The 505,168-nt window shown below is 43.0% G+C and overlaps 2 protein-coding genes, 1 long non-coding RNA gene, 1 other non-coding gene and 1 pseudogene across 10 annotated transcripts; 3 read left to right on the top strand and 2 right to left on the bottom strand.

Moving 5' to 3' along the window:
- Positions 1-42,876: 42,876 nt before the first annotated feature.
- On the top strand, positions 42,877-97,346 carry DCP2 (decapping mRNA 2). 2 transcript variants are annotated; one of them, XM_055536486.1, is made up of 11 exons: positions 42,877-43,146; positions 54,801-54,952; positions 61,421-61,548; positions 61,961-62,059; positions 80,216-80,368; positions 80,465-80,577; positions 80,672-80,779; positions 83,560-83,698; positions 86,118-86,228; positions 88,358-88,409; positions 90,045-97,346. In XM_055536486.1, exons 1-11 carry the CDS (start codon positions 43,094-43,096, stop codon positions 90,206-90,208), a joined length of 1,272 nt encoding a protein of 423 aa, XP_055392461.1. In that variant the 5' UTR covers positions 42,877-43,093; the 3' UTR covers positions 90,209-97,346. The 2 variants fall into 2 exon arrangements, with proteins under 2 accessions (XP_055392461.1, XP_055392460.1); XM_055536485.1 differs by lacking the exons at positions 42,877-43,146; positions 54,801-54,952 and having other exon boundaries at positions 61,392-61,548; positions 80,201-80,368.
- On the top strand, positions 74,218-74,324 carry LOC129622204 (U6 spliceosomal RNA). The gene has a single exon (XR_008699876.1). It is a non-coding gene; the product is annotated as a U6 spliceosomal RNA (small nuclear RNA).
- Positions 97,347-100,972: 3,626 nt separating the features above from the next.
- On the bottom strand, positions 100,973-404,850 carry MCC (MCC regulator of WNT signaling pathway). 6 transcript variants are annotated; one of them, XR_008698690.1, is made up of 18 exons: positions 404,244-404,850; positions 226,386-226,499; positions 208,876-209,018; positions 196,071-196,213; positions 177,265-177,428; positions 174,580-174,786; positions 156,783-156,929; positions 155,754-155,843; positions 154,193-154,341; positions 148,917-149,057; positions 146,053-146,156; positions 141,196-141,379; positions 127,271-127,505; positions 124,656-124,862; positions 120,887-120,987; positions 104,979-105,101; positions 101,983-103,173; positions 100,973-101,845 (listed from the first exon to the last, which is right to left on the bottom strand). XR_008698690.1 is itself a non-coding variant. In XM_055536482.1 (18 exons), exons 2-18 carry the CDS (start codon positions 404,298-404,300, stop codon positions 102,993-102,995), a joined length of 2,490 nt encoding a protein of 829 aa, XP_055392457.1. In that variant the 5' UTR covers positions 404,301-404,467; positions 404,655-404,850; the 3' UTR covers positions 100,973-102,992. The 6 variants fall into 6 exon arrangements, 4 of the variants coding, with proteins under 4 accessions (XP_055392457.1, XP_055392455.1, XP_055392458.1 ...); XM_055536482.1 differs by having other exon boundaries at positions 100,973-103,173; positions 404,244-404,467; positions 404,655-404,850; XM_055536480.1 differs by having other exon boundaries at positions 100,973-103,173.
- Positions 404,851-404,928: 78 nt separating this feature from the next.
- Positions 404,929-410,034, top strand: LOC129620782 (uncharacterized). The gene is made up of 3 exons (XR_008698692.1): positions 404,929-405,129; positions 406,603-406,994; positions 409,943-410,034. It is a non-coding gene; the product is annotated as an uncharacterized LOC129620782 (long non-coding RNA).
- Positions 410,035-459,149: 49,115 nt separating this feature from the next.
- Positions 459,150-459,779, bottom strand: LOC129620725 (transmembrane protein 126A-like; annotated as a pseudogene).
- Between the last annotated feature and the right edge of the window lie 45,389 nt (positions 459,780-505,168).

The following is a 505,168-nucleotide window of genomic DNA, read 5'->3' as shown; positions in this document are numbered from 1 at the left end:
GAGAAGGATGAGAAAGATACACTTTTGTGCATTTCTCTTAAGTGCATGCATCAGGAAAATGTACTTAACTTGAATGAAGGAATTGAGCAGGTGTATTAATTTCCTTTGGCTTCCGTGACAAATTACCACAAGCATGGTGACTTAAAACAGCACAACTGTATTGTCTCATAGTTATCTGTGTCAGAAATCTGACAGACGCCTCACTGGGCTAAAATCAACATGTTCTCAGCAAGGCTATTTTCCTTTCTGTAGGCTCAGAGGAAGATTTGACCTTTGGTTCATTTTGGATTTTTGGCAACGTGTAGAGTCTTGCGATTGTAGGACTGAGGTTGCCATTTCCTTCCTCATCTTCAAAGCCAGCAGCTGTCCGTTGAATCCTCTCATACTTCAAATTTCTCTTCCTTTTTCTTCCATCTCATGTCTCAGACACATCTGCCTTCCACTTCCATTTTTAGGGTCGTGTGATTATGTTGATCCTACCCACATAATCTAGGATAATCTGCCTATTTTAAGGTCCATAAACTTAAAAACATCCCTTTTGCCATGTAAGGGGACATAATCACAAGTTCTGGATATTAGGACAAGAACATTTTGGAGGGGGTGGTCATTATTCTGCATGCCATAACAACATACACGGAGGGTCCAAAACCAGCATCAAGGTCCCTGGAAAGAATGAATGAATATGTTAAGCTCAGTGAGCTGGTGTAGCCCTTTCATTCACATTGAAGGCCTGCCCAGGATACAGCAAAGGCTTAATTAAGGCCCTGGAGTAGATGCCCTGGCTTACTAGCTGCATAATCATAGGAAACTTCTCCAACTCCAAAAACCCCACTTTCTTCCGTGTATAAAGTGAAGATAATGTTAGTGTCTACCTGCTATAGGCTGAATGTTGTGTCCACCCAAAATCCATGTGTTGAAACCTAACTCCCAGCGTGATGGTATTTGGAGATGGGATCTTTTGGGAAGTAATAAGGTCACGTGGGTGGAGCTCTCCTGAGTGGGTCTAGCACCCTTGTGAAAGATTCCCCAGAGAGCTCTCCTGCTCCTTCCATCATATGAGGACACAGAGAAGAGATGGCCGTCCGTGAACCAGTTCTCACCAGATATCAGATCTGGCAGTTCCTTGACCTTGGATTTTCTAGCCTCCAGAACGGTGAGAAAGAAATGTTGTTGCTTAAGTCACCCAGTTGATTTTTTTATGGCAGCCTAAATGGACTAATATACTACCTCATAGGGTTGTCGAGATAAATTGCACACTCCAAAAAAAAGAAAAATTGCACACTCCATCTCAAGCATTTCTTAGAGTGCCTTGCCTCATGAGTGCTGATGAAATTTTAGCTAATCTGAGAGATTCATATATACATGAAGTAGCCATAAGAAGTAATGTCAAAAATTCCTCTCTTGCCTCATCCTTTCAATTTCAGTATTTGGTATCTGTGAAAATGAAAATTCTCTAAAAGAAGAGTACATTTTCATGAGCAATTATGGGGAAGAGGGAGGAAAACAAAAAATTTTATTAGTCACCTATTTTGTGTTAGCAATTTGTGTCCATGAAGGATATGAGAGCTTTTTTTTTTTTTTTTTTTTTTTTGCTGTGCTGGGTCTTCTTTGCTGTGTGAAGCCTTTCTGTAGTTGCGGCCAACAGAGGCCACTCCCTTGTTGCGGAGCACGGGCTCTAGAGCCTGAATGACTCAGGTAGTTTGGTGCACAGACTCAGTCGTTGTGGCAAATGGGCTTCTTTGCCCTGTAGCCTGTGAAATCTTCAAAGACCAGGGACTGAACCTGTGCTCCCTGTATTGGCAGGAGGATTCTTAACCACTGGGCCAGCAGGGAAGTCCCTGAAAACATATCTTAATAAGGTGGAGGCACCAGGTGCGTAAGGGATTAGAAAGCAGGTTTTCACAGGTACACAATAATGAAATCAAATTGCTAATTTCCTATTACACTTAGGATCCTTTGACTAGGCAATGGCCAAAGGAAATGAACTCTCCAGGCCTGCACAGATGGGAGCAAGGAACTGACCTAACAACGTGTGCCCGGTCAAATCAAGCTGTCCTCTGACACGTGGCAGGCAAGCTGCTATATGTAGCTCTTAATCACTTAGCAGTCCCCAGATGCTTCCTCTCTCTCCTCCGGCTCTGTCAGCCTTTTCTGGACAAGTTTTGGCCCAAGATCCTCCAGCTCTTTGACATCAGTCATACTGTGACCACGCTCATTGACTCAAGAGCGTGCCTCTTCCTTAAAATACATAAATAACTTTTGCTTTATTATGCACTTTGCCATGAACTTAGGAGAGAATGACTTGACCATGTAGCCTTTTGCTTACCATCCAGCGTGGTCTCTGTAAAACTGACACTGATGTAGATTTATGACTAGCTAGTATTGAGGGATTTGGAATAAGATTTAGGGGTACAGGCTGGATTTTTTTAGTTCCCTTTGTTTCTGATAACTCTTACTTATTGGTCACCATAGCAAAAACTCTCTGCTGAAAGTGAGAGAGTATTAGTATAAAAAAATCATGATGTGTGTATGAAATGATTATCATCTTAACCAGCTTTATACAATTTACTGAAAGTCAGTGCTGAGACTTTTGATGATCATTCTTATGCAAACAGTTTGAACTTGGAAACATTAATCATTCAGCTGTAACCTCTAGTTTTATACAATTGTGACTAAATTTAGGTTTGACACAGTATACCAAGTCTACATCACATGTATATTTGGTGTGTTTATAACACAATGGTATGGGAGATGGATTAAAGGAGGAGCTTCCATTTCTGGATTTTGTGGGACTGTGGTTACTTACAGTGTATGTCTTTAACATGGAGGAGGAACTTATACTCAGATTGCTTGATAGCAGCTTCACAACTTTAATGTTAAAGGATGCCATGATTCGGATTAGACACAAACATCTTAAGCTACAAAAGACTGCAACATTACCTAGATGATAGACCATTATCTTGATAAGCTAAAAAAGGAAAACATTGGCTCAATTTCAGAGTGCTCTTTTATTTATTTATTTACGGCTGTGCTGGGTCTTTATTGCTGCCCTGGGCTTGTCTTCGTGGCAGTGAGTGGGGCCTGCTCTCTAGTCCTGGTGCATGGACTTCTCGTTGTAGTGGCTTCTTCTGTTGCAGAGCACGGGCTTTAGGGTGCAGAGGCTTTGGTAGTTGTGGCGTGTGGAACCTTCCTGGACCAGGGATCGAACACGTGTCCCCTGCACTGGCAGGCAGACTCTTAATCACTGGACCACCAGGGAAGTCTCTTTAATAAATTAAAATAAAGTTTCTATTTTAAATCATTTAAAAATAATTTTTATAGTTACCTCAAATAACTTTTTACAATTTTTATTCATATTTTTATTATAATATTTTATTCTGTCCAACTTAGCCTGAAGATCTGCATTATTTTATAGAGTATGATTTCATTTGCCTTAGATTACATCCACACTGACAGAGGAATGTAAAGAGTTAAGCAATGCTCTTTGGATTTTACCAGTAACAACTATACGAATAATAATTTAGTGTAGACAGTCCCACGCTATGACCTTTTAACAGAAAACAACTGGACGTGGGTAGATTTTTCAGGATGACTTAGTGTGAAACCAGAGAATGGTGAGTGCTGTTTTTGTTAAGTATAAAAAAGATTCTAGAATAAAGTCCTCTGCCCTTAAAGTCACTTTCCATTAGTATTAGACCTATTTAGATTTAATTTGCTAAAGGCTGTAGACTCATTTTCAGAAGGCTACTGAATCATCAGTACTTAATATTCACTCATTCAACAGTTGTTTACTGAGCCCTTCCTGTCTGCTAGGCCCTGAATATACACCAGAAGCCAAGATAGATGAGGCCCATCCTTTCTGGATCTCACATCTGTTGTTGCTGTTTTTCAGTCACCCAGTTGTGTCCAATTCTTGGAGACTCCATGGACTGTAGCACGCCAGGCCTCCTGTCCCTCACCATCTCCTGGAGTCTACCCAAGTTCATGTTCATTGCATCAGTGATGCCGTCCAGCCATCTCATCCTCTGATATCCCCTTCTCCTTCTGCCCTCAATCTTTCCTAGCATCAGGGACTTTTCTAATGAGTCATCTGTTCACATCCGATTACCAAAATACTGGAGCTTCAGCCTTAGCATCAGTCCTTCCAGTGAATATTCAGGATTGATTTCACTTAAGATTGATTGGTTTGATCTCCTTGCTGTCCAAAGGACCTTCAGGAGTCTCCAGCACCACAATTCTAAGGCATCAATTCTTTGGCACTCTGTCTTCTTTACCTGCCTTCTGGTTCTCATAATATTTGAGGTCTATCAGTGAGAATTTGAAACTTTATATCTTAACCCAAAACTTACTTTTTTCATCACTTAAGAGAAAACCATTGTTAATTTTAAAAACATCTCAACTTGACTATCTTATGGTATCGTTTGTTCGCTCTTCACCAGTCACCTTCTACTGTCTGTCTCTCCCCTTGCCCCAGATTCGGCGGGAGTTAGGAGAGTGCTGACCTCATGCTTGAACCAGCACTGTGTTGCAGAAAGGAGGGCCCCTTCCATGACCGAGAATGGGCTCTTGTCTAACCCTTGGCAGTGAACTGTCTGAGGAAACACATGTGCTGACAAAGCAAGAGGCTTTATTAGGAAGGGGCTCCCAGCTGAGGAACCCAGGAGAACTGCTCTGCCACATGGCTTGCAATGTCCAGTTTTATGGTGATGAGATTAGCCTCTGGGTTGTCTTTGGCCAATCCTTATGACTCAGGGTCCTTCCTGGTGGTGCATGCATTGCTCAGTCAAGATGGATACCAGCAAGAAGGACTCGGGGAGATGGTTGGACACGTGGTGTCTGCTTTTGACCTTTCCTAAATGCTTCTGGTTGGTGGTGGCTTGTTAGTGCTGTGTTCCTTACCAGGACCTCCTGTCATAAAATAACTCTTGTGAATGGTTACCATGGTTCCTGGCCAGGGTGGGTGGTTTCAGTCAATGTGCTTCCCCTAACATTTGTGCCACTTTATACAATAAATTTATAAGTGCTGACAGTGGAAAAAACTAAACAATAGGAAAGATCCACTGTTTATCCCTCATCTTCCAGTCTCCAAATACTTCCCTAGTGGGGTCAGTTGTGAAGTGATCAGACCTCTGAGGAGTGGGAGGGAGAGCTCATCATTGACCTGCCCGAGCAGCTGATATTAATAATCTCTTTTTATCCTTTAGGGAGATATTTTCAATTGTATAAACAGATGTATCATTGTTTTACCTTAATGCAAAATGTGTTAGCAATTAGCAATTGTTTGTTATACCAGTGAATCAACATCTGTTAACAATGAGATTCTGGCATCCCATCCCACGAGAGTAATTCTGAGGAAAGAACCCAGAATAGCAGAGTAGCAGTCAGCCCAAAATAGCCTGAGACTGCAGCTTTGGGCAGAACAACCCACAGTCAGAGCTGAGGTGAACAGAGTTGTCTATTCATGGGCTCATCTGTTTTTATGCATATCTCTATGGTGGGTGTGCGGAGAAGGCAATGGCACCCCACTCCAGTACTTTTGCCTAGAAAATCCCATGGACGGAGGAGCCTGGTAGGCTGCAGTCCATGGGGTTGCTAGAGTCAGACACGACTAAGCGACTTCCCTTTCACTTTTCACTTTTCATGCATTGGAGAAGGAAATGGCAACCCACTCCAGTGTTCTTGCCTGGAGAATCCCAGGGATGGGAAGCCTGGTTGGCTGCCGTCTATGGGGTCGCACAGAGTCAGACACGACTGAAGCGACGCAGCAGCAGCAGCAGCATGGTGGGTATGATGGCACTCAGCATCATGCTTAAAGAAGAGCAAGATGCATTTCCTGTCATAAGAAACTTCTAAATTTTATCTTCCTTCTCCTAAATATTATTTTACTCTACACCCCCTACACGTCCAATATCCTCTTCTTCTTCTCATCTATTGTGAAAAGCTCTTCATAATTAACTACAAGTTGGGAAGAAATAGACCATTAATTCATACTACAATGTAAAAGACTATAATGGCTTAATTCATTGTATTCTATCTTTCTCAGAGGTGCATGTGTGTTCAGAGAAAGGAATCCTTGAACCTGAAGCAGTGGAATTAATGGTAGAGCTGTAGACATCAGTGAAGCAATAACAGAGCCTTTTTCTCCCAAATGTATATAATTTCCCAAGGTCCACCAAGTATGAATAAGGCTACACTTGACTTTGAGTCCTGAATATTCGGTTCACTTTTCAATGTGAGTCCTAGTAAACCAAGCTGGCTACAATTTTTGGTGTGTTGATATAATCAAACCAGTATCTTTTAGGTATTAGAGTACATTTCTCCTTTATAATTAAAATTTTCATGACTTTTAAAAGCAGTTTTCTGTATTATGCACTTTGTCATTCAGTCGTATTCAACTCTTTTGCAACTCCATGGACTGTAGCCCACCAGGCTCCTCTGTCCACAGGATTGCCCAGGCAAGAATACTGAAGTGGGTTGCCATTTTCTTCTCCAGGGGATCTTCCTGACCTGGGAATTGAACTCATATCTCCTGCATTGGTGGGTGGATTATTTATCACTGAACCACCTGGGAAGCCATATATATAATGTAAAAAATTTAAGCTTCCTCCACTTACCCACCCCTCCACACTTCCATCCTCTTCCTTGATGTTAAAAGTTTGGTTTGTACCCTGCCAGATCATCTTCTGTACAAATAAAATAATATATCTGTAAATCTAGATTTATATTTAGATATAAGCATATAGAATTTTAAAGCAAAATATGTTCAGACTATGACTCCTGAGAAATCTGTATGCAGATCAAGAAATAACAGTTAGAACCAGACATGGAACAAAGGACTGGTTCCCAACTAGGAAAGGAATACGTCATGGCTGTATATTGTCATGCCGATTATTTAACTTATCTGCAGAGTCTATCGTGCGAAATGCAGGGCTGGGTGAAGCACAACTGGAATCAATTACCGGGAGAAATATCAATAACCTCAGATATGCAGATGACACCACCCTTATGGCAGAAAGAGGAACTAAAGAGCCTCTTGATGAAAGTGAAAGAGGAGAGTGAAAAAACTGGCTTAAAACTCAATATTCAAAAAATGAACATCATGGCATCCGGTCCCATCACTTCATGGCAAATAGATGGGGAAACAGTGAGAGACTTTATTTTCTTGGGCTCCAAAATCACTGCAGATGGTGACTGCAGCCATGAAAATTAAAAGACGCTTGCTCCTTGGAAGAAAAGCTATGACCAACCCAGACAGCATATTAAACAGCAGAGACATTACTTTGCCAACAAAGGTCCATCTAGTCAAGGCTATGGTTTTTCCAGTAGTCGTGTATGGATGTGAGTTGTACCATAAAGAAAACTGAGTGCCGAAGAATTGATGCTTTTGAACTGTGGTGTTGGAGAAGACTCTCGAGAGCCCCTTGGACTGCAAGGAGATCCAACCCATCCATCCCAAAGGAGAGCAGTCCTGAGTATTCATTGGAAGGACTGATGCTGAAGCTGAAGAACCAATACTTTGGCCACCTAGTGCGAAGAACTGACTCATTGGAAAAGACCCTGATGCTGGGAAAGATTGAAGACGGGAGGAGAAGGGGATGACAGAGGATGAGATGGTTGGATGGCATCACCGACTCGATGGACATGAGTCGATGGACATGAGCAAGCTCTGGGAGTTGGTGAGGGACAGGGAAGCCTGACATGCTGCAGTCCATGAGGTTGCAGAGTCAGACACGACTGAGCAACTGAACTGATGAACATATATGTATTGCTCAGCAACTTATTTTTTCCTTCTATAACATAGCAAGAATATCTGTGATATACCAAGTTTAAAAATAAGGTTATAAACAGCCTATTTAGAATGATCCTGCTTTTGTAAAGTGTGTATGTGCACCTGCAAGTGTGTTTTTAGGCAAAGAGAAGAGTCTAGGCAGAGAGATTTCTTGGTGGAGAGAGTGAAGTAATTTTTAGATATATTTTTTTAATCTATATGCTTGTTCCATTGACTTTTTAAAATAAAGAATTTGAAGTACTTTAAAGTGCTTAAAAGTACTTTAATGTTACTTTTATAGCCAAAATAAAATCTGTTTTCATCACAAAATTAAAAAAAAAAAAGTACACCTGGAAAACATGTGATATAACATTTCTTTGAGGTCTTATTTTGAAAAGATGGAGTAGTGCTTTTATGACCTAGATGGAGTAGTACTTTTATGACCTGTCTTCTCACAGTCTGAAAACTAAAATTCATATTCTGTGTCTTAGTAAGTCAAAGTATGATCTGTATTATAGTCTATAATTAGTATGTATATAACATAAATTAACGGAGAAGGCAATGGCACCCCACTCCAGTACTCTTGCCTGGAAAATCCCATGGGTGGAGGAGCCTGGTAGGCTGCAGTCCATGGGGTCGCTAAGAGTCGGACACGACTGAGTGACTTCACTTTCACTTTTCACTATCATGCATTGGAGAAGGAAATGGAAACCCACTCCAGTGTTCTTGCCTGGAGAATCCCAGGGACAGAGGAGCCTGGTGGGAGGCTGTCTATGGGGTCGCACAGAGTCGGACACGACTGAAGTGACATAGCAGCAGCAGCAACAGCAACATAAATTAAACTGCATATTTGAAGTGAGTTGTGACCGAATGTAGGATTCCTGTCTCAAGATCAGACAAATCTTAACTTTTGGGGGGTTTGTTGACTTGAATGGCTATTTCTAATAAAACTAGCAATCATGGGACAAACTGCAGCTGCCATAAGGGGAAGAAATTAAAAACCATAATCATTTTGTTGCCATTTTTGTTAGAACTGTAGATGGTGAGATTGATTTCCTTTCTGCGTCCAGTTAAGTGAGCTATAAATGAACTTTCCAAGGTGAACAGAGGAGAACTTCTCTCCATGTGGCCTTCTGCATTCTGTGGCATCCATTTCAGTGCCCTGAATGGGTGCAAGGAGAAGGGCTTGGTACATTCTTGTAAAACTGTCTGCATTGAGGGGTTTGCTGAGTCACCTCCACAATCCCTTTATGCCCTTTCTCCTCTGGGGTCCAATACTCATCCACTCTCACTCTCATTTTCTTTTTAAAAACTGTTTTCAGAAATTTAGTTGTAAAGTGTCACTTCGTGAGTGGACTGCAGCCTGCCAGGCTCCTCTGTCCATAGAATTTTCCAGGCAAGAATACTAGAGTGGGTTGCCATTTCCTGTCACTTCAGCCCAGAGTATTTGTATCCAGTCTGGGAACAAACCTTAAGGCAAAGCAAGAACTAGAAGGACCAAGGCTGAGACAGTCTCCAGACCTTGATTTATCAGCTGAAAGGGAAAAGGCAAAGAATATACTGTCTCCTATTTCTACATAGAGTGGTGAATTTGTAGCAGTAGTAAGATTTTACTCTATTACATACTGGATGTGGGTGTTTATGCCTTTTGGGATGTCTCTCTTCTCTATGTATCAGTCTTTGGTTTTGCCATGAGATATTCAGAAATATTGTGTTACTTATTGACTTTATCAGTTAATTACATTTTCTATATATTTGGAGGTTTGGGATCAATCATCCTTTACACTTCTTTATGGCACTTATCACTGTCATTGTATTGTACATTATTGATATATCTCTACCTACAGAATACAGTCTCCCTGAGAGCCAGAATTTCATTTTGTTTTCAGCTTTACCTGAAGTGGGTCCACATGCCAGGCACCCCAGAGGTGCTTTATGTATCAATCCCAATCTTTCCCCTTTCATCTAAAAATAACCACATCTTGACTTGTATGGTCATCTCCTTACTTTCTTTATAAACTGTCACCCAAGATACATCTCTAATCCCTATAGTTTTAAAAAAATGTACATCTTTTAAGTCTCTTCCAATTCTCCAAGTACATTCCAATCTTCCTTTGTCCCACCTTTTTCCTTCCAACTTAGTTCTGGAGGAATCCGGGTTGTTTGATTTGCTTGCAGAGTTTCCCACAACTGGATTTTGTTATTAATAACTGCATTTCCTGTTACTCTGTCTCTTGTATTTTCTACAAATTTGGAATGAGATTATGAACTTAATCAGATTCAGGTACAATTTTGTTACAGACTCCATTGTAGGTGGCATGGAGGAGACGTGTAATAGCCAATTGTCTTTCTTTGTGTAGTGGCAGCAATAAATTAGTTGATTAGGCTTTGCAAAATGGTGATATTCAAATTTAATCACTCTTTTTAGTTGGAGAAATACTTCGGTAATGAGAAACTTCTCTATTTCTATAAATATGTGAAATACAGAAAATAGATATACAAAAGGAAGAAAATATACTACCCATAGACCTACAGGAAGAGACCTAGTAAAAGACGTTATTTCAAAAGAAGAATAATAAACCCACAGAAGAGAAATTAGCTGCAAGAAAAAAATAGTGAGCACAGAAATTAATTAATTTTTATTGACACAGTTGATTTACAGTATTATACTAGTTTCAGGTGTAAAGCATGATTAAAATTATAGATTATATTCCATTTAAAGGTATTCTGAAATACGGGTTGTGTTCCCTGTGCTGCACAATGTATCCTTGTGGCTTTTTTTATCCTTAGTAGCTTGTACCTCTTCATTCCCTACTCATATCCCTATCTTGCCACTCCCTGCTGCCCTCTCCCATCTGGTAACCACTAGTATTTTCTCTGTATCTATGAACCTGTTTCTGTTTTGTTCTATTCATTTGTTTATATTTTAGATTCCGCAAATAAATGATAACATACAGTGTTTGTCTTTTGTCATCTGAGTTGTTTCACTAAACATAACACCCTCAAGGTAAACTATGAATGTTAGCGTACATTTACATTTTTGAATTTTTGTTTTCTTTGCATATATACCTAGGAGCAAAATTGTTGGATCATATGGTAGTTTTAGATATTTCAAGAAACTGCTATACTCTTTTCTACAGTGTCTGTACCAGTTTACATTTCCACCAACAGTGTACCATGTACCAGGGTAGCCTTTTCTCTTTGTGGTTCAATCGCTCAGTCGTGTCTGACTCTGCGACCCCATGGACTATAGCTTGCTAGGCTGCTCTGTCCATGGAATCCCAAACCCATGTCCTCGACATTGGCAGGTGGATTCTTATCCACTGTATCACCAAGGAAGTCCTCTCACTGTTTTTTATTTGCATTTCTTTGATGATTAGCAATGATAAGCATCTTTTCATGTGCTTATTGTCCATCTGTATATCTTCTTTGGAAAAATGTCTGATCAGTTCTTCTGCCCATTTTTTAATTGGGTTCTTTGTTTTTCTGATACTGAGTTGTATGAGCTGTTTATATATTTTGGATATTAATCCCTAATTGGTCATATCATATGCAAATATCTTCTCCCATTCAGTAGGTTATCATTACATTTTGTTGATGGTTCTGTCAGGCAAGTGTATGCTCCTCGGTTATAACAAAGATTTGGAGTGACAGACATTAAAGCCCTCGGCACATCACAGTTCCGGGTCTTGGACAGACCGTGTTATAGCTCTTAGACAAATCAGTATTACAGCTCTATTTTGTTTAGAAAATAGCAAGAGAATCCATCCTCCAGGCGTGAGGGCATGCCGACCCAAAGACGCGAAGAGAAGAGAGTGGGGGAGCGCGCCAGTCACAGGAGAGAGAGAGAGAGAGCGCTTGGCTCCTCTTTTTATATGTTTTTCCTCCCCCCAGGCCTGCCCTATGTAAATTGGGCTAGCCAGGAGTGCTGTTTGTTCTACCTGAGGTCCTCACTCCGGTCCTCAGACCTTCCTTTGTTCTATTTTTGTGGGCTTTTCCCTTTCTTGTCTTTTAGTCACCGCCATTTTGGACTCCTGTTTCCCATTCTAACTACCTAACAGTTTCTTCCTCAAAACTGAAAGTATCGATACCCAGAAATCTACTTGTAGGCATACACCACAGAGAAAGTCTTCTGTATGTGTATAATTGGATATGAACAAGAACATTCTTTGCAGCCTTTTTTTTGGAACCTGGGTAAAACTGGAAGTAGTTTAAATGTGCATCAACAAGAAAACGGCTTTACAAAAATAAAATTCTAGATACTTGAATTATTCACAGTTATATTAACATGAGATAAATTACAAATATATATTGTGAAGAGAGAAAGAAGAGGTTGCAGAATAATGAGTAGAATATGATAACACTTAAAATATACATGACAGTAATAGAATATGTTATTTATGGATACATACTAATATGCAAACATTTGCAGGAATGATATTCATAATTTTGAATGTCTTTTTTGTTTTGTTTGTGCGTTTATTTTTTGGCCCTGTCACGTGGCATATGGAATCTTAGTTCCCAACCAGGGATCAGACCCGTGCCCCCTTAAGGTGAAGCACAATTAACCGCTGGACTGCCTGGGAAGTTTAGGAATGATACTCAATGACATTTATAGAAAGATTTTCCAAGAAATGGAGAAAGAAGCTTCCAATACTTAAAATAATGGTGTCACAAAAAGTCGGACATGACTAAGCATGCATGCATATGCGTAGAATGATTATTTATAGAGTGAATACCGTGTTTTATAAATCTGCTTATAAAATGTGTGTAAGCTTACTTAAGCCAAGTTTATACAAGTCTAAGAAAATTGTAGTCACTGGAAGGGGCATGCATAGGCTTTCAGAATTGCTGCAGTTATATCAACAAGGCAGTAATCTTTATTCCTTGGGAATCCTGGCAAATGTGAACCACATGTTGGTTTCAGCCAAGTTGTCCTTCCTTAATTTGTGGCTTTAAATATACCCATGTTAAGTCTGGTTTTCATGGCTTAGGTAGAATTAATCAGTCAACAATTATACATTTATTAAGTAGTGTATCTACAAGTTTCTGTAGGAAATTTTAAGAATATAAAATATTTTCCCTATACTCAAAGAACTTAAAATCTAATTCTAGAAATAAGACAAACTGAGGACAGTATGAAACCAAATTTAGGCTAACTTGTATGTCATGTGTCATAAGAATTTAGAAAAGTTGGAGATCAGATGAAATCTGATAGCAGCAGATGAAGCTTCATGAAATAAGTGAAATGTGAGTTGGGCTTTTAAAAATGAGAAAAATATACTCTGGTGCAGAGATGGAAAAACAAGAATTTTCTTGGACCGTGTTCTTTTTCCAGATGTGAGGAAAATTCATTCCATCAATCATTGGCCCTGGATTTAAAAACAGGTCAAATCATAAACACTTGTTCAGTGGGGAAGCTTCTGGTTGGATAACTCAGTGCTCATGTCTTTTCCTGCCTCAACTGTTCACTAGGTTGAAAATTGACAAGAGAGTAAGGATTATGCCATGCCTCTTTCTGTCCCCCTTGAAGTCTGGTATAACTTATGGCAAGGAGCAGAAACACATATAAACATGCAAAAGTGAAAAACAGGGGCTTATTGAATGCATACTGAGGTTTAGTAGATGTGAATGCTCGCATTCAAAGGGCCTGTGAATTGGAAAGTTGGGCTTTGAAATCTACTCTGTCTCTTTCATCTCTTTCTTCTCTTGATTTTCCTGTTTCTGCCTCCTTCATTGTTGTCTGCCTTCTTCTGTTCACTCACGTTGCACATAGCTCAGAATAGCAGACTTGATCTGTCAAAACTTCAGCTGGACATTCCTTTTGCTTTTGCAAATTCATTTCTTGGAATTTATGCTGTAAATATACTCACACAAATGCACAAAAATAAATGTATAAAAATCTCTGGAAAAAAAAAGCCATAAGTAATCTAAATGTCTATCAATAAGAGACTATTTAAATAAAATTATGGTATAACAATTCAGTGATATGTTTGGTAGGTGAACCTGGTGTTCACCAATATTTCTTAGTCTCTTCTCCTCTGAGTCCATGAAGCGAATACACTTCCCTGCCCCTTTGAAGTTGAGCATACTGATGTGATTTGACTTGGCCCCTGAGATTCGACAAGCATTTTAAGAGCCCATGGCTGATCCTCCATGCTCCCTTCTAGTGTGGCATTTGCAGAAACCACATTGGGAGGGAGAGTCATGAGACAGAAGCAGCTAGACTGAGCCTTGACAGCCACGTCAGCAAACTTCACATGCACAGGAAATCAGCTTTTGTGTTAGGCCACTGAATTCTGATGTTGTTATGATAGCATAAGAGAGATTATCCTGACTGATACTGTCTACTAAGTGCCAGTAAAGTGAATGAGGCAGATAAAAATGAGTTGAAATGGAAAACATCCAAGACAGACTAAGTGAAAAACACAAGGGACATAGATTTATACAGAATTATTCTAAATTGATGCTTTTGAACTGTGGTGTTGGAGAAGACTCTTGAGAGTCCCTTGGACTGCAAGCAGATCCAACCAGTCCATCCTAAAGGAAATCAGTCCTGAATATTCATTGGAAAGACTGATGTTGAAGCTGAAACTCCAGGACTTTGGCCACCTGATACAAAGAACTGACTCATTTGAAAAGACCCTGATGCTGGGAAGGATTGAAGGCAGGAGGAAAAGGGGATGACAGAGGATGAGATGGTTGGATGGCATCACTGACTCAATGGACATGAGTTTGGGTGGATTCCGGGAGTTGGTGATGGACAGGGAAGCCTGGTGTGCTGCAGTCCATGCGGTCGCAGAGTCGGACACAACTGAGCAACTGAACTGACTGAACTACGGTTTTATGAAAACGTATCTGTAGAAAAAGACAGACTGAGGAACTCTTCCAAACGAAGGCAATGAAAGAGGCATGCCAACTAAATGCAGTGTATGACCTAGTATTGGATATTGGACCACAGAAAAATACCTTTCTTTTTTTTTTAATTTGATTTCACTGAGTCTTAGTTGTAGCACTTGGACTCTTAGTTGTGGCTTGTGGGATCTAGTTCCTTGACAAGGGATCAAATCCAGGTCCCCTGCATTGGGAGCTTGGAGTCTCAACCACTGGATCATAAGTTGGTTTTTCTTTTGCTATAAAAGACGTTAGTAAGATAATTAGTTACACTTGAATAAGATCTGTAGCTTCAGTTCAATTCAGTTACTCAGTCATGCCCAACTCTTTGTGACCCCATGGACTGCAGCATGCCAGGCTTCCCTGTCCATCACCAACTCCTGGAGGTTACTCAAACTCATATCCATTGAGTCAGTGATACCATCCAACTATCTTCTGTCTTCCCCTTCTCCTCCCACCTTCAATCTTTTCCAGCATCAGGGTCTTTTCCAATGAGTCAGCTCTTTGCATCAGTGGCCAAAGTGTTGGGAGCTTCAACTTTAGCATCAGTCCTTCCAATGAATATTCAGGACTGATTTCCTTTAGGATTGACTGATTGGATCTCCTTGTTGTCTAAGGGACCCTCAAGAGTCTTCTCCAACACCACAGTTCAAAAGCATCAATTTTTTGGTGCTCAGTCTTCTTTATAGTTCAACTATCACATCGTAAGTGACTACTGGAAAAACCATAACTTTGACTAGACAGACCTCTGTTGGCAAAGTAATGTCTCTGCTTTTTAATGTGCTGTCTAGGTTTGTCATAGCTTTTCTTCCAAGGCACACATGTCTTTTAATTTCATAACTGCAATCACCATCCACAGTGATTTTAGAGCCCAAGAAAATAAGTTCTGTCACTGTTTCCATTTTTCCCCCATCTATTTGCCATGAAAGGACTTCCCTGGTTGCTCAGATGGTAAAGCATCTGCCTACAATGTGGGAGACCCTGGCTCGATCCCTGGGATGGGAAGATCCCCTGGAGAAGTGAGAGGGTAACAGTCAGGAAGGCCAGGGGTCTCCAAACGAGGAAATAGGCTGCAAGCGTCAGACATTTCTCTCTCTCTCTCTCTCTTTCTCTCTCTCTCGGCAGGAAGAAACAAACTAGTGTTACATTTTTTTCCCCTTCTCTATACAAATTTAAAAAGAGGTTTCTCTTAAAACTCTGTGTTTCCATAATGACACCTGGTTCCACCTGAACTTTTCTCAAACTTTGAGCTAACCAATGCATTTTTTTTCTCATGGAAATATTTGTCTTAAGCTATGTTAATATACTATGCATTTATCCCACACTCTGTCTTCAAGTCAGTTCTGCCTAAAGGCTCAGAACCAACTTGACAAACCAGAATGTTATACTAATACATTGTTCTACTAATCTATGTTAATGAAACTGCCTTTCTTCAAGATTCATGTCAATCATTTTATGGCCAGAGATGACTCACCTGGTGCCAAGATTATCTCAAAATGCATCTTGTGGGTGAGGGGCCTGCTGCCATTCTCTGAGTTTTGAGACATTTCCTTTCTTAAATTAGCAGACTGCTAGTAGCTATATAACATCCAGCTAAAGACTACAGGGGGGTATTCTTTTTGCCCCCTTCTGATGTCTACGTCAGAAGCTTTCTCTATCTCTTTTATACTTTAATAAAACTTTATTACACAAAAGCTCTGAGCGATCAAGCCTTGTCTCTGGCCCCGGATTGAATTCTTCTCTTCTGGAGGCCAAGAATCCTGGCGTCTTTCGTGGTTCAGCAACAACCTTTCAGGAGGAAATGGCAACCCACTCCAATACTCTTGCCTGGATAATCCCATGGACAGAGGAGCCTGGTAAACTCCAGTCCATGGGGTTGCAAAGACTCGGACATGACTGAACAATTTTACACATTCACTCACTCTCATCTTCCATGAAGTGACGGGACTGAGTGCCATGATCTTAGGTTTTTGAACATCAGATTTTATGCCAGCTTTTTCACTCTCCTCTTTCACCTTCATCAAGAGGCTTTTTAGTTCTTCTTCACTTCTTTCTGCCATTAGGGTGGTATCATCTCCATATCTGAGGCTGTTGAAACTTCTGGCAATCTTGATTCCAGCTTGTGCTTCATCCAGTCCAGCATTTCGTGTGATGTACTCTGCATATAAGTTAAATAAGCAGGGTGACAATATACAGCTTCTACATACGCCTTTCCTAATTTGGAACCAATCTGTTGTTCCCTGTCTGGTTCTAACTGTTGCTTCTTGATACTTATACAAGTTTCTCAGGAAGGAGGTAAAGTAGTCTGGTATTCCTGTCTCTTTAAGAATTTTCCACAGCTTGTTGCAATCCACACAGTCAAAGCCTTTAACATTGTTAATGAAGCAGGAGTAAATGTTTTTCTGGAATTCCCTTGCTTTTTCTATGATGCAACGGATGTTGGAAATTTGATCTCTGGTTCTTCCACCTTTTCTAAATCCAGCTTGTATATCTGGAAGTTCTCAGTTCACATGCTGTTGAAGCCTTGCTTGATGGATTTGAGCATTACCTTGCTAGCATGTGAAATGAGCACAACTGTGCTGTAGTTTGAACATTCTTTGGCACTGTCCTTCTTTGGGACTGGAACGAAAGCTGACCTTTTCCAGTCCTATGGCCACTGCTGAGTTTTCCAAATTTGCTGTCATATTGAGTGCAGCACTTCAACAGCATCATCTTTTAGGATTTGAAATAACTTGGCTGAAATTCCATCACTTCCACTAGCTTTATTTGTAGTGATGCCTCCTAAGGCTTATTTGACTTTGCACTCCAGGATATCTGGCTCTAGGTGAGTGATCACACCATCATGGTTATCTGGATCATTAAGACCTTTTTTGTACAGTTCTTCTGTGTATTCTTCCCACCGCTTTGTAATATCTGCTGCTTCTGTTAGATCCATACCGTTTCTGTTGATGCCCATTTTTAAAAATTGAAATATGGTTGATTTACAATGTTCTGTTAATTTCTGCTGTACAGCAAAGTTATTCAGTTATACATATATATTCATTCTTTGTTATATTCTTTTCCATTATGGTTTATCAAGGAATACTGAGTATAGTTCCCTATGCTATAGAGTAGGACCTTGTAGTTTTTTTATTCTATATATAACAATTTACGTCTATTAACCCCAAACTCCTAATCAATCCCCTCCTCCTTGGTAACCACAAGTCTGTTCTCTATGTCCCTGAGTCTGTTTCTGTTTCATAGACAGATTTATTTGTATCATATTTTAGATTCCACCTGTAAGTGATGTCATGATATTTGTCTTTCTCTGTCTGACTTACTTCACTTGATTTGATAATCTCTAGGCCCACCCATGTTGCTGCAAATGGCATTTTTGCATTCTTTTTTATGGATGAGTAGTGTTCCATTGTGTGTGTGTGTGTGTGTGTGTGTGTGTGTGTATAAAACATCTTCTTTATCCATCCGTCGATGAACATTTAGGTTATTTCCATGTCTTGGCTATAGTGCTGCTATGAACACAGGGGTGTATGTATCTTTTTGAATTATAGTTTTGGTTGGATATATGCCCAGGAGAGGGATTGCAGAATCATATGGCAACTCTATTTTTACTTTTTTGAGAAACGTCCATACTGTTTTCCCATTGATGCCCGTTTCTTGATCTTTATAATTATACTATTCAGTTCAGTTCAGTTCAGTCACTCAGTCGTGTCTGACTCTTTGCGACCCCATGAATCACAGCATGCCAGGCCTCCCTGTCCATCACCAACTCCGAGAGTTCACCCAGACTCACGTCCATCGAGTCAGTGATGCCATCCAGCCATCTCATCCTCTGTTGTCCCCTTCTCCTCCTGCCCTCAATCCCTCCCAGCATCAGAGTCTTTTCCAATAGAGAAAAACATCTGTGTTCTCAAGAAATACATACTGATGGATTTAGTGGTAAGGGGGCATCATATTTGCAACCCAATTTCAAATTTTTCAGAAAAAGTATATATAGAGAGGATAATAAAACAAATTATGGCAAAATGCTAATATTTGAGGAGTCTAGGTGACAGGTATTTATTTTCTGTGCCATTTTGTAAATTTTCTAAAAGTCTGAAATTATTTCAAAGCAAAAAGCCAAAAATATATCTTTACATATATTTATATCAGTTTTTATATTCTTAGACATGTTTCAAAACTATAAAAACTCACTGTCTCTGGGTATATGAATGAATAGATGGATGCAAAGTCCTGGAGTATAAGGAAGACCTTTCTGTTTTGTAGGAGAGAAAAGTTTATTACAGGTCCAAGCAAAGAGGACAGGTGGCTTTTGTTAAAAAATCTTGACTGGACTTTTACTTTTCTTGGAGTACTTTGATTCTACTTGAATTCTCCAGAGAAAATATATATTTGCTGTTGTTTTCAGATATAGAGATTTGGGGTAATTTGGCTTGCAGAAAAAGATAGCTAATATATCTGGTGCCTCCTAGCAAAATAGAAATAATTGCAGGAGAATGATGACAACCTGAATCACAACCCCAAAAGCCAGAGAATTTAATGTGATTCAATTATAGCATGAAAGAGAATTTCTGGGAATATTAGGTATAATTTTCTAGATTTAAAATTTATTAGATAAATTTAAATAAAGGATGGTAATATAGAAACCTGAATTAGTGGTCTGGAAAGGGAAAAAATGGAGTAGGAACCACTCCAGTATTCTTGCCTGGAAAATTTCATGGACAGAGGAGCCTTGCAGGCTATAGTCCAGCTATAGTCCATAGGGTCAAAACAAATCATACATGACTGAGTGACTGAGCACAAAGGGAAGAAAGATTTCAAAACACAGAAGGAAAACAGCAGTAAAAGTGGAAAAATAAATAAATAAAGACATGGAAGACAGATACAAAAAATGCAGTGTGTAAATAATATTACCAGGGAGAGAGAAAGGAACACATGGAGACGAGGCAATAACTGAACCAATAAAGGAAGAAATTTTATATGAGGTAAAGGACAATTTGAATCTGAAAATGGAAAGGTCTTCCTGAGTTCCAATCAGATTGATTAAAACATGGTAGTAACAAAAAAACAAACATATATTTACACACAAGTATGTTCTAGTAAAATTCCTAAACTTCAAAAGTCAATAATACTAATCTTTTTTAAATTAATTAATTTATGTATTTTTTATTGCACTGGGTCTCCGATGCTGCGCATGGGCTTTCTCTAGTTGCTGTGTGATTCCTATCCACGGTACCACCAAGGAAGTCCAGCAGTGCTCATCTTAGAATCTGCTGGGTAGAAAGAAAAAGTTACTCAAAAAATAAAACTATCAGCCTGGCACCAGGTTCCCCATTAAAAGTCTTAAGCTAGAGAGGATGAAATAAAATCTACAGAATACTGAAAAAACAAAAACAAAAATCCTACCCAAGGACCTTTACCCATCTTAGATAGTATTCATTTAAGATGGAAAAAAAGTCTGTGTGAATCCACGAGGATTCAGAGAGCACTCCACAGAAGTTCCCTAGGACACAGACAAGCAAATCAGAACAGGGGCAAGGGGACCCGCAGACTGTTTACCACGAGGTGTTAAGAAATCTAGAGTCGGACAGTAAAGAATCTGCCTGCAGTGTGAGATACCCAGGTTCGGTCCCTGAGTTGAGAAGATCCCCTGGAGAGGGAATAGCTACCCATTCCATTATTCCTTCCTGGAGAATCCCATGGAAAGAGGAGCCTTGTGGGCTACACAGTCTATGGGGTCAAAGAGAGTCAAACAAAACTGAGTGAGAAATCTGATCCAGAACTGCTGTGTGTGCATTCAAGATAAAATTAACAAAAATGAATAAATACCCAACTGTCACTTCTATTTTTTCAAAATTGAAGTATAGTTAGTTTACATTGTTGTGTTAGTTTTAGGTATACAACAAAGTGATTCAAAGTATTCAAGTAACCCATATATGCTTCTGTGTATATATTTATTTATTCTTTTTCAGATTCTTTTCTATTATAGATTGTTACAAGATATTGAATATAGTTCCCTGTGCTATACAGCAGGTCCTGGCTGTTTATCTATTCCATATATAGATAGTATATACAGAATATAAATATACATTAATCTCCAATTTATTCTTCCCCTCCTTTTCCCCTTTAGTAACCATAACTTTATTTTCTATGTCTATGAGTCTATTTCTGTTTTGTAAATAAGTTTCTTTGTATATCACTTTTTCTTTTTTTCATTCTTCTTTTTCTTTTTACAAACTCTTGTGCGCTGACTTTCAATAAATCTCAGCAAGAGTGTATCATTTCTTTTGGATTCTACCTATAAGTGATATCATATGATATTTGTCTTTGACCTACTTCACTTGATATGGGTCCATCCATGTTGCTGCAAATGACATTATTTTATTGTTGCTTTTAAAGAATATTTTTATTTCTTCCTTTCCAATTTTTATTCCTTTTATTTCATTTCCTTTCCTTACTGCACTGATTATGGGCTTGCAGTATAGTGTTGAATAGGAGAAGTGAGTGAACATTCTCCTTTGTTCCTGATCCTAGGGAGAAAAACATTCAGACTTTCACCATTAAGTATGATCTTTTAAAAAATGCATTTATTTAATACATATTTAAGACCTTCATCAGGTCTTAATTGCAGCCCTCGGGCTCTCTGTCATGGTGCATGGGCTCAGTTGTTGCTGCACGTGGGGTTAGTTGCCCCAAAGCATGTGGGATCTTAGTCCCTGGACCAGGGATCAGACTTGCATCTTCTGCATTTGAAGACTGATTCTTAACCATTGAAGCACCATGGAAGTCCCAATTTCATTCTTTTTTATGACTGAGTAATATTCTATTGTATATATTAATATATACCACATCTTCTTTATCCAAAATCTGGCAGATGTAAGTGCTCAGTATGTGCTGTGTCTTGTTTTAGAATGAATGAGTGAATAGACATGGTAGCTCCAGTCTCTGTTGTCATGTCAGTTGTGATAGGCATGGTCTATAGCACACTTCAATTGCTTCCATGTCTTGGCTATTGTAATTAGTGTTGCTGTGAACACTGAGGTGAATGTACTTTCTGGATTATAGTTTTCTCCAGATATATGCCCAGGAGTGAGACTGCAGGATCAAATAGTAACTCTATTTTTGTTTTTTGAGGAACTATTTCATACTGTTCTCCATAGTGGCTGCACTGATTTGCATTTCCACCAACAGTGTAGGAGGGTTCCCTTTTCTCCAGCGTTTATTATCTGTAGACTTTTTAAATAATGGCCCTTCTGGGGACTTCTCCAGTAGTCCAGTGGCTAAGATTCTGCACTCCCAATGCAGGGGGCCTGGCTTTGATCCCTGTTTGGGGAACTAAGATCCTGTATGCTGCCTGGTGAGGCCAGAAAAAAAAAAGGCCATTCTGATGGGTGTGAGATGATACCCCATTGTGGTTTTGATTAGCATTTCTCTAAGAATTAACAATGTTGAACATCTTTTCTGGTACCTGTTGGCTGTTGATATATTTTCTTTGGAGAAATGCCTATTTAGGTTTTCTTTCTTTTTTTTTTTTAACTCCTTTTTAAAATTTATTTGGCTGCACCAGGTCTCAGTTACAGCATATGGGCTCTTTTACTTGTGGTATGTATGATCTAGTTTCCTGACCAGAGTTTGAACCTGAAACCCCTGCATTAAGACTGCAGAGTCTTAGCATTAGACCACCAGGGAAGCCCTTCTACCAATTTTTCAATCAGGCTATTTGTTTTTTGATATTCAGCTGTATGAGCTGTTTGTATATTTTAGAAATTAATCTCATTAGTAGCATTATTTGAAAATATTTTCTCCCAGTCCATAGGTTGTCTTTTCATTTCGTTTATGGTTTCCTTTGCTGTGAAAAAGTATTTTAGCTTAATTATGTCCCATTTGCTTATTTTTGTTTTTATTTCCATTATGCTAAGAGATGGATCCAAAAAAAAACATTGCTGCAATTTATGTCAAAGAGTGTTTTATCTGTGTTTTCCTCTAGGAATGTTATAGTATTTGTTTTATTTTTTGATCTTTAATCCATTTAAGATTATATATGTATATGGTGTTGATAATAGTCTAATTTCATTCTTTTACACATAAATGTCTAGTTTCCCCAGCACCACTTATTGAAGAAACTGTCTTTTCGCCATTGTTTATTCTTGCCTCCTTTGTGGTAGATTAATTGACCATAAGTTTGGGGGTTTATTTCTGGGTTTTCTATTCTGTTCCATTAATTTACACTTCTGTTTTTGTGCCTGTACCATACTATTTTGATTACTGTAGCTTTGTAGTATAGTCTGAAGTCAGAGAACATGCCAACACCTTTTATCAAGATGCAATAATTGTAAAGAATAGTACTGCCTATGACTGGTGGCAATGGAGGTGAGTGCAGGCGAAGGCACACTCATACATTACATTTAAAACTGTGAATTCAATACTGTGCATTGGGAAAGCAATCTGGGAATACCTATTAAAATTTAAAATATGCACACCCTTGACCAAGTTCTCTCACTTCTGCTAGAAATAAAGGCACCTGTACTTAAGGACTTGCCTAAAGGACTTTTATTGCAGAACTTTTTGCAAGGACAAAAGACAGAAAACAATGTGTATGACATCAGTGGGGAAACAATGGACTAAACTGTGCTATAGCCACCTCATAGAATATTAAGAAACACAGAATATTATAAATTTAAAGAATGAGTGGGTTCTTTATCAGTTGACCTGGAGAGATTTCCACATACTTTTACTAAAGAAAGAAAATTCAAAAAATTTTATAACCATCATTTATTTTGTAAGAAAATGAGGAGGAAATCCTCATGTATATATGTTTGTCTAATTAAAAGAGTAGGGAGGGAATTCCCTGGCAATCCAGTGGTTAGGAATCTGCACCCCACATAGTGTGGCCAAAAGAAAGAAAAAAAAGAGTAGGGAGAAGGCATGCAAGGACATGCAAAGGTTGTTAACTTGCTCAGAGTAGGGAAAATGGATTGTTGGGGGGAAGGGGAGAGAAGAGGTAAGCCAGATTAGGGATAAAAGCGGGACAGGGGAAGTGAGCAATAATTCATTCAATAATTCAGGCTACTCGTAGCACCTGTATCAAGTGGGCTGATGGTTTGCAAATAAAACTTTAAATTTGTAAAAACTAACATATGCTTTTGTGTAGCTTTTATGGTTGTTTTCTAATTATGGATTTCTGGCAGAATGGGTGTTTTACCTAAATTAGAGACGCATGCTGTACACGCCAAGTTTAGCAATGCAAATTCTCTTCTGTAGAAAATTAAACAAACAGACTTTAACGTAGGTACTGATGCAAGGGCAAACCAGTTCTTTGAAACCTGGCAGTCTACCTGCTGGGCGTTATTTGCCATTCTTTCCTAAACAAATACTTCGGAAGAAATGGCACTCAAAAGCTGGAGTAGATAAATTTTAAAACATGAAATTCTGGAAACTATAAATTTATGGTTCGCATACTCCACTGTCACGAAAATAATAATATGTATGGGCAAATGTACAGAAATTAACTATCTATTTCTGCATATTAATGATACCACAGTTTGTACTTTTTCAGCATAAAACTCCATACATTATTTAATCCCAGAGTGAGTTCTCCATTGATTTGCATGAATTTTTCATATTCAAAGTTAGGAAAATTAACTTTCAGAAAGTTGCTTACTAGTAAAAACAATAAAGCTCTTTTAAGAAGTAAAATGGAGAAGGCGATGGCAACCCACTCCAGTACTCTTGCCTGAAAAATCCCATGGACGGAAGAGCCTGGTGGGCTGCAGTCCATGGGGTCACGAAGAGTTGGACACGACTGAGTGATTTCCCTTTCACTTTTCACTTTCATGAACTGGAGAAGGAAATGGCAACCCACTCCAGTGTTCTTGCCTGGAGAATCCCAGGGATGGGGGAGCCTGGTGGGCTGCTGTCTATAGGGTCACACAGAGTCGGACACGACTGAAGTGACTTAGCAAGAAGTAAAATGGAAAGCACTTAATTTCTGCTTAAAAAAAGAAAATTCTCACTAACGGTGTCTATTTGTAATCAAGTTTAATGTATTAATGCTCTTTGTGGACATTTGCATTTTTAGAGGGGAAAAAGTGTTAGGACAAAGGTCCAAGTTTCTAAAATGGCATTTCCAACACTAATGAAAATGTGGATTTGGCCCTTCGTGTGCAGGGAGGCCCATGCAAAATTAGGACCAAGTGCTGTGGGCCCATCCTTCAACCAGCCCCACCCCTCAGAGCCCAAGACAACAAAGGCCATACGCAGACGCCACAGTTTGATTAGAACAATTACCAAAATCTCTTTGTTCATTTACAATGAACAATTTTTAATTATGAATCTTTTATTACTGTTATTCCTTTTATTGCTGCTGCTAAGTTGCTTCAGTCGTGTCCAACTCTGTGCGACCCCATAGACGGCAGCCCACCAGGCTCCCCCGTCCCTGGGATTCTCCAGGCAAGAACACTGGAGTGGGTTGCCATTTCCTTCTCCAATGCATGAAAGTGAAAAGTGAAAGTGAAGTCGCTCAGCCGTGTCCGACTCCTAGCGACCCCATGGACTGCAGCCTACCAGGCTCCTCCGTCCATGGGATTTTCCAGGCAAGAGTACTGGAGTGGGGTGCCAGTAATAAAAGTTTTGCTGACTCAGAAACTGTAGCGCCCTCACCCTTCCAATTCCATACCCCGTTCCCAAACTCTGGTTCTGTTTAGGACCCTCCAGACCTGGCCTTGGGACCTGGCTTCCTGACACAGTTTGACATTGCCTGCTCTCAAAAGGTTTTAATCTGAACTTGCTCCCTCTCCTTTGCAGGGCCTTGCATCACCCTTGACAGTGCTGATGGAAGGCTACCAGCGACATAAAATTGTAATCTTAAATTGCTGGAAGAATGCTGAATTGAAATAGCACCTAAGTTGAGTAATTTTTTAAGGTTGAAGGTCCCATCACAGCCATTATGTGGAAGTACTCCCAAGCAGATGGTCAAGTTGGATACTCAGCATGTATCCAATCTATGGGACTTGGAGCTGCTGCTGCTGCTGCTAAGTCGCTTCAGTTGTGTCCGACTCTGTGCGATCCCATAGACGGCAGCCCACCAGGCTCCCCTGTCCCTGGGATTTTCCAGGCAAAAATGCTGGAGTGGGTTCCCATTTCCTTCTCCAATACATTAAAATGAAAAGTGAAAGTGAAGTCACTCAGTCGTGGAGGCAGTGTCAAATTCTGCATCTCAGATTTCTTTCAGGCTTTCCTCTCTATGCCTTTTGTTGACTCACTGTTTTTTTGGAGATGTGAATAATATTAGCCAACCATCTGATTCAGCTCTTCCCGCTTGGACATATGAGACAGTTTTCCGCATATATCATATTTCATTTAGGATATATTGACTTTACTGGTGTAATCAGAGTGCTCTCAAGTTCTCCAGGTTTCAGAGGTCATTCTTGTTGAGTGTCAGAGTAGAGGGTTTAAGCTCTCATCTCCATCACTTGCTTTTGGATTGCTGCTCCATTCCTGCCAATCTTCTCTTGCTCTCATAAGCTTCTTTTTATGCTGATTTGCTCCTCTAATAAACATATACTCCACATGTAGGCACACACTTCTTCCTTGATTCCCCCAAATACAGAAGGACCAGACTTGCTATGTATGTCAGTCAGGACTCAGGGTTGTAAGAGACAGACACATTCATCTTGAGAGGGTAACAGGCAGGAAGTCTAGGGGTCTCCAAACAGGAAATAGGCTGCAAGTGTCAGATGTTTTCTCTCTCTCTCAAGCGGCAGGAGGAAACAAACTACAAGTGTCAGATTTTTTTCCCATCTCCATACAAATTAAAGAGGAGGTTTCTCTTAAAATTCTGTGTTGCCATGATGACACCTGGTTCCACCTGAACTTGTCTTTTCTCAAACCTTGAGCCAATGAATGAGTTTTTCTTATGGGGGACAACTCACCTTGTGCCAATGTTATCTCAAAATGCATGTTGTGGGTGAGAGGCCTGGTGCCAGTCTCTGAGATTTGAGACATTTTCTTTCTCCAATTAGCAGCCATCTAGTAGCTATATAACATCCAGCTAAAGACTAGGAGGGGAGCACTTCCTTCTGATGTCTATGTAAGGAGCTTTCTCAATATCTTTTGTTCTGTAATAAAACTTAATTACACAAAAGCTCTGAGTGATCCAGCCTTGTCACTGGCCCTGGATTGAACTCCTCTGGAGGCCAAGGATCCTGGTGTCTTTCACGGCTCAGCAACAACCTTTCAATCTCAAACTGGTTTTAAAGAGTAACAGCACCTCCATAAATATAAGAGAATGTATTGGCTAAGGTAATGAAAAATCCAGGGGGTACACATATTTCAAGGCTTGGTTGTATTCCAGGGTTCAAACGATGTGAGCAGAAATTTGTTTTTTTCCATCTCATATCCTTGTTTCCTCTGTTTTGGCTTCATTCTCTGGCAGGCCCTCCTAAGTGATAGCAGAGAAGGCACTGAATTTCCGGGCTTATTTTCTGAGCCCTTTAGCAAGCAGAGCAGAAAAAAGGCTTTCCTTTCCCACAAAGTCCCCCAAATGTCATAGCAGTGGGTCTACTGAGCATGACTTGGTTCCTAGCTTAACCCTTGAGTGATCACTGTGACAGACGCTCTTGGATATTGGGGACTAGGATGAGGGGGTTGGGGGTAAGGAATCAACGCTTTCCAAAACACGAGGGTGAAGGTGGGGGAGGAGGTGCTCCTGAAGAAAACATAGCTTCATGTTACCAGACAGAAAATGGATTCTGAAAAGAAAAAAAAAAAAGAAAAGATAAGACAGATGATCACTACACTTGGACATCAGCAGAGAGAATTCCCCACAGGGAATAAAAAAAGAAATCTACCTTAAAATTGGTGCATCCTGATCTCCTGGTTCCCAGATCCATCTCTGCAGGAGGCTGTCCCGCCAGCTGTCACTCTCCTCAGGCCCCTGGGTAGCAGAAGCATCTTTGAGAGAATAGATGATAGATTTGGGAATCTTGAACTTAAATTCAGCCCAGGGTCAGGCCCTCAACTATATGCTTTTTTTTTTTCCTCTTCTAAAATGAGAAGAAATGTTTCTTTTCTGTTTCTTATCCTTTCCACAAACTTTGTAACCCTCTTTCTGTAGAGGCTCAATTCTGCTCAAAGGAAGAGAAAATTTTGCATCATTCCACAGAGCTGGTTACCTTCCAACTGTTTCAGACTTTTAAGTCTATAGTCATTTCAGGCCTTTAATTTTATATGATCAAAAGCCTATTGAAGTACATTTGTTTTCCAAATCAAAACAGCAGTCTCCAGACTCAAATGAAAACAACCTTTGCCTCTAGATAAGGAGAAGATTGCTTATGTAAGTTTGGATTACTGTCTGCATGTAAGAGAATAAAGCCCAAAATCATGGCTTCACAAGATAAGTTCACCTCTTCTCTCCTCTCTCTCTCCTCTCTCTGTCTCTCAGTCAAGTACTACAGGGAGGTACTCCAGGTCTGATTTGGTTGCTTCAATGCAACAGAGTCCATAGCATCTTCTATTTTACTTCTCTGACCACAGGGTCAGTTGTTGGCCACAGGAAGGTGCAAAGAAGGGCTTGCCACTTTTTAAATAAAATTTATTGAAGTCCTAGACTACCCTATGCATATCTTCTTGGCCAAAAGTAGTTGCTCTATCAAATCACATAGAGTTGTGAGAGGAGCCAGGAAATGACGGTTCTTAAATGAGTCCTTAATTTTTTATTTAATTTTTAAAAATCCAAGTATAGTTGATTTACAATGTTGTGTTAATTTCTGCGGTACAGCAAAATGATTCAATTCCCTACATCTGTGAGTCCATGCCTGTTTTGTAGATAAGTTCATTTGTGTCATATTTTAGACCCCACGTATAAGTGATATCACGTGATATTTGTCTTCCTCTTTCTTACTTCACTTAGTATAATAACCTCTAGGCCCATCCATGTTGCTGCAAATGGCATTATCTCATTCTTTTTAATGATTCCATTGCATATATGTACTACATCTTCCTTATCCTTTCATCTGTCATTGAGCATTTAGGTTGCGTCCATGTCTTGTCTATCGTGAATAAGGCCACTATGAACATAGGGGTGGCATGTATCTTTTTGAATTATAGTTTTGTCCAGATATATACCCAGGAGTGGGATTGCTGGATCACACAGTAACTTTATTTTTAGTTTTTTGAGGAAACTCCATACTGTTTTCCGTAGTGGCTGCACCAACACATATTCCTAAGTGGGTGCTTTAACTGAAAGGAAAGGGGAGCCTGGATGTTGGCAGAGGCCGCTGGAGTAGCAGTGCTTACCGCACCGCTGATGACTCCTGGCCATCCCGGTGGTGACTGCCGCTGCTCTGCAGCCCCACCACGCTGCTCTGATACCGGAGTTCCAGGCTGCCTCTCCACTGTGCTGTGCACTGCTCTCAATCCCTTATTTGAGCTCATATTTTGCAATCTGTTTATGGTTCCTAAAATTCGGCCAGTTCAATTTTAGGGTTATACCAGGCAGCATGTTTAACAGCTCTGAAAAATAGGTTTTGGTAATTTTAAGCAACTGCCAGTTAAGTCCCCAGAGAAGGCAATGGCAACCCACTCCAGTGCTCTTGCCTGGAAAATCCCACAGATGGAGGAGCCTGGTAGGCAGCAGTCCATGGGGTTGCTAACAGTCGGACGCGTCTGAGCGATTTCACTTTCACTTTTCACTTTCATGCATTGAAGAAGGAAATGGCAACCCACTCCAGTGTTCTTGCCTGGAGAATCCCAGGGACAGGGGAGCCTGGTGGACTTCTGTCTATGGGGTCACACAGAGTCAGAAACAACTGAAACGACTTAGCAGCAGCAGCAGCAGCAGTTAAGTCCCTAAGCAAAGTTGAAAGGAAGGTGAGGAAAATCGATGAGAAGGTCTTCATTTGTAATACACAATAAACACCTGTCACCTGCACAGAAAACGCTGACTGTAAAAGGGCATCATGAAGGATCCTTGACTGTTGATTCAGCCTCCTGGTTGTGATATCCTGCTACAGTTTTATAAGATATTACCATTGTCAGAAACTGGGTAAAGGGCATATCAGAGGTCTCTTCTTAAAACTACATATGCATCTCCAGTTTTCTCAAAATAAAAGGTTTAATTTTACAAAAGTCTGCTGCATCTCGTAAATTATATCTCAATAAAAATTTTAAGTCAGCTGCATTTCCAATTAGTGCACTAAAAAGGACATGTTTAGTATGCAATTAGAAAAAATATTGATTGATTTGTTGATGTGGCTGTGCCAGTCTTAGTTGCAGCATGTGGGACTTTATTTGCAGCATGTGGGATATTTTTTAGTTGCAGCATATGAACTCTTAGTTGCAGCATGTGGGATCTAATTCCCTGACCAGGGACTGAACTTGGGCACCCTGCCTTGGGAGTGTGGAGTCTTAGTCACTGGACCACCAGAGAAGTCCCTAGTATGCAATTTGGGCTATTCTTATCTATTTTTTCCACACAAATATTAAAAAAAAATCAGGAGGTCAACTGAATTCAAATGTTCAGTTTTTAAATTATGAACATTTGAAAGTATATACAAAAGAAAAGAATATAAAGAAACTCCATGTACTTACCACCCAACTTCAAAAATTATCACCCTTTTGTTTACCATATTTTATGTTTGCCTTGCAACTTTTTCCCCTGGTGGATTATTTTAAAGCAAATCCCAGACATTATTTTACCCTTAAATAACAACTTTTTTAAAGCTAGGTGATCCCACGTGCAATGAATCAGTTCAGTTCAGTCACTCAGTCGTGTCCAACTCTTTGTGACTCCATGGACTGCAGCATGCCAGGCTTCCTTGTCTATCACCAACTCCCGGAGCTTGCTCAAACTCATGTCCATTGAGTCAGTGATGTCACCCAACTATCTCATCCTCTGTTGTCCCCTTCTCTTCCTGCCTTCAATCTTTCCCAGCATCAGGGTCTTTCCCAATGAGTCAGTTCTTTGCATCAGGTGGTCAAAGTATTGGAGTTTCAGCTTCAGCGTCCGTTCTTCCAGTGAATATTCAGGACTGATTTCCTTTAGGATGGACTGGTTGGATCTCCTTGCAGTCCAAGGGACTCTCAAGAGTCTTCTCCAACACCACAGTTTAAAAGCATTGATTCTTCAGTGCTCAGCTTTCTTTATGGTCCAACTCTCACATTCATACATGACTACTGGAAAAACCATAGAATAAAGGAGCTAAAGCTCCATAATTTCAATTCACTAAAACTAGCAATTTTCAGGCATCATGACATTTGTCAATGCTTCCTAGAAATGGAAGTAAGGGGGTGGGTAGCCATAGAGAAAAGCTATAAAGCAAGGATACCTATAGAGTGCGAGAAGCAGACTAATGCCCCCAAAGATGTCCATTTTAATCCCTGGAATCTGTGACTATGTTGTTAATGGAAAGGGGTGATTAAGATTGCTAATCAGCTGGTTTTAATATAGGGAGAGTGTTCTAGATTATCTGGGTGAGCGCATTGCAATCACTGGGCTCTTTAAAAATGGAGGAGGAAGTAGAAGGAGTGAGTCACTGGGAAATAGGACTGTGAAAGAAGGTCAGAGTAATGTTATGTGAGAAGGAATTGACCAAACATTGCTGGCATGAGAGGGGAGGAAGAGAAGCATGAACCAAAGAAAGCAGGTGGTCTCTAGAGGCTGGAAAAGGCAAGGGAACTTACACTCCCTTAGGACTGTCAGTAGGGAACATAGCCTTGTCAACACCTTGATTTTAGCCCGGTGGGATCTGTATTGGGCTTCTAATCTACAGAACTATAAGATAATAATATGGGCTTCACTGCTAACTTGGTAAAGGATCCACTTGCAATGCAGGAGACCCGGGTTTGGTTCCTCAGTCCGGAAGATCCCCTGGAGAAGGGATGGGCTACCCACTCCAGTATTCTTGGACTTCCCTTGTGGCTCAGCTGGAAAGAATCTGCCTGCCATGTGGGAGACTTGGGTTCAATCCCTGGGTTGGGAAGATCCCGGTATTCTGGCCTGGAGAATTCCATGGACTGTATAGTCCAGAGGGTCGCAAAGTGTCAGACATGACTGAGGGACTTGTACTTCATAAGTTAATAAATTTGTATTGTTTAAGCCAAGTCTGGTAATTTGTTAGGGCAGCGAAATAATATAAAACTACAGCAGAGAGTGAGATTGTATCACCCTGCTAAAGGGCTGCCATGACTATAGAATGGAGAAGAGAGGCCTAACTTTAAGAGAGGAGTTTTATTATGTGGGAAAGGGCTTTTTTAGAGGTCTGAATCATTTAACCAGATAATAATATAATTATCTGAAGTTGTTAGAGTGGAGGTTCAGTTTTCAAGTCCAGCTCTTGTGCTAAAAAGATGAGAAGGCAGTATGATATATTTTAGAAATGGGAAAAAGGAATGGACACTCACTGGTGGTAGAGATAAAACAGACTTCTGGTGTTTTGGATTCTGCTTTCCTTGTGTTTTCTGGGAACAGTTAGGGCTTCCCAGGCTTATCCCAGATGGGGCCTCTGTCTGGGGAGATTAATGGACCAACTCTGGACCATGAGCTCCACGTTGACCATGTGGAACAGAGATGGAACCCAACTGAGCTGATTATTTTGATAATGAGTGATTGGAGGAGTACTTAGGACTTGCCTGCTGTTGTTTCAACCAAAATTTATTTTAAATTCAATGTGAGATGTTTTGAGACTAACAGCTTTTCCCAGTTAAGATGCTTACAAGGTCAATTAACGAAAGAAAAACAAAACAGACTCCAGCCCGCTTACTCAACAACAAAATTTATTCAAAGAATCAACACCATAATTAGGGTCTATTAGTAATTTAGTTTCTGAAATTTTAGTAAAAAAAAACAGCCCTTCATCAGTGATAGGGAATTAATAAGAAAATTCTTAAGAACTCTTACAGAGATTATATTTCTGATTTTAAAAAATTAAGAAACTATTTCTAAAACTGGAAAATCCTGAAACAGTTTTCTTTTTCCTGAGCTATCCTCATACAAAAAGAAGTTTGTTTGCCAACAGAGTAGAGCTTTTTTATTTGAATCTGGTAAGTTTACTTTCTCCTTTTGAACTGCTTCCTACAATTCTGGGCAAACTTATTAGGGCATGGAAGTTAGACATGACAGAGGAACAGGAAGGGGAAGGGTAAAAGTAAAGGGAGATACGTTAGAGTTCTAGCATCAAAAGTTGTTTTTATATGTATTTATACATATATTTCGGAGAAGGCAATGGCACCCCACTCCAGTACTTCTGCCTGGAAAATCCCATGGATGGAGGAGCCTGGTAGGCTGCAATCCATGGGGTCGCTGAGGGTCGGACATGACTTGAGCAACTTTACTTTCACTTTTCACTTTCATGCATTGGAGAAGGAAATGGCAACCCACTCCAGTGTTCTTGCCTGGAGAATCCCAGGGACGGGGGAGCCTGGTGGGCTGCCGTCTATGTGGTCACACAGAGTCGGACACGACTGAAGTGTCTTAGCAGCAACATACATATATTTATGTTTAACACACATAGGTATGTATTATATATTATGTTGTATATTATATTTCATATCTATTACATATATTTATATTATATATAATATATACTATATATAATATAGATATACAGATACATAGAGGAAGAGGGAGCAAGTGAACTCTGCATTGATTAGAACTCTTTGGTACAAGTATCAAAAACCCATCTGAGCTAGAATGAGTTCATCTGTTCCAACAGATTTCTAGGCAGAGATGTACTTTTTTAAGGAGATTCACACTTACTCATATTAAGATTTTGCATCTCATCACTTCTTCCTTAGTAATCTCAGCATACATTTGGTGATAACGTACTCATTTGCCTATTCTTGACTAGCAACTGTTTATAGAGTGCCCGCCATGTAACGAAAGCATTCTAAGCACTGAGAATTCAATGAATAACATGGAAAAGATCCCTGCTTTCCTGTAACTTATGATATAGTTGGTGAGGGGAAAAAACGAGTTGAAAAAAATCACATTGAGGAGCATAGTGTAAAAGGAAAGAGAGGAAGGCGACTGATAATAGCAGTAGAGACTCGTTACAATGGGCAGGGAAGGATTTCTGAAGCGGTGACAGTTAAGTTGTACATAAAGGATGAAAAGGAGAAAATTATAGATGGAGTGGACAACATTCCAGGTAGAGGGAATGGTATGCAGAAAGAGTTTCGAGTTTTGTGTTTTTTTGACCGCATAGCTTGTGAGATCTTAACTCCCTGACCAGGGATTGAACCTACGCCCTCAGCAGTGAGAGCATGATATCCTAACCACTGCACTGCCAGGGAATGCCCAAGAGTTTGGAGTTTTTTATGAACTGGAAGAAGACTAGGGAGGCTGGAGTGTAATGAGATGAAAATGGGACATACGAGGAAGTGAGAGTGATAAGCAGGTGCGCCACCTTATAAAGTCTCTTAAACTATGCCACGAAAATTTGACTTTCCTCTGAGGGTCAAGCAGGAGAACGATGTGGTCAAATTTGTGTTTTAAGAGGATCACTCTTGCTGCTACATGGAGGCCAAATTAAAAGATGGCAAGAGCAGAAGACAGGAGAGCAGTTAGGAACCCATCAAAGTTGTCCAAGTGAGAGATGAGGTGGCTTGGACTGAGGTGGGGAAAGCTGAGGTTGGAGAGAAGGGGATGGGTTTTATTTATTTATAATTTGTATTGAAATATACTTGCTTTAAAATGTTGTGTAGTGTCAAGTGTACAGTAAAGTGGTTCAGTTATATGTATATAAAGAGAGTGGGTTTGGGATAGGTTTGGGAGGTAGATTGGACAGGACTCACTGATAGACCGGAAATGGTGAGAAAGACAGGAATTGAGATTCACGCTTGGGTTTCTGGTCTGAGCCTCTGGCTGCCTAGTGGAACATACCAGTTGAAATGATTTGGGTCCATGTAATAGAAAGCCTTGCTGAAATAAAAAGAAATGTGTGGGTTCATGTAGGTTCAGAGCTAGCACAGGCTTCAGGGTTCACAGAATTTCGCAGTTCTTGAGGAGTCTGGCTTACAGTTAAAGACCCACGTGGGATTTTTCAGGCCTGTCGCCTGGTCTGGCAAGCCTCATGGGGAATGTCCGCTTTCCCTCCACAGCCTTGGTGCACAGCCAGTGCCCTGCAGTCTGGGAGAGGGGGCTGCCGTCAAGGTCTCAGGCCTCAGACTCCTGTGCTTCTCTCTGTGCATTCCTAGCTCCAAGGCCTTCCATGAGAGGTCTCTTTACTCAGCAGTGGCCACAGGACTGGAAAAGGTCAGTTTTCACTCCAATCCCAAAGAAAGGCAATGCCAAAGAATGCTCAAACTACTGCACAATTGCACTCATCTCACACGCTAGTAAAGGAATGCTCAAAATTCTCCAAGCCAGGCTTCAGCAATAAATGAACCGTGAATTTCCAGATGTTCAAGCTGGTTTTAGAAAAGGCAGAGGAACCAGAAATCAAATTGCCAACATCTGCTGAATCATCGAAAAAGCAAGAGAGTTCCAGAAAACATCTATTTCTGCTTTATTGACTATGCCAAAGCCTTTGACTGTGTGGATCACAATAAACTGTGGAAAATTCTGAAAGAGATGGGAATACCAGACCACCTGATCTGCCTCTTGAGAAACCTACATGCAGGTCAGGAAGCAACAGTTAGAACTGGACATGGAACAACAGACTGGTTCCAAATAGGAAAAGGAGTACGTCAAAGCTGTATATTGTCACCCTGCTTATTTAACTTCTATGCAGACTACATCATGAGAAATGCTGGGCTGGAAGAAGCACAAACTGGAATCAGGGTTGCCGGGAGAAATATCAATAACCTGAGATATGCAGATGACACCACCCTGATGGCAGAAAGTGAAGAGGAACTAAAAAGCCTCTTGATAAAAGTGAAAGTAGAGAGTGAAAAAGTTGGCTTAGAGCTCAACATTCAGAAAGCGAAGATCATGGCATCTGGTCCCATCACTTCATGGGAAATAGATAGGAAAACAGTGGAAACAGTGTCAGACTTTATTTTTGGGGGCTCCAAAATCACTGCAGATGATGACTGCAGCCATGAAATTAAAAGACTCTTACTCCTTGGAAGAAAAGTTATGACCAACCTAGATAGCATATTCAGAGAAGGCAATGGCACCCCACTCCAGTACTCTTGCCTGGAAAATCCCATGGATGGAGGAGCCTGGTGGGTTGCAGTTCCATGGGGTCACTAGGAGTCGGACACGACTGATCGACTTCCCTTTCACTTTTCGCTTTCATGCATTGGAGAAGGAAATGGCAACCCACTCCAGTGTTCTTGTCTGGAGAATCCCAGGGACAGAGGAGCCTGGTGGGCTTCCGTCTATGGGGTCGCACAGAGTCGGACATGACTGAAGAGACTTAGCAGCAGCAGCAGCAGCAGGTAGCATATTAAAAAGCAGAGACATTATTTTGCCAACAAAGGTCCATCCAGTCAAGGCTTTGGTTTTTCCAGTGGTTATGTATGGATGTGAGAGTTGGACTGTGAAGAAAGCTGAGCACCAAAGAATTGATGCTTTTGAACTGTGGTGTTGGAGAAGACTCTTGAGGGTCCCTTGGATTGCAAGGAGATCCAACCAGTCCATTCTAAAGGAGATCACCTTTAGAACACCCTGGGTGTTCTTTGGAAGGAATTATGCTGAAGCTGAAACTCCAGTACTTTGGCCACCTCATGCAAAGAGTTGACTCATTGGAAAAGACTCTGATGCTGGGAGGGATTGGGGGCAGGAGGAGAAGGGGACGACAGAGGATGAGATGGCTGGATGGCATCACCGACTCGATGGACGTGAGTTTGAGTGAACTCCAGGTGTTGGTGATGGACAGGGAGGCCTGGCGTGCTGCGATTCATGGGGTTGCAAAGAGTCAGACATGACTGAGCGACTGAACTGAACTGAGACGTCTTTAAGGCACCTTTGCTGACACTTCCTTATCCAGGAAGGGGAAATACTTTTTCACTCCTAACTCTTTCCTCCTAGTCTTTTTTCCCCAGGGTCCGTAGAACAGCTGGAGCTTTCTGTTCAGTGAATTCACCCCCAGCATAGATGAATCTGAGCTAATCCACCTGACCTTGACCATTGCTCTGTTTCATGGAAAAATGGGAAGGTCTGGTTTTAACCTTTCTCACACTGTCACAGGAAGTGGTTAAAGGCTTAACTCGTCATTTTTTGCTTGCTGGTTTAATTGGCTACTTTGACGCCTGGCAGCTCTCACTCTCTTCTCTTTTTGTTGCATGTCATCAGATCAGGATATGATGTCTGGGACTACCAGGGCCAACTCACCAATGTCCTGAGTTAACAAGTGGAGTGGGGCAGAGCTGGAAGACCTACAGAGCTTTCAGGAGCTTGGCTGACTTGAGAGAGGCCAGTAAGCTTGTTCAGTATTATTTTTAGAATTCCACAAACAAGCTTTTTTTTGTTATGAGGATTATTGTACCTGGAAATAATTTTCTATGATAGTATGCTGTACAGACATCAGTAATAATTATTGTGTTATTCTCCTTGAAGCAGAATTCCTGCTAATTAGTTCTGAACACCTGAATTCTAGCCCTGCCTCCATTACATACTTTAATCTTTATAAGTCACTTAACCTTTATAAGCCTCGTTAATTGCTATCTGCCTATCCCATGTCATTATAAAGACTAAATGAGACAGCATATTTTAAAACCATAAATATTTGATCAAGCCAACTATTTAAACATCATATCAGTATTAAAAAAATATTTTAATTATTTATTTGGCTGTACCAGGTCTTAGTTGCAATATGTGGGATCTTTGATCTTTGCAGCATGTGAGATCTTTTTTTAGTTGTGGTACTTGGATCTTTTACTTGTGGCATGTGAACTCTTAGTTGCAGCATGTGGGATCTAGTTCCCTGATCAGGGATTGAAACCAGGCCCTCCTGCATGGGGAACGCAGAGTCTTAGCAACTGGGACCACCAGGGAAGTTCTCACATCAGTATTATAAGTTAAGAACTTTAGCAGCTTCCTTTCCCTTAGCTGCAAACTCCAGTTTATTTTCCACTCTCAAGCCACAGACTGCTGTGGACAGTTGGGTTTGAATGAGGCCTTGGGTTCTTTGGAAGTCACAGATCAGAGGGCTGCTGCACTGTTCAGGAGCCCAGCTCCGAGAAGTGTGTGGAGAGGAAGCAGGGATGAGCTGGAGAATGGTCAGGAAAGTAACTTGGAAGATGTGTGCCTTCAGACATTGCTGGAATTCTTGGTGGGGAAGATTGACTTAGCATTGTGAGAGTTTGGGGACTTCCTGGCCCCTAAAAGTCAAAAAAGGAGTTGTATAGCTGCCTCTGAGTTGGGAGACTGTAAAGAAATAGGGGAGCAGGAAGAGTTCCTCTAGATTCCTCAGTGGGGCTGGCAACCTGACTGCTTTTCTACCATTGGCCACTTGGGGATAAACACCTCTTCGCCTTCCACCATGGTTTGACTGACGCCATTTGTCATTTAGAGTACTGTAAAAGCCAGACTTGAATTACAAGTGGACGACTAGGAAAAATAGCCACCAAGGTGCTCCCCAGACAGAGAAAAGAAGTTCAGTTAGTGTTTCTGAACTCAGGTTTATCTGCTCGCTGCTTGAAAGCCAGTACTTGAGAGACAAGTGTTGGTAGGAAAGGAAAGACAATTTTATTTAGGAGGCCAGAAATCTGGGGAGAATGCAGACATGTGTCTAAAAGCCAATTACTAACTGCTGAGCTTCCAAAGGGAAGTTTTTAGGGGTGTATAGGCGGAGAGAGGAGGCCATGTGCAGAACAGCATAGTCAGCTCTGACAGTCACCTTGAAATTGGTCTTGCATTGGTTTGATCAGTGCCATCTTGATTGTTTTAAGTACAGTTAATCTTCAGTTCCAGGGTTGATTGTTCCCATCTCTTTGAAGTTAGTTCTCAGAATTGTGTAAGATGGAGAAGTTTATGTCATTACTAGTCTGGTCGTTGTGTAGTTAGCTTTTTCCACCTGATCAGAGTTTCAGTATCTACAAACAGCTCAAAGGATATAGCTCAGAATATTATCTGTAGCCCTTGAAGAGAAACTAAAAGTCTTTAACTTTGTTCAATGGCTAAATCATTATCTTGTCTGTTTGTTTTCCTTTGCTTTCACGTTTTCTTACTTCTCTGATTAAATTTAATCTTTGGCTAAAGTTTTTCTGCAGAAAGAGGCAAGTAGAGGACATGGGGAGTGGAGTCTATCTCAGGAAGGCCCCTGGGGTCCTTCTTGTGACAGTAGAGAGAATGCACACCCAGCAAGACGGAACTGCTGAAGGGGCTCTCCAACATCCTTATTAATCCTCTACCCAAGCTGCCTGCATGCCTCCATTGTCAGGCTGTTTAAGATGGCTCTTCTCTTGCTTCTTGTACATCCCATGCTTGTCCAGTTTCTGTTTCACTCACACGACAGTCCAATCCTCTTAAATATAGACCTTAATTAGTCACTGAGCCCACCTGATGTCAATTCTACCTACAAATGGTAGCCTCCTTTGCCTCCTGTCATGTCCTACCTACCATCTGTTGCACGTGGTAGGGTCATTTCAGGGTCACTTGTGTAAGATCCTCCTGTCCAAAATACCACTGATGCTTCTGTTGCTGTCTCCAGGGTCGTCTTTTGGTCTTGAGGCTGAGCAACCACAAGACTAGCATCTGGTCATCATGCAATTAACTTTTTCCACCTGATGAGGGCTTTTTCTGGTCACCAGAGCCTTCCTTGTTGCCCATGTGGCAAGCTGGGGTGATGACCCCCAGGGCAGTCCTGAATAAATATCTGATGGAAGTTAGTATCAGTATCATCTTTCTCACCCCTTGAGTAGGATAACCCTTGAAGTGTGCTTCATGCTGGCCTTCAAGGTTCTCCGGTAGGATTAGCTCCAGTCAAGCCACAGTACTATATTGATAAAAATCCTTTCATTGGCTTTCTTCCCTTTCTTGACTCACCTCCCTTCTCTGCCACAAGTCTTGCCCAGGATCATCTTCCAAATAAACTACTTGCACTCAAATCCTTGCCTCAGGGCCTGCTGCTGCTGCTGCTGCTGCTAAGTCACTTCAGTCGTGTCCGACCCTGTGCGACCCCATAGATGGCAGCTCACCAGGCTCCCCCATCCCTAGGATTCTTCAGGCAAGAACACTGGAGTGGGTTGCCATGTCCTTCTCCAATGCATGAAAGTGAAAAGTGAAAGTGAAGTCGCTCAGTTGTGTCCGACTCTTAGTGACCCCATGGACTGCAGCCCACCAGGCTCCTCCATCCATGGGATTTTCCAGGCAAGAGTACTGGAGTGGGGTGCTATTGCCTTCTCTGGCCTCAGGGCCTATTTCTTAGTAAACCCAAAATAGACTAGTACTGTGGCAGGGAGGACTGAAGAGAGCAAACAGAATATTCCAGCCTGTGCTTCCCTACTTGACTCCCAGAATACTGCAGTTTGACCTGAAAGGATTTTCTCTTTAGGGACTCTGACCAGCTAGAAAGAATGACCTACAGATTCCAATGCCATGTTTTCCCAACCAGCAGCCCAGTCAGATCATCCTATTGTGAAGCTCGAAAGTCCCACCCACACGCTGGGAGCTTCCAGTCAGCTCTTTTTTAACTTTTAATTTTGTATTCGGGGCATAGTTTCCCAGGTGGCCGCAGCGGTAAATAGCGGCCTGCCAATACAGGAGACATAAGAGACTCGGGTTTGATCCCTGGGTTGGGAGGATACCCTGGCAAAGGAAATGGCTACCCACTCCAGTATTCTTGTCTAGGAAATCCCATGGACAGAGGGGCCTGGGGGGCTACAGTCCACGGGGTCGCAAAGAGTTGGACACGACTGAGTGACTTTACACACACACACACACACACACACACACACACACACAGACGATTCAATGTTGTGATAGTTCCATGTGAACAGCGAAGGGACTCAGCCATATATATAAATGTATCCATTCTCCCCAGAACTCCCTTCCCCCAAACTCCACTCCAATTAGCTTTTATAGCACTTGACTCCAGTTTTTTAGTTTCATACTCAAGTATGAGTGAATAGTTGAGCATCATCAGCAAACTTCTGATATGATAGGTGGTGACCAAATTAATAGAAAAAAGCAACTGAGATGAATAAAAGGCTATTCAGGAAGAAGAAAGCTTTAAATGTATTAATATCCTCATAAGAATATGGGATTTATGAATCATGGCTATGACACCATGACTAAGAGACATTTGAAGAATGAAAGAAAATTCTAGAAAAATAAAAACTACAGATGGCTGGAAAACCAACTTGAGGAATATTCCAATAAAAAGCAAAAAGATAAAGATGGAAAACAGAGTAAAATATATGGTAAGATGGCTCCTATATCAGATTTGGGCTTGACATGCATCAGAAGCTGAAAAGATAGTCATCTGTTCATATCTGGACAAAACAAAACTTGGGCAGTTATATAGGCTTAGCATGGAGGTAGAGGTAGTACTGGTTAGGCAGCTCTTGGACTAGTGTGGAGAATTAATATGAACTTGATATAAAGGCAGTGTGTATTTTATTAAGAGAAAAGATGGGAGATTAAATGGTTCAGTTCAGTTCAGTTCAGTCGCTCAGTCGTGTCTGACTCTGCGACCCCACGAATTGCAGCATGCCAGGCCTCCCTGTCCATCACCAACTCCCGAAGTTCACCCAAACTCATGTCCATCGAGTTGGTGATGCCATCCAGCCATCTCATCCTCTGTCGTCCCCTTCTTGTCCTGCCCCCAATCCCTCCCAGCATCAGAGTCTTTTCCAATGAGTCACCTCTTCTCATGAGGTGGCCAAAGTATTGGAGTTTCAGCTTTAGCATCAGTCCTTCCAATGAACACCCAGGACTGATCTCCTTCAGAATGGACTGGTTGGATCTCCTTGCAGTCCAAGGGACTCTCAAGAGTCTTCTCCAACACCACAGTTCAAAAGCATCAATTCTTCAGTGCTCAGCCTTCTTCACAGTCCAACTCTCACATCCATACATGACCACTGGAAAAACCATAGCCTTGACTAGATGGACCTTTGTTGGCAAAGTAATGTCTCTGCTTTTTAATATGCTATCTGGGTTGGTTATAACTTTCCTTCCAAAGAGTAAGCGTCTTTTAATTTCATGGCTGCAATCACCATCTGCAGTGATTTTGGAGCCCCAAAAGATAAAGTCTGACACTGTTTCCAGTTTCCCCATCTGTTTCCCATGAAGTGATGGGACCAGATGCCATGATCTTCGTTTTCTGAATGTTGAACTTTAGGCCAACTTTTTCACTCTCCTCTTTGACTTTCATCAAGAGGCTCTTTAGTTCCTCTTCACTTTCTGCCATAAGGGTGGTGTCACCTGCATATCAAATGGTAGAAAGAACTAAACTCACTGCTGAGCAGGTGTGTGTGGGCCTATGAGTCTGATATAAAAGGAGCAAGTTGAAAAATGGATGGATCCAGAGTTTCTCCAAGGATCCATTAAGACTCCATTAAGCATGATTGTGGAATGATGACTAGTACTCTTGCCTGGAGAATCCCAGGGACCAGGGAGCCTGGTGGGCTGCTGTCTATGGGGTCGCACAGAGTCGGACACGACTGAAGCGACTTAGCAGCAGCAGCAGCTGGTTGGAGTGATGTGAGCTTGCAGCAGGTGGAATGAAGATTCCCGAGTTCAGATTTAATCAATTCATATTTCACAGGGTGTGAAATACTGGGATAAAACCCCTTGTCTTCACAGTTAGTACTGGGCGCCTGCAGAGTGAACGAGGTGAGCCACCACAAAAATGACAACTCTCTTCGGGGGGTTGTAGTGAAAGGATACACAGCTTGGAGGTGGTGGGGGCGGTGGTGAGAGTGTGTGCGGGGTATCTGGTGACAGAAACCATGCACGGACACTAGTGCTGAATGCGCTCACAGGCTCTGCACTGCAAAGGTCGGAGCGCCTGCTCAGTCACGGAGACTGTGCGGAAGACCACCGAGAAGGAACACCAGTACCCTCCAGACTTCCTAGTAGAGTCAAAGAGGGATGATGCGCATGCGCCTATCCACCCAAGGCCCAGGACGAGCGGCGGGAAGTTGGTTTACTGAGTGGTAACTGAGCAGCTTGAAGACGGATTGGAGCCGACGGACCAATAAACAAACGCCTCATTGGCTTAGCTTGCTCAGGGTCCCAGTTCTCTACCTTCCCATTTGCTTAGCTTGCTTAGGGTCCCAGTTCTCCACCTTCCCATTGGGTCTTTCAAGCAGAGCAGGGGCGTGGCTCTCGGGACTCCGCCCCCCGCCTCGGCCCAGCCTCGGGGTCCCGGGCTGAGGGAGCCGGAAGGAAGTGAGCGGGTCCCGCCCCTTTCCCCTTCTCGTTTCCGTAGGAGCCACGGCCGCTGCTACCGCCGCCGCTGCGTGTTCTCCGGAGTCTTCCTGCAGTACCCTCGGTCCCCGGCCGCGCGGAGCCGGGATGCACTGCTCCTGCTGTGGGTCCTCATCATGGAGACCAAACGGGTGGAGATTCCCGGCAGCGTCCTGGACGATCTCTGCAGGTACCGTGGCACCCCGCGCTGCTTCGGCCCCCTGTCGTCCGCTGCTTTTCTTTTTGCCCCCTCTCAGTTTCGGCGACCCCGGAGACCTCCGCGTCTCCTTTCCCTGTCCACATCCTTGTCCCGGCTTTCCCGTCCCGCCTCTGCTCCCTTTCCCTGTCGACTTTTATCTCCGACGACACCAACCTTCTTTTTCCGCTGCTGCCTCCCTGTTTCTCACGCACTCTCCTCCATTTCTCCTCTCGCAGCGCTGGGATTTCCTCATTTTCTTAGTTACTCAACTAGTTTGCTTTCCCGCAAGCGAAGCAGCTTCGCTAAAGCCTGGGTCTTAGGCATTTTGGGGGCTGCCCCTCCCCCTCCCGTTGCTTTTTCTGACTGACTTCTGCAGACCGTCTTACTCGCTCTTCCCTCCATCTCATTCCCCAGTTCTGTTGAAAGATCCCGAGGTTTTTAAGTCTTGGAGTCCCAGCTTTTCGGACCTACGTAGAGAAGTTTTCGAATTTACCCCCCGCCCCGGAGGGTATTCTTATACGTCCGTGGCGTTCTCTGTAAATTGCTGTGTAAAATTACTCTCTTGTTCATTCCCAACCTTATCCTTGGGAGTGAGGGGAAGAAAAGTCTAGAGTTGCTTTTTCCCTCCATCTCTTAATTGTCCTTCTTGAACGGTATTCACATGCTGGGTTTTAACGGATGGTATAATTTTACAAGAGAAATTTTCTGCGTTCTTCTCTCTTGTTGGCTATAATTTCAGATAGCCAAGCAAGTGTACTTTCACTTTCAAGCATGTGTAAAATAGACTTAAAATTTTACTTCAGGAAAAGGAAATGTTTTTGGTGTAGTAATAACCAAACCAGCGGTGTTTGTAGTAAAAACCAGCGGTGAGTTGTCGCTGGTGTAAGTGGGTTGTGAAATAATTTAAATTACAAATGAATACAAGCTTTGATTAAAACGACCACTTTTCACTTTATTTATGTCTAAAAGTCTGGCTTTTAGTAGTTGTGTTACATTCACGACTTTAAGGGGAAAGGAAGAACTGATACTAGTGGAGGTACCGCTGCTAAGTCACTTCAGTCGTGTCCGACTCTGTGCGACCCCATAGACGGCAGCCCACCAGGCTCCCCCGAGCCTGGGATTCTCCAGGCAAGAACACTGGAGTGGGTTTCCATTTCCCTCTCCAATGCGTGAAAGTGAAAGTGAAAAGTGAAAGTGAAGTCGCTCAGTCGTGTCGGACTCGTCGCGACCCCATGGACTGCAGCCTACCAGGCTCCTCTGTCCATGGGATTTTCCAGGCAAGAATACTGAAGTGGGGTGCCATCGCCTTCTCCGTGTGGAGTTACTACTGAGTGCCAACCAGACACTGGCTGCTCTCTTCACGTGTATCATTTAATCCTCAAAATAACCCTGTTTGGTAGATGGAGTTTTTTCCATTTTCATCTGTCAGACTCACATTGTAATTTATACAAGATCATTTTCATCTTAATTTAGACAATCAGGATTTGCCTTTTTCTTTCTAATGCCTGTGCCTTTTTTTCTTAACATTGGTGGATGAAATAGAAAGTCCTCTCTAATGTTATTACTTCACAAAAGTACATGTAGGTAAGTAAGACTAATTCTGCAACCACTAAGAATTAACGTCACTGTACTTTAGTGATGATACAGTTACAACTTAAGAAAAAAAGAGGTTTGATGTTTGTTAGATAAATGGGAGAACATGTCAAAAGTGGAATTATGGTTTTTCTGATTCATCTTTCCAAAATTTTTTTAGAGGATGTACATTTTATAGTCAGAAAAATTAAATATGAGTAGTATTAGGAAAGATGAGCAATAGTTCTGTATGAATTAATAGGGATACAGGTGGTTTAGAAAAGATAGGTAATTTATACTTTTTACAGGCATCTAAACTACTTGTCCCATTGGTGGTGGTTTAGTCGCTAAGTCGTCTCAGACTCTTGCGATCCCATGGACTTTAGCCTGTCAGGCTCCTCTGTCCATGGGATTCTCCAGGCAAAAATACTGGTGTACGTTGCCATTTCCTTCTCCAGGGGATCTTTCTGACCCAGTAATCGAACCTGGGTCTCCTGCATTGCAGGCAGATGATTTACCAACTGAGCTATGAAGGAAGCCCAATTGTTCCATTAGTATTGGGTTTATATTGTATATTACGGAAGACTGCATCATTTAAAGAAGTCATATCGACTGTTACGAAGGTGATTTGATGTGTGTAATCCTACTTAAAAATAATGGTGTTTTGTAGACTTCATGTTAAACATCTGTTAAGTGTTAAAGATTCTTACTTGATTTTCTATTTAGTGTATTAAAACTATTTTATACAGATCTTTTGGAATAGAGAAAACTTTCTTTTTTTCCTTTAAGGAAATTTTTGGTAGTTACTGTTTTTTGGACCCACATGGTTGATGTGTTTAAAAATTAGGACTTGATAAACTAATAGGAAACGGTTGTCCAACCAAACTTGGGTCTACTTGCTTGACATTCAGCAAAGCCTGTACTGATATAGAATTGTGGTAAAGAAGTACTGGTGCATTCACTGCTGGGCCTTGCAAGGAAGAATGGCAGTTCATGCTTAAAAGACAGACTCAAGGGGAAGATGAGGGCAGGGTCGTGGTGAGTCATCAGCTCATGGACCTCTTTCTGATTAGGTGGTGGTGAGGTAACAGGGTGGCATTATAGAATTTCAAATTAGCAGCCTGGTTTTAAGGGTCTGAGGTCTGCTTGTTGGTGGTTAGCATGTAGTTGGCTTCTTCCACCTGGTGAGGGTTTTAGTTTTTACAAAACAACTGAAGGATACGGCTCAGGATACTACCTACAGGCCTTGCACAGGAACTAAAGGTCCTTGACTTTGTTTTATGGTTAAGCCAGTATTATCTTGTCTTGCTTAACTGCGTTCCTTAGTCTTCTGCATTTTCTTGCTTCTCTGAATCAAATTTAGCTTAGGAGGCTAAAACTTTCCTTTAAATAAGAGGTGAGAGAGAGAGGGTGGGGATGTCCTTGATGACTCCTGCTCCATTTCAGAATCAAATAACCATTTCTTAAAACTTCAGGTTTTAAAAGTAATACCATTTTCAAGTTAATGTTTACAATATCTTTGATTAAAGATTTTTAATATTAACAACTCTGGCTTTTGCTTATGGGCTCTGTCAGAAAATTTCACACTTATTTTCTATGAAAATAAAGCTTAAATTGAAAAAGTTTAGTTTTTTGTACTTTTTTAACATCTTTTTTTTCTATTTTTTTGTACCTTTTAAAGTGCTTGATTTACAAGTTCGGTCTTGACTCTTGTTCTTCACTTCCTTTGTATTTTCTCCAGTTTTAGTTCTTCTTTATTGGTATCTTTAAGGTTTTTCCTTTTATTATTTTGATCTTTGATAAAACATAGTCCTGCTAATCTTGTCTAGTTTAGTTATTGACCATATATTAATATGTTTTGGGGAAATGTAAAATTTGAGAGTGATTTTTATGTGAGAAATTAGAGCAAGAGACTTAAATTTTCAAGATATGACTTTGTGACCATTAGACAGCTTACCTAAGAAATGGAATGTTAATTTTCAGGCAGTTGAATATGGGGTATTTCATTTACAGGAATATTGTGCAGCCATTAGAAATTCCTAAGGCAGTTAGCAAACAGTAAACTGAAGGAGAGTATTTGTGTCTTGAAAATGTACACAATATACTACTGAGTGTAATAACTAGTCATTTGGTGCTCTGTGTTAAATTTTTAAATGTTTTTGTGAATACATGTTTGTGTGCATGCACAGAATTCTGAAAGTATATACACCAAACTGACAAAACTGGTAACTTGTGGGTGAAGTGGAATTGGAGGACAGCAAGGAAGACTTGTCTAAAATGCTTTGGTGAACCAAAACTGCTTTATAATACAGTATGTTTGCGAATGTAAAAGTAAATCAGCACCATTGTATGGTGGGTGATATTCGTCTTTGGTGCACCATGGTTTCTTTCTTTCTTTTTTTTTTTTTTAATTAAAAAATTTTTTTTACTTTACCATATCGTATTGGTTCTGCCGCACATCAATATGAATCCACCATGGGCGTAAACTGCACCATGGTTTCTAACGTTAAAAGTTAAAAATATTTTTCAGTATCATTTAAATAATCTTATTAAAGATTTGGAAAGCATGATTTTAAAGTAAAAACTGAAAACTGCAGTTTGGTAAGTTGTTCCTCTTAAAGAAGAGTTTGAAGTTATTTATTTAAGTCCCTTTAAGAATTAAATGGTAAGGTCACTCCTGTGTTAAAAGGAGAAAGGTATATTCTGGCAGCTAATATTGCTTTTTTGGTGATCGCATAGGTTAATGAAATAACCATTTAAGTGTTCATTTCACCTGAAACATTTTTGTGTTAATTTCAGTCCTTGAGCTAATGCTTTTTCTATCTGTGGAAACATTGAAAAGATGACTTTTGTGAGGTGGAGAAATTTTTCCCATAACAAAATATTGTGAAAAGCATTTTACTTTAGTTTTTAAAATATACACGTGTATTATGTATATACACACACTTTTAAATATATAAAACACATCACAAACATTCACAGAATGAAAGCATTGAAGTTTAATTTTCCTGTGTAAAATTTTTTTTCTTAAAAGTTTCTAAAAAGTTTGCCTTTAACTTTTAAAATGTACTCATCTGTAAGGTATTTTTGTTTTTAAATCAAACAGTACAGATGAATTTGTGAACTGAAAAGCAACAATCTCTTGCCCTACCCCTTTCATCCTAGTTCTGCTCTGCAGACGTTACCTGTTTTGTGAAGTTTTGTAATGGCTATTTCAGTATTTTAAAGTTTACTTGTACCCCTTTCTATCAACTTTAGATTGAGGATTTAGTGTATCTTGGTAGACTATTAGGTGGGACTGTAGTTCACACTTACTGTTGCTCTTGTCCTACTTCCAGTGCAGTTATATTACTACTTTAAATCGTTCCACTGGTTATCTTTGTGACTTTACTATGCTTGAAAGTTTTACTTCTGTTCTATGAACGTCAGTGTCTCTTGAATCTGTATTTGGTAGGGTGAGGCAGTTAGTGCCCCATCATTTCTTCCATTTCTTTTCTTACCTACTCCCTCAGCTTCTATCCAGGTGACTTACAAATTAAGATGGATAGTATTTATGTTACATTTTGTAACATTATGAAATCTTAAACATTCTGCTACTGGTTGATTGCAGGGGGTGAACAATAATAAAGGCATTTGTTATACGTCATGACTGTAAATGCTTTTCATAGTAGAGGCAAGTCTACAATGGCTAGGATTCTGAACATAGTCAAGATCCTTTTTTAAGAATCTTGAGAGAGAATGACCAAGTAAATTCTTCTTTCTTATATTCTGCAAATTGCTCTAAATGATACCTTTTAGTTTTTTCTTTTGGATAAAGACGCATATGCTTTGTTCATTATCCCCTGGTTCCTTCTAACTGTTCTTTAATATTTTTCCCCCTTTTGTTCTAACTTTGCTTCATGTTTGGACTGTGATTCTCTTGTACATTTACCCTTCTCCCTCAAAATGCTCGTAGTTTCTAGCTGCCTTCCACCATCACACCCTTATCTGCTCCTTAGATATCCTTGGTCTTGCTCTCAGTTATATCATCTGCTCTTCTGCTGAATCCTTTTTTCCTAGAGAATGCTGTCTTGGAGATCTTCACTGTCTAGTCCAATCTGCGCTGTACTAGAATTCCCTTTTCCCGCTCTCCCAGGTTGTGTGTCTTCTCTCTTGAATCCTCTGTTTATGCTTTATTTTCATTCTTGTTTTGCTGATTTACATTCTAAAGTTGTTTCTTTGAGAGGATCATTAGGGAGCAAGCTTTCTGAGCCTGTATGGGACTGAAATGTCTGACTGAAATGTTTCTCTTCTCACAGTTAGGTTTCCAGGTGGCCCAGGGCCCACACTTGCAGTATCAAGGTTCCAGGAGATATCCTTGACAACACTTTTGTTCAGAGCCAGTTTTTTAAAATGAGTTTAATTTTTTCTTTGTCTTGAATTAGGTTTTCCTGAAACGTTGGGTGGTTTTTTAAGATGTTTAAGATGGGGCTGTAGAGGCTTCTTTATGAGAATAGATAGGGAGCTGGCTCTTAAACGGTGGGGAACCCTTGAATACCAGTGTGCAGGAGTTTTGGTTTGGTGTGCCAACCCTCATACCTGTTTTCTGAAGTTAGGCAAGAGTCTTGGATGGTGTTCTCCCTCCCGACTACCTTTTGTAGGAAAACTCCTGACTGTCAGGAATGAACGAAGTGTGGATGGTCTCCTACTAATAGACTTTACTGTTATGTTAGCCTTTTAAAAAGTTTTATTCTCATCTTGCAGTGTATCTGCAGGACTTCTCTGGACTGGGATGGGACTGGGATTGCATTTCTCTGTCTTGGGTGTTTTTGTACCCATTTTAGATCATGGTGAGTATCCTCCAGAAATGTGTTGTCAGATGAATTTCTAGTTAAAGATAGTAGATTGTGCACAAGCATCTACTCCACTAAAAGGTAAAAAAATTCAAATGTATAACCCCACAAAAAAGGGAAGAATGGATGAAGAGATGAGCCACAAAATTTGGAAACTACACAGCAGAAGTGAAAGTGGCGTGTGGCTTAGCAGACCCGACAGACTTGTGACAGAGCGAACATTGTAGTGGTCACTCTGCTTCAGAATGAGAGGATGTTGGAAGGCGGCAGAGATGAGGTGGCGAGTACTGTGCACATCCTGGAAGCCATCCCTCTTCCCCTGCTCGGCTCCCAGAAAGCGGCAGCCTGGCCTTTGCCTCCTGACGGATCGGAAGGTTTTTGTCTAGGTGATCTGACTAGCCCATGAGGAAACACCTGAAGATACTGACATTGGAAGTTCCTCTATCAAATGGCTCAGCCTAATCCCCTTTAATGGTCCCTCATGTTTGACAAGCCTCCTAAGAAAGCTTTGTGGTCTGTTGCATTAAGTATGACTATCTGAAATAGACTTCAACGCAGAATGTAGACCTTAAAACGAGCAATGAGAATGAAAAACAACTGGAAAGAATCAAACTGTGCAGGTAGGAGAAGAAAAAAACCCCAAAACTACTCCTTAGAGAGATAGGTTTTTTACAGTCATGTAATAGAATAATCTATGAAAGCATAATTTAAGCAATTAAAAATAGCCTTTGGAATTTTAAATATGAGAGTAGAAACAAAAAGCCCAGTAGGTGGCTTGCAAGAGACTGTTTCCCAGAAAGTAAGGGTTTTAGAAGCTAGAGGTAGGACATAACAGAGAAAAATGGAGGCTCAAAGGATCATTGCACGAGTCTTACAGTACTGAAGGAGGTGAGTTTCCACGTAGATGAAGTCCATTGAGTGAGTGATGCAGTGGATGGAAAAGAGACAGCTAGGGAATTTTAGAACATGAAGGACAGAAGGAGGAAGCTGGATGCTTCCAGTGAGAAAAAAGGTTGGACGAAGGAATTGAAATGGCTTCAGTCTACACATCAAAATTGTAGGCTGGCAGGAAAGAGCACTGTCTTCAGGATTCTGAAGGAAAATGATTTCCAACCTGAAATTCTTTACCTAGCCAAATTGTCAAGTGTGAGGATAAAGATATTTTCAAATTCACTATGTCTTCATATTTATCTCTCCTGCATTCTTTTCTCTGGAAGGCATGGAAGGTGGTACTAAGTGAAAATAAGGAAGTACCTTAATCAGGAGGAAGACAGGATGTAAGAACATGAGGTCTAGTGTAGGGCGGAAACGTGGGAACCATAGGATGCTAGTGAGCGGACAGCATAGGATGACAGATGTGTATCAGATGCAGTGACAGTCACTCCAAATTGGAGCAGATCACAAGGCTCAGGGATAGTCTTCAAGATGGAACCAGTGTGTCTGAATGAACACCTCGAGAAAAGAACTTAGAAAATGAGTGAAAGATTGAGTTACTGACAGATGCAGAGAAAGGAAAGCAATGACAAGACATTTATTAATTAGTGGGAGAACTTTTGACTGTGCTTGAGAGGGAAAACAAGGACTTCCCTGGTGGTCTAGCAGCTAAGACTCTGCTGCCAACGCAGGGGGCCCAGGTTCGAGCTCTGGTCAGGGAACTAGAATCCTGCGTGCTGCTGCTGAGAGTTCACATGCTACAGCTAAAAGATCGCATGTGCTGCAACTGAGATCCCGCGCAGCTAAATTAATTTTTAAAATGGGAAAAAACTGTGACTTATCATATGGCTTAGTTGTGAATTGTATTTATAGAATCATGGTGTGAAGACTTGAATGCTGATCTAACGCTGTGGTTATAGACTGGGACTGAGTTTTGCTCCTCTCGAGGGATGTTTGGCAGTGACTGGAGATCTTTTTGGTTGGTGCAGCTTTATGGAGAGTGCTGTTGATACCTAGTAAGCAAAGGCTATGGATGCTGCTGAACATGGAGAGCATACAGCACAGCTCCTCTCAACAGAGTTATGTGCTCCAGATGTCAGTAGTGCTGAAAAAGTAAACTAAGATACCATTTGTTGGGACGATGGAGAGAGGGGAATGGTGTGTAGAATATTGAAAAATGGCAGAAACCAAAAGCCACTTTACCATGTTTCTTGTGACTCTCTCATGCCTGGGACCACATGGCTGGAGATTAGAAGAAAAATAAGCAATGGACGTTGGCCGTACTCTGTTGGGACTGCACAGTTCTTGTGATCGGAGAGGAATGTTCTTGTCCAACAAAGTTTTAACTTCTGTGGATCCCTGTTGCAGTCACTTGCTGCCAGCTCTAACCAGTATGGCATTGCTTGGTACTGTGGCATGAGAGAATGGAGGAGAGGGGGAATTTCCCTCACTGTCTCTAAGCGTGGAGAGATTCCTTTAGATTCCTATCTTGATCCTTGAGGCAGAACTTGAGGGCTCCTGGAGCTCACTTCTAACCCCTAGTTCACCTTAGGGATACTGGAGGGTGGAAAAATGGTAAATTCAGATATTTGTCATCCTCCTCAATCTTCTTGCTGCTGTTCACTTTTCACAGTCCTCAAATAGCTGGTCTGTGTATTTCATTCAGGGTTTATAGCTGCATTTTGTGGGAAGGACAGAGTAGAACATGCTTACTCCATCTTATATTTCAAAGATAAAATGTAACTGCCAGTATGTTACTCTAGTATGTGTCAGACAATTTGCTAGACTATAGGAATAAAAATATGCAAAGATCAGTTAGTTCAGTCACTCAGTTGTGTCCGACTCAGCGACCGCTTGGACTGCAGCACGCCAGGCCTCCCTGTCCATCACCAACTCCTAGAGTTTATTCAGACTCATGTCTGTCGAGTGATGCCGTCCAACCATCTCATCCTCTGTTGTCCCCTTCTCCTCCCGCCTTCAATCTTTCCCAGCATCAGGGTCTTTTCTAGTGAGTCAATTCTTTGCATCAGGTGGCCAAAGTATTGGAGTTTCAGCTTCAGCATCGAAACTCCAATGAATATTCAGGACTGATTTCAGCACCTTATCTCAGTGAACTAACTTGAAACAGTTTATGGGCAGTAATGGTGGTAAAGAATTGGCCTGCAATGCAGGAGATGTGGGTTTGATCTCTGGGTCAGAAAGATCCCCTGGAGAAGGAAATGGCAAACCACTCTAGTACTCTTGCCTGAAAAATCCTATGGACAGAGGAGCCTGGCGGACTACAGTCCATGGGGTGCAAAGTCTTGGACATGACTTGGCGATTGAGCATGCACGCAGTAGTAAAAATCAGATAGTTGCTTTAATGGAGTAGGAGTTGAAAGAGTATATAAACCTATTCAGAGGAGTCTGATATACCTACCACTGTAGGAGATGCAGTGTTTGTAAGTCATGAGGAATGAATTAGAAGAAATGAATGAAGTAGGTAATTCATAAGTCATTCCTCATGACCTATAAGTAAGTCATGAGGAATGAATTATAAGAAAAGGAGAGGAGAGAGATAGTATGTGGATGGTGATTTAGGACATTTCTAAGAATCAGGTGTCACTGGGTATAAAGAACTTTACAGAGTGACAGAGGCTGTGCAGGTGAGCAGGCACTGGATCTTAAATGCCACGTGGAAGAGATTTTTATGTCTTATGCCATCAGGGTTGCGTGTTACCTGTCTTGTTCTTAATATAGATGTGGTTTAAGCTCGTTTCCCCATTGTTTTTCTAGATTATTGTACATACATTTGTCTTAACTTATACTTATCCAGTTCCCTATTGGAATGATATATTTTTATAATTTTTACAGCATTGTTTTGAGATTTGATTTGAAACTTGAAAACAGCAAAGAACATTTATCACTAATGTTACAACTAGTGAATAGTGTAGGTCAGAGGCCCCAAAGGCTGGGATCTGTGCCTGGTGATCTGAGGTGGAGCGGATGTCATAATAATGATAGAAATAAAGGGCACAGTAAAGGTAATGCACTTGAATCGTCCCCAAACCATCCCCCTTGTCCCAGTCCATGGAAAAATTGTCTTCTGTGAAAACTGGTGCCAGAGAGGTTGTGGACTGGTTGTGTGAGTGATCAATTTGGGTGATGCTATTTTTAATTTTAAAAAATAACTGTAGACACCAGTGGATTTCTTTTATGTAATTCATTCTGTCTCTAAAAGTCACTAGAAAAAGGTTACAGAAAATGCTAAGTTAAGCATGGAAGAATGTTAATGGTGGTTGCTTAATGTGTCCTGTAAATCACATAAATTTTGGTTTGTTGCACAAAAAAGGGGTTCATTATCTTAATCATACATATACATTTGTATATATAATATAGTGTATATTGTATATATACTATAGTGTACACTTATACTATGTATTAACTGTTTCTTCCTCCCTCTGAATGTACTTAGAAAAGACAGTTTAGATATTTTTTTTTTTAAAGTGAGTGTGTTTGAAAGTTATTTTGAACTCAGGTTCTTCAGATGAGCTCTTTGGGAAGTCTGGTCTATTAATGATTGCTTTTACATTTCTTTATAATACTGTAAATATAAAGATTAAACAGCTAATATCTTTTCTGTTTGAATGTATGAATTTATTTGCATATATTCTTTGAAAATGTTACCAGACATGGGAGGGAATCCTAGTGGTTTTTTTTCTTTCTTTTTTTTTTTGTCCACACCACATGGCTTGTGGGATGTTAGCTCCCTAACCAGGGATGAAATCTGTGCCTGCTTCAGTGGAAGCATGGAATGAATCTTAACCACTGGACCTCAGGCAAGTCCCACAAGTTTGTTTTCTTGCTCACCTTTAATTTATTGTTAGTGAGCTCTTAATCTCTACTTGTGAACAGAGGATAGATGGCCTCTTAAAAAAACTGCGTTATGAATGAGTTCATTCATAACTAACTCATTTTCTCTGGTTTCCCTGATGGCTCAGATGGTAAAGAGTCTGCCTGAGGTGCAGGAGACCTGGGTTTGATCCCTGGGTCGGGAAGATCCCCTGTAGAAAGGAATGGCAACCCACTCCAGTCTTGTTGCCTGGAGAATTCCATGGACAGAGGCTATAGCCCATGGGGTCGCAAAGAGTTGGACAGATTGAGCAACTTAACAAACACTTTCAGTTTCCTGCCAATTTTGCTTCCTTGATCAGTACTGCTTTTGGTCTATTTTCATGTTGGTGGGTCAGGAATGAAGCAGTTAAAAAGGTTAAAATGAATTGTTATGGTTTGTAAATGTAATTTTTGTATGTTTTTTGTTTTTGACAGCCGATTTATTTTGCATATTCCCAGCGAGGAAAGAGACAATGCTATCCGAGTGTGTTTTCAGATTGAACTTGCCCATTGGTTTTACTTGGATTTCTACATGCAGAACACACCAGGATTACCTCAGTGTGGGATAAGAGACTTTGCTAAAGCTGATATCCTTTTTATTACTACAATGACTGTCTTTCATTCTTGTTAATAAGATGTTTTAGCACAAATTTTCTTTTGCTTGTCTTTGAGATTTATAATCTTTTAAATAAAACATAATGATTTCTAAAATTTGTCAAATACATAAAGCACATACATACGGTTTGTGCCTGATGGTGGTAGGCACAATTTGATAGCAGGGTTGTACCTTGGTATTCCTGGGCGTGGTTCCAGGACCTCCCCTTCTCTCCAGGATACCAGAATCCATAGATGTTCCTTGTTTAGTCACTGAGTCATGTCCAGTTTTCTGTGACCCCATGGATTATATAGCCCATCAGGCTCCTTTGCCATTGGATTTCCCACGTGAGAATATTGGAGTGGGTTGCCATTTCCTTCTCCAGGAGATCTTCCTGACTCAGGGATCAAACCCACGTCTCCTGCATCGGCAGGAGGGTTCTTTACCGCTGAGCCACCAGGGAAGCCTGCTCAAGTTTCTTTGATGGTGTAAAATGGCATGGTAGAGTCAGCCCCGCTATCTGTGGGTCACACATTGTTGCAGGGAGAAGTCAGTTGCGACTCCATGTTGAAACTGTTTCTTTGACTTGCTTTCCATATTGCTTTTGTTATTACTACAGTCATACATAATGGCCTGCCTCGGAGAAACCTGCCTCTCTGCCTGACTGTTAAAGTGCCCTTGTTCAGAACCAGCCCCTCTCCCCGCCACCTGTAGTTGGCAGGAAGGAAGAAATGAACACCCGCCTGAGGCTGGCCATTCTAGGAGATAACTTGCAAGATTAATAGTCTTTTTACTTTGTTTCCTCACCTCCCCCCATCTCTCTCTATAAAAGAACCTGGCATCCAGACCCCGGTACAATGATTATTTTGAAACATGAGTTGGCCATTTTGGTTAGGCTCTGAATAAATCAGATTCCTTGCCTCAGCCTTGTGTCTTGGACTCATCGGCCTGTCATGTAGTGAGCAGAGTGAGCTTGGACTTGGTAACACCTGTCGATACTGGAGGGACAACTGTATTTTTATTTATGTTGAGGACCCCCTAAAATGTACAGTGATAATTAGAAATAAATTTGATTTTCTTTTCTTTCAGATATAGCTAGCCTGTTTCTAGAACTGATCTGTTTTTTTTTGTTTTTTTTGTTGTTTTTTACATTCCTCTTGCTGTTCCAGTTAACTGAATGATCTTTATTGAGATTACTACCTTTCTGGTATAGATATTCATAAGTAATTATTGAATACTTCCTGTGTTCAAAACAGTTTTTGGTTTTATGGCAGATTCCTTGCCTTCTGAGAAGCTTTTGTTCCTCCCTATTTACAAATAAGATAGAAACTTGTCATAAAAGATTCACACGAATATTTAAGATTATAAAAGGAAGCTGTGTCACAAGGCCAAAAACCTGGTAAATTGCTAATGCTCTTGATACTGTTTTTAGAATTTGGCAGAAGGTGGAAAGTTTTATGCAAGTTTAAGCAAGGCTGTGTTTTAAAGGGAATGTAGAATTTTCATTCGATACATTTCCTATAAGCAGGCTGGAGTGGGAAATACATTGTAGATAAAGAAAAGGTATGGAGCAAAATTGGGGAGTTGGAAATGATAAGCAATACCTTGGAAAGTAAATTTTTACTAAGATTCTTACAGGGATCCAAGAGGAGATAGGGATGGAAATTATGTAGGGGAATTTGTGAGTTTTAAAATCTTGAGCCAAAATGCTTTGATTTTTATTCTCTTGGTCATTGTTTTTCAGCATAAACCATGTGTTGATGTGGAGCTCTACCCGTAAGTTCACTGTACTACACTAGAGGGAGTGGGAACAGGTGATTTAAAGTAACCCTCATACTCCGCTCCCTGTGCTTTGTCTTAGCTGCATGAAATAAGGAACCCCTGCAGAAAATGAATGAAACTGTTTATTCTATATAGCTGTTAACCTTTGAAAGTTTTTCAGCAAGTATGGAGAAGTAAATGAAAAAAGGAGGAATAGAAGTATTGTGGAGCACTATCTTTGTTAGAGTCTTGGTAGCAGATTTTATGAGGAAATCATAGAACACTGTTTTTAAGGAGCTATAATCTAATTGGAGAAACATGGATAAAATAAGAAGGCTGTCTTCTTTGGTTTTGGTCTGTTTTGCATAGACTTGGGGGTCTTACAAGAGCAACTGTACGTATTTTGGGGTTCTGGATAAGATTTTGTGCTTATGTGGTGGTTTAGTCACTAAGTTATGTCTGACTCTTCTGACCCTAGGCAAGAGGTCAGGATTCTCCAGGCAAGAATACTGGAGTGGGTTGGCATTTCCTTCTCCAGGGGATCTTCCTAACCCAGAGTCTCCTGAATTGCAGTTTTTCCTGAAACACAATTGGAATTGTGCTTATATATATGAATTTTTAAAACTTTCCTTATTATTAAAAAAAAAAGTGCCCCTGTTTTAGTTAAGTTTCTTCTAATTCACTACGTGGAAGAAAAAGCTTCTTCTAATGTGGTAGACTCCATTAAATAATTGAGTGCTTCCTCTGTGCCAGGCATTGAACAAGGTGTATTTGGTTGCTGTCTTTAAGATGACAGGCAGGAAAGGACGTGATTACACTAAAGTCTGATAGGTTTTGATAAGGTAGCCTAGGGTTCATTAGAAATAGTGAAGAGAGTAATCCCACTCCAATTTGACAATAGATAAAAATCTTCTTTGGAGGCAGAGTCTAGTGGGCCGTATTTGTCTGGACTTTACCCATAAGGGTAATAAAAGAATGTAGGAGATTAAAAAAAGACTTCAGGAAAAAAGTTTAACTTGCAGAGAAGTGGAAAGAATGTTAAATCAAGTGCCATCATGCCCTTTCTGTGTATTTGCCCATTGTTAACGTTTTGCCACATTTCTTTACTTCTGTCTAGGGATGTTTTGAAAAACATTCCTGAGACAGTGCAGGCAGTGAGTTGGAGGAACATCAGATTGGAAGCCTAGTTAAGATGCTGTTTCATTAATTTACGAGAGAGAAATGGAAACTTCTGATAGAAGTGAATAGAAGATATTAAATTTCAGTGATATTTAGGAGGTAAACTTTGTCTTAACTTGAATGTCTGAGGAGAGGTAGAGGAAGGAGTCAAGGATGGTATCCAGGTTTCTGATCTGAGCGATTGAGTGGATGGGTGTGCCATTCCATTTGTAGAGAAATAAAGGAGAAATTTTGTGGGGGCATGACGGATGCACTGATCTGTGGTACCTGTGAGACTAGAGTAAAAGTTAATAGTATGAATTCTGGAGCCACATCCCTTGCGTTACCATCCCATCTTTGCCATTTACCAGTCGTGCAGCCTTGGACAAATAGTAGGGCTTTTCTGTGACTCTGTTTTTTCTTTTGTTAATTGTGCATAGTCCTGTGACTTTTCTCTAGTGGCTACTCAGGTTAGCACTTAACTGAGTATGCCCCAGTAGTACTTGCCTGAGTATATACTACATACCCCAGTATGTGGTATAGATTGACTGTCCTGGACTTGCTTCTGGGTTGAGGTTTTGCTGGGGAGCTATATTCATAACTGTGGCAAAAGAATTTTGAATATTGCTAAGACATTGATTGAAGTGATGGACCATATTGTGGAGAGAAGAAAATGAAAGCCAGAGGGTGCTAATATGGAGACAGGAGAACAGTCAAAAATAGATGTAGAATAACCATATATTGTGACTACTTAAAAGACTGCTGTATAAAATTATGGCCAAGATCTTTTATTCTAATCAAAGCACTGTAATAGTTCTGTTGATGGCAAGGTGCAGATTGTTGCTGTGGGAGTTGGTCCCAGAAGTGGGCGTGGATGTGAAGGACAAGGAATACAGGGAACTGGGGCTAGAGCTTGACAAGTTGTCCCGAGAGGAAATTGATGTCATCTGTGATAACAGAAGGATTTTGGATGGTAGTTACAGCGAAATGATTGTCTACAGTTAGAGTGTATTTTTCATGTTTTTGCAGAAATGTTGAAAAGAGTCTACTAAAGAATCCCTGAATTGTTAAGAAAGGGGATATGTGTAATACAAGTAGACGTATGTGCTTAAAGCTTCCATTCTTTATGTAATCAGTGTGATCTTCAGTCTTTCTCTTAGAAATGTTGGTAAGGCCCAGTAAGCCAAGATTGAAGATGCAAAATAATTTAGTTTGATGGTTAAGAAAATAAGGCAGTAGTCAATAATTTTAGTAAAAATTAGAAAATAATTATCATTACTCAGAGCATATCATAGGGTTTTTTGAGTTAAGTACATTGTCTCATTAAATAAAAGTGGTATTTAAAAACTCGCCACTCCAAAAAAACCAAAAAAAACAAAAAACTTTCCACTCCATTGTTGGAATGAATTACTTTATGTACTATTGAATATGGAGGAAGATTGAAGAGTTGTCTTCATTGAAGAAATTGATGTCATTTTGGATTGGGTTCTGTTATTTGCTAATTGTGTGGACTTGAGCAAGTACTTTTCATCATTAATTTAAAATATATCTTGGTCTGCAGTTGATTGGTTCATCAGCTGACTCTTTTTATGGTGATTTTGGGGTAGGAAAAAAAATGGATAAATGAAGAGTATAGATAATTTTCAAGATTATGTCTGTTGATTTTAATTTGTTATTTTTGAAGAAGTTGTTTAATGGATAGAAAGATGAACTAAAACTTTGTTATAGAGACACTAATGCACTGTGAAATTATTAGGAATGTCGTAGGCGGAAGGAAGAGAAAGGAAAAAGACGAGATAAGTGTCTTCCTCTTTGACACTTCCTCTTTAACACTATTGGAAGTTACTTCTATTCCTGGGTTATTTTCATATTTTTTCCCCTGTGGTTAATTTTTAATGGAAAAAATATCCATTTATTTAAAAGATATAGTTAGATTAAAAAATAAAATCTGTGGTGACCTAAAACACATAAGGAATTTTTTACTAAATATCTCAGGCCAGACTTTTAATGGGAAATAGCTTTCAGAATTGATAGGAAGCTGGAATCTTCCAAAATTCTTCCATAGAGCTTTATGGAATAGTTAATATTATATCCACACGATTTCCCCACTCCATAAATGAAAACAAAAAATATTTTTAACCTGCTGCTGCTAAGTCGCTTCAGTCGTGTCTGACTCTGTGCGACCCCATAGACCGCAGCCCACCAGGCTCCCCCGTCCCTGGGCTTCTCCAGGCAAGAACACTGGAGTGGGGTGCCATTGCCTTCTCCATTTTTAGCCTAGTGCTTGCCTATTTAATACAGTGTTGTTATAGATGGTTGCCTTTTTTGAGCTCTTTGAGAACCTTATTTCTTACTGCAGCTATAAAACCAAAGCATATTTTTAAACAGAAAAAGGTATAGCTCATAAAACTCGTTTCCATAAAATGAATTTAATGTCATGTTTTTGTTTAACTCAGTAGTTAATGTGAATGTAATGCTGACTTCTTTACGGATGTCAACGTGTGTGTACAAGTTTTCCCTGCACCTTTCTTTGCCTTATCTGTTACAAAACCTTCCTTTCTTACATTAACAGAAAAATGAAAAGACAGAATATGTAAGCTTTCACAGAACTTGAAAACCCTTGAGAATGTCCTCCGTTTGAGAAACACTGTCATAAATTATAATTTGCCCATAGGTTTCATAATTAACAGTGTTGTAATGAGGCATTTGGTAGCATATGAGTATTGGAAGCCTGAGCATATAGTTTACAGGTTTAGGTTTTATTTACTTTAGAAAAAAATTATTTTGCTCTGCTCAGTTTTGGAGAGACATACCCAGTTTCTTTTGAAACAGGCCATACTTTCCTTAATACTCATATTTACATTTCTCTATAATCCTTAATCTTCATCTTTAAAATGTTTTAAATTATAAAAGCGATACATACACATGGTAAAGAAAAATATTCAGCCCTGTAGGGTGGCATGCTTCATTCATCTCTAGTTCTGCTTCCCAGAGTTAGAGTTAGCTACTTCTGCTTCTTTTTTGGGGGAGGAGGGCGGCTGAGAGGCTTGTGGGATCTTAGTTCCTCAACCAGGGATTGAATCTGTACCCCCTGCAGTGGAAGCAGAGTCCTAACCACTGTACTGCCAGGGAATTCCCACTTCTGGTTACTCTGATGGCTCCTACCTCTTGCTGTGTGTACTGTGCTTATATTTCTTGCTGTCAGTTTCAGTATCTGTTGACCCTTAATATGATAAATTTGACACACTTAGTGATCGGAAGTGCTAACGTGGCCCTGAGTTTTTTGGTGTTAACTTAGGGTGCCGGAGTATGTGTATTCAAAGTTTACTTGATTTGTGCCTAGGCTAAATGCAGAAGTTAGAAATGTTTTGTTCAGGAGAAAAAAAATGTGAAAAGACAAGAAGGATACACTTAAATGAGGTGAAGATGTGAGTAATTGTGTATAAAATACAAAATTCATTTAAAAAGATCTCTCTCTATATATATGTGCTTAAACTGTATTAAGGTAGAAAGTAAATGGCTTCCTTAACACATGGTGTACTCTTCAATCATTGTCCATTTTTGCTGCCTCAAGGTGAAGATGTGGAAAAAATTTTGGATGAATGGAAGGAATATAAAATGGGAGTGCCAACATATGGTGCAATTATTCTTGATGAGACACTTGAAAATGTGAGTGAGAGTAATACAGAATTTTTAAGTGAAATGGTAGTCAGCTGTTTTCATCTTAATGTTATATCTATAATGTTCTGAACTGAGGTTTTAAATGTATACTTAGATTTTTAGTGCTACAAGGCCAAAATTTGCATACTTTGTCTGCATTCTGGGTCTTAATAATTCATACCTGTTGCAGTATGGCATATTGTAAAGGAACTTGATTGCTGAAGAAATACTTTAAAATGGGCAGAATGCCTTTCTTCATAGGAAAAGTAATATTATATCTAGCCTCCTGGAAGATAGTTAACCAAGTAAAATTGTTGGCGATAACAGTTATCTGAAGTAAGGAGAAAAGCACTTCTGGCTTTTAGAAAGGAATATGGGAAAGGAGAGCAAGTTTTATTTTTACCTGTTGATTGTTTTGCAGGTACTACTGGTTCAGGGGTACCTCGCAAAATCAGGCTGGGGATTTCCAAAAGGAAAAGTAAATAAAGAAGAAGCTCCTCATGATTGTGCTGCTAGAGAGGTGAGTTACTGCAGTTTGATGCGTTTGGTGGCTGTGCTTTGAGTGTTGTTTAGCTTTGGAGACTGGACTTGTTTGGATCATTTAATCCTCTTTCCAGAACTTGACTGCCTGCATGGAGTAATATCTTATGTTATGTAACTGTTAATTTGTTTGTCCACCTCTGTCATTTATTCTTCTCTCATTTGTTTCATTTTCTTTCATTGTACATATTTTATTTTATTATTTAACCTTTTTTGTAATATCTTTTCCACTTTTCCTTTTAGAATTGGATTAAATATTTAATTGGATTAAATAGATTGGTTAAATATTTTGGCTCTTATAACTTTTGTTTTATGTTTATAGTCTGGGCTTCTAGACAAACGCACAATTTCTGAGACGTTTACATTTATTGGTAAAAGCCCACTCTAGCTTCCCTTTGCCTGTAGGATGAAGTTTAATTCTTTTAAGAGTTGAAACTCCCTTTCCTACCCCCAACACAAAACTTAGCCATTCCTAAATTTGTCTGTCTTTATTCTTAGTCAAGAAGAAAATGAAGGAAATGGCAACCCACTCCAGTGTTCTTGCCTGGAGAATCTCAGGGATGGGGAGCCTGGTGGGCTGCCATCTATGGGGTCGCACAGGGTCGGACACGACTGAAGCTACTTAGCATAGCATTCTTGGTCAAAGAATTTATTCTTTGTCCTCTGAATTGATTGATTTGTTTTATCCAGTAAGCTTTTGCTTATGTGATTTTCCTACCTGGAAACGCCTCTCTTCTGCCCATTCAATCTTAACTGGGTATCTTTCTAGATGGTGGTCACTTTTTCCCCAAAAGACTGCCACAGACTAGCTGTCTGTATGGGGCCTTAGTTTCTTATTTGTAAAAGGAGGATGTTCACTCTTACTTAAATTGTTTATCAAATGTAACCAGTTGGCTGTGGCCCACAGTAATACATTGTGATACATTGTATACGGTATTCTTATTTATCAGTTTACAACAGTACACCTTGTCTTTGACATTTGAGGAGTTGCGCTATGAGGAAATATGATAAAATGGAAAGAGAACTGGACTAGGAGTTGAAAGGTTTTTGTTCCATTATAGTTTTAGTATATGCTGCTCAATAGCTAGAGAAAGTGGACAAATCTGTGTAAGATATAAAATTATTAGGAGTCTAACTCAAGGACTTGTTTCTAAAAGCAAGATATTCATAACTAGAAGTGATATCTTTCTAGAGTCTAAGCTGGTAGTGATTGAATTTTGAGATTTTTTTTTTTTTTTTCGAGATGGCAGTATGGATTTTGTGGCATATTTTATTTGAATCTCTTTTTTTTGCTCAATGTTTTTCTGGAGCAGTGTTCACTGCATGGTTCGAGTCTATTTGTTAGTGAGGGATAATAGTTAAAATTCTTAAAAACCACTAGTGGTCATTTACTGTAGAAAAAGTATCAATGCTTATTTACTTTGGAGTAGGATTTTTAAAATGACTGAAAATGCTGCATTTTAAATTGAGTGTGAAACAGCTTATCTGAGCAAGTATTTTGCAACAGCTTATACCAAAGACGTTTTATGCCCACCCTTTAAAATTGAAAACTATTTAGGGAGCAGGTAAGGAAATGCCACATCCTCTTAAGAGCTTTTCCTTTATTTTCTGCAGATGGCAGGAGATGAAGTGGAGTACTTAAAGTCTTCCCTTTCATGTCTTCAGTTTTTGTAGTCGTCTTGCTTATAAAGAAGGGCAAAATGGGAGCCATACTGTCCTATTTGGTGGAGTTAATCCGTATGCCTTATACATGGAGTAGACTTCTACAGTAGTGAGATAGTTGTCCAGGTCCAGAAAGAAATATTAACTGCAGTAACAGAAATTTAGGCTAAATTAGGTGGTATGGGCTATCTTTATAATTGGATCTTTTCTGAGGAATCAAATGCCTAATCTTGGAAAACTGTAGGACCCTAGACCCAAGGGCTCTGCCTGCATCTACTGCTGGAATGCTCCATCTCATGAGTTTTATACATGATATTATAAAGAGTCGGGATGATGCAGAAATCGGGTATTTGGGATAAAAAGAGAAAGTTAACCTGTGAACCAGGACAGTTTTCACCTTGGTTTCTCCTCTTTGCTCTCTGCTCTGGGTACTGAGATAGAAAGTTATCCTGTCTGTGTGGTGCTGATTCCAGTGGATCACCATAATTTGTAAGAAAGTAAATAAAATTTATTCTTGGGGCCAGGGGAGTGGGAGAATGGAGAATCCTGTAGGGGAAGATGCAGCTTTTATGGGAAGTTATCTCTATTTTTACAGATGGGTAACTGAAACAGAGCTGTTGAGTACTCAGTAAGCACAAAACAGAGACACAAACCCTGGTATTTGGGTTCTGGAGTTCGTGTTCTTTGCTGCTATTTAATATATAGGCAGTCAGGAATGTTTGTAAATTGGTGAGAATTTCTAAACACATACCCAGATGTAAGCAGAAGAAATTTGATTTTAAGTACATATACGTATTTCCTGTTAACACTTGCCTCTCTTATTTGGACCAGTATGAATCTCCCTCCGCCTCCCCTGTTTTAAAGATTTTGTCTTGCTCTGAGGAAAGCACAGGTGTACTTAGGAACCACAGTTGATTAATTTTGGGGAAAAAATGTTCCCTTTGATAATAAAAATTAATCCTAACTTCTAACTTTTCTGATCTAAATAATAGCTTCTTTTAGCCGATAAAGAAACTTTTGTTTAGAAAAAACTTTTTAAAATTTCTGTTATTTTAAGGGCTAGAATTTTTAAAGGCAAATCTTTTGACTTTTGTTCCTTTTAAGTGAATGCTTTTCTCATAAAGAACAGATTGTGGAATTAAGGTGTAGCATTGCTGTATTAATCCACTCAGGCTGCCATAACAAAATACTGCAGACTGGGTGGCATAAGCAGTAGACGTTTATTTTCTACTCCTGGAGGCTGGGAAGTCTAAGAGCAAGCTGCCTGTTGGTGGACTTCTGGTGCAGGCTCTCCCTCCGGCCTGCAGTCAGCTGCCTTGCCTCTGTGTGCCCGCGTGGCCTTCCCTGGGTGACTGAGAGCCCAGGGCGCTAGTTTGCCGGTGTCTCCTCCTCTTAAAGGGCACTAGTCCTGTCGGATTGGAGACCCACCTGCATGACTTCATGTAACCTGCACCACCTCCTCACAGGCCCCGTCTCCAGGTACAGTCATATTGGGAGTTAGGCCTTCCTAAGAATTTTGGAAGGTTCAGTCCATAGTTTGTTGCTCTTTTTGAGTGTTGAAGTATTCAACCAGCCCTCCAGAGTTGCAGTGTATCCTTCTGCCACTTGGTGGTGCTGCAGCACAATAGAAGCGACGCTGAGGGAGGGGGCGCGCCATCAGTGTCTTAGCTGAAAACCAGATTGTTACTCCATTTTATAGGAGTTTATGTTAATATTACACTTTTCATTTTCACTTGTGTGAATACATATGGAGAAGTTTTGTCTTAATTTTTAGCTATCATTAGGCTTAGGCTGATGTGTTAAGCACTTTTTCTCTTGTTTTTACCATGTTTTTTTCCCTCTGGTTTCTACTATGGGTTTTATTTTAGGTTGCTTAATAACTTTTAATTTTCTTTATTGTAATTGTATTAGTGTTATTTCATCGTGTATGAGTGTGTAGAAGTGTTTATTTTGCTACAGCAGAATCTGACACCTCTTGTAAGGGCTGTGTGTGTGGACTGGGCTGAAGAAGCAGTGGCAAGCAGGCCGCTCAGGGAGAAGCTGTGAATAATCGTCAGTAGAAAGCTAATGGCCGTCCTAATTAGTAGTTTCCAATCTTCTCTTTGATCACTTGGTTCACCTTTGTTAATTGGGTTATTTCTGAACACTTATTCAGTAGTGAAGTAGATGTAGAATAGAGATGTGAAAAATGTTCTCTAGGTTTTATTGAAAAGCTGTATTAAGATAATCTTGGTATATTTTTGTTATCAATTGTGGTGAAACAACAACTGTTTTTGAGAACATGGAATACTTGGCAGTTCACATGTGGTTTCGAGATTTCATGTTGCTGCTTATTATTTGGCAGAACAGCATTTTATTATAATGACACTTAGTTTAATGTGCCCTTATGTGATTTAATCTTGATAGAATTTGTACAGAGGAATTACTGGTTTATTCTACCACTTGTAGGCTTATAGGACATAGATTTTAGGTAGAGGATTTCATTGTCTATGCTGGTGTTCTTTGGGTAGCACATTTTTTTACACTTACGTAGAGATTTTTATCTGATATCATTTGAGGCGTTAATCCTATTCCATGTGCCAGGAACGTTAACTCTGAATTATCATATAGGAATGGTTTGATTCAAAGAAGATTTGGTATTAAAAATTGGTTTTAAATTTTATTCTTTTATTGGTGGAAAATTGCATTACAATTTTGGTTTCTGCTGTACAGTAATGCAAATCAGTTATGTGTGTGTGTATTTGTGTATGTGTATGTATATATATACTTTTCCTCCTGAGCCTCCCTACCCATCCCCAGCCATGAGATGACCCGTCCAGGTTATCACAGAGCACTAGGTGGGGCTTCCTGTGTTATTTAGCAACTTCTTCTACCTGTTTTATGTGTGATATTGTGTATATAGGATTTCCGTGGTAGCTCAGATGGTAAAGAATCTGCCTGCAGTGCAGGGGGCCCAGGTTTGATGCCTACCTGGGTCGGGAAGATCCCCTGGAGAAGGAAATGGCACCCCACTCCAATGTTCTTGCCTGGAGAATCCCATGGACAGAGGAGCCTGGCGGGCTGCAGTCCGCAGGGGGCACAGAGTCGGACACGACTGAGCGACTGACACTGCGCTGTTGTATGTAATTTGCCCCACCCTCGCCTTCCCCCACTGTGTCCACAGTCCCGTCTCTGCTATGTTCATTAGTACCATTTTTCTCGATTCCGTATATATGCGTTAACATAGGACACTCGTTTTTCTCTTTCTGAGTTACTTGGCTCTCCAGCACGGTCTAGGTCCATCCACCTCACTACAGTTGACTCAAGTTCATCGCTTTATGGTTGAGCAGTACTCCACTGTGGAAGCGCACCGCGGCTGCTTCATCCATTCACGTGTCGGGAGGCGTCTAGGTTGCTTCCGCGTCCTGGCCGTTGCCAGTACCCCGTGTGTATTCTGGCGCTGTGCCTTTCTCAGGGCGGGAGTAGTGGCCGAGTAGTGGGATTGGTGGGTCATACGGTGATTTTATTCCTAGTGTTTTAAGGAAGCTGAGTACTGTTTTCCACAGTGGCTGTATCGGTTTACATTCCCACCAGTGCGGGAGGGTTCCCTTTTCTCCACACCCTCTCCAGCATCACTGTTGGTAGATTTTTTTTGATGATGGGCATTCTGGCTGATGTGAGGCGATAATCTCATAGTTTTGATATGCATTTCTCTAATAATGTGCGATATTGAGCCTCTCTTCATGTGTTTACTGGCCATCTGTATGTCTTTGGAGAAATGGCTGTTTGGGTTCTGCCCATTTTTTGACTGTTCTTTTGTTTTTGTTTTTTTTTGATATTGAACTGTATGAGCTGTTTATATATTTTGGATATTAACCCTTTGTTGGTTTTACATTTGTTATCTGTACATATAAGTGAGCTATTAAAATTTTTTCCTGGTAAATGCTTGTTGAGAATGAGTACCTTATTTTAGAGGTGAACCAATCTTTGTCACTTTTATAATTAAGAAGTCTTGCAGTACTCTTGTCTGGAAAATCCCATGGAGCCTGGTAGGCTGCAGTCCATGGGATCTCGAAGAGTCGGACACGACTGAGCGACTTCACTTTCACTTTTCACATTCATGCATTGGAGAAGGAAATGGCAACCCACTCCAGTGTTCTTGCCCGAAGAATCCCAGGACAGGGGAGCCTGGTGGGCTGCCGTCTGTGGGGTCGCACAGAGTCGGACACGACTGAAGCGACTTAGCAGCAGCAGCAGCAGCATTGTATTATCGGAGAAGGCAATGGCAACCCACTCCAGTACTCTTGCCTGGAAAATCCCATGGATGGAGGAGCCTGGTAGGCTGCAGTCTGTGAGGTTGCGCAGAGTCGGAGACAACTGAAGCGACTTAGCAGCAGCAGCATTGTATTATGTTTAAGTATGGGTGTACAGGGTGTCAAAGCTGCCTTTGTTACATTACACTAATGGCCTCATGTTGTACCATTTCTTCTCATTATAATTCTTCAGCTATAGCCGTTCTCAGCTATCTGGAGTATCTTTTTCTTCTTGTTTGTCTTATAAACTTCTAGTCATCTTTCAAGTCCTAGCCCAGATGTATCCACAGGATAGGACCCTGCTTATGACAGCCTTCCAGGTGACCACCCCAGCTCACACCTCACACCTCACCTGTGCCCAGGGCTGAGTTGATGTTCAGTCGCTCACTCGTGTCCCAACTTTTTGTGATCCCGTGGATTGAAGCCCACCAGGCTCCTCTGTCCTTGGGATTTTTCCAGGCAAGAATACTGGAGTGGGTTGCCATCTCCTTCTGCAGGCATCTTCCTGGACTGGGGATCAAACTGGTGTCTCCTACATGGGCAGTTGGGAAGCCCCTCAAGGCTGAGGTAGGCATCCTGATTCTGTATTCCCATGGCACCCACCTACTTTCTGACATGTATATCATACTGCAGTTAATCATTTCTTTTTAAGATGAAGCTCTTGAAAGAGCAGTGCTTGCTTTATTCATTTCTGAAATCAGTGCATAGGATAGGGTAGTACCTGTCACTTATTAAGCACACAGGATATATTTGAATGAATACACCACAACAACGTTACCATTAATTACATGTTAGTCTTTAAAATTGTGTTAATGTTATAGTAATAATAAAAAGAATAGACCCACCTGTTAATATTTTGCCATGTTTTATTATTTTTGATACATATGGGTATATGGTTTTTATTGTTGTTGCTAAATAGTTTAGGAGTAAATTGTAGACATAATGCCCCTTATTACTATTACTATTACTTATTACTATTACTATTACTATAACCACTATTACTGCATGTATCAATAAGTTTAAAGAACCAGAAAGTTCTCTTACATAATCACAGTGTAATTATCAAATTCAGGAATGGGTTTGAAAGGTTCTTTTATCTAACAGATAATTCAGTATTCAGATTTACTAGTTGATCCAGTATAGTCCTTTTCTGCAGTTTCCACCCCTTCTTCCATACAGGATCCTATCCTAGGCTCCTGCCCTGTGTTTGCATTTAATTGTTGTTTTGCAGTCTTTAATCTGAAACAGGCTCTTAGTCCTCAGTGTTTGTTTTGTTAAGCATGTATTCATTTAGATTCTGTTTGTAACAAATAGGGTCTGCTTACAAAGAACTTAGATTATACAGTTTACTTTTAGCATAGCTTTTAATTATTATACAGATACATGTGACTGGTAGGTATTCTAATTTCTGATTATAAGATATTCAAAGGAGAGAGTTAAAGAGAATAACTGTAAAAATAGAGTTAAGAACCATGTAAAAATTATTTTTTAAGCTTTTTTTGTTGACGGATAAAAGTATAAAATAAACTTAGCAGGTTATTAATTTTTATGTATGTACATGTCTGTGAAACCACCATCCAGGTCAAAGAATATTTTCAGCAGCTCAGAAGAGTCTTTGCTGCCCCTTCTTTTTTTAATTTTGGCTGCACTGGGTCTTGGCTGTGGCGTGGGCTCCTTGTTGCTGTGCGAGGGCTTTCTCTGGTTAGGCGAGCAAGGGCTTTCTTCTGTTGTGGAGCTCTGGGGCTTTCGGGCTTCGGTGATCGCAGCTCCTGGGCTCTGCAGTGCCAGCTCGGAAGTTGTGGCACATGGGCCCAGCTGCTGCATGTCATGTGGAACCTTCCCTGACCAGGGATCCAACCTGCATCCCCTGCATTGCTAGGCAGACTCCCAACCACTGGACCACCAGGGAAGTCCTCCTTCCCCCTTGGATCAGTACCTACTTTTCCCACATTTCCTGGAAGGAACCACTATTTTGACTTTTCTATTACCATCGATTATTTTTGCCTGTTCTGAGCTTCATATAATTAGGATTTCGAAATAGCTGTTCTTTGTGTTTTATATCTCTCTCTCAGTGTAATGCTTGTGAGATTCATCTGTGTTATTGTGTTTATTAGCAGCTGGTTCTTTTTAATTGCTCTTTGTACTATTGCAGTGTACAAATATACCACAGTTGTTTATCCATTCTCTTATGTATTGGATTGTATCCAGCTTTTGGCTATTAAGGATAAAACTGGTATAAATATGGTGGTACATGTCCTTTGAGGAAAATAAGCCTTCGTTTCTCTAGGAATGGAATTACTGAGTCATAGGGAAGTTGCCAATGGTTTTCCAGTTGGTTGAACCCATTTACATTCCTACCACCTGCATATGAGAGTTCTTGTTGTCCTTGCCTACATGTAGAATTACCGACTTTAAAATCTTTATCCCATGTTCGTGGATTATGAGAATTAATATTGTTAAAATGTCATTACTGCCAAAAATCATCTCTAGATTCAGTGTGATCCCTATCAAAATTTCAGTGGCCTTATTTTTACAGAATTAGAAAAAAAAAATCTAAAATGTATACAGAACCACAGAATACTCTGAATAACCAGAGCAATCCTGAAAGAAGAACAAAGTGGAAAGTACCACACTTCCTGCTTTCATGCTGTACTGTAAAGCTGTAGTCATTAAATGGTATGGCAGTGGTGCAAAAACAGATGAATGAAACAGATCTGAAACAAAAACAGATCAATGATCAATGAAACGGATCAAAGACTTGAGATCCCAGAAACAAACCCACACATATATGGTCAACTAATATTTGAGGAGGGAGCCAAGAAAACTCAATGGAAAAAAGAGTCTCTTCAGTTAATGATGCTGAGGAAATTGAATATTCCCATGAAAAAGAATGAAACTAGACCACTGTCTTACACCACTCACAGAAGTTAGCTTGAAGTGGGTGCATGACTTAAATGTAAGACTTGAAACCATGAAACTTCTAGAAGAAAACAGGATAAAAACTCCTTAATGTGGCTCTTGGCAATGACTTTTTGAATATGACTCCAAAAGCACAAGCACCGAAATAAGCGAGACTACATCGACCCAAAAACGAGAAACAATCAACAAAGTAGAAAGCCTGTGGAATGGGAGAAAATACCTGCAAACCATATAGTTAATAAGGAGTTAATGTCTAAAAATGTATAACAAGCAAACCATATAGTTGATAAGGAGTTAATGTCTAATAAGAACTTATACAACTCAGTAGCAAATAATTCAATTAAAAAATGGGGAAAAGACCTGAATATACATTTTTCTGAAGAAGATAAAGAAATAATAATTATGTGAAAAGATGCTCTGCATCACTAGATATTCAATTCAGTTCAGTCGCTCAGTTGTGTCCGACTCTTTGGGACCCCATGAATCGCAGCACGCCAGGCCTCCCTGTCCATCACCAATTCCTGAAGTTCACCCAAACTCATGTCCATCGAGTCGGTGATGCCATCCAGCCATCTCATCCTCTGTTATCTCCTCCTCCTGCCCCCAATCCCTCCCAGGATCAGGATCTTTTCCAATGAGTCAACTTTTCGCATGAGGTGGCCAAAGTATTGGAGTTTCAGCTTCAGCATCAGTTCTTCCAAAGAACACCCAGGACTGATCTCCTTTAGAATGGACTGGTTGGATCTCCTTGCAGTCCAAGTTGGAGTCTTCTCCAACACCACAGTTCAAAAGCATCAATTCTTTGGCACTCAGCTTTCTTCAGTCCAACTCTCACATCCATACACGACCACTGGAAAAACCATAGCCTTGACTAGACAGACCATTGTTGGCAAAGTAATGTCTCTGCTTTTCAATATGCTATCTAGGTTGGTCATAACTTTCTTTCCAAGGAGTAAGCATCTTTTAATTTCATGGCTGCAGTCACCATCTGCAGTGATTTTGGAGCCCAGAAAAATGAAGTCTGACACTGTTTCCACTGTTTCCCCATCTATTTCCCATGAAGTGATGGGACCAGATGCCATGATCTTCGTTTTCTGAATGTTGAGCTTTAAGCCCACTTTTTCACTCTCCTCTTTCACTTTCATCAAGAGGCTTTTGAGTTCCTCTTCACTTTCTGCCATAAGGGTGGTGCCATCTGGATATCTGAGGTTATTGATATTTTCTCCCGGCAATCTTGATTCCAGCTTGTGCTTCTTCCAGCCCAGGGTTTCTCATGATGTAATCTGCATATAAGTTAAATAAGCAGGGTGACAATATGCAGCTTTGACGTACTCCTTTTCCTATTTGGAACCAGTCTGTTGTTCCATGTCCAGTTCTAACTGTTGCTTCCTAACCTGCATATAGATTTCTCAAGAGGCAGGTCAGGTGGTCTGGTATTCCCATCTCTTTCAGAATTTTCCCCAGTTTATTGTGATCCACACAGTCCAAGGGCTTTGGCATAGTCAATAAAGCAGAAATAGATGTTTTTCTGGAACTCGCTTGCTTTTTTGATGATCCAGCGGATGTTGGCAATTTGATATCTGATTCCTCTGCCTTTTCTAAAACCAGCTTGAACATCTGGAAGTTCACAGTTCACGTACTGCTGAAGCCTGGCTTGAAGAATTTTGAGCATTCCTTTACTAGCGTGTGAGATGAGTGCAATTGTGCAGTAGTTTGAGCATTCTTTGGCACTGCCTTTCTCAGGGATTAGAATGAAAATTGATGTTTACAGTCCTGTGGCCACTGCTGAGTTTTCCAAATTTGCTGGCATGCTGAGTGCAGCACTTTGACAGCATCATCTTTCAGGATTTGAAATAGCTCAACTGGAATTCCATCACCTCCACTAGCTTTGTTCGTAGTGATGCTTTCTAAGGCCCACTTGACTTCACATTCCAGGATGACTGGCTCTAGGTGAGTGATCACACCATCGTGATTATCTGGGTCGTGAAAATCTTTTTTGTACAGTTCTTCTGTGTATTCTTGCCACCTCTTCTTAATATCTTCAGCTTCTGTTAGGTCCATACCATTTCTGTCCTTTATTGAGCCCATCTTTGCATGAAATGTTCCCTTGGTAGCTCTAATTTTCTTGAAGAGATCCCTAGTGTTTCTCATTCTGTTGTTTTCCTCTATTTCTTTGCATTGATCGCTGAGGAAGGCTTTCTTATTTCTCCTTGCTATTCTTTGGAACTCTGTATTCAAATGGGTATATCTTTCCTTTTCTCCTTTGCTTTTCACTTCTCTTCTTTTCCCAGCTATTTGTAAGCCTCCTCAGACAGCCATTTTGCTTCTTTGCATTTCTTTTCCGTGGGGATGGTCTTGATCCCTGTCTCCTGTACAATGTCATGAGCCTCCGTCCATAGTTCATCAGGCACTCTATCTATCAGATCTAGTCCCTTAAATCTATTTCTCATTTCTACTGTATAATCGTAAGGGATTTGATTTTGGTCATACCTGAATGGTCTAGTAGTTTTCCCCACACTCTTCAATTTCAGTCTGAATTTGGCAATAAGGAGTTCGTGATCTGAGCCACAGTCATCTCCTGGTCTTGTTTTTGCTGACTGTATAGAGCTTCTCCATCTTTGGCTGCAAAGAATATAATCAGTGTGATTTCAGTGTTGACCATCTGGTGATTATTAGGCAAATACAAATCAAAACCATAATGAGATATCTCTCATGCCTCTTAGAATGGATGCCTTCAGAAAGACAGATAAATGTGGAGAAAAGGGGTCCCTTGTTCACTGTTGGTAGGATTGTAAACTGATACAGCCACTACGGAAAATTCTATGGAGGATCGTCAAAAAATTAAAATAGAAGAACCGTATGATTCAGCAGTTCCACTTCTGAGAATACATCCAGAGGAAATGAAAATGCTAACTTGAAAAGATAACTATAGTCTTATGTTCATAATAGCATTGTTTATAATAGCCAAGACATGGAAACAACCTAAGTGTTCATTGAGAAATGAATGGCTAGTGAAGATGTGGTATGTATGTACACAATGGAATACATTTCAGTTGTTAAAGAATCCTACAATTTGTACTGTGGATGGGCATTGAAGGCATTGTACAGAATGGATAAGTCAGATAAAGACAGATTTTGTATTGTCTCTCTTTTATGTGGAATCTGAAAAGCAAAACTCAGAAGGAGAGATCAGATTTGTGGTTCTCAGAGGGTATGTGTGTGTGTAAAAGAGAATTAGAGGAGCATGGTCAAGAGTTAGAAGATAGTGCTCGCTTCGGCAGCACATATACTAAAATTGGAACGATACAGAGAAGATTAGCATGGCCCCTGCGCAAGGATGACACGCAAATTCGTGAAGCGTTCCATATTTTTAAAAAAAAGAATTTACATTCAAAAAAAAAAAGAATAGATAAATAAGCACTAGGGATGTAATGTACAGCATGATGACTAGTTAACACTGCTCTGTGATACGTATGAAAAGTTCAGAGACTAGATCTTATGGGTTCTCATTACAAGAAAAAAAACAACATATTTTTTTCTTATTCTTTTTATTGTACTTATATGAGATGATCCATATCAGCTAAACTTAGAGTAACCATTTCACAGTATGTATAAGTCAAACCATTATGCTCAGTCAAACCATTATATCTCAGTAAAACTGGGGAAAAAATTTATGGTCATTTCCCAATATATGCAAAACATGATTATGTTGCGTACCTGAAGCTAATGTAATATATTAATTACATCTCATTTTCAAAAAATTTTAGCCATTATTAGGGGAATGTAATGGTCTATCATTGTGTTTTTCATATTTCTCTGAAGTTTAATGATGTTGGCCACATTGTCATATTCTTATTGGCCATTTGAATGTCCTCTATTATTAAGTACCCAGTTATATGTTACCTTTTTCTTTTTAAGTTGGTTTACTTGTCTTGTGGATATATAGGACTTCTTAATGTAGTCTGGATTTGAGTATATTGTGAATGGCTTCTGATTTATGTATTCCATTTTGACTTTCTTAATGGAGACTTTGATGAAGAAAACCAATTTTATGTCACTGATAGGTAAACTTTTAGGTAAACCAGTTCTAATTTCTAAAGTTATAATTCTCATATCCAACCAGATTGATTTATAATAAAAACCATTTTTAAGTTATGTCTCAAGCAGTAGAGTAGGGTAGACCTTACTTTCAAAGAAAAAGAAAACCAAAGTATTAATATCTGGACTTTAATGGGAACATTCAGATAACATACATGAGTTGTGAAATAAATCCACAATTGTTAGTTTAATTATATTGTATTATGTATACAAATGGACTTCCCTGATGGCTCAGACGGTAAAGAATTTGTCTGCAATGTGGGAGACGTGGGTTTAATCCCTGGGTTGAGAATATCCCCTGGAGGAGGGCAGGGCGACTCACTCCAGGCTAGAGAATCCCCACAGCTAGAGGAGCCTGAAGGGCTAAAGTCCATGGGGTTATACAAGAGTCGGACCACACTGAGTGACTGAGCACACACCGCATGTATATAAATGTTAAATTAAGATCTGGGGAAGTGGGAAACTACCAAGTGTCTATCACTGAGCCTTCGGATTTTTATTCTGGATAAGATGTATAGTTTTGGTTTAGGACAAGAAAGCTCTTTTTTGGTAAAACATAGGTATTTCTGTTCCCACTCTGTCATTTCTGGAAGTAGGAAATACAAACAATGTCTTTTCTTTCTGTATACCATAGAACAGTTTCAAGTGAGTATATTCAGCTAGTACTTAAAATTAGGAAAAGGTTTAGCATAATTGGCAGTATACAGAAATGAGTTAGGTGTGTTGTGGAGGAGCTTAAATTGTGAGTTACAGCCTACACATATCTGAGAGAAATATAGATGTGCCCTTATCGAAGGAGGTAGAAAGATGTACCTAAACCAACAAGAGAAGGAGGGAAGAGACAAAAGGAATGGACACAAATAACTCCTCCATACCCTTACCTTGTAAGAGGTTCAGGCCTGTGCATATTTTATCGTCTTCTGTGCCATTGATTGGGTAGGTGCTGAAACTAGAGGGAAGAAGGAATTCCAGCGTAAAAGGTGCACACTGGTTTCTAGTCAGTAAAGAACCAAAGCCTTTTTCGTTTGAGGGTGAAGTGGGAAAGGACCTTGCCAGAGAACATAAATGTTATCTGAAGGAGAACATTTAAGGCTAGAAGAGACTAATGGTTTTAATTTTTATTGGGGTATAATTGATTTGCAGTCAAATCACATTTGCTTGTGTTATATAGCAAAGTGAATCTGCTGTATGAATGCCTAGCCAGCCTTCTTTAGGTCCTTTTCCCATATGGGCCATTAGAGAGTACTGAGTAGAGTTCACTGTGCTCTGCAGTAGGTCCTTATTACTTGTCTTATGTATAGCAGTGTGTCTGTGTCAATCCAGTCTCTTGCAGTGAATCCCTCCCCCCTCACCAGTGGTTTTTTAAGCAGAGGCCCAGGATTTTAATAGATTAATAAGCATGGCTTTTCTGGTTGAAGGAGAAGGTGAGGGTTAGCTGTGGGGGTTAGCTCTAACACTTTATTCCCAGGAACTGGGGTTCCATGTCTTGGAGGTCCTTGAGGCACTATGAGGAGGGGCAGTTTTAGATCCACTAAGCAGTTCAGAATGATCTCTGTTATTCAATATCACAGAAATCCAAGTCTGTGCCCTGACCAGTAATGCTGAAGAAGTTGAAGTTGAATGGTTCTATGAAGACCTACAAGACCTTTTAAACTAACACCCAAAAAAGAAGTCCTTTTCATTATAGGGGACTGGAATGCAAAAGTAGGAAGTCAAGAAGCACCTGGAGTAACAGGCAAATTTGGCCTTGGAGTACAGAATGAAGCAGGGCAAAGGCTAATAGAGTTTTGCCAAGAGAACACACTGGTTATAGCAGACACTATCTTCCAACAACACGAGAAGACTCTACACATGGACATCAAGAGATGGCCAACACCGAAATCAGAATGATTATACTCTCTGCATCCAATGATGGAGAAGCTCTATACAGTCAGCAAAAACAAGACCAGGAGCTGACTATGGCTCAGATCATGAACTCCTTATTGCCAAATTCAGACTTAAATTGAAGAAAGTGGGGAAAACCACTAGACCATTCAGGTATGACCTAAATCAAATCCCTTACGATTATACAGTGGAAGTGAGAAATAGATTTAAGGGAGTAGATCTGATAGAGTGCCTGATGAACTATGGACGGAGGCTCATGACATTGTACAGGAGACAGGGATCAAGACCATCCCCACGGAAAAGAAATGCAAAGAAGCAAAATGGCTGTCTGAGGAGGCTTATAAATAGCTGTGAGAAGAAGAGAAGCGAAAAGCAAAGGAGAAAAGGAAAAATATACCCATTTGAATGCAGAATTCCAGAGAATAGCAAGGAGAGATAAGAAAGCCTTCCTCATCCATCAGTGCAAAGAAATAGAGGAAAACAACAGAATGGGAAAGACTAGAGATCTCTTCAAGAAAATTAGAGCTACCAAGGGAACATTTCATGCAAAGATGGGCTCGATAAAGGACAGAAATGGTATGGACCTAACACAAGCAGAGGATATTAAGAAGAGGTGGCAGGAATACACAGAAGAACTGTACAAAAAAGATTTTCACGACCCAGATAATCACGATGGTGTGATCACTCACCTAGAGCCAGTCATCCTGGAATGTGAAGTCAAGTGGGCCTTAGAAAGCATCACTACGAACAAAGCTAGTGGAGGTGATGGAATTCCAGTTGAGCTATTTCAAATCCTGAAAGATGATGCTGTGAAAGTGCTACACTCAACATGCCAACAAATTTGGAAAACTTAGCAGTGGCCACAGGACTGAAAAGATCAGTTTTCATTTCAATCCCTAAGAAAGGCAATGCCAAAGAATACTCAAACTACTGCACAATTGCGCTCATCTCACATGCTCGTAAAATAATGCTCAAAATTCTCCAAGCCAGGCTTCAGCAATGCGTGAACCGTGAATTTCCAGATGTTCCAGCTTGTTTTTAGAAAAGGCAGAGGAACCAGAGATCAAATTGCCAACATCCGCTGGATCATCAAAAAAGCAAGCGAGTTCCAGAAAAACATCTATTTCTGCTTTTATTGAGTATGCCAAAGGATATGTGTAGATCACATGTGTGGACTATGCCAAAGCATATGTGTGGATTACAATAAACTGTGGAAAATTCTGAAAAAGATGGGAATACCAGACCACCTGACCTGCCTCTTGAGAAATCTGTATGCAGGTCAGGAAGCAACAGTTAGAACTGGACATGGAACAATAGACTGGTTCCAAATAGGAAAAAGAGTACTTCAAGGCTGTATCTTGTCACACTGATTATTTAACTTCTATGCAGAGTACATCGTGAGAAACATTGGACTGGAAGAAACACAAGCTGGAATCAAGATTGCCGGGAGAATTATCAATAACCTCAGATATGCAGATGACACCAGCCTTATGGCAGAAAGTGAAGAAGAACTAAAGAGCCTCTTGATGAAAGTAAAAGAGGAGAGTGAAAAAGATGGCTTAAAGCTCAACATTCAGAAAACTTAAGATCATGGCATCCAGTCCCATCACTTCATGGCAAATAGATGGGGAAACAGTGAAAACAGTATCAGACTTTATTTTTCTGGGCTCCAAAATCACTGCAGATGGTGACTGCAGCTAACTCCACCCTGGGTACAAAGGTGGTTGTAGCTGTTTTCTTGGAATCTGTCTATTGAAATATTACTATTAATCCCAATTCAATTTTCGTGTTTGAAGAATGGTTTTCTTTGTATAAGATATTTTTTGTTCTGTATCTTGGTTATACATGTACTTTTGTGGTTACTGAATCAAATCCATATTAGGTTTTTATTCCCATGGAGTGGGAACCACTGATGTATTCTAACATAATAAGGGTTTTGGACCCAATTTTAGAGTGTGTGTGTGCACGCGCATGCGTATACATGTACGCACACGCGCAGGGGCTTTTTTCCCCCACATCAATAAGCAGGTTTTGGATATGAACTGAATGACTTACAATTCAGCTCAGTTCTGACACTGTCTGCCTGGAGGTAGCGTCACATTCCAGAGGTGAAGGGTTCAGTCCTATAAGACCATGCTTGGCTTCAGATGCCAGTTGCAAAGTCCAGGTTGTCACTTGTGCCTTTTGATCCCCCTCTTTGGTTTTGATTAGTTTTTGCTAGAGTGATTCATAGAATTGAGAAACATTTTTCTTATTAAGTTTTCCAGTTTATTACAATAAAAGGATATAACTCAGGAATAACTAGATGGAAGACATAAATACTTAGGATGCAAGGTACAGAAAAAAGCAAAGAACTTTCTTTCTGTCTTCTCTGGCACCACTATCCCCAAATCTTCATGTGTTTTTCAAGCCAGAAACATTCCTGTTTGGTTTTTATGGGGTTGACTGAGTTTATTTCCTGGAGGTGGGGGAGGAAGGGCCCACTGAAAGTTTTAACCCTCTTGATCACCTGGCAACCAAGTTAATTCCCAAAGTGGACTCCAAAAGTCACATAATTAACAGGACGTAAAGATACTTTTGGGCATCCCTTGTGGCTCAGCTGGTAAAGAATCTGCCTGCAATGCAGGAGACCTAGATAAAAAGCAAAGATACTTTTGCTTTTATAATTTAAGACATTCCAACCGTTTTGCTGCTGCTGCTGCTAAGTCGCTTCAGTCGTGTCTGACTCTGTGCGACCCCATAGACGGCAGCCCACCAGGCTCCCCCGTCCCTGGGATTCTCCAGGCAAGAACACTGGAGTGGGTTGCCATTTCCTTCTCCAGTGCATGAAAGTGAAAAGTGAAAGTGAAGTCGCTCAGTCGTGTCCAGCTCAGTGACCCCATGGACTGCAGCCCACCAGGCTCCTCCGTCCATGGGATTTTCCAGGCAAGAGTGCTGAAGTGGGGTCCACTGCCTTATCCATCCAACCGTTTTTAAAGCTCTTATACCAGAAGAGGGGACAGTGGCCAAATACACATTATTGTAAATTGCAGTATCATATGTTTCCTTTTTTTGAATAGCTGAAAAAACTTAGGCTTAAATGTGTGAGGAGGTTTTTCCATAGAGACACAGCAAGAACTAGACCCTGAAATACTGTGATTTTTTTTTTTTTTAATGTAGTGTTTTTATGCATTAATTTCCTGGATATTTCTGAATTTGTGACTTTGAAATAAGCAAATATTAATGAACTGAAGGTCTAACAGCCAAACTTGAAAATCATCATCCAGATTTATTATTTCCAGGTCTTTGAAGAAACTGGTTTTGATATTAAAGATTATATTTGTAAGGATGATTACATTGAACTTCGGATCAATGATCAGCTTGCTCGTTTGTACATCATTCCAGGAATTCCAAAAGACACAAAATTTAACCCGAAAACCAGGAGAGAAATCCGGGTATGTAATTGAGAAGAATTTTCAGGTTGCTGGATGGTATCTAATTAAATTGCTTTTAGAAACTCCTTGATAATAACTAATTTTCTTGTGTTTCAGAATATTGAGTGGTTCTCCATTGAGAAATTGCCTTGCCATAGAAATGATATGACCCCAAAATCCAAACTTGGTTTGGCACCAAACAAATTTTTTATGGCCATTCCTTTTATCAGGTATGTTTGTATTTTTTAAAATATTAAACTTCACAATTCTGATAGTTTCTTTACATAGCCAAGTTTTAAAAGCGAATTCTTAATATCTCCATAGACCATTAAGGGACTGGCTTTCTCGAAGATTTGGAGATTCCTCAGATAGTGACAATGGATTTTCCTCAGCTGGTAGCACACCAGCTAAGCCCACTGTGGAAAAATTGAGGTAAAGAAACAGATGTGTTGGATTTTGACTTTTTGGTCTTTTTTAATACATTAGTAGCATTTTGCTTAAAAAGTTTGCAGAGGTATTGGCTTCCTTTTATAGATACTAGTTTCTTACTAGTCTCACAGATAATAGACATTTTAGAGGGGTGGTTTTTGGATGAGAGGTTAATTGAAGTTATAAAGGAGCTTCAGGCATATTTTAAAATAGTATACACAAGAGAGTGTCAGCTTTTTAGATGGATAGCTAGAGTATGAGGAAAAGAAAATTTTTTCTCTCTTGGTATGTATTCATAGTACTTGTTCTGTGTTCTCATATCTTTACTTGAGAAATAATTGCGTTTCTGTATGTGGTTGAATGTCTGTTTTTGTGAGGAGGAGATGAAGGATGCTGATGTATAATTTGTTCAGAAAGATAGCACTGTGAAGACTTGGGCTTGCACCTTTCCTTTCCCTAGCCTAGACTGTATATTATAAGGAGTGAATATTACATGGATAAGAACTGCAAAGAGCATTTTCTTGTTTGGGACTTAATTGTATCCAAATCATAGTTATAGAGTAGGCTAAGTAATTTTCTGAAATTCAGTTCTGTTCAGTCGCTCAGTCCTGTCTGACTCTTTGCGACCCCATGGACTGCAGCACGCCAAGCCTCCGTGTCCATCACCAACTCCCAGAGTTCACTCAAACTCGTGTGCATGGAGTCCGTGATGCCATCCAACCATCTCATCCTCTGTCGTCCCCTTCTTCTCCTGCCCTCAATCTTTCCCAGCATCAGGGGCTTTTCAAATGAGTCAGCTCTTCTCGTCAGGTGGCCAAAGGATTGGAGTTTCACCTTCAACATCAGTCCTTCCAATATAATTTTCTGAAATAAGTATATGTATTTGTAATCAACTTGTAGAGCTTTGCCTTGTTAGGTTCAGAGAGAGTTGCTTTCTAAATTTTCTCTAAGTTAGATGCTTTGTTTTTATCCTAGAGCTTTAAAAGTAAACAATAGGAGTAAATCACACCTACAGTCAATATCTTTTAAATACATAGGGAATATTCCATTTTAGTTTGATTTTATGAGGACAGAAGATTGGACTAAATGCTTTGAAAGTCATTTGTGACTATAATCACTAAAGTATATACTACTAAATATAACTGAAGAAGAAAAAAGAAAAAACAGGAATGTAGTCATGATTTTAAAAACCCAGTTACTACTAAAGTTATGAAATAGTGATAGGGTTTGAAAAGAAATTGTGTCACCGTTTAAGAATCTGTCACCCACAGTGGTATGATACAATTCCCACATCTTTCAGTCGGTATTAGGGTTTGTGATCCTAGAGAATGGAATAAGGAGATAATGAAACAACTTCTCAAACAAATTTCAGGTTTCTCAGGCAGGGTAATGTCTCTTTTTAACATATAGACCAACTCTTATGACATTTTGGAGAAATTACTTGAATTTTGTCTAAAGAAAGAGAGCCTGCAATTTAATCACAATTTTTAAATGGAAAAGGGGACAGATTCTGAAATATTCAGAAACAGTCTTACTATAATATGGATCTTGGGATCAGTGACTCTGGACTGTATTAATACATGTAAGTGGTACTATAGAATACAATTTATCTTTACTACAAACTATTACAGTTGATTTCTTTGGTGTAAGTATTTGAGACTGGATCTTTATTTAATATGCTTATCTATCATTTTGATCTCCTTAATTTCCTTGGAAGAAAAGCTGTGACAACTCTAAACAGGGTGTTAAAAAGCAGAGACATCACTTTGCAGACAAAAGTCTGTATAGTCAGAGCTATGGTTTTTCCAGTAGTCATGTATGGATATGAGAGTTGGACCGTAAAGAAGGCTAAGTGCCGAGGAATTGATGCTTTTGAACTGTGGTGTTGGAGAAGATTCTTGAGAATCACTTGGACAGCACAGAGATCCAACCAGTCAGTCCTAAAGGAAATCAACCGGGAATATTCACTGGATGGACTGATGCTGAAGCTCCAATACTTTGGTCACCTAATGTGTGGAGCTGACTCATTGGAAAATACCCTGCTGCTGGGAAAGATCGAGAGCAAGAGGAGAAGGGTGCGACAGAGGATGAGATGGTTAGATGGCATCACTGAGTTGGACATGGCTTAGCGACTGAATAGCAACAACAACATAGCTCAGTTTGTCAGATCTTAGCACGGAGGGTCCATACTGACCTGTGCAGGGTCAAATTCCATATGGAAGCATCCTAGTAAAGAATTGAATTGTCTGTCCTATTATAAAAATCCACTGATACATGTGTATTTAGAGTAGCTTTATTTATTGGCTTCATTACTAAATTTATTAAATTTGTGAAAGAAGTATTTCCTTCAGATTCATTTTTGCTGTTTGGCCAGGCTGCAAGGCTTGCGGGATCTTAGTTCTTCATCCTTGGCTTGAACCTGTGTCCCCTGCAGTGGAAATGCAGAGTTCTAACCACTGGGCTGCCAGGAAATTCCCCAGATTTTTAAAAGTACAGTCATTTTAGGAGGAGGTGGTATCAATAATTTAGAAAAGTTTGGGACTAAAAATAATAGATTATCACCCCATTCAAGAAATGTGGAGTGATAGGCATTCTGGGTTCTGGCAGTAAAGCAGTAGACAGAGTCGACATGAATCCTCTGCCCTTGTGGAATTTAAACTCCAGTGAGGGGAGACAGATAGTGAATAAAGTAACATTTATAGTCCGTTAGATAAACTCTCAAGGTTTGGGAAGAAGTATCAGTAAAAATTTTCTGATTTTATTTTTATTTTTAAATCTTGTAGTCGAACCAAGTTCCGCCACAGCCAGCAGTTATTTCCTGAAGGTTCTCCTGGTGACCAGTGGGTAAAGCACCGGCAACCACTGCAGCATAAACCATACAGTAATCATCACGCTGAAGTGTCTGATCTTTTAAAAGCAAAGGTGAGTGATAGTACATTTAAAGATTTTCGTAACTTAAGATCTTTGACTTAGAAATGCATCTGAGTTGAGGCCTTGCAGATTAACAGTTGTAGAGCTCTTAGTCGTTCATCCAAGGTGCCTGTCTTCCTGATTTGTGATTTGAAGCTGGGATGAGACTCCTAACCTTTACAGCTTTGGTATTAATCCAATGTAGTAAGGAATATGAATTATCAATAACATCTGATTTTGGTAAATGTGCTACCAGTGAAAGGTTCATACCGTGTTGTTCTTCAGTGTATGATTATATCATAGTTTGTTTATCCATTTTACTCTTAGTGGACATGTTTGTTGTTTCCACTTGGGGGCTTTTACAAATCATACTGCTAAGAATATTTCTGTACATGTATTTTGATGAACATATACAGTTCTTTTGAGTATATAGAATTGTTGGAGCAGTGGATATGCCTATGTTCTTAAGTATATACTGCAAAAAATGTTCTAAATAATTTGTATCCCCTGCAAAATATTTGAGAGTTCCATTTGTTCCATATCCTTACTGATCTTTGGTATTACCTGTCTGTTATTTTAACCATCTATTTGGGTACCACTCTTTACTTTTCTTCTTTTACAAATATACTGGGTTCATCAGAATTTAAAACTTCTGTGTTTGAATGGTCACTGTCAAAAGAGAAAAAACACCCATGAAATGGGAGAGTTTGCAAATCACATATCTACTGGGTTTATATCCAGGATATATGGAGACCTCCTATAGCTCAACAACAGCAAAGTAGAAACAATTAAACGAAAATGAGTACACAACAACTTGAATAGACATTTATTGAAAGAAGACATTTACATGGTCAGTAAGCACATGAAAAGATGCTCAGTTGAGAAGTAATAAAAATGTAGTAAAAAATGGAAAATAATGAGTTGACAAGATTGTAAAAAAGTTGGAACCCTTGTGTATTGCAGGTGGGAATGTAAAATGGTACAGCTGCCATGGGACAGCTTGGTGGTTCCTCAAAAAGGTACACATAGAATTACCATGTGACCCAGTGGTTCCACTCCGTGGTTCATATTCAAAAGAATTGAAAGCAGGGACTCAGAGATAACTTAGCAGTGTTCATGATAGCCAGAAGGTGGAAACAACCTACATGTGTGTCAAAAGATTACTCGATAAACAAAGTAAACATACAGTGAATATTATTTGGCCTTTAAAAGGAATGAAATTACACATACGTGCTACAACATGGATGAACCTCACACACAAAAGGACAAATACTATATGATTCCACTAATTAATTTGAGATTGCCAGAGCTGAGAGACAGGAAAAAACAGAAGTATTTAATAGACAAAGTCTCTGCCTCAGTGATGGAGAAGTTCTGGATGGATACTGTTGGTGGTTGCACAGCTTTGTGGCTGCACTGCCCGCCACTGAGCTGTCCATTTACAGGTGGTTCAGGTGGTAAGTTTTATGTATATGGTACACAGTAAAAAAGTAAATATCGAAAAGAATGGAATGAAATGGCGTTAAAGGTATGTGCTAACATGAGCCTCTGAAAGCTGTTTCCCTTCCTTTCTTTAAGTTACTGTTTTCAGGCTATTTTAAGAACTAAATTTTTTCTGTAGGTAGATAGGATGTACACAAGTGTATTGTAAAATAATAATAAAATTATTTTTTGCACTGTTTTAGCTAGTTCTCTTAAATAACTGTTTTTAAGACCTTTAAGGCCAAATTAATGTTTAAAAACTGTTTTAAGTTAAACTTAATCTAACTCATGTTTAAGCAATATAATAGCAAGATGTCGACTACTGCATGTTTAGGTTTTAGGTCTAAATTTAGGGATTAAAAGTGAAAGTGAAATTCTCTCAGTCATGTCCAACTCTTTGTGACCCCGTGGACTGTCCATGGGGATTCTCCAGGCCAGAATCCTGGAGTGGGTAGCTGTTCCCTTCTCCAGGCAATCTTCCCAACCCAGGGATTGAACCCAGGTCTCCCACATTGCAAGCAAATTCTTTACCATCTGAGCCAAACCAGTCTTATTTATTTTATATAAAAAGATTATTAAAAATTCCCTTTTATTAATAGTTTAAAGCAGGTTTTAGGGTAACAGTGATCACATCTGGTGCTTGTTTCCTGATCTAAGGACTGAAGTCAACGTGCCTCAGTGTCCTCTATTGATGATAGTCATAAGGTTTTCAAAGTTGTTTCTAGGGAACATTGTATTTGCTATTTTGTTTTGTATCTTTGGAGGATTCTTGCTCTGTGAAGCTCTCTATAATGAAAGATGTTGATAGTGGTTCTTCAGTGTTTTAGGAAGATTTTGGGGGGCTTTGCTGAACTCGGATCAAACCAGCTAAATGTATCATAGGGGTATATTGTTTTATCCTGTTACATTGTGCTGTATGTTTACATTTTATTTCTTATTGGAAAAACAGAATCAAAGTATAAGGGGAAATGGCAGAAAACAGTATCAAGATTCACCTAATCCAAAGAAAAAAGCAAATGGGGTCCACAGCCAGCCAGCCAAGCAACAGAATCCCTTGGTGGTAAGAGTTAACATCATGCTGAGGCAGTTCATGCTTTTTAGTATGGGGCAAGGGCATTGTCAAGGCATTTTGAATTGCTTTATTGGCAGGATTTTTATGAATCTGTGTGTGTGTACTGTTCACCACTAAGGAATCTCTGCCTACTCTCGATTATAGATTTGTCATATTGATTCAGTTGTGCATCTGATCTTTACTTTTTTATGTGGGTATTTGTTTATCTGTTTGTTTATGATTTTTAACATTAATTTTTATTGGAGTATAGTTGATTTACAAAGTTGTGTTAGTTTCAAGTGAAAAAGTGGATCAGTTATACATATATCGACTCTAGGTTCTGGTTCTGTATAGGTCATTACAGAGCACTGAGGAGAGTTCCCTGTGCTGTTCTGTAGATTCTTATTAAGTATCGATATGTGGGTATTTAGACTTACTTTAATACTTTGGAAACAGTGTTAGTCAACTCTCCTAGATAAGTCCTAGGTATTCTATTTTTCTAAATAGTGTCTGTATTATTTTAATGAAGTTAAAAGTTTGGAATAGCCTCACAGTGTATTTTATTTTTCTTCAAATTGATAGAATTCAGAAAACGAAAACAAAACACTCACAGCCAATGCCATAGTCATTAGACTAGGCTGAAGGACAGATACCTGTGAGCATTTTAAGACATTTATTTCCATTCTTTTAGTCTGTGTTCCAGAAAGTAATTCATAACTAATAAGCTTCCTTGCTTATCTTTTCCATAAGTCCTGGTATTTCTATGTTGAATTTTTTTATGTTGTAGCTTCACCTGTTTTTCCTTCTTTAACAGTGGCTAATAATAGTAATTTCAGATGTTTAGCAAGAGTATTTTCCCTGAATTCTTGGGTGCCGTTTACTTAACCTGAAGTGTTTTGATTCCACAAGCAAGCACAAATTAAATGTTTAATGTTGGACTACTTGCTCTCTATTATTGCACTCCACTCCAGTAGAAATAGTGACAAGAACAAAGAAGACATTCTTAATAGATGGTCAGAAAGCTTTTAATCTAATTCAACATCTGTCCCTAACAAAAGCTGGACAGATTAAAATGATAGTATTGTATAAATGTTAATTCTCTTCAAATTAATATATAGATTTAATTCAGTACCAATCAAAATCCTTTTGGATTTTTTTGGGGGAACTTGACAAATGACTCACATTTGTCTGGAAGAACTTGAATAAGTTTTTAAAAAGTTCTTAAAGTTAATGATGAGGACAAGTATATGAACAACTTAAAAGGGAAAGCTAAAAGTGATTGATTAACATATAAATATGCAGTTCAAGAAAGTGAATTAAAATGGGATGCCACTTTTCCCCATTAGATTGGCAAAGATGAAAAGATACCCAGTTATGTATTGCTGAATATATTGAGAACACTCAAAAGTTAATAATCGGTACAACATTCTAGAGAGTAGTTTGGAGGTATTGAAAGTGTGACTTCCTTACCACGTTTCCATAGAAGATAAGAGTGTTCACCCCATTGTTCTACATTATGAAAACATGCTGCTGCTGCTGCTGCTGCTAAGTCGCTTCAGTTGTGTCCGACTCTGTATGACCCCATAGACAGCAGCCCACCAGGCTTCCCCGTCCCTGGGAACAATCTAAGTATCTAAGAAGATATTAACTGTAATATCATAGATAATGTGCCATAGACTACCATGTAGTCATTAAAAGTGTTGGTGTAGATTTGTATTAATTTTTTGATTTGTGTTTATTGAAAGAGGGGTGTGTTCATAGTGTATTACATTTAAAAAGGGAGTTATAGAATAGCATATACTGGATAATTCTGTTACATAATTATATGAAAGTACATTCACACATATCTTCGTAGAAAAAAAGCTGGAAACATGTACTGTAATGTTAATAATAATGATCTCCAAGTTGAGAAATTTAATAAATAATTTTCTTTTTTCCCTGGTGTTTCTATATTGTACATATAATCAAGTTTTAGGCTTAAAAAAATTACTTAAAAATGCCAATGCTGAATGGGGATGGTGATTATATTCCTGATTTAATTTTCTTCCTGAGAAATTTGATAATGTATCTCCTTATTTATATCAACAATAAGTGAAATAACTGGATATGGTATGTTGTATGTTTGTGTTTTTTAATAGAAATGTGAAAAAAAACTTCATCCACGAAAACTTCAGGATACTTTTGAAACAGGCAAGTCATTTTGTTTTTTAAATTTCTTCCAGTTGGGATTCAGCCTGGTTTTGAAGTTAACTTGATTTAAGTAGTGTGTGATGAACCGTGATAGATAAGCTGAAAGAGTTGCACATGATCTATAGAGAGTTCATATATGCGGTCAAGTTCTCTAAATAGGAAACTGGCTAAAAATAAAAATAAATTTATTTAAATGATCAAGATGAAAATATTTGCCCTTTCAGTATACTGTTACTGTAGTGAATGTCAGGCGTTGATGCTGTGTGTGAATATTGTAAATAAATAAATAGTTGCTTAATGGTTAGACGGTGAGTAGACCCAAGTAATAGTGAGGAGACCTCACCCTCACACGTATGTGAGGAGAGCTCACTTCAGAAGGGAACGGTTTCCCCCTCATTGGAGGTAATGACCCATGTGTTACGGTGGTACCAAGGATAGTCTTCACTAAGATGACATTTGGCTCTTCTCCATCCTCAGTTATGAAAAGCAGGTGTGTGATTTGATTTGAAAAGTAATGGTGAGGAATGTAGAAAGCTCTTTGTAAATTCTGATTTCATAGGTGTCATTCGGAAGTGCAGTAGACTGTTTTTTTCTTAGGCGCTATTTTGTGTGGTATGAAATTCCTCATGCAGCAGATAAGCATTTATTTACCATCTAGATTTAAGGGTTTCATCTAGAAAGCTCTTTAGTAATTGAGAAGCCTTATAATCATACTCTGTTCCTTGCATTACTGTTTATGATTTAAGCAAGATGGAAGCTATTTAAAAACGAGATGCTTTAATCCTGTTTTGGGAAATTAAGGTTGTCCTCTTAGTAGGACTTCTCTGGCCTCCATAGGTGGTGTGGACATGATAGGCTGATAGTTGAATTAATATAACTTCAGAAACCAATTATTTCACAAAGTCTTTAAAAAGCCATATGTTTAGGAACATTAAAGAAGGCACACTATAATGTGTACCCAACTCAGTTGGGCATGATACAAAAATTTTGAGTTGCCTTGAGAAAGAAGTATAAAAGGAGTTATTGTCTTAGGAAACCTCACATCAGACTTTATTTCTACTTCAACCTTTTGGTGTCTATTCCAAACCCTGCTTTGCTCATCAGGGTCCTCTTCTATGGGGGTCGGGGTCGGGGCGGGGGCGGGTAGGGGGGGCAAGCCCTGATAAGTTGGAGTTTTGTTGCACAGTGAGTTTGAAAATCTGAATTTTTCTTTAGGTTGATTTATTCTCTGAAGATGTGGTAACCTTCAGCTTTATTTTTCTAGAATTGGAATCTGTACAACTCTTATATTGTAATTATAATCTTTATAATGTTTACATTTTGATCTCTGTCAAGAAGCTCCCATGTTGATAAAATATAGGTGGTGAATAAAGTTATGCCCATTTTGAAAGCAGGTGAATATTAAGGAACTTAAAGACAGATTAAGATCTTGAATGTTTATGTGGAATAAGAATAGATTGGAAATTCACTTTGAATATCAGTTTAGGGAAAGGAAAATATTTTGGTGGTTCTCTGTAGGTTAGATTTAGAGTGTGGGGAGGCGAATATATACTGCATGTGAATTCCTTCATAACAAAAGGTGAAGGGCAGGATTTGATTTCTTAACTGAGCTTATTTGTTTTGCTTTCTAAGCAGATGCTGTGTATGACTCGCCTTACTCCGGTGAAGACCAGTTGCTCGAACATGCCGAGGGCCAGGCTGTGGCATGTAACGGACACTGCAAGTTGCCCTTTTCATCCCGAGCTTTTTTGAGTTTCAAGTTTGACCATAATGCTATAATGAAAATCTTGGACCTTTGATAGCAGCAAATGTGGAAGTCCCCAAATCAGAGACTTGTTGCATTTGAGTGGGTGTCTCTTTGAGCCTTACCTTTCTCAGGTGTTTTAAAGAAATGCAGGGAGACGATGATGTTTCTGAAGAGATGTTCTCTGTGCAGAAGAGAGAGTAGAAAGAAACATGAATTTGCACTGTAAATGTGGTTATAACTTTTTATACACATGTACCTTTTCAGTGTTTGGCTAATGAATTTAAGTTGCTTTTTATGAGGGCATTTTTTTCTGTGATTGTGGTTTTTATCTTTATTCTGGTCACAGAAATAGTGTTTGAGTCATCAGTAAGTAGCCAGGTTAATGGGAATGCACCATCTTCCCACTACAGTGATTGTAATACTAGTTTCCTTATACTGAAAATTTTAAAAGAAACTTAAAACACACAATTATTAAATGAATACAAGACCCAAAATGTCACAGAAGTCAAGATTGCAGGTCATCTGCTCTGGTGGCATTTTGCACATTTCTCTGCTTCTAACTGCTTAGGTTCTCTTACCCTCCTTGCTAGGAGTTTTGTTGAAAGGTATTACTTAGAGTCAGAATCTGCTATATAATGTTCATGTTCAAAATGAACTCATGGCACGTCGTTAAAAGACAAAGCCCTCAGCCTGGAGAGGGGCTTGAGCTGGTGGTGGAGAGCTGCGGCTCCAGTCTCCAGTCGCACCGTGTGCTCTCAGTGGGCCTGGGAGGTTGTGGGGACAGCGGGGGGAGCACGGGGCCAGGACCCCAAGACTGCCGTCACAGCCGCAGCAGCCCACCGCCAGCCCCTGCTGATCATGTGATTCTGTTCTCGTGCATCTCGATTCTGTGTTACAGCTGTGTAAATATGTATGGAATACTGACATTACTAGGTTTCACGTTGCATGTCAGTGTTGATCTCTGGAAACTGATGCTATATTAGGTCCCCATTTGCAGCAGTAGCAGAGACTGAGACACTTAGTAGCATATTGAAGCCTCTGGACGATGGAGTGAAAAGGGAAGGGTGTGCAGTTTACCCAAGTACTTACTGATACAGCATCTCACTAGGGGAGGAGCAGAACATGGAAGCAACATGAGTAATTCACTCGTAGGAATGTATTTTGCTCCTTTAGGATTCTTAAATCCAAATAAGGATGGCAGTGCCCGTTTAGTGAAGGAGTTTAGCTATGTAAAGCTATGGACAATCACCAGGGCTTTAAGGGGGCTTTAGTGTTTGGGCTGCTTCTGACCTCATTGAAGGGGTTTCTTTGGGGGTGGGGGGAGAGTGTTAGCATATGCGTGTGTACGCGTCTGTCATATGGGTTTTAAAAATCTATTTTACATGTGGTATCCACAAAATATATCTCTGCTTGTAAATTTTATTGTGGAAATCTTGATTCTGTATAGATAGTCTATTTAATAGGGTTTCTATTTAACCCTGTGGGACTTTGAAAAGAAGTGCTATTGTAAGGAGTTCACTTGGTATTTCTTTGCTTTAGATTTTCAATGGCTTGATTTTAAAGGAGAAAGTCTATTTATTAATAAAAGTGTCACCCTCTTGGTGCTAAGCAGGATAATTCAGTTATAGCAGTGTGTTAAAATTAGGTTATCCACTGTCCTGCATCTTTTAATGTGACAAATTGGTGAATCCTTCTGTGACCTTTTAAAAATGCATTGTAAGATTGCTTTGGAAGCTCTTCACTGTTCTTTCTAAGAGGACAGCAGCTTTGCTTGGGTCTCCTTGAGCCATATTTATAGTTGGTCCCAGCATTCCAGGTTTCTGTTCTTAATGGAGTGAAAACTTAGTTTGTCTGGCAGGTGAGTCGTTTTCACTCATTTATTGCCGTCTGGAAACCATTTAATTTTTCATGATTTTGAATGTGTTTTTTTCTGTTTAAGTGAGTGCTTTGGTCAGTCTTTCTGGTGCCTCGAGTTGAAATTTTCAGCTCTCGACACTAAAGCAGAAGAGATTAGTTACTAGAAATATGGCCTCTGACGGCGTTGAGCCTTTTCAAGAACCAACAGATTATCTCTTTTCAATTATGGTAGTTTGACTGGTTAAATATTGCTATTGGGCTGCTTCATTTAATGCACTGTGGGTGGGACAAAATAGGGTATTGTTGGGATGGTTGGTATTGAGGCTTTTAGCTCTCTTAACAGTTTGAGATTTAAAAAATGTTAAAAGATGAGTTAAAATTTATGTGTGTGATGTGACTTAACTATGCAGAAAATGTATAAGTTGGATGTACCTATTTTATGTACATCTGCTATACTTCTTCCCTCGAACCTGTGTGTGAGATTCTCAGTGTTCAGGTTACCTTGAAAAGGGCCATGCTTAGCACAGAACTAGATTTCTTGATTGAGAAAATTTAGCATGGTTTGAAGAAATCAAGTGGTAAGGGAGTGTGCTGAATATGCAATACTTTACTTCTGTGTGCTGCATTTTAAGAAGCTCGATGAGAATAGCAGTTGTGTTGGCTTCAATTACAGATTATGTCTTTGAGAGAAATAGGTCTTTTGAATCCATTTTTTTCAGTATTAGTTCCAAGGTTCAGTGTACTGTGAATCTTTTTATTTTTTTAAAATTTCCTAGGTGCTTTTATGTATAACTGTAATGATTTGTAAGATGTTCAATGAATTGTTTTTGTACTTAACCATTATAATCTAGAAGATAGGGGTATAGTTTTATATGCTTTCACATGTTTTTGTTCAGAACTAGCAAATGAATGGTTTTATTTCAAAGTGGTGGTCTCCTGAGACATGAGCATTTGGAGACAGAGAACCTACTAGAGCTTTTGTAGCATGGGTAAAATTTGGTTGAAGATGTTTGAAAGTGAAGTTGGATTTTCATGGTTATGAAAAGGTGAGTTTCCTATGCTGTAAAGGAATGGTGGTCACTGCTTGCTGCTTTGAACTTGGAGTATTTTTCCATTAAGTATCAATTAGTAAGTACAAATGAAGATGTATAGCAATATTAATTTTATGCTATGAGATTGGGTTGGCATTGTCTTTTAAATCTTTAGTGATTTGTGTGTTAATACAAAAATACTCCTCAAGTCTAAGTGAATGGCATCCTTCCACAAGGAGGATTAAATTCTTCTATAAAACTTAATACATTGTGGTAGTCTTAGAAAATTTCAGGTCTGAGTGCATGTATGCATTAAAAAAAATTAACATTTCATTACCTTTTCCCTTGCTATTTTTTTTTTTTTTTTCTGTTTGTTTGTTTCCAACAGTTAACTTGAACAGTAAGGAGCAAAGTCAGTTAAAAAATTAGACTTTTTGCAGAGTTATTTTTCTTACTATGATAATATCTCTTGACTTTTTATCTTTATTTTTGTACCAGTGGCCCTCTGAGCTGCGTGCTCAGAGATTTTTGTTTTGATTGACATCTATTGTGTCTTTGTATTCTCTGAGGCAGTACAGTATTTTCTTTGCATATTAACCATAGTAAAAAGGTCGGATTCATTAACATTTTTTGATTGAAGGAAAATTAGGTGTTACCTAGCAATGTTGAATTAGGTATTTTCTAGCCTGGGGAAGGGGCTTGCATGTATTCCTGTAACGTTAAAGATAAACTAGACAAACTCATTCTGTCTGAAGGTATCAATCCACTTTATGTTTTAAGGAGCTGTCTCTAGGTAAATGGGTGTTAGTAAAGTAAGTTTTGTTAAACTTTATTCTTGGTAGTCTGGTGAAGCCTTGAGTTCCTCATTTTGTACTAGACTTTAAAATCAGTTTGTACAGTTGCTAAAAATTGTAAAAATGGGATCATGATGGGCTTTCTCAGCATCTTTTTCTTCTTAGAATTGAGTTGTTTTTGAAGTTTGTGCACCTCTGTCTTGAAGAACGCAGATCACAAATGGACAGTACAGGCTCTGTCTCGTGCTTTTGAAGCAAGTTCTGGATATCAGTTTCAAAAAATATGATAGGTTTATTATTATAGGGTAAAAAGTGCCCTGAAGGAAGAAGATAGCTATAGTTACTGGGCAAGGAAAACAGAAGGCAGAGATTTTAGAAGATAAAATCAATTCTCAAGTGCTGTATGATGCATGAGGCTGGAAATGTGACCATTGCCTAGCCCAAGCAGAGTCTCATGTGTGGCCATTACCAAGCATTTTCTGGCTCGGGGTTTAATTTTTTTCTAAGTATGGTTGCCATGGGGTCCAGAAAAGCTGCAGTGATTTTTCTCACTTTCATAGTCAGTGTTTGAGACTCTGGTCCTTCCCCTGCTGACGCTGCTTTAGGAGTCCAGCCACACTGCAGTGCTTGCTGACGCACTGCTTTCTTCCAGGGACACAGCCCGGAGCACGCCCAGCCGCCCTCGGCCGCGTGCCACAGTCGCTGCTCACGGTGACCCACAGGACAGAAAGTACGCTTGTCCCAGACGGGGGTCCTTCCCACCTAGGTTCCCGTGACAGTGTTTGTTACTGAAATGGTGGTCTGTAGCCAGGGAGCAGAGTAAAGCTATCTCCCCTGCCTGGGAGTAGACGTGAAGGGCTGGCTTCCACCAGTTTTGTTGCTCAGACTTTATCATAAAAGTACAGAGAAGTGTAAACAAAAAACTGATGAAGTATTCAAGTTTTATCTTGAGAAACATGTTCATAACTGACTCTTTAATCTGGGTTCCTTAGGAAATCATCGGCAAAGAAATCCCACTTGTCTTGGGTCTCCTGTGGTTAGCAGTGGGGGTGGCCGAGTTAGGGTGGCAGCTTGGCGGCACAGTCTGAGAGGAATCGGCCTTAACAGGGTGCTCATGTTGGCTCTGTAGTTGCTGGGCAGGTGTCTTCTGGGGAGAGGGATGGGATGCAGAGGGCAGGTTCCTGTGTGTTTTGTTTCACGTGGACCCTTGTGTTAGCCTCTGATCCATTCGTCCAGTGGAAGAAGGCGGCTCTGAACATTCACTGGCTGCTTGTTTGGTGTTTGGGTGTTCTTGTGGTGATTGGCCTCTATCTGGTGAGTGTTCTTTGAAGACCTGTTGTTCCTGAGTCCTTAAAGAGGCCATTGAGTCTGTCCCTTCGTGCCATTTTTTTCTTTCTGTAACAATTTTTTTTTTTCTTTGTGATGCATCTCTATCGTCAGTCTGCCGCTGTGGGAATTTATAGGTAATAATTGTATCTTAACTTTGACCCTTGGGCCATGAGCAGTTAGGAGGGGCTGTGGACACCTTGGCTTGTTTATTTTAGTTTCATAGCTGTTAAATTGGTTTGGGAACAAAGGAAACTTCTGTGTAGTTCTAGGGCAAACTGAGCAGTGTTCTGGTCTTTGGTCTTAGTTAACATTCTTAAGTTGTGGGCTTTTTGAGGTAAGATGTAACCTTTTCAAGTAATGTGCTTACAATTCATTGAATCTGACGTTCTAAAACAATCTATAGCTATGGTGTGGAACATGTGGGGCACAAATCTTCATGGTTAGTCATTTCTCACACTTGATGGGATTGGCTAGATCTTTGTAAAATGATTGCTTAATATGTTTTTTGTGATATTTAGGAATAGACTGGATGACAGGAAATGAAAGCACAATCCGTTGTTACTGAAATTGAGAAAGGTAGTAACTACTCCTCAGCAGTTTGGTTAGTTCAATGCTTTTAATACCTTTGCAGCAGATGATTAGCAGTGGACTTGTACTCTTCATGTCTTACACATACGATATGCACTGATACAAAAGCACAAAAACATATCTGCAGAGTTTCTTTGTGCATTTTGCTACTGTCCTAGGGCACTGCTGTCTCTACTGGTCATTTTAGGTTTGTCTTTGGATCTTACCTTTTAATTTCAAATGCAAGAGCCCAAAGAACTGATGCTTTCACTTTTTTGTTCATTTTATTTCAAATTTAGAACGGGAGACAGCTAACCTTGACTCTGGTTTTATAGACATTGTTGTTCAGTCACTCAGTCGTGTCTGACTCTCTGTGACCCCATGGACTACAGCACACCAGGCTTCCTTGTCCTTCACCATCTCCCAGAGTTTGCTGTTGTTGTCTGAGTCAGTGATATTTTTTCTTCAGTAAGAGGGAAGGAGAATGAACTATTTTGCATATACATATATTTGTGTGTATATATACACACAATACAGATATTTTTTCTAATTGTTTTTAAAGTTTGCTTATTAGCTTATACTTAAAAATTCATGTTTGCTGAGTATTGATTCACACAACTAGGTTTTTTTAATTTTACCTGTTGATGTCATTGAAAATTTAAGAGTCTTCTTTCAGAATAAAATGATGAATCAAATGAAATTATGGTTCATGTATTAACTAACTAAGTGACCATCAAAATTAGTTTGGATGGGAAAGGGAATAAGAATTGATTTCTTCATGTTCCCCGTCTAGTTCCAAAACAAGATTTGAAGTGTCTTTGGTGCTGTGGAGACTAGGTAATGTTTATGGAAGATATGGAGTCTTCAAACAGTTCCCTTGGGAGTCAGTTTTAGCAGACTAAGTTATGTTAATCAAATTGGAAGCTACAAAATTGGGTAGAAAAAATTGATGCAACACTTAATTTTTACCTTAAAACTGTTTTTATTACTTTAGCTTCTAGGGCATTTTACTGTTTAGACAGGCTGTGTAGGTAAACCATTGGAGTAATTCTATTAATAGTGAAGTTCTTGGTGCTTGGTTTGATTAATTGTCAAACATTAGGAAAAGCAGAAAAGGAACCCCAAAACACCATTGTACACCATGTAGTTTTACTTTCTGACTGAATAGTAGTTGTCCTCTTTTCCCCTCAGTTTCAGTGAAAGGATAAGGACTGATTTTCATTTACCTTGAGTATATCTATCATACGTAAAGGATTTTCAATGACTCATGTTTATGATGAATCAGAAGTTTAAATGTTTGCAGGATTACTGCACTTTAATAATCGACTAAAAATGCCAGCTGTACTCTCCACTGAGAAAATGAACTAAGTCCTCTGTCTTTACACTTGTGCTCTTTTGAAAGCTTTTGATGTAAATAACACCAGTTGAGAAGTGAGAAACCTTTTATCTTAAAAAATGCAATTTGAATGATGGAAGGTTTCCTTTGTATTTTAAAACATTTTTACAGTTGATTGTTCAAATATTGGCTTTCTGTAAAAACATTATGTTAAATTTAGAGCCTTTGTAGTGCAATATCAATAAATTTTGCCTGCTTGGGCAGTTTTAATTACTACCTTAACCTGGTTTCTTCTACTGATACTTGTAGGTTGCAAGTTGCTGATATTTTGGCTGCATCTCTTTGGAGCAATAAAAAATGACAAATGTGAGATGTTTATATGATAGGAAGAAATATTAAAAGGTAGAATGTCTCTGCAAAAAATGAAAGTAACTGGTATGTATTCTCCATCTCAGTTTATGGTTTGGTTGTTCACTTTCAAAGCAAGGTTATATTGTGAGCTAAATACATAAAATCCAACATTTCTTAAATTTGTATTAGAGTCAGGTTTTCTGAATGTAATGCTTTCCAGTCCTTGGATCTCAGGGGTCAAAGAAATACCATTCTTCTCTGCTAAAGACCTCAGATATATGATAGCAGTTTTTAAAAAAAATTTTAAGGACTTCCTGTTGTGCAGGGGGTGCAGATTCCATCCCTGGTCAGGGACGTCCTGCTGCAGCCAAAGGAAATAAAAGAGGAAGGCTATCAAGGTGTGTCATGCTCTTACTGTCAAAGGTACTTTGCTTTGATGATGAGAACTGACATCTGACAACCACCACACAGAGCTGCTCACCATCCTTCTTTATAGTCATGGATGACCTTCCAGCTCACAGTTACATTTCCTCTTTCAGTCATTTTTTTTAAAAAGGAAAAAAGATCTAGATCCTTCGATAGATAACTAACTCCCTATTCAATCCAAATTTGGAAAGGTGGCCCATAGAAATCAGTGACACATGGTGATGATTTCTTTGGCTCTTGGCCGTCTTGACCAATACAGTCTGTCTAGTTACCCACTTTGATGAGGGCTCTCGATGTAACTACCGAACCTGTGATGTTTGACATTAAATGTTAGTATTGCAGAAGGAGAGTCATACCCTTCAATGAATACAGGTAAAAGCACATTATGGAATTAGAAATATTTATTCAGAATATAAGAATGTTTGTAAAATATTATAAATGTCTCTGTATAAATAAATGGAGTTTTTATTTAAAAAACAATTTTATATCAAATAACACAAAGCTATTTTACAGCAGCTAAAACTAAAGGCATCTGGAAACATTTAAAGCATACAAGTGAAGAATCTAAAAAATTACAAGGTATGGTATAGTGTTAAGTGTCAACCTTAAAATGAGATTTTAATACAGTAGAACAATACTGACAAATGCAGACTTAGTCACATGTGCTTCAGTAACTGACAGTACATTCAAGCGGCTTAAAAGCACATTTTCAAATAATAGGAAACTAAAATCACATGCAAAGGAAGTCAGTCTCGACAATGTCTAAAAACTGATTAGAAGTAGAAAAGTGAACATGTTTCATCCTCTTTGCATCGGGTTCAAACAGAAGCAGGTAATACTGGGGCTCCCCTTCACCTGGCCGTCCATGGGCCCTGTGAGTGAGTACCCCACAGAACGTTTTCCACATGGATTAGGTTTGCAGAACGCTGCAGAAGTGAGCAGTAGAATGAATAAGCAGGTCATGAATATGAGGGGATTTTCTCTCTAGCTTGCTCTGTACTGCTGAGCTGATGTTTCTGATGATTAGTGGATGAGTGATTTTTGTACCAACCTTGACGGGAAAAAAAACCAGTGTTCCTGGGCCAGTGGTGTGATTATCCAGTAGCAGTTGCTGTTACTGGGATGGAAGGATTTCTTGGTCACATGCAAAATCTCACTCAGATGCAGTGTGAGAGTTTATGCAGTGTAACCCTTCACCAAAAATAGTTGTCTGTATGCAAATGTATCTTTCTCTGCACAAGAATTAAGAAAACAAGAATGTGTGAACAGCTGCTATTCAACTTGTATCCTTTTCCAGTTCCTTAATATTTTAACAGCCACTGAGTGCTTACATTAATTGATAATTTTGGTGCCAGTTCTGGAAAATTACCATATGGCAGCCTAAGTGAATACAAACTTCAGAAAGTTAACTTCAGGTACGAGAAACAGGAACTTAGAAGGTGACAGGTTCAGCGCTAACTACAGTCTGGCCTGTGTGAACATGAGGTCTGAGTTAACTAGAATAGGATTTGGGTAGACTTAAGTGAGAAGACCTAATTTGTGTTTTGTAACAAGTGATGCCTCTATAGAGTGGTGCCCAGTAAGCCTCGGTGAAAGGTTATAATAGTATCTTTGCTGTCAAATAGGCCATTCCGTTGGAGAAATAGAAAAATAATTGTTACGTAATTTTTTTTTCAGAATTTTTTATAGTGTTACCAAGCGGCCCCTTGGTGCAGAAAAAATAATGTTTCTCATGCTTCTTTCCCTCCCACAGAATCTTTGGCAACTCTATGGGATGCATCCTAATTAAATTCAGTTCAGAAATTGCAGTCATCAGAATTCTTTCCTCTTTTGACCTCTAAAAAACTGTCTAAAAGCTGTTTGCTGTCCTTAGAAATAGGTGCGGCTGGAACCTTGGGAAACATGATCTTTTTACTTCATACTTTCACGGATGAGACACACTTCCAGCTATACATTTGCAAATCATTTATGGAAAAAGCTTACGACTTGAAATTAGAAGTCATTAATAATACAAGTGGGTAACTTCTATAGTCTTTACTTCACTCAAAACACAAGCATGGCACTCCCAACTCATGAGCGCTTTAAGATATTTAATAGAATTTAAAAATAATTGCAGGATAATTTCTGTGGGCCATAGGAAACAATTCATGCCATGGGTAACTATGAGGCTTTTTTTCACTTAAAATAGTAATCTGTATGCAGGTGGGAACTAGGCCACTTACCGGTGATTTCAAGATTTTCTTGAAACAGTACACTCTTTGCTGTCTTCATCCTAAAAAGAAAGTCTCCTCGGCTCTAACACACACTGCCTCCCAGAGTAGGAGAGCGTCCAGTCTCCGGGGTCCCTGTAAAGCTTGGCTGCAGAGGCTCAGAGGAAGACTTCCTAAGTTACACATTGCCTCACAAGAGAATTAACCAATGTGTTTTAACTGGCACTTAGTTTTTTTTTTTTATTTTTTTTATTGTGGCATGCCAGCAGATGGGAGTGAATATACAACAGTTACCTCCATGGGCAATGATAAAATGTCTGTGAGGTAGGGCGAGCGTGAGAAATCCCAACCTTAAGATACAATCATAAGTAACTTTTGGTTTCATCACAAAAGGGGGTCTTACTGGCTGCCAGCCCATGGCAGTTTAGGTGGCTGGTGCACGAGGGATTTGGCAGAACATCAGCCCCATCTGACTGGCGCACGTGTTGATGGCGCTGCTGCTCCAGGCAGAAGTCTCTCTCACTTGCGATTCTGCCTCAGTGTGGTAGTGGGAACTTGTACTCCGGCGGGACCGCGAAATGGGTTTTTTCTTCTCATGCCCATTTCTCTTAAGAGCCAGAGATCGAACTCTGGATTCAAACAATTAAAAATGAAAGTCTGAACATTTTTAACGGCTCGTTCAAGTTAGATAATGAGGATCATTGTTTACGTCTGATGGAGATGTTAATATAAATGTGCTCCTGTTTAGAAAGAATTCAGGTTGTAAAAGAAAATGATCCAGGCACCTGCAATCATTTATGTCATCTGTGCAATTTTCATAAGCCTTGCAATTATTAGCATAATAACCAAGTGCCTGCCAGTTCACCTTCAGCAAGAGTCTTGGGGAGTGTGTGAAGAATACAAGGAAAGGTAATCAACTATTTAATAGCTTTTATTCTACACATTTATAAAAGTAACAGTTTTGCCAGGGAAAGTGTTCACCCAACCAGTATTATGTGGAAATATAAACTCAAAATGAGCTAAGTAGGGGCAGTAATGCTGGGGCTCTTAACGTAGGAACTGAGGCTTCCCAGGTCTGGGATGGGTTCCAGGACTCTGTAAGAGCAGGCTCTGTTGTCCCTTAGAGCGAGAATGGTAGACAGGTTCTGCGCCGGCACCCTTTGCAGTGGTGGTTTCAGAGCCTCCCATCTCTGATGCCCGTTCCCCGCCCTGCACAGCTTGGTTTGCTTCGGGAACATGTTTCCCCTGGGCAAGTTGGAAAAATGGGGAAAACCATGATTTCATCTGCTATACTTTTTTCTAAAAACACACTCTTGGGTCATTACATTTTCCTTGTAATGAAACTATCCAAAGAGTAAAAACTGACTGTTACAAGAACAAAGTTTACGTTATCTATAACAGAACCAGAAGCTGGTGAGGGCCTTCGCCATGACCACAGCACCCGAGAGCTGGGCCTGAGGCCAGCTGATGATGACTGTTTGAAGATGGGGTGGCCTCGCTGCTGGCCTGAGACAGGACGGCCCTTCCTTGGGGGATGGCCGTGCTCTGCCTTTGCAGACGCTGGTTGGGGTGTCTTTCCCTGTCAGACTGAAGGCTGCGGAATCTGTGTCCTGCCTCTCAGAAGAGCTCACTGACACCGAGACGTGAATGCAGTGATCTGGTCGTAAGCAGATCTTTGAACTGTAGCGTTGGGCGTTTTTCTTCTAAGTGACTTTGGGTGGGTCTTCAGGAAAAATGGCAAGTGGTCCTTTAAAATGTTGTCAGCCTAGGGCGGTGAGAACTGAAAAACTGCAACAGGGAACATTACAGTAGAAAAGGGATGAAGAGGTGATTTTCAAATGGAAGACCTTCCTGAAAGAATTCAGGTACTTTGGTCCTGCCCAGTCCTGTCACCATTGTGCTGTAACTGACACCCGTGGACTCACCATCTGCCACCCATTGCCACGTTTCTGGGCGCTAAGAGGAGGCCTCCTCAGCCTTCCCTTGTCCTCTGCCCTCTGGAACAGCAGGGGCGCACTCCTGAACCGGTGCCACAGAAGCAGTCCCTTAAATATGTGGATCAGCTGCAGATCATTTCCCTCGAGAGAGAGGCAGGTGTGAAGCCATCAGTGTGTTCAGGTCGGGGAGCTTTGATTCGTGGAGAACAGCAGTTCTGCGCGGTGCCCGAGTCAGGAAGCACTACTGCGCCTCTGCTCCTGACAGTTTAGGGCCCTGACACGGATCAACAGGACTCTCAGCTATTAGTAAGGCGGCACTGGGACAGGGCGGTTCCTGTCTAAAGAGCGTTCCCTGCCCGTCCCCGCCGCCACTGTGAGGTCAGACCCAACTGCTCCACCTGTAGCCTCAAACCTGGGACTGGAAGGAACACCTACATGCTGTCCGCCTGTGATCAACCTCCCGGGACACCTGTGAGTGACAGCCGCCTCCTAAAGAGTTGATACCTGGGATTTGAAAACCAAAGCCTGGTTGCAGGAAAGGAAGAAGCAGCTCTTCTTGATGCGGAGCACTGCCTCCCCTCTGCCCCCACCACCCCCACCAGTTTTCCCTAGAAGGAGAAAGGAGAAATATGGAATGCCTGAGGTAAGGCTGCAAAGACTGGAAAATCAAACATGATGCCTGGAGTATACCACAGATACAGAAAATGTGGGCGAGGGATAGAGCCAGTGCTGAAAGCGGCAGGAAGCCCTGCGGAGCTGGGGCGCGGGGCAGGAGTCCCCACGCTGCCCACAGCCCAGGAGGGCAGGAGGGACCCTCGGGACCCTCACCGGGGCCACCTGCCCCGAGGCTGAGTCCAGGGCGCCTCCCTGCCAAGAGTGCCAGCCCACCTGCCAACCTTCCCTCTCCTTCTCCCGACAGGTCTCGTCCTCTGAGGCCCCCTCCTCAGTGACTGCTAGACCCTAGCTCCATGGATAGAACCGTGGAGCCCAAGTGCTGACTACAGTGACGTTTCGTTGGTGTGCGGTCTGGAGTTCTCCTCCTCCAGCAGAGCTATTCTTTGCTTGAGCATCCTCACTTGGGTCTCGTGTCTCTCCACCATGGCCATCATCTGAGACTCCAACTTCTTGAGTTTGTTTTGATGCTTCTTCTTTGCTTTCTCATAGGCAGCCACCAGGTTGCTATGTGGGCACAGAGGGAAATGAGAATGAAGGCTTATCTCAAGTAGCACTGAGACACTCACACACACTGTGCTGTCCACTGGCTGACCGGGTCTGGTGAGTACCACTCTGAAAGAACAGGCCACTGGGCCTCCAAAATAAGAATTTGAAATCAGGTGGTTAGTATTTCAATACTTGGGCTCTCCTGGTGGCTCAGTGGCAAAGAATCCACCTGCCAATGCAGGAGACACAGGTTCAATCCCTGGGTTGGGAAGATCCCCTGGAGAAGGAAATGGCTACCCAGCCCAGTTTTCTTGCCTTGGAAATCCCATGGACAGAGGAGCCTGGTGGGTTGCAGTCTATGAGGTCGAAAAAGTCCGACACGACTTAGCAACTAAACGAGAAGGGTCGCAGCACTCATGGTCACTCATGTCTTGACTTAACCACAGTTAATTTAGCCTGACTTGCTAGAGGCTTGTCACTAACATTAAGAGGAGTTTAAAACCAACAATCCAAACTAACCATATCCAAAATAGATAAGCAGAAATGGTAGCTGAATTGTAAAAATCTGTCATGGAAATACAAGTAGGAGGTCTGTTGCTGTTCCAATCTTAAGTCACCTCCATAGCTTGTGGACAGATAGGCCCCAGCAGCTGTCCTTGATGCTGTGGCTGATGGACTCAGTGCTCATAGGCTGTGAACTAACACTGCCAGCCAAACCCAGGTCTCTGGGGGATGAGGGCAGGGGCTGAGCCCAGAGCTAGGTAAGTTTCCGTACCCTGTTTTGTGCTTAGTCATGTCTGACTCTCTGTCACCCCAGGGACCCACCAGGCTCCTCTGTCCTTGAGGATTCTCCAGGCAAGAACACTGGAATGGGTAGCTGTTCCCTTCTTCAGAGGATCTTCTCGACCCCAGGAACTGAACCTGGATCTCCTGCATTGCAGGCGGAGTCTTTACCAGCTGAGCTATCCCAGAGGCCCTCCACCCTCCACCCTCTCTGGTCCAAAATAGTGCTCCACCTCCCTTCTGTATACTGTCAGCTTCTCAAAGCCCAGGACTCCCAAAGACTTGTGAAGGGAAATATGAGGTCCTTTATGTCTATGGGAGGCTGGGTTTTCTTAGAATGTTTCAAACACACTGTGGAAGCAGATGGGAGAATCCAGCTGTCTTCTATTAAAGCAGACATTAAAAACATTTGCAAAATTGTGAAAATAGTGCCCCTCTTATAATTACTTTCTGGAAAACTGTGATTTTTAAAATAAATGTCATTTGTGTTACATTTAGTGAGTTCAGTTTGTTTTTTTAATTTGGTAAATGAATAAAACCTTTAAAAATCTCATTTGAGAAACTAATAGACAAATTTTATTGATAAGTTAATTTGAAAGAACAAAACTTTGAGGTCCTCTTTTTTTTTTTTTTTTTAAAGTGTAAAGGTTTCATGAGCCTGAAAGGTTTGAGGCTCCCATCTTAGAGCATTGCTTCCTGAAGTACCCCACCTGATTCTGGAATGCTGCTCAAATAAAACATTCTGTAGCCAGTTTTGTTTGGAAAATGCTGGCTTAAACCTAGGCTGATTTTTGTTTCTAATTGTATGACTTCTCAGAACCTCTCCTATATGAAAGGGCTAAGAGGGGACCACAGTTGGCTGCATCTGCCATCCATAAAGAGCATTCCTCAGGTTTCTGTGGAACACTGGGAGGTGAAGCTCTAGGGAGGAGTGCGCTCCAAGGAGGTGGCAGAGGACACACCATTGTCCACAGTCAATTCCCAGCAATTATGGTGCGTAAGTCCAAGAACCGCTTGGATTATAGACAGTGAGGTTGTACCTGTTGGCTCTCTTTAGGTCATTAACAAACTCTGCTGATTGCTGGTGTCGGATTTCACTGCTCTTTGTGAGTCTTTCCAAGGCACTCACCAACTCTTGAACTCTGGCCTTTAACTTCTTCTCTCTGTATCAAGGAGAGACGAAGCACGCCATTTAGTAACAGAGACATGGATCGGGCTGCTGCCCTGATGGGGGCAGAGTGGAGCATGACTTAGCTGGCCCAGTCCAAAGGCCGGAGTCCTGAGCAAAGGGGAGAGGGCACAGGAGCCCAGCACCTCATTGCTGTGTTCCTGAAGGCCCTTCAGAAAGGTTCCTAAAGGCTGGGGTCGGCTCTTTTTAATGATAGAGACCTTTAGAGATGTGTGTATCACAAAGGAACAATACAGGAAGTTGTTTCTCATCTTCCAGGTGGGGAGACAAGCTCCTGGAGAAGTTCTCTGGGCAGACCCGAGCCAGCGGGCCAGCAGAGTGCAGCCTGCCCGCAGAACCCGGGCCTGCGCTCAGGCCCTTTTCCAAGCTGCTCAGCATCTCCCGAACCACTGGGGGCTCGAGAGTACACAGCTGGTCTGGGCACTACCTGGGCCAGGTCCCCAGTCAGTGAAACCAACATGAGCCTACCTTGCAAAATAGAAAAAGGTGGTTCTCTGTGCAAGTCCTTGATCTCATTGTTCACATTTAAAAAGGATGGAAATTAAATTTGCACTTTCATTCGACTTCCCCTACTCCTTGGCTTCAAGTCTGGTGGGTCTTTATTACTACCATGACCCGAGCTAACTGACTTGGGAGATTTGGGGCGCCCGGTCTGGTTATTGCCTTCCTCTCCCTCCTATGAGAGGAGGACATGGGCAGGGGGATGGGACTGACCACCGTCCTCCCCCCGAGGCCCCTGTCTCTGGCACAGTGTCACTCTGTGTGCAGCATGCTTGGCACAGATCAGCACAGCCTGCATGACGGTTCAGCAAGCTCCCCACTGGCACGAAGGCTCCAGGGTGGCAAGGACCTTATTTGGCTTGTTCCGCAGTGTATCTCCAGTGCCATGCCTGAGAGAGTTTCACAGCGGCAAAAGTGAAAACAAATCACTGAAGGTATCTGGTACCTTGGAGCGTATCAGGTAACCAGGATTTACGGAAGACATTCCTCTAAGAAAAACTCACGGTGTATGAGGAATGCAGATGAGCACAATGAGTGTGGAAGGCAGTTTGGCAGCATCTAGCAAAATAAAAAATGAACACATCCCTTGACTAAGTAACTTCCAGGGATCTTAGAGAAGCATGAGATTACAGTTGGATTCACTTCAGCACTGATTAGAATAGATATGAGTGGGAAACAACCAGGGAGATGGTTAAGTTAGGATCTGCTTTCGGTTCTGTTGAAATGCTCTGCACTGTTAATCAAAAATGCAGGTTGCCGTGCCCTGGAATGGAAAGGTATCTGAACACTGTCAAGCAAAAGTTGGATGCCACAAGTTTGCAAAAACGTGAATATCTGATACACTGATGGCGGACCAAAAGGCTAAATGCTCAACACTGCTGAACTCGCGCAAAGAGGACATGGGACGCTTTCATCTTCTTCTCAAGTTGTTTGAAATGTTCCTAATTCTGGATGCTTTTGTAAAGTGTAGGATGGGTGTGTGGGGGTCACCTCGAGGGGATGGGCTGTGAGGAGCTCTGGGGTTCAGCCATGGTTCACCCCTCTTGGCTTTTCAAATATCGGATCTTGTACATGTCTGCCTCCAGCTACTGTAAGTGCAATTCCAACTTCCCAAATTCATTAATGAAGAAAGGTGTTGCAACACAACAATCCAGGCCTACATTTATGAGGATAGTGGGAGAAAGATATTTGAAAAAGTGAGCATCATACCCGGTGACTTCCTCCCACCGGCCCTAAAGAGAGCAGGAGCCTCCTGCAGAGCCTCCCGGTTAGTGCCTCCTGTTTGCTGAGGCTTCTGGGTCCTGGCAGCTACCAGGAACTCCTCACATCTGGCTGCGGTTCCCACTGGGGCCCTAGAGCTGCACCATCTCCCACCAGGATGAGGCGCATCTGGGGAGCGCGCTCCCACCTCGCTGCCCAAGCCACCGCCTTGGCCTTGCAGGGCCCTCTGTCAGCCCGGGGAAAGTTAGGAGAGCATGGAAGATCTGTCCCCTCAGCCCTCTGACTATAAAGAGAGAAGAATTATTTGTTTTACATTTTGTTACTGTTTTGATTCTTCTTTTATTCTAAAGTTGATTGATAGTGCAAAAGGAAAGAAGAAAATCATGAAGAGAATTTAACATCTAACCGTGAACTCAAATTGATAACATAAAACTGCCTGGAGCAGTACCATTCCCCACCACTGGTCATGCTCACACCTGCCCAGCTCTGGGGGAAGAGTGAGGATCTCCCAGCCTCCGCACAGCAAAGGGCTTCCTGCCCTGGGGCCTGCGGCCAGCGCCAATGAGGACGGGACCCAGGGAAGCAAGAGAAGCCTTCACAGACCCTCCCCAATCCTGGGGACTGGGGGAGATGGTCAAGGCTGAGGGTAGGAAGCCACATCTGGAAGCTGAGACCCCTCAGGCCTCAGGAAGGCAGACAGGAGTGAACTGCTGTTCAGACTCTAGAACTGCGATGCTGATTTATTTAAAGCCACAAAGACAGGCTGAAACTCAAACCTAAAACACGAGATACTTTCTACTTGTTTTTGTTTGAATCAGGCAGCCACCTCCAGTAAGAACCGTGCCTCCAGGGTTGCTCGTCTGGATTGAAACACAGCCCTGCGCGGGAACAATTACAGAGCCACCTCACGCCCGCCTCCAAGGGTCAGGAGCCCTTTGAGTCCTTGGGACACAGCCAGTCTGAACTGAGATGTGCTGTAAATGTGCAGTACCCACTGGGGCTTTCCTGGTGGCTAAGTGGCAAAGAATCCACCTGCCAGTGCAGAGGATGCGGGTTCAATCCCTGATATGCCTTGGAGCAAATAGACCCACGTGCTGCAACTCCTGAGCGTGTGCACTAGAGCCCAGGAGCCTCAGCTACGGAGCTCCGCTCCTGAAGCCCACACGCCCTGGACCTGTGCTCCACAGTAAGAAGCCGCACAATGAGCAGGCCGCACACGGAGTAGCCCCTGCTTTCAACAATGAGAGAAAGCCCACACGAAGACCCAGTGCAGCCAAGAATAGGCTCACCATAAAAAAAGAATGTAAAATAAAAATACTGAATATACATTAAAATGATATTATTGATATTTTAGAATGTCCCTGCTTTTAATAGTTCTCAGCTACTAGAAAACACACATTACACATGTGATGTGGACAGGATTGCTCTAAAGCATGTGTCTGTAGTAACAGTGCCAGGGGTATCCCTGGATTCTGGTCAGCAGGTTTGGGTTGAGACCCAGGAATTACAGTTTGAAGAAGTGCTCCATGTGATCAAAACAGCATGGTATTGGCATAAAAATAGACATGTGATCAGTGGAATAGAGTAGAGAGCCCAGAAATAAACCCATGCATATATGGTCAGTTTATGACAAAGGAACCAAAAATATCCAACAGGGAAAGGACAGTTTCCTAGATAAATAAATGGTCACAGGAGAACTGGATGCAAGAGAATGCAGCTGGATCACTTGTCTTACATCATACAAAACAAAGTAACTCAAGGGTTAGATTAACGGGTAAGGCCGGAAGCCATCAGACTCCTAGAAGAAAACATAAGCACCTTGATACCAATCCCAGTGATGGTTTTTTGAATCTGACAGCAAAAGCAAAGGCATCAATAGCAAATACAGAGAAATGGGGCTATATTAGATTCTTCTGTACATCAAAGGAGACCAACAAAATGCAAAGAAATCTACTGAATGGGAGAAAATGGTTACAAATCATGTTTCTAATAAAGGGTTAGTTAGTACCCATAATACACAAAGAATCCATACAACTCAATAGCAAAAAAAAAACCCAACAAAAACCCAGATTAAAAAGTGAGCAGAAGCTGGGGTTTGAATGGAAGAGAAAAAAAAAAAAAAAGAAATAAGCATAAGGTTATTTCTCAAATGTCCATTTTCTCAAAGACATATAGATGGCTAACAGGCAATGTGAAAAAGATGCTCAACATCACCGATCATCACTGACCACAATGAGATACCATCACACCAGGCAGAATGGTTATTAGTAAAAAAATAGAAGGACAAGAAATAACAAGTTTTGGTAAGGATACAGAGAAAAGGGAGACCCTGTGTACTCTTGGTGGGAATGTAAACTGGTGCAGCCCCTGAGAAACAGAGAATGAAAGTTTCCCCCAAAATTAAAAATAAAACGAACATGATCCAGCAACTCCACCTCTGGGTATGTACCCAAAGAAAATGAGATCACCACCTTGGAAGGATACCTGCAGCCTCATGTCACTGCAGCATCATTTACAACAGCCAAGATACGAGCACAACCTAAGTGCTCATCAGTGGATAAACGGATAAGGATGTGGTATGTATAGAAAATGCACTATTACTCAGCCACAAAAAAGTGAAATTTTGCCATCTGCAACAACATGGATGGACCTTGAGGGCATTATGCTATGTAGAAATAAGACAGAGAAAGACTAATACTGTATCATCTCACGTGTATGTGGAATCTAAAAAAACAAACAAAAAAAAAACAAACAAAAAACCCCAAAACCAAAAAAGCTCACAGAGAAGACTGGTTGCCAGAAGTGAGTTGGAGGTGGGCAAAGTGGGTGCAGGGGATTAAAGGGTATACACTGCCAGTTGTAAAATAAGTCCTGAGGGTGTAGTGTATAATAGTGATTATACTTATTACTCTATTTCGTACTTGAAAGTGGCTGAGAGATCTTAAAAGAAATTTTTTGGTAACTGGTGACAGATGTTAACCAGACTTCTTATGGTGATCATTTTGCAATATATGCAAATACTGAATCATCACACTGTACACCAGAAACTAATATAATGTTGCAAGTCCATTATACCTCAGTAACAAAATAATGCCTCAGGTGATTTCTTCTTATTGTGCAAATTTTGAAAACTGGTAAGGCAGCAGGGCTCTACCTGGGTCTACAGATGAATTCAATGTTGTCTTGAACTCTGAATTTCTATGCAGAATTACATGCACAGCTGTACTGAAGACTACACAGTTTTACTCAGATTTTCCAAGGATGACTTCAAAAATGCTACAAGCCGCGCACCTCAACCATTCATGCCCTGTTCCTTGTAGTTTCTAATTCACATCTGCTTGGCTTTCAGTTAAGGAAGAATTTATATGGTTTGTGTAGGTTAATAAGGCTAAAAGGAGCACTTTCATAGGCTCCATGCAGATGAGAAAGTACAACATAAACACTACATGTTCCATTTGCCCCTTGAGTGGCAGTGCGTTCACACAGAGTTTCCTGGGATGCCCAGAGCTGTGCCATCCTTGCCTTGTTCTCTGGCCCCTAGTATAAGCCCTCACAATTATGAACCTTTATTGCTGGCTCCCGCTGCTGCTGCTGCTGCTAAGTCACTTCAGTCGTGTCCGACTCTGTGTGACCCCATGGATGGCAGCCCACCAGGCTCTCCCGTCCCTGGGGTTCTCCAGGCAAGAACACTGGAGTGGGTTGCCATTTCCTTCTCCAATGTATGAAAGTGAAAAGTGAAAGTGAAGTCACTCGGTCATGTCTGACTAACAACCCCATGGACTGCAGCCCACCAGGCTCCTCCATCCATGGGATTTTCCAGGCAAGAGTACTGGAGTGGGGTGCCATTGCTTTCTCCGCTAGTACCACCAAAACCCACGTGTCAGCACACTTACAGGTTTCACTTAAAGGTCTTCCCACCCCCTCACCCCTAAAAGGTGGATTTTGGTCATGAAAGGTCTTCTGAATCTTACTCTAGCACAGGTGCTTTTTTATCTGTTTTAATGGAAGCACAGAGTTGTTGGCAGAGGCATATACTCGGGATCTGAGGGGCGGACTAGTGGTGGGCGTTTGCAGGCACTGAGCAAAGTGAGGCAGGCAGCTGGGCAGGGGACAGCCTTGCAGGCCGTGTGGTGAGGCTGTCCGTGGCTGGGAGTCTGGAAGCAGGGCTGCCACCAAAGCGGGGATAGGGCGGGGGCCGGCACCAGCCAGGACGCCTTCCAGAGGAGTGCCCATCAGACCCAGCCTCAGGGAGTCGTGGCCACGGGGCCTGGAGTTTCTTGGTAATTGCGAGAATTGTCTCCTTCGGGGGTTCCTCTGCCTCACCTTCCATTTACTGGTTAACCCCCAGCCAGGCTTCTGTCTCCACTGGTAACTGTCCCGAGGTCACCAGGGCCCTGGGTGTCACAGTCTGTTCCCATCTGACCCGAAGCACCTTCCCCCTCTCCCCTCAAGCCTGGCTTCCATCCCACTTCGCCGGTCATTCCCAGCATCTCCTGCCCCGGCTGCCTGTTCTCTGCACCTCTGCCTGCTGAGAGTATCTGGGACTTGGGCCTGGACTCTGTTTTATAGCCCACCCTTTCTTGCTTCTCTCCATTCCCATTTATTTTCCTAAAAACTACGTGCTAAAAACTGACTCTCACGGGCATCTTCAATTCAGTAAGTGCACAGGAGAACTGGACGGTCTGCCCCATGCACGCCTCTGCCCCGTAAGGTGTGCGGCAGTACCTCTTGCCCAGTGGCCGACACCAGTCTCAAGGCAGCCCTGACCCCCCTCTCCCTTGCCCTGCGTGTCCGCTTGGCAGCAGACCCCCACACGGGGGCCACGCCTGTCGCCACCACCAGGTCCAAGCTGCCGCTGTTTCTCATCTCAGCCACCACTGGAGCCTCCTGCTTGGTTTATCTGCTTCACCTTTGTACCCCATAGTCAAGTTTCCATAGAGCGGCCAGAGGACCTTTCTAATATGTCAAATCAGATCATATTATTGCACTGCACTGAGAAACAAGTCTACAGTCTTACTTTGACTAAAGCCCTGCTTGACCCAGGCTTTGGTATCACTCTCCCCCTTGCACCCTGGAATCCTATCCCTTATTAGCCCACACCAAGCGTTTTTTGCCAGAACAGAACCATGCAGTCAGTCCCCTCTCTTTGGGATGAACTTCCTCCACTACGCTATGCTTCCTCCTCCGTTTCAGCTTAAATGTCACCTCAGAGAAGCCCACCCTGACCACCCATCTAAACAAATGTCCCAGAGTTATAACATCCCCAGCATCTTATTATTTCCCCCATTACTTATTGCAATCTATATTTTTTTGAGAGAAAATCTCTGCAGTGACTATGATTTTATTTATTTCCTTCATGGTAGATTGCCAGGAGAAATATCAATAACCTCAGATACGCAGATGACACCACTCTAATGGTAGAAAGTGAAGATGAACTAAAGACCCTCTTGATGAAGGTGAAAGAGGAGAGTGAAAAAGCTGGCTTAAAACTCAACATTCAAAAAACAAAGATCAGGGCATCCAGTCCCATCATTTCATGGCAAATAGATGGGTAACAATGGAAACAGTGATAGACTTTATTTTCTTGGTCTCCAGAATCACTACGGATGGTGACTACAGTGATGGAAGTAAAAGATGCTTGCTCCTTGGAAGAAAAGCTATGACCAACCTAGACAGCTTATTGAAAAGCAAAGACATCATTTTGTTGACAAATGTCCATGTAGTCAAAGCTATGGTTTTTCCAGTAGTTGTGCACGGATGTGAGAGTTGGATCATAGGGCATGCTGAGCACTGAAGAATTTGAAATTGTGGTGCTGGAGAAGACTCTTGAGAGTTCGTTGGACTGCAAGGAGATCAAACCAGCCATCCCTAAAGGAAATCAACCCTGGATACTCATTGGAGGGACTGATGCTGAAGCTGAAGCTCCAATACTTTGGCCACCTGATGTGAAGAACTGACTCACTGGAAAAGACCCTGATGCTAGGAAAGACTGAAGGTGGGAGGAGAAGAGGGCTACAGAGGATGAGACAGTTGGATGGCATCACTGACTCAATGGGGCAAACTCTGGGAGTTGGTGATGGACAGGGAAGTCTGGCATGCTGCAGTCCATGGGGTTGCAAACAGTCAGACATGACTGAGTGACTGAACAACAACAAAATGTCTGTATAGTCTAAACTCATCTTTTTAAAGAAAATCCAGCCAGCAGTAGTAGCTATCCTAACTCCTTTACAGGCTTGAAGTTATTTAATTCTCACCACAAACCTTGGAGGTCAGTCCTGTTATTATTCTAGTTTTCTAGATGAGGCGCTTGAAGTGCAGTTGAAGAGATTTGCCAGGGATGCCTGTGGAGCTAGGCTGCACTGGGGCTCTGTGAGTCAGCATGTCGCTGCAGTGTGCCGAGTCACAGAGAGCAGGCAGTGGAGCAGGAGACGGGTGAAAAGCCCAGGCCTGCGGAACTAAGCAGGGGGTGTCCTGGATAAGGATGCCCTGCAGGTGTTGACTTGGGGTGCATCTGCCTAGAATAGCAGCAAGATGGCGGCCCAGACCACGTTTCCTGCACATCTCGCCGCTGCCTTGTCCGTGCTACAGGGTCCTTTGATGTCTCCATCACTGCCTTAATGAGATCTGAGGGGAAGGCCTTCTCTCTCAGCTTTTGGAACATGGGGGAATGACGGAAAGATGAAGAAATCTCACTGACTCACCTCAACCCCCGGGATGAGAACTGATGTTTCCCTTGGCCCTGTGAGGCCAGCTCTGGAGCTCAGCCATTTATTTACAAGGTAATGAACTTACAGGCACACCGTGTATTCCATTAACATCCTGTAGACCCCTGTGCATTTATGGAATTCTAAGCACAACCTCTACTGCCTGATGGCTGTTGTAAATCAGCCACATAGGCAGCACCAGCAAGTGCAAGTTTAAGAAAACAGTACCTTTAAAAATAACGGTCCCACTAATGAAACGGTGATGATCCTACTGCCTGCGGCCGGGGCTCCCTCTTTAAAAGGACTTCAATCGGTTCCCTCTTCATTTCAATCCAGTATGTGTCTGCCTCAGGAACAGTATTAATCCATAGCTGCTGGAACAGGGGTCAGTGGGTGCCATCAAGTCTGGAAGATTTCTAGAGCTGGGCAGATATTTTTTGGAACTCGGTCATGGATTTGAACTCCAGGAGACTCCCTGTGGTTTGCTCTAAGGCTCTCTGACAACCACAGGCTCTGTGGGCGCTGACGGTGATGAGTGGTCTGTACCATCAGGGGCACAGAGAAAAGGTGCCTGAGGAACCTCAGGAAGATGAGTGTCCAGCTGGAGGGGATAAGAAGGAGAGGTTCACAGCTTGAGAGAGGTGGGGTGGGGTGGGGGGATAAAGCAAAGGGCATGCTCATGGAAAGATGGTCTGGATGAATCTGGACAACAGATAACGTGTAGGGAAACATTTGAAATATAGGCTAAGAAGTTAAGTTAGGGACCTACACATGGTGTCAAAGGTCACACAGTGGAAGATCTATCTGCAGAGCCACATGATCAGAAGTATGATTTAAGGTGTTTTGTGTGTGTGTGTGGGGGGGGGGCGGGGGGGGGAACACAGGATGGGACTAATGGCAGAATGACCCGCTGAGATGCTACTCTGATTTTGGAGGGGTTTTGGAGGGGTTGAGGGCTAAATTCAGGAGAAGGCAACGCAAACTGCATGGGACAGATGAGGTTTTAAGAGGAAAAAACAATACTGTCTGCTAATAAGAGGCAGACTTCGAAGTTTTTACATATAAATAGGAATTCTGAAAAAGAGGCCAATTTCAAAGGGCAGGAGGAAACAAGATAATTTCTGTTTTGGATGTCCTGTGTTTTAAGGCTCTAGTCTATTCAGGGGAGATGTCCAGTGGGCAGAGAGAAATGAGGCTGAGATGGTTTAGGGATCACTTAGACGGGACAGAGTCACCAGTCATACAGCTGGGTGAGTAAGCCATGATTCCTGCACCCCTTACCCGCCACCCCCCACCCCCCACCTCTCCTGCAGGGAGTGGAGGAGGGAAGGAGAAAGTGAAAGTCATGTTAGTCGCTCAGTCATGTCTGAATCTTTATGACCCTATGGATTGTAGCCTGCCAGGCAAGAATATTGGAGTGAGTTGCTGTGCCTTCCTCCAGGGGATCTTCCTGACTGAGGGATTGAACCCAGGTCTCCTGCATTGCAGGTGGGTTCTGTATTCTCTGAGCTACCAGGGAATTGAGGGAAGGAGAGGCAGGCTCATAAGAAACAGAGCAATGATGTATTCAAAGAATCTGCCTGCAATTCAGGAGACCTGGGTTCGACTTCTGGGTCTGGAAGATTCGCTGGAACAGGGATAGGCTGCCCACTCCAGTATTCTTGGGCTTCCCTTGTGGCTCAGCTGGTAAAGAATCCACCTGCAATGTGGGAGACCTGGGTTTGATCCCTGGTTTGGGAAGATCCCCTGGAGAAGGGAAAGGCTCAGTTCAGTCACTCAGTCGTGTTCGACTCTTTGCGACCCCATGGACTGCAGCACGCCAGGCTTCCCTGTCCATCACCAACTCCGGGAGCTTACCCAAACTCATGTCCACTGAGTTGGTGATTCCATTCAATCATCTCATCCTCTGTTGTCCCCTTTTCCTCCCACCTTCAATCTTTCCCAGCATCAGGGTCTTTTCCAATGAGTCAGTTCGTCGCATTAGGTGGCCAAAGTATTGGAGTTTCAGCTTCAACGTCAGTCCTTCCAATGAATATTCAGGATTGATTTCCTTCAGGACTGACTGGCTGGATCTCCTTGCAGTCCAAGGGACTCTCAAGAGTCTTCTCCAACACCACAGTTTAAAAGCATTAATCTTCGGTGCTCAGCTTTCTTTATGGTCCAACATCCGTACATGACCACTGGAAAAACCACAGCCTTGACTAGATGGACCTTTGTTGGCAAAGTAATGTCCCTGCTTTTTAATATGCTGTCTAGGTTGGTCATAGCTTTTCTTCCAAAGAGCAACTGTCTTTTCATTTCATGGTTGTAGTCACCATCTGCAGTGATCTTGGAGCCCCCAAAATAAAGTCTCATTGTTTCCATTGTTTCCCCATCTATTGGCCATGAAGTGATGGGACCTGATGCCATGATCTTAGTTTTCTGAATGTTAGAGTTTTAAGCCAACTTTTTCACTCTCCTCTTTCACTTTCATCAAGAGGCTCTTTAGTTCTTCACCTTCTACCGTAAGGGTGGTGGTATCTGCATATCTGAGGTTATTGATATTTCTCAGTATGTGGCCTGAAGAATTCCATGGACTGTATAGTCCATGGGGTCACAAAGAGTCAGACATGACTGAGCGACTCTCAGGGCACACAAGAATCAATAAATAAATTTTATAGACAGGGAAGAGGCCCACACGAGCAGGCTCGGCTCGCACTCAATGGGTAAGCACCCCCCTGCCAGCACATGGAGTCCAGCGGAGAAAGCAGTGGTGTGCGATTTCCTCGTGGCCTTGCCGTGTGACCTTGAGTGACCACTCAGCCTTGCTGTCCAGTCTCCCCGCCCCTGCCTCCTCCGCCTCATACAGGGGACACCACCTCCTCCTTGCCGCCTCCTAAGCGTGACGGAGAAACAGCCTGCTCCTCTTAGCTGTGCCCGGGTCCTCAAGGTAGGCTACGCAAATAGCACAGAAGTACAAGAAGACTCCTTTCTGAAAACTCCCTCTCCTGAGCTGCATACCACAGCTTACTTCTCCGGTGGGAAGGCTGTTCAGTTAGATTTTACTAGGAACGTGAGCAAGACAGGGATCTGGGGTGGAGAAGGGCTTTGCAGCGCACAGCCTGTGCAAACGACAGTGCAGACAAGGTGCCCCGATACGAAAACTCCTCATGTGCAAGACAGGAAACCTGGTCATCCAGATGGGGTTTTATGGCAAGCCTGGCACCAATATCCCACAATAAGCGCTCACGGAAGTGGAGGGAACAAAATCAGACCAGATGGAAGTTAGATGGTAAATGTGTGACTGCCTGAAGGCCTGGTTTTGTTCCAGACATAAGAAGGTTGGGCGCAGACACACCGAGAGCAGGGTTGTGGGGCCGCAGCTGCTGGGGCAGGACAGGGACCAGGCAGCGACTGGAGCATCACAAGGCCCTTCCCGGGGCTCCTGCCAGAAAAGCCCACACCGAGCCTCCGCTCCAGGTGTGCCAGTGGTAAAGAACCCACCTGCCAACACAGGAGATGTAAGAGATGCAGGTTCAATCCCTGGGTCGGGAAGATCCCCTGGAGGAGGGCGTGGCAACCCCTCCAGTCTTCTTGCCTGGAGAGTCACAGAGGAGCCTGGTGGGCTGCAGTCCACGGGGTTCCAAGAGTCGGACACGAATAGTAACTTAGCATGCACAGCCTCTGCCCACCCCTCTACACACCTGCTCTCTTCAGTCCTGTTCCTGGGGCCCACAACTTCGGTGTTTGGAAGCATCATTTTCCAAAAAAGGAATATGTCTGAAAATTCTGTGAGGAAACCCTCGACTGACTCAGCCACTAGCTTGGCGGCGATTTAACACCTTCAAGGAAGGTGGTAGTTTCCACTTGACTTTTAAAAAGAAAAACACCCCAAACCTCAGTGCTTGGGCATCTGTGATATAAACCCTCATGAAATAATGATTCCCATTTCTAAGCTATGTATACAGTATAATTATGTTATTTTCCTTTTTCCTGTAGCCCTGTGGGTTCTTTCTTGGCTCCATATATCTGGGGCTTGATTAGAAATCCATGCTAACCAACTCAAGGCTGGCTATTGGAAATCCATTGTGACTGACAGAACAAATGAAATCTCTTTATGTTTAGTCAGCAGAATCTGCAACCTGCTTGTGCCAGCGAGGCCCTCTGAGGTTCAGGGATCTTGAAAAATGCAGGGGCTTTGCTTACAGACACAATGTCCAAAGGGCTCCCACTTGGAAGCGGGGGATGGTTTGCATCCCTGGTTTCTGGCGCAATCACGTCATTAGGATTAGGTGAGGGCATTTTCCGCACAGCTTCTCTCTTCCCTCCTCAAGCAAAGCGATTACCATTTAACCACACGGCCAGAAGCGCTGGCAGTGTAAAAACTGAGCTACTACAACTTGGAAGGAAAGAGCAAAAGTGGCAGTGAGTCAGTCAGGAGGGTAGTGAGGTTCCCTACAAGGCAGCATTCGGTCCACCTCAGCTGGAGGCGCCACTATAAACTCGACAGCCCCGGCTGGATCAAGACAGCAGCCTGAGCATGCACTGTAGCCTTCCCCTCCATTCCAAATCCTCCCAAGTGATGGCAAACGTATTTTTTTAAAAAAATCCTAAAGAATGATGGAAACTAAAGAGCGTTCTTTGTCTGCCAGAAACCGTGAGCAATCGTAAAAAAGGAAAGGCAGGTTTTATTCTTCTTGAAAAAGGAAACCACAACTCAAAATGCACACTGAAGAAAGCTGCTACAAAGGGAAGAAGGGGACTCAGAGGTGCTCCAGCCAGAGGAACGGGCGGGGACCAGACACCTGGGTCAGACACGCAGCCTAGACCTGCCGTCAGCAGGGAGGAACAGAAAGCGCGGAGCCAGAGCCAAGTCACCAAACTCAACTGTAAAGCTCACCTGTGAGCAAAGTCAGTACAGCAGACAAGTGTCCTCAGAGAGACGCAAGAAGATACCATCATTACAAGAGAGATGACAGATTTAATCAACAAAATGAACTCAGTGCATCAGTCAAACACCATGGTGGCTCCAGGAGGGATACATTTGTTGTTGTTTAGTTGCTGTCATGTCTGGCTCTTGCGACCCTGTGGACTGGAGCCCGCCAGGCTCCTCTGTCCATGGGGATTCTCCAGGTAAGAAGACTGGAGTGGGTTGGAAAGTGGACCTTAAGAACCTCCTCAGTTCAGTTCAGTTGCTCAGTTGTGTCCGACTCTTTGCGACCCCATGAATTGCAGCACGCCAGGCCTCCCTGTCCATCACCAACTCCCGGAGTTCACCCAGACTCACGTCCATCGAGTCAGTGATGCCATCCAGCCATCTCATCCTCTGTCGTCCCATTGTCCTCCTGCCCCCAATCCCTCCCAACATCAGAGTATAATAAGTATAAAAGTACTAAATTCACAGTAGATTTTGAAAATTTAGTTAAAAAAAAAAAATTAGAAGAAAATTTAATAAAAAAGAATTAGAAAAATTAGAAGAAATACCTTTTAGAGATATGGATTTATATTTTGAAATATTTTGGATGCACTGAGTGAAATACAATCCGTTATTAAGGTGGACTGTATCTGTTTCTTCTTTTTTTTAAAAAACATGGATCCTAGAACATTTAACATTACGGTGTGATTTGCATTACTTTTCTGCTGGACAGCCTTGCTCTAGAACCGAGTGCAAAAGGGTGGGGAGAGGATGAAAAGTCAGGATATGGAATACAGATCTAGAAAGGACAGAGAAATAGCCACAATAGAGGAAAACGCCCAGAGGTAAATAAACTGAGGCTGTTTGAGTGGAAAGAGACCCGAGATGGTGAGGCAGGCATTCTCACTGAAGGTGGAAACAAGGTAGAGATGCCTGTTTGTTTTCTCTTCAGTCAACTTAGTTATCTTTATATTTGAGGAATATGCTATATATAAGAAGCAGCCAAAAAAACTGTTAAAAGTTCCCTAAAGAGCCAACAGAATTTACCTGCAGTATTCCATCCCAGCGATACCAAAAGACGCCTGTTTTGACTGTCACCTTTTAACACGGTCCTGAGAGTCTAGCCAGTGCCACACCACAGCAGAAAGGTGAAGCAGCAGACCTTTTTCCGTCTGCAGGTGGGCTCACTGTATATGCTTTTCTCCTGCACTCACCTTTCTGGCCTGCAGGCCTGCACAAGAGGAGGCCTGCCGGGGCCTCCTCTCTCCCAGGCAGCTGTGGTACTCCCAGCGAGTGGCGCCAGCCGCTGGGAGAACTGACCCCAGCCATCACCCCTGGCCTACACCATCACCCCTGCATACACTGTCACCCCAGTGTACACCATCACCCCTGGTGTATACCGTCACCCTGGCATACACCATCACCCCTGGCCTACACTGTCACCCCTGGTCTATGCTGTCACCCCTGGTGTACACCATCATCCCTGCATACACCGTCACCCCTGCCGTACAGTGTCACCCCTGCATAAACCATCACCCCTGGCCTACACCATCACCCCTGGCCTACACCGTCACCCCCGGCCTACACTGTCATCCCTGCATACACCGTCACCCCTGGCCTACACTGTCACCCCTGCATACACCATCACCCCTGGCCTACACCATCACCCCTGGCCTACACCGTCACCCCCGGCCTACACTGTCACCCCTGCATACACCGTCACCCCTGGCCTACACTGTCACCCTGCATACACCGTCACCCCCGGCCTACACCATCACCCCTGGCCTACACCGTCACCCCCGGCCTACACTGTCATCCCTGCATACACCGTCACCCCTGGCCTACACCGTCACCCCTGCATACACCGTCACCCCAGTGTACACCATCACCCCTGGTGTATACCGTCACCCCTGGTGTATACCGTCACCCCTGGTGTATACCGTCACCCTGGCATACACCATCACCCCTGGCCTACACTGTCACCCCTGCATACACTGTTACCGCTGGCCTACACCGTCAACCCTGGCCTACACCGTCACCCCGGTCTATGCTGTCACCCCTGGTGTACACCATCACCCCTGGCCTACACCGTCACCCCTGCATACACCATCACCCCAGTGTACACCGTCACCCCTGGTGTATACTGTCACCCTGGCATACACCATCACCCCTGGCCTACACTGTCACCGCTGGCCTACACCGTCACCCCTGGTCTATGCTGTCACCCCTGGTGTACACCATCACTCCTGCATACACCGTCACCCCTGCCGTACAGTGTCACCCCTGCATAAACCGTCAACCCTGGCGTACACCATCACCCCTGGCCTACACCGTCACCCCTGGCCTACACTGTCATCCCTGCATACACCGTAACCCCTGGCGTACACTGTCACGACTGGAAGAAACTGCCTCTCCGGGTGGCGGGCTGAGTGTGCTTACCGACGGATGGCGTTCGCAAACTCCGTGGCCAGCTCGCTGTCGCCGCACGCCGTCCGCAGTTCGGCCAGGGACAGGGCAGGGGAGGCGGCGTCTGGACACTCCTGAGAACGCAAAGCACCGGGTCAGGCATGTTGCTGAGCCGAGGGTACCGACGGCAGAGCAGGAGGCGAGCAGAGCTGCAGGGCGGCCCTGGCCAAGTGCCCGTAGCGCACCTAGGCTGCCCCATGTCCCGAGCACTCACGGGTGCCCAGGTTACACACACGAGTTCCCTTGTCTGACCACCATGATGGCCCTCTGCAGCAGACACTGTCAGTATCCCCTCCTGGCCAAGGAGGACCCAAAGCACAGGGAAGTGATGCTGTCCTGAGTCACTGCGAGGATTCCGCGGAACCAGGATGCCCACTCAGGTCAGCGCTCCTGTCACTCAGGAAAGACACGTGGGAAACATACATGTTTGTGTGGTCCCTGCCCCCATCCCACACCCTCCGGGGAGAAATCCAGTCTCCTCTGGATTGAGGGGCTTCACTGGGTCCAAGTAATCATCTAGAAAACCTGGGAGAAGGGGAGGAAAATGGAAGTGCATCTTGGCATCAGACAGGAACTTTGACATCACCTAACCCAACTCCTCCTGTTTTACAGATGAGGACACGTAAGAGCCTTTAGAGAAGGCCTAAATCCGGCATGGAGCACAGTCCATTCATAACACCATGACTGTGCCCATTTGAGCGGCCCGCTGTCTGCATACAGACAGAGAGCAGCTGCTCTGCTGTGGAATAAGCAGAGGGGGACAGTGCTCATCTGATAATTTGTTCAGCAGACACTTCCTGAGGATTTACTACAACCCAGGCTCCAGAAGAAAAAGCTTGTGACCTGTTACTCGAGACAGAATGTAGACAGAAGGCTGCATCTCAATGGGTGAGCGCTCCAAGGGGTCAGGGGCCCAGGGCTGGAAGTCCAGGTGACAGGAAGCACGGAGGGGCCTCTGTCTGCCCGCACAGATGCACCACACCCCCCGGGGCTCAGGAGGACAGCACCGCGTCTGAGCCCTCCTCCGGCCCCCAGCTCTGCCCTCTTCCCTCCGTTCCACCTGGTGTCTTGCAGCCCTGAGCTGCCACTGACCAGCTCTGCAATCTCTCCAGAGTCCAACACCCTCTGTGAGTACATCGACTCCCCTGCGGGGCTGACGTGTCTCCTTAAAGACAGGGCCAGCTTTGTTTTACCCAGTGCTGCTCACCGAGCGTGTCTAGTAATCTCTGCTGCACACAGACAAGAACTGAAAAAACCTAATGTGATTTGGTCAAGATGTGGGATCCAGCCTGTTGGCTGAAGGCAAGTTTTGAACCAAGCATGACACCCAACCACCTCCCTACTTCGAAGCAAGAATAGGTGTTCTAAACTCCCGTCTGGCTGGCCACCTGTTTTTATTAAGGCCCACAGAGTAAGAATTATACTTCTATTTTTAAAATCAAGGGAAAGAAATCAAAGGACTATTTTATGATATGTAGGACTCATGGAATTCAAATTTCAGTGTCTATAAATAAAGCATTGTTAGAACCTAGCCATGTGCCTCTGTGTCTGTATTGTCTCTTCCTTTGCAGTAAGGAAGAGACAGTTTTGCAATGGCAGAGTTACATAGGTGCGGCAGAATCTGTATGACCCCAAAATCCTAAAATATTGACTATCTGGCTCCAGCCTCTGCTCCAGACTGCTTGTTTCATCTACCAACAGATAAGACCAAATGAATAGCCCAGAAGGGAGATATTATTGATAGAGTAAATGAGTCTAATTTTTAAAAGACAAAATAATCAGCTTACTCTAATTTCATTACCTGAACAACACAGGGTACTTTTATAAAAGCTCTGTACTTTAATGTAAAAAAATAAAAATAAATCATCTGGTGTTCTACGTCAAAGAAGTTTCTGTTTTCTGGAGCCATTCCACAGAATACAGTGCTTCTCCCAGTCAAAATAAATACTAAGAACCAGGGGAAAATGCTCAGGTCATGGGCCTCCTGGCAAGAGCTCGGTAAGTCCACTTCCACCCCACCCTAAGAGTACATACGCAAACACAGGAGCTCTGTCCCAGAGTGATGGCTCACAAACTCAAAGGGCTGTGCATAGATTCTGAAGCCGTTGCCACAGAATGGACAAGCCGTGTCTGTGAGCTCCAGATTCTCCCGAGTGAAGACGCGCTGCTGCCCACCCCGTGGTCAGAGCCCTCAGGCACTGGCATGTGGTCTCAGGGCGCACCCCATGGTGACCTTTCCCAAGCTCAGACTGTGTCACGTCACTCCCTGCAAAAGGCCCTCTGCGATCCCTCCCCGTGCCCAGGACGGCGCAGCAGGTGGGTCTCTCCAGCCAACACATCAACCCCTCCTCTCCCTGGGCTTGGCCTGTGCTGCTCCATCGGTCCAGGGCAGACTTCCGCGTCCTTCCTGGCCTCTTCATCGGGCTCGCACCCACTCTCCACTGGGTCTGTGTTCAGGAAACCTGCCCCTAACCTCCAAATCTGGATCGCGGGTCTGGCCTGTGGCCTCCCCTCACACTGGGCATTGATCTTTGCACTCTGGTTGTTGTGTCCTCTGTTGTGATCATCTATTTGCCCACTGGTGTCCCACACTGGAAGCTAAAATCCTGGAACTATCTCCAGCATCTTGACTGGACCAGATCACATCCATCACAGGAATGGATGACTGAGAAGCAGCAGGGCCTTGGGAGAGCAGCCCCACTGGGTGCTGCAGCCCCAGCTCCCTTGGCACCTTGTAGGTGAGAGTGGGCAGAGGGCAGCTATGGTCTCTGGCGCAGGCAGCACAGTTCTTAGCTGTTTAGGGGAACCATTCTCTGCCACACAGCATCAGCAAGGGGCTTTCTTCTTAGGGACACTTCTCTAGTGAAGACGCCCCTGCATCTGGGCCGTGAGGGGCCACTCACAGAGCAGCAAGTCACTGCACGCCCGCAGTCCTGGGCCAGAGACAAATGGGTCAGGAGAAGCTGGCGTTCATCAGGAACAGAAATTTGCATGTACGGAATTCCAGGACCCTGCGGCGAAGGATGTCTTTCTTTAGGGTCTAGACTATTTTTTTTCTCCAAGGCAGTGTTTGGAATTATTCTGCGATAGAGGATGACGGAATGAGCTTGAATTCTAGAAAAAAAGACTTGAGGGCTAATGAAAGTGTGAGTTTGCAAGATGATGCCACCGGCAGCCCACACTCTGTGCTCCTCGGGGTAATTCAGGGCTCGCCTTCCTCCTCCTCTGCCTCAGGCCACCTCCTGCCTTCCACCTGAAGGAAGCTGAGGAGGAAACACATGAGAGGAGGAGGACCAGAGTTGGCCAGACTGGGGTTAAATCCTGATTCTGCCATTTACCAGCTGTGAGACCACGTCCCCATCTTTTAAACCTCATTTTTCTCATGTAAATGGGGATAACTCTTGCTTCCCGAGAGTCATGAGACTCAGGGGAGATGACGTGTGTGGTGATCAGTACCACGTGATCAACACCGATGATCACACGGGCCAGGAGGAGGAGGTGGGGTGAGTACCAGCCTCCTGGACCACTGCACAGGCCACTGCCCGGATGAGACCGTGATCTATGAGATGCTTTATCTGCTACATAAAGTGAGGTTTGAAAAAATGTGGACTTGGTTTCTTTGCACTCAAAATGTCCCTGTCTTTCAGATCTCTAGAATGGCTGCAATTCCTCTGGAGATAAGGAAGCTGAGGGCAGTGAGCGCAGCTCTACGGGAGGGGAGGCTGAGCCTGGGCTGCCCTACCTTGCCGGCCGGGTCCTTGCCTCCGCTACTGGTGGAGCTGAGGGACCGTGTGCGCTGCTCCTTCTGCTCCTCCACCTCAGACTTGAGGTGCTCGATGTGGACCAGGTAGGCCTGCTCCTGGGCTTCTCGTGTGCTCAGCTTCAGCTCCAGGGCCTTCTTCTCCTTCTCCAGGAGGTAGAGCTGGGCCTTCAGCTCGGCCATCTCCTCCTGCGGGGCACAGAGTGTATGAGGGGCTGGTGGGGTGAGAGCAGGGCCCCTGACCGCCCCGCGAGGCCCCGCGGGAGGTGTCACTTGGCAGCTGTTGTGGGGGGCCAAGCCCTGGGGGAGACTGCACGGCTGTCTCCACACGCCCGCACCACGCCACGGGCTTGCCACTGTGCACCAGAACCAAGATCAACAGGTAGAAGGGACAGGCCTGCAGGCTTTGGCTCACACTAAAGAGCATCTTTCGAACAACCAGTGGTCATACTCACCTTGCTGGAGGCCAGTTTTCTGGCAGGCAGAGGCTAACCCGCATCAAAGAGGTTGAAGCATCTGACTAGGTCCCTTCTAAATTCCGTTTCCTTTCCCATTTTCCATGACACCAATCCATGAATATCATCACCCTCATGGCAGCTGGGTCCTGCAGCCACGCTGGGCAGCTCGGAAGCACCCACGCAGTGACACTGGCCCCAGGTCCTATCAGCTTCAGGGCCCAAATAAAATCCATGGAAACAGAGCCCTCCTCAGGTGACTATTCATCAGGTCACTTCTTGAAGTATCTTGGAGAAGTCAAAGGAGAGTTTGCTGTGAAGAGTAAGAAGTGACCCCAAAATGGGACAGTGCTCTCCTGGACAGTGAGAAGCACTCGCATTTACTGAGCATGTAACCCTGCTTTAAATGGTTATACTAAGCAGCTCATTAAGTCCTCTCACCCTGAGCTAGGTACTATGAATATCTCCATTCATGGATGGGACACTGAGGTGAGCAGAGTCCACAATCTCTTCTCAGCCCACATACTGCGTAAATTATGGAGCCCGAGTTTGAACCCACGACGTCCAGCTCAGAGGCCAGGTAAGCACCAAGCTACAGTCCCCTTTCGAGGTGAGCCCATACATGACCCTTGTCCTTTGCCTCTGCTGGAGGGCGAGTCCACCACCCCATGAACACCTCGTCAGTCTCCCCAGGTCTTTCTGTGATCCTACTTAAAAGGATTCTTCATATGCTGAGTCACTTCATACACTGAATCCCTCGGGAGGGATTCACCAAGTCACTCAGTGACTGCGGTCACCCCTGAAGTGACCCTCCTCTGAGCTAACAAGCCCCAGGCCTGCTGTGCTGTCTTGGGTAAGCCAGACCCGGGAGGGGATGGTCTCAGCTCCAGTGTGGGGAAACACCTGGAGGGCACCCAGCACGGCTAGTTATACTCAGGGACAGTATTAGCCATGGAGAAGGCAATGTGCCGAGCAAGTGCTCAAAAGAAGACGCAAACCTTTCCTGACGATGACATAAAACCAGGATGAAAGGTGTTTCCACACACTGAACCGTCTCATCTTTTGCCACTAGAAACAGGATTCTTAAGGTGCTGGCAATGCTGTTTCCTGAGCTAATGTGGACAGTTACGCCCAGAACAACACACAGACACAAGCTTGAGAGAAGGAGAGATGAATGCATGGGTGCCAGAGATGAAGCGGGCGTTCTGCCCAAGAGGAAAGATGAGGCAGTCACAGTGCCGGTCCCTGAGGCCTCGGGTGGGGAGGGGGCCCAGGACCTGGGCTTTCAGCACCTGCACAAGGGCGGGGCGGGCAGCTGGGCCGGGGAGCCCGACGGGAGCACTAGCTCGCAGAGGAGACTAGAAGGCTGCCTCCTGGAGGGGCGGCCAGGCCACGTGTGTCCTCACTCAGGTTTCGGGTGGGAAAAGCAAAGAAAAGCCTCCTTTGAGGAATCAGATGACAAACCTGAAGGATGCATAAATGAACAACAGGAACTCTCAGCCAAGAATATAACAAAGACCAGTCCTAAACCTCTGAAACCTGCAGGTCCGAGCAGGTCTAAGGCCACAAGTATCTACAGGGATATCTCTACCCAGGACGACCCAGGACCACCCAGAAGACAAGAACTCCACCGAGGGCGAACTGGCGCCTGGGGTGTGATGGGGAAGGTGGCTGTTGGTGCCCCACACAGCACCAAACGGACAAGCGGGTCAGGAAACCAGGGCTCCTGGCGAAATGCTGCCCTGGCCTCTCCCTGTTCTCCCCGCCGCACCTCAACATCAGCATCTACCCGGGAAGCACCTGCAAGTGTTCTGGAGACCGATCGGAGGCTGTTTCACCCCGCAGAGGCCTCTTCTGGCTTCTCCTGGAGACAAGGTGCTCCATTCTGGCCTGGGACCCCCCTGAGGCTTCTCCAGTGCTCAGGGCACCTCTCTAGGAGCACTTCCAGCTCAAGGGACCCCGGACATACTGAAACCACTCCTGTCTACACACGAGGTTCTGGCTGTCCTCCTGTGGAGAGGCAACTGAACACGGATGGCTGACCAGCTTTTGAGGGGCCTTTTTATGTTTCCTCCTGATGACAGTGGAGTGCAGGGGATGAGGGTTTGAGAAAAGGCCTCCCCGCCCCCCCGCCACGGATACCTTCATGGCCATGAGCTCCTGCATCAGCACCGCGTTTTCCAGGTCTAGTCGCTGGCTGTCTCCCCGGGGCTTGACGTCGTAGCTGAGAGGGTCGATGTGGATGCTCTCCAGCTCCAGCATGGTCAGCTTGACCGCTGCCCTGTCGTTCCTGAGCTGCTGGATGTAGTCCTTCAGCCTTTGCTCGTCTTCTTTAGTGAACTCCGTGTCACAGCTGCTGGCTGTGGAGCTGGTCGTGCTGTGAAGATAAAACAAACCACCTCACTGCATTTCCAGTAACTGCTAACAGCTCTTTTCCTCCTCATTCTTCTCCATACCTGCTTCTCCCAGTAGCACCTAGCTGGTATGCCAAAACATCAACAACAAAAAGCATTCTTCCTAGCACTGGACATCAATACCACCTTTTGGGAAAGAAACGATGTGAAGAATATCGGAAATGTCTACACCCTTTAAGACAATATGAGGACTCTAGAAATGAATTCTAAGGAAATAATTCCACAGAAGCAAAAAGATACACACATACAAAGATGTTTCGTGGAACATAAGGTTTAGTGAATTATAGTATATATTAAAAAGAAGAAAATTACGTAGACATTATGGAAATAATTATGACAATGGTGGAGAGAGTTTGAGGAAATAGGATGAAAAATATGTCATAAAAATAGTTGTACACACTGCTATATTAAAAATGGATAACCAACAAGGACCTCCTGTATAGCATAGGGAACTCTGCTTAATGCTGTGTGGCAGCCTGGATGGGACGGGAGTTTGGGGGAGAATAGATACACATATATGTATGACTGAGTCCTTTCGCTGTTCACCTGAAACTATCATAATATTAATCAGCTATACCCCAATAAAAAATAAAAAGTTTAAATTAAAAATGAAACAAAATAGGTGTGCTTATGGACAAGACTTAACAAAAGGGATACGGTAAAGGAACAGAGCAAGGTGAAGAACAAAGTATCTGTAGTATGACCTGCAGACTGTGTGTGTGTGCGCGCACACGCACTGTGCATACACACACCCCAGGCCGCTGACGGTGCCCCAGGGGGCGGGAGCTGGAAAGAAGGGCAGTGGGGGCACCTTCTGTGGGTAGTATTGCCACAGCTCGGAAAGCAGGGCGCCCCCAGGCCTCCCCGGCCGTTCCTCCCCCATCATGGATGAATGTAAATCCTTCACAGGGACACAGGCTGGTTGGAGGGGCCCTTAGCCACCCACACTGTGGGAATGCTAAGCAGGGTCTGGCAGTCCTAAGGAGCACCTAGGCCTGAACCCCAGGAATGTGACAGGCCATGCATGTTTCTGTGGGTTCCAGAGTCCCATGGCAGGGTGAGCAGCACAGGAAAACTGCAGCCTAGCTCTCAAGACCTACAGGGGTTTCTCTGGATGCCCCTGCACTTGACATAGCCCGCGTGGAACTGGCTTTGGAAAGATGGCAGATAAACAAGTAAGGGGCCTATTTAGCTGTCATCAAACAGGCCAGCCTGGCATCATCATCTCTGCCGTTACAGACCTAGAAGTGGAGGTTTTGGGACATTTCGTGGCTGGAACCCAGTGCAGCTAGGCCTAGGCTTACGTCGCCTCTTCCCAAGATTTCCATTGTGAGGTGCTGAGCCAGGAGCAGGGACTGGTATCCGCACGCTGTTCCACTGCCCCGAGCCCAGGTCTGCCCTCCTCACCTCACAGCAACAGGGGTAACAGGCCCCCAACCAGAAGATGAAATCTCCTCATAACCTCGATGTGACAAGAACGTCCCATTCTTGTCTGTGACACATTATCAAGAAGTTGAGACTTCCAGGGACGGAAGGGTGGAAGGGATGGTAGTCCACACTGAGGGAGAGGACTCCCTAGGGCTCTGGTAGTCTTCAAGTCAGAGAACTCCGGCCAGCATAAAAGCTCCCGATTACCACAGACTCTCTGGGGCCCTCTACCACCCCTGACTCCATCAGGACGGAGTGAGATCAGTCTGACCAACACACAACACCTCGTTAGAGGTGCTGATGGTTACTTACACATGTCCATTGGAGGTGGGGGGGAGAGCTGGTCAGAGAGTGTGGGGCAGAATGCCAGGTCTCATAGGGCCTCATAGGGTTGTGTTTTCTCTCCAGAATTAGATTTAGAAGCCCCTGGAAGGTCTGTACTAGAGCAGTGACAGGATTCACCTTACATTTTAAGAGGCTCCCTCTGTCTGCTATACTGAGGAGGGATGCAGGGAGGCAAGGTCAGAGACAGGGAACCCTTTTCGGGGCTATTTTAACAAGCTCTGGAGAGAAGGTGGAAGCTGAGAAGACAGGAAGAAGCTTAAAAATTATTCATCGATCAATGCTGTGTTCTCAAGCTGTATTTTAAAAAGGATGAGACGGGACAAGCAGCAACGCCCTCCAGTTGGAACGCTTCAGGTGCGACGTCACAAACAAAGCAGCGCAAGGGAAGCATGAAAGAGCAACCGGTACTGCCAGCAGAGGGCGCGGGGAGCCGGCGGGGCGTCTGTGGATGGCAGCTGTCCAAGAGTGACTGGTCCTGAGGAGACAGGGTCCCCGCCTCAGCACCTCAGCCTTCTTCAGTAAAGCTCCGCGACAGGCATGCCTCACACAGAACCACCCAGGAAGACTCAGAGCTCGCCTGCGTGTATTGTCAACAGTGTGGAGGGATAGATGCCTACGGCCTAAGGTTCCACACGTGAGCAAAATTAGAGTGGACTGAAGTGGTGGCAGTGTTCACGGCGCATTCCACGTGACCGATGGAGGAGATGCCCTCCCAGACATGGCACGTTTAGACAGCACGGGGCTGGGAAATAGCAACACTTTTTTTCCAGTGAGTGGGGAGAAGGCTTCAGGTAGGAAAATCCTCTCCCATGAAGCTGAGACTCACCACCAGAAGTTCACTTTACAGCTTCTTTTAATGAAAAGTCACTTTGGAAAATTTTAAATATACAGAAAACCCACAATAAACTAACACCTGGGTGGCCTTTTTTCATGTCTTCTTTGAAATGCTTTTTTAGAAATGCAACACACCTGGGCTTCCCTGGTGCAGCAGACGGGACTCTTCCTGCCAGTGCAGGGGACACAGGTTCCACTCCTGGTCTGGGAGGACTGCACATGCCGCAGAGCAACTAAGCCCCCTGCCGCAACGCCGGGGCCCACGGGCTGCAACTGCTGAAGCCCACGAACCTAGAGCCTGTGCTCCGTAACAAGAGACGCCACCACATGGAGAAGCCCGTGTGCTGCAACTGGAGAGCAGTCCCCTCTCTCCACAACTAGAGAATGCCCACTCACAGCAGTGAAGAACCAGTGCAACCTAGCATAATAAATACATAATTAAACAAAAGACATAGAACATCCTGGAGGTACCCTCTGATTCCTGTCACTTAAAAAAGATATTTCCTACAAATTGAAGGTAACGTATACCGGTCAGCATGGCCATCGTCAAAAAGTTTACAAATAGTAAATGCTGGTGAGTGTGTGGAGAACTCCCCTACCTAAGTGGTGGGACTCTAAGTTGGTGCAGCCACAGTGGAAAACAGTATGGGGATGCCTCAGAAACCTAAAAGTAGAATTACCATATGATTCAGCAATCCTATTCTTGGGCATATATCTGGACAAAACTATAATTTACAAAGATACACGCACCCCTATGTTCATAGCAGTACTGTTTACAATAGCCAAGAGATGGAAGCAACAGACGAATGGATAAAGAAGATATGGTGTGTGTGTATAAAATGGAATATTAGCCATCAAAAAGTACAAAATAATGCCATTTGCAGCAATGTGGATGCAACTAGAGATTATCATACTAAGTGAAGCAAATCAGAAAGACAAATACCATATCACTTATATGTGGCATCTGACGTGGGACACCAATGAACCCACCTATGAGACAGACAGGTTTCCATGGGGTCGCAGACTCAGACACAACTGAGTGACTGAATTGAACTGATGAAACGGAAACAGGGACATAGAGAATGGACTGGTGGTTGCCAAGGAGGAGGGGTGGGAGAGGGAAGCACTGAGAGTTTGGTGTATACAGAATGGATAAACTGTATGGTCTATATATATATTATACATAATACATACAGATATATAAAACTGGTGTATGTAGGATGGATAAACAACAAGGTGCTACTATATAGCCCAGGGGACTATATTCAATATCCTGTGATAAACAGTAGTGGAAAACAATGGATATGTATGTATAACTGAGTCACTCTGCTGTACAGCAGTAATTAACACAGCATGATAAATCAAATATACCTCAGTAAAAATTAAAAAAACTACTTCAATACTCAAAGGACAGTAGAACCTAGAGTTAGTTCTCCAAATATTCTGCAGGCCCTGAAAGGTTAATATGTTGGCATATTTTCTGTTTAGCAGGACTGGTGCTCCCCAGTGAGAAACAGAAAAGAAGGGCAAAAGGTCTCCCCCCGAGTCTCTACCCCTGTGGAAAGGTCAGGGCTGTAATGCTTTTCCAGGGGAGAGTTTAATTCCAGATAAGCGCCCAGCCCGGCAGCCCCTCCGGGCGGCTTCCCTCTCCTTCCAGGGCACCCCAGCGGGCAACGGCTCAGGCGAGGCTCATTACAGTTCTGCTCTGTGCTCTCACGGTCCTACCCGGAATATGGCTCTGACAGCGCTGGGTGGAGGGGAGGCCACGGCTCTTTCTCAGCCTCCTTTAGACAAAGGCACCGTCTCCAGAGAGCCGGCTGCCGCTGCCTGGCGGGGGGCAAGTCAGCCATTAACCCTCGGGCTGGGCGTGCAGGAGGACCGCAGGATGAGCACAGCTGTCAAGGGGGGATACGTCACTGTCCGAGGGAGCTGCGCTCCTCCTCTCCAGGGTGAGACAGATGGTGGGAGAGGGGCAGATGAAGGAAAGCCCGGTGTTTTGCTCTGGTTTCTCGAGGAGCCAGGCCAGGTTGCGTGGGTTTCTCCTTTCCCTGATGCTCTGCTTGAGCTCCCCTCGGCTGGCTCGGTTCCGAGTCCATTAGTGGCCTGCGGGACGTCCGCTCGCTGCACACATGGGGGCCTCCAGCGAGGGGAGCGCTTGCTGGCCGGCCCGGGGCCCCACGCCCTGCCTGCCTGATCGCGGTGGGACTGGATGCAACAGTGGAGTTCAGATGGCCTCTCTTCTGTCCCTCTCCACTGTGTCTGCTGCTTGTCCTCAAGACAACTTCCCCTCTTGCTTTATAGGGAAAAAAATCCCATCTTTTTTTTTCAGCTTCCTCATCTTGTCTTGGCAGAAAAGAACATTTCTTTTGCCTTGAAAACCAGAGATGGATTCTTTCTAAAGTTTTTCTCAATGTCTTACATGGCTCCCAGTTACAATCTCACTTACACCAAGTGCCACTGGGGGGCCTTCTAGTTGCTGAGCATTTAAAACCCACCTGGCGGGGGTCAGGCCAGGTGACATTGGGCCCCACTTCTCTGAGCAGAAACTTGAGCCTGTCAACTGCCTGAACCTTTCAGTGTTGTGCTGGGTATGCACCCATGCCCCACCCCCTTTCTGACAATTCTATGTCACAAAGGAGTAAAAATACTCAACACAGCCCAAACTTCCTAGGTCCGGATGCTCTCACATGATTATAAGAATTCTCTAGGAGAAGTGGTTCAGGCAGGAAAAATTTTCCAAAAAAAAAAAAAAAAAAAAAAAAAATACAGCTGATGCTCAGACACCAAGTTTAAACTGTGTGGATCACTTATACCTGGATTTTTAAAAAATAAATATAGTTCTATAGGACTTTCCTGGCACAGTGGATAAGAATCTGCCTGCAAATGTAGGAGTCACAGGTTTGATCCCTGGTCCGGGAAAATCTCTCATGCCATGAAGCAACTAATTCTGCATGCCCCAAGTACAGAGCCTATGCTCCAGAGCTTGTGAGATGCAAATACTGAAGCCCATACACATAGAGCCTGTGCTCTACAAGAGAAGCCACTGCAATGAGAAGCCCGCGCAAGGCAATGAAAAGTAGCTCCCAATTGCTGCAACTAGAGAAAGCCCGAGCAAACAAAAAAGACTCAGCGCAGCCGGGAATTAAAAAAAAAAAAAAAAAAAAAAATATATATATATATATATATATAGTATTACATTTATGATGGGGGTTGGGGGAATCCGTGGTGAGTCCTGGAACGGATCCTTTGAGATTATACGGGTACATAAAACCTGCCAGCAGATAACTACAGTCCTCAAACACTTTCTGCTTTCAGAAACTTAGCTGACAGTGGAAGGCAAAATGAGAGACACAGTTAGAAGACAGATTATATTTCTGCAGCTATTTATAAGGTGCTGTTATGATAGTGTTGGAAACCAGGCATCTCTAAAACAAATATTAACGTGCTCCTGATTTGGTTGCTGATAACATACCGAGATAAACACCACATAGATCTGATACTTCCACTGCTGCTAATAATTTCTCTGACATTAAAAAAATTAAACACTTTACAGTCAGCACTCCCTATCTATGAATTCTGCATCTGCGGATTTAGCCAACCTCAAGTGGAAAATTTTTGAGAATAAAAGAAAAAAAGAAAAAGAAAAAAAAAGAAAAAAATCCAGGAAGTTCCAAAGAGCAAAACTTCAATTTGCCACGTGCTGGCAACTATTTACATAGCATTTACATTTTATTTACAATTATTTACATAGCTTTTACATTATATTTGGTATTATATAAGTAACTTAGACATGATTTAAAATATATGAGAGGATGTATGTAGGTTCTAATGCAAATATTACAATGTTTTACACAAGGGACTTGAGCATCTTTGAACTTTGGTATCCACAGAGGTCCAGAACCAATCCATCGAGGATATTGAGGGATGACTGTAAATGATTTCCAACGTCACTAATAATTAAGAGGTACAAAGTAAAACATTAAGGGTATTTTTTTTTTGCTTAGAGATTGACCAAATTTTAAAAATGTATATTATCCAGTTTCAGCAAAGGAGGCAGAGGTGCTCACACAGTTGCTGGATCATGTATGGGGAGGCGGGTGGCACTAGTTGACATTTGAAATAATAGTCATTTTTGAGCCAGCACCTTCTACTTCTCAGACTTGATCCCATAGAAACTGCATCAGGGGCACAGACACAAGGACAGGGTGGAGACTGCAGCAGTATTATAATAGTGAAAGTGAAAGTGAAGCCGCTCAGTCGTGTCTGAGTCTTTGCGACCCCATGGGCTGTAGCCTACCAGGCTCCTCTGTCCATGGGATTTTCCAGGCAATAGTCCTGGAGTGGATTGCCATTTCCTTCTCCAGGGGATCTTCCCAACCCAGGTATCGAACCCGGGTCTCCCACATTGTAGACAGACGCTTTACCGTCTGAGCCACCAGGGAAGTCCACAAGTAAGAACATCCAACAAGTGAAAGTCATTCAGTCATGTCTGTCTCTTTGCAACCCCATTCTGCAGCCTGCCAGGCTCCTCTGTCCATGGAATTCTCCAGGCCAGAACACTGGAGTGGGTAGCCTATACCTTCTCCTGGGGATCTTCCCAACCCAGGGATCAAACCCAGGTCTCCTGCATTGCAGGTGGACTGTTTACCATCTGAGCCACCAGGGAAGCCCAAGAATACTGGAGTGACTAGCCTATCCCTTCTCCAGCGGATCTTCCCGACCCAGGAATTGAACCGGGGTCTCCTGCATTGCAGGCGGATTCTTTATCAGCTGAGCCACCAGGGAAGCTACTACTGAGAAGAATGACACACACAGAGATGCCTAAACATATAACAACACTAAGGGGAAAGGGCAGGGAAAAGGCAAGATTCAAGAAAGTCCGGTTAACAGGATCCTTTTTGGGGTAAAATGAGATGGAGTCACATTTTTAAAGATGCCATGTGTCGGTCTGTTGACGACACAACCCTGCCCCTTCTCCTGGGACCCTCCCCTTCTCTCTGCCCCCGAGGCTCCTGCGGAAACCGCCATGACCACAGATAACTGGGGAGGTACTTGAGCCCAGCTGGGCAAGATGTTCCTTCCTAGGATTTTCTTACTTGACAAGAGTGAAACCAGTCATCCCAGTGTACTGATGGAGGTGGCGTGCAGGTTTTCTGTCGTCTGGGGAGTGGCCTGCAGCAGGGAGGTGTGGGGGCCACAGGGCCCAGGTGAGGTCTGGTTCTCCTGCTCATCAGAGCCCTCTGCCCTCAGCCTGGGTCCACGGCTCCTGTGTGGGAGACCCGATATCCACCCCCAGATTTGAGTATGCGCCTGCCACTGGAAACCGAGGGGCTAGCAGGTAATTAAAAAATGGGCGGCTGAATCTGTGAAGACACTCTCCAGACTGTGCGCCATATTGTTTTCAGTGAGGGTCCTCACATGGGGAGTTTTATGTAATGTTTGGATTTCAATTGTTAAGCTTACTTTGAATACAATGAGCACATCATTTTTGGGAATCAGCAAGTCTTAAGAAAAGGGAAAGCATTTCAACTCTCTCTCTAGTTCCCACAGAAGCTAAATGATAAGTGACAGGACATTTCTGCAGGAGGCCTGCACACCACGCTATCATGTGGAGGACTGCGTCTGAGCTGGACTTTAGAACTGATGAGCACTCCTAAGCCTAAGTCCCAAAGACTCCAGATAGACTCTCCTGGTACTTGGGTGGGGAAAGCACCTCTTTTTTTCGGAGGGAAGTAGATGTGCCTACTCTGACAGTCAGACTGAGTCTCTCATTCCTGGAAGGTAGCTGATTTGCAGGGGGTGCATAGGCTTATCCTAACTGGACGGCTGCTTCAAGTCCATTCACCCTTTCAGTGGACACAATTCCACTCTGCTCAGTCTTTCTTTCTGTTCCAGGGAAACTTCATCTTAGATCTTGGAAGGTGAGGGCTGGGCACCTCTGCTGCTCCACTACTCTCCATTTGAACCGAGGGAGCAGGCCTCAGTGTGAGTGGTCAGCCAGGTGGAACCCCAGTTCCCTGGGTGTTTCCCGAGCTAAATGCAAGGCTGCAATCACAGCCTCACAGGATCGGCACCTGCTGGCAGGACAGAAGGGACCCCAGCCTCCAAAAGGGCAGACTTGCTGTGGCTGACGCCGTCTTGGCCCCTTGTCCTATTGTAGATTTAAATCAATGATCGTGCTTCTAACCAATGAGCTGAAAGTGTAATGCTTGACAAAAAGAGCGGGCCTGACTAAGAATACCCATTCTCATTTCTTAGCAGTTTAGTCCACTTGCCTCACTGCTGTGATACACTGATAAAGCTTTCCAGGCAACCCACATTACCTAGTTACTCTGTTAAGACAATTGTATTTTCTAATGAGGCTGCAGCCGTAGTTTTGCAAGGAAAAAAAAAAATAGTGTTTCAAAACTGCGAGAGCAGCATCTCTGGGCTCCTGACTACAGAGTCAGCTGCTGGGCTGGTTACCATGTGCATTCTCCTCCCTGGGAACCGCCCCACTGCTGCTCGGTTCCAAAACCACGACCTTTCAGCTATCAGGAGCTGCTGTGTACTACCAGTCTGAAGCCTGGCACTCAGCATTCCTTTCCTGAGACCTGGGGGAGCAATGGCTGGCACTCTGATTAGAAGTCTCTCTGCCAGCTGGCTACAGCGGGAGGGGAGGGCACTGGTGGAACCACATACAGCTCCACCTCGGAGGCCTCCGGTCTGTCTTTCGTCCATAATCTTGACAAGCTGGGAAGGCTGGGTGGAACGCCAAGATTTACAAACAAAATCACTTATAATTATGAAAGCGTCTGGTGGTTTGGGACTTTTCTTTTTTGGGGGTACTTTTTTTCCTGAGCCACACTGAACATAATCAGCAGGCTGCTTGTGTCAGGTTCCAGGAATGTGTGCTGCCACATGAATGCCTGGCGTGTGGTTCCTTTGTACCCTCTGAGCAGCTCTGATTGGGGTGGGAATGTGAAAGGGAATTTTTAAGGAGAATTGAGTGAAATCTGACCTCTGTAAGTCCTCTGTACTTTGATGGGAAGATCTGTTTAAGACTGAATTTAATTCATAGGGGAAATCTTTAACGAGGTCATCTTTGCAAATAGAAACTATGTTCTGAGTAATCTCAATCTACAGAAATACATCACCTCAAATTAACCTTCTTAGGTCAGGAAGCAACAGTTAGAACTGGACATGGAACAACAGACTGGTTCCAAAGAGGAAAAGGAGTATGTCAAGGCTGTATATTGTCACTCTGCTTATTTAACTTCTACGCAGAGTACATCATGAGAAATGCTGGCTGGAAGAAGCACAGCTGGAATCAAGAACGCTGGGAGAAATATAAACTCAGATATGCAGATGACACCACCCTTATGGCAGAAAGTGAAGAGGAACTCAAAAGCCTCTTGATGAAAGTGAAAGAGGAGAGTGAAAAAGTTGGCTTAAAGCACAACATTCAGAAAACGAAGATCATGGCATCTGGTCCCATCACTTCATGGCAAATAGATGGGGAAACAGTGCAAACAGCATCAGACTTTATTTTTTGGGGCTCCAAAATCACTGCAGATGGTGATTGCAGTCATGAAATTAAAAGACGCTTACTCCTTGGAAAGTTATGACCAACCTAGATAGCATATTCAAAAGCAGAGACATTACTTTGCCAACAAAGATCCGTCTAGTCAAGGCTGTGGTTTTTCCAGTGGTCATGTATGGATGTGAGAGTTGGACTGTGAAGAAAGCTGAGCGCCGAAGAATCGATGCTTTCGAACTGTGGCGTTGGAAAAGACTCCTGAGAGTCCCTTGGACTGCAAGGAGATCCAACCGGTCCATTCTAAAGGAGATCAGTCCTGGGTGTTCTTTGGAAAGAATGATGCTGAATCCTGCCCCCCACTCCCACCCCACCCCCTTTAGGGAAGTAGTGAGACCACAGAAGGCCAGGCGGTCAGCCGGCCACTCGTCTTAACCCCGACCTCGGCTCCTGCAGCCATTCCGCGTGGGTCATAAACCCAGCTGAACTTCATTTTGAGAGCTTGTTTTTTAAGAGTTTAATTAGAATGATCTGTGGTAATGTACTTGGGGCTGCAGCCTCAGAAGCTGGTTACATCTGTGCAGTAAACGGTGTTATTCACTCCTTAAAAAAAAAAAAAAAAAAGAATGATGCTAAAGCTGAAACTCCAGTACTTTGGCCACCTCATGTGAAGAGTTGACTCATTGGAAAAGACTCTGATGCTGGGGGGGATTGGGGGCAGGAGGAGAAGGGGACGACAGAGGATGAGATGGCTGGATGGCATCACCAACTTGATGGACATGAGTTTGAGTGAACTCCGGGAGTTGGTGATGGACAGGGAGGCCTGGCGTGCTGCAATTCATGGGGTCGCAAAGAGTCGGACACGACTGAGTGATTGAACTCAACTGAAGAAGACTGTCTCAAAATCAAGGCTCATTCATACATTAAAATATTTCTAATCAATATTCACCCTTACAGTTTCCACTGAAGGGCTGGAGAGAAAATGTTCCCACTCCTGCCTGGCTCTACACTTGAATCTGACTTAGATTAAAGTATTATTTTTATTTATATATTTTGCAGGTAATAATTATTTTGTGGGTGGGGAGGTGTGAGCTAAAAACCTGTAAGAAACCCCTTATAAGCTATTGAAACAGCACACTATTCCTGTCAACCCAACTCTTGTGCTCACTAATTCAACAGGACAGAATTTACTTTCAACGTGAGAACTGCATTTCTATTCTAAATGAATGTGGAAATTACAGATTATCCACATCTGGAAAAGTCATTAAGAAGAGCATCTGCTTTATGAGTTTAAACAAAACAATCTGGTTTTGTCCATCAGCAGATGAATGGATAAGAAAGCTGTGGTACATATACACAATGGAGTATTACTCAGCCATTAAAAAGAATACATTTGAATCAGTTCTAATGAGGTGGATGAAACTGGAGTCTATTATACAGAGTGAAGTAAGCCAGAAAGAAAAACACCAATACAGTATACTAATGCATATATATGGAATTTAGAAAGATGGTAACGATAACCCTGTATATGAGACAGCAAAAGAGACACAGATGCATAGAACAGTCTTTTGGACTCTGTGGGAGAGGGAGAGGGTGGGATGATTTGGGAGAATGGCATTGAAACATGTATAATATCATACAAGAAACGAATTGCCAGTCCAGGTTCCATGCAGGATACAGAAGGCTCAAGGCTCAAGACCCAGAGAGATGGTATGGGGAGGGAGGAGGGAGGAGGGGTCAGGATGGGGAACATGTGTACACCCATGGCAGATTCATGCTGATGTATGGCAAAACCAATACAATATTGTAAAGTAATTAGCCTCCAATTAAAATAAATAAATTTAAATTAAAAAAAAAAGAAAATAAATAAATGATCATCTGTGCTTTGCTTCCTTGAATAAGACAACTGTTGCTGGAGTCAAAAGGAAATAACTCCCTTGTGTCTGTGGGCACCTGGCCAAGTGTGTTTCTGGGAATGTGACCTTTCCTGAGGCACCAGGTCCAGAACAGGTAAGTCGGCACTTGGGCAGATGGCCGGGGTCCTGCCAGCAGGAGAGACAGCTGGGATCATTATGTTCCCTTCAGGTACCGAACAAAACATCAGTATTTCTCTTTTTGCCCTTGAGATTGAATACACCCTTACGTGGTTTTGGTTGCTTGACCTGTAAGCAAACAGCATTTTTAAGTCATAAGCTCCAACCTGGCCTAGTGAAAAGAATACACTTGGTGCCACAGCCTGGGCTTGGGTCTGAACACCCCTCTGAGCTGTCAGTTATGTGACTTCATGTCGGCAGGTCACTCACACATCTCTGAGCCGAGGCTCTCTCACCTGTAAAAATGGGGTCATTACTCTTCCTATCTTTTGTGATGTGGTTATTACATGAGAATCTCTAACAAAGTACTTTCTAGACAGAACTGGAACATAAAGGGAAGGCATTCTATTTGCAGCAACATAGATGGTCCTAGGGATTATCACACTAAGTGAAGTAAGACAGAGAAAGACAAATATATGCTATCACTTATATGCAGAGTCTAAAATATGATACAAATGAACTTATTTATGAAACAGAAATAGACTCACAGACATAGAAAGCAAACTTATGCCTACCAAAGGGGGAAGGAGGTGGGAGAGATAAATTAGGAGTTTGGGGTTAGCAGATACAAATCACTGTATATCAAATAAACAAATAATAAGGTCCTACTGTATAGCACAGAGAACTATATTCAATGTTATGTATTAAACTAAAATGGAAAAGAATATGAAGAAATATATATATATACACACATATATATGAATCACTAGCTGTATACCAGAAACTAACACAATATTGTAAATCAATTAAAAAAAAAAAGAAAGAAAAAGGGAAGGCATTCATGTTTTTAGGGATTTTGGTGACAAGACATGAGAAGATCATTGGAAAACGTTTCATTATGACTCTCCACCCACACACAGTGGAATCCAACCTCTTCAGCAAATTATGCTTAGCAAGGTGTTCACTGTTTTCCTCCCCATCTTGTTCAAGCACCTGCTTCAGTTTTCTAGATTCACAGATACTGAACTTGAACCCCAGTTCATGCTAAGCACCTGCTAAACACATGCTATGAATATGGCCTCACTCTACAGGGCAAAAGGTGGGAGAAGGGAAGCCTGTTGCCTGAGAAGGGTTTACGAAGGACACAGGCACAGGAGGAAGGGAGAGAACGCAGCCTGGAACTAGGAGGCGGTCTGGGGCTTGGATGCCTCGGGACCATTTGCAGCACATGGGCCTTCAGCACTCCAGATGCTTCTTGAAAATCACGGACTGTTAGGAAATGGAGGGCAGAACAAAGTGGGAAAGGGCACAGGACAGAAAGCAACATGGTTCTGCCCCTTCCCTCTGGGCGGCAACATGAGAAGGCACTTTCCAGCTCTCCCGCTCAGATCCCAGCTCTCGGGAGGGTGCAGCCTGCCACCCCCGAGCCTCGCAGTTCTCGAGCTTGGCCAGTGGAGCCGGTGGACGCCCGCCTGGCGCGGCAGGAGCGCGGACTACCTGGTATGGCTGTTGGAGGACAGGCTCTCCCAGGGCTGCCCGCTGCAGCCGGCCACCGCGAAGGCGCCCCCGCAGCTGCCGTCCAGCTTCATGAGCAAGGCCTTGGCGGCGTTCTCAGCTGTCTTCCGGCAGTCATGGGCTCGCTTGAGCATCTGAGTAATGTTTTCATCCCCTGACTGGTCTCCTGCAAGAAACCAAGGGGTTAATTAATCAGCAACGGTCTAGATAAACAAGGCTGGGTGATGGGGCAGGCACTCAGGATGGAGGTGGCTTGGTGGAGACAGGGGCGGTGTGTGCATCCTGGGGCCGGCCCTTCACCCAGAAGCCACGATGAGGAAGGCTTTCTCTTCCCCCACAGACAAAGGGCTGGCCCGTGTGAGCTTCCAGCTCTGTGTCCAGCGGCAACCTGCTCTGATTTCCTAACTCCTGAGGCTCCTGGCTGCTCCCGGCACGCAACCCCAAGACTCCTGTGCGGCCCGTCTCCCTCAGCTGCTCAGCGCTTCCTTCGAGACCAAGGGGAAATGAGGCCCAACCTCGCCATGGTTCCACACGTCTGCAGCTTCGCTTAGAACTTCATGTAGGCACGAGACACAGAACTAATGGTTAAAACGAAAACCTTGGGATTGGCTCTGATGTCCTGCGTGGATGCTCTCCTTGACCTTTCTCCCTGAGTGCAGTCATGTCCAGGGGCAAGCTCCATGCCCCTCACAGCCAGCTAACGTTTGCAGCAAGACTCAGGATGGTGGCCACCAGCACGCAGCCGGACTGGGGATCCCCTGCCCAAGGCGGCCATGTTCTAGCTGCGTTTTCAAAAACTCTGCAGGCCAAATAAGTCATTGGTTTGTTACCTCTACAGCCCAGACCCTCAATCTTCCAATATTTATAAATGAAATCTAATGCCAAAGTCTAAGATACAAAAATGGTAAATATGAAACTGGCTTAAGTGGGCAGGGGGTATGGGGAGGGGGATACACTCAGCTTTCCCACCCTCCAAGCCCAACACTGAGGCCCAAAGAAACTCCTCCAGATTCCCAGGCACAGTTTGAAAACCACCGTCTAAATCATCCAGGATGAATGGCTGTGCAGTCAAGAAGAAACAAAGGAGAAATCCCCATAACTGACACTGTGGGTGAATGTTACAACTCATTCTTGCTGTGCGACTCCATGGCACGTTAGGGCAGGATGACATATCACTGCAACTGTGGGCAGAATGGAAGAGTCAGGTTTAATAGGGAGCTGCTAAAAAGTAAGCTTAAAAAGCTGCTAAATAAGATACTTTACAGACATCCACAGCTGACTGCTCTCTGAATTCTGAAGAGGCATATTAACTGACTGCTCCATTTTATAAGTAGACCCATGAGCCAACCAGGATTATGTGAATACAAGACGTTTTATTATTGATTTTAAATATTTAAAATGCAGATTTAAGTCCTTTTAGCTCCTATCCAAGTCACTGTGCTGAGTAGGGACAAGCTTCATATGAGGTGCGTTTTGAGGATAGCACAGACTAAGACAGTCCTCTGAGAAAAAGTAGAAATAAAATGATTGATTTTTGGCCTTTAATTATTTTCCTTAATACATTTATTAAAAAAAAAAAGAACTTGACAGCAAGCCAAGATCATTTTAGGACTCTGCTTAATAGGAAGAATAAAGTTTTATGGTTTGGTTTAAAAGACCCTGAAAAATGAGCTTCCTAATGGAAAAGCTGGCAGAGTTTCTACTGTTGGGCTGGGAGAGTAATACTATTTAAAAAACAACAACAAAAAAACAAGAAAACCCAGAGAGAGAGGTGGAGGATGGTCACACATACAAATGGAGGCCTGCTTCCTCACTGGGTGACTTGAATATGAAGCAGGAAATTAATACCCAGGATACTTCCTGTATTTCAGAGTCCTGTCCATGTCAAAACTGAGGAAAGGAGGGAAGGAGGAAAAACAGGCGAGTGTTTGTTTAGTGCAAAAGCTAGAGCCTGGGTTCCTTGTGGCTCAGAATGGTCAAGAATCCACCTGCCAACGGAGGAGACACAGCTTCAATCCCTGGTCTGGGAAGATCCCACATGCCACGTGGTAACTAAACCCATGCACCACAACTACTGAGCCTGCGCTCTGGGCCCCAGGAGCTGCAACTGCTGAAGCCTGCGCGCCTAGAGAGTGTGCTCCGCAAGAAGAGAAACCACCACAAAGAGAAGCTGACTCACCGCAATGAACAGTACCCCTGTTCTCCACAACTAGAGAGAGCCCAAGTGCAGCAACGAAGCCCAGCACAGCCAATAAATGGATAAATAAAAAAAAAAAAGACCTTTGAAATTCAGATCAGTTCAGTTCAGTTCAGTTGCTCAGTCATGTTCAACTCTTTGCGATCCTATGGACCACAGCATGCCAGGCCTCCCTGTCCATCACCAACTCCCAGAGTTTACTCAAACTCATGCCCATTGAGTCAGTGATGCCATCCAACCATCTCATCCTGTGTCGTCCCTTTCTCCTGCCTTCAATATTTGCCAGCATCAGGGCCTTTTCAAATGAGTCAGCTCTTTGCATCAGGTAGCCAAAGTATTGGAGTTTCAGCTTCAGCATCAGTCCTTCCAATGAACACCCAGGACTGATCTCCTTTAGGATGGACTGGATGGATCTCCTTGCAGTCCAAGGGACTCTCAAGTCTTCTTCAATACCACAGTTCAAAAGCATCAATTCTTTGGTGCTCGGCGTTCTTTATAGTCCAACTCTCATGTCCATACATGACTACTAGAAAAACCATAGCCTTGACTAGAAGGAACTTGATGGCAAAGTGATGTCTCTGCTTTTTAAGATGCTGTCTAGGTTGGGCATAACTTTTCTTCCAAGGAGTAAGCGTCTGTTAATTCCATGGCTGCAATCACCATCTGCAATGATTTTGGAGCCCCCCCAAAATAAAGTCAGCCACTGTTTCCACTGGGACCGGATGCCATGATCTTCATTTTCTGAATGTTGAGCTTTAAGCCAACTTTTTCACTCTCCTCTTTCACCTTCATCAAGAGGCTCTTTAGCTCTTCTTCACTTTCTGCCATAAGGGTGGTGTTATCTGCATATCTCAGGTTATTGATCTTTCTCCTGGCAATCTTGATTCCAGCTTGTGCTTCATCCAGTGTTTGTCATGATGTACTCTGCATATAAGTTAAATAAGCAGGGTGACAATATACAGCCTTGATATACTCCTTTTCCTATTTGGAATCAGTCTGTTGTTTCATGTCCAGTTTTAACTGTTGCTTCCTGACCTGCATACAGATTTCTCAAGAGGCAAGTCAGGTGGTCTGGTTCCCATCTCTTGAAGAATTTTCCACAGTTTATTGTGGTCCACAGTCAAAGGCTTTGGCATAGTCAATAAAGCAGTAGTAGATGTTTTTCTGGAACTCTCTTGCTTTTTCCATGATCCAGTGGATGTTGGCAATTTGATCTCTGGTTCCTCTGCCTTTCCTAAAACCAGCTGGAACATCTAGAAGTTCACGATTCATGTATTGCTGAAGCCTGGCTTGGAGAATTTTGAGCATTTCTTTACTAGTGTGTGAGATGAATGCAGTTGTGTGGTAGTTTGAGCATTCTTTGGCATTGCCTTTCTTAGGGATTGGAATGAAAACTGACCTTTTCAGTCCTGTGGCCACTGCTGAGTTTTCCAAATTTGCTGGCATATTGAGTGCAGCACTTTCACAGCATCATCTTATAGGGTTTGAAATAGCTCAACTGGGATTCCGTCAGGTCTTATTAAAAAAAAAAAAAAAAGAAAAGCTAAAGCCTGGGCAGGGAGGGAGGAGCTGGCAAGGAGGACGGGAGATGCACTCAGGAGGTACCCTGATGCGAGCTTCTTTGCAAGGTGTGTCCTGGAAGGACAGCCTTAATACGGGCTCACAGCCTAGGAGGAAAAGGATGACGGGTGGCCTGCTCGCCAGCCTGCGCAGAGTTCTCACCTTTGACTCTCGAGTCATCTCGTCAGTTTTTTGTTCACTTGCCGTGGTTTCTCGGGAGAAGTTGCTGTGGTCAAGTGTAGGCTGGGGGAGCCAGGAGGCCCCAGGACCGGGGGCCTCAGTCGCTGAACCTCTGTTTCCTTCCAAACACTGTTTCCCCTGTCATCGTCCCCATGTTATGTCAAGGCCCACAGTCATAGTCAAGGGTGAAGTTTTGGCAAATGATGGTAACTAGGATGCCCTGCGTGTGTCTTTTTCAGTTCATAGCCCTTCTAGTTACTCAGCACTGGGGCACAGTGGTGGGGGGCGGTGTGGGTCTGGAGGGACAAATGATGCCAACCCTGGGGGATGCATGACCCCTGCAGTGGAGGACAGGCAGGGAGGGGAGGTGGGCAGCAGGCCCCCGGGGCTGGCATTGGTGAAGCTGAAGATAACAAGGTGTGAAATGTTCCTCTGCATTCCTATGTCACCTGGAGAGCAGGTAGGGGGAACCCATGTTCCTTTGAATTCAAAGGAACAAATCTGGAGAAAATGCACTGCCAGATGAGGCAAAGGCCTTGTGGGCAGCACAGGGACCCTCAGGCACCAGCATTGCAGGGAGGCTGTGGGAGAGCTGGTTTCTTTCAGGGCAAATCTGGGCCTCTTGCCCCATCTGGTCCTAGAGTCGGCCTGGGAGAGTATGTTTTCCAAGACGGCCTGTTTGTTTTAACTTGTCTGTAATGCTGTTTCCACTTCAGTTCCTGCTGCATTCAACATAAACAATTTACTCACTCAGTCATGAGGAAAAAATGAAAAACACACTTGACAAGTGAATTTCATGTTGTTGGGAGGCGTGCCAATGCCAACAGCCGAGACGGGGGGCAGGAGACCAGAAGAGGTGGGGGGATGAGGAGCAGGGGCTGCAGGGACCCGGCCACACTTACCAGGGGACGACCCCACACCGGCCGCCCGGAACTGCCCCAGGATGAGGCTCTGCTCGCTCTCGGCCAGAGCCAGGAGGAGTTCATAGGCTTCGATGCACTGCTCGCTGAAAGAGAAGCACACAGCATCATCAGCTAGGGCAGAGAATGGCGAGTCCCCTGCGGTGCACTGCGAGCCCTGCCTCTCAGCCTCCCTGCCCAGGTCGGCAAGGACACGCCCATAGGCACTCATGGACAGAGTCAGGGGCTCGCTCTGCTTTGTGGCCCCCTCCCTGCCCTGCTTTAAAACAAAACAAAACAAAACTTTAGACTATGATCTAGAAAAATACAAGGGAAGCAATGAAGAAGAGAGAGGCAAGTCTGCTGCTCCTTTGATGATCAGCTCGAAGGGAAAGGTGATGCGCTCACAGCGACCAGCCTCTGGGTGCGCCCTGCCCACCTGGATCGCCACACCTCCTGTAATCCCTTTCCGCCTGGTTCCAGCTGGTTTGTGTGACTAAGAGAGTAAGGCAAAAGTGATGGGTTATCACATCCAAGGTTGGTTATTAAAGAACGTGATGATTTCCATCTTGGTCTCTCTCTTTCCTCCCTTCCCTTTTCCTCTTGGACCATCCTTTTCAGAGGAGGCCAGCTGCCACGTCTTGAAAACCGTTGAGCAGCCCTATGGAGCAGCCCGTGTGGTTAGGAACTAAGGCGCCAGCCAATCGCCAGTGAAGGACTAAGGATTCTACCCGAAGCCTTTCGAAGCAGATCTGCCAGCCCCAGTTAAGCTGACGCAGCACTGGCTGAGAGCTTGACCAAAAACTCAAGAGACCCTGAGCCAGAACCACCTAGACAAATCACTCCCAGATTCCTGACCCCAGAAGCTTTGACATAATAAACAGTTATACGATAATAGGGAATTCATATAGCAGCCCAGAAAGGGGATTCTTTTAACCGAGACCTGCCTATTCAATAGAATGGCCACTAGCCACATGTGGATATTTAAATGAAAAAGAACTTAAGGTAAGTAAATGAACATTCAGTCTCTCTGCAGCAGTGGGCATATTTCATATGTTTAACAGCCATGTGTGGCTAGCAGTTGCCGCACTGGATAACACAGAGAACAGCTCCATTGTCATAGAAAGTTCTGCCAGAGGCTTGTAAAGCTGCGTCATGAAACACTCACAAAATCTCTGACAAGAGCTGGAGTGTGGAGCTCTCTCTACGGGTACACCGGACAGAGGATCAAACAGTGACCTCTGGAAAGCCACTGCTGCCCATGGCCCCATAGGGACCCATGTCTGCATTGGATGGAGTGTGTGTATCATGCTTGAGTCATCCTGGCCAAATGCCTGCAGTAGTGAAAATCACCCCCAAGCAAAGAATTGATGAGCTTCTCCAAGCTGAGCAGGGGCAATGTGGCTTTACTCAACACTTAGTCAACAGACTTTTTTTTTTTATTGTCTTTACTTTCAAGTTCCTTTACTAAGAGACAGGAAAGAGAGTCCAATGACTGCCTCTGGGTGCTGGCAGCTCCCCTTCTCAAGGGCAGTTGGTCTTTCAAGTTAGCGTTGCTTCTTCTGTACAGATGAAAGGGAGACTGAGGGTGCAGGAGAGTCTGTTTCAAGAGTAGTCACAGACGATCATCTGTTTGCTTTGGTGTGTCTATAAACTAACAGGATTGCTCTCTAGCTTTGGTCTCCTCTATTTTGGTTTGATATATATATGTATTTTTTTTTTTTTGAAGCAGTGTTTCTTAAAACAATACTGAATTCTCTGAGAGGATGCCAAGAGTAAGATACAGTCACTGCTCTGGGACTTTGGTAAATATGCCTAAGTGGTGGCACTAATATAATAAGTCTATGAAAACAATAATAAAGCTGAGTTTTGTAGCTATTAAACAAGTAGTAATTTAAAAATAGATAAATTCCAAATCTGATGAAGCTGAAAAAAAAAATGGTACCACTTGCTCATCAATGAATGAATCACATTCATTTAAACTGGTTTTTTTTAATGGGAAAAAAACTGGCAGCATGCCTGAAGAGACATGAAAATATTCATATCCTTTGATCTATAATTCCTGCCCCAGGGATTTTATCTCAAGGAAAATACAAGAATGAGAGTTTTTGTAATAATTTATTCACCATAGAATTATTTTCAATATCAAGAGTCTGCAAGAGTCTAAATATCTTTTAGAGAAATGAGTAATAATACCATATAAACTTGATGGAAGGGATACAGTCAGTCAAAATAAATGGAGACTTTTAAGCAATAATATTACAGTTTAACAAACTGAAGGAAGAGAATGCATTAGATTTACCACAATGCAGAATATAATATGAATATAAATAAAGTCTGGGAAAAAAAGACTGGAAGAACAAGAAGTGAACTTGTAACACAAAAATTGATATTTTGAGTGATGTTGTTGTTTAGTCACTAAGTCGTGTCTGATTCTGTAGCCCACCAGGCTCCTTTGTGCATGGGACTTCCCAGGAAGAATACTGGAGTGGGTTGCCATTTCCTCCTCCAAGGGATCTTTCCAACCCAGGGATTGAACCCCCATCTCCTGCATTGGCAGGCGGATTCTTTACCACTGCCAAAGGGAAGACTTTGAGTGATATTACTTACATGAAATAATATTTCAGTTGAACATTGCTAACAGAAACATACCTGTTTTACTAATACCACACTCATTATCCTTATTTTCTTAATTGCTACCAGGGTGCTAACTGATTTTTAATACTTATCACACCCTAGCATTTGCTGGTCCAGTCCTCTAGTTACATTTTCTAAAACTCGGTTTTCTACTTTCATGCAGAAGCTTGCTATGGATGCCTTTCTCAATGAAAGTGGCCCCTCGCCTGCCCGCCTGCCCAACTTCCTACCTGTACTGCAGGGCCAGCCTCAACGCGGTGGCATTGGATTCGTACTTCCCCACCAGCATGCTCATCCTCTCAGCATTGCTCTTGCATTCTTCCAGGGTTATAGTCAGAAGGTCATTTTGGGATTTGAGGTGTTCGATACGGCTACAAAGGAAGGAAAATCACGTTCACAATTTTACACTAGGATTACAATTCCAAGATTTTAGTCATCCACTCTAAATTCTGGCCAAAATGCACGTTAGGATATGAGCTCATTAGATGTTTTAGCAAATGCGACTGATGAGAAGTAATAAAGCAAGCAACTCAAAGCTGAAGAATCATTAAATTCTGTGTGAATTAGAAATAAAAATTGCTCCCTGGTTATTTCCCAACCAGTCATGGATGAGCCATTTGCCAGGTAAAGTGCTAGGCTTGGGAGATACACCATGGTAAGGAGCCCTAACCTTCATGAGAGCTAAGACTCAGATGCTCCAATGAACCACCCTCCACCCTCCACAGGGACAAATGAAAAGCAACCCTTACAATAAGAGCTACTATTTGTTAAGCCCTTGCTCAGTAACTCTCCCAATAGCCCTTTGAATTAAGTAGTATTATCTCCATTTCTCAGAGGAGGCACAGAAACATTAATCCTTGGGCTCTGAACCAGGCAGTTTGACTCCAGATCCTTGATTCAGAATGCTCACTACAGAGCAGGAGCAAAGGATGAACCAATGAGTGAAAGGGACTGCACTTAAGGGGCACCTGAGTGGCAACTGCGGAGTGTATCCAAAGCTCTTTCCAGCTTGGACAGTCCCCTAACTGCCTACTACTGGCAGGATAATCAGTGGATAAGAATAAGTTTTATAAAAATCAGAACTGTAAATTCAAGGCAGAAGAGTTTATGGCAAAGTCAGAAAGCAGATTAGGAAAGCCGAAGCCTTCAGCCTCTGTTTTCTGTCCCAGGACGCTGATGCTCTGGATGCAATGATTCATTCCCCACAGGATGTGCCCATCTGCAGTACTCAGATCACCAAATCTTAAAGAGACATAAGGTTTCACACACACAAAATGTTAAGAGCTTGGAAGCCATCTGCTTTGAGGATCAATCTTAGGACCACGCATCTTAGCACATATAACTAAGACCGTTGCGTGGCTTTGGCAACAAGGTCGATTCAATGTAAGGTGTTACAGGATAGTTTTCTGTCTTTGTTCACATGACGGCCTCTTCAGAGACTTCCCACCCTCTCATTTACTTCTTGACTTGCTCCAGTTACATTCAGTCCCAATTAGATGAAACCAGACCTCCATGTGGTCAATTCAATCTCAGACAGCACCCCTGTATCAGTGGCTCCTACCTTTTAAAACATTCTCCTTCATTTGGGTCATGACAGGTGTCTACTGGTTTTCTCCCTGCCGAAAGGTCATTATTTCTCCTGTCTCCTCTGCTGGCTCCCTCTTCTCTATATAATCTGTGACAGTTGACATTCCCTTTGGACTCAGTCCTAGGTCCGCTCCTCTATCAACACTCCCCTGAAGGTGATTTTATCCAGTCCCAAGACTTTCACAGCCATTTATGTTCCCATGGCTCCCATATTCTTAGCTCATACCTCTCTTGTAAGTGCCAGTCTCACATATCCAGGGTTTCCAGGGTTTCCACAGACACCTCAAGTTTAACATGGGATTCTTGACTGTCCTCTAACCATAACTTCCTCCATCTTCCCCATCTCAGTAAATGCCACCACCATACACCCGACAACAGAGGTAAGACATCTGTGAGTCTTCGAGACTGCCCCTTATTTTATACATCTGTGGATTTTTATCACCACACATACAATGACCCCTTCAAACTGTCTCTACTTGGCCGTGCTCGTTCACTGCAGAACTGGCTCAGTTTCCACCCCTGCCCACCCCTTTCCATTCTGCACATCTGAGTGAACTTTTAAATTTTAAATCAGATCTGTTCTTCCCCCTACACAAAACGCCTTAACAACTTCCAATGGCACTTGGTCTATGACCTCAAATTCCTTAGCCCACCCAGCCCTGACTACTTCCCCACCTTGTCTCATGGGGCACCTCCTTTCACTCATTCTGTCTCAGTTCCACTGGGATTGGGGAGTTCAGACTTCACACCAGCCACTTCCCAGCCTTGAAGTTGGTAAGTTGGCCCTTAAGACTCTTCCTGGTTTGTCACATGGCTGTTCCTTTCCCGCCTGAAAAATCTCAGTTGCTATTTCCCCCCTTCAGAGATGCCTTCCCTGTCTTCGTACTGAAAATCAAGGCTACCTTTTATTTAGTCACAGTGTCATATTTACTTGGAGCTTTCTCATGTTCTTATTGGTCTGTTTTTGCTTAACTTCCTTAACAGGATATAACTCCATGAAATCTTGTCTGTTTTACTTTCTTTGGCATCCAAATAGCCCAGCATATAGTAGGTGCTTAATAGCTGCATGCTGCATGCTAAGCTGCTTCAGTCGTGTCCGATTCTGTGCAACTCTGTGGACTGTAGCCCCCCAGGCTTCTCTGTCCATGGGATTTCCAGGCAAGAATACTGGAGTGGGCTGCTATTTCTTCCTCCAGGGGACCTTCCTGACCCAGGGATTGAACCTGCGTATCTTAAGTCTCCTGCATTGGCAGCCAGGTTCTTTACCACTAGCGCCACCTGAGAAGCCCAAAAAGCAACAGTACTTTTGAGTAGTATTTTGAGTAGTGGCAGAGGCATGACCCACCCCATGCCTCTGCCACACACATACAAACACAAGTAAAGGCTATCATACTTTTAGAGTGTAATAGGACTCCAACTTTGAGATAGGTAGTTAAATAAAAGATATCAGAACATACTGGTAGATAATTTACAAGCACTCCCATGTTCTAGCAGTAGCTGTGATAATACAGAAAACAATGGAGATGAGGTGGACAGGCAGGGGTTGACCAGCTGGGCTATTTAATAGCTCTGGACTTGAGGCAAGTCATTCAATGTCAAAACATTTGCTTTCTAATTTGCAAAATGGGACTACTCTGCCCTCCCAAGTTGAGGATTTAGGGTTGTCTGTGAGTCTTTGGAAAGCTGTTACACTCCATGACAGTGTGAGCTACAGGCACCAAATAGTTCTCCCTTCTTTGGTCTCTCTTGCTGCTGCTAAGTTGCTTCAGTCATGTCCAATTCTGTGCGACCCCATAGACAGCAGCCCACCAGACTCCCCCGTCCCTGGGATTCTCCAGGCAAGAACACTGGAGTGGGTTGCCATTTCCTTCTCCAATGCATGAAAGTGAAAAGTGAAAGTGAAGTCACCCAGTCGTGTCCAACTCTCTGTGACCCCATGGACTGCAGCCCATCAGGCTCCTCTGTCCATGGGATTTTCCAGGCAAGAGTACTGGAGTGGGGTGCCATTGGTCTCTCTTAGGAGCATATAATTGAAGAGAAAGGACCCCCCCTCAATTCAACCACAAAGCAGGCTTGTTAAATCCCAGAATCTGCTGAGAGGAGATCCTCCTACACAGAGGGCCCCTGAAGGCATCTGACTTCACTAAATTGCAAAGAGCATATCTGGTTCAATTTTTAAGCACTCCCCTGCCTGTGATACGGAGAGCGCTGCTTGTTTACTGCTACAAGGTAATCAGCAGGATTGTCACTCTTAACTATTTTGGACTTAATAAGGAAACCATTTAATTTCAAGATTTAAATGACCTAGATTGCCATGTTTCCTTGGTTCTCAAGTACTATATTAAACAGCTTCAAATCAGGGAGGACTAACAGGATAATTCAATTTATTCAGGTTTCCCATACACAAAGGGAATAGCATGAAGCAATGGTCGGGGGGGAACGGGATCCATGTTTCTTACGGGTGGGCTCACAAGCCTCTCCAGTTCTTAGTAGGCACCCCATGAAGACGGCTGGGTGAGGGCAGCCGCCGCACGCTCGGCCGCCATTCGGCCACTGTGGGGCCAGGTCTGAATCAGAGCAGCCACCACAGCTTGGCCCTGCTCCTTCTCTTTTGCTTTTTTTAACAACCCTCTTTCATTGCTGGGGTGACATACAAGCCAGTCTTTGCCAAAGAGGCACGAGGACAAACTCAAACCACCTCCATCATAAGATCTGGGAAGAACCCATAAAACTGGGCACACAATTAAATTATTCTAAGCAGAACAGTTAGACCTACTTAGAAAATCTGAACTAAGTAGGATAGATGGAGAAGGCAATGGCACCCCACTCCAGTACTTTTGCCTGGAAAATCCCATGGACGGAGGAGCCTGGTAGGCTGCAGTCCATGGGGTCGCTAGAGTCGGACGTGACTGAGCGACTTCACTTTCACTTTTCACTTTCATGCATTGGAGAAGGAAATGGCAACCCACTCCAGTGTTCTTGCCTGGAGAATTCCAGGGATGGGGAAGCCTGGTGGGCTGCTGTCTCTGGGGTCGCACAGAGTCGGACATGACTGAAGCGACTTAGCAGCAGCAGCAGCAGCAAGTAGGATAGGATGTAGGGATGGGAGGATGTACACATTTGTGAAAAGCATAAATACAATGAGGCAACCCTTGACTGGAGCAAGGGTTAGACTAGCGTGCCCGGTCCACCCCAGGAATGTCTCAGTAGCTCCGGCCTGCATGCTAGGGAGCCATCTTGCCATCCTGACCTACTTGTCATTCCATATGGACTGCTCCATAGTTTGTTAGGGCCAGTGCACAAGGAAAAGCGGGAGGGGGAATTCCCTGGTGGCACAGTGGGTAAGAACCCGCCTGCCAATGCAGGGGACATGGGTTTGATCCTTGGTCTCAGAAGATTCCACATGCTGCAGGGCAGTGGAGTCCACGTGTCATAACTCCTGAGCTCGTGTACTGTGGCTACTGAAGCCCAGAGAAGCCACCGTAATGAGAGGCCTGGGCACCGAAACTAGGGGTTGCAACTAGAGAAAGCCCGAGGGCAGTACGAAGACCCAGCACAGCCAGAAATAAGTAGATAAACAAATATAGCAGCGTGTTAAAACAGAAAGAAGACAGAGCCCCTGGTTCATAAATTATTTAAAGAATTTAAAACAGTGCAACTAACACTTAAAACAGTGACAGCAGAGCAGTAAAGCGAGTGTGGGATCCTTCCAAGCACGAGGACCTGTGCATTTGATGACAGGTCACAGGGGCCCACAGAGCCGGCCCTCCTGTGATGAGCAGGGTGGTGGAAACTCGCACCTGCCAGCTCGACAGCATCACCTTAAGCCCTAATGCATCAGCCAGCCTCAACGGATCTTTGGGATGGGACTGGGGTTTCCCCTCAACACCACCACCGAATACACAGGATTCCTCCTTACCTGTTCAGCCGCTCCGTTTCCACCTCAAACTCTCTAATCTTGCTTTCCGAGATGGCAGATCCATGGGAGTAGAGAGTCTGGAAGATTTCCTGAATGTTGGAGCAGTCCTGAAGAGAGTGGGCCAGGTGCTCTGCCACGCTGCTGGACACCTGAACAGGTGAGCATTAATTCCCCTCTGGACAAAGCCACTTCCAGGATGCTGGGCCCCAGGCCCTTGCTTCCCAATTTAAACTGTTCAGTTTTAAACAGTTTAAAGCTGATGTTCCTTGAGAATTGGGCACCCAATGAGATAGCTACCCAGATATTTTTCAGTTTGTATAATATAATCCTGGTATAAAAAGTTAACTACTGTGAATGCAGTACACAAAACAGGGTCAAAATGCAACTGCATCCTCTAAGCTGTATCCTCAGCAGCAGGCATGAAAGATCCTGAGCCTTGGGACCTAAAATTCTGTATATTAAATAGAGTTTGGACATCCTTTCTCCTTCCTAAACCCCCTGCCACCCTCAACACTTGTCTCCTGTAGCTAAGGTGAACATCCCATTCCTTCACTTTCATAATTCAGCTTTGGCATGGAAGCTGGGTGCCTGCAATTTCTGCCCAGTGCAAAATTCTAAAATAGGGCCTTAAAAGTTCTGTTTCTGTTTTTCCCCATCCCTGAGGGTCAAACCAGTCAATCTTAAGGAAAATCAACGCTGAACAGTTGTTGGAAGGACTGATGCTGAAGCTCCAATATTTTGGTCATCTGAGGCAAAAAGGGGACTCATTGGAAAAGTCCCTGATACTGGGAAAGATTGAGGGCAGGAGGAGAAGAGGGCATCAGAGGATGAGATAGCTGGATGGCATCACTGATGCAATGGACATGAACTTGGGCAAACTTTGGGAGATGGTGAGGGACAGGGAGGCCTGGCATGCTGAAGTCCACGGGGTTGCAACAGTCGGACACGACTGGGCGACTGAGCAACATTAACGAGGATCAAATAACTGGATTTTCCAGCCCCCCAAATCCTCAAAGACATCCCCAGGGAACTGAAATTATTCTCTTTTTACTATACATCAGTTCACAGCCCCAGGGTACTCAGCACTCTACAAAAGAAAACTCCAGAACTGAGCTGGAAGGTTCCGGTCTGTCCCAGCATCGGTTGTACTTCAAAGGCAGCAATCCTGCTCAGTGGAGAGCACCTTCCCTTTCAAGAGGGATGTGCGAATAATCAAGTTCTCTTAGAGCTTCCTGACTCACTCGGTCTCTGGGGAAGCAGGGTGATATAAAGCAAGTATTTCAAGACTTTCATCTGTATTGCCAGTAACAAGACCTCAATCATTTCTTTCTGAATGGTTTCAACTAGAGAATCAAAAAGCTCCCTTTAAAGCTGAAGGGGTAATTCACTACCGGTGAACCACTAAGCATTTTAACCTGACCCTTTGGAAAGAAATCAGGTATGATTTCTTATTACAATCACCTGGTTTATTGGAGGGACCCTGGGGAGTGCTTCTGTCATGGACGAGCCACTGTGTAGTTCTCCTATGTGACGTGTCCCTTTGCAACTCATAAACACTCACCCCGATGCTGCTGATCTCTGAGCCTAGGACTGGCCGATCAGACGACGAAGATTCAGACCTGGTCTTGGAGAGCTTCACCCTCTCGGCGATCTTAACAAACAAAACAAAACAAATGGTCAAAAAACAACACACACCATTCCCCATATAAACTACTGAGACTGTGTTTATACAGGGCTACTCTTGAACCTTGGCAACTAAACCATCAGTTCTTAAAAACGACTCACGTGTCTGATTTTTCTGCCACCTGCTTACTAACTTATGGTTTTTCAGCGTTAGTACCACTGACATTTTGAGTTGGACATTCTTTGCTGTGGGGGACTGTTCTGTGCACTATGAGATGTTCACCAGCATCCTTGGCTTCTAGCCACAGTACTCCAGGTGTGACCATCGAAAAGGTGTCCAGACATGGCAAAATAGCCCTTGGGACAAAAATCACTTCTGGCTGAGGAGCACTGGTGAGACTTCATAAACTTGATGGCTGACAACCAACCTTGTTGCAGAGACTGGCGGGGCTACCAGGAAGAGGACATGTAATCGTGTGAAGAGTCTCTCTGGGGTGGACTCAGCATAGGAAGGGGGTCAGGGGCTGTGGCTGAGAATGGAGGGGCTACTTTTCACAGCTGCTAGGCCTGCCCATCATCATCATCTATTTTTCTGCTGGCAGGGCTGTCGGTTCTGGGAGCAGGCAGATCATTGGTTCATTACTCAGGGTTCCCCTCCTGGGCTGAACCATTATCCTCAAGAGCAACTCTCTACCCACCCTGTGACAAAACATCTCACTCTCCACAACGACCTGTCAGCTGGGACAGGCTCTGGCCTGCTGATTAATGAGAGCTGGCATCCAGGTTGCAGCCGAGAGAGACTTAAAACTATTAGTGGGTTATCTCTTCCTGCAGCTCCAGCATGGGAGGCCTACGTGGGACCCTGGGAGGCCCCTCAGGGCCCGCTGAGCTAATTGCATGCTGGCACAGCGGCCCTGCTGTACAAAGGCTGGGGCTGCCCGATAACGGCCGTGTCCCCGGAGCTCACCTTGGCGATGGGGATGTCATTGCTGCTGCTGCTCGTGCTCAGTTCTCCAGTGCTGGGGTTAACGGGGCGGTTGGCGGAAGTGAGGCGGCCAGGGCTGGAGGGGCCCGTGGCCTGCACGCTCTGCAGGCGAGTTTGAAGCTCTCTAACCTGAAATGACAACACCTTCAGACACGGCGGTAGGCTCCCCCTGCCAAAAGAGCAGAAGGGCCAGTGCGGGGGAGGGCAAAGCTTTCATTTACACGAAGAAACCAGCTTCCCTGAAAACCGACGTCAGCTGAGTCCACACAAAGGGCACTGATGTTCTTAACTGGATCTGCCACGGGCTGGCCAGCATTTGCGCTTCACAAGCTGGAGGGGGACATGTTTTCTACGGTGCTGGAAGCTTCCAGCACAAGGAGAAGGGCCATCTTTAAGGGATGTTCGCTCACTCAGTCTCCTGTGCCTGATACACATGGCACAAGAAATGGAACCCAGGATGAAATTTGTACTTGCATGGAGTTCAGAGGACAGAGATCATTTCAACATAAGCACATGCTCATGCTATAAACATCAATGCAGGGTGGGTGTGCAGGAAGCAGGAAAGAGGAAGAACTTGACTACACCTGAAGTCACTGCGGAACTGTCTTTGAGCACAGCCTCCCAGGTGGACAGGGCTGTAATGGACGAGATGAGTGAGGCGCTGGCTGAGGGGCTGGAGTGGGGAGACCGGCTTGGATGACAGGCTGTGTCTGAAGAACGGCAAATTATTTAATATGCACAGGGTAGGAGAGAGACCTGCTCTGGGAAGGAGGAGAGGCTATGGCGATGAGAGGGAGTTGGTACCCATGGCTTTTTCCCAAGGGACTTCAAGATGGGATTATCCCAGGGACAGAAGGAAGGAATACCTAATTAGCCCTTCAGTGTGGAGCGACCCAGAGCCCCCTCAATTACATTTAGAACACACATCTACCTGCACAGAATTTAAATGTCCCAACTCTGCTTCTCTATGGTTATGGCTCACTAACATCCAAAGGGAGAAATGCTCCAAGCAAGTGAAGATGATTATTAGAAACCGGTCTTTCCGATGACCCGGATCACAGTTTGATCACTGTATACGGTGTCAGTCTTAAAGGGCACACTGACCGCAGCACCCAAGGGCCCTTACACGTGGGCACCAGACCCTAATGGGAAGAATCAGCACCAGGACATCTAAACCCGGGTTTCCCAACCTATCAGTGCGCCAGAATGTTCCAGAGGGTTTGTTAAGACACAGAGCCCAGGCCCTGCCACAGATTCTGATCAGCAGGTGGAGACCACACCTAGGAGTCTGCGTGTCCAACAAGTGCCCAGGCAACGCCGGTGCACCCAGCTGACGGCAGTGACCTGCGGGCGGCCAACGCCGCATGGCACTCAACATCTCAGAGACCATGGAGCAGAGCCGCCCGGCTGCCAGCCCTGAGGCCTTCCAGGCAAACCGTTGTCTAAAAGCGACTGGAGAGCTTTTCATCTTTAATATCTTGGATGTCTCCACCCTGCTAAATTGGGAACCAAAAGTAATTGAAATTTCAATAATTCATCAGCATATGAGAAGCCAAGATAGGAAAACTCCCTTGGAGCAAATTGCATTCAATGGTGAAACAGCTGAAAAGTGCCCAATAGCTGGCTCTGCGGTGGCGTCCAGTAACTGCGGGTTAACAGAAATGTGCATCGTCCCCATAAAGAACCACACCCAGGGCTGCCCTCAAAGCCGTCTAAACACCAGAAAAACACACGCTGTCAAAGTCAAGTGGGACTGCTGCTGAGAGATTACAGGGCTCATTGTGGGATGGTCCTGATCAACTGTGCCTCTCTGTGCCCGCGGCCGAGGGCAGGACGCGTTTCTCCATCAGGCCAGCTTCCTGGCACCGGGAAAACCACTGCGGTGGAGATGGCGGGTTTCAGGTTCTACCGCTGTGGAAGTCTGATGAGGTCCTGAATAGGCAACAGTGTTACCACCACTGCCCAATCTAAAGAATGTCTCAAGTGAAGTGAAAGTTGGTCAGCTGTGTCCAACTCTTTGTGACTCCATGGACTATACAGTCCATGGAATTCTCCAGGCCAGAATACTGGAGTGAGTAGCCTTTCCCTTCTCCAGGGGATCTTCCTAACCCAGGGATTGAACCCAGGTCTCCCGCATTGAAGGCAGATTCTTTACCAGCTGAGCCACGAGGGAAGCCCAAGAATTCTGGAGTGGGTAGCCTATCCCTTCTCCAGGGGATCTTCCCGACCCAGGAATCGAATGGAGGTCTCCTGCATTGCAGGCGATTCTTTACCAACTGAACTATCAGGGAAGCCCTAAGAGTGTCTGAATCCCCCCCAAACAATCGGTAGTCTGGGGTTCCAGGAATCCCAACTGGTCCACTTATCTCTCTTCTTAAAATGTAAAACATGGCCCTGGGCATTTTATAAAAACATCATTAAAACTACTCATGTTATAAAAAATGTTTCTTCTTCTAGTCACTAAAGTCAACATGTCTATTGTGGAAAATTTAAATGACAGTGGAAAATGAAGACAAAAAAAGTACCTATGTTCTTTCTCACTCTACAGAGACGATAGCTTCTAGTCATTTTCCATGGTGTGTTTGTGCGTGGGCATGCACACCTCAAATTCTGAGTCTAAATACTCATTTTCATATTAAAAGCTTTGGGCTAAGAGAATGTCTTTGAAAACTAAAGGATGATAAACATGTTTATTTTGGTCTACGCTTTATTACTTAATGATAATTGTTAGGCAGTGAAAAATATCCAGCTGAAGGGAGTGGAGTGAGCCTTCATGGAATAAGAAACAGTTGAGTTAAAAAGCCCTTTCTCCTCTCTTGCTTGGGAAGTGGGATCTTAATTTAGATGAATACATGTTTCTTTGGAAGGAATGATGCTGAAGCTGAAACTCCAGTACTTTGGCCACCTCATGCGAAGAGTTGACTCACTGGAAAAGACTCTGATGCTGGGAGGGATTGAGGGCAGGAGGAAAAGGGGACGACAGAGGATGAGATGGCTGGATGGTATCACTGACTCGATGGACGTGAGTCTGAGTGAACTCCAGGAGTTGGTGATGGACAGGGAGGCCTGGTGTGCTGCGATTCATGGGGTCGCAAAGAGTCGGACACAACTGAGCGACTGAACTGAACTGAACAGAAATGAAGGTTAAAACCAATCTGCTGACTGTGAGCTTAGGTAAAGCTTGGGAGAGGGGAGAGAGACAGCTATTAACATCCTTGCTTTTGTTCTTACCCACTGCAGTAAGTTGAATTGTGTACCTTACCCAAAAGACATGTCCAAGTTCTAAACCCCCAGTCTATGAATGGGACCTTATTTTGAAATATGGTCTCTGTAGATGTAATTACATCAAGGATCTCAAGATGAGACCCTCGTGGAATTGGGGCGGGCCCTAAATCTACTTATAAGAAAAAAGAGAGGGAGATTTGAGACACAGAAACACAGGGAAGACCGTGTACAGATGGAGGCAGAGAGTGGCCACAAATCAGAGAACACCAGGGGGAGCTACTAGAAGCCAGAAGAGGTGAGACAGGATTCTCCTCCAGAGCCCATGGAGGAAGTGCAGCCTCGCCAACACCGTGATTTTGCAGACTCCAGAATGGTGAGAGAATGCGTTGTTGTTGTTTTATGTCACCAAGTTTGAGGTCATTACCTAATATACTCATCTTTCACTGAGGATATTTCATTAAAGAAAATATATTTCTCTCAACGAAATACGTGCTTTGCAGTTGGGGATAGCCAGAAATCAAAGCACATCTAAACTAGGAACTGATACATGTGCCGATACCGTTATAGCCTTTCCCACTGGAGTTCTTCAACATCAGACAATGGAACATGATTTCAGTGGCCATTTCCTCACTTCTTCTAAAGTGAGTATGTAGCCAGGTTGCTTCTAGAGGCCCGGAAGAGGAGTGTGTCTGTCACGTCCCCTGAAATCCTGACGGAGTGTGAAGGGGACAGTCTTGTGTCTCAGGGGCTCAGAGTCCAGCCAGACTTCTCGTGATGTGGGCTCCGAGAAGGGACACCGACAAGAAGTGTCAGCACGTGAAAGAAGCGTTACTCTGCCTCCCGGAGTGGGAAACACTGGCCTTCAATCTTGAAGGTTGAGGAGCTGTTTAACAAGCGAATAAAGAGGAAAACAGCTCCGACAGGCTCAAGGAAGGAAATGACAATAAAATGCCAGCCCTCCGCTTCTCTTAACGCTCAATGACTTCCCGAAGAGCGAAAAGGGCTTCATAAGATCATCTGATGAGAGAAGAGAATGGACTGGAATGAGGAAGAGAAAGGAAGTGAGTCAAAGCTGCATGTGAGATCAATGATGAGGGCTCAAACACTGTCAGTGAAGCAGGAGCAAAAATGACTAGCACTCCCCAGAGCACCATCCAATAGAACTTCCTTTCCCGTAGTAACGGGTGTGTGCTCTGGCCTCACTGTCTGCTAAGGTGGCCATAAGCCACATGAAATGTGCCTACTGTTCCCAAGGAACTTTATTTTTAATTGTATTCTATTTTAATTAAACTCCAACTTAAATAGTCGTGCGTGGTGAGTAGTTACTGTATTGGTCAATGCAGTTCTAGAACAATTTAAGAAAGGACAAAGATAGACAAACTTGTGGCTGGAATGACTCTGCGTATCATGGTACTTGGCAAAATGGTGAAAACATAAGAAGAAGCTGAGTTTTCAGAGATAAACAAGATGCCAACTTTGGACATGCTGCATTTGAGGAAACCATCAGGCATGTGAAGGATTTCAGTCAATGGTAGAAATGTGATCTGAGAGAAAGGGATCAGAACTGGGCTTCTGCGTGTGGATAAGGTGTAAGTGTGGAGGTGGGCAGAGAGAGTCTACACAGCTGGTTGGATTGAAGGCTCAACAGTAGACACAAAGGTACTAAGAAAGGTGTGTTTGCGAACTGGAGAACTGAGGATGAAAAAAGAGGCAGCTTCCATCTGATGGCTTTTGTCTGTCTTAGAGTTAAGGTGCTCTGATAGGAGAGAGGGAGGGGATAGTAGCTGTCAGAAAAGAGAAAGGAAGGTGACCTATAACCCAAAGAGCGAGAAAGAGAAGGCGAGAGGGAGAAACGCTTACACAGCACACTGCAGACTCAGCTGAGCTCTTTGATTTTAGACAGGAGACTGAGTCAATGCATTGTTTTCTTCAAACCCTGGAGACTTCATGAAAATGTCAGCAAGGAATAAAAGCTGTAACAGTGAAGAGAATGTGCTTGGGGCATTAGCAGAAAGAAGACTTGGGCGCATTCCTTAAAGGCAGAGTGCAAGGAAGACTACTGATGAAAGACACAGACTGGAAAAAGCCCAACTCCATCAACTGCACAAGGGGAGCTGTTGCACACAGGGTGTACTCAGAAGCTTGGCAGGGCTGAGACGTGGTCTTGCCAGGCACTAAAAGGACAAGAATGAGAAGCAGGGCTGCAAACAGGGGGCGGGGGGTGACTGTGTACAGAACCAATGGAAATGTCCAGTGGATGACAGGTGTGGCTAAGGTAAACAGGCAGCCCTCCTGTTAAGAGTGTATAGAAACGCTGCACAAAAAGGAACAGTGAGAAAGAAATCCACTGCCGGGCTTCAAAGAAAGACAGTAATCTCCAGGTGCCAGAAACGAAGTGAAAAATAAGGTTAGAGAGGTAGGAGGGAGCTGGTGCTTCAGGCAGCCGGGGAGGGGCGAGCAGGGCGTGGAGTGAATGTGCCAGGATCCAGGCAGAGGACCCAGGACTGTGGCACGTCAGGCCGCTGGAGCAGACGCTCCTGCATCCAGCTGGGAGGCTCCCTGCCAGGTCCCTCTGTGAACAGCGGACCGAGGGCACTGCCCAGGAAGCTGGAAGGCAGTCCAGGCTGTGTGGGAGTCAAACCAGAGAAACCAGCACCTCAGCCTCGGGACACAAGAGTGTGGGGTCCAGGCTTATTCTGGCTCCACAGTGTGTGCACCGCCCCCTGAACCTGGGAACTGCTCCCTGGTGGCTTGGAGGTGAAGGTCCCATCAACAAAGGAGGAGTCGAAGCTTCCATCCCTGGGTCGGGAAGATCCCCTGGAGAAGGAAATGGCGACCCACTCCAGTATCCTTGCCTGGAGAATCCCATGGACAGAGGAGCTGGGTGGGCGACAGTCCATAGGGTCGCAAAAGAGCTGGACACGACTTAGTGACTAAACAACAACAACAAATCTTGACAGTGGAAACTGGTCTGGATTTTGCTAGACCACTCTCTTCCCGAGAAATCTAACTGGTAAACTCCCCAATATCATCAGGGAACTGGGAGAGACTTAAGCCTCCCACAACGGCACCCAGGACCAGGGAGCTGACTGACATGGAAGAATGGCGGCAGGGAGAGGAGGAAGAGACGGGACAGGCTAAATCAGGAGACGGACCCAACAGAGACGAGATCAGAATAAAGCAACCTGTAAACCACAGCACAATAAACACGTTTAGGGCCCATAAAGAGATAAAAGGAGTAATTTTTGTACAGAATAAGAAATTGTGAAATAAAAATAGGCAGATATCAAGCAAGAATAGGCAGATGAAAAAGAAAAGCCCATGGAAAATATAGTCAATGAAGTGAAATCAGGTTAAGCTCTAGACTGGGAAGAGTGGAAAAGACTGTTTTTCAATAAAATTGGAAAGAGAAATAGTGAACAGGAACACAGCACAAAGAATTCAGAACACACCACGGGCAGCTAAATAGACACGAGAATGCAAGTGTCATCGAGAGGCTCCAACCCACTTCCAAAAGAGTTCCAGAGGACAGGAACACAGGAAGTGGCAGAGAAACAATATTCGAAAAGAAAAGAAGTTTTCTAGGTATAGTCCTGAGACTTAAGTATCATGTCAGGTGCTAGATAGCTGTGGAAGTTTTTAGATATGTCTGCAAATGCTTTGATAGTCCCTCCATCAAAAAGTGGACTCCAGGATTTCCCTTGTGGTACAGTAGATAAGAATCTGCCTGCCAGTGGCAGGGACATGGGTTTGATCCCTGGTCTGGGAAGATTCCACATGCGGGAGCAACTAAACCCGTGGGCCACAACTGCTGAGCCCACAAACGAGAGCCCGCGCTCTGGAACGAAGAGCAGCTCCCACTTGCCACAGCCAGACGAAGCCCAAGTGCAGCAACAAAGACCCAGGGCAACCAAAAACAACTCCAGTTCCCCTCTCCTTGCACGCGCCTGGCCTGAGCCTGCATCTGATCAACAGAAAGTTGTGCCAGTGATGCCACGTAACTTCCAAGGGTAGGTTAGAAAAGGCAATGCAATTGTGCCTACCTCTCTCTCGGGGTGCTGGCCCTTACTAGCCAAACATGCTGCTGTGAGGAAGCCCAGGGCACACAGGGAGGGTGCTTGTGGGTGTTCTGACCAACAGTCCCTGCTGAGGTCCAGACAACGGTCAGCCTCCCCACCAGACAAAGGAAGCATGCCTTCAAGATGACTGGCCATGGCCACCCTCTGACTGCAAGCACATCTGAGCCCAAGAGAGAACTGTCCACTGGAGGCCAGTCATCCCCAGAAACACACAGATAGTCATAAACGATTGTCCTCTGGGGGCTCCATATTTGGGGTGGTTTGTTATGCAGCTGGTGCTAACCGGAAGAAGAGGATGACAAAACTGCATATCTAGAAACACTGGATTGCAAATGTAGGTGGAAGGGAAAGGGTAAAGAGGGAATCTTGAAGCTGCCTGGTGGGAGAGACACCTTAAGCTCTGAGGGCGGGGATGTTGGTCTGTTTCACTCACTATTGTATTCAACACGTGGAACAGTGTCTGACAGTGTCAACCTCAATACAATCTTGAATATTGCCAAATAAAACTGTCAACTGAAAACCCAAGACGTAGCTAGACTACTGTAGCAGCCTGAGTAATGGCCCCCAAAGATGTCCACACCCAAATCCTGGAAATCTGTGAATACATTACCTCACACGGCAGAAGGGAATTTGCAGGAATCATAGAAAAAGGCAAAGAAACTGAACCAAGAAGGAACACAGCCCTGATGCCTCACTGATTTTAGTGAGCAAGACACATTTCAGACGTTTGACCTCCAGAACCGGGAGATAATAAATCTGTGTCATCTTAGGTCACTGATTGTGGTAATCTGTCTCAGCAACAACAGGAAACTATACACCTATCATCAAGAGTGTGGGCAAAAAGTAAGACAATCTCAAAGATTAAGAATTAAGCACCTATAGACCTTTGCTGAAAGAACTTCCCAAGGACACACAAGCTTTTCAGGAACCAGAAAACTAAATTGCAAAAAAGAATGTGATAAAAGGAAAAATGATAAGCACAAAAACTATCAGGGATATAAGGGCTTTCCCAGCGGTGCAGTGGTAAAGAACCCGCCTGCCAAAGCAGGAGACACAAGAGACGGGGGTTTGATTCCTGGGTCAGGAAGATCCCCTGGGGTAGGAAATGGCAACCCACTCCAGTGTTCTTGCCTGGAGAACCCTATGGACAGAGGAGCCTGGCGGGCTACAGCCCATGGGGTCAGAAAGAGTGGGACACGGCTGAGTGACTAACACATTCACTTTCAAGCACATGCACACGCCATGAGGTGCGTGTGGGGACTCTGCAGCCTCACTCTTGGACATGTATCCAGAGAAATTCCCACACAGGACCAAAGAGGACACAGGCATGGCCTATGCCCCGGGGCACTGTTTGTGGTAGTGGGAGGTCTGGACGTTGGGCATGGTAGATGTGGTGGGGACACTACAGAATTTCAGGAGGCCGTTAGACCTCATGCATACGTGGCACCATGCGCAGACCTTAAAGTCAGAGTGCTCAGGGAAACCAAAGAAAGAACTCTGCAGCACAACACAATGGATGTAAATGAAAAACACAACACTGTGTATAAGGACACCCGTAAAATGAGGGAAAGAGAGTGGGGGAGAAAAGCAGTAAATAAAAGCGGGCCTTTTCAGGATCCATGTGTCTGCTTTAACAGAGGGATGTAATTAGCTTATCTCTGGGCCCTGCAGGCCAGATGAAAACAAACAAATGAAAGGAAGTAAATATAAAGCTAGGCGCTCAGGGGCATAAGAGATTGTAGCAGCCAGATGCTGGTGAGGACGGAGAGTCAGGCTGGAGCTGTTGAGGTGTCACAGCGGGCGGTTTCCGGAAAGGGCGCAGGTCACCGAGAGGGAGGTGAGGGCGGCTGCAAGCAGGGCCAGCTGCTGGGCCTGCGCTCCCCCAGGACGTCTGCAGGGGCTCCGAGAGACACCCAAGCCCTCTGACGGAGTCAGCTGAGAACGTGGGGCACAGATGAGTGACAGGAGGAAGGAGAGGCGGCACTGGACTCCTGAGTAGGAGGAGAAGCATTGCTATTAGCCATGAAGGAACAAGTCTGTGTTCCGCTGATGGTATGGAGCGCTGGTCACTGGGCAGCTGTAATTTCAAGCAATTAGGTTGTAATTCATAATTTTGCTGTGTAATGGAGCTGGTGGAGACAGATGATTTGTACACTGGAGAGGGCTGAGAACCGCTGAGCCGGAAAAGTTCTACTGAATGAGCTTGAGGTGGTAAGCACAGGTGGGCCTCAGAAAGCAGCCTCCTTCGAGGCCGGGCTTGGGGCTGTGCTTGGCAGAGAACCACTGTCTCCCACTGGAGATTTTATAAGACTTTTCTTTCTCGGAGCCCTCAAGCAAATGAGAAAGCAGACTTTACTTATAGAAAATATACACTTATTCCTACAAATGTGATTTGTTTCAGCAAAATAGTATTTTACTGTTCAGGGCAATTTTGAGTCAGCTGAATCAGAAGAGGAAGAGATTATAGAACACATGGAGGAAAGCAAACTCAGCTGCATTTCTGTTCTCTGAAGGGTGATGGGTGTACCTTGCTCTTCTTTTGTCTAAAAGCCCACGAAGGAACCTGGACCGGATTAACTAAGTGGCTGCATCGGGGAAAAAGGTCAGTGCTTTGGCTGTCTTCCTAATTTCTGACCAGTTTTCAAACAAATGTTGTCAGCTACTTGCTTTACAGCCAAGAGCTTGCCTTTACACAGCTGGACTTCCTCACTGGAGTGGAGGCTGAAGGAGGGAGACAAGGAGGGATAAGCCAACACTGGTACCCATAACTAAAAAAACTGCTTCACAATTTCCACGGCACAGGTGTACACAGAGCCCATTTAGAAACTTTTCAAAGAAGACATGAGAAAATCAGTTTTGTGGGTTCTCTGCCATGGATCTCTCTTAAAACTTCCTCTAAGTATGGAAAAGGGGGGAGACAGGTTTTGCCAAAAATGTTCTGTCAGGCTCACATCAAGATAAATATGTGCACAGACAGCTTCTTCTCTATGAAACAAACTTATTTTGTCTTCACTTGGTTTTGTTTTGGAATACCAGGGACACTGATGTGTCGTATCCTAAGGAGTCTGCCACCCACGTTATATAAGAGAGGATGCTTTACTTCTAGTCTGGGTAGAAGCAGGAGGTGATATGGGGAAAAGCAGACAGAACATAGGAAAGGAGTCCAAACAATAGAAAAGTGAATACTACATCCCACTGCAAGGCTACCAGAGCCTAAGTTTTGGTGCCAAGAGTTAATGTCAGCATAGACCAGGATCATTAAACTTCCGCCGGCCTCTCATGTCTAAGAAGGGTATAATAGTACCTCTCCTAGAATTATGGTGCAGGTTAAATGAGATGTGCATACATCATCACTCATCACTAGTAAATGCTCAAAACATATTCAGCATTATAATTCAGGCTCTACCATCCTGCTTTGCTTCAAAGGTATCTATTTTTAGTACAAGAGGGGTATGTTTAGTCTAAAAGCGGTCAAAGAATGTTAGTACTATCAATATTATTAACAGGTCCGTAAAAGTAAACAATCAAAATAGCACTGAAAAAAAAAATGCATTGGTAGGTGGCACCTTGTAAAACTATTTTTCTTCAACAGATGAGCACAGGAAGTTCTCCCCCACCCGGAGCAACTCCTCCTTGCCTCTGCATTCCCAGGGATCCTGTGTCCTCCCAGATTCTAGAACACGCACAGCCCTCTCAGCACCCCCTCTTACACTCATGTGACCTTGATGAGTGGAAGACAGGGGTGGGAACCATTCCTGTCTCAGATGTAGGGCTCATCACCACCACACTGTGGCCCTTGGAGAAGCGGGTGAGGCATGAATAGAAAGTGCCAGAAAGGCTGGGGGGGGTCCTCTCTCTTTTCACTCCACCTGTGGGGAGCGGGTAAAGATGTCTGGAGAGGCTTTCGGAACACACACAGCGGGTGACTGAAGGATACTGCCTTCCGCTTACTGTCTGGGTTCTGCTAGGATCACAACGGGGAAGTGTGTGAGGGTCCTACAGCCCATTCATTGATTCATATGGAAGGGCCTGAGCATTTATCCTTTGGAAGAGTTTCCCAGTGACGCTGTCACACCTGTTCTGAGCCACTCTAGGATGGATGCGTGAAACCGCCTGATTCTCTGGTGCCTGCATTCCCGTCCAAGTCTACCTGGTATCACACTTGAAGCAAATCAATCACCTGGAACATTTACTGCTCAACCCACTGCTCCTTCCTATTTCTCAGCCCCTCTCTGGTGAGGTGGAGCATCTGTCTAGCTCTGGTCCATGGGCTGTGAACAGAAGCATTCAGATGAGGAGGAGTCTGTTCAAGTGATGTTTTAGGGAACAGGCTACCATCACCCTGGGTTCCTAAGGGAACACACGGAGCAGAGCTGTGTGCTCGCTTCAGACCTGCACTGAATGTGCAGTGCAAGCAGGAAATAAGCTTTTCATTTGGGAGGCTACTTTGTTACCACTGTGTATCCTATCCTCTCCAGTCACTCAGAAGAAGAGCCAGCTGGGACCCCCAAACTGAGGTGGAAGGAGAAGACTGGACCAGATCGCCCTCCTCTCAGCTCAGGGTTGCTGTTTTTTCCTTTTAAATAAGTATTTTATGAATTTGAACTTAGCAAATATTGGCATCTTCTTCCTCATATAAAGAAACTCCTAAGAGGAAATAGAAAAGGTAAGATATGAACAAATTTCCATCAAGGACCAAACAGAATAACTGCTTTGGTGTGGATATCAAGTTATTAAGGCTGGGAGATGCCGATCACATTCCATAATTCATATTTTACTTTTTGTTTCTTCAATTTGAAAATTAAAGAAAAGTAGAAAGAAAATATATGACTCTTTTCATGGCCTAGACTTGGCCTCTTAATATTTTAGCGTATTAGCTCCTCTTCTACTTCTATGTATCTATTTCTATATATTAAACAACACATAACTGTAAGAAAACATCTGTTAGAAAAATAAGCTACAGCACTGTAAAAGTGTTCAAGTACCCTTTGATCTAGGTAGGTCCTTACCCCCTGCCCGCATAACTATTATGAAATTGATCTGCATTCGCTATAATCTAAATAAAATTCACAGTAAACATGAAGGACTATGTTGCAGTACTGCATTTTCAATATCCAGACAAAAAAAGTATCAAGAGCGGGAGGCAAAGTGGGAAGAGGTCACATAAGATCTAAGGCCAAATAAGGCAAAACGGAGAGGAATCTTTATTTAACCTCTGAAAAGTGTCAACAATTTCACCTCCAGAAATATCTCCGCTGTTACTGATTTTTCGTTAAATATTTCAAAGCGACACTGATGTAGCCTACTGTGCTGTCCTTAGTTGCTCAGTCGTGTTCGACTCTTTGCGACCCTATGGACTGTAGCCCGCAGGGTGCTCTGTTCACGGGGATTCTCCAGGCAAGAATATTGGAGTGAGTTGCCATGCCCTCTGCCAGGGGATCTTCCCAACCCAGGGATCGAACCCAGGTCTCCTGCATTGCAGGTGAGTTTTTTTACTGACTGAGCCACCGGGAAAGCCCCAACATAGCCTACAATGGGTGATGCGGTGAATGGCCGTTTTGGAGGCAGACAAGGCTCTGGACACCTCAGCCTGACGCTTTACATCTTATCTCCCAGTAGGGGCGGGCAGCCTAATAATAAGTATATATTATAAATGAATGAATTAGTAGAAAGAAGGATATAATAAAACACATGGTCAACCTTTAAGGTCATTAATCTTCCTCATCAGGCTTTTTCATTTAATTTAGACTCCTCTCTCTCTAGCCCCAGTAAGCATGAACACGGATTGCCAAGTGCCCTTGGAGATAACTTGGGTGAATACTGAAGGCAGATTCGACTGGGTGTTCAGAAGCAGCGCAGTAGTCAGAAACAGGCGCCAGTGGATCTGGAACCGGCGGCTCTAGGAGTGGGTCCCGGGCTCACACAGGAGGATGCTGAGTACAGCGCCGGGATGAGGGCCACAGCTGCGTGTGCACAGGGGCCCGAGCAGGGCTGTGCTGGACCCTCACACCCACAAGACTCCTTCTGCACGAGAGTGACCACAGGGGCGCAGTACAGCGCCACCCCTGCAGATTCACAAAGGCGGCCCAGAGGCAGCAGCCTGATACCCTCCCGGAGAAGGGACTGGGAAATGAGTTCATAGGCCAAGGGTTCAATCAATCACGTTTACATAACTCAGCTCCAATAAGAACCCTAGATTTTAAAGCTTGGCTGAACTTCCCTGGATGGATGGCAAACCTCTGTCTGTGGCCACACATCACAGCGCAAAGCTTTTAGGACTCCAGGGGAAGAAGACAGCAGGACGATTTGTTTTCAGACCTCTTTCAGATGTCACCTATGTGTCTCTTAGTTTGGCTGGTTCTGATTTATATTAATCGATTTTTGCTATAATAAGACATAACTGACTGCAGGACGTTCTGAAGAAGGAATGTGTGTCACCTGTCTCAGATTCAAGGCTATGATTCAATGGGACACAGATTCATGAGCCTGTGGTCACATCCAGTTTGCTTTACTGAACTATCTGAGGAATACATTGACCATTTATGTTACAGGGCAGTTGACCTAAACAATTAGGTACAAAAAACACGTAACTGAGGGAGGCTGATCCTTTCTATGAGTTCTCAGGGTGTCTTCTGTGTTCCTGCTCCCCTTCAGTTGACATGTCAACAACCTCATATATGAAGATAACACCACTCTAATGGCAGAAAGTAAAGAACCTCTTATGAGTTGAAAGAGGAGAGTGAAAAAGCTGGGTAAAAACTCAACATTCAAAAAACTAATATCATGGTATCCGACCCCATCACTTCATGGCAAATGCAAGGTGGAAAAGTGGAAACAGTGACAGACTTTATTTTCCTGGCCTCCAAAATCACAGTGGATGGTGACTGCAGCCATGAAATTCAAAGATGTTTGCTTGTAGGAAGGAAAGCCATGACAAACCTACACAGTGTATTAAAAAGCAGACACATTACTTTGCCAACAAAGGTCCACATAGTCAAAGCTATGGTTTTTCCAGTAGTCATGTGTGGATGTGACAGTTGGACTATAAAGAAAGCTGAGCGCTAAAGAACTGATGCTTTCAAATTGTGGTGCTGGAGAATACTCTTGAGAGTCCCTGGTCTGCAAGGAGATCAAGCCAGTCATTCCTAAAGGAAATCAACCCTGAATACTCATTGGAAGGACTGATGCTGAAGCTCAATACTTTGACCACCTGATGTGAAGAGCTGAGTCATTGGAAAAGACCCTGATGCTGGAAAAGACTGAAGGCAGGAGCAGAAAAGGGAGACAGAGGATGAGACGGTTGGACGGTATCATTGACTCAATGGACATGAGTTTGAGCAAACTCCGGGAGATAGTGAAGGACAAGGAAGCCTGGCATGCTGCAGTCCATGGGGTTGCAGAGGGACACGACTTAGTGACTCAACAACAACTATTGTAAAGACCTGTTTACTTGCCTGTCTGCCAAACATCCCCAAGGCCAGTGTCTGTATCCCGTTCATCAGTATATTCCCTCTGCCCAGCACAGAGGAGAAGACCAGTCATGTTTACAAAATGAATAAATGAATGAAAATCCAAGTGCTTCCCTTTCTAGAGTAATTAATTTTACTTTGCCTAAATTAAACTCATTTCTTTATGCATGAGGAAATGAGTGGTTCTATTACAGAGCATGCAGAAATAAATGATTATCTCATTTAATAATGAGCTGGGACCAATAATAAAAATTGTCTGCCTGTTGTTCCTTAGTTACTGCTCTGCCAAGTAGCCCAATCTGCTCACTGACATTAAAGGTCTAATTTAATTAAATCATGTACAAGGCTCAGAAAATCTACCGAGAGCACTCTGTTTAATTACAGGCAAGGGGGTAAGCACCAATCCTATTGATCGGATCAGTTCAAATTCTATACAGTGAATGTGGGCAATGGGGAAAAACAAAACCTGCTTTTCAGGCAACTTTGATGAACTGTGGATTCCGAGTGGCCAGAAAGACAACAAAGGCAAACCAGCCATGTTATCATGTGGAACCACAAGGATGGAACCGACCAAACCTCAGTCATTCCTCAGAGCTGTACATCATGACGAGAAGACAACCAGCCACAAAAGACAGATTCCTCCTCAGGGAAATGAAATACACTGGGTCATGGTAGGCAGAAGTCATCCAGCATGTAAAATCTAGCAAACTGGCATTCAACGGCCTTGAGCAGATTTTGACACCCACAACTGTCTTGGAATAAAGAGAAATAAATCTAATCCATGGGTACATATACAAACTGGGAATTTCCAGTTGAAGAAGACATACAAGTTCCCTAATATATTTTTATTTGGAGGTAATTAAAATATAAACATATACATTGATATAAAATTGTATTAACTACAGAACTTACATGATAATAAATGTGATCAGAATAAAAGTTTTGAGTACAATGTATGTATGTGTATCTGTGGGTGTCTGTGCAGTTATTCAATGTCCATCTACGAATTCAAATCTATACGGATTCTTAGGGAAAAAAGGTGGTATGGTGTTAATCTTTCCAGACTACTAAACAGGTAACTCTGGACTTCACCCCAAACAATTATTGATAGTTTTTGAGCAGTTTCTATGTGCCATGCATTAGTCAAGTGCTTAGATAATTCATGAGGATTACATAGTGTTCCTGCACTGGGCACTATTATTATCCCCATTTCATAGCAGAATAAACTGAGGCACAGAGAGCGTAGGTAACTTCCCAGAGACTCACAGTGGCTTTGGGGGGTCACGCTGTGGCCCCAAGCAGTCACTGAGCCCTGGCACAGAGTGTGACACCATGAGACTATGCTGTCCTTAAGACCGTCCTCCAGAGCTGGAGAGAATACTCAGTGAAGGGAAACTGGTTTTTTCTCCTTTGCTCGTCACAATCAAGTGCAGTCTTGTGCTTCTCAAGTTCGAGGAGGAAACTTATTCTAAACCACAATATGTAATTAGGCCTAAGACCAACATTTCCCTCACAAAGTAAGCACCAACAGAATGTGCGTGCTAAAAGCAAGCACACCTAATTAGGGCATTAGTCATAATGATCAGGGAGTGTAACCCAGGAAATTACATGCGCTGTGGGCCTTAGCACTAAGTAAATGTCCTCAGCTTGCCCAGATCAAGTCTTTGCTGACTGCAATGATTTACACCTGCCGTTGCCAGGACTGGCATCCGATACAGCTGGGTTCTGAAAATAAGCTTATGCATGTGAGTTTAGACAAAATAACACTCAGATATGAGCGTTAGGAAATGCTGGCAATAGCCACAAATGAGGAAAAGAGTTGATAACATTCAAAAATAGGGCTTTCTTTCATATTCACGCACAATGTCAAGTACGAACACTGTGTGGGGATTAGAAACAACGATGTACACACGCTGCTCTTGGTGAAGCAGGTTAAGGAGCGACGGCAAGACCAAGGTGTATCTTTTTCCTCCTCTGCGCAAAATCACCAGTCAGAGCACAACAGAAAGCAAGCTTCTAATTCTGCCACGATGGAGAAAGAGTAAATAAAGCGGGCCTAGTAATTCAAAGCGAAGTTCAAAGGGAACTGTTTCTGACCGAAGAATTCATTGCTTCACCTCCAGTCCAATGACAGATCAAATGAACAGTCAAACAAAGAAATACTTGTGGGTTCCTAAGAAAAAACTCTATCTTTGGAAAAGTGAGTGCTTAACAACCCTGCCAAACAATTTTATCCTGAAACATCAACTCCTTTAGTAACGGTTGTATTTCCAACCAACCACCAAACAAAGTGGTTCTCAAACCTGTTTGGGTCATAGGGCCATTTAAGCAGGCAGAGGTGACTACCAGGAATTACACATACACACTCAGAACATACACACACAGAGAGATATATACAGGACTATTAACTTTAATGGGCTTCCCTGATAGCTCAGTTGGTAAAGAATCTGCCTGCAATGCAGAAGACCCCAGTTCGATTCCTGGGTCAGGAAGATCCCCTGGAGAAGGAGAAAGGCTACCCACTACAGAGTCAGACATGACTGAGTGACTTTTTCACATTAACTTTAATGAGTCTAAAGGAGATTCCATATTAGACTCAGTATGGATATACGAGAGCAGGTACTATAAATCTAAAGAAACATGATCAGAAGAAACTGCAAAGTGGAAATTCTTTATATTTTTGCAAATTATAAATTATTTGCCTACCTTAAAGTTAGAACCTTTTATCTGAGCTTGGGGAAGACATGAGTACCCAGAGAATGGCTGAGAATCACTGCGCCAGGATAAATGTTTGCATCCACTAAGATTTGCTGATTGCAGAGAAGAGTGTTTAAAAAAAAATCCTACCTGCACACCTCAGCACTTTCAGACGACTCTCAAGAACGACTTCATACCCGGAAAGGTATGGTGATTCACAAGAGGAGAAATGCCACTGAACCCTCAGGGCGCCCATAGCTCAAGCAGCTGGCCTCCGGGCCGGCCTCCCCACCAGGGACTGGCGCTCACCCTCCTCCGCAGCCGGTCGCGCTCCTCCCGGATGGCATTCATGGTGGCCTTGGTCCTGTGCAGCTCCTCCTCCTTGCTGCACAGCATGGCCGTCAGGCTCTCGTTCTCCTCCCTCAGCCCCGCCAACTCCTTCTCCCACCGGGACCGCTCCTCTGCCAGGCTGGGGTACAGGTCCCGGCCGAGGACCCCCTCGATCTCCTCCACTGTCTGGAAAACAGAGCCACGGAGACAAGGCAAGTGAGTTCCTGGGAAAAAGGGGAAGGGGAGAACACAGGCTAGTTGTGGGCGAGTGTCCACAGAGGGGTGGCTTCCACGGTCACTTCACTGAAGAAAGTAATCAAGACGGGCCATCCTCCCAGTCACCCTCTCCCCATTTTCAGAAGAGGCTCTGTCATGGCCTGGGTTATGGTCTGTGTTCCCCAGAAGTCTCCCCTCATGAGAAAAACACGGTCTCTTTCTGGTATTTAGGTCTGTCTGTAGTGCGAACAGCCACACGACATTTATCTCCGTCACCCATGTTCCAGAGTCGGTGAATACACATAATCAGATGGTAAGCCAGTTAGTGATCCTGATAAAGCAAAGGCAAGGTTGCAGACTGCATACAAGATCTAACTTGAAATTTCCTAAATCACAGGTTTCCCATGTTCCAGCTTAGTGATATGATGGGTCACATCACCACTTCCAGGTTTTAGGGTCGTATCAGAACCAGAAGGTGTGAATGAGGTTCAGTCCCAAGATACGAAAGATGCAAATAAACCTCAGTGACACAGAAAAAAGGGAGCTCGTTGTGGAGGTTTCTAAGACAGCAGGGATTTAATTAACACGACAGCTATGAGCTTAAAAAGAATAGGATCTTGATAGTACTTGGAGAGTTTTTTTTTAAACTCACTGAAAACATCAGTATTTAATGAAGAAGAAACATAAATTTGAAGAAAAGGAAGAACTCCTTCTGCTTGCTTTCAGAAACTATTCATTTGTGATTATTGTCCTTTGGAAAAGGAAGCACACCCCAAATGATTTGAAAAGAAGAGGTGGAATTACCATGTCGGGGTAGAAGGCAATGAAGAGATGTGATGTGAAATAGGTCTCAGAAATGAGTGGCCTAAGGGTACAGGGCATTCCAGGTGGCTCTAGCGGTAAAGAACCTGCCTGCCAATGCAAGAGATGTAAGAGACTGGGGTTCAATCTCTGGGTCGGGGTGTTCCCTGGAAAACTGAACGGCTACCCATTCCAGTATTCTTGACTGGAGAATCCCACGCACAGAGGAGACTGGTGGGCTACAGTCCATGGGGCTGCAAAGAGTCGGACATGACTGAAGCGACTTAGCTGGCACAGGGTGCTTGCTCTTGGATGCTCACATTGGTGCCCCAATGAGGACAGTTATTCTTGCTGCCACTTTCCACATGCAGTGCTTTGTCCTTACTCTCAAATCAGAGACTTCTGCCCTATTCAGTCCTGCTCCAGGGCCTGCTCTGTCCCTTGCTGGTTGGCAGAAACCCGTGGCTTCCTCTTCCCCTTGATGCTAAGGCTTGGGCTAGTACCCAAGCTGACATTACAATCACATACAGGGCCTGGAGATTCCAGAGAGAAAAACACTAGTGGCTGCTTCCCCAAACCACATCAACTGTATATTTATAATTGTGATGAATAAAGATGGGAAACCAGATGTATTATTATCATGAATCATGGTTTACCTCGAGATACCACAGCTCTTCTGTGAAATCCAGGATTCCTGTCAATAGAAATTTGGGCCCTGAGTCCTCAAACCTTTTTCAGAGAACATCACATTTCCCCTTGACACAGGCTCCTTTCAGACTTTTCAGTGTGAACTGATATGCCTAGGTCACTAAGCTCTGGAGAAGTAATATAAAGATACCAGAGGCCCTGTATCAAGAGGACTTGATGTTCCCACAGTTCCAAGGTGAGTTTGTGCAGATACAGCAAATTCTTCTCACCTGGTGCTCCCTAAGCAGTAAGATGAGTCAGCGAGTCAAAATCGCTCAGTAGTGTCCGACTTTTTGTGACCCCATGGACTGTAGTCTGTCAGGCTCCTCTGTCCGTGGAATTCTCCAGCACGAATACTAGAGTGGGTTGGCATTACCTTCTCCAAAGGATCTTCCCTACCCAGGGATCGAACCCGGGTCTCCTTCCTTGTATCATTGCAGGCAGATTCTTTACCATCTGAGCCACCAGGGAAGCCCAAGGTGAATGCACAGCAATGGCGGGACTGAGGCCCAATCTGGTATGCTCAGGATAGATGACTCATTCAGACCCTTTGTTAGCACCATGAATTGATAACTCTAGAAATAATATTCTAGAAGCCTGAAAGCTTTAATAAAATTTCCAAGTTAATCTTACAACCTCAGAACGCTGTATGATGAACCAACTAAAATGACACAGTTCAATACTATTAGTCTCACAGCTTCCAATGAAGTGGTCATTTTTGCAGTAAAGACAGTGATCTTGAGTATTGATCAAATGACCTTCTCGGATATGATTCAACCCAGCAAAAATGTACACGGCTCCAGCTTCTCCCTGGTGGCCCAACTTTAGAATGGCGTTTTTAGAAATACCCACCCCTTCATAGATATTCGAGAAAAACAGCACTTTAGACGAAAGGAATCTGATCATTTCCCTCATATGATCTGAGAGTCACACAGAGGGAGTGGGGTGGGGGGGTCCTACCTTGATGGCCAAGTCACAGCGCTCGCTGGCCGTGGTCAGCTGCTCAATGTGCCTGTCCACCTCTGCCACTGACAGGCTGCAGCTGCTCTTTTTCCTGCAGCAGACCACGTTCTCCAGCCCCGTCAGCACCCTCTGCAGCTCCGAGTTCAGGTCACTGCAGTTATCTGCAAGCGGATGTGGACATGAGTTAAGCAGGAAGGTGGGCATGAGCACTCTCTGTTTTGATTATGGAGAAGAACCTGTTTAGGCACAATGGACGGCAGTGCAGCTGGACGCCAAAGTTTAACACTATGCAGCCTAACCACCCAGGCTCTTCACCTTTTGAGGCCTGGGGCCAATGTAAAGGCTTTAAGGAGTTTCAGACCATGGCCATTTTCTAGATAGCCATGCCATGCTGCATTCTCTCACTTTTCACTCAAATGCAGCTACATCTCAAATTTCTCTAGTAAGAATGAAGAAGTGTCCCAGGAGGGGCTATGGGACTTCTGGTCAACCTTCCTGCTCAGTTATTCAGATAAGGACTGATTTCACAAAGAGTTTTAGCTAAAAAGATTTGATAACTACTAAATGAACAAAACAAACCCCAGAGTGAGCAGAGACACTAGGTGCTTTGTTGTTGTTGTTTAAAAACAGAAACTGTATAAGAAACAGTCAGTTTGTGCCTTCAGTCAGCTTACAATCAGGATTTTTTTCTTCTGACTGGTGTAACCAATCAACAGGCTTTACCATTGCAATTTATACCACCTTCTTCCATCAGAGGAAAAACAAACTGTTTTAATAAACTCCATATTGTTCTCCATGTGAATGCCTTGTAAGCAATTCTAATAATTTGATTCTGACTTTAAAATCTGGGTTATTTTTAATTATGTGAATGCCTTGTAAGCAATTCTAATAATTTGATTCTGACTTTAAAATCTGGGTTATTTTTAATTGTGAGACACCCAAGGCCTGGTTAGGAAAAGAAAATTAATTATAATCTTTATGTGAACTAGATGTATTTTAAAAGATAATTTTGTTGGGGGAAAAATCCCCTTAAAGTCAAATGTAATACAAACAGTTCAGTTCAGTTCAGTCGCTCAGTCGTGTCTGACTCTTTGCAACCCCATGAATCACAGCATGCCAGGCCTCCCTGTCCATCACCAACTCCCAGAGTTCACTCAGACTCACGTCCATCGAGTCGGTGACGCCATCCAGCCATCTCATCCTCTGTCATCCCCTTTTCCTCCTGCCCCCAATCCCTCCCAGCATCAGAATCTTTTCCAATGAGTCAACTCTTCGCATGAGGTGGCCAAAGTACTGGAGTTTCAGCTTCAGCATCAGTCCTTCCAATGAACACCCAGGGCTGATCTCCTTCAGAATGGACTGGTTGGATCTCCTTGCAGTCCAAGGGACTCTCAGGAGTCTTCTCCAACACCACAGTTCAAAAAGTTCAAAAGCATCAATTCTTCGGCGCTCAGCTTTCTTCACGGTCCAACTCTCACATCCATACATGACCACTGGAAAAACCACAGCCTTGACTAGACGGACCTTTGTTGGCAAAGTAGTGTCTCTGCTTTTGAATATGCTATCTAGGTTGGTCATAACTTTCCTTCCAAGGAGTAAGTGTCTTTTAATTTCATGGCTGCAGTCACCATCTGCAGTGATTTTGGAGCCCAGAAAAATAAAGTCTGACACTGTTTCCACTGTTTCCCCATCTATTTGCCATGAAGTCATGGGACCAGATGCCATGATCTTCATTTTCTGAATGTTGAGCTTTAAGCCAACTTTTTCACTCTCCTCTTTCACTTTCATCAAGAGGCTTTTTAGTTCCTCTTCACTTTCTGCCATAAGGGTGGTGTCATCTGCATATCTGAGGTTATTTATATTTCTGCCCTCAATCTTGATTCCAGCTTGTGCTTCTTCCAGCCCAGCATTTCTCATGATGTACTCTGTATAGAAGTTAAATAAGCAGGGTGACAATATATGGCCTTGATGTACTCCTTCTCCTATTTGGAACCATTCTGCTGTTCCATGTCCAGTTCTAACCATTGCTTCCTGACCTGCATATGGGTTTCTCAAGAGGCAGGTCAGGTGGTCTGGTATTCCCATCTCTTTCAGAATTTTCCACAGTTTATTGTGATCCACACAGTCAAAGGCTTTGGCATAGTCAATAAAGCAGAAATAGATGTTTTTCTGGAACTCTCTTGTTTTTTGCATGATCCAGCGGATGTTGGCAATTTGATCTCTGGTTCCTCTGCCTTTTCTAAAACCAGCTTGAACATCTTGAAGTTCACGGTTCACATATTGCTGAAGCTTGGCTTGGAGAATTTTGAGCATTACTTTACTAGCGTGTGAGATGAGTGCAATTGTGCAGTAGTTTGAGCATTCTTTGGCATTGCCTTTCTTTGGGATTGGAATGAAAACTGACCTTTTCCAGTCCTGTGGCCACTGCTGAGTTTTATAAATTTGCTGGGATATCTCAGCCTATTTTGGATTCTATGTATCATTACACGACTCAATTCCTATAGCAAGACAGCTGTTAAGTATAGTAATTTACCAAAGGATACCTCTCCCTTACATTCATGAAAGACGCTTCAAGTCTTCACACTTCCCTCCTCATCGCTTCTCATCATTGGTTCCATGCAATAAAACAGCCAGTTGCCTTTGATGCTTACCTGTAGAAGGCTTCAAGAAACTCTCAGCAGTACAATAAGAGGATTTCTCAGAATATTTTGTTCAATTTTATTTGATTGCCTATATCTGTTGTTTAGCTAAGTTGCGTTCAACTCTTCATGATCCCATGGACTGTAGCCTGTCAGGCTCTTCTGTTCATGTAATTTCCCAGGCAAGGATACTGGAGTGGGTTGCCATTTCCTCCTCCAGGGGATCTTCCTGACCCAGTGATCAAATTCGCATCTCCTGCACTTGCAGGCAGATTCTTTACCACCGAGTCACCAGGGAAGCCCCGGTATCTACAGGGAAGCCATATATCTACAAGTACCTAAATCTAGACAGAAGAGACGTCTGATGCTTTCACTGCAAACAATGAACACAACGATTCCCCCTCTTCTCTAAACTGTATTCTCCACCTCTCCCAGCTCTGTGAGCAGCAATACCATCCACCCAGTTATTCTGGTTAACTCTCATGACACCTTGATTTCCTTGTGTTTACACCCTGAACCCAATCCATCTTATGACTGCAACCTCTAAAACACCCCCAAACTGACCTCTTTGGACCATTTTCACTGACACCATTCTTGGTCCAAGCCACCATCATTTCTCCATTGAACCACCTGAATAACCTCCCACTTCTAGTCCCTACACTGTAGCCAAAGTGAATCTCTTAAGGACATAAGCCAGACCATGTTACTCCCCTGGCCCAAACCATTATATGGCTTCCCCTTCATTCAACTGAAATGGCAACCCACTCCAGTATTCTTGCTTGGAAAATCCCATGGATGGAGCCTGGTAGGCTACAGTCCATGGGGTTGCAAAGAGTTGGATACGACTGAGCGACTTCACTTCATTCAACTGAAGTCTAAACTCCTTACCAGAGTCTGTAAGATTGCATGATCAACACTGTTAATGTTTCAACCCAGGCTGTAGCATGGAACTCCCGGGGGAGCCTTTATAAAACACCAGTGACCAGGCCCCACCCAGGCCAGTCAGATCACAATCTCCAGGGGAGAAGTTTTGGCACTGGAAAAAATTTTTAGGCTCATCAGATAACTCTAACATGCATTCGTGGTGGGAATCACTGGTCTCGCTGGTCCTTGTCTCCTCTGTCAACCTTCCACCTCATCACTATGCTATATTCACACTCCTGCTTCCTCTCCACCCCTGGAAGATGCCAATCTCCCGTCTGCCCTAAAGCTTCCTTTTCCTTTGTTGTTTCCTCTGCTGAGAATTATTTCCACCCAAATCTCCTCCTACGTTCGGCTCTCAGCTCAAATGCCACCTCCTCACCAAGCTCTTCTCTGTCTGAGGCACGGGGCTCCACCTCTTCCCCTTCAGTCCCTGTCTTGTGATCCTGTCTTCTCCATGGCAAGTATCACTATCTGCTCTGATGTAGGTGTGGGTCATGTCCTCTACTCAAGTGTAAGCTTCAAGAAAAAAGGGACTTTGATCGTCTTCGTCACTTTATCTCCAACACAGGATAGGCCGTTACAAGCTATTTTTAAAGTGAGCAAATCTAAATACCACATCATTACATATTTAAGAGCCAACAAGACTAGAAACACAGACTGTCAACAGCAGATGTTTCACATGCACCTTATGTTTTCTGTCCTCAATATGGATCACGCGCTGAGCTGCAGACAGCAGGACAATCCCCACTGCGCAAGTACTCTGGAGATGGAGGGTAGGTGCCCACCACTAACTCAGGACAAAGAGGTCCAGAGTCAGGAGTGGCGCTCCTGAGTGCCCACGTATGCTGTGGAAATGTGTGTTAATTCCATTAACAACCGGAGAAGTTTCTCCAAATGATCATTTACCTTGAGGTGCTGGGTTTCCTGGCACCCTGAGCTGGAGCTAACACACACTCCTGAATTATTTGCATGAGTAAGTGCTCCTGAGCGGGGCGAGGAAGGAAGATGCCTCTGTTCAGCCATTCATAAGGATCTCCCTAGCACAGCCCCACCTGATGCAATGATCATCCTGGACATGTCTGCTGAGGGGCCTTCACAGCAGGCCTGGAGAAGGTGCCACCAGACTGGGCCCTGAGTACACTGGGCTACAGGGAACAGGAGGAAAGTGTAGGGATCTGATCAGTCTTTCTCATTCGTGAACCAGCTGCTGAGCCCTGGCCTCAGGCTGGAAGCAGGGTACAGAGATGAACACCAGACTCTCAACTCTGGGAGCTCACAGGTGTACATGGCAAAAGCCACGGCCCCCTTTCCCAGCTGTCCACCACCACGCTGGGGAAAGTAACCACAGATACCACAATGCAAGTATAGGACAGGGCATCAAGAAGACGGAGGGAGGCATCGAAGTTAACATGCAGACTGCAGCTCAGGGGCATCTTCTGTTCACACTCAGAGGACGACAGATGTTTTCCTTGGTCTTAGAAAGCCCAGTGCATATCACACAGGCTGATGATGAGCCCCACACGCTCCTGCCTTCTACCCACAGGTTTTACACAAGCCCCACTAGTGATCAGGTGACACCTGGCTGTCTTGTCAGTGTTCCCGGTTCAGGGCCTCACAGAATGACAGGGTGGCCAACAGGACAGATGCTTGGGGTGCCCTGTCAATGCTGTCGCGTTATACCACACACTCTCACCACTCACCCCACATGAGTGGCCTTATCCCTCAGTCTGTGGCATATTCTAAATGCAGACTGAGAACACATCTTCAAGTCCTTCCCTTGGCCTCCAATGCCCTGCACAGTCAGCTCCCTACCAGGCACTGGAGCTTCCACATTGAAGGCCAAGGAAGTCGGAGTCTTTGTAAAAGACCAAAGGTGTCAGTTAAGGGACCAGAGGTGCAAGACAAGCTCAGACAGGGAACAAGGATTCCAGAACAGACAAAAGGTTCCTCATTTATAAATCAAAGCCACAGTGAAATATCACCGTAGGCCCAAGAGGATGGCTACTATCAACAACAACAACACAGGTGTTGGTGAGGAAGAGGAGAAACTGGGGTCCTTGTGCGCTGCTGATGCGAACAGTAAAATGGTGCAACTGCTTTGGAAAACAGCATGGCAGTTCCTCAAAAAGTAAAAGCAGAACTCCCATGTGATCCAACAATTCCACTGCTGGGTACAAGTCCAAAGGAACTGAAAGCAGGACCTCAAACAGATCCTTGCATATCACGTCCATAACAGCATTGTTCACACTAGCCAAAAGACGGAAATGACCCAAGTGTCAATTGGCAGATGAATGGATAAACAAAGTGTGGTATATACATACAACGAGGTATTATTCAGCTTTAAAAAGGAAGGAAACTTTGACACCTGCTACAACATGGATGAACCTTAAAGACATTAAGCTAAGGGAAACAAGCAGTACAAAAAGACAAATACTTTATGATTCCACTTATATGGGGGGTCTAAGGTGGTCAAGTTCACAGAGACAGAAAGTAAGATGGTGGTTACCAGGGGCTGGGGGGTGAGGGGTGGGAGCGGGCACTGTTTGATGGGTACACTGTCAGTTCTCTAAGGTAAACACAAAAGTCCTGGAGCTCTGCTGCATGACAATGTAACAATGTAACAGTGACAATGTAACAGCTAACGGCATGGACCAGTACACTTAAAAATGGTTAAGCCAATGTTCATAGCAGCATGATTCACAGGAGTCAAAGGATGGACTAACCCAAGTTATCTGTTGATAGATGAACAGATAAGCAAAATGTGACATAAACACACAATCTAATATGACTCAGCCTTAAAAGGGAACAGAATTTCTATACTGCTACAACACAGATGACCCTTGAAAATATTACGCTGTGTGAAATAAGTCAGTCACAGAGGGGCAAGTGTATGCTTCCATTTATATGAGGTACCTGGAACAGGCAAATTCATAGAGATAGAAAGCAGAAGAGAGGTTACAGGGTTGGGCCAATGGGGCAATACTGCTTAATGAACAGAGTTTCTGTCTGGGAGGATAAGAAAGTTCTGGGAATGGGTAGTGGAGATAGCTGCACAACTCTGAATGTTCTCAGGGTCACTGGTGTGAAGGGTCACCAGAGGTAGACCCACCGTGGCACCTCAGGCTGTGCTTGCCTCCTGGAGGAAAGGCAACGGCTCGGTGCCACATCCGTGGGGCAGAGAGGGTGCCCTTTGTATCAAACACACGTTCCTTCTCCAGAGGTCATTTCGGAAAACATAAGACTGGGCTCAGAGACAGACTGAGAAAGCAGATGGGGCTCGCAAAGCTGCTGCGGCTGACTCTTCTACTTAGTCCTGAGCTTCCCAGTGACCACGGCAAAAATCAGAGATCTCTTGTCAGAGAGGAGGAAGCATAATAAGGGAGATGGCGTGTTCTTAGCAATAGATGCTCAAAGAATTCAGGTGCACGAGACGGCACATGTGGTGCAAAGCGATGTGACTGCCAGTTGCTTCAGCCACAGCTCACACATGCAGATTTCATATGGTTTCTTCTGATGCTAATTTTCAATTAAATTTAAGCTGTAGACCATTCAAGTACAGTGGAAAGGGAATTCTGGCATGGACTAAGCTCACACAGTCTTGGCACTCTGCCTTCCAGTTGCCTAATTAGCTGTAAAGATGAAACCAGGACACAGAAGGATAAATGGAATGACATCTCCCTTCAACTAGAGAATGCAAACTAACTTCCAGTAGCCAAAAAGGTGTTTTGATTGGATGTTAGGGTTTGATATCTGGCCCAACCTTTTTTTTAAAAAACAAAAACAAAACGATTCTTAATTGCCAACATTTAAACATTATTAGAATTTATAGCTATTTCTGTAAAATTAGAAGGTGGGGCAATCATGGGCCCAGCTCCTCCCATGCAGCAACGTGTGGAGTGGCCAGCAGTGGCCCCTTTGGACTCAGCAGGCCGTGCTCTCCACCACTCTGCCCACTTCCCTCGCCACAGCTGCGGCTGCTGTCTTTTCTGAACAGCAGCACCCTCCCCCGGACCCCAGTAAGACTTCTAATTGGAAGAGACAGCTCAGGTTGTTTTTCTAATGAGAACCCAGAGCTTAGGTTTTTATGTTGCTGTCTGAGGGAGACTGAAGTACCTGGGAAGCCTGGGAAGGAGGTCAGAGGACACTCTCGGCTACCGGGATGAAGCCTCTTCAGCAGTGTTGCTTGGTTAAGCAAACACTGGTGGGCAAAGCTAGTTTTCCTCTTTCTCCCTCAGGATCAACCAGACCTCTCCCCAGTGTTGTATACAATAAACTAGAGGAGAACTGGTTCATTTTGAATCCAGTGTTAGAAGCTGGCCCTACTGTTTCTGAACCCCAGGCAAAAACCCTAATCCAGATAAAAATACAGCTGAAGAGACTCGAAAGTAGAAATATTCCCCTGTTCCTCTGAATTCAAGCAGCGGGAAGATACATGCTCCAAAATATTGTCCCAACTTCAAACATAACTACTCCAAGGGCTCGGCACTCTCTTCAGAGTGACATATCCGCTGAGTTTGGAAGCCTCTCATTCTCTTCTTCACAATGGTTTTTTTTTTTTTTTTTAAAAAAGATACTGGACTTTCAGAACTTATTTATTTTTGGCTGTGCTGGGTCTTCACTGCTGCATAGGCTTTTCTATGGTTGTGGTGAGTGGGGGCAGCTCTCTAGTTTCAGTGACCGGGCTTCTCATTGTAGGGGTTTCTCTTGGTTGTGGATCCCGGGCTCTAGAGCAAGCAGGCTTCAGTAGTTGAGGCTCCCAGGCTCTAGCGCACAGGCTCAACAGTTATGGCCCCTGAGCTGAGTTGCTCCACAGCATGTGGGATTTTCTCAGAACAGGGATTGAACTCGTGTCTCTTGTAGTGGCAGGCAGACTCTTGACCACTGACGCACGAGGGAAGCCCATAATGGCTCTTTTTAAAGCTTTGCCTTAAAGTCTCCTCTTCCAGGAAGCCTTCCCTGATTGCCTACAGTCTCCTATTTCTTTCTTTGAGGCATCATATTCCCTGTAATTACCTGGTATCTGAAACATGGACCCTACAAAGCCTGGATCTGGGGAATGGGGACTCTGTTCATCCATCCTCGTGTTTGGAGATGCTCACACCACCAGGCATGGAGGAGTGTTTAATAAAGTCCGCATGAGTTAAACGTGTGGAAGAAATGACAGACTTGTTCTAAGCCAACTTTTAAAAGCATCATGTTTTTGTGAGGCTGCTTATTGACCAAATATCTTCAAATCAAAGACCTATCACATGAGAGACCACACGCTGCTAACGCGGAGGAAGGCCTTCAGGTAATAAGAGGGATCCCCAAGGAGGATGCTTCCATGGAAGGCAGGGATATTAGCCAGTGAATCTCAGCTGGTCTGAGAAACAGAAGCAGCTGTAGGCTGCTGGGAAATGCCCGAAAGCCCTCCGGTGTGAGCGTGGCACGTCAGGCTGTAACCAGAACCCATGTGGTCTTCCAAGGGCTGACCCACAGCCCCCCACCGCTGTTCTGAGCAGGCACACGTCATGCCTTGTAAAGCCACTGAAGTGAAAGAAAGAGCTACAGGTTCTTCCAGCATCAAGACAGACATTCTGCTAAGAGGCGAGAGATAACATCCTAGGGAGGGAGCAGCTTGGGTCCTGCTGGGCCCCACCGCTGAAACTAGCTGAACCCAGGAGGGTTTAGGCCTCCTTTATAGGCCTACCATCCACTCTGCATGCAGCACGGCCCTCCCTAACTCCAGTAAGGAACTGACAAAGCCAGGACAAAACAACAGAAAATGACAGAACAGTCAACTTCTGGGTCTAAGTGCCAAGGAGAAGGCGGAAGGGGCTGAGAGGAAAGGAATAAGAGAGTATTCAGAGGTTACATCCTGCATCACGTACACAGTGTGGGTGTCTACTGAAGAGGATTCATGAGAATGATGCTATAGTCTAAAAGCATCCTAACATCACAAGTAGTGGACGAACGGACATTCTGTACCTCCAGCTGCAACTCAGTAGCGAGGACACATGCATATCACCTATGCATATCCTTGCAAAAACAGGTTAATCTCAAATAAGAAAACAATCAGACCATGAAGACCGAGGGGTTGTCTATGACACCATTAACCCAGCCTGCTCAACATGTCTGTGTCGTGAGAGATGAAAATGTGGGTACCTGTTCTAGATAAAGGAGAGAAGAAAGACACAGTAACTAAACAGAGTGTGTGAGCCCTGACTGATCCTGGTGACTGAGCAACAGTGACAGAAGGCAGGAATGGGGCATGTGGGGAGTGTATATGTGGACCGCAGGTAGCTGGTGTTCCACCGGTGGTCAGATTCTCAGGTGGGCTACAGGTGCTGTGGTTAGAACTGAGAAGGTCCCTGTTCTTAAGAGGCTGGTGCTCATATATTTAGGGTGAAGCAGCATGGTGTCTGCCTCTCACCATCAAACTGCTCAGAAAACAACGTTCTCTAAGTGCAAGAGGGAATAATACCAAATGTAAAATGTTACCCATTGGTGAGTCTAGGCAAAGGGTTTAGGGGGTTTATTGTCTCTTTTATGTAAGTTTAAAGTTTTTCAAAATAAAAAGTCGTCGAGGTAAAAACAAATACTGCAACCCTCAAGGCAAAGAGGTCTGACAGCTTGGAAATGTTGATGGCTAGAGTAACTCAGGGGCCAGTATGATGACTGATCTCTCAACTAGCTACAAGAACAGGAATGCCACCCACATCACCCCCAAGAACACAGACACCGCTCAGGGTGCGAGCACCGGGAGCCAGCCCCTCCCTAGTGGGTCCTGACTTCACTGGGCGGGCAGAGCCTCCTCAGTGCTGCTTTCCCCACAGACTTCCCCTGTAGCACATCTCACCGGTCGGGGGTGTGTTCTGTCCTTGCTGTTGTCACCGTGCAGTTTTGACGCAGTGTGTTTTTCTACAGCAGTACACGCAGCCTTCGACAGTGTGAAGGCCTCACCCCTGCCCCTTCAGGACCCTCCTCTCCACTGCCAATCCCATCACCCATTCCACCCTGGCCTCGGGGGCAGGAGTTATGACAGGGGTCTCCAGAGACCAAGGGTCTAACAAACCGAGAGAAGTTCAAGTGCACATGTGATCAGTCTACTTCTGTGAAGACTAACTACTTGAATTGGCACAGCTTTAAGAGTAAGAAAATACCCAGTATTGCAAAGGGTGAGAGACTTAGCGGCAGAAAGGGGATGCGATTTGGCATTCTCCACGCACAGCCTTCAACATGGCTCTGCACCTGTGCCTCTGAGAGGTTACCCTGAAGACAGTTACAAGTGCACTTAGAGGACAAACCCTAGCCCCTCGCTACACCCCAAGGCCCCCCAGTTGCCTGCCCAGCTCGCGGACCCCACCTCTGAGCATTTCCCCCAAAGCTCACTACCCTTCAGGCCAAGTGATCGTCCATCTCAGCTCAAGAGGCTGGCGGGCTCCAGCCCCGGGAGTGAACGGGGCTGGCACACAGTGGGTCATCCTGGGTCCCGCGGCTCTGCCTGTGGGCAGAGGGGGGCACTTCCAAAGCAGCAGGAGAAAGCGGAAGATGTGCACAGAACCTCTCCTCCCAAAACAAGGCCCACAGCAAGGGCTGGGGCTGCATCAACATTAGTGAGCGCCTGTACTTTATTTCCCTTACACATAAAATAGGCTTTCCGAGGCTGCTCTGGGAAGCTAACACTCCTGTGTGACTTTTTTTCCTTTATCTGGAAAATAACTGCTTCACAATGTTGTGTTGGTTTCTGTCACATAACAACGTGAATCTGATGTAAGTATATATGTGTCCCCTCTCCCGCCCGCCCCCAGAATCCCACCCTTCTAGGTCATCAGAGTACCGGGCTGAGCTCCCGGAGTTCTATAGCTGGTTCCCACTAGCTATCTATTTTACACACGGCAAGGTATACGTTTCAATGCTTCTCTCTCAATTCGTCCACCCTCTCCTTTGCCCTCTATGTGCCCACGTCCATTCTCTACGTCTGTGACGCTGGGGAGTTTTTGGTGTTTTTTCCCCCTAGGTAAGAATTAGATTTATCATGAGAGATACACATTCCACAGACGGAGAGCAGTCCATCTCAAAAGGTGAGAGGTCCAGGTTGCTGGTTTTAAGGGAAAATATGTTATGAGTTCCAACTGAAAGAACAATCCAACCTAAGGAGATACAGTCTGTTTAAAAAATAAAGGCTGCTTATCTTAGAAGGGGGTTCCCTTGTGGCTCAGTTGGTAAAGAATCTGCCTGCAATGTGGGAGGCCTGGGTTCGATCCTTGGGTCGGGAAGATCCCCTGGAGAAAGGAAAGGCTACCCACTCCAGTGTTCTGGCCTAGAGAATTCGATGGACTCTATAGTCCATGGGGTTGCAAAGAGTTGGACATGACTGAGCGACTTGCACTTCATTATCTTAGAAGAGGAGTTCATGAACCTAACAGTCAAGGGAGCTCATTCTGAACAAACGTGATCAATGGCTTTCCGTATCTGTCTTATATCTTAAGTCTCCTTTGTAGGCTGAAAAAAATCACTGAACAGTAGTTTGAGGGAAATAGTCCAAAGTAACACAAAATGATGTGGGGCAATAATCTTGTCTGCTCTCAAGCTTGGTTCCTCTATAAGGAAAGTTCTGGAATGATTTTAGGTGGCCTCCTTGGCCACATGGCCATGGTCACATTCACAGACAGGCCTTGTATGACCAGGCCCAGATCTTCGCAAGGAAGGACATATTCACCTTAGCCTTCTGTGAGTCACTGTTCAAAACTTCTAAGCCTGCCCTGGGCTTGGTTTTCAGGGGTTTTCATGAACTTCTTGGGAAAGATTAAGTTGCCCAATTAAAGGAGAGAGAAAAAAAAAAAGTAGCGCAGGGCTGGGCCTGTTTCATTGCCAAGTCAGGGTGCTAGTTTCTGTCCTGTCTAACATTGCCAACTTATGGACTGGTTTCTCAAAGTTTCAGAATCAGGTTACCAAGAATCTGATTCTCCTTTAAACATGCTCTGCCAGAGGACAACTGCCTCCTTAGTGCCTCATTCCTAACAGAAATCGAATTTTCTCTGGACAGGCTGTCCTGCCTTTGTAAACACTTCTTTCCTACTCTGCAGAAATCATTTTTGGAGAAGGCAGGACTGTCTTTCCCTGCCCCAAATCCCCCTTTTCCCCACTGGGAGGGGTTGCTCAACACTTTGGAACATTTCTCCTGAAGCCATTAAGCCTCATGGTCCATTAAGCCAGGAAAATCTGGCTTTAACATTAAACGTATTTCATAGTCACAGCTGTGCCAAACAGCCAGGTTTCATGTGTAAATTCTTCCTTGGTTGTCTTCCAAAAACTAGGCATAAGGAGGATATCTCTGTCTAAATGATCACACCAGCAAGCACAGGGGCATATGCTTCCTTCTAAATCCCACAAAAATAAGACTTTCTCACCAAAAACCAGAAGAAATTTCAAAATACAGGAGCAGAACCTATCACAGCCTGTGCAAAGGTCCGTGGGGTCAGGGATTTTGTTTTACAGACAACTTCTCCAGACCAGCTTTGCTGTTCCATGAGCAGAGGTGGGAAGACAGCCTGCAGGAGGGAATGCACCCCACCCCCACCCCCCACCCGCAAGCTAGCATGACCACATGCCATCTCACACATCTGTGCTCGGCTCTGCTGCAGCACCCAGCATGGGTTGGTCTAAGGGTGTGGGAGCTAAGTTGGAGATCTGCAGCATCTCAACGAACAGCAGATACTTTACTAGTAAGCCAGGAGCTCTGATCAGACAGTGGCTCCCTAAATTCTGTCGCCAGCTCTAGAGACCTCACAGGATGGTGGTAAGCAGAGCACACCAGCCAAAGGCATGTTTTCCTGTGAAAGGAAACCCACCTATAGATACATGGGTGTCACGAACAAAAACCAGCGCTTAGCTGTGCAGCCTGGACAAGTGATTTGCCCTCTCCGAACTCCTGTCATCTCAGTTTTACAGGTGAGCTCTTATAGCGCCTCCTTCAAGGCTGAGGACCGAACCTGAGGATGCCTGTTAATGCTCAACACAAACTAAGTGAACAACCACATCGGCCATGATCTGCAGCCTCCCTTTTAACGAGAACTCTTTGCCAAGGTGAGGAAACAGAAATCCCAAGCCATAACTCCTACTTTATCTTTGTCTACTTAATTATCTTTATTTTACAAATGACTTCGTGACTAGGTTTGAACAGAGGTAATGCAATTTACTTGAAGATGCAACTTGACACCACTGGGACCTTTCTCCTGTATAGGACTGCTTAGGTAGGTCAAAGCACTTTCTACATTGTGGGTTTCCTTGTCCAGGCTCTGAGGACCATGCCCTGGAGCCAGCTTATCGAAGTGGGTTTGAACACAAAAGACAAGTAATTTCTGATGAAGGGAATACGCCTATTATCTTAAATGGAAATGGCAAATATACTGCAGCCAACTCTGTATATAAAATCCAGCTCAAAATTAGCCAAGCTGGGTGGCTAATGGAGGTTTGCAATACAGAAGTCATAATGAAATGGATGTGTTTTAATGATTTCCTATAAAGGTGTTTATAAATGGAAGCTTTTTTCTCTGCTGAAGCAATTGAATTGGAAAATGGCAAGGGAGTAAGAAGAGGCAGCCACCCAGTTCTGATGGACGTGCAGGGGCTGTGCTCTGCTGGGCTTTCGTGAGCTGCTCCTCCTGCTGTCCCCAGGCCTGACCTCCGTGGGGTCCTGGCGGGGGTGGCTGTGCCCACGGCACTCTCCTCCTGCCCCCTCTGTGGCCGCTTGTTCCCACTCATCCCTCAGCTGTCAGCCTAGATGTGACTTCTGGCACATTCTGACGCTCCCACCAGAGGCTGTGGCCCCCGTCTACCTTCTGGTGTGCTCCACTGGCAGGCATTCCGTGTTCCCTTTGCATCCTCCAAACAACACAAGCTCCAAGAGGCTCCCCGTCACTCACCTCTCTGCAAGCCTCCTGTGAATGGGCACCACTATGTCGAAGAGTCAAAGCCCATGTGGAGCTGGCATTCCAGCACAAGGACTGACCAAGACTGGAAGTAAAGGAAGTAAAGACAAACAGGAGGTGGCATCACGGATGGCTAAGTGCGATGAAGCGGGGTGAGGCGGGCGAGACGGGACTGACACACGGGAGGTGGCATCAGGGAGGGCTAAGTGCGATGAAGCGGGGTGAGGCGGGCGAGACGGGAGGGACACACGGGAGGTGGCGTCATGGAGGGCTAAGTGCGATGAAGTGGGATGAAGTGGGGAGAGAAGGGAGGGACACGTGTGCAGAGCGGAGGCCAAGCAGCGTGCACGTGAGGGACAGTCCAGGACCCCATGAGGGGCCGGGGGAGTCTGTGACGAGGGGAGAGCAGACTGACTGCAAGAGAAAGGACGAGTGGGCATCAGCGGATGCAGGGACCCTGAGGTCAGAGACGCTGGTCAGGTCTGAGGCATAGCAGGGAAGGCCGGTGTGGCCAGAGCGGGAAGGAAGCAGGAAGAGTCGGGAAGGGCAAGGCTTGACGTGGGGGCTCTCCAGGCTCCGTGGGCCTGCAGGTCAGAGTCAGAAGTGGGTATGTCACTCTGGGGATGAAGGGTGTGAGCCTGAGAGCACAGTGATCTGAGGGCAGGTTCTGGGTCTCACATGCCCGTCCCTAGCACTGCATTCAGCGAGCGGCTACATGAATGACTGACGGCTCCTACTGCGGGCAGAGAACACACAAGGCCCCAGGCAGACAAGGGTCCCTTCGCTGCAGGAGCCCAGGCTTGTCATGAATGAAACTACCACCAGTTGTAATGAACATGCATTTTTACTGAGGGAAAGGATGAAAATACATGATTTGGGAAAACAAAGCCTGCTCCTGGTGCAGACGGGCAGACACTGGCTTCCGTGGGGGCACCCGGATACAGGGGATTCCCCCCAACAGGAGCCCTGGGATGCCCGTGGTGAAGATGCACCCCAGTACCCTCCCCATCCACTGGAGGGGGTTTGCCCCCCAACTCCCCGAGTTTCTTTGATTAAGAAATTTTGTTGGAGTGTGGGTCACTTGTTTAATTTCATGAAAAACAGTTTCAGAGAACTGAATGGAGGAGTGGGTCCAGGAATGCACCTGGGCAGTGACAGAAACTTCTCGGCTGCCTGCACGCATCTGACCGCCTGAGGCTGGAAGCCTGAGTCCAGAAGGTCGAGGCCACCAGGGTTCAAGATTATGATGCTGGTATAACGGAGCCCAGAGGACGTGGGCTGGTCGCCAGGGTGTGTGTGTGCTGTGATGGCAGCCCCGCGGTCTGGGTTCAGCCTAGTGTGAGGGAAGCAGCTTCAGCCTGAAGCCAAGGCCCCAGGCCCACAAGGCAAGCCCTCTCCTCACCCCGTTTCCACCTGGCTAAAGCTGGTATCAGTACCCAGCACTCAGGGACGTCGATGTACCTAAACCCATCTTATGTGGCCTTAGCAGCCAACCACGCTGGGGACCCTCCTTCCTCATGAGAGCCTTCTCCCCCTGGTGGGCATGGCTCTCCGCATTTCCTTCTTACGGCTTCGGCTGACCGCCTGGTTGATGGACTGGTTGACTGCACCACCCCTTCATTCAAACACGTATCTCTGAACCCACACTGCACTCTGTGCCAGGCCCTGTGGTGGGCTCCGGAGAGCCACGAGTAGAGAAAATAAACAAGCTTTTGCTCAGTGCGGTTTAGTGGGAGCGTCAGTCAAGCAAAGAAGTACAAACACATCATTTAAACTTTCAGTGTGATGTAAGAAGGAGACCAGCGAGGCGGTGAGAGGCGGCGCGGGGACGTGCACAGACGGGAGCTCGCAAGGTGCTCTGGGGAGGCGTGTTTGAGCTGAGACCGAGACACCGAGAGGTTCACCCCGCTCCTGCGTCTCCTCCTCGGCCGGCGGCCCCCTACACCTAGCCTCTAGTTCTCTACACTCCGTGCTCTTCACATCGACTTCCACTGCTTCCGTAACTATCTGCCAACAGCCTGATGTCTCCCGACTGCTTTCTTCAGCCAGACCTGTTGTGGTTTATGTGTACCTACTGCCTTCCCAACATCTCCACCCAGATAGCTCCGGACACCTGAAACTTCTGCCCAGACAAAACACACACCCTCCTCTCCACCCCACCCATGCCCCTCCCCAACAAAACTAAATTCAGAGCAAAACCACTGAGTCTTTTTTCCTTTGCTCCCATATAGCTGATTGGCCCTGCCACCCATCCACTGGGCAAACCAGACACTTAGGGGACACCCACGCATGCCTCCCTCCTTCTTCACCCTGTGATGGGTTCCTCGGAAGGTCTTGCCAATTTTCTGTCCTCATATGCTTTTCCATGTCTCAACGGCCACCACCTTTAATTCTGGCAACAGTTTTGCCCATCTTGACTTCGGCAATGATTTCCAGGCTGGCCTCCCCCATTCACTCTTAATCCACTGATTCTTTCTCTTCACTACAGTGTGATAGATTCAAAATGCCATCTGATCATCTCATCCCTCCCATCCACAGCTGTTAAAATCATTCAGCAGTTTCTCCTGGGTCTCTGAATAATGGTCAGACTCCCTAGTGTGGTCTATGAGATCTTGCACGGCCTGGCTCCGGCCTGCCTCTCCCAGCCTCTGTCTCATGCCTCTGCGCCCTTCATAAAGGATGATCTTATTCACTGCCTTGAATGCATCATCCCCTCTCCCCTGCATGCCACTTCCTCTCTCATGCACTCAATTCCTACTTATCCTCCACATCTCCGCTCAGATGTCACTTCGGAGAGGAAGCTTTCCTGGAAATCTTAAATTGAATTCTTTTGACACACTGCCATGGTACTTGATGTTATAGCATGTATATAGGTTTATGCAGGTTGTTGTGAAAGTCACTCAGTTGTGTCCGACTCTGCAACCCCATGGACTGTAGTCCATGGAATTCTCCAGGCCAGAATACTGGGGTGGGTAGCCTTTCCCTTCTCCAGGGCATCTTCCCAACTGAGGGACTGAACCCAGGTCTCCCACATTGCAGGGGGATGCTATAGCAGCTGAGCCACCAGAGAAGCCCAAGAATACTGGAGTGGGTAGCCTATCCCTTCTCCCGAAGATCTTCCTGACCTAGGAATTGAACCAGGGTCTCCTGCGTTGCAGGTGGGTTAGCTGAGCTACCAGGGCTATAATATACCAGGCTTATAACCAGGTTAAGCCCTGGTTATATTATAAGTTTATATAGGGAAGCCCTGGTTATTATATAGGTTTATAATTAAGCATAAATGTTTAATATTTATTAAAGTCACTCTCTCCCCAATGGAAACTTAAGTTCTAATGTAAACTGTACTATACTTTCTCTTCCTTCTCCTTGTTCCTTTCCCATCACCCCTTATATGTGAACATTTCCTAAGATATGGTGCCTCTCCCCATTTGGACTTCACATCTTTTCAACCATAGGGAGCTCTTTACCTCGTAACTTCAAAGCCTTTATCCGCAACCCCAATCTCTCCAGAGATCTAGTTGAGCATCTTCAAATAGGCCAGAGGTTTTACAATACTTCAATTGCAACCCATGGTTGGAACATTTCCCTTGGCAACTTACGACATATACATATCCAACAAATACGTGTCATGAAACAACAATACTATCATTCTGGTTTTTTTTCCTATTTGATTTCATTTTAAAAACATTTTGATTTTTCATGTAATTTCAAGACTTACTTGGAAGGGTCATAACCTGTAGTTTAAAACACACCATACCAATGCACTGTTACCAATGTCTGTATTTCCACACAGACATTTCTTCACAACCTCAAACACAATGTATTTATTTCCCAAATCATTTCTCAACCAAACTTCCTTAGTAAGGAATACAATCATTCTGAGTCACTCAGGATGAACATTTTAAAGAGTCGTTTTGGATCCCTGCTTACCCCAGAGTTGCTGAACCTATTGCCTCCTCCCCTTCAGTGAGTCGCTCCTCAGCCCATCCTTTCCATTCTTGCCATCACAGCTCAGTTATAGTGAACTTGGAACAGTGCAATCACCTTTTTACCTGGTTCCCTACTTCCTGACTTTTCACGTAGAAGGTGACATGTTTGAATCACAACAGGCAGAAAGGCACATCAAGGGAATTCAGCTCTTTGGTTCCACTGTGACCAACAAAGGCATATGTAGAGAACTGAAATGAATGAGCCTTCACCTGCCTTCATCTACTCAACAAGCTGCTTGACTCGCTAAAGTTTGATCCAGGCTGTCTCATGCTTCTAAAGTTTTGATTACAATCCAGAAACCGAGCCCTGGTGTTGCGGCAACAGCAGGCAGACTTACCCATGTCTGCAGTGACCATGGTGGACTGGTTTTCAGGGACAGACACAGAGGTCTGGTCCTGATCCACGCTGTGAGAGTCCTCGTTGGCCTCATGTTGACTCTGGCTGAGCTCCGATCGCAATTCCGAGTACTCATCTTCCTCCCTGAGAACAAAAGGGAAGTCAGACTCCACTGACAGACACACAAGACACATCCCCAGAGAATGTCCTTTAACAACAAGATAAAGACACTCAGAACACAAACAGACAGCTCTCCTCTCGAGGCCCCATGGACCAGGATTCCTTTCAGGATAACTAGATGGGCCGTGTTTGACACTGAAAGTTTCCATATCCATACCCACACACCCGACAAGACTTGTTTATCAGTCTACCAGAAAACTCCCCCCCTTCAAACATTTCCTAAAGAAAGTAGGCTTCTTCTCCCCCTCAAATTCCAAGGCAAAGAAGAACTGAGGTTCCTAGCACTGAGGCTACAGTGAGCAGGACCATCAAGGGCCTAGTGAATAGGAGTGACTCAGAGCATCACCACCAGAGCCCCATGCTGCGCTTCCTTCTGGGAAGAGAATAGAAGGGCTGCTGAGGTTACAGAGACTGGAAAACCAGCATCCTGTCTGTGCAGATCGAAACCAGTGCTCTGAGAGGTGTAGGGGTCAGCGTGTCTGAGAAAAACCACACTTAGTTTCTCTAAAAGAACTAAGTGGAGTTAGGGGACAGGAAAGGAGAATGGGGTGAGGGGGAAGATCAGTGAGTGAGTGAGCAGCACTCAATGGTCTGTTTCCTTCAATCTGCCTTTGCTAGTAGGAAGATAACTTTGAAATTCATCCAAGTTTCATCTGCACAAACACACCCACTCCCTTCTCAGCCCCTCATGGATCCCTTGTAACCTTTGGGCTCTGAATTGGTCATGGGCAAGCTAAGAAAAGTTACAATTGCAGTATGTATTTCAAAGTACACACAGACCTCCTTCCCACGCCACCGCCATCACTACACACACACGATACAGACAAGTAGAGAGCAAAAATTAATCTTCTTTAATGTATTTTGCAAGTAAGCCAGAAAAGAAAATTTTCAGGGGGTTTAATTATGAGTAAAGTCCGAAGGTGTCTGCTCAGCCCCAGGGGGAGGGTGTCTGTGAAGAAAGGAAGAAATTCTCTTACCCTGGCATTCACATTAAGTTGCTGACAACCGGAGGGTAAGGGCAGAAAGTCCACAGTTTTGGGTGGACCAAGATGGTGAGTGGTGATCAGTGAGACTTGGGGAAGAGGCAAATGCCATCTGAAGCTCAGGAGACATATCTATACTAGAGAAATGGGAAGAACTCTCCAGAGTTCTTGGTTTTCTCAAGAAATGAACACCCATCCTCTCAGGGAAAGAATTCAGCTGAGTCCTTGCTTTATAAAGTATTTCTGATAAAAGCCACACAGAAATCTAGGAAGACTTTAAACAGATATAAAACCAGCAGACATGCAGAATGTGAATTAGAATGGGAGTGGTTATGGGAAAAAAATATAGGTTAATGTTATATGAATAAGTTAATTATTAGATATCTGCACAGCCAACAGTAATTAGGCTTAGGAAAGAAAAACAATTAGAAAGTACTCTTAAGCGTCACCACCTTTTTGGTCTAGAGGGTAATTGTGCTCTGATCCACCAGTTTCCTTTCAATCAGCAGTTGAAATCCTGATTTTAGTTAATGGGCGATTTTGGGTATAATGAATAAATTACCTTTGTTGCATGGACAATGTAATCAGTTTCAGCTTGGCTGAGACTGTTTTTCAGCCAAAAAAGCTGCTGCTGTACCTCTGGTGCAAATGGTATTTGCAAAATCTTTTATAGCCACCTTCAACTGTCTTGGCTTGGCAGGTCCCAAACATCTAGTGCCTGCCAAATCTCCTGCTTTGTAAAAAAAATTACTTTATTAGGATGGGTTTTATAAAGAAGTGAAAACGGAAGGGGTGGGAGAAGGAAGCATTCAGTAAGGAAGAGAACATTCCTTACTAAGGTGAGACCACAGACTGAAGAATGATACCACACGAGAAAAGTCACCTTACGGCAGAGCCTTTCAGTGTCATGAAATGCAAGCCAAGAATGCTCTTTCAAGGTATTTGAGCATCAAGACAAGGATAGGAAAGTGAAAACCAAGTTGATGCTGCTCTTTTGGGAGTCAAATTTTATGTTCACAACTGGGCTTCCCATGTGGCTCTAGTGGAAGGAACCCGCCTGCCAATGCAGAGACGTAAGAGACGCAGGTCTGATCCCTGGGTCAGGGAGAGATAGCACAGAGAAGGGCATAGCAACCCACTCCAGTGTTCTTGCCTGGAGAATCCCATGGACAGAGGAGTCTGGTGGTGAAAGCGACATAGCACACGCGCACATGTTCACAACTAATTCTACCCTAAGAAGGATGCTCTGGGTGGACTGCAGCTCTGGGGCTGCAGGTGGGCAGTCACCAGGGAGGACTTCCAGGATGGAGCAGTACTACAGAAGAGTCTGAAGGTGAGCCATTTTAGATAGGTCATGAGGGTACATGGGCACATGCAGAGCCTCAGGGGAGCCCGTGGACATGAACTTGGGTGTGTGGAGCTTGGGACAGAGGGGACAGATAGCTGAAACCAAATCAGAGTGCAGGATGGAACCATGAGGCTGGAGGAACACTCAGGCCACTTGCTGAGTGGGCAATATTGGCCAGAAGCAAAAGTTATTGTAGAAGAAGGCAAACAATCAGGGTCAAATGGTGGAAATAAATGTAAAATAATGTGTGAAGTCAAGGAATTCAGGGGAAGGAGTAAGTGTTGTGAGATCTTTTATGGAAACAGATCAAACAGGCAGCAGGGAAGTACAGACGGTCTGTGTTCTCGACCCCACAGGGAGGGGCTGAGGTGAGCACATATCACCCCTGGTGAAGGATCCCCCTTAGGGTATCATAAGGAAGGCTACAGTACAACACTACGTGAGCAAACAGAGGAAACAGAGGCAGAAAGCAACCTTGTAAGATTGTGTGCAGTCTTGTGCCCCCAAAATGAGGCATTGAAAGGTTAAACTGAACCTAAATATGAGAAAGTTTGGATAGCCCTATTTCTCTTGCTGACTTTGGTAAAAAACCATGGAGTTGTCTAGCTTTGCCCTCTCAACATCCTTATTGGCAGGAACTGGGAAATGACAAAAACCAGTGCACTCCAAGCACTCTGTAGGCTGCCGGACAATTTGGGACTTCAGCATATGGAGGAGAAGGATGCTGGGGGCTCTCTCTATTGTTTTAGTCAGAAGCATTGGTCCATCCAGAGCAATGGGAACAAAAAGTTAAAAAAAAAAACAAACCAACAAAAACCCTGCAGGTCCATGGCAGTTTTACTGCAAGAATTTGAGGAGTTTTTTCAAGGTTCCTCTGAGCAGCAGGCTCACCTAACTGGTCAAGGTGTGAATGACACACAGCATCAGCATCTCAAAGTGACTTCACTGTTTGCTTCCTTTCATGGTGTATACACTAACTCTCGGTAAGTGATTTATCTTATTTCTTTGGGGAAAGAGATGCCTGATCTGCAGAACACTAACTGCTAATACTGAAGATACAAAGGAAGAAAATATGAAAAGGTCCAAGAAGTAGTCAAATTAAGTTAAAAAAACAGAAGCTTTGATAAACTGATAAATGTTGCTAATTGTATGCTATTGTGGTAGTTTCTTAACTGTTATTGTTCAGTCACTCGGTGGTGTCTGACTCTTTGCAACCCCATGGATTGCAGCACGCCAGGCTTCCCGGTTCTCCACTATCTCCCGGAGTTTACTCAAGCTCATGTCCATTGAGTCGGTGATGCCGTCCAACCATCTCATCCTCTGTTGCCCCCTTCTCCTCCTACCCTCAATTCTCCTCAGCATAAGGGTCTTTTCCAATGAGTTGGCTCTTTGCATCAGGTGGCCAAAGTATTGTAGCTTCAGCATCAGTTCTTCTGATAAATATTCAGGGCTGATTTCCTCTAGGATTGAGTGGTTTGATCTCCTTGTTGTCCAAGTGCCTCTCAAAAGTTTTCTCCAACACCACAAATTGAAAGCATCAATTCTTTGGCTCTCAGGTTTCTTTATGGTCCAACTCTCACATCCACACACGACTATTGGAAAACCATAGCTTGGACAGCAAAGTGATGTCTCTGCTTTTTCATAATTATGCAATTAGAAAGTTACCAGGTGTTTTTTTTTTTGGCACACAGAGGGTCATCTCAGGATTCTAATGGTACATTATTTCATTCACTTAGAAGCATTTGTGAGGTGATTCCAAGTCACTCAGTTTAGAGTTGCAGTGATTAAAGCTTGCTACTAGCTCAATAACAGCAGCAGCAGCAACAACAAAACACTCCTGAGGCAGGCATTAGGCTGTATGCTGCTGCTGCTGCTAAGTTGCGTCAGACTCTGTGCGACCCCATAGACGGCAGACCACTAGGCTCCTCTGTCCCTGGGATTCTCCAGGCAAGAATACTGGAATGGGTTGCCATTTCCTTCTCCAATGCATGAAAGTGAAAAGTGAAAGTGAAGTCGCTCAGTTGTGTCCGACTCTTAGCAACCCCATGGACTGCAGCCTACCAGGCTCCTCGATCCATGGGATTTTTCAGGCAAGAGTACTGGAGTGGGTTGCCATTGCCTTCTCCAATTAGGCTGTGTACACACCTGCTTAACTAGCAGAGGCAGAAAAGTCACAGAGTGGCAGACTGGCAGGGATCCTGGTGATCACTTAAGCCAGGATCAATACCTTTGTTTTACAAATAAGACCACGGACACTCCTAGAGGCTAAGTGACTTACCTAAGATTATCCAACCAGTTAGCAATACAGCCTAATTCCTAAATTTACTACAAACAGAACAATAATATGATGGCTTAAGGAAAAGATTTTTTTTAAGATTCTTCCTCATTATTAGCTAGGGGTGAAATGATCTAATTGGAAAAAGTCAATGAAAGTTTAACTCTTACCATGCTTTCCAGACCTCAAGCTAAAGTCCTGTGGAATCAGCAGCATTTGATAAAAATGTTACTTCAGAAGAATCCCTATACCTATCTTATTTTGGGGTGCACATTCATGCCTTGTCACTGGATTGGAGTCACTGGTGAACAAGACCCAGATGGACATGCCTTGGGAGGTGTCAGTCAACTGTGGCCAGCCCACTCAGCCTACCTGACTTTGTGGTTTTTCTTTTGGAACACACTTGGTCTCTGCATTTAAAGGCAGAATTGCCCTGAAAACAGCCATCATTTCTTTAAAGAACAAAGATGTTTTAGATACAAGGTATTCTTTTCAGGTCTCTTAAAGGATCTATAGCAGTGAATAAGTGATGAATAAATACCTCATTTTCCCATTCAGCACAGAGGAAGTTCAGACTCATCTAGGAAACTTATGACTAACTGAACAAATGGGACTCTTAAATGCTCTCCTATGTGTATAATAATTCATCCTGGTCACCCATGAGTACCAGTTTTAACAAGATCTGATAAAGGATCCGTATTCAAAAACTTCAAATAGTGAACAAGGGTGGAATGTATACCATATAAGAAAATATGGAGAGAGAAAAACCCACCTTATCTTTCTAGGTTTTATTTTTATTTCATATTTTATTCTTTAGGCCACAAGCTAATCAGAACAAGTTTTGCTGGGAGACAAAGAGGTTTTGGTTACACTGTGTTTGAGATGCAGCAACGTGAAGAGGGACAGACAGCTGTACCACACAGGCCAAAGTGTGGGCCTAAAGACCAGGGGAAGGGCCAGGCACACAGTACAGGCACGAGATTTGAGAGACTGGATTATGTGAGCACACAGAGGCTCTGGATACTCGCTCAGTCACCAGATGAGGGGCACTCTGCAGACGAAGAAGCACAAGGGTTAAATGCCAATGTGCAAGTGATATAACGAGGAGGGGTCAGTGCTTTAGGGGTGCAGCCATCCTGGTGAAAAGGATGGGGGAGAGCCCAGGGTAAGGGCCAAAGCTGAGGATGACTCTTAGGGAAAGAGGAGAAGATCTAGGACCTGCAGGGCCAGGGAGGTTCGAGAAGGGAAGCAGGATTTAGGGTTAAATTTAGGAAAAGGGTCAGTAACAAGAAAAAAGTCACCAAATTTTTCAGTTAAGAAATCACTGGTGATTTCCAAAAAAGTCTCTTAGCTTATGCTGCTGTAACAAAGTACCATAGACCAGCTTAAACGACAGAAATCTACTTTTTCATAGTTTTAGATTTCAGTTGGGTTGGAGAAGCAAATGGCAACCCACTCCAGTGTTCTTGCCTGGAGAATCCCAGGGATGGCGGAGCCTGGTGGGTTGCTATCTATGGGGTCGCACAGAGTCGGACACGACTGATGTGACTTAGCAGCAGCAGCAGCAGCAGCAGCGGACTTCGGCTGGTAGACCAAAATCAAGGTGCCAGCATGGCTGGTTCCCGGTGAGGGCTGTCTCTGCAGATGGCTGCCTTGTCCCTGCACCCTCACATGGCAGGGAAAGAGCAGGAGAGCAAGTGAGCTCTCTGGGGGTCACTAATCCTGTCACGTGACCCCAACTTCGTGATCTTGACTCAACTACATTTCATCTCCAAACACTGTCACATAGAGGGTTTCATCACACGAACTGGAGGTGGGGCGTGGCACAATTCAGTTCATAGCAAAAGGAATTTTGGCAGACCACTGGGGTCAGAAGCCAGACAGCTGTGGGCTAACAAGTAAATGGGAAATGAAGCAGAAATCATGGACTACTCAGAGTTGGCAGTGAAAGGTTGATGTTATGAGAGCAGCTTTTGGGAAAAGAAAATAATCTCCTTGGGAAACAATCTGCTTAGACATCTTTTTTTTTGCCCCCTCCCCCAGATGCAAAGTGAGCTACTGACATATTTTTCCATTTTATCCATCTCATTATACAATCCCCCCAACTCAGATGAGCATTAAAACAAAGCCACTCAGAACATAGAGTTAAGTGAAAAAGCACCTATTACAAAACAGTGTGTGCTATATGATCCAATTTATTTAAGATATTCATGAGTAAAGATTTTTAGAAGGCCATAAATACAAACTGTTTATTCCAAGCAGATGAGATTTAGGATGCATTAGGCAGGGTTCAGTTAGGAAAACAAATGCTTTTGGATGTTTCAAGCAGGATTTAATTTAGGCAGTTGGAAGGACCAGAGAAAAGAAGGGAGGGTGGGGGGCAGCTGGCGCTGTCAACCTTGGCATCAGAGCTGTGATGGAGAGACTGCTGCTGCCCCACTCCTGCCCACAGCTCAGGCTCAGGCCAGTCAGCACAGGGTCTTCATGCTCACCAAAGCCACAATGACGGCCCCACCTTCTCACTGCCTTCCAGACCTGGCAGATCCAAAACTATCCCAGAGTTAAGGGAGTTTGGGAGGTAGTCCCCAGGGTCAGTCTTCTTTGATATGGGGGGACTACAGAGGAGGTGTGGGAACGGAACCAGGTACCAGCAACATGCACTGTAACCTACTGTCTTTGGCTCCTTGACAACCAAATGCATCCTCTCACACATATACATTTCCAAATGGCTATAACAATACCATCAAGCTGCTGTAACTATCTCTTATTCAATCGTATTAATAAATGTACTCACCTTCTTATCAAAATGGGAGACCCAAAGTCCCATGGCTTATATGCATCCCTTATATGCATGGCTGGGTGAGCTTTCCTCTTCTAGTTTAACGGCAAATTGACCTAACTCATGTAGCTCAACTATTACATGCTACGTTTTACCAATAGCAACTCACCTTATATAATGGGAGAAAACAAGAAAGTAAAAAGGAAATTGCATATATGCATAAACAAGCAAGAAATTATGCAGACCCACTTAGGGGTCTGGCCCTAGGTGGACTGACCTGTACTGTAATCCTCTAATTTACTAACTTGTATCACTGGGCAACATTCAGGAGGTATGCTAGGGAATCCCACGAGTTCCAGACACAGTCCTCCCTGCCTCATAGTACAGCTACAATCCAGTTTCCCCTGGAGAGTTGGGATCCCGCTAGTACAGTAACGCCCTTCACTGCCTGTTGGTTCAGTGACATGAGATTCCCAAGGGCTAAGTGGCAGCAATGGAATCACTGCTGTTTGCCAGTCATAGTTCCCTTGGGAATGAAACTTCTAAAACTAGCAGAGCTCAAAGTCGCCAAGAGGGAAAGCAATAATTTTTTAAGTGGGCTTTTAGGTGTAAGAATGAGAGGAGCCACTTGTATTTCCACTTCTTGGTTCCTGAAGCCAGAAAAGCAGGACCATGTACTGTTGCTAGTTGGGAGCATTTACCACATGTACAGGGATTTTAAAAATGTTACCACCTGGATGGGGTACAATGGTAGCCTAGGTCCACTATGAGATTTATTGATGATGCCACTTGTCACCTGATCTAGTATGGACTGAATTATGTGTTATTGTTCATATTGTTACTACCACCCCATTCTATGTTGCAGTCCTAACCTTCAAAGTGATGGTATCTGGATGGGACCTTTGAGATATAATTAGATCTGATGGGATCCCTCACGATGGGATATGTACCCTTATGAAATAACAGAGCTTGCCTTTTCCCTCTCTCCCCGCCATGTGAGGACATGGTGAGAAGGAAGCCTTTAGGAGGACAGGAAGACAGCACTCACTGAAGAAATGAATTGGTTGGCACTTTGACTTTGGACTTTCCAGATTCCAAAACTGTGGCAAATAAATTCCTATTGTCTAAGCCACCGGTCTACAGTATTTTGTTACAGCAGCCTCAGCTGACTAATGTATCTTCATCAATCTTCATCTAGACTGGAAGACTACAGGTATTTTTGGATCCCAGGGGCTAACATCTGCTCAGAGCGAATAATTAGCCCAGAATGTGGGTATCTCTTTTTCCTACTGTACAGTCTCCCCTGTAAAATGGGTAGAAAGAAGATGGACTGTACCCACTTTTGACAAGATTATAAACATCTTCATTAAAGAGTTCTGGATCTGTGAAGGAGGTCTGGTAAGGGAACTGGATAAGAGATCATATATTACAGTGGGAGGTCAAGTCCTTGTTCACCAGACCAGAGATTTTTCAATTACAAAGATCAAGTAAAACTTTAGTATCAGTTCAGTTCAGTTCAGTCACTCAGTCATGTCCGACTCTTTGTGACCCCATGAATTGCAGCACGCCAGGCTTCCTTGTCCATCACCAACTCCCAGAGTTCACTCAGACTCACGTCCATCGAGTCAGTGATGCCATCCAGCCATCTCCTCCTCTGTCGTCCCCTTCTCCTCCTGCTCCCAATCCCTCCCAGCATCAGAGTCTTTTCCAATGAGTCCATTTATATCAAAACTAAAGACTCCATGATTAATTCTACATTATCAAAAATCTCTATGGGTCGAATAATTTGATTACTACTGTAGCCCCGTTGACAAGCATAGTAGCCATGCCTGCACTGCCTCCAGTAGTGAAGTGGCATCAAAAACCCCATTTTAATGATGTTATTCCTGATCCCCATGGCCTCTGGACTGTTACACTAGGGAAGTTCTGGCATTTCAACATTATTTAATGTAATCCTCCAATGAATCTAGTTTTATTTAATAAAACTGCTGAAGCTAACATACTAAATCCAGAATCTCTAATAGGAACAGTGATACCAATAAATAATCATCAACCCAACACTATATTCTTATTTCCCTGGTCTAGGACACGTAGGTCCTAATCCTACACACATTCTTCTCAAGTTTCTGTGACTATAAATGAATACAATCTTACTTGTATCTTCCAAGGTTGGATTTTCTGCTTATCCCCCTGGGGCATGATTGAATTTAGCTACTTTTGGGCCTAAAGATAAAGAAGAATGGAGTTGCAGTGAGGTATGACTATATCTGGTACCCTCTACCTGGGTTCAGCCTGCTACAGAGCCTCCAAGCAAAGAAGGACTAACTTGATCAGACAGGGAGGGAGACTGCTTCTGCAGGAGAGGAAGCTCAGTGGAGTTTGCAGGCTCTAGGTATCTTGATTTATTTGAATCTACCCAATGTCTCCATTCAAATTCTCACCATTTCATCTTTTCCTGTCAGTGCTTAATCTTTAACCTAAGAGATCTGATGTGGCTCTGAATTCAACTTACGTTGGAATTCAGCGACCTGCAGTGTTTGATTATTGACTACATTAGCCCTGTGGCTATAAGAGGTGGGAAAGTCTCCCAGGGCAGTCACAGTAGGTCTCTAGTTCTCTGATTGTGACTGGAGATAAATATTTTAAACTATGAAACTGTCACATCTTTTCTCTTATACAATTCAGTATGGGTTCCATGTGGATACATCATAAACCATTCCCTAATTAATGATTTTTTCAGCTCTTCCAATAAATTTCTAACTCAGGCCCAGACTAAAGCGACAAGAAAGTCTCAAAGGTACTAAGATTGTACCAGATTAGCATGACAATTCTCTACACCTGGGATACACCAAAAAGTCCAAGGCATTTGGCACCTCTGTACTGGGCCAACTATAGTATCTTTGGACCTGAGTGGTGGCAGCTAGGGAGGTGCCTTAGCCACTACAGCTCAGAGGACTTGTCTTACTGACCCACATGTCTGCTCATCTTCCAGCCATGCAGGGGGTCCCCTCCTCAAGGAGGAGCTAGCTCATTTACATAATGAAAACTGGCAGAATTTAATGTTACATCTGTACAGATGCAATCTTCCTTTAAATAAGAGGGTATTTTAATACAAAACAGTTTGGCCATTAAATTTAATCTAAACATCATGAAATTGAGTTTTCCAGGTGACATGTGATGCATGTTTTTTCACAACTCACTAAGCCCATTTGCCTTCACCTTCTCAAGACTTTAAAAGAGCATTATGTTTTTAATGGAAATTACGAATTTGCCAATGTACTCTGTCAGCCTCCTTTAAGTCTGCTATAATAATTTCTTTGGGCTGAAATTCTTCTCTGGTCTTCTAACCTACAATCACTGAAGACCAGGATACAATTTAAAGGCCTTGAGGTTCTACACTGGAATATGAGATGTACTGTGTGGCTCCAATTAACAGCAAATTTTTCCACAACTTTGCCCAGAAACAGAGGCCCCCAAGTACCCTCATCAAGTAGCTCCATCATTACTGTGACTCTCAGAGTTGGAACAAAACACATCCAAAATGTCTTCTGACCCAGGACTTCTAGAGGGATAGTTTAAAGAAGCTGCCTTTAAAACGGTCTTAATTGTGGCCTGTAAAAACAGTCAGAGAACAAAGCACTCTTCTCCATAAAAGCAGATGCCAACCATTTGTTTCCCTCAGGGCTACTCTCTGAGCATGGGCAGGAAGATAAAAATTCTTATCCTTGGCTCAGTAAGTCACTTTAAGCAAACCCTCTTCTCAAAAACGGGCAGACACAGCTTTGTGCAGGAGACTTTGGGGCCAACTGATTGATGAGCAAGGAAGGCAGAAACCCCAACAATTACTTTTATGGAAAGAAAACTGAATAAAGGCAGAGATGCTGTGGGTTCTAACTCCACCTATCCCCTTTGCTAAGGGTAACTTAAGAGTAGTTGCTTAACATTTTTAAGCCCCAGGGTTTTCACCAATCTAGTGATGGATCGAATCTTGCCCCATCCCTTAGGAGTTTGTATGACACTATGCCAACATTGGCAAGTCAACTGACCTCAAACAAATTTTAGATTATCTAGAAGCATATGCTATTTTCTTGGGCCTCAGAATCACTGCACTGCGGATGATGACTGCAGCCATGAATTAAAAGATTTGCTCCTTGGAAAAAGATTTGCTCCTAGGACAAACCTAGACAGTGTATCAAAAAGCAGAGATATCACTTTGCTGACAAAGGTCCATATTGTCAAAGTGATGGTTTTCCTAGTAGTCATGTACAGATGTGCGAGTTGGACCATAAAGAAGGCTGAGCACTGAAGAATTGATACTTTCAAGCTATGGTGCTGGAGAAGACTCTTGAGAGTCCCTTGGACAGCAGGAGATCAAACCAGTCAATCCTAAAGGAAATTAATCCTGAATATTAATTAAGCATCAACTGAAGCTGATGCTTAAGCTGAAGTTCCAATACTTCGGCCACCTGATGTGAAGAATTAACTTACTGAAAAAGACTCTGCTAATGGGGAAGACTGAGGGCAGGAAGAGAAGGGGGCGACAGGACGAGATGGTTCAAAGGTATCACTGAATCATGGAGTTAGAACAAACTCCAGGGGATAGTGAAGGACAGGGAAGTCTGGCGTGCTGCAGTCCATGGGGTCACAAAGAGTTGGATATGACTTAGTGACTGAGCAACAACAAAGAAGCATATGTAATAGTTAGTTAAACCAACATTCATAAATCTCTCCAAATCCCCAAGGGAGATAGAGGGGGTTGCATTCAGAACCTGTTAATAAAGCATCTCACTCACCTTCTTACTAGTCAACTGAACATCACAACTTCCACCCTGTCTACCTTTCAGGGTCACCATGAGGGTCAAAGTCAAAACGGAATAATGGAGGGGAAAGCACACAGCTGACATAGTAGAGACAAAATACTTATCAACTGTAAGAATATTAGTTATAAATAAATGAGTTACTGTTGTAACTCATAGAAAGTGTGAAAGCTGCTCAGTTGTGTCTGACTCTTTGTGACCCCATGGACTACACAGTCCATGGAATTCTTTAGGCCAGAATACTGGAGTGGATAGCCTTTCCCTTCTCCAGGGGAATCTTCCCAACCCAGGAATCGAACTCAGGTCTCCCTCATACCAGCTGAGCCACAAGGGAAGCCCATAGTTCATAGGGGTGACTTCAAGCGTAAAACCCAGGTTACCGCCCAGAGGGGCAGAGAGACAGCCATGACTTGGAGCCAACTACCTGATGGTGGTGCCTTGCAAACGGTCTATCTTCTTATTGAGCTCAGCGATGATGCTGTGCAGTTCTGTGATGCGTTCCTCGTACCGAAGTGTTGTTCGCTCCTGGACGTCCTCATGCTCTCTCATGAGGTGGGACTGCTCACACTGGGATCAAGAGAACAAGACAGAAGTGCCAATGAATTGACATACCTAACAGAAAGAGAGGCTAAGTCTTACAGCCTCGGATCATCACAACCTCGACACAGAGTATGCCCCAAATAAACACATACCTGCTCGTTGGCCCAGAAGACACATCAACAGCTGAACTTCACAAAGTCCCTGATGGCCACTCAAGTCTCTACCTTTTTAGCTCTACATTTCCAGGTGGCTCTAGTGGTAAAGAACCCATTTGCCAATGCAGGAGATGAGATGTAGGTTTAATTCCTGTGTTGGGAAGATCCCCTGGAAGAGGAAATGGCAACCCATTCTGGCATTCTTGCTTGGAAAATCCCAAGGACAGAGGACCCTGGCGGGCTACAGTCCATGGGATCACAGGGAGTCGGACACAACTGAGTGACTGAGCATAGCACACAGCTCTCATTTGCTCTTTGGGTAAAGGTCCCTCTGCCATTGTCCATGATCTCTGCTGCACTATTCATGTCTTCTGCTTCTCCCCAGCCGCAAAGCAGGCAGAAGCTGCACTCGGTATGCCAGCAAATTTGGAAAACTCAGCAGTGGCCACAGCACTGGAAAAGGTCATTTTTCATTCCAATCCCAAAGAAGGGCAATGCCAAAGAATGTTCAAACTACCGCACAATTGCACTCATCTCATGCTAGCAAAGTAATGCTCAAAATTCTCTAAGCCAGGCTTCAACAATACATGAATCATGAACTTCCAGATGTTCAAGCTGGATTTAGAAAAGGCAGAAGAACCAGAGATCAAATTGCCAACGTCCGTTTGATCATAGAAAAAGCAAGAGAATTCCAGAAAAAAAATCTACTTCTGCTTTATTGACTACACCAAAGCCTTTGACTGTGTAGATCACAAGAAACTGTGGAAAATTCTTCAAGAGGTGGAATTCCCAGACCATCTTACCTGCCTCCTGAGAAATCTGTATGCAGGTCAAGAAGCAACAGTTAGAACTGGGGATCGAACAACAGACTGGTTCCAAACTGGGAAAGGAGTAAGTCAAGGCTGTATATTGTCACCCTGCTTATTTAACTTATATGCAGAGTACATCATGAGAAATGCGGGGCTGGATGAGGCACAAGCTGGAATCAAGATTGCCGGCAGAAATATCAATAACCTCAGAGAAGCAGAAAACACCACCCTTAGGGCAGAAAGTGAAGAGGAACTAAAGAGCCTCTTGATGAAAGTGAAAGAGGAGAGTGAAAAAGCTGGCTTAAAACTCAATATTCAAAAACTGATCATCATGGCATCTGGTCCCATCACTTCATGGCAAATAGATGGGGAAACAATGGAAACAGTGACAGATTTTATTTTTGTGGGCTCCAAAATTACTGCAGATGGTACTGCAGCCATGAAATTAAGATGCTTGCTCTTTGGAAGAAAAGTTATGACCAACCTAGAGAGCATATTAAAAAGCAGAGACATTACTTTGCCAACAAAGGTCCATCTAGTCAAAGCTATGGTTTTTCTAGTAGTCATGTATGGATGTGAGAGTTGGACTATAAAGAAAGCTGACTGCCAAAGAATTGATGCTTTTGAACTGTGGTGTTAGAGAAGACTCTTGAGAGTCCCTTGGACTGCAAGGAGATCAAACCAGTCCATCCTAAAGGAAGTCAGTCCTTTATATTCATTGGAAGGACTGATGCTGAAGCTGAAAGTCCAATACTTTGGCCACCTGATGGGAAGAAGTGACTCATTGGAAAAGACCCTGATGCTGGGAAAGATTGAAGGTAGGAGGAGAAAGGGATGACAGAGGATGAGATTGTTGGATGGCATCACCAACTCAATGGACATGAGTTTGAGCCAGCTCTGGGTGTTGGTGATGGACAGGGAGGCCTGGTGTGCTACAGTCCATGGGGTCTCAAAGAGTGAGATACAATGGAGTGACTGAACTGAACCTTCTTTTCGGAATCTGAATCCTGAGTGAATGGATTGAAGGTTGCATGTAGTCAATTCACTTGACTGAGGGTCCTGGCGAGACTGTATGTCAGTTCCTGCTACCTCTATTCCAGAGATTTCTTCCCATGTTCTGTACTGCTGTCCATTTTTTCTTTTACCAATTCATTCCTTTTATAGTTTGGTAGGATACGCTTCAGCCACTTTTCAACCAAATAATCCTAGATTCTATGACGTCATTTCTTATCTGGCTGGCTATTTGCAGACAGTATCCTTTCTTACCAGACTATAAACTCCGGGAAGGCAGCGGCTGGGTGTTTTCATGACTTAGCCCTCATACCTGGCACACAGCCTGGCTCACTGTGGGTGACCTAGGAGGGCGATGGGATGAATAAATCACTGTGTTTCAGGAAGCTGAGGAGCTTCCCTTGCTCAGCAGTTGATGGATTAAGAAGCAGCAGATGCTATAAAAATGTTTTTGCATCTCAAGTTTAAATCCTAAGGAACCTGTTCATCTCTTTCACTTCTCTCCTTCCTCCTCAACCCCCCACCAGTCACTGTGCATTTAATCTCATTTACATGATAATAAAACACTAGTCAGTGGCAGAACAAGGAGTCCCACTTCTGAACAAGGAGTCCCTGTCTACTGCGTTCAGCCCTGATTAATTTCCTGCCCAGCAGAGGAATTTTAATTTGATTTTTGGCAAGGTTTTCGTAATGCCAAGAGCCACATGTACTTGCCAGTTTTGCACTTTCAGGGCTGGTGGCAGGAGGGCAAGGGTAAGACTTCTTACCTACTACCTCCAATGTCCTCTGCTTTCCATAAATCTGCCAGACTCCCAAAGGGTGTAACCCAGAAGCTACTGGGCAGGGACACAAAGCCTTTAGAAACAGACAGAATGCTACAAAAGCCCAAGTCAATATTGAAACAGAAACACTCAGGAAAGTACGATAAACATGTTGGCAGAAACCATGGCAGGGGCCACACCTAGGAACCACAGCTTGATCACTGTGACCACACTATGCAGTAACTGCCTGGGTGCTACTCAGTGCTCCAGAAATAAGACTGGAGGCAACAAGGTTGAGGGACCTGCACGTTAGGGAGAAGGTGACTTTCAGAGAAATGGCGATGTGAACTCCTGTTCTTAATCACAACCCGAAACGTCCGATAATGTCTGCTCAAGGTCCAACACACAGGAAGTAAGTGGACCCAGAGGCCAGGAGGAAGGACGAGCTAAAATATCATCCCTATGGATGTTTTTCTAAACACAACCGAGCCCTGAGAGTCCTAAGAATACTCTTTCCATCTGTCGTCCATGATCCATCACACTTTAAGAGGGACAACGGAGGTCCCAAAACATGACAGTGTCTCACAGACAGTAATTGTCAGTGAATGAAGAAGGTTCTCCTTTCTCTGGAACATACTAAAAGCTGAACACCGTGTCTCTCCATTCCTGAAGAATATCTATGAGATTGTGACTGGTCTTTATTCCCATCTTCAAATTGTGTATGTGAGTGTGTGTGCATGCATGTACATGCCTGCATTGGCATGTGTGTAGTATGCATATATGTGTATGTATCTGATGCTCTCATGAAGGTCACCAGTTCCCCATCTTACAATAATTATGACATAATGACTGGTCTGATCTCTAACCCTTGTGGCCCAGATGGTAAAGTGTCTGTCTATAATGTGGGAGACCTGGGTTCAATCCCTGGGTCGGGAAGATTCCCTGGAGGAGGAAATGGCAACCCACTCCAGTACTCTTGCCTAGAAAATCCCATGGACGGAGGAGCCTGGTGCAGGCTACTGTCCATGGGGTCGCAAAGAGTCGGACATGACTGAGCGACTTCACTAATGACTGGTCTGACCTAGAACTCATTGATGCCATGACTCATACTTTGCCATCTTGAGGGTCCTTGCTCTGGGGTTTTCCACATTCAGTTCTCTAGGGCGGTAAACTACTGTGAAATGCTTCCCCTCACAAACTCCACGAGCTCTCAACTCTCTGTTAAATTCCCCACTTACTCCTCCTCTTTCAGTCTCCACAGGTCAACAGGCCACCACCACTGCCACCAAAATGGACATGAAACTGCAAAATCCACTTAAAACTGCAATGTGCACGAAAAAGGCAGAGGATCAACTGATAACTGCTAAGCCCACTGTATCCCTGTTGACCGTCAGGAGCGACCTGCGAGGTGAGCTCCCATGGGGCTGCCCAGTCTGTGGGGAGACCAGATGGCTGGTGCCCAGATAAAAAGAGCAGCTGGTGTCGTACCATCTCCTCCCCCCTCCACCCCGTGTCTAACTGCAAAGTCCGCCCCGAGGGTATGAGTACAAACAAGACACAGCAGGAAGCCCAATGATTCAGTCAGACCAGAATGTGTAGCTTAAAGGAGAGAAAAGATTCCTAATGTCTATTTGGAATTCAGAGGTTCCTTTGGGAGTAGAAACAAGAACATCTTTGAGGAAAAAATTTCTCAGCTGAAGGCAAAGATATCTGGGTTATACTCCTATATTTTTCCATGTTTTTTCAAAGTGGTGGAAAGCCTCTATAATTTAATACTTCCTCAAAAGTAATAGATATGTCTTGATTTTCTAAACTGTCTAAGACACCATGCTGGGTGCCATAGGAGCGTCACCGTGATGTCTGCGTTGAACTAGAGTGTGGTTGCAGCTTCTGAGCAGATTTCTCTGCTGGTGAATAAGAAAGGGAAATAAGTGGAAAGGTGTGAGGAGGAAGCAATGGCAGGATGGTAGCCTACAGATTCTTTTCTCAGTGAAAAGAGAATCTGGGAAATCATCATCAAAGCTCCTAGCCTCCAGATGAATGAATGACTGAGAAGACAGAGCTCATAGTTGACATTATAGAGCAACATCCCCTTGAGGCATCTGGTCAACCATGCTTCACTCATTTTGTGCACACTTGTTACGTCCCAGTCCAAGATATGTGGAAGCGCTGCTCTCCAAGCTTAGTGAAAAACAAACCCTTGAGCATTTCTAAGCTGCGGTGTGGGGAAATGTGGAGCAACTCCCTCAAGGGCAACGGCACAGGGCAAAACAAGCTATCACCTGCAGGAGCCAAAAGAACTCAACAAAACATCCTTGTTAAACAGCTCCCATTAAGCCACACAAGGCCAAGCCCAGGAATGGGGCACTTTCGTGCAGAAGTGGAAGATAGGTGGGTGGCACCCAGGACAGACAAAGGCATTCCGTGAGCAATCAGTGCCTTCCTGCCCTGGCAGCCTCCCACACAAGCAGGACTGGCCTGTTAAAGTGAGGCCCAGTTCAAACATCACACTCCATATTGTTACTAACCCATGCCTCTCACTACCCTGAGTTTTCAAGAGTATTTTTCAAACCCAGGAGTTGATTTCAGCTTTTCTGTTCCTCTGATTTCTTTTTTCTGTTTCTTAAGGACACAGGGTAGGTCAAACTGTATACTGCAACTCCATGTAAGAGTCACCTATGGGGAGGTAGCCCAGTAATGCCTCATTTAAGAAGGTAATATAACCATGACAACCAAATAGAGAAAAAAGAATGACTCCTATTACTACTTAATGGTTATACACATTCTTAGATTTCAAGTTACAAATTTAAGTACATTATAGAAACTTCTAAAGAATGATAAAAAGGTACCCACTTTTTTATAGTCCATGAAAACAATCCTTTTTCAAATATGTTCATTTCCCCCAGTATTTTCTCATGTATGTGGGGCACCACCAGGACCATGCTGGATGTGCATCACAGAAGCATCAGTACCCCTGTGGCAGCCGGCAGGGACATCCACCTAGACTCTGGTTCACCTCTATCCATGCATGTGATAGAATTATACTTCTTCTCCCACCTGAAGCTGGATAAGGCCACGTGACTTGTTTTGTCCAATGAGATATGAGTAAATATATACCTTTTTTTTTTTGCCTAGAAGCCTTTCGGTACTCCCGCAGGCTTTCCCATATTCCCTTCCCCTGGCCATGGCTGCTGACAATGCTCCAGACAGTAGAGGCTATCAGCTCAGGAGGCTGGGTAAGGGCCAAACTGCAGTTTCCTGCTAGCCCCAGCAAGCTCCCAAAAAGAAGCCAAAAAATAAACCTTGGCTATTTTAAGCCACTGACAATTTGGGGTTATGTTACCATTGCATATCCTGATGATACAATCATTTTATAGATGAAAATGGAATAAATGCACAGGGACTGAAACCCAGATAACAAACAGAATGCTCTGCAAAATCCCTTGATTCCTGAGTATGCCATCAAGGAGATCTTGATGAGGCTGTTGCAGCCAGTCTTCTTCTCTCTACCCCCTCTCAGCTCCTCGACTTGTGGGCACATCTCCTCCTTACCATTTACTGAAATGATCTCAAGTGGCAGCAGAGACATCCCCCTTGGTCTCCCACCCTGAATCACCTCTGGTGGACTCCAAGAAACCTGACCATTATGCCTTACAATTCCAGAGGCGAGCTAGGAAACCCACACAGCTTTCTCCTCAATCCCTGGGGACCACCACAATAGAAAAGTAGAGACAAGGGGGTATAAAGCAGGGAATTCTAAATCCCTCCAGCTCCCACCAAGCCAGCAACAACTCTCTGAATAGAACGCAATGGCGGCTTCTTCTAGCAAAACTTGCAAATGAAGGATTCCTTTCTCCTACTTACTGTGCAGAAACATCTCACACAACTTCAGCTGACCAAAGCAAAAAATGGTTTCACACAACACATGGCTTTTTATTCTTCTATTATTACAGACAGGGACATTCGGGGGTTTCCAACTATTTTTACTGCAGAGCAAGAAAGCCTAGGCTTGAAGCATCTTGTCTGCCATGCATTTCTGGAGGTCAGTATCATAAAGAACCTGGATTTTTCCTGCAACTACAGACTTTCAGTTTGAAAGGCAAAGAAAAACAAAACAAAACAAAACTGGAGTTAGAGAGGATGGAATGTTGCTTTTCCTGAATTTCAACTGCTGCTTACTACATCCTCTGAGCTTTTTCTCTAGTTTTCTGCTCTTCTATCATGATGATGAAGCAAATTTAAAACCTATATAAATACTTGCCTCTAGCCACATGAATTCATGAAACTGTCTATATGCAAAAATGCTTAATACAGGCAACCAATATTATCACAATCATCAAGAATAAAACACTTTAGGCTTATTTTTGCAATTGGTACAACCCAGGGATAAAGCTGTGAGTCAGCCTTGAGATAGACTGGCCTGAGAACTTGAGCCCTTGTTGGAAAAATCCTGTGCAATGCAGTGATGCTAAGAAGCTTTATGGTTTTCTTAATGTTCTTTACTGGGTTTTATCTTACTCTGCAGAGGCCACTGATCTTTAATCATCATATTAGTCTCAGTCATCAATCCTAAGGGTATTATAAACTCCACTCTTGAAAAACACAAAGCTATCATTCATTTGTTAACCCTCTCTACCATCCTGGGAAGGGGGTTCACATCACACTGGATTGATGGCAAGTAATACCACTCGGGATATGTCTATCCTCATTCAAAGTCCTTGCCCAGGTTCTCCTGAGGGGTGGGGCGGGGAGCCAGGCCAGCTAAACAGACACTCAGGACCAGTGGCAACATCACTGACAGAACACAACAGCCAAGCAGAGGACCGAGGAGTACAGACCAGTAGGGAAGGGATGGGGGACAGAGATCCTGGCAAGGAGAAGGCGTCCCACTGACCTCCGTGAGGCTCTTCTATGGAGAAAAAGATGAAAGAAAACACTCTCTCCGTTACATTTAATGAAAACTATGTATGTTTTCTTCCTAAAACCAGGCAGGAGAAAATTCAGAACACTTGCTTTCTCAAGATAGAGAGCTCAGAAATAGAAGGTGGACTCTGTTACTACTGACCAATTTTGAAGGGGCTCAGAAGCTTGGTTTATTATCTCCTTCTGTAGTGCTTTTTAAAAAAGGAGTTACTAAAAATAATTTTTGGCATACTAAATGCATAGAAAACATGCTGAAAGCATCAAACCAGTACTATATACGATCTTTGGCAGTTTTCTACTGGGCTGTCCCCAAGATGCTGTTTAATGTTGGTACATGTGTATGAACATCTCTAAGCACCTGTTGGATTCGGAGGGTAGATATATCTAAACTAAATTAATACGTGCCCTATTCCCTACTCTTCTTAAGATCCGCAGGGCAGTCGGGGCATCTTAAAAAACAATACAGGATTAATGTGGCTATGATGTTGTGGTTTAGTTGCTAAGTTGTGTCCTACTCTTTGAGATCCCATGGACTGTAGCCTGCCAGGCTCCTCTGTCCATGGGGACTCTCCAGGCAAGAATACTGGAGTGCGTTGCCATTTCCTTCTCCAGGGGATATTCTCAGCCCAGGGATCGAACGTGGGTCTCCTGCCTGGCAAGCGATTCTTTACCACTGAGCCACCCAGGAAGCTGTGTAGTCCAGTTATGGATTCCCACAAAACCTAGAGCAAATCCTGACTTTTGGTGCTTTCTAGCTACATAATCTCAGGCAAGATACTCAAATTCCTTAAACCTCAATTTCTTCATTTGTAGATGGGAGTGTTAAGGTATCTATATCTGAGATCATTATGAGAACTTAATGAGATAAAGCATGTGGAATGCCTGCTATACCACCTGGCACGGAGCAGAGCTAAAGTGGGGTGATGATCACCAGTGGTATAGGCTAATTAATAGTGAGCAGCATTGTTAATCAGATTCCTCAGGAGGCGGTGATGGACAGACTAAGGTGCCCATATGACCCCTGCATTTCCTTTGTGTGATACCATCTCACTGAATCTGGGTGGGATGTGTGCCTGAGGCAAAAGTGATGGGATGTCTCTCCCACGATTGCATTACTTTGTATAAGACTGTCTTGCCAGAAGATTTAGTCTAGGCTCCTTCTCTCCATTGCTGGCATTGAGGGAGCAAGCTGCCATGAACCCTACACCTGCAAAGAAATTCTGCCAGTGACATGAGTGAGCTCGGAGGTGAACTCTGCCCCACTTGAGCATTCAGAGAGTTCAGAGCATTCAGTTCTGACAACACCTTGGCTGCAAAACTTGCACAAGACCCACTTAAGCCATGCCTGGGATCCTGATGCACAGGACAGAATAAATGTGCGTTATTTTAAGCCAGTAAATTTAGGGCAATTTGTTAGACAGCAATAGAAGACTAATACAGACACACTTTGCCTTTTCTATCATACTGGTATTGGGCTCCTTTTATCAGCTCTTCCCTTTCCATCAATATTCTTAAAACTGCACCGAATTATGACCATAATGAACCTTCTTTTATTTCACTAGTTCTAGTATCAACATTAATAATTACTCAACAGATGATGCTTTGATTATGTCTGGTGAACACAAGCACCATTTATATTTTACATTTTAAGCATAGCTCTATAATATTTAGAGCTGGTAAAACTTAATGAAAGCCACAGAATAGACATTTATACACAGACTTACTCTTCCACCATCTGGTAAAAAGCCTCAAAAGTGAGTCACCTGCCAAGGTGTGTAACACAGAGAGCACAGCACAAACATTTCCTTGTTCTTCATTTTTCTTGCATAAATCTCATCTTTAAAAAAGGTATGAGCCTGGCAAGTTTGATCTTTTTCTCCCCATGTTCTTTACTGGGTCCTAATGTCTGAACTGGGAAGACATTTCCAGTGAAGGGAATAGAAAGTAACTTTTCAATATATTTACTGCAAGAATGCAAGTGAGAATCAACTAATGGTGCTTTGATGTAACTATCAGGGATAAAACCAGCCATCAAAACTATTACATAGGATTGTCTTGATCATAAGTAAGCCAAGAGGTAGCTGAATCAATCTCTGACACAGCAGACAAAAAGTGTCCCAGGCTTCTCTTATCATCCTCTGCACAAGCTGCTCTGTCGTTGAGACTTAAATTTTAATCAAAACCTTCCTGGTCATCTTTTAAAATTCAAGACTTGGGTACAGTCCAGCTTTCAGTTAAAAGCACTCACCATTTCTTTTTTCCAAAAAAAAGTTCTCACCAATAAAGACTATTAATAATGGTTGGTGTTACATCATCCTACTTTTTCTTTAATGCAAAAAACAAACAAACAAACAAACAAAACACCACTTGCTCAAAAGAAGAAACCTTAAGAAGCAATAACAGGAAAAGGATTTTAAAAAGTTTTAATTCACCAGAATTCACTATTAAAAATTATAATACCGTCTTTCTGTTTTTTTCTATCACATATTTCTTACTTTTATAATCAGAAGGAAAATATTTAAAGTTTTTGCCAAAGTAAAAACTTCTGTCCCTGTGCCATCCTGTCTGAGAAAAGAACACTCTGCTGGCCTTGTCTCGGCTCTGGGCTGGGGGCTCCTCTGACCTTGGGTGAGCAAGTTAACCTCTCTGGGTTGCCTGTCAAATGTGGAAGCAGACTATCTCAAGTACAAAGGGTCTTTCCTCCTTACTTGAATAGTCTAAGATTATGAGACATGAGTTTTCAAAACTTGCCATGGGTTGTTCTAGACTGATGACCGCCTGATTTTTAATTTCTCTGAATTCCCACACAAAAACAGAGAACCTATACATCAAAGATAAATGCTTGGAGATACGGTATCCTCTGAACAATGAAACAGAAGCAGGTAGGGACAAGCCAATAGCATCCACAAGGCCTGAATGGTGTCTGTGTGGGCAGAAGCCGAGAGAAGAAACAACACTGCTGGACTTGATAACTGGAAACCTCCCAAATAACCAGGAAGTATGAGGGTGAAAGAGGACAGTGGAAAAGGTGGCTTGAAACTCAGCATTAGAAAAACTAAGATCACAGAATGCAGTCCCATCACTTTATGGCAAACAGATGGGGAAAAAGTGGAAGCAGTGACAAATTTTATTTTCTTGGGCTCCAAAATCACTGTGGGCAGTGACTGCAGCCATGAAATTTAAAGACGCTTGTTCCTTAGAAGAAAAGCTATGACAAACCTAGACAGCATATTAAAAAGCAGAGACATCACTTTGCTGACAAACGTCCATATAGTCGAAGCTATAGCTTTTCCAGTAGCCATGTATTGATGTGAGAGTTGGACCATAAACAAAGCTGAGCACCAAAGAATTGATGCTTTTGAATTGTGGTGCTGGAGAAGACTCTTGAGAGTCCCTTGGACTTCAAGGGGATCAAATTAGTCAATCCTAAAGTAAATCAACCTTGAACACTCAATAAAGACTGATGCTGAAGCACTTTGGCCATCTGATGCAAAGAGCCAACTCATTGGAAAAGACCCTGATGCTGGGAAAGACTGAAGGCAAAAGGAGAAGGAGGTGACAGAATGAGATGCTTGGATGGCATCACCGACTCAATGGACATGAATTTGAGCAAACTCCAGGAGATATGGAGGACAGGGACGCATGGTGTGCTGCAGTCCATTGCAAAGAGTTAGTCAGCAATGGCTCCCCACTCCAGTACTCTTGCCTGGAGAATCCCATGGATGGAGGAGCCTGGTGGGCTGCAGTCCATGGGGTCTCTAAGCTGAGCGACTTCACTTTCTCTTTTCTCTTTCATGCATTGGAGAAGGAAATGGCAACCCACTCCAGTGTTCTTGCCTGGAGAATCCCAGGGACGGGGGAGCCTGGTGGGCTGCGGTCTCTGGGGTCACACAGAGTCGGACATGACTGAAGCGATTTAGCAGCAGCAGCAGCAGCAGACATGACTTAGTAGCTCAAAAACAACAGATACACCAGAAAGTGGGGGGGGCCAAATGGAAGGGGTTTTGCCTGAGCCAAGTGGGAGCACACAAGGGGCCCACAGTAAGATCCGAAGGGCTGAAAGCACCATTCCCTATGAACTTTCCAGACTGGCCCCAGGACTCCCTACCAGGAGGAGAAACTGCTAGGAGTAGGATCAAAATTGAACAGGATGGCATGATAGAGAAAAAGGAAAGACCAGAACTAGAAAGAAGCAGGAGATGGGATAGAGCTAGGCAGTGCCAGAAAGCAGAATGACCTGAAGATGAGGAAACAACAGAAGACTAAGCCCTACAAACTTAAAAAGGTCATTTTCATGTCTGTCTCTTAAAAGTTAATAATATATGGGAAAACCAATACAATATTGTAAAGTTAAAAAAAAGTTAATAAAAAGTGATTTTTCACATAAAAATGAAAAACAGAACAGTACTGAGAGCAAATTCCACATCAAGTTATTAGAAAGAAGAAGAGGAAAAAAAAAGAGCAGAATAACTTCTCTATAAACCATGAAAGCATGCCACAAAATAGAGAACCTCTCCTGTCACAAAAAGTCTCAAACAATAGACTACTATCTCAAAATTTGCCAAAGGACTTCAAAAAGATGAAACAACATAAAACACGGAATAACATAATTCAAAATTAGAAAAACTCAGAAAGAAGGTAATAAAATACACACAAGAAATAAAATAAAAATGCAGAAAAAAACACTAAGCCAGAAGGCAGACAGGAGGGAATAAATACAACATATAAGGCGACAGGGATCAAGACCATCCCCATGGAAAAGAAATGCAAAAAAACAAAATGGCTGTCTGGGGAGGCCTTACAAATAGCTGTGAAAAGAAGAGAAGTGAAAAGCAAAGGAGAAAAGGAAAGATATAAGCATCTGAATGCAGAGTTCCAAAGAATATCAAGAAGAGATAAGGCCTTCCTCAGCGATCAATGCAAAGAAACAGAGGAAAACAACAGAATGGGAAAGACTAGAGATCTCTTCAAGAAAATTAGAGACACCAAGGGAACATTTCATGCAAAGATGGGCTCGATAAAGGAAAGAAATGGTATGGACCTAACAGAACCAGAAGATATCAAGAAGAGGTGGCAGGAATACACAGAAGAACTGTACAAAAAAGATCTTCATGACCAAAATAATTATGATGGTGTGATCACTGACCTAGAGCCAGACATCCTGGAATGTGAAGTCAAGTGGGCCTTAGAAAGCATCACTATGAACACAGCTAGTGGAGGTGATAGAATTCCAGTTGAGCTCTTTCAAATCCTGAAAGATGATGCTGTGAAAGTGCTGCACTCAATATGCCAGCAAATTTGGAAAACTCAGCAGTGGCCACAGCACTGGAAAAGGTCAGTTTTCATTCCAATCCCAAAGAAAGGCAATGACAAAGAATGTTCAAACTACCACACAATTGCACTCATATCACATGCTAGTAAAGTAATGCTCAAAATTCTCCAAGCCAGGCTTTAGCAATACATGAACTGTGAACTTCCAGATGTTCAAGCTGGTTTTAGAAAAGGCAGAGGAACCAGAGATCAAATTGCCAACATCCGCTGGATCTTCGAAAAAGCAAGCGAGTTCCAGAAAAACATCTATTTCTGCTTCATTGGCTATGCCAAAGCCTTTGACTGTGTGGATCACAGTAAACTGTGGAAAGTTCTGAAAGAGATGGGAATATCAGACCACCTCACCTGCCTCTTGAGAAACCTATATGCAGGTCAGGAAGCAACAGTTAGAACTGGACATGGAACAACAGACTGGTTCCAAATAGGAAAAGGAGTATGTCAAGGCTCTATCTTGTCACCCTGCTTACTTAACTTCTATGCAATGGCACCCCACTCCAGTACTCTTGCCTGAAAAATCCCATGGATGGAGGAGCCTGGTGGGCTGCAGTCCATGGGGTCGCAAAGAGTTGGACACGACTGAGTGACTTCACTTTCACTTTTCACTTTCATGCATTGGAGAAGGAAATGGCAACCCACTCCAGTATTCTTGCCTGGAGAATTCCAGGGACGGGGGAGCCTGGTGGGCTGCCGTCTATGGGGTCGCAAAGAGTTGGACACGACTGAAGCGACGTAGCAGCAGCAGCAGCATGCAGAGTACATCATGAGAAACGCTAGGCTGGAAGAAGCACAAGCTGGGATTAAGATTGCCGGGAGAAATATCAATAACTTCAGATATGCAGATGACACCACCCTTATGGCAGAAAGTGAAGAGGAACTCAAAAGCCTCTTGATCAAAGTGAAAGAGGAGAGTGAAAAAGTTGGCTTAAAGCTCAACATTCAGAAAACGAAGATCATGGCATCTGGTCCCATCACTTCATGGCAAATAGATGGGAAACAGTGGAAACAGTGTCAGACTTTATTTTTTGGGGCTCCAAAATCACTGCAGATGGTGACTGCAGCCATGAAATTAAAAGACACTTACTCCTTGGAAGGAAAGTTATGACCAACCTAGATAGCATATTCAAAAGCAGAGAAGTTACTTTGCAAACAAAGGTCTGTCTAGTCAAGGCTGTGGTTTTTCCAGTGGTCATGTATGGATGTGAGAGTTGGACTGTGAAGAAAGCTGAGCGCAGAAGAACTGATGCTTTTGAACTGTGGTGTTGGAGAAGACTCTTGAGAGTCCCTTGGACTGCAAGGAGATCCAACCAGTCCATTCTGAAGGAGATCAGCTCTGGGATTTCTGTGGAAGGATTGATGCTAAAGCTGAAACTCCAGTACTTTGGCCATCTCATGCAAAGAGTTGACTCACTGGAAAAGACTCTGATGCTGGGAGGGATTGGGGGCAGGAGGAGAAGGGGACGACAGAGGATGAGATGGCTGGATGGCATCACTGACTCGATGGATGTGAGTCTGAGTGAACTCCGGGAGTTGGTGATGGACAAGGAGGCCTGGCGTGCTGCGATTCATGGTGTCACAAAGAGTTGGACATGACTGAGCGACTGAACTGACAAGGCCTAAGGAAACAGAAGATGGAGATAGAGATGCAGAGAATCTGAGACAGTGCCAGATGTTGAAGACCGGCAAAGAAGATCTAAGATTATAAATAGTAGACATCCTTGAAGAAAAAAAAAGGCAAGGGAACAAAATATGCAATGTTATAATTTTTTAAAAAGTCTCTGAAATTAAGAAAAGACTACAAAATATAAGCCAAAGAAAACACATAAAATGTGAGAATACCAAATCAGAATGACTAAAAATAAGAGTTACTCTAGTAAAATTACTAGAAGGGAGGGAGGAAGGAAGGAAGAGAGGGAAGAAGGGAAACGAAAAGAAAAAGAGAGAAAGAGAAAGAAATGCTATGAATGTCTACAGTAAGTAAGTGTCTTGTGAGGGAAACAGAGGTGAATTACTGGGAAACTTTGAGAGCAATGCTCTGTGTCAAAATAGAGCAAAGAAACATACTCAGGTAAAGAAAAGATGAGTCAAGGGTTTTATATCCAGGAGGAATGCCTTTCAATGATAAAGGGCACAGATAAATCATTATTCAAAAGCAAGAAGCTGGTAAAGATGATTCCTGTGAGTCCTCCCTGAGGAACTCTACCAGAAGCAAGCTTCAGGCATTAAACAAACAGAAGGATGTTGACATTAAGACCATCATAAACATTAAACATATAGTTTACTTGTAGAAGACTAAATGAGGACTAAGAGGAGAAAATGTGAAGGATGTAACCAGCATATGGTCAGAAAGTGTGTATATAGTACAATTGCAAAAAACTGTGGGAATGATGAAAGCATAATGCAAAAAACTTTTCAGTAACTGTATTTGTTATGGTAATATGATTATTATTATTTTGAGACGATTATATATAATACAGAATAAAGTAAACCAGTAATTACGGAATATTCTTATCCAATCATCCTCTGTAAACTTAAAAACTAAGATTATTTTTTGTTTATGTATTTTTTGGCTGCACCACAGAGCACACGGGATCTTAGATCCCCAACCACCATGCCCCCTACAGTGGGAGCACAGAGTCTTAACCACTGGACCACCAGGGAAGTCTCTCGAACTAACATTTTGATTGTGAAAGAAAGGAGATACAAATAAAGTACGGAATCCAAGTAGAAGAACCCTGTAGCTTGAATTTAAATTGGGGAGATTAATATGAGCACCTAAGGTATTTTATCTTAAAATTTATAAATACTTACATAGATAAATAGATATATTTATAGATAGATAAATAAATAAATAAATAATTCCCTGGCTATGTTTATAAAAGAAGCCTAAAAACAATGACCAGCCTGGAAGCAGTAAGCACCCTTAGCACCCAGACTGCAGTCTTGAAATACCATTTTCCACAAAGAAAAACCAGGTCTATTTGCAGAATGCTTAATTCCAGGTTTGGGGGGAAAAATGTACTAGATAATCCTGGAATCATTACTAGGCTAGTGTCAAAAGATTCAGGAGCCACGTGAAGAGGTTCTTACTGGCCAAGGAGTAAACTTTGAGTTTCTACAAGGAAAATAATTACAAAGGACTGACCCAAATATGCTTAAACCCCTAAGTTCATATTTTTTTTTAAAATAATTGGGCAGTTTCAGAAGATCATAGGTCATCAATTCATTATCTTGAAAAATGTTAAATAAAAAGAATGAAGCATTGAATCTACTTTTCCTTTATGAACTACACCATTGTTTGAATAAATCATGCTGCTAAGTCACTTCAGTCGTGTCCGACTCTGTGCAACCCCATAGACGGTAGCCCACCAGGCTCCCCTGTCCCTGGGATTCTCCAGGCAAGAACACTGGAGTGGGTTGCCATTTCCTTCTCCAGTGCATGAAAGTGAAAAGTGAAAGTGAAGTCGCTCAGTCATGTCCGACTCTTAGCGACCCCATGGGCTGCAGCCTACCAGGCTCCTCCATCCACGGGATTTTCCAGGCAAGAGTACTGGAGTGGGGAGACATTGCCTTCTCCATGAATAAATCATAGATGATGGGAAATGTCTCTATAAAAATATTCCAATTAATAACTGATAAAGAAATGGCAGAAATAAAATACTATGATTTTGTGAAGTCCTGATGTACCGGTGAACTTTGGCACTGAGTGTCAACATAGCTGCTAACATCTCTAAAGGCAAAACAACCAGATATTGGGTTGGCCAGAAAGTCTGTTTGGGGTTTTCCCTAAGGTGGAAAAACCAGAACGGACTTTTTGGCCAACCTACTACGACATGCTTCCCAGCGGAAAAACAAATGCCTTTACAGTCTCGCCAAAGGGACTGACCATGAATCTGACTGAGTCTCTGGGATGCAGGGCCATTTTGCAGGAAATAGAGGAGAGAGGAACACAGCGAACTGCACCATGGGTGAGCAGTCAGCAACATCTGGACTGTGGGAAAGTCCATAGGTCAGACGCTTTTAACAGATTAAGTGTAAAGCCAATTAAGAGTGGAGGGAAAACCTGTGGACTGAGAGATTCAAAGTAAACATGCGGTTTTCAAATGGGCCAGACAAAACTGGACCGTCTAGGGACATACAAACTCCTGCGACAGACTGTAAAGAATTAGGAAGCACGACTGTAAACGCCACGGTAGCGGTCACCTTGGGAGCAGGGGAAGCGGGGTGGGATGAGGCAGGAGGACGGGCTCCTGGGATGACCAGCAGGTTTTAATTCTTTATCCGGACAGTGGTTATGAGGATGTTCAATCTTTAAGCAATATTTGTATTGTGGGGATTTCTAGATCTGTTTTATCTTAAACAATTAAAAAAACAAACAAACAAAGTGACCCTTTCCAGATCCCTCACCTGTGCCTTGGCCAACTTCTTTTCCAGAAGGTCCCGTTCCCGCTCCGTTTGCTGCAGACGTTTATTAAGCTCCACTATATCTCCCTTGAGTGACGCCAGGGCTGCCAAGTGGAGCTGCAGTGACAAGAGGAAAGGAGCACAAGGTTAGACCCTTCGGCAGAAACTCACTTCTGTCCCTTCATTCCCTGTAATTAGTGTGATCACAAAGAAAAGGTGTCATCTGCAGCCAGACACCTTGGGTGATTTTAATCTCAGGGGACAATGGACAGAAATCAGGAGTCTTACCGCCAAGCTGGGTTATCTGTCACCCTGAATGTACCAGGGAGAACCCTATTAAGTGTGGGCGGTAGGACCTAATTTGGGGTGGTCTAATTAAACAGGGAGCAAAGCTGCTCGTCCTATGGGCTTTCACTGAATTACTCAGCAAGGATGAGATTAAGCGCTGGTGTGGACTGCCTGATTCTCAAGAAGCAAGGCAAAGGCAGGATCAAATTAACTTTTACCTTTGGGAACATATGCAAGTTGAATGGAGCAATTCAATTTTTTCAAATTCAATCACTGATATTGCCATGTATCCAGACAGCCCAAGGGGCTGAGTAGTAAGAAAAAAATGTGAGAGCTCATTGTTTCCAGTGCTCTCCTCCTCAGGTTGACCCATTAACTTTCTGGCCAGCTCCTCCTTACTCACTGACCCCCAGACAGTCTAGAAGACTAGATGATGCTTCTGGCCTCTCAGAGCACAATCAGAGCTCTGAAAAATCATGTTACAGCGAGAGAAGCTGAGAATCCCTTGCTGTACCTTTTTTCCCCAGCCAACCTTCTCAGAATAAGCAGAGTGAGAAAGAACGTTCTTCAGCAGATGAGCGAGTGCACCATGCACTTCCAGGATTTCAACCTGCTCAGCTTTCAGGTTCTGCTCATTGAGCTTGGGATGCATACGTGCTCACCACCCACGTGCCCGCTGTGCTGTGCAGGCGGACAGCTGGGCTCGTCTTTAACATCTGTTCAACCACGCTCCCGAGCAACACCTGCCCACCTTCCCTGCCCCGAGTCGCTACTTCTCTGTCTTCACTGTCGATCCCGGGTGGAGCTCAATCGATGTGACACTTGGGTAAGTGAGGACAATCAGAGCAAACACTTCCTCTTTATAGGAATTTTGTAGCTTCTGCCAGGAGGCTCCAGAGTACGGAGTGAGTAGATAAATGTGACCTTACAAGATGGACACTGCAGCGGTATACAACTCCACTTCAAAGATCTTAATTTCAGGTTTAGAAAGAGGCTTTTTTTCTGCAGCCTGTCTCTCTACACTATGTGGTGGCTTGGGAGGCTTGGGGGAGAGTGCATAGCTGAGAAGGAGATGTAGGGCAGAGCTAGGGTTTCATAGCAGTTGTTTGTGAGACGACCACAACAGTGAGTGCACCTTCACTTAATTGCGTGGGGGCTGCAAACCAACAGATCAATAACAGAGTTGAAATCAAGAATCCTTGAAATTTAAAAAAGGAAATGTCAGGCCATCTGGCGCTTATTTGTCTTCTCATGCAGGGCTAAGGCTGCTCAGAAAAGGTCACTTTAGGTTTCAGATACAGGGTCTGTGTGATGAATTCTCAGCATATATACCACAGTGTTCCCATTGTACAATTTTTGGGAGGCAGCTTGGCTCCCAGTGTGGAGAGAGGGATGCAAATTCACTCCCTTGCATAGCTGGGTTCCCCCTTCTGCCTTTGAACTGTCAATCTGAGAATGTTCCTTCTGCGACAGACACTGTAGTCTGTTACGCAATTATGTCCTGTCTTGGGGAGAAGACTCACCTCCTCACCTTTGACAAGAAGGATGAAATACATGAAGAGCTCATGTGTTCTTTAAGAAATAAGGGAGTGGAAACAAGAATCCCAACTATGTGAGCCTAGACAGACCTCCTCTCTTGTCTATCTCCCCTTACTTCTGGGCCAAAGGGCTGCACACAGGAATTGTGGGGGAGATTCTGGGAGGGGAGGGAAGCTGACAGAGGAGACTATATAGGCCTCAGAGAACTTATGAACTGGGCCCAGATGGGGAGACCAACAGAGATGTTACCTCCACCACAGTACAGGGGCAGAGGAGGTTCAGTGGGACGTGGCTGAGGAGGAGAGTCACGGCCTTAGAGACGATAACACCAGCTCTCCAAATGGCCAGAGGATCCATCAGATGTGCTTGTGGGGAGAGTCTCTTCGCTTCCTTGGTTGGAAAATGCCTATCCATGAAATGAGACTAGATCAGTGGTTCCTAACTTGGAGATTCCTTAAGAACCTCATGAATGGGATAGTCCTTTCTTCTAGAGAGGAGTATAAACTTGGTGTTTATGCAGTGTTCCCCTCATTAACATGATGAGGCACTCTGAAGTCTATTGATGAACTCCAAACTAAGAACCATCTGGACTAGATGCTAGATCTGTGATCCCACCTGTTCTGCACACAGTGTCATGTGTCACGGCCACAGACATCTGGGTGGGGCAGGTCGTTGGCACAAGACATCTCCCACATCTGTAGGTGAGGATCTGAAACCCAGAGACTGACTTGCTGACCTCAAGTCTCATGGAGAGCTTAGCAGAGAACTGAGGCCATGGGGACCCTTTCCTCACTTGGCAGTGTTGTACGTGACAGTAATGTTCAGTTTCATTTGAATTAATACTTTACTTAAAATATTTCTTCTCAGTGTTACGTGGCAGCCTGAATGGGAGGGGAGTTTTCATGGGGAATAGACAGCTGTCTATGTATGGCTGAGTCCCTCTGCTGTTCACCTTAAACTATCACTGCTGCTGCTGCTGCTGCTAAGTCGCTTCAGTCGTGTCCGACTCTGTGCGACCCCATGGACGGCCGCCCACCAGGTTCCTCTGTCCACAGGATTCTCCAGGCAAGAACACTGGAGTGGGTTGCCATTTCCTTCTCTGAAACTATCACACTATTGTTAATTGGCTATGCCCCAATACAAAATAATAACACTATTAAAAAGAAATACTTTGAGAAAAAAAACAGATGAATATATAACAGAAAAATAAACTAGAAAGATGGCATTCTAACTCTTTGGTGGAGGCCTCTTGGTGGTTTCAAACTTTTTGGGGATAGTTTTTAATCCATTTTTGTTTTTCTTTTTTAGGAGAAAGAGGCTTCTGTGTTAAAGAAACAAGAGCTGTGATCGCGTCTTCTGCAGGTGAAGGCTGCAGCAGAAAAAGCATCGGCGTTTTCTCTTTTCCTTCCCTGCTGCCTTTTCTCTCACCAGCAATTCTGATAGAAGGCAAAACTTAAACCAGGTAGAATAGACACACGTTGCTTACTGTCACTGACATGTGTTTAGCAGAAGCTAACTACAAAGGCTGGGAGCTGCAGTGGGGAAAAGTTTGCCTACAAGTTGCAAGATGAGTTGCTAAGGATCAGGCTGACCGACCCCTCTCTCACCCCCATGACTGCGTATGGGCGAAGTTCCATTCCCGGTGTCAGAGAGCAAGAAAATATATGATGTTTGGAGTCTGTGCTAGTCTCTTCCCCAACATACCTTTCTCTTAATGTTCAGGAACAAGATCCTGCTTTTTGATTGGTCACACTCCTGATCAGTTAAAATATCCCAGTTCTCAGGCTCCTTTGCAGTTGGAGCTAGGTGTAGCCATGGGACACAGTGCTAGCTAAGGAGACAGAAGCCGAGGTATATGGGAGTTCTTGGAAAATCTTTTTGAGGAAGGTCATGTTTTTCTCTTCCTCCAGCTTTGCTGCTTGGTATATTAACATGATGGATGGAGCTCTGGCAGCCATCTTGTTTCAGAAAGAGGAGGTCTATACTCTGGGCAGTGGAAGGTGCCTAAACAACTGTGTAGACCCTACCAGCTCTGAATTGGCGAACTCCAGACTTCATAACACAATAGCAAGAACAGAACTTCTGCTGTATAGACCACTATTATGTGGAGATATCCTTGCAAATGAAGTGGATTAATTTACAAAGAACCAGATAAACTTGGGTTCACATCTCATTTGTTACTTGTTGAATTGTCTTTGAATAGCTGATTTCATCAGTTCGTGATGGTGCTGTCAAACAGGCAAAGAAGATGCCATCCATAAAATGACCAGCACGGCATATGAAGCCAAGTGACCAGCAGTGTCTGGAACCAAGTAAGCACTCAACGAACATGCACTTCCTCTTTCCCTGACACCTTCTAAGTCACCAAGTTTCAAGTCAACAATCTTCTCAGACTATGCTTCACTCTAGGTAGTGAGAGGTACATTCAGACGAGGAAGTAACACAGTCCTGTCTTGGAGGCTCACTTCCCGGTGGTTAACAGCACAGGAACGAGAGGCCGCAGCGGGTTTGTGGATTCTGCTGAAATCCTAAGGCTTTAAGAGCTGACTCTCAAGCGTCTTAATTCTCTGTGAAATTTTAACCTAAGGCCTTTCAGCAGTATTGCAATGGGATCAAGACACTTCCTTATACAATTTTGGGTCTAGCACGTGAAGGATATAAATCCACACATACTTCATATTTCTGGAGATAAAAGATTCTGATTCCCTAAGCTGTTTTGAGGCCAGCTTCACATTCATTTTACAGAGTGTATCCAAATGAAAGTAAACCACCTGGAAATCTGGCTTCAAGACAACTGTCAAAATGGTTGTTATTTTTGGATGAAATATTACTTGACTAATACTTCACAGTTCAGCTGGCGGTAAAGACAAGCTTGTGTAGCCTCTGACAGATAAGGTGTCCAGCTGCCGGGGGCTGAGCGGGGAGCGTGCAGCGCCTTGGTGACAGCCTCTCCTAGTGCTGCTCCTGGGCTCTGTGGATAGATGTGCTTCCTGTTAGCCATTAGCCAAGAGACAAAGGGCTTCCCACTTCTTAAGACGCCCTTTTAAGCCAGCAACACAATGACTCTAATGAGCCCCCAGGAGCCTCGCTGTGTATTTATGGTTATACGGTGCTTCTTCATCTTGCTACTACTGACAATAAAAACAATGGAACACATGCTGGCTCTTTCCTGACCACTTGGTACCCTGCTATGCATTACCCCACCAGGTCTCCATCACATCCCACCTCTGGCCTACAAGGAGGCTATGATTCCCCATGTGCTAGGAACAAGTATTTTTCCCAAGGACCACAGTGGGTGAAAGGGTCCCAGAATGGGGATCGAGGCTGTCAAACTCCAGGTGAACATTTTATCCATCTTTCTGGGACTTGGGTCTGCTCTTTTACGACACTGCCATCAAAGGGACCAAAGGCTTCCACAGTTTCACCTGAAACAGAGGAATGAGTTCATCCCCCAGTTTCCATCCAAAGACCTCAGAGCACTGACGGTGAGATGGCTGGGCTGGCCTTCCCCCACTGCGTGGGCAGTCCGCTCACTCAGAGAAAACTGTGCTTGTTCCTTCTCTCTCCCGTTCTTGGTCTGCCGACGTGACACGCTCCTGTAAGCCATTCACTGCCGGGGAATCAATTTCCTTCCCACCAGTGATGATGGGAACATCCACCCTGGCCAGATGCTCTCAGCTACAAGGCATTTACAATTTTTGTTCATGTGCGACTGAAGACAGTGGGTAGTGCCAACCTCTTTGACTTAGTGAACTGTTCTTTTCCTTAAAGGGGAAGAAGTAAGGGCAACTGACCTTTATTGAACACACATTCCTTTTTAAAAGAAACAGACTTAAAAGAAATTTATTTAAAACTAACAATAGTTAACCCACTATATGCTGAACACGTATTTTTTTTTTTTTTTGCTTTTGTGTAATAAAGTTTTATTAAAGTATAAAGGAGATAGAGAAAGCTTCTGACATAGGCATCAGAAGGGGGCAGAAAGAGTACCTGCTTGCTAGTGTTAGGAATGGAGTTATATACTCTCCAATGAATCCAAAGAATGTCTGGAGGTTATAAAGACCTCACCAGACCTACTCCCATAATTTACATTTTAAGATAACAGAATTAGCCAGAAGGTTTAATCCAGAGACTGTCCTCAGGCAGGACACATTATTGTTATATAATCCTTGTAAAGACCAGATCTACTCCCATAATTTACATTTTAAGATACCAGAATTAGCCAGAAGGTTTAATCCAGACACTGTCCTCAGGCAGGATATATTATTGTTATATAATCCTAAGGAATGTAGAGGAAAAAAAAGGTTTGTCCTTTCTTCCTCCTTGGGGACCCCTAGACTTCTTATCAACCTGCCTAGGAGATGACTCTCTCATTCCGCCCTTTTCTTTTAGGAGAATTATGTTGCCAAGGGAAAGGGCATCGTTTTCATTCCATAACTACTTCCTGCTGCTTATGGGTGTGGTCCCTAAATTGTTGAGGCAACATATTCTCCTAACCCTCATATTGAGGATCTCTGATCCAGGGGCCCCAAGTAATAGCTGGAGGAGGCTGTGGCACTCGTAGGAGCTTGGACAACCATTTGTAACTTAAAAGCTTTTAGACAGTTAGAAAATCCCATTATACAGTTACAGACATAAGGCAAAATAGTCATTAAACCAAGTTAAAATCAAAATGAAAAGTCACATTATGTCCATAGTTACATCAGTCCATCTTAAGGTTGTTAGATGTCATCAGTTTAAGAAGAGGCATCACATGCGATTGTTGTTGAAGGTATTCGCAGACTTGGAGAAAGTCTTTTCCTTGAAGTGGAGATGTCCACCAAGGAAAGCCTTCCACTGACGAAGAGGGGAACACCCCACAGACCCAGCAGTTAGACTGATTGTGGAATTCAGTGTAGGAGTGAGCCCAGGACAGGAGGGCATTGTCTTGAGGATCAAACGGCAGACTCAGTATTTTTGGAGTCAGCAGAAGTAGGCTCACATAGATTATCAGGCCCATCTTTTGGCTCGTCCAGACAGTCCCATTACAGAAGCGGATCAGGAAGAAAGTGGGCCAGGGGCTTCAGTAAGCACGGAGTAAGTTGCCCCAGTATCTAAATCAATGGATTGGCCCCCCACAGTAATTGATACCCGGGGTTCCTCAGGTGAAATTAGGACAGGAGCTTGTGTGGGGACTCCCAGCCACCTTCAGTCCTGATTGTCTTGAGAGTCCAACCCCTGAAATCTACGCCTCTGGGGGCAGTCTCTCTTCCAGTGTGGTTCTTTGCAGACCGGACATGAAGCTGGGGGTGGCTTAGATGCCTGAGGGAAATTCTGCTTGAGATGCCCCTCCTTTCCACAGTATTAACAAGCCCATCCCTTTTCACCTGGGTCCCTGTGGGCATTTTTCTCAGGCTATTTAAGAACGGTTCTCATAGCCATTTCGAGGGCTTCCGCCTGTTCCTTTGTCTTTTTCTGCCTTTCTTTCTTTTCCTCATATTCCCTACCATAATAGACTGTCTAAGCCAGTTGCAACAGAGTATCTAAAGACTGATTTGGTCCATACACCGTTTTAATAGCTTACGGCGGATATCTGGAGCTGGCTGAGTGAGAAATCTATCCTTTAAGATCATTTTTCCCTCTTCACTTTTGGGATCTCAGTGAATCTGCGAAGGGCTTCTCTCAGTCTATCTAGGAATTTACCAGGAGCTTCCTTCTCCTTCTGTTCTATGTTTGCCAATTTGCCACAGTTTAAAGGCTTAGCACGTGCCTGCCTGAGTCCTTCAAGAATACATCTGACATGGAAGTAACCTAGATGTTCATCAGCAGACGAATGGACAAGAAGGCTGTGGTACATATACACAATGGAGTATTACTCAGCCATTAAAAAGAATATATTTGAATCAGTTCTAATGAGGTGGATGAAACTGGAGCCGATTATACAGAGTGAAGTAAGCCAGAAAGAAAAACACCAATAAAGTATAACAATGCATATATATGGAATTTAGAAAGATGGTAATGATAACCCTGTATGTGAGACAGCAAAAGAGACACTGATGTATAGAACAGTCTTTTGGACTCTGTGGGAGAGGGAGAGGGTTGGATGATTTGGGAGAATGGCATTGAAACAGGTATAATATCATATATGAAATGAACTGCCAGTTCAGGTTCGATGTAGGATACAGGATGCTCGTGGCTGGTGCACTGGGATGACCCAGAGGGACAGTATGGGAAGGGAGGTAGGAGGGGAGTTCAGGACTGGGGAGGGGGGGGCCCATCTGACAAAACAACTCTGATCCCATCTTCCTTTAGCTGTGTTGTAGTCCCAGTCTGGTTTTGTAGCCGGGACCGCCTGATTTCCAGTGGGGAGGGCGGTTATCGCATCCTCCCTCTTCCTTACTGATTTATTACCAAACCATTCATCTCCATAAGCAACCGCTTTTCCCAAAACTTGAGTTTTTGAGTTGGGAGTCAACGTTTGTCCCAAGATATACATCACATCCTTCCAAGTAAGGTCATAAAGCACAGTAACACCTTTAAAAGCTCTAGTATATTTTTCTGGGTCTTCTAAATAGTCTCCCAGATCCTCCTTGATTCTTTGTATTTCTTAATAAGAAAAAGGTTTAATAACTCTCATAGACTGATTATTTCTCCCAGTGGGTGCTTCATGAAGAGGCAACAGCTGTGTGGCTGTTCCTCAGTCTCTCTGGCTGCTCTGCACATATGATCCTAGGGATAGATTGGAGAAACCTGCTTTGTCTCCTGTCCTCCATCTCATCTAGCAAAGTAGGAGGACAGGAGGGAGCTGAAGGAGTCACACCCAAATCTATACCCTTAGGACATGTCTGGCATATTTTGCAGAGAAAAAAAGGGCAACACATATGCTACTTCTACCCATTTCCCTTGTTTTCTACAGAACCGGTCTAATTGTAAAACAGGATTATACTTAAGAGACCCTCCAACCGGCCACTGTTCGCCATCCTCCAATGGATACCCTGGCCATGCAGTATCACATAGGAAGACCAGGTGTGTCTTCTTTAAACCCTGGGGATCAAATCTATCCCAGGGTTTCAGGATACAGTTCAAAGGAGTGAGGCTGGAATTGTTAGCTCCCATCTGTAAGAGAGAAAAAAGCGACAAGCGCCATCTTTCTACCGGAGGCATCCCTCCCTGCTCTAGATGGGGGTGTAGACAGACTTTACACCAAAGCTTTCCTTCCCTGGTCAGACTTAGTCTGTCCCTTATCAATGCAGGCAACCTACTCATCCCTCCCAGTTCTACCAACGAGACGGGGTGGAAATGCACCAGGAGTAGACCTGATGGCATCCCTGACTGCTATCCAGCTCCTCACCATTAAAACCTTGCTTGCCTCTGATGCCACCCAGGGTGCAATCAGAGTAACCTGGAATGCCTCCCAGGCTAAGCCACTGGGGGAAACATTTGTCACCTGAGTGCCTGTGCATGACCCTGAGTATATTCCTGACCACAATAAGACCGATACGAACATAAAACTGAGATGTTTCTTCCAAACGTCACCACACCAGTATAAGAGCCTCCTCTGGTCCACTAAGAGCCAGTGTTACCAAAGGGAAAAAAAAAAACCCATTGTAGTTCCAGTCTGAGTAACCTTTAACCTCAGAGATGCTCTTGTAGCTAAAGCTCCATCTAACTTCCGAACTTTCGATTCCTAGCGAGGCTAGGTGCTTCCTGACTACCAATCCAAGTTTGGGACCTAAGTCACAGGACACAGTAACAGCATAGATCACAAGTCCCTTGAAAGTCTATGATCTGATAGATTAGGTTAGTACTTCTAATTTCCAAGGAGTTATGAAATGGTCAAAGAGACTGAAAAGTTTGACTGAGAAAGGAGAGTTTGGTCCACACGCTTTGCCCATTTCTGCTTGGGCCAAAGGAGACACTGAGTGTCTCTTGGCATTGGCAGGTCGGTATAAACCCCTGACAGGTTTCTGCCATAAGCCATTTGAGGTCACTGTGGAACCGCAGAGCAGGGTTCCTCACTTGCTTCATGCAGGGCATTTCATTCATTCACGCAAGCACACCATAGAGTTAGTAAAGTACAGCAGAAAACATGTTCGCTAAGAGAAGAAAGAACTAGAGCTCTAAGCATCTTTACCTTGTCCTCAAGAATCCAGGAAGAGCCCCCAAGATGAAAGGTTGTTGCTGAACCAAACAAAGATGCTAGGATTCTTGGCCTCCGGAGGAGAAGAATTCAATCCGGGGCCAGAGACAAGACTTGATCGCTCAGAGCTTTTGTGTAATAAAGTTTTATTAAAGTATAAAGGAGATAGAGAAAGCTTCTGACATAGGCATCAGAAGGGGGCAGAAAGAGTACCCCTGAACACATATTTTTGACAGGTTCTACACTAAGTCACTAATTGATTTCTGCATTTTACCTAATTTAATCAGCTGCAGGGTCCTGCAAAAAAAACAAAAACAAAAACAAAAAGGCACTGTCACAACCCCAATGCCAAGCTCTGGGAATATTTTAAGAATCCCAGGCAATGTGATAGTAGTAAGTCATAACATTAATAGTTATCATTTGCTGAATGTTTATTGGGTACCAGGCACTTGGGCTAAGCACAATTCATGTGGTATCTCATTTAACCCTCACTGCATTTAGGTATTACCACCTCCTTCTGACAAATGAGGAACCAAGGCACACAGCAGACATAGGAAATCAGCCCAAGGGCAAGAAACTGAGAAACAGTAGGAGAGACAATAACAGAGACACTCACGCTCTGTCTCTGCTGTGTGCCTTGCTGGCACTTCCAACTCAACATGCCACTGCTCTCCTGGTTTGCAGGATACACATGTGTGTACGTGTGTGGGTGGGAGGGCAGGTGTGCACATTGGCAGGGTGGGGTCATGCGGAGAATCAGGGTAGGCAGAGTGGCAGGGCAAGCCCTGTAGCAACAGTGATGAAGCTTGGCGCTGGCTGTCAGCTCAACTCAGTGTGAATTTGGGGTCTCTAACTTCAGGTGCTTTTTCATCCTTTGGTCAGTATCAGAGGGTCCTGCCCTGAGATCTGTGCCTGGGGCTTTGCACACTTTATTTGCCCAATGGTCCCAGAATGGATTTGCTGAAGCAACTGCCCAAGGAAGCTTCATTATATACAGAACCAATCAGTAACAATCTCTTCCCCAGAAGTTGAAAGAGCGTTCAGAATCACACACAACCTTATGGCTGGCAAGGGAATTCAAGAATGTCTAGTTCAATTCCTTCATTGTAAAGACATTAAAACAGAGTTAGAGAAACAAGTTTCACCAAATTGAGATTTCCTCATTCCCTCTCTGGAGGCTTCCTGCTCTCTCATACGGCAATCCAGGAGCTCTTGGGTAAACGTCTATGTCTACATCCCAGCCCTGTCCTTGAAAATAGCAGGAGACATCTGTACATGAGAAAGCAGCCTCATTCAGCCTCCTCTGCCAGACTCCCCCTACCCCGCACATTCTAATTCAGATATAGAAAGAACAAAATCCCTCGCAAAAGGGGAGCATTCCCTGACAGATGGACACAATTGGGCCTGTTCAGTGGCTTCCAGGACTGGAGGATTCCTATTTACTGCCAGAATTCCAGCTAGGGGCACCTGCTGTGTAATATTTCAAGAAAGAATGCTCATAGCCTTGAAGCTTAAAACTCATTAAACACCATCTACAAGATTTCACTGCTGTGTGCTCATCACTTTTTTTGCTGTCCTAGACCAACTCAGAGAGCACCAGCTTTTTGTTTTTCATTTTACCTGATTTCATTGGTCAGTGATCTCTGAGTTGCTTTATAAATCTACACTGAAATTCAATGGTCGAAAACAGCACTCTGTCCCCTTCAACATGGTAGTACTAAAATACCATCTGATAGAAAAACTGATCACCTTCAAGAGTACCTGATGTAGGTGACGATGCCAAATCGCAAAGCAGGAACCAAATACTAACTGTGAACAGCCACATCATCATTCCTGGGATCCTCCTAAGGCAATTCTTCCCTTGCTTCAAATCAACAGCTGGGGGAGAAGGCTGTCAAAGAGAGGAGGTATCCAAGACTGACCCTCTCAACTTTGAAGATAATCCTCAATCCCACTCCATCTGCAAAAATATGCTCCTCTAAAAATAAGTCACATTGAATTTGCAGATTGCCTTGGGTAGTATACTCATTTTACCAGTATTAATTCTTCCAATTCATGAACACAATGTATTTCTCCATCTGCTTAGTCTTCAATTTTCTTTCATCAGTGTCTTACAGTTTTCTGAATACAGGTCTTTTACCTCCTTAGGTACGTTTATTCCCAGGTATTTTATTTTTTTTTTTTGATGTGATGGTAAATGGGATTATTTCTTTAATTTCTCTTGCTTATAGTTTGTTGTTAGTACATAGAAAAACAGATTTTTGAATATTAATTTTGTATCCTGCAACTTCACTGAATTCATTGATGAGCTGAAGTGGTTTTCCTGTGGCATCTTTAGCAGTCGTGTCTGACTCTTTGCCACCCCATGGACTGTAGCCTACCAGGCTCCTCTGTCCATGGGATTTTCCAGGCAATAGTACTAGAGTGGGTTGCCATTTCCTTCTCCAGAATGTATAGTATCATGTTATCTACAGTGACAGTTTTACTTTTTCCCTTCCAGTGTGGATTTCTTTTCTTTCTTCTTCTCTGATTGCTATTGTTAGGATGTCCAAAACTATGTTGAATAAAAGTCAAGGGTGGGTATCCTTGACTTGTACCTGATCTTACAGAAAATGCTTTCAGTTTATCACCATTGAGTAGGATGTTAGCTGTGGGTTTGTCATATATGGCCTTCATTATGCTGAGTTACACTCCCTCTAATCCCACTTTCTGGAGTTTTTATCATAAATGATATTGAATTTTGTCCAAGACTTTTTCTGCATCTATTGAAACCATCATATGGTTTTTATTCTTCAATTTGTTATTGTGATGTATCACATTGATTGATTTGCAGATAATTAAGAAATCCTTTCATACCAACTAGAGAAAACATTTTTAAAATTTGTATGGAAACACAGAGGACCCTGAATAGCCAAAACAATCTTGAGAAAGATGAAGAGAACTAAAGGAATCATGCTCCTTAACGTCAGGCTACACTACAGTGCTACGGTCATCAAAACAGTGTAGTACGGGCACAAAAAGACACACAGACCAATGGAGCAGAAGAGAGAGCCCAGAAATAAATGCACACACTTATGATCAATTAATCTATGACAAGGAGGCAAGAATATACAATGGAGAAAAGACAGCCCCTTCAACAAGCAGTGCTAGGAAAACTGAGCGGCTACATGTAAAAGAATGAAACTAGAAATTTCTTTAACACTATATACAACAACAAAGTCAAAATGGATTAAAGACCTAAATGTATGACGAAACCAGTAAAACTCCTAGAGTAAAACATAAGCAGAACACTCTTTGACATACATTTTAGCAATACATTTGTTTTATCCCTTTCCTAAAACAAAGGAAATAAAAGCAAAAATAAACAAGTGGGACCAAATTAAACTTAAAAACTTTTTCACAGTAAAGGAAACGATTGACAAAACAAAAAGACAACCTATGGAACAGGAGAAAACATTTGCAAATGATATGCCCAATAAAGGGTTAATATTCAACATATATAAATGGCTCATACAACTCAACATCAAAAAAACAAACAACCAAATTAAAAAATGGGCAGAAGAATTGAACAGACATTTTTCCAAAGAACAACGCAGATGGCCAACAGGCACATGAAAAGATATCCAACATCACTAAGCATCAGGGAAATGCAAATCCAAATCCCAATGAGATATCATCTCATGCCTTTCAGAAAGGCTATCATCAAAAAGAACACTAATGTTGGCAAGGACATGGAGAAAAGGGAACCCTCGTACACTGTGGGTGGTAATGTAAATTAGTGCAGCCATTGTGGAAAATAATACGCAAGTTTCTCAAAAAACTAAGAATAGGACTACCAAAGGACATAGCACTTCCATTCCTGGGCATACATCTGGAAAAAAAAAAACAAAAAACTAGTTCAAAAAGATATATGTAATTCAATGTTTATAGTAGTATTATTTACAATTGCCAAGATTTGGAAGCAATCTAACTGTCCATAAACAGATGAATGGATATTTTTCTTATATATATATATATATATAAAAATATAAGATATATTTCTTATATACACACACACACATATATACACAATGGAATACTACTTAGTCATGAAAAAGAACAAAGTTTTGCCACTTGCCAACAAGTGGATGGACTTGGAGGGGATTATGCTAAATCAAATAAGTCAGACAGAGAAAGACAAATATATACAACATACACAGAATCTAAAAAATAAAACAAACTAGTGAACAGAACAAAAAGAAGCTGACTCATAGACTCACAAATATGGAGAACATCTGTGATTACCACTGGGGAGAGTAAAAGGGGTACGGGCAATATAGCAGTAGAGGATTAAGAGGTACAAACTATTAGGTATAACATAGACTATAAGGATATATTGTATAATACAGGGAATAAAGCCAATATTTTATAATAACTATAAATGGAGAACAACCTTTAAAAACTGTGAATCACTACACTGTATACCTTATATAACATTATGTATCAACTATACTTCAATACTATGTGGGTGCTCAATAAAAAGAAAATCACAATTTTTATTGGAAATAACAGCTATTATGTGGAAGTGTTCTATTGCTATTGCTATATTTAAACCATGTGACATGCACTTTCTCAGTTATTCTTCATATAGCCTTTGGAATAAGTACTGTTGTTAACCCCAATTTAAGAAGTTAGTAATTGAGGTTTAGAAGTTCAGTAACTTGTCAAACGAGTAAGTGGCAGAGCTAGAATGAAAACCAGGCCTGTCTAACCCCAGACTCCATTCACAATCACCATGCCGCGTGCTCTGTGACAGAATATCCTAGCACTTGTGAGATCCTTTCAGATCCTTGCATGAAACTGCTGAGAAGATAGAGTCTCAGAAAGGTCTTTTTATCAGAGGGGAGAAAGCAGATCTGCAAAATTAGAATGATGGAAAGGTATAAAAATTTTCTTTAAAATGTCCAACATTTTGAGAAACAAAAGACCATTCAGCTGATATCAGACCCAGGAAAGAATCAGACAAAAGTTAATCTCCAGCCATTTCCATGCTATGAGGGAAAATTAAAGAGGGAAATATTGTAGTGTAGGAGAAAAAAGCTCTTAATTATGCTAACTAAGTAGTATGTGGGACGAAAAGTTACTTTAACTAAAAGATCTTAAAAAATCTAAACAGAAAAATTTACATATATATATGTATATATTTTAAAATTTATTATACAGCAGCTGCTAGTAAAAATAAGTCACAGTATTTTCCACTAATAAATTCTTACTTTTTTGTGGTGTTACTTTATTTTCAAGGGAAACCAAAATTACATGTAATACAAATTTGGAAAGAAGTACAAACAAAATAAAGACACTCCAATAAACTGACAGCACCCACTTAAATTTCAAGGTGGGCTGCATTCTAATGACGCATTGTGAAGGAGATTGAAATGTAACAATTAAATTCTGCTAATCAGAGGACATGAATATTTCAGTATGTTCTAAATACTGATGTGATCCCTGCAGAAGCTCCCACAGAGAATTATATGAACATGAGTAAAGGACTTCCCTGACAAGGTCTGCATTGTTCATAAATTTTTATATTGATCCAATTTAGTAGAATTCCCCATTCTAAAGAAACCAAGTACCCTTAAATGGTGAAACATTCGATAAACTCAGCATATCAGGAAAAACCAAGGTATTTTTACAGCAATAGTTGAACGCTTTGGAAATACCCTATTTTTTTTAACTGGACAGAGGACAATGTTTTTCCTTTGGGAAAACAACTGAAGATTTAGAGACGTGTGTGTGTGTGTGCACGCGCGTGTGTATACAGACACACACTTATATACACATACATATATTAACACACATATATACATATGGACTTTCTATGTACACAAAACCTAAGGCACACGCTCCCAGTCTTTTCATTCTAGTACAGAAGACAGCCAAGATGTCAACTATTGAGCTAGTTCAGTACAATCATCTTCAAATGTGTTCCCAAAATTTGAGAGATATTTCCACATGCACTATTTCTTTTAAAGAAAATTCCTTTAAAACCCTTGATGTCATAACAAGCTCCCATTTCAAAGAAAGCTCAGCGGGGCCCTGGCTTCGCCTTCCTCACCACCGGCTGCTAACTGTTGGGCCGTCTCACCACAAACTGCTGCATCGAATCCAAAGCACCAGGAAAAGGGAGACGACACATTTCCGATCAGCTCAGTGTTCTCCCCCACCACGGGCCCTGCTGACTGCTTCAGGGAGCAGTATGTTTAGATAGAAGAGAAGGTCCGAACCTTCCCTCCCTTCCAGATCACCTAACCCAGTCAATACCAGTCCCAACTAGGACTTGTTCCCTGAAAAGGAAGAAAGTGAGAGAGGGAGAAAATGGTGGGAAAATCAGTGGTTAAGGACAGAGGCCTTACAACAAAACAGGAAGTCCAGACCTGAGTACTAGTTCAAGCTTGTTAAGTTGTTAACATTTTCCAAGACTTCGTTTACTCGTAAAATGGCAATGATATCCAACCACACAAGCGTTGTAAAGATTCAATGAATGTTACTACAGGCAACTCACCTAACACAATGGTGCCTGACAGAAGGTTAGCCATAATACCTATTGTCCTTTTGATTATCATCGTGATCATGGCATGCTTTGTGCTTGCTAAAAAGTATCAGGGCAACTTTGGGCCTTGAAAGCATGATGAGTTGCTCTCCTCTCTGTTTACACAAACACTGGTTAAGCAGTCAGAATGGCTCAGCATCACCTTGAGACCCAGGTCACAGTAGTCAGAGTAGCCTACAATTTGCCTGCCTTCCAAAATGTGCGACTGGATCAGCTGCTCCCTGCACCCTGGCGGGGCCTGCAGGTAAGCGGGCAAACATGCTTACCCTCAACAGTCTAGAAAGTGGAGGCGCCTCACGCCCGGTCTTTACCCCTGACCTCCTGTCTCCTTGTAGCACAAGGTAAGAGAGGGTCAAGACCCAAGTGGGACATAGACAGTGACCCCAGATGAACCTCCACAAAAACGTATCTGAAGACAGAGGAGCTTACTGTAAGCAAGGATATGCACAAAGATCTGTTCATGATGGGAACAAAAATGGAAAAATAGTAGTTGCGTAAATTGTATGATATGCCTGATACATTGAATTCTTAACAAAATAGAGAAACACATGATTAGCGTGGTAATCTTAATTTCCCATATGGATGCTGAGTCAATTCATTTCACTTATTTTCCACTTATCCCCACCAACCACCCAGAGCCGGTTTCCCTTCTCCTCTACTGCTCCTCTAGCCTTTCACTCCTCTTTATTTTTTTACAATACTTACTATTACCTGACAATATATCATATGAGTTTTTTATTAATTCATTCCCCCATGAGGCTATGAGTTCCAAGAAGGCAGGCATGTCACGGAACTTGGGCAATAGTCAGTGGAGAAGATGAGCTGTGCCTGGCCCATGGAGAACTTCACACAGATTTGTTGAATGGATACATTTAGAAAATTAGAAAATATGGATAAAAAACCTCACATTATCTTTACCCCTACCACCTACAGATATGTCAGGTATTTTTCTGTGTGTAAATAGAAATAGCTTATAAACACAACTGAGGTGAAACAATATTGAACACAGTACTCTCTTCTATACTTCAAACTCTCCAAATAATTCACTAAGTGGAAGGAACCGCAAGGCGGGCGGCACCATCTTTGAGCCTCCAGCACACAGCTGACCTATCCTAGTCACCTTTCCTGGCCCACATTCACCACGGGTATCCAGGGTCAAATGGTTTCGATCACATGATCTGAGTCTGAGGCGCCACGACTGCGGACTTGGATGGCGCCCAGCACCAGATGGTTTATAGCCGTGCTGCACAAACTGGAAAACACCGCCGGCAGCAGAGGGGAGCGGCGGTGAGATCCCTGCACGCGCTGTCAGTGCCCAGCACGGGGGCGGGGCAAGCAGGGAAGTGCAGGAGAAGGGCAGGGAGAACTCTGGGGCCACATACACCCGGAGAGACCCCGCTCCTGCAAGTGAGCCATTAACCCACCCAAGCGTGTGCCCCCCACCCTCTGTCAGCGCCTGCCCAGCCAGCACCTGAGGAGTGTTTCACAAGCCCTCGTCAAATCAGGAGGATGTCGGAGCTGCAGATGAAAGATGTAATGCCAGCAAGTGCACCCAGGACAAGAACAAAGCGCTGTGGTTTCTGAGTCCAGCCTGACGGGATTCCTGCGCCTTTCCTGTAAGGGGCTCCGAGTCCCTCAGAGGCACCCCGCCTTCACAACGCGAATTCAAAAGGTGCCTCACAGCTCAGCACTATTTCAACAAACAAAGCCTCCCTTTCTTCTCCCTACCTACAAAGAATATGTTTTTCTCACATACGCTTTCACAATTTTCTTTCGTACAAATTGATTTATTCCCCTCCCCGGCCCCCTCCATCAGGCAAACTGAAATGATTAAGTACAGCAAGGGGCGTGACAGAACTCATTGGGAGCAGCCTGTGAAGCTGAGGACACTGTGGGGCCTCCCGTAAGGTGTGTGCTCATCTTGACCCACCCCTGCTGTTGTGGGCCTGCTGAACCACCCTGGAGAGAAGCAGCAGGAAGGATGAAGAGGAGCCCACAGCGGATGGCTGATGAAACACATTCGTTTGGATGCAGGTCTGATCAGTTGCTTCTGATTTTTGCTCTGAGTGGAAGGAGCTGCAAGTGGGGAGGCACCATCTTTGAGTCTCCAGCACACCCAGCACGGTGTGGACGCAGGCAGGCAGGGACAAGCTGGGCGCTCAGGCGGGTGGGGAGTCTTGGGGTGACCAAACAGCACACAGCTCTTGGAAGGAAGGTGTTCTTTCAGCACACATGTTTGATGTGGCACTGTTTTCTTCCCATCATTTAGGTTCATTTGCAAACTGAACTCTTCCTCTGCTTATAAGGGAGGAACCACAGAATTTTCCCAAGCTCATGAAGTCCAACCTTAACCAGTAGCTCCAACACATCAAAGAAAAAGAGGTGACACCTAATCCTTAGTTTCTTGCACTGTCCACCCTCTTCCCAACACTCCCTTCCTCTTACCTCCCCTATTGGCTTCAGTCATGTCTGACTCTTTCCCACCCTATGGACCATAGCGCCTCTGTCCATGGGCCTCTCCAGGCAAGAATACTGGAGTGGGTTGCCATGGCCTTCTCCAAGGAATCTTCCTGACCCAGGGATCAAATCCAAGTCTCAGGTCTCCTGCGTTGGCAGCCGGGTTCTTTACCACTAGCACCACCTGGGAAACCCATATACACATAGTACTAGAATGCAAACCAAAAATTAACTAAAGCAGCCTAATTTTGTTTCCTGCAAGTGGTAAGACAGTATGCAGAGAAAGTATTAAATATTCTTAAAGGCTGCTTAAGAATGAAACATTTCTAACCTTCATAAAAACACCAAAGCAAAGCTTAAATCTGGCAGTGACTAGAAACACTGCAGTTTCAACAACACAAAACCCACATTGACTCAAACTGTTAAAGCTAAGCTTCAGCTGAAGCAGTTTACATGTCAATCACCAGGCACATGGCTGGAAACAACGGTGAGCAAGCTTTTGCCTGATACACAGAGGCCATCTCCTCAGAGGCCCGAGTGACTCTTGTCAAAATTCTGAATGCGAGTGTGTGTGTTAGTATACTTTAAGCACAAACACCATCTGAGATGAACGGACAGAATGACAAAACCCAAAGACTCCATGAGACAGTCTTCCTATCGGCCTTAATCTAGGCCATCATTTCCTAAAAACAAAAACTGAGCTTAGCTTTGAGCTCCCAGAAAAACATCACAAATGTGAAGCAGGATTACTTGGCTCTAAGGCAAGATGGATGAAGGCAGATTAGCAGCAGCCAACAGGCAAATGACGGGCTGTTACCCTGGGGGCAGCCACCATCGCCCTGGGTTTCCATTCCAGCTGCAGGGCTCAGGCTTGCTCGCAGCACCTCTCCTGACAGTGGACTCTGTCTTCAAAGCTGTAGTGACGGCCGTGGAATTTCTCTCCTGGAGAACCTTTCAAGTCAGGGGCCAGCCTCCTCTCTTTGGGATAATGTGGGTACAATCCTGCTTGGGAGTTTAGTCTACAGCCTCTCGAAATTCATTCCAATCTGATGATTCCCTCATTTTATACCAATAGATGTGTCGGGTGAAAAAGGTGAGTCAACACACAGAGTGGTTATGGAGGACGTTTCTTTTCATGGGGCAGAGAAAAAACAGAAGTTGCTGCAAGGGAGGCAAGGATTCCTCAGAGTAGGACTTTTTGATTTGGTTCCTCAGCTTTCTAAAGTCCTGGCAATCATGCTTAGGCCAACAGAGCGACATTTATGGAAGTGCGGGAGGGGCCCTTCCCACCACACTGCACGTAGCCCTGAGAGCTGTGGCATTTACCCACCTGCAGGGCCAGGACTGCCCACAAAAGGACTGCGGTGGAGCTGAATGTTTATTTAAAGTGACTGATCCACAAAGGAACAGCCCCACCTCCCCTCAGACACCAGGCCAGAGCTAAAAAGGGAAAGCTAGCCACCACCTTACACTTGCAGATCTTGACTCCCTTTCTTTGCTGGGCCAGAGAAACCGAATCCATAGCTACCAAATTGCCCTTTCATTTGCCATCTTAAAAAAAAGGAAGATTATTCAAAACTTGCCTACTGTCTCAAGATATTAAAAATTAAAAATTTAGGGACTTCCCCAGTGGTCCAGTGGTGAAGACTCCACGCTCCCAAATGCAGGGGGCCCAGGTTCAATCCCTGGTCAGGGAACTAGATCCCACAGGCCACAACTAAGAGTTCGTGAGCCGCAACTAAAGATCCCTCCCTCCTGCATGCTACACAGAAGACTGAAGATCCCACGTGCTGCAAGTAAGACCTGGTGCAGACAAATCAATAAATTAAATAAATACTTAAAAAAAAAAAAAAAAACGTACCACATCTCATTCCAGACGTTAAATTCTTTTGGACAATAGATTTATGGTCACCAAGGAAGAGTGGGAATCTATCAAATCATTTCCTGGGGGAGCACAGAGCCTGAGAGCATCCTTATAAAGCAAGGTGAAGCTGGGCTTTCTTCATCACCCCGCACACCGAGTGCAGTACTAGACCATGCACACGCCACAGCAAGCCTACCCGGAGCTCCTGCGCTGTACACGCTCGCATCAACGTGGCGACCCGACAGCCTTAAGGAACTGATAACTCAAACGAGGAGTGTCAGAATTTGGCTGAAAACATACCCTGTTTTTCCCTAATAAATTCCAGATGTTAAGACTAGCTTCATATCCATCTAGAGATCAGTGCTTTACATAATCTGTTCTTTAAAACCTTCTTAAAAAAAAAATGTAATTGCATTTCTTTCCCCCACTGCATTTTTTGGACAAAAATGCACTTATTCATGAACTTAAACTGAAAGAAATTAGTTATTCCCCGTAAGTTTAATGATTTCCAAAGAAATACATTAATGGAGTATATGGAATGATAAATCTGTGCTATGAAAGATAATAGAAAGCAGACCTCGCCTATGGTTGAGTTCAAATTCCAGAATACATATGCACAAAACTCTTGCGGTTTATGGAATTCTGAGTCTCCAAGTTTGAATAGTGGGTGCAGGTCACAGCTTTCCTGATGTGTCTACTTTTTTTTTTTTTTTTTAATTAAGCTTTCCTGGTGAGTGCTGGTAGGGGAGAAGAGGTCAAACAGATTGGAGGTGGGAGGGGTAAGCAGGGTACGAAAGAAGATTTGGCAAAGGCTAATACCATGCACTGCCTTTTGCCCCTTCAAGTCAGTACAGCAAAGATCTCCAGAATTTGGGCTAGACCAGTAGCCACAGCTTAGGCAGCTTCAGCTTCCATACTATCCACAGCTCCCCTGCAGGCATCCAATAGAAGCGACTCTGGCTAAGAAAACAGAGCTTTAAGATGAGCTCCCTGTGCCCTCTCCCTTCCCAATCTGCTGCCCTAGAGCATCCTGTATAGAAATTCTGCAGTTGCCATGGCCCGCATTCCTCTGCCTTGGGAAAGGGGAAGAAGAGACACTGTTTGCAGCGCTCTTACTGTTTTGTGAGTAAGAAGGAAAACGTAGAGGATAAAGAGGGAAGGGATTCAATCTAAAGGGCAGGGGCGAAAGGTACATAGAATGGATATGCCGTGTACATCGAGGCAGCTGCTCAATGTAAAGGAAGAAACCCAGAAGGAGAAAGGAAAATAAGGGGGAAATAATTACATATAGGAATTAGCAGGATAGGTTTTTAAAAAATGGACCCTTTGGGGGAAAAAAAACAAGCTCATAGATACAGAGAACTGACTGGTGGTTGCCAGAGGTTGGGGGGGGTAGGTAAAATGGGTGAAGGGGGTCAAAAAGTACAAACTTCCACTTATAAAATAAATACATCCTGGGGAGGTAATGTATAGCATGGTGCCTACAGTTAATAACACTGTATTGCATATTTGAATGATGCTAAGAGAAGAAGTCTTAAAAGTCATCATCACCAGAAACAAATTCTGTGGTGATGGATTCTAACTATACTCATTGCGGTGATCATTTATTAATATATACAAATATCGAATCATCACATCGTCCACTTGAAACTAATCTACCACCATATGTCCATCATACCTCAATTTTTTTTTTAAAGGACATTTGAAAGACTTCTTTTTGCAGGACATTTCTGCACCTAAATGTTACAGGGTCTTCTCTCACATCGTCGCCTACAATGCCATCCCCACAGCCTCCCAGCCAGTTTCCCAAGGAGGAGCATGCGCGCTGAGATAACTGGGTACAGATGAGCTGTGAACTGAGAAACAGCTTGAGGTTATTCTCAAAAAAGAACTCTCCCATTCAGACCTGCTCAATGTGTTCAGGTACAGAGCTAAGGGGTTAACGTTGAAGTTCAGAAACTCTGCAGGTCATATTCTGGCCCCGGGGAGACACAAGGGCGGGTTTCTTAAAATGCAAAGACTTGCCCTCCACCCTGTGACAGGTCACCTTTTGAACTGCTAGGGGATGAACTGGGAGAAAAATAGAAAGCTTTGTAGCCAGGCACTCCTGTGTGAATGTAGGGAACAATCAGGGGCTGTCTAGAAAACAAAATGCCTCATTTCTTTAATAGTAGCTCTTCAGGCAGCAAAAGGCAATTCAGAAATGGTCAGCAAAGCACAATGATTGGGAGATGGGCATAAATGATATGTTTCTACTTTGCACCAGCATTTATGCACTGCCCAATTTCGCTTTGGTTAAATAAAGTACTTTCTCCTGTGGATGGAAAATATATGATACTATGGCCATAGCTATTATAATAGAATTAGATGGATCTACCTCACACACCTCAACTCCAATGTAAAATTCTTAAGATTTTTAATAAGATGCACAGATTTTTTTTTTTTTTTTTGAAAGGACAAGGTCATTAGCAGATGTGGTTTTCACGGAAAGAAGTAATTAATGGTGCCTGGTAAAGAACCCTCCTGCCAATTCAGGAGACATAAGAGATGCAGGTTTGATTCCTGGGTCGGGAAGATCCCCCTGGATGAGGGCACAGAAACCCACTCCAGTATTCTTGCTTGGAGAATCCCATGGACAGAGGAGCCTGGTGGGCTATAGTGCATAGGGTTGCAAAGAGTTGGGCATGACTGAAGCAACTTAGTATGCACGCATAATGGTCTAAACTAAATTCCTTTTTTCTTTACAGCAACTACTTCTTTTAAACAAGGATGTATGGAGTCATAGGATTATTTCTTTCATCTTTTTCTCCTTTTCTTCAGTGGATTTTATTTCTACGCCATGGCAGACACATCCTTCTCTTGTACAACTGAGCAATATACCATTTCCCCACCTCTCAGATACGAAGTCACATTTCTGAAAACCTCTGATAAACTACAATGACATGAATATTGCCATTCATGTGTGTGTGTGTCTGTGTATGCAGACATGCCTGTAATTAAAGTATCTCAGAGCCCAACCTCTATCCCCACCCATTCCTGTTTTTCTTATCTGTTCTTCAGAAGCTAGTATCTACCTTACCCACTCCCTAGGGATACTGGGAAAAGGGGAAATGTTTATGTAAGTGTTATATGGTGTAAGCACTACAAAAACGTTGGTTATAATATATGACTCAGCTCAAAATGAGATTTACTGACCTTTATATGTAACTCCTCTTACTTGGGTCCTTAAGTTTCATCTTTAACATACTTTATAAAGTTTGCCTAGAAGTCACGTCATGGCCTATAGGCTCTCTGCTAATGGAGTCAGTAGTGACAGCATAAGCAAGCATCCCAGCATGATCCGTTCCCAAAAAGGAGCCTTAAGGAGCCCTGATAATTAAGGATAAGACTTGAAATTTGAGGGTCAGGCTCCATATACTGCCAAATCACTTTCAATATCATTGCATTAACAGGAATCTCCTAAAGTAAAAGATGGGTATTTAGCTCCCATGCTGGGATATTTTTCATCCTGAACTGAGGCTTCATTGAAGTCCTGGTGACTGTAGCCTGCCAGGCTCCTCTGTCCATGAGGATTCTCCAGACAAGAATACTAGAGTGGGTTGCCATGCCCTCCTCCAGGGAATCTCCCCAACCTAGGGGTTAAACCCAGGTCTCCTGCAGCAGGCAGAGTCTTTACCAGCAGAGTCACAAGGGAAGCCCAAGAATACTGGAGTGGGTAGCTATCCCTTCTCCAGCAGATCTTCCCGCCCCAGGAATCTAACCAGGGTCTCCTGCTTTGCAACCTTACCTTACCAACTGAGCTATCAGGGAAGCCTGGGTATGAACATCCCTAAAGCTTTGGCTCCAGATATGCTGGGTGTTCTTGAGAACCGTTTTCTGTCTTGTAGGGGTATTTGGCCATGAAGTTCACTCAAATGTCTTCCTTCAGCACACACAAAAAAACATCTGATCACAAACACATACAATCACAAGGGAGTTCAGAGACTAATTCTGCAGAGAACAACTGCAGCATGCTACAGAATCATTTCCCATCAGAAGGGAGCCATTTTTCTGACTGTAAAGACTAATGGAGGAAGAACAGACAACAAAGCTGTTTCATCACTCTGTAAAGATCAGCCTGCATTTCTGCACCAAAACGTATTAAGCTCCTGTCTGGCAATTAGCTGACAAGGGCAAAAATGCACAGACAAGCAGAAGGTGGAAGCCCCTTTAACCCAGAAAACCCAGTTGGTGGCTCTGTGTCCTGTATCATTTCACATTGGTTACTGGGCAGCCTCCAAGAAAAGAAGCAGCTAAGGCAAAGGAATTCTCCAGAAACTGTGAAGTTTCAAGGCACTGAAAGTTTCAGAGATGTCTGCTCCAGCCAGGAAGTCCTAGAACTCATCAGTAATTGATACCATTGCAGCAAGCCCTGTCAAAGAAAGGCTTGCCCTTCCCTGTCCCCATGATCCATCTGTTAACAGTCAAACTTTCTGACCTAGAAAAAGTGAAATGGAAAGCTATCCAGTTGTGGCTAACTTCAGGCACTGTGGGAGCACTGGGGAAGAAAAGGACTATTACTTAAGGAAAGGATTCTATGTGAGAACACAGAGGCACTTTTCTCCATCTGAGTGGAAGACAACAAACACACATACCAAGGAGAGTACAGACCAAAATGAATGTAATTCAGCTCAAACAATCCAGGTATCTGACTTCATGCTAATGACTAAATCCCAGTTAAAAATAAGAGTGGCACAGCTGCTGTCCATTTGACCTTGGAACAATACAAGGAAGCACCTTTAGGTGTCAAATCACCTCTTGGAAGTTATTTAAAAGGTGAAGTAAGACTTCAGAAGTTATGACAGCTACTTAGCTTCTTCAGCTAGTTGGACACGACTGAGCGACTTCCCTTTCACTTTTCACTTTCATGCACTGGAGAAGGAAATGGCAACCCACTCCAGTGTTCTTGCCTGGAGAATCCCAGGGACGGGGGTGCCTGGTGGGCTGCCGTCTATGGGGTTGCACAGAGTCGGACACGACTGAAGCAACTTAGCAGCAGCAGCAGCTTCTTCAGCAATTCATTTGGATACAGAATATGCTTCATTTCTGTTTTGCACTATATGTGGTTACCTTTTTTTTTTTTAACAGCTTTATAGCTGAGAGATGCTTCCTTTGCAGGTATATCTCTTCCCCTTTGTACATAACCTTGTTCAAATAAAAAGGGATAGAGGTCACAAATAAAAAGATTTTGCTTTTTCCCATACCTTCAAACTCGGCTTCAACAGTATATGAACAGAGAACTCCCAGATGTACAAGATGGATTTAGAAAAGGCAGAGGAACCAAATTGCCAACATCCGTTGGATCATAGAAAGGCAAGAGAATTCCAGAGAAACATCTACTTCTGCTTCACTGACTAAAGCCTTTGACTGTGTGCGTTACAATAAACTGTGGAAAATTCTTAAAGAGATAGGAATATGAGACCATCTTACCTCCCTCCTGAGAAATCTGTGTGCAGGTCAAGAAGCAAGACTTAGAACTGGACATGAACAACGAACTGGTTCAAAATTGGGAAAGGAGTACATACGTCAAGGCTGTATATTATTAACCTGCTTATTTAACTTACATGCAGAGTACATCATACAAAATTTTGGGCTGGCTGAAGCACAAGCTGGAACCAAGATTCTGGGAGAAATATCAATAATCTCAGATATGCAGATGACACCACCCTAATGGCAGAAAATGAAGAGAAACTAAAGGGCCTCTTGATGAGAATGAAAAAACTCACTTAAAAGTCAACATTCAAAAAATGAAGATCATGGCATCCAGTCCCATCACTTCAGAGCAAATAGATGGGGGTAAAAATGGAAACAATGACAGACTTTAAAATTTTCTCGGGCTCCAAAAATCACTGCAGATAGTGACTGCAGCCATGAAATTAAAAGACACTTGCTCCTTGGAAGAAAAGCTATGACAAACCTAGACAGTGTATTAAAAAGCAGAGACATCACTTTGCCAGCAAAGGTCCATCTAGTCAAAGCTATGGTTTTTCCAGTAGTCATGTATGACTGTGAGAGTTGGACCATAAAGAAGGCTTAGCACTGAAGAACTGAGAGTCCCTTGGACTGCAAGGAAATCAAACCAGTCAATCCTAAAGGAAATCCTGAATATTTACTGGATGGACTGATGCTGAAACTGAAGCTCCAATACTTTGGCCACCTGATTTGCAGAGCTGCCTCATTGGAAAAGATGCTGATGCTGGGAAAGACTGAGGGCAGGAGGAGAAGGGATCGACAGAAGATAAGATGGGTGGATGGCATCATTGACTCAATGGACATGAGTTTGAGCAAACTCTGGGAGGTGGTGAAGGACAGGGAAGACTGGCATGTGGCAGTCCATGGGGTCATGAAGAGTTGGATGCAACTGAGCGACTGAAGAATAGTATGTTTCGAATACTAACAGAACCCAGAACAAACCATCCCAGAAGACAGAAGACCCCCACTATGGCAATCTGTCCATCTTAACATAATACCTACGGGCTGGAGGTACCATAATTTAACCATCAACCACTGGATGTGTAACCAATTTTCCTCAGTGAATAATACTGCAGTAAAGAACATTAGGACAAACTCTTAGAAATGAGATCAGTATTTGGCCAAAGCTTCTGAGTGTGAAATTGCCTCCCCCACAAAAGCTATCGCAATATATACTTCTGTCAGCTCTATTTTGCTTTACTCCCAACAAATCTACATAGATCATTGAAATAAATATTTTTTTACCAATATGGTTCCAAGATGACTTTTGAACTTCATGTCCTCGCTTATTTAAGTTGAAACTTTCCCCATATATCTACTGGACACGTGGCTTTGTTTTTTAATTGCCTGTTCACATTCTTTGCTCATTTTGGCAAGATGTTGACTTCTCAGAATTTGATATGTATTATAAATATTAACCTTTGATCATATGTATTGCAAATATTCTTTCCCAGTTGGCCATTCACCTTTTAATTTATACAGCATTTTTGGACATCTGTATATTTTATATTTTTATGTTACCTCCATAAATCTTTTTCCTTTACAGATTTTCCCCTCTGCTTTTTGTTTAGAAAGCTCTTCTTCACTCTGTTCAGACAGTTACTTACATTTTCTTCATTGTGATATTTAAAAATGTGGTCATTTTTTATAAAACTTTCATTCCATATGGAATTTCATTGTGCATATAAATCGCAAATCTAACTCTATTGTTTATATATTTGTAGGTATTCTAGCATTGCTGAATAAAATTTCTCTTATTGCAGCCATTAAAATATAGCTATCCTTTTTATATTATTTTAAATTACAGTATTACAAATTTTAATTTTTCATTAATGTAAAATATCTCCTTTATTTTTCAAAAATATTTTAGCTATTTGTTTATTTTCCAGGTGAAGTTACTACGAAGATTTAAAAAACTCTCAAGGACTTTGGATCAGAACAACATTAAATTTCCACTCTGTTCCCAGTTGGTGCAGTCATGTATCAGACTCAAGTCCATCTTACAACATGGATATTTCACCCACCAACTATAATTTTCATTGTTGTGTCTCTCCTTACCTGAGACACAAATTCCTTGAGGACCAACACAGTATCTGCTTTACTCCTCAGTGTCTTCCGTTCCTAGCACTTAGTACAATGTAAGCACACACACAATTACTGAATGAGATCAAAGTGACCTATAACTGTTTTCATCCTAAATATCTCAGTTAGTGTCTCTAACCCAAGATAGCTACACGAGCAAGGTAACCGTGAACACAGCTGGTGTGTGAAAGCTGAACGAAGGTGTGCAAGGGATTCATAGGCTACTGAAGCCAATGCTGGCCAGTGGCAAAGCCAGCTCCAAAGATGGCATCCTCCCTAAGCTACTACAATGTGCAAAAGGAAGAGGAGGGCAACACTTTGCTAAAGGTGAGCTAAAACCAACAGATTAGGAATCAGGCTTTAGAATTACAGAAACGACTAGACTGAGGTCCTTTTAGTATCACTGCCATGGAGAAGTAGAGGTCAGCTAAATGCTTTTTAAAAGTCTAAGAGAGATTTCGGACATTTAAAGAGCAATGTCCCAGGACAGAAGTAGGTAGAGAGTGAAGAATCCTGGCTCAAAAAGATGGCCTGAACGAGCACTCCTGGTCTGTCTTCTTCCCAACGCCTTGGGGAAGACACTCAACTAATAAAAATCAACCAGCTGGGGTAGAGACTGGAATGAATGATGGTGAATGACACCCAGATTGCTGGTAAAGGTCTCCTGTATTATTTATGACATCAGTGGAGTGCCTCTTAACAATTTACTAGTTTTAAGGTATGTTTACAAAGATTATAGCACTGTAATAATGACAAAAACTAAAAAACTGAAACACATAAATGCTCATCAATAGGGAAGTAAATGCATAAACTATCCATATCCACATCCTGTGGCTGTGAAAAATAAAAATCTGATATGCTGTTAAAGTTGTTTTTTTTTTTTAAACTACAATGTATATATGGCTTCTCTGGTGGCTCATTGAAGAATCTGCCTGCAATGCAGGAGACCTGGGTTCAATCCCTGGGTTGGGAAGATCACCTGGAGAAAGGAACTGCTACCCACTCCAGTATTCTGGCCTGGAGAATTCTATGGACAGAGGAGCCTGGCAGGCTACAATCCATGGGGCAGCAAAGAGTCAGACACAACTGACCAACTTTCACTTTCAGGATGTATATATAGTCTCATCTACTTTTATAAAAGTGTTCACTTATATACACATTTGTATATTATATGTCAGCACAGATGAGTACTGAAGAATAAACACCAAAGCTGGTAACATGGGTTAAGGAGGGAGATGGAATATATGGAGGAAAAGGGGCTGAGCTGGCTTTTGCATGGTACAGTTGGCCCTCTGTATCTGGGGATAAAGAACCGCTGGATGCTGAGGAACCACTGTGCTATGCTATTTTACACAAGGGACTTGAGCATTCGCAGACTTTGGTATCTGCAAGCATCCTCGAACGGGGGGACAATTGTATACTTCTATGTCATTTGACCTGTTACAATGGCCATTCATTTCTTTTGTGCCTTGAAAGGCAAAGGTAATATATTATTATTCTCAAAAATAAATAGACATGTCAACAAATTTTCAAAAATGAATATTAACAATGCAAATATAAAATTATCTCAAAATTATCAAATGCAGAACAAATGAAATAATGAACCTCATTAGAAGACACTTGAGATAGTCAAGCTTTGATGACTCAAAGCTGGAACGAGGTACAACAATTAGCTTTCCTTTGATTTCAGGGACTTACTTATTCTGTTTATCTCAAGACAGAGCTAATAAACCAAATGGTTTTGAAAGGTCCTAAATGGTTCTCAATATTTGGGCATATTCCAGGAAGACTAAGTTAATTCAGCTATTTATACAGTGGCATATTTGACAGGGAAAATGCAAATCAGATATTTGAAGTTAATGTTCAATTAGCCACTCAAACGGAAGGGGAAGCAGTGCCAGGTAAGTAGAGATGATGTTACAGCTGATGTGATTTATTTGACTTTGGAAACCCTTGCTTGGGAAAGTGTTTAGGAGGCTGTAGGAGATTTGCGTGAGATGGCAATTTGCTGTGGGGCCCTCAGGGGATAAATCAAAGGTCAACCACCTGATATCCCTTAGAATACACTCTAAAATATAGTCAACCCTGAGGAAGAGATAAAACAGTTCTCAGTCAACCATCCCTAGAGTACTTTTCATGCATGTTTTCAACCTTTTGGTCATGACCCACGAACGAATCTAGAAATAAATTTAGTGTACTGTAATCAGCATGGGTCTAGATGAGGAAGAAAAAGTTTAAAAACCTTAAACTTTAAACTGCCTTAAATACTGCTTTGTTTTTTTTTTTTCCCTGCCCTCATCCCTATACCTCCTACTTCCAACCAGCAGGAGCAAATCACTTTCCCACCAGTCTGTAAGGCCACATCCTGTGCTGATTTTCAAGGAGCTAATTTTTCCATTTAGAAAAAAAAGAAAGTCAAGTTCAAGTATCCATTAGAAAAGGCAAGACATAATTCCATTTTCTCCACCTCTCAACAAAGTGTGTGTCATAATAGTTAAGAGGCTTTGAAAGGCCTTTGGACTTCTCCCTGAGAAATAATTCATAAATTCCCTTCTCTTGTATATTAAAATGTCATATAAAAATAGGAAGATTACATCAAATCAAGTTGGAATGCTGGAATCTAGCGAGGTTCCTAAGGATTGTACTCACAGTCCGGCACCAGAAGCTACAGAACAAGGGGAACTTGTAATAACAAGTTACTGTTACTGTAATAATAACCGCAACAGTAGTAAACCCCCAAATCTGAAATGTTACATCTTCAGCTGGGTTGTGGGCACTGGAACTTCCAAAGACTACTGTTACCAGCAGAATCCTCAGCTTTACTTTTGAAACTCCAGCATGTGCCTCACACTCAGAAATAAAGCACTGATCACAAACCCAATGGCAATGGGGGACAGCTCCCTTGTACCCCAGACCTGCACATCCAGCTGTCTACCAGACCTCTGTACCCAGAGGGATGTAACTTAACATACTCCAAACTCAACCTGTCTTCTTGCCTTCAAGCCAGCCCACCCCGCACATACACCGTGCTCCCTGTGTGCTACTTCAGCTAAACGAATGCGCTCCAGGAGCCAGGTTCCACATGCCCATTCGCCTAAGGCAGAGACTTGGACATCCTTTCTGAGTTCTTCCTCCCTATTCCATTCTCTTATCAGTTTCTGTGGAGCATGCCTCCTAAATCTTTCTGGAAACTTCACTCCTCCCCGTGTCTCCCACCATCAGTCTAGCTCAGGACACCGCTGCTCGCCTGGATTATGGCAACAGTGCTGTCTCTGGTTTTCCTGCTTTCTCTCCAAATGGTTTTCCAAATCCATAACCAAAATGCAACACTCAAAAAGGAATACTGAGTATATCACTTCTCTTACTAAAAGATAACTATAAATCACCGCAACACATCAGTGGCTGCACTTTGCCCTCAGGTAGGGTTCAAATTCCTCAATATGGCCTAATAACCCCTCCCCCAAGCTATCTTCTCTTGTCATATAGAAGAAACTGCAGAACTGCAGACAAGTTTAATGCCCTCCTGCCCTGACCGCTTCCACTCAACTCCACATCACACTCAGGTGCCCCTATGCAAAGACTTCTTAGACCCTGGTGGGCACAGCACCCCCATGCCTCCGCATTCCGATCACAGCACCTATCACACTGCTCAACGGGCCCCTTGCTCGCATCTCCCCCCCTGGGTCTATAAATTCCTTGACAAGTGGGATTGTGTCTGACTGACTACAACACCCAGCATGGTGCTTGGCCCAAAGCAAATGCTGAATACATGGTAAAGACAAATCAGCTCTTCTGTCCAGGGCAATGGGAACCATGAAAAAGCCAAACCAAGCACTTGGAGGTCATCGCTGATTTGCACAACAGTGTGGACAGACTTCCAGCGGTGCTGCTGCTGCTAAGTCACTTCAGTCGTGTCCGACTCTGTGTGACCCCATAGACGGCAGACCACTAGGCTCCTCTGTCCCTGGGATTCTCCAGGCAAGAATACTGGAGTGGGTTGCCATTTCCTTCTCCAATGCATGAAAGTAAAAAGTGAAAGTGAAGTTGCTCAGTCGTGCCTGACTCTTAGCGACCCCATGGACTGCAGCCTACCAGGCTCCTCCATCCATGGGATTTTCCAGGCTAGAGTACTGGAGTGGGTTGCCATTGAGGAAACCACAAATCTCTGAGGTGCCGAAGGATGGAAGACCTACAGCTGGAAAGTCATCCCACGATCCTCTGCTACACAATCTAAAAACAGAGCGCGAGTTCAGGCCAGTCATGTAAGTCTGCTTATGATCATAAACAACGTCGCCATTAAGTGCATTTTACCTTTAAAACCTGGTTTTACTTTATACAAAGAAATGGTATCGGGGTAGGATGTGGCGGGAGGTGGGAGGGAGGTTCAGGAGGCAGGGGACATATGTATTCCTATGGCTGATTCATGTTGATCTATGGCAGAAACCAACACAAAATTGTAAAGCGATTATCCTCCAATTTTAAAAAAGTGAAGATGGTAACAAAAATAAATAAACAAATAAAAGGAAGCAGCTTGTAAAAAAAAAAAAAAGGGAAGAAACTCTACCCCCAAAGTCACAACTGTAACAGCTACTAGATTTCTCTCTGGTCTTTCCATTTGTTTAATCTGTATGTTTGTGCTTTTCATTAAATAGCTATAATCATAGCATACATATCTCGCTAATTTAGTTTTATTTTTACAGTTTTAAAATGGGTATACAGTCTTCCTATTCATAATTTTAATGACGGAATAAATGCTATCAAGTAAAACACATTATAATTTTCTCAATCACATTTGGGTAGTTTCTAATCATTACTAATGTAAATCATGCTATAAAGATATATAAAAAATGCATAAAATTTTTCTAAATTGGTACAGATTTATTTTCTCATTTTAAAGGATTACTGCACCACTGGAAGGAATTTGAAAAGAATGCATGCTTGGGAAACCATCCACGTGCACAACATTCTAAAGAGTGGCTACTGTAATTATGGAAGAAAGGGCTTGCAGATCAAAACACACGCCTGGTAGAGGAAGGAGCAAGAAAGGAAGCTGTGAGAGGTGATGGAGAAGACAGGAGAAGGTAAGACATGTTGCTGAAGTAGAACAGGAGAAGCAGGAATTCAGAAAGAATATGTTCCAAGTGGAATAAGTTCCTGAAAGACCAGAGAGAAGCAATTCTGGAGTCACACTCAGTTCTCAGACAAGAGTCTACCCTACCTCGGTCCCTACTCAGTATCAGGACGTCCCAGGGGTAGGTGGACCATCTTGGTATCTCAGAACACAGCAGCTTTCCTAGCACATACTGGGCATCATTAGAAAAGACCCTGATGCTGGGAAAGATTGAAAGCAGGAGGAGAAGGGGACGACAGAGGACGAGATGGTTGGATGGCACCACTGACTCAATGGAAATGAGTTTGAGCAAATTCCGGGAGATGGCAAAGGACAGGGAAGTCTGGCGTGCTGCAGTCCATGAGGTCGCAAAGAGTTGGACACAACTGAGTGACTGAACAACAACTGGGTATCCCATTTATCCCATTTAAACAAGAAAGCCATGACTGACAGCTGAGGAGTCTGACCTTTTTCTCATACCTAGGGGACTAGAAGGCAAGAAGGGGAAGAGCAAACAAGAGGAAAGTGGCTCAGTTCAGTTCAGTTCAGTTGCTCAGTTGTGTCCGACTCTTTGTGACCCCATGGATTGCAGTACGCCAGGCCACCCTGTCCATCACCAACCCCCGGAGTTCATTCAAACTCATGTCCATCGAGTCGGTGATGCCATCCAGCCATCTCATCCTCTGTCATCCCCTTCTCCTTCTGCCCCCAATCCCTCCCAGCATCAGGGTCTTTTCCAATGAATCAACTCTTCACATGAGGTGGACAAAGTACTGGAGTTTCAGCTTTAGCATCAGTCCTTCCAAAGAACACCCAGGACCAATCTCCTTTAGAATGGACTGGTTGGATCTCCTTGCAGTCCAGGGGACTCTCAAGAGTCTTCTCCAACACCACAGTTCAAAAGCATCAATTCTTCGGCACTCAGTTTTCTTCACAGTCCAATTCTCACATCCATACATGACCACTGGAAAAACCATAGCCTTGACTGGATGGACCTTTGTTGGCAAAGTAATGTCTCTGCTTTTGAATATGCTATCTAGGTTGGTCATAACTTTCCTTCCAAGGAGTAAGCGTCTTTTAATTTCATGGCTGCAATCACCATCTGCAGTGATTATGGCTACCAGGGCAAAAAATTTATCTATGAGGGATTTGGGGGAGCATGTATGAAGGAATGGTGGCATCTCAACCGGCTCTGCCATGACCAGTGGGCACCAATAATGCCATCTCCTTGCACCCAAGTTGAGCCCTTGCAAGGACAGTTCAGCTTCTACTAACAGCCCGGTTCTTCCCTCGGCAGGCTTCCTATAATGAAAATTTGATTCAGCACTCATGTAAATATTATTTCCCACACAACTCTAATCTTCTATTGTTCTTGTGCTAATAAGCTCAACAGTTTCACAAATCCAGTTCCACTGTCAAAGAATACTAAAATCCTCCTTGGTAGAGAATTGTTAATTAATATGCTGTTTTCTTTTCCTTCTATCCTAGAAGCACAAATCAAGCTCTCACAGAAGGCAAAGGGGAATCTGTAGTCTTCCTGCAAACACAGAGCTATGGTCTCCAGTCATTGCAGTTCTATTTCTACCTATTCCACTGACTTATCAAAAAATCTTAACATTCATACATCCTCTAAGAAGCCAGGGTGCTAGGAAGCCTAGAATTTAGCAGAACTTAAAAATCAGACGGAAAAAAATGGTTCACAAGTCATACTTTACTGTTAGGAAGGCTGTATATCTCATGCACCATCCCCACCCCCACGCCGCCTCTGTGCCTCATTCAATACCCTACAGAGACCCTTTAAAAACACAGTCTGTGCTTTCAGCAATAAATGACATCCCTGTAAATCCATGTAATGTTCAGGAAATAAATCCAGGGCTCTCTGCTGCCCGTACAGCAACATTAATCTTAGGAACAGGACTATGAAACACCCACCCCTCCCCTCCCTCCATCTGCTTTAAGTAGGGCAAGTATTTTACTCATGTTAATTGTTCTGACAGATGAGGATCAACACTGCTTTAATCCATTTGCAGCCTCGCACTGGCTACATTTATCTTCTCGAATGCTGCTAGAGGCAAGTACACTGGCTGGGAGGACTACGAGAGCTACCTCGGGGCAATGCTCAGTGTTCTTAAGTGATGGCCTGGACATTCCCTACAGAGGGAGTGAGCAGGCTCCTGGAGTCGGTGATGGACAGGGAGGCCTGGCAGGCTGCGGTCCATGAGGTCGCCAAGAGTCAGACACGACTGAGCAACTGGACTGAACTGGACTGAGGGAGAGTGGGTCCCCGAACCAGTTCAAGGTCTCTTGGTTGCCGCTGTGCTTGTGCTTTGATCCTTTAAAAACAGTGGACGGTAGGATTTTTATTCAATGTAGACAAATTATATCAATCTCTATTGATCTATTTTCCATTGCTAGTGTGTCTTCTCATGGACTGATTAATCCTATGCAAGTTCTCTAAAATTTAGACAAAAGGATACGTCCGAATCTCATCGGATTCTTCTATGAAATTCTCTAACCCAACTAGGAGCCGTCTGCAGTTTGCAAGGGGTGTGCCCTCTGTTTTACAGGACACACTGGGCGGTGTCGGGGCCCAGGCCCGCCAGTGTGGGCAAGGTGTGCGCCTTAAACACAGGCAGACCTGGGCTCAGCCCCCAGCTCCACCGTCTGTCACCGCCACCCCCAGTCCCGTGGATACAGTGTCACAAGATTCAGCACATTCACACCCAGTCGGATACCGTTCCCAGCCAAGGGCTTGGCTTTGTCCCCTTAAGCCACTGTATCTACATCCTGGTTTGTAATTACCTGAAAAAGCAGCTTAATACACTGTGCTAAATATTTCTTAGCTATTTCTACCCTTACACCAGAAGTCCATCAAGGACGAACTGTTCAGAGAGTGAATACAGTGGTCTGACACCCCCCTCCCCCAATTTAGGCCAGATGGAGCTGGTCACCCTGTCCTCCACGGGCCCCTCCTCACTGCTTATCTCCCATGTTTGGTATTTGCTGTTTTTTCCTTCCTAATGACTCTATCGCTCTTATTTCTATTTCCTCTTCTATTTCGTCCTGTCTCCCATGCTATCAATTTAACAACCTTATAGACTTCAAGTTTTCAGTACAGTGCTTTCAGTTCAGAAATCCAAAGAAGATAAACAGATATGGTAGGAGTCAGATGTGTGGGACAGTGAGCGGAGAGAAACCACCCGCAAAACGCACTTCTTATCCCTCACATGCAGGACTCCTGATTTCCTTCTCCTGTCCCTCACCCTCTGCTTTTCAACCTGCTCAGTCTGCAATGGTGAGAGGGGATTGAACAGACAAGAGAATATTCTTCTAGATTTGGGCTTTTTCTCCAGTTTCCAGGTAAGGCATGGCCCATGATCAGCTGCTTAACAAAAAGTCCTTTTACAGACATGAGACATTCTTATGTTATAACATGATTTTGCAGAGCAAAAGCTCTGACTTGCCAAATTGATTAAATTATATTAATGTAGTAGCACCCTAAAAACCTACATGTATTCTTCTGAGCTCCAAGTATAATACTGAGACCAAGAAATGCCAATATAAATGGATGACACCCATTAAGAACAATTTAGTTTAAATCACCAGAAACAGACAATTTAGACAGTTGCCAAATTCAGACAATCCCCAAAGATGGATTTTGATGGGAAGTTTTGATTCCCAAGAAGCAGTTTTCCTGGTTCTGCTGCTAACAAAACAGGGCTGATGTGCACAGGCTTCTTTAAGATCCTATCGGGCAAACTTAGACCAGCATTAGTTGTCAGAATACCATGACCAGCCTTGATGTGTCCTGATTAGGATTTAGAAATGGATTCTAGTGAGTTACACTTTTATTGACACGTGAAGAATATACCCTGGCTGTTCTGTTGTTTGTAATGGCTGAAGTCAACATTTAAGAAAAGAAAAGAGAACATGTGTACTCTAAAGACTAAACTGACAGCACTCAGTGAAAACGCCTTGCATCCCTATGAAACAGAATGTGAATGAGAGGATGCACAGGGGCCTTGGTTACCTTCTGACTGTGCACTGCTATGGGAAGAGTGGTGTCAGATATGACGCTACTCTCAGGGCCTCAGCTTTCTCAGCTACAGAATGGGATAACCGGCCCCCTGGAGGGGATGTGATGAGAGGATGCACATGAAAGAATGGAAATGATAACAGAGTCACAAGTATAAGGTGGCTTACAGAGGTCTTCATAAAAGGCAAACCTCAAACCAGCACAAAGATCATCTGCCTGGATACTTCTTTCTTCCTGTATAAAAGTCATAGTTCCCAAAACAGGGACTTCCCGGGTGGTACAGTGGTGAAGAATCTGCCTGCCAATGCAACAGACATGAGTTTGATCCCTGGGTCGGGAAGATCCCTTGGAGAAGGAAATGGCAACCCACTCCAATATTCTTATCTGGAAAATCACATGGACAGAGGAGCCCGACAGGCTACAGCCCATGGGGTTGCAAAGAGTTGGACACAACTTAGCAACTAAACCAAAAACAAAACTGCATTAAAAAAAAAACAAAACAAAAACCAAGAAGGGAGATATCACTTCACACCTTTCAGAATGGCTATCATAGAAAAGAACACAAGCAACAAATGTTGGCTAGGATGTAGAGAAAAGTGTACTACACTTTTGGTGAAAATATGAATTAGTGCAACCACTATGGAAAATAATATGAAGATTTCTCAAAAAAAAAGAAAAAGAAAAGGAAGACAAAAACTAAAAACAGAACAACCAATTAGCCAGCAATTCCACTCCTGAGTATACACCTGAGGTATGTGAAAACACTAGTTCAAAAAGATACCTGCATTCCAGTGTTCATAGCAGCACTGCAGACAAGAGCCAAGATATGTATCAATATCTTGACAACAGCCAAGCAAGTATCCATTAACAGATGAATGCGATAAAGAAGACATGGTGTACAAACAATACCACTCAGCCATAAAAAAAAAGGAAGAAATCTTGCCCTTTGTAACAACATAGATGGACTTGGAGGTTACTGTGCTAAGTGCAAGAAATCAGACAAGAGAAAGACAGATACCATACGATACCATTTTCATGTAGAATTTAAAAATAAAACAAATGAGTGAATATAACAAAAAAGAAACAGACTCACAGATACAGAGAATAAACAGTGGTTATCAGTGGGGAGAGGGAGAAGGGAGGGGTAGTATAGGTATAGGGGAACAAGAGATACACAAACTATTGTGCATAAAATAAACTGCAAGGATCTATTGTACAACACAACAGTAGACAGCCAACATTTTATAATAACTGTAACTAGAGTGAAAGTGAAAGTCAGTTAGTGGTGTCTTTGTGACACCATGGACTATACAGTCCATGGAATTCTCTAGGCCAGAACACTGGAGTGGGTAGCTGTTCCCTTCTCCAGGGGATCTTCCCAACCCAGGGATCCAACCCAGGTCTCCTGCATTGCAGGCGGATTCTTTACCAGCTGAGCCACAAGGGAGGCCCGGAACTGGAGTATAACCTTTAAAAATTGTGTGTCACTGTATCGTACACCTGAGTATTATTGTACATCAATTTTACTTCAATTAAAAAAAAAAAAGAAACCAAGAAGACAGTGAAACTGAACCTGGCCGTTGTGCTCAGGGAGGAGAGGAGGCGCGTCTGTTCCCGGTGACGCAGCCCGTCACAGTCCTGCCCCTGCTGGGACAGTCGGTGTGGCAGGCCCTCCCCGTCGGTGGCGGCTCACTCTGTTCTCCCCAACAACCCAGCCAGCGGCCTGGCAGCTCCAGGGCAGGGCTGCCCTGCGCTCCACGCCAGCTCAAGCCTCCTCACGGGTTCACCAGGAAACAGCCACAGCGCTCCTCCTCCCTGGGGTGACTCCTATCTATCAGCTTAGTTTCTACAGAGGGGCGCTCCCCAGGGCTGAAACGCCTTTCATTCTTCACAGGGAAAGATGAAACTGCCCTACACACGACACAGAATCTCGTCGTTTCCTCAGCATGTACAGACGGTTCCCGTGAGGGGGTCCTAGCCTTGCACAGCTTCCACCAGGGCACTCAAGCCAGAGCCACTGCTCTCGTGTGGTGACCTGACACACGACCTTGTTGCTAATCAGATGTTAAGTGATTCATTCAATACATTAGGCATTCTATTAGGAATAAAATCAAAGATGCTCTTCAGCTTCAAAAGGTCAGGCCTCAGAAAGCTACAAGGAGACACGCACGCGAAAATATGAAAGCACCTGACATCTCCTTTTACTGTACAACATACGTCACAGCGAAGTCTGTATGTATGTGGCGGTCTCCAGACGTGACAGTGAGCGCCTAGATTTACCTATTTCCCAGCACAATGCCCGGCACACGGCCAGAACTCTGCGCATGCTTAGCCCGTGAGGAGTTGACAGTACGGATGACAGAGGTGCGTACCGAATAACCGTGCTGTCACGGGAAGCTTGTGTTCAGGGACAGAGTGGAAGTCCCAACAGTTTACCACAAGACAGAATGAGACAGTCCTGTGCAGTTCCCACCTGAGATGATTTACAAAGCACTTACTGGAGAGCAGGCTTTGGATCTAAGCCTGGAAGTAGGAGTTCAACAGGAGGGAGTGTCCAGGTGGGCAGAACGGCTTCCGCGAAAGCATCGTGTGATTGATGCTGGGCACACAGCTACAAGGAGACAGGCCTTGTGCAGCGGGCCCTGGACCTCTCAGGGGTCCCAGCTGCTCCTGACAGTTACTGATTTACAAGGCTAGAAGCTGCTCCTGTAGCCAAGATGCGGGTTCCTTACACTCCTGAGAGAAAGGCTCTGATTCCAACTAGAGAGATTTGAAAAGTTTAAGCAGTGTGTGTGTGTGTGTGTGTGTGTGAGAGAGAGAGAGAGAGAGAGAGAGAGAGAGAGTGAGAGAGAGAGAGAGAGAGGGAGAGCGAGAGAGAGATTTTCCTTTACAGTATACCAAGCTTCTCTAAGTTTCAATGTTTTCAATGTACAACTCTTCAAATCTATCAAATACCTTTTGCTCCTCCTTTAGGTGCCAGTTGGAGAAAACCTGTAAAATTACTCTTAGAAACATTCTTTTCTTTCTTACCTCAGAAGAAAGAGGAGTGTAGCTCTGACTAAAACAACCTTTTCCACTCAGCCACCTCCCTCCTCCCAGATACCTCTCCTCAGGAGTGGCCTGCCTTCACTTCCAAGAAAGTCTGGAGGGGACACTGCATTCATTAGTGTCCCCCAGCAACAGCTCCACCTCGCCGAACTGACAGGATGCTGTCTGCAGTACACCGAAGGCTGGGGGTCTAACCACACCCCCGGCCAGTCAGGCACCTAGTGGGATGTGCTGGCGCAAAAGCCCATCCTCAGAGCACCACAGGGAGGCCGGACCACCAAGAGGGGCAGGAACTCTCTGGAAGCCACGACTAGTGTGGAATGACTGTCAGAATGCCCTGAGGTTCTATCTGAAGAATGACTTTGGGAAGCTACAGGAGCAGCTTCTAGCCTTGTAAATCAGTAACTACCATTTTCTTTGCTCCTTCCACATGCCTGCCACCGACTCCCTCCTGTGTTACCCCCTCCTGCAGCCCCCATCTCACAATTCCCAATTCTGTTTTTCAGCTGGGCAAACTGAAGCCCATGAAGACTAGAATAACCATCCAAAGTCACAAAGCTGGTAGGTAGAATGAGTATTTCACACCACATCACTCCCCAAAGCTCATGAGAGGAGACAGCTGGCATTTAATAATTTTTAGTGATAGTCCAAAGAACTGTCATCTCTTAACATTAGACTCTGCTCTTATAGGAGTGGTTTCCCACTTATTAGCACCATGGATTGTTGAGATGAAGTTGGATAACATAAATACTTTGGCAGAACATAATAGGATAGTTTAGGTCCTTAAACCAAAGCTCTGTTTCTATTTAAGATAGTCTGAAAAAGCTACAACATCAGCTCCTAATTCTTTGCCACCCACTCTCCCACTAGCTCAATAAATTTTCCTTAATCATTAGGTATAATTTAACTTTTTATTTGGGCTGGTTAGAAAGATGTTAAAAGGAAAATCAGAGCAACTTGCAAAATTTAATTTTGCTAACTTGCGGAATAGCACATGGGTTTCCTCTATAGTAGTTTAGTTTCTATATTTCTCGACGAACAGGGGTCAACCAGCCTGCTTTTATTAAAAATATCAAAAGAAGAAATGGACAGGTATAAGTCAAACAACTAAGCCTGCAACTGTAGAACACATAACCTGTGTAACATCTTTACATTCCACAGACAGTGTTGTACTAGATAGGTAAGAGCTTCAGCTTCACAGCTGCAATTCTAGAATTATACTCTGAAACAGACAGACAATCTTAACTTTATATACAAGACCCAATAACATCCAATGCAGTAACAGAAAGAAAGAAAACGTTACTCTGAGAACATCTGTCTTCAAACCCACATTACATCTCCTCCACCTTTGAACTGAATAGGACAAGAGAGAAGGATGGAAAGGCACCCAGGGGAGTCCATGCGGGTCTAATGACAGCGTACAACAGCATCTACTACATTAAAATGGGTCTAAAAACACAGGATGAACGGCTGGTAACTATTCCATGTGTGAAGAGCCTCCTGATGAGGAGAGAGTGGGCCTGAGGGGCTGCATTCCCCGCAGTCCGCATCCTCAGGGTCTCAGCAGTCTCCAAGGTGAGGGCTCGGTTCTCAGGCCGTCAGGGGAGAGAGGAGAGGAGGGAAGAGCAGCTGCACACACGGAGCGGGGCTACTCTATGCCAGCAAATTTTACTTAACAAGCTAGAAATACTGGAGGAAAAAAAGCAATGGCTCTAAGACATGGAAGTAACCTAAATATCCATCAACAGAGGAGTAGATAAAAAAGAGGTGGTACATATATATAATGGAATATTACTCAGCCATAAGAGAATGAAATCATACCATCAGCAGCAGTGTGGCTGGACCGAGAGATCATATTAAAGAAGCCAGATGGAGAAAAACAAGTATCATATGATATCACTTATATGTGGAAAATTAAAAAAAAATAACACAGATGAACTTACAAACAGAAAGAGATCCACAAACACAGAAAACAAACTTATGGTTACCTAAGGGGAAAGGTGGGAGGAGTTTGGGATTAAATGAGAATAAATGAGGAGTTTGGGATTAACATATACACACTAGTATATACATAAACTAGATAGCAAGGATCTACTGTATAGCACAGGGAACTATTCTCAATACTATGTAAACAACCTAGATGGGAAAAGAATCTAGAAAAGAGTGGATACACGTATAACTGATTCACTTTGCTTTACACTTGAAACTAACACAAAACTGTAGATCAACTATACTCTAATACAAAACTAAAATAAATCAAAAAATAAATGGCTCAGAACAGTGAAGGAGATGTCAAGTGCAACCTCGGCCCATAAGAAGGGTCCACCACACAGACCACCCACCTTGTCCTAAAAGTTCTGCTTACACGATTCTGACCTCCTGGACATGTGATTTCCCAACTCATGGGAGATGAGAAGCAGCAAATTCAAAGGCCAGAGACAACTACACAGATAACAGCAAGAACTGACAGCTGACCCAAAAGGTAAGGAATACAATTATTTTAAAAAGGCAACCCATTTAAAAACTCTGCCACAGTCTGGGGCTGTACAAACTTCAGTTGCTTTTGAGTCATTACCGTTTCTGAGCAAGCTAAAATAATTTATTACAAATGTAGGAGAGAAATATGGTTTGGTAGCAGAACATATAAAAGAGATTTAGGAATTCTAGTTCACACTAAGTTCATGGTGAATTAAGCCTGCCTAGGGCTGCCCGGGGCACCTGCAGTCTGAGAACACGGGAACAGAGGCTGGGGGTGGGTGTGAGGGTGGGGAGATAACCCTTCTGAACCTCCTGGTCAGATGCAACCATTTCTGGACTCGTTTTGAGAACAAAAAATAAGTGTGCATTCAGATGAGAGGCACTAGAACCTTGAGATTTGAAAAAGTAACACAAGAAACATTTTTTTGGTGGTTGCTATTGTTTTTAGGTAGAGGGTCGGTATGGGGACGGGGGCAGTGGGGTACGTAAACTTAGCCTGGCATACAGGATTAACGGGAGCCGCTGAAGCAGGGTAGAGTGTATCCTGGGATTCCTAGGGTGTGATACACATCTGTAGCCTACAAATGACCCTCACAAGGTTTTTATACATCTGACCACATCTGTAAGTATCACAAGCTCAGAAGCCCCATTTTTCAAACTTGGGGAACCCACCGAGTGGGTGACAGTGGGCACCTGAAGCAGCAAGGTACATGGCTCTGGTGGGGGTCGGGTGGGGAGTTTACAAACTGGTCATACAAACACCTGGTCTGTGGTTTGCACAATCTCTCTCCTCTGAATTGGTTTTAAATATGAATGGATTTAACAGGCAAAAATATTCCCAGATTTCTTTAAACCACCGACAGCTGGGCTTTCAGCAGGCACGGTGACAATGGTCTAGAAGTGAGGGCAGCTTCTCCCCAACACTTCCCTGGGCCACTAGCTTCCATAATTCACGCACCTCCTTTTAAACAGAAACAAACACACCTCCTAGCCTACTTCACTGATATAACCTACCTCTCTTAGCATTTTGAGTTTGCAATGCCTGCCCTAGAGTAACACTTTTACTTGACTTAAACATAATAAGATACTTTCGTATTTAAAACAGGGACATATCATGGAGCAAGACAAAACACATGTGCACTTTTAAGAGAAAAACCTCTGCTAGCCCTGAGGTGTGGAAGGACTTCTAAGGTAGGCACTCTTCCAAAGGTCACCAAAGGCTGTGCTCTGCTACCTGAGGGGAAGCATCTTGCCTGTTTTAGGTTCTCACCCATGGGCAATTGTGTTCCCAGACAGTGTTCAGAAACGTTTTTGGTTGCCACAATTGGAAGGGGGGACAAGGGGTGCTATTAGTAACTAATGGGTGGAGGCCAGGGACCCCGCTGAGCATCTACGCTACACAGGACAGCCTCCAAGACCAAGAATCAGCCCAGCCGAAAGCGCAGAGGCTGAGAAACCCTGCCTTAGGGGACTGTTTGAGAAAGGCTGGTCTGTAGCATTTAGGGTATTTGGAGGCTCCTCAGCCATCCTGGAGGCATCTAAACATCCTGCCTTGTGGCCCCTCCTCCACTCCCCACCTGTCTGTGCATTACCAGCCTTTCTTCTACCCTTAACGCACCCAGCTTGGCCCCATCCCGAATGTATTAACATCACACCTTTCCAACCCTACTTGTCTTTCAAGGTTGCCCTCAATATTACCTTCTCCTAGAAGCTGACCCCAAAATCCCCTTGCCAACATGAGATTCCTTCCTTCTGTTTTTAAAAATTAAATTAAAAAATTCATTTTAAAAGTGAAAACAATAAGAAAACAAAACACCGCCTTGATAATATCACAAATATGACAGCCTCTGTCTCACGTCATCCCGTCTGTCTGCGTGTATACACCTCCTTTAGGACTCACAGCACTGCCGTCTGACAGGCAGTGAGAGCGGATGCTCCTGATATGGTTAAATGCCTGGGCTCTGCACCCAGGTGCACAGGGTCCTGGGTTTCTGTGCTGTGATCATGGGCAAGGTTCCCCACTTTTCTTTATTAAAAAGGGGTGAGAGCACCCTCAGGGGACTGGGCTGTCAGGACGATGAGACCTAAGGCGGGGGGTGTCTCTGGCAGCCTGGGGATGCCCCCAGGGCAGGTCCACTCCACATCCCACAGCAGACGGGGGCTCTCTGTAGGAACCCTATTTGCACAGGAAGAGAGACAGCACTGCCGTGAGATGCACTCGTGTCCCCCTGAACGGTGCTGCCTGACGCCAGAGCTGGGATTCTCCAGGGGTCCAGTAAGACACTGAGAAGGTGTCTATTCCTAAAACAGAGATTAAATACCCACCTACCTTCTTGGAGGAGGAAATGGCAACCCACTCCATTGTTTCTGCCTGGAAACCCCATGGACAGAGGAGCTTGGTGGGCTACAGTCTACGGGGTTGCAAAGAGTCAGACATGACTAAGCATATACCCACCCACCTATGTCCACAGCAAGAGCGTAGTCTCATTTACGTGTCTGTTGTAGAATTCTTAAAATAAATCTTCACATTTTACTGTGACCCCTGAATGCCATTCCAGTACTAACTTCCTTTAGAGTCTAGGCTGACTGTGTAGACCTTATCTCCCGTGTGGTAACAAACACTGAGAAAGCACAAAAAGCAAAAGCTGCAATTTTTGGTGCTTTTGGTAGCTACTGAACAACCATCAACAGAAGGATGCTAAAAAAAGATACCCCATGTCCAAAGACAAAGAAGAAGCCACAATGAGATGGTAGGAGGGATGAAATCACAATAAAATCAAATTCCATACCTGCTGGGTGGGTGACCCACAAACTGGAGAACAGTAAAACCAAAGAAGTTCTCCCACTGTTGTGAAGGTTCTGAACCCCACATCAGGCTTCCCCATATGGGGATCTGACAAAGGAGCTGGGAATCCACAAGGAATATGGCCATGAAGGGCAGCGTCACCCGCATTGTGGGCGGATTCTTTACCAGCTGAGCCATGAGGAAAGCCTAAGAATACTGGAGTGGGTAGCCTATCCTTTCTCCAGCAGATCTTCTTGACCCAGGAATCAAACTGGGGACTCCTGCATTGCAGGTGGATTCTTTACCAACTGAGTTATGAGGGAAACCAAGGGAAACAGAGACTCCAGTCTTGGGGGACACAAACAAAATCCTGTGCACACCAGGATGCAGAGGAAAGGAGCAGTAACCCACGGAAGACTGAACCAGAACTACCTGCCAGTGCTGGAAGCCCTCCTATGGAGGTGTGGGCGGCAGGGGCTCACCAGGGACAGGGCCACTGGCAGCAGTCCAGGAAGGTCCCCCTTGCATAAACGCTCCTGGAGGTCACCACCGAGCCTGTCACAGAGCCCGTAGACAAACAACTACCAGGGAGGTAGTTAATCCAGTATCTACCCATCAGCAGATATTGGATTAAAGCTTTACTGATCAAGGCTCTGCCCACCAGAGCAAGACCCAGTTTTTCCCACCACCAGTTCCTCCCATCAGGAAGCTTATGTAAGTCTCTTAGCCTCCTCAATTAGAGGGCAGTCAGAAGAAGCAAGAAGAACCACAGTCCCACAACGGCTAAAGCAAAACCCACATTACAGAAGGTTAATCAGGATAAAAAAGCAGAGAGTTATGTCCCAGACGAAGGGACACAATAAAACTCCAGAAAAACAACTAAATGAAACAGAGATAGGCAATATTCCACAAAAAGAATTCAGAATGATAGTAAAGATGATCCAAGATCTTGGGAAAACAATAGAGAAGATGCAAGAAATGTTTGCCAAAGACCTACAAGAACTAAAGAACAAACAGAGATGTATAATACAGTAGAAGGAATCAATAGCAGGATGACTGAGGCAGAACAGACAAATGACCTGGAGGACAGAATGGTGGAAATCATTGCCACAGAACAGAATATAGAAAAAGAATCAAATGAAATGAAGACATCCTAGGAGACCTCTGGGGAGGCCGGTGGCCACTGAGCCCCGAGCGGAGTGGTGCAGAGCAATCATGGTGCAGAGCATCCAGGGGCCCAAAGAAGAGCAGACTCTCTATCACCCGAGGCAGCCAGTTGCTTCCAAAGGCGTCCACCAGCACTCAGGGAGCAGTAGAGTCTGTGGCGTCCAAGGGGCCCCACCTGGTGCTGACATCCTCTCTGGAAGAGGCTGACGTCCCAGATGGTGACTAACAGTCAACTGTCCCCTGGAGTGTGAGAGTCTCAGCTGTGGAACCCATCGCAGACCATCTCCTGATTTCACAGGACAGGAAAAAGAAGCTGATGTGTTAGCCTAATTGCACATGTACCTGCTTAGTGCTTGCAGGACCAGATGACTGCGACAGAGATGAACCACGCAGGTCTGTCACAAGACACTCACATGGTTAGGAGACAGGTCACAGCAAGGGTAACCTGCGAGCAAAAGCAGACCCAACTTACACACGCACGTGGACGCACTCTGTCCTCCTGCCAGCTCAGCTCGGGCACATAGGCACTGTCTCCCACGACGCTACTGTCTCTCCACCACTCCTCGTCTCTCTCTGACTGCCATGCCAAATTCCACTTAAAAACCAGCATTCTCCTGATTTATTATCCACCTCACTCAGATTCAATGCAACTGCCTTTTATTTTTTTTTAAATCTAATTTGCCCCCAAAGGATGAAGATGTGTGGCCACTGAGAAAAGGTCACAAGAATGTGTGGCAATCTTTGCCAGGACTTCCAAACGGAGAGCTCTCCAAAGGTCATCTCTGTAGCTTCCTCTGCTTTTATCAGAAAAGATTTAGAACACACAGACCAGTAGAGAATTGTACTGTGCACTCCCTACCTCGATTTGATAAATGACAACCTTTGCTCATAGTTGCGTCCATATATTTTGAAAGGAAATCTCAGGTTACAGTTACACTTGAAGCTGCTGTTTGTATCCATCCTTGCCCCCGTTCTCTTCATCAAAGACAATCACGCCACTGAAGCTGCTGTGAACCTGCCCTGCCAGGTTATCATACAACCTAAACTCCCATACATGTAAAACGTGTTTCTTTCTTAAATTCTACAGTATTCTCTTCTGCATTACCTCTGATATGTTGCTTCTCCCTCATTCACCATTGTAAGGTTATCTATACTGATACAGCCATATTCATTTTAATGGCTTTGTTTCATGAGCTACAATCTTTAAGAAGTGCTCCTTTTAATGGCCATGTAGTATTCCATCATATGAGGATTCCAACAATTCAGTTGCTGGTGAAAGTCTCAGCTGCACTTCATTTATTTACCACCATAAACACTGCCGTGCTGTCAAATCCTCTTCCTGTCTCCTTGTATGTGTGAAGGGGCATCTCCAGGAGACACTGAGAGGTGGAACTGGTAGGCTACTCTCAGTTTTCCAGGAAGCTGACTACACGCTTTTCTGAATGGTGGTACCAATTTACATCATATGAGAGTGGTAACTGCTTCTCATCCTCATATAAATCACACAATTAGAGTTGAACTTTTGATAAATGGATGGGTATGAATATTTTTCTTTAATATTTATTCCCACTCACATTTCAATGTGATGAGGAATTTGTACTTTTGAGTCAGAATCTTGGCTCTGTAATCTGTAGTTCATGTAACACTGGTCAAGCTCCTTGGTCTCACCAAACTTTGCTTTTTGTGTATATAAAAATGTGGGCATAAGAGCATCTTCCTAGAGGCATTAATATGATTAAATAATGTGCTTAAAGTGCCTAATTCAATATGTCTGGTACACAGCTGCTGCTGCTGCTGCTGCTGCTAAGTCACTTCAGTCGTGTCCAACTCTGTGCGACCCCATAAATGGCAGCCCACCGGGCTCCTCTGTCCCTGGGATTCTCCAGGCAAGAATACTGGAGTGGGTTACCATGTCCTTCTCCAATGCATGCATGCAGGCTAAGTCGCTTCAGTTGTCTCTGACTCTGTGCGACCCCATGGACAACAGCCCACAGGCTCTGCTGTCCATGGGATTCTCTAGGCAAGAATACTGGAGTGGGTTGCCAGTTCCTTCTTCACTGGCACACAGCAAGTGTTCATAAATGCTAATTTCTATTATCATCCTCTTCCCCATCAAAAAGCAGTCAATGTAAAAGCCTGCCCTTTGGGTGTAAATCCATTTTACAGATGGTGAAACTGAGAAGTTAACTGGATGGATCTCCAGGGTCACTCTGACTTGCTAAAGTAGAGCCAGGACTCAGGGACTCCAAGACCCACAGTCTGCCTATCACGATGGTGCACTGCCTCTCATATCCCTCTACAGTCATGCTGCCCAACTGTCAGAGAATAAATCAAAGTGAACACAAACCAGCTAAGCAACCAAGAGGTCCAGCCAGAGCTTGGTGAAATCACTGTCGAAGCCTGGAAAGAGATGGACTTCATGTTCAAGTACACAGGTGGGCACTACCACATTTAATTTAAAAGGCTGCTCACTCACTTTTTATTAGCCACAATCTTAATGAAACAGTCACCCATAAAGAGGCAGCTTGTAACCACCAGCAACCCAGCTGTGTGATGTCCCTGTAGGAGGAGTTCCAGGCTTCCTTCCTAGCAACGGGCTACTACAGACACATACGCCTCCAGGGCCCCGGCCTCAACGGCCAGTCAAGGGCCTGTGAGAGCGCTGACCCAGCCACGCCACCTGCGGCCCTGCCTCCACGGGGCTCTTCCATTGCATCCAATCAGGAGTTAAAGTGCCCATGACGTCCTCATATTTCCTGCCTGGACAGCTGCTGTGAAACTCTTGCTCGAACTGTTATAAAGTTAGCGAGCTCCTAAGCTTACAGGTCAGGTGAGCAGATCTGCAAGGCTGCTCCAGGTCACAAAGGCTTTCACAGGTCACGTGGTCTCCATGATCATGTGTATCCAAGTGGGGAAGGGCTCTTCTAAGAACTTAGAAGTCTCCAATGTTAGCAAACTTTAAACAATGTGCTCTACAGGAAAAGGAGGGGCTTGGAACACAGAAAACACATGGCTCTGTATCAAAACAAAGCAAAGCCCCACATTTAGGGAGGAAAACTTGCTCCTGAGTCACAGCTGAAGAGTGAAGCGCTAGTCAGTATTATGCTCCCTTCTCCCGGTAAAAGTAAAGACACGCAGACACAATAGCAGCAAAAGTTAGGATGGGATTAAGTGAAAGGCAGAGGCTGCTGCAAGAATATCCACTAGGAGCTGGTTCAGCGTACAGAAATAACAGTGCGAACATCCAGAGATGCACAGAGGCCCTACAGAGGAAGCCAGGACAGGGAGGAGTGAGAAGAAGGGCATGAAGATACTTGATTTCTCTCCCCAGGGGCCTGCCCCAGGCTGAGAGGCAAAGAAAAACAATAGATGCCCTAAAAACAAGCCCATTCCTCCACTGGCAACTGTCTTGAGGGCCAAATGGAGGTGCCCTGAAGCGGAAGCCACTGCTCCACGCCAGCTCAGAATAGGCGTGGCCAGGACAGCTGCCCCTCTGGCAAACGTGAATAGCATTAAAGGGGCAGAGATCATCAGACGCAAACATTCCAACACCTCCTTCGTCATTACCTGCCTTCACCACAGCATCCATCCACCCGACCCTGAACATGTGCTCACCCCTGAGAATAACCAAGAACAATACCTGGAGATGCTGTGATAAGGCCAACTATTAGATCAAGGCACACTTTGACAACCACCTTTGAGAGTGCTTTCTAGAGGGCTTCTCTTTCAGAAAAGAACATTCTCTAGGAGGCTTTGTTGTCAACCATGATAAACCATGAGAAGCAAGGTACCAGTCTTTCACTAAGAACTTTTTCCCCTTCTTATGAACCTGACATTATATACTCTCTATAGAAAGTGCATAAATTAAAATAAAAACATAAGCAGATAATATCACTTATAACCCCAACCACTATCTACAAGTTAGCATATATCCTTTGCATGTACTCATAAGTGACACATAAAGATACATATGCATGGGTTTTGGAGTCACACGGGCATACAGAATCCTAGTTCTGACAGTAACGGTGTGATATACAATTTAACAATTTAAACCCTATAATTTACTTATTTGCAAAAACAAGGGTTACACCACTTTCCCCATAGATCAGTGAGGGTTACGAGAGATGATACAGGCAAAGCACACAATTCAGTCCTGACAGGGGAGCACTTGCTAAGTGACAGCAGACGTCATCACTACAAAAGTTTCTCATTCATCTGGGCTCTGCGTTCGTTTCCTATTCCTGCTGAAACAAATTACCACAAACTTCGTGACTTGAAACAACACACGTTTATTATCTTAGGGCTCTGCAGGTCAGAGGCTAAAATAGTTTCAATTAGGCCAAAATTAAGACTCCCAAAGGCTCTGGGGGAGAATTCATTTCCTCTCATCTAGCTTCTGATGGCTTCTGGCACTCCCTGGCTTAAGGCCTCTGCTTCCACCTTCAAGCCACAGCCTTGCTCTTCCAACCTCTCTCTTCCAACCTCTCTCAAACTCTGACCCTCTGTTTCTGTCTGCACATCTCTTTCTGCCTTCCTCTTATAAAGACCCTTTTGATTACATTGGAGCCACTTGGTAATCCAGGATAACATTTCCATCTCAAAAGTAACTTAATCACACATGCAAAGTCCCTTTTATCATGTAAGGTAACATATTAATAAAGCCTAGGGATTAGGATGTGGACACCTTTGGGAGGAAGGTGCATTATTTGACTAGCCAGATGCTCTTACGAGACTAAGCCATTTGAAGATGGTAACATGAATACAGTGGAATTATTTTTCTCCAGTTTGTCTAAATTCTTTTCATAAAAGTAACATATTTGTTGTCAAATCCTATCGATCTATTCTTTTGCCATTTCTCCCACTTCATTTTAAGCCTAGGAATTCCTTCCATACCCAGTCAGGTTCATATATGTGGTCATGTGCACAGATCTGTATTAGACTCATTCTTACAGTTTCAAAAAATAAGGAAATACATAAAGTCTGATTAAATTATGTATAATTGTAAGGGATTTGATTTAGGTCATACCTGAATGGTCTAACAGTTTTCCCTATTTTCTTCAATTTAAGTCTGAATTTGGCAATAAAGAGCTCATGATCTGCCCCACAGTCAGCTCCAAGTCTTGTTTTTGCTGATTGTATAGAGCTTCTCCATCTTTGGCTGCAAAGAATATAATCAATCTGATTTCGGTGTTGACCATCAGGTGATGTCCATGTGTAGAGTCTTCTCTTGTGTTGCTGGAAGAGGGTGTTTGCTATGACCAGTGCATTCTCTTGACAAAATTCTGTTAGCCCTTGCCTTGCTTTGTTTTGTACTCCAAGGCTAAATTTGCCTGTTACTCCAGGTATCTCTTGACTTCCTACATTTGCATTCCAGTCCCCTATAATGAAAAGGACATCTTTTTTGGGTGTTTGCTCTAGAAGGTCTTGTAGGTCTTCATAGAACCATTCAACTTCAGCTTCTTCAGCATTACTGATTGGGGCACAGACTTGGATTACTGTGATACTGAATGGCTTGCCTTGAAACAGAGATCATTCTTTTGTTTTTGACATTGCATCCAAGTACTGCATTTTGGACTCTCTTGCTGATAATGAGGGCTCCTCCATTTCTTCTAAGGAATTCTTGCCCACGGTAGTAGATATAATGGTCATCTGAGTTAAGTTCACCCATTCCAGTCCATTTTAGTTCGTGGATTCCTAAATGTCAATGCCATCTCCTGTTTGACTACTTTCAATTTGCCTTGATTCATGGACCTAACATTCCAGTTTCCTATGCAATATTGCTCTTTACAGCATCAGACCTTGCTTCCATCACCAGTCACATCCACAACAGGGTGGTGTTTTTTGCTTTGGCTCTGTCTCTTCATTCTTTCTGGAGTTATTTCTCCACTGTTCTCCAATAGTATATTGGGCACCTACCAACCTGGGGAGTTCATCTTTCAGTGTCCTATCTTTTTGCCTTTTCATACTGTTCATGGGGTTCTCAAGGCAAGAATACTGAAGTGGTTTGATATCCCCTTCTCCAGTGGACCATGGACCACATTTCATCAGAACTCTCCACCATGACCCATTCGTCTTGGGTGGCCCTACACGGCATGGCTCATAGTTTCATTGCAAGGCTGTGGTCCATGTGATCAGCTTGATTAGTTTTCTGTGACTGTGGTTTTCATTTTGTCTGCCCTCTGATGGATAAGGATAAGAGATTTATGGAAGCTTCCTGATGGGAGAAACTAAGTGGGAAACTGGGTCTTGTACTGATGGGAGGGGACATGCTCCCTAAATCTTTAATCCAATCTTCTGTTGATGGGCAGGCTCCTTATTGGAAAATTCAGACTTAAATTGAAGAACGTAGGGAAAACCACTAAACCATTCAGGTATGACCTAAATCAATCCCTTATTATTATACAGTGGAGGTGAGAAATAGATTCAAGGGCCTAGATCTGATAGACAGAGTGCTTGAAGAACTAATGGATGGATATTCATGACATTGTACAGAAGGCAGTGATCAAGACCATCCCCAAGAAAAAGAAATTGCAAAAAGGCAAAATGGTGTCTGAGGAGGCCTTACAAATAGCTGTGAAAAGAAGAGAAGCTAAAGGCAAAGGAGAAAAGGAAAGATATACCCACATGAGTGCAGAGTTTCAAAGAATAGCAAGGAGAGATAAGAAAGCCTTCCTCAGCAATCAATGCAAAGAAATAGAGGAAAACAATAGAATGAGAAAGACTAGAGATCTCTTCAAGAAAATTAGAGATACCAAGGGAACGTTTCATAAAAAGATGGGCACAATAAAGGACAGAAATGGTATGGACCTAACAGAAGCAGAAGATATTAAGAAGAGGTTGCAAAAACACACAGAACTATACAAAAAAGATCTTCATGAACCAGATAACCACGATTGTGTGACCCCTCACGTACAGCCAGACATCCTGGAATGGGAAGTCAAGTGGGCCTTAGGAAGCATCACTACGAACAAAGCTAGTGGAGGTGATGGAATTCCAGTTGAGCTATTCCAAATCCTGAAAGACGATGCTGTGAAAGAGCTACACTCAGTATTCCAGAAAATTTGGAAAACTCAGCAGTGGCCACAGGACTCGAAAAGGTCAGTTTGCATTTCAATCCCAAAGAAAGGCAATGCCAAAGAATGCTCAAACTACTGCACAATTGCACTCATCTCACATGCTAGTAAAGTAATGCTCAAAATTCTCCAAGCCAGGCTTCAGCTATACGTGAACTGCGAACTTCCAGATGTTCAAGCTGGTTTTAGAAAAGGCAGAGGAACCAGAGATCAAACAGCCAACATCCATTGGATCACAGAAAAAGCAAAAGAGTTCCAGAAAAACATCTATTTCTGCTTTATTGACTATGCCAAAGCCTTTGTGTGAATCATGACAAACCCTGGAAAATTCTGAAAGAGATGGGAATACCAGACCACCTGACCTGCCTCCTGAGAAATCCATATGCAGGTCAAGAAGCAACAGTTAGAACTGGACATGGAACAACGGACTGGTTCCAAATAGGGAAAGAAGTACATCAAGGCTGTATATTGTCACCCTGCTTATTTAACTGACATGCAGAGTACATCATGCGAAATGCCAGGCTGGATGAAGCACAAGCTGGAATCAAGACTGCCGGGAGAAATATCAATAACACCAGATATGCAGATGACACCACCCTTATGGCAGAAAGTGCAGAAGAACTACAGAGCCTCTTGATGAAAGTGAAAGAGGAGAGTGAAAAAGTTGGCTTAAAACTCAACATTCAGAAGACAAAAGATCATGGCATCTGGTCCCATCACTTCATGGCAAATAGGTGGGGAAACAATGGAAACAGTGAGAGACTTTATTTTTGGGGGCTCCAAAATCACTGCAGATGATGGTTGCAGCCATGAAATAAAAAGATGCTTGCTCCTTGGAAGAAAAGCCATGACCAACCTAGACAGCATATTAAAAAGTAAAGACATTACTTTGCCAACAAAGGTCTGTCTAGTCAAAGCTATGGTTTTTCCAGTAGTCAGGTATGGATGTGAGAGTTGGACTGTGAAGAAAGCTGAGCACCGAAGAATTGATGCTTTTGAACTGTGGTGTTGGAGAAGACTCTTGAGAGCCCCTTAGACTGCAAGGAGATCCAATCAGTCAGTCCTAAAGAAAATCAGTCCTGAATATTCATTGGAAAGACTGATGCTGAAGCTGAAACTCCAATCCTTTGGCCACCTGATGTGAAGAACTGATTCTTTGGAAAAGATCCTAATGCTGGGAAAGAGTGAAGGTGGGAGAAGGGGACGACAGAGAATGAGATGGTTGGATGCCATCGTCTACTCGATGCACCTGAGTCTGAGTAAAGCCTTTTCTAAAGCCTGTTTTGTGGGGTATTCGTTTTCCAGCTCTGCACACCTGGGGCTCAGCCCCTTGCCTCTTCCACCTCATTTCTGGAGGTACCACGGTTCACCTGCTGACTGTTGCACAAAAGCACAGACTAACACTCAGGTAAAATTAACTCACGTCCAGAGGATACATTCTTGAAACTCAAGTCCATTAAGTGACATCACATTTCTCGCTTTATGAGTGGGGAAAAAGGAAAATGGTTCTATTTGATAAGTGAATAATTCCCCTCAAATTTGTCATAAAGAAGCCCGGGAATCCAGCACGCATGCACGAAGGTCATTTACTGTCACTCACTTCTCCAGAGCTTTAAAGGGTTCTTAGGGCATATAAAACAGGACCGAGAAACTTCTGGAGAGTGAATGGGAAAGGAGTGCAGCCCTGCCCTGGAGAAAACGCCATGAGGTTGTCTGAAAGGCCCCCTGATGCCACGTGGCTGCTGTGTGATGACCACTCCTCTCTATTCAGGGCTTCTGCAATCCTGAATCCCTCCATCACCAGTCATTTTTTGAGGAGTCATTGTGAAAACCTATCTAGATGCATTGCAGACAGAAAATGAAATAAACCAGACCTGAAATACTCACAGAATGAACACGGGACTAAGCAGCCCTGAGCTCCAGGGGCGGGGCTCACATCTCTGCTCTCTGGGGCCATATCCCAGCCAGGCTGGTGGTCCCATGGCGGGAAGCGGGATGTTTTAGCCAGGAATGACACCAGGTCATCCCAGCTAAGAAGCATCCATACCTGTTTCTGATGGTGATTATGCCACAGGTTTTCTGAAGGCATAGTGCAGACTAGACGGGTCAGAGCGCTTACTAAAGGAAGAAGCTAAGGAAGCCAGCTCTGAGACGGCATGTCAGTCACCTCTGGTGTGAGGACAGAGGCCAACTTTGGAAAGGTGAGGAAGGGTAATTACTCAGCAGCAGCAGCAGCAGGCCCTGACGCTGGGAAAGACTGAGGGCGGGAGGAGAAGGGGGCGACAGAGGATGAGATAGTTGGATGGCATCACAGACTCAATGGGCATGAGGCTGAGCAAGCTCCGGGAGATGGTGAAGGACAGTGAAGCCTGGTGTGCTGCAGTCCACGGGGTCGCAAAGAGTTGGACACGACTGAGCGACTGAACTTGCACAGCAGCAGTATTCTCAGTAGAATGTGCTCCCAAGGGGACAGCAGTGTTTCTCACCATGACCCAGACCTCAGCACCAAACACCAGGAAGGCAGCATCTCTGCCACCGCTCGCTGGCAGGCAGCAAATGACAACGAGCAGACCCCAGTGAGTCTCACTTAGATAATTAGATGTACAATCTGGTTGAAGCCAGACACAAACTGTCCGATTCTGTCTGAAATAATTAAGAGTGGCCAAGACACGCTTTCCATCTCTGGATCTGACAGGCAAGTTAAACTCGTAAGTGTCGTCACACGCCTTCAATGCACTTCAAATTGCATGTGAAATTCATCACCTGTCTGTGGGCTCTGGGCCTGAGAGCACTGGGCCTCTGCCAACCCGACGGCCATAGACCTCAGAGGAAGGGGGCCTTCCCGATGCCACCCGAGCAGCCTTGAGGAGACAGCCCCAAGAAAAAGCAGGGTGAGGGTGCAGGGGACAGCGGAGCAAACATGGCCATAGCCGTTTCTGCCTTTGGGGTGTTTGCTGACAGTTGAAAACATTTTCATTTCTCACTCTTTTGATTTCAATATTCTCAGAAAGTCTCTGGCAGCTCCCCACAGCCTGTGTGCCAAATGCCACTGTCTGGTCTTAATGGCTCCTTGTCTGTCTCCCCAGCCCTCTCCACGTATGGGTCAGACAGGTCAAGTCACAGCTGCCTTTCCCTGCATATGTCACTCCCCCCAGGGAGAAGGCTGTTTTCTCCCCCAGATACTGAAATCCTATCATCCTTAAAGAGCCCTGTCTCATTCAGGAGACCCCCATGAGCAACTCAGGCAGAAGCAGATGCTCCTTCTTTTAATTCTTTATTTGCACCATTCATTGGGCACGTGTGGTCTCTCACTGCGGCCATCCCTGTACCCGCAACGTGAGCTGGTCACAGGACCCATTCCATCTCCTTTGCCCTCCCTTAGCACCCAGTGCCAGGTCATAGAAGAAGCACTACCTGGGTGAAAACCTCCTTGCTGGTATAGGGCTCTCATACCATAATAGGGATTGGTCCCCAACTCCAGTGAAATCTATGAAATAAGGTGTTTAACAGGTAGTGCCCTCCAGAAGGGTGGTGTGAACTCCAGGAGATCAGACGGGTGAGATGTGAGGGGACAGTGCTGGGCAGACATTAGGGCGCAGTGGGGACTGTGGTTAAATTGAAGAGTGCAGGCCCTGTTTACTACCAGGTATCTGCTTCTCAACTCTGCTTTTGTTATAAGGTGGGACGGTGGGCTCCAAGATGCTACATAATTTTGCATGGGAAAAAAAATCCAAATATCTGATTTTCTAAGTGAAATATTTTGCTGTGATTTTGTTGTGCAAAGGGCCACTTACTAATTTTTCAAAAATACTGTGTAGGTATATATAAGCATGTCTGTGGGTTCTAGCTGTGAGTCTGGGGCCTGTGATCTAGGAACCTCCACTTATGTTCTCTGCAACTCTTCATGATGGGTGCTGTCCTGCACGTAACAGTGAGAATCAAAGACAGTCTCTGCCCTCAGAGTCTGAACCCTAGTTCTGGACATGAGACACACCTGTGGTCGTCTCATGAGCAAGAAGTGGTAGCCCGTGCTGACAGTGTGGACGTAGGACTTTCAACCTTTTGAAGTGAGAAGGGTTGCCAGGGGCTCAGGCTTCACTGAGATAGGGTTCTTTCTTTTTAACAGAAGTTCTCAATATACACCCTGGTACGAAGGAAGTCTCATGCCTAAGATTGCAAGGGACAGGGCTAAAATTCTTTAACTTCACCTCCTCCTATATTCCCAGACCATAGCAGGCCAAAATGACAATTAGTGATGGTGTCAGATATTGAGGACCTACTCCTTACAGGGCACTACACATTCAGTATCTCATTTCATTGGTTTCAGAGATAAATAAAGCACACTCTTTCATGTAATCCTCTTGAGCAACTTTATGAGGCTGTATTCCTTTCCTCATTTTACAACTGAGGAAAGAAGAGGGAGGGTGCTAAGTAACCCATTCAAGGTCATAAAAAAATGTGAGGCTGGGCCTCCAACCCAAGGCCGCAAATCGCACAGAACTGGGAGTGACAAGAGAGTCCTGCATGGACCAGAGATGAGCATGATATGAACTGAAGACTGCGACTAATCCAATTCTGGGCACTTGGGTTCCAAAAATAAACAATAAGTGGAATCACACAAGATACAAACAGACAACCCATAATACAGACTGCAGTAAGAGAAACTGCCAGGTTTCAAAGCGACCTGTGTATGATTTATGCCAGGGGTCGTCAGCCTGGATTCACACCCCTCGATGAGGACCTGTGTAAACTCCTGAGAGAGGACACAAACGTGAAGGTGTGTCTATCTTCTCTGGAAGGAAGCGTTGAGTTTTCAGGTTCTGGGAAGGGTTCCTTACCCAAGAAGGGTTCAGTCTAGGGGGAGAAGGGTGGGAAGGGAAGCTGCAGCTCTATAGCAAGGACCCGATGGCCTGGGCTGCAAAACCGAGTCCCAAGATGCTCCAGGAGCTGGGGAGGGCGGGAAACACGTGGGGCCCCGCGTGCATGAGCTCATCACTCCCCAAGGGCTGCAGACTTCCTGAAGAAAATGATCAACAGGACAAAGAAGGATGTGACAGCTCGCCAAGGCTAAGCCCGCCCTCTCCTCTCCCATCTGCTAACTCACACAGGAACCAGGGACTGCATGAACACATCCTGGACTTTCTGAGGGCAGTCCTGGAACCCGAGGAAGGTATTTTCCTGGTTTCTTTCAGGTGAAGGTCATTGATTTTTCAAGATAAAGGTGGACAAGCAACACACATGCTGATGAAAAACAGGAACTGTATTTATTATTGCTATTTTCTTAGGTACATGTGAAAGACACTAGAACGACGACTTCTAACGAGAGAAAGGACACTCGAGCATGGGTGAAAAGATACTCTGTTGGCAAGAAAATGACACAGTGAAGAAGATTTTATGTGAAATTTGGGATGTGGAGAAAGCAGCTTAGGTAAAACTTAAAACCCAGCTACAGTGGAGGGCCATAATATGCTAGGTTAGCACTGAAGGGATTTCAAATCAACCAGGGAAAAATTAAAGGGAATTGGAATATCATCATAAATGCATAGACTTTGGACCTAAACTTCTGGAGGAAAGATGATCTTATACAAATATGGCCTTGGTGGAAGTGACAGAGCAGGAGGAAGGTATGTCTTGTCCAACGGAAGCCATCCAGGGGCGGGTAGAAGAGAACAGTCATGTGTCGAGATAACAGTCTTAGAGTGGAACCACGTGTGACCAGACAACAGCTGTAGAGTGGAACCCCGTGCGGCCATGAGACCACATCACTGGCTGTCTGCATGCACAGACCTCCTTCCCACGAGAAAGAAGACGATACAAAGGGGGGCGGCGGCCGAGTTCCCTCCAAGACTCACTGGCTCAACTGGAAGAAAGGTTCCCCCGTAATGAACTTCTCAGTTCCATTTAATTAGGCTAGTCTGTATAGCAGACTGAACTGACACAAGATATCTCATACTCATTTCAAATACATAGAAATATTGGACACAATCTAATGAAGTTTTTAAAAATCTACCTACCCTCAGAAGCAAAAAACTGAAAAAAAGGAGAAATTTCCAAATTAGAGTAATCAGTGGGTTTGAAGATAGACAGCACCCACACAAGTATCTAAGTGAGACCAGGAGAAAAGTTAGAAAACCCCTTAGCTGGAAAGGAAATGCCTCTGTGCTCCACAAAGCCAAGAGGAGGAGGTCTGTCAGGCTAAATCTTTAAATGTATTTGCATTTCTTGAACACAAGTTAACTTGACTGTGCAGGAAAGAGCTAACATTCTACACTGGGTACTATGGAGGTTATGGGGAACATGCCATCTTATTTAATAGTGAACATTCAGATTCTTATGTTGAACCATTACAAATGGGCAAAAAGCTTCCAATCTATTCCTTTAAAATTGACTTGCCACCACGTATGCTTGTATCTGGGCTTCCCTGGTGGCTCAGAATCCACCTGCCAATGCAGGAGACTCGGGCTGGATCCCTGGGCCAGGAAGCTCCCCTAGAGAAGGGAATGATTATCCACTCCAGTATTCTTGCCTGGAAAAATCCATGGACAGAGGAGCGTGGCGGACTACAGACCATAGGATCACAAAGAATTGGACACAACAGAGCGACTTTCACTTTCACATGCTTGTTTCTGGAGCTAGAAATGACCTGCCCACCATAATCTAGCCTTCCCACCCCTCTATAAATTTCGGGCCCCAGGTTAGACAAAACCCTCACCCGTGGCTCCCTGCTGGTTACTTACAAAACCCAAGGACCAATCAGCTTCTGTTTTTCTCCCCTGTAATGAGTGTTGCTAAATAAACTTCTTGCATTTCAGGGTTGACTCTCTATCTCATGTTTTGAACTTTTTTTAAAATTTGAAAGAAATATTTAAACCACATTCTGGGTCACATTTCAACTCTTCACTTTTAGGTTCTCTTTTAGTCAGGAATTTAATTATTTAGGAAGGTTAGTTTAGCAACAGTTCATTAATGCCCAAGACACACATTCCTTTCTTTTTAAAGGGGAAAGTCATTCTGCCCGAGGGACAGGTTAAATCAAGCAGGTTTTCACACTTGCGCTGAGACCAGGGGAGCAGGAATGAAGTGGTTCCTGACTGCCTTCCAAGCAACAGCTATCCACCAGGCTCCACTGCTGCTCCTGCCAGCCAGAAAAGGGGTGATAGCAGCAAGGAATGTCCCTCCCCACCAAAGTCTCCTCATCTTTCTTCTCTCCATCCAGGCTTTACTGGCTGCCAACACAACCCATCACACGGCAAGCACTTCTTGCACCAAACAGGCTTCCCTTCTTCTAGACTCAATACAACCTCTGCCCGCCATCACTGATCCTCCCATTTCCTGGAGCCACCAGACATCCACTATCTGCGCTCCTTGCCTTAGACCTCTGAACAAACTGAGACTCACACAATTCAGCGTTCGGTTGGACAAAAGGGGAAAAAAGAGGAGGGAGGGGGGAAGAAGTTAAAATATAAAGCTACGCCTATGTTCTGCCTGGATGCACAGAGAAAACATCAAGAGGCAGTGACTACTAGTTCCTTAAAAAAACAAACAAACAAACAAACAAACTAAAAACTCATTTAGTTCAAGCAGTCACTTTTTAGTCTAGATTTGCCAACATCACTTTTCCTGGATGAATAACCTACACCGGGGGAGCTCCATCAGTTAACAGTTTACTTTGAAAGGCTTTATCTGCTACCAGTTAGCAATCTTTTCTGACAACATACACGCACACAATTCATCTACAGACCCATCTCTGCAGTTCTGTTTTTGACACCTTCACGTGGAAACCGTCATTGAGCTGTGTCTCCAGTGTGTGTGTGGTGGGGACAGAAGGACACACACTCTCCACCCAGCATGCAGCACACACTCACACGCACACAAGGAGGACTGGGTGTCTAAGGCAAAGACCACACAACTACTCCCTTTTCTTAGCACGGTGAGATAGTTACTGGACTTTATGACTTCTGCCCCTATTGTCCCCACTCCAAATACCTTCTACTTCCCTCCCCTGCATGCATTTCTGTACTTTTCCTAGTAATGCAAAAGCTCAGACGGACTGCGTGGCACCTAAGAAATGACAGAGATTTCAATTCTCAAGCCTGTTTGTCCACCCACATCAACGATGCTTGCTCACTGCTGAGTTTAAATATGACTTGAAATGATGCCGAAACGAGAAAAAAGAGTCGACAGTATTTGACTGCTGGCCACAAGTAGGACACAGACGATTTCCTTTTTCCCTTCCAGAACTTCTGAGCCACCAGGTGAGGAGCTCTCTGGCTGACAAGCCCCCTTCCCCTCGGTATGGAAAAGCCAACACGCAGGACCAAAGACTGCAGCCCCACGTTTCCAGGGGCCCTCTCCTCCACCGCCGAGAACATGCTCAGCTGCCTTCTGCCAGAGCAGCTTCGCGGATCCCTACCTTGTCAAGTGCTGCTGTCCTCTGTGCCCAGCATGGAGTGGAGTCTCAATGACCCAGAGGTGTGGGGGTGGCGGCCAGTCAGAGGTGGTCTGTCAGCCGGTCGGCCACCCTGCAGTAGCCTTTGAATGAACTCAGTGACTCAGCGGCTTCCCGCCCGCCCCCCAGGCCTCCCCTCTCAGTCCTCTGGATCGCAGTGATGCCCATGTGACAGCACGTTGTCTCCACCGAGACTAATCCCATATCAATAAGAGCTTTCAGCCTGACCCAGGCCAGATTACTCTGTCTCACAACCACTCTGCTGACCTTCCCCATGGGGCCAGAGATGCTCCCCTGGTGAGTACTAGTTACAGAAGAGTTGACAGAAGCCGATCGCTCGGTGTGATGATTTCACGTCCTAACCGTGCAGCTTTAACAAAGCAATTTGGTGTCCAATATTCAACCCCTTGACCAGGCGCTGAGGATTTTACATAGATGCAGCGATAAAAACCACTCTTGGGTTCTCTGAAACATGCTCACCATGGCTGAGTTATCATTCCTATATGCACCACCACTCTGCTACCAAGTCAAAAGATGACAAATAAAGGCTCTGCATTAAAGACAGGCTAAGGCGAGTTCACAAATACCAGATGCGTGGGTTCTGCTATTAGATTTCCTACTGCTCCCCCCACCCACAGAGGCAAGGCAAGGCAACGTGGTATTTGATTCTCAGATGAATTTGGACTAAGTGCGGTAGGTTTCTAAAGAATGCTGAAATGACGACTATGACTGATTCTTAACCAAAACAGTCTAAACTGATTCTGAACAGAATTCAGTGAAGCAAAACTTGAAGGTGTCAAGGAACCAAACAGAACGGACCAATTCCCTCCCCTTTCCATCTTTTCCAGCAATTTTTATCCCTATTCCTGGTCTTTCTCTACAGCCTTTCTAAGCAGATTTGATAAATAAAAGGAAAGGGTAGAGAGCCTACAAACTGTCAAGGAGATAACTGGGTGTTCCCCAAGAACCTGACACACACGCCTGCAGAGAGGGTCTTGAGGTTTTGCAAGAACAGTTTCATCAGCATTACGTGCAAGAATAAGAATGCTAGGCCATATATAAAATCATCACAGAGGATTTTTCCAGCACTAAACACTACAATATGAAGCCATCTCAACAGAGGATGCCCTCTGCACACACAGCTCTCTTCTCAGAAAAGCTCTACATAGTGATCTTGAAAAGAAAGGTTTTTAGTTCTAAAACTGCAGTGATAGCTACTGAAAAATTCAACCTCGTTTCCTTAGAAATGTATTAAAACGAAAAAAAAAAAAAAAAGCACCAACTGAAAATGTACTTTTCGTATTAAAATACTTAAAGCTTATTCAAGTCTCTGTTCAAATCAGGTGGGGAGGTTGGGGGGAGCTGGGAAGAGTATTCACTTCTGCCCTGTTTACCTGCCAGTGTCAATAAGACACTTAAACAATGCACTCGAAAACAAACATTACAAAACACAGGATGTTATCAGAAGACACATTCTTATCAGTCTCAAAGGGCTTTCTATCCAAAGACCAAGTATGGAAAGCATAAATAGTTCCAAGGTTGTAAGAAAGTCTTACAGAACGTTCTTCTATTGTAAAGTAGGAAAATATCTTATTTGCTTTAAACAAGGGAAATCTAATCTAATAGTTTGAAAACAATAGATTAGAGGTGAAATGGGGGAAACGGAACATTCTCCAATAAGACTGACTACAATTGGCACTAAAGGCATGACTGAGGAGTTGATGCACACGCACGCCAGCTTTGGAGTCCAGCTTCCACAGGACACCCACAGCACAGCACAGGCTGGGTCCTTTGTGGCTTCAGCCTAGGAGGGTCTGCTAGCCCTGTCCAGCACAGGACAGGCCTCAAACTGGCAGTCACTCCTATGATGGCATCTGGAAGGAACACTGACAACTCTGCACCTCAGGACTGCTCCAAACACACAGGTTTAGGGCGGCAGGTCACTGGAGACACTCAGGCCAAATACCTCGTTTACAGTCAGGGGGATCAGAGGCCTGGCAGCAGGCTGCAGGCACTTCCCCAAGAAAGGCAGTACACCCAAGCCTTGCTACACACACCGGGCCCTGAACTCCCCACCCAGTGTGCATTCCACTAGCTTGGGGTGCCTTTTTTTTGCATCTAACTGGAATTCCTATTTTTTTGCCCATCTGTCAGTATGTATATGAACACCATAAGCCTTTACATTTTCTCCTCCTGGCTTGATAAAAATCTGTGTTCCCTATTTTGCCTTAGGCCAAGTATTCTCCAAAAACTTAAATATTTCAGGTGCTCTGAGGAACCCTGGCCTTGAACCATTTTGAATGTACAAAATGGGTACATCAGGTAATTGGTTTATGAATCCTTCTTAACATTCACACAGTCCCTTGTGGTTTCCACAAGCTCTTTCTCATGCGACCCTCACAAAGGCGCTGTAGTAAAGGCAGGGCAGGATTACCGTGAACTATATGTGGTGCTCTGGCAGGCTCTGTGATCCACCTGGCTCCGGCACCAGCATGGAGCTCCAGGTCTTCCTTCTCCATTCATTCCAATTAATATTATACAGCAGGCCTGGGGGTTGAAACCGAGGAGGAAAAGCTGTATAAAACAGAGCTCAGTGGGAGTTCCTGCTGGCCTGTTAGGATTCTGGGCTTTCATCGCCATGATTCAGGTTCAATCCCTGGTCAAGGAGCCGAGAGCCTACAAGCTGCGTGGTACACCAAACAAACAAACAGGACTCGAATTTTCAGGGAGCTGGCATGTATTGGGGAGAGACACACACATTACAAAGACATGAATTCAGAAGTTAGAAGCTTTGGAATCAGACAGACTCATGCTTAAGACTAGACCGCACTGTTTACTAGTCACCCGAGCACGGCAAGCCATGGGCAAACATCTGTAAACTGCACTCTCCTTGGCTCACAGGACTGCCTCGAGAATTAAATGAGATAACAGGTGAAAGGCGTCTGGTGCAGGGCATGGTTCATGGTTCACTCTCTAAGCACGGTCTGTTTTAATGAGCAGTCATACAATGCAGTAACGGTGACACAGGAAGGCCATTGTGGAGTAGGCTTGGGCGACACCCAGGCTTTGGGAGACAGTGTTTTCGGAGGAACTGAATCTTAGAGAATGGCTTTAATAAAAGGGATGTTCATATAAAAAGATCCTTCTTTTCATCTGTCCATCCTTGTAGTCATCCAGTGCCTACTGTGAGTCCAGCACTTTACAAAATGATTCCCAGCAGGACTCCTGTGAATAAGGGGTTTTCCTAGAATGCTTAAAATATGAGCTCATTTATGAGAGCTATACTCACGAGACTTTTCAGCATTGTTTCACTGGTGAAATGGGGCAAACCTGTGCTCCACTCTGACCCTCGCCAGTGGTAATAAATAGCTTAAGGAAAATACATCTACAAACAGAACGTCAACAAAATGACTTTTTGTTAACAATATAAAAAGTCATTCCTCCAAAGGCTACAGAGAGGGGTGAGCTGAATGAGGGCCCTACTTTTTCAACAGCAGGGGCGGAGCCGAGAGATTAGAGACTTGTGATGTTTGACTTCTATTTGGAGGAGAGAATGTACCGGGCCAAATGCTTGCCCACAGGCAGTATCTGCTGACTCACCAAAGGTGGCACAGCTAACAACCCCACCGTTTCCACGTGGTGCTGTGATTTCAACCTCCTCTCCCTTCAAAGGCTTCAACTCCCCTGCTTCTGGTAGTCAAAGGACCAAATGGAGATGAAATAGAGGACCAGCTGGTGAGCTTTACTTTGACAAAAGAAAAGAGTTCTGCTACTAAAGGTACAAGAAAAAAAGTCACCAGATATGATAATTCATAAGCTGGATACTTAGTCTGAATCAATCCTTTGTATGGCAAACTTCATGAGAAGGAAGTTGGTATCTACCTGTCCTTTACCCTTTGACGAACAAGACTAATTCCTTTCTACAGTTTCTTAATCTTACGTGGAGGGAAAACTACCATCCCTCAAACCATCCTTCAGGAACACCCAGCAGCTGCTGATATTGATAGCTGACCTCTGGGGTATCTTTCGCCTCTCAGGCTGCTGCCCTGTATTAAGAAAAAAATGATTACAAGTTTCTGTAACTGGATTCTTTCAGGTAGGATATGATTTTCATTTTCACCTGAAATGTCAGGTGAAACAAAACTGAAAAAGAGCAAACCTTCCAAGCATAAGAGACAGTACAACGGCAGTGCTATAAGAAGGTAACGCTATCCTAAGTTTTCTGCAAACTGAGACAGAGAGGAAGTCACTGAAACTTTAACTAACAAGAATATCATGTAAAAAGCAAAAATACTTCCAATTTCTGCAAAGGTTCAGTTCTGTCAAGTGACATCTCATCTCAAAAATCATAGAGGTCCCTGAGACATTATCCAAAGGCAATGTCACCAAGAACATGGCCACAAAAATCCACACACAGATTTCTTAACTCTTGTGTATTACAACTCACTACAAAATTCAGAGACCTAACACCGAGGTCAGATCCTAAGACATTCTGCGAAGGTGAAGGGATGCAGGACACGTCAATGTTCTATCATGGTCTAATTTCCTACAGTGGTCTAATTTCATCCAAGGACAGATCCCAAAATACCTCAAGAAGTGGATTGATAGAGGCTGCTTTTTAAATTGCTGTCCCCAAATATCATGTCTTATAACCAGGGTTTTTATGGAAGCTGTATATTTGAGAGGGCAAGATTCTATCCTGTATCTTGAGTCTAGGTATCCTGACAGGCTCTTACGCTCTAAGATTGACGTTCTGAGCAATTCATTACTCTGCACATACAGATCTCATTCAGATTTTACGGACTGCTTGACATGTTTACCTTAAGTCATAAGGAACAGGCTTATTAAAATGCTTCAGAGGTAGAGAAAGCAAGGCTTCAAAAATTATTTTCATTCCCCAAATGTTATTGCTCCCAATTGCCATATATCAGCAGTGCCCAATCAGTCATGCTCTGCCTAGGCAAAGCATAAAACATCAGCTTGTGCCTACGGCAATTCCACGGGGCTTCTCCAAACAGAGCCCATGAAGATCAAAGGAAACAGAAAGATGGCAGAATGGGCACACTCTATTTGAGACTGGGGACATGACTGCCTTTATGTCTGCAATAATTTTATTATAAAGGCCTGTACAGAAATTTCTTCTGGGAAGGAGTCTTATATTAAGTTGTCAACGAAAAAGCAAGTTATGTTTTTTCCCATTCAAGGACACCACTGCACTTGTAACAGGAAAGGAGCTGCTTTCAAACATCAGATTGTATAGCTCCTGGTGTCAGCTGGCCCACGGACACTCTCCTTCTGCAGCCGTTCTTACAGGGAATCATCTACTTCCCAGGTCACCACACTTTGCTCCGGTCCCACATTTATCTTACCTCCTCTTTATAAAAAAGAAATACCAAGTCTGCCCCTCCCCCCCAAAAACAAGTGGGGGTGGGGAGGAGTGGACAGTGTTTTTATTAAATTTATAAATGGCTTTTCCAGAGTGTTCTTTCATTTTTACTTATAAAAACTGCCTTTGTGCTTAGAGCCATCTATGTCAGCAGTGATAACATTTGAAAGATCCAGTCTCCACCTAACTTAATGGACCATGGTTGAGTGTCACGGTTTCTTTTTATGGAGTCCCCACAATTTGACCTACCCTATTGCATTCATTAGGCTCTTGCAGCACACATTCTAGTATTAACAGAGGAAGAGAATAGGACAGAAAACTGTGCTGACAAGGCCATGGCGAACAAGAGTGAACCTTTAACACCTCCACAGTATAACGTGACTCCCCCCCTCCCCAGACAAGTAATTGATCAGGAATTAGAAGGCATCTAAACAGATTTTCCCATAATTTGCCCATATTTTCTCTTCTTAAATATTTCCAACTCTTCCTCTTCTGTATTCATTCAGTGGCACCCCACTCCAGTACTCTTGCCTGGAAAATCCCATGGACAGAGGAGCCTGGTGGGCTGCAGTCCATGGGGTCGCTGGAGGGTCAGACACAACTGAGCGACTTCACTTTCACTTTTCACTTTCATGCATTGGAGAAGGAAATGGCAACCTGCTCCAGTGTTCTTGCCTGGAGAATCCCAGGGACGGGGGAGCCTGGTGGGCTGCCGTCTCTGGGGTTGCACAGAGTCGGACACGACTGAAGCGACTTAGCAGTTAATATGAGTTTGTTTTGCACTCTGCTAAAACTCAGAGAGTGAGGATAGCTTAGAAAATGCATACAATGTCCTTATCTGACATATATACACACACACACTTTGTTGTTGTTATATAATTTATTTACTTTGGGCTGTGCTGGATATTTGTTGCTGCTTGAGTTTTGTTTTTTCTAGTTGCAACGAATGTGGGCTACTATGCAGTTGCACTACATAAACTTCTCACTGTAGGTGACTTCTCTTATTGCAGAGCATGGGCTCTAGGTGGAGTAGGCTTCAGTAACTGTGGCGTGTGGGCTCAGTAATGGTGGCTCCCGGGCTCGAGAACACAGGCTCAGTAGTTGTTGTGTGCAGGCTTACTTATCTCAAAGCATGTGGGATATTCCTGGACCAGGGTCTGAACCCATGGCTCATGCATTAGCAGGCAGATTCCTCACCACAGAGCCACCAGGGAAGCCCAAGGTCCTTATCTTAAATCCTATAGTTTAGTCTGGAATAGAAGACTACCATCCCTCCTCCTTGATTCAACATGCACATAAAACCAATACTGAGTATAAGTCAGCCAGTGTATCTGAAGAATACATGTCCCCAGACTCAATATGGGTGGGATACAAAAAGGAGCTGGGCATTAGGAAGTACAGCGCAGTGAGAAATTTGAAGATGAAATTTGCAAGAGTGAGAGTACGTCAGGGAGAATGTAAGCATACATCAGTTCAGTTCAGTTCAGTCGCTCAGTCATGTCCGACTCTTTGTGACCCCATGGACTGCAGCACGCCAGGCCTCCCTGTCCATCACCAACTCCTGGAGTTTACTCAAACTCATGTCCATTGAATCAGGGGACATCTCATCCTCTGTTGTCCCCTTCTCCGCCCGCCTTCAATCTTTCCCAGCATAAGGGTCTTTTCCAATGAATCAGTTCTTCGCATCAGGTGGCCAAAGGACTGGAGTTTCAGCTTCAACATCAGTCCTTCCAAAGAACACCCAGGAGTGATTTCCTTTATGATGGACTGATTGGATATCCTTGCAGTCCATGTGGCTCTTAAGAGTCTTCTCCAACACCACAATTCAAAAGCATCAATTCTTCAGCGCTCAGCTTTCTTTATAGTCCAACTCTCCCATCCATACATGACTACTGGAAAAACCATAGGTTTGACTAGATGGACCTTTGTTGGCGAAGCAATGTCTTTGCTTTTTAATATGCTGTCTAGGTTGGTCATAACTTTTCTTCCAAGCAATAAGTGTCTTTTAATTTCATGGCTGCAGTCACCATCTGCAGTGATTTTGGAACCCCCAAAATTAAGTCTGCCACTGTTTCCACTGTTTCCCCATCTATTTGCCATGAAGTGATGGGACCAGATGCCATGATCTTAGTTTTAAGCCAACTTTTTCACTCTCCTCTTTCAGTTTCATCAAGAGGCTCTTTAGCTCTTCTTCACTTTCTGCCATAAGGGTGGTGTCATCTGCATATCTGAGGTTATTGATATTTCTCCCGGCAAGCTTGATTCCAGCTTGTGCCTCATCCAGCCCAGCATTTCTTATGATGTACACTGCATATAAGTTAAATAAGCAGGGTGACAATATATAGCCTTGACATACTGCTTTCCCTATTTGGAACCAGTCTGTTGTTCCATGTCCAGTTCTAACTGTTGCTTCCTGACCTGCATACAGATTTATCAAGGGGCAGGTCAGCTGGTCTGGTATTCCCATCTCTTTCAGAATTTTCCACAGTTTGTGGTGATCCACACAGTCAAAGATTTTATCATAGTCAATAAAGCTGAAGTAAATGTCTTTCTGGAACTCTCTTGCTTTTTTGATAATATAGAGGATGTTGGCAATTTAATCTCTGGTTCCTCTGCCTTTTCTAAAACCAGCTTGAACATCTGGAAGTTCACGGTTTATGTATTGTTGAAGCCTGGCTTGGAGAATTTTGAGCATTATCTTGTTAGTGTGTGAGATGAGTGCAATTGTGTGGTAGTTTGAGCATTCTTTGGCATTGCCTTTCTTTGGGACTGGATGAAAACTGACCTTTTCCAGTCCTGTGGCCACTGCTGAGTTTTTCAAATTTGCTGGCATATTGAGTGCAGCACTTTCACAGCATCATCTTTCAGGATTTGAAATAGCTCCACTGGAATTCCATCACCTCCACTAGCTTTGTTCATAGTGATGCTTCCTAAGGCCCACTTGACTTCCCAGTCCAGGATGTCTGGCTCTAGGTGAGTGATCACACCATCGTGATTATCTGGGTTGTGAAGATCTTTTTTGTACAGTTCTTCTGTGTATTCTTGCCACCTCTTCTTAATATCTTCTGCTTCTGTTAGGTCCATACCATTTGTCATTTATTGAGTCCATCTTTGCATGATATGTTCCCTTGGTATCTCTGATTTTCTTGAAGAGATCTCTAGTCTTTCCCATTCTATTGTTTTCCTCTATTTCTTTGCACTGATCACTGAGGAAAGCTTTCTTATCTCTTCTTGCTATTCTTTGGAACTCTGCATCAGATGGGTATGTCTTTCCTTTTCTCTTTTGCTTTTGGCTTCTCTTCTTTTCACAGATATTTGTAAGGCCTCCTCAGACAGCCATTTTGTCTTTTTGCATTTCTTTTTCTTGGGGATGGTCTTGCTCCCTGTCTCCTGTACAATGTCGCAAACCTCCATCCATAGTTCATCAGGTACTCTTGTCTATCAGATGTAGGCCCTTAAATCTATTTCCCACTTTCACTGTATAATCGTAAAGGATTTGATTTAGGTCATACTTGAACGGTATAGTGGTTTCCCCTGCTCTCTTCAATTTAAGTCTGAATTTGGTTAAGGAGTTCATGATCTGAGCCACAGTCAGCTCCCGGTCTTGTTTTTGCTGACTGTATAGAGCTTCTCCATCTTTGGCTGCAAAAAATACAATCAGTCTGATTTTGGTGTTGACCATCTGGTTTTGTCCATGTGTAAAGTCTTCTCTTGTGTTGTTGGAAGAGGGTGTTTGCTATGACCAGTGCATTCTCTTGGCAGAACTCTATTAGCCTTTGCCCTGCTTCATTCGGTACTCCAAGGCTAAATTTGTCTGTTACTCCAGATGTTTCTTGACTTCCTATTTGCATTCCAGTCCCCTATAATGAAAAGGACATCTTTTGGAGGAGATCAGTGGAGAAATAACTCCAGAAAGAATGAAGAGACAGAGTCAAAGCAAAAACAACACCCAGTTGTGGATGTGACTGGTGATGGAAGCAAGGTCCGATGCTGTAAAGAGCAATACTGCATAGGAACCTGGAATGTTAGGTCCATGAATCAAGGCAATTTGGAAGTGGTCAAACAGGAGATGGCAAGAGTGAACGTCAACATTTTAGGAATCAGTGAACTAAAATGGACCAGAATGGGTGAATTTAACTCAGATGACCATTATATCTACTATTGTGGGCAGGAATCCCTCAGAAGAAATGGAGTAGCCATGACAGTCAACAAAAGAGTCTGAAATGCAGTACTTGGATGCAATCTCAAAAACGACAGAATGATCTCTGTTCATTTCCAAAGCAAGCCATTCAATGTCACGATAATCCAAGTCTATGCCCCAACCAGTAACGCTGAAGAAGCTGAAGCTGAACAGTTCTATGAAGACCTACAAGAGCTTCTAGAATTAACACCCAAAAAAGATGTGAGCATACATAGTCGGGCAAAAAGAGGAACTTGATATAAGTGACCCCAGGAAGGAGAAACCAGTGATCTCCTAAAGTAAGGACATTACTTCCCTGTAAGAGTCATATGAACACTAACTTCCTTTATAATAGTCTTGTGCAGACAAGAGGGCAGATCTGTGTTTTGTTTTTATCTACCCTCCAGGGGCTGTGATCTACGCTAGGCAGGCACACATAGTCTGAATTGTTTGGCTAGCATCTGAAAGATGTTCATCGAAAGGCATCTTTCAAGAGGCAGCTACTTCAGACTCTCCACTTCCCTCTTCTCAACATTAAAGCCTTTGTAAACAAGCTCAGTGGAGGTGGGCCAAGACTTCTCACTGAGGAAATTCATGATGTGGAAGACCTGTGGATTGGCCAGAAACATGGAACAGGCACTCCACCCAAGGACAAGATGGAGCTCCATCCAAGGACGAGGGAATCCAAGGAGATTCTGAGGAGCTCAATCTTACCCTGTGCCATGGTGCCCACAGTCAGACTCTGCAACAATCCTATGTGCAGCCCCCCAGCCTGGGGACTTCTGGTCACCTGATGCTGACTAGGTTAGCAGGATCCCACCTCAGACATGCCGCGTGTGCATCAAAGCAATTTTTCACATAAGGTATTGTCAGAGCATCTGCAATGCTCTTCAGAGAACAGGCTCGGTGACTGGTTTCCTGCCTACTTACACAATGAAGTGTCTACCTACATAGCAGGGTTTGTAGGAGTCTGCTCTCATACCTGAGCACATGGTTGAGGGAGAAGACATAGCCCTCTTACCTGATGGTGGGTGCGGACGCCCTCCCCCAAACCCCACTTAACTAAACAACTGAATAGGCTCAGAGGTCAGTTTGTAGCACACCTGAATGGAGATGCTTCATTTGAAACAAACATAGCATAAAACCGCACAAAAAACACATTTCCAGAACCATGAAAAATGTGAGAGTGATATGTGACACATGCCTAACACATGGCTTCTCTGTGAGAACGGCCCTAACATGCTATAAGACTACAAATGATTACAGAAAAAGTACCTATTTGCAGCTTAATAAAGTACCTTTTAATAAGGTCTTCCATTTAAAAACCAATGGGTATTTGATAATTAGTATCCCATGAGATCTTTCAGTAAGAACATATCAGTACAGAAAACTATGGTGGTATATAAATTATACATATAACCAATCTTTATCAATTCATATACAGACATTACACATCTATCCAATGCTAAAAGGCAAGAAAAAGTCAATTCCCTTTTCTCTGCCAAGCAGCCTGCTACACATTTCCTTCTTACGAATCTTCAATCCCTAGATATTCTGAACATGGACATTTGTCGCTGATAGCCTCCGTCAGACAATGCTCTATGACCTGACTCCACTCCGGGAGTCACAGAAAAGGCTTCATGCCATTTTTAGAAAGCATTCAACATGTAGCCTCATCTTTGCAAACCAAAAAAAAATCCCACTCTGCAGGCAGTGTTACTATATCGTCAGCATTCTCAGTTGTTACACACATGTGTGTGAGCACAACAAAAATGTAAGCATCTAAATATAACCATGTTTATTTCACAATGCCAGTATTCAACCCCCAAATCTCTATCTTTCCAGCAACAGTGATCACCGCCTATAATTTCATTCTCTCAATTCCCAGCCCCTTACTCCAAAGGCTGCTCCTCCTACCATTCATGGACCAACACTGATCGTCTGCCAAGACATTTTGCCAGGCATGAACACAACAACAAAACCAGTTCTGGCCTACAGGCACCTCACGGGGAGACATTCTTGCCCCTTGTAGATGGCAGGGTTTCTAAGGTGCCAGCCCCCCTCTAACTGCTGCTTTTTAAAGAAAGGGCAAAAGCAAAACCACCTTGTTCCATCGCTTTCATCTACCTTCCCTTCAACTAGTGCTTCCATTTCCCATCTAATTCTAAGGTCTCTTCACCTCTGATTTACTTTAATCATTTTACTCTCTAACTCCTCCCAAACACCGCTTCTCAGTTTGCGGTGCTCCTTCTTTCTCCTGGAAGGAAGTATTTGTTCTTCTTGTATTTTAAAATTCAACGTGCTGGGCTTCCCTGTTGGCTCAGTGGTAAAGAATCTGCCTGCCAATGCAGGAGACACGTGATCCCCGAAGGTCCCACATGCTGAGGAGTAACTAAGCCTGTGCCACAACTATTGAGCTTGCGCTCCAGAGCCCTGGGGCTGCAACTACTGAGCCCACCCACCACGACTACTGAAGCCCAGGCTCCTAGAATCTGTGCTCTGCAACAAGAGAAGCCCGTGCACTGCAACTAGAATAGCCCCCACTTGCTGCAACCAGGGAAAAAAAAAGCCCGAGCAGCAAGGAAGATCCAGCACAGCCAAAACTAGAGAAAGAAATAAAATTATAAAATTTGACGTACCTTCTTTCCAGTGAAAAAGCTTCTTGACCTGTATTTTAGGATAATCTAACCAAGCCAGTTTCTACAAGATTATAACTGAAATTGCTCTTGTCATATGGTAGACCACCGCTGCTGCAGTTGGCCATTTTTTCTAGGGTCTCTGTAACTTACTGCCAACCTCACGCCTCCTTAACTCAGAGAACTAGGAATAAACATGAAAATAATCAGAGTCCTCAAGGAGCTAAGTTAGTTGGCTAATAAGATATTCCATGAGGTATTAAAATATGAAATAGCAATGCGAACACTGCCCTGAGACTTACACAGAGCCAAGGAGGCTTGGGAGGGAGAGAGAACAGAATCTGATTTGTAGAAGCCGTGTGAAATGTAAAGCCTTCTGGTCTCCCAATATTCATGCTTTCAGTAAGTGCTCATAACCACCACGGCCCTTCAGGCAATTCAGAACAAGCCATGTCCTAATAAAAATATATAGTTATAAATGGAGAACACTAACACAGACGGAAGACTGCGTGGAGCCTAATGAAGGCAGGCAGGCTTGCACCCAACAAGCTGCCTAAAGACTTGACAGCCTCGCGTCGAAGAGAGGGCAGGCAAGCTGAGGTCCTTTCCAGGACAGGGTGAGGGTGGGATGGGGAACTGTGTGCTGAAGCTGCCTGGCTCAAATGTCTGGTCGATTTCTAATTCCTGACGTGCGTGCTCTTTCATACGCTCTCACAAGCCAGCGACTTCCCTTTGTTTTTCTGTCACTCACAGTTCCCTAAGAGCTGCTTGGTCCGGAAGAGGACACACCGGCTAATCCTCAAGGCCTTCGGAATGCTAAAGCACTTCCCTGCAGGGTGCAGCATTTATTCCCCACTGCCACCCCCATTTCCTAAGCCAGCCTCCTTTCTGAGGCACAAAACACAGCACAAGGGAACCAGGCAGCCCAAAGGGTCAGATGGGCGGTTTTCTGGCGGAGCTATTGTCTCTCCTGTGTCCCTCCTCCCACCCTGTCTCCATGCTCCAGACTATCAATACAAGGCCATGCACAGTAGTGTGAATGCACAAAAGCCCAAAGCCACACACCGAGCAGTTCCTGCTTCAGTCCTGAAAAGCTCCTGGGCTTCGGCCAAGGTCCAGCCTCCCCCAACACTCCCACCCATTCCCTTGGGCCTGCTTTCAAAGTCTGCAAAGGACAGCAGAGCCTGGGACGGGAAGCGCAACCACAAGGTCACTCCGCTGCTCAGAGCTGCCTTCCTGTGGGCCACATTCATATCGCAAAGCTTGATTTCCCACGCACATTCCTGTTGCACTCCAATATTGGGTGCTGTGGCTACAAGGGTGAATCCTTGAGTAGCTCCTAGTCAAACTCAAAAATCTACGAAGTGAACACTTAAAATGCAACAGGACATGTGCTGTTAGAACAAAGGTGGGCATGAGATCTTACTGCATGCTAGGTCTTTTCCTTGACTCCTTTAGCTTCTCTGTCCAACTACCAGCGTTATGAATTCTAGAAACTTATTTCTGAATCTCTACCTTTCTCCTGTGCCACCACTCACTCAGTTCCAGTCATCAGCATCTCTCTCCTAGATTACTTCCATCTGTGGATCCTTCTCACCACTTCTGATCACATCTCCTCCCAAGTCACATTCCACAAGGCAGCCAGATATATCTTTCAAAACTCAAACTTAATGTGGTCCCCCCACCCCTGACATACAAAAATATTAGCCAATGGATCCTCATTACCATCAGAATAAAAGTCCATAAACACCCTTTGGAGCTCCTCTGTCCACCCATGTCTCACTCACACCTGACTCAGCCACACTGAAAAACTTGTCAAAGTGTTTGTTAGTCACTCTGTCGTGTCTGACTCTGCAACCCCATGGACTGTTGCCCAACAGGCTCTTCTGTCCATAGAATTCTCCAGGCAAAAATAATGAAATGGGCAGCCATTCTCTTCTCCAGAGGATCTTTCCAACCCAGGGATTGAATCCAGGTCTCCTGCATCACAGGCAGATTCTTTACTGTCTGAGTCTATAGGGAAGCCCTTCAAAACACCAGGCTCAAGTCTGACCGGGAACTCTGCACGTAAAGCATTCCCATCTGTTCAGAACACGACTCTTATTTCCTCCAAACCCCTCATCCTTTACTTGTCTTGTGTACCCAGTCTTTTAAGTTTGGGTGTAGATATCATTTCCTCCAGAAGCCTGTGCACACAACCTTAGGCGAGGTTAGATGACTCTCCTTTAAGTTCAGTTCAGTTCAGTCGCTCAGTCGTGTCCGACTCTTTGCGACCCCATGAATCGCAGCACACCAGGCCTCCCTGTCCATCACCAACTCCCGGAGTTCACCCAGACTCACGTCCATCCAGTCAGTGATGCCATCCAGCCATCTCATCCTCTGGCGTTTCCTTCTCCTCTTGCCCCCAATCCCTGCCAGCATCAGAGTCTTTTCCAATGAGTCAACTCTTCGTATGAGGTGGCCAAAGTACTGGAGTTTCAGCTTTAGCATCAATCCTTACAAACATATTCCAGGCCTGATCTCCTTCAGAATGGACTGGTTGGATCTCCTTGCAGTCCAAGGGACTCTCAAGAGTCTTCTCCAACACCACAGTTCAAAAGCATCAATTCTTCAGCACTCAGCCTTTTTCACAGTCCAACTTTCACATCCATACATGACCACAGGAAAAACCATAGCCTTGACTAGGCGAACCTTTGTTTGCAAAGTAACTTCTCTGCTTTTGAATATGCTATCTAGGTTGGTCATAACTTTCCTTCCAAGGAGTAAGCGTCTTTTAATTTCATGGCCGCAGTCACCATCTGCAGTGATTTTGGAGCCCCCCAAAATAAAGTATGACACTGTTTCTACAGTTTCCCCATCTATTTCCCATGAAGTGATGGGACTGGATGCCACGATCTTCATTTTCTGAATGTTGAGTTTTAAGCCAACTTTTTCACTCTCCACTTTCACTTTCATCAAGAGGCTTTTTACTCTTCACTTACTGCCATAAGGGTGGTGTCATCTGCATATCTGAGGTTATTGATATTTCTCCCAGCAATCTTAATTCCAGCTTGTGCTTCTTCCAGTCCAGCATTTCTCATGATGTACTCTGCATAGAAGTTAAATAAGCAGGGTGACAATATACAGCTTTGACGTACTCCTTTTCCTATTTGGAACCAGTCTGTTGTTCCATGTCCAGTTCTAACTGTTACTTCCTGACCTGCATATAGGTTTCTCAAGAGGCAGGTCAGGTGGTCTGGTATTCCCATCTCTTTCAGAATTGTCCACAGTTTATTGTGATCCACACAGTCAAAGGCTTTGGCATAGTCAATAAGGCAGAAATAGATGCTTTCCTGGAACTGTCTTGCTTTTTCCATGATCCAGCAGATGTTGGCAATTTGATCTCTGGTTCCTCTGCCTTTTCTAAAACCAGCTTGAACACCAGGAAGTTCACGGTTCACATATTGCTGAAGCCTGGCTTGGAGAATTTTGAGCATTACTTTACTAGTGTGTGAGATGAGTGCAATTGTGCAGTAGTTTGAGCATTCTTTGGCATTGCCTTTCTTTGGGATTGGAATGAAAACTGACTTTTTCCAGTCCTGTGGCCACTGCTAAGTTTTCCAAATTTGCTGGCATATTGAGTGCAGCACTTTCACAGCATCATCTTTCAGGATTTGAAATAGCTCAACTGGAATTCCATCACCTCCACTAGCTTTGTTCATAGTGATGCTTTCTAAGGCCCACTGGACTTCACATTCCAGCATGTCTGGCTCTACGTCAGTGATCACACCATCATGATTATCTGAGTTGTGAAGATCTTTTTTGTACAGTTCTTCTGTGTATTTTTGCCATCTTCTTAATATCTTCTGCTTCTGTTAGGTCCATACCATTTCTGTCCTTTATTGAGCCCATCTTTGCATGAAATGTTCTCTTGGTATCTCTAATTTTCTTGAAGAGATCCCTAGTCTTTCCCATTCTGTTGTTTTCCTCTATTTCTTTGCATTGATCACTGAAGAAGGCTTTCTTATCTCTCCTTGCTATTCTTTGGAACTCTGCATTCAGATGCTTATATCTTCCCTTTTCTCCTTTGCTTTTTGCTTCTCTTCTTTTCACAGCTATTTGTAAGGCCTCCCCAGACAGCTATTTTGCTTTTTTGCATTTCTTTTCCACGGGGATGGTCTTGATTCCTGTCTCCTGTACAATGTCACGAACCTCATTCCATAGTTCATCAGGCACTCTATCTATCAGATCTAGGCCCTTAAATCTATTTCTCACTTCCACTGTATAATCATAAGGGATTTGATTTAGGTCATACCTGAATGGTCTAGTGGTTTCCCCTACTTTCTTCAATTTAAGTCTGAATTTGGCAATAAGGAGTTCATGATCTGAGCCACAGTCAGATCCCGGACTTGTTTTTGCTAACTGTATAGAGCTTCTCCATCTTTGGCTGCAAAGAATATAATCAATCTGATTTCGGTGTTGACCATCTGGTGATGTCCATGTATAGAGTCTTCTCTTGTTTTGTTGGAAGAGGGTGTTTGTTATGACCAGTGCATTTTCTTGGCAAAACTCGATTAGTCTTTGCCCTGCTTCATTCCGTATTCCAAGGCCAAATTTGCCTGTTACTCCAGGTGTTTCTTGACTTCCTACTTTTGCATTCCAGTCCCCTGTAATGAAAAGGACATCTTTTTTGGGTGTTAGTTCTAAAAGGTCTTGTAGGTCTTCATAGAGCCACTCAACTTCACCTTCTTCAGCATTACTGGTTGGGGCATAGACTTGGATCACTGTGATATTGAATGGTTTGCCTTGGAAACGAACAGAGATCATTCTGTTGTTTCTGAGATTGCATCCAAGTACTGCATTTCGGACTCTTTTGTTGACCATGATGGCTACTCCATTTCCTCTAAGGGATTCCTGCCCACAGTAGTAGATATAATGGTCATCTGAGTTAAATTCACCCATTCCAGTCCATTTTAGTTCCCTGATTCCTAGAATGTTGACATTCACTCTTGCCATCTCTTGTTTGACCACTTCCGATTTGCCTTGATTCGTGGACCTGACATTCCAGGTTCCTATGCAATATTGCTCTTTACAGCATTGGACCTTGCTTCTATCACCAGTCACATCCACAGCCGGGTATTGTTTTTGCTTTGGTTCCATCCCTTCATTCTTTCTGGAGTTATTTCTCACTGATCTCCAGTAGCATATTGGGCACCTACTGACCTGGGGAGTTCCTCTTTCAATATCCTATCATTTTGCCTTTTCATACTGTTCATGGTGTTCTCAAGGCAAGAATACTGAAGTGGTTTGCCATTCCCTTCTCCAGTGGGCCACATTCTGTCAGTTTGGGTGTAGATATCATTTCCTCCAGAAGCCTGTGCTGACCACCTTAGGCGAGGTTAGATGACTCTCCTTTAAAGTCCCCCTGTAAAACTTATTACCTTGTATTATAGTTGCTTGATAGCTTATCTCTTTCCTCTAGACATCAAACCACTTGAGGGCCTAACATCTGAACTCACACAGAATAGTCTCTTGATATCTGCTGAAAATAAGGGCTCAAACGGACGGGGACTATGACTTTATCTTTGTCCTTAGCATAGTGCCTGACACGTGCTTATTGATGCAAGGTCTAACTCTGGCCGGAGACTCTGGTGGAAGGCTTCTTATGGGAAGGGATGGTCTGAGTCTTTAAAGAAAAAAAAACGGTTCACCTCAGGTTTGGTACAGACAGTCTGTGAGTATGCTGTCACTTTAGATCCTCAAATTAAAACAAAACGCCAAGTCTATGTCTGGACAAAAGTGTAATTCAAAAAGATACACACAGCCCTGTGTTCACAGCAGAACTGTTTACATTAGCCAAAACATAGAAGCAACTCAAACGTCCATGGACAGGTGAAAGGATAAAAAAAGCTACGACACATATATGCAGTGGAATACTACTCAGCCATAAAAAGAATGAAATAATGCCATCTGCAACAACACAGATGTAACTGGAGACTGTCATACTAAGTGAAGTCAGAAAGAGAAAAACAAATACCGTATCTCATCACTTATATGTGGAATCTAAAATCTGGCGCAAATGATTCTATCTACAAAATGGAAATGGACTCACAGATATACAGAACAGACTTGTGGCTGACAATGAGGGGAGGTAGGGGTGAACTGGGAGTTTGGGATTAGTACAAACAAACTACTATAAGTAAAATAGATAACAAGGTCCTACTGTATAGCATAGGGAACTATATTCAATATCCTGTAATCAACTATAATGTAAAAGAAAATGTGTGTGTATATATATATATGTATATATGTATAACTGAATTACTTTGCTATTATATATATGCACCAGAAAAACTAAAACATTACAAGTCAGCTACCCTTCAAAAAAAAAAAAAACTGGTGTGTTATGGTATTATAGATATTCAGAGGTAAGAATAGTGTGAAATGAAGCATTAATACTCTTACATCAATGAGATGTTATTAAAATCACCTAATGACAGCAACATATAAAAATGGATACCTTGAAGATTAAGTCTTACCAAAACTCTGCTTATATTCAGAAACCTTCTGTCTGTGCCTAGTGCATAATATATGACCTCAGTCTTTCAAAAAGAGATCAAAGTTTTCTTCAGTGTCAATGACTTCAATATCTTTGGACACTAAGTACCAACCCTTCCCCTCACCCCCTTATTGACCTTCTCTGCAGAAAACATGAAAACCAAACCAAAAATAATAGTATGTCTGTTGGTCCCAAAACAGGTGGCCATTATTATGACTCCAGTTCAGTTCAGTCGCTCAGTCATGTCCAACTCCTTGTGACTGTGGACTGCAGAACTCCAGGCTTCCATGTCCATCACCAACTCCCAGAGCTTGCTCAAACTCAACTCTATTTAGACTCAGTGATGCCACCCAACCATCTCATCTTGTCGCCCCCTTCTCCTGCCTTCAATCTTTCCCAGAATCAGGGTCTTTTCCAAAGAGTCTGTTCTTCCCATCTTTGGTGGCCAAAGTATTGCAGCTTCAGTTTCAGTATCGGTCTTTCTGATGAATATTCAGGACTGATTTCCTTTAGGATGGACCGGTTGGACCTTCTTGCAGTCCAAGGGACTCTCAAGAGTCTTCTCCAGCACCACAATTCAAAAGCATCAATTCTTCGGTGCTCAGCCTTTTTTATAGTCCAACTCTCACATCCATACATGACTACTGGAAAAATCACAGCTTTGACTGTATGGACCTTTGTCAGCAAAGTGATGTCTCTGCTTTTTAATATGCAGTCTGGGTCTGTCATAGCTTTCTTCCAAGGAGCAAGTGTCTTTTAATTGCATGGCTAGAGTCACTATTGGCAGAGATTTTGAAGCCCAAGAAAATAAAAGTCGATCATTATTTCCCCATCTATATGCCATGAAGTTATGGGACCAGATGCCTTGATCTTAGTTTTTTGAATATTGAGTTTTAAACCAGTTTTTTCACTCTCCTTTTTCACTTTCATCAAGAGGCTTTTTAGTTCCTCTTCACTTTCTGCCATAAGGGTGGTGTCATCTGCATATCTGAGGTTATTGATATTTCTCCCAGCAATCTTAATTCCAGCTTGTGCTTCATCCAGCCCAGCATTTCTCATGATGTACTCTGAATATAAGTTAAATAAGCAAGGTAACAATATACAGCCTTGACATATTCCTTTTCCCTTGGAACCAGTCCGTTATTCCTTGTCCGGTTCTAACTATTGCTTCTTGTCCTGCATACAGATTTCTTAGGAGGCAGGTCAGGTGGTCTGGTATTTCCATCTCTTGAAGAATTTTCCACCGTTTGTTGTGATCCGTATAGTCAAAGGCTTTAGTCAATGAAGCAGAAGTAGATGTTTTTCTGAAATTCTTTTGCTTTTTTATGATCCAATAGATGTTGGCAATTTGATCTCTGGTTCCTCTGTGTTTTCTAAATCCAGCTTGAACATCTGGAAGTTTTTGGTTCACATACTGTTGAAGCCTAGCTTGGGGAATTTTGAGCATTACTTTGCTAGCGTGTGAGATGAGTACAATTGTGCGGTAGTTTGAACATTCTTTGGCATTGCCTTTCTTTGGGATTGGAATGAAAACTGACCTTTTCCAGTCCTGTGACCACTGCTGAGCTTTCCAAATTTGCTAGCATATTTGCTGAGTGCAGCACTTTCATAGCATTGTCTTTTAGGATTTGAAATAGTTCAGCTGAAATTCCATCACTTCCACTAGTTTTGTTCATAGTGATTCTTCCAAAGGCCCACTTGACTTTGCACTCCAGGATGTCTGGCTCTAGGTGAGTGATCACACTATCCTGGTTATCTGGGTCATTAAGATCTTTTTTGTATAGTTCTGTGTATTCTTGCCACTTCTTAATATCTTCTTCTGTTAGGTCCATACCATTTCTGTCCTTTATCGAGCCCATCTTTGCATGAAATGTTCCCTTGGTATGTCTACTTTTCTTGAAGAGATCTCTAGTCTTTCCCATTCTATTGTTTTCCTCTATTTCTTTACATTGATCCCTGAGGAAGGCTTTCTTATCTCTCCTTGCTTTTCTTTGGAACTCTGCATTCAGATGGATGTATCTTTCCTTTTTTCCTTTGCCTTCAGATTCTCTTCTTTCCTCTGCTATTTTTAAGGCCTCCTCAGACAACCATTTTGCCTTTTTTCATTTCTTCTTCTTGGGGATGCTTGGGTTATGACTCCATTTAAAAGTAAAAATAAGCTTTCAAACAACATGACATTTTCTTTTTCTTTATAATAAAACAATTAACTTATACACAATCCATTTTAAATTTGAATCAAATCCCCATCCCACTTACCTCTCCCTTCACTACAAAACTGCCTCAGTTACTATCTCCAGCCCAAATAGAAACCATCACTTAGTCATCTGACAAATACTTACACATAATGCCTAATCTGGGACTTCCCTTGTGGCTCAGATGGTAAAGCGTCTGCCTACAATGCGGGAGACCTGGGTTCGATCCCTGGGTTGGGAAGATCCCCTGGAGAAGGAAATGGCAACCCACTTCAGTACTCTTGCCTGGAAAATCTCATGGACAGGGGAGCCTGGTAGGCTACAGTCCATAGGGTTGCAAAGAGTTGGATAGGACTCAGCGACTTCACTTAATGCCTAATCCTAAAATATGCTAAGTAGGGGACTCGAATGATCACACTAATCTCTCAAAGAGCCATGGACTGCTTGGTTGTTCAGTCAAACCCATTTCCAGTCATACTTTGTTTGATAACAAACCCCTCCCTTTCTCCTGTTTTGGGGATCTGGAAACTACAGCCCATGAGCCAAATCTGGCCTGATGCCTGTTTTTATAAATAAAGCTTCCCTGGAACACAGCTGTGCCCATTCATTTACTTGGTGACTTTGCTTTTCCTGTTACAAAGGCAGTTCAGTAGTTGCAATAGAGACCAATCAGCCTACAAAATTTATGGTAACTTCTATTTGGCCCTTCAAAGAAGAGGTCTGCTGAGCCCTGCCCTGTCTGTGGTCACTTTATCCTGTGGGTTTCCTTCCTACCTCCATGACTACCTTCACAAGCTTTTGTCTTCTATGGCCCAGTGGAGATGGAGGCTGGTGCTCCCTAGAATTCTGTCCGTCATCTTCTCACTGACACACTCTCCCTCCATCCATTGTGGTTCCGGTACCTGAACAACCCCCATCACAATCTGTAGGGAAATTATCTGCAAGCTGCTCTGTCTTCCCCAACAGACTGGGCTCCTTGAGGACACGGCCCATGTGTTTCAGCTACAGCTCCTGGCACATGGCAGCCACTCAAAAAATATCAACTAGGTAGATGCGTGTTTATAAGGCATTTCAAAAAAACATTTAACAAGTTCAGCCATGATCTCTTGTGGAAAAACACTCAATTGATGCATGAAGTTTCTATTCTTTTGTGTTATCAGTTTCGACCTGTTTATAGGTGATATGGGTGACAAAGCAGAATTCCTGAATAGGGGATTTCTCATCTAATTAAGAGTTGAAAGTCTGAACTTGCCATTTACTAGCTGTATGACCTTAGCTAAGATGCCTGTTCTCAGAGTCTCAGCTGCCTTATTTGTAAAATGGATGTAACAGGAGGTTGTGAAACCAAAAATTTGTGTAAAATGTCTGCCACCTTGTTGAGCAATGTAAGTGCTCAGTGAACAGAAGTGTTATTTTTATGGACAAGTTCCTCTGTTTTAAGGCTCTGAGTAGACTGGCGAGAATGTCGCTGTAATTGTCAACTCCGAGTTAGAGCCTCATATTGATTTTTCACGCCAAGAGCCCAGGTTCGCATTTTACATTATAGAGACTAGTGGCTGAGTCATAAATGAGTAATTATCCTCCAAAATAAAAGATCAAACTCTAAGAGAGGAGGTTTCCCCTCTCTCCCATAAAGCTTCAGTTAAAAACCATAAGTGTTATTCACAGTAGCTAGGACATGGAAGCAATCTAGCTGTCCATCGACAAATGAATGAATAAAGCAGCTTTGGTACATATGCACAATGGAATATGACTCAGCCATAAAAAGGAATACATTTGAGTCAGTTCTAGTAAAGTAGATGAACCTAGAGCCTACTATACAGAATGAAGGCAGAAAGAGAAAAAAAAATATATATTAATGCATATATATGGAATCTAGAAAGATGGTATTGATGAACCTACCTGAAGGGCAGCAATTGAGACACAGATATAGAGAACAGACTTACAGACAAGGGTGGGGGAGAGGAAGGAGAGGGTGACACAGAGGAGGAGCATGGAAAAATGTACACTAACATATGTAGAATAGATTCCAGTGGGAATTTTCTATATGACTCAGGGAACTCAAACCAGGGCTCTGTAACAATGTAGAGGGGTGAGAAAAGGTGGGAGGTGGAAGGGAGGGTATATATGTACACCAACCACAATAAACTGTGGAAAATTCTGAAAGAGATGGGAATACCAGACCACCTGACCTGCCTCTTGAGAAACCTATATGCAGGTCAGGAAGCAACAGTTAGAACTGGACATCGAACAACAGACTGGTTCCAAATAGGAAAAGGAGTATGTCAAGACTGTATATTGTCACCCTGCTTATTTATTTAACTTATATGCAAAGAACATCATGAGAAACGCTGGGCTGGAAGAAGCACAAGCTGGAATCAAGATTCCCGGGAGAAATATCAATAACCTCAGATATGCAGATGACACCACCCTTATGGCAGAAAGTGAAGAGGAACTAAAAAGCCTCTTGATGAAAGTGAGAGAGGACAGTGGAAAAGTTGGCTTAAAGCTCAACATTCAGAAAATGAAGATCATGGCATCTGGTCCCATCACTTCATGGCAAATAGATGGGGAAACTGTGCAAACAGTGTCAGACTTTATTTTTCTGGGCTCCAAAATCACTGCAGATGGTGACTGCAGCCATGAAATTAAAAGACGCTTACTCCTTGGAAAGAAAGTTATGACCAACCTAGATAGCATATTCAAAAGCAGAGACATTACTTTGCCAACAAAGGTCCATCTAGTCAAGGCTATGGTTTTTCCAGTGGTCATATATGGATGTGAGAGTTGGACTGTGAAGAAGGCTGAGCACCGAAGAATTGATGCTTTTGAACTGTGGTGTTGGAGAAGACTCTTGAGAGTCCCTTGGACTGCAAGGAGATCCAACCAGTCCATTCTGAAGGAGATCAGCCCTGGGATTTCTTTGTAAGGATTGATGCTAAAGCTGAAACTCCAGTACTTTGGCCATCTCATGCGAAGAGCTAACTCATTGGAAAAGACTCTGATGCTGGGAGGGATTGGGGGCAGGAGGAGAAGGGGACGACAGAGGATGAGATGGCTGGATGGCATCACTGACTGGATGGACGTGAGTCTGGGTGAACTCTGGGAGTTGGTGATGGACAGGGAGGCCTGGTGTGCTGCGATTCATGGGGTCGCAAAGAGTCGGACACGACTGAGCGACTGAACTGAACTGACTGATGGCTAATTCTTGTTGATGTATGGCAGAAATCAAAATATTGTAAAGCAATCAATCCATTAAAAATAAATAAATAAATAATAAAATAAAAAAACCATTAGGGCTGATATTAAATTGATGCATCAACAAACTATCCTATAACTTGCTTTTTCCTGATAGACTTCACCATGACTTGCTCTCTAGCTCTGACATACCTTCAAACTCCAGTTGCAAATTTTAAGAGTAGGTATTTTGATAATCAGAAGACAATATTGTGTAAATCAAACTTTTAAGGTCTCATTATTGCAAAGATAGCTTTTCAACATATATATATATATATATATATATATATATATATATATATATATAAATCTCAAACATTTTCTTTCTTTAAAGGTAAAGCTTATCTGTTTTAGGAGGCTAAAACAGAGACACTTAAATTCTGCACATGTCAAAATGAAAAGAGAGACTAAGAGCACTAAATTCACTGAAAGGAATCACACAGATATCCCACTAGTATATTAAAATATTTGGAAAGGCTGGGAATTAAGTGGGGTGGGGGGTGGAGTTTTAAGCTGATTAGGAAAAAAGCTCTGCCTTCCACGTCTATCCTTTAATTGATGCTTTGGTGGCATCATGTGAGTATGATGGATGGCCAAAGCCCTGTCATTTATCTTTTGGAGTGAAATAAGAGAGTCCAGGCAGCACCCTGGGAGCACTGCTCATCGCGGCGCTAGCCTGTCTGCTCCCAGAAGAGAACTACTGGGAGGTCAGAAAGGACACATGCACCGTGTGTGTGTGTGTGTGTGTGTGTGTACATCACACCGCATACTCTTCTTCCAACTCAGCACATTTCGGGGGCTGAGGAAGTAGATATGTACAACAGAACTCTTTAACGGTATTTTCTGCAGCCTGATCTGCCCCATGTTGACCAGGGTGTGCAAACAGTTTGGCTTAGAAAGGAGCCACACTGGCTCCTAAGCAGTGGCCCAGGAGGAGGGTGGGGAGGCGGGTGGTGGAGCCCTCTACCTAGCTTCTCTTCCTCATCAACCTGATTCTGGCAAGAAATGACTTTTGAAATGTATGCTGGGTAGACGGATCCTTATCCTTGCTTTTATTAATTTTATTTCTTTGTATCTCTAACATTTGCATCTTCTTAAGATTAGCTGTTAGTTTTGTCCCTGAGTTAAAAGGTTGGGGGTGGGGCAGAACAGTGTTTCAGGAGCAGAGTGAGCGAAGGGCGAAGGGCAGAGTGTGACCTGCGGGTTTGCTTTGCTTTCTCCCTATTACTGACATTACCACCCTCAACCAGGCGGGCAGAAGGTCAGGCAGAATCATCAGTTAAGTGCATTAGGGCTCCCTTCTTCTTTCCTACAAATCCCACATGGGCTACTAATAAGAAAATGCCTAAGGGCGGAAATGAACTTTGTAACACCAAAGTGTAGGTGCATTTCGATTTATACAAGTTCAAAAAGCTGAAAGAAAAAACAACCCTCAAATAAGTGAAGCCATTTTTTTTTCACATCACACAAGAACTCACTACAGAATTTACATAGAATATGAATGTCCTCTCAGGCACTCAAAATGATTAAACCTTTGGTTTGCACACAACGCATTCTGTGTATCTTTTGTGCAAATGAAAATACACACAGACATGAAGAAAGCTCAGTTTAGCTATGACAACAAATAAAATTTTTTAATTAATAACTATCCATCAGTAGAAAGGGCAACATTATAGGAGCACCTTTGGAAATAATCTAAAACTAAGATTATCCACAGAAATTCTCAACATATTACAGAGAATACATAACAACTTGTGGGTTTTTTCCTTCTTTTTTTGATGGAAATCAGTTCAGTTCAGTCGCTCAGTCATGTGCAACTCTTTGCGACCCCACGGACTGCAGCATGCCAGGCCTCCCTGTACATCACCAACTCCCGGAGTTTACTCAAACTCATGCCCATTGAGTCAGTGATGCCATCCAACCATCTCATCCTCTGTCGTCCCCTTCTCCTCTTGCCTTCAATCTTTCCCAGCATCAAGGTCTTTTCAAATAAGTCAGTTCTTAGCATCAGGTGGCTAAAGTATTGGAGTTTCAGCTTCAACATCAGTCCTTCCAATGAATATTCAGGGCTGATTTCCTTTAGGATGGACTGGTTGGACCTCCTTGCAGTCCAAGGGACTCTCAAGACTCTTCTCCAACACCACAGTTCAAAAGCATCAGTTCTTTGGTGCTCACCTTTCTTTATATCCAACTCTCACATGATATGAGAGTTGATGGAAGTAGGGGGAGTCTTTAAAAAAAAAAAATCACCATATAAGAGAAATGCAGTAAACCAGCAGTTTTCAGATTGTCCTCTGCCTCTTGAAAATGTTTTTAAGTTTCTGTAAACAATAAGGTATTTGCCATCAAACCCAGAATAAAATGTGTAAGGAGGTAACCTGTTCATTGCTTTCATCTTTGTGGTTGTTTTAAAGGCTGGGATGCTGAAGATTTCATTTGAACAAAGAGTTCTGTGCCAAAGAGGTCTGGAAACTATTGTTTGGAAGGTGCCGTGCAGTCTGTGCACAGGAAAGTTTGAGGCAACGGCCCTTGGCAACAAACTCACTCCCAAGGGCTTTCCTCCAGGGCCCGCACCTCTTGCCATGACTCACAGAGCTGTTACCAGCATTAACAGTCAGCAATTAAAACATCACTAGTGATCACTTGTATTTATCTATAAACTTCCCTAGAAATAGTTTTAACATGTTTTTAGTCTCAAAAAAGTTTATTTGAAGGGACGTGAAGTTAAAATCTCACTATCTTATAGAATATACTATTTCTCAGCGTGTTATTAATAGCATATTGCTGATAGCCATACAATCATTACTTTAAAAATTTTAATAAGTCCCAGCCAGGGAACAGTATAGAGCTATGCTATATCTATCCTCTTAACTTTGTATATGGCTGAAATTTTCCACAATAAAGACTTATCTTAAGTCTTTGAAAGCAGTTAAAGGCCAAACTTCATGTCTTTTCACCATAGTCCAGAAGGTTTGGATCTGCTGTGATGTCTAGTGGTGCTGTGACGATTAGGACAAGCTGGCCTGCAGACTAGTTCTCTTGGTCTTTTCCTACACCCTTTCCTGCTCTGAACCACGGGGTGTTCATGGTACAGTGCCAGTGTTCTCTGTACCATCCGACCAGCCAGCTATAAGGAGCTGCGGTGCATCATATTCTTCTGGTTGGTGACTGAAATAAATCCAGCCCACCTGATCATGAGCCCTTCTGTCCACGTCATTTTGCTTGGAGGCTCCAAAAATAGCAATATGCAAATTCCAAAACAAAGTGAGTAAGGTCATTTCCCTGGAGAAGGAAATGGCAACCCACTCCAGTATTCTTGCCTGGAGAATCCCATGGACAGAGGAGCCTGGCGGGCTGCAGAGTCATACATGACTGAGCACACACATGCACACCAGGTCATTTCCAACAAAAATACAGAGGTGTACTATTAGGTAAACTCAGACTCTATAAATAATTTGTATTCGGCAATTAGTCAGGTTTCCTTAAAGTGAGGATAATCTTCCTCTTCTCTCTGAATCAGGCAGGAAAACAACCTAGAGTGGCAACGTGACTTGGAGAAACCATCAGCCACCTAGGATTAATGAACAGGAAACCTAGTAAATGTGAAACCATTTCACATGAAGACCAACACTATGGTATCAGTTTGGGTTCTAGAATTCTTCAGGTCTGGTTTACTCACCTATAAAAAGTGAGGTTTTGCCTTCCTATTATTTAAGGCCCTTCTGGGCACAAAAGTGTGTAAGCCTAAGGCCCTAACTATGAGCTAAAAATTAGCTCTATTTTTAGCCTTTTCTTCTGAAAACAAGTCTATTGAAGACAAGAAAATAAACAATGGAGTAGTTTAAAAGGAAAGGTGGTCCCAGTCGGCCTTCATCTGAACAAATAAAGCTGAGACTACTTACTAGCAGTGGTTTTTCACACATTTTCCTGGTCCACTCACCTCCACACTCAATTTGACTTTTAAAAGAAATTTGCTTTGGGAAAGAATTAAGAAGCACCCATGAAAAGCAATGATGTATTCTAGACAATGGACAAGACCAAAGAAATAGAGACTCTGTCCCTTACTTTTCAGTTTTGAGGCATAATAGTTGATACAAAAAACTGCACATATTTAGAAGAGATGACTAGGAAAGTTGACATATTTACACTTGTGAAACAATGACCACAATCAAGAGTGAACACACTCAATGACCCTCAAAAAGGTCCCCTGCCTGTTCCCACATCCCCCAGGCAATCACTGATCTGCTTTCTGTCACTACAGATCAGTCTGCTTTTCTGTAGCTTTACATAAATGGAATCACACACTCTGTACTCTTTTTCTGCTCTAGCTTGTTTCACTCAGCATAAATATTCTGAGATTCACCCATGTGGCTGCATGTATCAACACTTCACACTACTGAGTACATTTATTGTGTGGCTCTTACACTGTCTGCTTATCCATTCACTTGTTGATGGACATATGGGTCAGTTATGGGTTTTGGCTGTTGCAAATAAAGCTGCTCTGATCATTTGTGTCCAGTTTTCTGGAATGACCAGATGATACAGAAGGTGCATGTTTAACTTTTCAGCTGCCAATCTGTTTCCTATAGTCGTGAACAGTATTACTCTCACACCAGCAGTGTATCGGAGTTCCACGGTTTGCTCCATGTTCACACCAATCCTCGTTCTATTCAGTCTTTCTGTTGTAGCCATTCTCATGGGTGTGTAGTGGTTCTGGGTTGGTGAACATATGATGATTCAAGGACAGAGGTGTGCTCAGAGAGCACGGGCGCCCCACGCCCCTTCCCACATATCCTGCCCTAGTTATCTCTTTATCCAGCTGTTGATTCCTATTCTTTGATATCCTTTGTAATAAACCAGTAATGAGTGACTAAAATGGTTTCCTGAGTCATGGGAGCCAATTTAGAAAATTAATCAAACCCAGGGAGAGTATCATGGGAGCTTTTAATTGACAGCCTGTCCATCAGAAGCACAGGCAACAACCTGGACTTGTGACTAGGATCTGGAGCAGAGGGCCGTCTTGTGGGACTGAGCCTGTGGAGTCTGAGGCTGTCTTCAAGTAGACAGTTTCAGAAGTGAGCTGAATTGCACGACACTCAGCTGGTATCCGAGAATTGGCTGGTGGTGCGGAAACACCCATGTACATCAGATCTGGGGGCAGAATCCTACTACGGTGGGTTGTAGGAGGAGTCTTCAGGGAACACCCGCTGAGGGTACAACCCCTGAGCCAATGACAGAAATCAAAGGCTCTGCAAGTGCCATCTCACTCATCGCTGAAGCACAGCGCCTGGGGCTCAGATATTTTTTGCAAACCCAAGGATGTGAGGAGGTCAAAACTTGCACTCCCGGCAGCCAGGACTTCACTAGCCCAGGGCAGAGGCACAGGGATAACAATGGGCTGCAGAAGTGATTTCAAGCGCGAAACAGGCAGTGCAAGAAGACGGGGCTGGTGGCAAGCAGGAAACTTCTCGTGGAAGGTCTCCTGTGCCCATAATCACGTCCCGTTTGTGAAATATTCATTAACAAAATTGAAAACTCTGGGGATTCACATGCAAAATCTGGGTTTGGGGGCCTGATTCCCTGACTTGAGAAGCATCTATCTCCTTAGAGCCAGCCTAGTCACCAAGGTCCTTCCCCAACCTGGATCCTGAGAAGGAATTTGATAATGGAACTCAGTATTAGATAAAACCAGTCTGGTGGCAACACCAAGCCCGCAACAGAACGACTGGTAGAAGGGACAGAGGAGGAGAGGCAGCAGGTGTACACTAGGGCAGTGGAAGCAGGAACTGGAGACAGAGAAGCGTTGAGAGTTTTGTTTTTTAAACCAAGGATTTTATGATCATTCAATAGAGGAAGGAGGAAGAAATGGCAACCCACTCCAGTATTCTTGCCTGGAAAAATTCCATGGACAGAGGATCCTGGTGGGCCACAGTCCTGGGGTCATAGCGAGTCAAGATATGACTGAGTGCACAAGGCTTTTAGCCTAGATAATGAAAGGGCCAAGTCATCAATGTGCGTAGCTTGGTTGCCATTACCTGGCTACAGATTTGACATTTCACCAAATAAGTAGTTCATTCCTAACACATCTTGATTGAAAACTGCCGCTCGTGCCAAGCCCTCCAATACTGGCATTATGACCAGGTCCTAGGCCAAGGACTTCTGAGGCCTTCTCAGTGTCAATCCCCATCTCCTTGCTCTGCTCCCTGTACTACCAACACTTCCTGAAAGCTTATCAGGTACCAGGCAATATTTAAGTCTTCTTATAAACAATAACTGAATTTATACTCAACAATTCGTAGAGTAGGTATTGTTAATATCCCTATTTTACAGATAAGGGACTAGGTTAAGCAACTTGTCCAAAGACACACAGCTAACAAGTGACAGATAGGATCTGAACCTGGCAGTCTGATTCTAGACAGACCTCATGTTCTAAACTACTTTTCACACTGTACTCAAAGAATCTGTAACTGAGAGACTCAGAAAACTCAAGAGAATAAAGCAACTTGATGGGTTAATGCGCTCATCAACTCTACCCCACCACTCCCCCTTCCTTGGTATCATCGAGCCTGTGATCTCCAAGCCTGGCTCATAACACTGTCCTAAAGAACTGTTTACAAGTACAGATCTCAGCTCCTTCTCTGAAGACTAAGTTGGAGGACTAAGGAATACTCATTTTTGTATTAAATACCATTCCCCTGGCCAAGCTTCAGTGCTCAGACTGGGAATACTGGATCTGCCTTGGTGACCCATTCTCTCTACACAGCACATTGCACTCACATACTCTATGAGTGACAACCTCTATAGAGCCTAAAAATTGGATCAATCATCCCCCTCCCAAAGATGTAACTAATGCCATTCTCATGTGAACATCTTTCAAAAACCTCAAGCTCTATGGATAGTTTGTTAGTTGCTCAGTCATGTCTGACGCTATGTGACCCCGTGGACTGTAGCCCACCACGCTCCTCTGTCCATGTGATTTCCTAGGCAAGAATATTGGAGTGGGTTGCCATTTTCTCCTCCAAGGGATCTTCCCAACCCAGGGATCGAACCTGAGTCTCCCACAGTGCAGATAGACTCTTAACGGTCTGAGCCACCAGGGAAGCCTTTATGGATAGAGTCCCACCCAAACTACTACATGCAAGTCAAATTCTTTTTTCTCTCCAACACTGTTATCAGACATTTTTAATCTCTACTTTTGATTGATTTTCAGTTAATATTCACTTCTAACATTTAGGCTTTACGCTTCATTGCCACCAGCCTAATATTTTAAATAATTTAATGATCTAGCAAAGATTTGGTAATATTTATGGAAGTCTTTTTATAGATTACTCAATTCTCTTCTATCTCTATGATCTCTTCAAGTTCAAAACTTTTATAACAGGATATCCTTTAAGTGGGGCATACCTGTCCAGTATTTCTTCTTTGATTCTTTATTTCTTCCTCTCCACCCTCTTTTAAAAAGCCTGGTTTGATATAGTGAATGCATGCAAACTCTTCTTCCTTATTCCAAGTCTGAATTGGAGGGGATTAAAACTAAAAATACCTGTTTTCCTTGGAGGAAGTATCATTCTTTTAGAGAATTTTCTAATGTGGCATAACATTTAATTCTTTAAATATCACTGTGGGAAGAACAGAAGCTTTTTAAAGTCTCTCAGACTCAGTAAACAGTGTGTTTTCTTCTGTGTAAATTCCAAAAGTCCACCACTAATCCAAACAGCGCTCTTCAAATGAGAGTAAATAGAGGAAAAAACTTCAACTGAAAGGTCATCAAAAGAACATTCCTAAAGTACAAACAATAGCCATATGCAGTTGCTACTAACTTCAGGTCTCTTAGAGATGCAGTGAAGTCTAGGTACACACTCCTGTTCACAGAGACAACTGCAGTCAGGGAATATCAAGGGACTCCTTAGAAAAATTTTTGTCAGAGATCAGCGGCATAGGATAGACTGAAAATTGAACAGAAGTTGGTAGAATACAAGAGATGTACAAGTGGTGGCCCTGCTGTTTCTATAAACCATTTACACTCAGTTTATAGACATAAAAGAGGCTGAAGAATGAGGTCACAGCCACAAGGGCCAAACAACAGCCACTATATCTGCACAGTACTCTTAATGATTTTCCTAAAATCTTTATAAGCATTGCCTAATTTGGTGATAACCTCTGAGATCAATATAGATTCATACACAGAATCATCAATTTCACAAAGCCGGTCACTATGTGCGATTTTTAACCCAAGTATGACACTAAATTTTATATGCCCTCTCTTATACTCCACTGAACTAATGTTACCAATGAGTTTCCTTCTAAAACTCTTCTCATTGAAGTGTTCAGATAGCCACCAATCTAAAGATTTCAGTTCCAACCTACCCTAAGGAATTACCATTCATTCCTTGGACCATTTAGAAGTGCTCTGCCTCTGACAATTCAATACGAAGATTCCCTACTTCAACCAAACTGCAATTACCCTTTCTTACTCCTAATGAACTTGCTTTGGGTCTCCACAGTTACCTCCAGGCATTCATGGAACATTCATGGGATTTCACTAAATATTCCCAGTTACCTCCTCTGAATACTCACACCTTTATCCACCCCCCAAGTCCAATGGGCACTTCATGACTACCTCCCCAACAGAGTCTTTCACCTCCTTGATCTTCTAACCTATTACAGTGGGAGGGTGGGTATCACAACCAAGGGAATCTTTACCAGACACCTCCTCTGCTCCTGGTTCACTGATATGTGCTGGACACAGATATATGCTCACTGGTGTCTCAAGAGGCAGCGAAAATAACAGAATGTCAGAGTTTAAAGAGGATATTGAGCTATTGTGTATAATGCCTTAACTTTGAGATGAAGAAACTAAGGTTAGAAAAAGAAAAAGAAAATAAGGTTACGGAGAGAAGGCTAGATGGCGGTAAAATCTATGCTAATACAAGGAACCTTCCTGGTGGGAAAAAAGGCTTTACTGATATACTTAAGAAGGGCCAAGATAGTACCAAAAGCAATGACTTTGAGTCCCTCGTTAAGACTAATATGACTGGAATAGCAAGAGCCATGATGGAGAAAAATGGGACGTGCTCAAATTTGAGTTTGCAGGCAACAGGAAATCCATGAACAGTTAATTCTACACGTATAGCATGACGGAAAGGTCTGGAAAGGACAGTTTCAGCACCCATGCAGAGATTGAAATCAGGCTTTCAAAGGATAGCTTTCATTTTCAAATTAAGTTACATGTGTCTAAACGCTACAACATATGCAGGAAACTGACAATTTAATATGAGGGTCAAGAATTCTTACATTTCAGAAAAGATGTTACATTTAACTAATTTTGATATACTTTTACAAGATTTAAGTTAAGCTAAATGAATACTTCCTCAAACCAGTAATAAGCAATACTCCCTAAAATGTTAAGTGTTTATCTCTGTGATATGAAATTATGGGTAATTTTTTAAAATTCTAACTTGGCAATGTTTTCTTTGAGGCAAGTACTGTTTGTTGTCAGGGAGAAAGCCTTATGAAAAAGTCTTGGCCTCTTTACTTTCCCGATAAAGGTTCCACTATACTTTTTTCTCTTTTCCTGCTCCTGCTCAGTTGCTTCAGGCCTGTCCAACTCTTTGCGATCCTATGGACTGGAGCCTGCTGGGCTCCTCTGTCCACACGGCAAATTCCCGGCAAGAATACTGGAGTGGGTTGCCATGTCTTCCTCAAGGTGATCTTCCCAACCCAGGGATTGAACCCACGTCTCCTGCATTATAGGCTGATTCTTTACCACCGAGCCACTGGGGAAGCATATTGAAAATTATATAATTATTAGTGAATTCCTTTATCTCTTCAAATACCTGACTATATTCAAGAAAAGATGCCTCAATTATTTCCCTCATCTAAACTGTAATACAGAACTGCCCCTGGCCAAATAACAATTTGGGTATCAAAATGAGTAACAGTACTGGATTAGAATACATTGGATACCAAAGAATTCACAAATTTATACTGATGCTGAAAAAGAATTTAAAACGAGAGATAGATGAGAAAGCTTTTTATAGATGAGTATCAACTAGTGAATACAGAAGGAAAGATAAAAAAAGAACTGCCATTTTTATTTATACCATAGGAAACTGTTTCAGGTAAGAATTATTAATAGACGGTGAAACCATTGGGTCAAAGGTTGTTGGAGGGCAGGATTATCACACAGTCTCAAATGAAACACTGAATACAAAAGAAGATATCTTTACAATGGGGGAACGTGGCAGACACTGTCTTCACCTAATGATCCTAACTGGCGTTACCAGTGGTGAGACAAGGTGGCACCGGCTGCCTGCTGATGACAGTCTGAGAAGCATACCATCATCTGTGTTCGGCTCCTGTCAAAATCATTTTCTCTTGATTGACTCAGATTACATAACCGGGCAAATCCAAATGGAAGGACATCCTGCCAGACATCTGGCCTAGATTCTTTAAAAATGTGATAGACCAATAAATATCCAGGGGTTGATACTCTAGATTAAAGCAGACTAAAGAGGCAGGATGGTTAATACAATCGATGAAACTTGATTAGACTATGGATTTTGAGAAACAGTTACAATGGATACTATGGAGATAACTGGGAAAATCTGAGGATAGGCTATATTGGGCATAAACAATATATCAATGTTGAATTTTTGGAAAATGAGACTTGTTTCATGGATATGCAGGAAAACATCCTTGTTCTCTGATGATACAAATTCTGAAGCATATTAGGCATGAAGGGTCATGGTATCTACAACTTAGATACCTAATTCAAATTCAAAAATTTTTTTTTTTAAGTACACAAACCCAGGCACAAATAGAAATTTTTAAAAAGTGGTAAAATGTTGGAATCAGTGAAGGATATACAGGTGTTCATTATATTACATCTACAAGTTTTCCAAAGGTTTCACAATATGTACATGTTAGGTAGTTAGAATAGGAAACGAGTCCAGAATGGCGGTGGCTAAAAGATAAGGAAGGGAAAGGCCCGCGAAAATAGAACAAAGGAAGGTCCGAGGACCATAGTGAGGACCTCAGGTAGAACAAACAACACTCCTGGTTAGCCCAATTTACATAGGGCAGGCCCAAGGGGAGAAAAAACATATAAAAAGAGGAGCCAAAGGGCCAGGGGTCTCTCTCTCTCCCGCATGCTGGGGCATTCTTCTCTTCACGTCTTTGGGTCAGCATGCCCTCATGCCTTGAAGATGGATTTTTCTGCTATTTTCTAAATAAAATAGAGCTGTAACACTGATTTGTCTAAGAGCTATAATACAGTCTGTCCAAGACCTGAGAGCTGTGATGCGCCAAGGGCTTTAATGTCCATCACTCCAAATCTTTGTTGTGATGAGACAGAACTGAGGAGAATACATTCACCTGACATACAGCTAAGGCTTTTTAAAAAAATTTTAAGTGAAAAGCCTGGATTAAAACTTAACATTCAAAAAAACTAAGATCATGGCATCTGGTCCCATCACTTCATGGCAAATAGATGGGGAAACAGTGGAAGCAGTGAGAGATCTTATCTTCTTGGGCTCCATAATCACTTCGGACAGTGACTTCAGCCACGAAATTAAAAGATAGTTGCTCCTTGGAAGAAAAGCTATGACAAACCCAGACAGCATATTACAAAGTACAGATACCACTTTGCAGACAAAGGTCCATATAGTCAAAGCTATGGTTTTTCCAGTGGTCAGGTATGGATGTGAAAACTGGATCATAAAGAAGGCTGAGCACCAAAGAATTGATGTTTTCAAACTGTAGTGCTGGAGAAGCCTCTCAAGAGTCTCTGGACAGCAAGGAGATCCAGCCAGTCAATCCTACAGGAAATCAACCCTGAATACTCATTGGAAGAACTAATGCTGAAGCTCCAATTCTTTGGCCACCTGACGTGAAGAGTCAGCTCATTGGAAAAGACCCTGATGCTGGGGAAGATTGAGGGCAGGAGGAGAAGGGGGCAACAGAGAATGAGATGGCTGGATAATATCACTGAAGCAATGGACATGAGTTTGAGCAATCTCCAACAGATTGGGAAGGACAGGGAAGCCTGGCATGCTGCAGTCCATGGAGTCACAAATAGCTGGACACAACTGAGCCACCGAATAACAACAGGATTTTTAATGGAGAAAAAGTAAAAGGAAGTAATCCAGGAGGATAAATAAAATTACTGAGAACTAACATAACTATCAAAAGTAATATAATGCATCCTTACAACTTTTTCAGGAGGAAAAAAGGGATCAAAAGTCCATTTATTCTGTTAAATACTGATTGAGAAACTACTATGTTGTTGTTGCTAAGTCATGTCTGACTCTTTGCAACCCCAGGGACCACTGCAGTCAGGCTCCTCTGCCCGCGGGATTTCCCAGGCCAGAATACTATGGTGGGTTGCCATTCCCTATTTCAGGGGATCTTCCTGACCCAGGGATCAAAATCAGGTCTCCTGTATTAGCAGGCTGATTCTTTACCAGTGAGCCACCAGGGAAACGCGACTACTATGTACCCAGCACTGTACTGGCTGCTCAGAACACAGCAGTATGCAAATCAAGTTCCTGCCCTCATGACACTGACACTTTAGTCAGGAGACAGAGAAGAAACACACACACACATATACATATATATTTAATTTTGTATTTTAAGTATTAGTATTCTTATACCTAAATTCAGATGGGGTTGGGAATGTAGAAATACAGGGTGTTATCATTTCTAGGATGGCCAAAAGGACTCATTAACAAGGTGGCATTTGAGCAGGGACTTGAAAGAAGTGAAGGGAAATTATCATGGGCTATTTGGGGAAAGTGTGCCCCCAAGAAAGAAGTGGTAGGCGTGTTTCGAGGCACAGCAAGGCAACCAAGGTTTGTGGGAGAGGAGAATGGGAGGGAACTGTAGGTGGTGGTGGGAGAGGAGCATACACCAGAAGAAACATCAGACCAACTTTTCGGACTTAGTAGCTTTGGCACTGAGTGAGACAGAAAGAGGGTTTTGAGCAGAAGAATAACATATATTGAGTTAATTTTAAAAGGATCACCCAGACGGTTGGTGAGAACAGACAGTAAAAAGAGAAGGATGGATACAGAGACCAGTTGCAGAAACAACAAACACAAAACAAAGAGAAATGGATGACCCAGGTGACAATGGCTTGGCTGTAGCTATGGTGATGAGTAATCAGATTCAAGGTAGTGTTTGATGGTAGAGATCGTTGGTTTTGCGCCAGATTGAGCCATGGGTATGAGAAAGAAGTTCCAGGAAACTCGATGGTACGGTCCTGAGAGAGCGGAGCTGATATTTATATATGTAGACAAGACTATGACAGGTTCATGGAGTTAGCTCTAGCATGTTTAGTCTGAGATACCTGTTACACATTCAAGTAAGGATGATGAGGACGCAGTTGAATATGGGCTTGGAATTAGAAAAGAGGTTTGGACTGGTGACATGGACTTAGCAGTCAGCGTTTGGATGGTTGTTTCAGCCCCAAGACTGGATAAGACCCTAACAGGAAGAGCTGGGGAAGGATGCGGGGACCTGCAAAGGAGACCACGAGGGGACGCCAGTGTGGTGGAGGAGAGCCAGGGACAGCAGTGTCCTTGTCACAGCATCACAACCGAACTAAAAACCTAAAGTTTCAGAAACTGCAAAAACAATTAGTTTGCTCCTGTAGCGAGTATACAGGTGGATAAGCTCTAAGTATAAACGCAGCGGTGGCAATCAGCAACCAGAAGCATGGCTGCATCTTTCTAAGCACCTAATATTAGAAAACATCAGTGAGTTCAACTAACGCACAAATGGAAAAGTTGACTTAAAAAAACATGACAAATTCTCAGGTCAGCAAAATTGAGCCTTTTGAAGATTACAGACCCAACGCACACATTTTCTGGTATTTTCTTTGTGGGTTTGGACACACACTCCAGGCAGCTCTACACAATTACTACAGAACTATTTGGCAATTACCATGTCTGCTCCATTTCTGTTGCACTGGAGTTCTTCTCTCTGCTAATGTGGAGGCAAAGGATGAGAGCAATCTGAAGTCTGGACACCACTTCAGGGACTCTCAGTCCCCAGTCGAGCAGACGTTGAACAGTGGATTCTAAAAACGGCCACTGGGTAGTGGCCGTCTAATCCTTTTTCCAGTTAAATTAGGGCAGCAATAGGATTTTTAGAAACTGTTAATGGATTTTAAAACTTCCTTTCATCATTTCAACATACTTTCATGAAAAATTTGATTTGAAGACTCTCTTAAGAGTTAATACATCAGCATCCTTGAGATATGCTCTCAGGTGGTGCCATTCTAGACTACACAGTGGGAGATCTCACCTCTTCCACATAAGCAACACAGAAACCTGCATTTTCATAAATGAATCAATCAGCTATCATACACGTTAATGTGCTGTGCTGTGCTCAGTCCCTCACTCGTCTGACTCTTTGCGACCACATGGACCACAGCCTGCCAGGCCCCTCTATCCCTGGGGATTCTCCAGGCAAGAATACTGCAGTGGGTTATCATGCCCTCCTCCAGAGGATCTTCCCAAGCCAGGGATCGAACCTGGGTCTCCTGCATTGCAGGCGGATTCTTTACTGTCTGAGCCAAGAGGGGAAGCCCATAAATGTAAATAAGAGGGTCCTAATCAAATCCTTATATGCAACAGTGCCCATCGTATCATTCTTTCTAGCACAGTAAACTAAGAGCAACAGTAAAATTTGACATTTCCTCATTTACAGAGAGAATAATTCACATTGATTTTCCCCAGTTTAACAAAGTCATGTCTCTAATCCAATAAGAATGTAAGATCTAGTCCAGCCAAAGCAGAAAAAACATGTTAATGTAGCCTAACCCGGAAAAAGATTTACTCTTCCTCTTCTTTGGAGGCTTCAATTGAGTGGGCTAATTTGCAGATATAAATATGAATATTTAGTCCAATTAGGAAGGTGCCCTGCTGTCTATTTCCATGTCGGTTATATGAACTTGGCCTTGGGACTGCACCTCCACACTGTGATAGCCCTAAAATGAAACATACGATTGCATTGACTTTCAATTCCTGGGTCAGGAAGATCCCCTGGAGAAGGAAATGGCAACCCACTCCAGTATTCTTGCCTGGAGAATCCCATGGATGGAGGAGCCTCGTAGGCTACAGTCCATAGGGTCCCAAAGAGTTGGACACGACTGAGCGACTTCACTTTCCTTTTCCTTTCTCTTCAATTGGTTGAGTCATTTGACTACAGTGAACTGCAGAAAGTCCCATTCTCCTTCATTTGTTTTTTTTTTTTTTTTTAAATTGAAGTATAGGGCTTCAACATTCAGAAAACTAAGATCATGGCATCTGGTCCCATCACTTCATGGGAAATAGATGGGGAAACAGTGTCAGACTTTATTTTTTTGGGCTCCAAAATCACTGCAGATGGTGACTGCAGCCATGAAATTAAAAGATGCTTACTCCTTGAAAGGAAAGTTATGACCAACCTAGATAGCATATTGAAAAGCAGCGACATTACTTTGCCAACAAAGGTCCGTCTAGGCAAGGCTATGGTTTTTCCAGTGGTCATGCACGGATGTGAGAATTGGACTGTGAAGAAAGCTGAGTGCCGAAGAGTTGATGCTTTTGAACTGTGGTGTTGGAGAAGACTCTTGAGAGTCCCTTGGACTGCAAGGAGATGCAACCTGTCCATTCTAAAGGAGATCAGTCCTGGGTGTTCTTTGGAAGGAATGATGCTAAAGCTGAAACTCCAGTACTTTGGCCATGCGAAGAGTTGACTCACTGAAAAAGACTCTGATGCTGGGAGGGATTGGGGGCAGGAGGAGAAGGGGATGACAGAGGATGAGATGGCTGGATGGCATCACTGACTCGATGGACATGAGTTTGAGTGAACTCTGGGAGTTGGTGATGGACAGGGAGGCCTGGCATGCTGCGATTCATGGGGTCGCAGAGTCGGACATGACTGAGGACTGAACTGATAGGGCTTCCCTGATAGCTCAGTTGGTACAGAATCTGCCTGCAATACAGAAGACCCCAGTTCGATTCCTGAGTCAGGAAGATCCACTGGAGAAGGGATAGGCTACCCACTCTAGTATTCTTGGGCCTCTCTTGTGGCTAAGCTGGTAAATAATTAGCCTGCAATGTGGGAGACCTGGGTTCAATCCCTGGGTTGGGAAGATCGCCTGGAGAAGGGAAAGGCTACCCACTCCAGTATTTCTGGCCTGGAGAATTCCATGGGCTGTATAGTCCATGGGGTCACAAAGAGTAGGACATAACTGAGCGACTTTCACTTTCACTGTTTTTTTGTTTTTTTTGGTGGTCCAGAGGTTAAGAATCCACTTGCTAGTGCAGGGGACTCAGGTTCAGTTCCTAGTCCGGAAAGATCCCATATGCCATGGGGCAACTAAGCCCATGCTCCACAAGAGAAGCCACTACAATGAAAAGCCCATGCACTGCAATGAAGATCCAGTGCAGCCATAAATAAGTAACATTTAAAAAAATTGAAGTAGAGCTGATTTTCAACGTTTCACACATACAGCAGTGATTCAATTACACATATTTTTGCAGATTCTTTTCTATCATTGGTTATTACAAAGTATTGAAAATAGTTCCCTGTGCCATACAGTAGGTCCTTGTTGTTTATCTGTTTTATAAACAGGAATACATATCTGTTTCCATTCTTTCTCACTTATTAGCATGCTCGTACATACTTCCTATACCTTAAAAGGAATTTTCTGATCCTAAAGCGATGAGCCCAACACACACTTTTCCCCAGCTACAGAAATTCCTTGGATTGCAGAATTTACATATTGCAGTCAAAATTCTGAAGTCTTCACCCTGAAAAGTAAATCCTATTCTCTAAAATTTCTAATTCCAGAAATGTTTTCTCAGGGTAAAAGGAAATTAAAAAGCTTAACTTTCAGTCACTGGTGAAAAGTACAGAAATTACATCCTTTTTAAAAAAAAATAATTGGAGCATTGGGACTTCCTGGTGGAGCAGTTAGGACTCCATGCTTCTACTGTAGGGGGCATGGATTCAATCCGGTGTCAGGGAACTAGGATTCAGAAAGCCTAGTGGTACAGCCAAAAAGAAAAAGGAAAAAAGGAAGGAAAAAGAACTGGAGTATAGGGCACCACAACATTTCCCTATTTCTGTGCTTCTCACTCACTGCAAGTTTCTTCCCTTCCTTGTAAAATCTTCCCAGTTTTAGAGATCCCCTAATGTCACACTTCCAACTCTAATTTAGGAGCTCAGTCTGTACTGCATTCTCACACATCACCAGTAAATATGCTCCTACCTAAAAACCATCTTAGGATATAAATCCTTAAAAAGAAAAAACCGACTGCTTCAGTTTTGTAGAGCAGATGTTCCTAACATGTCTCCTTAAAATGAAGGAGACCTGCTATTTGGCCAGATCACAACTCAGAATATCCACATGACCACAGGACGGGGGTGATGTTTCACCCATTAGTCATGGCTGTCTCCCATGTCTGCTTTGTTCCAACAGCCAAGTATGTTAATAAGCTTCCTCATTAATCCTTTCCTCTCATATCATCTCCAAACTAGAATTTTTCTGCTAGAAAGAAAATGCTCACAAATTTTCTTGACAGCTATGAACACTGTAAGTAATGTCTTTAAGACAATCATGATTACCAATTTGCCAATGTATATGAGAGAAATCAGGAAAATACATATATTAAAGTTTCCCCTTCATGGATCACAGCCTTGTTGTGGAGAAGGGATTTGTGTAACTCAATGAAGCTATGAGTCATGCCATGCAAGGCCACCCAAGATGGACGAGTTCTGACAACATGGTCCACTCCAGGAGGGAATGACAAACCACTCCAGTATTCTTGCCTGGAGGATTCCATGAACAGTATGAAAAGGCAAACAGAGATGACACTGGAAGATGAACCCCCAGGTCAGAAGGTGCCCAATATGCTACTGGGAAAGAGCAGAGGGCAATTACTAACAGCTCCAGAAAGAATGAAGCAGCAAAAGCGGAAATGATGCTTAGCTGGGACATGTCTGATGGTGAAAGTAAAGTCCGATGCTATGAGACAATGCAGAACATCATGACTTTGTTGGTACTGAGAGGTTTGTGAGCTGCCGTATTTATTTCAAGGGCATTTCACATCGCCCAATGGTCCTTACAAATATCCAAATCATATGCCAGTGCACTTCAATTCTATCTCTATCAAGTCGTAGTTTGTATATGCCAACAATTAACTGACACGAAGTTCTACAGGAACTTTATAACGTTTAACTTAACATGCTGGGTTTATATTCACTGTATGGTGAACTCATCAGCTGTGAAGACCAATTACCTAGTTTATTACCAGTTCAAACACAAAGATTGTAAATTATTAACTAGTTTTTACCCTAACGGAAACTAAAAATATCACAAGCAAAACTAAGGTTTATCGCTTCTAACATTGGATTCTCCAAATTCCAGGGAAAAAAAGAATCAATGAGCATGAAAGTCACATCCATGGATGCCAAGGTAGGGAAACAGCATAACAGAAACTTCTTCAGATTTGCATTTGAGTCATTTCTGCTTAGTCTAAACAAGATGACTATCCCATCTGTCATTGTGGTAATACCAGGCCTCAGTGGGTGGATGATGGGTTTAATTTATTGACTTTGGAGTCAGTTAGATGCCTAGACACTAGCACACAATAGCAGCAGGCTATCTGAGCCTTCATGTCCACAGCCCTAACCTGGTTTGCCAGCTTTCAGGTTGCCTCAAATGCCCGCTTTGCCTCCCTTGGCCAGCTTCACTTGCCTGAAAAGCTCCAAAACAGGTGAGACTGGAGAATCTGTTCATTTATTTGGCATGTTTTTCACATTAGTGTAAAACTGATTAATGCATAAATTCTTTACACGTATATTCAATGTACCGACACTTCAAAAAACTTCTAATAGAAGGTACTTTAAAAATTGATTAACGTAAGAGAAGAACCTGTTTGAACATTAAGAATACTACAGGATTGCATATTAAGTATAATTAATCTAACATTTCCATGAGGCAGAACGTTTGCACAGATCTTTAGAAAAACCCAGCCTCCTGCCTGTGTGCAGAGTGCCTCAGGGGCTTGAGGCCAGACAGCCTGGGCCTCAAGCAGGTCTCTACCATTTACTGTGGGACCTGGGGCAGGTTTCTTACCTTGTCTTCTCACCTATACAATGGAGATCTTTAAAAGTATCTACCCAGGGGCAGAACCAGGTTTTAGGAGCTACAGCTTAGAAAGTAGGAAGTTATTTGCAAAGACAAGCAATTGTGAGCACCCACAGCTAGGCCTTCAGGAACTCTGGAGGTGGCCATACAAGTGGAGAAGAGCTACATGGTAAATCTACCTATATACCTAGCACAGAAGCTTTTTACAGGGATTAAATGAGATAATACAAGTAAAGCATAAAGTCAAGCATCCAGCATGCAATCAGTGTTGTATGAACTTGACTATCATGAATATTAATGGTGAAACAAAATTATACAGAAGAGCAAATGTCATAAACCCATTTACTTTATCTCAAACTATCAAAGCAAAGGAGCAGGCTCCTTTGGGCTTTGAAAGAAATTTTTGATGGGTGGGGAGATGAATATTTATTTACACAGCAAGTTGCTATAATGAGTTGAAAAGCCCCCAGTTGAAAACCCCTAAACCCATATTTAGGGGAGCAAATGCTATCAGAAGGGTTTTGTTGGTTTCCTGTAAATATCTTAGAAAACTAAACACAGATCCCAAACCCTCTCAGTGGCCCAGATTAGCAAGTACCTCATGCCCTGAATTTAAGAAAAGGTGACCAAAGTAATCACATTATTGACTCCAGACACAAACATGAATGCAATGAAGCTTCCTTAACTTGCCAGATTCTCTGAAATCCCAGGTGTTAAAAGTCCTGTGCTATTCCAGAGGACAATCTCATGACAGAAACAGAAACTGCCATTTCCTTGTGATTTGTTATTCTGGGATAATGCTAACGTGTGTGTGTGTGTCTGGGATAAGGCGTGTGTGTGTGTGTGTCTGGGATAATGCTAACGTGTGGTGTGTGAGTATGTGTGTGTCTGGGGTAACGCAAACTTGTGTGTATGTGTATGTGCATGCACACATGTGAATGTACACTTTTCTCCCCTGCCATTTTGTTGTGATTTGTTGTTCTGGGGTAATGCTAACGTGTGTGTGTGTGTGTGTGTATGCGCACACATAAGTGTGCACTTTTTCTCCCCTGAGTCTCTCCCCACTCCCACTTCAGCCAGATGTTAACAGCACATCTGCCCCTTTAAGAGAGAAAGGCTGAAGCATTTACATTAAATCAGTATTTATCTGGGAATTAGATCCAAATCCATCCCAAGTTGCCTAAAATATATTTGGCTGCCCCAAATCCCCAGATTACAAACAATATTCCAACCCAACTACTATGAAATCTGTCAGACTTAACAGATGGCCTAGGAGGACCCTGACTGTCAGGATCAATTCTGCTCATCCCATCACCCCTGCTCCCAAACAGAAAAGAATTCGCAGGACAGGGAGGCCCCAGGCAGACAGGAACAGAGAGACAGAGCGCATGTGCTGAAGAGAAAGTTCTTCCATTCCGTCATGAGGAGTGAGGGGTAAGATTCTGAACCTCTCACTATTAACCAAGTTTTAAAATTAAAGACCCATTAAACTGAAAGAAAAGCAGGCACTCAATATTTGTCGACTAATTCAGTTTAGTGGTGCTGACTTATGTTCAGGAACACTGTGAGAGTTCATGAAAATGAAACTGCCTCATCATTATTTTGATGACTGAAGACATTGTAACACCTAAAGAAACCTCTTACACAAATACTGCCATACTACTGAAAATGACTGAAATAAAGTTGCTAGCCATGATCCACAGTCACTTTCCACACTTAGCATACATCAGATGAATGGCTGACATTTACTCAAGTTACCTGAAATCTTACATACATAAATATGCATTTGAACAAAATCAAGTGTTATGATCCTGAGAAGAAGAGGAGGCCTCTGAGAGCCATTCTTCAATCATAAAATGCAATCAGCTTACCTACTTTCTCTTTGTGAAGTGTGTCTGGAAGCATCAGGTCAGGGCAGAGGAGTTACTACAGGACAGTGTGATGCTTGCGGGTACCAGGGCAGGTCCCCTTGACAGGCTTTCTACAAACCCCCGACCCCTGAAGAAAAAGGATTGACCCCTAGCTTTCAATTTTCCTTCAGAAAGACAGAAAAATAGAAAGCTCCACCGAGGACAGATATTATATATAGAAAACAACTGGAGTTAAAATTGGAGTCTTCTTCCTGCCCATTTCCTCAAGGAAATGCATAGCCCCACCCAGCCTTGTACATAATACTACACTTCTTCATGGGTCCTGGATATGCAGACTCCAAATAAGACACAAGCTGCTAAGAGCAGCAGCAGGTTCCTCACCAAAGGAGGAAGCCTTGGATGCCAGCAATTAGCACGAAGGAGACATGAACGCCATATTAAAGGAGAAAAGACCAATGGTCTGACCTTTACTCAGGATGCTGAGCCCACTCCACAGACCTGGGGCTAACGTCCAACCACGTGTTATTAGTAAGGATACTCCCCAAAGGCTGCCTCTCAGCTCTGCTTCTCCTAGGCTGGGCCTGACGGATTTTCTGTAATTATTTAGGGGTGAGATGACTTGGCTCTTGGAGCTGCACAAAATGAAAAGTGCCATGTAAACTTTCAATTGTTTCACAATAAAGATGGGGTCTATTTTTGTTTTTGTTTTTAAATCAATTCCAGGAACAAAACAAAACTCTTCATTCTTCCTTTCACTTTCCATTTTGGGTTCTTCAAAAGTATGAGTTTAGTACACATGAGAAATGAATCAAACAGGAATTCTCCTCTAAATAAAAACAACAGCTTCCTTTTTAACTTAGATTCCAGTCAGTTCAGTCGCTCTGTGGTGTCCGACTCTTTGCGACCCCCTGAATTGCAGCACGCCAGTAACCAAACACATATACACCGTGGTACTTCCCGAAAGGAATTCCTAAATAAACTTATATATGATTCAGCTTGCCAGTGGATTCGTTTCTTCAACACATTTATTATGAGAAAAGTAAATGACCTTCAGAGAAAAAGAATCTTTAAATAGAATTCAGCACTTGAGAATTAAAAGGATCCAATAATACTTAGAGAAACTGGGTGAAGGGAGTACAATAAAATGGTGAGCACGGATTTGACGGTCTTGGCATTTGAGAGCAGGCCATCTGGGAAACTCTCCCGGTCCACGTCCTCTCCCCAACAGGAGTACACATGGAGAGTCAGGGCTCGGAGAAGCACATCTTCACTTACGGTGCAAAGACGTGTCTCTGCCTGGGCATGGAATCTGCTGTAGAAAACCATTTTGATAAAAAGAACTTCAGACTTCCACTCCCGCAGGAAAAAAAACCCAGTTCTGTGGGGCCATCCTTTTACTGCAACTATGCAGAAGCAGAAAGAACCAGAATCTGAACACTCTGCTCACTTTACTTAACTTTAGCAACCATAAGACTCTGGCAGGGTCTGCCAGACTGTTTGGGAGCCCAGGAGATGAAGGCAGCATGAGCGGGGCTCCTGCAACCATGTGCTTGGGGCCCTGACCTGAGCAGGCTGGACTTCCCTGTGTTCATGGGGGAATTCTACAACAGGGCAAGATGCAGGTGGCAGTACCCACTTTTCAGTCTCCTCTGATCTACCCAAGAGGGTATGAGATGGCAGCTTATAGGGGCAGGATACTTGATCTTGGATTTGAGAAGACACTGTTGCAGTTACTGCATAAACCGAGGACACTAATAATCTAGAATGCAAATGTCAACCAATCCCAGAGCTGCTGGCAGCTGACAGGAACACTCCGAGGAGGCCGTGTAGTTCAGGAAGGCAGGCTCTGGAACCAGACTCCTTGCTCCAATCTCACCTGTGTCACTAACTAGCTATGTGACTTTGGACAGGTCACTTAACTTTTCTGTCTCTACGTCATCATCTGAAAAATGGGGACAATTACGTTTAAGGCTATCGAGGAGTGAAGGGTTCATTATGCTAATGAATTAGTGCTTAGGATGAGGCTAGGCATACAGCTGAACGCTACATATTATCTTCATTATAAGCATCGCCAACTATCGATATTATAATTTCCCAAGTGAGGCGCTCTCTGTGCCAGCAATAACACACTAAGCTCAAGCCCAAGTTCAAGACAGAGCAGAAGAAGAGCCACCAAACACTCAGAGAAGAGAAGCAAGCTCCCCCCAGAGCTGATTTGTGTCTTCAGTGGGACCATTTGGGGGCCGGGTTGAGAGGCTGGTCCAGGAGGAATGTGTTCCCAAAGGGTCCATTCCCAGAAGACTGCATTTATAATGAAGCTTAAAAAATAAGAAGCCAGAATGTGTACATTAAAATAAAAGAAATGAGAGCCTGAAATTAAGCTGTATTCACTCTGATACATTTTTTTTTAAAAATTGAGAAGAAAAGTAGTAAAGGGGGCTCCTAGAGAGCCCTTGGGGGCTTCATTAAACACTTGCTAATTGACTGAACTTGCCTGTTCAAAGAGAACTTGGAGATGTATATGCCTTCTGGGAATAACTCTTTTGAGTATACAATTCATTGAGTATCTGGCTTCTTAATAGGAATCACAGAATACAGTTTATATGTAAGTTAAATATCTAATTGGTATAAATATATTACTCAGCTCACTGAGGCAAAAATGTGAACATTTTACTTCTTTTTAATGAGTACAATTTTGGCCATCAGATTTAAAGCTAACACCACAGAAATGTTTGAGCAGCATATTCAAAGATATTTTAATAAAATTTAGGTACTTCCACTGACATCATATACCACATGACGGGGATATAAATAGGCACAATCCATGAAGATCTGCTGTTTCTTTATCTTAACATCCTTAACGTACTTTTAATGGAGAAATTCAATTAAAAACTTGCAAACTAGGAAAACTGGTGCCTCCAGATTTAGGAGGTCATAAAACTACCTAATATTATTTCTGCCAAGGAAAATGTAAGTTAAAGTTCAAATCTACAGAAGAGTCATTTACATTAAATGATAGCTGTTCACCAAGGAAGAGGGGAAAAGTGGTTTGGCAACACAGAGGTTTCTGGCTAGTTATAGAGAAGGCACAGGAACACAAGTGGGCTACTAGAAGGTGTCCGAGAAATAAAATGGGGCTTTCTCACAGCTCAGTCTCAGCTCCACTGTAACTTCTGACTGAATCAGAAATTTCCACGTCTCTCAACGCCAAGGCAGGCAGGAGTTTTGATGTGTGTTGGCTGGATGCAAAATATTGCTGGTGATTTAATTTCTTCTAAGGCAAGAGCCTGGCGTGCTGCAATTCATGAGGCCGCAAAGAGTCGGACACGTCTGAGCGACCGAACTGAACTGAACTGAAGGCAAGAGCAATGAAAAACAATCAGGGTCTTCTCATGCTTGAGGTGTCAGAATTGAATTATTTTCCTGCTGTTGCAACAGCAGAAAAATAATTCCCATGCATTGAGTAAGATGGAAAGGGAGGTAGGTATAAACTAAAGGAGGCCTTCAGAGGTGAAGGAAGGTAGTACGCTTGGTGGATTTTCCCTCCTTTAACAGTAATAGAAAAGTTCAAATATTTCTGGCTGTTAGACTGGCATCAGACAGACATCAAGAATGCAGCTGTATTTGGCTGCCCATAGAGCATCAGCAGCAGTCACAGTAACATACACTCAACCTCACAGTTATTTAAGTTTAAAAAGTAGGCAATGCAAGAATTACAAAGCTCTGAGGTAGGGACAGCTGGGTAGTTTAGACTATAAAATGTAGTAAAATATCCATTTACATTTCAATGCCTATCACTGCCTACTAATGTAGACATTCTTAAATCAGGCTGATGCGCTTTTGGCACTTTCAGAAATGGCAGTACATTTGGTGTGGGGGGCGGTGGGGATGTTTGTTTTGTAAACAAAACAATTATATCTCATACAACTGAACACTGGGAAATAAGGAGAAAAAAGCCACCCATACAATCACTTCCCACAACTGACTATTAGCATTTTGTATACTTCATTTCAGTCTTTTTCTTTTTTCTATAAAGGCAGTTAAACATAGCACATGAAAAACTCAGTTTGGCATTTCATTCTCTCTTCTTCAACTCCGTGCTAAAGCTGTTAAAACCTGGTCACTTAAGTAAAATCAGATTTTGCTCACAGATTTCTCCCAACCTTAAGGTTTTGTGGTGGTGGTTGTTTGTTTTTAATTCAAAAACAAAGGCTGATAATGCTGAGTTGAAAAGTATAGACAAAGCCAGGAGATTAGAAAAAACCTATCAACACATTTCTGGAACTCGGGAGTTGCCCAGTGTTTGCCCTCCCGGGGGTGTGGGGAGGACACCATCCAGTTCCAACCAGGGTTTGCCTCTGTCTCAAGGTGATGGCATGTGGCAACAGGAAAAGACTCAGGGTTTCAAATTAATAACAAAATTACAGTTTCAATTTTTGTTAAATAGCAATTTAGAACTTAAAACACATGTTCTGGGGCAACAGTACAAGAAAGAGGTTGGGGAATACTTCTACAAAACCTACTTAAATTCATGTAGCTTAAAACAAAGGTCGCACAGATAAACCTATTTGCAGGGCGGCAACAGAGATGCAGAGGAAACAGAATTGTGAACACAGCAGGGGAAGGATTGAGTGGGGATGAATTGAGAAAGTAGCACTGAAACATACACATTCAGTTCAGTTCAGTTGCTCAGTCGTGTCCGACTCTTTGCGACCCCATGAATTGCAGCATGCCAGGTCTCCGTCCATCACCAACTCCCGGAGTTCACTTAGACTCATGTCCATCGAGTCGGTGATGCCATCCAGCCATCTCATCCTCTGTCATCCCCTTCTCCTCCTGCCCCCAATCCCTCCCAGCATCAGAATCTTTTCCAATGAGTCAACTCTTCGCATGAGGTGGCCAAAGTACTGGAGTTTCAGCTTTAGCATCAGTCCTTCCAATGAACACCCAGAACTGGTCTCCTTTAGGATGGACTGGTTGGACCTCCTTGCAGTCCAAGGGTCTCTCAAGAGTCTTCTATAGCACCACAGTTCAAAAGCATCAATTCTTCGGCGCTCAGCTTTCTTCACAGTCCAACTCTCACATCCATACATGACCACTGGAAAAACCATAGCCTTGACTAGACAGACCTTTGTTGGCAAAGTAATGTCTCTGCTTTTCAATATGCTGTCTAGGTTGGTCATAACTTTCCTTCCAAGGAGTAAACGTCTTTTAATTTCATGGCTGAAGTCACCATCTGCAGTGATTTTGGAGCCCAGAAAAATAAAGTCTGACACTGTTTCCACTGTTTCCCCATCTATTTCCCATGAAGTGATGGGACCAGATGCCATGATCCTAGTTTTCTGAATACTGAGCTTTAAGTCAACTTTTTCACTCTCCTCTTTCACTTTCATCAAGAGACTTTTTAGTTTCTCTTCACTTTCTGCCATAAGGGTGGTGTCATCTGCATATCTGAGGTTATTGATATTTCTCCCGGCAATCTTGATTCCAGCTTGTGCTTCTTCCAGTCCAGCGTTTCTCTTGATGTACTCTGCATATAAGTTAAATAAGCAGGGTGACAATATACAGTACTCCTTGATGTACTCCTTTTCCTATTTGGAACCAGTCTGTTGTTCCATGTCCAGTTCTAACTGTTGCTTCCTGACCTGCATACAGATTTCTCAAGAGGCAGGTCAGGTGGTCTGGTATTCCCATCTCTTTTAGAATCTTCCACAGTTTATTGTGATCCACACAGTCAAAGGCTTTGGCATAGTCAATAAAGCAGAAATAGATGTTTTTCTGGAACTCTCTTGCTTTTTCGATGATCCAGCGGATGTTGGCAATTTGAACTCTGGTTCCTCTGCGTTTTCTAAAACCAGCTTGAACATCTGGAAGTTCACAGTTCATGTATTGCTGAAGCCTGGCTTGGAGAATTTTGAGCATTCCTTTACTAGCGTGTGAGATGAGTGCAATTGTGCGGTAGTTTGAACATTCTTTGGCATTGCCTTTCTTTGGGATTGGAATGAAAACTGACCTTTTCCAGTCCTGTGGCCACTGAAACATACACATTACCATATGTAAAACAGAAAGCCAGTGGGAATCTGCTGTATGATGCAGGGAGCTTAACCCAGTGTTCTGTGACAACCTACAGGGATAGGATGAGGTGGGGGGCGGGAGGGAAGTTCAAGAGGGAAGGGATATATAATACTTACGGGTGATTCATGTTGACGTATGGCAGAAACCAACACAATGCTGTAAAGCAATTATCCTCCAATTAAAAATAAAAATTTAAAAGATGAACAAATAAAGCAAAGGTCTCAAAGGGAATTGTGACAATTCACTGAAGTGTGGAAAGAATATTCATCAATCTATTTATTTCTCACCTTGTCCCATAATACCTAGGTTGTACTTTATAAGGTGCATAAAATTAACACAGGAGAAAAAAAATTAACATAGGAGGGAAACAATTGCTGAATATGCAGAAATTGGTGACACAAGCTCTAAAATCTCTAACTGCTTACTTGCGAAACACAGACGCTTGGAGACTATTAGTTTATATAGTAACATCAGCATTGCTCTTGCTTGCTATCGTATCAATAACAAGATTTCTTTATAAAAGTATGTCCTGTGTTTCAACTGGGACAACCCCAGGAATAAATCTGTCACTGGAACATCTCATGTTACTGTGAGTCTCTTTCAGAATTAAACTGAGTAATAGGGGCTTGGGACCCCAGAAGGGGGACTCTGAGAGAAAGCAGGACTACTTTCATGAAGCAGTGGTTCTTAATCTCCTTCAGTTCAGCCCCCTTTTAATCTGATAAATGGAATGGACTTTCCCTTCATACATTTTCAGGGGTTTGATTGATGTATCTGCTGAAATCGCTCATAGATTCCTGGGACCAGTCCTGGGACCAGGACCCCAGGTAGCAGAATGCGGCCTCAGCCACAACTAGACAGGACCTTGGCGGTCAAGTCCAGATGGGGTGGGGATGAAGGTCCAGCACACCCAAATGCAGCGTATTTGTGGCAGATCCTCTGCGGGGATACGGCCCATGTGGATGGAGCCTCAATTTGGGAGGCTCATCTTAGTCAACCACGGCATATATACTCATTTGTCACATACACACACACACACACACACACACTTCTCATCTGTCAGCTTTCCCACAGTGAGCTGCCAACTCCTCTCTGGGTGAAATCCAAAGACCGAAGACAGATTCCTGGCTCCAGGCCAGGTACTACCAGTTTCTGATCATTACCAGTTTAGGTGATGGATTCTTCACATGGAGCCCAGGTTGAGCCTTAAGACACAAACCCCTTTAGGTCATTCATTATATTGTTTGTATCCTCCAGTGGCTCCTCTCTGCCTGCTTTAAAAACGCCAAATCCCACTTTCTGGCTTCCTGTTGTGCAAATTTAATCTTCACAAAGTGACTATACTTTCCACGTATGAAGCAGAGAATGGTGGGGAGTTGTTGTCACTGCCCGGCCCTTCGGTGTGGTTGCCAAAGGGCGGCTGTCTAAGGAAGCACAGCATGATTCCGTCTCCCCAGGCAGGGGCTGGTCTGGGGTCGGAACCTGACCCAAGGGGACCTCCCCTGAGCCCCATGTGCACGAGCACAATGAACGAACAGAAGGGCAGAGAGTCAGGCCCACATAGAACACCGGGGCCTCAGGGGTTAGCCAAGGGCACTCCTAGACGTACAAGTTATATGAGCTCATTTCATTGTTGTTGTTTTAGTCTAATTTGGAATAGGTTCGAACTTTCAATTGAAATAAATCTAGAACTTAAACCATATTGAACTGACCTGCCTGTGACAGATGTGCTATCTGTTTATAAGGCTAAAGGAGAAAATATGTCCAGATCGTTGAACAAAACAGGATGGAAGGATGTCACACGAGCCCCATACTCCATATAGCTTCACAGAGCCGCCTTCCTCCTACAGCTGATTTTATGGTTCAGCGGGACTTTTTACTGTAAGGGCAGTTACAGTGGAAATTGCCTGGATATCACATTTCCCTTCCTCAGAAAACTGAATGCTAACTGAAACAGTTTCCAGCCCTCTAGCTTACACTCCACTCAGAGCGAGCTGGGGGACTTTACTCACACAGCGCACCAGCTGCCACAGAGGAGCACAGGGCTGTGTGCGCTACGGTCAACGAGCATCTGCGCTCCGGGAGCCCCAGCCTCAGCCGCAGGAGAGCTGAGAACCGGAGCAGGCCCTCACGCACCACTGCAGACAAGCACGACACTTCAGAGCGTCTCCACTTCCCTTCTGCCTCGTGGTCTCCAGCTCCTGATAAAGACCCTGAGTGAGAGGTATGTGGCTTTCACCTAAGCCATCCTCCCCTCAGCCAGCTGCACTTGCATCTGGAGTCACAGAACGTGGACCTAAAAGGCCCTTTAGGGAACAGACCCTCATCCACATACGAGGAACTGGGTCCCAGAGCAGGGAAGAATTCAACTCAGAGAACCACACCAAGGTGGGTGGAGAACCCCGTCCCTGTCCCACAACACTGCTCGCAGGGACGTCTCGTTGCCTCTAGAACACAAGCACCAGCGCCCTGCCAGAGGCTTTGCTTGCCCTGTAAACTGGTTGAATCAGAGACTGAGTAACATCAGTAGGTCATTTAGAAATCCAGTAGAAACACCTTGAATTTCATAATGATAATAGGGTCTGAGTTACACGACATATTGCATATAATTGTATAGAAACTTGACTAACTTCTCTACTTTTCCTTGGAGTGTGATAACACAGGCCTCTGGTTAAACACAGCAGAATGACCATATACTACTCACCCTACTCACCTCTTCTTTCCAAAGCCATCCCAAACCGTCCAGATGATGGCAAAGTCCACCCTGCCTCCTACTCCCCACAGAAGAGTAAAGAGAAAGGTGAGGGCAAGAGAACAGGAGGTAACACAGCAGAGGAGTCCTTTCAACAAATTTAGGGAGACAAAGCAGGGAGACCTAACTTCCTCGCTCTGCTGCAGCCTCTGAAGAAACTACACAGGGGATTCTGAGAATAAATGGCCCTCGCCGAAATCCAGAGGCTCAGGTTGGCAGGCACTGTGTACTGCAGAGGATAGGACATGAGACTGGAAAGGAGAAGACTGCTGGAAACTTTCTTTAGAGAGAGACTGGGCCCTCAGATCTCAACCTTGACCCTCCACAGCTCTAGGGCTGTGACCTCTCACCTAGACCTTCTCCCTCTACAACGAGAACCCCGGGCACAGCGAGCAGTGAGGGCTGCAGACCTCAGGCCCTGGCAACACACTGAGACCTGGATGGAGGGGGAGAAAAGGTGTTTAAACACTTATGCCTTCTGATCCCTGGGACTCAACCACTCCTTTCCTTTTCTGAAGTTTTGTCAGTCCATGGAATTCTCCAGGCCAGAATACTGGAGTGGGTAGCTGCTCCCTTCTCCAGGGGATCTTCCCAACCCAGGGATCGAACCGGGGTCTCTTGCATTGCAGGTGGATTCTTTACCAACTGAGCTATCAGGGAAGCCCCGTCAAGTGGCCTACTATATTCTGAAAAGAACCAACATGCCCTCTGTAACCCTTATCATGCAGCCAATACATTCCAGAAGCCCAGGTCTAAAATTGGCTGTCTCTAACCATGTTTTTCTTTTTCTTTTTTTTAATGGGATGGGATCAAGTACTGGCATGATCTAGAACTGATCATGATTTAGAATTTTACTGAATTTACAACAGCCCATTTCCAGTAATGAATAATTATTAACTCACCTGGCCCACAAACCTTCAAAAGACACAGAATAACCAAGAGAACCAAACCTTGGTTTCTGGAAAATCATTCCAAAGTGTCGGCCACACTACTGTTTTTACTCTTCTTTATTTTTAAAGACTACTGATGTCTCCCTCTGATTCCTGAACAGAACTAAGTTACCAACCTCTCGTCTGGCACCCAGGGCCCGGCAGTGGGGCTCCTGGGACCCCAGTCTCAGTGCTGCCCTGCCTTCCACTCATACAGCAGCCAAGTGACCACACTTGCTGCATCTCTCCATCTCCTTTCCTTGCTTCAGGCTCTACCACCACTTTCTTCTGCTTCTCCAACTCATTCGACACCCAGCTTGACCCACACTTGAGTTCTCTGCACGAAGCTATGCACTGGATTAACATACTAAATACCAGCGACAGTAGGCATGACAAGCCAAGTAAACATACAAAAATCTGATCAGGATGTTTCTTTGCATAGGATATATGGAAATGCTGAAATTATCTAAATCTAAATAGTTGATTCTGACAGATCTGGTTACCTAATAAACAAATTTCCAAATGGGAAAATGTCCCCATCACTCGCAAAATGTGTATGTAACATGAATGATGGCCTCAGCTACTGACATACTTTTAACATGTGGAATGATCGTCCATGTTTCCATGAACTATAGATATTTATAAAATACCCACAGCTAAGTAATCTGCAAGTAGGCTTAAATTAAAACCTACAGGAGGAAAAAAGGCTGGGGCTGCCAGAGAGGGAAGAGATCATTGTCACAGGGACCTTTTAACTCCATGTGCTCCCAGACCGCTGTCTACAAGAAACTCACTTCAGACCAAGGGACACATACAGATTGAAAGTAAGGGGCTGGAAAAAGATATTCCATGCAAATGGAAATTGAAAGAAAGTTGGAATAGCAACATTCATATAATATAAAATAGACATTAAAATACAGACTGTTTCAAGAGACAAAGAAGGACACTACATAATGATCAATACATGATGATAAATCCAGAAAGATATAACTATTATAAATATATATATGCACCCAACACAGGAGCACCTTAAGACATAAGGCAAATGCTAACAACTATAAAAGGGGACATCAGCAATAACACAATAATAGTGGGAGACTTTAACAGCCCACTAATACCCACAGACAGATCATGTAGACAGAAATCAAGCCTTGGTGAATTTAAGAAAACTCAAATTGTATCAAGCTTTTTTTCTGACCACAAGGCTGTAAGATTAGGTATCAATTACAGGAAACAAGCTGTAGAAAACACAAACACACAGAGGCTAGACACTAAGCTTCTAAGCAACCAAGAGGTCACTGAAGAAGTTAATGCCTCGAAACAAATGACAACGAAAACATGACCACTATGGGGTGCAGTAAAAGCAGCGCTAAGCCGGAAGTTTACAGCAAAACAAGCCTACCTCAAAAAATGAGAAAAACATTGAATAAACAACCTAACCTTACACCTAACGCAACTAGAGAAAGAAGAAAACCTACAGGAAGAAACTAAATGTATTTTGATCTTCTAATAGAGTAAATGGAAGAAACACTCCAAATTATATAATACTTGACATAATCTCTGGAACTGGAGAGAGAATGAACTAAACATCTGCTCTGAAGTTGAGCCTATACATTTCAAAACTTCAGATGTCTTGGCTTAAAAAAAGAAAAAAGCCTTAAATAACATTTTCTAAATACATTTGGCTACTAAGAATATCTCTCATGACTGAGAATTTACTTAGTTGAAAAGATAAAATGTCAGACTCCAAAAGGAAGGAAACAAAATTACTGCAAATTCAGATCCACTCTCCCATTGGAGAAATGATTTCCCTAAGTGAATTTACTGAGTTCTACTCATGGAGGTTAGTAGTAAAGACAGTTAAACAATGGGAAGAGACGTCTCCCTAAAGTAATTAGGAATATCATGTTTCACTTTACTGCAATCCCCAAACACCACACCTATATATTTATCAGTATAACATTCCCTAAATATAGATAGATATTAATATAGATAGATACAAGTCTACTGTGACAATAAACGTGTCAGATAAAAATCTGAGTTTTCCAGCAATGGAGCTGTTTAACCAGCAATGCTGCCTACAAGCATACAAAAATTACTAATAATTGGTAAAGTGAAAGTGAAAGTGAAGTTGCTCAGTCGTGTCCAACTCTTAGCGACCCAATGGACTGCAGCCTACCAGGCTCCTCCATCCATGGGATCTCCAGGCAAGAGTACTGGAGGGGGTTGCCATTGCCTTCTCCAATGCATGAAAGTGAAAAGTGAAAGTGAAGTCACTCAGTCGTGTCCTACTCAGCCCACCAGGCTCCTCCGTCCATGGGATTTTCCAGGCAAGAGTACTGGAGTGGGGTGCCATTGCCTTCTCCAGTTGGTAAACATGGGTTTAAAGAAAATTACACAAACTTGCTAGATTAAATCATCTGAATAGCTCTTGTTCTAGAAAGCATATAAAAATATTTTTTTCCATGGAGGTTCAACCCAAAGACCCTTGTGAAGCAAAGCAAAGAAATATCTTATGTTCTCTTTTTTGTGTTGTCCAAATCATCTGGTTCCTTTTTTTCATTTTCACTCAATTGAACAATTTAAGTTGATTAAATTAAATGTGCTGAAGCCATCAGCAATACGGCTTGTCACAGAAAGGTTAACAGAGTGGAATACAGTCTTTGCCACAGTATCTTTGGAGCAATCAAGGACATAAAACCTCTAAGAAGTATACCGCCAGGGTAAGTATACCGCCAGGGTAACAGTTGGTTTGGAATTCAGCGTGAGAAACAAGACTCCTAGTGATTAGTGCTGAAGCTGTGTTATTGCCCTGCAACCTTCCCAGGGGATGTTCAGCCTCTCGGTTTCAGTAAACCAAGTCTGACAAACCTCAGTTTTATTTTAATCCCCTCCCCCTAAAAGATGGAAAATCCAAAGAGATCCAAGCCATAAAGAACTCCTACTGAGATAATTTAAAACCCATTCAATCACAGCAACTGCCACTTTGAAAGGGGGAAAAAAAAGTCACCAGGAATAAGGGCCAACAATGTAATCAACATCTAATGGGATCAGAAAACGTCTGGATGTCTGGGGCCAAGGAGAGCAGGGTTACTTCAGAGGCTTTAGGGGAAAAAAAGATCTTGTTAGAAAGGCTTTGAGATAAGGTCTGAACCAAAAATATTTCCCAAGGGGAAGATAGAGAACAACAAAAAAATGAAGTTTCAGTAGAAAAGAGAGACATTTGGATTCAGTTATAGAAGATGGTTTTCTAGAAGAGAATCTGATACTGATAAACAATGGCAGAGGAAAAAGTGTGTAGCCGGAATTTTAAGACTCTGTGTAGTAACTCAGATTCTAGAAGTTTTAGAGTTTCAGAAACAGTTATGTTTCTGCTTGCTTGCCCTGAATCAGAGATTTAGTACAGTGAGATCCCTACCCATTGAAATAATATTCTCTTAAAATTGATAAATGGGGAGTCAATTCATTCTTCCAAAAGCAGTTTCTTGTGAAAAGTAGCCTCATCTTGATTCAGACGAAGAGGAATAGAAAGGGGAAAGCTTATCCTTGCAGAAAGAAGGGCTGTGATATACCATGAGACTGAAAGGAGCTCAGATTATGTCTTTCAGATTGAGGAGTGGCATGGGGAGGAAGAGGGGCATGTCACTTTTAAGAGAACAATAAGGCCAAGTGACAATTTTGCCAAGTGCCTGCTATTTGCCAATTCAACCAAGAATTTTGAGGAAGGGAAAGAAGAAGCAATTAATTCTATTCAGGACACCAACAGAGGCTGAGAGCCAAGTAAATGAACCCTAGGAGAAGATACTGTCTTTTGTCTCCAGTTGTGAACTTTTCCTTTTTTTTTTTTTAAAGTTGTCTCATCACTTTCTATGGCTGTGTTTAAGGAAAAAAATCCATCCTCTTTATCTGTAAACTCACTACACTGTCTTCATCAAGTTCCATGTTGCTTCTGTAAACCACTCTACTCTCCCACTGAATCGCAACAGGGAAGGGGGGATTGCAGTGGAGATAACATATCCAATCCCTGGAGTCATTCACATGACACCCGGTTCAGAACCTGAGAAATGGCTTCAGCTCCCTTCAGAGTTCAGTACGTACAAACAGAGGCCCAGATTGCTCAGGAGACAAGGTCAGGTTGTCTGTGATTTGGAGAGGTAGAAGGGAGACTCCTAACCAGCTTTCTCCATTTGGGTCACTCTTCAGTCCACTATGGGCTTCTCTTGTGGTTCAGATGGTAAAGCGTCTACCTACCATGCAGGAGACCTGGGTTCGATCCCTGGGTTGGGAAGTTCCCCTGGAGAAGGAAATGGCAACCCACTCCAGGATTCTTGCCTGGAGAATCCCATGGACAGAGGAGCCTGGTAGGTGACAGTCCATGGGGTCGCAAAGAGTCGGACATGACTGAGCAACTTCACTTCACTTCAGTCCATTATGGAGCCCATTCTCTCTTTGTTCTTAAATAGTCTGATGAAGAGGAAAGTACTGGACATCAGGGATGGACCCTTGCCCTGGGGCAGTTTACAGCTGGGTTGACACATGAAAGCATATGGTCACTGGAAAAATCCAAGAGGAATTCAGAGAGGGAAACTTTGCAACAAGCAGGCACAGCAGAGGAAGGCTGTGGTGGAGAAAGAGTAAAGAACAGGTGAGGGCCAGACAAGACCATTCTAAGCAGGGAAGGGAAATGGGGGTACAGTCCCACCCCAGCACACGAAGATACAGGTTGGAATGACTCAGGCACAACAGAGAACAATGTGAACAAGGATGAGAAGGAAGAATAAAGACTACAGACAGCCTTCAGTGCCAAGCTATGAAATTTGGACTTTATTTTTTGGACAGCCAGTAAAGATGTCTGTTGGTACAGATAGAAATTTTAGTAAAAATACAAATGATGTATACAAGGCAGCCTTTTAAGAGTAACTCTGGAAACACAGTACAAGGTAAACAGAAGAAAGACTAGAGTCAGGGAATCGGAGAAGAGGGGCAGTCCAGGTATGAGAGGATGGAGAGTGGTAAGCAAAGGAAGGGAGGAACTTTGTTTCTCAAAGGTCAATGGGATTTAGCCATCAACTGGACTCGGGCAGGAAAGGAAATGGAGGAGTCGAATTAGGCTTGTGATATTCACAGATACAAGAGGATGGTGTCTCCCCGACCAGAGGGAGTGATGTCAAATGCTGAACTAAATCTCTGCAAGGACACCAGGAAGCACACCACATGGAAGGGCCACACCCCGAAGGTAACTGAGTCACGCGAGGAGCCCCAGAGCCCAGCCAGGGGTGCAGGCCACTGCTGCGTGGCAGGAAGAAGCAGAAGTCAGGAAAGGAACACAGAAGGTCAAGTGTCAGAAGGAGGCAAAGGATGAAGAGAGCACATGAAGAAAGGCGCTTCATGATAGAACTAAACGCCCAAGGAATCAAAGTCAACGAATGAAGAGAAAACACACTGGATGAGGTGACTAGAGATCATGGTCATTAACAGAAAAAGGAGGAAAGCTGATGTTAAGCAATAAAACAAAGACATGGGAATATGAATAACCTACATTGAATATTTGTGAGTGAGAAGTAAAATCAGCAAAATCTGAAAGGCAGTGAGATATAACAGAAGGCTCTGTGCACTGTGATTCAAGAAACTGGAGATTTAACAGTGATGCCAACTCCACGGTGCCGAGCAGGAAACAGGGTTCCTGCACTGTGCTCCACATCTGACCTGTGCTAATGAACTCCGGCAACAGGGCTGTGAAGGGAGTCCTATTAGTCTCGTTTTTTAAATGTAGCAGCTGAGGCACTGAGAGGTGCAGGAGCTCGTTCAAGGACACAAGCTAATGAGTGGCAGACCCATGTACTCCAGGCTGTCAGAAGCCTCATCTGGGAACTTCCCTGCTGGTCCAGTGGTTAAAAATCCTCCTGCCAATGCAGGGGACATAGGTTTCGATCCCCGGTCCAGGAAGATTCCATGCGCCGAGGGGCGACTAAGCCCAGGCGCCCCCACTACTGAAACCCACAGGCCTGGAGCCTATGCTGCACAGCAAGAGGAACCTCTGCAGTGAGAAGCTTGAGCTCCACAACAAAAGGGAGCCCCTGCTCGCTGCAACTAGACAGAGCCCTCGCAAAGCAACAAAGATCCAGCACAGCAAAAAAACAAAAAATAATTTTTTTTTAAATAAAAATAATTTTTTTAAAAAAGAGGTCTCCTCTACACCCTTCGTCACTACGCTCTTCTCCATGAGGTACTATGAGGCCTTGCGCAAGAACAAGTCCTCTGAGCCTGTCTTCTTACCTGGAAAATATGATGACGCATCACTGATACCTGGCATTTCCAGACTTAACATTCTACAATGCTGGGGCTCTGTGTTAGAGGATGTTTTTGAAAAGTCTTTAATGAGAGACAATAGCTTCTCTTTTTCAGCCTCTTCCCATCTCACTGTACTTTATTTACAGTGAAGCCAGGAACGCAATAGAGGGAGCTAACCCTCAGCTTGTTGTCTTCTTGCTTTCAACAAGCAGTTTGAGATTAGAGTGAGGACTTCCTGCAGAATGTGAATCAGAGTAAGTGCAGTACTAGCTTTTATCATGTGTTACACAGCCTCATTGCTTCAGTAAACATAACATACATTTTACTTCTAAGTGAAGTTGATACGAGGACAGTATAAGAAATGATCTGGCTGCTTCTACGGTTTCCTTAGTAGGGAAACACTGATGGTCTACTAAACACTGAAAGGGACATAAGTCACATCTTCTTGGTCCCATACACTTACTACAGTAAAGGTACTGTCACCATCCCATCTCATGGTAATAGTACAGTTCTGATTTTTACAAAAAATTCTCCACACCAGGAACAAGTCAACACTGTGGTCTGGTTCTCGTCGCTCTTGTGTAATAGCCTGACTGAACACCACACTCTCTGCTGGTTCAGGAAGGAAGTGATGAGCTGAGGGAAGGCAGGGCCAAGTCCCAGCCGTGTGCTCTACAACAGTCATTCTCCTTCCAATGCCCATCCCAACAACATAAAAATCTGCTCAGAACCAAACAGAGCACAGAAAGATCCAGAGGTCAGGGGAGAGATGAGGACAGGAAGACTTGCCCGCTTGGCCGAGGACAAGTCAGAAGAGAAGCAATCCCTCCTGCCTCCGCCTCCCCAGGGTCCAGGTCAAACACTCATTCTTTTCCTTCAGATCTTTCGGTAACGATAAAATTTCCTCTCACATCTGGCCAGCTCTCACCCTCTACTTACATTCCAGGCCCGTTCTTTCCAGCCTTGGCCCTGCTGTCGCTCCATTAGTCACTGCCTCTCCTTGTATCTCCTCCTCTCTCGAATCACAGGGCACAGAGCCCTGTACCCTTCTTTTGCTGTTCCTTGTATCTTCTCCCTTCCTCCTGGGTCACCTGTTGATGGGCTCAGGTAGATCTGATGCCTCTGCACGTTCTGTGTGTTTGGGGCAGGTATAACACGCCTGCCTCTGTGGGTCTCAAGGGCAGGAAGCAGAGCTATGCAGGGCAGCAGGCTTTCTCTGGTTTTCAGACCTGCTCATCCAGAACCAGTCTGGACACGTCTATCAGATGGATGCAGATGGCCTTCAGGCCCTCTTCCCTACTGTGTCTTATTCTGCAGTCACTGTCTACCTGTAATTCTTTGGTTTTGCCATTTGTTAAACCAAGCCTCTGTGATGTTGCTAGCCTCCTCGCACTCCAGAATAGTTTTTAAGGAGGAAAACAAAAATGGAAAATGAAAAAAAGAAATATTGTAGAATTTCAGGAGTCACTCTCAAAAAATAAGAGAAACCGGACTACATTCCAAAGCAGGGGATTCAAGTTCAATCCCTAGTCCGGGAAGTAAGATCCCACAGGCCATGGTGCAACTAAGCAACTACTGAAGCCCGAGCACTCTGGAGCCTGCAAACCACAAGTAGAGAGAAGCCCATGCTCTGCACGAAGGTCCCGGATGCTGCAAGACCCAATGCAGCCAAAAATAAATACATGCTTAAAAAAAAAAAAAAAAAAAAGGAGAGAAATAGAAAGAGAAACCTCTGGAAGGAACAGAACTTCCCTGGCACTCTGAAACCCAAACAGAAAAGACTGTCTCCCCATGAAATCAGTCCTGCGTCCCATAGTGTCTCCAGACAAATGGCACATGGAGGAGAGGGAGATGGTCAGTGGACACTCACTAGTGCCCTCAGTTACACGAGCCTTTCTGTCATTTTATCAGGGAGAGGAGTCCAACTGGTATCACTGATCAGCCAGCCGGGAAGGAGCATGCTCCCCAGAAGCCTCAATTTCTCAAGCAAAGATGATGAGAGTCAATGACTGCTCAAGTGTCAGAGATAGAATACTGCCTTGAAAATCACCAGTTAAACTGCTTTAGTTGATGCCAAAGGAAAAGGGAATGTAGAGAAAATCTGCTCAAAGATCACACAGCAGCACAGAGGAAGTGCTGGGATTAGACTTCATGCTCCTTGCGTCATCATCCCAATTCACCCTGTTATCAGCACACTGCCTCCCGACATCTGTTCTTTTACATGCTGAGACATGGACCTTTATAAACTGACACAGGTTACTTAGATGACCAGCCCTTTTCTGCGATCCTGTGCTCTTGCTATTGGAATCCAAACATCAATCACCGTTATGTCACACACTTCCTGAGGAGTGCATGTGAATGTTTATGGAAGCAGCGTGGGGAATTCAGATCAAATAGTCAGTGAGTGACTCAAAACTGGAGACAAAGACAGCCAACACGGGAAAACACATGTGCCTTTTTCTAATGGGCTAGAATCCAAGCATGTGTAATACTAAGCCCTCCACTTCCTACGTGCTGATGACTGGAAATCTTGGGGTTAGTCCAAGGTCAACCTACATGCATGAAGGGAACTCCCTAGGATGGTCTTAGAAAAGCATGCCCTCCCCCAAACGGGTAAATTTAGGGCACATCGTTCCAAGAAACAATCGTAACTGATGATCTTTTTTCCAACTGTTATGTCACACAGGGATTTATACTTTTTCCTTACTGATTTAAGAGGCAGGGATTTCATCCAGAAGGATTTCTTAGAGTGCTCCTTCAACAATACAATTGAAGCTGTTTTATTCGGCTTTCCTTTCCTGCATGTTAACGTATCGCTATTGGCCAGAGGAAAATTAAGTTATCCAGTGTCTGAGCTTATGAACCTCACAAAGAGATTTCCAGTTGTCACTTCGCTGCCTTTGTGAATGGCGGCTCTGCAGACCACATCACGGGGAATATTTACACAAGTCTGGCCAAGCCAAAAGGTATTCTTTTGCATAACTTTAAATCAGTACTGCATTTTTCTTTTCAAACAAAAAAGTCTGGTTTGCTTAGGTTAGACTCCAATTTTTAGAATTTAAATTTCCATAATATCCCATTTGTTCAGGCTTAGAAAAAAAGTACCACTGGGGCGTGTACTAAGAAAAACCTCAAGACAGGGACAGCTGCTCTGATGGTTCAGAATCCTCTGCAGGAGGCTCTCTGAGAGCCTGGATGACTAATGTAGGACTGCAGGGTTTTGGCAGGTAACTGAGTGAGTCACAGGGGCTGTGCCAAGTGGAGAAGGTACGGCCCATCCACAGGGGCGGCAGCCATTCAGACGTGACCACTCACTACAGTGAGGAAGGCTGCAAACCACACAAGGTTTTTTTTTTTGGGGGGGGGGTGGTCTCAATATTTTAAAATGTTACCTCAAGTAGAAAACAAAACACAGTTTGTGCCTGACCAACTATGCCCACGGGCTAGACTTTCGGTTGCTAAGTTTCCTGTTTGCAGCCTCTCCTCTATAGGAAGAGGGAAGAACGCAGAGCAATGCTACTGTTAAATTATTTTAGAACGTTCGTCTCAGAAACGCTCCGGCAGCCTGAGGGGATGTGTAAGGGGAACAGGAGCAGGTCCAGAAACAGCCAATTATTAAGGTTTTATGGACATCAGGGACAAACAGAGCATTCAACTTCTTTGCAAAGTCACTGGGTTAATGGAAATAAAATCCCACCCTTCATCCACTACAGAATCACTATGGAGCCTACTTTCTTTTCCCCGTAACCCAATTCTCCCATTTACTTCAGACTCCCCTGACACCTAAGCAGTGGCCGGGCGCTGTATCTCCTGGAATTCCCAATGTCTCACCCCTCACTCCCAACCACGGCCTGAACGCAGCCCCTCGGCCACGGCCTGAACCACTGCGTCACCACGGCACCCCCACCCTCCCGTCTCTCCCTCCTCCTCACTCCCACCCCAGCCCCTTCCACACAGCTCGGAAGCGAGCTGTCCTCGAGGAGCACTTTGTCAGCTCTCCGGAAGAACGCGGGGCACTGCTGGCAGTGGCCGCCTCTTGGTGGGGTGGGTGCAGGTTTGAGGATCAGGAGCCTGGCTTTAAGAAAGGCTTGTTTTCTCCAGAATCTCCTGTATTTTGCTTGTTTTTTCCCTCCTGTATTTTTCGAAGGATTTTTCTTACCATGTGAGTATTGTTTTCTCAGAAATACAGTAAGTTTTACCATGTAAACCGTTAATATATCATTCTGATGTTTTATTCTTTGTCTTGAAAATGTGTATGGTTATGCCTTCCACTTCTAGCAGGGGGAAGAGTTTTCAGAGATTTCTAAGCGTCTGTCTCCTGGGTTAGAATCCTCAGTTTGGCTCAAATAAAATTCCCTTTTATCTTCCTTAAAACTATTTAATATGCTTTAAAAACTGTACTACCCCAGGGATTCTAGATTGAGAAGCAAGACATTTCTTCATCCCAACCCACTGAGGCATGTCTGTGGACTAAAGATTTTTTTATCAGTGCGATGAGAGAAGATTGGGAAATTAACCACAGTGGAGCATGGGACACAGCCAGGTGAAGGCAAGAATGGAGGTGGAGGCTGTAGGAAGGTGTGAGCAGAAGTGTAGAAACTGGGACGAGCATCGGTCTAGAATGGGCAGCACAGCCCCAGCTCCCCTTCTGCAGTGAGGGAAGTGCAGAGTCCTCCCCAGCGTGAAGTCAGATGTCTACTGTCCAAAGGGAGCAAGTGACCTGCCAGGAGGGCTTAGCATCCCTCAGCATGGACTTCTCCTCTGGAAGGGACCTCAACTTGTCCTGCTGGCCACGCGTGGGCACATCCTCAAGGGAAACCTGCCCATTCACATCCTGCTCCCTCAGCTTCAGAACACAGCCCTCCTGATGAAGGGGAAGATTAGCTGGGATAGCAGCTGTTTTTAAGAGGAGGGAAATTAAGTCAGCTCTCTAGAACAATCAATCTAGGTCTTTGCTATGAATCTGGATAGGTAATCAAGGATCATCAGATCCTTGTTCAGAGTTGAACAAGAGGGGGCTTCCCAGGTGGCTCAGTGGTAAAGAATCTGCCTGCCAATGCAGGAGCAGCAGGAGACTCAGCTTTTATCCCTGGGTCGGGAAGATGCCCTGGAGGAGGAAATGGCAACCCACTCCAGTATTATTGCCTGAAAAATCCCATAGGCAGAGGAGCCTGGCAGGCTATAGTCCAGAGGGTTACCAAGGGTCAGATGTGACTGAGCAACTGAACAACAACAACAAAGGAACAGAGAAAGACTGGTATGAAACAAGTAGAACCAATCCCAGAGAAAACAGTAATTCATGAAGCAGAAGAGAATTTAAGGGGTGGGGGGCGGAATCTGAGTATAGTCAAAGATACTAGAAAACATATATACATGAAACAAAAACCTTATTATGATAAGGAAAAGCACATATTGAAATTAAAATTGGATTTTTGAAGTTAAAAATTCAATAGAAGGGCTGAAATAAAGAGTAGATAAAATTCCCAGAAAACTGGGAAGGTGTGGGGGAAAGGAGAAAAGACAAAGTTTGATAAACAGTTAACCCAAGAGGTCTAACATCAATCTACTGAACTTATTAAAAAAAAAAAAAAAAGGCAAGAGAAGATAGCAAAGAAAACAAGTCTTCAGATTAGAAGGCTCACAGGCAATGGGCAGAACAGATGAGAAAAGATAGAGTCTCATAAAAGGTCACAGTATCAAGGAGAAACAAAACACATATAAACTTACAAAGAAAAGGTCTATGTGAAGGCCTGGACTCAGTAACGGTGACTGCTAGAAAGAAATTCCTGTCAAATGCTGAGGGAAAGATATTTTGCATGTAGATTTTCATACTCAGCCAAATTGCCAGTTAAAGCTTAAGAGGGCAGATGAACATGGGTTCAAAGTATACCTGCCATGCAGTCTTTCTGAAAACTTCCAAAATACACTCCAGAAAAATTAAAAATATACCTAAGAGGAAGATAAAGGCTCTAAGAAGAATTAATCCAAGATTAAAAAAAAAATTCAACATGACAAATGGGTAAGCAAGTTTAGAAAGTAGTTAGTTCATCATAAAGCATTCAAAAGCTTGTACAACTAGCAAATTATAGTGTTGAGAGAAAGAGAACAGACATAACTTCTGCTAATGAGAAAACAAGCAATTAGAAAGTCCCGGAAGAACAAGGCTGTACAAGAACTTTGTGGTCCATACATATGTGAAGCAAACAAAAGTGTGCCAAGATCCTAAGCAAATGAGCACACATAAAGTGACAATTTTACTCAGATGTTCAGAACATCTTCCTTCAAGTAACCTACACTTAGTTAACAACATAGGATTCCAATTTGATGATCCATTCATACTTTTGAAGACCACTTAAAGAGAGGTATCTGAGCCTCGATCCAACCAAGAAGACAAACAAACCATGTGCTTGAATTTTCCCAATGTAAGAGTGTGGTAGTCACTGTTAGCTGAGTAAATCTCCATTTCCCACCCATGATTTACCAACCCTTTTTGCAACCTGACCACAGTTAGAGCCAAGGAAATGTGAGCCACCGAAGTTCTTTGGATGGTTGCCTGTAAGATAAAAAGGCAAGACTTGCAAAATAGAAAATCTTGCACTTTTCCATTCCCTGTTTTTTTTTTTTTCCTGCCATTTTGTGACTGATGGTGAAATCCACATATTAAGAATGGTGAGGCAGGAAGGTGGATTTGAAATTATTTCCATGAGTGACTCCACCAGCCTTGGATGGACTTCCTTCAAGCTTCTTGCTACAAGAGAAAACTAAGCCACTGTCTATTTAAGATAATAGCTGCATATTTATTGTTGTTGTTGGGGAACACATTCTTAACTAGAACAAGAAATCAATTTCCTATTTTGAATGAAACCCAGATTGAGTTGGGTTTCCCTTTCTTGCAGGCAAGAAAGATCTGACTAATACATATCCTCTTTCTTTGTACTTTGCTCCAGAGGAAAAAAGAGTCGCAATCAAAGATGAAATCTTTAACCTCTGGTCTCAGGAGGAACAGGATGTTGTGTAGGGACCCACAGCTTTCATTTAACCACTTACTTGGCCGCAACCACAGACTAATTTCTGTGCTGAACACGGGACACATAACAAGCCTAATAAGACACTGCATTTGCTCTTGTGGGTCCCAGTAAAATGGGGCATAGTTTACAAACACGTAGAATATTGTCAGAGTATGGGACTGTGTTATACAAACATAGTCAAGGAAGTAATTTAGGACAATCTAGTAATATTTCAAAACATAATAAACTCTAAAATGCAAGAGTGCTTGTTTGGTCTGATTCAGCTATATCAACATTTTACTCACCACTAAACTCTTAATATTCACTGCACAACAGCGCAGATAGGCCAAAATAATATTTGCCTTGAATGAATTTGTATTTTAAACTGGGTGTGCCTGCTGTTCTGGGAATCCGCCACACCCCAAGAAATGGAATCCAAATGGAAGGTTCTAATTCAAAAGAAACCAGCATGTTGTTTAGCTGTGCCAATGCTTCTCTATTTAATGGAATTATTCCAGGTGGTGGAGTGGTAAAGAATCTGCCTGTCAATGCAAGAGACACAGAGAAACAGGTTCAATCCCTGGGTCAGGAAGATCCCCTGGAGGAGGAAATGGCAACCCACTCCAATATTCTTGCCTGGAAAATTCCATGGACAGAGGAGCCTGGCAGCTACAGTCCATGGGATCAAAGAGAGTCAGACATGACTGAGTGAGCACACACCTCCCCAGGTTCCATGCAAGAGGCAGCTGGATCCTTCCTCACTATGTGAATCAAAAAGCCCATCGTCATCCTAGCACTGCTTATTTCAGTCTTCTAACAATACTAAACGAGCATCTACTAGGTCAGAGGTTATGCCAGATATTGTGGATACTCCAGAAAATAAGAGTACCTGCCCTCAAATGGCTTCTGTCTAGTGAGGCCAGGGGTGTAAAGTCAGGGTTCAGAAAGGGAAGAGTCACTAAGCTATTACAGTATGTTACATCAACTCCAAGAGAGGGCAAATTAGAGAGTACTATGCAAATAAAGCGGAGAAGGCAATGGCACCCCACTTCAGTACTCTTGCCTGGAAAATCCTATGGACAGAGGAGCCTGGTAGGCTGCAGTCCATGGGGTCGCTAGGAGTCGGACACGACTGAGCGACTTCACTTTCACTTTTCACTTTCATGCACTGGAGAAGGAAATGGCAACCCAGTCCAGTGTTCTTGCCTGGAGAATCCCAGGGACGGTGGAGCCTGGTGGGCTGCTGTCTATGGGGTTGCACAGAGTCGGACATGACTGAAGCGACTTAGCAGCAGCAACAGCAGCATACAAATAAAGAACAGGGACTTTGAGGGTGGTGGTCAAGGACTGAGTCCTAAAAAAATAAGATATTGTTGGGATGGGTTCTCCTGATGCAGGGAACAGCATGTGCTAAGGTCTAGAGGGATGCGACGTCATTGGTGGTCCAACAGTTAACACTACACGCTTCCACTGCAGGGGACCTGGGTTCAATCTTTGGTTGGGGAAGTTCTGCATGCTTCCCTGTGTGGCCAAATAAACAAATAATGTTATAAAAGTCTAGAGGCAAGACACAAAATGGTATAGTCATGGAACTTGGAGTTCAGGTTCAGTAAAGCTGTCTCCCTGCGCATTTCAGTTCAGTTGCTCAGTGGTGTCTGACTTTTTGTGACCCCATGGACTGCAGCATGCCAGGCTTCCCTGTACATCACCAACTCCCAGAGCTTACTCAAATGCATGTCCATTGAGTCAGTGATGCCATCCAACCATCTCATCGTCTGTCATGCCCTTCTCCTCCTGCCCTCAATCTTTCCCAGCATCAGGGTCTTTTCAAATGAGTCAGCTCTTCGCATCAGGTGGCCAAAGTATTAGAGTTTCAGCTTCAACATCATTCCTTCCAATGAAGTCCTTCCGATCCCTGCGCATTAGACAGACTGAAATTAAGAACTCAGGGGAGCACAGGTTTGAGATATTCAAACAGGATTCCAGAGGGCAGTCACATAGTTTAAGAGTCCTGCGATTCCTACAAACACTGCCACTCACTCTTTCAACCAGACACAGACACTTAATGTAGCCTCAAGTCTGAGAAGAGTCACTGTGGCCTTTAAACCTGGGATAATGACAGTTTTTGCTTTATTTCTACACCATACCAGCTTCTTGCTTATTTTGCTGAAAGTGCTAGCAAAGCAAAAACAAATCATTCTGGAAGCCAAATGACAACCTCTCTTGACTTCGCCAAGGTGACTAGTTTCAATTCACATCTTTGCAGCAGGAGGTGTGACCCAGCAGGGGGGTCAGCACATTTCATTATCTTCCCATGTTTGGTGGCACCAGGGTTTGTCACAGACTCTCTCTACCTCATCCCTTCTATCCTGTTAGTGGAGGTCATCAGAAGTTTGTGGTATCAAGATACATAAGCATCTGGGGATTTATGGGGCTGAGCACTTTCAATTTTAAGGTTCACGGGCATGTGTCATACACCCTAGGCATGACTGCCTGTCACACTGACCCAGCACGGTCTGTGGGGCCACAGTTCAAAGAGTGGTATCTAGAGCAGCTGTGGAGAAAAGAAACCTCTTCCACGAAGGGGAGGGAGCACACAGATGAATGGATGGTACCAGTGCAGAAACTCGCAGGTTGGTGACAAGCCAAGAAAGTCACAGCTCAGTGGCTCTCTGATTGCAAAGCAGGGGGCCAGGGCATCTGGTAACATTGCGAGAAGGGGTCAGACGTGAGAGCAGAAGAGATGGCAGATGATCACCAGAGAGAGTGGCAGACTGAGTTGCCCACCTTGGTATTTTTCAGTGAACTGATGGCGAAAGGTTCTGAAATCGATGTTTTAAAAAAACCAGAGTACCATGAGTACAGTGAAGACAATCACTGTATATAATAAGTTACTATAACATGCCTATGTGCATACTGAATTGTGATGTAAAATGTTCTTTCCGTGGGTGCCAGTCAAGATATTTGAAAGCCAACAGACTAGGACAATAGAGGGAATCACTTAAGAGCACTGAGAACTCAGGTGAGGTTGGGAACAATCTGGCTTGTAGTGGCACTTATCCACTTAACCATGTTGTTATGATTCGTGCCTCACGCCTGGCCAGCAGTAGAGGAGGTAATTAAAACTGAAAGGCTCCTATTAAATGCAGTGACTCACGGAGAGAAATACATATAAAAAACATAAAGTAGTATATCTTATCACTTAAACTCTACTTAATTACGCTAATTAAAACTTTTAAAGTAATTTGACAGCAAATTAAGAGACTGTACTACTCTGCTTGACCACATAATTATGCTTTTTTGCCTTCCATTAAAATTCTTATATCAGAAGATCTTTAAGGGATTTATTTAACTTGTAGGATACATCATGTGCTTGGATAAAAAGGTTAAAAGGTGTTTTATTTTAAAACCACCCACATTTTTATGATTTACAATAGAAAAAAGCAAGACCCAAAACTCCACAAAACCCCATTCTTGTTAAATCCTCTAATAACTGAAGTCAAATAAATTTTCTTAGAGAAAGGTCCCACCCCCAAAGGATCCATGTAAATGACTCCATAATAGAAAAAGGCATTTATTTTCCTTTATTAGTCATTTGTGAGATGCCCCATTGTTACAGATGAATCCCATTTGAAAAATGAACATTGCCATCTTTTTCATTTATCCAAATACTATTCAGAGACCAAGATGGTCCTTCAAAATCATTCAACCCTGACAACTCATTCTGTAAGTCTACTGAACAGATTAGAAGACAGTCTTTGAAAAGACAGAAAGTTGCCAGGTAATGGACTCCACTCTCACCTCCAAGCCACTTAGTAGACTTATCATCATTCACTGCTGCTACTGCTGCTAAGTCGCTTCAGTCGTGTCTGACTCTGTGCGACCCCATAGACGGCAGCCCACCAGGCTCCACCGTCCCTGGGATTCTCCAGGCAAGAACACTGGAATGGGTTGCCATTTCCTTCTCCAATGCATGAAAAGTGAAAAGTGAAAGTGAAGTCGCTCAGTCGTGTCCGACTCTTAGCGACCCCATGGACTGCAGCCTACCAGGTTCCTCCGTCCATGGGATTTTCCAGGCAAGAGTACTGAAGTGGGGTGCCATTGCCTTCTCTGGTCATCATTCACTAAAGGAAAACAATTAACTGGAAAGCATGGTGCTCTTAATATGCTTCAGAAGTCATTTGCAAAGACAGCTCCGAAGCCACTTATTTCTTTACCTGTAGGAACCAGCTTAAACTTGGGGAAAGGAGGAAGCATATTCCTCTTATTTTTCCCTTTATTGCAACTCCCAGAACACATTCATCATCACAATAAAAGTGAAGCTATTTTACACATGTGGCATACTAAGATGCCATAGGTCTAGGAAAAGTCAAACCTCAACTCAACCAAAATGTATAATAAGCTCTAACCACAAAACACTAGAAAAGATAGAAAAAGATGAATAATTTAGTTAATTAATAAACATTATCTTTCAAGGTGGCCTGAATTCATTATAAATACAAAAGTAGTAGAAGGAATCAATAACTCCCAACTTGGGAAAAAAACAAAAACTCAAAAACTTTAAACAAAAAAATTCATCTAACCCAGTGGTTAGACGGTATTCAAACTTTTTGGTGTCAGGACCCTTGCACACTTGAGGACCTCAAAGAGCTCTTGTTACAGGAGGCATGTCTATCACTACTCACCATATTCAAAATTAAGAAATTTTTAAAGGATTTATTTAAAAATAATTTTTAGGTCACATATTAAATACTTTTAATGAAAACTATATTTTCCAAAAGGAAAAAATTCAATGAAAAAATAAGGCAATGTTTTGCATTTGTGCAAATCTCTTAAATGTCTGGCTTAATAGAAAACAGTAAAGTTTCATTCCTGCTCCTGCACGCAATGGGTTGAGATATGTTGGTTAGGCTGAAGTACATGAAGAAAACTGGCCTCATAAAGCTATGCAGTTGGAAACATGGAAGGGTATTTTAATGGCCTTTTCAGATGACTGTGGATGCTTCTTCAGTACTTCCCTAAAATGAAATCCATAGTTTTTCTCTTTCTCTTTTTAAACAAGTTGATTGAGACAGAACTGGCATACAAAAAGCTGGACATACTTAAGGCATATAGCCTGATGAGTACATATTACAATATGATGAGGGTAATTTCTTTTTTTTAAAGTGATTTCTTTAAAAGAATTTATGTATTTCATTTTTATTTTGGCCAGGCCAAGGGCTCTTACTTCCAAACCAGGGATTGAACCCAGGCCCATGGCAGAAAAAGTGCCAAGTTCTAACCAGAGAACCACCATGGAATTCCCAGGGTGATTTCTCAAGAGTTAAATGCAATGTGGAATCTGAAAGAAATTCTCTGTACTTTATTATATTAAAATCCAGAAGTCCATCCTGTACTTTGAAAGGATCTTTTACCCAGGCATGATTTAGGAAAATCTTGGTTCAATGCAGATCTTCTAATAGTGACACATTTCTTTACAAAGTATGACAAAAATCACATTCATTAATGCTATTGTCAGCTTTAGCAAAAATATCTTTAGGTATTGAAAAGCTGTCAACCACAATTTATAAGTTTTCCGAAATTCCAATTTTCACTTTTCATTTGACAGCTCAAATTTTATCACTAGTAAAATATATTCTTGAAGTGATAGGCTCATTTAATTCTGGGAAAGTATCAAATGGCTTAAGTACTTTAAAAGAGATTAGTTAAGTTGGGATACATCTTTATGAGGAATTATGTGGTCATTATACCATTTACAAATAATGGCATGAGAAAACACTCATTGTAGGTGGGAAGAAAAAGGAGCAAAAATGCCAATGTATTACCGTATCAGCTCTGCTTTTAAAAGTTTGTGTATCTCTACTTGAGGTTTTGTTTTGTTTTCTGACAAAAACAAGCCATAAAACCAAGTCCAAAGCTTTTTCTTAAGCAGAAGGCAGAAAAGAATTTACAAATAGTCATTAATACCAAATATTAACAATTATGGGGTAGCCTGACAAACATTATAACAAACGTAATTTATCTTTGTTTGATTTAAACTTAAAATAAGCCCAACAACCTGAGTTCAACGTCAATGACAAGCAAGAATGAAACACAAATCCTAGTCTACGCCCCCAACGTGGAAGGATTTAAGCTCTATCTTTTGGCATAGAAGGTAAGCCTGAATCCTTATGCATTCTTTCCCAAAGACTGTCCTTTTTTTGCTAGAACACACTGGTTTTATCCAAAATCTAAAACATTTCTGCTAGTCATTTCTTTAATTATAGAATCTGCACAATGCTGTGTAACTCCTGAAATCTACTTTCAGAGTATGAAATTTGTGTATTGAGTAACATTAGGGCTTCCCTAGTGACTCAGACAGTAAAGCATCTCCCTGCAATGCAGGAAGGTTGAGTTCAATTCCTGGGTCAGGAAGATCCCCTGGAAAAGGGAATGGCAACCCACTCCAGTATTCTTGCCTGGAGAACTCCATGGACAGAGGAGCTGGTGGGCTACAGTCCGTGGGGTCACAACTGAGAGATTTTCACTTCATTTCACTCCAGTAACATTAAATGATATACATACACACTCAATAAACAAAGCTATCTGGTTGTTAAAAAAATTCAAGGGTTCATGTGTTCATCTATCCACGTGCTAATAAAGAATTGAAAAGTACACCTCAATAAAACTCATCCCAAGGGGAGAATTGAAAAGATTTATTAACCAATCTCTTACACCAACTCAAAAGCATTAACTTTTCATGTATGTCTCAACAGCTTTTTTAAAGTACAAGGTCTACTAAGTGTAAAACCGGATACTCTAGAAGTCCTAGAGAAAAATATAGGCAGAACACTCTTTGACATAAATCATAGCAGTATCTTTTTGGACCCACCTCCTACAGTAATGAACATTAAAACAAAAATAAATAAAGGAGACCCAATTAAACTTAAAAGGTTTTGCCCAGCAAAGGAAACCATAAACAAAACAAAAAGATGATCCTCAGAATGGGAGAAAATATTGCAAACAAAGCAACCCACAAGGGATTAATCACCAAAATATACAAACTGTTCATGTAGCTCAACACCAAAAAAACAAACAACCCAGTCAAAAAAATGGATGGAAGAGCTATTGAGATCTTCCAAGTATCTCCACAAAAGACATACTGTGACCAAAAAGCATCTGAAAAGATGCTCAACATTACTAATTCTTAGAGAAATACAATGAGGTATCACACCAGTCAGAGTGGCCATCATCAAGGAGTCTGCAAATGTGTCAGGAATTCAGGGGAGAGGAAAAGAATTAAAAAGAGTCTACAAACAATAAATGCAGGAGATGGGGTAGAGAAAAGGGAACCCTCCCACACTGGTAGTAGGAATGTAAATTACTACAACCACTATGGAGAACAGTATGGAAGATCCTTACATACTAAAAACAGAAGCACCATATGATCCATCAGTCCCACTCCTGGGCATATATCCAGAGAAAACCATAATTTGAAAAGATACATGCACTGCGATGTTCACTGCAGCACTACTTAAAATAGCCAGGACATGAAAGCAACCTAAATGCCCATCAACAGAGGAATGGGTAAAGAGGTGATACACACATATACAGTGGGACACTAGAACATAAAACATAAGCCACGAAAAGCAATGAAGTAATGCCATTTGAAAGCAACGTGGATGAACCTAGAGACTGTCATACTAAGTTAAACAAGTTAGACCGAAAAAGACAAACATCATATTACTTATATGTGGAATATACAAAAAAATTATACAAATGAACTTATTTATGAAACAGAGTCACAGACCTGGAACACACTTATAGTTACCAGAAGAGAAAGGTGGGGGGAGAGATAGATTAGGAATTTGTGATTAGCATATACACACTACTACATGCAAGACAGATAATCCACAAGGACCTACTGTGTAGCACAGGGAACTTCTGCTCGATATTCTGTAATAACCTATATGGGAGAAGAATCTGAAAATAAGTAGATGTATATGTAAAACAGAATCACTTTGCTGTATCCCTGAAACTAAGACAATCAACTATACTCCAAGATAAAATAAAAATTAAAGTTAAAAAATTAAAAGTTTAAAAATTAAACTTTAAAGTACAATCTATAGAAAACCAAAGGTGTATTCTCCTAATATTCCCTCAAACAAAGACACTCTCTAGATGCCCTGTACTTTCAGGCCTCTTAAATCTCTTTAGCGTATGACTATGAATACAGATTCCCAGTAAAAACAATGTCAATTCCATGGATCTAGGCACATTACTACTTGTACTTTCTCCAACTATTACATTTGCCATCAGAAAGGGGGAAAGTCAAAGAAATTACTCTTAGCTTGGGTTGACAAGGATTATTACTATTTTTGGATGTCAGGCAATTATTCATATGTAGGTCACCTTTACTCACTGCAAACTCTTTAGGGCTGAGCCCATCTTTTATGCTTTATTTCCTATCGCCATACATTTTAAAAGATGACACCAAATACGAGCAGTTATTGTTTACTAAGTACTTACGTGCAAATATTTATACTCATCATCTTAGTCCCCACAATGACTCTGAAAGGGAAAGATGGTTGTCTCTGTTTTATAAAAGTAAAGAAACTGAAGGAAAAGTAACTAGTCCTCAGTTAGCTAGGACTAGTTTGGTGCTAAAGAAGTTCTCAAACTTGGATATGAATCAGAATCACTTGGAGAGGGCTCCCCTGGTGACTCAGTGGTAAAGAAACTACCTGTCAATGCAGGAGACCTGGGTTCGATCCCTGTTCCAGGAAGATCCCACCTGCCACAGAGAAGCCGAGTCCGTACACCGTGATTACTGAGACTGCTCCAGAGCCCGAGAGCTGCAACTACTGAAGCCCAAGTGCCCTAGAGCCCGTGCTTCTCTATAGGAGAAGCCGCTACAAGGAGTCTGCACATCGCACCTAGAGAGCAGCCCTCACCCGCCACCACAAGAGAAAAGCCTGCACAGCAGGAAAGACCCAGCACAGCCAAAAGTAAAGTTAATAAAAAATAATCACCTGGAGAGGTTGTTTAAAAAAAATTCCTGGGCCTACCTCCTGATTTTCAGATCCAGCAGGTTTGGAATGGGGAGACAGTACTTTGCATTTCTAACAAGTACCCCCATGATGGTCACACCGTTGGTCCAGGGACCACCCCTTGAGACCCCCCAAGACCTTGCAGAAGGTTCCATGTGTATGCAGGAAGTGCAGAAGGTTCTGTCAGACAAGTGTATTTCCCTTGGTTCTGTCTCATCACAACAAGGATTTGGAGTGACGGACATTAAAGCCCCCTCGGCGTGTCACAGCTCTCGGGTCTTGGACAGACCGTGTTACAGCTCTCAGGTCTCGAATGGACCGTGTTATAGCTCTTAGACAAGTCAGTGTTACAGCTCCGTGTTACAGCTCTATTTTATAGATAATAGCAGGAAAATCCATCCTTGAGGCGTGAGGGCATGTCAACCCAAAGATGCAAAGAGAAGAGTGCCCAAGCACACGGGAGAGAGAGACCCCCAGCCCTTTGACTCCTCTTTTTATATGTTTTTTCTCCCCCCTTGGGCCTGCCCTATGTAAACTGGGCTAGCCAGGAGTGCTGTTTGTTCTACCTGAGGTCCTCACTCTGGTCCTCGGACCTTCCTTTGTTCTATTTTCATGGGCTTTTCCCTTCCTTGTCTTTTAGCCACCGCCATTCTAGACTCCTGTTTCCCATTCTAAGTACCTAACAGTTCCATGTGTATGCAGGAAGTAACTGCAGGCTAACAGAGCCTCCATTTACATGGAGGAAAAAGGTTGGAATTTTGGCATATTTTTCAAAATTTAATTTGAGAAATGCTTTTTCCCATTTGGGTATTTTTCTACTCTCCATCCATTCCCTTCAAAAAAAACCTAAGTCAGTTACAGCATCATCAGTGCATGTGTAGAACAACCACCACTATCCACCCCCATCCTGGCAGAAAAGAGCTGGCAAGACCCTAAGTCTCCAGAGTTCTTCACCTGGTGGGGAGGGAGGGGGTATTCTCAAGTTAGGAAAGAGCAAGCAAAGAGATTGGCCCTAACAATTAGAACGCTAGTGTCTCTTTTAAACCAACCAACAGTTTAGCAGCATCTGCTGGAGTCAGTGCAGATAGCTCTCCAACTTGACTAGTTAGGACAGATTGCAGCTAAACCTAAATGATGGTGATGGGAGAACCATTCACGGGAATGGAAGCTGAAAGCAAAAGAGCAGGACATGGGATGTACCAAAAAAGACATCTTCTCAGTACATTAACTCTGGATCAGATACTGGCTGCCATGCCCAAGAATCATTGCTGGGTTACTATTGATTAATCAATAGTGGCCCTGACTCCCTCGGATAGCTGAAGAGCTATGGGTTTGATGTAACAAACCTCCACCTAGTAAGCTGCAAAAGTGGCATTGTTAAGACACTGCACTTTCAAATTGTTTAAAACTCCCACTGAGAAGCACACATGTCCAGCACCATTTCATTTCTCACAGTAACATAACTCGAGGACAGGGTGAAAAGACAGCAATAATTTGACTGCAGGGAAGCCATTCTGAAAAGTAAAAGCTGTAATACAGCTATCACCTAAGGGGTGATCTCCAGGAGCATCTTAATTTTCTGGAGACATTTATGGTGCTACAGAAAACAGCTTGACTCTTGCATATCAGTTCCACACAGAGGCAAACCTCACACCTCAAAGTGACAAATGCAAAATAACTGGAGGAAGTGAAAAACGAAAGGAAGGTAGGCCAGTGGACTTATATTTGAAGGAAGAAAAAAGAAAAAACTTCTAATAACAAGTAGAAGCCAAACCGTGTGACTGCCTAAGCCATGCATCTGATTTGGTCTTTTAACCTCTCCTTTTACAGGGATGTTCTGGGAAAGACAAGCAGATTTTAGTCCTCTTTGGAAACAAAAATGAAAGGATCCTCGGGGATGTGGTTTTCTGTATTTAATAGGGTTTATAGCATAAATGTCCACTACAAATGCTTTCTTAGGCCAGCACACATAATTGGCGAGCCTATGGAAGAATGAGAATCCCACCCACACTGCTGGTAGGATTGTAAAATGGTACAATCGCTCTGGAAAACAGTTTTGAAGTTTCTTAAAACGCTGAATACCTACTTTCCATGTGACCAGCTATTAGGTTCTCTTAGGTCTTTACCCAAGAGAAATGATACAGCATGTGTCCTGTATCGCATGCTATATGCAAATGTTAACAGCAAATTGATGTGTAAGGTCCTCAAAATGGAAACAGTTCAGACGCCCTTGAACAGATGAATGAACAAACTGTGATACATTCATACAATGGAAGGTACTCAGCAACAAGGAATGAATTACTGATACATGCAACATGGATGAGTCTAAAAATTATGCATGAAAGAAGCCAGACCAAAAAAAAACAGGACATATTGTAAGATTCCCTTTACATGAAATTCAATAAAATACAAATTAAATTAATATAGAGTGACACAAAGCAGATCAGCAATTGTCTAGGAAAGACAAGGGGAATGGAGAGAGGGGAGGGGCGAGAGAAAAAGTTCTGGGGATGATGGATATGTTCCGAGTCTTGATTGCAGTAATGGTTTCATGGATAGATGTGTGTATACATATACATATATTTCTAAAACTGTGCACCTTAAGTATGTGCAGTTCATTGTCAATTACATCTCAAATTTCTTTCTTTCTTTTTTTTTAAAAAAAAGCATACATATTTAGATCTTTCAAGTACTGAGCAGGAGAAGGTTTAGATTCCAGTGGCTAAACTACACAGAAAAATTAAACTCTGTAATTCTAATCTAGACTTCACATAAACCATTATGCAATATTTCAGGAGCCTTGACCTCTCTATATGTACTTAAATGTGGGAAGAGCACTGCTCCTGCTTGGCAATGTGCCGACGGCATCAGTCATGGGTCAAGCACCTAAAAGCTCTGGAAATTATTACCTCTCAGTTCTAAAACCAGCTCAATGAACTTAAAACCTTTCCTCCATCTTAGTTACTATACTAGCCCACAGAGGTCTGGTGAGGTTAATGGAGAGGTTAAAATATTCAGGACTCACATTCTATGCGAGCTGTTCTCATCTACCTTAGCTATTACAAAAGCACATATGTCCCCCTGCATTCACATCATGCTTTAAGTGTCTGCCAACTACTAACCCGTGGGCCAAATCCATGTCAGAGGGTGTTTTTGTACAGCCTGTAAGCTAAGAAGAGTTTTTACATTTTTAAATGGTTGGAAAGAAAACCAAAAGATTATCCCAAGACATGCAAAAATTATATAAATTTCAAATTTCAGTGTTGGTATATGTCAAAACACAGCTACACACACTTGTTTGTTATGTTGTCTATGGCTGTGTATCCCCTACAATGACAGAGTAGTTGTGACAGAGACCATAAGACCCAAAGTTAAACTATGTGCTATATGGCGTTTTCCAGAAAACTTGTGCTTTCCCTGGCCCTAGACCCAAGTCCTACATGCGGCTGAGCATTTTGTGACTGGAATTGAATGAATCCCAAAATGAATTCCAGAGACAGGCAATTGTCCTGAAAATTGCCGAGTGGTACCCAACTGGTACCTGTGAAATGAAAATATGTCCTGCCATATTAATAAACAAGAAATGTCCCAACCACCAGGGATTTCTGGCCTCCACATGTGAATGAGAGCTCTCGAAACTCGGATGCAGCGATGCTGCCACCCCCTGCGGTGACTGCTGAGGAGCTGGGGGACCGCAAGGAGCAGGGTGAACGAGGAAACAGGATGGGCCCCGATAGCTGAGGAGCATGTGAAAGGGGTGGATTCAGCGAGCCCAGAGGCCTGCAGCTTCCCGCACACAGAATGCTGAATTCCTTAACTTGATACCTGATCCTTGATGTTCGGGCAGCCTGCTGCCTTTGCTGCAAACCTGTATATAGCCTGACTTGCCCTCCTGCCTCCCTGAAGCAGTTTTCTCAGCTACTGAGATGCTGTCTCCTGGGCTCCAAGTCCTGAACATTCCCACCAAATACAATAACTTCACTTCCAGGTTGTGACTATGTTTTTTTAGTTGACATATCCCTGGGTTGGGAAGACCCTCTGGAGAAGGCGAAGGTTGCCCGTGCCAGTAATCTGGCCTAGAGAATTTCATGGACTACATGTATAGTCCATGGGGTTGCAAAGAGTCAGACACAACTGAGCGACTTTCACTTTCTGTTACAGATGCTTCTCCTCGTTCAAAGCAAGGCTATGATGTCACGGGAGGCGCCCCCAACTTCAATGCTGGCTCAGGCAGGGACAGAGCAGTGCCTATGGGGCTATGCTTTCAGTAACACAGCCTCCCAACATACATCCCCTTCTTTACTTTACAATAGGTTCTCAGAGCAGCTGTAAAGATTTCAGGCTGCTTCCAACTACTAAATGAGTTGGGGCTCCTTGGGTTGAAGTTCCCAAGACAATCTGAGATAATTTAAGTGAAAAAGCTGATGACTTAAAAAATATTGACAAACTAAAAGTTGAGGAGTTAGCTGGTTTATATATAAGTTTTGAAACAAAGGGCAGGTAGTCTGAACATCAAAAGATTATTGTTAATTAAAGGAAAATCACTTATCTCAAGTTAAGGAATTTAGCACTTTTCTGTGCATATGAAAGTGCAAGAGTCTGGGCTCACTGAAATCATTCCTTTGATATGCACCTCACGTATCTGGAGCCAGTATCCTGTATTTTCTCTTCCTGAGTTTACTCAGAGCTCACCATGGGAACCGGCTGCAGTCTGCTGAAGGCTGCTGCTAAGTCACTTCAGTCATGTCCGACTCTGTGCGACCCCATAGATGGCAGCCCACCAGGCTTCATCGTCCCTGGGATTCTCCAGGCAAGAACACTGCAGTGGGTTGCCATTTCCTTCTCCAATGCATGAAAGTGAAAAGTGAAAGTGAAGTCGCTCAGTCGTGTCCGACTCTTGGCGACCCCATGGACTGCAGCCTACCAGGCTCCTCCATCCATGGGATTTTCCAGGCAAGAGTACTGGAGTGGGGTGCCATTGCCTTCTCTGCTGCCGAAGGCTAGATGCAGGTATTCTTTCCTTCCTGAGTTTCCTCAGGGCTCACCTAGGGCTGCAGTCAAGATGGGCTTCCCTGGAGGCTCAGACAGTAAAGAATCCCCATGTGATGTGGGAGACCTGGGTTCCACCCGGGTTGGGAAGATCCCCTGGAGGCAGTCATGGCAACCCACTCCAGTCTTCTTGCCTGAAGAATCCCATGGACCGAGGAGCCTGGCGGGCTACAGTCCACAGGGTCACAAACAGTCGGACAGGACAGAGTGACTAAGCATAATCATTGATGACTGTGACATCCTTTGTTTACCAATATGGCAGGAAATATTCCATTTCTAAAAGTCAACCAACTCACTTTCCATCCTTTCTAAGTACACCGCTCCTTTTGGAGCTTGAGGACCCTGAGCAGGAAACAGTGCTCATTTCCTGACTATATCCTTCCCTCCACTTCTCCTGCTTCCCTCCCTCATTGGAGACCAGTCCCTCCCGGGTTCATAGGCCTCCAGAGTTAACAGTTCCCATGATTCAGAGACAAACCAGGAGTAGAACATATTCCATTTCCAAATGCCCAGGATATGGGCCCAATTAAGCAGCATAAAGGAGTGAGGGGTGGTGCCTAGAAAACGGGGACAGAGAGGCCTAGGTAACATTTTAAGCATTCACCTGGCCTGCTGTAACACAGGCAGGGAGAACACACTAAAGAAATTTAGTAGGAACAACAGGAAGTCTCCTTTCAAGGACAAGTCCCATAAGACTCTCACACTATGGGCTATCTTAGGGATTTGATTTCAACTTTTATTAAAACCCTAGGTCCTAACCCTACACCAAACTCTAGAAAAAACTGAGTTTCTTTTTTATATCTCCTCTTCGCTTCATTCCTTCTCCTGGAACCTGAAATATATCTACTTGTGGGTTCTGGTTTAGGTGCCTATCACCTCCACCTTCCGTTTACATTTCTTCTTGCTCCTTTCCCCTTTCCCACTCTACTTTCTCAAAACACACACACACACACACACACACACACACACCAGTACCACTAGTGCCACAAAAGTAATCGCCTCCTGGAAAAAAACCTAGCGGGTGGAGTCAGTCTATATGTTCATTCTCCTAAAGTGGGGTCTTGTTTACCCAGCAACAATCAATTACACTATTTACAGAGGCATTACCCAACCCAGCAGAGCTCCTTACAGAGGTAGCCAGAGGTGGTCCTTGGAAATTCCCATTATCTTCCATCAGGTTTGATTCGTACTTATTTGGGAGAGGGGTGGGCAATCGCACCGCACGCTTACTTTCAAGGACGTCTTAGCACTTACAAAGCCTTTGTGAACACCTTGTTGCCTTGGAGGTGGTCTTCACACTCCCAGCATGGGATCAGGTAGAAACAAGAACAATTTAAGAGATCAGCGAGGAGCTCAAGCCACCACACCAGGTAGTGGAATCTCGGCCTGGGAAGCAGGTCACATTTTGAGGCCAGGGCAAACCACTGTTCTCTTTCACTTTGCTTTTTAAATAAGGGCCTAAGTCACTGGCCAGTTGGCAAAGGGGCTTGGGCCAAGAATAAACTGGGTCACAGAGTCCTGCACAGACTTGACTTGGCCAACAGTTAGCTAATTAAGAGAACTTAGCGATGACTGCATTATTACAGATTCCAGCAGGACCGGTTGAGCGCTCGGTCTCCATGGCTCTTTTCTTCCTATCCGCCCACAACAGCCCTTCTTCACATCTCAGTTCTAGTTTCTCCCCTCTTTAACCTCTGCCCTGGACAACACCATCAACCCTCGTGGACGCCAACAGCACGACTCCCCAAGAGGCTCAACCCAAACACAGTGACATCTCAATTCATCCCCACACCTCTAAATCCTGTCTCGTCTTCAGCAAAATATGCCCCTCCCCAAACTAAGCTTATATAAAATAGGTAAATAGACAGTAAACATACATGATCAGAATAACTGTGGGAAGTAAAGAGGGCGGTGCTGCCATCCCCATGCTGCAGACGGGCCCAGCCCCCTGCCCCGGGGCTTCCTCCTGACCTCCCGCTCAGTGGTCACACCAAAACCCCGGGGTGTGCTGAGACAGGCTGCAACATGGATGGCCCTTGAAAACATCACACTAAGTGAAAAGCTAACACAACAGACCACACAATATACGGTTTCTAAAACAGGCAAATCCATACCGACAGAAGTGGATTCAGAGTCTCCAAGGAGGGTAGAAGGCAGGGAGTGACTGCTAATGGGGCTTCTTTCAGGAATGACGAAAATATTCTAACATTAGATTATGGTGATGGTTACACATTCTTGTAAATGTACAAAAACCACTGAATTGCACACTTTGGGTAAATTGTATCATGTATGACTACCTTAATAAAGCTATTAACACTTCTATACTTATATGTAACAGCTAAAACAATACAGGTCTGCTGAAACAGGACTAATTTTAAAGTAGAATGAAAGGAGCCTATGATTAAAAAAAACAAAACCTAGCTACATCTTCAACCCCGTTCTGCTCCTCTCCTTTGTGATCGCTTACTTACCCAATCCTGTCACATTTGTAGCCAATGTTTTCCTCATCTTCATCCACACCCAATTTCTACAAACCTGGGTGAGTAAAACCCTTCCTTAACTTCTTCCTGAGCACCACGTCTCCCTATCCAAACACTCCTATACAAATATGTTCAAAATTCCTCTTCCACAAAGCACCATTTCCTGTGCCACATTCCTGCTAAAACTCTGCAATGATTTTTCCTGGAGCAGCCAAGGATACTAGTTCCCAGTTCAGCATGGAACACACACAGGTCCTCCAGAGGCAAGCTGAGCCCTAGCCTTTCCCATTCATCCAGGTCTCGCATCACGCTAGCAGACATCCATGGCCTGTGTAATCCATGGGGTCGCAAAGAGTTGGACATGACTGAGCAACTTCCACTAGGACCTGGACCTCATGCTAGTTTGCTCAGCTCCCCCTACCCATGCCCACACAGCACGAGCACTACAGAAACCCCTTCCTCCTGCTCACGGAAGTCCCTCAAGATGGACCGCCCTCACCAATCTCCCTTGACTGCTCCAGCCCCTAATGTTGTTTCTCTCAACACCTGGCATTCACAAGTCTGTATGCTTTACCTGATACTTAGATAACAAGAAAATGTGTTCTGTCCCCCAGTGAGGGCCGAACAACAGCTCCGGCTGGTAGATGACATTACCTCTTCTCTGTCCTCCTTCCACCCAGTGGCTATAGAATACTGTTATACACAAAGTATCACTCAACTGTTAGAGATGGCCCTGAGTGCCTTAGAAATGACAGTTCACTCATTGACTGTCTAAAAAACTTTTTAGTTTGGAAAGTGGATTTTTCTTAAATCACCCATTAATCTTTGGTTATCTGTAAACAATTATAACTGGCTTCTAGAAAGGTTCCATATACTCAGTTTAAAGGGAACAAAACATCGGTTAAGACAGACCAGTTTGGAGAGGCCAACAATTTAATCCATAAAGAAAGCTGAGTGCTGAAGAACTGTTGCTTTTGAATTATGATGCTGGAAAAGACTCCCAAGAGTCCCTTGGACTGCAAGGAGATCAAACCAGTCAATCCTAAAGGTAATCAATCTTGGATATTCATTGGAAGGACTAATGATGAAGCTGAAACTCCAATACTCTGGCCACTTGATGCAAAGAGCTGATTCACTGGAAAAGACCCTGATGTTGGGAAAGAATGAGGGGAAGGAGAAAAGGGGGGTGGCAAAGGATGAGACGGTTGGATGGTATCACCGACTCAATGGACATGAGTTTGAGCAAACTCTGGAAGACGGTGAAGGACAGGGAAGCCTGCTGTGCTGCAGTCCATGGGGTCGAAAAGAGTCAGACATGACTTAGTGTGAACAACAACAACCCTAATTGGTTAGTACAGAATACAAGGACAGGAGTATGAACATTGACTGGTGTTACCTCTAAGGGCCAGACTTTCTTCTCAAAGATGAGAAGGCAAGGAAGAAGCAAAGGGTACCAGAGGGACAATCAGAGAATGGCAGCAAAAATTAAAAACAGTGAAGGGAGCAAAGGAAATAGCAGGACTGGGGTGGGTGAGGACTTGACAGAAAAAACAGGGATGAAGAAACCAAAGTGAGACCAGCTTCACATACTGGAGGGAGACAGAATACTGATTCTCTGCTTGCAAAGATCTGTGCATCACCAGCAGATAAGCTCCTTTCTGGAGTCAGAGCACTTCATTCTTTCCAGGTGGGGACTGGGTCCTTTGACTCCAACAGGCTCAACCTCTGGGAACCAGAGGCCACTGAACTCTTTGCTATAAGCTTTTTCAAAGAAAACCTTAAGTTTAAAGAATGCTTATGTGGCTCAACTTCTATCTCTCAAACTTCATTCCTGAGATGCTAACACTTCAAAAAAAGCACTTCCTTCATATCTTTAGCGTGTTTTTAATGTGTTTTTTCCACACTGACAGACAAATTATGAAATGGTGGTAGTGCTCTAAATCTGATTAATGTTATTCAGGGACTCCCACAAACTGTTTGCCATTTATTACCCTTGTTAATTAGGAGCTGGAAGGTCTTTATCTGCTCCAACCTAGAGTCACATGCCCAGGATGGCGCTTTACTAAAAGCAGGACTCCTAGCTAATACTGTTAATGAGTTTAGCACTGCCAAAATGTCAGTGGTCTTCTATTTGGTCAGAAAGGGCCTAATTTATCTAGTTCAGCTGCCCTCAGTAATTTTCATGGAAATGTCAGAGCAGCAATCAGGAGAATGGCAATAAAGATGATTACTAGAGCACCCCACTGACAGACTGCTTTTATTTTTCTTTCATCACTGCGAGATTTAGTTCAGAGATAAGGCAGAGTACACAGAGCTCAGTATCAAAACATGTCCATGTATTTTGTCTGGGGTACAATTACATTTTGAAGTTCTGAAACATATAAGATATAGAAGATGCACTATAGAAAGAAGAGAGTGTAAGAAAATGTTTTATGGGGAGATTCAGAAGAGCAAGGAGGTTTAACAAACGTTGCTTCCATTCATGAAAAATCTTAGGATGCTAAATATGGGCATCTGAAAGAGCTAGATCTAGATTGCTTTCATCACTTTTGCACTAAAAATGTTTGCTTATGACTTACTCAACACAAAATAAAAATAGCTTCCTTCTTTAGCAATTTCAATTTACCATTCTTATATAAGCGTGTGTGCGTGCGTGTGTGTGTGTATGTGTGGTCAGTTGCTCAGTCATGTCCGACTCTCTGCAACCCCATGGGCTGTAGTCTGCTAGGCTCCTTAGTCCATGGAATCTTCCAGGCAAAAATACTGGTTTGCCTTTTCCTACTCCAGAGGATCTTCCTAAGCCAGGTCTCCTGCTTTGTAGGCAGATTCTTTACCATTTGAGCACCAGGAAGCCCACAACAGTGGTACCTTTGTTGCAGCTGTTGAACCTACACTGATACATCATAATTACTCAAACTCCATGTTCACATTCTGGTTCACTCAATATTGAATATCTATGAGTTTGGACCATCGCATATTGACATGTATACACTGTTATAGTATTATATTGAGTATTTTCACTGCCCTAAAAATCCTATGTACTCCACCTATTTATCTCTCCTCCCCAATCCCTGACAACACTGATATTTTTCTTTCCCGAAGGTTTTATCTTTTCCAGAATGTCATATAGATGAGGTCATATAATATGTACTCTTTTCAGATTTTAGTAATATACATTTAAAGTTCCTCCATGTCTTTTCATGGCTTGACACCTCACTTCTTTTCAGCACTGATTAACGTTCCATTGTCTGTATGTACCACAGTTATCCATTCACCTACTGAAGGACAGCTTGGTTGCTTGCAACTTTTGGCAATTATGGATAAACTTTCTATGAACACATGTGTGCAGATTTCTGTGTAGACAGAGGTTTTCAAGTCCTTTGGGTGAATACCAAGGAGAGTGATTGCTGGACTGTATGGTATGAGTACATATGTTACTCTTGTACCAGGGGATCTTCTTAACCCAGGGTTCAAATCTGCTTCTCTTGCATTGGCAGGCAGATTCTCTTTACCACTGTGCCACCTGGGAAGTCCCTTATATAAGCTTCAGTTCAGTTCAGTTGCTCAGTCGTGTCCGACTCTTTGCAACCCCAGGAATCGAAGCTTAGGTAGTAACAAATGTAATCAGTCTGAAGTCAGTAATGGATAGATAACAAGGCTGTTCACCTTCAGGTCATGTCAGAACATGGGAAGCACACATTGACACTCATTGCAACAGAAATGAGGGAGAAAGCCCATCTATGGGTGTTGATGTGAGGAACTGGACCCAGTCTTTCACTGACAGAATTTCAAAACTCACCCTGGGGACACATCACATTAATTCTAATTATGGTGGAAAACTGAAAGTGAAAGACGCTCAGTTGTGTCCAACTTTTTACAAGCCCAAGGACTATACACAGTCCATGGAATTCTCCAGGCCAGAACACTGGAGTGAGTAGCCTTTTCCTTCTCCAGGGGGTCATCCCAACCCTGGGATCGAACCCAGGTCTCCTGCATTGCAGGTGGATTCTTTACCAGCTGAGCCACAAGAGAAGCCCAATTATGGTGGGAAAGGATAGGTAAAATGAAGGATAAAGAAAATAAAGCGCTTAGTCTAGTTCCTGACAGCTGACCTCATAAGGAATCAACATTCCAGGCTCCCAAGATAACTACCGTCATCTAAGACAACTAAGGTCATCCTTTGGACACCCACCCTAGTCTCTCCCAACACTCTTTACCCCATCTAATAGGCCATAAACATGCTCATGGTTTCTGAAGCCAGGCCAATTTTAACTTTTCAACTTACTAGAAGAAGAGGCAGAGAAAAGGAAAAATATACCCATTTGAACGCAGAGTTCCAAAGAATAGCAAGGAGAGTTAAGAAAGCCTTCCTCAGTGGTCAATGCAAAGAAAAAGAGGAAAACAATAGAATGGGAAAGACAAAAGATCTTGTCAAGAAAACTAGAGATAACAAGGGAATATTTCAAGCAAAGATGGGCACAATAAAGGACAGAAATTGTATGGACCTAACAGAAGCAGAAGATAGTAAAAAGAAGTGGCAAGAATACACAAAAGAACTGTACAATAAAGATCTTCATGACCCAGATAATCACAATGGTATGATCACTGACCTAGAGCCAGACATCCTGGAATGCGAAGTCAAGTAGGCCTTAGGAAGCATCACTATGAACAAAGCTAGTGGAGGTGATGGAATTCCAGTTGAGCTATTTTACATCCTAAAAGATAATGCTGTGAAAGTGCTGCACTCAATATGCCAGCAAATTTGGAAAACAACAATGGCCACAGGACTGGAAAAGGTCCGTTTTCATTCCAGTCCCAAAGAAAGGCAATGCCAAAGAATGCTCAAACTACTGCACAGTTGCACTCATCTCACATGCTAGTAAAGTAATGCTCAAAATTCTCCATGCCAGGCTTCAACAGTACGTGAATTGTGAACTTCCAGATGTTCAGGCTGGTTTTAGAAAAGGCAGAGGAACCAGAGATCAAATTGCCAACATCTGTTCAATCATCGAAAAAGCAAGAGAGTTCCAGAAAAACATCTATTTCTGCTTTATTGACTATGCCAAAGCCTTTGACTATGTGGATCACAACAAACTGTGGAAAACTCTTCAAGAGATGGGAATACCAGACCACCTAACTTGCCTCTTGAAAATCTGTATGCAGGTAAAGAAGCAACAGTTAGAACTGGACATGGAACAACAGACTGGTTCCATATTGGGAAAGGAATATATCAAGGCTGTATTTTATCACTCTGCTTATTTAACTTATATACAGAGCACATCATGAGAAACGCTGGACTGGATGAAGCACAAGCTGGAATCAAGATTGCCGGGAGAAATATCAGTAATACCAGATATGCAGATGACACCACCCTTATGGCAGAAAGTGAAGAACTAAAGAGCCTCTTGATGAAAGTGAAAGAAGAGAGTGGAAAAAGTTGGCTTAAAACTCAACATTCAGAAAACTAAGATCATGGCATCTGGTCCCATCACTTCATGCCAAATAGATGGGGAAACAGTGGAAACAGTAACAGACTTTATTTTGGGGGGCTCCAAAATCACTGCAGTGAAATTAAAAGATGCTTACTCCTTGGAAGGAAAGTTAAAAAGCAGAGACATTACTTTGCCAACAAAGGTCCATCTAGTCAAAGCTTGCTTTTTCCAGTAGTCATGTATGGATGTGAGAGTTGGACTATAACAAAAGCTGAGCACCAAAGAATTGATGCTTTTGAACTGTGGTGTTGGAGAAGACTCTTGAGAGTTCCCTGGACTGCAAGGAGATCCAACCAGTCAACCCTAAAGGAAATCAGTCCTGAATATTCATTGGAAGGACTGATGCTGAAGCTGAAACTCCAATACTCTGGCCACCTGATGTGAAGAAGTGACTCATTGAAAAAGACCCTGATGCTGGGAAAGGTTGAAGGCAGGAGGAGAAGGGGACAACAGAGGATGAGATGGTTGGATGGCATGACTGACTCTATGGACATGAATTTCAACAAGCTCTGGGAGTTGGTGATGGACAGGGAGGCCTGGCATGCTGCAGTCCATGGGGTCGCAAAGAATTGGACACAACTGAGTGACTGAACTGAACTGAGAAGAATTAGAGAATATGGTAACAAGGCCCCTGCTTAGAAAGCTGAGAAATGGAAATACCAAATTCCGTGTGACCTGAGTTATATCCCTAACTTCCATCCATGCTAACTTCCAAGTAGCTGCATACAAAAGGAAGTTTTGTGTTAGACTCTTTGCGACCCCACGGACTGGGGCCCACTGGGCTCCTCTGTCCATGGGATTTCCAAGGCAAGAATACTGGAGTGGGTTGCCATTTCCTTCTCCAGGGGATCTTCCTGACCCAAGGATCAAACCCAGGTCTCCTGCACGGTAGGCAGATTCCTTACCACCTGAGTCACCAGGGAAGCCCTCTACTTTTTTCAATGAAAGGGCCCCAATACTACAAAAATAGATGTTTAAGAAAAACCTTTGACAGAAAGGTAACTTTTTCACTTTACCTCTCAAATTTCCCTGCAAAAGAAAAACAAATATACAAATAAAAAATGGATATATATGAGTTTAATTTAATCTCCCCTTGGGGAAAATCACCAGTTTGCTGAGCATAACAATATCTGCGTCATTACATGTTCTATCAATTAGTCTAGCCTAACTAAGCAATTTAACAAAGTCTTTGACTGCAGCAGGCCTACTTAAATGATCAAGTATGTTTACTTTAAGATATGGAAATGTTTTTATCAAGAGGCCTTTGGATTTCCCAGCAGAGGCGCAGGGATGCAGGTCTGTGGACTCCGGTGTTATGGACTCCCCTGGCCGTGAGAAGTGTCGAGCTTCCTTGACTCAGCTTCCCCAGCGCTAACAATGACACAGCTGTCATCTCGTCTACCACGTACCTGGAACATGAGGTTCACAAGTTAAGTGTTAAGCACTGTGACCACAGGATGGTCTCCAGACTCATATCTTAAGTGGAAGACGGATAACAACACAGGCAAGAGACTTAGCTTATCAAGAAAAAACTATAAGGTGGTTCTAATGATCAGTCAGCTTTGCTTTAGTGAAAAATTTCCTACTGCAAAATTAAAAACAAAACTTGGTATCAACATCAGAAGTCAGGTGACCAACCATCCCAGTTTGCTCAGGACTATGAAGGTGTCTGCACTGAAATTCCTGAGCAGTCAGAGAGACAATTATCTCAACAGAAACTCAAATGAGTAAGAATATTCACATAATCAGACATGACTGATCAACTTCAAACTCAATTCTCTGCATTAAAAACTGGAGCTTGACCACCTTTAGCTCACATATATTTTATCTTCCTCTTGTTTTCTTTTTTTTTTTTTCTTTTTTAATCTTCAGTTTCACCAAAGAAAACTATGTCAAGATTTAGATATCTGAACTGGCAACTCGTTCGATGCACGATACTGGATGCTTGGGGCTGGTGCACTGGGACGACCCAGAGGGATGGAATGGGGAGGGAGGAGGGAGGAGGGTTCAGGATGGGGAACACATGTATACCTGTGGCGGATTCATTTTGATATTTGGCAAAACTAATACAATTATGTAAAGTTTAAAAAAAAAAAAGATTTAGATATCTGAGGCTCTGCCACTTACTCTGTGACCTTGGGTTAGTTTTTTAACCTCCCTATATCAAGAGGTTCCTCATCATGACAGGCACACAGTAAGCACCCAAAGATGAGCCAATAATATCATTTCTATTTAATACTGTAAGCCCAGGGCTATGACCATATTTTTTCTACTTGTGATTTTTAAATTTCACACCCATCATGTCTATAGTGTTTTCTCTTTTCTTCCCTTTGTAAAATCTTGGAAGAGCATACAAATACAATCAGGTTGATATGTTCTCCTTAATTCTTCTCCCTTTTTTTCTGGCAGACCTACATAAAAAATAAAGAAGCAATTTCATTTCTTTCTTCATTTTCAAATCAGGCCCTACCATGCTCAGTCAGAAAACTTTTAATAATAAAATATCACTATTCCTTTCTCAGTAATTTCTAATTACCAAGGAACTCTTGTCCATGTTAAGATATGTTTCCTTTTCCAACCGCTAAGCTAGCAAGAGGAAAAAGCTTATTAGGATTCAAGCAACATCAGTAACAAAATATAATTAGCTTCTTGGAATTTATGAGCCTATTCTTTCAACACAATACAGCAACTATTATTCTTTAAAAATGAATATGATAATGCACAGATTGCAAAGAAACACTTCAATGAATGAAGTAAGGGACATTACTCTCCTATCATATCTGACTAGGTTTCTTTTGTTTTGTTGTCCTTTATTCATTTGAGTTTTCAACCTCAAACTGATAAAACCATGGACTATAATGTGGGTAGGCGATGCAGAAATCACTAAAATGTAGTAATACGGACAAGGTGGCAGGTAAGTCTTGGGGCTCCCAGCAACAGGAACCGTAGAAATGGAGCAAGGAACTGTTTACACAAATTACTATTTCAAGGATGTGAAAACATTAATGAACTAAGGAGAGAGACTTCCCAATACTATGATAATAGAAAGGAAAATGAGAGAAACTCTTAATCTACTGTACTTAGCAGAATGGTACCCGAGGAGCTGAGAGTGACACTGGACAAACTTTTGGAGTAGAAAGAGAAACATACAATTTCTTCCAAAATCAGGATATTGATTAATTACCAATTACCAAATCAATGTCTAGTTCCTAGCAAACAGCAGGAGTGCCAGAATGTATGTCCCTTTCCTCTCCCAGCAAAGTTCCATTATCAGCTACAGCACATGATACAAGGGGATCACAGATATCCGACTCGCTCGGGGTTTTCTAAAAGCTGCCTGCAGGGAAAGCTCTGTAGATGAACAAGGAGATCTTGGGAGGTTTACACAAAGCTGAGAGCCATGGATTCCGTGCTCTATTCTGAGTCATGCCTTCAACACACAGGGTCTTTGTCAACTGGCTCTTCTTTGATTTTCTCATCTTGAAGTAGGTATTACAGAGGGCCAGCAGAAGAGCACATGCAGTGCCAGCCACTCCCAGGACTTAGAAGTTCGTAGGGGAGGAGAAAGTTAAGTTTGAGAAACAGGATGAAGCTACATTTTAAAGCACTTATTATGTGCTTGTAGAAACTAAATGCAACAGGATTTTTAGAAAAGAGGGATAGAGAGTAGGCATGAGGTGGTGCCAAGCAGAGTCAGCTGGACCAAATAAGGGCATTTTCATGATTAAACTGGATTAAGTAAAGAACTGCAAATAACACTGTGCAAATGGCCATGGCAATAAAGATCAGGAATCTCCTCCTCCATAATAATCAACTGGATGATGAAAGAAACAGTCATATGTAGGGTGGATAGGCTAATGAATCCTTCCTCCATGAAATACGCTCTGTTCCCTGTTTCTTTTCTTCAGACTCCCAGTTCGGCCTATCACGTTATGTTCCTAAATTTCACTCCTAATGGGCTGCCCTCCGGGTTCATCTGTACCACTGACATACAGAGGAGAGAAACAGGGTTTGCGTCTGTGCAGAGAAACGCCAGTGAGCCTGGCACACACGCACTGCTGAATATGGTACATCCACGGCCATATGAAGCAGTGTGGGCGGCTTCCAGAAGGTCACTGAAGAGCAGTACATCATCGGGACTTAGTTGAATCACACTACTAGACAACACCCATTTCCTCCTGCTGCCTCCATGCCTGTCCCAACAGGTAGCAGTGATTACAGAGGAGCATAAATCAGATTCCCGGCATTAGAAACTGGTCAGCTCCTTCTTGCACTTTGCTAAGAATGGTGTAATTCTTATCAAACCAACTTCCTCCAAGGAAAGGGAGAAACCAGAAGAGAAGCATCTGTGCTAAGCTGGGATCCTTTAATTTTTTTTTTTTTTTTAATTTTGTGTTGAGAAATAGGTGATAACAATGTTGTGATAGTTTCAGCTGGACAGCAAAGGGACTAAGCCATACATATACATGTATCCATTCTCCCACACACCCCACTCTCATCCGGTTGCCACATAACACTGAGCAGAGTTCCCTGTGCTGTTCAGTAGGTCCTTGTTGGTTATGGGATCATTTAATTTGGACTGAAGACACTTTTGAAGGCTAATGAAACTAAGGTCAGATGACCACACTGACAGCTATTTCCAATCATCAGTCAAGTTTCCACTACAATCCTTTGACGGGCCGAATAACGGACTATTGAAATCACTGTGTGTGAAGGTTTTACTCATACAAGTTCCCACCATCAAGTCTATTTTCATAAACCCTGATTTCTGAATGAATGCTATATCTTAGATTCAGAAAATATGTCTGCAATCAATGACATCTCTGGGCAAGAAACTGGGCTCTGACACCTCCCTGCCCCCACCTGGATTCCCAGCTTGGCTTTCAGCCTTCCAGAGAAGGGGGACAGGGGGTTTCACTCGCACAGCTTGGGATCCACCCTTCACTATCTGAAAACAGCAACACCTAAGGCCATCCCAGCAACCAAAGCCTCCAGGGTGGGCCACTGGATTCACAAACTCCTTAAAAGAAAAACTGAAACAAAGAAAAAAACCAAAGACACCCCAAAGCTACAAGTGGACCCTCCTCCATTCTGCCAAAATAGTTACTCCAATTACAAGAGTAAAATTGATTACATAGCAGGGTCCACCAAGCCAGTAGGTTAAATGTTGCTCTAGATTAGCATTTTGGTCACATCCACTTTAAACAAAAATTTATAAATAAAGGCTTTAACTGTAGACTTGCAACATAGCTCTATTTAAGGATTTCCAAGTAATCATTTTGTTGTTATTTATAGGAAGTCACCACCAACACAGAGAAAACCCTAGCAATTCGTAATGGTCACACTCAGTCAGAAAATAAAATTCAGCAGCTCCTATGATTAAAAAGGACTCCACTGGGCCTCAGGGACTGACTGAGCTTCCTACAATTAGACTGGTTCATGGAAGACTTTGGGACAATAGGTTAATATGAGATCATGCAGAGAAAGATAATGTCAACATACATACAAGAAAGGAACATTATTAGATGTTCAGGTGAAATATCCTTTTTAAATAAACCATTTTAAAATTTATTTCATTGGTGGTTAAAAAAAAAGGCAGGATAACTCGTCCTTTCCCATCCCCCACACCTTGATGGATCAGAAGGTCAAGGCCACAGTGGCCAGTTAGGCTGGCCCCAAAGGGTACCCGGCAGGGAGCTACACAGCAGCCACGCTGTCTCTCTGCACTCCTGCCCTCATGCCATCTGACGCCCAGCAGCCCTCCTTCACCACCTTACAGGCATTCTTAAATAAGCAGCGGGCAGAAGACTATGTGAACAGGCCAAGGTGGAACAACAGATGGTCCCAATTTATTTTAGCCAGTGTATTTGTTTTTTAATTGGCCTTTTCAGTCTTTACATTATTTTACAAAGATCACCCTAGGATCTCAAGATTCCCTTGTTTTTTCGTATTTAACACCAAATACCAACTCTGCATAAAACACTGTTCATTTCCTTCATTCACTCACATTTCTTTCTCTCTTTCCTCTCCCTATCTGCCTTAAATATGTAAGAAAACACAGTTATATAGGTGCATATTTATATGAGCAGAGAATTGAAAACCTAAATATTTCTTCAATAGCTATTATGGCATACAATATGGACTACTAGAGTTAATAAAATTCAAGTGTTTTTTTTTTTTTAAGTAATATATCAAGAGAAATTTGAGGAAAAAAAGATATAATACTGTGAAACTTAAGCATAATCCCTTAAAAAAAAATTACTAACCAAGAGAACATACCAAAACGTTACCTGATAATATAATTACAAGATTTTTTTCTTTTTTACTTATTTCTTTTCCAAATTTTGTATGTACATGTACTATGTTTGTGATTATACCCACATAGCCCTTACCCTGCCCATTCTTAAGGAGGAATCAAAGGTAGATATAATCACGTCATATCATGAACTAATCGGATTTTTCTTAAATATTTTTTGTTAAAAACTGTGACTTTAAAAGCACAACCAGTTTCAGTTATAATGGCATATTTTGAACCATAAACATGTGTATATATTATATACACAGAAAATGCTAGCAGGCAAAGACTGTGGTACTTTGATTCACACTGAAGTAGGCATAGTACCATTTGGTTGCTTCACGCGACTCCTCGTTTATGTGGGACATAAGCGGAGGCATCTACTGTGGAGGCTGGAATGGACCATGATTGCAGCATCAGTGTCAACTCATCTGCATTGTAAGTAAACAGCCATGAAGACCAAAGATTCCCAAAATGACCTCTTTCTGAGCCTTATTAGCCCATAGCCTGCTAGCAGCACATTTCCACTTAGATGACCAACAGGCAACTCAAATTCAGCATGCCTAAAGTCCAGACTCATCACAAATTGGATTTTACATGAAATCTCCAATCTCTCCTGTTAGCATAGTATTAGTCACTCAATCATGTCTGACTCTTTGTGACCCCATGGACTGTAGCAATCAGGCTTCTCTGTCCATGGAATTCTCCAGGCAAGAATACTGGAGTGGGTTGCCATTTCCTTCTCCAGGGGATCTTCCTGATCCAGGGATTGAACCCAGGTCTCCCACATTGTGGGAGAGGTCTCTCCACAGACTGTTTACCAACTGAGCCACCAGGAAGCATAATCCTCTCAGAAGCCTGGACATCGCCCCCAGTGCCACTCCTTCCCAGCAATCTACCAACCCACCCAGCAATCTACCAACCCACCCAGCAACCCAAGTCTTAGAGATGGCAGTTCTAGAGACCATGAGTAGGCACTGTGCAAACAGCAGGAACTTCTGGAATCAAGACCCAGGTTTAAACTTGGCCTTGCCACCTACTAGATGGATAACCTTGGGCAAGACTCTTAATCCTTCTGAGCTTCCAAACCTCCCTAAAGATAGGACCTTTGTCACAGGAACTGCAGTTTAAATAAGGTCATGCACTAGAAGGGAATGTCGAGGGCCGGATGCTAAACAAGTGCTAGTGATCAACGCTGGACAGCAGGCACTCTGGTAGAAACGTATGTCTGTAGCCCTGAACAGTGTATTAAGTGCTATAATGCAGAAATGCCCGATGCTATGGGGGCGTCATAGAGGATGGAATCTAGACCAGAGTGGAGATGTCAGGGAAGACTTGCAAGGGAACTAAAACAAACTAAGTCCTATGAGAAGAGCAGGAGGCACATAAGCAAAGGTGAAGGCTATGGATAGTGTACTGGAAGAAGACAAATGAATGTGAAGTTCTGGGGTCAAGAGACAACCAGGCACCTTGAAGGTACTTCAAGTAGTTGAGTTGGCTAGAGGTCAGAATGTGAGAGTGACAAGTAGCCAAATATAGCTGGAGAGGCCAACAGAGGCTAAGGAGCTGGGTACCCTAAAATGCAGGATCATAAGCAGGGAAATGACATTTTAAAAATGTACCCAGGGACTTCCCTGGCAGTCCAGTGGTTAACATTCCATGCTTCCACTGCAGGGGACATGGGTTCAATCCCTGGTCAGGGAACTAAGATCCCACATGCTCTGTGGCATGGCCAAAATGATAGTAAAAAGTAAATAAAATGCATGCAAAGTTCTTAGCACTTCTGAGCACTATTTCTGAATACTCTATGTAACTGCCTTCATTTTTACTACTATATAATCTGGTTTATGCTGTCCAGAAATTTACAGTGTTATGTGTTTTTTCTTAAGTGAGCCTCTTCCTACTAATTATCATGTTAGGGTATTTTTTTTTTAAGCAATTTAAAAATTTTCCTCAATCTACCTGGGGAAAAAAGGCAGAAATGTAAAGAGAAAATCCCATCAGCCTTTACCCTGGCTCTTTGGCAGTCAGAACAATGAAAAGGCTAATTTCTTACATAAGTCATAAACTTCAGAGCTCTCCACATAACTGATCATACTAACTTCTCAATTCCAACTGCTGTGCTCAGCAGTATTTACAAGACACTGCATCAGCCTCACCATTTCATGGCATAATATGCTCCAGTCTTCCCATCCAGCCCACAAAAGCACCAGTGGTTCAGGGCACTCAGTCACCCAAAGCACCACAGGCTGATTTGATGAAAATGTAATTCTGCCACTGAGGATTACTGCAGTCACACTTTGAATGAAATCTACCCAGTAACCCAGACCTCATTGGAATCCCTTATTAGCTCTATACCACAACTGATGAACACTGGTAATTTTTAAAAACCTAAATTAGTGGAATGAATTGAAATCTTTATCATTCCCACCAGACTAAGAATCATTCACCTAAGAAAAGCAATTAACATATTCCTGTCACTTGCAAATGAATGCTGAAGATTAACTGCAGGGACTTTCCTACTTTTCCAAGGATCTTTCTGCATGTAGGGCACAATTACATATAGAATTATTCTCCATGCACTCACTCTTAAATACTACATATTCATTTCTATTTTGGAAGGGAACTTTGCTAAGGCTAAAGGCATTAAGTTTAATGCCTTAAGTTAATCATTCTCATGATTTCTAACAATTTTACATTAATCAGAGCATCAATGAACAATACTTGCTAAAAAAAAAAGTCACATCTCTAGCAGGATGTTTTTGAATATCAAAACAATTACCATGTTGAGTTTTGTTGTACTGAAGGCAACAGTTTTTAAAAGTATAGATTAGGCCTTTGATACACATGAAGTGAAGTGAAGTGTTAGTCGCTCGGACGTGTCCAACTCTTGGCGACCCCATGGACTGTAGCCTGCCAGGCTCCTCTGTCCATGGGATTCTCCAGGGAAGAATACTGGAGTGGGTTGCCATTCCCTTCTCCAGGGGATCTTCCTGACCCAGGGATGGAACCCAGGTTTCCTGCATTGCAGGCAGATTCTTTAGCGTCTGCGTCACCAGGAAAGCCCATTATAACCCCCAATCAATCTGGAGGCCAAGCTTCACCTCTGCCCTTCACATAAATTTTCCATTTCCACTGAAGGAAATTCTGCAGAAGATGATACGCATAAACGGAGGGAACATTTGCAAGACGAAACAGAAGTAATTTTGTACCATATTGCTTCACTTGAAGTATTCTAACAAAATATCTGGATTGCCATCCTTCATATTGACCATTTCTAATACAATAGCATGATCTAATTCTAGCTCCTGGAGCTACACCCACCATCTCAGGACTCGGACCTGATTCCAAACAGCTTCCACTCTGATCTCGTCTCTTCCTAAGAGAGAATACTCAGAGCCAGCCCAGATACCCCCATGAGCCTCAGCTGCAAACAAAGCTCTGCAACCCTGCTAATACTGGGTGGGTCCCTAAAGGCCCAGTGTTTGCTTTCAGAAGGAGGTGGAGGGAGGTGTAACACAGATCCAGCTTCAGTGAGTGGGGACCTGGTGGTGGATGATGAAGTCATTGGTACAAAAGTAGTTGCCTTTGTGTACTTTTTCTTTCTCTAGTCTTTTCTTTTTACTCTTTTCATCATTTGTAACGATCATGTGTCCTGCCAACCACAATGCAATAATGGGCTGAGAATAATGCATTTCTTCAGTCACTGGCCACTCCTGCATCAGGTAAGCACCTGAGACAGAGAAACAGGTGACAAGATCAGATGACAGAGCCCTAAGGGTTTAGTAGCGTTGCCGGACAGCACGCGGTACCTGACAGCCCCCTGACTGGGAGCTGACAAAGGCCTTCTAGAGGCTGGCATGACTGTGTGAGAGAGGGCGGTGGGGAGGAGGAGGAGGAACACTGACAACAGGAAGTTCTTGTGTTACGCAAGACCTGCACTTCTCCTTCTACCTGTCAGGTATTCAAATTGATCTGGGTGGAATGTTACAGACTTGTGAGGCCACAGCTTCCAGGTGGTAGCGCAAGTCACGGGGATGAATAATATCCCTTGGAAGAACATTCTCGGAGATGAGCCTGAGATGCAAGTTCAAGGAATCCAAAACTTCACAACCAGAAAGTGAGATGTGAGAGCCCGGGGTTAGGGTCGCTGACTCGAGCTAGGTTCCTTCCCGTTGCCCTCAAGCATATCCCTCTTCAGCCAATGATCAAACTGTTTCACAACTTCAGAACCCAAGAGAATATGCCACCATTTTCTCCTTTCTGACCATGAGACAAAACCTCAATCAAGAAGCTTTTAGAAAATTCTTCCAAATTGAAAAAGCTAGCTGTACACAGCAATAGAGATAGACTTCGCTGCTGGGGGCACACCTCAAGTCCTCTCAAACCCGCTTACCAAGGGCCCCTCCTCTGGCAGAGGAGCCTCCCCCATCTGTTAGTGCTTCGAGGCAAAGCTCCCACCCACATGGCACAACCTTCTTACAGGAAACAGATCACAACTTAAAAGGGACTCCACAAAGTGTGCATCGCTGATAAAACCGGATCTCCATGAAAGAAGTCGTTATGCAATAGTAATACCTGCACACGTCTGTTTCTCTGTACTGCATCCTTATCCTGGGCGTGGGCAGTGACTGGCTGGCCTTCCCTCTTCCGTGTTCTATCACCAACTAGGATGGTCATCTTAAGGTCAGTCCTGGACACAAAGAGGACTTGATGGCACTAGCTGGGACAAAACTAGAACAAATGAAATAAAAGTGATAAACACACTAACCTTTTAAAAGTAATTACTAGGGATGTCCCTGGCAGTCCAGTGGTTAAGACTCTATGCTTCCAGTGCAGTGGGCCTAGGTTTGATCCCAGGTTGGGAACCAAGATCCCACAGGCTGTGTGGCACAGCCAAAAAAACAAATGTTTTTAACTGATTAGTACTGCCACTTGCTAGCTCATTAACATTCTGACTCTGTAAATCCAAAAAAGGAAATACCTTTCTTTTGCCAATATTTGGAAAAACATTTTCCCAGATAATGAGCTGTTGGCATTGAAGTCCAGCAAACATCAGAAGGCTGTGAAACTCTTTGCTTGGATATTGTCTTCACAACAAGTCTGTCTCCACTTAAGAACTTCTTTTAAAAATTTTTCTAAAAATTTTAGTGCTCACTTACAACCACAGCTACAGTTCTGTTTGTAGTAGCAAAATAATAAAAATAGTACAAGAGCTAACTACTAGTATTTATCAGGCACTTTGATAAGCACTACATAGGTTATGTCACTGGTCTTCACCAAGGTGAATTTTCACTATTTTATAATCGAGAATGTGCAGCCCAGGAAAGCAACTGATTCCAGATCGCCTAGCTAGGAAGTGGCAGAGCTGTGATTTCAGAGCACACAGCTTCACCACACAGTTTTGCAGATGGACAAACTGAGGTGATAAATCAAGTGACTTGGCCCAGAGAAGAAGTTAGTAAAGAAGTTGACGAAAATAGAGACTTTTCTCTTGGTCATTCAACATATTACCCTGATCCCAAGATGTCCTCATTGCTGGCTGGGACTTTTTTGCCAAATAAGAAGGGTGCCCTATCTCCAACACTGGGGGAATTGAAGGGCTTGAAGGCAGTTCCATCACATCAGACACTTTCTTTGGCCTTAATTATAAAACATGTATGTCCAGACAGCATTTTCATCAGCATCTCAGAAGCCCCAAAGGAGAAACAGTCTGAAAAGTCACTCTATTAATCACACTGGAAGGCAACCTGCCTTCTGACCTCTGAGTACATCAAAGCATCCTGAAAAAAGGGGATCCCAACTTTAATTTAAATCTACCCACTGGAAGTCAAAACTCCTGTCCTCGGATCCAACTCACCTACTTTCCCTTCCTTACTACCAACCCCTGATTAATAATCAGCCCCAGCAGAGCAGACCTGGACTATCTCCTTCCCACAGTGCTCTGAGTCCATGCTCACTCTCATCCAAATACTTAATCAAAAATGCTCCCAATCAAGCATGTACATAAATTAGATTTTGGTTTAACCAGGATTAGATTCACAGCACCAAGAAATAAAGTAACAGTTATCTAATCTAACAGACCAGCCTCAGACTTCCTGGCTACTCTCCACAGGCCCCTCTTGCTAAAGCCCTCTCCTAAAAAATCTTCCTTAAATACTGTGAAATCACCGCACGTCAGTGGAGCAGCATAACTCTACAAGTGCCGTGAACATAACTGCTAACTCTGGTGCCTAACACTGCTTGAGATAACCTAGTCTGTATGTATACAGCAGCAGGGGGAAAGCTGCTGGGTGTCGGCCAGAGAAAGGAGCACTGGCCTCACGATGCATCAGGGAGTTCCTTATTCCTGGACATCGTAGAGGAAGGAGTCTCCTGGGCTTGAGTGAGCCCATCTGTTTTCTGTGCAGAAGCAGTGTACGGTTCATGCCTCATTTTAAACTCACACTAACTCCATCTGGAAATATCAAGAAGCCAGAGTCTGTGCAAAGCTCCAACCACAGAGAAAAAGCAGACGTGGACAAAGGAGAAGAGGAATAGGGAACTGATGTCCAAATACATGAAGCACTCTTATCGTGCAACAACAAAAAATTTCCTGTATAATTCGATCAAACAAATGGATGCAGACTTAAACAGAGATTTCTCTGACAAAGATAGGGCCAATAAGTATGTGAAAAGATGCTCAACATCAGTAATCATTAGGGAAATAAAAAGAGGAACCACAAGTAAATAACATTTCATATCCATTATGATGGCTATTATTTAAAAAGCAAAATAAAACAGAAAAGAAGTGTTGGCAAGGATGTGAAGAAGTTGGAATCTCTGCATTGCTGGTGGGAATGATGTAAAGTGGAGCAGCCTCTAAAAGGGTATGGCCATTCCCCACAAAGTGAAACATGGAATTCACACATGTTCTAGCAATCCTACTTCTGGGAATGTACCCAAATGAAGTGAAAACAAGGAGTCCAAAAGATATTTGCATACCCACAGGCATCACAGAATTTTTCACAATAGCCATGAAGTAGAGGCAACCCAAGTGTCCACTGATAGATGAATGGATAAACCAAACATAACATGGCAAATAGATGGGGAAATGGTGGAAACAGTAACAGACTTTATTTTTCTGGGTTCTAAAATCACTGCAGATGGTGACTGCAGCCATGAAATTAAAAGACACTTACTCCTTGGAAGAAAAGCTATGACCAACCTAGACATCATATTAAAAAGCAGAGACATTACTTTGCCAACAAAGGTCCGTCTGGTCAAAGCTATGGTTTTTCCAGTAGTCATGTATGGATGTGAGAGTTGGACTATAACGAAAGCTGAGCGCTGAAGAACTGATGCTTTTGAACTGTGGTGCTGGAAAAGACTCTTGAGGGTCCCTTGGACTGCAAGGAGATCCAACCAGTCCATCCTAAAGGAAATCAGTCCTGGGTGTTCATTGGAAGGACTGATGTTGAAGCTGAAACTCCAATCCTTTGGCCACCTGATATGAAAAACTAACTCAATGGAAAAGACCCTGATCCTGGGAAAGGTCAAAGGCAGGAGGAGATGGGGACAACAGAGGATGAGATGGTTGGATGGCATGACTGACTCTATGGACATGAATTTCAATAAGCTCTGGGAGTTGGTGATGGACAGGGGGGCCTGGCATGCTGCAGTCCATGGGGTCGCAAAGAGGCAGACATGATTGAGCGACTGAACAGTAGATTATCATTCAGTCATAAAAAGGACGTTCTGACACGTGCTACAGTATCAATGAACCTAGAAGACATTATGCTAAGGGAAACAAACCAATCACGAAGGGATAAATATTTTACGAAACTTGAGGTATCAAGACAAGTCAAATTCAGAGGGGCAGAAAGTAAAATGGTAGTTACCAGGGAGAGGGAGGAAATGGGGAGTGTTTGATGGGCATAGAGTTTCAGTTGGCGAAGGTGAAGAAGCGCTGGAGATGGATGGTTATGAAGGTTGCACAATAATATGAATGTATTTAATGCCACAGAATGGTACCCTTAAAATGGTTAAGACTGTTAATTTTATGTGATTTATATTTTACTATAATTAAAAAAAAAAAAAGGCTAGAATGATTGACTAAGTCCTGCACTATCAACAGACAGCAACTGGCAAACCAGCCAGACAGCAAGATCATCTAGCTATTCCCCCAAATAGAATATACTGCTCTTCTGGATTTTTTACCTGGTAGACCCCAACGAGCTTGACCAATAAAAACCCATGGACTGCAGACTACTACAGTGTATGGCTAAATCATACTTAGAGCTAAAAATAAAATTTTCTAATTATTTTAATAGTGTGATTTAGTAGTAATGTCATATGGAGATGAGTATACAGAAGAATTAGACTTTCACCTCTTAAAATAATTGCAGACGATTATCATAAAACACATTCTTTAAAACAAATCCTGTGATATAGAAACTGAGGAAGTTGAGGCAGAAGAGGAAAAATTATCCCTGGGAGTTAAGGGGAAAAAAAAATCTGGTTTCTACACTTCCCCTCTGCCACTAACCAACCAGGCTTCATGTCTCAGCTTCCTAGTCAATCATACAAATAGCTTGGATAAAACAAAATGCAAATCAAAGAAGTTCTTAATGGCACCACCCAACAGAAACATCTCCTTTGTCTAATTTCAGGCTTACCTGGCAACTTTCTGGTCATGATCTGACTGCTAAATAGCTATGCTTTTCAAAAGGAAAAAAGTGTCAACATTCCAGGCTCCTTGGAGCTATATTGGTTATAAGTCAATAAACTAATATGAAAGTTCATAAAAAAGTCAAGTCAAGTGATCTTAAATAGTGGAAGGAAACTGGTCCAAGTGACAATGGAAAACAGAGCTCAGTTTTCCTAATTCAGAGCCCACCTACACTCTATATATCAGCATCCATCAACACTGAACACCCATCAAGGAAGGGAAGGCAGTTTTCAAATCATTCTTGGCCAGTGTTCACATCACTTAGTCCTTTAAACCATTTCTCTCAAGGTAAAAGCATACTCACATACTCTGAGGATGTTAGAAAATAATTATAGTTTATTTTAGCGCATACAACAACTTCTGCTTGGAGAAAATGACACCATTTGAAAGTCTGGGCATATGCAAAGGCTTTAAGAGAGTGAAGGAAACAAAAGGGGAAGCATCTGGCCCATCGCTCTACCTTTTCTGAGAACAGTTTCTTTTAATTGGCTTTTGGGACACAACCTTCCGGGCCTTTTCTTTGCTAGCTCCTCCTGTTCCTGAGGACATCTTCCTGCCCCTAGCCCCTCAAAAGAACACACACACACACACACGAAGTATTTTTAAAAAATCAATTCAGGTGTATTTTTAAAACACTCCAGAGAAATCCAGATTCTTCTCCAAAGTCTACAAAGAGACAGGTGATCTCACCAGAACTATCTTTCCTGACCTCAGCTCCTTCCACTCTCCCCTTGCTCACTGCACTCCGAGGCACATCTCCTTGCTGACACACACCATGCACGCTCTGGCCCCTGACCTTGACCTTTATTTGTCCCACTGCCTGAAACAGTCCCCATCATCTTTTCATGACTCCATCCTCCTTGCCTTCAGGTCTCGGTTCACAGATTGCCGCAGACAGGGCTTCCCTGATCACATAATAGCATCCTTCCCTCCTTCACTCTCCCTTCCTCCTGTGCATCACCACCGGATGTATCTGTCATGTGTGCTGTCTGTTTGCCGCTGGAATGTAATATTCATTAAAGCAGGGACTGCATCAGTTTTGTTTCTGTAACCCCACACCGAAAAACAGCACCTGGCAGACAGAAGGCACACAATGTTTGTTGAATGGACAAATGAGCTACGAATAGAGAGTGTTACAGTAATAATGATCAAACTAAAGTTTTTAACATGTGTCCTTTAACCAAAATACATAAGTGGTCAATCCAACACATCTGTCCCACTACGAAGGAACTGCTGTCTGGTCCAACAAGTAAATATGAAGCCTGTGGATGCCCTGAGTCACATATTGATGAGGTGCCAGCAATAATGTGATGGGTTTCACTCTGTGCCTGCTTTCAAAGATCGCATGGTCTCCCAGGGAGGGTGTGGATAAAGTAGATATTCTGAACACAGATGAGGAAAGAATGACTAACCTGGGAGGCTGAGAAGGACCCTGGCAGGAGCAAGAAGTCCCTGCAAGCGTGCCATGTATTCTATGAACAGGTCAACACAATCCATAGGAAACAGGGACAAGTCATTACCCCACTCTCACCGTGCAACCAACCAGTGGATCCACTGCTTTTCTAATTGCTGGGCAATCTTTTTCCATAGTGGCATTCTTCCTTTGACAATTGCTTCAATATTTCTCACAAATCCAGCTGGAGTCATTCACTGATGTGCCTGCACACATTGAGGCTTTGTGAAGCTTTTTGTTCTCAGAACACCACTGCCTTTGGCTTACGAGTGCATTTCCATCTCAGGTCCCATATTCCCTGCACGTGTTCCAATCACCAAACAAATCTCCTGACAAGTACTCTACCTCACAATGTCCCACCAATCAAAGCATGGAGTAGCTTCACCATGCAACTCGTCCAGCCCAACAGACTTTGATTGCTCTTTACAAAGTTAATAACCTCTAACTTACAGCTTTTTGTATGGCAAGTAGAATCACCAGAGGCTAATGTCCGAGAATGGAGGAAGCACAAGCTGGAATCAAGAGTGCCAGGAGAAATATCAATAACCTCAGATATGCAGATGACGCCACCCTTAGGGCAGAAAGTGAAGAAGAACTAAAGAGCCTCTTGAAAGTGAAAGAGGAGAGTAGAAAAGTTGGCTTAAAGCTCAACATTCAGAAAACTAAGATCATGGCATCCGGTCCCATCACTTCATCTGCAAATAGATGGGGAAACTGTGCAAACAGTGGCTGATTTTATTTTTCTGGGCTCCAAAATCACTGCAGACGGTGATTGCAGCCATGAAATTAAAAGATGCTTACTCCTTGAAAGGAAAGTTATGACCAACCTAGATAGCATATTGAAAAGCAGAGACATTACTTTGCCAACAAAGGTCCGTCTAGTCAAGGTTATGGTTTTTCCAGTGGTCATGTATGGATGTGAAAGTTGGACTATAAAGAAAGCTGAGCGCCGAAGGATTGATACTTTTGAACTGTGGTGTTGGAGAAGACTCTTGCTAGTCCCTTGGACTGCAAGGAGGTCCAACCAGTCCATCCTAAGGGAGATCAGTCCTGGGTGTTCATTGGAAGGACTGATGTTGAAGCTGAAACTCCAATACTTTGGCCACCTCATGCGAAGACTCATTGGAAAAGACCCTGATGCTGGGAGGGATTGAGGGCAGGGGGAGAAGGGGATGACAGAGGACAAGATGGTTGGATGGCATCACCGACTCGATGGACATGGGTTTGGGTGGACTCCGGGAGTTGGTGATGGACAGGGAGGCCTGGTGTGCTGCAGTTCATGGGGTCGCAAAGAGTCGGACACGACTGAGCAACTGAACTGAACTGAATGTCTGAGATTCTTTTTTTGCCTAAATTGTCTCAAAGTGTAATTTCCTCTGCTGTGTTTCAAAGATATACTGAAAGATTTACATAAAAAGTGCTTTATAACCTCAGTCATTCCTTACGATAATGCAAACTTTCAAAAAGGTGTTCTCTTTCCCTTTTGTATTAATGTTGGCTGCTTCTGTTCAGCAAGAGAAAAGAGGCATTTGATAGAAAGAGAGGACAGCTTTGTGATCCCAGTAAATATTTACTCTATAAATTGAACTTCTCTTTATCTGTATAAACCAGGTTATTCTCTTCCTGTTTCTTTCAAGAATAAAAGTTGGCCACTGCCTGGAGAATCCCAGGGACAGGGGAGCCTGGTGGGCTGCCGTCTATGGGGTCGCACAGAGTTGGACACGACTGAAGCGACTTAGCAGCAGCAGCAGCAGGAATTCAGGTGCGTTAATATAATTGCCAATAACTTATCTCTGCCATGCCACCCCCTGCTGATATAAAAATCTACATCCTGACTACTATCAATTTTCTGTGTCTTTTTTTAGCTTGTCTAATTCTATAAGCTTGCTAACATAAACCTCTTTCCCAGAATCTAGAGATTGCTTAAAATGTAATCTTGGTTTCCTGAAGTTTGACTCCTTGGATCAAAACCTAAATTTCAAATCTTTTTTCATCACCAACTTCTTAATCTTTCTGTAAATGCAGCTTTTATTTTCTAGTTACAGCCTGGCTGTGGGAGGACGCCTTCCACATGACGTGTGCCGGGTAAATTCGCCTCGAGCAGCTATTAAAATAGCACCTTGAGTTTACTTGGCGAGTGTCTCCATCATACTCCCTGCTCTGGATGTGTGCCCCTCTCAAAGTCCTGGCACCTCAAACCTCCTAACCACAGTCCTCTAAAGAAGTCATTAAGGTGAAAAGTCTTGGGACTGATTTTCAAACTTCCTGCCTGGACAAAACCCTTCCTCAGAATCAAGGTTCTCGCTCTGCGTTCAGGTCTGGGGCCGTCTCAAGTTCCGATCGCCTGCCTGGTCTCTGACTGACCCCCTTCCCGTGTGTCTTGACCACCACCCGGGCCAGCCACACCTCACGACTCATGCCTCCCGCTGGGCTCTGCTCACTGTCTCTCCGGCCCTCTCAGCATGCGCCACCCCAGGACCCAGCAGCAGCAGCTGCCCTGCCGCAGCCAGGGCTGTCCACCTCACCGGCTTTTTCTTTTTAATCAACCTCAGGGCTCGGCAGGCCCCCAGTGATTTAGCCAACTGTAGTAGAAGTCTAGAGCCCCACCTGCAGGGGTGAGAGAACCCTAATCTTTGTCACAGAGGACATCTTATTCTCTTTTGGGCACCTCACATATTGCAGCACGAATCCTCCAATGCCTTAGGGCACACGGGCCGCCAGGTAGAGGTCACGCGGCCTCATTTTCCCTCAGTTTCAGTGGGAACAGAAGGAAGGCCTTCTTGGCTGAAGACTGCCCCACTCTTTATCAATAAATCCCTTTTACGGCTCTTGAAAATCAGTGTCTAGAATTCTTCAGCCACTTGAAGGTGAAGGCAATGAGCATACTCATTTCATTCTTGTCAAAAAAATTTACCTGGGTATTGCATAGAGGTTACAATACAAATCAAGTTAAACAGGCTTATTAAATAGGATACTCCCTCCTAGGAAAATAGGATGAAAAGCTGAGAGTAATAATAGAAACTAACAAAAAGAACCACTAGAGGAATGGTAGATTCTGGAGAAAGACCAACTGGCCTCAAAGTCTGACACCACCATTCATGATCTGTATAATCTTCACAAGGGTTTTCATCTCTTATGCCTTAATTTCTCTACCTGTAACATGGACATCATAGAATGTATGTCATAGGGTTTTTGTTAATTCAGCGAGTGAATACCTAGAAAATGCTTAGAAAGTGTTATCTATACAAACCAGCAAATTAATGGCTAAAAACACAAAATAAAATAGCAAAAGTTATTGCCAGCCATTGGGAATTAGGAGATCAGGATTTTAGGCATGGCTCTTGTTTTGTGACTTCTGTACTAGATTAAAAATGGTTGCAAATGCTTTATCAAACCCCCTTGAAGAGGAGGGATCTCTTTCTTCACCCCTCTGAATCTGGGCTAAGCACACAGCTGTTCTAACCAACAGAATACAGATGTGACTCTTGCCAATTTCAGTCCTACATTTTAAAAGAATTGGCAGCTTTCACTCCCTCCTGGGAACCTAGCTGCCATGCTGAGAGGAAACCCAAGCAGCACATGGGCAGGCCTGGGTAAGACAGAAGTGAGGTGACCTCCCAGCCCACAGCCAGCACACACTGGCCAGCCACGTTATTAAGCCATTTTGGAGGTGGATCATGTAGCTGCAGTCACAGACACAAGTCCAACCACCTCCAGCTCTGCCCCAAACTGCAAAATTACAAGTAAGATAGGCATTTTAAGCCTTTAAATTTGGGGGGCAGTTGTTACACAGCCATGGACAGACAAAAAAATCCTCAGACTAAGCACTCAAATCGGTTGTTCAAATTTTATGTTTATGAAAAGGGAAGAGAGAGAGAAGAGGCAGGGCGTTCATTCAAACATTTGTTCAACACCTACTATGTGCACAGCCTCTGTGACACTGCTATTCTGATACTAATGGTTTGTGTCTAAGACAGACAGTAGACAACTCATTACAATGAAGTGTGATTCCAAAGGACAGAGGAGTAAGAAAGAAGTAGAAAAGGGTGTGGGCATATCAGATCTTCCAACCCTGGTATTTTGTAAATTTGATGATGTAGAGTAAGTACATCTGTGAGATAGCCACTTGGATTATCTTGTATGATTATCTCATCTAGAGAACAATTTCCTCCTGTACAAATCCACTTCTTAATTAGAGTACCGATAAAAATATGGGTTTCAGTAGCTACACAACAAGTGATGGTAAAGCATGAGGAGTCGCCTCTATAACCTACATTCCGGAGTGGAATAATCTCATGAAAGAGGATTTGAATAAAGAAAGAAGGACAGGTTAAGGGACATATCATTTCTTTTAGGGCAACTAAGGTTTCAAAGTAAATAGTGATGGGACAATTTTACCTATTCATTGCTTGATGTTTAAAAAGCAAAGAACATACACTGATTGCTTTGGACAGGAGGTTTTAATCACTGCCAAAAAAGAACAAACCCTTAAAGACAAAATTTTAGTTTGCTACATAAATAGGCAGCTGTCTATCAGGCAAGCAGATCCAGTTCACTGCTATCCTGTGAAGATAAATTCAAGTCATTACCCTCATAACGCTGTACCTTAAGACATCTTTCCAAGGTCTGAATAATTCTAAGAACCAAAAAATGTGATTATGACAGTGAAATAAGGTTCAACTACATACTGGTCCCACAAGTTTTAACCAAGACAAAGAGAACTAATTGCTGACAGAAAACACATGGCAATGAGGAAGACGATTTAGTGGCCTTTCCTTGACGAGGTTTGGGAGAATTTATTCTAATACTGCTGAAAGTGTGTCCATTCAGCTTCTTGATCATGGAGGAGAGGACCTGAAAGTCAAACATTTAATTTTCTAAGTACTTTTAAATTTGTCTGGTGTTGAAGTCCTTCCTTAACTTCGTGTTAGGAAAAGAAAAACAGTCTTTGATATGGAGAGCCAATAGACAAGAAAAAAGAATAGCCAACTCATGCTTCTCAAATTTTCCTTTCATTGTGCTGTTGTCAATGATAAGGATTAGTTCACTTTGGTTAAAGTGTTTAGACCTGATAAAATCATTTGTGGTCATCAATATGACCACAGGTAGAGACAATTTTACTGTCTCTTATTAGTATGTCACAGAATCTTAAACAGCTATTGTTTAAAATAAAGACACAGAAGGAACACATTCATGAACTTCCTGTTTTTCCATTTTTAAAGTCCTCATGCCCAATACCCAGCTGGGTCTCCTGATCATGAATCCTTCACATCCACATGCCTCCTGCCTCTCTTGCACCCAAGCATTCCTGGGGCACTGCAGGCAAAGGGCAGTGGGGACCAAGCTAGCTGCTGTCACCAACAGGACCAGCAAATGACAACAAGAAACTAATTTCAGTCACTCCCCCTTGTTTAGGATGTTACAGCGTCGGTGTCAACAATATCGTATAAGAGGCAAAGACTCTGGTGGCTAGAGAACACTTGTGGAAGGGCTGAGCTCTCGAGTCAACACCAATGAGACAGCGTCTTGTTCATGATACCCAGGATAAGGCAAGGCAATATTACTACTCTTCCTGCCCCTGAAATCCTGGTGAGCATCAGGCTCAATCTGACCCCAAGGTGACCTCCACACAGCTTTGAGGCTCCTGGGCAATAAGAGCTACGTCACCAAAAGGTAGGTCTTAATAAAAGAGAATGGCGACTCTGCCTGCTAAGACATAAAAGCAAAACCAGTGTTTAAGAGAAAAATTACAGTGAAAATGGGAAACTCTCCTTTATATCACGGACCTTAATGAGAAATACAAATGAATTGTATTCAAGTCTATGGATCCATATGGATACTGCTCCATGGATACTACAGAGAAGGCAATTGCTACAAATACTGCCCATGATAGAGTGAACTGAGATTTAGGGTCCACAAGGTATGACTCACACAACCCTCTTTTGCTTACAAATTCTCTTTACACATACCCTGATTTAAAATATGGGGGAATTCTCTGGTGGTCAAGGACTCTGTGCTTCCATTGCAGGGGGCACAGGTTCGATTCCTGGTCAGGGAACTAAAATCCCAAAAGATGTGCAGCACAGCCAAAAAAAAGAAAAAGTATTTAAATATATATGTGTGTGTGTGTGTGTGTGTGTATAAAGCTATTCTTAAAGCCCATTTCAACTACTTAATCTGTAGGGAAACTCAAGATTGGGGGGACAGAGTGGCAAGGAAGTCACTAGACCTAGAAATGGAAACCAGCCAAGAAACAAACGAGCAGACATGAAAGGAGAGGAGAGGGAACCTGGCGAAGGACATGGCTGGGACGGAAACTTGTTTACTTTCTTAGGAACAAAACTATGCTCTGTAATGCTCTACTACTACTGCTCCAACTATCGCAGGGGCCACGAAGCACCCTCAGTGCCTTCACGTGGCCACGGGGTTTCCCAAGGAACTCCTAGGAGTGGGTACAGCCGGCAAATCATGTTTCCAGCGTTCCACCTCCCACTCGAGTTTCACAGGTATTCTCGGCTCATCGAATGCACTCACTGACTGTGCCAATACTATTCAAGTCAATCCAAGCCTCCTTTCTCTCTCGTCAGCATTCTAGTCACCTTCATCCTAAACCTGTGATTCAGTTTTTAAACAAAGGTACCTGAATAACATACTTCTTGGGTGACAGAGACTTAAAGTTGCCACACAGAAACAAACGATGTGAAGGGCCTGGCAAAGACTCTGCAAGATACATGCCTCTGATTTCTTAATATATTTTTTTAACTTTCTATTTTGTATTGGGGTACAGCCATTAACAATGCTGTGACTGTTAATTTTAGGTGAACAGGGAAGGGACTTAACCATACATATACATGTATCCATTCTCCCCCAAACTCTCCTCCCATCCAGGCTGCCACATAACACTGGGCAGAGTTCCCTGTGCTATACAGCAGGTCCTTATTGGTTACCCATTTTAATTATAGCAGTGTGTACATGTCCATTCCAAACTCTATCCCTTCCCCTCAGCAACCATAAGTTCGCTCTCTGATTCAGTGAGTCTCTTGGTTTCTTATCTTAAATGACTTTAGAAGACACGTCAAAGGCTTCTCCTTAAACACTGCTATTAGTGGAGTGGGTTGTGGGTTCTATTTTAGATGTGAAACCTCTCCCCACATGTAAAATTGGCAAAAATCACTTGGGTCTTCCCCTACCTCCCGTTTTTAAGTGAAGCCCTCACTTTCAGCATCTACATCACAGGGAAAACCAAGGGGATTAACAAAGGCCTTTACCTCATTTGGCCAACATTTCACAATGCTGTTTCAAATGGGAGCTGGGACAACTCAGCACCAAAACACTTAGAGCCCCAGGCAGGGGCCAACTGTCCTCCCTGCTGGATATCAGCTCAGACCTCCTCAGATTTCCCCCTTCTACATCCCTGTGCTTCCCCAGCACCAGCCCTCACCCCTAGAGCGGGCTCCATCCTTTCATTTTCCCTTCACAGCTGGTAATCTGACATCACCTCTATCTGCCTTCCAGCTGTTATTTACATGGTTCCTTTTCTTCCCCTTTGCTCTCTCCAGCCATACTCAAGAAGCACAGGCTGTTTTGCCCCAAAACGGCTCAGGGAAGATAAGAGGAAAATCCACAGCCACCAAGCCTCCTGCTGTAGATGCGGATCACACAGACTTCCTCCTCTCTTCTGAGCATCCAGTTCTGTAGGTTTCCCATCACCACTTTCCAGGTATTCAAAGCCTGGGAGATGGGGGGTGGGGGTTGGCATGTGCCAGACGCATTCCTAAAGTCATCAAAAAAGGTGGCCTCCAGCATCTGACCACTCACATATTTGCATACCGTTTCATGAAGCTTTAATTTCAAAGGTGGTCTCCTACACTCAAGTGGATTTGTTACTGCGGGAGCCGAGAATTGCAAATGTGCTTGCCTCAAAGACTCAGGAGTCCAGTCCCGGGCAGGAAATAAAGTTCTAAGTCGCTTTGATGTGTTTCCTCTCCACTCCCCTCCCCAGCGCGGGTCATTAGTCTCCTCCGAGGAAAGACCACCTTGCCTGAATTGCAGCACACGTGGGAGCCAGTGGCAGGTTCAGGGCTCCAACAACCCCCCGGGCCTCACCAAATTACTTACCGTCGGACTGAGCTCAGCTGGGACCCCCGTGTATTTTGCCGACTGCGAAAGGGAATGTGGTACACACCCCTGGAGGAAGGGTGGTGGGAAGGCACAGGGGACCCAGACCACGGAGAGTAAAACGCTTTAGCGTTTGGAGTAAAACGCTTTGGTGCGAGCTTGTTTCTTTTTTTAAGACACCCGTTTCAGACCGAAACATCAAGCCAGTTCAGCTCATTTCCTGAGTAGCACAACAAGTTAAAACAAGATCCAGAAAATCTATTAATCTTTAATTGCCCTGCCTCCAGACTGGGAGCGCGAGGCGGTGGCGTGTAGGGAAGTGAGAGATGGGGAGCGGGGGGAGGTGGTGTAGCAAAGCAAATGCCTAAGAAACCAGAGCTCCTGACCTCAGCTGTTTCTTACCTCACTCAGCTCGGCCGAGGAGTCGTTTCCATATTTCATGGCAACTCCAGAATTCATGACTGCACTTTCCAGAGGCGAGAGCTCCTCCTCTTCTAGGTCTCGGAGCTGACGAGTTGCTTAGCAGGCTGGGTATCCACTGCTTGGTCCCTTTTGGTACATTTTAGTCTAGACAGCCATTTTCACCCAGGACAGTGGTGAAGCCCAAACGAAGGATGCAGGCACTCCTAGAAGGCACGGAGCCGGCTCGCGTTTCACAGACGAGCCGTTGCTGCAGGAGGCTGGGCGGTGTGGCGCGCTCGCAGCTGCCGCAGCGGCAGGGCCAGTGCTGGGACCCGGGGCACTGCCACCCTCGGCGCCGCCTCGCCTCTCTTACGAGGTCTGGGCGCCCCCCATGACGGGGCGGGAGGGTACCTCCGGCAGGATCCGGCCCCCTGCAGGGCTTCGGCGAGTTCCCGAAGAAACCAGGGCGGCGGGCCGAGGAGGATCCGAGCCTCGGGTTCCGGGGAAGGAAAGAAAGCTGGAGAGAGCCGGAGCGCCGCTGCACTTCGCGGCGAAGTTTCCCGTTTGAATCGTCTGGAGTTGTAAGTGTTTTCTGATTGAATACAGCTGTCTAGCTGCTGCCTACGGGGTAAGCGGAGGAGGCGGGGCCAGAAAGAGAAAAAAAGGGAGGAGACCGAGTAGAGGAGATCTTGCCTAGAGAGCAAACATCCTTCCAGCTAGCTCTCTGCGATGGTAATTACAGGACCCAGGTCCAGCAGGAGAGGAGAAACGGGAAAAGCCATCTGAGCAACTGTGCAGAAAAATTAAAACACATGAAACTTCCCTCCTAGTAGCCACTTTCCATAATTTAAGAAGTTCAAGACAAGACAGCGCTGTGCTTCTCATGGTACGTTAAGATTTTACAGAAGTGTGGGGTGGTCATATTCCCTGATCAGTCTAAAGTCGACACAGAAGGTGTAAATTCACTGTCAGACTCTCTCTCTCTTTCTTTGGTAGACAGACCTCCATCACATAAAGGATGAAAGACAGACTCAAATTTCCCATCCTCTCCAACCCCCAAGACAGTCCTTAAAAATATTACATTTCCCATCCACTTCAACCCCCAGACCTTCCTTAAAAAATCTTACAGTTCACCTGAGCGGCGCTAGATTCATATTTCTAGGGTTTGTTGTACAAATTCGAAAAGATTCAAGAAGCTGTTACAGGCGGACTCCTGGAGTCAAGAGCTCCCCTGTGGCCCTGCCTTTCTCAGAGGTGAAAATATCCCTCTGTGTGCCGGGGGAGGGGGCTCGGAGTTCTCTCTGTGTAAAGGTTAAAGCCCACTGAACTTGAGATGCACCTAAAAATGTTCTGCTCCTTTAACAGTAGGTCTGCAGGATGGCTTAAGAAGCCTGCCTCATCAGTCACTTTCTACACAATGGGAACAAAATGTCGCCATCCCCAGTGACGGACCTTGGCATTTCCTGAAGCTATGAAAAAGACATTGTATTGTTAATTTCTAAGGCCTAATTTTTTTTTTCAAACCAAATAGGATGTTTATTTTGTTCTTTAGGAAGAAGCAAAGAACTTGACTATTTGCATAGATCTTCTTACCCACATGCCTTCCTCCTGAGTTCATTCATTGCCTAATGAAGGCACTACTGAGATGAGGAAGAGTTGGCAGCTTTTTGGGGGCTCTGGTCCCAAGTTCTAGGGCACTGTCAGACTAGAGCACATTAGGAGAAGCTCTTCCGCATGGGGACTGGTTGGGAAGCCACATTATTTTATTTATTTATTCATTAAAACCTGTTGAAAACTGTGTCCCTGAAGACGGAGATGGTGGTAAAAGAATATAAAAATATATATTAGACTCAAGCACTAACCCTGCCCATAACGTGTTTGCAGTCTCATAAAACATAAGCAGAAATGACTATTCTAAATGGATACTTGCCATAAAAGCAGGACAAATGAAGATCTACTGATCTGTGAAGAATGGCTCAGAGATGCAGAGTGAGGAGAAAGTATCCCAGGATGTGGGCCCACGAAGAGAGAAAGGGTGGGTGGGGACTGGAATGTGCAAAGCATGTGTGGGGAATGGCAGGTGTTCCATTCTGGAATGGAACCTGGATTAGATGAGTGAGTTAAAGCTGCCAGATCATGGACAGTTTTGAGAGCCAGGCTAAAGTAATGGGCCTTCTGATTGGCAATGGGGGAAAAAATGCCTCTATGGGTTTTTGAGCACAGAAATAATAGGATTAGACCTGTGCTTTTTTAGACATTCCAGTGGATTTGTATCACACTCATGAGTAACTAACATGAATTCAAGTGACTAATGTTGAGTATGATTCTGGTATTTAAAGAAACATATTTTTCATACTAGATGGCCCCTAAAGCCAAGCAGATGACTTCATCTGGTGTGCAACCAAAAGAAAAGTGATCTGCTCCAAGAGTGGAAGAAAAATTGGCAGTGTTGAACTTATTAAGAAGCAATATGTCTGCAGATTCTACTTTATGGACAATATAAGACATTTTTAAGAACTGTGTTGATTACATGGGATTTTCTTGTTAAACATGATTGTAATACTTAATCCCCACATTAGCTGAAACTCCACTACAATCTGGCATCAGTAAATGTGGTGAACGGGAGGTAGGAAATGGACGTGCCAGCGGGACTATCCTAACAATCCAGCAAGAGGCTAAAAAGGCCTGAACTGAGTTGGGTCAGTGGAAATGGACCAGAGTGTGCAGATGTAAAAGGTTCTTGGAAAAATGGTAAGATAGTAAAAAAAAAGAAAGTAAGTACTGGAAAGACAGTAAACAGAAACTGTAGTGGAAAGAAGAAAGCGTAAAATGACTTGTAGATCTAGAACATGACTGACTGGGATTTTCGACAATGTTTTCAACAAAAATAAGTATTCCAGAGAATAAATATGTTAAGGAGGAATCCTAAGTTTGAGGTGGCATATTCAAGTGAAAATGTAGAAGGAAGCTTGAAATGGAGCTAGAGAGAGAGTCAAGGTTGTGATGGAGATGGAGGTTTTGGGGTTACTCCTATTAGAATAATAAATAAAACCATGGAAACAGGTTAGGTTGTCAAGCAAGACAGGACAGAGGAAAGAGAAGTGCCCTGAGGACAATATCTTAAAGAAGGTCTTTTTCATGAAGGGGAAAGAATAAAAGAAGAAATGGTAGAGAAGGCCAGTTAGAGAAATAGGAAGATAACCAGGAGAACTCTGAGTCTGGGAGCCTAAGGGAAATGTCAAGATAGAAGGAACAGCATCAATATTACATGTTATAGACGGGGGAGAAGCCTGAAGATGATAAAGGAGACATTAATCAAAGACATTAAATGTCCTTCAAAGATAAATGTCTACCAAGCCCAGGAGACAGACTGCAGATTATCATAAGGAATGGAGAGGAACTAGGGCAGTAAACATGTACTACTCTTTCCATAAATTTGGTGGTGACAGGAAATCAAGAGATGGGATAGTTTCTTCAGGTAGGTAAGCAATGTTGAGTAGAAGCTAGAATAAACATATCTGTACCCTGGGGCTAAGGGAAACCCTGGAGGTAGAGAAAGAAAGGAAGATGAAGCAAAGTTCCTGAAAAAAGAGGGAACGAAAAGGCCAAGGACAAAAATCATGAGCTTAGTTTTGAAGTAGGCTTGGAGAGGAGGAGATTTCAGTTGCTCCTTCCAAGGAGCCCAGAAACAGTTGGGAGACCTGGAGAATTTATAGACTTGTAAAGAGAAGACTTCAGTTACATGGTAACTATTAGCATTTGTTTGAAGAGCAATCCAACTTCCTCTGTATGATTGTGGAGCAGTACTGTTGCTTGGAAAATCCCCTGGATGGAGGAGCCTGGTGGGCTGCAGTCCATGGGGTCACAAAGAGTTGGACATGACTGAGCGACTTCACTTTCACTTTTCACTTTCATGCATTGGAAAAGGAAATGGCAACCCACTCCAGTATTCTTGCCTGGAGAATCCCAGGGATGGGGGAGCCTGGCGGGCTGCCGTCTATGGGGTTGCACAGAGTCGGACACGTCTGAAGCGACTTAGCAGCAGCAGCAATGAATACCAATGAGAACTTAGCAATTTTACTTTAAGAACAGGAAGACCAGACCTCTGTGGTGGTCCAGGGGTTAAGAATCCACCTGCCAATCAATGCAGGAGATACAGGTTCATCCCTGGTCCTGGAAGATTCCACATGCCTCGAAGCAACAAAGCCCAAGCATCACAACTGTTGAGCCAACGCGCCCTCAAGTTTGTGCTCTGAGGAGCCCGCGCACTGCCACTGGAAAGAAGCCCCCACTGGCCGCAACTAGAGAGAGTCCTCTTGCAGCAACGAAGACCCAGCGAAGCCAAAAATGTAAATAAATGAATAAAATTAAAAAAAAAAAAAAGGAACAAGAAGACGAGAGAACTGCCTGTAAGCTGTCAGGGCACGGAGAACACTGGAGTTGAGATCCTCTGCCCTGAACTTGTTCAGCGTAGGTTCAACGCTGGTGGGCCACACTGAAAGCCAGTGGCATGTAGAGTATAGCTTCATGTAGTCAGGGAGAGTCCAAATCAGTTTTCTTCCAATCTAAGATTCCATGAAATGAAGTTTTGTTTTGCATAGTTTAAGTGTTTTGTGGGTTTTTTGTTTGTTTGTTTTCCTCTTAGTTAGGAATCAGGCTGGGAATTTCTACTATCAAAATATTACTGTAGATAAGAATGAAACTGGGTCAGTGTCCTCAGATTTTTAGGAAGAAAGCATCCTATTAAAGCTAATTCACAAGAAGGTGAAAAATATTCATAATCATCTCAAGAAAGCCCAAAGTATTTGCATTGTAAAAGAGGATGCTTTGAAATAGGGCAAAACTGGTGGGATTTCCTGAAGACAGGGACTTTCCAGGGGAAAAAGGGACTTCAGAACCCTGTGGAGATGCAGGGAGTCCCACTCCTCTAGGTCCCTGAGAGTCAATAAAGTCAGGGAACCCTCAAAGCATACACTCAGAAGAATTTCCTGCCCTAAATCTATAAGCCCACTCCCATGAGTTCAAAAATGCTTTCCCTAACTCAATTCCTCTAGTGCTCTGTTCAGTCATCAAGCCAGGGCTGACTCCCAGGCTGAGGCCTCCAGCCAGCCTCAGTGGCCTGCCCCATCAGACATCATCTGCTCCCGGTGACACGACATAAAGCATTCAGGAAGCACTTCGTTAGATGATGTTTGTCTTGGTCTCTGTGTCCTCAGAGAACAATGTTAAAAACCTGGAAAAAAAATCACCTAGCTCATCCCTGCCTTCTACTTATATAGGTGAGGATATGCAGCAGGTTTGTGGTGTTGATTCTAAAAAAGAAGTGCACCCACTGTGTGCCAGACATCGTGCCATGCTTTGGGACTCAGTGCTGTATGGGGCAGAAAAATTCTTGCTTTTACACAGCTGGCATTCTTGGTGGAAAATGATCCATAAATAAAGAAGAGAATTATAGCTTGTGGTGGATGCTATAAAGGAATTAAACAGGAGCTATGATGAGGGACAGCAGGCCCCTTAAATAAAGTAGCCAGAGAAGGCCTTGATGAGGTGAGTTCATTTCAACATGAAGGTCAAGAAGGAGCCCACTAGGCAGAAAGCAGGGGAAGGTGGCCAGGCAGAAGGATGAGCAAGTACAAAAATCCTGAGGCAGAGAAGGGCTGACCTTTCCAATAACCTTCAAGTTTTAATTTAAATTTCAGCAAAACGGTAGATACTACGATGGAATGTGATGAAAGAACGATGGAGGAGCCAGCCCATGCAGTGCGTGTGTGTGTTGGCCATAGAGCTGTCATATGAAGACTTTAAGCAGGGCCAAGATATGATCCAATGTATGTTTTTAAAAGGTAAATCTAGTCCTATACAAACTTTAAAAAGTAGACAAAAGAAAGTTCCTCCTTTATATGAGTATTCCTACAAATAAATGAAATATTGATAGAATATCCCTACTTTGCAACATCTACTGAATTAATCATTTAGGCATAAAGCACAATGCTACTAACATCATAAGATGTGCAAACACATGACTTCTGATGGAAGAATAAAATACCACCTGTGAAGACATTTTAGCGGATTTCTTTGGAAGGAATGATGCTAAAGCTGAAACTCCAGTACTTTGGCCACCTCATGTGAAGAGTTGACTCACTGGAAAAGACTCTGATGCTGGGAGGGATTGGGGGCAAGAGGAGAAGGGGACGACAGAGGATGAGATGGCTGGATGGCATCACTGACTCGATGGACATGAGTCTGAGTGAACTCCAGGAGTTGGTGATGGACAGGGAGGCCTGGCGTGCTGCGATTCATGGGGTTGCAAAGAGTCGGACACGACTGAGCGACTGATCTGATCTGATCTGATCTAGCAGAAGGAATATGTTACATTAGCCACAGAGATACAGTCAGCAAATTCAGACCATAACTCTACAGGACAATCTGGTTTCTTGAACAAGTAGATTGTAATGGGGGAGAAAAAAGCAAGTGGATGAGATATTAATGGAAGGAGAACCCTATAGACATATCAACCAGTTGCAATATGTGCTCCTTATTGGAATCTTGACTCAAATACACTGACTGTAAAATAATATGATACTTATGAGATATTCAGAAATATACTTTTTGAATATTTTATGCAATTTTAAATTATTAATGTTTAAAAAATTTTAAAGTTTACTTAGAGTTTTTATCTTATACATATATATACGAAATATTTAGGGATAAAATGATACAATAGTTGGGATTTGTGTCAAAATCCTAGGAGGCAAGGAAATCAATGGGGTTTTCAATGAAACAGACTGGCATGAATTGATAACTCTTAAAACTGGGTGACAGTGTATGGGAGCTCATACTACTCTGTCCACTTGCATATGTTTGAAAATCTTCATAATAAGAAAGCCAAAAAAGGACAATCTTGCCTTTATGTAAGAATGGGTTGTTGCATCATAAAATCAGTAGAACAAAGACACTTGTTAAAAGCTATTTTGGTTGTCAGAAGATGCCTGTGGCTTGAAACTCAGTAAAATGAATGAAGATGGTGAAAAATGAATGAACTTGAGATATATTATTTAGGTAAAACTGACCCAAACTCAGCAAATGACTGGATGGAGGTAATGAAACAAAGAGAGGAATCAGATGATCAATGTGGTAGTTGAACAATTGGGTGTGGAGAAGGACTAGGTTTAGGGGAATCAAGGGTTCTATTTTTTATTATTTACTTATTTATTTTTGGTTGCACTGGGTCTGTGTTGCTGTGCTTGGACTTTCTCTAGTCCAAGTCTCTTAAGCAGCAAGCTGGGCTGCTCTCCCTTTCAGCGTATTGGCTTCTCACTGCAGTGGTTTCTCTAATTGTGGAGCACAGGTTCTAGGCCCACGGGCTTCATTCCTTGTAGCTCACAGGCTTAGCTGCTCTGCAAAATGTGGAATCTTCCCAGACCAGGGGTCTAACCCATGTCTCTTGCCTTCTCAGGCCGATTCTTACCCACTGTACCACCAGCGAAATCCAAGGGTTCTATTTTTAGACACATTAAATTGGAGATTCCTATTTGACATCCATGAGGATGCCAATAGCAGCTGGATAAATGACTTTGGGGTTCAGGGGAGAGTCAAGTTATACAAATGGATTTGGAAGTCAGCAGCATATAGATTAGAGTTGATGTTGAAAGTCACAAGAACACAGGGGATCACCTAGGGACAGAGTACAAAGATGCAGCCCCAGGACTTATCATTGAGATGCTCCAATATTTCCAGAGGATAGAGGAAGAGAATCTAGCAAGGAAGATCAAGAAAAAAGTGAAGATGTGACATCATCGATGCCAAGAGACCAGGGTGTCAAGGAAACTTGCGACCTATATGAAATGCTGCTGAGAGTTTGAGAAAGTGACAACAAAGAAGTGTCCTTTGCTATTGGACATTACTGGGGACCTTGAGAGGCGCAATTTCAGTAAGTGATGGAAATAGATAGTAGCTAGATTAGTGTGGATTGAATAGTGACTAGGAAGTAAAAATATGAATGGAGAACTATGGACAGAGGTTCATGGCATTATACACGAGGCAGGGATCAAGACCATCCCCAAGAAAAAGAAATGCAAAAAGGCAAAATGGTTGTCTGGGAAGCCTTACAAATAGCTGAGAAAAGAAGAGAAGCTAACAGCAAAGGAGAAAAGGAAAGATATACCCATTTGAATGCAGAGTTCCAAAGAATAGCGAGGACAGATAAAAAAACTTTCCTCAGTAACCAATGCAAAGAAATAGAGGAAAACAATAGAATGGGAAGGACAAGAGATCTCTTCAAGAAAATTAGAGATACCAAGGGAACATTTCATGCAAAGATGGGCTCAATAAAGGACCAAAATGGTAGGGACCTAACAGAAGCAGAAGATATTAAGAAGAGGTGGCAAGAATACACAGAAGAACTCTATAAAAAAGATCTTCATGACCCAGATAATCACAATGGTGTGATTACTCACCTAGAGCCAGACATCCTGGAATGTGAAGTCAAGTGGGCCTTAGGAAGCATCACTTTAAACAAAGCTAGTGGAGGTGATGAATTCCAGTGGAGCTATTTCACATCCTAAAAGATAATGCTGTGAAAGTGCTGCACTCAATATGCCAGCAAATTTGGAAAACTCAGCAGTGGCCACAGGACTGGAAAAGGTTAATTTTCATTCCAATCCCAAAGAAAGGCAATGCCAAAGAATGCTTAGACTATCGCACAATTGCACTCATCTCACATGCTAGCAAAAATAACGCTCAAAATTCTCCAAGCCAGGCTTTAATAATACATGAACCGTGAACTTCCTGATGTTCAAGCTGGATTTAGAAAAGGCAGAGGAACCAGAGATCAGATTGCCAACATCTGTTCAGTCATTGAAAATGCAAGAGAATTCCCGAAAAACGTCTACTTCTGCTTTATTGACCACAACCAAAGCCTTTGACTTTGATCACAACAAACTGTGGAAAATTCTTAAAGAGACAGGAATACCAGACCATCTGACCTGCCTCCTGAGAAATCTGTATGCAGGTCAGGAAGCAACAGTTAGAACTGGACATGGAACAACAGACTGGTTCCAAATAGGAAAAGGAGTACGTCAAAGTCGTATCTTGTCACCCTGCTTATTTAACTTATGTGCAGATTACATCATGAGAAATGCTGGACTGGATGAAGCACAAGCTGGAATCAAGATTTCTGGGAGAAATATCAATAACCTCAGATAAGCAGATAACACCAACCTTATGCCAGAAAGTAAAGAAGAACTAAAACCCTCTTGATGAAAGTAAAAGAGGAGAGTGGAAAAGTTGGCTTAAAACTCAACAGTCAGAAAACTAAGATCATGGCATCTGGTTCCATCACTTCATGGCAAAAAGATGGGGAAACAGTGAGAGACTTCATATTTTGGGGTTCCAAAATCACTGCAGATGGTGACTGCAGCCATGAAATCAAAAGATGCTTACTCCTTGGAAGAAAAGTTATGACCAACCTAGGCAGCATATTGGGAGAAGGCAATGGCACCCCACTCCAGTACTGTTGCCCGGAAAATCCCATGGATGGAGGAGCTGGTAGGCTGCAGTCCATGGGGTCGCTAAGAGTCGGACATGACTGAGTGACTTCACTTTCACTTTCCACTTTCATGCATTGGAGAAGGAAATGGCAACCCACTCCAGTGTTCTTGCCTGGAGAATCCCATGGATGGAGAAGCCTGGTGCGCTGCAGTCCATGGGGTCACACAGAGTCGGACACGACTGAAGCGACTTAGTAGTAGTAGTAGGCAGCATATTAAAAAGCAGAGACATTACTTTGCCAACAAAGGCCCATCTAGTCAAAGCTATGGTTTTTCCAGTAGTCATGTATGGATGTGAGAGTAGGACTATAAAGAAGGCTGAGCACTGAAGAATTGATGCTTTTGAACTGTGGTGTTGGAGAAAACTCTTGAGAGTCCCTTGGACTGCAAGAAGATCCAACCAGTCCATCCTAAAGGAGATCAGTGCTGAATATTCATTGGAAGGACTGATGGTGAAGCTGAAACTCCAATACTTTGGCCACCTGATGCGAAGAACCAACTCATTGGAAAAGACCCTGATTCTGGGGAAAATGAAGGCGGGAGACAAAGGGGACAACAGAGGATGAGATGGCTGGATGGCATCACTGACTCAATGGACGTTGAGTTTGAGTAAACTCTGGGAGTTGGTGATGGACAGGGAGGCCTGGTGTGCTGCAATCCATGGGGTCACAAAGAGTCAGACACGACTGAGTGACTGAACTGAACTGAACTGAGGAGGTAAAAAAGTTGAAAGAGCACATGGAGATAACTTTTGAGAAGCATTTTACCCAAAGTCTCACTATGCCTGAACCACCTGATGAGATCCTGAACCTGTCCTAACTTCTACTTCTGAGCTTTTCTCCCTTTATTATGCCCCTTCAGTCAACTTATCTTGGAATCCCTTAGCTAAGATTACAGATTCTATGTTGTTAGCACTGTGGACCCCTCCCTAAATGGATAACTGTTCCATCGTTCTGGGTCTTTACCTTACTGTTTATGAAATCAGCTATATTGCTTTTAGACTCAGTGACTTACTGCTGTGAAATAGATGGACTGTGGCAGATAATTTGGTTCATCTGTGTTTAAAATTTGCTAAGAAAATTCTACACACCTATGGTCAATTAAATCAAGAAAGGAGCCCAGAGCATATATTGGATAAAAGACAGTCTCTTTAGCAAGTAATGTTGGGAAAGTTGGACAGTTGGACAGTTGCAACATCCGATCAATGAGGTCACTCTCACACAATACACAAAAATAAACTCAAAATGGCTTAAAGACTTAAACATAAGACATGACACCATAAAACTCCTAGAAGAGATCATAGGTAAAACATTCTCTGACATAAATCATACCAATGTTTAGTCAGTCTCCCAAAGCAATAGAAATAAAAACAAAAATAAACAAATAGGACCTAATCAAACTTACAAGCTTTTGTACAATAAAGGAAACTATAAACAAAATGAAAGAAAACCTACAGACTGAAAATATTGGTAAACGATCAGACTGACTAGGGCTTAATTTCCAAAATACGTAAAGAGTTCATACAACTCAACAACACCACCAAAAACCCAATTGAAAAATGGGCAGAAAATCTAAACAGATATTTTTCCAAAGAAGACATACAGATGACCAATGGGCACATGCAGGTGAAAAGATGCTGAACACTGCTAATTATTAGAGAAATGCAAATCAAAACTATAATGAGGTACCATCTCACACCAGTCAGAATGGCCATCAAAAGTCAACAAATAACAGACCATGTGTGGAGAAAAGATAACCCTCCTATACTGTTAGTGGAAGTGCAAATTGGTGCAGCCATTGTGGAAAACAGTATGGAGGTTCCTCTAAAAACTAAAAATAGAATTAACATATGATCCAGCAATCCTACTACTGTATCTAGAAAAAAACATGTAATTCAAAAAAATACATGCACCCCAACATTCTAGCAGCACTATTCACAATAGCCAAGACACAGAAACATCTGTCCATCGACAGATGAATGGCTAAAGAAGATATGGTGCATATATACAATGGAAAACTATTCAGACAGAAACAAGAATGAAACAATGCCATTTGCAGCAATATAGATAGAACTAGAGATTATCACACTAAGTGAAGTCAGAAACAGAAAGACAAATACCATATGCTATCACTTATACGTTAGATATGAAATATGGCACAGAAGAACCTATGTATGAAACAGAAATATATTCACAGAAAACAGACTTGTGGTTGCCAAACGGGAGGCGTGGGTTGGGAGTCTGGGGTTAGCAGATGCAAGCTAGTATATACAGGATGGATAAATAACAAGGTCCTACTGTACAGCACGGAAGTATATTCAAAATCCTGTGATTAAACCATAATGGAAAAGAACATAAAAAGAATGTGCATATATATATATATATATGTATGTATGTATAATTGAGTCACTTTGCTGTACAGCAGAAATTAACACAACACTGTAAGTCAACTATACTTAAACAAAAGAAAAAAAAATCTCTAAGAAAGGAAATACTTGAAAACTATTTTCAGATTAAACCTCACACACAGAACAAAAAACCAGCCTTTTCAATACAAATATAACTTAAACACAGGAAGTACCTCTGTGGTGTTTTTCATCTTGTTAATTACATTCACGGACTGCCTCACACCCAGCCTAGGCATTCTACTAGCCTAGAATCACTTGGCATCAACATCCCTGACATTATCAGTGGGGAATTCCTAGTTCAGATTCACAGGGGCTTGCATGCTGGGAAAGATTAAGGCCAAGAGGAGAAGGGGGCCACAGAGGAGGAGATTGTTGGGTGGCATCACTAACTCAATAAATAGGAGTATGAACAAACTCTAGGAGATGGTAAAGGACAGGGAAGGCTGGCGTGCTACAGTTCATGGGGTTGCAAAGAGTTGGACACGATTTAGCGACTGAACAACAACAACAAACTCTATGAAAGGAAAAATAATTAGGGGAGATTAGGGATTTGGAAATCCAAGGAAGTAAAAAAAAAAAAAAAGTCTTAAATCCTCCCAGGAGTACTTGAATATGGCAATCTCCTGGAAAGGAAGAAGAAAAATATATATTAAATAGATGCATGAAAATAGATGTATAAATTTTTGAGAACTTGCTTAGATTAAATGAATTCCAAATGCCTGCCACTGTTATTTCTGGAGCTCTTGAGAGGCTAAGCCAGCATCATGCCTTTTCTCTTTTAGCTGGAATATGTTGCAGCAGCTGCCCAGAAGGGGCAAAGAAGGAATTAATATAATATAATGTCTCACAGACCTATGACCAAGAAGGCGGTTCTCCTGTCATTGTCCCAAGCTGACAGATGAAGATGGAGGATCGGAGAGACAGACTGGGAAAAGCCATCACCCTGGACTTCGAGTCCACCAAGTGGTACTGGCTGGGCATTTTGGTAAAGATTTCCTAGAGGGGCACTCTGAGCCACAAGGAACAGGCTCTGCCTGTCTTGATAAGTCACCTTCCCTCTCCCAAGACCAAGACCAAGTGAAGTCGCTCAGTGATGTCTGACTCTTTGTGACCCCATGGACTGTAGCCTACCACGCTCCTCTGTCCATGGGATTTTCCAGGCAAGAGTACTGGAGTGGGTTGCCATTTCCTTCTTCAGAGGATCTTCCCAACCCAGGGATCAAACTCGGGTCTCCCGCATTGTAGGCAGACACCTTACCATCCTCCATTGTTCTGCAAGATTGCCATGCCGAGAAAAAAAACCAAGATTGCCACATGAGTTCAAACTTTCCCTTCTGAGAAAGTGCTCTTTAATTGGCATGTCCAGCCACAACCTTTATTTATACACCAGTTAATGTTTCTTCACGTGACTATCAGACACTTTTAAGTCTTGTCATCACCACAAAGCACATCTAAAACTAAACTTATTACGGTCCACCAAAACCCAGGTTAAATTGAGCTTGTACATTTCTGTAAATGGAATCACAGTTTCCAGTCAAATAACTCTGCCTTCATTTTCAGCTCCTTTTTCCTCCATCTCCTCTTCTAGGTCTTTAGCCCTTTCTTCATCCCAGCCACTAATTTACTTTGTGTCTCTATGGATTTGCCCATTCTGGACACTTCATACAAATGAAATAAAACAAATACATGGCACCTTATATCTGCCTTTGTTCAGTTAGCCTAATATTTTCAAGATTTATCCATATTGTAACATGTATCAGCATTTCATTCCTTTTTATTGCCAAATAATATTCCATTGCATGGTCATATCACATTGTGTTTTTCCATTCATCAGTTGATGGATATTTGTTTCCATTTTGGGGGCAATTATGAATAATGTTGCCATGAACATCTGTGAGCATGTTTTTGTGTATACATGTTTTCAGTTCTCTTAGGTACATGTCTAGGGATGGAGCTGCTTGGTAATTTGGAAACTCTATGTTTAACATTTTGAGGAAGTACCAAGTGAAAGTCAAAGTTGCTCAGTCGTGTCCAATTCTTTGTGACCCATGGATAGTCCATGGAATTCTCCAGGCCAGAATACTGGAGTGGGTGGCTGTTCCCTTCTCCAGGGGATCTTCCCAACCCAGGGATTGAACCCAGGTCTCCTGCATTGCAGGCTAATTTTTTACCAGCTGAGTCACCATGGAAATACCAAACTGTTTCCCAAATAGCCACACCACCGCACATTCTCACCAACAATGTATGTGGGTTTCAAGTTCTCTACATGCTTGCCTATGGTTATTGTCTGGGTCTTGCTCTTCCTCTCCTCTGAAATCCTTCCCATTTCTGGCCCTGCTGGCTCCAAAAAAGCCTTAGGGGTATAATGGTGAACTCAAGTAAATGGAAGACCAGGAGTCATATGGCTGTGTCAGTATTAGAAAACAGAAACAATTCTGTTCCAGTTGGTAAATAACTACTGCCCTAAACCAGAGAGTGCCCACACCCTGAACAGCTGTGCCTAGGCTGCCCCATTCCTACCTCTAGAAACCCCCAGACCTCTCCACCGTTTAGCAGCCACAGGGCTAACGCTTGGACAATCAAGGGCTCTTGAATATCCCTCCATTGCTATGGCTGGTCCCCATTGTCAGGTATTGTGAATATTACCCCTGGAGAAAAGAGGTCATATTTATTAAATGAATGCAGAATCAAATATTGAAGTTATTATAGATACCAAATTACATGGTTCCATTAAACAGTGACTGTACTCAAAAGATTTCCTAACAGCATTTGAATAAGCATCCCCTTTACCACTCTCTGAATATGAAACCCATTGAATGTTCCACACTCTGGACAATGCCAGTCGCCCTTTCCAGCACAGTCCCTTCCTGCTTGTGTTTCTTTCTCATATTGATCCTTTTATGATTTCATTTTCCAGAACTAACCAAAATATCTGACTTATTTTCCTGGTTATTAGGAACACAACTCTTTGAAAGCGCCATCAGCCTCTTCTTGGCCCTTCAGAGTCTGTTTTATGAAAGTCTATGGTACATGAGGAGACATGAAAAGAACACTGTCCACACTAATCAAAAAATACCCATATTATCCCCTCACATCCAAAATATTATTTATTTATTTTTTGGCCACGAAACATGGCATGTGGGATACTAATTCCCTGACCAGGCATCAAACCCATGAACCCTACATTGGGGGGTGTGGAGTCTCAACCACTGGACCACCAGGAAAATCCCCCCAATACTAAGGTTTTTATCGCTTTCAGCACACAGGTGATGCTTAACTCTTTTAATTTCAAATCATTTTTCACCCCTCATTATCTGGCACCAATGATAGAGATGGAAATGAATGTCCTGGGACCTAAACACTAACTGTAAGAGCAGACAGCTGTTATTTGGAGAAATTTGGGAATTTGAAGAGCAAGAAATGGACAACAATTTTAAAAATAATTTATTTTACTCATCTTAAGGCAGGAACCTCCTTTAAAAGTGAACATTTCTCTAGAATCTTGAGATGACATCAAATGACATCAAATTAATTATGACAAATTAACAATGACATCAAATTAATGTCTTTTCATATTCAAGAAATAGTTAATCATCAACTACAATATGCATGCATCTTGCTAGGTATTAGCAATATAAAGGTGACTAAAGAGATATCATCCTTTCAGTTTAGTTTAGTCAGTTGTGTCTGACTGTTTGTGACCCCATGGACTGCAGCATGCCAGGCCTCCCTGTCCATCACCAACTCCCGGAGTTTACTCAAAACTCATGTCCATTACGTCGGTGATGCCATCCAACAATGTCATCCATTGTTGTCCCCTTCTCCTCCTGCCTTCAATCTTTCCCATCATCAGGGTCTTTTCCAATGAGTTGGTTCTTTGCATCAGGTGGCCAAAGTATTGGAGTTTCAGCTTCAACATCAGTCCTTCCAATGAACACCTAGGACTGATCTCCTTTAGGATGGACTGGTTGGATCTCCTTGCAGTCCAAGGGACTCTTAAGAGTCTTCTCCAACACCACGGTTCAAAAGCATCAATTCTCTGATGCTCAGCTTTTTTTTATAGTCCAACTCTCACATCCATACATGACTACTGGAAAAAGATGGCTTAAAACTCAACATTCAGAAAGCAGACACACACTATTATATGTAAAACAGATAAGCAATGAGGACCTACTGTATAGCACAGGGAACTGAGAACTTCCAGATGTTCAAGCTGGATTTAGAAAATGCACAGCAACCAGAGATCAAATTGCCAACATCCGTTTGATCATCGAAAAAGCAAGAGAGTTCCAGAAAAACATCTACTTCTGCTTCATTGACTAAAGCCTTTGACTGTGTGGATCACAATAAACTGTGGAAAATTCTGAAAGAGATGGGAATACCAGACCACCTGACCTGCCTCCTAAGAAGTCTGTATGCAGGTCAAGAAGCAATAGTTAGAACCAGACATGGAACAGCAGACTGGTTCCAAACTGGAAAAAGAGTATGTCAAGGCTGTATATTGTTACCTTGCTTATTTAACTTATATGCAGAATACATCATGAGAAACGCTGGGCTGGATGAAGCACAAGCTGGAATCAAGATTGCCAGGAGAAATATCAAGTGATGCCACAGCTGCCCTCAATTGATCCCAGAGTCACACTGTGATAGACCACAAAGGTGGCCCCCCATCTTCACAACTCCTTGGAAACATGTCTTTGTCTATAACGTTGCAGTGACCCCCACCCCGTCACCCTCCGATTCTGGACTTGTCCATGTAACTTAATTTGGGCCCACTAGAATAAGCCACAAGTAACAGTATGCCCGGTCCACCTCAAGAGGCCTTCCTGTTTCCTCTTGTGCATCTTCCACTGACAGGAGATGCCCGAGGCTGCCTTCTGGAGGATAACAGACATGTGAGCACTTGTCCCCATCACCCAAATGGAGGGTCAGAACAGCAGTCAGCCGGCTGATCCCATCCCCAGCTATATGAGCAAATCTAGCTTCTAGAGCTAAGAACAACAGTTGCCCTGCCAGCCTGCAGCTGACCCCAAGTACATGAGCAATAAACTCATTGTTGACTGCCAATGAGATTTTGTGGTGTTTCATTACACAGCATTATGTGGCAACAGATTAAGTGACATACCACTTAATCGTAAAAATGAACATGAATTCACAAGCTGAAGTGTGTGTTCTGAAGGACATGAATACAGAAACGAAAGCACGTGAAAACTAGATCCAGCCTAGACTGGGTAGGGAGGGGAGGTCAAAGAACACTTCTTTAAGGAAGAGACATATAAGCAAAGATCTAAAGGATGCGCAGAAATTAACTAGGTGCAGAGTGGGTAAGAGTTGTTTAGGTCACTGGAGTGCCTGTGCAAAGGCTTGCAGGGAAGTAGTTCAGACTTGGAGTCACTGTAAGACCAGTAATGTTGGAACATGGCAAGAAAGAGGGGAATGCAAAGCAATGAGGCCAGACTGACAGGCAGTGACTGGAGCAAGCAGCAGCTTTGTAGAACACTTAAAGGGTTTGAGATTTGGTCCAAACAACTGTGTGAACTACTGAGTGGTTATAAGATGGCAAAAATAGTGGTTCCTCTCCTGTGCCTACCTAGCTTTGGAGTGTGTATGAAGTTTCTCACACAAACCCGTTGTAATTTGCCCATGAATTTTTTTTTTCTTCATTTTTTTTTCCAATTTAATGTTTTATTTTCTTGAATTCTGCTTCATCTAAACTTGAAGCACAAAAGTTATATTCCTTTTGATCAAATTTACCTGATATCTTTCCCTTCATTTTTACTTCAATTTCTCTGTGACTTTTTTTTTTAATTCAATTTTTTATTTTTATTTTTTTAAATTTTATTTTATTTTTAAACTTTACAATATTGTATTAGTTTTGCCAAATATAGAAATGGATCCGCCACAGGTATACATGTGTTTGGGGCTGGTGCACTGTGGGGGGGAACACATGTCCATGAATTTTTCAAGCTAGCTTTAAAACAAGGATATCATTCATCCAGCCATTTATTCAATGAACCTTTATTCAGTTCAGTTCAGTCACTCAGTCATGTCCGACTCTTTGTGACCCCATGAATCGCAGCACGCCAGGCCTCCCTGTCCATCACCAATTCCCGGAGTTCACTCAGACTCACGTCCTTCAACTCAGTGATGCCATCCAGCCATCTCATCCTCTGTTGTCCCCTTCTCCTCCTGCTCCCAATCCCTCCCAGCATCAGGGTCTTTTCCAATGAGTCAACACTTCGCATGAGGTGGCCAAAGTATTGGAGTTTCAGCTTTAGCATCATTCCTTCCGAAGAACACACAGGACTGATCTCCTTTAGAATGGACTGGTTGGATCTCCTTGCAGTCCAAGGGACTCCCAAGAGTCTTCTCCAACACCACAGTTCAAAAGCATCAATTCTTCAGCGCTCAGCTTTCTTCAGAGTCCAACTCTCACATCCATACATGACCAATGGAAAAACCATAGCCTTGACTAGACGGACCTTTGTTGGCAAAGTACTGTCTCTGCTTTTCAATATGCTATCTAAGTTGGTCATAACTTTCTTTCCAAGGAGTAAGCGTCTTTTAATTTCATGGCTCATCTGCAGAAATTTTGGAGCCCAAAAATATAAAGTCTGACACTGTTTCCCCATCTATTTGCCATGAAGTGATGGGACCAGATGCCATGATCCTAGTTTTCTGAATGTTGAGCTTTAGGCCAACTTTTTCACTCTCTTCTTTCACTTTCATCAAGAGGCTCTTTAGTTCCTCTTCACTTTCTGCCATAAAGGTGGTGTCATCTGCTTATCTGAGGTTATTGATATTTCTCCCAGCAATCTTGATTCCAGCTTGTGCTTCTTCCAGCCCAGCATTTCTTATGATGTACTCTGCATATAAGGTAAATAAGCAGGGTGAAAATATACAGCCTTGATGTACTCCATTTCCTATTTGGAACCAGTCTGTTGTTCCATGTCCAGTTCTAACTGTTGCTTCCTGACCTGCATATAGGCTTCTCAAGAGGGAGGTCAGGTGGTCTGGTATTCCCATCTCTTTCAGAATTTTCCACAGTTTATTGTGATCCACATAGTCAAAGGCTTTGGCATAGTCAATAAAGCAGACATAGATGTTTTTCTGGAACTCTTTTGCTTTTTCCATGATCCAGCAGATGTTGGCAATTTGATCTCTGGTTCCTCTGCCTTTTCTAAAACCAGCTTGAACATCTGGAAGTTCATGGTTCACGTATTGCTGAAGCCTGGCTTGGAGAATTTTGAGCATTAGTTTACTAGCATGTGAGATGAGTGCAATTGTGCGGTATTTTGAGCATTCTTTGGCATTGCCTTTCTTTGGGATTGGAATGAAAACTGACCTTTTCCAGTCCTGTGGCCACTGCTGAGTTTTCCAAATTTGCTAGCATATTGAGTGCAGCACTTTCATAGCATCATCTTTCAGATTAAGAGGCTCCAATTTAGAATGAATATATGATTCTGAGATAAAATGAATGAATGAGCCTGAGCCAAGCAATCTAATAGGTCCCGGAGAGACACAAACAGAGGTCTCTTTTCCTTGATCTGCTCACCGTCTAGTAGGGGGGGTAGACATGAAAAAGAGACACACTTGCTGGCCCAGAGATACATGGACAATGTTTTAGATGTGTAGAGAAAGAATATCTATTTCTCCAGGGGCCAAATTACACACACTGGAAGTAAGATGTGCTTGAGGAAATTACAGTTTCTCTTCTGACCTGAAAGTTTCTGTCATATCTGACACTGATGGCTGAGCGCGTAGCTGGGCTGGAGACAACCTAGAAACGGGTGGTGAACAAGGGGGAGGGATCCAGGGTACCTTCCTGTGTGGAAGCCCATCCCCAAGTCCAGAAGTCAGATATTTTCTTGGATTCCTATTGTTTGCGATGTTTTTGTGCTTCCTCTAGTGGAAACCATAGTATGAAAGAAGATATGTGTATTTCAAAACAGATATTTTAGATTCTCTCAAAGCTTGAGAAGAGGGTCATGTAAGAATCTTTCCTCTTTCAGGAAAAAAGATGGAATAAAATCAAAAGATCATGCGCCTTCATTATGCCTTTTTGTTTTTGTTCAGTCACTCAGTCATGTCTGACTCTTTGCGACCCCATGGACTGCAGCACACCAGGCCTCCCTGTCCTTCACCATCTCCCAGAGTTTGCTCAAACTCATGTCCATTGAGTCAGTGATGCCATCCAACCATCTCATCCTCTGTTGCCCCCTTCTCCTCCTGCCTTCAATCTTTCCCAGCATCAGCGTCTTTTCTAATGAGTCGGCTCTTCACATCAGGTGGCCAAAGTATTGGAGCTTCAGCTTCAGCATCAGTCCTTCCAATGAATATTCAGGACTGATTTCCTTTGGATGGACTGGTTTGACCTCCTTGCAGGTGGCCTTTTAAAATGATACCATAGGCAAACAAAGGGCCATTTTCCTGATTACAACATGGATGGACTTGAGCATGAAGGTTGGATAATTGTAACTCTGTGTCCTAAAGATTTTTATGGGGACACTGTTTTCCTGAAAGAGGGCACCTGAGGGCTGTGGGTGCCAGCAGTGCCATCTGAGAGAACTGTTTTGCTCAGCCCCACGCAGCATGCACCAGAAGGTTCTGAGTGGTGCTGAGTGATCATATGAGCAGACCAGGAAAGTGCCTCACCGGAGCTCTGAACTCTCTACATTTGGTCCCACTGGGCCATTATGTTCACTTCAACAAGTCAGTATGAAGATTCTGCAGGATCTTCTTAGTTCTCTTCCAAGGGTTTGGCTCATTTTGGCCTTGATGATAGTCTCTGATTTTTACTTTCCCTCTGTTTGCAGATTTAATCTGCCAGTGAGCTTTGTTCTCCACCATGCAATAAAAAACTTTTTTAAAGAAATACATTATAAGCTCTATTCAGTATTCATGTTCTTTGGAAATAAAGTTAGTGATTCTTATTATTGGAAGAGGCTCTTTTAAGGTGAGGATTAGAAGATGTTAAATTATAAAACCCCAAACTCGGCTCTGTTGCATTCATTCCTATGTCCTCATCCCTGCTAGGAAATTCCCAAATTCCTAACAATATCCGTGTCAGCAAACTTTCCTTCAATAGCAGTTGCCAAAGGTACTGTGCCTTTTTTTGTTAGTCAGAGAATATTTTTCCTATGCTGATTACAATTATTTATCTAGTGAGTGCTCAATGACTTATAGGTATCTGGTTAAACTTTATTAAATTAGTAAACAGCATCAGTTTTAAATAGTTCAACTTAATAGTAAATTCTGTGGCACAAAGCTAGTTTAGAAGGTCAAAGCTGACGTATGTAAGTAATTTTGATAGCATCCAGAGGGGTCAAATGCTCTTCTTTTGACCTTTAGAAAAAAATGACAGAAGATTGATTAGCATGACTGGATTCTTTCTCCTGTGATGTATTAATACCTAGCTGCTGCTGGGAACAAAGCATACTCTCAAAGCTGCTTCTTCTACCCAGTGGGAGAATCTACTTAATATCAGTGATATTTACAATTGAAAGGTTACAGAGGTAACTTGAGAATATTAAAGTTCTTTGCATTGCTAACTGAATTAAAACAACAATAACAACAACAACAACAAAAAGAACAAGAGAAAAGATAAATTTCCAGGCCTCATCTTCAAGCAGAGGCAACTGCCTACTCTTGACGGAAATGAATTCTCGTAAAGGTTGAATATTGCTCTAAGAGCTCATTTATATTTCTGTCATGATTCAGTAAGTTCCAAGAGTGAGAGAAACTACATTTCACATAGCCCACATGAGCCCTGGCACATCTAATCTACAATCTCCACTTTTTAATTTATATCTGAAAAATGAATGAATGAGCAACTACAGGGATATAAAAGCCAGGGTCACATAAACACACTGCATAATTCTATTACACCTGATGCCCAGCTCTGAACAAATAAACTCCATTACACGTGCTGGCTTTGTATCAAAGAGGGTACACCAAACTGCTTTCTCATTCCATGGCAAACATGCGAAATCTGTTGAATAACAGCATTCAACCCAATCCGCTGCCTTGATCCTGTATGTATGTGTATATATATATATATATATATATATATATATATATATATATATACTTCTAAAACCAAGTTTTCATTTTAATAGAATTCCTTTTTAACATAAGAAGAGCAAAATGGAAATAAGACTGGAACATATGCAAGAGTATGGTGAAATGTCTTCTTGGACAAAGCTATTTTAATGAAAGCAACACTCCATGCAGTCTCCCTGATTCCTCCTCAGTATTCAACCACCCAAATTAGATTCACTTCACTGGCTGTCTTCATCAGATTTCAGGAAACTGGGGACTATCCAAAAGAAATAAAAGGTAGGCTTTTCCTTAAAGCAGGATGCTAGGTTTTGAACACAAACATGCAGATTAAGTGAAGGAACTTGATTAAACCCACAATTTAAGCTAATGATGAGCCAAATGCTGGCACTCAGCTGCCTGACACACTTTAGCATATGAATTAAATTTTCTGTCAGCTAACCCACTTTAAAAAAAAACAAAACAAAACTGTATTCAAACATCTCCCTTCAGGGAATGGGCCATATGTGGAATTAACAGACTCTTGGGTCGACTTGCAATTTCTGAGTTTGCTGATAAACTCAAAAGTGAGTTTATTGTGTTATCTTAAAATACACACTGGGAGATTTATTTCAGCATATGTCATTCTAATGGGCATGTCTATTTAATCAAATGTGCTATCACTCAAACATATACAGGTGTACCAGCAGTTGTCTTCATGAACAAGAATACCAAAAACGGATGTGCATGGCAGATGCTAAAGAAGGCACTTCAAATAAGGAGGCAAGTGCATGTGGCAATGATAGGGAAAGAGCTGTCATGATGTATGACACGAATCTTCCTAAGCACATTCACAACTCTAGAGCAAAATGTTTTCCATGAAACCTTCATTCCACAAATAGAGTTAAAAAATGAGATGGTAGCATATGACCATGTAAATTTTAACACAATCCACATGTCTTCAACAACGCCAGTGTGGATGGGCTGATGATGATGCAAATGGGGAAAGGTATACTATTAAGTTGGCTATCTCACGACACCCAGAGGACCCCAAAACTGCATAGTTACTTTGTGAATATCCAAAGGAAAAATATGATCAGAATCTAATTTCAACCTTCTTATTCACAGTCTATGGGCATAAGATTTTATACAGCTTAAATATCACAAGATGCATAGGGAGACCTAAGTGCTGTATAAATCATACAAGGGCAAAAGGGAAGCAAACCAATTATAAAGAGGTGGAGACGGGATGATTTCCAACTATTGATACCGCACTGTTGGGAGATGGATTGAGATAGATTTGTGAAGGAAATTAGATATAAGTGATGAAGTCTTAAAGAGTTTAGTTAACTGGGGAATAGCTATATTTTTAGTACATTCATTTTTTAAGGCACTGTGCTACATACTTTACATATATACATGGTATCACTTTATTGGGGCTTCCCTGGAGGCTCAGCAGTAAAGAATTTGCCTACCAATATAGGAGACACAGATTCTATTGCTGGGTCAGGAAGATCCCCTGGAGAAGGGAATGGCTACCCACTCCAGTATACTTGCCTGGGAAATTCTATGGACAAAGAATTGCAAAATTTAGACTCAGACTGAAGAAAGTAGGGAAAACCATTAAACCATTCAGGTATGACCTAAATCAAATCCCTTATGATTATACAGTGGAGGTGACAAATAGATTCAAGGGCTTAGATCTGGTAGACAGAGTGCCTGAAGAACTACGGATAGAGGTTTGTAGCACTGTACAGGAGGTAGTGACCAAAACCATCCCAAAGAAAAGAAACACAAGATGACAAAGTGGTTGTCTGAGGAGGCCTTACAAATAGCTAAGAAAAGAAGAGAAGTGAAAGGCAAAGGAGATAGGGAAAGATACACCCAACTGAATGCAGAGTTCCAGAGAATAGCAAGGGGAGAGAAGAAAGCCTTCTTAGATGAACAATGCAAAGAAATAGAGGAAAACAATAGAATGGAAAAAACTAGAGATCTCTTAAGAAAATTGGAGATACCAAGGGAACATTTTGGAGAAGGGCATGGTAACCCACTCCAGTATTCTTTCCTGGAGAATCCAGTGGATGGAGGAGCCTGGTGGGCTGCAGTCCATGGGGTTGCACAGAATTGGACACAACTGAAGCGACTTAGCACAGCAAGGGAAAATTTCATGCAAAGATGGGCACAATAAAGGACAGAAATGGCAAAGATCTAACAGAAGCAGAAGATACTAAGAAGAGGTAGCAAGAATACACAGAAGAACTGTACAAAAAAGGTCTTAATGACTGGGATAACCATGATATTGTGATCACTCATCTAGAGCCAGAAACCCTTGAGTGTGAAATCAAGTGGGGCTTAGGATGCATCACTATGAACAAAGCTAGTGGAGATGACGGAATTCCAGCTGAGCTATTTCAAACCCTAAAAGATGATGCTGTGAAAGTGCTGCACTCAATATGCCAGCAAGTTTGGAAAACTCAGCAGTGGCCACAGGACTGTAAAAGGTCAATTTTCATTGCAATCCCAAAGAAAGGCAATGCAAAAGAATGTTCAAACTACCACATAATTGCACTCATTTCACATGCTAGCAAGGTCATGCTCAAAATCATCCAAGGTAGGCTTCAACAGTACTTGAACTCAGAACTTCCCCAGATGTACAAGCTGGATTTAGAAAAGGCAGAGAAACCAGAGATCAAATTGTCCACATCTGCTGGATCAAAGAGAAAACAAATGAATTCCAAAAGAACATCAACTTCTGCTTCATTGACTATGTTAAAGCCTTTGATTGTGTGGATCACAACGAACTGTGGAATATTCTTAAGGAGATAGAAATACCAGACCACCTGACCTGTCTCCTGAGAAACCTATATCTAGGAAAAAAGCAACCATTAGAACCAGATATAGAACAATGGGCTGGTTCAAAATTAGGAAAGGAGTGCATCAAGGCTGTATCTTGTCACCCTGCTTATTTAACTTATTTGCAGAGTACGTCATGGGAAATGCTGGACTGGATGACTCATAAGCTGGAATCAAGATTGCCAGGAGAAATATCAATAACCTCAGATATACAGATGATACCACTTTAACGGCAGAAAACAAAAAGGAACTAAAGAGCCTGAAGATGAAAGAGGAGAGTGAAAAGCTGGCTTAAAACTCAGCATTCAAAAAATGAAGATCATGGCATCTGGTCCCATCACTTCATCGGGATAGATGGGGAAAAAATGGAAACAGTGACAGACTTTATTTTCTTGGGCTCCAAAATCATTGCAGACAGTGACTGTAGCCGTGAAATTAAGACACTTGTTCCTTGGAAGAAAAGCTATGACCAACCTAGACAGCGTATTAGAAAGCAGAGCCAGCATTTTGCTGACAAAGGTCCATATAGTCAAAACTATGGTTTTTCCAGTAGTCATGTACAGATGTGAGCTGGACCATAAAGAAGGCTGAGCACTGAAGGATTCATGCCTTCCAACTCTAGTGCTGGAGAAGACTCTTGAGAGTCCCTTGGACGGCAAGGAGATCAAACCAGTCAAAGGAAATCAACCCTGAATATTCATTTGGAAGGACTGATACTGAAGCTGAAGTTCCAATACTGTGGTCACCTGATGCAAAGAGCCAACTCATTGGAAAAGACTTTGATTCTGGGAAAGACTGAGGGCAGGAGGAGAAGGGGGTGACAGAGAAAGAGATGGTTGGACAGCATCACTGACTCAATGGACATGAGTTTGAGCAAACTCTGGGATATAGTGAAGGACAGGGAAGCCTGGTGTGCTGCAGTTTGCTGCTGCTGCTAAGTCACTTCAGTCGTGTCCGACTCTGTGCAACCCCATAGACAGCCTCCCACCAGGCTACCCTGTCCCTGGGATCCTCCAGGCAAGAACACTGGAGTGGGTTGCCATAGGAGAAGGAAATGGCAACCCATTTGCAAAGAGTAGGACACAACTTAGTGACTGAACGACACATTAATGGGAAATATCACTTGCTACAAGGAGAAGGCAACTGAAAAATTAATTACATTCTAGTGAAACATGGTTACTTACCCTAAGTACTGAACCTGGGGTCTGCCTTTTCCTTGTAAGAAAGGCTTAGACATTAAAGAATTAAAGCACCATAACGAGGCTTTTCTCTTGTTGTAAACAAAAGGACTGAAAGAGCACTAAAACAGGAATTCTATTCCTGTCCTGTGGTGAGTCTTACCGGATGTGTGTGGCCCATGTGGCTGTGCCACCTGGAATCAGTCTGCCAACCACCAGTCATGCCAACCATGCCTGGGGAAGGATGCACTGCTGGCTGAGCAAGTTTGGTAAGTGGAGACAGAAGGAAATTGATTGAATCTGATCTTTTTTTTTCAAAAATTTTCAAAATTCAACTCAAAGGAAACTAGATCTGCTCCCCAGGAGCACCAGGCCACCAGCATTTGTTTATCTCCTCAGCTTCAGGTTGCAGAAGCTCTATTCCAGGCAAGCATAGCCGTGAGGCTGAGGGCTACCTTCCATAACTCTCAACTCAGAAGCTCTATCCCCGGCTGAGAACTGGGGCCAAGCCCCCTTGGCCCCAGCTCACTTGTGGGCAGAGAATTCACACCAGGAGAAGCAGACTGAAAAGACTACAAGCTACTCCCCCACTCAGAACACTGTTGGTCAAGCAAGGGTGTCATTCTGAGAGAAGTAGACCAATATCCCTGCCCCAAGCTCTAGAGCAGTGGCACAGATATTCTGCCAAGGGGGCGAGGCAATCCATGAGAACAGAGAGCTTTGAATTTCCCAAAGGAACTCATTTTATCTGGCATAAGATGTGGGGAAGTTTAAGCCCAAGGGCACAGTTGAAAACCATGGAGATTCTGGTGATAAGGAATTAAGAGGATGGAAGCTTTATAAGAGTGATAAGCTAAGTTGTAGACCAGTGGAGGCATAACATGGCTTCCCAGGTGGCGCTAGTAGTAAAGAACCCACCTGCCGAGGCAGGAGATGAGAGACTTGGCTTCGATCCCTGGGTTGGGAAGATCCCCTGGAGAAGGAAATGACAACCCACTCCAGTATTCTTGCCTGGCGAATCCCACGGACAGAGGAGCCTGGTGGGCTACAGTCCATGGGGTCCCAGAGAGTCAGACACGACTGAAGTGACTTAGCATGCATGGAGGCTTAACAGGGAGAACCAGGGAAAGACAGCTCAGAACAGCCCTCCTGTAGTCAAAACAAAGCTCAAAGACTGGCCTCAAAGACTTATTCCTGCAAAAGGGCCCAAAGTTAATTAGATAAGACGGTTGAGCAATTTATATCCCAGCATACTGTTAAAAGGAATACAGCAAGCAGCTAGAAATTAGTAAAGTCTAAAAGCTGGGTGTGATACCACCAGAGGTGCACAACCTGATAGAGCAATCAGGGACAAAGATAATAACAGCAAGCTCTGCTAAGGCCACTGTCAGCCCAGGGGAATGTGGGCATGACCAAGGCTGCACCTCTGAGGTCTATCACAACAGGCTTTACCTAGAGGCAGGGCAGGTGGTACTTCCAGCCAAGTCATTGAACAAATACAAAGGAGATGACATGGGAAAGTAATTTGAATTCACAGGGGCAAAAAAATAAAAAAAGGAGCAAAAAGAATAAATAAAGGTTAATGTAACAAATGCTGCAAGTACAGGTAAAGGGTTGAAGGTCCTTCTGTATGCAAACTGGCCCTTCAGTTAACATTGCAGCTCTGTCTTCTGGAGACCTGATAAAGGTGAAAGGAGTCTGACTCCACAGGGAAAATACAACACTGGGAAGCTGGCATCTCTTATTTCTCATATTTATTACTATCACAGTAAGTAAATAAAGGCAGAATTGTTATTCTCAAATAAGCAAAAATAGATCTCTGTTTCCATGTTTGATTCGATTAAATTTCGTATGTCACAAATCTCAGACCAAACTAAAAATTAAACACAGGGCCAAGTTCTCAGAGGACCCCAGTGTCACCCAGCCTGACCTAGAGCAGTCTGACTCCTGGAGCTCCTGAGTCGCCTTTGCTACACCTCCTGGTTAAACTACTGCAGGGCACCCTCCTCCTGACGAAATGTCTTAGGGAAGACAGGCTAGAAGTTCTTAGGACCATGACTACTCTCCTGAGCAAGACTGACTCAGAAAGAGTTCACTCAAGGTCCACAGTCATTTCTCAGCTTAATTCTGTCCTAATGCCCTGGTCTTCTTCTCTAAAATGTACAGAATGACATAATAGCAATTAGAGTGCCAGAAACATCACCATAAAATACTAAAAACCCAACTCCATGTGTCCAACAGAATAACCAAAATATATTTCTACATTCCTATTTCAAAAGTACTTTGTTTCCTAATCTTTCATAATTTGACTCCTTAACATGTTTAACAAGCATATAAACTTGTACAAAAATAAAAACAATGTTTTGAATTTCTGTATTTTTATATGCATGTACTGTGATTTCCCAGGTGGCGCTGGTGGTTAAAGAACCCACCTGCCGATACAGGTAGACCTAAGAGACGTGAGTTCGATCCCTGGGTTGGGAAGATCCCCTGGGGAGAGCATGGCAACCTGCTCCAGCATTCTTGTTTGGAGAATCCCATGGACAGAGGGGCCTGGTGGGCTACAGTCCATGGGGTTGAAAAGAGTCAGACACAACTGAAGCAACTTAGCATGCACGCACTGTATTTTCCCAGGAAAACTCACATTCATATGGACACATTCAAACTTACTATGTAGTAACACACCACACACACACACACACACACACACACACAAGCTGTTTGTCTCAAAAAAACTAAATTTCAGTAGCAGAGATGGCAATGGATCTGAAGTGAGAAATACACTGAAAATGGAAGAAATACAAATTCAGGTCACGTCAATAAAACAGGATTTTCCAATGGTGATAAAATTATGCAGGATGCTATTTAGGAAAATGCACAAGAGTCACTGCAAAAAATTTAAACGTCACCCTGGGAGGAACAGTATTAACGGGCAAAGAAGCCTGCTAACCTACAAGCCCTCGGCTTCTCCTGAATATTTATATTTGGAGAAATACATGCTTCTTTTAGAACTAGGAGAGCATATTGCTTACATTTTAAAAATTTCAGGAGCCAACAAGTCATTTAATTATTAACAGAGTTCCCTGACCAAACTATTGCTTCAAAAAAAGTGGTTCCCACACATATTAAACCCTCCTCTTTGCAGTATAAGGCTGGGCCCAGCACCTGGTACATGGACATTATCGAATGAAAGCCATTAAGTTAGTAAATAGGTGGGGTATTGTTCTTAAATATAATTTAGCCAGATTTTGGAAATACGAAGGAAGATTTGACTTGAATGCCAATCCATTCACCTCCCTCTAATAAGGTGTCAATATAGCACTAATGATGCTTTTTCAAAAACTTTTAATATACTATCCACACACTTCCTTAGTTAACAAATTATATTAATACCTTTACAAAATTCAAATATTCCAACTTTCTAAAGCTAAATTTTATTTAAAAGTAAAAGCAGGGTCATATGATATTTCATCCTACACTCATAATTCAATAATCATTTTGCTCTATTTTAGTGAAATATCCTCAAAACAACTGGAACTGAAACCTAAAATGTTAATGCGGAACAGAAACAAATTTACTTTTCGTATGGGTAGGATTTTTTAAAAAATATAAACAATTTTTAACTATGTAGATAACACTCATGTAGGAAAATAATCATTTATTATGCAGATAATGTGCCCTGCAGAAAAATTTAAAAAATGCAAATGTGCAAAAGAGAAGAAACTAAAAATTACCAGTCATCTGATTATGTCATGATAAACACCATTTTCATATTGGTAAGTATCCTTCTAGTATCCCTATGACTATACGTAATATTAATATATACTGGTTACAACTAAGATTTGCTTTCTCAAATTAAAAAATCAATTTACTTAAAGAACCCCACACATTTCAGTCATTTCTCCCCATCCCCTACCCACAACCCCTAGCAACTACCATTCTCTGTTACCTATAAGCTTAGTTTTATGTGTGTGTGTGTGTGTGCGTGTGCAGATTCCACATATAAGAGAAATCACATCGTATTTGTCTTTCTCTAACTTATTTCACTTGGCATAATGCCCTCAAGGTCCATCCATATTGTTTCAAATGACAAGATTTAATTCTTTTTTATGAATGAATACCATTTCTGTGTATATATCCACTGCAGTTTCTTATCAATTTATCCGTTGATGGACACTTAGATTATTTCCATATCTTGGCTATTGTAAATAATTCCACTATGAACATAGGTGTGCAGATATCTTCTTGATTTAGTATTTTTGTTTTCTTTGGATAAATGCCCAGAATTAAAATTGCTTGATCATATGGTAATTCCGGAGAAGGCAATGGCACCCCACTCCAGTACTCTTGCCTGGAAAATCCCATGGACGGAGGAGCCTGGAGGGCTGCAGTCCATGGGATCGCTGAGGGTCAGACACGACTGAGCGACTTCACTTTCACTTTTCACTTTCATGCATTGGAGAAGGAAATGGCAACTCCAGTGTTCTTGCCTAGAGAATCCCAGGGATAGGGGAGCCTGGTGGGCTGCCGTCTATGGGGGCGCACAGAGTCGGACATGACTGAAGTGACTTAGCATATGGTAATTCTACTTTCAATTTTTTGAGGAACTTCCATACTCTTTTCCATAGTGGCTACACAATTTTACATTCTCAAAGCTTTTCATGAGGGTTCCCTTTTCTCCACATCTTCACCAACACTTGTTATTTCTAGTCTTTTCACTAATAGCCATTCTAACAATTATGAGGTGAAAGCTCATTGCATTTTTGATTTGCTGATAATTAATGCTGTAGATGAATAGGAAAGGAAAAGGAGTACGTCAAGGCTGTATATTGTCACTCTGCTTATTTAACTTATATGCAGAGTACATCATGAGAGATGCTGGGCTGGAAGAAGCACAAGCTGGAATCAAGATTGCCGGGAGAAATATCAATAACCTCAGATATGCAGATGACACCACCCTTATGGCAGAAAGTGAAGAGGAACTAAAAAGCCTCTTGATGAAAGTGAAAGAGGAGAGTGAAAAAGTTGGCTTAAAGCTCAACATTCAGAAAATGAAGATTATGGCATTTGGTCCCATCACTTCATGGGAAATAGATGGGGAAACAGTGGAAACTTTATTTTGGGGGGCTCCAAAATCACTACAGATGGTGATTGCAGCCATGAAATTAAAAGACACTTATTCCTTGGAAGGAAAGTTATGACCAACCTAGATAGCATATTCAAAAGCAGAGACATTACTTTGCCAACAAAAGTCCATCTAGTCAAGGCTATGGTTTTTCCAATGGTCATGTATGGATGTGAGAGTTGGACTGTGAAGAAAGCTGAGTGCCGAAGAATTGATGCTTTTGAACAGTGGTGTTGGAGAAGACTCTTGAGAGTCCCTTGGACTGCAAGGAGATCCAACCAGTCCATTCTAAAGGAGATCAGTCCTGAGTGTTCTTCGGAAGGAATGGTGCTAAAGCTGAAACTCCAGTACTTTGGCCACCTCTTGCGAAGAGTTGACTCATTGGAAAAGACTTTGATGCTGGGAGGGATTGGGGGCAGGAGGAGAAGGGGATGACAGAGGATGAGATGGCTGGATGGCATCACTGACTTGATGGACATGAGCTTGAGTGAACTCCGGGAGTTGGTGATGGACAGGGAGGCCTGGTATGCTGCAATTCATGGGGTCACAAAGAGTTGGACATGACTGAGCAACTGAACTGAATTGAACTGAATGATGTAGAGCATCTTTTCATGTACTTGTATGTCTTCTTTAGAAAAATGTCTGTTCAGATCTTCTGCTCATTTAAAAATTATTTCAATTTTAAGTTACAACTTTAAAAAGTTTCAACTTTTAAGTTACATGAATTCTTTATATATTTTGGATATCAGCCTCTTACCAGACATATGACTTGTAAATACTTTCCCATTCTGTAGACTGCTTTTTCATTTTGTTGATGGTTTCCTTTGCTGTGCAGAAGTCTTTAGCTTGATATACGCATTTATTTTTGCTTTTGTTGCTTTTATTTTTGGTGTCAAATTTTTAAAAATCATTACCAAGACCTATGTCAAGGAGGTTACTGCCTATGTTTTCTTCTAGGAGTTTTATGGTTTCAGGTCTTACATTCAGGCCTTCAATTCGAGTTAAATTTTGGATATGGTGTAAGATAGTGGTCCGGTTTATTTTTTTGCATGTAGCCAGTGACTTCACTTGGAGAAGGCGATGGCACCCCACTCCAGTACTCTTGCCTGGAAAATCCCATGGATGGAGGAGCCTGGTAGGCTGCAGTCCATGGGGTCGCTAAGAGTCGGACACGACTGAGCGACTTCACTTTCACTTTTCACTTTCATGCATTGGAGAAGGAAATGGCAACTCCAGTGTTCTTGCCTGGAAAATCCCAGGGACGGTGGAGCCTGGTGGGCTGCCGTCTATGGGTCGCACAGAGTCGGACACGACTGAAGCGACTTAGCAGCAGCAGCAGCCAATTTTCCCAACACCATTTATTGAAAAGATTGTCTTCCTCTGGTATATTCTTGGCTCCTTTGTTGTAAATTAATTGACCATAAGTGTGTGATTTTATTTCTGGGCTCTCTGTATTCTGTTCCTTTGAACTATGGGTTTGTTTTTATGCTAATATGATACTGTTGTAATTACCATAGCCTTGTTATAGATTTTGAAATCAGGGGGCATGATGAGTTCAGCTTTGTTCTTTTTTCTCAAGATTGCTTTAGCTATTTGGGGTCTTTATGGTTCCCTACACATTTTAGGATTTGTTTTTGGTTCTATTTCTGTGAAAAATGCTATTGGAATTTTGATAGGAATTGCACTGAATATGTAGATTTCTTTAGGTAGCATGGTAATTTTAACAACATTAATTTTTCCAATCATGAGCATGAAATATTTTTTCAGTTATTTGTGTCATCTTCAATTTTTTTCATGAGTGTCTTGTAGTTTTTGATATATAGATTTTCATCTCCTTGGTTAAATTTAATCCCAGATATTCTATTGTTTTTGATGCACTTGTAAATAGAATTATTTTCTTAAATTCTCTTTCTGATAGTTCAGTTAGTGTGTAGATTGCAATAGATTTTTGTGTATTGATTTTTTATCCTTCAATTTTACTGAATTCATTTATTAGTTACAGCAGCTTTTTGATGGAGCTTTTTAGGGTGTTCTATATATAATGTCATTCAACTTAAAATAGTGATAGTCTTACTTCTTCCTTTCAAATTTGGATTCCTTTTAATTTCTTTTTCTTTCCTAATTGCTCTGTAAAGGAGGCAGAATGCCACAAGAATTGATGCCTTCCAACTAGGGAATTGGAGAAGACTCCTGAAAGTCCCTTGGACAGCTAGGAGATCAAACCAGTCAGTCTTAAGGGAAATCAACCCGAATACTGATGGAAAGACTGATGCTGAGGCTGAAGTCCAGTATTTTGATCATCTGATACAAACAGCTGACTCATTGGAAAAGTCCCTGATGCTGGGAAAGATTGAGGGCGGAAGGAAAAGAGGGTATCAGAGAATGAGATGAGTGGATGGCATCACCGATGCAATGGACATGAACCTGGACAAACTTCGGGAGATAGTGAGGGACAGGGAGGCCTGGCATGCTGCAGTCCACGGGTCACAAAGACTGGGACACAACTGGGAGACTGAACAACAAGGGCTTCCAATACTTTGTTGAGTAAAAGTGGTAAGAATGGGCATCTTTGTCTATGGAAAAAGCCTTTCCATAGTGCAAAAGCTTTTAGTTTTTTACCATTGAGTACGATGTTAGCTGTAGTCATATAGGACCTTTGTTACATTGAAGTAAGTTCCCTCTATATTCATTCTGTTATACCCATCCTTGTATCCCTAGAATAAATCCCTCTTCATTGCAGTGTATTATCCTTTTACTGTATTGCTAAATTTAGCTTGCTAATATTTTGTTGATAATTTCCACATCTATGTTCATCAGAGGTATTGGCCTGTAATTTTCTTTTCTTGAGGTATACTTGTCTAGTTTTGGTTTCTGGGTAATTCTGGCCTCAGTGAGTTTGGAAGAGTTCTAATTCAAGATAGTGATGTAAGAAGATCCTGAACTCAACTCCTTCCATGGACACACTGAGTCTACAGCTAAATGTGGAGCAGTTTCTTCTTAGAAAAACCTAAAACCTGGCTAATTGGCAACTACATATTGGGCAAGTGAGAAGAAAACCACACTGAGGTGGGTGGAAGAGGCTGGGATACAAGCTCACCATGAACCTCACAGGGAACTCAAAAGCCAGAGCTTCTTCCTGAGAAGCAAGGGGTAGAACCCCACACTGGGCAGCCCAACTTTTGTCACACACACTTGAGAGACAAAGGCCCAATATATCTCGCTTTGAAAACCAACAAGGCTTGTGTCCTGAGACCTACAAGTTTCTAGCCATCTGAGAACTTGATTTGAAAGGGCTCATATACTTGGACTCACTGGGCCCACTTCAGAGGCAGTTGATGACTCCCAAACCTAAAGTGAAGGAGGATCATCTGCTTATATTAAAGCATTTGGGAGGATTGTTGTTGTTCAGTCACCAAGTCATGTCCTGCTCTTTGCGACCCCATGGACTGCAGCACTCCAGGCCTCCCTGTCCTTCACCATCTCTTGGGGTTTGCTCAAGTTCATGTCCACTGAGTCAGTGATGTCATCCAACCATCTCATCCTCTGTTGCCCTCTTCTCCTTCTGCCTTCAATTTCCCCCAGCATCAGGGTCTTTTCTAATGAGCTGGCTCTTCACATCAGGTGGCCAAAGTACTGGAGCTTCAGCTTCAGCATCAGTCCTTCCATTGAGTATTCAGGGTTGATTTCCTTTAGGATTGACTGATTTGATTTTCTTGCTCTCCAAGGTACTCTCAAGAGTCTTCTCCAGCACCACCATTCGGAGGCAGCAATTCTTCAGTACTCAGCCTTCTTTATGGTCCAACTCTCACATCCACATATGACTACTGGAAAGACCATAGCCTTGACTATATGGATCTTTGTTGGCAAAGTGACGTCTTTGCTTTTTAATATACTGTCTATGCTTGTCATAGCTTTCCTTCCAAGAAGCAATCATCTTCTAATTTCATGGCTGCAGTCACCAACCATGGTGATTTTAGAGCCCAAGAAGAGGAAATCTGTCACTGCTTCCACCTTTTCCCCTTCTATTTGCCATGAAGTGATGGGGCGGATGCCATGATCTTAGCTTTTTTAATATTGAGTTTTAAGCCAATTTTTTCACTCTGTCTGAGGGGCAGGCATCTAATTTAACACTGACATCAAGCAGTCTCCTGAAACAATCTCCAGGATGGAAACTGGTGGACAGTGTATTTGCACTCTCCTTTGCTATGCTCCTGAGCACCAGTGTCTCCTGGAGGGGAGTCTTTGCACACATCTGGTGCCCCACTTTTTATGGCTGCCACACAGGGGATGCCTCTTGACTGCCTGGCTCTGGGAGCCAGGAGAGCTTCTGTTCCTGGTCCCATGGGAGTATAATTGATGTCACCCAGAAAGGAGCTAGTACACCTGTATGTTGCCCCATTTTTTGTGACTGCTTCCAAGGGACAATTCTATATTGCCTGGCACTGGTATCCACTGGGGCATATATTCATGGGTCCCACAGGACTGTGTCCAAGGGAGTGTTCTTAAACACCTACCACATCCAGGCACAGCAAGAGGTAACAGGCTCAGGAACCTGGCCTTTAAGGAGGCCTATTAGCTGATGACCATGACTGTGGCATTAGGACAGGCTTCTGACTAGTATACATCTTGGGACCAACTCTTATCCTTCCCAGAGACCGTAGAGGGTAGACACTATTTTTGCGCTCACCCTCTGCTACACTCCAGAGTGTCAGAGTCTCCTGGAGGGGAGCTTCACATGCACCTGGTACCCTTGTTTTTGTGAATGCTGCTCAGGGAATATTCACTGATCACTTACCTCTGGTGGACAGTGAGGCTTATGCTTGTAGTCTCATAGGAAAGTATATATTTGAATACTTTTAAAAGCTGATGCCTGAGAGGTGGGGATTTGGGGGAGAATGTATACTTGTATACGTATAGGTATGGCTGAGTCCCTTCACTATTTACCTGAAATGATCACAACATTATTTGTTAATCAGCCATATCCTAATACAAACTAACAAGTTAAAAAAAAGAAACTTAAAACTTGATGCCTGAGTATCTGATGTCCAGTATGCCTGAATGTAGGTGCTAAATGCCTCCCCCTTGGGACAATGACAGGTGTTGGCACATCCTCAACTACTTGGAACTATTAAAAATATAAAAAGCTGTCTGGATAAGCACAGAGGTTTCAGAAACAACGATGAGCTGAGACAGGGTTGAGTGAGAATGTTCACCTCCTATACAAGGCCACTCCTTCAAGATGGGAAGAGGTTCTTGTTTTATCTTCTGTATACAAACCACCACAGAGAGTCAAGCAAAATGAAGAAAGCGAGGAACATGTACCAAATGAAAGAACAAGGTAAGTGTTAAGTTACTCAGTTGTGTCAGACTCTTTGCAACCCCATGGACTGTAGCCTGCTAGGCCCTTCTGTCCATGGTATTCTCCAGGCAAGAATACTGGAGTGGGTTGCCATTCCCTTCTCTAGGGGATCTTCCTGACCAAAGGATTGAATCCAGGTCTCCTGCATTGCAGGCAGATTCTTTACCATCTGAGCCACCAGGGAAGCCCCAACAAGATAAGACCATGCTGAAATGGAGATAATAATTTACCTGACAAAGAGTTCAAAGTATTGGTTCAAAAGATACTCACCGAACTGGGGAGAAGAATGGAAGAACACAGAGAATTTCAACAAAAAGATCGAAAATGTAAGAAAGTAAGAAATGGAAGTCACAGAACTGAAGAATATAATAACTAAACTGAAGAATACACTGTGCTGCTGCTGCTAAGTCGCTTCAGTCATGTCCAACTCTGTGCGACCCCATAGACGGAAGCCCACCAGGCTCCCCCATCCCTGGGATTCTCCAGGCAAGAACACTGGAGTGGGGTGCCATTTCCTTCTCCAATGCATGAAAGTGAAAAGTGAAAGTGAAGTCATGTCCAACTCTTAGCAACCCCATGGACTACAGCCTACCAGGCTCTTCCATCCATGGGATTTTCCAGGCAAGAGTACTGGAGTGGGGTGCCATTGCCTTCTCCGGAAGAATACACTAGAAGAGTTTAAATAAGCAGATTAGATGAAGTAGAAGAAAGGACCAGCCAACTCAAAGAAGGCAGGGAAACTCACCCAATCAGAGCAGCAAAAAGAATAAGGAATGAAAAAAAAGTTAAAATACTTAAGAGACTTATAGAATAACAAATGAAGGAAGGAAATAAAGACTAGAGCAGAAAATAAAGAAATAGACTTAAAAGACAATAGAAAAGCTCAAGGAAACTAAAAGCTGGTCTCTGAAAATATAACCAACCCTGACAAACTTTTAGCTAGCTTACAGAGAAAAAAAGAGAGAGCACAAATGAATAAAATCAGAAATGAAGGAGGAACTATTAAATTCACATCAAAGAAATAAAAAGGATCATAAAAGACTACTATGAACAATTATACAGTAACAAATTGGACACTCTAGAAGAAATGGGTATTTGCTAGAAATATAGAAACTACCGACTGAATCACAATGAATAGAAAATCTGAACAGACCAATTACTTGTAAGGAGATAAAATCAATCATCTAAAACAGAAGTCCAGGACCAGATGGCATCACCGGTAAATTTTACCAAATGTCCAAAGAATAATACCAATCCTTCTCAAACTCTTCTAAAACAAAGACTAAAAATTTAGAAGTGTTTTATTCTCCATTATAAAAACCATAAATGTTGGTTTTAGGGAGCTTTGGAGATATAGGAAATATAAAGAAAAAATATGATACCAATAATACAACCTCTATTTTGTTCTGAGAATCCTAAGTCAGCTGGAAAGTCATTCAAATTTGAGGCTGTCACTCTGAGTTGCTATTTTACAAATACTCATTTTCTTAACTTCACCCTGACCCCTTAGCTCACTAGAAAAGGAAAATAAAAGTTGAAGACTGTTCCCTACTTTGTTTTTTTTTTTTAATTGAAGTATGGTTGATTTACAATATTTCAGGTGTACAGCAAATATATATAAATATATATACAGTAATATATATATAAACATAATATAGGCTTCCCACATTGCTCAGTGGTAAAGAATCTGCCTGCTAATACAAGAGATAACAACTATATATATATATATACACACACGGTGGTGCTTTACTTGCTAAGTTGTGACCAACTCTTTGCAACCCCATGGACTATAGCATGCCAGGTGCCTCTGTTCATGGGATTTCCGAGGCAAGAATACTGGAGTGGGTTGCCACTTCCTTCTTCACAGGATTTCCCAGTCCAGGGATTGAACTCTTGTTTCCTGCGTCTCCTGCTTGGCAGGTGGATTCTTTACTACTGAGCCACCTCAGTATTTCATATACCCAGATTCTTTTCCATTACAGGTTATTACAAGATATTGAAAATAATTCCCTGTGCTATTCAGTAGGTCCCTATTGTTATCTATTTTATATATAATAGTGTATATCTGTTAATCCCAAATTCCCAATTTATTCCTCCTTCCTTTTCTGCTTTGGTAACTGTAAGTTTGTTTTCTATGTCTGTGAGTCTATATATGTTTTGTAAATAAGTTCATTCGTTTCATATTTTTAAACTATGTGTCTGTGCGGAGTCTCAGTTGCAGCATGTGGACCCAGTTCCCTGACCAGTGACGGTACCTGGGCTCTGTGGACTGGGAGTGCAGAGTCTTAGCCACTGGACCACCAGGGAGGTCCTGTTTGTATCATCTTTTCAGACACCACATATAAGTGACATATGACATTTATTTTTTCTCTAGAGGACTGTACATTTTGTAGAAGGTTTAGGTACCATTTTTATACCTCACATTGAGATAAATAAAGTATCAATTCAAAGTGTTAGTCTCTCAGTTGTGTCTGACTCTTTGCAACCCCACAGACTGTAGCCCGCCAGATAACTCTGTCCATGGGATTTCCTAGGTAAGAATACTGTCGTGGGTAGCCATTCCCTGTCTCCAGGGGATCTTCCCAGTCCAGGGATCAAACCCAGTTCTCCCACATTGCAGGCGGATTCTTTACCACCTGAGTCACCCAGGAAGCCAAATAAGGTATGCTGCTGCTAAGTCACTTCAGTCGTGTCCAACTCTGTGCAACCCCACAGACGGCAGCCCACCAGGCTCCCCTGTCCCTGGAATTCTCCAGGCAAGAACACTGGAGTGGGTTGCCATTTCCTTCTCTGCAGGCAGATTCTTTACCACCTGAGTCACCTGGGAAGCCAAATAAGGTATGTTGCTGCTAAGTCACTTCAGTCGTGTCCAACTCTGTGCAACCCCATAGACAGCAACACTCCAGGCTCCCCCGTCCCTGGAATTCTCCAGGCAAGAACACTGGAGTGGGTTGCCATTTCCTTCTCCAATGCATGAAAGGTATAGAGGGTAGGAAAAAGAGGTTCCTTCTAACCACAAATCTGAGTCAACAACTCCTCTCTATATTATAGGGGCAGTACTTGAAGAGATGGATAAACTTTTAGTAATTCATGCAATAAGTATGCTCAAACCAAATTTCAACCTCTAAACAAAACCTGTCTAGACAAGTGTATTAAATTCTGGTTGTCCTGGTTGCCTTTCTATCAATATATTTCTGTTGACCCAAATCCAAGTTTGAAGTAAAAATTCTTCCCCTCCTGGACATTAGCCATCCTTACTCTTAGTTATTTTTTGGACTTCCCTGCAAAGTCTTTTGTTGTTATCTTAGGCAATCACCCAGAATCGTAAGTGCTATAGGCCCAGGAAAACTTAAACCTCAGTAATAATCTTCAATATTTTATTGAACAACTAAAAGCCATTTACTTAATGGAAAGTGTTACAATGGACAATGCCATTCCAATCAAGATTTAATTCATTTGAAGGCAGACTTTCAACTTTTAAGAGCATAAACCTGTATCTGGCTTATGAAAGAAGCCACTACAGTTAAATTTCACAGGAATGTTTAAACATCCATCTACAGCCAACCCTGATATACTTTTACCACTCTGATACTACAGTTACCTGTTTGGATTCATTAGGAATATTTTTAGCCAACATGGTCTAACAGAGACAAGATCTTAATGTATCTGAATTCTGGAAAGCTGCAGTGAAACTGAGAATTTGGACTGCATCATAAAAAGGTAATCTGAGAAGCCTCTGGGTGTGTGTGGGGGCAGGGGAGGCAAGAAGTAAGTACATAAATTAGGGTTTCATTTACGCCTTTGGTTGCAAATTAGATGTTTTGCCTTGATTAAATCCATTAGTGGGCACAAGTGGAAAAAAATGTGTTGTGAATATGATATGGTTTGAATTTCTCATATCTATCTATGAGTCAAAACTAGGGACAAGAGTAATATGAGCATACAGAAGAACCCAGACAGAACCACGACTGTCTGTTTAAAGGTTATATCTGGTTTTATAGTAAGGGGGAAGTTATGATTATTATTGAAATCATCATACATTATTTATTTATAGTTTGGTCCTATTGTTGTTCTTCAGTCGCTCAGTCGTGTCCAACTCTTTGTGATGCCATGGACTGCAGCACACTAGGCTTTCCAGTCCTTCACCATCTCCTGGAGCCTGCTCAAACTCATGTCTATTGATTCGGTGATACCATCCAACCATCTTGTCCTCTGTCATCCCCTCCTCCTCCTGCATTCTATATTTCCCAGCATCAGGGTATTTTCCAATGAGTCAGTTCTTCCCATCAGGTGGCCAAACTATTGGAGCTTCAGCTTCAGCCTCAGTCCTTCCATTGAATACTCAGGGTTGATTTCCTTTAGGATTGACTGGTTTGATCTCCTTGCAGTCCAAGGGAATCTCAAGAGTCTTCTAGAACACCACAGTTCAAAAGCATCAATTCTTTTGTGCTCAGCCTATTTTATGGTCCAACTCTCACATCCATATGACTACTGGAAAAACCTAGATTTGACTAGATGGACCTTTGTTGGCAAAGTAATGTCTCTGCTTTTTAATATGCTGTCTAGGTGGATCATAGGTTTTCTTCCAAGGAGCAAGCATCTTTTAATTTCCTAACTGCAGTCACTATCCACAGTGATTTTGGAGCCCAAGAATATAAAGTTTGTCACTACTTCCACTGTTTCCCCATCTATATGCCATGAAGTGATGTGACCAGATGCCACAATCTTAGTTTTTTGAACGTTGAGTTTTAAGCCAGCTTTTTCCCTCTCCTCTTTCACCTTCATCAATAGGCTCTTTAATTTCTCTTCACTTTCTGCCATAAGGGTGGTGTCATCTGCATATCTGAGGTTATTGATATTTCTCCCAGCAATCTTGATTCCAGCCTGTGCTTCATCCAGCCCTGCATTTCTCATCATGTACTCTGCATATAAGTTAAATAAATAGGGTGACAATATACAGCCTTGATGCACTCCTTTCCTGATTTTGAACCAGTTTGTTGTTCCACATTCGACTCTAACAGTTGCTTCTTGACCTGCATACAGGTTTCTCAGGAGGCAGGTAAGGTGGTCTGGTATTCCCACCTCTTTAGAATTTTCCACAGTTTGTTGTGATCCACAGTCAAAGGCTTTAGCATAGTCAATGAAGCAGAAGTAGATATTTTTCAGGAACTCTCTTGCTTTTTTATGATCCAACAGATGTTGGCAATATGATCTCCGGTTCCTCTGCCTTTTCTAAATCCAGCATGAACATCTGGAAGTTCTAGGTTCACACACTGTTGAAGCCTAGCTTGAGGATTTTGAGCATGACCTTGTTAGCATGTGAAATGAGTGTGAGTGCAATTGTGTGGTAGTTTGAATATTCTTTAGCATTGCCCTTCTTTGGAACTAAATGAAAACTGACCTTTTCTAGTCCTGTGGCCACTGCTGAGTTTTCCAAATTTGCTGGCATATTGAGTGCAGCACTTTGACAGCATCATCTTTTAGGGTTTGAAATAGCTCAGCTGGAATTCCATCACCTCCACTAGCTTTGTTCGTAGTGATGCTTCCTAAGGCCCACTTGACTTCACATTCCAGGATGTCTGGCTCTAGGTGAATGATCACACCTTCATGGTATGCAGGTCATTAAGATCTTTTTTCTATAGTTCTTCTGTGTATTTTTTGCCACCTCTTCTTAATATTTTCTGCTTCTGTTAGGTCCATCCCATTTCTGTTTTTTATTGTGATCATCTTTGCATGAAATGTTCCCTTGGTATCTCTAATTTTCTTGAAGAAAGCTCGAGTCTTTCCCATTCTATTGTTTTCCTCTATTTTTTTGCATTGATTACTTAGGGAGCCTTTCTTATCTCTCCTTGCTATTCTTTGGAACTCTGTATTCAGGTTCTGGATATTCACTGGAAGGACAGATGCTGAAGCTGAAGCTCCAATACTTTGGCCACCTGATGTGAAGAGCTGACTCACTGGAAAAGACCCTGATGCTGGGATAGATTGCAGGTAGGAGGAGAAGAGGACGTCAGAGGATGTGATGGTTGGATGGCATCACCGACTCAATGGACATGAGTTTGAGCAAGCTCCGGGAGTTGGTGACCGACAGGGAAGCCTGGAGTGCTGCAGTCTGTGGGGTCATAAAGAGTCAGACATGACTAAGCAACTGAACTGAACTGAATCAATTCAGGTGGGTATATTTTTCATTTTCTCCTTGCCCTTCACCTCTCTTCTTTCTCAGCTATTTGTAAGGCCTCCTCAGATAACCATTTTGCTTTTTTGCATTTCTTCTTCTTGGGGATGGTTTTGATCACAGCCTTCTGTACAATGCTATGAACCTCTGTCCATAGTTCTTCAGGTACTCTATCAGATCTAATCCCTTGAATCTATTTGTCATTTCCACTGTATAATCATAAGGGATTTGATTTAGGCCATATCTGAATGACCTAATGGTTTTTCCTATTTTTTTCAATTTAAGTCTGAATTTTGCAATAAGGAGTTCATGGTCTGAGCCACAGTCAGCTCCCGGTCTTGTTTTTACTGACTGTATAGAGGTTCTCCATCTTAGGCTACAAAGAATATAATCAGTCTGATTTTGGTCTTCACCACTGGGGATGTCCATGTGTAGAGTCATCTCTTATGTTGCTAGAAGAGGGTGTTTGCTATGGCCAGTGTGTTCTTTTGGCAAAACTCTGTTAGCCTTTGCCCTGCTTCATTTTGTACTCCAAGGCCAAATTTGCCTATTGCTCCAGGTATCTCTTGACTTCCTACTTTTGCATTCCAGTCCCCTATGATGAAAAGGACATCTTTTTGGGGTGTTAGTTCTAGAAGATCTTATAGGTCTTCATAGAACCATTCAACTTCAGCTTCTTCAGCATTACTGGTTGGGGCTTATACTTAGATTACTATGATATTGAATGGTTTGCCTTGGAAACAAACCAAGATCCTTCTGTGGTTTTTGATGCTATATTAAATTTACAAAGATTTTCTATGGTTCTCCCGACAAAGTAAGGATTCATCTTCATAAATGAATGAATTTATGAATCATCTTCATAAATTCCCATGCTAATGAATCCCTGTAAGTGCTGTTAATATAAGATAGGGGCTTCCCTGGTGGCTCAGCTGGTAAAGAATCTGCCTACAATGTGGGAGACCTTGGTTCGATGCCTGGGTTGGGAAGATCCTCTGGAGAAGGGAATGGCTACCCACTCCAGTATTCTGGCCTAGAGAATTCCATGGACTGTAGTCCATGGGGTCGCAAAGAGTCAGACAAGACTGAGCAACTTTTACTTTCAATTTCAATGTAAGATATATGAAGTGGGATGGATTATATCAGACTATTTATTAATATAATTTAGATTCTATAATCGGTCCCTCATTTCAGAATTCTCTCTTCATACCAGCTATTTCTATGAAAAAAACAAAGTTAAATCTCCTGGAATTCCTTATCTCCTGGAATTCCTTGTAAGGAAAGTTTCTTTGGAAGGAATACTTCAAAACCACAAACGGTGTAACCACAAATGGTGTTAAGTAGAAGATGCTTAGGACATGTTTATTAACAAAAAGTGGTTTATAAACTACTATATATTAGGAGAACAATTTGCAACACTTGTAAGAAAGAGAAGGACACACAGAAGCTTGAGCAAGGGCACTGCTGGGGAGAAGGGTGTAGAGCACAGAGGGTCTCTAGAGGACACAGGCATCTAATACAGACTTAAGCTCATTTGTTAACAAGAAGGGTATGCATGTGATATAGATCTTCTCCACATCCTCCCCCCTTACTAAAATCAATATTGCTCACCAATTCTTTTGTGACCATAGATTCTTCTCTCTGAGCTCCAAAATTGGGTTGCAATGGGGCAAAATCAGAGATGGCACAAACAGATACTGAAACCGAAGGACAAAGGAGCAGTTGGCATTTGCCTTATTTTAATTTGATGACTACTACTAATTACTATTATTTTGGTATGAAACATATTGACACCTGTAAACATGAAATAAAATCTAGCAACTGACAAATTATTCTTTTTAAGAGAAGTGTAATTGATACCACAATTCATAGATCTGCAGATCCCTTTGTGTGTTTGTCACTGGCCCTGTTTACTTCTTGAGCTTATGTGAATGCCAATGTTACAAGTAAGCAGTGCTTTCCCTCTCCTCTGAGAGAAACAGCACAGTTAATGATGGTTGGGCAGAGAAGGCAATGGCACCCCACTCCAGTACTCTTGCCTTGAAAATCCCATGGACGGAGGAGCCTGGTAGGCTGCAGTCCATGGGGTCGCTAAGAGTCAGACACGACTGAGCGACTTCACTTTCACTTTTCACTTTCATGCATTGGAGAAGGAAATGGCAACTCACTTCAGTGTTCTTGCTCGGAGAATCCCAGGGACGGGGGAGCCTGGTGGGCTGCCGTCTATGGGGTCGCACAGAGTCGGACATGACTGAAGCAACTTAGCAGCAGCAGCAGCAGTGACGGTTGGGGGAGGGGTCAGGCTTGAAAGAGGACTGGCCATCTAAAGAATAGATGAGATGATACAGGCAAGGCCCTTTCATCAATATCTAACACATAACAAACACTTACCAAATGTGACCAATTGTTATTAGTAGTAATAGTAAGACACATAAGTCCTCTCCCTGCTTCTGTTTCTACGAGAAGGTTTTGCCTTTGTCTGTGGCACAAGGATTATTACATCAGAGACCAAGGGAGACAGGACTGGGCAAGGCGTGACTCCTCTGCCCCTGAAGAATCTGCTGTCCAGGTAAGGTGGGGTCTACCTCTGTTTCCACTAACTACTCTTCCTCTCCACATTTAAGTGTAGCTGAAGAAAGCCTACAGCATTCTTGCCAATAAGATTTAGGTCTCTGGGTTTCAAATGCATCTTTGATAGATGCTTCTGACTGCATCAAAGTGGCAGGTGCATTCCTCTCCACATTTAATGCTAATCTCCCCTGTCATCTTGGCATAAATTAACTATATAACCATGTCAGGAGGCCCCAACATAAATCCATCAGGAGTTTTAATTATTCTCCAGTGACACTGTCTTATATAAAATCAGAGGAATGAAAACCTGACCAGTGACTCTGCATGTGTGTGTGTGGTGGCAGAGGCTATCCCCCGAACAGCCAGGGCACCTACAAAGGAATAAGATGGAGAGCCCGCACCCAGTTCAGGATGTGTGAGACAGCACTGCACTCTGAGGTTGGCCGGGGGGATGATCTCACAGTGGAACTGCTGGCAGTATCACTCTGTTCTCTGAGGGCACATAAACGATGGTTATAAGGTCAGAGGAAGACAAACCTGCCGTCAAACCTCAGCCTGCTGCATCGTCACTGCTTCATCCAGGCAACCTCTCCAATCCTGCAGTTTCTCATCTGTAAACAGGGATCATAACCATGTACATCACAACAGGTTGTTGTGAGAATCAAGCAAGATAATGTATGCAAGGCACTTAATGTGATACGTATATAGCACATGCTCAGTAAATATTAGCAACACTAAGAGAAACGCAGAGGAAGTCCCTGGTCTGTTTCACAGCACAGGTTGCTCCGAGGGTCTAGGTGCCCTTCCTCTCACCCGTGACCTGGAGGGGGAATTCAAAGAAGAGTATCTTATCTCTCTCCTGTATTTAAGAGTAAACTTAGTGAACATTTAAAAATAAATATAAAGGAACACAATTGTGTCAGATTTCACAAATCCAAGCACAACCCCCGGCAAATTCATTCAATACATAAAATGTATCCAGGCACACCACATTTTAGTGTGCTTTGCTTTATTGCCCTTCAAAGAAACAGCGTTTTTTACAAACTGAAGGTTTGTGGCAACGAGTCTGTAGGTGTCACTTTTGCAAAAGGATTTGCTGCCTTCATTTCTCTGTGTCACATTTTGGTAATTCTTGCAATATTTTAAATGTTTAAGTTATTATTATATGTGTTATAGTGATCTGTGATCAGTGACCTTTGATGTTACTCCTAAGACCTCCTGAAGGCTCAGGGGATGGTTAGAATTTTTCAGCAATAAAGAATTTTTTAATTAAGGTATGTATATTGGTTTTTTATTCATAATGCTATTGTACACTTACCAGACTATCATAAAGAGTAAAGATAACTTTTATATGCATTGGGGAAAAAAAGCATTCATGCCATTCACTTTATTTTGACAATTGCAATATCTGAGATTATGCCTATAAATTAAGGGACTCACATAATCCAGTGTTAGAGGCTTACTTTTTTTTTTTCCAAAGAAACAGTCCAACAACCAAAAATAATTAAAAAGAAATCAAATCCTTTATTTAGGTTCCTCAGATTTCATCAAAGACAGATTCATAAATAACCCACTGAGATATTTCTCAGTGTCCCTTTGCTTTCCTCCTGAACTTCATTACACTCTTCAGCCACACTGGACCTTCTCTCTCTGCCACCACAGGGCCTGGTGGCTCTACTAACTCCCAGCTCTCACCCAGCCCTGCTCCTGACTGTGCAGGTCAGCTTCGCCTCTCCCTACCGAGAGGTAGGCAGGAGAGGTAAAGCCGAGCTGAAATATAATTCTCCTTAGTGGGCAGCTCTGCAGACTCACACTAATGGTTGTTACCTCTTCATACACAAATACAAGATGACCTCACTCTACCTTTCTTTCTCATTCTTTTTTTTAAAATTTATTATTTTATTTTGGCTACACTGGGTCTTCATCGCAGTGTGTGGTCTTTCTCTAGTTGCAGTGCACAGGTTCTCTAGTCGTAGTGCTCGGGCTTAGTTGCCCTGCAGCATGTGGGACCGTAAGTTCCCTGACCAGGAATCAAACCTGCGTCCCTTGTTTTAGAAGGCAAATTCTTAACTCTTGGATCATGCATTAAGTCCCTATTTTTCCTCACTCTTAATTCAAGACTTTATTTGCGAGGATGCAAAGATAGAAAACCTTACTACTCCAGATGAGAAATGTATGTTTCCTATCTCTCCTTCTCCCTGTGTTTAGAAAAGAAAAGGGTCATGAGATGGTCATTAATATAACTCTGTTATTAAAACTCCACTGAGATAAATCACTGCAAGAAGGATGGAAAAGAAACTACAAGGAATGACAGACAGGGTGCTGCCAAGCAACTGATCTATTTTCATAAAACACTTCAGACATAAATGGCATTTATATGATGTGGAGGAGCCTTCCCTCCCCTCCCCTAATGCAGGAAGGGCAGGGAAATGCAGACAGTGGTAACTGTCAGGTGTCTAGATATGGGGCCACTGCCCTCTAGTGTGTACTTTAAAATCTGTCAAATACTTTGATCTAGGAAATCAGAGATCTTTACCCCAATGGCAGTAGAAAAACAGAATAAAATGTGAACTCTTGTTGAACTACCCAGCAGAATCATTTTAAAATAACATAAGTTATTAATAGTGAGACTTGATGGCTTTCAACCACCTTCTCACACTCTTATCAGGCCCTAAAAATGGATTTATTGTTTTCAATCCAATAGATGGCCTAAAGGACAGAAGAGATATTAAAAACTGACAAATGGTGTGGCACAGACCCTGGCATCCAGAACAGATGCCTGCACAATGCCAGCTGGCAGTGGTGCTGGGCCCCCCAGGGCTGGCACTCACCCCTTAGAGGCTGAATCACTGGGAGGCAGGGGCCTCCTGAGAGGAGGCCAGGTAGCCAGGAGAGGCGTGGTCTGTCACAAAAGGATGTCAAGGTCTGAACAAGTGGCTGTCTGGATCAGAGTGTTCTGGCTGAACAGTAGCTCACCAAACAGATTAGAGAACATAAAAGCACAGTACCACCTAGCAGGGCAGAAGAGTGACCCGGAGTCCAACAGAAAGATGCTAAGGAGAGGTGCAGGGGTCCCTTGCCTCCATAGCAGCTGTTTCTTCTCCTGCCAATGACAGGACACATGGCCCCAGCGCAGGGCAGGGGCGTGGTGGTGTCAGTGCGGGGCTGTCAGTTTCCCGTCTCCTCCTCTCTGTGTAACAGTAAGTAGAGAGTTTGATCTGGGTCTCCACATCTCTTGAAGTGAGAGATTAGACCGGGGTTTTTTTCTAAGAGCCCTTTTATCTTTAGGTAAGAATTATTATCCTTTTTCATGATCCAGTTTTTTTAAAAGAATCCTACACCCAAGCTTATTTACTATAGTTTCTAATGATACCTTTGAGACAGCTCCTAGCTCATAAAGCTGCTCAGTAAATGTCTCAAAATCTTCTTGAAAGATCTGATTTCTTCACAATGCTTACATTTCTGTTTCTAATTTGTACCCCAAATTAATCTACTTGTAAGTAACTCTCAAAGATTTGTTTCTGATACTGGCTGAGGGTAACAGCCATAACACTACACTTTACTGAGCATCAATTAATATCTACCTGAGGCTCTACATTAAACACTTTATATGTGTCACCCATTTAATTCCCATGACAACCATATGAGGAAGGGGTTGTTATTACTATTTTCCTTAATGCAGAGGCTAAAACAGGTTAAATGACTTGTCCAAAGTCATATTTAAGAGCCCAATGTCTGTCATTAAAGTTTACATCCTCAGATTCCTCTAACTGAGAACAGAGAACCTCTCCAGGAAAAAAAAATTTAGAACATAAACCACTGATCCTGCATTTGCAGATTTTATACTATTAATAGCAATAATATTAACAGCAACAGCCTTAAAAAGCATCTTCATTTTCATAAATACCTTTGTCAAATTTAAAGTTCTTTCCCAAAAGAATACTATCATTTCAATACGATATCAGAACCTAATCTCAAATTTATGATTGCACAGTATTTTATAGATTTGTGTATTTGTGAAGACTTTTTAACAACTCAATCTTTGTGAAGAATTAGAATACACCATAATAAACCATCTCTGTATATAGTGGAAATCCCCCCAAAGACAAATAAATATCCAAAGAAATCTTCCTTTCTGGTCCCTCTTTTTGAAGAGCACTGGGGGCAAGTTCCATATGCTTTCATGCCACGTACTTAACAAAGTGAAAGTGTTAGTTGCTCAGTCGTGGCTGACTCTTTGTGACCCAATGGACTGTAGCCTGCCAGGCTCCTCTGTCCATGGAATTCTCCAGGCAAGAACACTGGAGAATTGGAGGGCACAGTCATTCCCTACTCAAGTGGATCTTCCCAATCCAAGGATCAAACCCAGGTCTCCTGCACTGTATGCAGATTTGTTACCATCTAAGCCACCATGGAAGCTAAAATGATAGAACTTCCCTGGTGGCTCAGTGGTAAAGAATCCACACGGAAAATGCAGGAAATGGCTACTTACTCCAGTAAATCCCATGGACAGAGGAGTCTGGGGACCTAAAGTCCATGGGGCCACAAGAACTGGACATGACTTAGTGACTAAACCACCACCACCACAAATTGACACTTGCCATCTACCTCTACAAGAATCAAACTAGGAGCTTCTGCAGCTACTGACCTTCAACATCCCCTTACAGGAGTTCAGGGTGGAGATCAGGAATGAGGCACTTTGGGCTCTGGGAAAAACTGGCAGAACAGGTTTTCAGATAGATATTTTCAGTAGATGATTTTATGAGCCCAATTCTTGCCTCTCCTCATATCTAGAAAAGCACTAAAAATCCTTCAGGGTGATGTATGCGCCTCATGACTGGCAGTAACCTTCACTAGACTACCAGAAACCTTCTGCATAAAACATGTGCCTGATTGCATGTACCTTCACCAAAATCACATATATACTGACTCCCCACTACCTCTTTGGGGCAGTTTCTCAGCACTATCTGAAATGCTGTCTCCCAGACTATTGTCCTCATTTTGCCCCTAAAGGTAGCACTAGTGGTAAAGAACCCTCCTGCCAATACAGGAGACATAAAGAGACACCGGTTCGATCCCTGGGTTGGGAAGATCCCCTGGAGGAGGGCATGGAAACCCACTCCAGTATTCTTGCCTGGAGAATCCCCTGGACAAAAGAGCCTGAAGGGCTACAGTCCACGGGGTAGTGAAGAGTTGGACACGACTGAAGTGACTTAACACACACACACACAACTTAATTACGTCTCTTACATTGTGCATGTTTTTCAGTTGACAGTAGCTTTGTATATACACCCAGACTCTCCTCTGTGCTGATGGATTGAACCAACACGACTTGTTTACAAAACCTGAGAGAAACTGTCCCTGTAACAGTGCTACATTGGTTAATGCCCATCTACACAACTTTCACTAGCAGTAAACAAAAAACGAGGGAGTGTTGAACTATAATTTTCAAAAAAGGAAAAATATGACTTTCATATAAGTATAGGATGAACATTTTTCTTAACATGTATTTAATTCATTGAGGAACCCAGAATAATAAATCTGATTCATGGAAGGAGAATGCTAGAATAAGATGTTAGTTACAAAACTGGTTAATGTCTTACAAATGTAAAAAAAATGTAACATTTGAGGATATCTTTTCTGCTGAATAAAAATAATTTGCATCTCTACCAGATAAAAAACACTGATAATTCATAATTCATCAACCTTCTGCAAATTAACATCACATTTAAATAGCCTGTATCCTAATTAACAGTTTAGGGGAGGAAATATAATTTTCCCTCTGCCTTCTGAATTCTTAGCTGAGGCACTATAAGACAAATTAATGAGAGAAAAATAAGTTTATTAACATATACAAAAAACAAGTTTATTAACTCATATGTACTTGAGACATATCCAGGGAAAAACGAATATCTTCCAAGGTGGCTTAGAATTCAAGATTAAATGCTATTTCAATAGGGAAAGGGTCGGGGAATGTAGGACTCTGAGAGGAGAGTAAATGGTTTTCAGGAAAGATGAAAGGGCCCTTAGAAGAATAGGGGGAGGTATGATTGCTTGTAACAAAGTCTGTGAGGGTGTGGTGCCAACTTCTATTCTCCTCTCCACTGATAGGAGTCAATCTTCTCTGGTTGATGATAGTGATAGGAAGAGGATCTCTGACAACTGAGTTCTTTTTGGAGGATCAGTTTTTAGGCAGATAAGGGAAGTTCATGAAATCCTTATTGCCAAATTCAGACTTAAATTGAAGAAAGTAGGGAAAACCACTGGACCATTCAAGTATGACCTAAATCAAATCCCTTACGATTATTATGCAGTGGAAGTGAGAAATAGATTTAAGGGGCTAGATCTGATAGACAGAGTGCCTGATGAACTATGGATGGAGGTTCATGACACTGTACAGGAGGCAGGGATCAAGACCATCCCTAAGAAAAAGAAATGCAAAAAAGCAAAATGGCTGTCCGAGGAGGCCTTACAAATAGCTGAGAAAAGAAGAGAAGTGAAAAGCAAAGAAGAAAAGGAAAGATATACCCACTTGAATGCAGAGTCCCAAAGAACAGCAAAGAGAGATAAGAAAGCCTTCCTCAGTGATAAGTGCAAAGAAATAGAGGAAAACAACAGAATGGAAAAGACTAGAGATCTCTTCAAGAAAATCAGAGATACCAAGGACACTTCATGCAAACATGGCCTCACTAAAGGACAGAAATGGTATGGACCTAACAGAAGCAGCAGATATTAAGAAGAGGTAGCAAGAATACACAAAAGAACTATACAAAAAAGATCTTCATGACCCAGATAATCACGATGGTGTCATTACTCACCTAGAGCCAGACATCCTGGAATGTGAAGTCAAGTGGGCCTTAGGAAGCATCACTATGAACAAAGCTAGTGGAGGTGATGGAATTCCAGTTGAAGTATTTCAAATCCTAAAAGATGATGCTGTGAAAGTGCTGCACTCAATATGCCAGAAAATTTGGAAAACTCAGCAGTGGCCACAGGACTGGAAAAGGTCAGTTTTCATTCCAATCCCAAAGAAAGGCAATGCCAAAAAATGCTCAAACTACCGCACAATTGCACTCATCTCACATGCTAGTAAAGTAATGCTCAAAATTCTCCAAGCCAGGCTTCAACAGTACGTGAACTGTGAACTTTCAGATGTGCAAGCAGGTTTTAGAAAAGGCAGAGGATCCAGAGATCAAATTGCCAACATCTGTTCGGTCATTGATAAAGCAAGAGAGTTCCAGAAAAACATCTATTTCTGTTTTATTGACTATGCCAAAGCCTTTGACTGTGTGGATCACCACAAACTGCATAATTCTTAAAGAGATGGGAATACTAGACTACCTGATCTGCCTTTTGAGAAATCTGTATGCAGGTCAGGAAGCAACAGTTAGAACTGGACATGGAACAACAGACTGGTTCCAAATAGGAAAAGGAGTACGTCAAAGCTGTATATTGTCACCCTGCACATTTAACTTATAAGCAGAGTACATCATGAGAAATGCTGGACTGGATGAAGCACAAGCTGGAATCAAGACTGCTGGGAGAAATATCAATAACCTCAGATATGCAGATGACACCACCCTTATGGCAGAAAGTGAAGAAGAACTAAAGAGCCTCTTGATGAAAGTGAAAGAGGAGAGTAAAAAAGTTGGCTTAAAGCTCAACATTCAGAAAATGAAGATCATGGCATCTGGTCCCATCACTTCATGGCAAATAGATGGGGAAACAGTGGAAACAGTGTCAGACTTTATTTTTGGGGGGTTCCAAAATCACTGCAGATGGTGACTGCAGCCATGAAATTAAAAGACGCTACTCCTTAGAAGAAAAGTTTGACCAAACTAGATAGCATATTCAAAAGCAGAGACATTATTTGCCAACAAAGGTCCATCTAGTCAAGGCTATGGTTTTCCCAGTAGTCATGTATGGATGTGACTGAGAGTGGACTATAAAGAAAGCTGAGCGCTGAAGATTTGATGCTTTTGAACTGTGGTATTGGAGAAGACTCTTGAGAGTCCCTTGGGCTGCAAGGAGATCCAACCAGTCCATTTTAAAGGATATCAGTGCTGAATATTCATTGGAAGGACTGATGATGAAGCTGAAACTCCAATATTTTGGCCACCTGATGCGAAGAGCTGACTCATTTGAAAAGACCCTGGTGCTGGGAAAGATTGAGGGCAGGAGGAGACGGGGACAACAGAGGATGAGATATTTGGATGGCATCACCGACTCAATGGACATGGTTTTGGGTGGACTCTGGGAGTTGGTGATGGACAGGGAGGCCTGGCATGCTGCGGTTCATGGGGTCACAAAGAGTTGGACACGACTGAATGACTGAACTGAACTGAACTGAAGCGGGGTTCAGAAAAAGCCTCTTCCTTGAATTTGCTGTTTTTCAAGTGCCTGCAGCTCCAAATAGTTAAAATACCCAAAGGGCATTTTTTCTGGTGGCATGACCTGAACTCCTACAGTCATGTTTGAGGTGGTAATACTCTGCTGCCTTTCACTCATAAACAGGAAGCCAAACAGGGCTACATCTTCTATAGTACCACCTGATTTGCAGGGAGACCTAATATGACTTTGTAGGCATAACCAGTAATGCTTCATTTCCAAATTTTTGATAACTTTTTAAGAATTTTCAGACTCCTTGATGAATGATTTTGAAATCCAGCTTCAGTGAGTTGGAAATGACAATTCAAGATTCTGAAAAAATTTTTTTTATCAAGTCCCACATTCCAGACCCTTCCATAGTGACTCTTAAATATCCAATATTTCATTTGCACTGCCCTAAATTTCTGAAAACATGAACATTGATACGCATGCCATAAGATTAAGAATTTTGTTTTTTTGATTCTGAACAATGTCCAGAAGAGGGTGCCGGCAGAACAACCAGCCTTGCTCCAACCTCAAAGCCAGGACACATCCTCTTGACCAAAGGTTTCACTGTGGTAATCCCAAACTTGTCAAGTATTGTATTGATCATAGCATGATGTTAGGATCATCAGCATCACACTAAACAATAATACAAAAGGAGACGTGGAAAGTTCTTAAAGTAAAAGCATCTCAGGGATACACAAAAAAATTGGTGACGGTCTTTTTACATGAGGGAAGACGTAGGAGACAAAGAATGACTTTAACTTTTCATCAACTTTCTATATTGATTCAAATACTTTGTATCTTGTGCATGACTTCTTTTATAGTATAATCAGTCATAATACTTAATCAGTAGCAATAAATATTTCTTTATAAAAATTAATACACCTGATAATGAATACTTAAAAAAAAAAACATGCAGCATGGCTGAGAGAATCTGTGGAGGAACTGATATTTTGTTCAGGAATTTATCAGTGTTGTAGGTAGAAAACAAAACTTCAGTTGTGTTTTATGCCTTATAATACTTAAACATGTCACTATTCAGAATCAATATTATAATTTATACTTGCACTCTTGCACTACTCAGAATCTATAACATTATAATTTATACTTGCCCTCATGAAATATAAATCTTTGGAGAGAAAAATTCATCAGAGAACAGGTGGTACATCTTTCCCATTGTCTCTTGTTTGCTAAACTGAAGTGTCTCATTTTGTTTTGCTGATGGTTTTAGGAGCAGGGTGCAGATTGCCCTGGCAGTTTCTCTGCTGCTCTGAGATGTGAGTCATCTTAGCTCTGCTGGAACTGTGTTTCCCAAAGTTCTTTCTTTCTTTTTTTTTTTTTGTAACTGAAGAGCCTTTATAAGTAGTTTATATTGTCTAGACCCGAGGTATGCAGCAAACCGAGTCTGGAGCAAAATGGGAAATAACATCTTTCTAAAGACAGGCTTAGAAATCCTAATCCAGTAATTTAAGATGTTTCCTTTCTCTGGTAGCAGGGCTGAATTTTACCTAGCTGCTAGGCCACCATTCACAGGGATAGCCAAGAAAACGGTACAGGCCACCGAAAACAAGACCAACCAATCCACCTCGTGTTACGGTGCAGGTTTCACACTGCAGATCACCTGTATTCAAAGGTAAACTTACAAAACCTTTGTAAGATACATTTGCTGTCAAAAATGGTATCACTGCCATTGGTAAGCCAGCAGCTATACGAGCCTGTGTCACATGTAAGATGCGTCGAAAAAGACTATTTGCTATTAGGCCACAGAGAGCAGCATTAAGTCCAACATATGTTGATCCATTTTCAAGCAGATTCCGTTCTGCTTCTGGGAGTTGGTTAATTTTTCTGGCTATGATATCAATTAAGTTTTCCTTGATGATAGTACCATCTGGTTCATGATTTTCCATCTTGAGCCTTACGCGCTCCTCCGTGCAGCCGCGGCCTCCGCGGGTCGCTCCGGCCCCGTGAGGGCTCATGCCAGGCTCCGCTCGAGTCTCCCGGGCGTGGCCATTTTGGGCGCCACGTGACCGGCCCGAGGCAAAAGTTCTCTTTCTTATATGGTTCTGATGGCCATAAGAGAAGCTCTGTACGAAGACCAGAAGGTAGAAATGAAGAAGTCATACTTTTTATGCTCTGAAAGTTGTTGAGAGTCTGCTGCCTGCTTACTTGGTGCATCAGACTTGTAGCAACTTCAGTTCCTCCAGGCCTCTTCCTTCAGTGTCTCTGAGTCCTGGGCCAGGTGTGTGTGTGGTTCCTTGATAATGAGTGTCAGCTCTCCTGTAGGTCACCCACAGCACTGAGGTTGGAATGGTTCAGAGACAGAACTGGGTCCCAGTTTGTCCTCAGGGATCCCAATCTGTGCTCGTGCACTCCCATCTGTTCTCTACATCCAGCTTGCCTTCGTATCTGCTTATGTGCCAGGCCTAGAGTTACTCTAGGCTCAACACAGACGAAGAATCACAGCCTGCACAGACTGTCCTACCGTACAGCCTTTATTCTTTTTTGAAGTATACTTGATTTACAATGTTGTGTTAATTTCTGCTGTATAGTAAAGTGATTCAGTGTTATATATACATATATATGCATTCTTTTTTATATTCTTTTCCATTATGGTTTATCTCAGGGTATTGAATATAGTGGGGCTTCCCTGGTGGCTCAGATGGTAAAGAATCTGCCTGCAATGCAGGAGACCTGGGTTCAATCCCTGAGTTGGGATGATCCCCTGGAGAAGGAAGTGGCAACCCACTCCAGTATTCTTGCCTGGAGAATTCCATGGAAAGACGAGTCTGGCGGACTACAGTCCATAAGGCTGCAAAGAGTCAGATGTGACTGAGCGACTATGACTTTCATTGAATATAGTTCCCTGTGCTATACAGTAGGACCTTGTTGTTTATCCATTCTATACATAGTAGTTTGTATCTGTTAATCCCAAACTCCCACTCCATTCTTCTCTCATCCCCTCTTTCTCTTGGCAACCACAAGGCTGTTCTCCATGTCTGTGAGTCATTTTCTGTAGATCCTTTATTCTATATCATGGGTAGTCATTCTGCTTCTCAGATAAAACTCTAATTGCTACAAGTTTCCATGTACAACATCACTTTCTTGGCTTTCCATTTGAACAATGTGTTAAACCTCAAAGTTATAATATCCACTGTGTTTGGTAGAAGGAGAAGACGACAGGTAATTGCTAGCAGAAGAATGGATGTCTAGAAAGGTAAATGTTGTGTAGGATGCTCCCAGAAGTGTCTCAATGTTAGAAATGCCTGTGTGAGTTTATCACCTCATATCTCCAAATCCACCTTCCCTGGACATTTCTCCTCTGTCAGTAGGGACACTGGAGCACTCCTGGGGGAAGAAGAGGATGCTCTTTCTGTTGTACTCTTCCCTGCTTCCTCTCGGGGTGGGTGGAGGTCAGTAGGACATCTAGGTAAGCACTCATTTCCAGTAAGTTTCAGGGGCACCAGCTGAGAGACTTCTCAGTGGGTTTTGCCACTACTCTGGTGGACAGTTTCCTAGAGGATTCCTCTGTGGGCACTTTCTTGGTGATGCCCCAGTGGGTGGCAACCCACAGTTGGGTTGACAGGAGGGCTGGCTTCCTGCTGCATCTCAGGGAATTTCTCTGCCATGCAGGGGGTACTAGCTGCTCCATTTCAATGAAGTCTGAACCTCAGCACTGGGTAAAGGAAGGGCCCTCTTTCAAATATGTTCCTTCCTTGGGTATTCTGACTCAGTTTTAGAGGGAGTGACTTCTCTTCACATGTGCTATGCCTGGATTTATTAGATTTTCTTGATTCCTCAGTAGGTAATCACCTGCTTCTAGTTAATAATTTTTTACATTAAACTTTCCCTGTGTGAAATATGATGTGTTTCCTATCTCTTAAATGGGCACTGATAAAATATCTTTTGATATTTTTTTTTGGCCATGCCATGTGGCTTGTGGACTCTTAGTTCCCTGACCAGGGATTGAACCTGTGCCCTCTGCAATGGACGCATGAAGTCCTAATCATTGGATCACTAGGGAATTCCCAAAATATCTTTTGGTCTTCATCGTTGTCATGCTCAGTTGTTCAGTGGTGTCTGACTCTTGTGACCCCATGGACTACCAGGCTCCTCTGTCTATGGAATTTTCCAGGGAAGAATGGAGTGGGTTGCCATTTCCTTCTCCAGGAGATCTTCGCAACCCAGGGATCAAACCCGTGTCTCTTGCATCTCCTGTACTGACAGGAGGGTTCTTTACCACTAGCACCACCTGTGAAGCCCTTTTGCTCTTAGTAGCTACTTAAAAAAAAAACCCAAACCCCAGAATTATATTAGTTCAAGATTTGTTTTAGAAAGAACACAAATTACTCTTATGCGGTTATATAAGTGAAGGGATTGCCCAAGTGTGCAATTTAGAGAGGCAATTTGCTTTCTTTGGCCACTTTTAAGAGGTATTTCTTGAACTGGGCTCCCTGGATCCCTGTAAGCAGACTTAAGTCAACTATTTCTATGAAACAAACCACCCTAAACACAATGGTTAAAATAATAATCTTTTGGGGGTTCTAGGGGGTAAAAAAAACACAATAATCTTTTACAACTTCTCACATATTTGATAGGAAGACACCAAAGTCACATGACAAATGGTGAATATACAGGAAAGGATGAAGAACCGGGAGTCACAAAGAGCTGGACATGACTGAGAAAGGTCACTTTCACCACAAGGTCCAAGGCCATTATTAAAGACCTGTGAGTTTCAAATGTATTTTTAAATTTTGTATTTTCCACTAACAGTGGAATATCAGAAAGGGAATGTAAACAAACCATCCCTTTTAAAATCAAATAAAAAATACTTAGGAATAAACCTGACTAAGGAGATGAAAGATTTATATGCTGAGAACTACAAAACATTAATAAAGGAAATTTAAGATTATTCAAAGAAATTGAAGGATATCCCATGCTCTTGGACTGGAAGAATAAATATTGTTAAAATGGCCACACTACCCAAAGCAATCTACAGATTTAATGTAATCCCTACCAAATAACCCATGATATTGTTCACAGAACTAGAACAAATAATCCTAAAATTTACATGGAACCATACAAGACCCAGAATTGTGAAAGCAATCCTCAGGGAAAAGAACAAGGCTAGAAGCATAACCCCCTGAGACATCAGGCAATACTACAAAGCTACAGTAATCAAAACAGTGTGGCACTGGCATAAAAAGAGAGATATTGGCCAATGGAACAGAACAGGGAGCCCAGAGATAAACCCACACACCTACGAACAATTAATCTTCAACAAACGAGGCAAGAATATCCTATGGAGAAAAGACAGTCTCTTCAGCAAGTAGTATTGGGAAAGTTGGACAGCTGCATGTAAATCAATGACGTTAGAACATTTGCTCGCACCAGAAACAAAAATAAACTTAAAATGGCTTAAAGATTTAAATGTAAGACCTGACACCATAAAACTCCTAGAAGAGATCACAGGCAAAACATTCTCTGACATAAATTGTATCAATGTTTTCTTAGGTCAGTCTCCCAAGGCAACAGAAATAAAAATAAAAACACAGAGAACCAAAGCAAACTTACCAGGTTTTGAATAGCACAGGAAACCACAAAATGAAAACAAAAGACAACCTATGGACTGGGAGAAAGTATTTGCAAATAATGTGACTTAATTAATTAATTAAGCAAGGCCTTAATTTCTAAAATATACAAACAGTTCATACAACTCAATAATAAAAAAGTAAAAAACCCAATTAAAAAAATGAGCAGAAGACCTAAACATTTCTCCAAAGAAGACATACAGAGATGATCAAAAGGCATATCAAAAGATGCTCCAAGCTGTTCATTATCAGAGAAACACAAATCAAAACTACAATGAAGTACCACTTTATATTAGTCAGCATGGTCAACATTAAAAAGTCTACAAATAACAAATTCTGGAGAGGGTGTGGAGAAAAGGGAATCCTCTTACATTGTTGGTGGAAATGTAAGTTTGTACAGCCACTATGGAAAACAGTATGGGGGTTCCTTAAAAAACTAAAAATACCATAAAAAGGAATGCATTTAAGTAAGTGCTAATGAGGTAGATGAACCTAGAGCCTATTATGCAGAGTGCAGTAAGTCAGAAAGAGAAAAACAAACATTGTATATTAAAAATATATGGAATCTAGAAAGATGGTACTGATGAACCTATTTGCAGGGCAGCAATGGAGATGCAGACACAGAGAACAGACTTATGGACATGGGAGGGGTAGGAAGGAAAGGGTGGGATGAATGGAGAGAGTAACACAGAAACACATACACTACCATATGTAAAAAAGATAGCCAATGGGAATTTGCTGTAAGGCTCAGGGAACTCAAACCAACACTCTGTGACAACCTAGAGGGGTTGCGTGGGGTGGGAGGTGGGAGGGAGGCTTAAGAGGGAGGGGACATATGGGTACCTATGGCTGATCCATGCTGATGTATGGCAGAAACCAACACAATATTATAATTATCCTTCAATTAAAATTTAAAAAAAAAAAAACACCTAAACATAGAGGTGCCGTGTGATCCAGTAATGTCACTCTTATGCATATATGCAGGAAATATGAAAACTTACTTCTAAAAGATTCATGCACCTCAGTGTTCATGCACTATTTACAACAGCCAAGACATGGAAGCAACCTAAATGTCCACTGGCAGATGAATGAATAAAGATGCAGTATACGTACACAATGGAATATTACTCAGCCATAAAAAAGAATAAATTAATGCCACTTGCAGCCATATGGATACAACTAGAGATTATGATATTAAGTGAAGTAAGTCAGAAAGGGGAAGACAAATATCATATGATATCACTTATATATGGAATCTAAAATACAACACAAATGAACATATTTGTGAAGCAGATATAGAGTCACAGACATAGAGAACAGACTTATAGTTGCCAAGGGGAGTGGGGTGGGGAAGGGATGGAGTGAAAGTTTGGGGTTATCAGATACAGCATATACAGGACAGATAAACAAGAAGGCCCTACTGTAGAGCACAGGAAAGTATATTCAGTATCCTGTGATAAACTAAAATAGGAAAGAGTATTAAAAAGAATATTTATTTATGTATGTATAACTGAATCACTTTGCTACACAGCAGAAACTAACACCACATTGTAAATCAACTATACTTCAATAAAACATATTTTTTAAATTGTGTGTTTTCTTTTTTCTGGCTGCACCAAGCATCTTGTGTAATCTTAGTTCCCTGACCAGAGATTGAACCCTTGCCCCTTGCAGTGGAAGCATGGCGTCCTAAGGACCCCAGGGAATTCTTAAAAACTGTGCTTCAACAAAAGAAACTATAAGCAAGGTCGAAAGACAGCCTTCAGAATGGGAGAAAATAATAGCAAATGAGGCAACTGACAAACAACTAATCTCAAAAATATACAAGCAACTCCTGCAGCTCAATTCCAGAAAAATAAACGACCCAATCAAAAAATGAGCCAAAGAACTAAATAGACATTTCTCCAAAGAAGACATACAGATGGCTAACAAACACATGAAAAGATGCTCAACATCACTCATTATCAGAGAAATGCAAATCAAAACCACCATGAGGTACCATTTCATGCCAGTCAGAATGGCTGCGATCCAAAAGTCTACAAGTAATAAATGCTGGAGAGGATGTGGAGAAAAGGGAACCCTCTTACACTGTTGGTGGGAATGCAAACTAGTACAGCCACTATGGAGAACAATGTGGAGATTCCTTAAAAAACTGGAAACAGAACTGCCATACAACCCAGCAATCCCATTGCTGGGCATACACACTGAGGAAACCAGAAGGGAAAGAGACACGTGTACCCCAATGTTCATCGCAGCACTGTTTATAATAGCCAGGACATGGAAGCAACCTACATGTCCATCAGCAGATGAATGGATAAGAAAGCTGTGGTACATATACACAATGGAGTATTACTCAGCCATTAAAAAGAATACACTTGAATCGGTTCTGATGAGGTGGATGAAACTGGAGCCGATTATACAGAGTGAAGTAAGCCAGAAAGAAAAACACCAATACAGTATACTAATGCATATATACGGAATTTAGAAAGATGGTAACGATAACCCTGTATGCAAGATAGCAAAAGAGACACAGATGTATAGAACAGTCTTTTGGACTCTGTGGGAGAGGGAGAGGGTGGGATGATTTGGGAGAATGGCACTGAAACATGTATAATATCATATAAGAAACAAATCACCAGTCCAGGTTCGATGCAGGATACAGGATGCTTGGGGCTGGTGCACTGGGATGACCCAGAGGGATGGTACGGGGAGGGAAGTGAGGGGGGGGGTTCAGGATGGGGAACGTGTGTACACCCGTGGCAGATTCATGTTGATGTATGGCAAAACCAATACAATATTGTAAAGAAATTAGCCTCCAATTAAAAAAAAAATACTGAAGCTGCCATATTGTGAGGAAACTCAGGATACCTGGATGTGAAGGAATACAGACAAGCCACCCTCCCTCTGCTCTGCCTAATTCCAGATCCACAGAGTACATGAGCATAATAAAACAGTCGTTTTAAGACCCCTAAAAAATTATTAAAAAAATAAATAAAAAAATAAAACTGTGCTTGTTTAAATCAGTGAGAAAATAAAGAACATAATCACTGTTACTTAGTTCAAGTGCCTACATTTTCATTTTGGTCTGATTCTCACCAAGGATCACCTTAAGTAGCATGTACAATTTTATTTGTTCATTTGTGGAATAACAACTTTTTTAAAAAGAAACTTATTCAATGTATTCCAATGAATACCACTGAATACATCACCGTCAGTGATTCTGTGTTCATTATAAGCTTTTATAGACATATAACATCAGTAAAAGAAATTTTCACATATTGAGGTATGGAGAACCCATCCTGGCTTATACATGAGTAAACCTGAATCTTACGGCAACTAAAATAGACCGTGTTCTATCAAACATACATTGTACATCTGCTTTAATTAATAAGGGAAAGGGCACAGTGATCAGAAGTAAAGAATTTTTGTCTTGGGACACCAATGCCAGGGCTCCCCCAGGTGCCAAGGCCATGCTGGCTGTTTGTGTACATCTGATCTCTTTTTTTGAAACCTCGAAGGAATGAATCCATAACTTGCTTAATGTTCTTTGTTCTGACAAGATATAAAACAGCTGAAAAGCATGATTCTCTGGACCGGTTCTTCAGAAGCTATCTGAGAGGCTGTTTTCCGGGCTATCGTCCTCAGCTGATTCAAATAAAACCCTTTTCTATTGCTATTATCGATTGCTTGTTGGTTATTTGTGTCAACAACATATATACAAAAAAGTGTGTGAACTGTAAATGTGTAGGTCATGACTTTTTTTTTTTTTTAATGACTTTTTTTTTAACCACATTGTGTGCCTTGTGGGCTTTTAGTTCCCCAAGCAGGTCACTAAATTCAGGCCCTCAGCAGTGAAAGTGCGGAGTCCTAATCACTAGACCATAAGGGACTTCCAAGGTCATGACTTTTAATAAAACGAACACTCCTACGTGAGCTGGTGCTCAACATTTAAGGGAGTGTTTCTCAAACTAGCCTCTGGAGGGGCCCTTGCAGGCAGAGCTCCAGCAATTCCAAAGCTTCACCAATAATTCACAAAGAGAACCTGGCTGATGGGAACCTGGGAGCTGAGCTGGCCTGACAGGACTGTAAAGAGAACAGAACAGAATGCAAGCAGTTACTGCAAAGGTTAAGATCAAGGCATTGGGACTTCCCTGATGGCCTAGTGGTTAAGACTCTGCGCTTCTACAGCAGGGTTGTGGGTTCGATCCCTGGAAGGCACATGCCAGGGGAGGTTTTGTGGGGAGGTGGGTGGGGAAAGAACCACAGAGATGAGCAGAGGTAGGAAACCACCAATTTTTTCAGTTCTTACTAGGAGGTTTGCTGCAGAAAACTGGTGGGCCTCAAGCCCTGAACTCTTCAGGGCAGGGGCCACTAAATTTTGATCCGTGTGTAACACTGATTTTTGCTATAACCCACACTTCTATGTCACTGTCTTGAAAAAGGCTGATCTGACATAGGAAAGAGTAAAGTTCAATTTGCTGCAAATTATTTGTAAAAGCATAGCCGAAATCCAAGCCCATGACAGAGAAAGATGACATATTTCTTGCTGCTTGGCTAGTCTCCTGGGCACACAGGAAGGCAAATTAGGATAGTCAATAAAGTAAAGTGAAAGTAAAGGGGAGTCGCTCAGACGTGTCTGACTCTTTGTGACCCCATGGACTATAGCCCACCACGCTCCTCTGTCCATGGGATTTTCCAGGCAAGAGTACTAGAGTGGGTTGACATTTCCTTCTCCAGGGGACCCTCCTGACCCAGGGATTGAACCTGGGTCTCCTGCATTGTAGGCAGACACTTTACCATCCGAGCCACCAGGGAAATCCCAGGATAGTCAACTGTTCTACGCAAATGGAGCAAGAATGTCCTTAATGGGACAATGCAATGACTATGGGTTCTTTTACAGATTTTATGAAACATAGTTACACCCTAGTAGTGACTGTGTGTGTGAGCCTGTGTAGTTTTAATATATTTAAAAATTTTTTGAAAAGTTGCAAAGATGGGACAGAGAGTTGTCATACACTTCTTATCCAGTTTCCCCTGTTATAAACATCTTACATCATTATGGTATAGTGTCACAATTAATGAATCAATACTGGTACATTGTTATTAACTAAAATCCATAATTTACCCAGATTTTCTTAGTTTGTACCTGATGTCCCAGCCAGGGTACCACATTATATTTAGTTGTCAGATCTTCTTAGGCTTCTCTTAGCTGTGACAGTTTCTCTTTCTCAAACTTTCCTTACTTTCAATATCCTTGACAATCTCAAGGGGTACTGGTCAAGTATTGTACAGAATGTCTCTAAATTAGGATTTGTCTGATGATTGTACTTTAACTACTGCTGCATACTTAGGATTATTAGTGGCTTCAAACACGTCACCAAAAATGTCAGAATTAGAAAATATGCCTTAGACTTAAAAAGTCTGAAAACCATTGGTCAAACCTCAAAGCAGATTGTAAATATACATAAATGAAGTTGTCACGATGTTTATACTACCTTCAGTTTCAAACTTCAGTTTCAAAAAACCCAGGTCCATTTATGGACCTTTCACACCATGGCTGGATAGCAACCTTAATTTATAAACTGTGTGCATGTCACCCTCAATAGAGCCCAGGCCATCAGCCACCCAGCCTTGTTTCCCAGCTCAACTTAAAAAGGAAGGCAACAGCTTTTCATTCAAGGATCATCATGGTAATAATTCATCTTGAGGTAAAAAGGAAGTTCAAATTAAGCCTAATGAGATTCCAAGTTTTCAACAGAGTATGTTTTTAAAGTACAAGCAGAAAGACTGATCAAACTTTCAACGAAGCATTTTCTTTTTCAAACGAGTAAAGTCCAAATTGGGGAGCACAGAGGATTACACCCTATTAATCTGTAATGTCTGATACCAGAAAAGTGTTCTCATTAAGGTGAAGCCATTGTAGATATGTTAGAAATTAAATCCGTACAAGGTACAGACTTAAAACACTTTTTAACCAATCACTCTGCTCTTAATAGTACAAGGGAAGTCACCAGTCATAAGCATTTGGAGCACTTAACATTATTGGCAATGCTGGAGATGGTACAATGTTTAGCTGAATAAAAAGAGACAATACCTGATATGTCCTCTGGAGCTCAGAATTCAAATATGCAGATTGGCATCCACCCAGGCCTAAAGATGTGTTCTCTGAACCAGAAAGGACTCACCGTGTTGGCCAGTTCTAGATAGCTTCCTCCTATGGAGTTGCCAAAGCGCGGGGACTTCATGAGCAGCTTGCGGAGCACAGCAGCCTGCTGGTGCAAAGAGCTTCCCCCATACTCCAAAAGCTTCTGCAGGGCTGGCTGACTCTGCAAGTCCGGGCTCTGGAGGTCCCTGGCTCCCGAGTAGTACTCCCAGCTCTCCCTGGCTGCTGATAAGGCACCTAGGTCCAGAAGAGACGGGGTTGGGGGTGGGGAGGAGAGGAGATGTTTCCTGTGTTAGCCTGTGGGTGGCCAAGAGGCAATGATTTGGAAATCCACACGTCAGAACACATGTGGCGCCCGGCTGCACACTAAGCATTTTCCCTTTCAAAGTGACACATGGGGTGCCTGGAGATAAAAGCCATTTCAGGCAAAGCATTTAGAAATAACTACCCAATGAATATGTGCCTGCTCCCAGTCCAACAGAAATGTTTAGCGAAAAGCACCAATGAGCCGAAAAATGGGAAGCCAGATCACAGCTACAGCTGTCTGTGATTTAGTGTTCTGTAAGATGAGCCTTCTGTCATCCTTTTCCCCACTTGAGCAGGAAGGAAGCAAGTGGGAAGATAGAAAGTTAGATACAGCACTTTACTGTCATTTTCTGGTGTCGACATACCTGGAAGAAACTACGGGAAGCTAGACTGTATCTGCCATGTGGTTGAGCTCTCAGCAACAGAATGTGAACACCAGTGATAAGCATAGTTGCAGAGCCTAGCTCATAAAACCCGCAGAGTGTGATTCTTCCTGCCCTTTGCCTCTGGCCTGGTTCAGATGGGCATGGCACCGTTGGAAGCTGTGTGGTACAGATGGCAAAGCTGCGTGACAGAAGATGCCTGGATCTGTGAACTACCTCCTGCAGCAGGGTTGTCTGCTGAGCCCAGGTACCATTTTACCTTTATGTGATCAGGAAAAGGAAACTTCTTTTGTGTTGGATTCACCATATATTTTTGGTTTGGAGAGGAATTAGGATTACCTTAACTACCACAGCAGATTAGAACCTAATAAAAGATGCTAACCATTAGAACAGCACAGGAAAGTATAGTGAAAAGTAAACCTAGAGAAGGTCTAACCCAACAGCCCTCATGAGGGATGGGGGGTGCTCGGGGAAAGCTTACTGGAGGAGAAAGACAGATGCTTCAGTTGTTACCTTTGCTAGAAAAAATTAGACTTGGGGTGATGCTTGCTTCTTTATGTTTACTTCTGATTTGAAGTCCCTTGTGGGTGCAGCTGGCTGGTGGAGAGTCGGTCACATATATCTGTCTCAGCTGCAAGAAAGGCTGGGAAATGTATTTTCTGGTTTCCTCTTTGGGGAGATAGCCTTTGTAAGATGAGACCTTTTCCCAAGAGAAGGATGAGTATGCAAAAGACCTGGGCAGTCAGAAAACTTGACAAAGAAAGGGCTACTCACAGGCACCGTGCTAGGTGCTGGGGGTAGAGCAGCGAGCATGAGGAAATTCAGGCCCTGTCTATGGAGTTTTCACTTCAGTGGGTCTTGATACATGACTTTTAATTGCAAAAAAAGGGATTCATTAAAATGATTCAATTTGTACTACGAAAGGAGAACATATGCAGATTCCTCTACAATTTACTTAAGTATAATTACATACAGAAAACTACAAATTATGTACAGGAGGTTCTGATGTGAATTTCCAATCTCCTCTTATTGGGGACTGGTGAATTTCACCAAGGTAATTAGGAAAACTGTCTTGTCTGCAACCACTTCAGATACTCTTCTTCTATTGTTCATATTCTGCTGATCTTCTTTAGTCAATCTGACCCAACACTCTTTTCATACAATGATATATAGCAGGGTGACATGTCTTTACCAAAGCAAACGATTCTGTTATGTTTGCAACTGCCCAAAGAATGCTCAAACTACCACACAATTGCACTCATCTCACATGCTAGTAAAGTAATGCTCAAAATTCCCCCAAGCCAGGCTTCAGCAATACGTGAACTGTGAAATTTCAGATGTTCAAGCTGGTTTTAGGAAAGGCAGAGGAACCAGAGATCAAATTGCCAATATCCGGTGGATCATCAAAAAAGCAAGAGAGTTCCAGAAAAACATCTATTTCTGCTTTATTGACTATGCTAAAGCCTTTGACTGTGTGGATCACCACAAACTGTGGAAAATTCTTCAAGAGATGGGAATACCAGACCACCTGACCTGCCTCTTGAGAAACCTGTATGCAGGTCAGGAAGCAACAGCTAGAACTGGACATGGAACAACAGACTGGTTCCAAATAGGAAAAGGAGTATGTCAAGGCTGTATATTGTCACCCTGCTTATTTAACTTCTATGCTGAGTACATCATGAGAAACGCTGGGCTGGAAGAAACACAAGCTGGAATCAAGACTGCCAGGAGAAATATCAATAACCTCAGATATGCAGATGACACCACCCTTATGGCAGAAAGTGAAGAGGAACTAAAAAGCCTCTTGATGAAAGTGAAAGAGGAGAGTGAAAAAGGTGGCTTAAAACTCAACATTCAGAAATCTAAGATCATGGCATCTGGTCCCATCACTTCATGGCAAATAGATGGAGAAACAGCATCAGACTTTATATTTTTGGGCTCCAAAATCACTGCAGATGGTGATTGCAGCCATGAAATTAAAAGACGCTTTACTCCTTGGAAGGAAAGTTACGACTAACCTAGATAGCATATTAAAAAGCAGAGACATTACTGTGCCAACAAAGGTCCGTCTAGTCAAGGTCATGGTTTTTCCAGTGGTCATGTATGGATGTGAGAGTTGGACTGTGAAGAAAGCTGAGCACCAAAGAATTGATGCTTTTGAACTGTGGTGTTGGAGAAGACTCTTGAGAGTCCCTTGGACTGCAAGGAGATCTAACCAGCCCATTCTAAAGGAGATCACTCCTGGGTGTTCTTTGGAAGAAATGATGCTAAAGCTGAAACTCCAGTACTTTGGCCACCTCATGCGAAGAGTTGACTCATTGGAAAAGACTCTGATGCTGGGAGGGATTGGGGGCAGGAGGAGAGGGGACGACAGAGGATGAGATGGCTGGATGGCATTACCGACTCGATGGACATGAGTTTAGGTGAACTCCGGGAGTTGGTGATGGACAGGGAGGCCTGGTGTGCTGCAGTTCATGGGGTCACAAAGAGTCAGACACGACTGAGCGACTGAACTGAACTGAACTGAAAGTTTACTTTAATATTAAAGTCTATTCACTGAATTGCAAGGGCAGCTTTGCTTTCCATTTCAACACAGACTTCAAAATGCTTGTCCTGTTCCTGTATGCTCCTCTGAATGCTCTCTGTCTGCCTGGCCTACTCACATTCTCTGTCCTGGCTCCAGTCATGTGTGGCCAGAAGACTGAGCTCAGAAATGGGTAGAATCATTGATAGCCTGGTAGGTCACACGTAAGGCAAGTAGCATAGGGTTGGGCACTTGTCTTTTATGTTTGACTATGGTATCCCTAGCACCTTGCACATCAGTCAGTTCAGTTGAGTCGCACAGTCATGTTCGACTCTTTGCGACCCCATGAATTGCAGCACACCAGGCCTCCCTGTCCATCACCAACTCCTGGAGTTCACTCTAACTCACATCCATCGAGTTGGTGATGCCATCCAGCCATCTCATCCTCTGTCGTCCCCTTCTCCTCCTGCCCCCAATCCCTCCCAGCATCAGAGTCTTTTCCAATGAGTCAACTCTTCGCATGAGGTGGCCAAAGTATTGGAGTTTCAGCTTTAGCATCATTCTTTCCAAAGAACACCCAGGACTGATCTCCTTTAGAATGGACTGGTTGGATCTCCTTGCAGTCCAAGGGACTCTCAAGAGTCTTCTCCAACACCACAGTTAAAAAGCATCAATTCTTCAGCACTCAGCTTTCTTCACAGTCCAACTCTCACATCCATACATGACTACTGGAAAAACCATAGCCTTGACTAGATGGACCTTTGTTGGCAAAGTAATGTCTCTGCTTTTTAATATGCTATCTAGGTTGGTCATTACTTTCCTTCCAAGGAGTAAGCGTCTTTTAATTTCATGGCTGCAATCACCATCTGCAGTGATTTTGGAGCCCCAAAAATAAAGTCTGACCCTAGCCTGTGACATATCTGGTGTTTGTTACACATTTATTGAATGGGTTGCTGAATCACCCACAGTTGTAGTACCCCAGGGTTTCACTTCTTAATCAGGAAAAGCAACATGAAGATTAATTTAAAAAATCAAAATAAATGATACACTTAAACTTCTTTCTTTAAGCAAAGTTGTTTATGAGAACTTTGTTTCTTGGATTATACAGCCCAAGGAAGCTCCATTGGAATTTATTATGCTGTATTAACAGACCCAAACCCAGTTTCAGTCAGAGTCATATCATCAGGTTAGCTAAGCTCCATGCTAATCAGAAAGATCAAAAGGCCCTCACACTATTACCTTAACAACTTTTGCTGAAGTGATGCTGAGAATGCAGATCCTCTGCCAAGGAGCCAAGACAATCACATTAGCTTCTACATAAATGGACCACAAACAACAAAGTACATTTTAAAGCAATACAGTAGATGTGTATAACTGAGACACTTTGCTGTACAGCAGGAATTAACACAACATTATAAGTCAACTGCATTTCAACTAAAATATACAGTAGACTATTCCCATTACTCTCTTCCAATCTGTTGTCACATTAGATTTTTCTATACAAAACCCAACAATCCTGAGGCAAAATCAGTCATTTAACTTGGAAGAACTCATGGGAAAATTTCAAAAATGTAGGTCTGGTAACTCTTGCTCTGTAAAATATGATAGTGCTTGATGTTTTTAGGCTCACCCTGAGCCTCATGCCAGTCTCTTTTCACTCTCTTGCTAACCTCAAAAGAAGCCTACTGACCACAGGGAGGTGGCTTGTGTTTTCTTTCCCTGAACATGGACACCATTATCGTCTACAGTGCCCCATGCTCACTGAGCTCTCTGGTGCCTCTTCTTAGAAGGACACTAACCCCATCAGGAGGATGCCATCACCATGACCTCATCTAACTCTGTTCTCCCCTCTTCCATCCCCAAGGCTCCATCTCTGACAACTAACACATTGGGGTTAGGGCTTCAATGTATAAATTTGGGGGGGGGCACAAAATATTCAGACCATGATAAGCACTGAGCAGAGGTTCTCCAGGCTAGTAAGGAAAGTGACTTACAGCACCCTTCTAAATACCAAGGGCCAAAGCACTCCCTGGGCCTAGAGATCTCTGCACACAGAGAACCAAAGGAGGCCATGATGTCTGCCTCCATAATCCTCTCAGGTTCTCTGAAGGAAGAGGTAAGACGTGTTTTTTAAAAGCTGAATATTTAGTGTTTAAACGTGGCAGGGCACAGATTCCAAATGTTTCTCTTATCAGAAAAGCATAAGAAATAAGTGGCAATTTGATATGTTTATAAAATACATCACTGGGAAAACCCTGCTTTCAGAAAGGATGCTGGAACAGAAAATCTGCCAAACACTGAGATCCTTGCTCTGCTGGGTACTTGGCAGCTACAAGCTAGGGCTTTAATCCCATCTGCAAAGTGCCTCCCAGGTTTGGTTCTAAAGCCTGCAATTAGCGTGCTTATGCACCAAAGGCGCTATGCCACATTCCATGAACCAAATCCCTGTGAGAATAAGGCAACCAACATGTGATACACCTGATATTTATGTTAAAGACACAATAATCATGAAAGATAAAATTTATTCAAAGCCACTAAGGACCAGGTGCTGTCCTGAGAATCTTACATACGTTATCTTACATAGATCTATCAACATCCTATGAACAATGAATTCATTTTTTCCATTTTAAGAAAAAGATATATATTTTTTTTTTTTTAACCCTATAGACTGGAGCCCGCCAGGCTCCTCTGTCCATGGAATTTCCCAGGCAAGAATACCGGAGTGGGTTGCCATTTCCTTCTCCGGATTAAGAAAAAGATATTTTCTTTCATTTTAGAGACTTTGCTCATTTAAATAGAACAGTGGTTAAGAGCTGGGGTTTTGTGGTCAGATTCCTTGAGGTTCACCATGACCAACTATGTGACTTGAAGCAAATTATGTAACCTAAACTTCAGTTTTCTCATCTTCATAATGGGCATGTCTAGTGTTAATTTGCTTCAGTCATGTCCGACTCTTTGCGACCAATGGACTGCAGCCTGCCTGGCTCCTCTGTCCATGGGATTCTCCAGGCAAGAATACTGGAGAGGGTTACCATGCCCTCCTCCAGGGGATCTTATCGACCCAGGGGTCAAAGCTGTGTCTCTTACACCTCCTGCACTGGCAGATTGTTTACCACTAGCTCAACAGTATGCATTTCATAGATGTGTTGTGAGAGTTAAGATTCAAATATGTAGAACATTTCAGACAATTCCTGGTATATGACAAACTGACCAAGAAATGTGAGCAATTATCTGGCCACAGCTCATGATTTTAGTTATTTGTAATCCATTTTGGACAATAGGGAACAAACACATGAGGGAAATTGTATACCACCCAGGTTCTGAAAGGTACCTGTTAAAATGACCAGTTCTTAAAAAATACATCTTTGGCACCTAATCTATGACTAAAACGTCACCAATAGCTTTGTAGTATACTTAATATCAGCATTAAAGACAATGAAAATAGCCAATTAGGTCAGGGCCAAAGTTATGTTTCCCTGAGAATGGAATATTCCATTAATAAGTCAAAGTCTCTGGGTATCAGGTTTGATAGACTTTGTTTCCTCTTTTCTACTTGGCCAACTCGTATCCAGAGGACACCTGGCCTTCCCAAAACATGTGGCCAGCTGCTGCTGCTGCTAAGTCGCTTCAATCATGTCCGACTCTGTGCAACCCCATAGATGGCAGCCCACCAGGCTCCCCCATCCCTGGGATTCTCCAGGCAAGCACACTGGAGTGGGTTGCCATTTCCTTCTCCAATGTGTGAAAGTGAAAAGCGAAAGTGAAGTCACTTAGTTGTATCCGACTCTTCGCGACCCCATGGACTGCAGCCTACCCGGCTCCTCCATCCACGGGATTTTCCAGGCAAGAGTACTGGAGTGGGGTGCCATTGCCTTCTCCCATGTGGCCAGAGCCATGAGGAAATCTGTCCAGCCCAGCAGTGGTGGCAGCAGGGGCAGAGTAGACATTTATTCATCAGACTTGTTCTCTGGCCATCCTAACCACTCCTGTTTTCTACCTCTAGTTCTTTCTTTTCCATCCTTCATTTGAACATCAGAGGCTTCTCATCACATCACAGGCAGGTGATAACACAGAGCATTGAGGGGATCCTGAAACATGTATTAACAGTGTTTGTGATACTGTTTGTATTTAGTGCTCATTAATCTGGCATTTATGTGGATTGTTTAGAGAGAACTCCCTAATTTATTACCCTCAGTGGCAAGAGAGAAAATACTCCTTTTAACTGGAAGCAGCTACCTTTCTGAATTGAGACCTAACATACCAACAGAAAGAAGCACAGGGGATTTGAACAAATTGACAGCCAGGTGTCAGCTGTCCCTGTCATGGCACGTTTACAATTCCTAGATAACACTGACATCAACAAAAGCAGTAGTAAATCATTTAGTGCAAAGCAGAAGCACCATATGAGTCTTTGGTCATTTATTAATGTCAACTCTTGGTACAAAATTCAGGAGCTTAATTCCCATGAGGGCCTCTAGCTTTCTCCAGCACAAATTACACTGCACACACAGGCTGACTATCTTAAAATCTGTGTCTGTGGTTTCAAGGAGAATTGGGTAGAAAAGGACAGCTAAAAGAACCTGTGTCCTGGGAAAAAACAAAAAGTAATTCGAAGCACATATCTTACTAAGGGGAGGTAAATAATATTATCTCCCTGGTGATAAAAGTCAGTTCTTTGGCCTTTGGCAATCTTTAGGAAGTGAGCCTATTAGTGTTCTATTTTGAATACAGATCACGTGTCCTCTCTGGGGACAATGCACTGAATTTCTGTGGCACATTAGAGTGGAGGAAGCATTTTGAAACGCAACTCCCTTCCCCAACCTACTCAAAACCCCAAAACTACTGACAGGTAACAAGAAAGAAAGAAATGAAGAAATGCATTTTTTTTTATTGGAGTACGCTTATCAACATCATCATCATTAGTGGATACTTCTTAATGTTCCACTCTGTACAAGCAAGTTCAACAGTCCTTGATGTGTTTAAGTAAAGGCTTGAGAACACTAAATGGGAGAGAGGTTAGGAACAGTCAAAGGGATAGCTGGAACAAATAGCTTTTAAAATTCTTCTTCAGCTTGAGAGTCTACTATTCTGTTGTTCACCAAATTTAATATAAAAAGCAAAGTGTCTTCCCTTCAGCAATGAATAAAGATGCTGAGGTAATCATCTTTAACCTTTTAAAAAATTAAAAATAATATTTGGCATCTTATCTTGATTTGTCTAAACTGGACATGTAAAGGCAATAAGCAAGTTGGTGGGTAATTCAGGGCTAAAGAATTCAAAAGGGATTTTAGGGAAAGTATGTTTAAATGAGGAAGCACTGGAGTAAAGAAGGGTTAATTAAGTTTCACTTGACACTGAGGCTGGCTTGGAATTGGGGGCTAACACCTACAGTCTACAAGAGTTCAAGATTTTTTTTAAAGATTTTGTCTCTCTTGGTTAGAAGGCAGAGATCGTATTTTGGATCAATTTATCCTTCTCTTACAAGATGTATTAATGGACTGTGTATTCAGTAAGCCCTTGGTAGTCACTGATTTTTAAGTATCATAAGACTAAATGGGGATAATGCTAATCTGGACCTGTTCTCTGTGGTGAGAAGAATCATACATGTGCCTTATTGGCATGCCCCATAGGGGTCCTCATGTTTCTGGCTGAAAATTAGTCTGATCAAAATGGGAAAATGCCAGGGTGGGGAACACGCAAATAGGAGTACAAAAAGTAAATGGTGATTCTAGCTTCTCAGTGAAAAAAACAGAATTCTTTTATTCTTTACTACTAAAAAGTTGGTGATTTTTATTTAAGCTTTTAAAATATGATAGATTAATTTTCTAATGTTAAAGCAAGTTTGCATTCAAGAGACAAATACAACATAGTCAAAATATGTGCTATCTTGTTTACGTATTATTGATTATGATTTGCTAGCATTTTATTTACAATTTTTACATCTCTGTTCAAAAGTAAAACTGGCCTATGATTTCTCTTTCCCTGTACTTGTCACGCTTTGGTATCAGGGTTATATGTAAGTTTATGTGAGACTGGAGCGAATTGCTCTTTCAGTGTTAGGTGTGCTTCCCTGGTAGCTCAGTTGGTAAAGGATCTGTCTGCAATGCAGGAGACCCCGGTTCAATTCCTGGGTCGGGAACATCCACTGGCGAAGGGACAGGCTACCCATTTCAGTGTTCTTGGGCTTCCCTTGTGGATCAGCTGGTAAAGAACCCACCTGCAACACGAGAGACCTGGGTTCAATCCCTGGGTTTGGAGGATCCCCTGGAGAAGGGAAAGGCTACCCACTCCAGTATTCTGGCCTGGAGAATATACAGTCCATGCGGTCACAAAGAGTCAGACACAACTGAGCCACTTTCACTTCACTTCACTTCAGTGTTAGGTAGACCTTGCCTGTGAAGTTGCCTGGGCCTCAAGTGTCCTCTGTGGAAAGATTTTTTTAAAAAAATTACTGTTTTAATTTCATTACTAGTTATAAAATTATTCATGTTTTATATCCCTTAATGAATCAGTTTTAGTAAGCTCTACTTTCTGGAAATTTCCTTAAGTTTTCTAAACTTTTAAGTATATCAGCAGAAGGCTATTTATAATATTTTCTTTTTCTGTCTGCAGCATCTGTAACAATGTCTCTTTTTCACTCCTGATATTGGTTATCAAAAGTGAAAGTGTTAGTTGCTCAGTCATGCTTGACTCTTTGCGACCCCATGGACTATAGCCCTGCTGCGACAGGCGGCTGCGATCAGCGCACTAAGCGTGGCCGAGAGGAGCTACCCCACATCCGAGGTCAGGGGCAGAAGCCGGAAAGACCCCACGTTCGAGGTCGGGGCAGTGGCCGAGAGTGCTAGGCTGCGATGGCGCAGGAATGGCTGAGAGAAGCTACCCCGTGTCTGAGGTCAGGGGCGCCGGCTTGGAGGAGCTACCCCCTGCCCTCAAGCATGAGGCCAGGGGCGGCGGCCAGGAGGACCAACCCCATGTCCAAGGAGCCCTGGCTGCGCAGGCGCAGGAGGGCCCAGAGGAGCTATCCCACATTGAAGTTCAGGAAGGGCAGTGGTGAGGAGATACCCCTCGTCCAAGGTAAGGAGCAGCGGCTGCGCTTTGCTGGAACAGCCGTGAAGAGATACCCCACACCCAAGGTAAGAGAAACCCAAGTAAGACGGTAGGTGTTGCAAGAAGGCATCAGAGGGCAGACACACTGAAACCATACTCACAGAAAACTAGTCAATCTAATCACACTAGGACCACAGCCTTGTCTAACTCAATGAAACTAAGCCATGTCCGTGGGGTAACCCAAGATGGGCGGGTCATGGTGGAGAGATTTGACAGAATGTGGTCCACTGGAGAAGGGAATGGCAAACCACTTCAGTATTCTTGCCTTGAGAACCCCATGAACAGTATGAAAAGACAAAATGATAGGATACTGAAAGAGGAACTCCCCAGGTCGGTAGGTGCCCAATATGCTACTGGAGATCAGTGGAGAAATAACCCCAGAAAGAATAAAGGGATGGAGCCAAAGCAAAAACAATACATAGCTGTGGATGTGACTGGTGATAGAAGCAAGGTCCGATGCTGTAAAGAGCAATATTGCATAGGAACCTGGAATGTCAGGTCCACAAATCAAGGCAAATCGGAAGTGGTCAAACAAGAGATGGAAAGAGTGAATGTCGACATTCTAGGAATCAGCGAACTCAAATGGACTGGAATGGGTGAATTTAATTCAGATGACCATTATATCTACTATTGCGGGCAGGAATCCCTCAGAAGAAATGGAGTAGCCATCATGGTCAACAAAAGAGTCTGAAATGCAGAACTTGGATGCAATCTCAAAAACGACAGAATGATCTCTGTTCATTTCCAAGGCAAACCATTCAATATCACAGTAATCCAAGTCTATGCCCCAACTAGTAATGCGGAAGAAGCTGAAGTTGAATGGTTCTCTGAAGACCTACAAGACCTTTTAGAACTAACACCCCAAAAAGATGTCCTTTTCATTATAGGGGACTGGAATGCAAAAGTAGGAAGTCAAGAAACACCTGGAGTAACAGGCAAATTTGGCTTTGGAATATGGAATGAAGCAGGGCAAAGACTAATAGAGTTTTGCCAAGAAAATGCACTGGTCATAGAAAACACCCTCTTCCAACAAAACAAGAGAAGACTCTATACATGGACATCACCAGATGGTCAACACCGAAATCAGATTGATTATATTCTTTGCAGCCAAAGATGGAGAAGCTCTATACAGTCAGCAAAAACAAGACCAGGAGCTGACTGTGGCTCAGACCATGAACTCCTTATTGCCAAATTCAGACTTAAATTGAAGAAAGTAGGGAAAACCACTACTAGACCATTCAGGTATAACCTAAATCAAATCCCTTATGATTATACAGTGGAAGTGAGAAATAGATTTAAGGGCCTAGATCTGATAGATAGAGTGCCTGATGAACTATGGAATGAGGTTCATGACATTGTACAGGAGACAGGGATGAAGACCATCCCCATGGAAAACAAATGCAAAAAAGCAAAATGGCTGTCTGGGGAGGCCTTACAAATAGCTGTAAAAGAAGAGAAGCAAAAAGCAAAGGAGAAAAGGAAAGATATAAGCATGTGAATGCAGAGTTCCAAAGAATAGCAAGAAGAGATAAGAAAGCCTTCTTCAGTTATCAATGCAAAGAAATAGAGGAAAACAACAGAATGGGAAAGACTAGGGATCTCTTCAAGAAAATTAGAGATACCAAGGGAACATTTCATGCAAAGATGGGCTCGATAAAGGACAGAAATGGTTGGACCTAACAGAAGCAGAAGATATTAAGAAGAGGTGGCAAGAATACACAGAAGAACTGACCAAAAAAGATCTTCACGACCCAGATAATCACGATGGTGTGATTACTGACCTAGAGCCAGACATCCTGGAATATGAAGTCAAGTGGACCTTAGAAAGCATCACTACAAACAAAGCTAGTGGGGGTGATGGAATTCCAGTTGAGCTATTTCAAATCCTGAAAGATGATGCTGTGAAAGTGCTGCACTCAATATGCCAGCAAATTTGGAAAACTCAGCAGTGGCCAGAGGACTGGAAAATGTCCGTTTTCATTCCAATCCCAAAGAAAGGCAATGCCAAAGAATGCTCAAACTACCGCACAATTGCACTCATCTCACATGTTAGTAAAGGAATGCTCAAAATTCTCCAAGCCAGGCTTTAGCAATATGTGAACCGTGAACTTCCTGATGTTCAAATTGGCTTTAGAAAAGGCAGAGGAACAAGAGATCAAAGTGCCAACATCCGCTGGATCATGGAAAAAGCAAGAGAGTTCCAGAAAAACATCTATTCTGCTTTATTGACTATGCCAAGGCCTTTGACTGTGTGGATCACAATAAACGGTGGAAAATTCTGAAAGAGAAGGGAATACCATACCATCGGATATGCCTCTTGAGAAATTTGTACGCAGGTCAGGATGCAACAGTTAGAACTGGACATGGAACAACAGACTGGTTCCAAATAGGAAAAGGAGTACATCAAGGCTGTATATTGTCACCCTGCTTATTTAACTTCTATGCAGAGTACATCATGAGAAACGCTGGGCTGGAAGAAGCACAAGCTGGAATCAAGATTGCTGGGAGAAATATCAATGACCTCAGATATGCAGATGACACCACCCTTATGGCAGAATGTGAAGAGAAACTAAAAAACCTCTTGATGAAAGTGAAAGTGAAAAGTGAAAAAGTTGGCTTAAAGCTCAACATTCAGAAAACGAAGATCGTGGCATCCAGTCCCATCACTTCATGGCAAATAGATGGGGAAACAGTGGAAACAGTGTCAGACTTTATTTTTTTGGGCTCCAAAAACACTGCAGATGGTGACTGCAGCCATGAAGTTAAAAGACGCTTACTCCTTGGAAGGAAAGTTATGACCAACCTAGATAGCATATTCAAAAGCAGAGACATTACTTTGCCAACAAAGGTCCGTCTAGTCAAGGCTATGGTTTTTCCTGTGGTCATGAATGGATGTGAGAGTTGGACTGTGAAGAAGGCTGAGTACCGAAGAATTGATGCTTTTGAACTGTGGTGTTGGAGAAGACTCTTGAGAGTCCCTTGGACTGCAAGGAGATCCAACCAGTCCATTCTGAAGGAGATCCGCCCTGGGATTTCTTTGGAGGGAATGATGCTAAAGCTGAAACTCCAGTACTTTGGCCATCTCATGTGAAGAGTTGACTCATTGGAAAAGACTCTGATGCTGGGAGGGATTGGGGGCAGGAGGAGAAGGGGACGACAGAGGATGAGATGGCTGGAAGGCATCACTGACTGGGTGGACGTGAGTCTGGGTGAACTCTGGGAGTTGGTGATGGACAGGGACTCCTGGCGTGCTGCGATTCATGGGGTCGCAAAGAGTCGGACACAACTGAGCGACTGAACTGAACTGAAGTGGACTATAGCCTGCCAGGCTCTTCTGTCCATGGAGTTCTCCAGAAAAGAATATTGGAGTGGGTTGCCATTCCTTTCTCTAGGAGATCTTCCTGACCCAGGGATTGAACCCAGGTCTCCTGTATTGCAGGCAAATTCTTTACCATCTGAGCCAGCAGGAAAGCCCTGATATTGGGTATAATAAGTCTTTATTTGACTACTTAGCCGGCCAACAGGGTCGACTTAGTTGGGTGACATGATCTTGACTCAGTTGCTATGTGTGCAAATCAGAGGCCCCTGGATGCCCTACAAACATGCCACATGACCTTCAGGCAGCCGAGTGCACAGCCGACTGACAAACCCAGATACTGCCAATAGACAGCACCCAGGTACTTTGCATTCCTAATACTGTACCAGGAGAGTTCAGGGTCTTTTCCTCCAGCCTCAACCTAGAGAATCTTCTTGGAATCCATGATTGATCGGGTTGCCTACTTGGCAAAAAAATTTCCCACTCAGTATTCAATCCCTGCTCTCTTTATTTTTATTTTCCACCATTTTCCATATCTTTATTTTTCATTTTTTACCTTAACAACTATTTGCCTTATCTTTTTTCACTTTAGCTTTCCCCCTCCCTCCCCCACCCCCAACCAAGAAAGTGAAAGACAGTGAAGTTGCTCAGTCGTGTCTGACTCTTTGCGACCTAGTGGACTGTAGCCCACCAGGCTCCTCCATCCATGGGATTCTCCAGGCAAGAATACCGGAGTGGGTTGCCATCTCCTTCTCCAGGGGATCTTCCAGACTCAGGTATCGAACCCAGGTCTCTCGCATTGCAGGCAGACACTTTAACCTCTGACCCACCAGGGCAAACGCCCCCCGCCAAGGAAGTTATAAATTTCATACATCTTTTTAGAAAAACCATCTTTAGTCTATTCTGTGCCTCAAAATTGTGTACTTGTTTTCAATTTCATTGATTTTGGTTCTTGCCTTTATTATATCCTCCCTTCTCTTCTACCTGTGTTTATTTTGCTGTTCTCTTTCTAAATTCTTGGCATGGATGCTCACCAGCCCTTTTCCTTTTATCTTCTAATATATGCATTAAAAGCTATAAAATTTTCTCTAAGTGCTGAATTTCAATTGATATTTTCATAATCTTCCAATTCAAATTCTTTTGAAATGTTCATAATTTTGTCTTAGATCCATGAACTATTTGATAGTATGTTCCTTAATTTCCTATCATATGGTGTTTCCATAGTGTTTTGATTTATAGATTCACTGTATTATATTCAGAACACATGATCTATGTTATTTCAATCCTTTTAAATTTGTTGAAACTGGTTTTATGGCCTAGACGTCATCAAATTTTACAAATGTTCCATGTATGCTTGAAAAAAGACAAGTATATCTTACAGTTGTTGTGTGGAGTGGGAATTTGTTGTTCTAAGTTGCTAAGTCATGTCCAATTCTTCTGTAGGCCTCCAGGCTCTTCTGTCCATGGGATAGTTTCCAGGAAAGAATATTGGAGCGGGTTGCCATTTCCTACTTTTAGGGGATCTTACTGACACAGGGATCGAACTCCTACATTTGCAGGCAGATTCTTTACCACTGAACCACCAGGGAAGCGTTTATATTACCACTGAGTGAGTGAGTGAAAGTCACTCAGCTGTGTCCAACCCTTTGTGACCCCATGGACTGTAGCCTGCCAGGCTCATGCAATTCTCCAGGCCAGAATACTGGAGTGGGTAGCCATTCCCTTCTCCAGGGGATCTTCCCAACATGAGAATCAAACCTAGGTCTCCTGCATTGCAGGCAGATTCTTTACCATCTGAGCCACCAGGGAATCCCCTTATATTACCACTAAGTCAAGCTTATTAACTGAGTTGTTCAAATCTTTGTCAGTTGAGTTGACATACAAAAGGCAAAGTGAAAATGTTAATGTTTACACCATTAGATTCTAGACCTAGTTACTGTTATAAATAACAGTTATGCAAATAACAGTAACAGTTACTGTTATCCAATTAAGTGAAAAATCCCTTGAACAATAACACAGTCTAATTTGAAAGGCAAAGTGTGTTAAAAAAAATAAAAGCATTCTGACTGCAACGGTTTTGACATTAAAGCAACTGAAATAGGTTAGATTAGTAACTAAACTTACTCTTTAGGAGTTTAGGAAGTTCAGAGTTCTAAATCTCTACCTAGAAGTTACTAACAGAAAAGCAAACAATCCTGCTGCTGCTGCTGCTAAGTCGCTTCAGTCGTGTCCGACTCTGTGCGACCCCATAGACGGCAGCCCACCAGGCTCCCCCGTCCCTGGGATTCTCCAGGCAAGAACACTGGAGTGGGTTGCCATTTCCTTCTCCAGTGCATGAAAGTGAAAAGTGAAAGGGAAGTCAGTAGTGTCTGACACTCAGTGACCCCATGGACTGCAGCCTTCCAGGCTCCTCCGTCCATGGGATTTTCCAGGCAAGAGTCCTGGAGTGGAGTGCCATTGGAATTCTGCTGCTGCTGCTACTAAGTCGCTTCAGTCATGTCCGACTCTGTGTGACCTCATGGACTGCAGCCTACCAGGCTCCTCCGTCTGTGGGATTTTCCAGGCAAGAGTACTGGAGTAGGGTGCCATTGCCTTTTCCGGTCAGAATTCTAAGTTTTTGTTAATACAGAAAGAGAAAAAAAGGAAAGAATGCAGCAGTGTGAATTAGCAGGAAAATGATCTAGGAGCCAGGAGAGGTCCAGGCTAGTCCCAGCCATGCCACCAACTAACTCTGTGACCTGACAATTATCATTCAACCCTTCAGTTCTCCACTTCCTCATCTATACTAAACAGACGGTGAAACTCGATGGTATTTAAGAGAGTCTGTGTGCTATAATCTTATATTAATAATTTAAGAGCAAAATCTTATCAAGTGCTTCTTAAATCAGATAAACCAAAGAAAACACTATAAATACGAAGAGAGAAGTTTGACATGTTATTTTTTTTGCATTAAAATTTATATAGAACTGACTGATAAGCATTTATAAATGAGAGCTAAATAAATATACAAGGTATTGGATTAAATTCTCCTTCAACTAGGTTTTCTTGTAGATAGCAAACTTAAATGGATCAACTGGAAACCATACAAAATTCTTCTGAAACAACCATAAAAATTTAACTGATTTAAACAGTCATTTATTAATACCCTTTCATTTATGTTCTCCTGTGAACTTGCAGTAATTTTATAAAAGATAAAACAGGAAGCAAAGTAAGCCTTCCTGAGCTTTTTGTTGTTAAAATGTTGAGTGACAGCTTCTCTAGAATGAACAATGGACAATGAAATAGACTGGCCAAACTAAACACTTTCTGTGAGCACACTGAGCCTTTATCTCAGCGAACTAATCATTTTTATTCCATGAAAAGTATCTAAAATCATGCCAAGTTGTAAAATCACTGCCACTGAAATTGTAATGGCTTCAGCATCCCGTAAAAACAGTGACACTTAATGAACTGCTGCAGTTAATTCATGCTGGAGAGAAAATAGATGAACAGTTTTATTGCATTCTATGTGGTTCAAAAGATACAATCAACAAAGGTAATCAGTGGCACCCTTCATGTTAGGATTACCACCTGAGATAAATACACCTGGATTTCCATGAACTCTGTTTTAAGCTAACTAAAATGAAGTGATTAATGCCAGTGGGAAGGAGGCTAAAACAATATATTCAAAAAGAGTGGCATCAAATAGCTTGAAATGCTCATAAAAAACAAAATCAGGAAGCAAAATAGAATGAGCACTACTTCAGACATCATCTCACAAGAATTTAGACCACCACAGAACAGCGTATTTTATTCCATGAGGTAGTAATCTGCAAAAGAAATCTAAAATATTTAACATCTCAAGAAATACACAAGAATCCAGTGATCTTATGCATGCTTGCTTAGAAGTCTGAAAAAGAAATATACCATATTTTCTTTCTTCTGCCTGCAGTGACTGCAGAATGGAGAGATGAAAGCCAGTGTGTCATAAAAAGAACTTGACATCTTAATGGCAGAATTTAAAGTTTCCATGCACAGCCACATATACACACAACTGAGGTTCAAATATACTCACTACAGAAGCATTTTCATTCTGATAGAAAAATAACATACAAATTACTTGATCATTCTCACTGTCTCAGATGATGCCAAAACCATTCACTGTCTTTGTTTTTGTCAGCTGTTTTGTACTTATATTTTAACGTGTCTTCAATCTTCTGAGAATACAGAACACCTTAAACAACTCATGAAGACATAACTTGGTGATGCTGGGGACGGGAGGAGAAATGATTTAAATATCCTATCACACTATCTTATTGAGAAGATCTCTTATAGTCTCTTCATGGTAAATGACATGACTTCTCAGACTAAACCCAAACGGATTTTCTATTTTAGTGTTTCATACTTTCCCAGGTTTGGGGAAATGAGTATGTTTTGTTTTAATGGATGCTGTTGATCTTCAGGTTTCTAAATCTGTGGGAACATTACTATGCTATATCCTTAATTATGGTCATAATTTGAAAGCAAGATTTGCCAAATACAAGCTTTGTTGTTTAGTCGCCCAGTCATGTCTGACTCTTTGTGACCCCATGGACTGCAGCACACCAGACCTCCCTGTCCTTCACTGTCTCCCGAAGTTTGCTTAAAACTCATGTCCATTGAGTCAGTGATGCCACCCGACCATCTCTCACCCCCTTCTCCTCCTACCCTCAATCTTTCCCAGCATCAAGGTCTTTTCCACTGAATCAGCTCTTTGCATCAGTTGACCAAAGTACTGGAGCTTCAGCTTTAGCACAGGTCCTTCCAATAAATATTCAGGGTTGCTTTCCTTTAGGATTGACTAGTTTGATTTCCTTGCTGTCTAAGAGACTCTGGAGAGTCTTCTCTAGCATCACAGTTTGAAAGCATCAATTCTTCAGCACTCAGCCCTCTCTACGGTCCAACTCTCACATCCACACATGACTACTAGAAAAACCATAGCTTTGACTATATGGCCCTTTGTTGGCAAAGTGATGTTTCTGCTGCTGGATAATCAAGATATTCCAGGAGGATTGCTTCCCTGTACATGCTGAGATGGAACTTCTACCCTCTTATTATTATTATTTTTTTTAATGCCAAAGCCATCACAATAGCCACTTAAGAAAATGCCCTTAATGGTGATCTTCACAGTGTTTGAGTGGCCTTAGGTCCTCTGGACTGCTGGACCCTGATGGGCTCTGTAGGTTCCTATCTGGCACCATGGAAGTTGTCACTCAAATGTCAAGAGCCTTTAAAGAGCCCAAGAAAACAAATTAGAAGACAAAGAAGTTCCAAGGGTCATACACTTTTAAAGGGACCCTTTAAAACAGTGTTTCTGGCTTTTCTACCAAAGTACCCAAAGGCAGAGAGTGTATATATACATATACATAAACTGATTTCTTTGTCTAGGACTTCTCATACTATGTTAAACAGAAGCAGTGATAGGAGGCATCCTTGTCTTGTTCCTGAATTTATCAGGGAGGCTTTCAGCTTTTCACCATTGAGCATTATGTTAGTTGTACATCTATTATGAAAGTGAAAGTCACTCAGTCATGTCTGACTCTTTGCAACCCCATGGACTATAAAGTCCATTAAGTTCTCCAGGCCAGAATACTGGAGTGGGTAGCCTTTCCCTTCTCCAGGGGACCCTCCCAACCCAGGGATTGAACCCGGGTATCCTGCATTGCAGGCGGATTCTTTACCAACTGAGCTATCAGGGAAGCCCCAGGAAGCCTCGTCTGTTATAAATGGACCTTATTATGTTGCAATATATTCCCTCTATACCCATGTTGACTGTGGCCATGAAATTAAAAGATGCTTACTCCTTGGAAGGAAAGTTATAACCAACCTAGATAGCATATTCAAAAGCAGAGACATTATTTTGCCAACAAAGGTCCATCTAGTCAAAGCTATGGTTTTTCCAGTAGTCATGTATGGATGTGAGAGTTGGACTATAAAGAAAGCTGAGCGCCAAAGGATCGATGCTTTTGAACTGTGGTGTTGGAGAAGACTCTTGAGAGTCCCTTGGACTGCAAGGAGATCCAACCAGTCCATCCTAAAGGAGATCAGTCCTGGGTGTTCATTGGAAGGACTGATGTTGAAGCTGAAACTCCAATAACTTTGGCCACCTTATGCAAAGAGCTGACTCATTTGAAAAGACCCTGATACTGGGAAAGATTCGGGGCAGAAGGAGAAGTGGATGACAGAAGATGAGATGGTTGGATGGCATCACTGACTCAATGGACATGAGTTTGGGTAAACTCCGGGAGTTGGTGATGGACAGGAGGCCTGGTGTGCTGCAGTCCATGGGGTCACAAAGAGTCGGATAGGACAGAGTGACTGAACTGAACAGAACTGAACTGATACCCATGTTGATGAGGGTTTTTGTCATACAGGGATGTTGAATTTTGTCAAATGCTTCTTTTGCATCTATTGAGATGATCATGCAGTGTCTGTCTTCCTTTTTGCTAATGTGGTGTACCACGACGATTCATCTGCTTATGTTGAACAATTCTTGCAGCCCTGGAATCACTACAACTTGATCATGGTGTATGAACCTACTTTGTATTGCTGTATTCAGCTTGCAAATGTTTTGTTGAAGATTTTTTTGCATCAGATTCATCAAAGATGAATGGCCTGTGTGTGTGTGCTAAGTCCCTTTAGTTGTGTCTGACTTTGTGTGACCCTATGGACTGTAGCCCACCAGGCTCCTTGGTTCATGGGATTCTCCAGGCAAGAATACTGGAGTGGGTTGCCATGCTCTCCTCCAGGGGATCTTTCTGACCAAGGATTGAACACACGTATCTTACGTCTCCTGAATTGGCAAGTAGGTGCTTTCCCTCTAGCGCCACCTCTTTTTTTGTTGTCTTTGTTTTTCATATCAGGATAATGGTGGCCTCATAGAATGAATTTGGGAATGTTACCTCCTTTTCAGTTTTCTGGAGTAGTTTGAAAAGGATAGGCATAAGTTCTTTTTTATGTTTGGTATGAGAAGGAAATGGCAACCCACTCCAGTGTTCTTGCCTGGAGAATCCCAGGCAGAGGAGCCTAGTGGGCTACAGTCCATGGGGTCACACAGAGTTGGACATGACTGAAGTGACTTAGCAGCAGCAACAGCAGCAGCAGCAGTCTTTCCAAACTTAAGTTTGGTAGTGAAGCCATCCAGTTCTGGACTTTTATTTGCAGGAAGTTTGTTTGTTTGTTTGTTTTTAATTACAGATTCTATTTCTCCTCTAATGATCTTTTCAAATTATCTTTTTTCTTGACTCAGTCTTGGCAGGCTGTATTATTTCTAGATATTTGTCCATTTCTTCTAGGTTGTCCAATTTGTTGGTATGTAACTATTTACCGTATTATCTTAGTTTTTTTTTTTTTAATCTCTGTGGAATCTGTTGTTTTCTCCTCTTTCATTTCTTTTTTGTTTATTGGGTCCTTTGCTTTTTATTCCTGGTGAATCTGGTTAGAGGTTTATCAGTTTTGTTTATCTTTTCTAAAACCCAGCTATTGGCTTCATTGACAATTTCTATTATTTGATCTTTATTAATTTCTTCTCTGATCTTTACTTCCTTCCTTTTGCTGACTGTGGGCTTTCTTTGTTCTTCTTTTTATAATTCTTCTAGGTGGTAAGTTAGGTTGTTGGAGATTTTCCTTCTTTCTTGAGGAAGGCTGTATCTTGGTCTTATTTCATTTGGCATAATGTCATCATGGTCCATCCACGTTGCTGCAAACGGTAGGATTTTCTTCTTACTCATGGTTGAATACTATTCCATTGTACACATATACCACATCTTCTTACCCATTCATGCATCAATGGACACTTGGATTGTTTCCATACCTTGATTGTTGTGAATAACACTGCAGTGAACATGGAAGTGCAGATATCTTTTCAAATTACTGCTTTGATTTTCTTCAGATATATATCCAGAAGTGTGATTTTTGGATCATAAGTTAATTCTATTTTTAATTTTTGGAGGAAACTCTATCCTATTTTTGACAGTGGTTGTACTAATTACATTTCTACCAACAGTGCATAAGTTTCCCTTTTCTTCACATCCTTGTGGACATCTATCCTTGTCTTTGACAATAATCATTCTAACTATCATCATAGGTGGTATCTCATTGTAGTTTCAATTTGCATATTTCTGATGATTAGTGACATTGAGCATTTTTTCATGTGTCTGTTGGTCATCTGTCTGTCTTCCATGGAGAAATTCAAGCCCTCTGCTCATTTTTAAGCAGATTTTTTTTTTTTTTTGCTATTAAATTGTATGAATTGCTTATGGATGTGGAATATTAGCTGCTTATCAGCTAATGGTTTGCAAATATTTCACTCTCTAGGGTGCCTTTTCATTTTACCGATCCTTTCTTTGCTGTACAGAAGCCTTTAAGTTTGATGTACTCCTACTTGTTTACTTTTTGTTTTTGTTAGTGTGCTTTTAATGTCATATTCAAAAAATCATTGCCAAGACAATATCAAGTTTTTAAAAATGTTTTCCTCTAGCAGTTTAACAGTTTCAAGTATTACATTTAAGTTTCTAATGTATTTCAAGTTAATTTTTAATGAGTGGTTTAAGTTGGGGGTCTAATTTCACTCTTTTGCATGTGAATATCCAGTTTTCCCAACACCATTTATCAAAGAGACTGTCATTTCCTCATTGGCTCCCTTGTCAAATATTAGTTGCCCATATATGTGAGGGTTTATTTCTGACCTCTTGATTCTGTTCTGTTGGTCTATCAGTTCAGTTCAGTCTCTCAGCTGTGTCCAACTCTTTGCGGCCCCATGGGCTGCAGCACGCCAGGCTTCCCTCTCCATCACCAACTCCTGGAGCTTGTTCAAACTCATGTCCACTGAGTAGGTGATGCCATCCAACCATCTCATCCTCTGTCGTCCCCTTCTCCCCCACCTTCGATTTTTCCCAGAATCAGGGTCTTTTTGAATGAGTCGGTTCTTTGCATCAGGTGGCCAAAGTATTGGAGTTTCAGCTTTACCATCAGTCCTTCCAATGAAGATTCAGGACTGATTTCCTTTAGGATGGACTGGTTGGATCTCCTTGCAGTCCAAGGGACTCTCAAGAGTCTTCTCCAACACCACAGGTCAAAAGCATCAATTCTTCAGCACTCAGCTTTCTTTATAGTCCAACTCTCACATCCATACATGACTATTGGAGAAACCATAGCTTTGACTAGATGGACCTTTGTTGGCAAAGTAATGTCTCTGCTTTTTAATATGCTGTCTAGGTTTGTCACAGCTTTTCTTTCAAGGAGCAAGAGTCTTTTAATTTCATGGCTGCAGTCATCATAAGCAGTGATTTTGGAGCCCCCAAAATAACGTCTCTCAGTTTCCATTGTTTCCCCACTTATTTGCCATGAAGTGATGGGATCAGATGCCATGATCTTACTTTCCTAAATGTTGAGTTTTATGCCAACTTTTTCACTCTCCTCTTTCACTTTCATCAAGAAGCTCTTTAGTTCTTCTGCACTTTCTGCCATAAGTGTGCTGTCATCTGCATATCTGAGGTTATTGCTATTTCTCCTGGCAATCTTGATTCCAGCTTGTGCTTCATCCAATCCAGCATTTCTCATGATGTACTCGGCATATAAGTTAAATAAGCAGGGTGACAATATACAGCCTTGATGTACACCTTTCCTGATTTGGAACCAGTCTGCTGTTCCGTGTCCATTTCTAACTGTTGCTTCTTGACCTGCATACAGATTTCTCAGGAGGCAGGTCAGGTGGTCTGGTATTCCCATCGCTTTAAGAATTTTCCATAGTTTGAAAAAAAAAAAAAAAGAATTTTCCATAGTTTGTTGTGGTCCACACAGTCAAAGGCTTTGGCATACTCAATAAAGCAGAAGTAGATGTTTTTCTGGAACTGTCTTGCTTTTTCTTGTTGGTCTATATGTCTGGTTTTAATGCCACTACCATACTGCTTTCATTGCTACACCTTTATAACATAGTTTGAAATAAGAAAGTGTGATGCCTTTGCAGTTCTCTCTCAGGATTGCTTTGGCTATTTGGGGTCTTCTGTGGTTCCATACGAATTTAAAGGTATTTCTATTTCTGTTAAAAATGCCGTTGGGATTTTATAGGGGTTGCAGTGAATTTATAGATTGCTTTAGGTCTTTTGTCTTGCCTCATATTCATAATACTTTCACAAACATCTTAAGGGTAATTCCTTATGTATATCACATATCTACTACTATATAGCAAGCTGTCAGAAAACAGTGGCTTCAAATGGTACAGCTTATTGTTTCTTTTGATTCTGGGGTCAATAATTTGGGTTGGGTTCACCTGGGCAATTTTGTGTCTTATCTTAGGATTAGGATCATTAGCATGACTTAAAGTCATCTGGTAGCTTGACTGGGGCTGGAGAAACTAAGGTGTGCAGACTCATGTATCTGGGGCCTCAGTACTGGTTACTGGTTGGGCCTCTCCATGTGGTCTCTCATCCTTTGTTAGTCTAGCCCAGATTTCCCTTCACGGTTGCAGGGATGTTCCAAAGAGGTGAAGCAGGAAGCTGAAAGGCATTTTGAAATCTAGGCTCCAGAACTTGCACAGTTTCACTCCTGCCACATTCTGCTGGTCAAAATAAACCACAAAGCCACCCCTTATTCAAGCAGTGGGAGAAAAGAGCTGCAAAATATTGTGGCCATATTTTTCATTCAAGCACAGTAAGCCTTTTCCTTTTGTCAATTTAGGAACAAGTGTCATAATGAAGACATCTACTGCTGCTGCTGCTAAGTCGCTTCAGTCGTTTCTGACTCTGTGCGACCCCATGGACTGCAGCCCACCAGGCTTCTCCGTCCATGGGATTCTCCAGGCAAGAACACTGGAGTGGGTTGCCATTTCCTTCTCCAGAAGACATCTACTAGCCACTAGCTAAAATGAACTCAATGTTCTGGTTCCTTTCATTATATGCAGCTTGACACTGTATCCCCAGAATAAGAATATGTTTGAAGGAAAAAATTAATCTTGATAAAACTGATATATCACTCATGACTTGTACTAATTTTTTTTTTTAAAATGCCCAGGTCCAAATATATATGTCTTATTTCAAAGGAATAGCTATACCTTAAAGAAAAAGACCCAAGCTTTAAAGGATGACAATAAATCAACAAATAGTTACTAAGATTAGGTACTGTGAGTACTAGTTTTGCTCACTGATACATTAATTTATTGATCAAACATTCATCTGTTGTCTGGCATGTGTGAGACGCTGTGCTATTTGCCCAGGATACATAATCTAGTAGAGGAGACAGACATATAAATGTACGATTATAACACAGGATGATTCACAATTATAATGATAGACAGACACAGGATATAACAGAAGGGGGCTTCCCTGGTGACTTAGTGGTAAAGAATCCGCCTGCAATGCAGGAGACATGTAGACATGGGTTTAATCCCTGGGTGGAGAGATCCCTTGGAGAAGGAAACGGCAACCCATACCAGTAATCTTGCCCAGAAAATCCCCCTGACTGAAGAGCCTGCCAGGCTACAGTCCATGGTGTTACAAAAGTGTTGGACACGAGTGAGCAATTAAACAACAATGTAACAGAAGCACATTTAAAAACCAGAATTCATTAAAAAGATTTTACAATTTGGTTGTGTGAGAAGACACACATGAATCTCCGAGTTGCTAAATATATATGTATACATGTCAGCTTTATGTAGCATTATTAAAGCCTTTTGAGGATTGCAAGAGTGCATACTCAAAGAAAAGAAAAAAGGCAAGAGGTACATAGAGGAGCGTGTGGGGGCACCTGCTCCTTTCGCCTCTAGCACCCACTTACTGTGCTTATGGTGACAGCACCTTGTTTCCTCATGCTTCTTCCACTCTCAGTCCACATGACGTCGACAGAAGCAACTCTGCTCCAAACTTACAGGTGAGGGCATGGTCCAGGCCTGGCCAAGCAGACCACTGCATTTTTCTTGCCACAGGGAACCAAGAAGACCCAGTGAGATCAATTCCCAGGATTTCTGTGGAGCTGCTGCAGAGAAAAAAATCACTCTTTTCTCTCGTAGTTACTCAACAGACTGGGAGTAATCCTGGGGCTGCTGTATGCGGAGGCTCTGTAGGCCCCAACGAGGAGCCTGAGAATAAAGCCATTTCTGAGGGAAAAGGACTGAGACATGGAGAGAGGCAGACTGATGACACCTGAATCTCTGGATCTACTCATGCTAGATATTCAGCCACCTAGACTTGTCCTAAATAGTCACAGTTTCACTCTCTCCCTTCCTTCCTCCCTTTCCCCTTCCTTCCTATCTCCTTCCCGCTCCGTCCTCCCTTCCCCTTTTCCTTCACAATACTAGTGTTGAGGGTTTGCCACTTGTACTAAAAAGCTCTAATACAGTACAGAAGGAATAAAACTGAAAAAGTAGGCTTGAGGAGAATGTTCAATAAGAAGGTTAGTACTACTGAAGCTAAGTGTCCACGTGAAGAGGTAATGGGGAACAAGAGGGACTTAGGATGAACCCCCTGGATGGTAAGGAGTCTTGAGATCCTAGAGAGTTCAGAGTCTCTTAAGTTGACAAAAGAGAACCAGTGCACTTTTACCATAACCACATATTCAAAGTATTTGGAAGTCATAGTAGCATCAACCGGAATCAGGCAAAAAGAACTGTCTGGAGAAAATTGCCAGTAATTCAGAGGATGTGAAAGAGGACCCAGATGTGGACCATGGCAGTCCCAACCTGGGAAGTATGAACAGATGAATCAGTTGGAATTGGGAACTACTCAAGACCAGGAAGGACAATGATTAATAAAAATGGATACACCTGGACTAAGTTAATCAGGAACTGAATCTACCCAAACAGTCTAAAAACAGTCAATGTACAGTCAGTGTTGGCAGTATGCTTAGTGTGCAACAGAATAACAGAATGCAGTATCTATCACTTAAAGACCTCCGAGGCCTTGAGGAGTAAAATAACTAAACAAACATATTGTTTGCCCCATCACATAGGGCTTAGAGTATGTAAAAAGCCACCAGTACCACCAACAAAAAAATAAACTTCCTGAAACCTTCAACTGGGCTAAAAACTGCTGTGACTAGTCTGCTGTTACACTGGCTGGGCAGTATTTTCAACAATGAATCACCTCAGAAGTGTTAAGTCACTCCGTGGTAATTATTAATTTCTCATTCAGAATGCATAGAGGGCTGAAGTCAAGTGTTCTTAATTTACCAGCAGAACACTACATACTAGCGTCAGTTCAACTGACTTGGAAAATGCACTCTTTTCTCACTTAATTTAACCTGTTTTAAGAGTTTAGAAAAATACTTATACACACAGACAAAACCCCAACAATATTTAAGAGTAACATTCATTCTGAAAAAATTAGGCTGTTTCAAGACTAAGACAGGTTTTGTGCATAAAAAGAAGAAACTCAACCAGAATTCAGGGGGTTACTTGTCTCTTTAAACGTGCCAAGGAATCAAGGTATATCCTTATATTTCCTACCTCAGATCTGTGGGGTTTGGAGTCCTCCCTGTCTGAACTATATATTCTTTGATCTAACTTTTTACTTTGACTCCCCATTAAGGAAAATTCTTGCTATCGGTTCCTCCAAGAAACTTTAGTACTTTATATGTTCCTTTGGAACCACAGGGGCACTATCAGAGCAGTAATGAAGCTGACACGTCAGGTGGGAATATATTTCAAGGAAGGGCCAATAAAACGTCTTTGAAGATACAGGTTATTGGAAACTTTGCCCAGTGTTCTAATCTTAGCATAAATTAAATTTACTTGCATTAATTAGCAGGTTTTAATGTCTGCTGACTTTCAATGTTTTAAATCCATTGAGATTTAATTCAAATAAGTTCCTGGGCTCTCTGAGACCTGACCAAAGGAAGAAAAACAAGTGCCCCTAAAGATCTGAAGAGCATAGACTTGTAACAACCTCATTAGGCAAGCTTGCAGGCTTATACCAGCTCTCCTCAGGCAATTCAGCAGTTTTTTGTTTTTTGTTTTTTTTTTTTTTTTTAGTGGTCATCACCCTGAAGCAGTACCCTTTTCACATAATCCACACACTTGACAGGAATATGTGGAACTCATGTTTAAAGTTCACAGCTTAGTTGAAGTAAAAAGCTGTTTGTTTATTTAAAAGGGCATGTTTGAATTAAGGCTCTGTTGGAATTGCTAACATACAAAAATACCTAACGCTGGCAATTTTTAAAAACTCCAAAGTCTCCCCTCATCACACAGAAAATTTTAAGTCAGAATTTCTATATGTGATTTAAATTTGTTAAATTTTAAGATGAAAAAATTTTTAAATTAAAATTACAAATAATTATAATGAATCTAGATTATTAGTTTTCCAGCGGGAAATTAGGCAGCGTATACAAAACCTTGTAACTATTTGGCATAAGGTATGCTGTCACTTTGCTGCCAGAGAGATGGGTTTCTCTAACAGGCCTTTTCCACAGATCTTTCCTCAAGACCTTGGGGACCATGTGCCTGCAATTGCTGGGAATGGCCTCTAGATGGCAATGTTCTTTTCACTTAGCATCTTGGCTGTGAAGACCAAGTTTTTAAGCAAAAGTTGCAGGAGACACAAAGGATTATCTCTTTCAGTAAGTCAAGTCTTAGTGTTCTCAACTCCTTAGTACCTCTCTTGTTGTTCAGTTGCTCAGTCGTGTCCCACTCTTTGCCACCCCATGAACCACAGCACGCCAGGCTTCCCTGACCTTCACCATCTCCCAGAGCTTGCTCAAACTCATGCCCACTGAGTCAGTGATGCCATCCAACCTTCTCGTCCTCTACCGTCCCTTCTCCTCCTGCCTTCAGTCTTTCCCAGCATCTGGGTTTTTTCCAGTGAGTTGGCTCTTCGCATCAGGTGGCCAAAGTATTGGAGTTTCAGCATTAGTCCTTCCAATGAATATTCAAGGTTGATTTCCTTTAGGACGGACTGGTTGTATCTCCTTGCAGTCCAAGGGACTCTCAAGAGTCTTCTTCAACTCTACAGTTCAAAAGCATTAATTCTTTGGCACTCAGCCGTCTTTATGGTCCAGTACCTCTGTGACTTAGAGAAAATCACTTAACTTCTCTGAGCATTAGTGTCCTTCTCTATATAAGGAGGATTGTATTCTAAACTTGGAATGTAGCCACATGGATTAGAAATGATAATAATAATTAAAGTAATGCTATTATTTATTGAGAAGCTAACATGAATAGCCACCATGAATCCCAGGGACAGGGGAGCCTGGTGGGCTGCCGTCTATGGGGTCGCACAGAGTTGGACACGACTGAAGCGACTTAGCAGTAGCAGTAGTAGAAACTTTACAAGTGATGTTTCACTAAGTTCTTCCAAACAATGCAAGTATTACTACTGTACCTTTAGAGATAAGAAAAGTGATGCTCAGAATAATCAGGAACGTGGCCTAAGTCCCACATCAACTGAGTGGTGAACTGGATTTATCATTCTAGCATATAATAAACCTTCCTAGAAAACTGCTTTGTGCATAGTAAATTCTGGGAATTTTTAACCATTTTTATTATTCTTGTTGCAATAACTATTAACTTATACATAACTGGTGGTTTCAAGACATAAAAGTTTGAAATATTATTTTAATATGACTTAATATAGATACAAAAATCTATTATCCTAGCTGATCAGGTATCATTTTTCCCCAAAGTATATTCGAGAAAGGCCAAAAGGAAGATTTGTAAATAAAAACTTAATGTCGATTAAATGTGAAGAATGCTGTGTATTTTGTTCTTCTCTTGGAGATTCACAAGAAATATTAACACATTAAAGACTCTGAGATGTCTCACAGTGAAGAACACTACTCATCTAATTTAGCCCAAACTTTTCAAATGTATTTTCTGAAGAAATTCTTTCTTCACATAAAATTTATGAGCATCTCTTGTAATTAGTGTTCTGAGAAAAATGTGGGAAAAAAAATGAATCTATCAAAATTCCTCTTCCAAGTCAAGCATGTAATGTTTTGACAGATTTTCTTTTTCTGCTAACTCGATTTCCCGCTGTGGATGTGCTGTGAAATGTCAGGGCTGCCAATAAAATCTTTCTGACACTCAACTGTTAAATCTAAGTTTTTCTCAGGCTCTTCTCACAACAGCACTGACATTTTTTCTACTTCTCTTCACAGTGTACTCACAGGTAAAATGTCAACACTTTGTTGAAACTCCTGCTCATAGTCTTTCTTAGATCCCCTTAAGGACCTTGTCTTCTGCATCATTCAATGATCTCTAAAGTTTCACTGACTAATTTAAACTTCATTGCTACTTAATTTGTTATATGCTTATCACTCCACAACCAAGATTGGAATCAAGATTGCCGGGAGAAATATCAATAACCTCAGATATGCAGATGACACCACCCTTATGGCAGAAAGTGAAGAGGAATGAAAAAGCCTCTTGATGAAAGTGAAAGTTAAGAGTGAAAAAGTTGGCTTAAAGCTCAACATTCAGAAAACTAGGATCATGGCATCTGGTCCCATCATTTCAAATAGATGGGGAAACAGAGAAATGGGGAAACATAGAAATAGATGGGGAAACAGTGGAAACAGTGTCAGACTTTATTTTTTTGGGCTCCAAAAACACTGCAGATGGTGACTGCAGCCATGAAATTAAAAGACGCTTACTCCTTGGAAGGAAAGTTATGACCAACCTAGATAGCATATTCAAAAGCAGAGACATTACTTTGCCAACAAAGGTCCGTCTACTCAAGGCTATGGTTTTTCCTGTGGTCATGTATGGATGTGAGAGTTGGACTGTGAAGAAAGCTGAGCGCCAAAGAATTGATGCTTTTGAACTGTGGTGTTGGAGACGACTCTTGAGAGTCCCTTGGACTGCAAGGAGATCCAACCAGTCCATTCTGACGGAGATCAGTCCTGGGTGTTCTTTGGAAGGAATGATGGTAAAGCTGAAACTCCAGTACTTTGGCCACCTCATGTGAAGAGCTGACTCATTGGAAAAGACTCTGATGCTGGGAGGGATTGGGGGCAGGAGGAGAAGGGGACGACAGAGGATGAGATGGCTGGATGGCATCACTGACTCGATGGACGTGAGTCTGAGTGAACTCCAGGAGTTGGTGATGGACAGGGAGGCCTGGCGTGCTGCGATTCATGGGGTCGCAAAGAGTTGGACACAACTGAGTGACTGAACTGAACTATCGCTCCACAATTAAATTGTAAGTTGCTTAATGTCTGGAACTATGCATTGCACTTCTATGAAGCCCTGAAACAGCATGAACACAGTGAATTGCTCATTCATTCACTCAAATATGCACTGAGCACGTCCCATGGGCCAGGTACTGACTAAGTGTTAGTTGCTTAGTCATGTCCAACTCTTTGCAACCTTATGGACTATAGCCTGCCAGGCTCCTCTGTTCATGGAATTCTCCAGGCAAGAATACTGAAGTGGGTTGCCATTCCCTTATCTGGGGCATCTTTCTTGCCCAGAGATTGAACCCAGGTCTCCCACGTTGCAGGCATACTGTTTACCATCTAAGCGGGGGTTTAGCAGGACCCCAGCAAGGCCGTAAGTATTCTAGTGGAGCTTTTATTGCACTGGAGGAGACAGATAAATAGTGTTTAAATAAGCACATAAAATGATGTCAGATAAGAATCAGTGGTACGATGCATACGGGCATGTGGAAGAGTATATGAGAAGTCACATTAGCTTGGAAAGGCCTCTGTAAAGAGAGAATATTTAAGCTGAAATCTGAAAAACAGGAAAGAGCCAGCTATGCAAAGAGAAGGTTAAAAAGAAGAATGTTCTAGATGAGAAGAAAAAGCGAGGGCAAAGGCTGGAGGTTGGCTAAATTTGCTAAGTTAGGGGAATAGCAGGAAGGCCTGCGTGGGCAGAGCCTGCATAAGAAGTCAGAGTAATCACTGTAAGATTGGGTTAGAGTGGTGGACACAGGCTAGAATGTGGTGAGGAATTTGGACTTTAAGTCCTATGGAAGCCATGGAGCACTGAAGACACAGGAATGACTTAAGCATATTTTTATAATGTTAAACCATTCTGAGAGAAGAACTATACAAAAACGGTCTTCATAACCTGGATAGCCACATTGTTATGGTCACTCACCCAGAGCCAGACATCCTGGGGTGTAAAGTCAAGTGGGCCTTAGGAAGCATTTCTATGAACAAAGCTAGTGGAGGTGATGGAATTCCAGCTGAGCTATTTCAAATCTTATAAGATGATGCTGTGAAAGTGCTGAACTCAATATGCTAGCAAATTTGGAAAACTCAGCATTGGCTACAGGACTGGAAAGGGTCAGTTTTCATTCCAATCCCAAAGAAGGACAATGCCAAAGAATGTTCAAACTACCACACAACTGTACCCATTTCATATGCTATCAAAGTGATTCTCAAAATCCTTCAAGCTAGGCTTCAACAGTACGTGAACCGAGAACTTCCAGACAATACAAGCTGGATTTAGAAAAGGCGAGGAACCAGAGATCAAATTGCCAACAACCACTGGATCACAGAAAAAGCAAGGGAATTCCAGAAAAACATCCATTTCTGCTTCATTGACTACACCAAAGCCTTTGACTGTGTAGACCACAACACACTGTGGAAAATCTTAAAGAGATGGTAATACCAGACCACCTTACTTGCCTTCTGAGAAACGTGTATGCATATTAAGAAACAACAGTTATAACCAGAGATGGAACAATGGACTGGTTCAAAATTGGGAAAGGAGTTCGTCAAGGCTGTACATTGTCACCCTACTTATTTAACTTCTATGCAGAGTACATCATGTGAAATGCCAGGCTGGATGAAGCACAAGCTGGAATCAAGATTGCTGGAACAAATATTAACAACCTCAGATATGCAGATTATACAACTCTAATGGCAGAAAGTGAAGAGGAACGAAAGAGCTTCTTGATGAGGGTGAAAGAGGAGGGCTCAAAAGTTGGCTTGAAATGCAACATTCAAAAAACAAAGATCAAGGCATCCAATCCTATCACTTCATGGCAAATAGATGGGGAAAAAGTGGAAACAGAGACAGATTTTATTTTCGTGGGCTTCAAAATCACTGTGGACAGTGACTGCAGCCATGAAATTAAAAGACGCTTGCTCCTTGGAAGAAAAGCTATGGCAACCCTAGACAGCATATTAAAAAGCAGAGACATCACTTTGTTGACAATGGTTCATATAGTCAAAGTTATGGTTTTTCCCAGTAGTCATGTTCGGATGTGAGAGTTGGATCATAAAGAAGGCTGAATGCCAAAGAATTGATGCTTTCGAATTGTGGTGTTGGAAAAGACCATTGAGAATCCCTTGGACAGCAAGGAGATTCAACCAGTCAATCCTAAAGGAAATAAATTCTGAATATTCACTGGAAGGACTGAGGCTGAAGCTGAAGCACCAATACTCTGGCCACCTGATGTGAAGAGCTGATTCATTGGGAAAGATTCTGACACTGGGAAAGATTGAAGGCAAGAGGAGAATGGGGCAACAGAGGATGAGATGGTTGGATGGCGTCACCCACTCAATGGACATAAGTTTGAGCAAACTCCAGGAGATAGTGAAGGACAAGGAAGCCTGGCATGCTGCAGTCCATGGAGTCACAAAGAGTAGGACATGACTGAGCAACTGAACAACAACAAGGGAGGTATAAGAGAGGCCAGTTAGAGGTTCCTTTATTTATTTAAAAAAAAGTTTATTAATGTATTTGCCTGCATCGAGTCTTAGTTGTAGCACACAAGCTTCTCTCTTGTTGTGGCATGCAGGCTCAGCTGCCCTGCAGCATGTAGAACCTTAGTTCTGTGACCAGGGACCAAACCTGCATCCCCTGCATTGGAAGGTGGACTCATAACCATTAGACCACCAAGGAAGTCCCAACAGGCTCTTTCAGCAACCAAGGCAAGACATGATGGTGACTTAGAAAAGGGTGGTAGCAGGAGAGACAAGTATGTGGACAGACTAGGGAAGTACTTGAGACAAGGAGTCTTGCTGGCTTGAGCAAAGTAATGGATGGTGATATTTCCTGCCTAGGGCTATGTGGGAGACAAATGACTCAAGGGTAAGGAAAGGAAGGGAATCACAAATCCTTTTTGACCATGTTAAGGTTGAGTCTGTAAGATATAAGGCAATGTCTATAAGATATCTAGGAAATGTCAATTTTACCTGATTCTGAAGCTCAAGAGAAAGGGCATATATTTGAGTCACTGGCACAAAACCAGTATTTAAAATCATGAGACCATAATGAGGTCACCTAGGGAGAAAATGTAATCCCAAGGTGCCTCAAAATTTGGAAGTGCTCCAGGAGAAGAGGAGTTTAAAAAAGAAAGGAAGACAGAGAGAGAGAGAAAAAGAAGCCAAAATGGTAGGCAGAAACCCAGGAGAATGTTGTGTAGAGAAGTCCAAGAAAATAAAGTGCAACTGAATGAAGAAGTAGTCAGCTGAGCCAATGCCAAAGATGAGGACAGAGGAGAACCATGGGGTCGGTCACCACGGAGGCATTAAGAGCAGGGTCAGTGAAGTGTGATGACTGGAGCTGGGAAGAGGCGGCTGAAGGAAGGAGAGGTGAGGACTGACAAGCATTCACAAACACTTCAAAAACCTGAGCTGTGAAACGGAGCACAGAAGTGGGGCAGCAGTTTAGAAGGGACATGCAGTCAAGAAAGGGCTTCTCCCCGACCCTGAGACGGGAGATACTAGAGTTTATTTATATAGAATCAGAAGGAAGGATTGATAATATAGAAAAGAGAGAGACTAACTAAACACATATATTTTTATTTAATTATTATAGATTTTAAAATATATTTGATTCACATTAGACTGAATAGGAAGTTGTTTTCCAACATGAGTATAATCCCGGCAATCTCCAGGAAATAAAATTGAGTGGCAATAATAATAACAACAATATTAATGTAACTTGCATTGAGGGCTTGTAGCTTATCTTGCTGGGCCAGGCATCATTTCACATGCTGTCCATATACATTGGCTTCTTTATTCCTCCAAATGACAATGATTGTTCTCATGTTACACTTAATGAGGAAACTGAGATATGCAGAGACTAAGTGACTTGTTTAGAATTGTGTAAGCAGTAACGGATAGAACCAGGTGGTGGTGGTGGTGGTGGTGGTGTAGTCACTAAGTCGTGTCCAACTCTTGCGATGCCAATGGACTATAGCCCTCCAGATTCCTCTGTCCATGGGATTCTCCAGGCAACGATACTGGAGCGGGGTGCCATTGCCTTCTCCGAAATAATCTACCTATGAAGCCTTAACTACCAGGATAAACTGGTAAATGGTGTGTTGGTGTTTCCTCAGTTCATGATGTATTTTATGGTTCACCTCCTTTCAGTTACCTCTTCTTTCTCTCAAGGTATGTGGTTATAATAAATGGTTAAAAGGAATTGTTTTTCAATTCTTTCTTTGATTGAGGCAATCTTATGTGATAGTCAAACCAATTAGATGTGGGCAGGAATTCCATCAAAACTATTCCTTTCAAGGTATTTTATAAACACTTGCCACACATTAAAATACAATTTTCAACAGTGAGTATATATTTTTTCCATACAAGTATTTCTTCTATAAACACATTTGGTACACATTTATATACTACTTTAATAGCCAAATGGTATTCAATTGTTGAGACATATCACCATTTACTTAACCTTTCAAATATATACATATATGTGTGCTTATGTACTTAGAGAAGTTCAAGTTCCTGGCAGAAAAATAGAAAATACAGCTTAGCAAAAAGAATTCCCTCCATCCTTTCATTTAATAAATATTACTGAGTGTCCATTTTACATCATGCAGCCATTATAAATCATGCTTTCTAATGCTGTTTAAAAGCATGAGGAAAATGAAGAGGGAAAACTGCAGGATACAAAACTATATGGATGGGGAACACATGTATACCTGTGGCGGATTCATTTTGATATTTGGCAAATCTAATACAGTTATGTAAAGTTTAAAAATAAAATAAAATTA

The sequence above is a fragment of the Bubalus kerabau genome, chromosome 10 (assembly GCF_029407905.1).
Source record: "Bubalus kerabau isolate K-KA32 ecotype Philippines breed swamp buffalo chromosome 10, PCC_UOA_SB_1v2, whole genome shotgun sequence".
Taxonomy (NCBI): Eukaryota; Metazoa; Chordata; class Mammalia; order Artiodactyla; family Bovidae; genus Bubalus; species Bubalus kerabau.
This window is presented reverse-complemented; position numbering and strand designations above follow the sequence as displayed.

Coding starts and splice junctions, on each gene's coding strand:
- MCC (XM_055536480.1), bottom strand. CDS start 404,300: ATGAATTCTGGAGTTGCCATGAAATATGGAAACGACTCCTCGGCCGAG. Junction 155,844..156,782: donor ATGACATCCCCATCGCCAAG/GTGAGCTCCGGG, acceptor TTGTTTGTTAAG/ATCGCCGAGAGGGTGAAGCT. Junction 141,380..146,052: donor CGGTGTGGGGTCGTCCCCTG/GTAAGTGTGGCC, acceptor GGTTTCTTGCAG/GAGACCAGTCAGGGGATGAA.
- DCP2 (XM_055536486.1), top strand. CDS start 43,094: ATGGAGACCAAACGGGTGGAGATTCCCGGCAGCGTCCTGGACGATCTC. Junction 62,060..80,215: donor ATGATTGTGCTGCTAGAGAG/GTGAGTTACTGC, acceptor TATTATTTCCAG/GTCTTTGAAGAAACTGGTTT. Junction 83,699..86,117: donor CTGATCTTTTAAAAGCAAAG/GTGAGTGATAGT, acceptor TTGGAAAAACAG/AATCAAAGTATAAGGGGAAA.